The sequence below is a fragment of the Asterias rubens genome, chromosome 4, assembly GCF_902459465.1.
Source record: "Asterias rubens chromosome 4, eAstRub1.3, whole genome shotgun sequence".
NCBI classification, from domain to species: Eukaryota; Metazoa; Echinodermata; class Asteroidea; order Forcipulatida; family Asteriidae; genus Asterias; species Asterias rubens.
This window is the reverse complement of record NC_047065.1, coordinates 3,582,179-4,158,894: the sequence shown is the minus strand read 5'-3', so window position 1 is coordinate 4,158,894 and position 576,716 is coordinate 3,582,179. Positions and strand designations below refer to the sequence as shown.

Sequence of the window (576,716 nt, the reverse complement as noted above, 5' to 3'; positions counted from 1 at the left end):
CTTTGCTGTTTGTGAAATCGGCCCCTGCTATCTCTAGCTCTTTGCTTGATAGAGACAGTGGGGCGCAACTTGTCAGGTCATCACAATATATGAGAATTGAAAATCCAAAATCTTCATTCTCAAAAACTATATTACTTCAGAGGGAGCCGTTTCTCACAATGTTTTATACTATCAACAGCTCTCCATTGCTCGTTACCAAGGAAGTTTTTATGCTAAAAATTATTTTGAGTCATAAACAAGTGTCCAGTGTCTTTAATTCGCTCACCCTTTAATTCTGAGTAGACCTTAGTCCTTAATATTTTTGAAGAATTTGTAAAAACCAAGTCCAAATTTTTAAAGCTTTTGTCGGGTTTCTGGGAATCAGCAGAGCCAGTTTGTGCAAAGTGGGCGTGACTTACAGTGAATTACTTCACACTTACAAACCGGATAAATAAAACCTCCCAATAATGGAACATTTACGACAGAGTTTAGAAAGGCTCTCTACTGGCTCTTGACATCAATCCAAAATAAAAAAAATATCAATGTAACATTTTCAAGAAACTCATACTCCTACAATAAAATGTTAATTTCCGTTATTTATGTTTTATTTTTAATTACCTTTAAAAGTTTTCTGCCGACATCTTGGCAATGAACAGCACAACAAAGAATTTGTATTTTTAATCACTATTTAAACAACATTCACAGCAAAACAATAAACACAGAAAAGTAATACATCAGGATGATCTTTTTTTAGTTTATAAAATATCTGCTGGGGATAGTGGTTGCTGTTGGTAGAGTAAAATTCACAATAAAGAAATTGATATGAGTTGAAAGTGCATTATGAAGTCATTGTGTTATCAAAGTGGGATAGAATTGTACTCATCACATACATCTGTACATAGTATACTTGTATGTCAAAGAATTAATTTAAAAGATCTAGTCTACTCAGAAATTTATAAATATACAAATAACAAAAAAATGAATTCTCATTATTTCAATTGATCTTAAATAAAGCAGGGTTTAACAAAAACTCAATTGCATTTTTGGTTTTGGGTTTTTCTAATTGTAAAATTCAGCATTTCTATTAAATGCATCACAAACTTGTACAGTCCGATTGTGATCGCAGCGCTAATCTTAACCAAGTGGGATATGCATTTCCCAAATTGGATGGGGGGGGGGGGGGGGTAGGAGAAGTAGTCTGTTTTTTAAAGTTTTTTTTATAGTTTTTTTTTTTAAATGAACATTTGAATCCATTACTGTTACTGGATACAGGGAACATTACCAAGATGGTGGCAGCATGATAGAGGTCTAAGCAACCTCGTTCCCAGGGGTGATCGATCTCGCCGCGCCATTTTTTCCCAGCATGCCTTGCTCGATCATAACCCCTGGAAGTGTAACTCCAAAATATCCAAATATAAGGGATATTACAATTAGTCCTGTGGTTGATTCGTTCTGTGTTGGGCGTTAGTCGCGCACGCGCTGGATGCGCTGTGTGTAATAAAAGTCATAAACTTGCCTTGGCGTTCGGTGTTGATCGGACTTTCGCTCCCAGGGGTTAGAGACGTACGCGGAGCTGGCGTGATACGACGCGCTGCCCATGGTAGCGAGGTTGAGGTCTAAGGCCCTGTCCGAATTTGTGGCTAAGGCTAGGGCTATGGCTACAGCAAGATTTCCAAGTCAGTGCGTATAAAAGTATAGGACATCATTAGGAACAGTCGCCATTTTGGATACGCCAACTTTGTGCAGTAATATGCACCATGCTTTTGCAACCTAATAATAAGGGCCTTCTGACTTTTGAAGAACTCCATGGGAAACAAATTGAAAAACTTATGAAAGTATTTTTTGATTAAAAAATAAATAAAAATAAACAAAAATAAATCGTACATTATTTGGTCTCTCCACGGTATGAAGGAAGGAACCACCATTAAATGTCCTCTGCGCGTTGCTGCAAATAAAATCTAAATGTTTGGACTTTAGTAGTGTCTTTCCTCCCCAGCTTGAAATGTTCAAAAAGAATGCACAACTGTTAACTCTGTACTTATTTATACTCGTAAATTTTTACACAGAATGGCACGAAATGGGAACGTTTTATTCTTGGCATCTTTTGGGGGTTTTTAACATCTAGGACACAGTCAAATTACAGCTTTGGGTGTTAAAAGTGACAAGGTGGATTCGCAGTCGATAACAACCAACCAAGTCTAGGTACTGCAAAACATTTATACAGCGGAGGTCTGTGGTTAATGTCTTTTTTTTTTATTTGTATCTACACCTACTCCAACAGAACTGCCGTAAATTACTGATTAAAAGTAAATGCAACATCCTGACATTATTTTTGGATGGCAATGGAGTCACACGACTAAATGGGTTATCTTTAAGTTAGTATTGCCATCTAACAACTAAGCTATCTAGCCCTATGTTGGTCTATTTTGTCAATATCATTGATTGGGAATACCAAAAAAGCAAAAACATGATCAAAATAACGTATCAAACAAAATGCCACAAAGCAGCCATTAAGGGTTCTAACTCAATAATGTGTTAAGGGGGACAGCATTTTGACTTAATTTGGAGAAATTACTTGAGTAAGCTTAGTCTGAGATTTTGTTTCAAGGGTAACTGGTCGGGTTGGGACATTTGTGTTTGGGGATGCAGCTTTTAAGCTTTCAAGAAAAAGCTTGCAGTAAAACAAGAAAAGTCACTCTACAATGGAAAATTTGTTTCTTTGAAAGATAATGGGAGAGGGAAAGTCAACAAGGAATATGACAAAGTGATGTGAGGAATAAACATGTATGACAGGGCCTGAAACTGTTTGTGCTTACATCAAATTTATATTAATTATATTATATTAATTTGGGAGGCTAATCATCCTAACTCACAGCTAAGAGCTGAATTGCGAAAGGATGCGGCTACAACTTGTTCAAGAAGCAAACATGCAAGGGCGCCTTTGGCAGCCAGCCACATCAACCCATTATGACCACGGAGCACAGCCAGAGATCCCGAGGGAGGAAAACCGGATGTCTGGAAAACCCTTTTGGCACAGCAGAGATCCAACACACAACTCAACTCACATTATGGCCCTGGCAAGGTATCGAACCAGGGTCACCTTAGTGAGAGGGGAGCACTTTACGCACAAGCCAACCATCCCCCCAAAGATAGTGTGGAATAACAGGTTTTGCCCTCAACATTTTCAGCGATGGGACAGCAGAACCATTGGCTTTTCATTTCAGTAAATTCCCCAGCTTGTTCACTTGTTGACCTCTTGTGTTTATAGGCCCTAACAGTGTGACTTGGATGGGAAATCTAATTTGCAGCTACAGTGTTTTACGCGTACATTCAGAAACAAGCCAGCAAGACCACTTGGAGAGAGGTTCAAGTTCACGCATTTGTCTATGTAGCCAAATCATTCACCGACCAAACTCCTGCATTCCACCCGAAGTATTTACGCAAGAAGCATATTTTGTGCGTTCAAAAATTATGTATTGTTGCCTGATAAGTTGGTCGACTTTAGACTATGATAATTATGTATTGAGAGTTCTACTTATCACAAATAGACGCAATCTCATGACAGTCTTGGTGTCATTGACGAACAAGCAATACCCAATTTGAAACTTTAAAAATTAAAAACAAAAATAATCCTTTGCACTTGGGACATCAAACAATCGATGTGGCAGTTGTTCAATAATTTGTTGTGCACACTGTTTCTAAAACAATCCCAAATGATAAATTTTAAAGGAACTTTGCAGCCAGACAGGTATTAAAAGGCAAAAGTGAAAAGCACAATATCATGGTGAGATAGTTAACCCTCCTACTCTTACCCCTATACTCTGGCCTCTGGCACTGCATAATTTTTGCTCCTAAGTCCTATATCCAGCCTGTTAGAGGCAGCATGTTATGTACATTCAATTTTGCAAAACAAATTAGTTAATGGCCTGACTTTCTCAAAGATTCCTCTCCACTTCAAAGATTAACTCCACTGAAAATCTTTTTTTAAAAGAGTTGGATGACGAATTTCCTTTCTCAAACTTTGAGCGGGGTACTTTGGCGGGGTACCAGCTAGCGGCGTGTTGTTAGTGGATATAGCTTTGTACGCTGGTGAAGGCACATGAGCCGGGGCCATATTTGGACATGAGTTTCATGGTCTCCATGGTGTGTCCGATGGCCAACTCCAACAGTGGGTGCTTCGGCATATTCTGATATTCTGTTGGAACGGGAGAGAGAAAAAGGAAAAAGGAAGCAAAGAATGCGTAACTGCGTGCATGTACCATTTTGGGGGAAAAGAACAGTCTGTGAATACTCTATATTCTGACACCCTATGTTCTGACAACTCTATATTCTGACACCCCTATGTTCTGACACCCCTATAGATGTTCTGTCAACCCTATGTTTTGTCAACCCTGTGTTCTGACAACCCTATGTTCTGACAACCCTATGTTCTGACACCCCTATGTTCCGACACCCCTATGTTCCGACACCCCTATGTTCCGACAACCCTATGTTCCGACAACCCTATGTTCCGACACCCCTATGTTCCGACACCCCTATGTTCCGACAACCCTATGTTCTGACTTACCTAAGATGGCACTATTGAGGGCAGCACACACAGGCTCTCTGAGTACCGGATCTAACTGGTAACCGACAGGACTACTCCATGGATCAGAATACGCTAGCAGGCTGAATGCATCCTTGGGAATAAAGGGAAACACAAACACAAAGTTATTTCATGAGATGGCAGCAGACATTATTCTGAAGTGACTACAGGGTGTGCCATGCTAAATAAACTCCAATAGCAACAAATGGTAAATATTAAATATTAAATAAGTACATGTACATGTACTTTAAAGACACTGGACACTATTGGTAATTTGTTTGTTCTGATGCTTGATTTCGAGACCTCAAATTCTAAATTTGAGGTCTCGAAATCAAGTTCGTGAAAAATTACTTCTTCCGCGAAATCTATTTCACATCAGAGGGAGCCCATTCTCACAATGTTTTATACTATCAATCTCTCCCCATGACTCGTTACCAAGTAAGGTTTTGTGCTAATAATCATTTTGAGTAATTACCAATAGTGTCCAGTGCCTTTAAGTCTCTCAGCCTCTTGATTGTGTCATGTATGATACAAAAATTGGTTACAACCATAATTGGTTACTCACAAAATTGGTTACTCACATTACACTTTCTGATAATTCTGTCACGTGATTAACCAGTTGGTGTGTCTTGTATATTCATTCAAACTTACATTTATTTCCATACTTCATGAAAACGGTACAATTTTCTTTTTTTAAGGAAAAACCAATAAACAAAGCTATTTAATGAGGCAGAGAAAAATAAATATATAGAGTATGGAGTCATCATCTGGAAGCCGAAGCTTATATCATATCATACACGACAGTTTTCTGGATGTCATCTTTGGTGCTTAATAAGTAGGTCTAGGTCTAACCTATCTACCATGGCAATAAAAGTAAATAAACCTTTTCAGTAACTGCAGCCCAAGGAATCTAAAAAGTACATTAAAAATGTAATGTGAATAACTGTTCAATGGGACAAAATGTGGTGTTCCCTCTACACAGGTAAGTAAGACTGAGACATAGACTAACGGTTTCAAAGGCAGTGGACACTATTGGTAATTACTGAAAATAATTATTAGCAAAAAACCTTACTTAGTAACGAGTAATGGGGAGAGGTTGCTAGTATAAAACATTGTGAAAAACAGCTCCCTCTGAAGTGATGTAGTTTTTGAGAAAGAAGTTATTTTCCACGAATTTGATTTCGAGATCTCAGAATTAGATTTTGAGGTCTCAAAATCAAGCATCTGAAAGCACACAACTTTGTGTTAAAAGGGTATTTTTTCTTTCATTATTATCTCACAACTTCGACGAGCTCAAATTTTCACAGGTTTGTTATTTTATGTTGAGATACACCAAGTGAGAAGACTGGTCTTTGACAATTACCAATAGTGTCCAGTGTCTTGAGTAAACCGTCTATAGTACATACCTGTAATGCTTTCTGGTTGGTATCACTTCTCCCCACCTCTCTGCACAGTCTGTCGTACATGGCTTGCAGCTCTCTGCCGAAAGACAACATGCGTTCTATTGCAGCGATGTTACCCCCGCACAACTGCCGTTTCGTGCTTCTTGGCTCTATGACTGGGTAATGATCAAAGATGGTTATTAGAAACATACTGCAAATTAATTTGCATAGATATCTGCATATTTTTTTCTGTTAGATACTTTGTGGCAAACTCGGCTTATTCATTTCTAAAAAGAATTCTAATTTGCAACTGTGAGACTTAATAAGCTGCTGGAAAAAAACCTGAACTGTGAGCGCAAAACGTAAAAGCTTGCGAGAGCAAACACTAGCAAGCGCGAACGCTTACAGGCCCTAGGGGGCGCTTGCGGGCGCTTAAAAAGCCTGACTCTGCAATCTGGGACATTCTATATGGTTTAATCTTCATTTTTTTTATGAATTTGATCTTAATTATAAACAATTTTCTTTTTGGGGGTGGGTTAAGAACAAGGATTTCCAGTTAAAATCATAGAAATCACATCCCATCAAAACAAAGTTAACAACCCTACCAATGTCATCGGTATCCATCTCATCGACAGGACAAGACCCATTCATCACCGGTACACTGCCATTACTGACCGGCGCCCCGTTCCTAAGATTCCTGTCATTGGCTGTTGCAACGTCCCTGGGCCTGTCGTCATGGTGATGATGATGATGGTTGTTTGAGTAGTCCACATCCATGTCTATTTCATTATCGTGGGAGGAGGAGGAGGAGGAGAGGTCTTTAGCCGGTCCCCCATTCATGACTTGTCCCTTAGGGGAGGACCCGTTCATTGAGTTTGTGTCCGAGGTACTGGCCTGGTCTAACTGATGGTGCGATTTCGGGGAGCCCGACCCAAGCTTAATGTGTATGACGTTACTACTACTACTGCTGCCGCTGCTTCCCTGATGTGGTTGTACCTCCCCGTGATGCGAAGACGACGTCGTTGAGGACGACGACATTGATATACTGTCGTGGTGTGGACTCATTGCGGGGCTCGCGTGCCGGCTGGACGACCGAGACAGCGGGTTGTTGCGCAGGCTGCGGATTTCACTGTCCGTTCCATTGACCATTTCCACAAACTGGCGACATTTGAGCATGAATTCCAGATTTGGTTTGCGTTCTAGCAAGCCTGCGTATAGTCTCTGTGTGGTTTCGATGGCGTCGCCCATGCGGCCGTGTAACACGTGCCTCTGTATAACTGTAGCACAATACACAATTCATGTTAATACAGGCAACACACAATATGATACATCTACTAACCACACTCAAACCAATGCCAACCAACATGACCAATGCAACACCTAACATTTCACAGTGTGAGACTTTAAGGGACACGTGGGACAAGTTTGATCAGCGACCACTAGTCAATGTTACATGGTTACCTATATGCATGAAATACATCCTGGGTACCAGGCAAAATTGCCCACTAGTTGACAATAGTCAACCTTAGTCTCTTGATCAAACTTGCTCTAGATGGCAGCAGACTTACCAGGTGCATCCATTATACTTGGTAATGTGAGCATACTCAGAATGCTGCAAACAATGGAAATTTACCTGGTAAGTCTGCTGCCACCTAGCATTCAATAACTTCCCCTTGCAATTCTCAAATTCGGGGTTAAGTTCAACAACATCGCGGGGGCTTGTATATAAAAAAGTTAACACACCAGAATTTTTTATTTTACAATAATCTAAATGAGAAAGAACTTTCTATGAAGTTTAACAAGTAAACTGTCTTCAGTTAAACAAGCACTAGAGAGGATTCATTTCTATGGGTTTGTATACTTTGATACTCAACAGAATTGAGTGTGTTCCGGTGCCAGACTTCAAAGTCAACAGTTGAATATAAATTGTTTGTTATTACTAAGTGAGATATTATTATTGAATTTGAAAGAAAAAAAACACCAGGCCACAAGGCTTGTCTGTCTAGTCTTGAGTTTACTGGCCTGACACTAACTATCACTGGTCTGCAGGCAAGCAGTCCCGCAGTCCAATGTAATTTACGAGCCCCTGTGAGAAGATAAGTTTTCCTTTCAAAAATGAATTTCTGATTCAGACGGGAGCAAAGTTTCTCAAGATATCAGAACAACTTTAAGTAGCTACAAAGGTCACATTTTGTGGAAACAGGGGGCCAATTTCACAAAGAGCTAAGATTGATCTTCAAATGAGTTGTCAGAGAATTGCCAGTGATTTGTACTGTGACATTACACTTTGCTTAGCAACTAAAATTAACACACAGCTCAAATCAACCATGTGGCTGTTTGCGAAATCGACCCCAGGGTACATATTCAACAACAAAAATAATAACACACCGTGTTTGCTCAAAGGCCCCTCGATGATCAAGACTTACTTTGTCTGTTTGCAATTGATGTTAACTTCTCTGCGATGGTTTGACCCGTACATCTTGCGAAACGCTGTGCTGTTGAACAGTAACCATGGTGGACTAGGTAGGTGGACACCATTCTGGAATGGGGGTGAACAAAAACGGTAAAAGCTGCAGTCAAAATCTAGATGTGAACACCAGATGTGATAGATTTAAAGTGGCCTGGGGTGACATTTCTTGAACATCTTTTAAGAACATCTTTTGCAAAAAATTGCAAGCTCCTTGGTCCTTCTAAAACTACTAATTGCCTACAACAAAACCATTTATTTTATTTTATGTCTTTTTTTCTATAAACTGTTTTGTGGCACAGCAGAGCACCAACGCACAACTCAACTCACGTTTGGCCCTGGCCGGGTATCATCGAACCAGGGTCACCTTGGGGAGAGGCGAGCGCCTTACGCACAAGCCAACCATCCCCCCTAAAAATGCACAGGGATTTTTTTTTTCTCTTTCAAGTGTTTTTACCAACGTACCTGTGAAGGGTGGTCTGCCATTCCCCTTTATCGTCTGGAACTGGAAACTTTGAAATTGTGGCACAGGTCTTCATTCGCATTTCCTGTAATATAACAATAAACCAATGAACAGAATAAACTCTGAATAACTATGCAAAGCAGTTACTACAACCTTTTTTCCATTTAAGGTAGGGTCAAAGATTGGTAATTACTCCACAAATATATGACCATCAAAACTTACTTGGTAAGAATTACTGTAGCTGTTGATAGTAATGACTATTCTGAAGAAGTATGGTTTTCACCCAAAAAACTTTTGTATATGCGAAATGAATAAAGTGTTTCTTGGAATTCTGAGGGTTGGTGTCGATTCACAAATGCTGCGCCCATTAATGCAGTTGGTACCAAATGTCACCCTCGCTACACGTGGGTGGAATTAACGTTCGTGTGAAAATACTGCGAAAGTTTTTTGCTGTTTTTGCAAGTATCAGCTAAAACTTTCACAGGTGACTTTTATTGTGACTTTCTTCAAAAATGTTGCCTTGTAAGGCACTGGAAACAATTGGTAATTACTCCCCCAAAAAATGTGCACACAAACAACTTACTTGGTAACAAGTAATGGGGAGCAGTTGATAGTACAAAAATCTGTGAGAAACGCCTCCCGCTGAAGTCACATAGTTTTGAGAAAGAAGTAATTTTCCACGAATTTGATTTCAAGACCTAAGATTTAGAACTTGAGGTCTCCAAATCAAGCATCGGAAAGCACACAACTTCGTGTGACAAGGGTGTTTTTTCGTTCATTATTATCTCGCAACTCCGACGACCGATTTTCACAGGTTTATTTTATGCATATGCTTAGATATACCAACTCTGAAGGCTAGTCTTTGACAATTACCAATAGTGTCCAGTGTCTTTAAACCACTCCAGCATTATGTCCTCTCTGGGTACGTTCAGACGTGGGGTTAAACTAGTCCTTAATCCAAAAGTGCTAAACTAACCCTGCGTGGGAACGCAATATTCTGGTCCGCGAGGGTTAATTTGACCCACTGAGCTGGGCTAAAATAAACCCCTAAACTAGCCTAACTTAGCCCAGGTTTTACGACCAACCCCCCGCTGCGAGGCCCAGTAAACCATCGTTGGAACGCAACTGACCTGCTACTTCCGGTCTATTTTAGCCCAAATGACCGCGGCAACAAAGGTGACGTCATTCCACGTGTATGGATGGATCGGCAGCGAGTATTGGGTGGTGTCTGCATGAATCCATGGAGCTATACTATAATATCTCCTTGCGTCTCTCCGCTGCCTTCCCTTTATGTTACCATTAAGTGTTGGGGCCCCGCTATTCCCCTTCGCCGAAAATGTTTAAAATGGACCTCGCACGAAAACAAGTTCTCATTTTTAGTAGCACTTTTTAGTTTTTAAATTCACTTCTTCTGTACGAAACGCTACTTCATGATAACGAACAGGTTTTGCCGTGAAGAAAGTGGCATCTAATCACAGCTACATGTAAGCTACACACACGGGATCGACAATTAAGACCAAAGTTTGGGTTCGAAAACTAGGTTGTATCTGGTTCCTGCCCTCAACAACTTTACGTAACAGTTATACGAGTACCAGACTAATGTTGAATTGAAAAACAATTTTTAACGTAACATGAGAATGTGTGTAGGCTACGACTTCTCAATGACTAAGTTGTGATATATTTACAAAAGTTCACACTCAAAAATAATTTGAAGCTTTCGACAACAACGTGTAAATGTTTCGTTCATCGAGGGCAGTGCGGAACGGAAACTTCAGCGGGCACAATAGAATTGCGTTTGTGCTGGGGCCAAGCAAGGATATGAAGCGATTTTGCCGTCTTTAAAGATGGAATACATGATGACCATGAGGTTTGTAGAGACGATAGCGGATCGAAACCCTGTGGAAAACGCATGGACAATGTAACAAACCGGAACCAGCAATAGTAAGGTTCGCCGATGCATGACCCAATAATCAACATCGTGGGCTAGTTTAGTCCGCTTGACCAGAATAAACTCACTGTGTGAACGCAAGCCAATTTTGGACTAAGTCATGTTTATCTTTTGGACACCCGCGGTGCTCGGATTAAGGACTAGTTTAACCCCGCGTCTGAACATACCCTCTATTAGGGCTTAGAAGCCTCCAGTATAACTTTGAGTTACCATTTGTTTTAATGTTGCAATTCTCCCTCAACTTACCTGCATGAGGTCATCTATGTTGAAGACAAATGGATTCTGTCCGAAGTTAGTATCCACAATCTCTCCTGGCGTCTGCAGGCCGACTGTAGGGTAGAGATTGCTCTGCAAAGGCAAACAAAATTAAGTCTTGATTATAACAATAATAATAAATCCTTTCTTTTATAGCGCATATCATCGTGAGGTCCCTATGCGCTGTAAAAGGAAATTAAAATTATTATACAAAGGTAACATATATGTTTTTAACCAGGTTTTGAATTGTTCCGTTGTCTCATCTTGTTTAACAACCTCTGGAAGACTGTTCCATAACTGAACTGCTGCTTATTTTCATAACTGGTTCTGCTGCTTATTTTTTTACAATTTGGTTTGATCACAAACATGTGAAAGAATACAAACATCAGGGCTATGACAGGCTGTTGAAAAAAATCTGCACTAGAATTGCAAAGGCTGTGGGTTCGAATCCCACTCAAGTAATATGCCTGTGATTTTTTTTTTCTGAGTATTCAGTGCTTGACACACATCAGTGTCAGGGTAAAACCAAACAGTATTTAATGTACACGCACTAATTCTCACATAACTTTTAGAAAACTGTGGAGTTGCCATTAGAATTCAGAGGGCCGGAGAACTGACATCTTGTGGACTGCATGAGCAGGACATTTGTCTTGTAAATTTGAAGTTCACACAAGTTCAACTCAAACCATGTACATGTGCAATTATAAACGGGCTTCTTGCATCTGAGCCATGAGATATCTGCTCTGTTAAAGCTCTAATGGTGATAAAAATGTTTGCTATTGGATTTGCATTTCTGGGCAAACGCCTCTCAGCGAGCAAAGCATGAATAATTAACAGAACGACTAATAAAGACCATGGCCCAATTTCATAGAGCTGCTTAGCATAAAAATTTGCTTAGCATGAAATTGCTTCCATGATAAATACAGGATTACTAACCAAATTTCGACATCATTTTCAGGATAAGCAAACAACAGTTGAACACCAGTAACAAGCAATATGCAACAAATGGAAATTTGGTTGGTAATCTTGTTTTTATCAAGGAAGAAATCTCATGCAGCAAATTTGTGTGCTTATCAGCTCTATGAAATTGGGCCCATACATGTACATGTGTTATTTAAGAAGAGTTATTGGCAATGGAAAATACATGATAATCTGCAGACTTGCTTGTTGTACAAAGTGTGTTGGTAGTGGAAAAATCCATAATCCAGGGAGATCTTTAAATATGTTGATTAGAACATGGACAAATTTGCTTATTTTCAGGGAACTTTCTGCTACAAAATGGCGGACCATTTTAGCTCACAAAGCAAAATCAAAACAACACTACTTAAAGGCAGTGGACACTATTGGTACATTGTAATTACTCGAAATAATTATTTTCATAAAACCTTACTTGGTAACAAGTAATGGGGAGAGACTGATAGCATAAAACATTGTGAGAAACGGCTCCCTCTGAAGTAACGTAGTTTTGACAAGGGCGTTTTTTCTTTCATTATTATCTCGCAACTTTCACGACCAATTGAGCTCAAATTTTCACAGGTTAGTTATTTTATGCATATGTAGAGATACACCAACTGTGAAGATTGGTCTTTGACAATTACCAATAGTGTCCATGGTCTTTAAAGGAATATTTATGTAAATCGTAATATTCTACTTTCAAAACATCTTTCCAACCATATATCCATTTCATAACAAACGCTTAGCCACAAAGCACCCGATCCAAAGGCAATGGGTCTTTTTAAAGACACTGGACACTATTGGTAATTGTCAAAGGCCAGTCTTCTCACTTGGTGTATCTCAACATAATGCACAAAATAGCAAACCTGTGAAAATTTGAGCAAAATTTGTCGTCGAAGTTGCAAGATCATAATGAAAGACTAAAACACCCTTGTCACACAAAGTTGTGTGCTTTCAGAAGCTTGATTTCCAGACCTCAAAATCTAAATCTAAATTCATGAAAAAATTACATCTTTCTCGAAAACTACATTACTTCAGAGGGAGCCGTTTCTAACAATATTTTATACTATCAACAGCTCTCCATTACTCACTTACTCAACTTACCAAGTAAGTTTTTTATGCTAAAAATTATTTTGAGTAATAACCAATAGTGTCCACTGCCTTTAAGATTTAACTACCGCTACAGATAGCAATAAATCGGGAGAGATAAATAGGGAGAGAGAGTCTGTCAGGAAAACTCAGCTGGGTAGCCAACTATTTTGAGTCCCTGCCAAGTCTATGACTTAAAGGCAGTGGACACTATTGGTAATTACTCAAAATAATTATTAGCATAAAACCTTTCTTGGTGACGAGTAATGGGGAGAGGTTGATGGTATAAAACATTGTGAGAAACGGCTCCCTCCTTCGAGAAAGAAGTAATTTTCCACGAATTTGATTTTGTGACCTCAGATTTAGAACTTGAGGTCTCGAAATCAACCATCTAAACGCACTCAACTTCTTGTGACAAGGGTGTTTTTTCTTTCATTGTTATCTCGCAAATTTGATGACCGATTGAGCTCAAATTTTCACAGGTTACTTATTTTATGCACATGTTGAGGTACACTGTGAAGGCTAGTCTTTGACAATTACCAATAGTGTCCACTGCCTTTAAAGGGTTTTGATATTTTGTAGATCAAGTTTTTGGCCTTGACATTAATCCCTACTCACTGTGAAAGTAGATGGTATGCAACATTAAAATTTCCCAGAAGAAGTTTCAGCCTGAAAAATCACAGGAGAGTCACCTAAATAATCTGTTGTGGTAAAATAATTTTCATCTCACCGAGAAGAGAATTATTTTCGTGAAATTGTTTTACCCATGTCTCAAAAACTACAGCCCCTCAGCAAGTAATATTTTAAGGGAAGCTTTCTACTATAATTATCTTTAAGCCGTGTAAGTTTAATGTAAATCTGTGAACGTTCACGCTGTGTGTCGAACAAAAAGTACCCAAACCCTTTAAAGGGACATGTTGCCTCGGATTGGGCAAGCATGGTCTAGGAAAAGTGTTTGAAACCATTTGTTATAAAATGCATAGTGTTAGAAAGATGCTTTTTAAAAGTAGAATACAATGATCCACACAAACATGCCTCGAAATCGCACAGTTTTTCCTCTAACATAGTGAACTAACATGGTCAGCCGTTTTGTCGAGTCAAATTTTTGACTCCACAAAATGGCGTACCGTGTTAGTTCCGGAAGTAAAAGGAAAGCTACGCAATTTTGAGGCATATTTGTGTGGATCATTATATCCTACGTTTTAAACATCTTTCTATGCATTTTATAACAAATGGTTACAAACGCTTTTCCTACATGTAGACCCACTTGCCTGATCCCAGGCAATGTCTCTTTAACATGGTTGCTGTCACGTAAACGAGAAGCACACCAGCCTTGAATGGCATCGCTAGGAAGTCAGATTGTACGTGTCATGGAAAGGTTAGTGCATTATTACTAAATGACTGCAGTGAAAACAACAAAAATCCGCTGATCACCATAATTCTGAAAACCTCATTAACTACAGCTCAGCAGTACCATAGAAGGTAAAAAAAATTTATTTCATAATCCAGGTAAATGATCAAAGAGCGAGAGAATTAATTCCTTGTCACTAAAAATGTGTACTGTACAAGGTCAATACTTGTTATTTCATATCCTGTGTCAATTGTATCAAAGTAAGTTAAATTAAAAATGTGTATTTATTTGAAAAAATTTAATCTATGTGTAGAAAGTGCAAATTTCACAGCTCAATTCAAGTTGAAGAGAGTCTTGTTTTTCTTAGTGTGGAGGGCAGATGTACTAGTATAAACTGTGGCTTCTTGTCTGACCTCATTATCCCAAGTTCCATTAAAGATCTTTCCTTCCTTAATTTATAGTATAGAAACTAAACCTGAAACCTGAAACCTTGCCAATGCCAAACTGGGAGAAACATTTTTGTTTTAAGCTGCGAAAAAGGGGACTCAGTAATGCAAAACTCAAACCCTTACCAATAGTGGTTTTCAGGATTGTTTGGGACAAACTTGCATCAAAAAAATAAAGTGACAGTCCCTTTGGAAAACATACAAGAAAGTACAAAGTTTGCACATCTCAAATTAAAACTCACAGGTAAATCTGTAAACGCCACCCCTAGGTTGACGCCATTCTTGGTGTAGAAGCAGGTGTTGTCTATGAGGTTGACGCCGCAGCCGACGACGTCGCCGGTCGTAAACGTGGGCCCGTACGGCTGACCATTCCCCGCCGAGTTGAATGTGTGCCCGTTGTCGCCGTGGTAACCAAAGGAATGCTTGTCCCAACCTTCAGAGTAAAATCAAGCGAATAATTAGAAATGTCCTCATTAGAAGAAAAAAAAATTTGAGCAGGTCATTAAGTCAGATATCCAATTTCATTTTTAAATGAAATCAAAATGCGTGTGGGGTTCACTGGAGTATAAACATGCTTTAATGTAAAACATACATTGCGCCATTCTGGCAAAAAAAATGGAACGATTTATCAATATAGCATGACGTCACAGATGTGGGTTATTAAGTCGTATAATGCCCTCGGTGTTCCCCGCTATTTGTGGGTACAAAGTGAGCACACCTTGGGCGTTATCCGAGACATAACACCTACAAATAATGTAAGGGTGTGCTCGATTAGCGTCTTGTGTCGACCCCACAGTGCTCACTCGGGTGAGCCACTGACAAGAGCTATTCGAACGATCACTTAACATCTCGTGGTGACGTCATGCACCTGGAGCCAGCCCCCAAGTGACCCACTCCACAAGCAGGGCACTTGGGGCTGACCAGGGTGAGCCCCTGGAATGACGCAAAGCTTTTCAAATGTACCGGGGGGGGGGGGCACCGGGGTCGACCCAGGGAAGCTATTCGAACGCACCAATTAATGACTTACCTGGTAGTCTGTTCATGTTGGTGACAAACTCCTCTGTTGATAAACCAATACCCATGTATCTGCAAAGACACAAACACAATACTTATCAATCAATTTAACTTGACTCTTTGCTATTCTTGTGTTTAGTCAGTGTCACACTCAATCCTGTCAACTTGTCTATCAGAGTGTATTCTTGTGTCGCTTTGAGCACTTTGTGACCTTTGGAAAAAGCGCGTTATAAATGTCACTTATTGTTATTTCATTATTTATTTAAAATACTACAATTTGCAAAACAATTTTCCCTAAATAAAATCACACGTCTACAGTTCATATGTTCATTTATTCCTGCATTTATCAAATAAAACCAAAAAGCATAAAATGTGAACGTGCACACACACAAAAATTACAGTAAGATTTTTTTGTTTTAACTGCCAAAGATTTCAGTTGATGAGATTTTCACAGTTTGACTGTATTATTAAGCAACTCTGGGAAATTTGTTACTGATTGAAAAAACACAAGAAGGATGACCACTTAAAAACCAATCACGCATGGCAGGGATTGAATTTAGGGGGGGGGGGGAGGGGGACTCCACAAGACCAAAGGGCTTGCTGGCCCAGAATTGTTCTAACAAACTGACAAACTAGAACAGTTTACCATGCATACTGTTTTTATTTAAAGGCACTGGACACCATTGGTAGTATTATTCACAATAATTGTAGCATAACAACTTACTTGGTAACAAGAAATTGAGAGCTGTTGATAGTATAAAACATTGTGAGAAAAAATGTAATTTCTTACTAACAAATTTGAATTGAATTCAAGACCTCAGCCGAGGTCTTGAATTCAAGGCATCTGAAAGCACACAGCTTGTGCGACTAGTTGTTTTTTCTTCAATTATTCGCAACTTCGAAGACCAATTCAGTTCAAATTTTCACAGGTTTGTCATTTTATGAATAATTGTTGAGATACACCAAGAGAGGAGACTGGTCTTTGACAAACCAAAGGTGTCGCCGTCGATTTCACAAAGAGTTAGGACTCGTCTTATCTCAAGTTAGGACGAACAACTCATTGATTTTGTTCGGCAGGGTTGGGACTCGTCCTAAGTCCTAAGATTAGTCTTAAGTTAGGAAGAGTTTTGTGAAATCGACGGCAGTGCCTTAAAACAAGCACAACAACACACCATAAAGAGAATTTGATCTCATTTGTCTCTATGGGATACTTCATTACTCAATAATAGAATTGAAAGGTGTTTATCATACTCAAAGTCAACATTCTAAAATGGGTTGATTTCGTTTTCAAAAGATACAGTACTACACAGTGTGGTTTTATTGTTCAACTGGAAAACTTCCGTATTTAGTGCTCTATGTAAATGTTGTAATTAGGTGTTCGGGCAAAAGCCCGAACAACTCATTGATTTTGTTCGGTTTTTTTTTTTTTTTTTTTTTTTTTTTTTTTGGTTTTTCTTATTCTTCTCGCTGTCGATTGTCCGCAAGAAAAAGCATAGATGCGAAGCTTGCATTAAGTTGAAACTTTGCACACAGGTAGACAATAACCAGTAGATGATGCAAAAGTTGTTACGTCACGATGACGTCATCAGTTGACGAGATACACTAACTCAAAGTTTATTATTTCAAAAAATCATAACTTTTGATCTACATGAGGGATTTTTACAATCAATACATCATCTGAAAGGGCATTAAAAACTCCTTAAACACCTCACAGACATGACCCCATTTTGATTTTGTCTTCCGGCTCAAAAGAGAAGTTGAAAATTTCAAAATTCATGTATAAAGACTACAAAATTCCCCCATTGATTGCGCGTAAAGATTTTACAATTACATGTACATGTACTTTGTCACCACGTGTAAGCATGCGGTGCATTGCGGTCACCACGTGTAAGTATGCGGTATTATTTCAAAAAATCATAACTTTTGATCTGCATGACGGATTTTGACAATCAATACATCATCGGAAAGGGCATTAAAAACTCCGTAAACACCTCACAGACATGACCCCATTTTGATCTTGTCTTCTGGTTCAAAATCGATGTTGAAAAATCTAAAATTCACGTATAAAGCACTACAAAATTCCCCCATTGATTGCGCGTAAAGATTTTACAATTACATGTACATGTACTTTGTCACCACGTGTAAGCATGCGGTGCATTGCGGTCACCACGTGTAAGTATGCGGTGCATTGATGAGCATAGTCACGCTCTGCACCACGTGTTGATCGTTTTAGTCTGCGTACCATACTGCGTTGATAACACCTGTCACTAAAGTTAAGCAAAATAGAGCCCAGTCAGTATTTGGATGGGAGACCACTTGGCGACCAAAATTTATACGATTTATTTTTGTATTTAATTTTTTTTTCTCCTATAAATAGCTTCGCTTTAGTCTGTTTTCAAGGCGTTTTCAACAAAGATTTTCCTCCTAGTTAGGCTCTTCTCCAGTCGTCATTATGCATAAGCTCCCATATCCTCAACCACACAAGCTATTTTGACAATCTATACATCATATGAAAGGGCTTTACGTACGTAGTCTGTTTTCAGATGTTTTCAACAAACATTTCCTATTCGGTTAGTTAGTCTCTTCTCCAGTCGTCATTATGCATAAGTTCCTATGTCCTCAACCACAAAAGCTATTTTGACAATCTATACATCATATGAAAGGGCTTTACGTACGTAGTCTGTTTTCAAGGCGTTTTCAACAAACATTTCCCTTCTGGTTAGTTAGGCTCTTCTCCAGTCGCCATTATTCATCAGTTCACGTTTCCTCAACCACAAAATCTATTTTGACAATCTATACATCATATGAAAGGGCCTCACGTATTCCACAAAAATGGGTGTGTTGGTGACCTTTTCTTGACTTTTTGACCTTTTTAAACTGAAGAGCCTGTAAAATGCTTTGAAAAGGCAGTATTTAAAGGCTTTTAGGTTGAAATGTACACTTTTTGATGCTTTTTCTATAAATTATTACACATCGAGAAAACTGTTTGGTTTTGATTTCTTTGTAATTTGACGAGCTATTAACAATACTTGTTTCATTTATTCAAACACTGACCCAACAATAGCCGAACACCTAGTGTTTGTTTGTACAAACACTATATCTAGTTTTTATTATTATTATTAAAACACAAAACCAATGGACTTTCCCTTTCATGCGTTGACAGGCCCCGACTCTCTAAATACTGGCCTACTAGTGCCTACCAGTATACAACTTGAGTGTTGCATCGTATGTCCTTCGGGTGTCGTGTAGATACATGTAAGCCATGCATAATTACAAGTACATTGGGGTGTCATGGCCGAGTGGTAATAGACCTTATGCATTGACGTCATCCAGCAGCCATCTTAGTGGAAAAATGGTGATGAAACAATCGAAACGCACAGATTAGTATGCGCGGCGCACAGGATTGGCCAATGAACAACCTCCTTTTGACCTCTAGGTGAGGGCGCCCTACTGAAATGACGTCATGTGCACAAGGTCTACAAGAGCATCGAATTCAAGTTCTGGCGGTTAAGTCATCAGAGTGTGGGTTCGAATCCCTGTCATGGCACTTGTGACCGTGAGCAAAATGCTTCAACTGCTTCTCTTCACCTAGGGGTACATGTATGCATGGGTACCAGGGAGGGTACCCATGCATACATGGGTACCAGGGAGGGTACGGGTTGATATTGTGTATGAACATAGAGCAAGGTATGAAAAAGCCATTGGAGCACAACAGCAGCCCTGGGCTATATACTCCCCAGGGAGCTGAGAAAGATTAAAGGAATGTTATTGGCCCAATTGCCAGCTACCGATTTCACAAAACGCTAGGATTAATCCTAAGGCTTACATATTACAGTGCAAGGGTGGGACACGTCCTAAGTACTAAGATTAATCCTAAGTTAGGAAGAGTTTGGTGAATTTGACGACTGGGTACTATAAATGTAAAGCGCATCCCCATTGATACGCTTATTGCTAAATGAGATGTACGTATGTACATGTATGTATGTATGTATGTACGTAAGACTAAGAACTAGTCATTATTACATTCACAATGACAACCGCAACCCTGAGCAGATGGTCAGACTTCGTGTATATTACCGGCAATGTGTGACATAAATACAACAGACCAGGGGATTCAACATGAAGGATTTTTCCTCTTCTGTTTGCTCAGGGACAATTTTTTTTTATCTGTAACAGTGTAACACAAACTAATTGAAGGACATAACAACAAAAATACCAAAGTACATTGTACATTATCAAAATAAATTGCACTTCCCTGGGAAACACCCATTTCCTGTGCAGCAAAAACACATATTGTACGCACACATCATAGTGCAGGGGAAAAAATGTAAAAAAGGAAACACTTTCTAACAACGGGATTAACATTTTGAAAAAGGGTGTGTGTTACAGTCCAGTAATTTATTTACATAATGTATTATCCTATTTGTGTTACGATCCTTTGTTAGAACCCACCCTTCCATGTCTTGCACCAGTCATGCACTACTAATAAAATTAAACCCGGAACAAGAGACGTTTTGTTTATTACAATTATTTTTTACATACAAAATAGGGTGTCAACACAATTGTGCATATATTATTTTGATTTTTACCCAGCACTACCAGTCTAAGATCAAAATCAAACCAATATTCTTTTCCTTGATGCAATTACATGTATGCACGTATACGTGTACATCAATTACATTGCTGTACATTTATCAGGGCCAATTTCATGACAGGCTCTTCAATGAAACATTTTTTATGACTGCTAACCCATAGACCCTTGTCAACGTACATGTACATACAACTTTTAAGTAATTCAGGGTTCTAACTTGGGAGGTATCCAGCAGGGCTTGTAGCTCAACGTTATTAATGGACCAACAAGACTAGAAAGGGCTACACAGTTTCACGTATAAGCTGTTTTTTATATATTTGAGCAAGCACTATGTTGATTTATCTGAACCTAATACATAATCATTTTATAGCATAAAGGCCGAGTCACACTGCAGCGATAACGAGAACGATAACGATCACGACGCACAGAGAACGCATTGTATTGGTTGAATTGCTCCACGCGGAATACGCACACGCTCATTCAACCAATAGACTGCGTTCTCTTTGCGTCGTTATCATTATCGTTCTCGTTATCGCTGCAGTGGTGAGTCTATTGGCCCTTTAAAAAAAAATGCACAATATTTTCCTAACGTGTCGTCGACCAATCATTGAATCATTAAGATTTCATTGAAAAGAAGTTCTAAAAAGCAATCCTCAAATCAAGAATCCATGAAAATAAAAGAGTATTTAATTTTAGGGCCGGAGTTAGGGGTTTAGGGTCGTCCAAAATCTTCACTCTCGTGATTTTATTTTTGTATATTTTATATTTTATTTGATTTTTGCTTCCAAAATTGTTTGCATTGTTGCGTGTGAAGCGGGTCACTCAAAATTGTTGTTGACTCGTCCGGCAGGCGAGTGAAAATAAACAAATTAAGGGAAACCCCTCGCAAAGAGGCTAGATTTCCCATAAAATATTTGCGAGGCTTGGACCAACAGAAATAACCAAAAGCTGATTTAATTCAAGGAAGGAAGGAAGGAAATAAATAAATGAAACAGGGTCTACATGTAAGGGCCGTGGGTGGACAAGTAGGAAGCAGTTCCTGCAGTAAAAATGGACAACAGGATTGGTAGAGCTGACAAAATAGTTGCAAACACTGTTCCTGTTTTGTGTGATCAACCAATACACCCCATAATATGTACATAAATTAACAAACCACTGAAAATTTATGCTTACATGAAATTTCGCTCGTCCCCAGCGCCTTGCTTTAACCAAAGGCGCTGGGATGGGCAAACATATCATGCACTGTCTTTGGTTTAATAATGCGCAGTCCCATCATGCATCACACTCACACTGCACCGTATTTCTATGCACTGTACGCATGACGTACTTCCTGAACAAGAATCTGTGCAAGCGATTAGCCCATCCCAGCGGTCCTGGATAGACTGGCCGCTGGGGCCGAGCGAAACATGAAATCTTTTGTGCGAGTCAGGAGAAATATACGTACATGTAGTGAAAATCTATGACCAATTTTCAGCATAGTACAACAAATTGTATAATAATAATAATAATAATAATAATAATAATAATTTATTATTTGTTTATTAATTTATTTGTTTATTAATTTATTTGATTACTTGTTTATTTTTTTATTTATTTTTATTATTATTTTGTTTTTGTTTTTTTAAGGGGGGAGACATCTCCATTGGTTTTGCAAAGTTAGAACATTCTTGCTCTGTTGGAACACCCAAATCCCTTTAGTTAAAGTCCTCCACGTGAATGTGTAGACTCGCTCACAAACACAGAGCAAGGACCTCTTGCTATAATACAGTTAAGTGTACACTCAGAGGAGAAAAACTCGTCTCCTTAAAGGCAGTGGACACTATTGGTAATTACTCAAGATAACTATTAGCATAAAACCTTACTTGGTAACGAGTAATGGGGAGAGAGAGGTTGATTATATAATACATTGTGAGAAACGGCTCCCTCTGAAGCGACGTAGTTTTCAAGAAAGAAGTAATTTTCCAAGAATTTGATTTTGAGACCTCAAGTTTAGAATTTGAGGTCTCGAAATCAATTTTGAGACCTCAAGTTTAGAATTTGAGGTCTCGAAATCAAGCATCTGAAAGCACCCAACTTAGTGTGACAAGGGTGTTTTTTATTTCATTCATATCTCGCAACTTCGTCGACCAATTGAGCTCAATTTTTCACAGGTTTGTTATTTTATGCATATGTTTAGATACACCAAGTGGGAAGACTGGTCTTTGACAAATTACTAATAGTGTCCAGTGTCTTTAAACCACTCCAGCATTATGTCCTCTCTATTAGGGCTTAGAAGCCTCCAGTATAACTTTGAGTTACCGTTTGTTTTAATGTTGACACTGGACACTATTTGTACTTGTCAAAGACCAGTCTTCTCACTTGGTGTATCTCAAAATATGCATAAAATGAAAAAGCTGTGAAAATTTGAGCTCAAAAAAGCTTACGTTTACCAAACGTGTTCAGTGACTTTGGCACCATGACTGAGCTTTGCAGTCAGGATAGATCTCAAAAGTGACCACTAACAATTACTGTAGTCGGAGCTGCCAACATCTGCATCACAAATGCAATCAAGCGAGATTTTGATTAACAATCAGGAAGATAAAATAACATTATAGTGAGACAGTTCCCATAATCAGGGAGATTCTCAAATTTGCTCATCAGAACACGGACGAATTGGTTTATAAATTATTATCAGGGAAATAAATGTCTTTCTGCAGAATCAGGGAAAGTGTTGGCAGCTCAGCGTACATGTAGTACAGGCCTGTACGATTCGTTTTTGAAAGAGCTAGGGCACCAAGGCATTTTCCCCTTGATAAAGGGCACCCTATGAGGATATTGTAAATTTCTACTGCTAGTGTTTCAAGGGCACCAAGGCAATGTTATACCCATGGGCATGGAAGCGATCGCCTTTGATGCCTTTGTGATAGAATAAGTGAGCGTATTTTGAGGATTTCCGAGCCTTCAAAATGTATGTTGCATTTGTTTGTGCCACTCAGAGGAAGTCCACAAGTCGTACAAATCTGTGCCTTATTGTTGTTTCATCATCTGTATACCTCTAACCGTAACACTGTATGTAATTACAAACTTAAAACCCACAGTAATACAGCACTACAACTGTTTCCGCATCAGTCACATTGGCAACGATTGCATAAGGCTTGATAAGTACCCTGACCTTAGATGTATCATCCCAGGTGTTGGATCTCATTATCAGATGACGGACTTCATCATTGTGATGACTGGCCCTTTATAACAAGGGTGCTTAATTTGTGAACCAGAAACACAGGGGTTAACCCCTACTCTTTCATGAAAACAATGTTCTGGGTTCTTTTACTTAATGTACACTACCAATCCTACGGGACCTATGTACAGATAAATGTCCCACCTGAACATGACTACATGTGTAATGTAATATTAATAATATCATTCATAAAGTGCATTTTTCCAAAAGTTTCAAAGCGCTGTACATTCAAGAGCATCAACAAATAAACAATACCAACTAATTAGCATAAAAACAAATTATGAGTTTTTAAACATGTTTGGCTTTGAAGGTTTCAAGAGATGAAGAAAGTATGTACTGTAAATAATGTTGGTGCACTGACAGTGAATAAAAATTTAAAATTTTTCAATTCAATTCAATTCAATTGTTTATTGTCACACATATAAATACATATACAGTGAAATTCACTTCGGCTGGCGAGTCTAAAAATATAACCATTACAAAAATTACAAAAATGAATGTTGGCAATATTGTGTATAGGCCTGGAATTTCATCTTTGAAAGGGCAAGGCCGTTTTCATTTGGCAAAGGGCACTTCCATTGGGAAATCTGAAAGTCTACAGGACAATTTTGAAGGGGCAATGAGGCCAAGACTAGGGGCACCGCAAGCCACAGGCAGTGGCCTCCGCGTAATTCCAGGCCTGCACTGCAGTAAAGAGAACAAGAGTCTTTCAAACAAACACGGTAAAACTCACATAGAGTCCTTCCTATATATTCAGCAGAGAAATCTCTTCAACAAAATATCAACAGCAGTAGACCCCGAATTAACACAACACAAGCTTCCAATAATAATGACAGCCAAGTTATTTTAAACCCATTGACTTCATGGAGACGAGTAGACAGCCACTCTAAATTCTCAGTTGGAGCATGCAGCTAGAATCCGTTAGCGCAAAATGTCAAGGGTCAATGGCCTTTCACGGGTGACTTACATGGATAGATAATGTACCATCATGCACAGCAGCCACAATGTAAAACGTATGGATTGTTGCGATACACTACTATGAGCTACATGTATACCTGGGCATATTATACATCAATGTGGGTATACAATACACATTGTGTGTGTTAGCAATGAGGCTATAAAGTTATTAATACCAAGTCTCATGCAGTGTCAGAATGAATGCAACACTAAAGACATCAGGCCTGTGTGCTTCAACTTTTGAAAGGGCTACGTATGTAGGGCACCAAGGCATTTTATCCTTTGTAAAGGGCACCCATTGTGGAAATTGTTACCAATGCAATGATAAGGGGAGGCAATCGCCTTTGTGCCCTCCGTGAAGTACATGTAACAGGCCCAAGACATGACAGAGGTTTAGACAATTCTGCCTTTCTTGGGCTGCATTACATACTGGAGCCGCCTCAAAAACTTAAAGTGCATCGTGTACAAAGGACCAACCAACAATCATTAAGAAGAAGGGTTGAATGTGGGTAATTTTTTCCAATTTAGAGTCCTCAAGTGAGTGGGGAAAAACTTAACTACAAGTCTACTAAGCTCCAATAAAATGGTGTAAATAATTGGATTCAATACAGTTCAAGAGAAATGTGTTATCAACATCCAAAACATCTGAAGACATCATTCTAAGAAAAATGGGCAGGCCTGGTACTTCCCAGAGGCAACGAAGGAGAATGCCTCCATGCCCCAAGGGCCTTGGAGCCCTTGAAATGCTTTGATAGAAATTTACAATTCCCTGATAGGGTGCCCGATATACATGTACATCAAGGAGAAAATGCTTCAATGCCCTTGCCGGTTAAAAAAACAAGCATACAGGAGGCCTGAATGGGTCTACACATTTTTGTGATAGATTTTTTTATAGATAAGTTTTGGAGGTGCACAAGGCAATTCTTAGGCAACCTATAAACAGGCCATGCAGGCCTGAAGTAATATCGATGTTCGTCAACATTTTATGTCCAAAGGATTGAGTCGTACATTAGTCAGGCTTTATAGTGTGCGTTGTCATGATACTGTGGATCCGTGGTTAACTGGCGTGTTGTTCATTTAAAATGACCGTTGGATGAGGGTATGCAAACATGTTCTACGTGTTGATAAACACACGAAATGATAGACTGTACACCGGTTAAATAATAACAATTTCCAACATGATGTACTGTACAGTAAACAATGTGAACAAATGTACCAGTAGTAAATTATGCATGAAGAAATTTAACACCTGTGCCCAATTTCATAAGGACTGTAAGCCTTTAACAACTTGCTAAGCACAGAAAAGCCTTGTTTTTCAGTAAACTATTTCCCTTGAGTAGCAGGCAAAATGCTACACAAAATGTATAATTATCAAGTGCTAACTCAAAATTCACCATTTGCTACTCAGCATTCAGTGTGCTCAAAATAAGTTCACTGTAGGCCTATATTTTTTGCTATGCAAATTTGCTGGACAAAATGTGCTGGGCTGCTTTTAAAACGGAAACTGGCTACTGGCCAAAATTCCACAAATGTTTTAAACAATATGTAGTTTCAACTGGTGCCCCACCACTGATTTGTTGATTAGCAGTATGTTCTGCTTTTACACCTTTAAAGGGCCCAACTTCATAGCTGCTTAGCAGAGAATTATGCTTAGCAACTTCCTGCTTAACATAAGCAGGGTACCAGTGACAGATTGTACAATTGCCATGGTACTTCTACTGCCAACTTAACTCTGGTAAGCATAATTTTATGTACTGAGCAACTTTTTATGCTTTTGAAAGCAGCTCTGTGTAATTAAGCCCGATTACAAGCTCTTAATTTTTTTTTTTTTTTTTTTGGGGGGGGTCAATCACAAAGTATTCAAGCTCATTTGTTTATCCTGTTTAATCAATAAAAACAAACCATTATTTTGAAATTTGAATGAGACTTTACAGTGTAAAGTGCACGGAAACACAGCAGCTGTAAGGTAAACTGCAAATCAAGTACATCCTGTGCTGGTACATTACATTGACATACGGTAGAGTATTTACAAGAACATGTAATGTGCTTGTTACACTACATGTTTTTTAATTATAGGAACACGTTGCCTTGGATCGGTCGAGTTGGTCTTTGAAAAGCGTTTGTTATTAAATGCATGGGTAGAAAGGTGTTGTGAAAGTAGAATACAATGATCCACACAAACATCACTCAAAAATGCACGGTTTTCCTTTTACCTCGTCGACTAACACGGTCGACCATTTATGGGAGTCAAATTTTTGACTCCCATAAATGGCCGACCGTGTTAGTTCGCAAAGTAAAAGGAAAACCACGCAATTTTGAGGCAAATTTGTGTGGATCATTGTATTATACTTTTAGAAGATATCCATAGCATTTTATAACAAACGGTTATAAACGCTTTTTATAGACCAACTCGTCCGATCCAAGGCAACATGTTCCTTTAACATCATTGTGTGTCCGGCGAGAAGACATAATTAATGTTTTGCCGGAGCAAGGGTGTAGTCTGTAGTTGTAAGCAAATAATGTGCAAAATTGTGTACCAAGAAAACTAAACGTGCAAGTGTTATCGGTTTCCTGCCATTCATATTCAAAGGAAGGTTCATGTTTACATGGAGATGGAAAAACATGTACGCTGTGTGTAACTAGAGTGCTCAACAAAAATGTAACAGTAATGCAAAAAATTTTGTTTTTGGCCAAAACCATTCTGTTTTCAAGACAGACCTGTTTTCTGTTACTAGGATCATGGAGGTCCTCCATGCTACATTAGGATAAAAGAAGAACTTTGATTGAGTGAATTGGAGAGCATTACGTGTATGACCTTCCCGGCAAACAACAACAAAACAATTTATAATGTCATCGATTTGTACACTGTACGTACATGTGAACATGTTTGTTGTTTTTTTACCTGGTTGTGTTTGCACATAAAAAATATACACAAATATAATGTGTACATTATTTTTAATATTTAAATTATAATATTCTGGTTTAATTATTGACTACACTGGCTGCCTAGCAGGCCGAAAACTACATACCATTAACAATAGTTGTTTTAAAAAATGCAAGAAAAACTTCAAAAAAAGCTCAAATTGTGAACATTTACGGCACTCGACACTAACATTTACAATACACCAATCATTCATATTTTGTACTGTACATTATGCTGTAATGCAATAATGAACACTGTGTACAAAAACATAATGCACTGTGAATTTTTAGTATGTTCACAGGTGTGTTTAGGCATGTGCTATTTTTGTGTTTACACAATGTGATGTACCTGCACTATCTATAGGATGTGTATGAAATGTGTACATTGATGTATCTTTATGTGCACATGTAAACATGCTCTATGGTTTAATTAAAGGAACACGTTGCCTTGGATCGGACCAGTTGGTCTACGAAAAGCGTTTGAAACCGTTTGTTATGAAATGCATATGGTTAGAAAGATGTTTTAAAAGTAGAATATAATGATCCACACAAGTATCACTCAAAATTGCACGGTTTTCATTTTACGTCGCGAACTAACACGGTCGGCCATTTATGGGAGTCAAAGTTTTGACTCCCATAAATGGCCGACCGTGTTTGTTGACGAGGTAAAACGAAAACCACGCAATTTCGAGGCATATTTGTGTGGATCGTTGTATTCTACTTCCACAACATCTTTCTAACCATATCGATTTTATAACAAACGATTACACAACTCGACCGATCCAAGGCAACGTGTTCCTTTAACCATGGAGGAATTCTGATTGTGACCACTAAACAGTTTTACCATAAAAAACACAAGCTACACATCTACTCTCCATGCATGTACATGTACATGTCTGGTCTTACAATGAGCATGAAAACTGTGTAACTGTACATGATGAAATGTTTGTTCTTTAAAGCAATCACACAACATCGGTAAACAGTATTGTCCAAAGGCCCACACTTCGTGTATCACAACTTAAAATAACAAACCTGTGAAATTTTAGGTCTTTCACCATTACCTTCTGTAAACCCTGTAAGTTATTTGTAAATCTGTGAACTTTAAATTTTTGTTCTGTTCAGAAAGTGTCCAATGGGTTTAATACTGTAAACATATAGCAATCAATCTGAATACCAATCAATTAAATGTGGAATAATTTGGACAGGTGTTTACCCTAATAATAGCTATAAACACAATGTTAAATGCGTGTATGCATGCACATATTAAGTGTGTAGTAATGTAGGCCCTAAATATTTGGCATTGGTTTCTGAACACAGAAGATGAGTAAAAAAACATCCATGTTGTGATTCATCATAGAAATGCCCGTCGGCCCCCGGAACCGTGAAAATGTCTTTCTCAAAATGTCAAAATATGCAGAGATGCAAATTCTGCGACTCGAATCAGAAAAGAGAAAAGAGAATCAGCTGTTGCAAACTACATCAACCAACAACCATAGGACCTACATGTACGGTATAAATGCGAAATGCCGAAATTAGTTAATGTCATGATGCTTTGAACCTTGCAGAGTGTTTAGCTCAAAAGGTAAAAAGCCTTCCGGACAGTTGCCCAAAATCCAGTCAATCGTTTTATTTAGCAGTCAATTTATGTATTTTCAATAGCCATGGGCATACTAGATCACTGTTTTGGCCCTTCGCAACTCCTGGCGGGCCGTTTTTTTTTTTTTTCAACTGGACCCGCCGGCTACCTCAGCAATTGACGTTAATTTTGACCCCTGCAGTAGTCAGTGGCACAATGCACATTAATATGAAGAAACCTACATGTCACTATTGGTCTTATTCAACATGCAGCCATCCCACTGCTGAATCAATACTTTACATGTGGTTACTTGGTACTTGTGTACATAATAGTAACTCATGTGTAAATTTTGTCGCTTCACTAAGGATGACCAGTGCAGTACAGGCCTGTATGCTTCGTTTTTGAAAGGGCAAGGGCACCAAGGCATTTTCTCCTTGGTAAAGGGCAACTTATGAAGAAATTGTAAAATTCAACTGGATCATTTCAAGGGCATCGAGGCAATGACCGGGGGGGGGGGCAATTGCCTCCGTTGCCTCCATGAAGGTCTGACATAATCTCTCCCTCTTTAGTAGACTCCCCACCAGGGAGCTGAGATGGTTTAAGGAGTGAATTAAGGCCCAGTGACCAGGGGTAATAATGTGAAGCGCTTTGGGACGCCCTCCGGGTATGAAAAGCGCTATATAAAAACGGGTTATTATTATTAAGACAATTTTAAATGTACTGTTTGTAAATAGCCAGAATCAAGACAGTGTCCATAGCCACCAGCACTTTATTGTGTTACATGGTACACATGTACATAAACATGTACTGATGTAGGTCTACAATATAGTTTCACAAAGCTGCTCTGAAGCATGAACAGCAGCTAAGCAAAACAAAATTGTGCCTACCAGAATATGGTTACCAGACAAACTTAAGGCCCGGTCACACAGGCGCCTCGTGAAATGGAACAGTCCAAATTTTACTTTGCGATAATATTCCTCCCATTCCACTCTGAGCCACTCAATATTTGTACACTATTAATCATGGTTAATTGTACCACATGGCAGCTCAAAAGAACGTTGACGGACAGCTGTCAATTAGAATATTATACAAAAACTTAAACGCAAAGTACATTGTACAAACAACTTGTGAATGTACATTTTGTACACTACACAGCAGCGGGCCATCTGATGAACAAAACTGCATTACATTCATGAGGAAATAATGTACACACAGTTCACAATGTACCGCATTTTGACACAATATTAGTTTGGAAATCCCCCAAACAAAATTTCAGAAATGAGGTAGCACACACTTTCAATATCAACTCTGCACCAAGGAAGCATTTGTGTGTGTAAACATAAGGCATGAAATGGGCTATGCATGTAAAACATCCCCCAAAACGAGGACAATTGGGTTTGCAACGTAGGGTGCATGCAGAGAAAGCTTTCAACAACAAAGCCCATAAAAAGGGAAGTTCATTGTACATGAGTACAAGAATGACACAAAAAGATATTAATGGGAAATACGGTCATTAATAATACTGAGGTCAAATTGTGATTCTTGGACATGTATGAGAATGAAAATATGGTTATAATATTTAAGAAGATAATGACAGCCTACCTACTACCAAGTGTACCAAAGATGTACAGATTCCAAACAACTGACTTCATTATCTGGGAAAATATGTGATTTTTTAAATCATCATGTTAGAGAAAATTATCAAGAGCTGCCAGTGTACATTAGATTTACTTCCGGGTAATCAAGGTTACCATTCTGTACATATTTGTACCCAATGTGTAGGCCAACATGTATAGCGTTGGACAATTTTTTTTTTTAATGGGTAGTATGTAAAATTAGCGGCAAAAGTTTAGCTAATTTGACTACAAACCATCTGACTTTATCGTACACCTCAAGTCAAGGTGTTTTCGTCATGGAATTTCATCTAAGACAATGACAAGACCAACTTTATTATGCAATCGGAAAGCTTACTTCAACGTACATGTATGTTAATTGGAAAATCATTCAGTCAACGGGGCACTTTTGAAGGGACGGGGCACTTTTGAAGGGACTCCAAGGCCAAGACCAGGGCAACGCAGGTCATGGCCTCCATTGCCTCGTTATAATTCCAGGCATGCTGCTGTGTGCTTGATATTCAATGATGGTCAGTTGATTCAGTAACCTTCCTTCGGGGCACGGTCTCTTCACTGGTGCCCAATCCCTCTCTCATCTGAGACCATGTCAAAAGAGCTGTGGGAACCAAATATTTTGTCTTGGGCCATCGACGTGCAAATGAGCAGCATTGGTTAATTGCACTGATCCGCTAGTCAACCATTAGTTAATTAACCGACAGACTTGCACTTTGATTTCAATCATTGCACGCTATGCTATTTTTTAACCACAAGGGTTTTAAAAGCCAGTAAATCATATCAGCGTTTACAAGTACTGGTTTTCAAAACAAATACCAGGAATGTCCATGTACATTGTACAAATGTGTGTGGTCTTAATTCAACCAAATAAACTTGGACAATTGAGTTGAAAATGACATCAGGAAAAAAAAGTACACGTGTTTTTTAAAATGTGAACATTTACAAAAATTGTTTTACAAAATTAGTTAGTGGCCTGGCCCCAATATCATAGAGCTGCCTACCGGCCGATTTCCATTTCTTGGCGCTGCTAACCTTAATCACACGAAAAGTGGTGCTAACCTTTCGGTGCTTACTGCACAAAAACATACAATGCAAATCCATGTTGAGCACACAATATGGTGCCGCCTAATTTATCTGCTAACACGTGAAATACGCTTACATCTTAAGTTAATTTGTCTGCTTCAGTAAAGCAAAATAATTTGTCAAATCGTTATGAAATTGGGACCTGATGTTTCGACCAGATGTAGCAGTGTCTTTTTCAAAGGCTAAACAAACTGTGTAATGGAGGCCATTGGGTGTGTGATATGTATGAACTTACAGCTGTTCTGGTACACACAACAGGACCTCCCCCTAGTCCACAGATTGTATTTTTAGTGATGTGACTGCACTGAGACAAAGGATATAAGGTTCTAGATTATGACTCACTGGGCTCAGCTCTAGTCTATTTTTGGGTGCCACTCACGCTGGTCCACATTCTGAGCATACTGTAATACTATCACTAAACCACACTGACTGTACATTGTATCATCCATAGTTGTTTTTTTTAGCTAGGTGTACAGCCAGTTCAAATGGATTTTAGCAAGGTTTACAGCTCAATGGACAATTCCAATGGACGACAATGTACGATTTTAGTCAAACAAGAGCAAGTGTACACACAGACCGTGCACAATAGGCCTTACCTATAGATGAATGTTGTCTCAATTTCAAGAAATTAATCTGAAACTTTCCATTTAAAACTAAAAACAGGTTTACTTACATACAGTATTGTTGGGTAACAGGATGCAATATATACAGACTTCAAAGCTCACTTTATTGAAATGTGAATCTGAGAGCTCAATATACTTCCATACAGTTTTGTACGCTAAAAAAAATTGCATTATTTTTGTACAAAAATGTACATCACTGTTTTTTACCATTTTATCAACAATCGTGCAGTTCAGTCTAATGTCTGATGCAGCTAGACACGATTTATGATTTACTTCTGAACATTTCATGTAAATTTTTGGAAGTAACTTTCACAACGAAAGTTTTAAATTGAGAACGGCAAGCTAACCGCCATAGCTGATTGTCTTTGAAAAGATAGTGTACCCTCGTCATTGTGTATGTATTATGTCCAAACATTGCCTCACCTGCACCAAAACATGTTTGGATACCATCGCTGTGAATGCGCGTGCGGAAAGGAAAATACCTCTATGCAGTAACAGCAGCTCCCTATGTGCGCTTGATGGACATGGGATTGCTAAAGCTTTGGATCATACATATTAGAAAAGACGACACTACGAATACATCGAGTATCACTGTTTACTATTTCAATTTGTCAAAATGTCTGGACAACACAAGTCAGTGTGAAATCAGAGGTTAACTTGGTAGGATTTGAACCCACAACTTTGTAAATGCAAGTCATGCAGTCAAACCAATGTTCAGTGTTTTACATTGCATATTATGTACAATGTCAAGTGAAGTAATGTATACACGTCCCACGTACAGTGTATAGGGCCTGTACTTTCGGATCCACGGCTTCAGCTCCAGATTCGACTCGGGCTGTTTTGACAATTGCGTGTGCACTCAGGGCGGCCCAGACAAGAGGATGGCAGGCCTGATATTTCACGGATGCAATGGACGCGATTGCCTCCGTTGCCCCTTGCCATTACCTTGGTGCCCTTGAAATGCTCGAGTAGAAATTCACAATTTCCTCATAGGGTGCCCTTTGCCAAAGAGAAAATGCCTTGGTGCCCTTGCCCTTTCAAAAACAAAGCATACAGCCCTGGGATGGAGCCAAAAGCCGAATTCAAAGCCAGGGTTTCGAAAAGAGCCATAGTATGTGTGTACTATGTGTGTAAAATGTGCTTAACAAGTGCACATGAACAGGTGTACATTTATCACACACATTATTATTGTACGTATGTAGGCCTACGTACAATGTTGTACATTATGTAGGACATCCTATATACATAATGAACGTGATGTTCACAGTTCAGGGTCAGTGCAAGTCGAACTTATACTTGATCAATAAATGTACACAGATACAGCACCACTAATTTTGTGCGTAATCGAGTATACACGTACATGTACTGTACGTATACATGCTGTAGTGTGGATACTTCCAGTACAGGCTGGTCCGATATTATGCTATAAACCTTTGGTCTGGTCCAACACTCTGTCAACATTTACAAGTTGGATTATTTTCATGAATTCTTAAAACCAAACAGTGTTACAGGCACAAGACATTTATGGTTATTAATCAAAATATATATTTGCAGAAAAACTTACTTGGTAACAAGCAACAGAGAGCTACATTGAGAGTACATGATACAATGTAAAATATTGTGAGAAAGGACTCCCTCTGATTGTACATGTAACATTTATTCATAGTTTTTGAGGAGGTAATTTTCCACTAAAATAAATTATTTGAATCTGAGATCGATTTCAGGCCTGAAGTCTTTCTCAGGCATCTGAAAGCACACAAAATTGTGCAACAAAGGTGTTTTTACTTGCATTGTTTTCTTGCAGCTTCCATTAACCAATTAAGCCCAAATTTTCATAGATTTGTTATTGTATGCAAATGTGTGGGTTACCCCAAGTGAAAATAGTGGTCTTTGACAAAAATTACCATAGTGTCCAGTGCCTTTAATGACAATTTCACAGAGCACTCACACTGACCTTGTGTACATACGCCTATTTGATGTGGACTACACAAATCTATTTATATATGTAAATCCATGGCTATTGACTAATGATAAGAAATTAATTGATGCATCAGGAACGAGTTAAGGGGATAATTCAACAAAACTACAGGACCAGAATCTGATTTAATAAGACCAGAGTCTAGCAAGAAAGAACTACAAACACGATGTAGTTTTTAAAACATGTATGTAAACTGTTTTTATCTGAATTTAGCACTATGAACTGTCTCATTTGTGTATTGTTGTCTGGTACAATGTATATGGTCTGGGTATCTTTTGCAGGACACAAAACACAATATCCACAGTTTTCCATTAACTAACAGTTTGAAAATCATGATGGTAGAAAACTTCCTGCTGAGGTGCTGTATTTTTGAGAAATGAGTAAAACAAATCACAAACATAATTTTCGTCTCGGGAGACGAAAATTATTTTAGCATGTACATTTTGTGACATTATTTTACTAATTTCTCAAAAACTACAGCACCTCAGCAAGTAATATTTTAAGGAAAGCTTTCTACTATCATAATCTTCACATGGTGAAAGTTTAATGTAAATTTGTGAACATTGTGTTTTGTGTTTTGTACAAAACATACCCAAATCCTAAATTACATATGTACAATTATGTAAACTGTTTTTATCTGAATAAGCACTATGAAATGACCTCAGTGAGAAAATGTTGTCTGATGTGCAGTTGATATTCACAAACAATTGATATAATTCTAACCAGACTCAGAGTCAACATTTGAATCTCGTGTTCAGTTTTTATCACAAAGTGAGGTCAGATGTACAGACTTTAAAATTTAATAGTCAGTTGAAAAAAAAACACCACCAGAATTTACTGGCCCTAGGAAAAAACATCACAGACGTTTGGCCATCATCAGTCGTTTGTGTTGTCATTGCTGTCCCCCCCTTTGAGTTCAACTTGGGTCCATCAATCAATAATGACCATTGTCTCAGCTCCCATCTCAATATTTTACCCATGAGGGCTCGACTTATAAGACCAAATAAAATGAAAACATGTTTACCGTACTCACTTTTTTTTTAAAGGAAGGATTTTTTTTTTAGTTTTTTTTTTAAATGGCCGCCAGACACATTTTTTAATACAACTGGGTGGGCTACTTTTTTAAATGATTTTTTTTTTGCCTGAGATCGATAAAATAGTTTTTGTTTTCAGAAAAATAAATAAAAGGAAGCGGGCGAGGAAGTTATTATTATGTTTTTATTTGGCCTTAAAGGATTGTTGATGTTCTTACCCATCGCGGCCTTTACTGATGATAGTCACTTCAAAGTAATATATCCCAGTGGATGCTGGTATTGAGTGTGCTGTCGTCACGGACGCCGCATCTTTGTGGGTTTTACCTACGCCTGGAAACAAAAAGATAGAATTTGAAACAAAGAAAAAGAAAATAAGACACGATTCTAAAGATCAATTAATGAAGGGGATGCTGTGATTCAAGTTTTTGTTAAAGACGGACAGTTGGAAATGATTTCAAGATTTTAAACATGTGGCGTGTTGTGGTCAAGCAGTCTAGTGCCCCCAATCGGTCTAGGGTTGAAATCTCGGTCATGACACTCTTGCCTTTGAGCAAGGCACTTAAACATAATGGCTCATAAAAAGTTGGGAAGGTAAGTGCATTCTGGTCTACCAGCCAGGCTCCTAATGGATGACACCCATGCCTACATCCTTACAGATTGTAAGGGGGTAACCCTGTTTCAGCCCTGGGAGTAGGTGGTAACATGTCCTTTGTGGCAGTTGATTTTGGTCAACAGCCAAAGTCAGTATGTGTAGCCGTGGAGCAATAGTGTAGCCCTCACCTTGAAGTGGCTGTCCGGCCTTGTGATGTTAGGCGATATCTCATTTTAGAAAATAATATAACAATCTACATGGACACTGCTTTATGCTATTATTAAAGACAGTGGACACTTTTGGTAATTGTCAAAGACCAGTCTTCTCACTTGGTGTATCTCAACATGCATAAAATATCAAACCTTTGAAAACTTGAGCTCAATTAGTCGTCGAAGTCGAAAGTAAAAACACCCTGGTTACATGATATTGTGTGCTTTCAGATGCTTGATTTCTTGACCTCAAATTCTAAATCTGAGGTCTTTAAATCAAATTGGTGGAAAATTACTTCTTTCTCAAAAACTACGCCACTTCAGAGGGAGCCGTTTCTCACAATGTTTTATACTATCAACCTCTCCCCATTACTTGTTACCAAGTGAGGTTTTATGCTAATAATTATTTTGAGTAATTACCAAATAGTGTCCACTGCCTTTAAATCTCCCTCATACGGTTAATACAAAATGAGTCAAATTAGAATCTGATGAACTGTTTACAAAATAAATACACAAGTAATTTGAACAAAGAAGTCATTTTAGCTCATTATTTTCATCAGCATCAATCACTCAGTGAACAATGAATCACTGATGATTCTGGAAAAAAATCAGACTATGAAATGGTAAATAATATATTGATTTTGAAAAGTGACCCCCCTAGTGTCACACTTTGTACACCAACTTTACCAATTGACCCGTATCACATTTACAAAGTAGTAATTTTATTTACGAACACTAAACTTGTTTTGCTTAGAAAGCTCACTTGATGCATTTGGGATTTCATTGTTCTGCAATCAACCCTGACCTTTAGTAGATTTTACTGGGTTCAGACAAGACAGCAAGAACCCATTTCATAGAGTAATTGTCAGTAGAAAATATAAATATTATTGTTGGCCCTTAGAGAACTTGAAAATGAGAAGGATACAGATGGTACTGTTTTTGATAATAACCTTAATATGGTTGCCAGTACCAGGCCGGGGGTTATACACAGGTCACAGAGGCCATGGCCTCTGTTGCCCCTGGTCTTGGCCTTGGTGCCCCATTCAAAAGTTCCCCATTGACTTTCAGATTTTCCAATTGAAGTGCCCTTTGCAAAATGAAAATGTCCTTGCCCTTTCAAAGATGAAATTCCACACCTGCAGTAGTTCCACAAAAGTGGATACAATGTAATGTATTACATTGTAATACATTGTATCTACTTTTTGTACTCTAAAAAACCTTTGCAACAACTGTACAAAACTCATAGAGCTATAGCTCTATGACAAAACTACATAATGCATGTAATGTACATTGGTTGCTATTATTGGTGGATGAAGCATTTGGAGCTACCAACCAGGTTCATAAGGCAATGTAACAAAAACAACATGTTTCTGCACTCAGGCTTTATTGAAAAGGGGAGAAGGAGGTTGTGGTTTGTTATTTTAAATTTATTTTGTTATAATTTTTCACCACCCCTCATGCTTGAATCATTCTCAGATTTCTGTGGGTAACAGTGGGTTGGGTGACAGTTTGCGAGCGAGCGCGCTGTGGCCAAAAATACGGGTAGCACTCACTGTCACCTCACTAAACAAGACTTGATTTGATGTTCTTGTGAAAAACTGTGATGGTTTTTTGCCGTTTTCCCAGCACTGTTCTCAGCTGAAACCTTCACATGTGACTTTTATTGTAAACCTTTATAGTTTTGCTCTCAGTAGTAAAACTTTGCATGGTGGAAACACGGTATAGTATGGTTTGCGGTAACACCATGTAATGATATTCTCTAATTAATTTGGGGTGGTTCTGAAAAGAACCGTAGGTTTTAAACACGACATTTCGGTCAGCTGCTCTGAACAATCTATGGTCGTACCTGTAACTAACAAAATGAGGTGGAAACATGTAAATAACAGGGTTCTAACTTCTTGCCAGTCCCAATATTTCACAAAGGCAATAAAAGCAATTACCTTCATGCCCCTGGTCATTGCCTTTGTACTTAACATAATATAAACCTGTATCCTTTGAAATGTTCAGAAGAACTTTAAATTTTCTTCAAGGTTCAAAGAGGTGCATTTTTTTGTACAGAAAACTGCCTTGTCCTTACAACAGTGTACATGTACATGTAGTATCAGGCAGTGAAGTATCAGGTTTGCAAGACCAGGGCCCAATTTCATAGAGCTGCTAAGCACAAAAATTTGCTTAGCATGAAATTTCTTCCTCGATAAAAACAGGATTACCAACCAATTTCCATGTGTTGCATATAGCGTGTTGTTTGCTTATCCTGAAAATCATGTGAAAATCTGGTTGGTAATCCTGTTTTTATCAAGGCAAACATTTCATTCTGGGGGGGGGGGGGGGGGTATCAAGGTTACATTGCATAACAATACCTGTATTTTGCTTTAAGATGGCTGTTCCATACATTATTTATAAGGCATTAAAGGCTCAACTTCATCAATAACGCAGCACATTAAACTGGGTAACAAATGGTGTTTGCATAAAGAGTCAGATTCTCTGATGGAGATGGTGCGTGCATTCCAGGGAGCAAAATGAGAACGGTAGGATTCTGGTTTCGTGAGGCGAGTAGTGTGTCAGATGCTGAGCGAAGGCTTCAGCGTCCAGGTTGATGGAGAGACAGGCAAGATGATAAATAACCTCAGGCCTGATACTTCAAGAAGGCAACGAAGGCGATTGCCTTCGTGTCGAAGACGATTGCCTTCGTTTCCCCTGGTCATTGCCTTAGTGCCCTTGGTATGCTCCAGTACAAATTTGCAATTTCATCATAGGGTGCCCGTTACCAAGAAGAAAATGCCTTGGTGCCCTTGCCCTTTCAAAAACGAAGCATACAGCCCTGTAACCTGGTGCTGTTCTGTAGAGACATTTATATACTGGACCATTTGATCAGCAGAAATTAAACTTACATGGAATAATACATATTATATAACACCCAAGCAGATCCTTGCCATTTGATTGGAGGATTGTCCGTCACGTGATAGCAAATAAAAGTACCAATACACGCTGAGTCACTCACCGTGCTTTTTCGTTCCATCCGAAAAGTACCTAATGGTACTTTTCGGATGGAACGAAAAAGCTGAGTAAAAACATCACTGCGTGCGCGTGTCTTTGGTAACGCAGCAGTGTTACTGCAAGGCATATTAGTAACATTACTAGCATTCGGCTTCTACAATTAAAAATTGTAGGCCTACGCTTTGTTTGTTTTGAAAGTTGTATCTTTCAATCAAAATGACAAAGATCTACTTGGATGTTATATAAAACAAATAATGAATGTTTTTCATTCGTGCAATGGTGCGAAAATGTTCATTTGTTGAAAGCTGGAATGTTCCATTCAACTCGGCTCCGCCTCGTTGAATAGAAGATTCCATCTTTCAACTCATGAACATATTCGCACCATTGCACTCATAAACATTCATTATGTGTATACTATTATTATGTATGAATGTTCTAATTTAAAGACACTGGACACCTTTGGTAATTGTCAATTATCACCAGTCTTCTCACTTGGTGTATCTCAACATATATGCACAAAATAAATAACAACCCTGTGAAAATTTTAACTCAATTGGTCGTCGAAGTTGCGAGATATTAATGGAAGAAAAACACCCTTGTCACACAAAGTTGTGTCCTTTCAGATGCTTGATTTAAATATTTTAGTGGAAAATTACTTCTTTCTCGAAAACTACGTTACTTCAGAGGGAGCCGTTTCTCACAACGTTTTGTACTATCAGCAGCTCTCCAATACCAAGTAAGTTTTATGCTAACAATTATTTTGAGAAATTACCGCTAGTGTCCAGTGCCTTTAAGCTCACTTCGTTATACAGATGCTTGCACAGACTCCACAAAAAAAAAAACAGCACACTAAAACAAACAGGTTTATTCTCACACCTTATTATTTTTAAAAGCAATACCGGTGATTGAATGTTACATACAGTACATGAACATTGCATTACTAGACAGTTTTTCATATGACAACTATACATGACAATATTAACAAGGGTGTGACCACTGTTATGCTGTCCTTGATGGTACATGTATATAAATAATCTAATTATAAATGTACACAGAGTGACCCAGTAATGGCCAATGAATTGTGTTTGTTCTCATTTCTGTATGAAAAAAGGTGTGTCCGTAAACAAGTCAGTAGTTTGTATGCAAAGTACTAAGTGTCACTGTTCATAATAACATTTCCAGGAAAGTCTTTGACGATAAACAATGTCTCCTGAACACAGAACACTGTACTTCTCCAAAGAAACGGCCTCCGTGACTCTGGCAACTGCTTCACAACCGATCATTGAACGCAAACATTTCAATGCAAAAGAAGTTCTAAGAAACCGATCATCAAACCACAAATGCAACAAAAGGGTTGTTGATAAAAACAAGAAAAGTGGTATTATGGGAAGAAATTAGGGGGTAAGATCATCCAAAATTTCAAAAACTCAACTGTGCGAACTCCACTTCTATGATTTTTTATTATTTGTTTATTTGTTGATGCTTTGTAAATTGTGTGCATTCATACATGATGTGGGCTAGTGAAAAAAAAATCATAAATCCTGGTACTTGTTTTGTATCTGACACATGAACACGAACAAACTACATACAATAGACCAAGTACAGTACAATATGTAATGTTGATGTTGAAGTGCTGTTTTCAATCTGACACATAATGTACCTTCATCACTGAACATGCACTACAGTGCTACATGTACTACACAGTACTATGTACAAAGAACAACACTAAATTTTGCATCAAGCCCTTTTTAAAACAGTTGCTCAATGAGCCAGTGATTCTTCATCACCTATGACTGATTACGTCCAATATTACTGGAAAGTGGATGTGTTTGCTTTGACAACTGTCATAGAAATCTCCCATGAAAAGAATTAATTTGGATCAGTATAATAGCAGGAGTAGACTGACCTTCCACAACCCTGACCTCAGCCATAAATAGACATGATACACTACACAGTGTACACAGTTGTGATACAAAAACACAATTTACTGTCTTCTCAAAACGGGGCCATATTTCATAGAGCTGATTAAAAAGCATAGCCTCAATAAGTGCTTAGCAGATTTTCTGCTTAGCAAACATTAGCAGGATACCAGTCATAGATGATAGAGATACATGATGCTGAAAGGTGGTTTGGCTGGTTACCTTTTTCTAGAAAGCATATTTTGGAAAGGATTACCTAGGCCTACTTGTTGTGCTTTTAAAAGCAATCATGAAATTGGGCCCAGATTTCTAGTACTCGGTACTGGGCTGTCAGATGATTTCCATTATGAAAATAATTCACTTATCATTAGTGCAATGAACTGATGAACAAGTACAGCCAGCGCTGCAAAAAAAAAACATACAGGTTGCTTTGCTGGTAATGCCCATGTACCCAACTACATGTACAGCATGTATTTATACAGGAAATGCTAAGCAAATGGTAGGGGCGGGGAATAGGGGGCAATGGAAGGGCAGGCTCAAACAGTACAAAGGTACTACAAGTTACAACATCCGTGGAGATACAATAACAATAATATGCAGTTCCCCAGCATCCTGGTAAACCAAATTTAAATTGATGCTTATTGTTGTCATTATATGCACTGTGTACATACAGTGTACAGTTAGGCATGAATGAATGATGTAATCAGGAATTCTATTGATTTGGGTACATATACTTGAAAACAATGTGTAGTACTTAACAGCACCTACAGCAATAAACCGATCCAGTAGGCTCTGCCCGCGACGCACGTGAGAGCAAGAATACGTGGGGCTCTCCAATGCCTTTCTGCACAACTCTGCCGCGCGCGCCAAGCATACGCGCACGCATGTCGGACCTTAGTGTCGGACCTTCGTTGCGTTGTGATTGGTCAATACGCAATAGGGCGGAGCTTAATGGATCGGTCTATTACAATGGGGTTTGATCGTCAAATATTCTTCTTTAACTTGTAATTGTCATGAAATGATCCAATGAGCTCTACTAATGTTAAAAATTTCACCAAACGTTTTAACATTGTTCATCACTCAAAAAGCCTATTGACCTATGTAATGAATGGTGTGTTACGAATCAGAATCCAAAACAAGGTACAAGGTGTATTTCACCCATGGAACCGCCATGTCTAAATTGAGATGAATGTTTATTTCACAGACAATTCTGCTTGATGCAATTTGTTTGCTCTCTTGGGTCGACATGCTTTGGCAATCTAGATACATTAATCAGAACAGCTCTCTGTGTCCATCCGAAGGACAAACAGCTAATGTCTTGTTATTATGTACAACAAAATTGTGTGGCTTTTGTAAGTCAACTTCTCTCTAATATTGTGAGGATTCAGTTCTGGAGTATAACAAGGAAATTGGAAGGTTGGAGAAAAAAAGGAATATTTCTTTGTCCAGATTTTTTTTCTTCTTTTTCTTATCTTTTAAAAATAACAATAATCTCCTGAAACAATTGTGTGTATAATTACCTACTCTTGAATTTTTTTTATTATTGTTTTTTTTTTCTTTCTGTATTTTTGTGGGGTTTTTTTAATGAGTGTTTTTATTGATTGTGAAAACATTTTCCATGTTTATTATGATGACTAAATAAATCTAATCAAATCTAACAATTAAAGAATAATAATTAAGAGGCCAAGACAGTGACTTTTTCAAAACTAATACCAACTGTAGGCCCCACCACTTTAGGGTGGATTTTCAGGCCTTGAACTTGCTCCTGGAGGGGCACGGCAAATTACTTCTGGTACAGGGCACTCTATGAGGGAAAAAAGGTACAGGATTCTTGCAAAGGGCACCAAAGCAAAAGCACAGAGCACCATGGCAATGGGCCCTTTTCATGAAATATTAAATTGCACAAAGCGCGTGGTGCGCACTAATATTTTGGATAACAAAAATGGGGGAACATCACGCTGTTTTGTACACAGGTAATGGGTGCATGACGCAACTGCGATTTTGTGTGACTGCTTAGTGCACAACTCTATGGCGTTTGCCAACCAACAGGGTCTATACACATGCATGGATGTGATTGTTTCATGAAAGGGTCCATTCCTGTGGGTTCTGTGGGTTATTTCGTTGTAGGATGGAGTACCATATTACCACAGTACTAAGCATGTTTCTCGGTCAAGAACAAAACAAGGTCACCAATCAGGGACCAATTTCATATAATTAATAAACCTGCTTAATTAAGCACAGAATAGTGCTTAACATTTCGTGCTGAGCAGAAAAATACGGACTAGTGACAAAGTTGATGGACTAGTGAAAAGAGAAGCTGACTGGTACTGCTGGTTACTTAAATCAATAAAAAAGTTAAGAAATAAGGACTTAAGTCTTAGACTGAATGAAGATCAATCATCTAACTAAACAAACAAACAAACAAACAAACAAACAAACAAGCAGTAAACACATTATTGGTAACACAAAAAGTGAAAAGTTTAACATAGTGCCGCGATATTCAGAGGATTTTCACAAATGATAATTAATAAGACTTGATTAATACAGATCTGAGGTGTGTGTTTACTGTATAGATGTGAGGGAATTTCTGTTTATGAAAACGAAAGTGGGGCTGCTGATGACATGGATGAGCAGTGAGGAAAGATACAAATTAAATTTGTCCATCAAAACATGATCAATTCATCACTCATTCGTAAAAACCATCAATCATTATCATCTGTTTTCTACATAATAAACATGGACATCGTTTGTTTCTTGAAGTAGTCGTAAGCTAGGCCTACTGTATATCTCAATTCTTGTTCACAAACGTTGTGAATCTAAACTTCCAATGCAAATGCACAACAAAAGTTGCATGTATTAAATCCCTGTACATGATGATCACCTGATTGATACAATTTGCAAAGCCATTCCACCAATGGAAAATCCAAATGACCAAAATAATTATGGAGATTTCGTCTCACCTTTGTAGTGAACTCGAAGATTGTTTTGCGATAATCCAATGAATGTAGATTTCGTTCTTGGATTCCATGTCCTTGGCAAAGGTGTTTCCTCTTCATTTACTGCTGGATAAATCTGTTTAAGTCTGTCTGAAGGGTCGACATTTTCATTGTTTTGGTTCGTACTTCTACTCGGTCCTTCTCCGTGAGTCGCCATTTTTCCTGTGTATAAATGACGTACACACACATCCGTCCCGTCCGTTTACGCGTAGTATATAGCTTGCGTACAAATCATATGGACATATTTCGATGGTACCCGCTCTTATAACTATGTGTTCTTTTAAAGCTATGAACACCAGCTGACCAGCAAATAGTTGAACAAAGAATGGGAGTTTGATACCCAGACTGCGAAATGGCGAAACTACGAGTAAAGTAAAACAGAGTGGAAGTGGGTACCATACTACTTATAATGTCATTAAAGTTTAACAATAACAAAAACAAAGTTTTAAAAAATTATCTTATCTTGATACAAGAATAATGTATTTAATATGATTTTAAACATTGGTCTAAAAACGTTGCTCCATTCAACTCCAAATTAATTTGACATTGTTCTTCCTTTATTATTTTACACATTTTGTTTGTCTGTCGCCTGGCCTACGGGATGAAGTCCGACAAATACCATGGTAACCACATTAATTGTCTCTAAACTCTTTTAGCCCCCAACAAACTATGAATATTCAAAACTTTGAAAAGGTGTACAAGGACAAAACTAACATTTTCCATACAGTTATTTGCCATCAAACAAACCTACCAAGGATTTTACTTGTAAAGGCCTATGTAAAGCTTAGCAAAGTTTTGCGATGAATCATAATGTTGCCGCCCAACATTTTTAAACCACAAACTCACATGGCGGGAGGGGGGCCTGCAGGGGGAGGGGGTGCATTTTTTTTCTGCACTACGAAATTGCCGCTGTTGTAGTGCTTTTCAATGGGTATTTCTTTCTTCTTCTAAAATCGATTTAAAAAAGTGAGTCCTCAAATTAATTGTAAATAATGGCAAGGCCTGACGTTTCGACCAAGGAGTCTTTCGCAAAAGCGACATAATCACTTCAATTAGAAACATACAGAGAGGGATTCATCACCACTGAAGAAGCAATGCATTGGATCGAGAGGGACTAACAGGGGAGGGAAGGCGGGGGTTTGACCACTATTGGACACACAATCATTGGCAATCTTTTTTTGTTATTCCCCCTTTGCCACAAAACTTGAGTTGTCACCAAACGTGTGTCGTTTGTGTAGCCTAGTTCGAGAAAGACTTTGAAACATCAGTCCATTAACCTTCTCCCTTTTCCCCATTATTGGTCCCTTTGGTTGGTAATACTGAGTTTGCAACAGCTAATTCTATTTGTCCAAATATATGCGAAATCAAACCATTATTTCCGGGCGAATGCCAAACTCAAAGGGGCATTGCGTTAAAGATGAGGAGGTTACTGTTATGATCATAAGCAGGCTGTTTGAATATGCTTACATTTCCTCCATTATCCCAATATTATAACTTTAAGCGTAATTTATTATTCAACCGCTTGTTGAAAATTAACCCCCCCCCCCCCATACCTCCAAATCGCCGTCAACCCTGCGTCCCCAACCATCTTTTTAGCCGTCAGGCGCACTTTGACATTGACTTTGACTGACTTTGGTTTACATCAAGGCTGTAAGCAAAATAAAAATCATAATAGATTATTGTTACAAAAATCCATCTTGCTCCTTGAACAAAACCTCTGGATTATCACACATTCGTATTTATTAAAATGAATTTAAATGTTTTGATGTGTGAGCATGGTTCTTCCATGATGTGTATAATAAGTCATTCGAAATGATAACTTGACCAACAGGGGGCGCACTTTAACGTGCACGGTGCAAAAACACGGTGCGCTGCGATTTGTTTTTGTACCACGCCTTGAAAAAAGAATAGTCACCCACTGACTGATGACCCCCAACCTCCTGACCCGTGATGATCTGCGCCCATAGCAACTACGTGATTTGGCTGGCGCGCGGAGATCGACGAGAGAGTGTGTAAAATGATCAAAGTGTGAAGGGAGACTACGCCGCGTTGTTTACAATTTAGCAAACCGGAAAAGGAACAGTTCTTGACATAAAAATACAACAGAAAAATCTTTGATCGGGAATGGCTGCAAAAGCCATGCCTCTAGCAAAGCTGCCTCCAATTGCAGGGTAAGCAAGTCGAACAGTTTTTCTTAAAAACGATAAAACGGGTTGTGACTTGTGTGGTTATTCCTGTTTCAGTTTGAGCTCAGCAGCGAGATGGGAGATAGGCATGTCAGTAACTGCATCAGTACCGTGAAAACAAAATGTTGCAAGAAGTAAGAAATACTCACTCCAGGGGTCTGATTTCACAAAGGCATTACAGTAATAGAATAAGTGATGTGACACCCCCTCCCCCGAAGAAATTGGCTAACCAGAACTGTTTATTTTATTACTTATTGATAATTTATTAATTATTTAGGCAATTATTTATTGATGCAGTGAGATTGTGCTGACTAGTTACTAGACTATTTTATTTAGTATCTCACTGTACAGTATTTAACTTTTTTGTAATTGTTATTTTTCTCAGAACAGAGCTATTGATTGCATTGGGGTGATACTAATTACCCAAACCATATTAATTATAATAAATGGAAAGTTTCCATATGGCGCCACCACTTTTGCATTCGATATGAAATAATTAATAGCATCTTATTCACCTCAAGAGTCAATGAGATATCCCTTTTTGTATAAACAGTATTTATTTGATTCGAAGGGAACCCTTTCTCAAAAAAGTTTTTAAACTATCAACAGCTGCAGTGATTGTCGCCAAGTTCAGTAAGTTTTTATTTAATAAGGTAGGCCTACTTTTGTTAATAATACAATTCTTACCGCGATGTCAATATCATATTTTTCATATGATCCTAACTTAATTCAATTCAATGTCAATTAAAACTTACTATTATTGTTTCAATACTTCATGAAAAAAGTACAAACAATAGTTTTTAAAAGAGTAACCAATAAACAATGTTTTTTTACAACAAGGACGAGAATAATATAAAAAATAAGAAAGTTTAGTAAAAAAAAAAAAAAAAACTACTGAATCAAGCATTTAATTTTCCTTTTTCTTATTTCCCAGCACCCCGCCAGCAGTTGGTCTAGGCATCTCACCAAGAGCGGTAAGGCAGTACGAAGGACTACAAGGTCCAAGCTATCAGCTGAATGGAATCAACGATCGGACAAAACACAAACTACCTCAACCTCAGGTTCTAAGGGTAAGGTCAATTTAGAGATCGTTCAACTTGGCAAACGTTGCCACCGTTGGCGAACATTGGCAACCATAGGCGAACATACTTGTAAGGTGTTGTTGGCGGGTGGTTTTTAAAATGACCGATAAGCAGACGGTATGATTTTCTTGTCACGAACATAATTAAGGCGCAAGTGTTCAAGGCGCAGTAAAACCAAAAACAAAACCAAAGAAAAACAGACACAATAAAATAAGTCCTTGAAAAACCTGTGACATAAGATAGGTTTTGAGAAAAGATTTGAACTTTGTGGTAGGAAGACAATATCTAAGATTAAGTTAAGTAGAGAATTCCAGATGCATTCCAGTGTCGAGAATAGGAGGTCGCATGTTATCGTGAAACTGTTTTTGATAACACACAAATAATTGTTTTATATTTTGTTGTATTCTTGGCAGCCTTTCATTGATACTAAAGCCGGTACCCTTGACACATGGCCAGCTCATGCGACTTCCCAAGCCACAGCCAAGCCAGGTATCCCAAGCCACAGACCTCGTTCCAGCCCGGACAAGATGTCAGCGGACATGAGCGACGACCCCCAACGATCAGTCATCCCCAAGCCAAGGTTCCTGGAACAACTGGAGATGTTCTTGAAGAAAGAACTTAGAAACCTGGACGGAGACAGGGAAGGAGGTCCCAGTGACCTTAGGTTACAGGTATGTCAACTATAGATGAATTGACCAAAGGGATAAACAATCACCCAGCACTTAACCATAAAGAGACTTAAAACATAAACGTAATAAAAAGAAATCTTGAGTCCTGACATTAAGTTTAGACATATGTAAGAGAAGATTTATCTCATCTATTTCTGTGGGATATTAAAGACACTGGACACTATTGGTAAATGTCAAAGACCAGTCTTCTCACTTTCTGTATCTCAACACATGCACAAAATAACAAACCTGTGGAAATTTGAACTCAATTTGTCGTTGAAGTTGCGAGATAATAGTGGAAGAGAAAATACCCTTGGCACATGAAGTTGTGTGCTTTCAGATGCTTCATTACGGGACCCCAAAATCTAATTCTTACAAAATGACTGCACAAACACACGCTAAGCAATGCCTGTTTGTTCAACTTAGAAAATGGCCGCCTGCGCGCATGCCGGTGCGCGTACATAGGCTAGTGCGCCCTCTAGTTCTTATATATAACTCTATGGTAATTACCAATAGTGTCCAGTGCCTTAAAGTATACTTCATTACTCAATATAATTGAAAGTGTTTTTTCCTGACGGAAAGTCAACATTCCAACATCCTTTGTTTCTCTTCAAGATACAACACAGTAAGGTATTATTATTCAATTGAATAGCACAAGACCACAAGACTTGTCCAGTTTTAAGTTCACTGGCCCGACAGTAAGATCACTAGCCTCAGGCTAGTGTCAAATTTTAGTTCTGGCTTGACAGGTGTCTTATTGTTTTAATTTCTCGTCCATCAACCTCAGGCATACAGAGAGGTATTTGAGTACCTGATAGAAGACTTCAAGACATACAAGCCTCTTCTCTCATCCATTAAGACAGAGTACGAGATGATGATCGCCCAACAAAGAGAACAGATAAGGGAGCTTGAGCCTCTTAAGGTAGGTCCACCACCTTTATTTTTCTTTAGATTTAAAAAGAGGTACATGTTTATAGAAAGGTTTGCGGTAACACCATGTAATGACTATCTCTAATGAGTTGGGGTGGTTCTGAAAAGAACCGTTGGTTTCAACTCGACGTTTCGATCAGTATGCTCTGGTCGTCTTCTGGAGAAAGCACGTACATGTTTATACACACAAAATCACTCAACAATTCCGTAACTTCAGAATGTTTTGGAAGCCACGTTGATAAGTGGTTAATTATTTCCTCTTTGTGTTTGCAGTCCATGTTGGTGACAGTCTCGGAGCAGTGTGATCAGAAAGTGATGGCACTTAGGGAGGAGGAGAGACAGGAGATGCTGGATCTTAAGAGAGAGAAGAAGGCACTGCAGGAGACGATAGATGCCATGAAACAACACGAGGTCTCACTACAGATGCAAATAGACAAGGTATGGGTGGGGATTGTGTAACAACCCTTTTAGACAGGTGCTCCAGAGTCGCGCCGAACTAAACAGATTTGGACTGAATCTAGGTCGACCCAATAACTCTTTGTTTCAGACAGGCGAACTAAACATAAAATTTACATTGACTCGGCTCATGACAAGATCACCGTCTGAAACCAAGGTACTCCAGAGTCATTATGAATGACTTCAACAGTCGATCTTTCGACTTCTAGCGCGCCCAGTCACTCCTTACTGTTTTAGATGTCAAACTTTTCATGTACTTAATTTAGAATTTGGTTCGGCGCGACTCTGGAGTGCCTGTTCTGATTCGGGTGTTAACTGCATCCGAACTCAGTTGGTAACATTGGGCAGTTGGGTTGATGTCCTGGTATCTTTCTTCACCTTCATTTAATTTATTCTGTTTGTGAAGCCATGGACAAACTTAATCACAGTACTGGTTAAGAACCCAATGGAGAAACAACAAGGAAGGAAGTTTCAGTTTTATATGTGGGAGGAAAAAGCCCAGAGAATTGTTGTTGGGAAAACCCACGCAGTCAGGTAGGGACTGAAAACCCAATCCAAATAGTGCCTCGGCATCTTGTGTACCGTTAGAAGGTGCTACATAAATGGGTCTCACTATTAAATAGCACAACACTTCTTGTCCTGTTAAAAACAAATGAGTGCTTGATATTATCCCTAGGGATGTGATTATGTGCTACATTTGTAGATAAGAACCCAGTATTATGCTTTTCCGGGCCAATTACAGTAAATGTTAAATTTTTCTTCAGCTACAAGAAGACGTAGCCGCTGAGTACTACAAATATCGAAATGAATGCGACGCTCGTAAACTACTGGTGTCTGACATCAACGATTTACGCTACCAACAAGAAGACTTTCAAAAGTCTCAGGGTCAGGTCAACCCCGTTGGAGAAACCAAAGAGGATCCCATAAAGCTCAAGATTGCATTAAGGTGAGAAAATATGTGCTTAAATTAAATATTTTTGTATAAAGTGAATGTGTATTAATTATGTAAAGCTTTAATGTACATACCATAAATGTATAAATTATGTTGGTTTGAAAAAACCCTCAAATGTCAAATAAAAACGTGTTCAATATACCAGGGGCCATTTTCTTAGCGCTGCTTATCAGCAAGCAAAATTTTGCACCAACTACTTAGCAGAAAAGTTTGTTTAAGCGTAGGGAAATAGCTTGTGCGTTAACCATAGATTTACATTGTTACACCATTTACTTGCTTACAGTAAGCACCGGAAGGTTATCATGCCTTTTCCAGTACTTGCTGTTAGCAGTTCTAACTCTAAGCACTTGAACCATAGACACTTTTACGTACAAATTTGGGGCATTAAGCAGTTCTATAAAATTGGTCTCAGGTTTAAAAGAACAGTTTTACCCCGATGGGTGTCGCCCATGTAAAGTAAGCAAAAAAAGCAACCTTCTGTTTAATGATCGGGGTTCTTCTTTGACCTAGCTAGGGTTATGTCTAAGTAGAGACTCATATAGCAAAAACTATTAATGGAGAAGCCATGTTTTAATCACACTGTAAACAGCGCCCTCTTTTGGCAAGTAAACACAGATATTGTTAATTACACCTTCATGAACTTGAAAGATGATAAAACCTCTAATATCTTTGATTATCATGAAAGGTTAACATTATTAGTTAAGTTTTCTGTGTAGAGTTCCTTTCCTTAAGTTATCATTTACTTTCCTTACGATGTTTAGGAGAGCAAGAGAGGACCTGACGGATGCGACGCAGCGTTTGACGGAGATGATCGCCAACTATGGAGACGTAGTACCGAGGAGGGACTTTGAAGGACTCAAAGTAGAACATGAGGTAATAAAACACAGCAGAGGGCGCTTACCAACCAAATTTTGCACCTGTCACTTTAGCAGTCTTCACTGTGTTGTAATGTTATTTAGGTACCTGAAACCACCCAAAAGTCTTTCAAACTGGAAATAATTTGAGTTGAATTATTTGACTAGACAGAGAAGCATAAAGTAGATGAAGCTCTACCACCCCCCCCCCCCAAACAAAAACCCTAAAAAAAACTAAAGCATTTTGAAAAATAACAACAGACAGAGAGTCAGTTGTCCCTTGTCAAAACTGGGTTTTAAAAAACATGTCTGGTATCTTACCGCTGCTAAAATATAGGATTCGAACTGCCTCTAGCTACCAGGCAATCTCTGTGGTCTAGTTGATATGACACTGCTCTAGAATGGCAAAGGTTGTGGGCTCACAGAACACCGGGCAGTACTAAGTACACATTGTAACACACATTGGTGTAAGTGTAAAACCAAATTAATATTCTTTATCCCTGATACAACTCAACAACTATTGTAATCCTTAGTACGTACTTTGTCTTTACAGAAACTGCAAGAAGAAATGGAGCTACTGAAAAAAGACCATGAGATCCTGATGACAGAGCACGAGTGAGTAAACTTATTATTCTTGAAAAGTGAAACCAGTCACGAAAATAAAAAAAGTGTGTAAGTTTAATGTAAATCTGTGGACATTGTGCTTTGTGTTACAACGAGTACCACAATCCTTTAATAAGAAACTATCAGCTGCAATTATAATATGAGATCATAAAAATAACTGGTTTGCATGAATGAGTTACCAATAACTACTGGTTCAGTAATAATAACAATAATAATAATACAAAGTTCTTATAAAGCGCACATATCCTAGACTCTAGATCAAGGCCCTGAACAGAAAGAGAATAAACAATAAACAAATTAATGGGCTCTGAACAGTTCGGTCTTCAACAGTTTTTTGAATGTCATGATTGAGTCAGACTGGCGGATTTCTGGGGGGAGTTTGTTCCATAAGTTGGGGGCGCTATAACCAAAGGCACCCTGACCAACCAGTTTCTTACAGATGGTGGGAGTAAGTTTTGTTGCGGCGTCCAACTTACGGAGTCGGCTGTCGCGATGATAAATGGAGAGAAGATTGTTGAGGTAACGTCCCCATTTTGTTTATTTGTTCACAGTACACTTCTTGAGGTCAATAAACAGGTGTTGACGCAGAGAGACGAGTTTTACTCCGAGCTGGAAGTGCTCAAACGATCAGCAACACCAAGGTACAAAAGTGGTAGTTTAGGAAAGTTGGTGTGACAATTTTAAGCGATTAGCTGTGCAAGCCATTTGTACCAGGCAATATTCAAGTCTAACTTATATTACAAATGGCTTATTGCATGGGGTTCGGCACAAGTACATTTACATGTTTTCTTTTAAAGTAATAACATTATTAGGCAACTTTATTCCACGTATACTGCCAGGTACATGTTTCCCCTTCATCCTACAATCTTTTTTAAAAGAGGAATACCAATTCCAGCTCTGGATTTTCCAGAGTTATTTTCATCTTAGATATCTTTGTTAATGAAGCCCTTTATACCGAGATCTTGCATGAGTGGCTTTTAGACTTATTTGGGGAGACCTTACTATAAACAAAAATAATAATTTTGAAAAAAAAATGAATTAAAAACTAAAATAGTTATTTTCGTCTTATTAATGTTTTCTTCTTGTAGCTTCTTACCAAGAGTGACTTTTACACTTGTTTGGTGCGAACTATAAAATAATGAAATAATAAATAACGAGACTTTAATATCCATGCTTTATTTGTTGCCCTACAGACCCGACTGGGATCGCTGCGCCCCCTTCATGGAGGGAGGAGAGGAAAGATGGGCAACCATCGCTAAGGATAAGAGCAGCGATGGTAAAGTGGAGCTCCTCCTCAAGGAGCTAGCTGGAGACGGAGAAGGACTTGCGTTCTTTGAGCCCAAGGTAGGCAACGTTTACATTTGAACTATGTAACAGGAAATAATTTAAAAAAAAAAAAAACAGAATTAGTTGTTGCAAACTGCTTACCAACCTTTTGAAGATTCAACACTAGCAGAGTCTTGCATTGACACAACGATTATTACTCGCCAGACTAAGTTGCTGAGTAATAAATCTAGTTTTGTTTGAATCATCCCACAGGGTACAGGCGAGGATGTTCCACTCTACCTCCAGACCGATATTAAAGTCAGAAACAGAGAGATATCAAAGGGGGATGCCCTGGAGTTGATCAAGGAGGTCTGGGCGGCCAAGAATAAGCAGGAATCACAGGTAGGTAGGAGCAAAGGGACTTAACAAATCTCAAACGTCATGCAGTATTTGAATTAAATTCTTCAATTCAAGTCAACATTTACTTCAAACTACTCTGATCTTTTCTCAAAATAAAATATGTATACAAAAAATTGCATAGATAAGCAAAATAGTAAGCAAAGAAGATGAAAGAGTAAACGTATGCAGATCAAAGTAAAGAGAGTTAAGTCCAGAATTCTGCCGTCTGTCTTAACGGTCTAAACTACAAAGAATTACACACACCGATCTAAGGGTCTAATAACGGTAAAACCAAAATAATATTCTTTATCCCGATGCAAATTTAACATCTAATAAGCTCAGTTTATATTTATTTTGTTCCGAAACTCTTCAGAAGGAGGACGGTTCGGTTGGACCGATGGACGCCTTCCTGGCAGAGTTTCTTGACGACAGATTCCGGGACAAGAAGATGATTGCTGAGAAGGCGTACAATCTCCATGACGCCTTGGAGAGATACGAAGACGAGGGCCTCTGCAGCTTGTTCTATCAAGTACTTAAAAATGAGGTCAGTTTGTAATACAACTTTTTAGTCTTAAAGACACTAGACACCTTTGGTAATTGTCAAAGACCAGTCTTCTCACTTGGTGTATCCCACCATATGCATCAATTCAAATTTAGTTCAAAAGGTAGTACCACCTACGTCCTTTTCCCCTTACTTGTATATTTTCTATAACCAGTTACTTCAAAGTGACATGATTCTCAAAATGATTTACACTATCGAAAACTGTTGTACCTAACCAATTGAGGTTTTATTGCCATTATTTTATAAAGTGATTACCAAACGCGTACCTTACCTTTAAACAAAATGTTAGAACAAAAATCAGAAATAACAACACTATGACAGCAAATCTGTGAACTACGACATACATTTCTTAATGATTGATTGTATTTGTTTTCTTCAGATCAGCGAAGATGTGTACAACCAACAAATGGAGATGTTGCAAAAACTGATGGAGTCATTCAATCAGTCTTCAGAGACGGTGACGATCCAATCATCAGCACCACCGCCAGAGACGCCCCAGCCAGCAGAAGAAGGGGTCGAACCCCCGCAGGTATGTTCTTAAGATGTCTGCTTGAATTGCTGGCAAGGACATGGATTCAATACCTCCCAAATGAATCAAGTTAGGATATTTTTACCACTCCCATCCCCCAAAAAGTAGAACAGAAAATGAAATCATTGAAATTATGTAAAAATTCAAATCCTAACAACAAGATTCAAGTTTCAAGACACACATTTTTAATAGATGTTAATTTTGTTGATGGTAAACAAAGTTTGTTCAATCACGTTAAAAAAAGAGAAATTTTTTCCCAGTGGATGATACAAGTAAACAAGAACCCTTATGAGAACTCATTAATGAGAACTCACTTATTGTCATTCAACAAAAAAGGGGATGTTACTATATGTCCTTGTAGCCTAGCCAGTTTGGGTTCTTTCTTTTAAATGGGAGAAAAACAAAATGGTTCCATACAAGTTGCTCCCACAGTTGCGCTCCGCTAAACTTTTGATCAACTTAATGATTGTAAGGTGTCATGGCTGAGTGGTTTAGAGCGTCAAATTCAAGCTCTGGTGGTTAAGTCATTGGAGTGTGGGTTCAAATCCCACATAACACTTGTGTCCTTGAGCAAGATACTTTACTATATCTGCTTCTCTTCATCCAGGGGTATAAATGGGTACCTGCGAGGGTAGATGTTGATATTGTGTATGAAAAAGCCTTTGGAGTGCCACGGCAGCTCAGGGCTGTGTACTCCTCAGGGATCTGTGAAAGATCAACATAATTTTATTGTCCCAATGACCAGGGCACTTATTAAGGTAAAGCGCATTGAGACGGTATTCTGAATTTGGCTTTATAAAAACCGTTATTATTATTATTATTATATTATTTTGTATAGGTTGAAGAAAAGGAGGAAGAGGAAAGTAAAGAAACCAGCATCCAAGTCATCCCACGAGACAAGTTTGAAGCCTCTCTGAAAGAGGTCTTTGCCGTCAAGTCCGATGAGAACATCGAAGCCCTTGTGGCTGCAGCCTTAGAAGACTTGAAACCAGAAGAAGGAGCAGAGACCCTGAATTATCAAGATCTCTTCATGGAGGTAAAAAGACCCAAGACCAAAGTGGTCACAAAATGTCTGTAACACCATTGATTACCATTCTCCGCTTGATGTGCAAGCGAACAAAGATATATTTACAAAATAGTTAGACCGCCAAAATAGGGCTAGATAGCTCAGTTAGTAGAGTGCTGGCATGTTTATCCGCAGGTCATTGGTTAAAATCCTGCTCTAGATAATTTTGTCTTTGTTCAACCCTTATTCAAGAGTTGTATATTAATGAATTTAAGCAATGCCATAGTCAAATATATTGCTCATTTCATGTATAATGACTTTTGACTGTTAAACTGGAACTATATTGCCTAATAGGCCAGTTCCAACCGAAAAAATGTTAACTGATGAAAAACTACAAATTGTAAATTAAAGTAACGAACACTGAGCCAATCAAGAGTGGGTGCAGTATGCGTAATGTGCAGGAGTGTTCCTGTAGTTCAATACAATGTCGTGGTCTACTGGATTGCGGTTGTTTGACTGCTGGAACATTTCTTGGGAATTCAAATGGGCTTGACTTTTGATATGCTCTTTATAGTGTCCAGACTTTACAGAGACAGGTTTTCCATTTTGACTTTGAACACAGGATGAAGATGGAGGAGCTCGTCCTTTTATTAATCTAATCCGGAAACAAGATAAAGAAGAACGTCTCAAGTATGTGGAGCAGATCAAACAAGAGATGGGGGAGAAAGAGTAAGTAGTATGATCGAAGATGTAGAGTGCTGGGGGGGGGGGGGAGGGGGCAGAGATAATGGGTAAAGAACATCATGCTGGAAAGGAGGGATAATATGATGTTGACCTTGTTTCAGAAACAACTGTTTGATGTTATTCAGCAAGACATTTTTCATGTCCTCATGTTTTGACCCCGGCAGATTCTTGCCTAAGGGCTAAATGACGACATTCTAGTAACAGGTGGAAAGAGAGAGAGAGCAGAATGCAGTCAGAAAAGTAGGAGATGACAATGATAAGGAAACAAGGGGGGAGGGGGGCAGCGAGACGGGGCTAGTTTGATCACAAACACCAACAGTAGTTTTGTGGCTCAGAATAATTGACCTTTGGGAAATGGGTTCCAGGATGAATGTTTATTTTACAATAATTTTACCGTACTCGGCTGATAAGAGTCACAGTAAAAACCTTGAGTAGAATTCAAAGATTTTCGCTCATGGGAAATTCCAGTAGTGCGTGCCTGATATGGTGCATTACAAAATCGTACCACATTGTTGCACCGACACAGCGATTTATGCAAATTGACTGAAAAATGTTCTTATTTTACAGGGAGGTGCCTCTACCGGAATTACGGATGGCCATCAACGTGGTGGATGCCGAGATCGATAAACATCATATGATAGCGTACCTGGCCTGCGCGTACGACGTACCGCACGACCAGCTGAACACGGCCACGCCGCAACCCATTGAAACTATCATACAGAGACTGCTCAAGAAAGGCGTCAGCCGCTTTGGTCTGCTCAACAGCTCTGAGTTATAAGAAGTACACGAAAGGAGACTCTGGGTTTATTTTTAATAGAGAATGACAACAATCCGTCCAGTTTTGCCTGAACTGTTTTCTTCTTCATAGAACTCAGGAAAGTACTGAAAGTAAAACAAATAAGTAAGAAGATGTTTTCCAGAAAATCGTATTCCTGGGTTGTGCTGTACATTTGTACATTATTTTTATTGAGTTTTTGAAACAATATTTTCCACTGTTCGCGTGACAGTCCTATTACGATGAAAACACATCAAGGGTTGGGGGCCTAATAAACGCCCTTTAGTATTGATTTGGCCCAGTTCATGCGAATAATTTTTTCATCATAATCTTGGTGTGCCATTTTGGTCACTGTCCATGTTTGTTATACAACGGTGCGCATTTTAGGCAACACGCCTTTTACCATAGTTGCACGTGCAAGTTGACTCCCACAATGGCGATTGTGGTAGACTGTGTAGCCAAGTGTAATGTTTGTGCAAGACAAGGTTTAGCAATACTGCCTAAATGTATCAGTTGCTAATCCAAGCATACTCCCTACTTAAAATCAGCATTCAGTGGGCACAACTGTTTTCAGTCCAAATTTTGGACAATTGTGGTAGGTTCAACTTTTATGTTGACAGCATCAGATTTTTTGAGTCATTTTGACTGCTGTCCAAACCTTTAAATTGAATACTTCTTTTTAGATCACTCCGTCCAAGCACACCAACACATTTCAGTACCTATTGCAGAACACTGGAAGGTACCCCTCTACTTGTGTTTCAAATTATTTGGTGTACCTGTTTGTATGGTTTGGATAAGTTTTCACCCTAAAACATTTGAATCTTAGAAACAATTAATGCATGAGTTGTTTTTTAGTTTTCTGAGTGTTGGTGTCCAATCGAGTATGTTGCTGCCATAATGTAGATGCAGCTGGTACCCGCTGTCACTAAACTTGGAAGTATTCAATGTTCTTAGTAACAAAACACTTTAAAAATATGAGTTTTATTTTTTATTTAGAAAATATATAATAATATTCAAAATGGTACAAAAAATCAAGTGGGTGAGTGGCAAGGAGGAACAGGTGAGCAGCACCTCTACAAGGTCGTCCAAGTGCAAAAATTGAACAAAAAAACCAACCCCAAATTTGTGTGAAGGCAGATAATGTTGCCTATAAATCAGCGTTTCGTTGACAAAAAACATCTGATGTAGATATTTAAAAAGGCAGGCATTTGATGCATTAAAAGAATTGAAACAAAAGCTGACAGTTTTACATATTATTCAAAGAGTATTTAAAAGGATTTATTTACACCATTTTGTAAAATATTTCATTACTGTAAATTTTAAATTTAAGCCCTAGAATTTCTTCAATAAAAAATATCTATTAATATACAATTGTACAAAATTGTTGTTCTTTGGGTCATTATAATCAAAAATCAATTTAGGCCAAACTGTTTCCTGTGACCGAACCGATCTTTAAAAAATTGTATAACTTGAAAAGTTTTGAAAAGAGTAGCTTAAGCTAACTACACTGGTGCCTCACAGCATCAACTTTGCTGAGTGAAAAATGAGCAGGGAACCAGTACCAACAATGTAACTCCTGGGCCCAAATTCATAAATCCTGTAAGCACAAAAAAAACTTGCTTAGCACTAAAAATAACTATTGCCCAGCAAAAAAAGGTTACCGGCCAGAATACTATAGAGTTACCATTGTTGTGATTGGTCCCATGGCAATTGTTTGCTTAGCCAAGAAATTTGCTCAACAGAATTTTCTGCTTAACGACTTTATGAAACTGGGCCGATGTAGTTTGGCTGTTTCTGCTAAGCAATAATTTCAGTGCTTCAGACTTTATGAAATTGGGCCCTATTAGCACGGTTTAAAAAGTAAGATTTGATTTATTAATATAAAAAATAATACTTTGAAGATCCCTGTCACCAACCATTTTTTTAATTTTATAGCTTACAACTCCTGAAGACCATCAGCGCACACTGATCGAAAAGTCGGGTCATTAAAAAAATTAATTCCACAGATTCTTTTCAGAGCCACAGTTAATTGCAAACAGCGAACAACTGTAGCAGTTACGAGAGTTTTGTGATCAGACTGATCGAAACATTAACCACCGGTTCATTTCAGAACCAACACTAGTCAAAAGAGATATTCACATGGTGTTACCGCAAACCTCTCTTAAAGGGATGCTGCAGTGAATTAAAATAAAACAGTTAATTTTGCTGTCATTTATTTCTGATATATGTATAGAACATCAATAAAATGTGTTTTGTTTTTTCCCCGACATATCTCACTTTCGTAATTAGCGAATAAGTCATGCCCCCCCTTTTGTGGATTGTTACCGCCCCCCTACCATCGACGTCACGTCGGGAATTCAAACATCGTCGGCAAAAAGAGTCTGGTCCCTAACTACACGCGCCTAGGTACCAGGCCACACAGTGCACACGCCTCTATATGCACACAGCCAGGGGGGCAGACGGCTCGGGTTCCCGACATGATGTCACATGAAGGCTCCCTTTTAGGGGCGGGGTGGGTTCCCCTAATCTCTTGAAAACCACTTTTAAAATACTTGCACATTAAATAAAAAATAAATAACAATATTTTAAGGTTTAAAAAGTCATGTTTAATCGTAAACACTGCAGCCACCCTTTAAGTATACTTCAATCGTTTCAAATCCTACTAACCACAGCAGTAGCAGCCGCTCACTTCAAACATGGCTTTCACTTTTCAGAATCCTTCATTTTTAAAAACTACATTTACCTGTACCTTCAAAGCTTAACATCTTTCATAACTTCATCATATATCTTCACCTGTCCGCTGTAACCATTGTGTTCGATGCAATCCAGGAATCTCAGATAATCTGTAGGTATGTTATTCTGTTTGGCGCCTGCCTGTATGACTCTGATGTAATGGGGCGAGGGGGTCATGTCAACGGGATCGATCATCTGGTAACTGACGCAGTCCATCATCTTTTCATCTTGGAAGGAGGTGACCTTGAGAGATTCCAATCGGCGGTAGATGTCTAGATGCACACCCTCTTGACTGTAAATAACAACAATAAGTAAGGGAATAAAAGGGTAGCGACGAGTGTTTAAACAGCCATTTATTTCACCAGGCAGTCCCAGCTATAGTTCAGCCATCCCATTAGATCGATCCATTAAGCTCCGCCCCATTGCGTATTGACCAATCACAACTCAACGAAGGTCCGACACATCAAGTCTGCCATGCGTGCGCGTATGCTTGGCGCGCAAGGCAGAGTTGTATAGAAAGGCATTGGAGAGGCTCACGTGTTCTTGCACACGCGTGCGTTGTGGGCGGAGCCTACTGGATCGGTCGTTTGTAAACACTCAAGATTGGACTAGCCCTACAATTGGATTCTTCCTCTGTGCTGTACACTGTAATTATACAATACAAAAGTGTATACAATACGAAAGTGAAAGGCCGCCAGGGCTAGGACTGGCCAAACTATAGTTGGAATGATTCGTAAGTTGGGACCAAAAGCATCATTTTATAAAATACTAACTCATCTAGACTATCCAGGTCACTTTCATGAAGTTTCCACACTACACCCCAGACGCAATCTCCGGCTGACTCTGCGATGCTGCCGACACCCCCTTTCCATCTTGAGCTAGACGAAGTCCAGTTCTGTCTGCCACAAAAATGCAGCTTATAGTTCTATTGTCAAACGAAAATACACAAACAAATCACATTTGAAGACATAAATTGCCATAGAAGAGCTGCTGTAGCATTCCAAGGAAAAATTCATCATAGAGTTGAATCTAGGAGTTTGACGTACCCTACTCATACTACCTAGAACTACAAGGTTCGATCCTCTACTAATACTAATAGCAGAATGAAACCTGCTTAATTACTGCGTAAAGTCGCGCAGAGGAGCGTTGGCAGCGTATAAAGATAATTAGTTCGTAAATAGGTGGGCATACTCCTAGAACTAGGACACGATAGCGGAACGAAACCTCATATTTCTAGGAGTAGGGTGGGCACAGCTGGTATGGATGTCCTCATTGTTTACCCAGAACCAAGCGTCCCCCTTCCAAAAATAAAGCATGACCCCCCCCCCCCCCCCCACACCACTGACAAACGAAAAGCCCATTACCCGCCCACCCCCCCCCCTTTTCCTTTGGAGCAATGCCCCCCCCCCTCCCCCAAGACCCGGCCTCATCGATAAAGTCCTGTCGACGCACAAAACCACAGAATTTTGTTCTTACCTGACTGAGAAGAAGGGTTACCGCATATGATAATACTTACCATCAATTTAGCAACGGCTACAAACTTTGCAGAAGGGTTGGCCCTCACTAGCCTTTCTCGGAGAAGATTGCTTCCGTAGGCAAAGTAAAGAAAAGACATTCTTCTTATTGATGATGCTGAGCGAGAGGCCAACGATACTATATCTTTGGAGAGGCCTATAGAATTTATTTTTACGCACGGGGACGGACGTACACACCTGTTCGATTACACAGCGCCCCCTATCGTCTTCTTATGCAGCGAGATTCTTGTGGGCCGTTCAAAGTTTCAATGAAGAAGTTAGAATTGCGCCTAAATTGGGTGGGTCTAAAACCATAGACTATGGTCTATTAAGTAACAACAAGACACGTTTTCAGTCAGAATTATTGTCAACGAAAACGCCACACAGTGTCGCCCTGTGATTGGTCGATAGTTGCCGTAGCTCCCTTCCATAATGCGTCTGTTGGCCAATGAGGATTGTCGGCAAAACGGAGCTTGTAGTTCTAAAACAAACAATTGGTTTTTTTTGTATGTAAAAATCCTTCTTCATCACTTTGTTTTTGCAGAGGACAATAAGCAATAACAACAACAACAATTAAAATTTTAAAGGCGCAATTCCATCTAGATCATAGCGCACTAGAAAGAAATTAACTTGGAAAAAGGTGAGTCTTAAGGACTTTACGAAAAGCAGAAAGAGTAGTAGATTGACAGTAAAGTGGTAATATAATGAGGTACATGGGACCGGGATTTGAGGCATTGCATGGTGAGGTATCAATTGATAGCAATTATTCAATAGTTGTAATATAAGTTTTCTCGGTCAAATTCAGAAAATGAGCAGCCAATTTCATTTTCATGCGTTCGAGTTAAAGCTGTTTTGCCTCTCCAGTTGTTACTGCGTTTCAAATTCAGGATTCGGCCATTCAATTTCGTTAATAAGTCGATTCAAATTCCTTTAGCACTCTGTTCAATTTAGCGTATCGTCATTCTTTTTCGTGGCACAAACGCCTCAAGAAGCGTTGCGAATTTGAATGCTGCTTTGATGAATTGTTAAATTGAATTATTATTTTGTTAAATCGAATGACGCAACATTACATTTGACTAATCATAAAACGAAATCGAATGACCCTTTTCAGTAGCATTCGATTTCGCGCGAAATAGAATAGCTTGGTGGTTAATTTGGCTGCTCATTTGCCGAAATTGACCGAGAAAACCTGTAATAGAAACGTGACGACCGCGTTCGTACGGTGAATTAGTGTTACTTTGGTAGCAATTAAAGAAATATAAAAATTTCTATAAATCATATTATATTATACACAAAATATGAAATCATTTGTGGGTACCACTTATAGACTAAAGCAGAAAACCTTGCAGAGTAGTAGTGCAAAATACATGTAGTTGGCGTGCCCACCACCCACAAGATGGTATCGCAGCTAGTCGCAGCGTTTTTATAATACATAAAACACAGTGTGTAGAGGTGTGCCACAAAACGTGAGGACTATCTCATCCAAAACTAAAATTTTAAACCACTAAACGGTTAGTCAATTTCTTTAGTGTCTTTACATCCTCTTGGCAAACTATTACGGCGTGTCGACATACCCATGGCGGTCAGTAAGATATTAATATCACTTTGGTTTCAGTTGACTAATTCATTATCTGGGTTGACGCAGGAAGTTCCGTCGCTGGCGCTTTTGTTCATTGTAGGACTAATTTAACAGAAAGGCCGTTTCGTTGATAATGATAGCAATTATTATTTAATAGCTGTAATAACAGAAACGTGACCGCGTTCGTACGGTGAATTAGTGTTACTTTGGTAACCATTAAAGAAAACACAAAATTTCTATAAACCTAAGCGTTAAAAAACATCAACTCAAGCGAAACAGATCGCAATTAAGAGGCTCTGCTCGCCAGTGTGGCGTCATTGTTATCGTGGAAGTGAACCAGGGAGGAATTGACAACGGAAGCCATTTTGGAGTGTCTGTATAATTTTAACTGAGACTTCACGGAACCTCGCTCCTTTGCCTTTAGACATCTAACCAAGTTTACTTTACTGAACCAAAAAAATGAATATCTTTAAAGTTTCAAGCCTGCTTCTGGGTCTCGGTTGTGGAAGTATACTGGCAGATATCTGCCAGCAAAAGAACTGCCAGCGTGGAAACTGCCCTCCCAATTGGCGCAAAGACGGAGCGTCATGTTACTTCATAACGGAGAAGATGACTTGGAACAACGCAACGAGTTTTTGTCCCAAGTATGGAGCAACGCTTGGTATCCCAAACTCACAATCCGAACATGAGTTTATTTGGGAATTCTTTCTGCAAAAGATTCAGGATACCACAACTGGACCGGATCTCTGGATTGGTGTCATCAACCCGAAGGGAAATTTGTATGATGCACGTCGTAGTGATGCGAGCGGCTCTTACGAGAACTGGGCGGCCAACCAACCAGATGCCTCCTCTGATTCGCACTGTGTATCAATGTGGGGTGACCGTGGCGGCAAATGGGACGATAAACCTTGCAACAGGGAAAACTACGCAGTCTGTAAGCTCCCTGTACCCGTCACCACCAACACCCCACTATTCTGCCTATACACCGGTGATGACGGTCGCCTTGGATCTCAGTAAGTCGTGTCATGCGGGAAGGCTCGCCAAATCACACCCTGACATTGTTCCTTCAATCTGCTGGAGCAAGGTGGAGGGAATGTGCGTTGTGCCAGCCCAACAACACAACTCGTCATGATGCGGCTGCTGATGAAGGAGATATCACGAAGACGAGAAATGATACTTTTTGTCTCATTTTCCATTTGACTGAGAAAACAGCATGACGAGTCCGGACTCTGGGTGACTCTCTGTTCTGTGGATGTTCGAGGATCATTGACTGCTGCATGTCTCGATGTATCGTGACTGTCTCGACGTATCGTGACTTAATGTCTTGATGTATCGTGACAAACACATTGTACAAACATTAGTAGTCAGAGTAACTCTTTTTCTTACAATCTTTGAATACTACGAACTCACTCATAAATTTTTGCGCACAGTTAAAAATGCAGTTAGAATGGAGGTTACATTTTTGACAAAAGATCAGAAAGTCGGGAAAAACTACACAATAACATAGTTTCGAATTTGGTGAATTTATTACAATTTTGTAGATGCAGAATTTTTAGGTTATCGTATTGTGTTAACTTTATGAGATTATAGGGTATCGGAACATAAACAAGCCCCCCCTCCAAAAAAAAAAAAAAAAAAAAAAATCGCCCACTCTCGTCGGAGCGGATCTCACCGTTAACAACTCCCTGGCAGTTTGTTTGTTATCCAATTTAGTTCTACGTTGTTTACTACGGTCAGAGTATGCCACAAAAAAGCATACAATTTTAACCATTAACGGCACTGGACACTTTGTTATTACTCGAAATAATTATTAGCATAAAACCTTGGTAACGGGTAATGGGGAGCTGTTGATAGTATAACACATTGTGAGAAACGGCTCCCTCTGAAGTAACATAGTTTTCGAGAAAGAAGTAATTTTCCACATATATTTGATTTCGAGACCTCAGAATTAGAGTTTGAGGTATCGAAATCAAGCACATGAAAGCTCACAGCTTCGTGTGACAAGGGTGTTTTTTTCTTTCATTATTATCTCGCAACTTCGACGACCAATTGAGCTAAAATTTTCACAGGTTTGTTATTTTATGCATATATTGAGATACACCAACTGAGAAGACATGGTCTTTGACAATTACCAATAGTGTCCAGTGGCCTTTAAACGGCAAGTCAACTTCTTTAATCCTCTTGGCAACATTCAGGCCGGAGCTTAGTTAACTTACCGGGTCAGGTATAGGCCTATGAGTCAAAATGCAAACTACTTGAACCTTTACCAAAGGCAAAACCGCCTTTCCAAAAATAGGTCAGCATGGCCAAGGGAAAACCGCGTATTTTCTGTCGGTTAAAGCCATTGGACCCTTTCGGTTCAGAAAAAAAAATAAAAGTTCACAGATTTACAAATAACTTACAGGGTTTACAGAAGGCAATGGTGAAAGACTTCTCTTGAAATATTATTCCATGAAATGCTTTACTTTTTGAGAAAACAGCAAAACAATAGAAATTCTCGTTAACGAGAATTACGGATTTATTTTAAACACATGTCATGACACGGCCTAACGCGCGGAAACAAGGGTGGGTTTTTCCGTTGTTTTCTCCCGACTCCGATGACCGATTGAGCCTAAATTTCCACAGGTTTGTTATTTGATATAGAAGTTGTGGTACACCGAAAAGTTGTGTTTACCGAAAGGGTCCAATGGCTTTAACACTTTCAAAAACAAAAAAAAGGAAAAGAAGGGGGCTACAATATCCCATCACAAACTTACATTTAACTTGGCCACCGTAACGAACGTTGACGAAATGCCGTTCACTAGAAGTCTCTCGCTCAGCATGTTACTGCCATAACCAAAATACAGGCTACCCATGTTGAACTAAATTATGCGATTTACAGTGTACAATCACTACCGGTTCAAACGCAACTTACTGTGACAGAGTTAAGTGTAGACTTTGGGTTAAAAAACAGCAATCACAATAATGCACAACACACAAGTCAGGTTCAATATTCATGCTACATGAGTGATAACCATGAACTTAACCCCATTTAAAATCACCTTTGCTACTCCCCTTCCCAGTGACATGTGACAACAATTTGACTTGGCGGGTCACGGCTCGCATTATTTGAAATTTGGAATCGATTGGTCATCGAAGTTGCGAGAGAATAATGAAAGAAAAAACACCCTTGATGCACACATTTGTGTACCTTCAGATGCATACTAAAAGGCTTCAGTGAGAAATTACCTCTTTCTCAAAAACCATTTTACTTCAGAGGGAACCGTATCTCCATTGTTTTATACTTCCAAACAGCTCTTCATTGCTCGTTGACAAGTTTTTTTATGCTACCATGCAGTACCAAATATTTTGAGTAAAGACCAAAGTGTCTCCAGTGCTTATTTCCATTCCAGACACACAATGGAACATAAAACAAATCACAAATTGCAGCCTGTCACAGGCACAACAATGGGCTGAAAAGCCAAACTTGTTTTGGTGGCGTCCATTTTGGTTTATTACCGCAGATAATGAAAAATACAGGAATGACATTATTTGTTTGGTCCCTGGGCAAAACGCAGGGAACGGTTTCACGGCCGCGTATATTGGGATGGCAGATGCTCACTCTTGCTCTATTATAGGACCAGTCCTGCTCTATGATGCTACGTACACCTGTACATGCACGGCGTAATTAAAGGCATCTACAGCCCAACAAGATAGGGTATGGTTTATCAAATTTGGGGTTGGGGTGTGGGAGTTTTTCCACATTTACATTCTCGCAAACTTGTTTTGGCTGCCATAGTGCAAAGATGAGGCCTGATTATTGAGTTAATGGTATTTCTTTGGCTAATAACACGTTGATAATTTGTTTAAATATTTTGTAATTTTCCTTGAGGTCACACTAGGTACTAACACCCTAGGTACCATGTGTATAGTTCAAACCCACATGTTAACATGATGTAAGCTTTAATTAAACATCTCGTGCTATTTAATCACAATTTTACCAGACTTTTCCAAGAGCCGAATAACAGAAAAATCGGAAATCGGAAGTAGGATGAATATCATACCTGTCTGCAAAACAGGGAGCCAGTCACAAACTGTTTACATTACATAGTATTTTGGCTGGTGACCTGTTTCTGTGAAGCACGATTTTCCTTCTCTAAGCAGTTTTGTGTTCAACAACTTCATGAAATTGGGCGATAGTTTCTCAACCATCTCAACCCAGTTTTATAACCTAAACTGAGGTTGGAAAGTCTGTTAAATTATTATGAAATGAGATGTCAGAAGAAAAAAAGTTACTGTGTGAACAGGGAAACCAGACAAACATAGCAAGCTTGACAGCTCAGGAAATTAGACATGGTTTGGTAGCTACAGTGAAGAAAATAAATAAATCCTTATATTTATTTTTATTTATTTATTACTTCATTTCACTTTGAGAGTTCTTTTTAATATGAAACACAATAGCAACGTTAAAGGTAGGGTTATACATTGAAAGTTAAAAAAAATAATATCGTCTATAAAAACTCAATAGTGGTGAGAAGAACTGCAGCTGTTGGTAGTTTAAATTACTTTAAAGACACTGGACACGTTTGGTAATTGTCAAGACCAGTCTTCTCACTTGGTGTATCTCAACATATGCATAAAATAACAAACCTGTGAAAATTTGAACTCCATTGGTCATCAAAGTTGCGAGATAATAATGGAAGAAAAAAACCCTTGTCACACGAAGTTGTGTGCGTTCAGATGCTTGATTTCGGGACCTCAAAGTCTAATTCTGAGGTCTCGAAATCAAATTCAAATACTAAAAGTGGAAAATTATTTCTTTCTCGAAAAAACTACATTACTTCAGAGCGGTTTCTCACAATGTTTTCTACTATCAACAGATCTCCATTGCTTGTGATAAAGTAAGGTTTTATGCTAACAATTATTTTGAGTAATTACCAATAGCGTCCAGTGCCTTTAAAAGAGAATTCCCTTTCAATGTAATATGGTTTGGATAAGTCGCAAAACATTTGATTATATGAATCATTTCTAGGATTTCCAAGGGGATGTTTTGGCTTTCGTATGCTGCAACAAGAGATGTGGTTGTTACACGCTGTCACCTCGCTAAACATTGATGGATTTGAAGTTTCTTGTGAAAATACCATACAACAGCTAGTTTGTTGCTTTTTTTTCAACAGACAGACACTATTTTCGGCTGAAACCTTTACATGTGACCTTATGATCTTTCTGTATAATTTTCCCCATAAATAAGCACTTGGATTTTGACAAAAAATGTCCTTGAAAGTATCCAAAACATTGGCATTTCCCAACGTTGTAGCGTTGAGAAGACACCTGTAATTTTGTAATTATTTCCATAAGGACTATATCTTTTGGACAAAAAGTGACTCACAAAACTGAATTTGACTTTGGAGTCCCTCTTATTTCAATACAAAAAACTGGTGTGAATTGCTTCATTAAACTTTTGTTAAAAAATTGTTAAACAGTTCCACATCAACTGGGATCATCCAGTATAAAGTTCACAAGTGGTACTTTGGACACAAACACGACCCTTTTAATGCTTCTTTGACCTATGACCTCCTGACCTAGGTCACTGTCTAGTAACAGCCTCTGTACTTCCTTTTCATCGTGCAGTAGATGAGCTGGAACCTGGACTCTGCCTTTTGTCTGGTTATTTACCTGTAATAAAAATAAAAAAACAATCTATTAACAAAATACTCTACAGTAGTGCAATTTATTTATCACTTTGGGTACTTTTTGTACGACACAAAAAAAAAAAAAAAAAACACACAAGATTTCACTGTTCTAATAAAACTTACATGGCTTAAAAATAGCTATGGTCCAAAGATTCCCTTAAAATATTACTTGCTGAGGTGCTGTAGGTTTTGAGAAAAGAGTTCAACAATTTCACCAAAGTAATTTTGGTCTCAGTGAGACCAAAATTATTTTAGCATTCACAATGGATTTACCCGTTTCTCCTAACACATTGCTCTGTGATTTTCATTTTATGTCTCAAAAACTTGTCAAATAATGAAGCTCAACTTCTACAGGTAAATTATATTACATAATATACAATTTTATTCACAGTGAGTAGGGATTCATGGCATTGCCAAAAACTTGATCTACTAAAGGTATCAAAACCCTTTAACAGTGCAGTGTTGAAATTCATTTACAGAACTGTTTATGCTATTTATCTACAAAGTTCAATGGGTGCATACCTTCATAAGAATGTTAATATCTGCCGCTTGATCCGTTATTTCCGCTGCTTCTGTTGGCCATGACTGCAGTAGAACATCACAATCCTGGAAAGTGGCAATTGTATTGAAAGATCATACAACAAGCTTCGTTCTGACATATCTTACACACTTGTGTGATGTTTGGTTCAAAAGTTATGACCTTTTGAAAAATAGATTATGACATAGTCTGAAAAACAACCCATACTGGGGTAACAACCCGTTTAATAAAAACATCAACTATTGATGTAAAAAAGAACATGTTTTTATTCACCTTTACCAATAATAAACAAAGATTTTACTTCAGAAAATTTGAAAAAATAAGACCCTAAAGAAGCATAAAAGAACATACAAAAAATGAAAATGTAATCTTTTTTTTTCACCCTCACATCACTCAACAGTTCTCCACTGGAAAAGTGAGTTGTGCGACAAGCAACGGATTTTTGTAGAGCCTCGTCAAATATGGACCGATCCGGCCATGTCAATCAAACTGTGCGCGTTCACCCATCTCGGTCATGCGTGCGCATATATTTGGCACGCGCGGCAGAATCATGCAGAATGTCATGTCTTGCTCACGTGCGCGGTGGGCGGAGCTTAGTGGAAAGCCGGAACGGTCCATTGTTCCCCTACCACCCAAATGAAAATGTCTACCCACCCATTGATGGTCTGAGATGTGATAAGGCACCCCAGCGATCCCTCTCCAAAGCTCTGATGTAATAAGCGGTGCGGCCGGGGCAGTCATGATGCACAAAGCACACAGAGCCTTCTCGTACGCCGGGCTGTCACGTACGACGTCGTCTGGATAGTTACGTAGTGCGCTGGTTAACGTCATCAGACGTGTGATTGCAACGCTTAGCATGTAGTCTGAGGTAAACTGCTCTGTGACCTGTTATAATGAAGTCGGGAAATAATTAATAGTACTAATAATACATAGTTCTTATATAGAGCATTATCACACCCACAGGGCATCTCATAGCACTTAAAGGAACACGTTGCCTTGGATCGGGCGAGTAGGTCTATGAAAAGCGTTTGAAACCGTTTGTTATGAAATGCATATGGTAAGAAAGATCTTTTAAAAGTAGAATATACTGATCCACACAAGTATCACTCAAAATTGCACGGTTTTCATTTTACGTCGCGAACTTACAAGGTCGGCCATTTAAGGGAGTAATATTTTTGACTCCCATAAATAGCCGACCGTGTTTGTTGACGAGGTAAAATGAAAACCACGCAATTTCGAGGCATATTTGTGTAGATCATTGTATTCTACTTTTACAACATCTTTCTAGCCATATCGATTTTATAACAACAGTTTCAAACGCTTTTCATAGACCAACTCGTCCGATCCAAGGCAACGTGTTCCTTTAAGGATTTTTTCCAGCAAGGTATATGGAGCTACGTTTTTGAAGTTAAAGTTTAAAGCACCATGAATGGTTTACTAGGTGCTGTGGCCCAATATTCCGTGAACCTCAATCCATGAACACTGGGGAAAAACCCTTCTCATTACGATAAATGCACTGGATTCTACAAGAGCACTAGGCAACACACAGGACCCACGGCTTTACGTCCCATCCAAAGGACACAAGTGTCACGACCGGGATTCAAACATACACTCTACTGATCAAAAACGCAAGATTTTGAGTCCGATGTTTTAATCGGCTCGGCTATGACACACCATAATTGAGATGAGTCAATTCCTCAGTACAGAACAGATCAAATTGGCAAACTGAAACTGACCCGACTTGCAGAGTGGATCCCCTATAGTCACTTACATCTTTAAATGGCTGTATTGTTTTGTTGTGTTTTCTTGTTTTGAATTTTGTCTTCCTGTTTTACACTCAATTTTGTTGTTGTGTTTTAAGGCATTCCAATTATAAGCTTCGGCTTCTTGTGTAATGCCTCCACTTAGTAGTTTCCATGCAACAATTGTTTTGTGACCTAAAGTGCTTATTTATGTGGAATAAGTGTTTCTGAAATGAAATAAAAATGAATAAAACACTTACATCTTGAATGGCTGTCTTTCTGAGTTTCTTCAGCTTAGTCTCATAGTCAGCCATCTTCTTGTCCGTCAGTTTCTTCCCCTCGTCCTTCTTGTTTCTCAGCTCGATGAACCGTGACACCAGGGACCATAGTCTGTTCTTCCAGCGAATTATTCCAGAGACGGCTACGTGGGACAAATGAGGGAGAATGAAGAATAAAAAGTGGCTGAAGATGGAACTTAATATAATGAGAAACCGTGTTTCCATGACTCTTATCTGTTAAGCCCCTATGTGCTTATAGAAATAAAGAAAACAACAAGTTATATTTGAAATAAAATACGCCACTAAATTTTTTTATGACTTTTAAAGACACTGGACACTATTGGTAATAGTCAAAGACCATCTTCTCACTTGGTGCATCTCAACATATGCATAAAATAACAAACCTGTGAAAGTTTGAGCTCTATTGGCCGTTGGAGTTGCGAGATAACTATGAAAGAAAAAACACCCTTGTCACACGAAGTTGTGTGCTTTCAGATGCTTGATTTCGTGACCTCAAGTTCTATACTCAAGTCTCAAAATCAAGTTCGTGGAAAATTACTTCTTTCTTGTAAACTGTGTCACTTCAAAGGGAGCCGTTTCTCACAATGTTTTATACTGTCGACCTCTTCCCATTACTCATTACCAAGTAGAGTTTTATGCCAATAATTATTTTGAGTAATTACCAATAGTGTCCACTGCCTTTAAGGCAATTTCTGAATTTGTTCAACTGTGACTACTGCTCCATCACTCACAGGTTGAGGGCAAGCGCCCATATGGTCAACCAACAAAGTGACAAACGGACATTAGAAAACATCCAAGAGGACATCGACAAGAGATTCTCGAATGATTATTTACTTTCTATGTTCCATGGCATATCATGCTCCGGGGGTATACCACTCAAGATGAATAGTCTGACAGTATCTATCCCGTACTGTTTGACTGTCTCCTCTGGATCCACGCCGTTATGCTTCGATTTACTCATCTTCTCCCATTTCACAATCAGTTTCTCACCCGTACCCTGTTGCACTGGCTCCTTACCTAAAAGAAAGGCGTACACAATACACTGTGAGTCAAACCCAAGAGAGCAAAACCGTTAAATTCAATGAGTCTTGGCTAAAACCTGAAGATGTTTGATAGAAGGACTCATTCTTGTTCTTCCCTTTTTTTCTTCCTCAATTCTTTTTGCAGCCAAGGCCCCCCCCCCAGTTACCCCTGCGCACCTTTACTCTGTGTCACTATTCCACAGGGTTCTGCCTACTCCAGAGCAAGGGTGGCTAATACTCGGGGTATGAACATTTTTCGTTGCCGACCGGTGGCAGACTTGGGGTAGAGGGATCATAGTGTAAACAGACAAGCATTTTTCTCATTGCAAAAAAAAAAAAGGAAATGGCCCATCAAACTTAACTTTTTGTGCATTTTTTTATCTTTTTCAATGGCACTTTTTTGAAGAAATAAAAGAGGAAATCAGCTAAATACTTGTTGTAATCACTAAATGAGTTGGGTTGGTTCTGAAAAGAACCCTTGGTTCCAACTCGTCATTCCGATCAGTATCCTCTGATCGTCTTCTGGAAAAGAAAAAAAAAAGGAAACCAGCTGATCAGCTGAACATTTGCATGCCTGTGTAAAAAAGGCTGGCTGTTATTTTGGAACAGAGTGTGAGAAAAACCACTCTGCCTCACCATTGAAGTCCACTTCATCTGGCCTGATATACTGTCCAGTGGAAGCTACTCGGTAGCTCTGTCCCATGACTAAACCCTGGGTGAGTAGATGTGTGAAGGGCTCCTTGTGTGCCACGAGACCCTGGTCATGAAGGAAGTGATTGATGAAGCGGGCGTACAGAAGATGCATAATTGCTGTAATAATAATAATAAAAATAAGTTTTTATATAGCGCTTTTTTCACACCCGAAGGTTGCCTCAAAAAGCTACAAATTACATGTATTACCCCTGGTCATTGGGCCTTAAATCATTCCTAAAACCATCTCAGCTCTTTGCGGAGTATCAACAATGTGCAACAATTATGGGCTACTCGGCTAAATCAATCACAAGAACCATCTCTGCCCTGACAGGTACCCATTTACCCCTGGGTGGACAGAAGCAATTATTGTTAAGTGTCTTGCTCAGGGACACAAGTGTCACAACTGGGATTCAAACCCACTCTCTGCTAAACAGAATCAACAGAGCTTGAATTCGGTGCTCTTATCTACTCGGCCACGACACCCTATGGATAATGCTGTAGGATAATGCAGATAAACAAGTTAAGCCACAACCTCAAGGTTTTGGAAAAAACTAGCAACATCCTCATGCTGTTGACAACATGCATCGAAATGGCAATTTTTGATGCCATTTGTTGGCATACAAAAGCAGTTATACGCAATGGAGCTTCCACAAACGATGAAAACAAAAGGCGATGATATTTCGCGAAGATTTCTGAAAAGCACTGGAGAAGGGTATTCAAAATGAAAAGGAACTTAAGTAGGAAACGGAACTTTGCATGGTGAAAATACGATATGGAAAGGTTTGCGGTAACACCATGTAATGACTATCTCTAAATGGAACTTAGACCTTAACTACCATACCATGTTCTTTCCCTCCTATGTACAAATCCACAGGCATCAACCAGTTTGCCACGCTCCTCCCAAACGCAGCCTCCGTGTTCCTCGGATCGGTGTACCTCAAAAAGTACCACGAGGAGTCGACGAACGTGTCCATTGTATCCGTCTCCCTCGTGGCCGAACCACCGCACTGCGGGCACTCAACGTTAATCCAGTCTGTGGCGTCGACCAGTGGGGACATTCCTTTTCCAGTGAGGGTATCTAGCTTGGGTAGAACTACTGGTAGATCTTCCTCTGGAACTGGAACGGTCTGTGTAGTGTAAAATATATTTGTATGAGAAAATTACAAACATGCAAGTTATGTTGTCTGTTTTATCACAGTAATATTTTGATTCATCGTTAAACAAACTGACTAGAGTTGGACTCGAACCAACAAGTGATCTAGCCTTGTTATCTAATTAATATTTAATCCAAGGGAGAGACTCTTATGCCGTGTCTTGTGGCCGAGCAGATAAGAACAACGGACTCGAGCGCTGGTGTCTCTGATCAGCAGAGTGTGGGTTCGAATCTTGGTTATGAAAATTGTGTCCTTGAGCAAGATGCTTTAACAAAATTGCTTTGTCATTTTGTCTATATCAATCACAAGAACCATCTCTGCCCTCACAGGTACCCATTTACCCCTGGGTGGAGATGAATATGTGTCTTTCTTGCTCAGGGACACAAGTGTCACGACCAGGATTTAAACCCACACTCTGCTGAACAGAGCTTGGGTTCGGTGTTCTTATCCACTTGGCCAAATACAGGACTAAAACAATCAAACGGTTAAAAAAAAGGGTGTACTTCGCCTTTAGGTCCCCTTACCTTACATTGTGGGCAGTTGATCATAGGTATCGGAGTTCCCCAGTAACGCTGCCTCGATATCAACCAATCAAACTGTCTGGGGCTGGTCATGTGACCTCCTACATTCAGATCCCTTGCATGTTGCATTATTGAGTCTTTAGCCTCGTCTACTCCGAGCCCGGTGAACTGCAGAGAAATATGGATGGTGTCAATTTCCTGGGACAGTGAGTGTCTCTTTTTACACAATGACGAGTTTGTATCAACTTCATATAAAAATACCAAATGTATTTCAACCTGAACAATGAACATAGAATGGATGGCTTTTATACCATATATCGTTCCTCTTTTGTGATTTTTAAGATTTTTTTTTCATCTCCCCTGTATTTTTTTTGGATGGTTGTAAATATCAAGTATCTATGTCTCTGTGTAGTTTTGTCCCGTTAATATTTTTATACCTGTAGTTTATGTTTATATTTATTTCTTAAAATTCTGTGTTTTTTTATCAGTGATGCACACTGGAAGGCAATTTTTTATGTTTTTAAACATGATGTGAATAATAAATTGAACTGAATTGTATTGAATTTCAGGTTCTGAAATGTGCAAGCTAGTGTATAGAGGTGTCACGCACAAATTGCGGCTGCTATGCAAAATGAACAACAGTTTTTTATTTACACCTCGAATCAAACTGTATGGCAAAATGATCATCGCGTTACAAGCGTGTATGGCAAAATGGCAAGATGGCAGCGCACATAGACCATTCTACGTGTTTTCATTGGTCAATGTGACGCTTACTGTATGGCAAAATAATTTGCCATACATGCGTAAAAAAAATGGTGTATGCGCATCCACAAAAATGGTCTCACAACAAAACCACACGCACAACGACACACTCAGCATTCTCCGGTTTCTATTTCTATGGGATGGCCTCATGTCTCTTCTTTTACCTGGTCAGAGTTGATAAGTCTAGTTCCCTGACTCTTCAGGTCGAGCACCACCTCATATGAGATCCCATTCAGTGCTGCAAACTCCTGATCCTCTTCACAGGAGGAGCAAGGGATACCAAGTCTGGACTCCACATTCTCTTGGAATGGGATCCGACTGGAGGTGAAGATTGGAATGAGCTTTTTGCTGAGGGGATGGAGGGCCTTCACACCGAGGTTGACATCTAGGTAAAAGAGTAAATAATATATTTAGTTTTATTGATAACAATTGTCTTTTTGTTATGCCCAATCCTTCATTAATCCTTCAAGATAGGGTCATACTTTGGTACCGAACCTGAAATAAAATGGTGTAATTTTGTCTGAAAATTAACTTGTCATAATGAGCATCCTGCAAATTGCTTTCATCTCGAAAGGCCCATGATGAAAATTAATAAAATATTAAAAAATTAATGCATGAATCGTTTCTCAGATTTCTAAAGGGTTGTTTGTCTGTTCAAGAATGCTGTGGCCAGGTATGCGGTCGGTACCCGCTTTCTGCGTGCTCATTGTTGATTAATTAGATATTCGTGTGAAAATGCTGACAGTTTTCTCAGCACTTCTAAGGGGCACTTCTACGAGGAAAATGTCAATCAAAAGTACACGGCACCACGGCAGTTGCTATGGGTGCCGTGGGTTAATTTGATGCCTGCACAGCCCGCTCGTCCCTGTGGCATTTTGCCGCCACTGACAAACCAGAAGGAAGTCAAATCCCATCCTCGTCGCAAAAATGTGGTGTTCAGGCTTAACCACCAAGACACTGGAAAGACTGATTTATCTGTTTCATGATTTGTTTATCCTCACTGATCAGCCATCTTGGACTGGAATAGAAACTAAGCAGTTATAATCAATAGAGGGCAGTATAAAAACTTAGTCCCTACCAATCTGCTGGGAGTCCATTTCCTTTAACTTCTGCTGCACCTCCGAGGACAGACACTGGAGGAATTCCTTCTTCTTAAGAAGCAGATGAGTCGGAGCCAGGATGATGTGAGAGGCGCCGTAGATGAGCTCAGGGTAAGAGGTGTGGACAGGAAGCTCAAGGTCAATGTCAGTACTTGCGACCTGTGGATGAATGAAAAGGTGAGAAACTAGAATTAGCCGTTGCAAACTGCTTACCAACCAAAAGAACCTAATGGTGTAAATGCAGAAATTAGGTAGTTGCCAGGCAGCCAGCGAAAGATAAATGGGGAAGAGAAGCATTGTGAAAAATAAAAACTGTTCGACACCACTCTGCAATTTTCTTCTTCGTTAAATTAAATTGATACTCTCTTTGCACAGCAAAATGTCTTAAAGAACAGAGATTCTTTTTACCTGAAGTGTGAAATGGAACGCACACCCACTGCAGTCCCCAATCCAGTTGGCCTGCATGCTCTTCACGCCGTGCGACCAGTGAGGCAACTCGGCCAGTCCATCCAAGAGAGACTGAAAGACAACAAGGGGTTAAAATTGTTTCCAAACAAACAAAACAAACAAACCAACATTTAATTGATAGATAAAGAACAGACACTAAAGAATGCATAGGAACAGTGGTTTAAGTGTAACAAAGACCGACCACAACAACAAGAATTTGGGGTTGCCAGTAAAGTAACTCAGTCCAGTCCATCGAAGAGAGACTGGAGACAAGAAAAAAATCAAATTGTTTACTGATTTGGGGTTGAACAAAGAAAAAATTACTAGAGACCACACCCAAATTACGATAAAACCTGGGAAGCGGCAGCAAGGGGATCACCTTAAGGGGATGCAACTTTATGTTTCAAATATCAATTAATAAACCACAGGGAAAACTGACTGGATAAATTTTAAATGATTTGGGGTTGAACAAAGACAAAATTACAAGAGCGAGATTTGAACCACCGACCTCATGCCGGCGCTCTACCAACTGATCTATCTAGCCCTATAATGTTGATCTCCTCCCCATTTTGTCAGTATTTTTGTTCTGGGTGCAAGAAAGAAGCCATACAACCTGTAAACTGCTGTAGAGTTGATTTCACAAAAAAGTCTTAACTTAGAACTAATATTCGTAATAAATGAATAATTTGATACCTTTGAGTAGTGAGTCATCTTCAGGAACCATTGTTTGAGGAGCTTCTGTTCCACCACAGCGCCAGATCTCCAGGAGCAACCATTCTCATCAACCTTCATGAAGACACCAATAGGAAAGGGAAAGTGGAGAGTCGTCATGCACCTCGGGCCAGCCCCAAAAGACCCTTTCCACAAACAGGGCACTTGGGGCTGACACGGGTGAGCCCCTGAAAAGAAGTCAAAGCTATACGAACATACCGGGGGGCAGATCGGGGTTGACCCGAGGAAGCTAATCGAACGCACCCAATGTGTCTTTGATCAAAATAGCCATATTTTAGTAGGGGCAGTTAGGTTTGCCCCAGTGGTTTCTGTCCCTGCCTTTCACTTCTGTGGACCTCAGTTATATACTCGGACCGGAGCCTTGCATTTGGATTGGGTTTTTCAGTCCCAACTCGACTGAGTGGGTTCCACTACATGGGTTTTACTCCCACATTTAACTAAAACTGTAATTTCGTCATTGTCTAAAAAAAGTTGGTGTGATGTTTCAATTAAGATGCTTTGCCGACTATGTAACTCAGACTCGGGTGATTGCTTGAACTAAAGACCAACCAAACTCATCCCTCCCTATCCGAACCAAACCACGAGAAAGTTTTCTTCTAATCATACCTGTTCTTTAGCGAGTACCGTGTGGTCGACTGGATCCCAGTTGACAAACGATTCTTTCTGATACGCTAGTCCTGCCTTGTACAGTTTGACAAAGAGGTCCTGGGTCCAATGGTAGTAGTCTGAGCTGCATGTAAATACCTCCTGAAATAAAAGGGAACTTGGGCTTATAAAAAGGCACTGTGTTTCTGTACTCTTGGACTGGTAAAACAATAGACCAGATGAGATAATAAACAACTTCTAAAAGATAATAATAGTAATAATAATAATTATAATAATAACCGTATTCATAACGTGCCACAGGTATTTTACTGCAAGGTGAGTGGGACGAAGTTTGAATTATTAGATCTAATGGTTTATAAGTTGCTGTGGTGCAATATGCTGCCAATCCAGCCAGGAACACCGTGGCGAACCCCTTCTCTTTTCTATATGTGCACTGTGTGTTCTTTTACATGCGTTTACACAACACAATGGGACCAACGGCTTTACGTCCCATCCGAAGGACGAAGCAATGGCTAAGTGTCTTGCTTAAGGACACAAGTGTCACAGCTGGGGCTTCGAACCCACACTCTGCTGATCAGAAACACCAGAGTTCGGTGCTCTTAACCGTTCGGCCACGACACTTCCACGATCCAATAACAACTGATATAAAATGAGACATGGACGAAGCAGCGACGAACCCAGGGTAAAGGTTTAGGATGTACAAGAGCTGCACTATTTTTTTCTAGGAGGACTCTTCTGGCCTGTTAAACTTGTAGCTTCCATTTTGTTAACAAGCCCGACGGATGAAGCAATGATGTCTTGCTTACAGACACAAGTGTTAGGACTGGGACTTGAACCCACACTCTACTGATCAGAAACACCAAAGCTTGATGGAGTCCAGTGCACTTGTCTGCTCAGCCAAGACACACAAATGTGTCTCCTGTTCAAAAACGCATTTAGTAAGTCTGCTTACCCTATCCCAGTTGAAGCACATACTCAGGTCTTTCAGCTGCCGTTTCATGTACGCAATGTTACTGCAAAAGCAAATTAAGAAGAAAAACACAAGCCATTAATCAGATGGGTCAAATGAGAGACACAGAATAGTTGTGGTGACAATGAGGCAAACAAGATGGCAATAATTTCACCATAAAAATTGCTTTGGATGTCCTTCTGCAAAATTTTGTTTTATTTATTTTTCAGACGGGAAAAGAAAACCCAATCCACAGGGTGCTAGCTAGGTGGAAGGCGAGGCAAGGTACCACAATGCCAACCTGACTGCCCATTGTATCAGTGATTGCTACATGTATTTGTTTTTCTTATTATTTAAGTCAATGTAAAATAAAAAAGGAGAAGAACAAAAATTGGCTAGAAAGGAAAAGCAGGGGTGGGTTTCACAAGAGTTAAGTCTTATCTCGAGTTAGCACGAGTTACTCGTCCTCACTTAGGACTACCCGTAAGTTTTTAATAACTCCTAAGACTAGTTCTAAGTTCTTTGTGAAATCGATCCGAGTCAGGTTATTTTTAGATACCTGTAGGTCCAGTCGTCTGGTTTGAGTTTTCTTTCAATAGCGGCATTCTCGGCTGGCAAACCAAAGGAATCCCAACCCATAGGGTGTAGCACCTATGGCCAACAGGAAAACAAAAAACATGATCTTATAAAAGTACTTTAAGGCACTGGACACCTTCGGTAATTGTCAAAGATCAGTCTTCTCAACATATGTGTGTATCTCAACATATGCATAAAGTAACAAACATGTGAAAATTGAACCCAATTGGTCATCGAAAGTGCGAGAGAATAATGGAAGAAAAAACACCCTTGTCGCACAAGTTGTGTGCTTTCAGATGCTTGAATTTGAGAAACAAAATCAATTCCAATATTTTAATGAGAAATTACTTCTCACTCAAAAACTATGTTACTTCAGAGGGAGCCTTTACTCACAATGTTTTATACTAGCAACAGTTTTCCATTGCTTGTTACCACGTAAGATTTTATGCTAACAATTATTTTTAAAAGCAATTATCCTTTGGAGTGCCTTCTGGCTACTGATCGCAGTCATTTATTATTGCCCACATGACAGATGGCCAGAATAAATGTTTTATCTTTGTTTGTGTTAAAAAAAGAAAATTCAAGAGAGAGCTATTACCTGTTTGCCATTCATTCGATGGTAGTGTGCAATGGTGTCACTGATGGTGTAGACTCGTACATGGCCCATATGGAGTTTCCCAGAGGGGTAGGGAAACATATTAAGCACATAAAACTTGGGTCTCTTGTCCTGAAACATAAGGAGGGTGAGAGAGAAATCATCAGTCGGAGTTGGGTTGATGATGCCTTCTGTTTATTTATTTATTTAAACCATATTACACAGGTTCACCAGGGCGCAATTTCATGGCTCTGCTTACCGCCAAATTCTGCGCTAGCTATGTGAGCGAAGAATGCCTCGTATTGTGGAGTACGCACACGTACAGGCCGAAAGTCGCTAAACCCATCAAGAATTCCTTGCTTCTGCAAGTGCCGAATCCTTGCTTACGGTAAGCAGAGCCATGAAACTTGTCCCAGAGTTATTCCTTTGAGATCATGCACAATGTTCAGCTTGTAAACATATTGCCCTAAAATTTGGATGTAATAATCGATACCAGCTGTTGCGTTTATTTCTGCCTAATCGTGAAAGTCTTCACCAAGTACCTCGAGCAGACTGACCTCGAGATGCACCAAAAAACTTTTGTTTTCCTTTTTTCTGCCCTTTCATCAAACCTAACAAATCTGTAAGGACTACAAACACCATTTGGTTTCCTTTGACATTTTCAGGGAAGTACATAAGTATTTAAAAGGGAGAAAAATACAAGCTGTACCTCTTGATTTATAGTCTGATTTGCAGTGTAGAGTTCTAGCTGTTCCTTCCAGTACGACTCCACCTCATGGCGGGTGTCTACAGATAAGTCTGTCACCTGTGTATGGGTGTAACCAAATAGAAATTCCTTATCACTTAGAAAGTAATGTGGTTATTATATCTAAAAAGATAACCGTTTTATGGCCCCAAATTTGAATCTGAGAACATTCTGCGGAACGCTTCTCAGATTGTGTATTACTGTACTATCAGGGATTATTCGTCCTGCATGGTTATATTTACTCCGATATCTCAAAAACGTGACAACCTTTTGAAATAAAATTTTATTGTGTACATCTACATTTAATCGAATGGTTCCAAAAACCAAAGGTACACTATGCCTTTAACATCTTTTTGATTGTTGCAGTTGCAGTGCCCACTGCTAAAATAGAGGATTCAAACTGCCTCTAGCTACTAGGCAATCTGGAAGAAAAATATTATATTATGGGGTCTTCAAAGCACTGGACACATTGAAAAATGTCAAAGACCAGTATTCTCAATTGGTCATCGAATTTGCAAGAGAATAACAAAAGAAAAACACACACTTGTTGCATTACTTTGTGTGCTTTTCAGATGAATAAGAGAAGGCTTCAGCTGAAGTCTTTTATTATTGAGTAAGAAATTAACTCTTTCTCAAAAAGTACATCACTTCAGAGAGAGCCGTTTCTCACAATGTTTCTTACTATACTGTCAACAACTCTATATTCCTCGTTATCAGGTAAGTTTTAATGCTAACAATTTTGTTGAGTATTTAACAGTAGTGTCCAGTGCCTTTAAAGGCAAAGGCGTAAACAATTTCTCCCATTAAAAAATGTCAGTGTATGTATATTTGGTGTCCTTACCCACTTTCCAGTTTTGCTGTACAAACATCTCGCAAGTTTCTTCCACAGGTTTTGATGGCAAGAATTCAGATTTAGTGGCCTCACCAAACAGCTGTAGCGAAGCGCCATTTCACCTCACTGATGATACTGCAGCTCAACTGTATTTATAATAATAATAAACATACTAATAATAATAATAATAATAATAATAATAATAATAATAATAAACATTTTTTATATAGCGCTTTATCAACGCGAAGGGTGGCAGAAAGCGCTTAAACATTCAGTATTTTCTGCCAGGTAATTATCAGATCTACTCCTTTTACATAGCAATATGTAATGGTTTGCAAGGTGAGACTCACGCTCTAAGGGTCTGTCTCACGCACCGCAACCATTTTCTCACGCATTTGGGCCAGACCGGGAAAAAAATCTTCAGATTGCACGCAGTTTTTCAGAATTATCAACCTGAGCGGGCAAGCAAAAAGAGCGCAAATTTGAAGATTGCGCAAGCTTTTTGCTCTCTCAGAAGATTCAGCCGTCAATGCGTCAATTCGGCTGAGCACAAAATATGAATTGAGCACAAGTTTGTCCCGATTTCTTAGCAAATTTGTTGAATGTGTTCCATGAGCATAGACTCTAAAGGCAGACGTCGTGAGCGGAGAATTTTGGACATCATTTCCAGAAATTTATCTTTTTGAGGGAAATAATCTGACACAATCGTACCTCCACATTAACCGGAAACATCTCCTGTGTACCTCGATTGAGTTCTAAGTATACTGAAGAGGTTTTTAATGCATTTTGAAACACTTTTCTCCACAAATAATTCCATGAAAAAAGAAAAAAACTTATTTTATTTTTTTCCCGCGCGAGTTGACCTAGATTTTTTTTCTCGGGCGGTGAGTCCGTTATCCGAGTAAAAAAAAGTGGTTGAAAAATCTCACGCATAGCTGGCCTCTGAACTTGGCATCTCTGCTCTTGCGCAATATGCTGGCTGCCAATCTAGCCAGGAACACCAGGTGAACCCCTTCTCTTTTTGACATTTAAGTGCACTGAGTTCTTTAATTAAATTAACGTGCGTTACACAACAAACAGGACCAACGGCTTAACGTTCCACCTGGAGGACGAGGCAAGGTTAAGTGTCTTGCTTAAAAGCCTTAAGCCTAAGGACACAACACAAGCAAGTGTCACGACGTGAACTTGAATACGACTCTGTTGATCAGGAACACCAGAGTTTGAGTTCGGTGCTCTAAGTTTTATATAACCACTCCGACTCGGCCATGACATTTCCACAGTGTAAAAAAACCTGGATATTTCATTTTTCAACAAGGCAACACTGCATCTATATGCTCAAGTCACACAGCATGCGCAGAACATTGTATGATTGGGCGATTACGGTAAGGGGAGAATAAATGGCAATTAGCACAGAATTTGGCGGTAACTGGGGAGCCATGAAATTTGGCCCAGGAAAATCTCTGACCATGGACTCTGGAGGAAGAAAATGCTCTGACAAAGCAGACCAAGCCAGTCCCACTCCCAGTCTCACCGCTTGTTGTCTTCAGTTCACTTTCAACGTTGTTGTTTGTTTTGTTTGTTGATTTGATTGATTGACATGATTGATGTTCAACAATTCCGCAATTTCAATTCAATTCAATCTTTAAAACCCCAACAATCAATCTTCAAGAAGGAAATATCTCGTTTTTAGGTAAAATGATTTCATCACAAATGAGAAAGGTAGTTGCAGGATATTTCAACATAATATTTAGACCGAACCCTAACCCTAAATTTAGTAAATCTAGATAGATTAATCATAAAAATGTTCTTTACCGTTTCATTTTTCATATGGGCGCCGCCATTCTGTACTCGTTCCAACATTCTTTTTAAGTCCTTATTCATACTCTAGTTACGGAATAAATACATCAACAAAACAACTTAAATAAACATTTATTTTAATATGTGTGTAATTTCTATTTGTATCTTTTGTTTTCTGAAATGAAAACAATATTTTGTGATATTTAAATTACAGAAGTAGTGAACGAGACTTAACTTTCCATTTGTGAACCTTCGTTTACAATATTCGACCCCATGTATTTAATGCACAATAAAAGAACTTTGCAAACGAGGTTGACAATCTCGGTCTGCTTTAGTCTGGTCCCCTTGTAAACGTTATTAGAATGTTACCGTTAAACACGTGTACGCATTCCAGTTTTCAGACGTTCTCTTCGTGGGGTAAAAATCCCTTGGTAAGTTGTTACAATTTATACCTGTGTTAAAATCCACTCTTTTATAAAGCCATCGGTCTTCGGAGAACAAAAATAATCACATAAATTACTTTAATGTGAATCCTACATTTGTATGTGTGTAATATTTTGTGTAAATTTTCCTTAATAAGTGATTTATGTAAAAAATACCACGTTACTTGTTTTAAAAAAAAGTCCATTTAAATGTACATGCGTGTGCATATTTTTACGAAGAGGCACACGAAAGTCAATGTTGGTGAGTTTTGTGTGCCTATACGAAAATTTAGCCCCATAAATAGTGTCAATACGCTGGACTCCCTTCGCTTCTTGTCCCTAGTAAAGTAGTGTGTTATATGCCCAACTTTCAGGAGGTGAAACAATTTTTTTGAACAGAAAAAGTAAACCAAACAAAATGAGATTGAGAAAAACCCTACATTTTGATGATTTCTGTTTATTGATTTGAACTTTGAAGGAAAACTTCCCGAAAAGTTTCCGTATGGCGCCACCACTTTTTCATTCGCTATGAAATATTATAGTATCTAGTTTACCTCACAGTGAGATATCCCTTTTTGTAAAAATGAGTGAAAAAGTGATGGAGCCATACGGAAAGTTATCAAATAATTTCTACCAAAAGGAATATCTCGTGTCAAATGAACAAGTGGTGGCAGGAGACGGAAAATATCTTATTTGTAATCGCTAACCTGTCAAAAAGTTGATGCAAAAATTCTCAGGCTCTTGACTTGAGTTTGCTCAAAATGTCCTTCCAAAAGATGGATTGTGGCCATTTTGGATTGCTATCTCAGCTTTGGTTTTGTGATCATCTTGTGATGTAATGAGTCACACTCAAAATAACATCTTTCACATCAGGCATTTACAAAAACAGATTATTCCAGAAATAACTTTGTTTCTCTTGTTTTTACTCACCAATTTCTGAAGGTTTCAAGATGACCAAGAGACGCAATGGGGTAATTCCCAATGTTCACTTCCACAAAAACTGGCAGGAGCGTGTGAAGACATGGTTCGACCAGCCTATGCGCAAGCGCCGTCGACGAAAGCTTCGTGTCAAGAAGGCCCTTAAGATTGCCCCACGCCCTGTGGCTGGCCCAATCCGCCCAGTTGTGCGATGCCCAACCTTCAAGTACCACACCAAAGTTCGTGGTGGACGAGGCTTCTCCCTTGAAGAGCTGAAGGTACTCAATTTGTTAACAGTTGTACGTCCTACTAAATGTCCAGAATGCCGGCAACAAGTTTCAAATGCCTTAAAAACGGCCAATAAACCAGGGATTTTTTGTGTAAAACAATATGTGCTATGTCAAATTAACAGAAATACAATGGCATAACTTCCCGAAAAGTCATAATTTTTAACCAGAAAATAAAAACCGAATTTACACGAGGTGCGGTCGGATGCCATCTTGGCTTTAAAAAAAATCTGGACTTGTTGTAGGCGTTGCGGGCTTTTGGCTAGACCGCTTGTGTCAATAATAACATTGGGCTTCATGCTCGCAAGTTCAGAGTTCAGGTTTTTTCTCAACAACCTATCGCATCCCTGTTATTATAACTGATCAGTTTTGTAGCCACAGTGGGTGGTGCTGGGCGGGCCTGCCCAGGATTCGCATTTTTTGCCCAGCACTCTGAGGAAAATACTATGTGCCGCCCAGCACAGATTTCAAATACTGTCCACTTTGCATTGATCTGAGACACAGCTAATGAATGATGAGGAGCATCAAATGTCACAGAGAAAGAACACATTCAAAAGATCATTCTACTTATTGCCTGGCCCCGTAACATGAACAGTGTGGAAACCTTGCCCCACTTCAGCAATAATGGCCACAATTAAACACAAATAATTGTGTTGATCCCCTTGCCCTTGGTAGACTTCCCAAAAAAAATGATTAATTGCCCACCACTAAAACTGGTCTAGCTACAACACTAACTGATCAAAAGAAAAAAATTTTCCTGGTTTGTCCAGTCAAAACTACAGATTGCAAAAAAGCTTGTTTAGCTTTTCCATTTGATTAGAAAAGCAAAAGAATTCTTTAAAATCAACACTTTGTTATGAAATCAACCAAATTAGTTATTTTAAACTAATTCAATTTTACAGGCTGCTGGCATCTTCAAGAGGTACGCCCCAACCATCGGCATCTCCGTTGACCACAGAAGGAAAAACCGCTCAGTCGAGGGTCTCCAGGCAAATGTTCAGCGCCTGAAGGAGTACCGCTCTAAGCTCATCCTCTTCCCCAAGAAGGCTAGCCTTCCCAAGAAGGGAGACAGCGAGGTAGGGTTAAGATTCACCTTTCCAGAGGGGATATATCTTGGTTATTTTTGAGATAAAATATGCATTCAAGGAGTGTCTCAAAAGTTGGTAGGAATGCTGATCTTGCAGTTGAATTAGATAACTTGTATTCCAATGCGTTCTCATTTATTGTTCCGTTAGACTCTAGGTAAGCTTGGGCAGTTTTTGATTTTGGTGTCCACTGTATTATACCAATTGTTCAATAACGAGAGCCGTTTTTAGAGAAGTCAGAAATCCAAGTATTACCAAATACCAAGATGGCACCACAGTATTTGGTATTACCAGGATTTCTGACTTGGCTTCTGGTATTTAACAATTGCCGCTGATCTTTGACTACTTTACTGAATAACAGCTAAGCATAACTTGTGTAGGATTGCTCTTTACTTCTGCACAGTGATACGGCCCAGCGGAATGTTTTGGTGGGCCAATGCAAGGAATGATTTCGTCCATTAATTTTGCTAAGCAACATTTTAAGACTGGTCATGTTTTGTGCACATTGAATGCCTATACTGAGTAGCAGATGATGATTTGTGAGTTGCAACTGACACAATTTGTGTAGCGTTTTGCTCTGCTATACAAGGGAAGTCGTTTACTGCAACGCATTGCCGGCGTGAGCTCTTTCACGCCCTAGAAATTCTAGAATATATCCAACTTTTGAGACGCTCCCTTGCCCTACATAAAACATAACAGATGATTGTCAACTGTATATTCTCTTTCTAAACACATTGTTTCATGCTGTTTGTGTCTTTTTAAATGTTGCAAGGTTCAGTCATTTCTGTTTTAATTGCAAAGTGAACTTTAATTCATATATTGTTTTTTCTTAATTTTTCATAAATTGTGCAACACATAAATCAAATTTTCTTTTGTGTTTTCTGTTGTATCGTTTATGCTAAAAATTGTTTTCTTCTACTCCTCTCAGCAAAGCCTCTTATACATGTAGCCTAGTATATGCACATGTATCTTTTGTGTTTCTGTGCTGTGCTAGTCTTTTAAAATTAAGTCTTTCCAAAGAATATTTAATGTTGTAAAGCTCCTGGAGGTTGGATCAGCATTGAGGCGATTACAAAATAATAATTTCATGCATTTCCACAGAAGGAAATTCCTTCATGGTTTCTATTTTCATAAGTTTTAAGGCTTGATTCATTCACAGTACCTTTGCTTTTTAACTATTTATGTATTTTCTTGTTTGTGTGTTTAAGACTATTTGTCACACTACCTTGTACTAGTTTTTTCTTGCAAGTGGGGGAATTCTTACAATTTTGGAGGTGCCTTGTGGTGTGTTGTGGCCGAGCAGTCAAGCAAACTGCACTCAAATATTGGTGTTTCTGATCAGCAAAAGCTATGGTTTTAGTCCTGGGCCCAATTTCGTGGAGCTGATTCTGAAAATATCGCTGAACAATTTTCACTATCTGCTTAGCAGAAATGAGCATGATACCAGTCATAAATTTTACTTGTGGCATGGTTGGTAGTTAGCTGTTGACCTTATTCTTGTAACCGTAATTCTTTTGTGCTAAATAGCAGCTCTATGACACTGGGTCCTGGTCTTGACACTTGTGCTTTGAATCAGACACTTGACCATTATTGCTCTGCTGTGGGATGGGTTGTAAAGCTGTAGGTCATGTGTGTTGTGTAATGTACGGACCAGTGCACTTAGTGTTTTAAAATGTTTTAATTAACACCCTTGTTGACATGTTCTAACTTGTAGCTTTTAATTATTGAAAATGCAGGTTTCCATGTCTGCTTTTAAATTTGCTTTGTCTTTTTCATTGTGTAGTTTTCTTAAGTAGGTTTTCCGCAGAAATGCCTTCATGATAATTTTTTTTATAGACTTGTCAGGGATTATATTTTTGAGTTAACCCAACCTCAAGACAACTTACAAAAACAAAAACAAATACGATCATTAATTGGCAGGTTACAATTTAATTTAGGTTGTTTGCATATAGCAAAATATTTCGATAGAACAGATGCACACTGAATGGTAATATTGAGAAGCAAATGATTATTTTTGAGTAGCAACTGATACATTTTGCGTAGCATTTTGCTCTGCTGTTCATGGGAAATTGTTCACTGATTGACTATATTGGTTGTTTCTGTCCTCAGGAGGCCGAGCTGAAGCTGGCCAAGCAGCTGGAGGGTCCCATCATGCCGATCAGGAACGTCTTCAAGAAGGAGCAAGCCCGCGTCATCACCGACGAGGAGAAGAAGCACAGCGTGTTCCAGGCCCTCCGCATGGGGCGCAGCAACGCCAGGCTGTTCGGTATCCGTGCCAAGAGACGACGCGAGAAGGAAGAGGAGGAACGCGAGAAGGCTACGAGGAAGAAGTAAACAAAGTCTTCATAGCTACTATCATCTTTATCTGCGTTATCATCTTTTATCAGCCACAGGGAAGACCAGACATAATTGTGTTTTTAAGGCCATGCTCAAAGTTTTCTCTTTGGTGAAGGTTTTGTTTGAGGGTAATTTTACAATACCTAAATCTACATTTAAAGCTGCTCATTTTGGGCATGGCCATTCTATACAGCAATTAAGCCATTGTGTATATTATTCGGTGGAAAGGAATAAAATCAAAACCCCGGAAAGCTAAGAAGCTAAATATTTGGTGTGATCTTGGTTTTCTTTTCAGAGTCGCGTGTTATGGAAGATGGTTGTTTCAGGATTTATTTTTATATGAACATGTACCAAAACAGATTGGTTTATAACTACATAAAGTCTAAGTATCTAGAATCGGGCCTGAATTTCTTTAAAGAAGCGAAACTACCCTCACAATTATGACTGAATTGGGCCTGACTTTCTTGAAAGAGGCGAAACTGCCATCACATTAATGACCAAACGTGTATTGTAATGATGTAGAGTCTATAAATTCAAGGAGCTTCACTCACCAGGAGAGAATTACTAATACATTTACAGGATTTTTCTTTAGCACACTATCATCCATGGGTGTAATGTACCCATACTGAGAATTATTGGCACTTGGCATTTGTGAAATGTCAACAAAACGATCTACTTATTGGTAATGTACCAGCTGGACATGTGATGAATATCCACTTCATAGCTGATTGTATGTACGTGTACATTGTATGTTACATTCTGCGTACATGTACTTTGCATTTTGCTGCAGATAAAAGTTGAGGGGTACCATGGGCCCTTTGGGGGGGGGATTAAACATTAATCTACTTTCAAGACACATAAATGACTTCTCAAACTCAAAATTTATTGACATCGTCTATCATTTTTATTTATGCATCTGGATTCGTGATAACGTGCACACCACTCTGTGAACATTGGAGACCCAACATGTGTTGAACAATATAAAAAACAAATGCACCTAAACTGCTATACGTTTATTGTGGATTGAAAACCAATAGAACTTGGATTTCCAACGCACCATAAAATTGCAACAATTGCACGTCTAAATTCTGGTCAACGGGAAAGCAGGAAAGATTGCCCCAGAACTGTTGCTAATCCATTCTAAACAAAGATTCCTAACCCAACTGGAAATTAGTGTGCCCATCGGTCAACGAAATGCAACTTCGAACTAAAAACAAAATATGCATTTTTTCCATAGTAGGTGCACACTTTTTGCCGGTCTCCATTTGACCTCTGTTTTAATTAACTTTTACGAGACAGTCGTACCTTCACAATATAATGATTTCATTAAAAAATGTGCACACTTAAGGCGTGTTACAAAAATCCTATTCATTTGTGATGTATTGGGCAGGTATAAACAAACGCAGTGTTTCAAATCAAGTCATACGGTGTTTATATCTCATCAAACCTCACACGGACATGGAGACATTTATAGGTCCAGAGTTTGTCCTTAGAGGGACACGTTGCCTTGGATCGGGCGAGTTGGTCTATGAAAAGCGTTTGAAACCGTTTGTTATAAAATGCATATTGTTAGAAAGATGTTTAAAAAGTACATTAATGATCCACACAAATATGCCTCGAAATCGCATGATTTTCACGGCCGGCCATTTTATGATGTCAAAAACGTCACTTCACAAAATGGCGTGCCGTGTTTGTTCACGACGTATAAGGAAAACCGTGCAATTTCGAGGTTCTACTTTTAAAACATCTTTCTAGTACATGTACCATGCATTTTATGGGTGCGTTCGTTTAGCGTACCTGGGTCGACCCCGGTGTGTGGCGTCTTTTTTTTCGAGGACAAACGTTTGCAGATAATTACCCACCATCGTGCTGGAAAAAAAAAACCGCCACACACCGGGGTCGACCCAGGGAAGCTAAACGAACGCACCCAATAACAAACGCTTTTCAAAGACCAACTCGCCCAATCCAAGGCAACGTGTCCCTTCAACTTTTAAAACTGGGACCATTTAGCCGTCATTTCACTAAAGGTCTCACGTGTTTTTGCTTTTTTTTTATCAGTTGTAAAATATTTATGTTGATATGGTGATGATGTTGATCGGTTGGAGAGAATTGATGACTAGTCTTCATGTGTTTAAAAAAGCATTTGGCTAGCGAACCACTATTTCCAATAGGACGCCATTTTTCATGGTGCAGCCATCTTGATATTTGAAGACATTCGAATCAATGTCATCAAATCGAGGTTGGAAGGAGAAATAGTCTGGTTCCCTTTCGTACAATGAATAACAGCATCCATTACTGCTATTGGAAACAAGGAATATGACCAAGATGGTGACAGCATGATAATGGCTTGTACAAGTACATGTACATGGTTTACACGTTATTTTTGTTTTTTTTAATATAGGTTTTCTCGGTCAAATTCGGCAAATTAGCAGCCAATTTCATTTCCATGCGTTCAAATGAAAGCTGTTTTGCCTCTCCAGTTTTTACTGCGTTTCAAATTCAGAATTCGGCCATTCAATTTCGTTTTGAGTCGAGTCAAATTCATTTGGCACTCTGTTCAAGTTGGCGTATCGTCATTCTTTTTCGAGACACGCACGCCTCAAGAAGCGACTGCGAATTTGAATGCTGCTTTGATGAATGTTAAATTGAATGTTTATTTTGTTAAATCGAATGACGCAACATTACATTTGACTAATCATAAAACGAAATCGAATGTCTCTTTTCAGTAGCATTCGATTTCGCGCGAAATAGAATAGCTTGATGGTTAAATTGGCTGCTCTTTTTCCGAAATTGGCCGAGAAAACCTATACTCACTCAGTGCATTTATATCATCATCATAAGGTCTACAAATAGTACAAATATACATTCAGTGACACAACAACTTGCAAAAATTACATGCATTTTTCTCTCAATAAATATACATTATGAAATAATATTTACAATTTATGAATAACATTATACCCGATTTATACCCGTCCGTCAACACGGCACCCCAAATTTATCTCAGCAAAGTCTGCATGGTAGCCTACATAAACTGTTTGTTTTCATGCTCAAGGTTTGTTCATACACGGGGCGAGTCAAAAAGAAGTTGACCGAGATGTATTATTTAAAAACAAAGCAACAACTGACACTCAAAACCCGAGTGAAGCACACAATTAAACAAGATTTCTTTCCTGCTGAGCAAAAAAAAAAAGGGGGGGGGAAGAAAATGGCACAAAATAATATTGATCATTTCTGAGAGAAGTTATGCCTATTTTACTGAAAGGCATTATGTGTGTAGCTGTCCATGGAATCTAAACATCCGATCCGAGTAAGTAGCAAAGGGTATGAACAAGTAATTCATTTATATCTCAAGTACTCTGTGGACACACAGCTTGCAAAATGAGTACCTTTGTTAAAACAGACCTTTGTTAAAAAAACTCCTCTAAGGAATGATCAATTTCTTTCATTCTTTTTTCCCTAATAAGCAGGAGAGAGTGCTTGTTAAATTTGTGCGTTACTGAACTTTTGAACGTCATTTGTTTGTTTGTTTGTTTTGAAAAACACTACCAATCCCGGTCAACTTCTTTTTGACTCGCACTGTATATGGAAACCTTGACAACGTGTTCATCGTGTGTCACAATTGAATATAACGCATGTATAAAATTTCATAAACATGTTTTAGCTTAGCCGCTAAAACTTACACAGAACAAGTCTGCAATGTGATTCAGGTCGTAGCAACCTAGCCCACCACTATTTTTGATTATATTTGTTTTTGTAAGCAAATTTGCTAAGCAACAATGAAATTATGCCCTGTTTATAGGACTACTTTGCTGTTTTCGTCTTATATTATGCAGTTCGGTACAAAATGTGAGATGAGCGACGGGAAGACGTGAAGCGAAACTAATTTGTGAATTTGAGGGAAAACATTTCGCAAACAACTTTAAGGTACTGGACACACTTAGTTGTCAAAGACCCTAGTACTCTCACTTGGTGTATCCCAACATATAACATAACAAACATGTGAAAATTTGAGCTCAATATTGGTCATCGTACTTGCAAGAGAATAATGAACGAAAAACACCCTTGTTTCACAACTTTATGTGCTCTCAGATGCCTTGAAGTCTTTGAATATTTGAGCGAGAAGTTACCTTTCTCTCACAATGTTTTATACCATCCACCTGCAGCTCTCCGTTGCCCGCTACCAAGTAAGCTTTTATGCTATAAATTATTTTCAGTTATTACCAATAGTGTCTAGTGACTTAAAACCCCCAGCAGTGGATCAATATTCAATCATTGTTTTGGTTAGTGATTATCATACCAATCATATTTGAGTACACGTGTAAAAGGCTTCCCATGCTGTTTATGTTTAGGTAAGTGTTGTTGGAATGGTTTGGATAAATAGGAACTATATTCTCGAACGTCTGAAGCTTCATTCTCCTGAAGACGAGCAGAGTATACTGTTCGAAACGTCGAGACCACACCGGCTCTTTTCAGAGCCAACACTCCCACACAAGTTTACTATTATTTTTTTTATAGTTTCTTCCCGTTTAGATAGTTGTACACTCTAAATCTCCAGGGTCAGAACTGACCCAAATCATTGGTCAGAATTGATACTGTCCCATCAGCCCGTCAGGGGAGCCTGAACTATGTGTGAGTGTGACCAGGAATCTGCACCAAAGTGACCCAGAATGTCCCAATTGCGTCAGAGAGTGATGCAAAACCTTTGTTTAAATCCCAATTTTTAACAAAATCCGGGTCAGCCTTACAAGGATTGGGTCAAACCACCTGACCAGGAATATGAGTAAAAGTGACCCTGAAATGGGTCAAAGTGACGCAGATGACTCTCATCTGAAAGTTTTATCTAAATGTGGGTTAGCATGACAAGGGTTGGGTCAGACCACTTGACAAGGAATCTGAGTAAAAGTGCCCCTGAAATGGGTCAAAGTGACGCATATGACTTTCATCTCAAATCTTTAACCAAATGTGGGTCAGCATGACAAGGACCAAGTGTCTTCATTGCCATCGTTCAATATGAGATTCTGCTTCCGTCAAGCTGGGATTTACATCCTGCGTTGCAGGAGATTCTATTCCCCCCATACGGCTAACAGTGTACAAACTTCTTCATGATAGCGCCCTCTTCTGATTTCTGAATCAACCTCCTCCGGGCGGCCCCTAGACTTGGCCCATGTCTTTATCCGCAAGGATAATTCAAGCCTCGAAGTGTGACGTCAGATGTTCAGGCTAGGCGGGCCCGTATTTCCCAATGGGGACAGGTTTCGTAAATAAACTTTAAAGAACCACCCGAAGTGGATGTTTTAGTTTTAGTTTGATTTAGGCGAGCCGAGTGTGTGATACAGACGGCTGTGTATCAAGTCTCGGTTGACCTTGTGAGCAAAACGTGTTTTGACGGACATAGCTTTCACCAAGGCACACTGGTTGTCGGCCGTTACGATGTCGTCAATGAAGGTTCCCATGCATTCCAGTCCACGGAGTCCCATGTTCACCTCGAACCCTGTGTACAATGAATTGTAGGAGAAAAGATAAACAGTTAATTGAATGTGTTGGGCCCAATGTCATGGCTCCCTCCTGTAAGCAAGGAATCGGCGCTTACGGAAGCAGGGAATTCTGTGCTTATACGTCAAGCGTATTTCACGGGTTATGAGCGGGGACTCGACTAGTGCGATTGCGTACTCCACGTTAGGTATTCTTCGCCATTGATCTCCATCATATCTCAGTATGGATTTCAATGTTCTACGCTTACACAGCTAGCGCAGAGATTCGGCGCTTGCTTGCATGTAAGCGGCGAATGGTGATCGTAAGCGCAGAATTCGGCGGTAAGCAGAGCCTTGAAATTGGGCCCAGGAATAGTGGTCTGGTTTGTGCAACCTGAGATAGCGGGAGACTCGTGGTTCTGAAAAGAACCGTTGGTTTCAACTCGATGTTTCTAATGGGAAGATAGGGACAAATGAAATGACAATAGAGTGCTCCACAAAGATGCAATTTCCTGAGCAGTTAACTGTGACCCAAAACGCTAACAACAGTGTGAACATTGATGGTTTCTTCTTCTTCTTCTAAAAAAAAAAAAAGGTTTTATTATTGCTTGATATTTGACAAAATTGTGCCTCAACGTTTGTTTATACACTTAGGTAACCCTAAAAAAATGAAATTAAAAAATAATAAGTTTAATCAAGTTGAATTGGAGCTCGCAAGCGCAACCTATATTTACACTAGTTATTCATCAATCACTGCACGTCAGTGCAAAGATTTAATTAATCAATTGTCCTTCCAGTGCGGATGTTTGAGTAGCTGCACGGATAACTACAACATATCAAATAATCATCTCAAATCAATCATCTTAAAGGCACTGGACACAACTTGATCGTTAGCTAGACCAGCTTGCACCTCAAACCACGCCTAATGCGCGTATACCGAGTATGCGAAAAGGTCTATGGAAATTTAGTCTGCTGCCACCTAGCGTTCAAAAGCCTCCGATTGGCTATTAGCTCTTCTTCCATAGTATTTTTGTTTTGATCATTTTGATACTAATCGACAATTACTTAAAGACACTGGACACTATTGGTAATTGTCAAAGACCAGTCTTCTCACTTGGTGTATCTCAACATATGCATAAAATAGCAAACCTGTAGAAATTTAAGCTCGATTGGTCGTCAGAGTTGCGAGATAATTATGAAAGAACAATTACCCTTGTCACACGAAGTTGTGTGCTCTATGCTTGATTTCGAGACCTCAAATTCTAAATCTGAGGTCTCGAAATCAAATTCGTGGAAAATTACTTCTTTCTCGTAAACTCCGTTACTTCAGAGGAAGCCGTTTCTCACAATGTTTTATACCATCAACCTCTCCCGATTACTCGTTACCAAGTGAGGTTTTATACCGATAAGCATTTTGAGTAATTACCAATAGTGTCCACTGCCTTTAAAAAGGCAATCCGTAAAGTTCAGCATTAGAAATGTCACAGAAACAAGAGCTTATAAAATAGGCTTTTGAAATAACAAAGTAACGGAGTTGCATCTGTTTGGTACATATTTGTATTTTAAGAACATTCTATAGCCTGTAGGCAACGTTTTGAGTTTGACCATAGAGTGTCTATGTGGTAGGCACAAGCATTCTGGCGCCAGCATCTTCTTGTAAAAGATTAGTTTACAATTTTGTTTGCAACATTATGATGCGTGGTTGTATCAGCTACAATTAATCACACAAGCTGTCAAACTTGATAATGTTAAAGTGATATGCTGCTCATTTAAAGGGTGTAGGGTCGTCAATTGGCTTGTGACAACGTAATGCAAAAATTGTCCAGGTACTTTTAGCAAGAAAGTCGAATCCATTCATATTTTTAGCGAGATTGCATCAGTTATGTACAACCGCATCCCCTGGCCTTATTGAGGGCAGACTTCAATTTCTTTGAAGATTAGAATGGGGATTTGTGGGACGCTGCTGTGTGGCAGCAGACTAACCAGGTGATTATATTATTCTTGATTATGTGTGCCGTGTTTAGAACAATTTTAAACAATGGGAAATTTTATCTGTCAAGTCTGCTGCCAACCTAACAATCCAAAGTAAAACATTGCCCGTACTGATTTCTAATCGACGCGACGGGGGCACTTCAGATGAAAAAAATCGCATGTTAAGTTCGCAGGATGCTTACCAATATCATCGTTTTAAAGGATCTGCAGCCGATTTCACGAAACGCTATAGGATTAAATCCTAACTCGTGTTAGGACGAGTAACCCGTCCTAACTTAGAATGGGTTCAATGTCCTAAGATTAATCCTAAGTTAGGAAGAGTTTGGTGAAATCGACGGCTGGGTACTTTTTGTAGTACACAAAACACAATCAAACAGATTTACATTAAACTCACACAGTAATGATGATGATGGTAAAAAGCTTCTCTTGAAATATTACTTACTGAGGTGCTGCAGTTTTTGAGCAAAGGAGTACAAGTCACAAACATTATTTTAGCTTGTCACGTATTTTCGTGACATTGTTTTACTCATTTCTCGAAAACTACTGCACCGCAGCAAGTAATATTTTAAGGTAAGCTTTGTACTACCATTCAAACGGTGTAAGTTTTATGTAAATCTGGAGACATCGTGTTTTGTGTTACATAAAGTACACAAATCCCTTAAAGGCAGTGGACACTATTGGTAATTAATCAAAATAATTATTAGCATAAAACCTTTCTTGGTGACAAGTAATGGGGAGAGGTTATGATGGTATAAAACATTGTGAGAAACGGCTCCTCTGAAGTGCCATAGTTTTCGAGAAAGAAGAAATTTTCCACGAATATGATTTCGAGACCTCAGGTTTAGAACTTGAGGTCTCGAAATCAACCATCTAAACGCACACAACTTCGTGTGACAAGGGTGTTTTTTCTTTCATTATTATCTCACAACTTCGACGACCGATTGAGCTCAAATTTTCACAGGTTTGTTATTTTATGCATATTATGTTGAGAGACACCAACTGTGAAGGCTATAGTCTTTGACAATTACCAATAGTATCCACTGCCTTTAACAATGTAGGCTTTTTGGGTAAAAAAATACACAATAATTCTTCTCGTGCGCATTACCAAAGTATTCGAACCTACCTTTAAAAGTAGAAATTTAATTTTCAAAGCACACGCACGAGAGCTCATTGACATGTAACCTGGAACCAACCTATTTCCCCCTGCTTCGTTTTTTAATTGCTTTTAGCATACAGAAACACACAACCGCATGCCAATCTGATCAATGAGTGCACAAACAAAATTGCACTATGTTTTTTTTCTTCAAAATCAGTTAATCAAATTTGTATTAATTCTGCTAGCTTTTTGTTGACATTATGTCTACGAGATTTCAATCATAAACTGCACCGTCACTGAGCGGTCTGGGGTTTCAATCATCTCGAACTGTATGTGGGGGTAATATTATTACACTTTTTATAATACCGGGGATAAATATGTGGGTTTTTTTCAATTGGAAGATAATTTGTGTGAAGTAGGTTCGGAAAACCCATCACTCTGAGAAATATTTTCCTAAATATGTGGAATATTGTCATTAACGAGCGCATTGTGTTTAAGAATTCTTTTTTTTTATACTTAATTTGTAATGTGTATAGGCTATGTTTTTGTCTCTATTGAGATTCGTCAACACGCTATATGGCTGCTTCATTAACATTATCCTTGGCCAAGACGCTGGAGTTTTGTTTTCAGAAATGTCAAAATGGTTCTTCGAAATGAAGCATCTCATTTTGTAGCACAAACAAGAATCAACTTGTCACACTTCATTTTTCCGGATGGATGAAGTTGATGGCGAAAATTTGAAAGCAAATATATCGAGAAAAAAATGTTGGGATGGAAAAAACAACTACTTCAAGGCCCAACTACTTCAAAGCTGGACACGTTTGGTAATTGTTCAAAATATAATTATATTCTGAGGTCAAGCGGCAGTGAATTCCATTGACGAGGTGCAATGATAGAGAAAGCTCTGTCTCCGTAAATACTTCAATGCTTTACCCATAACATTCACAGATGGTATAGTGTGACATGGTATTTTAGCCTGAAGAATAATTTGTCGAGGGTGACTTTTTCAGGGGGAGACTTTGCTTGGGGCGACATTGTCAGGGGGCGACTTTGCTTGGGGCGACATTCTCAGGGGGCGACTTTGCTAGGGGGCGACACTGTCTGCGGGCGACATTGTCAGGGGGCGAATTTGTAAAGTATTGGAGGCGAGCCGGTCAGGGGCGAGTTTGTAGGGGGTGACTTTGTTTGGGGTGAGCTTGCTATGGGGCGAGATGCCCACATCCCGGTTAAACATCCCGATATCTTATGCAAAAGTCATCAAAGGCAGTGAACACTATTGGTAATTGTCAAAGACTAGCCTTTACAGTTGGTGTATCTCCACATATGCATAAAATAACAAACCTGTGAAAATTTGAGCTCAATCGGAAAAAGAAAAAACACCCTTGTCACACAAAGTTTTAAATCTGAGGTCTCGAAATCAAGTTCGTGGAAAATTACTTCTTTCTCGAAAACTATGGCACTTCAGAGGGAGCCGTTTCTCACGATGTTTTATACCATCAACCTCTCCCATTACTCGTCACCACGAAAGGTTTTATGCTAATAATTATTTTGAGTGAGTACCAATAGTGTCCACTGCCTTTTTAAAGGAGGATGACATATTCATGAGAGAAAACGGGTGATTTACCTAGATTAAAATTCAGACTCCGCACAGCGTCGCCCTCTACGGTGACCACGAGGTTTTCCTCCTGGATGTACAACACGTTCTCCCGTCGATACGAGAGTTTCACTTCGCCAAGACGCTGATTACACTGTATGTTGAATGCCTCAGAGTCGGATATCTTAGGCTCTCCTTTCGTCCGGTAGGTGTTAAAAGACTCCTGGAAGATGTTGCGCATGATCTGCAAATAGGTCAATTTAATTCAATTCAATTCAATTCAACTCAAAACAACGTTATTCATCCTTAAAGGCACTGAACACCTTTGGTAATTGTCAATGACTTGTCTTCTCACTTGGTGTATCGAAGAAAAACACCCTTGTCGCACAAGTTGTGTGCTTTCAGATGCTTTTAGTGAAACATTACTTGTCTCACTCTGTTTTATACTATCAGCAGCTCTGCAGTGCTCGTTACCGAGTAAGTTATCTGCTATCAATTATTTTGAGTATAATTACCAATAGTGTCCAGTGCCTTTAATAGGCAGTTACATTAGTAGGCCAGCTCCATATAAAAACAATAACAGTCATGGCTAAAAATTGACAATATATTATTCAAAAATTTAAAGATTATTTGGCAAATGACATTAAGCAGCAGCAGTGTAAAAGTGGTTCCAACCACAGCAGTGTAAACATGTAATTACATATGAAAACATTATTAAGAACCACAAACAACAAAATGAACAGATACATGCAAACAGATAAACAGTGGCAAACCAGACCTCCAAATAGTTGCCATCCCGCACACGAAATCAGTTGAAATAGTTGTCTAGATTTTGAACGAGAGTAATAAAGAGGAGAAAATAAAGAGGAGAAGAACATAATAGAGAGGTTTTTTTTTAAAGGTAATACTAAACCCGATAGAGTGCGACTTAAGCTAGTGTTTGTACGTCTCAGGATAACACAAGTGCGTAACAAGACCTTCGTGACATTTTGTTCCCATGTAAATTTAACCTACAGAATCCACTTGATGAAATCCATTTTTTTTCCCCTAGTCTTTATCCTTTGCCTGTTGTTATGTTCTTAAAGGCAGTGGACATTCTTAGTAATTACTCAAAATAATTATTAGCATAACACCAATTACTTGGTATTACGAGGAATGGGGAGCTGTTGATAGTATAAAACATTGTGAAAAACGGCTCCCTCTGAAGTAACGTAGTTTTCGAGAAAAAAAAGTTATTTTCAACGAATTTGATTTCGAGACCTCAGAATTAGATTTCGAGGTCTCTTTAAATATTCACAGGTTTGTTGTTTTGTGCATATTGCTAAGATACACCAAGTGAGAAGACTGGTCTTTGACAATTACCAAATGTGTCCAGTGTCTTTAACAACATGAGCAACATCAAAGGAACACTTGGAAATTAATGGAGGGACGGAGCAGGTATTAAAAAATAAGAGTATGTTTTGAAAAGTAAAATGATCTACATGGAGTGTCAGGTCTCCCAGGGTTGAATTATCAGCATTAACGCCGCAGACTCAGTAACGGGAGATTATGCATCTGCCGCTCAACGGTGAGTAGAAGAAGAAAAAATGTTCGGCCGCCCGAGAGATTTTTGTTGTTTCCCTCTCGCATTGGGAAATCCATCCTCAGGATTTAGACACTCGTGCCGTTTGAAAGGTCTAACAGACTCAATGGCTTTGAGAGTATACCGTTAAAGTGAAGCAAGATACAATCTGTCAGTTGTTCTTACGGTCAGGCTAGCTTAGTTTACAACCCGGGGGGGGGGACACACCTCTTTTGGCAACCCCAAACCTAATCAAACCCAATAGACCTTTCTTTTGCAATGTCACAGCCCGAGTTTTTGTCAACCTAGGCTGGAAAACTATGGAAAACCACAATGCAAATAAAAAACAGCACTGATGAGTTTCCGGCAGAGGGCTCAAAAAAAAAATGAAGGGGCAAAATTTACAACTACGATTAACAGAAAAAACCGCCTTGCCCCCAAAAGAAAGGTCATATATTCTGAGTCAAGCTTTGTGTTCCCAAGTTCACCTTTTAATACTTTTTTTTTATGATAATCTAGGTAAGATCGAGGTAAGATGCATCCACCGTTATAACAACAAAACATATACTATTCTGAAGGATTAAATAACGTGGCACTTAACAATGAATAAATGTCATGAATTGCGATGGCTTAACAAGTAAAAGCCGATGAAAAATTGATGCACAGAAGACGAGACCGATTCCTTGAAGTTTCCACCGACCGAGCGTATAGTTTAACACTCACACAACTTCACGTCCCTATAAGCCTAGCAGCCCAATCTCCACTGAAACGACTTTATAGGCTGCACTGACAAAATTTAATTTTTTCTATTTTGTTTTAATTATGTCTCCTTAACCACATATCATGGTCATAATCTTTGCATCGTCTTGTACCTTACTACACACTTGGCATGTTATTCAAACACATGACCCCACTTTGACCTTTTCTTACGGTCAAACAGCAAGTTAAAATAGTTCGTTTTCCCCTCTTTTTGTGCCACCAACTAAAACCCCTTTGTGTTAGTTTTACGAATTTTATTATGATTCTCTAAACTCACTACCTTTTTTTTCTAGAATTCTGGTTTTTGTTCTTCTTCTGAAATCAAAAAAGTGGTTATGGCGTGGTGCTCCATCGGCCCCTTCCGGGCGTTTGATCATGTCACGCTATAAATACAACACATAAACCAAGAGATAATTATAATGGACGCTATAATATGAGTGCACATGAGTGCACTGTTTGGTTTGGTGTCTTCAGACAAATTTACCCAAACCATCATGTGTCATAATTTATTGTAGCAATAACTGTCAAACTTGCTGATATGACTTGCTAGCTTTGCAATTGCTCGGATAATTTGTGATAAGTTTACTTTGCCTTTTGGTGCATTTTATGCTCCGTGTCATGTTTGAAATACTGTGCATTATAGTCATAGCTGTCAGGGGTTAGTACATGATATCAGAAAGAGCCATGCTCTGGGTACGACTTGCAACATCGTACACAACATCATGCAGCTGCAAAACCATCGATTGAAATCTTGAACCAGGTCGACTTGAAAATGCATTTCCTGTCGGTAGACAACACTCTAGTCTGAACCATCAATGGTTTGTCATCAGGAAAAGCAAGAATAAAATCGTTATAACCTTAAAGGTACAGTGTGCATTATCACCATTTCTTGATACCCTTTGTTTTGATAGGCATTGTTTCAAGACAGAATTGGGGCTTACATAACAAGAACAAACCAAACAATATTGTTTCTTTGTTAATGGCACCGTGGTCCAGCAGTTAGACTTGCAATCACAAGGTGGGTTAGAGCCACATGCTTCATTATGGGATAACGAGAAAAAAAAAACTGTCTTGATCCAAGACTATACCAGTAGGCATACACTGTATATAGTCGTCTCTTTATAAAGCAAACAGAACCACTGACCACTGCTTCAGGTAATGCATATTAAGGAACACCCAGAAAAAACGCCTTGATCCAAGACTACCGGGTACACTACTCATAATGGTCGTCTCTATAAAGCAAGACAACTCATTCAAAGTGAGGAGCGTTGCTTGCTTTGCATATAGTCCGGACAGTGTGTTTATTCACCCCGAGTCTAAACGCAATGTGAAATGACATGACAAAATATCAACATGATTAGCTGAAGACTGTTTGCCGCTTCTCCTTCTGCATCAACTCACCCCATATTATAATTGCTTGATGTAAAACACCTCTCGTTATCATTCAAATGATTCAATGCCGTAGGCTATTTTTTACATTGAAAAATTCATTTAATTAAAGATGTGTCGAAGTAAATTTCGAAAGCAGCAAGTATTTCGATACCGACTTTGTATTATTTTGAACAGTAAAATAAACTACACCGAGGGAGCTAATTCAGTGCAATTTAAGCTGCCGTCAGGAATAGCACACCAAATAAGAGTTTGTCATGAGGTAGACTGGTCCAAAGGATAAAGACGGGCACTGGTCTTACTTGACTTCAAGTCCCAATCCCGTGCCATCCCCATAAAACTACTGTTTTGTGATGCTCTGCATTCCGGCTCCGCACGCGGGACCACATTTTGACGGCGAGCGCGCACTGTACTGTTATACTACGGGTTGTTTGATATGTTGGTGGCGTGATATGCTTAGGGACCTCTTACACTAGAATGGGACTTGAATCCAGTCTATGGTCTTACAGACCCAATGATTTCATTGGATAAACGTGCAGTGACGTAAGCTTTCCGTATTAACTTTGTATGATCGGTTTGCACTTCGGATCGTCTGCATGCATAATCGGCCAGTTAACCTTCCTTTGTATTGCCTATAGTTTGGCCTTTGACGCCGACTTGCGAAAGAGTGTTCAAACAAAATGGCTGCACGGTGATAGGCTGGCACTCATGTTTCAAAGCAAACAGATCATCATATCTTGGTACGAGAGAACTATTTCTCGTCGTGTCATGCGAACAAGTTTTGCAGGTTCGCTCAGGTGGCAATGTATTGTAATCGGTCAGTTAAAGACACTGGACACAATTGGTAATTGTCAAAGACCAGTTCTCACTTAGTGTATCTCAACATATGCATAAAATAACATTGTGGCCATCGTGTTTCGATACAAACAGATCATCGTATCTTGGTACGTGGTACTAGCCTATAGAGAAGATTTTCCTGCGTTCCGAAACGAGCTTAACCACATAAGTCACATTACGTTGGTCGCAGCCGTAGCAATTATTTTTAATACTCTTGAGATTTTGCCGCCAAAAAGCAATTACATACGGTAAATTTACATTTATTATCATTTACCTGTAACAATCAACTTAATTTCATATTGTTTATCTCAGTCCATTCAAAGACATCTATTAAACAAAAACCCAGAAAAAGAACTTCGTGCAGTTATAAGCAAAATTAACAGCCCCAACCACCCCCCCCCCCCCAAAAAAAAAAAAAGGGTCGTATGCCTTTTCCAAGCGACAGATTACAACTTTAGCAAATGTAACACGTTTCCTAACGGTATGGAATTTGTGTGTCCACATCAGTGTGTTTACGTACACTCTTTTAGCATGTAACATCAGTTGGGGGGGAAATTATCTAACAGCCTTTTCCTCAGCGAGCACCCTGGATCAAACACGGCATCGAGAGCGCTTACCTTTCAGGCAGTCCATTTGACAGAGTAAACAGCACGGCATAGGGTGCTTTACACAACCCACAATCAATAAAATGGGGGTTAAAATAAGCCACCACGACCGGTAAAAACCCCACATGTATGTTTTCCCTCTCCTCTCTCTCAAACAGACGGTCACTTAAAACCTGTGGATGTTTGGAGAAATGCTGCCGTAGATATGCCTCGTTTCCTGGGCTGTATTTTTCTTTGGCAATCGAGCCGTCACCAAGCCAAGGGTGCGTGTTGTCGGTGCACGCTACGGGCTTCGACTGACCGGATGAAATTCTTGTGGTGATAAATCACTTATTCCAGGAACGCAAAGGGAGGAGGATCCACTTTTGTAGGCTTCTATAAACCAATACCTTTTAATGTCATTCATTTTACGAGGGGTTAACAAACATTTACCTTCCCTTTAATGTTTTCGGGGGTGGGGGGGGGGGTGCTGCGAGCTATCAAACCATAAGTTCACAATTCCCGAGCACATGCAGTTGTTTTGTTCACGTCGTCAAGAAGCAATAATCCTTAAAGGCACTGGACACTATTGGTTATTACACGAGCAATGGAGAGCTGTTGATAGTATACAACATTGTGGGAAACGGCTCACTCTGAAGTAACGTATTTTTTGAGAAAGAGGTAATTTCCAACATTCAAATAATGAAGGACTTCGGGCCTGAAGCCTTTTATTATGTATCTGTAAGCACACAAAGTAAGGGTGTTTTTTTTCCATTATTCTCTTGCAACTTCGTTTGACAAAAATCTAGCCCAAATTTACACAGGTTTGTTATGTTATGCATATGTTGGGATACACCAAGTGAGAATACTGGTCTTTGACAATTACCAAAGGTGTCAAGTGCCTTAAACACTTGTGACGAAGAGAGCTATTCGATTTCCAGGGGGCAACCGATCGTTCGTAAAAGCAACACTCCCTACGTGTTGTTTCGGAAAACAAATCCGAGTGACTCGTTCGCTCCATTTAGTTAGATTTACCTTTCAGCGATGCATGTTTATACTGAAGGAAAAGAGCGTAAATGGCAAAGGGGAAAGATGGATTGCCTCTCGCCGGTTCTGGTTCTAGTCAACATGATATACATATTTTTGAGCATGAAAACAGTAGTCTAGGGTTGTTAGTGGCGATCTAATGTATGATACCCTCTGTTAAAACAGGTAAAGACCGCCTGAATGAAGATAAGCAGCGTAGACGTGCCCCAACAAATTTCAAATGCCCCGTTTGCCCCACAAAAAATCTGCCCATTATGTTGCCCACAAAGCTTTTCCATCCACCATCAGAAGACATTTTGTTCTGGGAAGAATTTCCCCCTGTTAAATTATAAGCCACCAAAAGTTTTAAAAAGTGCAACCATTGAGGATTTGTACGTGAGCTACAGCGAGTCACTATTTACAAACGGACGTAATTTTCACGCAACATACCCGCCCCCATCCCTACACACCTTTTTCCTGTGTATTCATGCACCATTTTGCGGGTAAACACCCAGGTATATCAATGCCCAAAGTGCAACCGCTCACTCGGGTTTCGCTGTCTGCGTTTTCCTTCGAAATTCTTCTTCAGTTTAAATCTGTTTTGTTCGAAGATCTCCCTCCAAGCTGGGTTTTTTATTTCACTTTCCTCCAGCATTCTCTGTTTGAACTTAGCGACACGTGGGTTGACATTGCTGACCCTGGGGAGGGGGGTTGTTTGAGAGGCAGCTTTTAGCTGCTGTTTAAAAGGTAAAATCGATGTAAATTTTGAGGATGTGGAACATTTTGTGCACGTAGAAACTGATTGCGGAAACCAATGGGTTTCTATTTGACGACGGGAGGCACACTACCCTATGTAGTCTTGAGCTTTGTGACTTAGAAATTATTAAAGACAGTGGACACTATTGGTAATTGTCAAAGACCAGTCTTCTCACTTGGTGTATCTCAATATATACATCAAATAACAAACCTTGAGCTCAATCGGTCGTCGAAGTTGCGAGATAATAATGAAAGAAAAAACACCCTTGTCACACGAAGTTGTGTGCTTTTAGATGGTTGATTTCATGACCTCAAATTCTAAACTTGAGGTCTCGAAATCAAATTCGTGGAAAATACTTCTTTCTCAAAAACTATGTCACTTCAGAGGGAGCCGTTTCTCACAATGTTTTATACCATCAAACTCTCCCTATTACTCATTACCAAGTAAAGTTTTATGCTAATAATTATTTTGAGTAATTACCAATAGTGTCCACTGCCTTTAAGCTTTTATCAGATTGATTGTCACTGGATCTTTCTTTCATGATATCAACCTGAATTCAAACAGAGCCATCGTCATTATTTCGAGCATTATCGAGTCAACACTTGGATTTGTAAAAATGCAAATCTCTTTTGAAATTAAGTGTTGGCCGAATAATTTCAAACACCACACACTCTTTGTATTCAAAGTTTCATCAGGACTCATGCTTGTATGGGTCCACGATAACAAACATTTTCAAAATCACACCGTGTCTATATAGCTTTTATAATTTTGGTTAAGGTAAAAGAGCTGCAATCATGACATGAATTGTTCCGCTAAGCATAATATTCATGCAGCAACAATCGCATGAAGCCAGTTGCAAGATACATATACTTCATGATATATTTTGGTAACTGTTTTATTGCTTATTTCGGAGTGCTAAACATATCTATGAAACTACGGCCCTTGTCGAAACCATGGCTTCGGCTTTGGATTCAGCTTCAGGCTCCGTCCTCTCGTCTGAAGCCCTGAGCGCATACGCGCAAAGCTCGCACAATATTGTCAAAACTACCGCGGCACCAAGCAAGCCTGAGCTGAATCCAAAGTCAAAGCCGTGGTTTCGAAAAGGGCCTATGCCTCTGCAGCCGATTTCACGAAACTTGATGCAACTGCGTAAGTCCACTTGCGCAATGTTTATGGCGCAAGTTGCTTCATAAACATTGCGCAAGTGGACTTACGAAGTTGCGTAAAGTCTCGTGAAATCGGCTACTGGTCTCTTTTTTCCCGTGCCAATAGTAATTTCATGTCATATTTTCTGTAATCGATACCCCCAACAAGCGTCCCGTATCCTGATGAGTGGGATGTTATGCTCTAGTTAATATCATCAGTGCTGATCACAGGCAGAATCCATAATGCATTAAAGGGGATGTGCAGCAATAAGTTCAGACATGGTACAAACTTCTGAACACCTAAAATTAGATTTGATTTTATTGGTATTTTTTTAAGTACTTGTAGATTGATAGATGTTATCTCCGATGCAACTTTAACGTCTTTTTATATTTATAACAAATTTGCATCGGGGATGAAGAATATAATTGGTTTTACCCTTATACACTGTGTTAAAGGCACCGGACACTATTGGTAATCTTACTCAAAATAACTAATAAAACATTGTGAGAAACGTCTCTCTCTGAAGTAGCATATATGTTTTTAGAAAGAAGTAATTTCCCAGTGATTTATTTGAATTGAACTCGATTCAAGGCATCTGAAATCACACAACTTGTGCCACAAGGATGTTTTTTCTTCCATTATTCTCTCGCAAACTCGACGACCAATTGAGTCCAAATTCTTTGCAGGTTTGTTTTTTTATGCATATATGTTGACATACACCAAGTGAGAAGACTGCATTTGACAATTACCAATAATGTCCAGTGTCTTTAAAAAAAGAAGTAATTTATCACTAAAATAATTTGAATTGCATTCGAGACCTCAGCTGAGGTCTCGAATTCAAGGCATCTGAGAACACACCACTTGTGCGACAAGGGTGTGTTTTTCTTCCATTGTTCTCTCGCAACTTCGACGACCAATTGAGTCCAAATTTTCACATGTTTGTTATTTTATGCATATTGTTGAGATACACCAAGTGAGAAGACTGGTCTTTAAAAAGTCTTTAAAGGTGTACAGTGCCATTAATACACGTCTGTGAAAATGTAAAAACAAAACATACATGAAAGAAATATCAATGTGCCATACAATCATGTATGACAGAGCTTTCAGCTGGCGTTCTTGTACAGTTTTCAGCACGATAGTCTTGTAATTAAATCTGCTTTGTTCGGTACTGGACAATAATGTTCCCCCAGGGGTCCTTTCAATAACACACCTTTCTGGTCTGGAAAGGATACCCCTGCAATCCATTTCCAATTAGATAATTCGATAGCTTGCTCAATCCACCAAATAGCCACCTAATGGAAAAAGAAGCAATATCGTCCAGCAAACAATCATGGCAAACACGATCAAAGCGGACACCACTTTTGATTAAACTTCTTACACGATAAAGCCCTGTTATTCCTGCTTGAATATATCACACGCTTTGCATCTCTCCCTGCCCACTATAGGCTAACCAGCAAGCCCCGTATACCGTCTCGAGGCACAGCAGTCTGTAGTTTCCTGATTCATTCTGATCCCCTTTGGATCATGCACGACGCATGGGTAAACACACCCTGGCACAATCTTTAATTTGGAAGCAATCAAAACCCACCAGCATTGCAGATATAAAGACGGAAAGGTATAGAAGGAGAAATTTCCCCCGTTCGTCCGGGCTTTCTATCCTGCCTATATCTCCGTCCCACCCCCCTCTCTCTCAGAGATTCCACGGTGACCTTTCAAATCCACACGCCTCGGGGTTCTTCGGCTTTGCTGCTTCAAAAACCGCGGCAAACTAAACTTGTCCAATTGGCGTTATCAGATGCGCTCAATTTTCATTCCTGGTTCCGTTTTCAGCTCGCTGGATTCGTGTATATCCTGTCAGTTCATTTTGGCCTCAACTGGGAACTGAAGGAACCCACGCATTGATGCGTCACAAGGCAGTTTGATTTTTTTTTTATACGCTTTCTCATGCGTGAGGTATTTGCTAAAAAGCTAAAAACTGTCACGAAACAGCATGGCATCAAGGCACCAAAAGGCACTGTGTTGATGCGTGAAAAACACGAACGGATAGTTCACAGATACACTTTAAAAACAGTGTTTAGATTTTCAACACTCTTCTAAGCATAAGTTTTGTACCCCATATTTTCCACATGTTTATTAAACATGTTTAGATTCTTGTGTGTGTTTGAATCCAACAAACCAATGTAAGCAGATGTCATAATGATAAACATGTTGATCATTTAAACATGTTTAAACTCTGGGCACTGTAGGCACATCATTACATTGCACACTGCATTGTTGTGGCCCGACTCAATTTTGGCTGAGAAAAGAAATTTGTCTAGCAGTATTTTCTGCTTAACAGCCTTATGAATTTGGACCCTGATCAGTCTCATCTTTTTTCATGACTCAATTTGAAACAACATTCTAATACATCATTACTGCATAAATCGGGCTTTCAATCAAAATACCTCTATAAAAAAAGTATAGTAAATGAAATAGACTCCGGCAATTAAACTTAACACTATAAACAATTACAGGAGAACTTATACCAATCTGAGAGAGTATCTTTCACCGTGCCGTGTAAACAGATACGCTCAATTTGATTTGAATTGACTTGCATTGACCATTGCTTGAAGCGATGTCAGTTTGCTTTAGATTGGTAATAACGATTTATGCGTTGTTTTACTTTCGCCAAAAGCCCGCACGAAAGCCTTAAGGCCTTTTGTACGAACGTGACTCTAATGGTGGCGAAGCTGAAACTATGATTCGGATTTCACGTTATAAAAGTTCAAACGGTCTATGTCCTTCCTCCATGGTTAAACCATGTCATTTGGTTGTTGCGCTCACACTGATGTGTATTATTAAGCATTGTATATTCTATAGTGTCTCCAAATCCTTTGAAAAATCCATATGGGTATTGCGTATCACTCAGGTGGGCTTCAAACCCACGATCTTTTCCATTTTAGAGCACATGTCTTAATCATGCACTGTAAAAAATGTCCGTACAATTTAAATTTCACGGTGGAAGTTTTGCAAACTGCATCTTCAAGGCACAATTTACAAAACTTCCACCGTGAAATTTACGGCACTTTTTATACCTGGCACCCTAGCTGCCAGGTAAAGTGCCGTAAATTTTACTGACATTTATTACAGCACACCAAAAACACAAAGCTATAGCCCGTTGGCTAAGAGGCAGGTAGAATCCTATATTTGTTTAGGAATCCACAGACACATTTTAAGAATCAACAGATGCAGATTTGTAGGAAAGGGCACAGTGCAATGGATACTTGTTGTGTATTTCTCATAAAAACATGATTTCAGTTCATTGAAACATTTTGCGCAACGAGGCCATATTATAGCACCGCGTAGCGGCAACAATGCACAAATCGGATCACAACCTTTTGCACAGGTGCTCCTATGTTTTAGCAGCGGCGCGGCGGCGCTGTACTGCTCGAAAACATTGGGAACAAGGATGATCCTAACTGTTGAATGGGAAATGCTATTCCCCATGGGCGAATAGGTCTTTTTGATCGCTGGTGTGGATGGGAGTAATATTGAATGTCACGTGAAGTAAGTTCCACCAATCAAATGACAAGGATCTGTATGTCAGTTATATAATACGATATGTGCAACAGTCGGCAGTAAGGGTGTCCATATTCCGGACGCTTTAAAATGTACACTGGCTCGGTTTCCGAACGCGACCTTCCTTATACTCATGTTTACAAATAACTTTAAAAAGGGGGTTTTCTTTTTAGAAACATTGTCAATGTGCACACTTTAAAGAAACAAACGACAGAACTGTCGCTTGACGATTTGTATGCCTTTTCTGAAGCGACTGACACTTATCATAGTGCGCCAACCCTGTTCTCCCATTACTCAACTGATGTAAAATAAAACCAACGCAAACAGGAAGGACCTTTATGTTTTTAGATGTTTCTCTTTAAAGGCGGTGAACACTATTGGTAATTACTCAAAATAATTATTAGCATAACAATTTTCTTGATTACGAGTAATGGGGAGAGGTTGATAGTATAAAACATTGTGAGAAACAGCTTCCTCTGAAGTGACGTAGTTTTCGTGAAAGAAGTAATTTTTCACGAATTTTATTTCGAGACCTCAGACTTAGAATTTGAGGTCTCGAAATCAAGCATCTGAAAGCACACAACTTCGTGTGACAAGGTTTTTTTTCTTCTTTAATTATTATCTCGCAACTTCGATGACCGATTGAGCTCAAATTTTCACAGGTTTGTTATTTTATGCATATGTTGATATAAACCAAGTGAGAAGACTGGTCTTTGACAATAACCAAAGGTGTCCAGTGTCTTTAATACTAGCAACATGTATATAGACCTGTAGGCTGCTTGTATGATTGATACGGCACACTGGGGAGAGAGAGAGGAAGATAGTGACGTAGCGATAATGGTCTCAAATGTGTACGAGAGCAGAGGGAGGTGTGTCCGGAAGGTGTATATGCCGTGGTTTACAGGCATGGACACTGTTGTTAATTACTCAAAATAATTGTAAGCATATTAAAACTTACTTAGTAACGATCAATGGAAAGATGTTAATAGCATAACACATTGTGAGAAACGGCTTCCTCTGAAGTAATGTAGTTTTTGAGAATAAGGTAATTTCTCACTCAAATTGTAAGCCATTTCAGGCCTGAAGTCTTTTTTATGCATCTGAAAGCACACACATTTGCGCAACAAGAGTTTTGTCCTTTCATTATATTCTTACAACTTCCTATAACCAACTGATCAGTGACCAAAAATACACCAATTCATCTAACAAGTGAGAATACTGGTCTTTGACAATTACCGTTATAGGTGTCCAGTGCCTTTAAAGCACCTCGCAGAGATTGTGCCAAGATATGACCCCAAAGGTTAAGAGGGATTGCAAACCCGCATCCTACGCTCTTGGCTTGAATACAAAGCTGAAGATGGGGATGGTTTAAGCAACACTCCAAAACGTACTCAGAGCTAATGGGAAATGTCCAGCCCATCAGGTCCGCCGTTATTTATCAAGGCTCTGCCATCCATTTTAGTGTATGGAGAAACACATTAATCACTTCATGTGCTGTATCTCTGAAGCAAGCGAGATTTTATGTTTTCAGGCAATATCATTCTTTATCGATTTTTCTGTCGCCACCAGAGTGATGGAATGCGTTCCAGAGTTTCCTTTTTGACTGGTGTGTGTATCAAGTACTCAGAAACGCAATGCTTTAGTCCACTCCAACGGGGAAATTAATACGCATTGTAAACAAAAAACCGTAAATGTTACGGTGCTTTACCTGGCAGCTAGGGTGCCAGGTAAAGTGCAGTAAATTTCACAGTTGAAGTTTTGTAAAATGTGCCTTTGAAGGGGTAGTTTGCAAAACTTCCACTACAATCGACAACTTTTGACGCACTGTAAAAAAAATCCGTATATTTCATGAATTTTTGGCCAGTAACATGTGTAAAATAAGCGAGCTATTTTCGTGCTTAAGCAATTTTTTTACTTTAGCAGCTCTATGAAATTGGCCCCAGGTCGCCGCATAGGGGGACAGAATCTCCAGTCACACCGGCTCTCCGTTATTTAAGGTACCGTCCAAAGTGACCGTGCAAAAGGAATCCATGGCATGCAGCCCCAAACTATCAAATTGTACTAACTTGAGGCCGTGTTCGAATTACCGGCTGGCTACGACTACCTTGCCGCGTCATCATGTGTTGAAGTATAAGATGCCTACACACTTAGCAACAGCTGTAGCCACAGCTAGCTGGAGACGCCAATTCGGATACGGTTTAATAATATAGTCATCCGCAGTATAGTTCAAGGGAATTTGATACCGTAACCACCTCTGTGACACGACCACATTGCCGATGACAATCACGGACTAAGCAGAGATGCGAATCTACCATGGCCAGAATCTATCTGGTGAAAAGAAGAAGATATGTGTAGAACCTAATGAACGAAAGCCCATCCTTGGTTTTTTTCAATCTATCTCCGTGCTCCCCGGAGCTTTTTGTTTGAGACTGCTTTGGGAGCAAACTACGGTATATCTCGGGGCTATTTTTGTTGTCTTGCTGGTCCCCCGTTTAGCAAAGATTCATGAGCTGAAGATTATAAACCAATGATAAAGCAACCTGTAGATACTAGATAAAATAAATTGCAGTGTTTGGATGGATTGGGAAATAGTCTTGACGGCCGTTACGTTTACTTAAAAATGCACATCATACATGTACTGGTATGGTATGCAATGATCTCAGCTGATATCAACCCAGCGTGTTTTTCACTTCTTTTTTAAACAACACTACAGAAATTTTTTTACAGAGTAATTTCATTTAGTATTTTTAACAGAATCAATAAAAAAAGTTATTCTTGAAATGGATACTGCCTCAAGAGCATGTGATTAAAATTAGTGCCGCCACATGATTAAAACAAGCCCCGCCCTTATCGTGTACGTTCACAATATTGGTCATGTACGTACACAATGATGATACTATTTACGTACATGATAAATAATATGTACGTACACATATCATCATGTACATACATGACAATATCGTGGACGTACAGGGTCTTTATCATATAACGAACACGATAATATCATGTATACAACTTTCAAAACCACGGTGAAACACTTTAAAGTCTTTAGACAATTTACACTCTAAACACAGCTGTGTTTCAAATTTCAACACATTTCTAAGCATAAGTTTTGTACCCAGTTTGTTCACATGTTTAGATTCTTGTGTGTGTTTGAATGCTACAAACCACGTGAGCAGGTTTCTAAATCATAAACATGTTTATCATTTAAACATGTTTAAAAAAAGGTACAACATAATGTGTTTAAAGCCATTATACACTTTCGGTATACAGTATTGTCTAAAGGCCCACACTTTGTGTATCACAACTTTTATATAAAATAACAAACCTGTGAAAATTTAGGCTCAATCGGTCATCGGAGTCGAAAAAATAACGGGAAAACCCGGCAACCTTGTTTCCGCACGTTTCGCCGTGTCATGACATGTGTTCAAATTAAATCCGTAATTCTCGTTATCGAGAATTGATAAATGTTTTAATGTTTTCTCGAAAAGCAAAGTATTTCATGGAATAATATTTCAAGAGAAGTCTTTCACCATTACCTTCTGTAAACCCTGTAAGTTTTTTTTTAAATCTGTGAACTTTGATTTTTTTTTCTGTTCCAAAATTGTATAATGGCTTTAAATTTCAAAACACCGTTTTTACAGTGCACATTTATAAGATATTTATGTTTAAAGGAGTAGGAGACAAAAATCCAAGCCTAACGCTCTCCCCATCATAGAGTAAACAAAATAGCGACAATGAAAGACAAGCCTACATGGATTATCAATTACGTATGCCGTTACTTACATGTTGATCGCTACAACATCGACCCCCTGCGGCTGATATAGTGTTATACCGACAACCAAATTATGCAGAAAGTGAAACTTGAATCTTTTATGAAACACGATCGCCCTGTGTTTCTTGATACCTCGGATCGTCTTAAAGATTTCGTACGAAATCTCGTGTGATTATGGACTTCTGTAATATCAATGTGTATGCCTACTAATGCAGCCTTATAGTGATATTACACAGGCAGTGTATACTTTTTGTTAAAGACCGGGGGTCAATTTCACAAAGATTGTCCTAACTTAGGATTAGTCCAGGGACTCTTACGGAGCTATAAAAAAAACTTAAGGCTAGTCTTTTAGTATTCCCACTTGTTGTTTCCCACCACAAAAATATGCATAACAAACATGTAAACATTTGGGCTCAATTGGCCATCGAAATTTCAAAATAATAATGCAAGAAAACGAACTACACTTGTTGCATAGAAAGACAGCGCCAATGCAGGTCGTTCGTTGTGAGACCGTATGGTGTAGCGTCAAAATATTTTGTTGAAAAATTACATCTTTCTCTGAAACAACATCACTTCGTGTGGTGTCGTACAAGTCGTTATTTCTTACGGTGATATCAACTGCGCTCCAGGGCTTTTCTTCACCAAGTAAACAGATTTAATGGCCATTAAATTGTGCAAAAGTTTTAAAAGCCTCCTTTGCATGGTTCCCCTAAAAAAGTAAAATATATTTCTTTGCATTGCCTGTTTTGCGAGGTATAGGCCCCTACGTCTTGATCGCTTGTTCCTCACATCATTTCCACTTAATTCTAACTAAGGCTCCTTGTTTTTAAAGATGTTTTTGTTCTGTTTTGTACGTCCTGTTTGTCTGGTTCCTGTCTATCAGTAGGCTGATTAGTACAAGGCCATGGCTTATAAAATCAGCCAAGTCATAAATACTGTTTCCTTTCTTTGCATTTTTAAGCATAATTTACTCAGTTTGTTCTTTTGGTTAGTACTTTTGTATCACTATTTATAGTGTTATAGAAGGTCTGGAAATAAATGTAAGTTGAAGTGAAATTTAAATGGCTTTGGAAGAGGCTCTCTATTTGAATTATAAAAACAATAATACCATTAAGGCCAGATTTCATAGAGCTATACTTAAGCACAAAGGTAGCTAAGCAAACCAAAATATACTTACCTGAATACGGCTACCAGCCAAAAGACCATGTCATGTGTCAATGTGTGACTGGTATCCTGCTCATTTCTGCTTAGCAGAACATTTTAAGCAGTAATTTCTGCTAAAGCAGCTCTATGAAAAGTAAATTGCGTGCGCTTAGACTGCCAATCGAGAGTGAATTAGAGGCAACCACATCTTTAACCAGCTCTCTCTCTCGACAATTTCGTGTTAGAAAAACAAATTGCTTTTCATGAATTTGATAAATGAAAAATGAGCGACTAGAGTAAGCTCTCTTTATTTGCCTAGGGTTGGAGGCGCGGAACAAGGTGAATCCATTTCGTTTGTAGAGTGTTCTCTCGGGAAAACTAAATCGTGAAAAAGATGACATGTGAGCGACACAAGTAGACGTACTTAGCGCAACATGATGTGAGTGTAAACAGTTTATAAGGACATTTTGTCTGCACAATTATTCACTTGATTAACGAGAAATGGAATAAGAAAATCCTAGTGTTAACACACCAAAGTAAACACAATTATCCACTGAAGAAACATGCATGATATTTACGGGGGAACTCCGTTTTGTTTGGACAACGGCATAAATGGGGGAGACTGATCGAAAACTTGGAATAACATGACCAGGCTAAAAAGTAAGTCTCTCCGAGGGCTTTGTTGTAAAAACACTTGAGATGAGTGTTCTTAGTGGAGGAGCAATGTTACCAGTAAATAAAACTCACCATGGTGTCGGATGTTATTCGAAGCTGCCGCACTAAATGCGTGTCACATTTATGGCAGACGAGAGAGATGTAGCGGTGCCGGAAAGTGCCGAAGATCTTTAGGTAGAAAGCCGCTCGGCTCAGGTCTGGGAAGCGGTACTCGTTGCCGAAACCGGACAGGTCCAGTTTCAACTTGTTCACCTGCAGTTCTGGTGATGGTACCTAGAGGTGTTTAAAAACACAAACTTTTTTTTCTCAATTTGGGTAGTTTATACCTCAGTTCGACACCAGAGAGACAATTTTTGGTCCAAATGCAGCACAACCCAATGTGCAGGCTGGTCTTGCACCCTATGAACGCGCATGCGTTTTCTGGACCGAACTTGGCATCTAATAGCAAGTTGTTGCAATTTTCTCAACACTCAGCTGTGGTGTTTATGCATAAAGTTGTATAAAAAAAACGTGTTTACTACTACTACATCGGCCATCTTCTTTGAAAATGACCGTCTTCGCGGGCAAAAAAAAATAAAAAAAATTGTCTGCCACATTAAGTCAGTATACAGGCCAGGGGTCAAGGCACATAACTTACAAAATACGCTGGAAGCGATACCCGTGGCTGTTCGACCTCTAACAGGTAAACTGTTGACGGTGTCCTATATAAGTCGTTGATGTAAAATTGTTGTGCGCTTCTAAATTAAGTCAAAACTTAGGCTAGGGGTTAGAAAAGGGAACATGATTGGCAACGGACGCTTGAAGTGGTATGAGTTTCTTTCATACCTCTGGTTAATTCAAGCCTCTCGAAAATGACCTCTCGCGGGTAAACTATTGGTGGCGCCCTATATTATTAGTCGTTGTGTGGTAAAGTTTCATACCTGTGGTTGTTCGAGCCTCTCCAATGAGCAGGCACCGCCAAAGGCTTTGCACGACTCCACCACGAACTCATCGCTGACACCCAAGAGGTTACAGCTCTGTCCGTGCAGTCCGTCTGCCACGATGACCAAGGTTCGGTTGGTAGGCGATCCACATGATGCAGCTACTTCTTCTTTGAACTAGAAAATTAAGAAGAATGAAAATGAGATCACATAATTGTGTAGGAAGCCATGTTTTAAGACCATGTTTGACACAGCATGAATACAAGTTTAAAATCAAGTTCAATCTTCAGCCACCTGGCCTTACTACAGTCATTGGCTTGCTATTTGTGTGCTGCTATTAACACTCAGTGTTGGGCAGTGGCTTATTTGTCAAGAATATGGACTTCATGAATGTCAGTTTTGAACAGACCTGTTCAGAACCAAAATTTCTTTAGTCGTATTGTTCAAGGTATTCGATGCCCTGATCAAAATAATAAGCACATATGGTGGAGGGAAAAATAATAGTTAATCTATGCAAACCAAAATAAAGAGAAGTGTGAGGCTGTCAGATTAAGCCAAGACTTGCAGAGGACAGCCTAGGCAGACAAACTACAAACAAGGAGACAAGACAAACAGGTAACTAGAAAACATTAACAAAAAACAGACTGGGAAGCTATGAGAGAATAAATATAAACTAGCAGAGCTAAGGCAAAGTGGCGTACATCAAAACAAAAATATGCCACAATATGGCAATTTCATTATAGTATACTGTTTCATAGTGTCTTTCTTCAAAATAGGGTAATACTCTTTGAATGTACACATTAAAAGACATGATGTTATTGTTTGAACTCTGGCTACCCAGTTTCTGTTTACGCAGAGTCTGTTTATCCTTCACCGCAAAGATCCATATTACGGGAAAACCAATACCAACACGTCGGGAAACTAGACGACCTAAAGTATAGTTACAACTATCGGCACTTTGGGTTTGGTAATACACGCCATATAAATCGAAATGAGATACGGTAGGCCTTGGGGCTCAAACGCGTCACTGAATTAACTCACTGCTGAAGATCCACCTTCATGTTTCGGAGTCCATCAAAGGATGATGATGTCGGAGGAGAGCCATCCCGGTTTTTATTGCCAAGGTGGACCCGCGGGGTCGTAAAAAGGAATCCGGACTGCCAAGAACTTGAACCAGCTGGATTAATGATTGATCCAAACTGGCACGCGGGGTTTTATGGGAGGGATTAAATCACAACTATAAACTTCCCTCTACCATAAATAATATATAAATCAATATAGTCATCACAAGCCTGGTTGATTCCTTTTTGAAAGGGCAAGGGCATCAGGGCATTTTCTTATACGTAAAGGGCACCCTTTTAACTGAGGAAATTGTAAATTTTTCTACTGGAGCATTTCAAGGGCGCCAAAGCTATGACTAGGGGGCATGAGGCAATCGCATTTGTTGCCTTTGTGAAAAATCAGGCCTGTCACGGGAATATTATTGAGTCTTGAGTTGAGTTATCCCTATACAGCTCACGTAGGAGGCTAGTTGGGCAAAACGCAATCCCTCATACTTGAAACTTTCTCAAGGAAACTTAAAACGTATTTTTCTTAGAAATGTATTTACTTGGCCAATAGCGATAACTGTTAAATGTCACTGTAATCATTGCTTCACTCAAAACAATGTACCTTTTTAATTATCTGGCTGGTCTCGTCCGTCTGTCTGTACTTGTGTAGTCCTATAGTTTTGTCTGTCCCAGAGTAAATTTTAAAAAGCACTATGTGCTTCAATTTTACCCTGCATGCTGGAGTAACTTTAGCCATGTTATAAGTGTGTTTCAATTGATGCTGTAGCCTGTATTGCATTTGACGTTTGTTTTTTTTTTGATACCAATATTGGAATAGAAAAAAAATAAAAAAAAATGGTGCGTTGGTGACGTCATTGGTCAACGGTGCAACGTGCGAAGAGAAAAAAAAAAAAAAAACAGAAAAAAGGTTGTGCACCATTTACATCGGGATGGATCGAGCTTTCCTTCTGCTCTCTCCAACTGTGCAAAAAAAATTCCAGCAACATTACAACATAACACATGATATCCAGATGATGTTTGGTCTTATTGAAAGTGATATGAACATCTATTGTGCTATACTCTGAAAATTTTCCCGCCGAATTGTTGATCAAAGTCTGGCACACACGCGGTTTATGGGAGGGGAAAAAACACAACTGTAAACTGCCCCAACCATAAATAATAGATACATCCATATATTCATCATCCTCTACTGTGACAAGGGAATCTCACACCGGGTGGATCAAAGATATAAGAGCTTTCCCTCTGCTCTTTCCAAATGTAAAAACAAATAAAACCATACACATAACATCCAGAAGGTCTCGATGTTTCCTCTTTTTGAAAGTGATATTAACAGCTATTGTGCTACTCTCGCCGAATGTGAGGTAGTGCGGGCCTCTGATACGAATTATAAACTGTGGATCGTCTTCGTTTTCCATTTTTTGTATTACCTGATACACATGCTATCCAGACGATGTTTTCTCTTATTGAAAGTGATATCAACAGATATTGTGCTACTGTGGCTTATCTTCGTTTCTAGTTTTGTTACTTTTTTTCCCTGGAGTGGAATTCGATCCTGAAAAAGGCGCGAACGGTAACGGTTAAAGGATATTAGTTTCTAGTGGTGATGTTGTGCATACCTCAATGCCTTATGTCATTTGTGTATAAGAGGTGGGACGATGTGTGTAAAAAGCTACGTATGTGATGGATGTATTACATTTTGGAAAGGAAATATAAGGAAGGTTGCGAGGTTGCGCTTTGGGCAACTGTTTTCTGTTTGTGTCTGTCATACTATTATGTTTATCCTATCACATTGATTCATGACAATGTAATCGGCAGCAATTTTGAGTTGTGCTGTCTGGATTATGAAAAAGTCTGCTTGTAATGACATGATTCCCGGTCATGATGAGGCTCCAGACGCTTGTTCGTATTCTGAGATATTCTTACTTATTCTAATAATGTCGGATAGTTATACGTAGTTGGAAGACGTCTTGATAAGAGTCTAGTCCTTGATCGCACCATGATAACTTTTGCTGTTGGAAGACCACAAGTTTGACCCAGATTGTTTCACGTGAGATATTTCTCCCGACTATAAAAGCATAAACCTCAAATAAAGATTAACGCAAAATGATCGAGTGATTACCAAATATATTCCCTTTCAGAAAGTGCAATGTTCGATAATCGAGTTACGAGGCTTGCTCGAGTCGTTCCATTGGTATTTTGATGCCAAATCAGGGTGGAGGCCGTATTCTACTTATGTCAGAGGATGATAAGTAAATGGAAGACGGCTCGATAAGAGTCTAGAGGGTGAGATAAGCTGTTCGTTAACTGGCGTTGCGGTCAAACTTTCAAACAAGTCGTCCATATCTGCAGGAGATACTTTGGGGCCTGAATTCAGGTTATCTTTGAATACTTCAAAGTATATTGACCCCTTTTAAAGAAGTGCTGTTGCCTGAATATGAAGCAGAGTGAAGCATTGAGACATTCCAATTCAGTTTGCTGGAATTTTTTTTGGACTAATACATGTTGGGTTAAGGCGTCTAATCTTGCTCTACAAGGATGTGAAGGACAATTGCTGGAAAAAGCGAAAACGTTAACATTTTGTCCACAATGCCCAGAAGCATTACTCAGTTTTCGTTTGTCTTTACACGCGGTTTATAACTGAAGCAACTTGTCTCATATTCTAGAAGGGGGACACCATGTACGTCATATAACTGAATCGTGTTACGTCTGAAACTAACCGATGGTTAACAACTCGACGTTTCGACCAGTATACTCTTAAGGTTATCAGGAGAAACTTGTATGAACAAATGTCTCTGCAAGTGTGTTTTCATCATACAAAGTTTCAAATCGTACTCAACTCATGTTCGCATGGGAGTGCTTCTAGATATCGCCTAATCCGTAAGACATTTCTTGAAAAACAGCCCCAAAACCAATTACGTTTGGGAAAGAACAGTGAAACAATATTCCGTACGAAGAATTCTTGAAAACAAACCTAAAACCAATTACGTTTTGGACAAAACAAGAAAAGAAACACTGAAAAGTATTCCGTACGAGGAATTCTTGAAAAACAACCCTAAAACCAATTATGTTTTGGAAAGAAAATGAAAAGTAACACTAATAGATGTGAAAAGTAACACTGTCAAGTATTCCGTATATGAAGAACTCTTGAAAAAAAAATCTGAAACCAATTATACTTAAAGAAAAAGAAACAGAAAAGTAACACTACAACAAAAATATACAGGAAGCATGGAATTGCTTTGGATATTGTTACAGAGTAGAAGCCGGGGTAGCGGCAGGTGAGGCACGGTTGCCTCGAATCGATGGCGTGTGCTGTGAGCTTCAGACGGGAGTCTAATTCCTCGCTATCCAGTCGGAAAAAAACTGGCCCGGTGGAGCGAGCCTTTGGGGGGATCAATGTCAACTCGAATAGACCTCAGTGTGGCTGAACTCACAAAAGGGGACAGAATGACATGAATACGCATCAGCTCAATCGGCTTTTAAAAACTCGTACCTTGAGAAATTGAGTTGTTGTCTCCTCTGGGCACTGGCAATTTGTTTTTCTTCAGAAGATTGACAATTGGAGACTTTGGAACGCTAGGTGGCAGCAGACTTACCAGGTAAATTTCCATAGTTTTGCGTAGTTCTGAGCGTGCGCACATGACCGAGAACAAAGGACTATACCTGGTAAGTCTGCTGCCACCAAGCGTCCAAAAAGTTTCATATTCAATGTTTCGGAGAGGATTGTAAATCAATCTAACATGTCTCTGAGAGAAATATAACTTATAAGATACTGATGTATACAATAGTTATTAAGATATCGCCTGAAGGTTGTAGAGATACTGTCAAGCGCAGCTGTTTTATACAATGGAGAGTTTGGATCAATGGCTGATGACCTTTAAAGGCAGTGGACACTATTGGTAATTACTCAAAATAATTATTAGCATAAAACCTTACTTGCTGACGAGTAATGGGGACAGGTTGATGGTATAAAACATTGTCAGAAAAGGCTCCCTATGAAGTGATATAGTTTTCGAGCAAGAAGTTAAATTTTCTGCGAATTTGATTTCGAGACCTCAAGTTTAGAATTTGAGGTCTCGAAATCAACCATCTTAATGCACAAAACTTCGTGAGACAAGGTTTTTTTTCTTCCATTATTATTATTATCTCGCAAGTTCGATGACCGAGTGAGCTCAAATTTTCACAGGTTTGTTATTTTATGTGTATTTTGAGACTCACCAACTGTGAAGGCTAGTCTTTGACAATTACCAATTAGTGTCCACTGCCGTTAAATATAGCACCAACTGTGTCTCTTAGTCTATGCCAAGAGGGATTATGTTAATAACTCATTACTTCTTGTGGTTTACATGACATTTTTTGTTATAAACAGCAGTAGACCTTTGCATAACTGGGAAATGTATCCAGGCCTCATTGTAGCCCAACAATCATGAACAGCAATGGCAGACTTTGGGACGCTAGGTGGCAGCAGACTTACCAGGTAAATTTCCATAGTTTACGTAGTTCTGAGCGTGCGCACACGACCGAGAACAACGGGGTTTTACCTGGTAAGTCTGCTGCCACCAAGCGTCCCAAAAGTCTCCCATTGCTGTGGTTCCCTGTGGTTCCATGTGTTTTTGCTGTGATGCCCTCTTCAAGGCCAAAATACAATTAACTTACATTTTCCGAACAGAAGTGCCCCTAACCATAAGTGGAAAATTGCAGTGCCCCTTTATAAGCGAAGTTCAATGCCTGTGTATCAATAGTACATTTAATTATGGCTAGCTATTAGCAATGTCTAGAGAAATATGAATACAGTTCGTGATTTATAGACATAACTTTTTACTAATTTGGGAGGCTAACTATCCTTAGTGGCAGATTGGAAGCTTAATATTGCAAAGGAAGTGGCCGCAACGTGTTCGAGAATCAGGCATGCCAGGGTCCCTTTGGCAGCCAGCCACATCAAACCTATGACCACGGAGCACAGCCGATCATCATACACGTCGAAGACATCAGCTCAGACCGTTTATTACAAGCTAATACCAGGCCTGAAACACTCAGACGAAAAACAAAAACCCTTGACGCACAATGCAAATTACTTAGTGTCTGGATTTCATCTTCATAAGCCGACAAGTCCCCCTCATCGTAAACAATTTCACTGTTTTAGAAAGACAAATTGAAGCGCCATCCCAAAAAGCGAGCTGCCGATTTTGCGCGGCAACGATGGGCCCGTCTGCTTGAGATTCTGTCAACATTTATACAAGCTTTTGGCAGCGCGGGATTTCTGACTCAACACTCCGCAATTTTTATCTCCTTTAGAGGTAGGGTTCCATTCTTGACAAAGCATAGTGTAGGCATACGTGGAATGAGAATCGAAGGAGGATGATTGACTTATGTTATTGCAGGCAGTCGTCGATGTGTCAAGGGCTCTAACTTTGGGCAATTCCCAGAAATGGTCAGACTGTGTGGACATAGCTGTATAGCATCAAGGAGTCAGCGCTGACTCTGTCTCGACCACAGTTGGTTTCTACAGCTTTGTTGAGCAGGGCCCAATTTTATAAAGCCTGTAAGCACAAACATTTGCTTATCATGAATGTTTTTCTTGGTAAAACATGATTACCAACCAAATTTCCACGTGATTTTCAGGATTTTGCAAACATCAGCTGCTGAATATCGAGTATCAAGCAATATGAAACAAATGAAAATTTGGTTGGTAATCCTGTTTTCACCAAGGAAGACATTTCATACTAAGCAAATTGTTGTGCTTAGGCCTACACAGGCTATATGAAATTGGGCCCTGCTGATGCTTGGATCTTTACTATACTCTGTTGCTTGGCGTATCGTGGCTGGGCGGCCAGGTGCATCGACTCAAAGCATTGGTGTTTATGACCTGTAAAATATGGGTCCGAATCACGTCGTTGACACTTGTGTCCTTCAACGAGACCCTTCACCATTAACGACTCGTCCTTCGGACGGGACGTAAAGCCGTTGGTCCCGTGTGTTGTGTAATGCACTTTCCACTGAGATAAAGTTTTTACCACCATGTTTCTGGCAGTTTCTGGCAGTGGCTGCTTGAGTGTATTTATTTGTATTATTATTTTATTGAGTAGGATTTGAAACTGTGCATGCTGCGAGTATAATCAGTTGGTTTGGGGTAGCATCATGTATTAATCTCGTTTGAGTAGAGTTGGTCGAAACTTTAAGTTGTCAACCACCGGTTCTCAAAGAGATTACACATGATAATACCGCAAAAGACCAGTCTTCTCTGTGGGTGCACTGTTAAAAATTGTGTACATTTACAGTGGATTATAGCTCATTATGTAATAAATATACAGCAGAAACTTCTGTACTTAAAGGAAGTTGTAAATTTACAAGACATATCCCGTAGAACAAGAACAAGTTGTTAGAGGACAAAAGTTACACTAAATTACTGTAGCAACACACCATTTGTTTTTTTGCGCTGTATGTGAACAATGATTTATGACTTACTGATGCCCGTATGTACTGACCAATGAGATTGGCCAGTCTTCTCCTTAACATAATGCATAGAATAACATACCTGTACAAATTTGAACACTATTGGTCGTCGAAGTTGCGAGAGAATCAAGGAATAACACTTTAGATGCACTGTGTGTTTTCACATGCCTCAAATTAAATTCAAATATTTTAGTTAGAAATTACTTCTTACTCAGAAACTATACGTTACTTCAGAGGGAGCAATGTTTTATACTATCAACAGCTCTCCATTGCTCTTTACCAAGTAAGATTTAACGCTAACAATTATTTTGAGTTAATACCAATAGTGTCCAGTGCCTTCAAATTTCAAGCTTCAACGACGAGTGGAAGTTATTCACCAGTTTGGATCGCAGCTGTAGGGAGGCCTACGTCATACCCGAGGCTATGTAGGTTGAAAGATTGACAGCAATTTCCTTGTAATTTTACACATCAAATCGTAGCTTTCAAGAAAACACCTGCGCGCCCACTGTCATTGCTTAGCGGTTTACATGTATAAGTCCGACTAATGCTTTCTCACTTGATGAGGAATGAATCTGACAGTCGCTTACGTGCAATGGTGATGGTATATTATTGGTGTTTCTAACTTGACGAGCTCCAAAAAGCAATTAGGCTATAGACTTATACTACAATCGGTCATTTGTATTGCGACTTGATTCAAAGCGATGTGACAAGCAGACATGCTAAGTTTGAATAATAACCGTCTCTTGCGTAATATTTCATAATAATGTTTGATACTGTGGACATAAAAGCAAAGTAAATATCACAATTTTGGGCTTCCCGAGGGGGGCTTACAAAACACCATCATCCCGTTGGAAAAATACCCGTTGAGAAATTAACCCTCACGTCTGTTTGTCAATCACTCGAATCTTCGTTTCCCGCTCTCTGCTCTTCCTAAGAAGCAAAAAAACACACACCCTTCAGGCTGGTGCGGAATTGAACTCGGCCCCCGCAAAGCCCCGAATCACGTTTAATTAGTATTATCGCTCAGCGGGCAGGATTTGCTTAAAATTACCCCGCCCGTAATCCGCCGAGCTCATCACTTGGCATGTCTTGTTTATTTTGGATGACGGCTGAGTGATACTCCCATCTGCTCCCATGATACATAGCTGACGGCTGTTTTTTCAGCATAAGGATGAAAATCCTTCACGGGCACGAGAGGGCAATGTTTTTGGCTGCTTATGGTGTAGCAGTGGTCGTATGGCACTTTAAAGTAATGGGCGATATAATGTCCACGCAGAAAGAATAATTACTGCGCGCGGTAAACTTCTCATAATAAAAGTTTTTGAGATAATGATATCTTTTTTCATAACCGCAGTAATTTAAAGTGAAATGTTTCTCAAAATTCATAATACTATCTAAAAGCCGATGTAGGCCATGTCATATCACCACGTAAGTTTCCAATGCCATTAAATTAGAGTAACTGCCAACGGTATACAGACCCTTTAAAGTAATGAGGTGTTAGTTATGTAAAGTTGAACAAACATATTTAGCCCACTTCTTTACTGGCAAAACGTATTTTATTTAGACACATTTTGTTTACTGGTCAAAAATCTAATTGCCGACCGGCCCAACTTGCGGAAAAGACGTGCAAGTCTCGCACACATAATTTGAACATAATGGGCACACTTTAAAATGAATGGGTTCGTTTCTTTTACGCGCGTTAAAGGCAGTATACACTATCGGTAGTTGTCAAAGACTAGCCTTCACATTTGGTGTATCTCAACATATGCATAAAATAACAAACCTGTGAAAATTTGAGCTCAATCGGTCATCGAAGTTGCGAGATGATAATGAAAGAAAAATAACCCTTGTCACACGAAGTTGTATGCGTTTAGATGGTTGATTTTGAGACCTCAATTTCTAAATCTGAGGTCTCGAAATCAAATTCGTGAAAATTTACTTCTTTCTCGAGAACTATGGCACTTCAGAGGGAGCCGTTTCTAACAATGTGTTATACCATCAACATCTCCCCATTACTCGTCACCTAGAAAGGTTTTATGCGAATTATTATTTTGAGTAATTACCAATAGTGTCCACTGCCGTTAAAGCTGTGTACACGGGATCAAATTGGTCCCAAAATGGTTCATTATTAATACGCACGAGACTTGCACGGTATACCCGGAATGACACAAGGACCAAGCATATGAAATGGTTTGCGGTAACACCATGTAATGACTATCTCTAATGAGTTGGTTTTAACTTGACGTTTCGATCAGTATGTTCTGCTCCACCCCAACTCATTGGAGATAGTCATTACATGGTGTTACCGCAAACCTTTCCATATCGTATTTCCACCATGCAAAGTTTCAAATCCTACATTTCTATATTGTTGTTGAATGTCATAATATGAATGCCATGACGATTTTAAAACTCACATACAAAGAACATGCCATTTACAAGTCACAGAAACGTCAGCCGACAGATTTCATGAAATATTTATTTTAAAGGCAGTGGACACTATTTGTAGTTACTAAAAATCATTATCAGCATAAAACCTTTCTTGGTGACGAGTAATATGGAGTGGTTGATGGTATAAAACATTGTGAGAAACGGCACCCTCTGAAGTGCCATAGTTTTCAAGAAAGAAGTAATTTTCCACGAATTTGATTTCGAGACCTCAGATTTAGAACTTGAGGTCTCGAAATCAACCATCTACACGCACACACCTTTGTGTGACAAGGTTTTTTTACTTCTTTCATTCATATCTCGCAACTTTGATGATCGATTGAGCTCAAATTTTCACAGGTTTGTTATTTTATGTATATGTTGAGATACACCAACTGTGAAGGCTAGTCTTTGACAATTACCAATAGTGTCCACTGCCTTTAAGATTCATATTCATTGAATTTTCTTTTCGTTTGAAGACCCTCTTCAGAGGCATTGCCCTATGCATCGCCCCGCTGGCGTGTGTTTCTGTGCATATTTAATGCAGAATAATGAGCAGCTCAAACCACGCAATATCGAGCCATGTGGCCTCCCAGTCTTCTTGCAGACATAGAGCAATTTAAGGTGATGTCTCTGAGAAAGAAGAAATACAGGTCAGAGTTTTAGTTTTAAAGGCACTGGACACTAATTGGTAACTACTCAAAATAAATGTTAGCATAAAACCTTAGTTGTTGATAGTACACAAATATTAACTGCTTCGAGTGCTATGGTCGGTCCGGGGATTACCGAGGGAGTCGGAGTTTTAACCATAGAACGAGTAAAAGCAGTTCTTATTCTATGGGGTGTTATAATATAAAACATTGTGAGAAACGGCTCCCTCTGAAGTCACGTAGTTTTCGAGAAAGAAGTAGTTTTCCACTAAAATAATTGAGTTTGATTTTGAGACCTCAGAATTGGATTTTGAGGTCCTGAAATCAAGCATCTGAAAACACATAACTTTGTGTTGCAATGATTGTTTTATTTCCATTATTATCTCGCAATATTGGCCATATCTCAAAGACGTTATACCAGAGTTTTATTGTATAAAGGCCCATCCACATATAATGACTAAAACATCAAATGGTTTCACAAACCAAAGGTATACTGTGCCTTTAAGAAGTAGGGAAATTGTCACATCTTCATAATGTTTTCTCGAGGCATAAGAGCAAGATGTAGGCTAACAAATTACAAAAATGAAGACAAAATCAGTTTGAGTTTCACCCAGAAACATGAGTACGGTATAGGGTGTCGACATTATCAATCGCTGATAATGTCAGGCCGGTACGGGTTCCATTTCAGCGGCTTGACGTGATATAACATATTGACAAGTTTTGAAAAGGGCTTAAGGACTCCTGTATTAATATGTTTAATATTAATTGTCTGTAATCAGATATGGGCTTTAAAACAGTATTGGTTATTAAATCATGCATGGTACGGTGACTGGCGTGGAACCCAGACCGTTGGCTTACTATGCCCCCGGGGGCTTTGGACATTACTGTTGAGTTTGTCTGGTTACTGACATTTTGCGGGAATGTTTGTTTGTTTGTTGTGATTTTGGGGGCGTTGGGTGTTTGTTTGTTTGTTTGTTTGTTTGTTTGTTTGTTTGTTTGTTTGTTTGTTTGTTTGTTTGTTTGTTTGTTTGTTTGTTTGTTTGTTTGTTTGTTTGTTTGTTTTTTTGTTTGTTGGGGTGTTTGTTTGTTTGTTTGTTTGTTTGTTTGTTTGTATGCATTAAATTGAGGATTCGTTGAATGCTTGGTAGTGGTATACACTTTCATTTTATTCTTGTTTGGACTTAAGTCACTATTTTTTTGATGAAAGTTTTGCTTATGATTAAAATGTTGTGCTCTGATGAATTTTCTCGTGTTATTTTGTTTTTAAAACATAAAATTTGCCTCAGTTTGCCATATCAAAGACACTAATTGCAATTTGTACCACAATGTAAATTTACAACAACAAGAAATTGTTGGAGCAAATACAAAGATTTTGTGTCTGTCGATCATGGTTATCACTATTTTCGATTGAGCTGCCAACCACTCGGGGAAACTAATCCAAATTCCTCCCCAGGGACTTGGCTTCCTCTCTCACTCACGTCTCAGACACGTGCCTTTCAATAAATCAGGGGTCACAGGGTCAAGGGTTTGACGGTCCGCAAATTGATTGAAGTACTTTTAAAAACAAATAGAAACGCAGGTGATTTAGTAACATCAGACAGCTTTCTATAACGCAACGTGTTTTTATCAATGACGTATGCATTGTAAGCCATTTTGTGCGTCACTAAACCAGTCACGATCACAACATCTTGGAGTATTTTGAAATGTGAGAACAACAGAAAAACATAAAAATAATGTCTAGTTGATACTGTCTAGTCCTTGGTCTTTTTGGGGAAAAAAATGAAAAACAAATACATAAGACCATTAACGGGGATGATTCTGTGGTTCTGTGTTATTTCAAATCATCGTATCATATTATTCATTAATTTAAACGGAACGTAGGCCTATACATTTAGTTTTTGAAATCGATTGTTTTAAAGGGTCTATGTAACTTTTGTAGGACAAAAAACACAATGTCCACAGATTTACACTAAACTTACACAGTTTGAAGATAATGATAGTAGAAAGCTTCCCTGAAAATACTACATGCTGAGGTGCTGTAGTTTTGGGGAAATGAGTAAAACAATGTCATGAAAATAATTTTCGTCTCATGAGACGAAAATTATTTTAATCATCTACAAACGTATTTTCATGACATTGTTTTACTCATTTCTCATAAACTACAGCACCTCAGTAAGTAAAATTTGAAGGGAAGCTTTCCACTATCATTATCTTCAAACCCTGTAAGTTTAATGTAAATCTATGGACATTTTGAAAAAGTATCCAAATCCTTTATACGACTATAAATGCATATAAAATTATAATAAAAAACCGACCTATGAAAATGATATTTAAAATGTGGTAGTGACTTAAAGATGCCACCGAAAATCTTGAGCCCAGGAACAACATCATAAACAGTCTGATCAACGTTTCTCGGATTGGAATGTTTTTGAATCCTTTTCTCTAAAACCACAATCATTAGAAGGGAATTAGTCTCTAAAAGAAATAATAAATCATCAACAGCTACAGTGCTACTGCCTAGGCAAGTTTTCACGGTCATTAATTTTTTGGAGAAATTACCAATTATACACTCTAAAACTAAAGAGTTGAATTCAACACTTACATGTGTTCGGTGAGTGACTACACTTTGAACGTGTTGGATCCAGCGTTTTGTTGGTTAAACCTTGCATTTTAAATTTTGGATCCAACGCAAAAAGGGTTATTAAAAATTTAAAAAAAAATAATAAAAATAATAATCCTTTGAATTGTTGGATCAGGTTTTTAAACGTTAAACTGGCACATAAATTGTTGACCAAATACTTTAATATGCTATATTTAGCATACAAAATGCCGGATTCAACACTTTCAAAGTTAGTCACTCACACCAGACTCATGCAAGTGTTGGATTCTACTCTTAAGTTGTTTAGAGTGAACTCTCCCTATAACCGATTATTTAAATCACTTCCCTGAGCATTTGTTACTACTTACTACCGTTACTTCCATAATAGGAAATTGTTTCTGCTTTCCTCCATGTATCTTGTTAATATCTCGATTGAATATCGAAATGTGACGCAATTAATTTGAGACTTTCAAGGTAGTTTACAGGCACGTCGACTCCAAATTCGTCGGTTGTTGTTGTTGGTTGTTCCCACACAAAGTAATTGAGCAAGATCACTTAAAAATGTTCGATTTAATTCAGGAGTCGATTCTTGGAAAAGCGCTTGAATAGCGAGGATTGATTACATTTTGCCCAGTGAATGTCACGAGATGGCGCCGCCATGTATAAACCCAATAGCAAGTCTGGAATCCTGTCTCCCCGACAACGAGTTCGCACCGAGTTTGGTCAGAGTGCAATTCGTGTGTGTGTGTGCGCACCAGACTAAAATAAACTCCCACAACAAACAGTGCAAAATGCTGAAGGCATCGTTCCATAATCTTCATGCAAATAAATATTACGAAAACCCCGAGGCAGACGTCATAATTTGTCTACAGTCTTCTGAATTTCAGATTTCCGTCATGATGCAAACAACACTCAATGACCTCACGGGTAAGAAGGGGGGGGGGTCACAACACACGTGTAGGCGTCCTGTCTCAATACCGCGAAAGATCAAGCTGTCACGAAAACAGGACAGGAAATGCAAAGAGTTCTCGATTATTTGTAAACATCCCGGGAGAAATCTTCTTTAATTAGTGCTCGCCGTTCGAGCTGCTTAAGAATACCTCAATGCGCAGCAGTCGGATGTCACGAGTCAGGAATAATACAATGCGTAGTTTGATGAATGAGACAGAGAGAAGACATGGCAAGGAAGAACGTTAAAAGGCACTGGACCAGTATTCTCACTTGGTGTATCCCAACCCAACATATGCATCAAATGACACACCTGTAAAAAAAATGGGCTCAATTTGCCATCGAAGTTGCAAGAGAATATCAATGAACGAAAAACTTCCTTGTTGCACAGAATGTGTGTGCTTTCAGATGCATAATAAATGGCATCAGCTGAAGTCTTTTATTTGTATGTGATAAATTACCCCTTTCTCAAAAACTATGTTACTTCAGAGGGAGCCGTTGCTCACAGTGTTTGATACTTTCAACAGCTCTCCATTCCTCGTTTACCAAGTAAGTTTGTATGCTCAATTGTTGTTGAGTAATTGCCAATTAGTGCCCATGCCTGTAAACAGTGCTTGCCGTTCGGCTGCTTAAGAGTTCATGACTGCACAGCAGTCCGAACTCACGAGTCAGGAATAACACAATGCGGAGTTTGATGAATGAAACAGAGAGAAGAACTGACAATGAAGACCATTTACTGGATAGTGATGTCGTGATCTGCCTGGGATTTATGCTTCGTGACATGCTGCTGATAGTATACCCCCCGCCCCCCCCCCCCCCCCCCGAGGGAAAACAAAAACTCGTCTTGTAATGGCACTGGACACTATTGGTAATATTCACGTGGAAGTAATTTCTCGAGAAAACAAATATTTTAATTTAATTTGAGGACCTCAGCTGAGGTCTGAATTTCAAGCATATAAAAGCACACAACTTGTTTGACAAGTGACGTTTTTGTTCCATTGTGTTCTAGCAACTTGGACCAATTGATTTTCATCATCAGTAAACTTGCATAGATTAAAAATAAGAGATCAATATCTTACTTTTAGTCTGAAATCATACTGATTAGGAAGTTCATACTAGAAGGAAACCAGCAAAACAGCTGATATCCTTCGTTACAACCAAAGATAAAGACAATGATGTGTTCACATGCTGAAAATTGTGCATGAATTTCTCCTGGCGCGTACAACGGATGTAGCCAAAATTGTGTACCATGTACATATACACTGCCGTCGACTATTTTGTGAGCTTTGTATACCTTCCAACGAAAACAAGGTAAACATTTAATATGAAAACATCCTGCCAGATGGAACATTATAATTCACGTCAGAGAGTAAACCTTCAGTTGTTCGTAACGTAACGCAATGCAACGCTACGTAACGCAACATAACGTAACGTAACGTAACGTAACGTAACGTAACGTCACGTAACGAACGCGATAACCAGACATAGGGCGCGCTTTTTCTTTTCGAAATCATTTCGGAAGCTGGAAATCGAACCACGAATAGACCTGCGCAAAGCTAGCGGGCGATTCAGCGCCCTGCCCACGGTAGCGAGGTTTGGAAAAACTCCATGCGAAGGCTTTGTATCCAAGACTATACTACTACCTCTGTTACGTCCAAAACAGACATGAAGTCAGTTTGACATTTGAAAATCGTATACCAGATTTCACACAATTTCGCCTTCAGGGAACAGTACGTATCTGATCAACCTTCAAGCAGTGACATTCTGGGAAAAGGGGTACTCGAGCGAATGGACCAAGCCTCGCGACCAAAGGTCATCTCTGAGCCATCAGCTGTTTAATGGGAGATTATAATTATTAAACGCGGAAGCAAATTTTTTGTAGATTTGTTTTGCCAAATTATTTGTCTCCTTCACTCCCTAAAACATATTGGTGGAATGATTACGAAACGTAGGTAGTAAATCAAGTCTTTGATTGTCGGTTCAAATCCCACTCAATAATCAACAGCTCTTTGTTCAACCCCAAATCAAAAATCTGTTTAAAACTGAAATAAAACTGTATGAGAAATTGACAAAATATTGCTCGACCTTCATTATCAGATTCGAAATGTCAAACTTCCAATTAACGTCGACTTTACTAACTGTGTATGACTGCAGTAATACACCAAAGCAAGAAGACATCCTATTCCGCCAGGACTGCTTCATTACTTTAGCTCGCATAAGTATGTCGCACCGATTTTGGATGTTGCATAATGGAGTCGATGGGACAATGATGTCCTATTTTCGCGAGGTTTCGATACTTACTTAATAATCCTCAAACGTATGCATTACCGATACATTATGAGCAGCTTGCTCGAGTTTGCACTCGGCGTGGATATCAATGATCCACGATTGCCTTTTGCTGCATGGGCTTTAGGGTATTACAAGTGAACCGGAAATTAAGACTTCAACAAATCTTTTTCTTTTATTCAAGATTTGAAGAATTGCATACAACTTACAAGTTTGTAAATCAAGCTTCTTATTCGTTCAAATCATCAATGGACACAACGCAATGATTTGTTTTTTTGTAAACTAATTGAAAAATACACGCTATTGCTGCTATTGCAGTAACACCATGTAGTGATCATCTCTTATTGAGTTGGGGTGGTTCTGAAAAGAACCGTTGGTTTCAACTCTTGTTTCAATATACCGTTCATTTTATTACCTTTATTGCACAAATTCTCACAATAAATGGCCGACTAAATGAGGGACCCTTGATCACACTTTAAAAATAAACGAACAAACATATTATATAGACAACAGCATACACTGAAAAAAAATGCAAAACCAACTGTAGAAAACATGAAAGTCATATATACGATAAAAATAAATTGTATAGACAATTTAAAATACAATATTGGCTACGTATTGCATAAGCAAGATTGTAAAGGAGCAAAATACCCAAATAACAGGTTACCGTTGATTGTTATGCTAAGATATGTTAAGGTGACGCAAAAATTGTTCCCTAACGATAGCTTCATCAATATTGACATTCCTCGAAGACCATTACGGCCTAGTTAAAAAACTCCTTGCAGCAACCATATGCAGAAACAACAATAGCATATATTCCATGGCAAGCTGCGAGGCCGGACTTAGCCTTTCGCCAAGGCTTTTGTGGCTTAGACAGCCTCATAGACCCGCCATCACAAGTGACTGGAAGAAGAGACGACGCAGCGAGTGGCGCAGCCACTTGACTCGCGCGAGTGTTCTACCCTTTGGGATTGCGGCTCTATATGAAGCTGTCCAAGCCACGAGTGCCTTGACAAAAGACAAGGCAGGACTCTGCTCAAGGTCTTCCCTCATGCACAGAGGGATCCCATAATGAAATAGACAGCAATTAACTCTAAACACAATAAACCCTTCAAGGATGGTCAGGTGGTTCGGAAGCCAGACTATCTAGTGTACCATCTTGGAAAATATTGATTGTGTGGCTTGTCACTGTTATTTCCAAATTCAGTTTCTGATGCCAGCATAAAGGACCTCCCAGTCGTAAGTAATTAGGGGAGTGTATCTAATTAGCTTGTGACATGTGTCATCATTATTAGGATTTGTAATGTAAACTTCATGCAATTATTCTTTTTGAGTTATGGTTGACGCTGTTTATTTTGGGTTTAACTGACATTATAGATACTCCAAACTAATCAAATCTACAACTTAGATAGGGTGTTAACATAACACTTCTTTCTGCCAAGACTACATTTGTGTCATTTTACACATCAAGGTGATAACTTTGTTTCTTTCAGGGATATCTTTATGCGACTACATCCATTTGGTTTCAAGTAGTGGTGTATAAACAAAAAACCAATATGGCATAATCAGCCTTGGACTGCAGGATTATTATTAATAAACCATGAATAAACCATATTATTAACCATGTGGGTGTCGTGGCCGAGCGGATAAGAGCACCGAACACAAGTTTCTGTTCAGCAGAGTCAGTTCGAATCCCGGTCGTGAGACTTGTGTCCTTGAGCAATACACGTAACCACAATTGCTTCTCTCCACCCAGGAGTTAATGGGTACCAGTAATGGTAGAGATGGTTTTTATGATTGATTTAGCTGTAGTGCGTATAGGCTGTATACTCCCAAGGAAGCTGAGATGGAATGAGGTGTAGTAATGTTAGAAGCGCTTTAAGACACGGTGCGAAAAGCGCGTCATAAACAATTATTCCAGTAATTATTATTAGATTATTATTATTAATAATAATAACAAAGAACAGGTATTTCTGAAATCACCATCCACATAACTACTGAAGGAAGATCAGTTGTTCTTACTGCTGTAACCTATGCTGTAACCATCTTGCTTGCCCTGATTCTCTCTCGCTCTCTCTTTCTAAAACGCAAACCGTTGCCAATTAACCATCGTCAATGTCAAATGACATGCAGCCAACCCTCTTGTGTCTGATATCTTCCTTTTTGAAGAAGCAAAAATATTACAAAACGTCTTCGACGAAAGAGCCCATGCAGACACGATACTTGGACTATGGAGTGCGAACAAACGTCATTATCATAAGTGCATGTTTTTACCATGACGGAAACATTGCGTATACGACGGTCGTTAAAAGTGGTTTCCTGTATAATTTCTTTGACTGGAAAGTCGTTAAAGGAACATTACGGAATTCGTAAGCAAAAAAAATCGTCCAAGATCACAACTTTACATAAAACTTACACAGTTTAATGGTGATGGAAATAGAAAACATCCCTTGAAATACTTCTTTCTGAAATGTCATATTTGATGAGAAATAAACATAATACTTATTTCCCTTTTGAGTTTACCGCTCATCAGTAGTCATCAGTTAGCGTTTTATTCAAATTTTTTTCTTTCGATGTCATCCAAAACATGTCATCTCGTGACCCAGATGACCGATCATTATAAAATTTCTACGGGTTTGTCAGTTTAAGTATACGGTGGACTACATAAAAGTGCTAACACTGCCAGCAACTGTTTGTTTAGCAAAAACCTTTTCTATAACGTTCCTTTAAGTTTATTTTGCTGTGTAAATTATGATTGAGTGATATATGTAAAGTGGTTGTTTAAGTGCACGAGACCTGAACGCAAACGAGTGGTGAGGGCTGGCATTTTTTACTTAGAGGCGTTACATGTAAATCGATCGAAATAAATTTATGGTTGACGAAAATTGAAAGCAAATATTTTTTTTTGAGTCTTGAAATTGAAACCGATGTTCTGAGAAATGATTTTTTGTCTGAAACAGTACACATTACGGTTGTTATTGTGATATTTCAAACCGAAATCAACACGTTCGTGAATAAATAGAAGGGGATTAAAATATAGGATTTGAACTGCCTCGAGCGACCGGGCAAGCTCGGTGGTCCATATGTGGTAGACAACTACTCCGAATCCCATTCGATTACTATAAAATAAGTACCATCAATTAAAGTAACATCGGCATCAATATCAACAGCAGCAACAACAGTAGCATCATCATCAACATGGACATCCACATCAAGATCAACAAGATCAACAGGAACACCAGCAAGATCAACATGAACACGAACATGAACATAAACATGAACATGAACATTAACATCAACAACAACAGCACGATCAAGATCAAGATAAAGTTAAGATCAACAAGACAAAATAAGTACCATCAATTAAAGAAACATCGGCATCAATAACAACAGCAGCAACAATAGCAGCATCATCATCAACATGGACATCCACATCAAGATCAACAAGATCAACAAGATCAACAGGAACACCAACAAGATCAACATGAACACGAACATGAACATAAACATCAACATCAACAGCAACATCAACATCAACATTAAAGGAACACGTTGCCTTGGATCGGACGAGTTGGTCTATAAAAAGCGTTTGAAACCGTTTGTTATGATACGCATATGGTTAGAGAGATGTTTTAAAAGTAGAATATAATGATCCACACAAGTATCACTCAAAATCGCAGTTTTCCTTTTACGTCGCGAACTAACAGGGTCGGCCATTTATGGGAGTCAAGAATTTGACTCCCATAAATGGCCGACCGTGTTAGTCGACGAGGTAAAAATAAAACCACGCAATTTCGAGGCATATTTGTGTAGATCATTGTATTATACTTTTACAACGTCTTTCTACTCATATGCATTTTATAACAAACGGTTACTGAACGCTTTTCAAAGACCAACTCGACCGATGCAAGGCAACGTGTTCCTTTAAGATCACCATCGCCATCCAAAACCACATCCGCCTCAAAACCACATCCGCCTCAAAACCACATCCACATCCACATCCACATCCACATCCACATCCACATCCACATCCACATCCACATCAACAAACACAGCCACAGCAACACCAACATCAACATCAACAACATCAACAACATCATCAACAACAACAACAACAACAAATGTACATTTTAGTGTATGATAAAATAAAGATTTGTCTCTGGAACCCCAGCCCCTTCACATTTATCTTAATTAACACTTATAGGCAAAATGTGGCTGTCGAGCTTCCCCCATCAGTGGTAATTAATGTACTACCTTCACCCAATGGCACTGAAAGGTATAATAATGGCTCATAACCAACATCCATCCTAATTATTATTCAACGCATAAAAAGTACTTTGGCCCGAGGGCACTTTTTGTCCGTACTATGTCTTTATCGGGGGCCATGGTAACTTGCTGATTGTGCTCTGTAATCTGGGATTGTGTTTTACGTGAGTAATCCTCGATACAGACTTGCAGAACTATTGCATTGACTCTTATCAGGCGAGCAGACTGTGTGAAGGGTTTACGTCTACTTTGGTTGCACACTGACACAACATCTAACTGCAAATATCAATTTTTTTATATTTTTTTTTTTTATAGCTGGACACATCTTCAAGAGCATCATTTCTTGAAGATTGTTGCCTGACATTAGACAGAGACCCCAACATTTTTCGATTTTTTACACTTGGTTCTTCTTTATTAGTTTAATTTGAGAAGATGTGTTCCCTTACTCGCGATACACCTATACGGTGACGACCGTAAAGGCACTGGACACTATTGGTAATTACTCAAAAATAATTGTTAGCATAAAAACTTATTGGGAAGCCTTGAGAGTGTAAAACATTGTGAGAAACGGCTCCCGCTGAAGTAACGTAGTTTTTGAAAAAGAGGTAATTTCTCCATCAATTAATAATAAAATACTTCAGCTGAAGCCTTTTATTACGCATCTGAAAGCACAAAGTAATGCAACAATGTTGTTTCTTTTCATTATTCTTATGCTAATTCGATGACCAATTGAGTCAAAATTTTCACAGGTTTGTTATTGTATGCTTCTGTTGGGATGCACCAAGTAAGAATACTGGTCCTTAAACCAAAGGTGTCCAGTGCCTTATAAAATGCGTCTGGTGGGAGAACATTTTGACTCCGCTCTGTATACTACGGTGGCCCGGGAGGGACATCAAACATAAAGTATTGACGCCAGTTAACGTCAAATTTCACACGATTTTTCCCCATAGTCTATACCTTCATACGATGCACACTGAAGGCAAAATGGAAGCAATTGGCTGGGAACAAGACTACTATTACATCACAAAACCGTGCAGGAAAATTGTTGCGTCGGTTCACTGCTGGCAATCAACTCGTTAGACCTTGTTGCACTCACGTTTTGTTCGTACTTGGAATCAGATGATATCTTTTTTTTGGCATAATAGCTGATTGGCAAGATTGTAATTTAGAGGCTGCATTACTATGTGTCGTTTTAATATATTTCTGTTAATGAAACCAAGGATGCATTGATAGCTTAATCAGTGTAGCTCGCAAGCTGGAGGAAACCGACAAGGGTGCTTGCAAGGCAAAGTAGGGTCTTTGAAAACCGTTCGATTGTTTTAATCTAGTATATAAATGTAGATTTATACATTAAAAATAACATTGGAAAATGTCTTTTCAAAAGATGGTCGCGTTTTAAATATATTACCGAATATGTCTAATAGTATGTCCATTCACTGTAGGAAAAATATACTACATACGTGGAATACACAATCTGAGAAGCAGATTGCAATTTTGGAGCATGCAAACTGATATATTTGTACATAACCGTATTACTTCGAAGTGAAATAGTTCTCAAAATGGCTCCATACTATCGAAAGCTGATGTAAGCTTCTTACCACTAATTTTGATCGACAATAAGTTTACCAAACGTAGCCTATACCTTCCCTTTAACGCGGTACATGTGAAGAGACACAGAGGCCGCCGCAGCGCGGCAGTGCAGGGATTTAACCTCCTGGTCGACTGGTCAATTGTCTCTTATGGTGTGCCTAATGTGACACGAGATACAGCACTCAAAGTCGAGGGACTGGAAGTTCCCGAGACCGCATCAGGAGAGAATTTAACGTCTCTGCCGCTTAATAGGAGCTTCTTGATTTGATCACGGTCGGTGGAACGATCAGACGACGCAAAATGCACGCATCCACGATGGAGAGGCACTGAGCCTTTGAGAGTGGGTGTGTTTGGGGCTGCAGTCCATGCAGATGTAATAGTGTTATTCGATACTTCATGATTTTACATAAGATTTTGACGAAACAAACAGTGGAAATTGTTTTTGAACTGCGACTAGTGTTTCAAACGCCCTGAGTAAATAAGACAGCACATGACCATGGTATCCCCAACAAATACTGTAATGGCTTCATTATGTAGCGCTCAATTATGTCACTTAGTGACGCCCATGGCGCTTCATATTCAGTATTTTTTTCTGCTAGATATGCGAACTGGGGACTGATTGGGACAACAGTGAACAGCTAAGAAGCATTGTAGAATTGTGTATTGTCACGTTCATGTAATAGCAGTCAATCATCCAAACAGATACTTAAATACATTACAAATACCGTAGAGCAGGCTCTACACGCACATTCGTATTGATCCGTGCAAGAAGGCAATATCATGCTGCATTATCTACATCAATGTTGAGACACTCCGTGTATAGGTTTTGTAAAAATCTACAAACCACAAATAATATGCCGAATGGCCGTACTTCAGATATTTAATGCACTTGTTGCTTTCACTCCCTTTAACAACAGCCTATCTTATCGCGACTTAACTTCATTGATTTCAATAAAGATGACAACCAAAAGAAAATCACAGCCGGTTTCGTTGGTTGGTTCATTTACAAGTCCACCCCACCGCATCCGAAGGCTTCAGGAAGTTAACAAGTCAGAGGACATTACAGGTCTGGGTTTCTAAACCACAGAGCCAACAGTTATGGACACCATTAGAATAAGAGATTGAGTTACAATATTGTGTCACTGAGTATGAACAGTCTATAGGATGATTATTTTTTTATAATGGTAATAATAATTTATTTATTAAGCCCCTGGGGGGATAAGCGTAGCTAAGGCTACAATAACTGTTTCCCCGTCATCGTGTCATGTATGTGAGACTAAAACGAGAGAAGATGAAGAAATCAAACAAGGGAGACAAACGTGGTCGGTGCACGTGTAAGCCTGAACATGTGACGTCACACGTCATGAATCACGCCAGAGATCGCTGTCGAGCCCATACATAATCGCTGTTGAGCCTACGCACATAATCACCTTTGAACTCGCATCATTACACATGGCTTTCATGGTTCTTGGGATTCCCAGTTAAATCCGGCGTGCATGTGTTTACATCTAAGGCAACACCTGTCCTTAAAGCAATCGCGCAACATCGGTAAACAGTATTGTCCAAAGACCCACACTTCGTGTATCACACTTATATATAGAATAACAAACCTGTGAAAATTAAGGCTCAATCGGTCATCGGAGTCAGGATACACGGGAAAACCCACCCTTGTTTCCGCACGTCTCGCCGTGTCATGACATGGGTTTAAAATAAATCTGTAAACAACATGCAGACAACTTTACCGCCACACAATTCAAAAATTAAGTTTTATTAATACCGAAATACAACGTAACTGCCACAATTTAAATTATTTATAAACTACGTGTTTGTGAACGAAAGTTTTACCGTTTTTTTAATTATTTTTTATAATTGATTAATCACTCCAGACCTTTAAGGTCAGCCTGACGTTGAGATAGAAAACAGGTCACTTTTTGATAGACCCTTAGTCCGACTTAAACACACTGGACACAATTGTTAATTGTCAAAGACCAGTCTTCTCACTTGAATTGTATCTCAACATCTGCATAAACAAACCTGTGGAAATTTGAGCTCAATTGGTCGTCGGAGTTGCGAGATAACTATGAAAGAACAAAAATACCCTTGTCACACAAAGTTTCGTGAATTCAGATGCTTGATTTCGAGACCTCAAATTCTAAAACTGAGGTCTCGAAATCATCGTCGTGGAAAAGTACTTCTTCTCAAAAATTACGTCACTTCATGGGGAGCCGTTTCTCACAATGTTTTATACTATCAACCTCTCCCCATTACTTGTTACCAAGAAAGGTTTGTGCTAATAATTATATTTTTTGAGTAATTACCAATAGTGTACACTGTCTTTAAAGCGTGCCTAAAACCTAAACCAGATCTTCGTCTGACACTGACATGACTCTGAAACTGACCCTAATTTATTCTCACTGAACTACGCCCCACCTGGTTCAGAAGTTGTAATTGCTTAATTTGAATTTCCTGTTTGGAACAAACACAACACATTTTGATGTGATATTTATATGAATCATTAAATTATACCTTTGACGTATCTTTCCAATCATAATTCGTAAAAAAAAACGCTTTTTATATAGCCCAAAGCGCCCAATCCGAAGGCAACATCCCCTTTCAAGCAATACAACTCTCGAGCGTGGACAATAGCTATTGAATCGTAATTCTGTTTTGCCCTGCGTCTATCCAACAAAACACAATTAACATGGCCGACAGTATCTAGATATCACATAGGTGGTTCTGTATTTCTCTAACTATTTATTTACCACCCCTCCCCTCTCCACACACATACCCCAGGCTAGACTATAATTATAGAAGCAATACAATGGAAACATGTGGATGTCTTACGAAACCGCAAGTGGGCAATCGGCAAGCAGTCCTATACAATGCATTCGCAACAATAAGTGACGCTATTGAGACATCTATATTACAATTGTTGAATACTCGAATTACGCTTTGTGTCATTGTTGTTAATTTGAACTTCTACTGAGTGCATGTACAACAGCGGCATAGAAACTTATTTCAAAAAACCATCTGCTCTTTAGAAAATGTAGGTTAAGTGTGTTAGTGACGTAGGTTTTTCGAAATACTCATGAGTCAATTTTGCGGCATTGCTGGCCTAGAAATGGGTAAAACATGGAATTTTCAGCTCGACTTATGCGTCAGTTGACGCAATTTTGGTGTAATTTTTTGACAGATTCCGGGCCCCCTGTGACCAGCAAACGGTAAGATTATGACCTAATGGGAGGTTTACAGTGTAGGCCAAAAGATGACTCATTATTGCACAGTACTAAAATGAAGAAACAAAAATCAGCCATTAAAAGGTATAATGTACTTTTTCCTAACAAAAAACACAATGTCCACAGATTTACTTTAAACTTACACAGTTTGAAGATTATGATAGTACTAAATGAAGAAACAAAAATCAGCCATTAAAAGGTATAATATGTACTTTTTCCTAACAAAAAACACAATGTCCACAGATTTACATTAAACTTACACAGTTTGAAGATTATGATAGTAGAAAGCTTCCCTTGAAATTTTACTTAATGAGGTGCTGTAGTTTTTGAGAAATGAGTAACAGTAATATTTCCGTCTCAGTTTTAGCATGTAAAAACGTATTAACCAGTTATCCTATGGTTTTGGTATAATATCATAACTGGTTAAGGGGATTTTACATGCTAAAATAATTTTGGTCTCATTAGACCAAAATGATTTTGTGACTTGTTTTACTTATTTCTCAAAAACTACACAACCTTTAGTTAGTAATATTTGAAGGGAAGCTTTCCACTAGCATTCTCTTCAAACCCTGTAAGTTAATGTAAATCTGTGGACATTTTGAAAAATTACCCAAATCCTTTAAAGGCAGTGGACACTACTGGTAATTACTCAAAATAATTATTAGCATAAAACAACACTTGGTAACGAGTAATGGGGAGAGGTTGATAGAACATTGTGAGAAACGGCTCCCTCTGAAGTGACGTAGTTTTCGAGAAAGATGTAATTGTTCACGAATTTGATTGACAAGGGTGTTTTATCTCGCAACTTCGACGACCAATTGAGCTCACATTTTCACAGGCTTGTTATTGTATGCATATGTTGAGATACACCCAGTTTGCGCAGTGCATGCGCACATGGTTCCATTGAATCCACAAAATCGTCCTTGCATTATGAAAATAATGTGTATAAGCGCACACTTATTAGTTTAAGAGACAGAACATTACCCTCAATGGACAAAGTTACAATGAATTTCACCTCAAAGTCTCAGCACTTGGTGATTGCATTAATATCGACACGGGTTCTTTACATTATGCAGAAAACTGTTCATGATTATTTCTAGAAGTCTGTTACAAAACAGCAATGCTGGTTCCCCATATGCGGGAAATCCCACTCGTTAAATTTTGCTTACGTCACACACAGCAATCATTTCCATGGTGATTCTTAAAATATTTTTTTTTAGAATCGTTAATTCTGTTTATATCCAATCAGTAGGGAATCCACGAAGGCTATAAGCGCAAAGCCAAATGGACCCAATTCATGAGGAGTCCCTTTGGACACAATAAGAAACAAACACATGTTGAAATACATTGAAAAACAAAAAAATTGAGAGAAAACAGTTCCAACTTTAATAACAGACAAACACTCTAATGAAATGTCAATTAAAACAACGGTTTTATATAATATGGGAAAAAAGCACCATTCGATTGAAACAAATGCAAGTGCATAACTCAAACTATATTAATATGTCGTTTAAGTACAAGTAGTTTGCGTGTGTATATCGTGCTGCAAGAGTGTCAATAAGCCTTTTTGAAACATGGTGGACACAATGCTACACAGCACTAAAGATTTTTGTAAATTAGTATGCACCCGAACAAAAAAGTGCACCCTCTAGTGTCACAAAAAGGCGAAACGACATTCAACGCTGCGTAAAACCTGTCATACGAAAACTCTTGTACGGACAGACAGATTTATTTTTATCAAATACAAAAATTTGCTAAAAATTATTCGTATTCCAACCACTTGTATATCAATACATTTGATGTCGTCTGGGTGCAATACCTCTCTATACAGGGTAGTCCAGTATAGCCAACGTTGCCTACAATATATAATGTACAAAAAACTCCCGTCGAGTCCTGCAGACAAAATGTGCATGCGCACATTACCGAGAACAATGGATTTTACCTGGTAAGTCTGCTGCCACCAAGCGTCCTGAAAGTATCCAATTAATGTAACCTGGGCCAAATGCAACTCACACCCTCAGTAACTAAATGTAACATAGACCTTAATGTAACTATATACAACCCTTCGTTACTAATATTCACCCGGGCCTTAATGTAAGTGCAACCCCTGAGATACCTAAACGTAGCCCGGGCCTAAATGGTACTGCAACCCTCAGTATCCAGATGTATCCTAGGCTTAAATACAACTAATGCTCTCCGTACCTTAAAGTAGCTTGTGCCTAAATATTACTCCGACCTATACTTACCTGTAGCACCGACCATGTACCTAAATGCAGCTCGGGCTACATTTTGGGTACAGTAGAGTGTGTTAGCCGAGAATAACATTTTAGATACATTAAAGGGAATGTACACGTTTGGTTATTACTCAAAACAAATATTAACTTAAAAACTGACATGTAACGAGCATTGGAGAGCTGTTGATAGTATAAAACATTGTGGGAAACGACTCCCTATGAAGTAACGTAGTGTTTGAGAAAGAAGTAATTTCTCACTCAAACAATAAAAGACTTCTAGCTAGAAGTCTTTTATTTATCTGAAAGCACACAAATTTGTCCAACAAGGTTTTTTTCTTTCTTTCATAATTTTCTCGCAACTTCGATGACCGATTGAGCCCAAATTTTCACAGGTTTGTTATTTTATGCTTATGATGGGATACACCAAGTGAGAAGACTGGTCTTGGACAATTATCAAACGTGTACCTTCCCTTTAAGGGTTTGGGCTCGAAAAGGTACGATGTTTGGGCTACCACAATAATGGGGGTGAGGTACATTTGAAAATGCCGTGACAGTTGTTAGTGCTTTTTCTCAGCAACAATACACTGAGCTGAACATTTCTCATGTGACCTTAAATAATATCTTTCTTGACAATTTAGTCTATAAATCAGCACTACGTTGACGAAGCCAATCTATGACCATACCTACAACATGTAACATGCTCACTTTGTTAAAAAGTGGCTCCATGAAATTATGAATATTTGATTGGCAGAATCTTCATTACGTCCTAGCTATAAAAAAAAACACGCAATAACAACAACATTCAAGGAGGAAACATCCATAAAAGTACAAAGACGTTTACCACTGGCAAAAGGAAATCATTCAACACACTTTTTAAAGCTTGTTTTGCCACATGACCCGCTAGAACATCAAGAGGGCTGATATTGATGGACCCAATATCACTCTACTTTCAGAGAATTTGCAAGTCTGTCCGCGACAAACTAATATCACTGGTTTATTTTAGAGACAGGTGCTGGATCTTAATCAAATTCGCTGCTGGGTTAGTAGGTAAAACCACTGTTTAGACCATATAACCAGGCTACTAGACCAGCGGTGCATGACAGGTTTGGTACCTCGCCCTTGTGGTTATTACACTTTTATAAGAGTCCAGGGCCCAATTTCATAAAACCTGTTATATAGCACAAACATTTTGTTGCATATTGCTTGTTAGTGGTATACAGCTGTTTTTTACTTATCCTGAAAATCTTGTGGAAATTTGGTTGGTAACCCTGTTTTTATCAAGGAAAACATTTCATGCTGAGCAGTTTTTTTTGCTACAGGCTTTATGAAATTGGGCCATGCCGTCGATTTCACAATACTCTCACATATTGTAGTGAGAAATTACTCCTTTCTCAAAAACTACGTTATTTCAGTTGGCGCCGTTTCTCACAATGTTTTATACTATCAACAGCTCTCCATTGGTGGTTACCAAGTAAGATTTTGGGCTAACAATTATTTTGAGTAATTACCAATAGTGTCCAGTGCCTTTAAGATCCGGATATAGTTTCTTTAATAACATTCGATCTTATCCAAACGTCTCCTGACAAAAACAAGAACAGTCATCACTGCAAAGTCAAGAGAACTTCAACCACTCGACTTATCCCATCCTAGTAACTCCTTCTCCATCCTCCAGCGTGACTATAGATTGATCTGGAATTTGTTACATCTTAAAAGATTCCAAATCCTTCCTCATGAACGATGGAATGAACTGGAGGGGACGTACTATCTTATCTATAATGTTGAGATCACTGTCTTGCGTCGGTATTCCAAGAAGCTTCACGCATCACACGCTATGGACTTTGATTTGTGCTGTAGATAAGTCCTCCAGTTTGACGAACATAAACTCCCCATACATCAAACTTTTACGCACTTCACAATTTAAAGACACATATCACGTTAAGGATGAAAAAAAAAAATTGTTATTTTTAGTCTGTTAGCTGACATGAAATTCATACTACATGTAGTATATAAGTATATGTGTGTCGTGGCAAAACGGTCAAGCGCACTGGCACTGTCCGAGCGGTCAAGAGCACTGGCCGAACGGTCAAGAGCACTGGCCGAACGGTCAAGAGCACTGGCCGACCGGTCAAACGCGCTGGACTTCAGCTCTGGTGTTTCTGATCAGCAGCTCGACACTAACCATATTTAACTCACCAAGTACATGTACTTATCGTTAAGAGAAGGGTTTCGCTCGATGTTTTTTCTGATATGGTTGGCCTTTAATGTGCAACAACACCTTTTAAACCGTTAAATTGGTAAAAAAAATTAAAAAAATCAGCTCCCCTTTAAACCGATAAAATGCTATACACAGTAACTGCGCAATATAATAACAATAGTCCAAAACAACCCAAATTCAAATAGTAGTGTCACAGTTCATGGAAGAAGACTCGAATCCAACTTAACACATTATTACCACATTCATGTTGAGCCTCCTTTAACAAGTGTCGGATTATAATAATCAAGAGTACGATCCACGCACTGAGCCCCCATGGAAATTGGTCTAAAGCGAGATATAGAGATAGAAGGGTGTTGCTATCTTCATGCGATAGCAGAAGCCTTATGGCTAATCCAACCATCTTTCTCTATGAGACCGAACCCATACGGTGTCTGGACACGACCTAGTCTTGGTGCAAGGCGTTTCTCGTTCACCTTTACAACGTGACAGGCGCTATGTGTGAGTTGCCAGCGCTGTCTGTGCGCGGAAGGAAAATGAGAAACGTCTTGCACCAAGACTAGACACGGCAATGACTATCATCAGTCTCATCTATGATTGGGATTCGCTTTCACTCGTCATCACAAAGGCGTTGATTAACACAGGGATCTGGGTTTTTTGGTGGGTCTTCCGCCGGATGGACTGCCTCGGGGGAATAATGCAAATTATTCTCTTCATAGGAAGTTATTGACGGTTTTCATTACGGCTGCTGCTTGGCATCGACAAACTGCTTTGTATTCGAGACGAGAAATCTCAGCAACCTTGCGTATGGTTTTGAATTCGTTGCAAACATGGTTATGATAATAAATAAAGAGTACAATCATTTCTTAATGGGCGGTGACATGAATATGGGCTTATGCCTATACATTGAGCATTTCCTGTAATCTTGAAGATTTACATTATCGGCAAGGATAACAAAAAAGTTTATTTTTAGTCCGAAAGCTTGATACTGATTATGAAGTAGAATGTATATACATTTCTGTGAAACATTTCGCTCTGAAGAAAAGTAATTTTCGAGAAAACGGTTACTAAAAACCTATAAAAAAGCAACAGCTGTTTTCAGTTGTTGTAATCAAAGTAAACGACATCATGTTTACATGCTGAAAATTGTGCATGTTTTCCCCCCCATTCTTTTCCCCTGACTCGTTCAAAGGATTAAGCCCAAGTTTTCAAAAGGTTTGTTATTTCAATGATTGTGTAGTGTTACGACTGTATTACGCAATAAACCAGTCGGGCGTGACCACGGTCTTGCTGCACCACGCAGCCTGGCTGACTGGCAGTCCGAATCCAGCCAACTGCATTAAGTCTTTTTGAGGCACGGTGGCCGTGGGTGTATTGGTTTGGTTTGGGTGTATATATACAGACAAATTTACCCAAACCATAGTGCATTAATGTGTCCACCACATCTCAAAATGGCTTATGTTGGACGTGTCACTCTCTGCAAGTGTATGACTTGATTGACCACGCCATGCTTTAACAGACTTCCATATATAATGAGCCATATGCTTGCGTAGGTAAGCCAGCAAATGTATGTATGTCTGGACAAATAAAACATGAGCACTGTCTACGACCACTAATTTGTTGTACCTATAAATGAACTATTTTTTACTTGTAAGCGACTTTCGGGATTGCTTGACCGCTAGTGCTGCAAATAAGTAAACCAGAATATTTAACTTATATTTGTTGTTAATTAATTAGGTGTCTTCGTAACAAAAAGCGTACCCATGATTTTGGCTGTGCAAAAACTCCATCAGTGTAGAACCATTCGCTCAAAACCATTACTCAATCACGGTATTCATGGTGTACCATGTTATTCCATGATTAAGTGTCTAGCTCAAATTCCACCTGGATTTGTACAGAATCCTTAGGCATTACTCCATGTGAAAACAACACTTGAAACATGGCACGTCAGATCATTCGGCATGTGGTTGGTTTTTTTTTAGTATGAAAGCTTAAAGGTAGGGTCATAAATTTTTTTTTTGTCATTGGCGAAGCTTGAAAATCTTGACTTGTTTTCAAATATTTTTCGAGAACACCGAGTGCCGGAAATTTCGGTCGTTATAGATGGCCTTGTAAACCGTTTGCTAATTATAGGGCAGTTCTATTAGTGAGTGTATTCATTAAAATTGAGGGATTCCAAATAGCACACTAATTAAAGTAACTCAACCATGAATAAACCTTGAATTTAATTGGAATTGGTGAGTCCTGAAGTACATAGTGAGGTCGGTCAATATTGAACAACATCGAAAATAGGAAACATCGAAATTGCACATCACGTTGAAATTGATTACGCTCGGGCCATCTTTTCTCAGTTATTCCAGCTTAAGCGCAGTAGCAGCTCTATTATTTGAAATTCCCCTCACCGCATTGTCAGTGTTCTTACAGCATATTGCATTATTATTCCTTCTGAGAAAAAAAGAAGTGCTTTATAGGAGCACAACAGGTACGGTTTGTATACAGAAATACTATATGTCTGGCCATTCTACCGCCAGGATTGGCCGTATTTGTACGGGGGTAGAGACATCCAATCTGTAGGTCAATATTGCTCTTCGACGGGACTAACAAACATTGCAACTCCACGGTCATGTTTGATCGTTTGCCCCCGTGAATATGTGACCAGACTCCCCACGGATGCCTCTCCCGCTACCCTCTATTTTATGGAACACGCTGCATGTTTGCATGTTATAAACATGGGGGGGGGGACACATGTGAATCTATAATACAACACAAGTCGGTGTTTAGGAAAGGATTTGTTAGTTGCAGTTTCCCCGGGTACGGACCTTACGGAATAATAAACCAAGGATATTGAGATTTGTTTAGGCGCCGCTTCCATAGCTTTGACTATTGCGTGGTTTGAAGAGCTCTCTATGCCCCCCCCCCACGAAGAGGCAAATCATTTCATCCACACCGCGGATTGTCAAATCCAGTGTAAATTGTGTTTGTAACACGCATAGCAAGATAATCTGCCCCTGTGTTGTTTTCCATTTTCTCGGCTTATCCACACTAGGTAATCAAATTGCCTCCATTCACGTTCTCGATTTACTGCGATTACTTTTCCCAGGCAAAAAGAAGCTTGGTTTCAAAAAAAGAAAAAAGAATCTCGACTGATGAATAATTCACTTGAGCTTTCGTGACTGTCCGGTGAAGATCGTGACTTTGCATCTCAAATTAGAAATATGTTTGCCCCTCTTCGTCTAAAGTGGGTCGCGAGGTGAGATTAAGGGACGGATAGTTGAGGTTGGTATGTTGGACAAATGTACCATCTAATTAATCTTATTTTTAATACATGTTAAATTTGCAAATATTAATTCTTTTTTACCCATACACCGATGTGTGTTAGCACTGTATACTCAGTGCGAGTCCCGGGTTCCGTGAAAAAAAAATATCACAGGCATATTACTCGGGTGGGATTCGAACCCACGACCCTTGCAACAATACCGCAACGATACCTTAGATGTTAAATTTGCATCGGGAAAAGAATATTAATATTGGTAATTGTCAAAGACCATTTATCTAACTTTGTATATCTCAACATATGCATAAAATAACAAACCTGTGAAAATTTGAGCTCAATAGGTCGTCGAAGTTGCGAGATAATAATGAAAGAAAAAACAACATTGTCACACGAAGTTGTGCGCTTTCAGATGCTTGATTTCGAGACCTCAAATTCTAAATCTGAGGTCTCGAAATCAGAGGGAGCCGTTTCTCACAGTGTTTTATACAACCAACTGCTCCCATATACTCGTTACCAATAAAGGTTTTATGCTAATAATTAATTTGAGTTATTACCAATAGTGTCCACTGCCTTTAATCAACAAAATGAGTGCACCTTGACCAAGTTTCATTCCAACGTGCATTTTACCCAGGATCTAAATTAAATTTGAATTTGTTTTCGTTTCTGACTTGAACGCTGACAAGTACGTGTGCTGGATAACTGCCAGGGCTAGTAGTGACGAATGTTCACATACATTAAACTTTCAATGTGTTTAAATTTAGCAGCTCAAACTCAATCATAACTGATAAGGGAAATTTCCATACGTTTCCATCTGTGATTGTTTGTCCTGATTAAGCAATGGGAGCAAGCCTCTGATGCGATCTTAGAAACCCGCACACGTATTAGTATTCTCAAATATATGACCACGTAATTGATTTACCGTCTATCCATGGTGACTGTTTAAATTGGATAGGCACAAAGAATAAAATACAATTTTTGTATGGGAACATGTTCCATTGGCTTGTTCGACTTTACATGAGTACTTCATGAGTTGCCATAGTGATGTGTATTGTGACATCACACTTTTTTCAGCAGTTAAGATTCATATACATCTTCAAGATCTTAGCTCTTGGTGAAACCGGGCCCACTGGCATCTTATACACCAACTCCTCTAGTTTGACCTTATGGTAGATTAGACAATGAGTTTTATGTCCATTTGCCTTATTAAGAATGAGTCAAAAATAAGAGTAATTTTAATACTTTGCAAAATCCAACCAAGAACGATATCACAAAAATGCGATCACTTTAACAATCGATGATGAATGTCTTAAGTTTAATATATAAATAGATTCATTTGATTCGTGATAACTCGGTGTATGGTTGAATGCTCCCCTTCCATAAATCAGAGATGCACCACACAATGTTAACATATCTTTTTAATAATGTATGTGATAAGAATTTACTATTAACTTTTAATTTCCCACGCGCATCCATGCGCAAATCCAGACGAGATGAATTTCATTCTTAGAAGGGGAACATGATTCGGCCTATTTCTCTAGACAGTTCCTCGGGGAGCAACCTGTCCACATTTTTTTGAGCTCGCATGGAGCGGGTAAATGCATGTTTTCTAATTGCAAATGAAATCTGGGACATCGGTTCACATAATTTAATCAATTTCTAGTACACTTGTGATCCTTTATGAATTCCATATGTGAACCATAACCGGTAATGAAAAAACTCCGCCTGGATTCACACGTAACAACATCGTCGCGTGACTCTAAGTTTGCCCCCTTTAAAGTTTGTCTATTTGAATCTTGAAGTTTGTTACAACACTTCTCTGAAAAGTTGTAACGAGTGTACCTTGGAAACGGGTAATATGTACAACATGTAAAAAAAAACATGAGCTTGGTCTAGAAGGGCACATCTTTTTTGATGAGGGTTTTCTTTTTACCTTTGCCCTTCCCTGGACGGCCTGTTTTGTACTTGTTTTAAAGCCATTATACACTTTCGGTACCCCCCCCCCCCCAAAAAAAAAAAAAAGTTCACAGATTTACAAATAATTTACAGGGTTTACAGAAGGTAATGGTGAAAGACTTCTCTCGAAATATTGTTCCATGAAATGCTTTACTTTTCGAGAAAACATTAAAACAATATCAATTCTCGATAGCGAGAATTACGGATTGATTTTAAACACATGTCATGACATGGCGACACGTGCGGAAACAAGAGTGGGTTTTCCCGTTATTTTCTCCCGACTCCAATGACCGATTGAGCCTAAATTTTCACAGGTTCGTTTACCAAAAGTGTAACATGGTTTTAATTGTATTGACCGAAGAATAAAAAAATTAAAATAATAACAAATACATATATTTTGTTAATTGTGAAATAAATATCACGTAATATTGTACACACAACAAGCTTTCTTTATCAAACTTATATTTACACGCCAGCTTTTGTAGGCCTAACTCTCGCATTCAATCCCCATTCACATTTTCAAACAGGGTTTCATTTTAAACGTGCCTCAATTTGAGTTTCGCAAACCAGACTAACGGGCGACAACAATTTCCATTCCCCCCCCCCCCCCCCCATTAAGATAAATGATGGGAAAACAAACATTATTAGCAATACCCAAAAGAACACTTAGGCCCATCGTAATAACCCTCTCTGTCATCTTGTCGAGACTTTGGTTTTTATAATCGTATTCGTAGACGTGCTGGTGCATGCAGTCGGTTTGAACAAGAAGTTTATCGACGATGTTCCACTTTATTTCCTTGAGCATCTGTAGATTCAGTAAAGATTTGCGGTGGTATTTAAGCTGGCACATACGTGCATGTTATTTATTCTATATAACAAACAGATAAATTACCTCCGCATTAACGAAAGTCTGTCTTTTACAGTGGACGTCAAGAAAAATAATGTCGTACACGATCAAATATAGTATACAAAAAAGTTTGAATTGATCGATAATTCCCCCAAAAAACATTTTGACTTAATTTGATTATATTTATTTATTTTATTTATATATTTAATTATTTTGTAATTGTGTTGTATTTAACTGATTGAATTGAATCATTGAATTGAATTTAATTTTATTTATCTTTTTGGTGGTTCAATATCCTCGTGTGCTACGTGCTGACGCATTTTAGGAGACGCAGTGTTTACAATCATGCCATAAAATGACGTGTAATTTTACTCTTAAAATGGCGAGCGTGTCAGGTCACTATAGGCACGCACGACGTTGGCGCAAGCGGCTAGAGGCCATCATCTATCATTTGTCACTATAAATTTCTCAAAAGTGACATCCCCTTCCTTACAAATTGGCTTTCGATCTGTTGTGGTCAAACCCACGTCTGTTTTCATTTGACCGTTGTTGGGACACAAGATTGGCCCGTCATACTTTGGATGCTGACTAAATTAAGTCCCTCCCCTTCCTTTACGATCGATTATACAACTGACGTCTACCGACTTTGCCTCATAACAACCCTTTTAAGGCACTGGACACCTTTTGGTAATTGTCATAGACCAGTCTTCTCACTTGGTGTATCCCAACATATGCATAAAATAACAAACCTGTGCAAATTTGAGCTCAATTGGTCATCGAAGTTGAAAGAGAATAATGTTCAGTTTGTGTACTTTCAGGTAGAAATAAAAGGCTTTGGCGATATCTATAAAAAAAAAAACGAAACTTTTAAAAAGAAATAGGATTAAACTAATTGGACGGTGATAAATACCAAAATAATGCGTATTTACCGTAAAAATAAACATGACATGAGTTGTTGTCGCATTCCGACATTGCATATTGTTTTAACAATAATACTTTGCACGATGCAAGTGCAAACTTGCACAACCTCCACAGACGCGCATTTTTCGGTGTGTTTTTGCGTGTGAATACACAAACAAAATGTAAATGGCGGCGAGCACAAATGTTCGCGTGCGTTTTCCTCATAGGCACAAATGGTAGGGGAAAAGGTAAACTGTAGTAGAGTACCTACTTGGAAAACATAATCATTTGAGCGCGAGTAACTTCTACAAAATGACAAGACGCATAAAATATAAGAACAGAACCGGTGTGAGAAGGCATTACAATGCGTGCGATTAACAATGTAACAAGCAAATAATTGGAAAGCGTGCGAAATTGACGTCTAGAAAAATTGACGTCGTAATAACGAGCTGCCTGTGGGGCAAAACTGACTAATAAAATGTCGGGATGGGGTCGGGACTGACAGTGAGGGTTAGTAACGGGAGTTAAGGCGCCGATGGCTATAGAGGGAAACATCGTGTTATACAGCTCAACTGGACCCATTACCATTACCATGTACATCAACGTTGTTAAAGGCAGTGGACACTTTTGGTAATTACTCAAAATAATTATTAGCATAAAACCTTTCTTGGTGACGAGTAATGGGGAGAGGTTGATAGTATAAAACATTGTGAGAAACGGCTCCCTCTGAAGTGCCACAGTTTTCGAGAAAGAAGTAATTTTCCGCGAATTTGATTTCAAGTTTAGAACTTGAGGTCTCGAAATCAACCATCTAAATGCACATAACTTCGTGTGACAAGGGTGTTTTTTCTTTCATTCTTATCTCGCAAGTTCGATGACCAATTGAGCTCAAGTTCTAACAGGTTTGTTATTTTATGCATATGTTGAGAAACACCAACTGTGAAGACTAGTCTTTGACAATTACCAATAGTGTACACTGCCTTTAATGCTATAGACATGTCGGCCCTTATGGGTGAAAGCTGTCCGTGCCTTATCACGTTGTTGAACTTGTATATGCAGAGTGCATTATACACTTAAGAGCCTACCTCCGTTGAGCCAGAGGAAGCACTAAAATAATAAGGTAAACTGGATTGAATTTCAGATCTTTACAAATATCTATTTCCCCCTTGTGGCTGATATCAGAACTTCATCATGAATCCTGATATTATTGCCCTTTGCTCCTTATTAAAGCTTCCTTTATAAAATGTTACAGAATGACTTTAAACTCTTTAAACAATATAGGACTATAAACGGAAAGGTTGATGACTTCTCAGAAAAATGATATGTGAAAAGTCCCACAAAACTGTAATTGAACACTGAAAATATTGGATATAGTTCATTCACATTGCTTGACTGTAGAATGTTAACGCCAAACGCCCACGAAGAAGATATTGTCTTTCTCTCTTCTTTTGATACAAACTAAGAGGACCGAATCTCAGGTATCGGTTACAATTTAAGGCCCTAGTCGTTTTTCAAGCCTTGCTTCCTTGTCGGTTGTAATCCACGCAAAACCACTTCAGCCTTTTTCCCCCTTGGAGAATTCACGGGATATCAACCCGATCCCGCAGTGCAGTCAGCGTCACCTCTCATTGTATAGATGCAGCTGCGGCTTCCAAATCTCGCGAGAGTTGGTTTAGTTTGCCAGGCAAGCCATTAACTCTGCTCCTGTTTTCGTGTATAGTGCGTGCTTTGTTTTTCTTACTCGTGCAATAAAGAGTTGTTGTTTGTCCCAGCGGGGTTCAGAATGATCAGCAGCTCATTTCTTTTCCTGTAAATTGTTTAAAAGCTTTGGCCTGATTTTGAATACTGGACTGCTTTATATATTAGCCATCGGATAGACCAAGGGTGAACTATATATTATTGGCAATCACCCCCCCCCCCCTTCTCTCTCTTTATCTCTCAGGTAAACATGTCCGTAGGCCGACCGATCAAATAATGGAGTACAGAGGGGCCTCATTCCGCACTAAATATAATAGCGCCCGCGCAGTACAAAAGAGGAAAGTCTTCGACAAAAATACAGTAAAATCATGTAAAAAAAATATTTTATTAGAGACTTTTTACTCGACCTTTAAATTTGTATTCATCAGATTTTTGATTTGTTTTCATTTTTCCATACAATTTTGTCTGCCTATTTTCTATTTTTTTTTATTTACTATAAAGTGCCTTTAGCGCCCAAGAGCATGTCAAAAGGCGCCATAACAGTTTTGGTTATTATATACTAATAATAAAAGACGTCGACCAAAAAAATAAATAAATTGCCAATTCCAAACAGTTAAAACATCGAAATAACCAAGGATTGATAGCAGAGAGGCCCACTGCAGAAATATTAAATTAAACTCAACGATGAAATGTGTTTCAACACTCCGCATTATGTCCATTGACACTTCCTGGGGTGATCGTAAGAGTGATATGACAGAAACAAAAATACTTTAGCGAAATAACAGATCCCTTGATCTAACAAAATCGCCCATTCTGCAGGGCGTGAAATAAATTAAGCCATAAATCACACACTAGTGACAACGCAGCAAACCGTAAAACATGTCTATTACTATTAGGCACGATTAGACATTTCTCGAAGACAGCGGACCAAATTGAGTTTGTCTTAAATGCAGTGGACACTATTGGTAATTACTCAAAGTAATTATTATCATAAAACCTTTCTTGATTACGAGTAATGGGGAGAGGTTGATAGTATAACACATTTTGAGAAACAGCTCCCTCTGAAGTGACGTAGTTTTCGAGAAAGAAGTAATCTTCTACGAATTTGATTTCGAGACCTCATATTATTTAGAATTTGAGGTCTCGAAATCAAGCATCTGAAAGCACCCAACTCCGTGTGACCATGGTGCGACAAGGGAGTTTTTTCTTTCATTAATACCTCGCAACTTCGATGACCGACTGAGCTCAAATTTTCACAGGTTTGTTATTTTATGCATATGTTGAGATACACCAACTGTGAAGACTAGTCTTCAACTATTACCAATAGTGTCCAGTGTCTTTAACGTGCTTCCCGCCTCAAAAGATAATGTCTAAAACATCCATGTGTCGTGCCATTTCCCAGAGGTTAATAAGAACACCGGATTCTAACTTTGGTGTATCTGATCAGAATTAATTGGATAATGGGTTCGAGTCCCACGTGTGACACCCGTGTCCGTAGCCAATACAGTTAACCGTGATGCTTCGTCCTTCGGATGGGACGTAAAGCCTTTGCTCCCGTGTGTTGTGTAACGCACGTAACAGAAATAACCCAGTGTACTCATCGTAAAGAGAAGGGGTCCGCCCCGGTGTTCCTGGCTGGATTGGCAGCATATTGCGCAACAGCACCTCGTAAACCATTACATGGTGCTATGTAAAGGAATAGGTCTCTTATTTTAGTCACACTAACCTGCAGGAAATACTGTACGTAAAAACGCATTGAGCGTCACTGAGTGACGGATGAGCACTATATAAGAAGCGACTATTATTATTATTATCCCATGATGGCCGCTGCCGCAATTTTGTCTTACTGTAAATCAAAATTCCCATCCTCGAAAATGTTCCTGATTTTTGTTAAATGGATTCTCTTTTTTGGATCGATTTAAAAGAAAAATAAATTCTCCATTGAAAAGCAATACGACAGTGTGGTGTCGAATGGGACCCTAATATCGCCATTACTGTGTTTCCATGGCAATGTTGACCTCCTTCCCACCTCAGATGTCGTTTTAACGAGTAGGGCTCATCTTATTCGCAGCTCATTGACCGATTTTTTTTAAAGCGATCTCTCAGGCCGGAAAGTGGACGGCGGAAGAACCTGGAGAAAGGGTAGGCGGGGCGTAGAATGGCTAGGCGGGAAACGTCAGATGAGAAATATTTTAGCTTTCTGAAACTGACGGGGGGTTGGAGCTATCCAAAATGGCCGCGGTGTAAAGAGGTATTATTCATATCTGACGATGAATCTTGTCAAGGACCACGACAGATGGCCAAATAAATACCCCCTTGCTATGCAGGGTTTGTTAGTTTGACAGTGACTATCAGCAGGCCCAGTTTGCTTAATTTCACGACTCCCTATTAATTTTCTTACTGTCCATAATTCATATAAAATGAAAAAGGCCAGGCAGACGATGTTTGAGAGAATAAGAACTCGTCTCAGCAAGTGGCAAGCGGACCACTGTTTGCTGTATGTACTTTTTCTTCTGAACTTAGGGCTCAGGCTACATTTAGGTGCAGCACAGTCGTCTGTTCAGTAACTTTTTCCCGCTCGATAGCAATTCGAATACTTGAACTATTTACGACGTGTTAACTTGGGAACTCTTCTGGTCTATTTGGGGATCCGTTTTCTTCTTTTCACCTTATCTTATAAATCAAATAGAAAACTCCTTTAGGTTTTAAAATGTTGTTGATCTGGGCCCAATTTCATGGCTCTGCTTACCGCCGAATTCTGCGCTTACGTTCCTGATTCCCCGCTTACGTGTAATCGCCGAATTTCTGCGCTAGCCTTGTAAGCGTAGAATGCCTAATAAAGTGGAGTACGCACGAGCATGCAGAAGCCAAAATTCGCCGCTATCCCGTGAAACACGCTTGCCGTAAGCACAGAATTCTCTGCTTCCGTAAGCGCCGATTCTGTGCTAACGGTAAGCAGAGCCATGAAATTGGGCCCAGGGTTTAACGTGATAGTTAGGCCCCTATTGGACGCAGCATCAAGTGGTAATGCAATAATACACAATTACTAGTCAGCTACCTGCCATAGGGTGGACTTGCATAGATATCTATTGGGGTTCTTACGTTTCTCCCCTTGACTCCTCTATTATCAATTTGTGGGGCAGTGTAATATATCAGGTCACCATGCATATAAAGTTACTGCTTTGTGCCTCTGTCTGTGTGGAAGACCCGTAAAAGCGCTCGGGCATTTTTGGTACAACATTTGTCAAAGGCCAGTATTTTCACTTGGTGTATCTCAACACATGCATAAAGTAACAAACCTGTGAACATTTTGGCTCAATTGATCATCGAATTTGCAAGAGAATAACTTTAAGATTTGTTTTTCTAGTTGCATTACGTTGTGTGCTGTCATGCGGATGCATAATAAAATGCTTCAGAGAAATAACCTCTTTCTCGAAAAACTACGTTACTTCAGAGGGAGCCGTTTCTCACAATGTTTTATACTATCAACCTCTCTTTATTGCTTGTTACCAAGTAAGTTTTTATGCTAATAATTATTTTTCAGTAAACCAATAGTGTCCAGTGCCTTTAAAGGCCGATATATGAACAGAAAAAGAGCGGGGAAAAGTCAATGTCGGAATCGATAGCGACCTGCAAAGACACGTTGGGAGCGACCTCGATGTTCACGGTTGTTTGGGCTGATGGAGGTTATAGGGGCCTACGCCGTAAAGTCGCATCTCTTCTTCAAAAACACACACAGTTAGGTTTGGATGGCTGTTTTGTTTGCGAAACGTTATATTGGGGCGCAGTGCTTTCGGATAGGGCGCTTTGAGGTTTTAACTTGAAGTTTTTGTTGTAACATGCATTATGGTGGGGAACGTGGTGTGTGCGTTAGGTTCTTTAACATCATGATGCCACACTTTCGAGAGCTACACTTTAACTTATTTCGGGTGTCCACATTTTTGTTTTGATCTCCGAACGTACGTCTCTTATTGGTGTGGTTGGATGAATTGTTGTTAACGTTTGTTTCTATACCTCAGTAGTACTTCTAAATGCATGTATTCATATGTAGATTGGTTTTCATAGCTGTTTTGTGATTGTGTATGTGATAGGCCTATACAGGTGAATTGACTGCAATTCTCCTTGGCATGGTTGGGAGGTCAAAGGTACATGCCATGCGGGTAAGGCTGGTGTCTTGCGTTATGAACGAAGAGTGACGTCAGACGTTCAGGCTAACTCTTGGTTCCCACTCATTTAATATCAATACAGTTAGATATCCAGTTGCATTTATGATTTGATTTTTAAGATTGCCTTTAATCACCACACGGCAGAAATCACAAAAAGACAACCGTCATGCACGTTCACCAAAAAAAGAAGCCTTTCTAGTCTCAAAAGGCGACGTAGGAAACTCTAAACCCGGATCCAATATCTTCCCCTATACAAAACCCTTGTTTATATTATCAAGCCATGTGAGTCGTGTACGGCAATATAAATCAGAAGCATGCTGGCGTGATATAAAAGAAGTAATGCAGCTCGAGTTACCACTGAGCAGACGACATTGTAATAGAAAACAGAAAACCCCCGACTGCGTGAAAAGCGCGGGAACATGACCTGACCAATTGTAGATGTGGCTTCTTCACGAGAGCCGGTATAGGCGAGCTTTAAAAGACTGTGTGTGGATGTATTATTTTGATATCATTTATTGGCGAGTATTCAGCTAGGGCCTGTCAGTCTGCATTACTCCTGACCTATGTTTATATTATGGGATCTATATTTCCATCCTTCTCTGCTTATTAAACCTTCTCAATTTGTGTCCTTTGACCTTCAGGTTAGTTTTACGGTCAAGACATATATGTTTAACCTGCAGTTGCGAAGGTAACTTTAGTATGAAGTATGTTGTGCAGCACACTAACGAACACAATCATAAGAAATAGAGTGTTAAAAAAAAACGGTTTGGGTTATAAGTTTATTGCTGGTTGAAAATGCATTTCACACCCTTCGGCAGCATTTGACCAAAATACAATAGGCCAACATGCATTAATAGACCTCATATTCAGATACTATAATTCTAGAATCAAAGCTTCATTTTGTGACGTGCAAGCCCTTGCCCGAGCGACTTGTTGTATAGTCGTCATGTAGCAGAGTGAAATACATGTACATGTACGTGCACTGATTTACATAGTTTTGATTCACCTTTAGTAGACCCAGAAAAGAAAGAAAGAAAATGAAAACTAGATTCTCCCTGGAGTAATTCTCAAGACTGTGTTGGTCATCAAAGAATTTCCTGTACAAGGTATAATGAGAGGATTTTAAACACCTATCTGAGCGGAATATTTTCAACGGAAATGATATTGTAACTTGTTAATAATGCACTTGTTTTCCATTTTTATGTAATTTTGATATGTGTACACTTCTGAATTTTTCGTAATTATCGATTGAAAAATCAGGCCCCAACCAAAAGGTTTTGAAAAACTAAAAACACTTCTGCCGCAGGGATGTAAATAATAGAATTATGTGTTTCAGTCCGTGTGTGTGTGTATAAACAAACCAACACTTTCTGACACAAGTTCCCGCCTTTAAAGTCTGCCTTTAATGTAATTTCATGGTACATTGTCTGCTTTGTAATGCATCAGTCAAGAAGAAACCACCCGAATTTAAGTAATTTACTTAGGATCGCATCTTTTCAAATTGAATTACGGTTCTATTTTGTAGCGAGAGATAGTTTTCTGTATATAGATTCCGGTATCATTTCAGCCAAGCTGGTACCAGGTGGTTTATATCTGACTTCACACTAACCTTAAAGGCACTGGACACTATTGGTAATTATTCAAAACATTTGGTAGCATTTAACTTACTTGGTAACGAGCAATGGAGAGCTGTTGATAGTATAACATATTGTGAGAAACAGCTCCCTCTGAAGTAACATAGTTTTCGGGCAGAAGTAATTTTCCACGAATTTGAGACCTCAGAATTAGATTTTGAGGTCCCAAAATCAAGCATCTGAAAGCACAAAACTTCGTGTGACAGGGATGTTATTTCTTCCATTATGGTTTTGAGAAAGAAGTAATTTTCACAAAAATATAATTCAATTCAAGCATCTGAAAGCACATAACTTGTGCTACAGAATTGGTTTTGCTAACAAAACAGTTGCTGGCAGTAAAGCACTTTATGTAATCCACCATATACATGAACTGACAAACCTGTAGAAGTTTGAGATCGATCGACCATCTGGGTCACGGTAAAATAGTGAAAAAACGAATACTCATTTTGCGATAATTTGTTTTTAAATTTTGTTTTATTTATTTCTAATCAAATATTACATTTTATACAAAAATATTTCAAGGGATGTTTTCTACTATCATCATAAAGTTTTATGTAAATCTGTGATATTAGACGATTTTTCCCCTACCAATTCTGTACTGTTCCTTTAATATTATTAAATGTTCACACGCCCATCGGGCTGTCAAATATCTCAACCGACATGCTGTAGAGACAAATTATGATATTTAAGTGGCCGACATACTACAGCCTACACGAATAGCCTCCCAAGCTATAAACAAATAACCCTGATAATTAAATTAAGTCATCTTGCACATAACCAGAGCGAGGCCTTGTGAAACCTTATTACGAATTGTAAAGATTGACATCTAACGTCTGTCGTGAGAAAGCTAGGTCAGAATGCAGCTATATTTACATATTTTATAAGATGAGTATAGGGTAGATGGCCTTAGCTTTCAATCCAACCCGGACCTTCTTCAAAGGCTTAAAAGATTCGGGTACTTTTTCAAAATGTCCACAGATTTACATTAAACTTACTGGGTTTGAAGATAATGATAGCGGAAAGCTTCCCTTCAAACATTACTAACTAAGGTTGTGTAGTTTTGGAGAAATGGGTAAAACAAGTCACAAAATAATTTTGGTCTCATGAGACCAAAACTATTTTAGCATGTAAAATCCCCTTTACCATAGCATAACTGGTTAATACGTTTTTATATGCTAAAACTGAGACGAAAATTATTACTTTTACTTATTTCTCAAAAACCACAGCACCTCAGTAAGTACAATTTCAAGGGAAGCTTTCTACTATAAATCATAGTCTTCAAACTGTGTAAGTTTAATGTAAATCTGTGGACATTGTGTCTTTTGTTAGGAAAAAGTACATATATACCCTTTAAACCAAGTACCGACAAATACATATCCACTTATAGAAAACAGAGGGGAAAGAGGTTAAGGGAAGGTACCCAGAAAAGGCGGGAAAGTTATAGCCATTAAAAGTTACTAATTACAAACAATTGGGTGGGCTAAAAACCAATATGAGTAAAGTCGTGAGGACAAAGGATAGTCAGTATAGAATGTCATATATATACATATGTATTAATAGTTAGGTGAGGTCTGCTAAAACATAATAATAATGAGCGCATATCACAATCACAGAGAAGTCCCTTCGAGCTGCCTCTTGCTACCGGCAATCTCGGTGGTCTCGTTGGTAATACACTGCTCTAGAATTGCAAGGGTCGTGGGTACAAATCCCACCGAGTAAAATTCCTCCGATTTTTTTCACAGGACTCCGGGAAATATACTGAGTATGCAGTGCTAACACACACACATCGGTGTAAGGGTAAACAAAAACAAAATTAACATTCGGTTCTCGTTGGGGCTGACCATGACCGGGAATTTGCGTTAGACATGACCTAGAAGTTGGTCAACTGACACAGAATCCAAGTTAAAATCCTATTTGGTTAACACCTGTTTCCTGGTAAGCCTAACTCGAAAACTGGTCAACCCCCTCGGGACCCGAAATGCTGGTCAATTCTAGTCCCAATCCCTTGCATTTGCCAGAAACTATTGCTTTGTGATGCTCAGTATTCCCAACCTGTTCTCGGGATCCGGACCACAATAGCTAGATTTTGGGACCTCCCACACGAGAACGGGACTTTAATCAAGTCTAGGTCAATTATTCTGACCCGGGAGTTTTTTTTATTATAGTAAGGGGCAAGTAGACTAAAGGTCATGTTTACACGAGGCAACATCCAATAAAACAATTCGTTCACTATTCAGTTTACTCATTATTACAATCCTATAAACTAGCTTCCTTGTCAGCTTGACCCGGAAATGGGTAAAGGTCCCCAGGGACCCGAAATCTGGGTTAATTGTTGTAGTTTGGAGCAAGATAGACTAAAGGTCATGTTGCTGCACGAGGCAATTTTACAGGCAACGAGCTTCCAGGCAACCTAAAATAAAACTCATTCCCATTCCAGTTTCCTCATTATTTTCCTAGGTAGTGAGCTACAGTTAGAACAGGATGTCTCTCGTGCTGCCGAAGTGTTCCTTTGTGCATAACAGTGCACTTGGTTGCCTCCAAGTTGCCTGAAAATATTGATGTGCCTAGTGACTATTTACTCTATAGTATAGGCGTCAATCTACGCCCAGCACCACGTGCCCAAACGGCTCAATTTAAAAAATCGTCGGTTTAGAACACAAGTTGTCATTGAACAGGGGCATTCATTCCGATCGTCCGAAACAGCATGTTGGCTTATACGGGCGTTGCATACTTTTGTTGCATGTCAGATAATTATTATACACTTGAAACGGTTTTCCTTCGCTCATGTGTGTTTCGATACATATTTTACATAATAAATAATTCAAACGAATAATGTATTTATAGAGCACCACTTGTAAGCCTCATCAAATCTCTTTCCAGTATAAGTACTCTGTAAAAAAGGGGGACAAAAATACACACATAATAGTTGTCACTTCGATACAGGCTTACGATTCTCCATAAATTCACATGTGAGATATTCAGAAAAATATAATAATGTTGCAGGTGCCCTTTAACAACGAAACAGTGAAGCTCTAAGGTCACAATAAAAGGAAATTGATGGCCCCTTGATTTCCCAAATGTCAAGGTGCTATATGTGGAAACAAGTGGAGTATTACTACTGTCGGTGGCAGATGATACGTAGAGCAACAACTCGCACAATTGGCACATTTTAGATACATAATGGACACCAACGACAAAACGAAAAAGGGAAAAGTAAATGTATTCACATGGAATTTCTAAAGACCAGGGTCTGCACAAGGAAATGTGTGGAAAAAGTCTATACGGGGAAACGTTTAAGGGCATGGGACAATTAAAGGCACTGGACACTATTGTAATTACTCAAAACAATTGTTAGCATAAAAACTTACTTGGTAACAAGCAATGGAGAGCTGTCGATAGCATAAAACACTGCGAAGACAGGCTCCCTCTGAAGCAACGTAGTTTTCGAGAAAGAAGCATCTGGAAGCACACGAGTTCGTGTGACAAGGGTGTTTTTTCTTCCATTATTATCTCGCAACTTCAACGACCATGGAGTCCAAATCTTCACAGGTTTGTTATTTTATGCATTTATTGGGATACACTTAGTGAGAATACTGGTATTTTGGCAATTACAAAAGGTGTCCCTTGCCTTTGCTGCGGATTTTGTGCAGTATTTATTTAGAGATTGTATCTCTTACACCAAGATTTATTCAGTAACTCACCACAGCTATTTATATATTGCAGTAACTCACCACAGCTATTTATATATTGCTGTATATACATTCGTCTGAACACACAATCTATCTACCCAGTCCACAGTGATAGTATGCCCAGTAATACGTGCAAATTATGTTTGTTTTCTGTGCGCGATCGAATTCTATTTCCGTTGAAACGGTTTTCAATGTTCTACTTCTAAAGAAACAAAAATGTCATCGAGTGTTTGCTTTATTTTTGTTTGGAGACTATGATTATCGGATTGATTGTTTACTCAAGCGACCGTGTGTGAGGCATGCTCGATCAACCCCAAGACGTTTGGGATTTCTTCTTCGAGAGAGTACGGAAAAACAATAAGAAGAGAAAAAGACGAATAAATATTCGATAAATACCGCTTGTGTTTCGTGCGTGTTATGGCTGAAAACAAGAGTATTGAGTTACAATAACTCTGCTATGATCGAACGTAAGGCCATCAGGGGCCGACTGAGTATTTTTTATTATTTCTTTTTAATTTAAGAAAACAACACAACTGAGATATTTAAATGTTAGTCCAATTTAAATGTTTCTCAAAATGCTTCATATTTACTAAAAGCTGTTGTAAGCTTCTAGCCAAAAGTTGTTTTTTTGCTATAAAGTGAAAACCAACGGTAAACCTTCCCTTTAAACGTAAACTTTTGTCTGGCTAGAGCACCCAAAATGTGCATCGTCATGAAGCAGAGTATTTCTGGCCCTCAACAGGTAATTCCTAGTAAATTGCCAGAGGATGAAACCTCATTCCAATCTCCTTCAAAGAATAGCTCATCAATCGTGAATAATTATTTTAATTCTAGTCCATTTCCTCAGAGGCGTGCATGGCAGCCAGTTCTGATTGTTTTCGGACCCTTTGGGAGCTTAGATAATTACAAGACAACTGTTAACGGGAATGTATACGTTTGGTAATCCCTTTTAAAATTAAGTATTGTTTGAAGCTCTGCATGGTGTGGAGAAATAAGGATTTTATTTATAGTTTTTCATCACTTTTAAAACTAATGGCAATGAAAACTTACTGGTTGTAGAAGCCTATGTTTTAAAGGGAAGGTACACGTTTGGTAATTACTCAAAACAACTATTAACTTAAAAACTGACTTGGTAACGAGCATTGGAGAGCTGTTGATAGTTTAAAACATTGTGGGAAACGACTCCCTCTGAAGAAATGTAGTTTTTGAAAAAGAGGTGATTTCTCACTAAAATAATAAAAGACTTCTAGCTGGAAGTCTTTTATTCTTATCTGAAAGCACACAAATTCGTCCAACAAGGGTGTATTTTCTTTCATAATTTTCTCGCAACTTTGATGACCGAATGCGAGTTAAAATGTTCACAGGCTTGTTATTTTATGCATATGGTGGGATACACCAAGTGAGAAGACTGGTCCTCCACAATTACCAAACGTGTACATTCCCTTTAAAGACAGTGGACACTATTGGTAATTGTCAAAGACCAGTCTTCTCACTTGGTGTATCTCAACATATACATAAAATAACCAACCTGTGAAAATTTGAGCTCAATCGGTCGTCGATGTTGCGAGTAAATAATGAAAGAAAAAACACCCTTGTCACCCTTGTCACACGAAGTTGTGTGCTTTTAGATGCTTGATTTCGAGACCTCAAATTCTAAACTTGAGGTCTTGAAATCAAGATCGTGGAAAATTACTTCTTTCTCGAAAACTACGTCACTTCAGAGGGAGCCGTTTCTCACAATGTTTTATACCATCATCCTCTCCCCATTACTCATTACCAAGTCAGGTTTTATGCTAATAATTATTTTGAGTAATTACCAATAGTGTCCACTGCCTTTAAACAAAAGCTTTCGATAGTAAAGACCTTTATCACGGTGCGGCTATTTTGAATTTTCTTCCATTTAACTCAATGTAACCAAACCAAAGCTGGAAGGAGAAATAGTCTGGTTCCTTTTTGAACAATGAATATTATTAGCATTCATTGTGGTTGTTGGATACAAGAATCACAACCAAGATGGCGGCACTGTGATAATGGTCTACACAGCAGTTCGAGAAACATTTTACTTCGAAGTTATGGATTAATGTAACAAATATATACGTTATGTTAGACTTTAGTTACCTGTTCATGTTTGTAGTGTTGTCATTTAGCCTTCAAGAAAGACTCTACTAAGGTCGAAACTTTAGGCCATTAACTATTTTTGCCACTTAAAAAAAAGTTTTAAGCCCCAAAATTTGAATCTGAGAAGCGTTACACTGCACATGCGTGCCACTACCACATTGCTTTTAAAACTTCAGAGGGAGCCCTTTCTCACAATGTTTTGTATACTATCAACAGCTCGTGACTACTGTCCAGTGCCTTTAAGCTATAGGAGTCAATCTTGATGTCTCACTTAACTGCGATGTCACAACAAAGAAAAACCATGGTAACAGCAAGCTCGTCTTAAGATGGCTCTTAACTTGTAAGGAGTACAGGACATCCTCGTGGGGGACTTAATGTCAGCAGAAGGGATGCCATCCTCACGAGACTTTAGTCTGGAACACTTCAAGCACAATGAATGCTTCTTGGAAAGTGTATTCGGCTGAACAATGACTTGTCACAAGAGGCACACGACAGCTGATTGCTATTTTGATCCTCTATACATGGACAATCAAAAGTTCATCACCACGGTTCTGTGTCATTGTATACTGGTCATGGAACTTATAGTCTTTGATCGAATAGACAGTTTTAAAACCATAATTCACTTCCCTTCGTCAAGATGTACAAAGTACTAAAACATAATTGAGACTACAACGGTCGTCTTATTCCGGCGGTTGTTATCTGATGGGCCCAATTTCATCGAGCTGCTTAAGCAGAAAAAGTAGCTAAGCATAACAAAATCATGCTTGCCAGAATAAGTATACCAACCAAAATACCATGTGACATGCACCATGTATGACTGGTATCTTTATGTCTCTATTTGTGCGTCAATTTACAGCAAAGCATTAATCTGAATGACAGGCGTATAACTAAATTACTAAAGGCTTTTTAGCGAACGCTCGAAAGGCAAGCATGTCGTTGAAAGGTCAGATATACCGGCACGACATCTGCAATCACGATGCATATAACGAATTGCCTATTGATGTTTGCAACATTGCACCCAGAATCTAGGGGCCTGTTAATTATGCAATAGGTTAGGCTCCCATTTGCCTTTAATTTTGATCATTTAAACTTAGCATGTAGGGTCGCACGAAGTATTTATGTTTGTGATATCAAACATACGTGAACAAAACTAATAACAAACTCGGGACAAATTTTGGTTACTCCACTCTGTGTGAGTCAGAAGATGGTAGTGAAAACCATAGTTACACAATTTTCAACATGTAAACACACAGTACTTACTGGACACTATTGGTAGTTTATAAAGACCAGTCTTCTTACTTAGTGTATCTCAACATGCATAAAATAACAAACCTGTGAAAGTTTGAGCTCGCTTGGTCGTCAAAGTTGCGAGATAATGAAAGAAAAAACACCCTGTGTCACACGTACTTGTGTACTTTCAGACCTCAAAATCTAATTATTAAGTCTCGAAATCAAATTCGTGGAAAAGTACTTTTTGTTGTTGAAAACTACGTTACTTCAGAGGGAGCCGTTTCTAACAATGTTTTAAACTATCAATAGCTCTCCATTACTCGTTACCAAGTAAGTGTTTATGCTAACAAATAGTTTGAGTAATTACCAATAGTGTCCAGTGCCTTTAATTGTTGTGGAAACAACCGAAATAAGCTAATGCAACCAGTGTCCACTTCGATATAGCTGCTTAGGCATAACAAATAAGCTAAGCACAACAAAATCATGCTTACCAGACTAAGTTACAGCCAAAATACAATGTCACATGTAGGCCCAACCATTTGTGACTCGTATCCTTCATAATTCTGCATGGAAATTTGTGCAGTATTTTCTGATTAAGTATCTCTGAAGTTCGGCCTAGCCGCGAATGAACCGTCACTTTAATTTTGCCGGAAATAGGACTCATAAAACCCGAGTATTTTACAACACCCGGAATACACCCGGAGTAGCAGTTCACAGTACGCTGAACTTTAATCACCACAATGACTTCATACAACAGGTAACAAGGTCCACTTTATAAGGGTCATCAGTTATAGATAAAGTGATTGTTTGTTTGTAATTGGTAGTAAAGTGCCCTGACGACTTTGGCTTTCAAACCAACAAAAAGCACAAGCCAGCACAAAGTTCGTGATTTGAAATGTGTGGTGAGGTAAAAGATCAGTCTTCTTATTTTGTGTATCTCAACATAAAATGCATAACAAACCTGAGAGAATAGTGGAAGAAAAATACCCTTGCCTCACAAGTTGTGTGCTTTCAGATGCTTGAATTCGAGACCTCGGCTTCTTTCTTAAGAACTACGTTACTTCAGAGGGAGCCGTTTCTCACAATGTCTTATACTATCAAAAGCTCTCATAGCTAGTTACCAAGTCAGTTTTTATGCTAATTTATCTGTTGAGGAATTACCATTAGTGTCTAGTGCCTTTAATATTGATGGTTGATGCTTTAACTGTTCAGTAAACACGCAGTGAATTTACAGATAAGCGGCAGAGTTAAAAATTGACAAAAATAAATATCAACAGCTTTTGTAGCGAATTGGCATATGGGTTGGTCACCTGGAGAGAAAACAATTACAATACGGCATAATGTTGTTTTTGTTGTTTAATTCGACCGTTAGACGGGGAGACGGTACTGCCCTTTAGAATAGACAATGATGATGCTTCTGTACTATAATATATACATGTATTCACTTAAAATGATGAGAAGGGCATAACGAATAGGGGTATGACATTTATTGTTTCAAAATTTAATCAACGCGACGCCAAATATAGTGCTGCAGGTGGAAAACATTAAATTAAGCACTCAGTCAAAAAAAGTAATGAAAAAAGGAAAGATAATTTGCTAATTTTGTCCTTTGAAATGAAGCAACTTACAAACATCTAATAATGTATTTTGTCTAGAGACAGATCTTCAATCTGTATAAACCGAATATTTTTCTCATACTCCGACTGTGTAAAGAAATCCCATGGTTGTATCATCAAAGACACAATTCCTCTCAAACATTTCCACTAACTACACCACTAAAAGATCATGGTTTGAAACCACACAACCCCCTTTAGGTTCTTAGTTGCGTATTATGGCGGTAAAATGTCCTCAGTACATAGCGGAAGCATAATTGACCCAATAAATTTTCCCGAAATCAAATTGACAGTCGAATTAACTTTGCTCATCATTGGGTTTTTTCTACGGGCAAGATTATTTGATTAGGATTATCTCTTAAAGGTCTTCTATGATCATAAAGATATTCTAGGATCGGCAAGAATACAGAAAAAAATTTTTTAAACTTTAGTCTGAACACTAAGGCCCCTACTGAATTTCATATATAAAAAAAACTACGTTACTTCAGAGGAAGCCGTTTCTTACAATGTTCCATTTAAAAAAAATTTTTTTTTTTTTACTATCAACAGCTCCCCATTGCTCGTTACCAAGTTGGTTTTTATGCTAACACGTATTTTGAGTATTTACCAATAGTGCCCACAGTGCCTTTAAACGCATGATCATACTGAGGCATTTAACCTAAGGTATTAAGGGTTAAACCACTAGTGGAGAGAGCGAGCGACGAACAGTCGAGATGAGCAATCTTTCAAACCCACACCCATTAAACATGGATGAAGTTTAACACTATCATCATCTGCACCTGTCGTTGTATCTAATGTAATTAGTTCGCTATCGACGTTTTGTTGCTTCCGCATGGTTCATACTAGGGACTTTTCGTTTTCGACGACGGATGGTTCTGCGACGGTTGTTCAGCTAAACGCTGTCGTTTTCAGCACAACGAAGATTCATCCCAAGTACTGTTGTAGAAATTGAGGGACGACCGTCCTCAAAGCCGACGCATGCGCAGATGACGCCAAATGTCATATTTACCGTCGCAGAACCATCCGTCGTCGAAAACGAAAAGTCCCTATTGACTATTAAACCCATACTATTAATGTTGAAAGAATGGTCTCGACATAACGAGGGTATCATGGGATAGTTTTGCAGGGCTGCATCGGAGCACAGACATCTTTTTACTTGCACATTGATTTCCGTTTGCAGCACATTTTGTGTTGATATTTGTTCCCGTGACAAAGCACATTTTGCACCAAAGTACGACTCTGTAGGGATGTTAATTGGAAGATAGAGCACACTTTCGCCGTAATTTCCACATAAACAAAAAAGATGTATATTTGGCAAACTTTAAACAAATGTTTACTTGTGCTTCATTTTACTGTCTGATGACTATTTTATATGACTGTGCCAGATTGTTTAAATTATTTATAACACGAGTAGGGGAAATGGCCTTAGCTTTTGATCCAAACCGGACCTGCATCAGAGGCATGACTATGTACATCAATTTATGAACACACTCTTGACATATTTCCCAAATAGAACAATACTGTATATTTTACAAACTTACAACATTGTGTCTAGTTCAAATATCTTTTTTTGAACTCACCGTCTGATGATTATTTTATTTGACTGTACAAATTATAATACCTTTATAAAATTAGTGAGGGAGAGGGTATCAAGTTTCGATCCAAACTGGACCCACGTCAGAGGCATAAACAAGTACATCTATTTCTAGTAAAAAGAGGAGCAAAGGTTTAAAGCCATTGGACCCTTTCGGTTCAGAAAAAAAATTTCACAGATTTACAAATAACTTACAGGGTTTACAGAAGGTAGTGGTGAAAGACTTCTCTTGAAATATTATTCCATTAAATGCTTTACTTTTTGAGAAAACAGTAAAACAATATCAATTCTCGATAGCGATAATTACGGATTTATTTTAAACACATTTCATGACACGGCGGCGAAACGCGCGGATACAAGGGTGGGTTTTCCCGTTATTTTCTCCCGACTCCGATGACCGATTGAGCCTAAATTTTCACAGGTTTGTTATTTGATATAAAAGTTGTGATACACGAAGTGTGGGCCTTGGACAATACTGTTTACCGAAAGGGTCCAATGGCTTTAAGGCGAAGGTATCCAGAAAAGAGGGGGAGGGAGTTATAGCCATTCAAAGTATATTTATAAACCAAAAACCAATTTCTCATTCGTCATTTCGTAATTTTATCCGGGAGGCTCTTTTTGTAATCATGTTATCTATCTTCCACGAGGGGACTTCACGTTTTGCATCTCTTATTTTAGTAGACAAATATTTTACTACACAAAATGCAAGGTTGTATCTTTATATTATAAAGAGCAAGGACGTTGTGTGTCTCTGATGAATCTGTGTCAACACACATTGGGTATAGAGGCTGTGATAAACTGATGCAATTTACCTGACGTCACTAACACAATTATCTTGATTTCGCCATTTTGGTAGTCAATGTCGCCGTGTGTTACACAGTACAGTGCGCATGATTTTTGTATTAAAGTCAGTAAACACTATTGGTAATTACTCACAACAATTATTAGCATAAAACCTTACTTGGTATGAGTAATGGGGAGAGATTGATATTATAAAACATTGTGAGAAACGGCTCTGAAGTGGCGTAGTTTTCGAGAAAGAAGTAATTTTCCACGAATTTGATTTCGAGACATCAACATAGATTTTGAGGTTTCGAAATCAAGTATCTGAAAGCACACAACTTTGTGTAACAAGGGTGTTTTTCCTTCCATTATTATCTCGCAACTTTGACGACCAATTGAGCTCAAATTTTCACAGGTTTGTTATTTAATGTATATGATGAGATTCACTAAGTGAGAAGACTGGTCTTTGACAATTACCAATAGTGTCCAATGTCTTTTATTAGCAAATCGACAACCAACAAGGTGATCGTAGCAGATAGTATAGCGAGGTTTAGATGCATGTTACGCTAGCAAACACGTGAACGTGAACGTCCGAAAATTGTGTTGTTTCTAGGTGACGTCACCACTTAAGGCTTATTTCTTGCTCACGCGTACATACCTGACGTGAAATTGTAACTTCACGTATTATGCTAAAAAACGTGAGATTTTAACAACACGTTTTTCTGCTGAAGTTCACGTTCACATTATGCTCGCGTACGTGCAGCGTGACATTAGCACAGTACCGGTCTATATTGACCGATTACAAGTGGTTATAGACCAAGGATACCCCACAAATCCCAAATTAGACTTGACACCGCGGACTGTTCAAACATTATTGTGGTGCGTGGTCATGCTTTGACTTTTGCGGAATGACTGTACAGCGCGGAATATAAAACCATTGAGTGGTCTTTGATAAAACACACGTGTTTGCAGCACCTCCATGGCACCAGCGAAAAAGAAGCAAATCTAATAGATCCCATACCTAAAATATAGCGGGCTTGTGTTGGGCATTAGGTGTGATGTTCCGGCCATTTGGCAGTTGGGAATGGATGTAGGCCTTTCTGTACATTTGAAAGGCACTGAACACATTTGGTAATTGTCAAATACCGCTATCCTTAATTGGTGTATCTCAACATGCATAGTGAATAATACACCTGTGAACATTTGGGCTCAACAAATTAGTCACCGATGTTGCAAGAAAATAATGAAAGAAAAAACATCCTTGTTGCACAACTTTGTGTGTGCTTTCAGAAAAAAACATCCTTGTTGCACAACTTTGTGTGTGCTTTCAGATGCATAAAAGGTTTCAGCTGATGTTTGAGTAAGGCATTACCTCTTTCTCAAAAACTAGGTTACTTCAGAGGGAGCCGTTTCTCACAGTGTTTTATACTATCAACAGCTCTCCATTGCTCATTACCAAGTAAAGTTGTTAATTGCTAACAATTATTTTGAGTAATTTCCAATATTATCCAGTGCCTTTAAATTCTATAGGCAACATTCATGGTGCAGCATTGTGTCTATATTTAGTCTGGGCAACGATCTGGGTCTCGCGCTTCGCTGCTAAACATTACGTGACTAGGTTTCCAAGTAATAATACCATACTGTAGGTAGGCTGGCCCTACATTTACACTTAACAGTGGTTCCAGGGGTCATTCCACTGTGTTCATCGGGATTGATCGAATGGTAGCGCATTATACATAGCAATAGCTTGACATTTACAGCAACCTCGTCACCATCGCAGGCACCTGTTTGCGAAATTGCTGGGCCCAATTTTTATAAAGCCTATACGAACAGAAACCCCTTGCTTAGCAGAAACGTGTTACCAGCCGAGTTGTCCATAAAGTTTACATTGTTGCGACTGGTACACCACTCATTTGTCTCTTAGCAAATAACTTTGCCAAGCAGTATTTTCTGCTAAATAGCTTTTTATGAAATTGATCTGGGCCTTGTATGTTCTTGTATATTTCCAAGAAATCAATCAGTGGGTACCACATTTCGTTATCGATCAATATCAGAGCCAAATTTCATAGAGCTGGGGCCAATTTCATAGAGCTGCTTAAGCAAAAAATTTGCTAAAGCACGAAAACAGCTTGCTTATTTTACACATGTTACTGGACAAAATTTCATGACATATAAGTGCTTGTGACTGGTAGTTAGCTGTTGTTTGCTTAGCATAATAATTGAGTGGAGTCCTGGCCGGTGATCTGATTTTACTAAGCATGCTTTTTTTGCTTAAGCATATTTTGTGCTTAAGCAGCTCTACAAAATTAAGCTGGTAAACCTTATTCTGGCATTAAGCAACATTTTGTTGAGCTTAGTTTGATTTTGATCTTTAAGCAGCTCTATGAAATTGGACCCTGAGCTGTATTTTTATTTTTCCTGTTTAATTTTTTCTTATTTTCCTGGTTAATCTTCTAATGTATTCCTTGTAAAAAACCGTTCAATTCATCGTCCAGCTGTGAATTAGTCGTATAAAATATGCATATAAATTTGAATATGAGTGTTTATTTAATTCTTACCTTGGTTCCTAATTTGATTGTGACGTCAGCTTCACATCTCTGCAGATTACTCATCATATACTCCTGAAATATCCCAATCCTCGTGTAGAAACGTTCCTTCTGCCAGCAACCCTCCATGTTATCAAAATCCACCTGGTACCTCCTCAGAAAGGCAACACTGCGGGAGTCCAGAGCGATCTGCTGGGGCCGGGAGATGAGCTGCGACCGGCTCTTATCCTCGTAGATTATAATCCGTCCGACCCGCTTGCTGTGTGCTGCGATGAGGGCCGCTGACAGCCCGATCGGACCCGTGCCGATGACCACGACGTTCAGCCGGACCCTCCACTGTTTGAACCGGTCGAAGGAGCCCTTGCACACCACGAAACAGAATATGATAAGGGCTGTGATGACGGCTGCATTTGCCGCCTCCACCAGCCCACCGGCGTCCCCATGTCCACTCATAGCGCTGCCGTTGACGGTAGACATCGAGACGTGATACGGAAGATCAGTGGTTGCGGTGAGATCGTTCTCGTTTAGATGGTACATCGTAGTTTTATATCCGCAAACAACTTCAATTCGTCACTTCAATAATGAAGAGATCAACTTAAATATTACACCTACCGAAGAAAAGTGCCACCTCCACCTGCCACCGAAGTCGATTCACACGGCAAACGACACCTCTCGCTCATCATCAGAAAAACAAGTTCCCGCCAAATTTTATTCACCATCTCATCCCCCCGTGGGGAGTAGTAAAAATTGTGAGCCCATCAACTCGTGTAATTCAGCATCAAACTGAATGGGGATTGGTTCACTAATGATTCCCCAGGTGTGCGTATACGGCCCTAATCGCAGCAGCGTCCTCACCGTATGGTCATTAGTATTCTCAGGGAGACGTCTTCATCTAAATCCGCGGTGTGTGAATGGTGCATGGAGTCGGGCACCGCTTGGAAAGCATGCAGAGGGCTTGCTGTGTATTGACTGTGTGCTCCCCTGATGGAAGACTGATAACTAGCTTCTGATTTGCACACAGACTTTACATGGCCCAACACTGTATCCCACTACACGACCACTGGCATGCACACGAATCACACACGCGCGCAAACAACGGCGCAATATGGAAGTCCTGTTTTTTGTTTAATATCGTAGAACACGTGCTCCAACTTCAAGCATAGCGACGGTTGCCTACGTATCATGACGTCTTCATCATTACAATGTATACAGTTTGCTCCCGTGTACAGTTTTGCTCCCGTGTACCGTTCGCTCCTGTGTGCTTGCTAGCTGAATGCTGATTCACAGCACTGGATGAAGTAAACATCAGTGATAGGTTTGAGAGCCGGGTGAACGTCCTCAACTGAAAACATTGTGGGACTGATATAAGTCATTGTCAAAACCATTTTGTTTCAACGTGGGATTGGGGTCAATTTGATTGTGCTATACCCCCTGTGTATCATTATATAGGCCTAGTTCGTTAGCTTTGAGGTAGGTTAAATTGATTTACTAGCCAGGAATGAGGAGGCAGCGAGGGGTGAGGGGGCTTTGACGGTGCTAGGGACAGTGCTATGCAACAGGCAAGAAACTACGCAATGGCGAGGTGCAGCCTTTAAAGGCATAATACCTGTGGTTTTTGGAACAGTTTCAATATCCCAGCCATCAAAACTATCATCGACCGTACAAACCACTATGATAAACAACATTTATTTCTTGCTGATCAAAGTTAAAGGCAATATTAACTGAAACTTTGAATTTTGAAACCGTTCAGCCATACAACAACATAAGTGCAAATTTCATTTCAAAAGGTGGTCGCGTCATAACCGCTCCGAAAATCCGGAGCGGTTATGTCCACGCAGAAAAAATAATACGTATAGTTGGAATACAACATCTGTTAGTAACACTTCTCAGATTTAAAGGCATTGGCTACTATTAGTAATTACTCAAAATAATTATTAGCATAACACCTTTCTTGGTAATGAGTAACGGGGAGAAATTGATAGTATAAAACATTGTGAGAAACGACTCCCTCTGAAGTAATGTAGTTTTTGAGAAATTTTCCACGAATTTGATTTCGAGACCTCAGATTTAGAATTTGAGGTTTCAAAATCAAGCATTATGAACACACACAACTTCGTGTGACAGGGGTGTTTTTTCTGTCATTATTATCTCGCTACTTCGACGACCGATTTGAGCTTAATTTTCACAGGTTTGTTATTGTGTGCACATGTTGAGATACACCAAGTGAGAAGACTGGTCTCTGACAATTACCAATAGTGTCCAGGGTCTTTCAATAATATACGTGTGCGTACTTCGATCATGGCCCTCGTCCTAGTTCACAGCCTACAATCGAATCCAGTGTCTACAAATTATAGTGCTGTGTGTTTATTCATTTTTGATTAATGTGGTACCCAGTGTATCACTAACGTTGATCAGTTTGATCAAATATTGTCGATTTTGGTAAAAAACATGTCACAAAATGGGTTCATAGTCCGCGGTTGTAAATTCTGCGACAATGCAAGCACATTAATGCCTCCATTGTTTATAGACACTGGACACCTTCGGTAATTGTCAAAGACCATCAGACTTTTTAACTAGTGTATCTCAACATATGCATAAATAACAAACCTGTGAAAATTGGAACTCAATTTGTCGTCTAAGTTGCGAGGTAATATTGGATGAAAAAACACCCTTGTCACACGAGGTTGTGTTGGTCTCGAAATTAATTCAAGCATTTACCGAGAAATTACTTCTTTCTCACAAACTACGTTACTTCAGAGGGAGCCGTTTCTCACAATGTTGTATACTATCAACCTCTCTGGAGGAATTTACGGACTTTGTTTGTGTGGATTCAAACTTATTCTGACAGCGCCCTCTTTAGAATCGTTCTCCTTCAGCTGTCAAACAATAGTTAGCTTTGGTCCATGTAGCCTGAACGTCTGACGTCATTCTTCGAGGCTCGTGAATAACGCCAGAGAACGGCCAAAAACCGGCGTGTGGTTTAACCTTTGACCTCTCATAGAGATACGCACAAATTCTACACCAACATAACCAAGCAAATACCGTATCCACCATGCGTGTACTGTATACATACCACCACACACGTGGACATACACGTGCGGACGACCGAAAATAAGCGTTCCATATCTGTGTTTTGATTGGCCAACCGAGGTGACCTAAGACCAATCAAAACTAATTTGGTAGCTTTTAGTCACTGCATTTATCAAATGTTATCATTATACCCAATGGAATCACTGGATCTGAATAGCTGGTACCTGTCTTTATCCTTGCGGATAAAGACAGGGGCCCAGTCTATGGTCCATGGTCCGTCCGGGGCGCGAATTTCTTTTTTAGGATGGTAAAGGCCAATGGATTTGCATACACGCTCCCATTGGCTCCATGCTCTATGGTACACACACTTTGTGGTTGTGTATGGGTGCGTTCGTTTAGCTTCCCTGGGTCAACCCCATAGTGTGGCGGTTTTTTTCCAGGACGAACGTGGGTAATTATCTGCCCACGTTTGTCCTGGGAAAAAACGCGCCACACACCGGGGTCGACCCAGGGGAGCTAAACGAACGCACCCTATGAAGGCAATAGCTGAATTCCCACTGATGAATAATTCAGCGTCAAGTGCGTGGCAGCTAATGGGAGCCTGTATGCTAATCTATTGGCCTTTACCATCCTGGGAAAAATAAATTCGCGTCCTGGGCCGGCCGTCCACACAGCTCTACAAATAGAAACAGTTACATTAGGACGGGAGCGTGAGCGAAATCGAAAGCTCGGTCAGTGTATGCACGCTTGAATGGAGTTGCACAACACAAGAAAGTATAGGTGCTTTTTATGGTAACTAGCCTCATCTTTCCTGGGGAAAAAAAACACGCGTAGAATTTTTTTGCGTCCTGTGTGCTACCGTCCCGAAAATCGAAAGGTCGCTAATATTATGCGCCCATCTGATGTTTTTAACGGGGCACGGTAGTACCCCCTCTGTTATTGTTTCACTCTGTGATTGGGAATTACTTCTGCATGTAGAGGAAAATATTGTGTTAAAGTATGGGACGTTGGGCGGGGATGTGTGTATGAGGGTTGGGGGGGGGGCGTGGGTAACAAACCGTTTCGACACTAGGCATAGTTTGTTGTGCCTTCCTATAAAGCTTTCTCACTGACGTCACAATCTACAGCAACCAGTAATGCAGTGTGTCTGCCTGCTTCCTTATATTATGTAGGTGTCCCAGTGAATTCAGTATGTCTCCCTGATGGGACGTGGGCTTTAGGAGGAGGATTCAAAAGAGGGCGCTATCAGAAGAAGTTTGTACACAGTTCGACATAATGGTTGACATAATCTCCTGCGACATAGGCGCAGTACCATGCAGCATTGCGTTTCGAACACATGCTCGAGTAGACTTCAGTGTAGACTTCCACGTCAGTGCTCGTGGTATTGTCTACCAGCGCCCCCTTGTGGATTATTCGCAACATTAAAGAGCAAGCGAAATGTCAAAATCAATTTTGTGGGGTACTAATTTTCCATTAGGCATTGTTTTTGATAACATTGCTCAGTGCAAAATTATTCTACATTCAAGACGTCATGTTCGCTTTCTGAAAGTCTTTGTGGCTTCCAATCAGAATTATAAATTCAATAAATGTTTAATAAATATTCATATGAAAAACATAACACGGACTTGTTGTCTAGTTATGAGTTTGAAATCACTGGCCTTGTGCCTGCGCTCAAATGGAAATATGAAAGATAAGTAGAGCCATGGTTTTATTCCACTTTTCCAAAGACCTGTTACAGTAGGTCTACCTTTAGTAAGCAGCAGTTTGTCCTTGACCAATCTGCCAAAAAAAACACCACTAAATTATTAAAAATGTTATTGCTAGGGGTTCAAACTTGTGACATACATGTACGTCTGTGATGTCCCTGTTTAGCACTACTCAACATTTTCGCGTGTCTATAATAAAATTGTACATAAACAGTTTCGTCCATTATTCTTTTTATAATAAAAACAAATTGACAGACTCGGCTGACAGAAGCATAAACAAACATGTTGGATAACTGATAAAGGTCACTTGTTTGCCTTTCACATTGTCAGAAAGCTTCTAATTTGTTAATCCAGGGGTCAAAGACTATGGGGAAACAGTGGTTGAAATGTATTTCAGGAGTCCCTAGAACCACGTGTCTATTGTTTAAAGGCACTGGGCACTTGTGGTAATTACTTAAAAAATAATTTCGGAATACCAACTTGGTAACGAGCAATAACGAGCAATCGAGAGCTGTTAATGGTATAAAACACTGTGAGCTCCCTCTGAAGTAACGTGGTTTTTGAGAAAGGGATAATTTCTAATTTAGATAATTAGTTAGGGCTGCTGCGGCCTTTTTTATTATGTACTGCAACAAGTGTGTGTTTTTACTTTCATATCCTGGTGTCATGTGTTTTCAGTAGGATAACAGGAAAATTGTTCGCAATCAAATCATCTATCCAATTTTTTAACAATAACACTTTCACTTCATGGTGTGTTGAAATGTTTAAAGTTTTGGTTTTACGTTAAGAGGGACGGTCCGCCATTAACAGTGCTTATGCATGCACGACATTGGAGCAACGTCATATGTTTTTACACCTTTCATTGGTTGGTATTTTATTTAATATTCAGAAGCTAGTATGGCGTGCAAAATAAATCCAAAATATTATTCAATTACTACTTAACAAATTTAATTACATTTTTGATCCAGAAATATCATAAGGCATGAAATGAAAAAAAACCAAGCCCCCCTTGATGCACTCACACTTCATAACAATCCGTTTTCCCCCATTTCAGACCAGTAATTTTTGGTTTCAGGAGATACGAAACCAATCTATGATATTTTCTTTTTAATGTAGACTTAATATTTATTACGCTTATCAGAATTTATTACAGTATGCATGAGTAAATCAAAAAATAAATTGTTGTAATTTTCACTTAAAATATTTTAATATTTTCACCACATTTGCACACCATAGAATCCCAAATAGTAACCACCTCACGTGATCCATCTAGTGACTAAAGCAGAATGAAACTCAATCTAGCAGATAGTAATTTTGTTTTGTACTTTCGAGGTAGGATGATGTTTCTTTGACTCATTTGAATGTTGGCATAATAATGCACTAGTGATTAGTACCTAAAATCAATCATTTTAAAAATGTTTGAGCATAACCAACGACAGGAAACTTTATTCTCAGCATGATTAAGCCTGATGAAAATACAGACCGTGAGTAAACTGCATAGCTTCTGTCACCGGTGCAGCTTGCACATTTTCGCGATGAACGGGAATCAAAGTTGGGGGCCGAAAACATATGAGGGTCGATAACGTATGACGCTACGATAATTCTCTTGCAACTTCGATAGCCAATTGAGCCCAAATTTTCACAGATTTGTTATTTGATGCATGTTGGCATACACCAAGTGCGAATACTGGTCTGTGACAGTTACCAGTGTCCAGTACATGTTAATATCATGACAATAATCTGACACTGGTGACGTGCCGGGTCCAAGCAGTCAAGCGCACGCGATCGCAGTTTTTTTCTGCACTACGCGAAGTCGCCACTGTCGAAGTCCTTTTCAATGGGGATTTTTTGAAAGGGACATACTTTTGAGGATGCCAATTCTAAAGTGCAGAACAAAACTTGCCACCCGATCCAAGCTCTTGTGTTTCTGGGATGGATTTCACAAAGAATTAAAACTAGTCTGAAGTTTGTAATATCTCCAAGGACCCCTGATCAACACTGTGGATTTGAAATACTGAGGTTGTGGACCTTTTTGAGGACGGAGGGGGTGGGGGGCACCTCCTGCTATACATCGGGCACGGTATACCATTTAGCCTTCAACGAAGCATCTGCTTAAGGGTTTAATCGCAGGCCATCAGCAATTTTTCGCACAGTGTAATTCCTGTAGACTTCAATTAAATGTGTTTGGATGCATCGCACCAGACACTGTCTCATCACGAATACCATGCTTCCGAATTATGGTATCAAGGTGACATTCTTCTACAGGCATGGTGATGACATTGAATAGTACAGACAAGCCAATCAAATAAACACCAAACTATTACAAAGTGAAACACCCCGCAACCCAATACTTGAGTTGCGCTTGACTTGAAGGACTTTGCTGACGGTGCTATAGAGACATAGGCCGTGTCCGAAACGACGACTTCGGCTACAGCTACGTCTAGATCAGCGTGTCTACCAGTGTTAAAGAATAGGCACTCGCGCGCGATCTAGCCGTAGCTGTAGCCGAAGTCGCCGTTTCGGACACGGCCATATCCACAATGCCGTCAAAGAAGTCGTGGAGCTAGACCCCACGTTCGGGTCATCCCGCCTGCAGCGCCCTCTGGAGCTTGTTGTGTAGAACGTTGCCGTTCACAATTGGTATTATTAGCTTACTACAAGTCACACCATGTTGAAAAATCAAATTGGGCTTATATGATCATCAAAGAGAATATAATGAAAAACAACTTGTTGCATTTTAATGTATTAAAATACTTTGTGTGCTTTCACATGCATGTGTGCTCCTGAGTTGAAGTTTTTATTATTTGAGTGAGAAACTACCCCTTTCTCAAAAAAACTACGTTACTTCAGCAGGGACCAGTTTTTCACAATACTATCAGCAGCCTTCCATTGCTCGTTAAGTAAGTTTTTTATGCTAGCAATTATTTTCAGTACTAACCAATAGTGTCCAGTGCTTTTAAGCAGTTTTATTGGGCACATGTATGGTAGGCCTATTATATGCGTTCCCCGAAAACAGGCTCGCTTAGCTTCGGGTAATAATATGAGGTATAAATCATACAATCCGCTTGTACTGTGCTTTTTGGGGGGAGGGGGCGGGGCGGGCGGGGAGTTATTCGAATCAATTTTGCACTTTGTTACAAAATCGTCAAACATCTTGAAATTTCATTTCCAATGACGTGAACGTAAAAGGCTTACGTATTTTTGTCGACCCTGGAAGTCGCCATACCGTGGGCCAATTATTATGTGTGGAGGTCACTGCAGGGACGTTGGTCTATTGCCTATAATGGTACGGACTTGGTATGCATGTTAGCTCAAGTTTCTAGCTATCCTAGCTGTCCCACGTATACAAACTGTTGCCATTTGTGATTTAGACTGAAGGACACTGGACACCTTTGGTAATTGTCAAAAACCAGTCTTCTTATTTGGTGTCTCTCAACATATTTCAAAACTTCTCCTGAAGACGATCATATCATATCCGATCGAATCGTTAAGTTATCAACCATCGGTTCTTTTTAGAACCAACACTTCTCAAAAGAGGTTTAAACACTTCCGTACACTTCACGTAAATAGGTCAAACAAATGGCCCAGACCAAAAAGAAACTTTATCAGTTTTTTCAAAAACGGTTGACAAGCCGATATGATGAAATGTTGACATGGTGTATATGTCTTTTCAAGAGGAAAAATATGTTGCTCTTCCCACCCCAAGCCAACGGTGTATCTAAATAAATATATAGCTTAAATTTAACAATTAAAGTAGTTATTTTCCTCCAGGCCATGTTTTTTCCATCCCAACTTCCTCGGGGGCTGTACACATTATCCCTCCCTCGGGTGCTTTTTATCGAGAGTAACAGATCATTATATATAGACCTACAAGATGTTTTACAGCAAACCCAGGGAAATCGTTTAATATGACCGATGTTGGGGCACCCCTGGGGTAACCAACAAACAAGGCCAGCGAGCACCCTTGGTAAACCCCCATAACCTCCCCGGAAGGCCCTCAACGACCTTGCCCAGCCATACCAAAAATGTCGCACACAGGGTTGACAAACTGTTCCAAAAATTACGAGTATAGAGAGCCATCTTCACTGCGTAAATATTTCCTTCTTTTTAAATGTTCTTAGTTAATTGTTAAAAACATGTCCCTCTCCTCGTGGTTTTTTACACCCACATGGCTGTCAAGAACTTCCCACTTGTCTTCCCACTTGCTGTTACTCAACATTATGCATAAAATAACAAACCTGTGAAAATTTGAGCTCAAATGGTCGTCGATGTTGCGAGATATAGTACTGAAAGAAAGAAAAAAACACTTGTCACACGGAGTTGTGTGCTTCCAGATGCTTGATTTCGAGACCTCAAGTTCTAAATTTGAGGTCTCGAAATCAAATTCGTGGAAAATTACCTATTTCGCGAAAACTACTCCACTTCAGAGGGAGCCGTTTCTCACAATGTTTTATACCATCATCCTCTCCCCATTTCTCGTAATCAAGAAAGATTTTGTGCTAATAATTATTTTGAGTAATTTTACCAATAGTGTCCACTGCCTTTAATGATACACAACCAACATTGCCTGTTTTCTGCAGGAGGCAAAGTTTATTGATAACAAACGCGATTGGAGAGATCCAAGGGCAAACATAAATTGATTCTGAAAAAATAAACTTTTGTACCGGGTCAGAAAATGTTTACTCAACCCACTGAAATTGAGAATAATTCATTCGCTGGAACTACCACGAAATAAAACAAGCCAGGGGTGTGTTAATGTGAAAAAGGGTATTACTTGTTGTGAGTAAGGTATGGTTGTAGACTTGAGTTATGCCTAGTATAATTTAATTTTTTTTGTAGTTTCTTCAATTAAGGGTAAGATTTTAGGGAGTTTCAATTGTTTGTTTCGTAGGGGCGGGGGGGGGTGGGCATTTCACATACCAAGTCTTACACAAGACCAATTTCAGTGCTTTATATAAAATATTTTTTCATAAAACATTTTATGGAGTGAAAAAAAAAATAGATTTAATAAATTTATCCTTATTAAACGTGCGTGATACAACTTTGCTCTGCTGCAAATTTTTGACTCAAAAAGTCCAGATTTCAAATGGGAAGTATTGGGAAGCAATGAGGGGGCACGTGCCACCCCGCGCCTCAAAGATAAACAAAATGTGAGCCACTGTTTTGTAAAAACAAACATTTAAAGGCAGTGGACACTATTGGTAATTACTCAAAATAATTATTAGCACAAAACCTCATTTGGTAACGAGTAATGGGGAGAGGTTGATAGTATAAAATATTGTGAGAAACGGCTCCCTCTGAAGTGACGTAGTTTTCGAGAAAGAAGTATTTTTTCACGAATTTGATTTCGAGACCTCAGATTTAGAACTTGAGGTCTCGAAATCAACCATGTAAACGCACACAACTTCGTGTGACAAGGTTGTTGTTTTCTTTCATTATTATCTTGCAAGTTCGATGACCGATTGAGCTCAAATTTTCACAGGTTTGTTATTTTATGCATAATGTTGAGATACACCAAGTGAGAAGACTGGTCTTTGAAAATTACCAATAGTGTCCAGTGTCTTTAAGAAATCACGTTAAAGTGTGTCTGTGTTTATGCTTCATTAAACCCCACGGCCAGCTATTATAAGAAACGTGACTTGGTTCCAGGGCAGTGTTACAAAAATATAAAAAATTACATTTATGCATGGTGAGCTTTTGTCTTTGAAAGGGATGCATTTTTGATTTAGGTTGTGGTATTTTTCTTAGATTTACAGCGGTCACGTAAGGCTTTTACACCCCCGGGAATGACTGACCCTGAACTCCACTCTCTAATATCGGAGTCCAGCCGGGACAGTTTGACCTGTTTAACAGGACAGTATAAAATGGATTTATGCCATTTCTGGGAAATGTCGACCAGGAATTAGGTCATGCTGACCCTAACCTTGTGTCTAAATGGCAAGGGGCTTAAACCTTTTCAAAATCTCAAAGCCTCTGATTCGGCTTTTGTTTCGACTTCATGCTCCGTCCTCTGGTCTGAAGCCCTAAGCGCGTACGTAAAGCACGCGCAATTTTATGGAGACAACCGCATGGCCAAGCTAGCAAAGCAGAAACTTTAGCAGAAGCCGTGTTTTCGAAAAGGGCGATGGAAGAGACTTGCTTACGTCACGGATTGAGTTTAACCACACCCAAATTATAGGGCATGTTCGTTGACACCAAAACCTTCGCAATTTTCTACACTTTGTGGTAATGACTTTTTTTCATTCATTCATTCATTCATTTTTATTAAAAAACTAACTGGCAGCACGAAGCTGAATAATGTGGCATTACAACAATATTGATAAAAATAGCATAGATAAAAAAACAAATATTGCACCACCGCGGGGTACAAAGGAATATTATATAAGAAGACGACAATAAGTAAAAATAAATATTAGATAAACCACTAAAAGACACTTAAAAAAATGCACAGGGTGTTGGGGGAACCCTCTTATACATTGAAACCCCACTATGGAATAAACTAGCTAAAAAAGAGAAACCCTAGCAGTTAAAAACTGAACATATGACAAAAACATTGATAGCAAAAAAGGGAAAACAAATTTGATAAAACAGAAAAGATTAACAAACAGTTACAGGATGTGGGAGACCCTCATTTATGAGGGCATACTAAAGCATTGAAAATAAAATTTACAGCCCACACGCACACCAATAAAACAAAAGCAAATATGGAAGCTCCAGTCTAAGAGGATTGGTTTAAAAGTTTAGTAAGGAATGGAATTGCACTGTTGCCATAGCGCTTAGTCCTATGTTTAGGCACCATATATTTAGTAGCATTGCGAAGACCCATACTGTGAGTGTTGTTGTTATGAGGGAACCAACCGGCATATCTATCAGAGGTACTACATTTAACAGCAAAGTTAGTACATAATTGATCACGTCTATCTTCAAGCATCTGGAGACCCATGAGGTCAAGAGCATCTGTGTATGTAGTATAGTTGTTCCCAAGGATCACTTGACACGCTCTTTTTGAATTCTTTCAATTTGATGAGTTTGCTGTTTACTGATGCAACCATGCCACACAGGAGACGCATACTCAACTGAAGGACGCACATAGCCAACATACACAGATACCGAGTCCTCAACGGGTACACCAAAACGCTTGAGACGACCAAGCATGAAAAGTCTGCGACTGCTCTTACACACCATATCATTGACCTGAGAGTCCCATCTAAGATATGATTGAACAGTTAGACCGAGAAGCTTGGTCTCAGTAACCAGCTCAAGCCCCTTGTCAGCAATCTTCATATCAGGAGGACATGGAGGATTTCTTTTGAAGCACACTTGCATAACCTTGCATTTAGAGGGATTGAGCTTGAGGTGGTTACTGTCAGCCCAATCTTCAAGGTCTTGAAGGTCCAAGTCAATCTGAGTAGGCACATTGGCAGGACGGACCTCAGCAAGGCTTAGATCATCGACATACTTAACTAGAAGAATTGGTACTTTCAGAAGCATCATTTATAACGCCAATGAATGCAATGGGTCCCAATTTCGTACCCTGTGGAACTCCACAAGAGATGGTTTCCCATTCTGATAGGGCAGAGTGGTATCGAACTCTCTGGCGGCGTGCCTTCAGGAAGTTTACGATCCATGGCATTATTTCGCTACGGACACCTAGGTCATGTAATCTCTGAATTGCCAAAGTATGATCGACGCAGTCAAAAGCCTTGGAAAAGTCCGTCACTACCAGCGTGCCAACTGTATCGGCTTTGTCAGTTCCCTTGTAGAGCACATCAAGGAGTTCGATTAAGCAGTGAGTGGTTGATGACCCCTGTATACTACCATACTGGTTACGGCTGATAGATGTTCGGATATCTTCAAGCACCCATTTTGAGACAAACCCTTCGCATATTTTTGCTAGGAGAGCAGTTATTGAAATAGGTCTCAGCTTTGTGATGGTGGCTTGTGTTTCTTTAGGAATTGGCACGACAATTGCATCCTTCCAAATCTGTGGTACGCAACCCTGAACAAGAGACGAATTGAATATATCAAAAACCAGGTATGCTGAGCTCACATGCGAATTCTTTGATTAGTTTTCCTGGGAGCCCATCAGGGCCTGCTGATTTCTTGGCACATATTTTTTTGAGAGCATTGTACATATCCCATACTTTGGTTTGAGGCGTAGGTTCTGCAGGTAGGTAAGATTGATAGGGGGCAAGTCCAGGTTAATTGCCTCGGCGATAGTTTTTTCATCATTCTGGGGGGGATGTCTGGGACGGAAATCACAGTGGGCTTCTGAGTCTTATTGGTGATCATTTGGATTCCTTTATGCCAGCCTGATGGATCACTGGATTTTAGGTCTTGGAGACGAATTTGGTAGAACGACTTTTTGGCTCGACTGATGGCGTGGCTGACTTTGTTACGAAGAAGACGCCAAAGGAACCTGACGTTTTTTGATGAGGACCTTGATTTCAGCAGTGATCCATGGTTTGTCATTAGTGTGAAGTTTTACTAATTTGGTAGGAAAGTGAAGATCCAGTGCATCGTTGATCGTGGAATAAAAAGCATCAGATTTTTCACCAGTGCTAGTAGCATTCAAAACCTCTTCCCACTGATGAGCTGTTATCCATCTGCCAAATTCATGCATGCTCGGTTTGGGGAGTGGTCTGACAGATCTTACATGGACACCATTCACAATCTTGTTTCCACTGGGAGACCAATATATAGTGTTATGATCACTCCGGCCAACCGGGGTACTTACAACTGGACTGCTGTACAGGTTCTTAATAGTAGAGATGATAACAGCCAAGATCGCATTGTTTCTTGTAGGTTTGTCAACTACCTGCTTCAGGGCATAAGCTCTGCATATAGGATTGGTGTCAGTTCTGTTGAGATCCCCTAAAATCACTAGGCCCACGTCTGGATGTTTTGATTTCAGTAGATCGAGGGTTCTGACAATGTGATTAACCAGAGTTTGCTGATGTTCCGATTTAGGTGGAATGTAGACTGCACATACAGCCACACTCGATACTTGACGTGGGAGCCTATCTGGTCGGACCTGTAGCCACAGGCATTCAAGCTCTTCGGGCACTGTAATGTTGGTTAGAACCATAGCAGGGATGTTGTCTCTAACATAAATCGCTACTCCACCCCACTTCTTTCAGTTCTAATCTTGGTAAATATCTGGAAGCCGTCCACTGCTAGGTAGTCATCAGTGATCATGTTTGACTGCCAGGTTTCTGTAAGAACAGCAATGTCAATTGGGGAGGAATATGGCTGCTTGAGGATAGCTTCAAGTTCATTAACTTTATTCATGGCTGAACGAATGTTTGTGAGGAAAAAGCCTGGGAGGGAGCTCAGCTTTGGGCAATTCGTGCTAGTAGTAGTTCCAGCAGGTTTTTGTTTGTGGCACAACGGCACTGAGAGCACTGAGGGTAGACGTGGGTACGAGGTTGGTTTGGCAGATCGAGGTCTCACAATTACCTCAATTCTCCTTTGTAGAAGTTTCCCAGCACGACAACCACGTTTAGTTCTTTTGCAACATTTTTGGATCTCTAGACATTTGCTCAGTATGTCTTGGTTGGAAGAAACCCCGTTTTTATTGTTAATGTTGAGGCTTTTGAGGTAGCTAGAGCTATACGTTAATCTCTCCATTAGGCAGTTACTGTAGTGCTGGGGACCAGACTAGATAAAGTCATGTTTCTTAACTGTAGGATGTCTGGTATCCAGTGGTCACGTAGCATTGGTTCAAAACGATTGATGTGCAAAAAGGAAAGTAGCTGAAATATCACTTTCCGGTCTCAATCCATATGCACAAAACGGGTACAGTATGACAAAGGTACTTACAAAACGCCACAGTTCACACTTGGAGTAGACAAACATGTTACAGACGGAGAAATGTTATAAAAACAGCGGAGATTAACAGAGCTAAAAAGATACAAGTGCAGCCATTGACAAGGGCGCCCTCGTCGAATATATGAGCTATCCCATCCAAATTAAGAACACCCGATAGGGTAATCAGGGCCCAATTTCATAGCGCTGCTTAGCGGCCGATATTGTGCTTACTGTGCGGTTTCCATTTCATAGCGCCGCTAACCGTAAGCACACGAAAATGCATGCTACCCTTCCGGTGCTTACCGCTCGAAAATAAATGACGTCACAATGCAATTCCACGATAAACACGCAATATGGCCGCCCAAATCTTCTGCTAACCTGTGAAATACGCTAAGGCTTAAGCAAATTTTTCTGCTACAGTAAGCACGCAAACTTGCTTACTGTTAAGCAGCGCTATGAAATTGGGCCCTGGCAAGACTCATTCTTCGGAAAATGGACCTATAAGCTTGTGAGAATTTGTGTTCGAGGGCTCGTACTATAATTGACCGAAATACCCCAGGTTGAAAATCAATTAACTCAATAGAGCACAATATCAGACAATTTTAACAATACGCAAATGGCATGACCTTCAAAACTTTCACAAAAGTTCATACGGTTTGTGCATGATTTTACCGCGCGAGTAAATTGGCGCGAGTTTCTGTCAAATCGGCACATTTTCCGGAGCGTGCCCTCGACAACTGTGACAACATTGGATTCTCGATCACCAGTAAGATGATATTATATGCAATTCATATGATCATCTTCTTGATGGTGAATAAACTATATCAAGAGTGGCATTGGTGTATCATTTCGACAATGGTGATGTCACTAACACCAATAGTGACATCCAACAATGGTGACATAAAGTGACACCAAAGGGTTGACAATTGTTTGAAAAGGGTGATAATTTTAACCGTCTAACAACTGATTTTACAGATAATCGTTTATTATTAAAACGGTTAATGTTGTGCTGGGCCCAAGTTTATACAGCTGCACACCATAAGTGACGTCACTAGCGAGGTTTAGCTGCACGTTACGCGGGCTAATACGTGAACGTGAATGTCAGAAAAATGTGTCGTTTTTAGTTGACGTCACAACTTTGGCTTATTAGGGAGGTTTAGCTGCACGTTCCGCGAGCAAATACGTGAACGTCAAAACATAGTGTTGTTTTTAGGTGACGTCGCCACTTTTGGCTTATTGTATGACGTCTGCGCACACGTACGTACCTGACGTGAAAAATGGTAACTTCACGTACGCTAAAAACGTGAGATTTTAAGGACACTGTTTTCAGATGTTTACGTTCACGTTCACGCACTTGCAACAATGTTGAAAGTTCACAAAACATCATACAGATGTCAGACGTAAAGGAAAAGAAGACACTATCTGGTAGAGACATTATGAGTAAATATTTTTAAATCTTTAGCCAGCGGATGTGTCAGCAACTATTAGGAGCGCATCAAGGTCACGCGGTCAAGGGTCAGAGTAAAGGTCATCCCCCTGTGGACATGTTTAGAACGGACTAACAACTCTTCAGCCTTTTAACGAATTATTTTGTTAAGGATTTAGTGTGGGGGTGTCAATGCTTGTTATTGTGTTTTTTACTGAGTCGTGCTTGTGCAGGCTAATGGAAACGTATTGCCGCCAGATGAATTAAAAAACCTCTCTGTTATTGTGTACGTACACGATAACTTACGTACATGATAATACGTACATGATACAATAAAGGTGTTTTAAATTTGGTTTTACCCATTCATCGATGTATGTTAGCACTGTATACTCAGTACTTTCCCGAGTCCAGGGTGAGATTCGAACCCACGACCCTTGCAGTTCTAGAGCAGTGTCTTACCAATACTACCGAGGTTGCCCGGTATAGCGAGAGGCAGTTCGAATCCTAATAAACGTGTTTGTAGTCAAGTGGTAGCAATTAATCTTGTTGAGGTATGATGTACACTATAATAGGAGTGCACCGTTTGGTTTGGGTGAAAAGGACACGTTGCCTTGGATCAGTCGAGTTGGTCTTTAAAAAGTAATTTAAACCGTTAGTTATAACATGCATAGATGTTTCAAAAGTAGGATATAATGATCCACACAAAATATGCCTCGAAATTGCGTGGTTTTCATTTTACTTTGCGAACTAAACACGGTCGGCCATTTTATCGAGTCACAAACTTGACTCCTCAAAATGGCGTGCCGTGTTAGTACAAGACATGTAAGGCGTCCTTAATTGGCAGCTTGACTTATTGTATAACTGTACTTTGTTTCACAAGATGTTTCTTATTAAAGGCAGTGGACACTATTTGTAATTGACAAAGACTAGCCTTCACAGTTGGTGTATCTCAACGTACGTATAAACAACCCTGTGAAAATTTGAGCTCAATCTGTCATCGAACTTGCGAGATAATAATGAAAGAAAAAATCACCCTTGTCACACGAAGTTGTGTGCGTTTAGATGGTTGATTTCGAGACCTCAAGTTCTAAATCTGAGGTCTCGAAATCAAATTCGTGGAAAATTACTTCTTTCTCGAAAACTATGGCACTTCAGAGGGAGCCGTTTCTCACAATGTTTTATACCATCAACCTCTCCCCATTACTTGTCACCAAGAAAGGTTTTATGCTAATAATTATTTTGAGTATTTACCAATAGTGTCCACTGCCTTTAAGATGTTGCTTGTGCATATCGACTATTATGTACGCGCTCATGATTGAAATGTTCTTATGACTACGCCATTGCAAAAATTGTGACGTCACACATTGCAGACTGGTTTACAGTTCCATTTGACACATTAGTTCCACGAGTGTCATTTTTTTTATTGACCCGTTTCACCTGACGTCATCATTATCAACACACTTATCCTTGTCGCACCATGCAGCAAAGTTTAGCTGCACGTTATGCGTGCGAAATTAGCACGTGAACGTCATAAACAAAATTGTGATGTTTCTGGGTGCCTTTGCCATTTTGGGATTAATGCATACTCGCGTATATGACGTCTGCGCGCACGTACATTTACCTGACGTGAAATTGATGGTAACTTCACGTATGCTAAAAACGTGAGATTTTAAAGCCAGTGGACACTTTCGGTAAACAGTATTGTCCAAAGGCCCACACTTCGTGTATCACAACTTATATATCAAATAACAAACCTGTGAAAAATTAGCGTCAATCGGTCATCGGATTCGAGAGAAAACAACGGGAAAACCCACCCTTGTTTCCGCACCTTTCGCCGTATAAAATCCGTAGCATTGATATTGTTTTAATGTTTTCTCAAAAAGTAAAGCATTTCATGGAATAATATTTCAAGAGAAGTCTTTCACCATTACCTTCTGTAAACCCTGTAAGTTATTTGTAAATCTGTGAATTTTTAAATGTGTCCAATGGCTTTAACGACACATTTTTGTGACGTTCACGTTCACGTGGAACGTGACGTTCACGTTCACGTGGAACGTGACGTTCATGCGGAACGTGCAGCTAAACCTCCCCAATGTCGTGAAAACGGCACAAGAATGTCTTGACATTTTTGTTTTGTAATCAATTTTTTAAATAGTTTTGTAACAGCTCACTGTAATAGCCTTGTACGGACACCTTGGCTATTATACCTTCACCCTTCAACGCATTATTGTGTAAGCTCCTAAATGTGTTAACGCAGATTGAGGACAAACCAACACCATTGTTAAAATGTAGCTGTGATGTGAATGTTCTTGTGTCAACGTGTTGTAACATATAGTTGTTTTGTTGTTTGTTTGTTCGCGTGGCTGTTTAGTTATGTATTTTTTTTTTCAAGTAATGAACCTCAAGGAAAAAAGCACCACACTCGTCGGTGCACCGGGTGCGTGAGTAATGGTTGGCATGACCCCCTCATTGGAAATTTTGACTTTTGAGATTCAAAAAACATAAAAAGCAAACATTACATAACCTTTTCTTTCTATAATTTAGCTTTGAGTGTTTAATCAAGCACATACATCATCAAAGCTAACTTATAGAACAGCTTCACGTGATCTAAAACTTTTACCACAAGAACAATCCAACTTGAAAAAGGTAATCAAAGCGAGAGTGGGTCGAATGAGTCTATTGGAGATATGGCGGACACTTTAGGGGTGCATTGTTTGGTTAGGATATAACCACATTACCCAAACAAATAGTGCTTTAGTAATGTGTCAAAAATTCCTCAAAATAGCTTATGGCTACATCCGTGTAATGTATCATTTGGAATCCAAGCTGCAAGAATGCAGTGTGTTTTGCTTTCTCGGTCGAACACAAATATCATTAGTCTATTGTCCTTGCAGGTGTTTCGAAAACATTGGGTTCTTTGCACATTGTGTTGGAATGCAGCAGCAGAAACATTGTTGTTCCATAGTTCGTCAACTTTCCATACCAACATTTCCATCCAATCCTCAGAGGGAATAAGCAATTTATTGTATAACTTCACTGGACCTTGGGCTCCAAGCTTAAGTAATCTTAAATAATTTAAGCAGTTGTACAACACGGACTATAGATGATATGATAAACAACCTAAACCAAAAGGGAAACTGACTGGGTACATTTTTAAATAGTTTGGGGTTGGAAGAAAGAGAAATTGACTATAGAGCGGGATTTGAACCAATAAAATTTGTCTGTTTGCTTGTTTGGAATTCAATAAAAAACTTATACATAATAAGAAACACTTCATATGAACCGTTTTTCGGATGTCTGAGGGTTGGTGTCCGTTCGCAAACGCTGCTAGTATACCCGCTGCCATTTGTTGTATGTCGATGGGTTCGAAGTTCGTGTGAAAATACCATGACGGATTTGTTGTTGTTTACTCAAACAGCAGACACTGCATGCAGCTCATACTTTTACATAAAACTGTTATTAAAACATTATTTAGAATGTGCTTACAAATAAGCAATACGTTGACAAACCCCAAAACAATGGCCCTATACCTTTAATTTACTTCTCGTCTGCAACGTGTTAACAATAATGCCGCTCGAGTCGTTGTCCAAGCCAGAAAATACGACCACATTTCGCCAGTCCTAAGACGCATACATTGGCTCCCCATCGCAAAGAGGATCACCTTCAAAATCTGCCTCCTTGTGTTCAAAGTTCTGCATGGACAAGCCCCACAGTATCTTTGTGAACTCATCTTCACGAAGCACAGCAGTCGTGCTCTACGGTCTGCTGGATTTGTAGAGCCAAGGTCTACGGAGACCGTGCTTTGGCCAAAGCTGCTCCTGCCCTTTGGAATAAGCTCCCAGTCTCACTTCGCCAAACAACATCTCTCAACAACTTTAAGAAGGAACTGAAAACACACTTTCATTGGGTTTCATTATGTTTTGTTTATTCTTCATTTTCTATTGTACAGTGTTTTCATTTTGTGTAGGCGCCTTGATCGGTTTTCGGGAAAAGTGCGCATTATAAATCCATATTATTATTATTATTATTAATGTGATTAATTATACAAAATACACATCTGTATACATTTTTTTGTGGTGTCATCTCTAAATTCTAATTTGAAAAGTTTGCCAAAGTGATTGAACGTATGGTTTGTCAATTTTAAACTGACATTATGACTGACCTTTCACCAGACGCCCACGCGCATCCAGGTTACCGATTTCGAAAAAAAAGTAGCCATCCATCATACAGGCAACGAAGCCGGGGTTTTTGAAAGAAAAGTTTATGAAATTTAAGATAAGTCGCCTCCCCTCGAGAAAACAAATCTAAAAAACAAATATTACAGGTATTATTCGTGGACGCATAGCACGTGTAGTTTTTCTCCCTGGACTTGATTTTCCACACGAATTAAAACACACGTGGACACTGGTCAAAGAACAGTCTTTCTCACTTGGTGTTTCTCAACATAATATGCACAAAATAACAAACCTGTGAACATTTGAACTCAATCCCCAATGGGGAAAGTCACGCAATCAGGTAAGAACTGAAAACGGGTCCACAGAAGTTAAAAGGCACAATAAAGAAACCATAAAGCCAACCAGGGGCCGATTCCACAAAGAGCTAAAGATTGATCTTAAACTGCAAATCAATCGTAATTGCTAAATAAAGTGAGATGTCACAATGTAAACCACTATGGCAGTATTGACAATTGCCTTACGATGGATTTTATTGCTTTGTGAAATCGACCCCTGATATAAAAATTGTCTGTATACACCATACGTCCCTTTAACAGCCGAGGCCATAACCCTCACAAATCTGAGTGGACATTTTAGTCCTGTTTTCTCCTCAGGCAGAAGAACATAAGATGGTTTGTCTTAATAATTTACACCCCCATAGGACAACATCGTGGACCCACGCTGCTAAAGAAGGTTGTTTGGATTGAAGGTTATAGTCAACAACTTTACCAATTTCTTCTAAAAGCTGCGACAGAGTATAAATTTATCATCCAAAGGTTTCTTGAACTCTTTTAAGGTGAGGCTAGAGGCCCTGCAGGCCTGGATGTGTCAGAGAGAGTCAGACATCAAGCAACTCTATTAATTTTGTTGTTTACCCATACATCGATGTGGGGAAAGTACTGAGTATACAGTGCTAATAACACACATCGGTGTATGGGTAAAAACCAAAACTAATATTCTTTATCCCCGATGAAAATTTAGCATATATTCTGTTTGCATGTTGAGTTAGGGCTCTTTAGAGCTGCCTGTAAGCAGATTATGCTTTACATCCTTATGCTAAGCAGAACTAAGCAGGGTACAGTCACAAATTATGTGACATGTGGAGAGACCATATTCAGGCCTAGAGAGAGTAGACAAGCAATTCTGCTTGCTTTTTTGAGTTGGGGCCCCAAAGAGCTGCTTATAAGCAGATGACTATGCTAAGCAAAAATGAGCAGGATACCAATCATAAATTGTACATTTGAACTTATTTTGGTAAGCACATATTTGTTGTTTAGCAACCTGTGTGCTTGCAGCTCAATGAAATTGGACCCAGGGCACAATTTCATAAAGGTGCTTAAGCAGAAAATATTGCTTAACATTTTCCTACTAAGCAAAAAAAAAATAACAGAATACCAGTTACACATTGCACATGTGACATAGTAATTTTGCTGATAACCTTATTTTTTGTAAGCATAATTTTGTTGTGCTTAGCTACTTGTTTATGCTTAACAGCTCTATATGGAATGTGACTCTGGTCTCATTGTCTCCCTTTAGGCCCTATACCCTCATTTTTGTCCTAAAATAAAATGCCCGTATTTTTTTCGCAGAAATCCTTGCAAAATGTAATTAACAGATGTACCGAAATGATGAAGGCGCCATAGTCTGTCCTATATCGTGGTACGAAGAGGCTGGTGTATTGAGATCACCATCTGTGGGCCAACTTTTTGCGAACCAGATTAGAAGTTGATTTTTAAATGCACGACAGTGGGGAATACAGACACGCTAAAAAAAAACCACAAATTTGTATTAACTTTAAAGGCATGGACACTTTTGGTTATTTCTAAAAAAATAATTCTTAGCATAAAAACTTACTTGATAACAAGCAATGGAGAGCTGTTGGTAGTATAAAACATTGTGATAAACGGTTCCCTCTGAAATAACGTAGTTTTTGAGAAAGAAGTAATTTCTCACAAACTTATTTGAATTGAATTTGAGACCTCAGTTGAGGTCTCGAATTCAATGCAATTTTTTTATTCCATTTTTCTCTCACAACTTGGACGACCAGTTGAGTTCAAATTTGTACAGTTTTTTTGTAAGAATATGTTGACATACATTAAGTGATAATACTGACATTTACCAAAGATACTTTAAATTCCTATTTTTATCAAAACTTTGCAACCTTAATTTTTGAAATAAAAAACTTGCTACGTGGACTACATGCACTTAGTCCGTGCTATAGTTGAGGCCCAGAATTGAACTCCCCATCATGCACTTTTTTCTTAACAGCAAGCAGGCAAGGACAACTCACAATAAATAACGTAGTCACATTTTATATTTTATGACAGTGTTTGTCACCAACCGGGTTGCTTAACATACATATTTTTCAAACAAAGAAACTTTGTTCCTCTTGTGTTCGTCTGGTGCCTTCAAGTTTGTCCATCCCTATACGAAAGAACAAAGACTCTCCCCATGTAAGTGTCCAATGATTGTGGTAGGCAAAATTACATCGATGTTCAGAAATATGAAGAAACTGGAAATTAAGGGCTAAACGGATCGCGCTTAAAAATAGGCATCGCATATTTAAGAGTGGTTAAAAAGTGTGTAAATGATTTGGGTTGACCAAGGTTATTTGAATGATTTATTATTGTCTTACCTTACAGACCTTGCCCCCCCCCCCTGATTTCGCAACTCAGTCTCCACGTCGATCTTCAAGGCCCCCTCACATAGTTTTACAAATCACTTATTGGACCTCTATTTTAAGGTCGGCACTCCTCGTCCAATCAAATGGGAGTGTTCAAACCACGCCCCTCGTTTACGCAGACGCGATTGGTTGGAAAATAATCAGGCGGTCGTTCACGACGACCGTATAAAAAGGAAGTGCGGCGGAGTCCGGGGCACCTGTTGCGTGGCTAGTTTTTAGCAGACGCTGCACGGTGTAATTCCGCATCCTCTTCCGGGAACTTTCTTGCTCCATCACGCTGCGGAGAAAACAAATCAGCTCAAAGGATCTCAAAGAATTTTTGTTTTCTTAGGGCTCAGCATAGCCCAGATGAGAACCGTCAAAATGCTTCTTCTTATTGTTTTGTTGTCTCTTGGAACGCTCGTGAGCGGCCAGGGTAAGTTTTTGTGCATCTTTTGTATCTTCGGGGATGGTTTGAACTAGCAGTGCACTTAAGTTTGGGTTTCACAAACGATCATGCTCAATTTTGTACGCATTTGAACGATCTTACAAAATATTAGCATGATTAAGATGCGTTGGTCCAAATTAGTTGGAATTGTTTTTACCGGCAGAGGTGAGAAAGGTTCTATGACCCCCAGGGGAAAAATGTAAATTAATACATCAAGTTTGTGCGTCGTTTGCATCTTTGTGGTGTTTTGAGTTTATTTAGTGCACCTAAGTTTTGGGTTCAGAAGGTAGGTAAAAATAAGTACGCATTTTTAGATCTTGCAAAAAAAGTTGGCGCAATAATTTTGCGATGTTCCAATTGGTTGTGGTTGTTTTTACTGTGAACGCTGAGAAAGGTTTTTATGACCTGTGGCAAATTTATATTCGATTTCAATTTGTAATCCTCAAAGTTGAAATTATTAACAAAATAACAGTATTTGGCCTCAAAATCAAAACGAATTTTTGTCTGGGAGTAAAGGTCCAATTATGAATCTCTGGCCCTTTCGAGAGCACAGTTTTGGCAAACTTGGGCTTAGGCTTCGTCGGTTTAATTGAGAAGTACAGCTTCCTTACAGGGCGAATCGGGCAGACGGAGGCCAAGCGGAGCCCAAACCGTGATTTCGAAAAGGGGCCTGACTTGATATGCCACGCCTTAGAGGATTTAAGTTATAAGTGCAACTTGTTACGCCACGCCTTTAGGGTGGGATCTGTAGTTTGTGCAACTTGTTCTATTAATGCAGGTTATTTTTTTGTCAGAGTCGTTTATGTCAAAAGTTAACGTGCTAGCTGAGAATCGGAACAGAAAACGTAAATCAAAGATTTTTAGGTTATAATGATAAACTTGAAATCAAGTCGTCGATGTCTGCTGGAAAGTTACTGTGCATGCACTCTAAAAACTTAGGAGTTGAATCCAACACTTGTAAAGCTCAGTGAATGACAACACTTTGAAAGTATTGGATCCATCGTTTTGTTGGTTTAATCTAGCATTTTTAATTTTTGATCCAATGCAAAAGGGTTAATTCAACAATTTTTAAATTGTTAAAAGTGTTAATCAACATTTCTCAAAAAAGTTCCTGGAATTGTTGGATCAGCCTTTTAAACGTTAAACTGGCACTAAAAATTGTTGACTGGGTACTTTAAAATTGGATGGATTTGACATAAACAATACTGGATTCAACACTTTTAAAGTGTTGTCACTCACCGAACTCTTGCAAGTGTTGGATTCAACTCTTTATATTTTTAGAGTGTGGCAGCATACGGTACTACTGATTCAGTTCAGTGACTGCGAGAACTACGGCAACAGCTTCTTGATTTCAAGACTACATCTGGGGTTGAGAGCGGGTAGGGGGACCTGGGGTATGTGTGTGTGGGGGGGGGGGGGGGGGGTAGGCCTATGCTTATTGTCAAGTTAGTGATGACCAAAGCATTTTCGTCGGGATAGTATGTAGCTAAAGATGGCCAAGCTTTGCCTGGTCTGGAGACGGCTCTTTATTTTTTGTATGCGGTTTTGCAATAGTTACACGAAGAAATTTTTGGGATCAAAGTAGTTGATCACGCTCGGGTGGTGCGATCACGAGTTTTTAAAAAGAGATTTCGGTTGTAACGGAGAATATTCCGTTACCAGCTAGGAGTATTATATAAAAAGAATATCGTGCGTGCCCATTAACACAACTTTTGAAAAAACAATTGACGTGACGAATACGCGTCTGTGTGCGTCTGCCTATATAGTGCAGTACTCCATGGCGTTCGCATACTACTAGTAAGTTCTGTATGCATGAGTAAATGTAGTAAGCATTTTTTTAATAGACTCTTTCCATAAAGTTATGTAAATTACACATCGCGCGTGCGCACTAACACCATAGTTGGCATAACGAGGGAAGATCACAACTTATGGAGTGCGTTTTGGCGACCCCATCCAGAAACATTGGTCATCGGTTGAGCGTTTTCGCGTGTTCGGTTGAGCGCAGTGACGATTCTGAACCGACTTGTTCTGTCGGTTGGGCTTTGGTTGTGGTCGCCAAAACGCACTCCTGGGCCTAATTTCATAGAGCTGCTAAGCACAAAAATTTGCTAAGCATGACATTTCTTCCCTGATAAAAACGGGATTACCAGCCAAATTTCCATTTGTTACATAGTGCTTGTTACTGGTATTCAGCTTTTGTTTGCTTATCCTAAAAAATCACATGGAAATTTGGTTGGTGAACCTGTTTTTATCAACTTCAAGGAGGAAATTTCATGCTAAGCAAATTTTTGTGCTGAGCAGCTCTATGAAATTGTGTCCTGGTATAACGCTGACGATGGCATGACGCATGCGCGTTTGTGTGTATGCCTATACACAACTGGGCCCAATTTCATGGCTCTGCTTACCGTAAGCACAGAATCGGCGCTTACGGAAGCATGGAATTATGTGCTTACGGTCAGCGTATTTCACGGGTTAGCGGCGAATTTGGGCTTCTGCGCGTGCGTACTCCACGTTACTAGGCATGCTACGCTTACAAGGCTAGCGCAGAAATTCGGCGCTTGCACGTAAGCGGGGAATCACGATCGTAAGCGCAGAATTCGGCGGTAAGCAGAGCCATGAAATTGGGCTCTGGTGTTTCCTAATGAATATGCGAGCATGCGTAAATGTAATTAGCACTGTATTTTCGTCGAGTTCATTTTGATACCCAAAAGCTGTCAACAAGTTGTCACAACAGTTATTTAGCCTCAAGTTAATTCAATAATGTGTAATATTTTATTGTGTTAACACAAAACAAATTTGAAGGTAAAATGAAATTAGACCCCAAGGAAACTAATAATATCACGAAGTTGGTATGAGCGTTGGTAGAACCTTGTAAAAATTTAAAATTATGCTCGTGCTTTTCACTCAACAAGCAGAAAACATTGTTCTTTATAAATACAGTCAACAACAAATTAATAGTGTTTCGCCAGACATAGTTTGTCTCTCACCATGGTGATCTACTTTCAGAATTCTCATAGAACCAGACTGAATTTTGTTTACCAGATTCGATCAATCACACGCCAGCTCACTTAAAGACACTGGACACATATTGGTAATTGTCAAAGACCAAGTCTTCTCACTTGTTGTATCTCAACATATTATGCATAAAATAACAAACCTGTGAAAATTCGAGCTCAATAATTGTTTATCGAAGTTGCGTGATATAATGAAAGAAAAAACACCCTTGTCGCACCAATGGTCACACGAAGTTGTGTGCTTTCATAATATGCTTGATTTTGAGACCTCAAAATTCTAAATTTGAGGTCTCGAAATCAAATTCGTGGAAAATTACTTCTTTCTTGAAAACTACGTCACTTCAGAGGGAGCCGTTTTTCACAATGTTTTATACTATCATACTCTCCCCATTACTCGTTACCAAGTAAGGTTTTATGCTAATAACTATTTTGAATAATTAACAATAGTGTCCACTTCCTTTAAACTCTCCAAAGGGTTTTGAACAATCTTTGAACAATCGGCACACAGTAATCTTGGACATTTTTTTTTAAGTATCGTCTCCGTCCTCCATTACTCTGTTTACACTCCCTTACATAAAAAGTGTTTTTCTCCCAGACAATCTTAATTTGGACTTGATTGTTGAAGACTCAACTACCAGTCTGATGTGTTGCACCTTAGCCTGAAATGACCCATGAATGTATATGCGTGACCTCTACTATCAAACTGTCAATTAAAGTTAATTTGTGTTCTCTCGTTTGTTACTCTGTAGACCACTTTGTTGCAGGCGGGAAGGAAAACACTCACAGAAAGGTCACGGGTCAATGATAGTCTTTGTTTCGTCACTCACCGGTATAGAGGGGGTTGAGATTTAGCCAAAAGACAAAAGGTGTAACTGTTTTTGGATCGAGTTAGCGTTTGTTCTTCAATACTGCAGTGATAATGGCCTACCCAGTATAGTATGTTAGTCTTTGTTCAAGTCCTGTGTTCTTCCGCTGATGCCCTTTTAATTATAGGAATTGATGCGCCCAAACTGGACACTTTGGTATCCTAAAACTCGGCACCTAGAAAAATCGGCACCCTAGACTTGTGGACAAGTCGTTAAAATGTCTGTCCCGGTGATAGCGCTCTAGATCCGACGCTCTCCGCGATTACCGAGACACTGGCGATATTCTCATGAGTTGATGCCCCCCCCCCCCCCCCCCCACGGGACTACTGCTTGACTACGGTCCCATTTTTGTGGAGGAGTTAGCCGGCAGCCAGCAGCTTCACGCGAGATAATATGCGTGATCTCGCGAGAGCAGTATTCGAATCATTACGCCACCACCACGACTCGGTCGCGATCACACCGCGACAGTCCACAAGTCTAGCACACACCTAGAAAGCCAGTCATTGGGAAATCGTTTCCCTCAAGATTTATGTTTCCCATGAAAAGGAAATATATGGGCTGGAGGTGCTCGATTCAAAAGACGGCGCTGTCAGAAGAGTTAAACAGCTCGCCGTATGGAGGGTGGGGGTGGGGGGGGGGGTGGGGTTGTAGAATCTCCGGCCCTGCAGAGGATTGGCTCTCCCCTGGAGATACCCCTCCCCGCCCGTACTAGCCCATACGTTGCCTTTAATCAAGGCGCACGCGTCGGCGGGACCCCCACCCCGATGTCTGGCACGAAAAAAGACCAGCTCGCGCTGATATCTGGGGTTGTGCTTGCACATCTGGGGGTGCCGCGCTTATGCCCAAAGATTTCAATGGAAACAACGATCTCATTGGATAAACGTGCTGTGACGTAAGCTTTCCATCTGTGATATGATTGGTCGGGGTTATGCGTAGAATGTACATGTAGTTTATCAGCAGCTAGCACTTATCGTCTGCGTGTGCATAATGTTGCGTACGGTAGGCCTACATTGGGTGCGTTCGTTTAGCTTCCCATGGTCGACCCCGATGTGGCGTATTTTATTTTTTTCCAGGACGAACGTGGCAAACAAATACCCCACGTTCGTCCTCGAACCTGGAAAAAACCCCAGACACATCATCACGTGAACCTTCCCGTGGTGACGTCGGTGCACCTCGGGTCAGCCCCAAGAGCCCCGCTTGTGGATTGGGTCACTTGGGGCTGGCCCGGGGAAGCTAAACGAACGAACCCATTATTATTATCTTTGAGTGAATTTACAGCGAGTCTACTTGAAATGAATGCGAGGTTAGAATGTACATCTGGCAACGTCCCGCGGTAGCAATTATTTGTTTTCTGAACCTCAAAATTTCCACTGTCGTAGTGCTTTTCAATTATTGGTGATTTTTTCTTCTTCTAATAATCGATTTATAAAAGGGAATCCTTAAAAAGAAAATCAGTTGTTTTTCTTGTTTCATGGCGGCAATTTATGAAACAAAATTGCCGTCCGGTAAGGCCTGGGCCTAATTACATCCATGTGTTTTATTTCAAGCAATTAACGTAACCCGTTAATTACACGTGCAATTTGACCCTTGAAATGGAGGAGCTAGACACCTAGCCGCGTGTGTGAACAGCTCAACATCTTTTTGCTATTCAACAATATAAGCAGGCTACCGGTCACAATCCATGATAGCTTTAATCCATGTGAAATGAAATCTTGGCAAAACTTAATGTTATTGTTGTGTTTGTGTAGTATGGCCCTTTCGAAACCACGGCTTCGGCTCCAGATTCGGTTCCCCAGGCTAGCTCATGACCCCGCGGTTGTTTTGACAATTATTGCTCGGGGCTTCAGACGAGAAAACATAAGTTTATGCTGCGCGTCACACGCCCAGTCAAAGTTTACTTCCACGAAATTGCTCTTCAGTAACGTTCAAAAGGCATGGTGGTTTTTGAGGATTCGAGTCTTTGGAAAGCCCGCTGACGTCTTGACGTTTTGTTTTTTGCTTGGGGGGGTGCTTCTGGTGGTTTAAAATGTTTTCCACTTCGAAAAGAAATGTGATGTCAGCGGGCTTTCATGGCAGCTCATTTTTGGCTGACTACTTTTCCCACCAGCGCAATAATGTGTGGATAATATAAAATCACCAATCAGTGTTCATAAACCATGCATTTAATCATTATGATTCCAAAATAAGCGCAATATTATTATCCAGTCGTGTCTGAAGCAGACGACTTGTGCTTTATCGGAAAAGAGCGCCCTCTTTCAATAAGTGCATTTTGCGTGGCTGACTTGTTTTCAAGTCGCACGGCCGGCGGAATTTACAAAAGTGCAAAAAGGTGTTGTTCCTGTGTTGTCTGCGCTCTTTCAACTCAAGTGTCCTGTTTACGTCGTAGGTCTACGTCTTAATGAACATACTGTTGTAACAGTACTTGCACGCTCGTGGAAAATTCAGGTAATTCAGATACCAGAGTCTCAGAGAAGAATGTAAATTGTTTACATTTTACAGTGGTTTACATGTCAGATGTTTATTGTGAACTCGCGCAAACTTTAGCCTCTGCTGAGCTTGCAAACTTGATAGACCGATTTACTGTGCACGCAGGTATAAGCCCGCGCAACAGATATGCCACGCAAATTCAAGCCTTGCGCAAATATAGTGCTGTGAACAATAATTATTTGTTTTTTTACCGGCTTTTGTTTTTCAGTGTCGAACCATGATTATGAATCAAAAGTCATGCCTGCAACTTCACATTCCACACCATCATCACCACTTTTTCTTATAGAATCCTTGAGAATTTACATGGGTTCTTTCTTATTTTAGACCCAAACTAAAGTCCCAAAAAATGGCGATGTCCACCAGTGACCTTGGCCCAATTTCATGGCTCTGCTCTCACCGAATTCTGCACTTACGATCACAAAATTCCCCGCTCACGTGCAAGCGCCGATTTTTTTGCGCTAGCCTTGTTTTTTGTAAGCATAGAATGTCCAGTAACATGAAGTACGCCCACGCAAAAGCTCAAATTTGCCGCTCTCCCAGGAAAAACGCTTTCCGTAAAGTAAGAATAGAATTCCCTGCTTCAGTAAGCGCAGATTCTGTGCTTACGGTAAGCAGAACCGTGAAATTGGGCCAAGGAACTTATGCGGCACTCTATGGCTATGCTGTGCAGTTCATGTTCAGCTTGACAAAATAAATGTAGGCGCAAACTTCATCCGCCTGTGCAGATTTCGCGACTTAGGCCTACTGGAAGATTGGACTTAATTATTAAAGCCGTTGGTTCCGCGTACTAAGTAACGCATGAAAAAGAACCAATTGCACTTATTGAAAAGAGAAGGGGTGTGCCCTGGTGTGCCTGGTTTGATTGGCAGCATATTGCGCCTAACGTAACCCTTCGCCGTCGGGAGGAGGGTAATGTTATTCGCAACCAATTGTAAACCTTGATATGGTGCTTTGTGAAAGGAGCTCAATCACATACTTGTCAGGAAAGTACTTTACAGTTACGGATATTTGCGCTTTTTAGACACTGTGTTTAATCATCCTGGTTTCATTTTCAGGTCGATGTACCTTCTTCAATCCATGTCAGAATGGCGCAACGTGTACCCTCAAGCCAGATGGGATTACCCCTTACTGTGAGTGCCCAACGGACTACCAGGGGGCCAACTGTGAAAAAGCCACGCGTGAGTATTGACACTTTATTACTAGGGATTTGTTTTGTCAGTTGTCTGTAAACCAAGTAACTGTTTCAATTAAATTTGTCATTGGTTAATAATCATTGACTGATGACCAGAAACAGTTATTATAAGTTCCAGCTGCGAAAATGCACCCTATGCCTCCGGGATGGACGACAAGTAATATTGCCCGACTAGTCGGGCTTCAAATAGTTGCAACATGAAATGTAGAGGTTACTTTTGTTTAATAAAGGTTTTATGACCTGTCTATACAATTGTGACGTCAAAATTCATTGGCAAGTTAGCACAAGGCTTAAATCTAAAAGTTTATAACACAAGGTATTTTGATTTTGCCACCAGGTGATTATGTTAGAGAAATTACTATTTGTATTAAGTTAAGTTAACATTTCATGAGAAACAAGAATTTGGTTTTGAGGGCCAACGGACCTGTAAAGTTCGTAGGGTTCAGTTTGAACGTAAGGTTGGTTGTATCATTTGTGATTGGCTGTTATACAATGTATACGGGCCCAATATATCTGGGCTGCACCCTGTCTGCACCCCTTTTTGTAAACAATAGATTGGAAGTCATGGGCTGCACTTTTTCGTGGGTTCTATAATTGCCTACCCAAGGGCCTACCAATAATGTAAAATAAGCAATTTTTAGAAGTTTGAATCAAATTTAGTACAATAATATCACTCAACTTGTCATCTTTTTTTACTTCAGCAACTCGCTGTAACAAGCCAAGCAATCGCTATGTCTTTGGCAAGAAATCAGGTTACTTGAAGTCACCGAATTTTCCGCAAACCTACCCGGATAATCAGGATTGCTCCTACTTCATCGGGACGGCAGACGCCAAGAAGATCGAGTTGACTTTCGAGAACCTTGAGTTTGAGAGAGGCAAGGATGAGTTGGCCATCGGCTCGGGAAGTTCTGCCGACCCTGCTAGAGCTCTTCGTGTATTTGATCAGCAACGTTACAACCCAATGCCAGCTCCTGTCGTAATACAAGGCGACCGAGCATGGATGAACTTTTACGCCGATATGAACCGAGGAATGAGTGGATTCAGAGTAGGATTTAGAGTCGGTAAGCTGTTCCCCTAACCCTTTAGAGACCACAGTGTGTTAACTGTTCCCCTTATTCTTTTGAGATCACAGTGGCCAGATTTAGAATGTAAGCTGTTCCCCTAACCCTTAAGAGACCACAGTGGCCAGATTTAGAATCTGTAGGCTGTTCTCCTAACACATTAGAGACCACAGTGGCCAGATTTAGAACTGTTAGCTGTTTTCCTAACCCTTAACAGACCACAGTGGCCAGATTTAGAATCTGTAGGCTGTTCCCCTAACACTTTAGAGACCACAGCGGCCAGATTTAGAACTTTTAGCTGTTCTCCTAACCCTTAAAAAAGACACTGGACACTATTGGTAATTGTCAAAGACCAGTCTTCTCACTTGGTGTATCTCAACATATTCATAAAATAACAACCCTGTTAAAATTTGAGCTTGATTGGTTGTCGGAGTTGCGATGTAACTATGAAAGAAAAAACCGCCCTTTTTACACGAAGTTGTGTGCTTTCAGATGTTTGATTTCGAGGCCTCAAATTCTAAACTTAGTCTCAAAATAAAATTTGTGGAAAATTACTTCTTTCTCGAAAACTATGTCACTTTTGAGGGAGCCGTTTTTCACAATATTTTATACTATCAACCTCTCCCCATTACTCGTTACCAATTGAGGTTTTATGCTGATAATTATTTTGAGTAATTACCAATAATGTCCACTGCCTTTAAGAGACCACCGTGGCCAGATTTAGAACCTGTTGGCTGTTTCCCTAACCCTTTAAAGACCACAGTGACCAGATTTAGAATCTGTAAACTGTTCCCCTAACCCTTTAAAGACCACAGTGACCAGATTTAGAACCTGTAAACTGTTCCCCTAACCCTTTAAAGACCACAGTGACCAGATTTAGAATCTGTAAACTGTTCCCCTTATAAACCCTTTAAAGACCACAGTGACCAGATTTAGAATCTGTAAACTGTTCCCCTAACCCTTTAAAGACCACAGTGACCAGATTTAGAATCTGTAAACTGTTCCCCTAACCCTTTAAAGACCACAGTGACCAGATTTAGAATCTGTAAACTGTTCCCCTAACCCTTTAAAGACCACAGTGACCAGATTTAGAATCTGTAAACTGTTCCCCTAACCCTTTAAAGACCACAGTGACCAGATTTAGAACCTGTAGGCTGTTCCCCTAACCCTTTAAAGACCACAGTGACCAGATTTAGAACCTGTAGGCTGTTCCCCTAACCCTTTAAAGACCACAGTGACCAGATTTAGAATCTGTAAACTGTTCCCCTAACCCTTTAAAGACCACAGTGACCAGATTTAGAATCTGTAAACTGTTCCCCTAACCCTTTAAAGACCACAGTGACCAGATTTAGAATCTGTAAACTGTTCCCCTAACCCTTTAAAGACCACAGTGACCAGATTTAGAATCTGTAAACTGTTTCCCTTATCCTTTAGTGATCACAGCGATTGCAAGTGGCTCTTACCAAAATGCCCAAAGAGGTCTCAATAAAAAAGTCTAGCCTATAGGTTAAAAGTAAATTGTTGATTTTTTTTTTTCAAAATCACTTTTTCCAGTTTTCCAGTTTGATTTACCCCCCCCCCCTCCTTTTTTAAATTGCAGATGGGGATGAATGTATCGGCAATCCATGCGCTGCAGATGAGACATGTATTGACGGCGAATACACCTACAGCTGCCAAAGTAAGTAGTCTTCACACTGGCAGGAAATCTGTCACATTGTTAAGAGAGAAAAGAAAATTTTGAATGTTGAGGGTCTACTTAAAATTGGGTCTGCTTAAAGCTGATTATCCAGGGGATAGGATTAAGGGAGGTTTTGGAATTATGCTGCCTGACAGAGAGCTACCAATTTTTGTTGCTGACAATATTAAGAAACTTGATTTTGCTACAGGAAGCTCTGGTGGCTCATTTGGAGGTAATACTGGAGGCTCATTCGGAGGTGGTACTGGAGGCTCATTTGGAGGTGGAGGCTCAACTGGAGGTGGTACTGGAGGCTCAACGGGAGGTGGTACTGGAGGCTCAACGGGAGGTGGTACTGGAGGCTCATTCGGAGGTGGTACTGGAGGCTCAACAGGTGGTGGTACTGGAGGCTCATTTGGAGGTGGAGGCTCAACAGGAGGTGGAGGCTCAACAGGAGGTGTTACTGGAGGCTCAACAGATGGTGGTACTGGAGGCGGAGGCTCAACGGGAGGTGGTACTGGAGGCTCATTCGGAGGTGGTACTGGAGGCTCATTTGGAGGTGGAGGTGGTACTGGAGGCTCATTCGGAGGTGGTACTGGAGGCTCAACGGGAGGTGGTAATGGAGGCTCATTTGGAGGTGGAGGCTCAACCGGAGGTGGTACTGGGGGCTCAACAGGAGGTGGTACTGGAGGTGGAACAAGAGGTGGTACTGGAGGCTCATTTGGAGGTGGAGGCTCAACAGGGGGTGGTACTGCAGGCTCAACGGGAGGTGGTACTGGAGGCTCAACGGGAGGTGGTACTGGAGGTGGTACTGGAGGCTCAACAGGAGGTGGTACTGGAGGCTCATTTGGAGGTGGAGGCTCAACGGGAGGTGGTACTGGAGGTGGAACAAGAGGTGATGGCCTGTCGGGGGGTGGTGCTGGAGGCTCATTTGGAGGTGGAGGCTCAACGGGAGGTGGTACTGGAGGTGGAACAAGAGGTGATGGCCTGTCGGGGGGTGGTGCTGGAGGCTCATTTGGAGGTGGAGGCTCAACGGGAGGTGGAGGCTCAGCGGGAGGTGGTACTGGAGGTGGAACCAGAGGTGATGGCCTGTCGGGGGGTGGTGCTGGAGGCGCAGTGGGAGGTGGTGGGGGCGCAAATGCTGTCCTAGGTAGGTTTAACAGCTTGAAATGGAAATTGTGTCGTTAATTTATGCCTATTAATAGTAACTTTACTTACATTGTGTAGAACACACCCAAACTTCTACTGATTCTTCAACTTTTACTTTTTCCCGAAAACATTGTTTACAGCCAAGCTTATTTCTAAAATTGTATTTATATGTGGGAGTAGTTTAATAAGCTGGTTTTATCTTTGGTTTTTAACTTATTGCGTTACAAAGATTGACAATATATTTTGTGTGTGTGTAATTACATCATGAACACTGCACATTACGTGAGTGTCCCATCAGCAAATATCTATGAATTTTACTCTACGGTTGTACTGTAACTCGTCTAAAGCCAAGATAAGGTTAGTTCTCGGACTCTCTGTGAAATCAACCCCTGGACCTAGTGTGTTTGACATTTTGTTCCAGGCGGAGTCAACAACGATATGTGGGGTTGCCAGATCGACGAGGATTTGTACGACCACGGCTACCAATGGGACCTGACCAAGTGCTCCCACTGCTCCTGCAGTAATGGGACTGCCCTCTGCACATTTGATACCTGTCCAGCGGTAAGCTGCCTCATTGGGATCCAGGCCGCGAGTGAATGCTGTCGGGTGTGCCCTCGTAAGTAATAATAATAATAATAATACCAAAGTCTTGTATAGCGCACGTATCAACCAAACAAGGTACTCAAGGCGCTGAGTCTATACAAACTTTCAGAAAGATAGGTTATTGCAGTGATGAATTCTGAGACCCAATTATGTAGCACCTTATAGACCGTATTGAATAACACCTTTTTGCTATGAAAAGTCGCCATCTTGTAGGGCAAACCGTATGCGCGTCCAAACGCGTACATCATCAAAGCATGCAGCACGCAACATTCATGGTTTGATTTCTACGGCACATGAACGCACACACGCACGCACACGCACAGACGCCATCTTGTAGGTCAGATATTTGAGCGCGTGACGTCATATTCAATACGGGCTATAAGGGTTCACAAGGTGGTATGGGCATACAGCAGCCACAGCCAGGAACACCGAGGCGAACCCCTTCTCTTTTCAATAAGTGCACTGGGTTCCCATTATTGACAATTCTGCAAGGATAATATAAGTTATATTCCACGAGCAGGTGTGTGATAGCGAACTTACACGTACCTTCAAGCAAGTGACGATCAGCATTTGATAGCGCCACTTTTGAATGTTCATTAAAGGATTGGAGTTCCTTTTTGTAACAAATAACACAATGTCCACAGTTTTACATTAAACTTATCCGTTTGAAGATAATGATAGAAGAAAGCGTATGTTAAAACATTAGTTGCTGAGGTGCTGTAGTTTTTTAGAAATGAGTAAAACAATGTAATGAAAATTTGTTTTTAATTGCTAAAATAATTTTCGTCTCATGATCACTGAGACGAAAATTATTTTTATGACACTGTTTTACTCATTTCTCAAAAACAACAGCACCTCAGCAGGAAATATTTTCAGGGAAGTTTTGTAATGTAAATCTGTGGACATTGTGTTTTTTATCATGCAAAAAATTACCCAGACCCTTAAAGCTGTTTGTTTAGCAGATAGCTTTATAAAAGTACAATACGCGGAGTTAGAAAACACAAAAAACACCCCTTGTGAGACCCTGTTTCCCATAGCAGGTAGTTCATGTTATTTTCTCCTTGCTTGACCACAATAGCCGAGAGATTCATCCCGACTGCCACCAACTACGAGTGGGCAGCTGGCTCCGGTGCCATTGTGAGCCGGATTAACAACGAGATGACTCTGAATGTGGACATTGGCTACGATGTGGGACGCAGTTCCAAGGCCCTCTACGGCAAGCACCTGTGGAAGATGACCGCCTACACCAAGATAAAGGCCGAGAGCGGCGGAGGTCGCATCAACGTGGTGGATCAGCTTCTGGAGAAGAGGAAGGCCAACAAGAAGATCACGTAAGTCTTTGAGAGGAAAGAGAAAGCCGCTCAGAAAAATAATATGTTTGGAAATAGATTTAGAACTAAATTTTGTATTGATGACCGCATCAGAAGTATACAGAAATTTGGTTTCCATTGGGACGTATGAGTAAAACAATTATTAGTTAAACAATGATTTCCGAGACTATGATGCAGAGATGTCTACAGTTTGCTGGTCACTGTGTGCGTACAGCTGATCAACCCATATCGCACCTGATCTTCTGGAATTCTCCTGGCAGACATCCAAATCGCGGCAGGAGGAAAATGAGCTACACAGACACCATCACTAAAGACACAAATCTCAATCAAAATGGAACCAACAACTCATGGGAGATAAACACTTACTCCCACCATCTGTAAGAAAGTGGTTGGTCAGGGTGCCTTTAGTTATAGCTGCCCCTACCTATGGAACAAACTTCCTCCAGAAATCCGCAAGTTTGACTCAATCATGCCATTCAAAAAACTGTTGAAGACTGAACTGTTCAGAGCTCATTAATTTGTTTATTGTTATTTCTCAGCGCCTTGATCTAGTGTCTAGGATATGTGCGCGTTATAAGAACTTTGTATTATTACGGGTAACTCTCACTCTCAATAATAGAGTAGTTTTGTAAGTTTAAAAGAAAGTATTGACCTAAAAGTTTACACAACTTTGTGCAGTTTTTTGGTCACGAAAATTGTATGTAATTGTTTATTTTGCCAGTGATGGAAGTGCCCTCAACTTCAATAAGCTGAAGTACAACTTAGATCTGACTGACAGGAATTGCGATGACGTCGAAGAAGTATGTGTGGAGTTCTCCAAAGGAGACAGACCCGTTAGAGATTTCGACATGACCCCAGAGCCTACTACAGCGGTTCTTATCAGCTGCAAACCAATCCCATGTAAGAGCAGAGTTTTGTTTGTGTCCATGCCCCATAAATTCAGATGGTTAAAGCGTTGCTTCAATGTCGAACTGATCCTTCCAGTTGAAAATCACTATCGAAAAGAAACCTATTACCAATCACCGTTCTTTGTAACACAATATTAACGCAAGTATTTACAGGTTGGTTTCCTCCATGGGTTAGAACATGTGTTTAATTTTTAAGCAGAGCATGATCGTGAGTTTCCCCTTATAGAAATTAACATTGATGTAATTTTGTTGATGTTGGCACCGAACCGATGTGTTTTAAGCACTGTATACTTCCCATATTCTGGGGAAAAAAAACACACAGGCTAATCACTAGGATAAAAATAAATATTTTGGCGAGCATGCAGTAAGGCTTTCCTCAGTTTAGAATATTAATAATTTTGATTGGTTTTGTTTGTTAACGATACACAGGTCCAGCCCCTCCAAAGAAACTAACGTGTTCCGATGACAAGGGAAATGAGTACCAAGATGGGGAGGAGTGGAGCCCAGACTCCTGCACCAGCTGCACTTGCCACACTGGCCTCTCCGACTGTATTACCGAAGAGTGCCCAGCCTTAGACTGTGTGGAGACCATACCGGTCGAGGGTGAATGCTGCGGGACTTGCTTGGGTAAGTAGTACACATACATGTAGTTCTCCTTTCATAAAAGAATGGCGTGTCGTGGCCTAGCGGTTTAAAACATCAGACTTGAGCTTTGGTGTTTCTGATCAGCAGTGTTGGTTCGAGTCACGGGCGTGTAGTTTGTGTCCTCGAGTTAGATGCTTAACCATGATTGCTTCGTCCTTCAGATGGGACATAAGCCACAGGTCCGTGTGTTGTGTAATGCACCTAAAAGAACCCAGTGCACCTATCGAAAAGAGTTTGGGTTTGACCCGGTGTTCCTGGCTTGATTCGCTGCATATTGTGCAACAGCACTTTGTAAACCATTACATGGTGCTATTCAAAATGAGTAGGTCTCGTACTTCAAACGTAGTCCCACCTACATGTACCTTGCAGGAAAATACTGACTCTTGAGCGTCACTGAGTGACAGATATGAGCACTTTATAAGAATCCACTATTATTATGTTTATTGTTATTATTGTAGTGAATGTTCCTTATGAAGCCATCCCTAAAGCATTAACATGCCTTTAATGCAATGTATTTTACTTTTCTTGGCTAATTTTTCAGTTGCGGAAGTGGGAGCATGTATTTATGATGATGTGAGTAGGGCCAGTGGTTCTACATGGCCTGCCAGCGACTGCGTTGACTGCCACTGTGAAATGGGTAGCATCACGTGTGAGTTCTTCGGCTGTACCTGTCCAGGTGAGAAATAATGTCAAATTAGATTTTTTTGTTTAATACATTTATTTTAAGATATTAAAAAACCAATGAATGTAGCGATTCAATGTTTTGTTTTATCAAGTAGAAGGGGATAAAATTAACATTTGTGGCAAGATTCTAAAAAAAACGCTGGAGAACTTTGTAAAAAATGCAGTCCTTCATCAGGTTCATCTGGTCATCAACCTGGCTTAAATATTTGTTATTTAGAGATCATCTTTGAATTATAATTATAACAAAACCTTTACGTATATCCTCCCCAGTGCCCCCAGAGAGCAAGGACTGTGGCGGCTACAAGGATGGCGATACGTGGTACCAGACCAACTGCCTCAAGTGTACTTGCACCGAGCGGGAGATCGAATGCGTTGCTGACATCTGTGAACCCCTCGATTGCGTCGAGACTGTGCAAGGAGAGACTGACTGCTGCCCAAGATGCAAGGGTAGGGTTAAATTTCTCTAACTTTTTTATTATTTTAAAGCCCCTTAAGCCTCACTAAGCGATGGATATGCATGCTCTATAAGAAGCCACAATATAAGTTATCACACAAGCGCGAGTGGAATACGGAAAAATATAGCGCTTCTGCGTCCCATATCCAACGAGGCCGACGCGCTATATTTTCCGTATTTCCACAAGCGCGCGTGTGATAATGTATTTATCTTCAAGCAAACTTGGCGCGTGACATAGAACACACAATACGCATGGTAGTGATATTAGCCGTGCAATATAGGTTTTTATTACCACTACATTCTGCGAATCTGATTGGAGGATTAGCGCGTACTTGAAGATAATTATTATTGTTATTATAACTATTTTCTTTTTATTACCAGACGACCCAGCCATAGAGCCACTGCCGTGCGTCCAGGGTGAGAACTCTTACTACCATGGCCAGACATGGAAGCTGAACGACTGCATCGATTGCTCATGTAGCAATGGATTCACCAGCTGTGCAAAGACGGAATGCATCCCAGTGGAGGAGTGCGAGGGAGGAGTGGAGCCCACAGTCAGGGAAGGAGAGTGCTGTGTGGTCTGCCCAGGTAAGATCTCCCCGGATAAGAGCACTGCCGTCGATTTCACAAAACGCTGAGATTAATCTTATCTCGAGTAACTCGTCCTAACTTAGGATTAATCTTAAGGTTTATATGCTGCAGTTAAGGGCTGGGACTCGTCCTATGTCTTAAGATTAATCCTAAGTTAGATAGAGTTTTGTGAAATCGACGGCTGGACTGTAGCAGTATGCTGTTAGCAGACTGACTCAAGTGTAATATTTATTTCTCATCATGCATCACCTTATGACACGGCCGCACACATGTAAGTCACTATTCGTGTATCATCTTGAATAAAGCTAACCTAGCCTCCTACATAAGAAGTTGCTACCTTCTTTACATGGTGTCAGAGGTGGGATGTTTCTGTAGAGTGTGGGTTCCAATCCCGGTCATGACATGTGTGTCCTTGAGCAAGATCGGCAGTGTCATGGCCAAGCGGTTAAGAGCACCGGATTCAAGCACTGGTGTTTGATCAGCACGGTGTGGGTTCGGATCTAGGTCGTGACACTTGCTACATAAAATTGGGGAGGTAGTGCTTTCTGCTCTATCGGCCAGGCTTCGAATTGATGATCCCAAGCCTACATTCGTATGGACTGTAAAAGGGGTAACCCTGTTTCAGCCCTAGGAGTAGGTGGCAATGGCCTCTGGAAAAAAATAATTGTAGCCCACACCTTGAAGTGGCCTTCAGGCCTTGTGTGTCAGGCGACTAGCATACCAAAAAAAAGTTTTAACAAAATTAACTATGATTGGTTTGCCCTTCGGATGGGATGTAAAGCCGTAGATCCCGTTTGTTGTGTAAGGCACATAAAAGAAGCCAGTACACTTATCAACGTTTTTAGGGGTTTGCACAGGTGTTCCGGACTCAAGCTCTGATGTTTTTGATCAGCAGAGTGTGGGTTTGAGTCCAGATTGTGACCTTTGTGTCCTTAAGTGGCTGTGTCTGATTTCAGTTATCCCAGCATTATTCCACAGTGTGATTATTTCGACCTCTAAATGCTTTGGTTTTTAAATTTTTATTTTTTTTTTCAACAGAGGATGAAGAGAAGGCGATCGGTAAACCTTGCTTCCAAAACGGGAAACTCTACCCTCACGGCGACCTATGGGACGTGGATAGTTGTACAACGTGCACGTGCTTCAACTCCGATATCTCATGTCAGGCTATAGCGTGTGACATACCCATGTGTGTTGGGGAAATTGAGTACAACGATCCAACATCGTGCTGTCCATATTGCAAAGGTACCAGGATCAGGAGTGTGATTTCTCAGTTTTATTTTTTATTTGTTATATAATTAAGATCAAATTCATAAAAACATGAAGGTAAAACAGTAAAGACTACCCCGGATCGCTGCAGAGTAGGGCTTTTAAAACCAAAGGCATGAAGAACAAAATTGTGGCTGTTTAAAAAACAAGTAAGCTTGGGCGATATCTCAATATAATCGAAAATCGCGATACCATTTCTGAAACGGTTACCATATTGTCTTGATTTTTTGTTAATCGAATTATCGGCATATCGTGGTTTTGATGAAGTATCACAATGTCTTCCCTAATTGTGACGTCTTGCAACCACAATGGGCTGTTTAAAAAAAAAAAGTCCCTGAACCAACCCCAAGGTTCCCTAATTGAAAAAATAACATCAAAGACTTTAGCGCCCAGACGGTATCCCACAGACACGTCAGAAGTAACACAATGTATCAATTCTCTCCCCTGTGTGGGAGCCTTGTGCGCCGCCTCGCCGCCGAACTGCAGACCACAATGTGATCATATTACAAAAACCACAACCCATCCACAACCGTTTTATGAATGAGAGGTCACCCCATGTGCATTATGATCATAATATGTATAAGTATGATCACAAAATTGTTGTATTCATAGCTTATGATAACTTTAATAATTGTGTTTTACAAATTCAAGAGGCACCCGATTTCTGCGACTACAAGGGAGAGCAGTACTTGGAGGGACAAACGTGGAAGCCCAACTCTTGCCTCGAATGTACCTGCGCTGCTGGTGTGGTTGACTGCGTACCAGAGGTGTGCGAACCACTGACGTGCGACGTCTACGTAGAAAATCCAGACACCTGCTGTTTGACCTGCGGGGAAGAAACTGGCCCGCAGAACGTTACAGGTTCGTGGCTGAGCAGATAAGAGCACCGAACTCAAGCTCTAGTGTTTCTGTTCAGCAGAGAGTGGGCTCGAGACCTGGTCGTGTCATTTGTGCCCCTGAGCAACAGACTTAACTATAATTGCTTCTCTCCACCCATCAGGGGTGAATGGGTACCTGTGAGGGCAGAGATGGTTATTGTTATTGATTTTGCCTAGTAGCGCATATTTGTTGCACTGGCTGTTTACTTCTCCCAGGGGGCTGAGTAATAGATGGTTTAAGGAACGAATTAAGGCCAATTGATTAGGGGTTATAATGGTGGAAGCGCTTCATAAAAAATAAATTATTGTTATAAATATTATTTCATTTTATCACATCATGCAAAAGAAAGACAACATTTTCCTTTGTGCCGGTAATTCCTCAAGTGGGGCTATGTCCCGTAGCTTTAGATCCTGAGGGTCTTTCTCTGGATCCTCGCTGTTCCCAAAAGCACAGCCTTCTGCAACAGATCTATCCTCACATGTGTCCCTATTTCGTCTAGATGTTTCCCTAGTGCTTTCAGAATGGTGCCAAGCGATCAAACCACCCTCGGTGCTACTTTTACTTTCACCTGCCAAATCTTACGAAGCCCTTGGCCACAGGTCTTGGTTTGGTATTATTATTGTTTTTATTTATTTTCATTACAGGCTGCGACTTTGAGGGCGAGACCTACGTCCAGGGAGAGAGGTTCTCCAAAGACCTCTGCATCAACTGTAAATGTGATAAGGGTACAGTGCTGTGCACAAACCAACCTTGCCCGCGCGGAGTGGATTGCCTGGTAGAGCTGGTCACACCGCCGGACCAGTGCTGTCCAGTTTGCCCAGGTAGGAAATCAACTTTAATAAAGCCGCTTGGCTTTTGAAGAAAAAATAAATGTGAAATCATTTTCTTTTTCTCAATATATTTCCCTGTGCCGAACATGTCCAACTAAAAAAAAAAAAAGTCTTTAAAGGCACTGGATACTTTTGGTAATTGCTCAGCATAATTGTTAGCATAAAAAAACTTACTTGATGATCAAAACATTAAACATTGTGAAAAACGGCTTTCTCTGAAGTAACAAAGTTTTCAAGAAAGAAGTAATTTTCCACTAAAAAATTTGAATTTGATTTCAAGACTTCAGAATTAGATTTTGAGGTCCCGAAATCAAGCATCTGAAAGCACACAACTTCGTGTGACAAGTTTTTTTTTCTTTTCTTCCATTACCCTTCTCGCAACTTCGATGACCAATTGAGTTCAAATTTTCACAGATTTGTTATTTTGTGCATACGTTGAGATACACGGGATACACCAAGTGAGAAGATTGGTCTTTGACAATTATCAAAGGTGTCCAGTGTCTTTAAAGCACATGTGTCGCATTAGAAAATCAACTAAATTGTATCCCCTTTGCTTTAGAGAATTTGTTTTTGTGTTTTTGATATGTCATTCTTCTCAATATATTTCCCTGTGCCCAATTTCGACAAACAAAAACGAAACTGTTTTTAAACCTTATTATTTAAACTGATCCAGTAACACTGTAATGTGTTGAAATGTGTGTGTTTTTTCTTCAATTTTTGTTCATGTGTTGAAAATAGTTAACCAGAGGTTTTGATTAGTGCTGCTGCTTTGTTTTTGTGATAATGTAGGGAGTTTGTAAAACCTCCAACTGTTCAATCGGCAAGCTTCGTCTCATGGTGATTTTTCTGCCCCATTCTCAGAATGTTAAATTTCTGTACGGTCCCAACTCCCTGTTTATAAACAAAAATACCACATTTGTAACTCTACTGCATCTACATGTACTTCTTCAATTGTTTGCATTGCAGATCTGTTCTGCGTCGACCCTACCAGCAACAAAAGAATCCAGAATGGTGAAAGCTACAAGCCGGATCCCTGCTCGACGTGTCTTTGCACAGACGGCTCTCTGTCCTGTTCTTTAACCATCTGCTCGGGGGTAGATCCTACTTGTCAACAAGCTCACACCCCAGAGGGAAAATGCTGTGAAGTTTGCTCCACAGGTAAGGATGTTCACTATCAAGAAATCAAAAATCAGACTTTCATTATATTATAATAATAATAACGCCTTTTATGTAGCGCCTTTTCCTAAGGTTGCAAAGCGCTCAGAGAATGACAAGATAAAACATTGAGAATGAAATCAAAAACCAAGAGGGAAACCACGGCAAGGCAAAGCCTGCAGCATTGAGTCAAAGAAAGTCCAGCAAAAGCCGGTCTCTCTATGATGAGAACATGCTGACGAGAATCGCTGGTTAAGAAATAACGCTTTCAGTGGCCATTTGGACTTGGCAAAAGGTTTAGAACAGAGCTAGAACGTTTGATGGAGTGTGGTATGGAATTCCACATCCTAGGGCCTGCAACTGAAACAATAGTTTCAACAATAATTTTACTTTGTAATGTCACATAATACAGCTTTGTACTGCCAGTTGTTTTTTTTTTAATATAAAAATTAATGATATGATTGAATTTGGAAATTTAAAATCTCTGATTCCCTCTCTTTGGATACTTAGATCTGGAGCAACGATTGGAGTGCACACCAACGCCTGGTGTGACGTACCCAGACAAGGCCCAGTGGCGACCCAACGACTGCGATGTGTGCAGCTGCGCCGACGGTAAAATCCTCTGCGAATCCAAGGAATGCGCTGAACCACTCTGCGCTGAACCAGTCCCTGCTGTTGAAGGGGAATGCTGTGAAACATGCCCAAGTACGTATTTTATAAAAAAGGTTTTTGTTTTCGAGTTAAGCCCGGTCCGTACTTCATGCGACTGCAACTGCGATACGAATTTTGGCCTCACAAATTTATAACAAATAATTTGCAACAATTGAAATGTGCTTAACCATCTGATGAACATTCCCTGCGAAAACAGTCATATGACATAAAAATTTGCTTTGCGCAGAAAGTAATGGGTTTGAGTCAGGGGGGAGGGAGGAATATTTTAGTACAAATGAATTTGTTTATAGAGCTTAAACCATGCAACTTTGCTCGGCCAATAAAAGTTCATTATAACATCTATAATTCAATTGTTGTGTTATTCTGCTAAGGATTCAATCTGACCTCTAGCTACTGGGCATGCTCAGTGGTCTAGCGGTAAGACATCTGCTCTTGAGGTGGTGAGGGTCGCAGTTTTGAGTAGTATGCCTGATGGGTGGTGGGTTCAAATTCAATGCAGGTAGTACGCCTGTAGTGTCGCAGGTTTGATTCATATGTATGGTTGGGGGCATGGTTGGCTTGTGCGTAAAGCGCTCGCCTCTCACCAAGGTGACCCTGGTTCGATACCCGGCCAGGGCCCTATGTGAGTTGACTTGTGTGTCGGTTCACTGCTGTGCCACAAGGGTTTTCCAGACCATCTGGTTTTCCTCCCTCAGGAAAAATCAAACGTTATCGATCACTGGCTGTACTCTGTGGTCATACTAGGTTGATGTGGCTGGCTGCCAAAGGCGCCCTTGCATGCCTGCTTCTCGAACACGTTGTAGCCGCCTCCTCTGCATGTCAGCTCTTAGCTGCGAGTTAGGATGATTAGCCTCCCAAATTATTATAATTATATGTCTTTGGGATGGTGGGTTCAAATCCCATGCAAGTTGTATGTCTGTCGATTTTTTCCACAGGACCTGGTGAAACCATGAGGTGCCTTCCATTCGTGTAAAGGTAAAACACCGACAGTCTTAAATTGTTAACTAATGACCACCTATAAGCTTTGAACTGTTTTCTTTTTGAACAAATAGCCGACGAGCCCTGTACCGATCAATTCGGAGAAGTACATCAAGATGGCGACTCGTGGAAGCCGGTTAACAACCCGTGCGAGACCTGCCGGTGTACCGCTGGGTTGCTGACCTGTGTTCTCCAGTCATGTGACCTCTTGGAATGTGAGGACCAGGTCACCGCCGACGGAGCTTGCTGTCCAACGTGTGCTCAAGGTAAAGCGTCACTTGTGGACTTCATTGTTAAAGGGAAGGTACACATTCGGTAATTGTCAAATACCAGTCTTCTCACTTGGTGTATCTCTACATGAGCATCAAATAACAAGCCTGTAAAAATTTGAGGTAAATTGGTCATCGAAGTTGCGAGAAAATGATGAGAGAAAAAGCGCCCTTGTTGAACGAATTTGTGTGCTTTCAGATAGGAATAAAAGACTTCTGGGTAGAAGTCTTTTATAATTTAAGTGAGAAAATACCTCTTTCTTAAAAACTATGTTACTTCAGAGGGGGTGATTTCCCACAATGTTTTATACTATCAACAGCTCTCCAAGGGTCATTACCAAGTCAGCTTTTAAGTTAATATTTGTTTTGAGTAATTACCAAGCGTGTACCTTCCCTTTAAGTAACTAACGACCGTTTCAAACAGGTGCTCTAGAGTCCCGCCGAACCAAATTCTGAATGAAGTACATTAAAAGTTTGACGCCTGAAACAGTTCGGAGTGACTGCACACGCAAGAAGTCGAAAGATCGACTGTTGAAGTCGTTCATAACGACTCTAGAATGCCTTGGTTTCAGACGTTGATCTTGTCATGAGCCAAACCAATGCAAATATTATGTTGAGTTCGCCTGTCTGAAACAAAATGTATTTGGTACATAGAGTTGCTCCTTATCTATTTGGTTCTAATCTATTTGGTAATTTTGATAATGGATAAAAAAATCCACAAACTATTAAAGGAACGTTACAGAATTGGTAAGAAACAAAAATCGTGAAGATGATCACAGATTTACATAAAACTTACATGTACACAGTCTAATGATGATGATAGTTGAAAACATGCCTTGAAATATTTCTGTCTAAAATGTGTCATATTTGATGAGAAATAAATAATCAAACTTCGCATTTGGAGTTTATCGCTCAGTGAGCGTTTTATTCATTTTTATTTTGGCATCGATGCAATGCAAAATTTGTAATCGGTTTTTCACTATTCTCTCGTGACCCAGATGATGAACGATCGATCTCAAACTTGTACAGGTTTGTCAGTTTATGTATATGGTGGATTACATAAAGTGCTTGCACTGCCAGCAACTGTTTCGTTAGCAAAAACAAATTCTGTAAAATTCCTTTAACTGTCCTTTTTCTTTCTGCGTGTATGGACAGAACCCGTAGGAATACCCTGCGAGTTCAAGGGTAATATGTACCAGGAAGGCCAACAGTTCCAGAAGGGTCCATGCACCAATTGTTTCTGCAGTGAGGGCGTGATCAGCTGTACTGAGGTATCCTGCAAGCCATTGACTTGTAGCAATGCCATCCTCAGGGACGGGAAATGCTGCAAGGAGTGCCCAGGTTAGTAACCATAGTTTGAGGATAAGACCACATGGAAGGAAAATGCAAGGGCTGTATGGCCTCCACCAGTTGTCCACCAGCAAAACAGCGTAGCTCTAGGGTGCATTTTGGCGGTCTTAACCAACAACCGTTTGGGTCATTGCCCAGTGATTAACCAATGGCCAATTCAACCGAAACAGTGAATGGTTACAACCGCCAAACCGCACCCCTGTACAGGCCTGTTTGCTTCGTTTTTGAAAGGGCAAGGGCACCAAGGCATTTTCTTCTTGGTAAAAGGCACCCTTTGAGGAAATTTTCTGCTGGAGCATTTCAAGGGCACCAAGGCAATGACCAGGGGCCAGGGATGCAATCGCCCATCGTTGTCTCCGTTTATATCAGGCCTGCCTGTAGTTCCCACCAACACGGTCTTAGAATGTTTTTTTTTTTTTTTTTTTTTTTTTTTACAGCTGAGCCTTGTGTCACAAAGAAGGGCATTTATTCCCATGGTCAGGAGTGGCAGGAGGATGAATGTACAACATGTACCTGCCTGGGTGGAGCCTCCACTTGTACGACCCAGACCTGTCCAGTGTTGAACTGTACTGCACAGGATGTCGAGGGAGCCTGCTGTCCACAGTGTGCTGGTGAGCTCTTTTTCATTTTCATTTCCTTTTCATTTCCTTTTTCATTTATTCTGGTTGTGAAGCCAAGGGCTCTCAGAAAAGCGAATTTAATGACTGTACTAGCCAATTACCCAACGGAGAGAAGACAAGGAAGGAAGTTTCAGTTTTAGTGGGATTATGACAAACATTCCTATACATTTTGATCTTCAAATTTAGGTGAAACCCCATGTGAATCCGAAGGAAAGACCTACGTCGAAGGACAAACTTGGACGCCAGCAAACCCCTGCAAGCTCTGTCAGTGTGACAGCGGCCGCACAGTGTGCACCGAAGTCCAATGTGCGCCCGTCAGCTGTACCAACCCTGTACTAAGGGACGGCGAGTGCTGCAGTTCCTGCGTTGGTAAGTTTCCCCAGCGGTCGAAAATTGCCACTAGTCCACTAGCTCGGGACTACCAGGTTTACAGCCGGGCTACTAATTTTTCCAGTTTTGATAGCCAGGCGAGCTATTGGAAATGTAATGCACAAACCAACATCACAAGCAATAATGAACTGTGCTGCGCTAGCTCGGGACTACCAGGTTTACAGCCGGGCTACTAATTTTCCAGTTTTGATAGCCAGGCGAGCTATTGGAAATATAATGCACAAACCAACAACACAAGCAATAATGAACTGTGCTGATGTTATTAAATAAAATGAAACACTTTTCGCGACCTATTGGTCATGTTACGACTCAAAGGGAAATGTGTTTTTCAGGCTACCAAAATCTCATCAGGGCTACTAAAAATTCCGGGTTACTAGCCCTGCTGACTACCATAATAATTTATAATAATTTATCCATTTATATTGCGCCCATTCCATAAAATGTACACAAGCGCATAACAAAATAATCATAAGAATATTTAAAAAAATTACAACAAGAAAATATACAGCAATCCAAACAAATGAAAATACAATACAATATATAAGAACCTTACAAAACAATCCGAGGAGTAAAATTGCAAAACATTTAGACAGTAAACCCAAATAAATTAGTAAAGGAACAATGAAAATACACTTTGCAATCATTTCCCACATCTCTCTTCCCAGAACCTGGCTTCTGTGAGATCGACGGACAGCGGTACACCGTGGGCGAGACCTTCAACCCAACACCCTGCAAGAGTTGCCGATGTGGTAAAGATCTAACCCTGATGTGTGATGTGATGGCCTGCGATCTCGCACCGTGTGACATCCCAGTCATCCTAGAGGGAGCCTGCTGCCCGACGTGTAACGGTGAGTTCTTTGGGCCGGACATCTCGGGAAGTGTCATGGCCGAGCGATTAAGAGCACCGACTTCAAACTCTGGTGTTTCTGATCAGCAGAGTGTGGGGTTCGAGTCCCAGTCGAGTTGTGTCGTTAAGCAAGACACTTTTGCTTCATCCTTCGGATGGGACGCAAAGGAGTTGGTCCTGTGTGTTGTGTAAAAGAACCCAGTGCAATTATCAAAAAGAGAAGGGGTTCGCCCCGGGTGTTCCTGACTGTGGCTGCTGAATGCTCTGTAGCACCTTGTAAACCCTTATAAGGTGCTACCGTAGTTGGGTCTTAGAATTCATAACTTCAATAACCTATTCTTCTGTAACAATGTATAAAATTATACTAAGCACCTTGAGTACCTTGTTGGTAGATATGTGCACTTTATAAGCGTTTGATGTTATTATTAATATTGCGGTCATTGTGTAGGCTCCCAAGGGTCATATTAAGCCAATATTTTCAATAGATAGAGTCCTCATGAAAGTGGAGAAAATGTTACACGTCTAAACCTCACAATAATTTGGTGTATTTTAGTGCCATTGTAGTTGATACTCTTTCAGACTGTATTTGAAACGTATCGTAAAAACTAGGATGATTTCCAGCTTTTCCTTTGAAAAAACAACCTGGCTAAAACGACAAGATTCTCACAGTCCAATGCCGAACCTTTCGGTTTAAAACTTATTATTAAAATTTTAAAACTGTAACTTTGATTTCCTCCCGTCAGAGACTGCCAAATTCTGCACCCACGAGAGCACTGTTTACCCCGACGGCTCCAGGTTCTCTCTGGAGAAGTGTTCCTCTTGTGTCTGCGATACTGGAAGCATCTCATGTAACCTCGATGCTTGCCCTACTCTTGACTGCAAGGTGCCCCCAATCTTGAAAGATGGCGATTGTTGCCCGACTTGCCCAGGTACGATTTGATGAGGACTTGTAGACAATTAAAAAAAATTGACGTTCATACTATCATTAAACCTTTGTAATGGTTGCAATTTGTGCATATGTTTCTGATTCTTATTAATTTTTTTGACATTTTACCTGAAAATAGCAGTGCAGAAAAAAAAAACCAGATTACCAGTGTCTGGGCTTAAGTTGTTGATTATACAGAAATGAACGGTCTCTAAAGGGTTGAGGGAAAACGCAAAAAGAATAGAAACTTGACTTTGTGGAAGTGTCATGGCGGAACCGTTAAGGGCACCGATCAATTTTAAACTCTGGTGTTTCTGTTCAGCAGAGTGTGTGTTCAAATCCCAGTCGTGACACTTGTATCCTAATGCAAGACACTTAACCATTTCTTCGTCCTTCGGATGGAACGTAAAGCCATTGGTCCTGTGTGGTGTGTAACAACAATGCACTTAATATCGAAAAGGTCTCATAATTCAAAGTGTAGTTCCCAGTACCTTGCAGGCGCTTTAATAGGGGTGTGCTGAAGCGCTTTTACCCAATTCACATGACGTCATCATCAGAATAATCTTGGGTGCACCCCTTTGGGGGGTAATGTCACTGTGCGTTATTCAGTGTAGTGCGCATTTAGGCGATGCAGCGTTTACACTCAAACCTATTGGCCACCAAAAGGGTGAGCATGGCAAGGGGTCAATATAAGAACTGATTATTATATACAAGAACTGAGTATTTTGTCTGATTTGTTATAACAGAGCCCGGACCAGTCTGTACTCTGAAGAATGAGACGTACAAGGAGGGAGAGCGATGGAGAACCACGGACTGCACCGAGTGCTGGTGCAAGAAGAGCAAGATACGATGTGCTGACATTGCCTGCATGGAGGTTTTGGAATGTGACAACCCAATGAAGGTGGAGGGAAAATGCTGTCTGGAATGTGCTGGTGAGATTACTACAGGGATTTTTTGTTCTCTTTTAAACCAGAATTTTTTTTTTTATCCCCTCCCAAAAGAACAAGATCAAATTATATTTATTTTTTGAAATTATTTTAGCATGTAAAATTGTTTAACTCATTTCTCAAAAATTACAGCACCTCATTTAGTTTCTTTTTCTGCACCTGGACTGTCTTTCTGACAGATATGGCGCGCTACAAATGTCCATTCTTATTTTTATTCTTATACTTTGCCTATTTTAAATTCATCTGATCCTTCTTTCCCTCGTTCAGAGCCTGCCCCAGCTCCAGGCTGCAAGGCCGACACCGGCCTTGCCTACCAAGATGGCGCCAGGTGGTACTCTGATTGTAGCTTCTGCTCCTGTCTGGATACTACCGTATCTTGCGTCACTCCTATCTGCCCACGTCTCACCTGTGAAGATCAAGTCACTCCCGAAGGGGAATGCTGCCCCATCTGTGTTGGTAAGATCCCCAAGGGTTGCGGTATGGTTTATAGATGTTGAGCATATTGTCCAGGGCCTAATTTCATAGCGCTGCTTAACGATAAGCAAGGTTTTGTGCTCACTGTTGCAGAAAAATTTGCTACGGTGCAAGCATATTTCACAGATTAACAGAAAAATATTGTGTGTTCACCATCAGTTTGCATTGAAGGTTAGCACGCCTTTTCGTGTGATTATGGTTGGCAGCGCTATGAAATAGAAATTGGACAGAATATGTTTCATGGGATGTTTTCTACTATCATTATCATTAGACCATGTCATTTTCTATGTCAATCTGTGGTCTTAGACAAGTTTTTTTCTTACCAATTCTGTAACGTTCCTTTAAAACACAGAGGTGTCAATGGCATGTGAAGTGGCTGGCATCATGTTCAATCACAGGGACTACATCCGAATCAATGAGTGCATAGACTGCCTGTGCATCGACGACGCAATCAGCTGCCGCAACTACGTGTGCCCGGTGCCCGAGTGCGACAACGCCGAAAAGGTACCCGGCGAATGCTGCCCTCAATGTCCAGGTGAGTCGGAGATGGATGCGAAACTATAGCCTTGTAGACCCGCAAGCATGGTGTTATATTTTGGTACAATCTTAAGACCAACATAAAGCAATCCCTCATGCTTAAAGTGTAACTTCTTAAACACGTATTTACAAAGCCAATAAGTTAACTGTTAAATGTCATTGTAAGCATCATAATTTTACTTTATACAACGTAGTAATTTATTTATCTGGCTGGTCTCATCTGTCAGTTTGTCTTTCTGTCAAGAGTTTCATGTTCCTTGTCCAGTCCAAGTCTTTGTCTGTACCAGAGAAAATCTTAAAAACACCAATGCTTCACATTTTCCTCTGCATATTGGTAATAACATGAACAGTCTAATTATCTTAAATTTGTAATAATAACGATTCAGTCACTGTTTGTAGGTATGTAATGCTTAAACTATATTTGTTTCCTACCAATGTTGGAATAAAACTAAACTCTAATTCTTTTCTCTTTTCCTGTATGCAGAAGATCCTGGTTTCCCCCTACCCCAAGACCTTGCTTGTGAACTCAGCGGTGACAGGTCCTATCCTGACGGCTCATTCTTCGAGCCCAATGACTGCTTGTTCTGTAATTGTGTCCGTCGCTCCACCGTCTGCTACCAGAAGCCCTGCGAGGCTAAGATGTGTGACGAACAGGGAGAGGTGCAGCTGGACGGAGAGTGCTGTACTACATGTAGATGTAAGTGTCAAAGGTCGGAAGGTCATAGTACAACTGTCATGTGATCAGAAATTTCTTTGATAAGCAGAAATTATTAATTAGCATTACAAAGAAAGTGGTATGGTACAATTGTGGTCAGTGGAGTGGTGTAAGGAATGGAACTATTCATTCACAAACAAATGGGGGTGTTCTTATCCGAAACATAAATTCGGCCCGAATTACTTTATTATCAAATTATCCAACAGTTAAAGGAACTAGACACCTTTGGTAAATGTCAAAGACCAGTCTTCTCACTTGGTGTATCCCAACATAACCATAAAATAACAAGCCTGTGAAAATTTGAGCTCAATTGGTCATCAAAGTTGCGAGAAAACTATGAAGGAAAAACACCCTTGTTGGACGAATTTGTGTGATTAAAAGACTTGTGGCTAGAAGTCTTTTATTATTTTAGTGAGAAATTACCTCTTTCTTAAAAACTATGTTACTTCAGAGGGGGTGATTTCTCACAATGTTGTATACTACATGTATCAACCGCTTTCCAATGCTTGTTATCAAGGCAGTTTTAAGTTAATATTTGTTTTGAGTAATTACCAAACACGTACCTTCCCTTTATGAATCTACAATAAACACACACAAAAATCAATGGCCCAGTACCTTTAATTTGATTGTCCACAGCTGATGTCAAACAGTGCGTTGTTGACGGTACGACCTACAGCCACGACGACAGATGGCGTGTCGGTGACTGCAAGGAATGCTTCTGTAAGAATGGTGTTGTGGTCTGCTCAGATCTCATCTGCCCTGTCACCAACTGCACTGAACCCATTAAGGTGGAGGGAACTTGCTGCGGCACCTGCCCAGGTATGGAAGCCAATACTGAAAAAAAAGCCTTGTGAAGCCATCCTCCTCTCTCCTGTGAATGCCGATGCGACAGCCTATTGGCGTCACAAATTCGCAACAAATAATTTGGAAGAGTTCAGCTCAACTTCTCCAAATTCTTGCAGCTAAAACAGCGCTGTGACATCAGTATTCACATCGCATTCCCACTCACAGGAAGTATGAACCAGTTTGATAGATTAATCAAGGGCGGTAGTGGTAGCACTTACAGACTAACTATGACATACAAAACTGCAGGAGCTTTCTGATGAAGTTCTACGAAAGCTCATGCATTTTTTTTGGTAAAAATTAAACAATGTTGTTTGTTATCCTCAATCCTGTATTTTACCTGTAATTCATTGCAATAATATGTATGTACTTTTGGTTTTACCCTTGCACCGATATGTGTTGGCACTGTATACTCCCGATTTCCGTGGGCAAAATCGAAGGCATATTACCCGAGTGGGATTGGAACCCACAACCCTGGCAATTCTAGAGCAGACCAGCTAGACCACCGAGATGGCCCGGTACCTAGAGGAAGTTTGAATCCTATGTTTTAGCAGCGGGTACCGCACCCGAGTAATATGCCTGTGATTTTTTCGCAGAACTCTGGGAAGTACTGAGTATTCAGTACTACACACATTGGTGTAACGGTGCAACCAAAATTGATGTTCATTATCCCAGATGCAAATTTAACTTCTATTTGGCAAAAATATTTGATGGTTTAAAATAAAATCTTCCCTTGCCAGATACACCCATCGGAGAGGTGTGTGACGTCGAGGGAATGTCATACTCTAACGGCCAACAGTGGCGCAAGAACAAATGCACAGTATGCTCATGCGATGAGGGTATGGTAAAATGCACAGCCGATCAGTGCCCACAACTGGACTGTGAATACCCAATAGCTGTGAAGGGGAAATGCTGCCGTGTATGTCCAGGTGAGTTTATCTTCTTAACTTTAACTTGTCATCTTGTTTTAAATCAATTCATCTTGTTAACTGTCATAATCGGAACAAAGTAAGTTTAAATAAAAAACAAATTCAGAAACTTTCTTATGAGAGATTGCTTAAAATCACACAGCTGGACGGCCACTTTAAGATAAGGGGTACAATTAACTGATTTGGGCTATCGACACAAATCAACTGCCACCAGGGGCATGTTGCCACCTACTTCTGAGGCTGACACAGGGTTACCCCCTTCACAGTCCGTAAGGATGTAGGCATGGGTATCATCCACTAGGAGACTGGCTGGTGGTGCAGACTCCATTATTTTCCCAACATTTTAGAAGGAAAAAGGGGTATAAAAATGAGATGAAATCAGTGAACTGCGATTGCACGATTCCATTGATTGACATTAGTTATGGTGTCCGATGCAAGGGGTCTATTGTTTTCTAGTGAGAAGAATGAAACTGGAGATGTTTCTGGATTAGCGGCTGTGACTTTGGCTGCGTCTGTTGCTAAGGTTGTTGCCATGGGCGTCCAACACTTCAAGCCATGCTTTGGAGGAGCGTTGGCTCTGAATAGAGCTGGTCTTGACGTTTCAAAATGTAAACTCTGCTTGTTGTCTTCAGAAGAAAAAAAAGAAGAGATTTTACACATGGTTGAACCCACTAGTTGACTATTTGTAGTTAAACCTGATCTTATTGTCCACACCATGCAAAGCTTCAAACACCACTTAGATTTTCATTATTATAATTACGATATTTGTGTGTGTGTGTGTGTGTAGAGGATGCCAAACCCTGTGAGATCGACGGCAAGACGTACAAGAATGGTGAGCGCTTCCGTGACACAGGATGTCTGGAATGCATCTGTGATGACGGAGTCAAGACCTGTAACCAGAAGAACTGCCCTGTCGCTAAATGTAGGACCGGCAACCCGTTGACTGTGGAGGGTGAATGCTGCGAACAATGCCCAGGTAAGATGGCTTGGTGTTCTTAGAAGCTTCCTAATTCTGTTTTGTTTGTTTAAATATTTTTGTATGAAGAGTCGCTGATCATAAGACACTAATGAAAAGGAAACTTAAGGCAGTGCCTAAAAAGACCATTGATAATGTATTCAAATTTTTAAAACTATTCATTTTTAAAGCCTAGTTCATGAATCCTACCTGATCTATTTCGTGCAATCAACCAATGCAAACGGGTGTTTTCTGTCAGTTATTCTACAATTGAATGTTTCCATCGTCAAACTTTAGGAGACTTTTTAAATAAGCAGCTAGTGTTGGGACGCTAAACTGGTTAGGCCCTTACTGTTTAACCATAAAAAGACATTGACATCCAATTCCAAATTTCCGGCCAAACGAAACTGACAGAACCCTAATTAGCAGCTATGAATTTGCTGGCATGTTTTACAATTCATTCAATTTACTTCCGGTTCTGGACATTAAGAGGTTTTACGTTTAAGCCTGATTCATACTTTAAATAAATTCAAAGCAAATTTTACATAACACACAATCAAAACTCACTGTTGTATCAAAATAGCTGTATGCAAGACAATTGTACATCAATACCGATTTTTATACAATTTGTTTGTTATTATTTCAGGCGACGTTGGTCGTTCCTGCGAGATGAACGGTTTGAAGTATTCCAACGGCCAGCAGTGGGCACAGGACGACTGCACCGTGTGTAAATGCAAACAGGGACAGGTTGAGTGTGACTTCAAGGCTTGCCCACGGGTGGAATGCGCTGACCCCATCCTACTGGAAGGAGAATGCTGCCAGAAATGCCCAGGTAAAAGAAGAATACAGGAGTGATTTGAAGTTTGTGTATAATTTCAAAGATGTTCAATGGCAGAACAATATCTAGTTGTTACCTTATAGGACATCTTATTCTTACATATTAAGTGAAAACAAATTTACAAAAATATTAACATAACTCACAAAAAAACAAAGATTTTTTTATAAACTAAAACTAAAACTAACCAGAACCAAAAATTCATATTGCTCCCTTAAGCCGAAAATGTTGCTTTAAAAAAGAGAAAAATTAGCGTGATAGATTTACTAGTCACAGACGGTACATGTGGCCTGCTGGACTCAATTTCATAAACCCTTTAATCACAGAAAAAAACTTGCCAAGCACAAACAAATCTGGCTTTGCTAAAACAGGGTCTGAGCAAAAATATCATATAGTATACATACTTTGTTTCAAATTCATGTTTTGCTTACATGTAGCAAGGAGAATTGCTGCGCAGTATTTTCTGATTAACAGCTTTATGAAACTTGGCCATGGTATCTGAAAATTTGCAAAGGGCAATTCCATTGGAAAATCCGAAAGTCTAATGGACACTTTTGAAGGGGCACCAATGCCAAACCTAGGGGCACCGCAGGCTAAGGCCTCCGCGGCCTCTGTGTTATTCCAGACATGTGCGCATACAGTAACAATTAATTAGTTGTGTTTGAATATTGGGCGCACAAGAATGAGATTTTTCAGACTTTTATCTGAATTCAGACTTTTTATGTCGGCCTGATTAAGAAAATCAGACATTATTTTTGTCCTCATTTAAAGAAATCTTGTTCTTTGGTCTTCTTGTCTAGTGCTGCGGATAATGTTCCCAAAAGCTCCTTGGAATCTTTAAATCAGAGGGTTACAAAAAGGTGGAAATGCCATTATTTAAATTTACAATAGAGTTTGTATCCCAGTTTCAGACCTTTTTGTTACCACTGACTCTCACCCCTGGCACATCACTTTTCAGATCAACCAGACATTCCAAATGAAACAATTATTTGGTTAATCCTAAAATTTTGTTTTTGACTCCATTCTTAAGAGGACCTGATACCTTGCGATGTCGACGGAGAGATGAAACCAGCCGGTCAGATCTGGCGTTCAGGAGAGACAGCAGAAGGAGTGACAGCAGAATCATGCGAGAGATGCACCTGCAAGAAGGGCGAGACAAGCTGTGTGGTGGAGGACTGCCCGACACCAGCATGCGAGGAGCCTCTGGTATCTGAGGATGGGTGCTGCACCACATGCCCTGGTGAGTAAGATCTCAACAGCTGTGATAGCATTAGTAGGATTTAAAGACAGTGGAAACTATTGGTAATTACTCAAAATAATTATTAGCATAAAACCTTACTTGGTAACGAGTAATGGAGAGAGGTTGATAGTATAAAAACGTTGTGAGAAACGGCTCCCTCTGAAGTGACGTAGTTTTCAAGAAAGAAGTTGTTTTCCACTAATTTGATTTAAAGACCTCAGATTTAGAATTTGAAGTCTCGAAATCAAGCATCTGAAAGCACACAACTTTGTGCGACAACGGTGTTTTTACTTTCATTATTATCTCTCAACTTCGATGACCGATTGAGCTCCAATTTCCACAGGTTTGTTATTTTATGCATATGTTGAGATACAGCAAGTGAGAAGACTAGTCTTTGATAATTACCAATAGTGTCCATTGCCTTTAAAGGGAACGTATACGTTTGGTCATCACTCTTGAAAAAAGGTGGTAAAAAACTTTTGGGTAGAAGCCTACAGCAGCTTTCGATAGTATAAAGCATTTTGAGAAACTTTTCACTTCGAAGTAATGTGGTTATGTACAAAATAAATAAGTTTTTATGCTCCAAAATTTGAATCTGAGAAGTGTTGCAACTGGCTTCTCAGATTGTGTGTTCGTAACCTCAAACGATCACATTTTACTATTGTCTTTCAATGTATTGCATTGACCATATTCAAAGTTGCATTATTTTTCAATTTTGTTTTGTATTCGGGAAAAACGTCTGGCTGAAACGTCAGGCCAATAACTGGTTTTTTTTGCATTCATAGCATTTTGGGTTGGTTTTTGGTTGGTTAGCAGTTTGCAACCGCTAATTCTATTTTTTCCTTTAAAATTTGTACCACATTTCTTCACAGGCACAACACTACAAAAATAAATATACAAAGTTATTCTTAAAATTCTTCTTACACTAGAAAAACCATTCTGTAAGTTCCGTGGCTACGAGTTCGCCCAGGGACAGACGTGGAAGAAAGACGACTGCACCACCTGCCAGTGCGTTGATGGAGCCACCATCTGCGATCCTGAGATTTGCTCAGAGCCCGAATGCACAGAGTTTGTCATGATCGAAGGTGAATGCTGCCCTCGTTGCCAAGGTGAGGTTTTACAGAAACAGCCTGTCGGATAATCTTTATGTTTTGTTTAGTGAAGGGGATAGAAAAGGAACATGAGAAAATTATAAGTGATCTTATTCTTTGTTGAAATGCATTACATCAGGGTTTTTATTTAGGAGGGGGTTGGTAACAGGCAAACAAAAAAAATCATTTATGAGTTGTATGGATTTCATAAAATAGCTTTTGTACATTTTAAAGCTCCTGGTGTATCAAGTCTATTGATGCAGAGTGGCCTTTAAAGTAACTTCAAAAGGCCTTCAAAAAGAAACAACTACATGTACTATCTATAAAGTAAAACGCTTATTTGTTGATTTTAATTCGAAATGACCTTTTGATCATTACGGATGTGAAATTGCAGTATAGTCACCTTATAGTGACCATTTAGGTTGTGGGTTCGAATCCTACCAATCCCCTTGTGTGAGTTTGCCGAGTTACCTTGACCGGAAAATCATCTAAACAAACAACAACATAGGACTGAGCCGATGAAATGAAAAACCATATAATTAATGACAAACATTTGATCCACCCACACAGATGACTCTATGCCATGTACGGACGGTGAGACTGATTACGAACACGGCACAAGCTGGAAGGCCACAGAGTGCAGTCAATGCAGCTGCGATAATGGTAACATCGCCTGCACGTTACAGACCTGCCCTGTAGTCACATGCGACACTCCGACCCAAGAGCCTGGTGAATGTTGCGAAAAGTGCCCTGGTAAGTTCACCTATTTTCTCTTAAAGGGTGGCTACAGTGTTTTTTTTAGTAATTTAAACGATTAAACATGACTTTTTAAACCTGAAATATGTTTTAATTTTTTTATTAAATGTGCAAGTATTTAAAAAATGGTTTAAAGAGATTAGGGGAACCCACCCCGCCCCTTAAAGGGACATAAACGTGATGTCATGTCGGGAACCCGAGCCGTCGGGCCCCCTGGCTGTGTGCATATAGAGACGTGTGCACTGTGTGGCCTGGTACCTAGGCGCGTGTAGTTAGGGACCAGACTCTGTTTGGCGATATGTTTGAATTCCCGACGTGACGTCGATGGTAGGGGGGGCGGTAACAATCCACAAAAGGGGGGGCATGACTTATTCGCTAATTACGCAAGTGAGATATGTCGGGGAAAAAACAAAACACATTTTATTGAGGTTCAATACATATATCAGAAATAAATGACAGCAAAATTAACTGTTTTGTTTTAATTCACTGCAGCATCCCTTTAAATATTCCGAAGTTTTTTGAGGACTCAAAATCAAATTGAAATATTTTAGTGGAAACTTACTTCTTTCTCGAAAACTATGTGCTTCCGAGGGAGCCGTTTCTCACAATGTTATATACTATCAACAACTTTCCATTGCTTGTTACCAAGTAAGTTTTTATGCTAACAATTATTTTGAGTAATTACCAATAGTTTCCAGTGACTTTAACACCACTGTTTATTTCTGTGGATTGAAGGTGACCCCAAGACCTGCGATACACCAAAGGGAGTGCTCAACAATGGCGAGACCTACAAGGATGGAGTCTGCACGACGTGTACCTGTGTGGACGGAGAGAGCAAATGCCAAGAGGAGAATTGCCCCATCCTGACCTGCGCCAATTCACGCAAGGTGGAAGGAGAATGCTGCAGGAAGTGCCCAAGTAAGTTGCTGTTGTTATTATTGGGGTTATTTTCTTTCTGCATGAATGATATTTTGCTCTTGGAAGATGGTATGTGCTTTTATAAGACTTCTCTGGCTATTTAAAACACAGTTTTTCAGAAGGCCAAAAATCAGATTAACGAATGAGGATTATAATGCCTGTTTCTGGTGATTAAAACGAGAGACCCATAAAAGTGAGTAGCAGTGATATAGATATCAATGCAGAGCAGAAATGTCAGTTTTAGAGCCAACTTCATTTTGTTAATTTAGTTGCTTCTTATTTTCACACCATGCAAAGCTTCAAACATCACTTGAATTGCATTATTTTCTGCTTCCTTTCCTGGACAGCTGATACTCTTCCCTGCTTGGTTGAGGGAATTTCCTACAAGCACAAAGAGGAATGGAAGCCCAGTTCCTGCATCTACTGCAGCTGTGCCAACGGAACAGTGGACTGCGCTGAGCATACGTGTCCAGAGCCTGAGTGCAACGAGCCAATGGTCATCACTGATCCAGAGACCAATGAGGAGCAATGCTGCAGGGTGTGCCCCGGTACGTAGTTAAGACTCTCATAATCCTTTTCGCAAATACCCATTGCGCAAGCGCTATCTGTTGAATGAGGTACATGCTGGCTGGTTAAAGGTCTATATGGGGTACCCCATCTAAGGGTGTGTTCGTTTAGCTTCCCTGGGTCTACCCCGCGGTGCTCACTCGGGTGAGCCCCTGACTAGAGCTAAACAAACGACCACTCACCGATCTCGTAGTGACGTCATGCACCTGGGGCCAGCCCCAAAGTGACCCACTCCACAAGCAGGGCACTGGGGGCTGACCCGGGTGAGCCACTGGATTGAAGTCAGGGCTATTCGAACGCACCGGGCAGACCGGGGTCGACCCAGGGAAGCTAAACGAACGCACCCTAAATAAACTCCCACACACCATACAGTGAAAAAACTTCCATAAATACTTAGTTAGTCTCACAACTTTTGACAGTAAAGAGAAAATTACCCATTGACTCCCTAAACATTTATCCTCCTGCTCAATAAGCCATTTGCGAGTTAGATTTTAATAATGACCGATCCAGTAGGCTTCGCCCACGACGCACGTGTGAGCAAGAACACGTAGGGCTCTCCAACTCTGCCGCGCACGCCAAGATATGCGCACGCATGTCGGACCTTGTTTGTCGGACCTTCGTTGCGTTGTTATTGGTCAATACGCAGTGGGGCGGAGCTTAATGGATCGGTCTATTACTTGCTTTCACAATGTACCACTTACATCTGAATTCTTTAGACTATAGATGACCTCATTTCAATTCAGCATGCTTCAGCCAAACTTTCAAAACTCGGGTCCAGAATGCCCCGGCCCCCACAGTTTTTAAACAATCCTGCAGAAAATCTTGATGTTTTCCAATTTATTCCTTTACAGGAGTTGTCCCCGGCCTTGTGTGCAAACAAAACGACAAGACTTACTCCAACAAAGAGGAATGGCGTGTGGACGATTGCACCACGTGCACCTGTAACGACAGCATAGTGAAGTGTAGCAGCGAGAGTTGTCCTGTTGCTGAGTGCACTGAGGGTGAGCCCATGAAGCAGGCAGGAAAATGCTGCAAGGTGTGCCCAGGTAAAAGTCATCTATGTTCTGTTTGTTTATATCATGGATGTGAATTTGTCTGTTTTTGTCATTTTTTTAAAATAGTTTTTATAAGTTAGAGCAAATTCATAAGAAAGTGAAGATAGAATCATATGGGAATACCCAAGATTGCCGAGTAGGGCTTTTAAAACCAGAGATAAATGCATGCCAGCAGGCTTCATACCCGCAAGCTTTTGCGCTCACAAGGTTTCACGCTTGCACTCATAGTTCAATTTTTTTTTCAACAACCAACACCTTGAACCCACTGCCTTTGCATTGCTAGAGTAGATGTCTTACCACTAGACCACAATGCTAGCCTGGTGGCTAGAGGCAGTTCGCATCCTGTGTGTTAGGAACGGGTACCGCAACAACTCAATGGTTTATTTTTTTGCATTGGGGATTAAGTGCCCGGGGAAAGTACTGAGTATACAGTGCTTGCTATACATCGGTGTAAGAGTAAAAACAAATGGTATTCTTTATCCCCACTACAAAAGTAAACATCTATTAAATCGTTGTGGTATCCGCTGCTAAGGATTCGTACTGCCTCTTGCCATTGGCCTGGCTCAGTAGTCCTGTGTTCATATCCCATCTAAGTGATTTGCCTATGGATTTTCTTGTTCACAGAACTCGGAAAGTACTGAGCATAAAAAGTGCTTATTCTTTATCTCCTTTGCAAAACTAACATCCACAATTTACTGTTCATTTTTTTCTGTAGAGGATGCCAAGCCATGTATCGTCAACAACAAGACCCAAGATCATCTGACCAGATGGGCTGACAATGAGTGCCGCACCTGTTTCTGCGACAACGGACGCACCAGCTGTGATGTGCAGGACTGCCCAACGCTAGAGTGTGAGAACCCAAACAAGCAGGAAGGAAAATGCTGCCCTCAATGTCCAGGTAAGAGTAGCCTATACAACAGAATCGGTGCTTGCAGAAGCAGGGAATTCTGTGGGGTTTTTTGCTTGTGCATTTGCACACTCCACGTTACTAGGCATTCTAGGCTTACACAGCTAGCACAGAAATTCGGCGTAAGCAGAGCACGTTGACCGTAAGCGCAGAATTCGGCGGTAAGCAGTGCTATTAAATTGGGCCCTGACATCACACTTTGAGGCTCGTGAATAACGCCAGAGAGTGGCGTCTAGCCTTGGTCAATCCCCGTCCATAATCACCTTTCACCTACATTCATTTCACATAGAGATACACAGTCAAATTCTACACCAACAGTACATGCATGTACATGTACAGTGGACACTGCATGCAGATGACCGAAAGTAAGCTTTCCATATCTGTGTTTTTTATTGGTCAGAGGTGATGTTTTTCAGCTGCACTCACATCAACTCAGACCATTCAAAACACCCTCACCCCTTTTTTGTTTCAAAAAGTGCAGAGTTTCAATGAGGAGAATAGACACCCCAACTATTCAGTCTCATTGTTAAGTACAAGTGTTTTATGAATGCGTCCCTTCATTCCGCAGATGTGAGACCGACCCGAGACTGCACATACAAGAACAACCACTACCCCCACAGCTACCGATGGAACCCGGACCTATGCCAGACGTGCTTGTGTCATGATGGTACCGTCCGTTGTAAGGCAGTCAAGTGCCCAGAACTCACGTGCGAAGGGTTCCAGGTCAGCACAGGAGAGTGCTGCCCATTGTGTGAAGGTTAGCAGAAGCAATATTTTGAGTTTCGAAATGCAAACGTTGGTTGCCATATTTAATTTGGCTGCCCCCTTTCTTCCAACATAAACAAACAAGAAGACTGCTAACATTGGGGCTATATACATGTAGATCAGTTGGTAAAGTGCAGATGTCCCAGGGAAATTTGTGTGCCCTAGATTCTGTTTACACGAGCTGAATAATTGAGGATGATTCAAAAGAGGGCGCTATCAGAAGAAGTTTGCACCCAATTCCTCTCTAACACCCAGTTCAGACAGGCGCTCCAGAGTTGCACCAAACCAAATAGACACATAATAGGAGCAAATTTAGGCTGATTTAATGAGGTTAGGTTTCAGACAGGTAAACTTAAACGTAACATTTGCATTGGGTTTGGCTCATGACAAGATAGACGTATGAAACCAAGAAACTGTAGCAGTCGATCTTTTCAACTGGTTCAGATGTTAATGTTTTCATGTACTAAATTCAATGGTTTGGGCATTTATACCTAGGTCCTCTTGATTGGTAAAGCAGTTTTGCAACGGCTAATTCTATTTTCTGATCTGATCTTCCTGGTTTGATAGGCAGCATATTGTGCCACACAGCAGGTCTCATAATCCAAAACGTAGTCTCACACACCTTGCAGGAAAGTAGTATCTGCTAAAGCGCCTTGAGGGTCACTGAGTGACGGATATGCGCGCTATATAAGAAGCCACTATTATTATGTTTACTATTAATATCAAATCCAATGTGTCCTAATCCCTCTCCTGCTCGTTCTTTATTCCAGAGGACACAGAGTCTTGTGTCGATAAGAGCGGTACAGAGTATCTTCATGGAGAGCAATGGACAGTCAGCGACTGTGAGCGTTGCTCATGCCTTGATGGAGACATTACATGCGACACCCGAGTCTGCCCTGAGCCTACATGCACCGACACCATTCCGGTGGAAGGAGATTGCTGTGACATGTGTGCAGGTTAGTTTGATTTTTATTTTTTTATTATAATTATTATTATTTTATTTGTTTTCTGTTTAAAACACAGCATATTGTAGGTAGCATTACATAGCAATACTAAAAAATAATGACATGTTTACAAAATTTCTAAATTCTTCAAAAGGCGAGCAAAATCTGGACCAGCCAGATGTTAGGATAAAAAGTTTCAATACATCAATATACAAATTGGTTAAAGAACAGAATCATTACAAAATGCAAACATGTTTATGCAAGACAACAGACACAGACAAGGCCTGAAGGCCACTTCAAGGTGTGGGCTACAAATCAACTATTTTGCCACCTACTCCTTGGGGCTGAAACAGGGGTAGCCTCTTTTACAGTCCATAGGGATCTAAGCTTGGGTATCATCCATCAGAAGCCTGGCTGGTAGAGCAGACAGCACATACCTTCCTAACTTTTACGAAACAATCATGGTTAAGTGTCTTGCTCCAAGGGAGAATACTGGTCTTTGACAATTACCAAACGTGTCCAGTGGCTTTAAGGAACTTTGATCGATACTGAATATTATAATTTTATTATTGACAGGTGAACCGGCAGAGACCAAGGGTCCCTGTGTGCACAAAAACCGCGAGTATAAAGACGGAGAATGGTGGGAGCTGGACGAATGCAAGGTGTGCACCTGCGAGGACAGCGTTACTGTCTGTAAATTCAAGGTCTGCCCTCGCTTGACCTGCGAAGGAGATCCGGTCGACGTTGAAGGAGAGTGCTGTCCTGTCTGCCCATGTGAGTAGATACAAATTCAGGCTTCAGAAATTCATCACAGTTCACATTTATTTCCATGCTGTCAAAAAACACAGCATTAAGCCTCACTGGGGTCAAATACAGCCTCACTGGGGGTCATAGGAGGAAAATGATTAGACGATAATTGTTCTTTTTTGCAACAAGCTCAACGTCTATGGTGCAGCGTTTAGCGTCGTGTGACGGGTCTATTATTATATTACTGTTTTTTTTTCTCCCCTCATCAGCAAATGCCGAAGCCTGTACCTTCAACAACACAATGTACGAGCACGGCTCCACCTGGGCAGCCTCCAAATGCTCTGACTGCACCTGCAACGACGACACAGTGTCATGTGACCACTCAGTGTGCCCGGAATTGACATGCGAGGAGACAGAGGATGTCGGACAATGCTGTGAGCAATGCAAAGGTACAAAAAAAAAAATCAAATCATTCGAGTATCATTGGGGATTTTGATTAAATGGTTACCTGCGAGGGTAGAGTTTGATATTGTGTATGAAAAAGCCTCTGGAGCGCTACGGTTGCCCATGTTGTATGCTCCCCAGAGAGCTGAAAAAGTTTAAAGGAGTTTTAAGCCCAGCGACCAGAGCGCTAATGAGCCCTGTGTGCGTATACCCAAAGCACGCACAATTGTCAAAGCAACCGTCGGGGCCAAGCTAGCTTGAGCCAAATCCAAAGCCAAATCCAGTCGTTTAAAAGTTGCAAGAAAGTAGTAGAAGAAAAAATGTTGGGAGCACCATGAGAGTCACTGTGTGATGGAATTTTTAAAACGTCGATATCATTAGCAGGATTTTGTTTTTTTTAGAAAGAACTAAACATGTTTTGGTTTCTTCACCCATTCAGGAGATGAGCCGTTGGACACCTGCACTTACTTTGGCCGAACGTTCAAACACGGTTGGTTCTACCGCACCAGCAACTGCAAGAAGTGTACGTGCAACGATGGTGACTGGGATTGCAAGACCAAACTGTGCCCAGAGCTGACCTGTGAGGACCCTGTGGACGTCGAGGGTTCATGCTGCATGGAGTGCCCAGGTAGGACTTGCAGCCGGTTTGCATTGATCACAGGACTTAAATTTGGGGGAAATATCTACAAGACTGCAGGGACTTCTTGTAGCTCAGAATATTTTTTTTAGTCTTAATCCTTGTGCGTGTATCTTGTGCTATTTTTGTATTTGCTTGTTGTTTCATTTTCACATTTGGTGTGTTTTTAAAAACTTGTGTGAGCAATGCAATTTCTTCTTTTGAAGATCAATAAAGTTTTCTTATGTCTTCTTATGTCTTATGAGGGGGATTTTATTTATGTGACCAGAATCAATATGAGAAGAGTCTAGAGTCAAAATGAGAACATGGTTTTATCATTTAAACCCTAAGAGAAAATGTATCTCTTCTTTTTTTCTCAGCAGGATTGAAAGATGCATGTTTGTGAGAATATTAATGTAAAACGTCCACTAACAACTTTATTTTATGATCTGCCCCTTGAAAATCCCAGGATTGGAATGAATTTAAAACCAATTATTGTACTCTTTATGATATGTTCATTGAAGCCTACAATTATGCATTTATTTTTCAAACAAAAGATCATTAATTTATCATCCGTTTGAAATACAATGCAACTTTTGTTTGTTGTTAAACAGAAAACACCCAATCCTGTGAGGTGGACGGTGACGTGTATGAACACGGAGTGAAATGGAGCGAGAATGTCTGCATCGACTGCCAATGCGACAACAGCCAGCTGACGTGTGATGCCCAGAGCTGCCCAGACCTCGATTGCAGCGAACCGGTTTATCTGGAGGGTGAATGCTGTTTGGTGTGTGAAGGTAAACAATCTCTGAATCCTTTTTAAATAGACCAATTTTTCTGCTAACCTGTGAAATACGCTAAAGCTTAAGCAAATTTTTCTGCTACAGTAAGCACGCAAATTTGCTTACCATTAAGCAGCGCTATGAAATTTGGCCCTGGTTTCAGTTTCACCTCCAAGAACAAACATCCACATGATAATTTTATTATAACAAATTTGGACAGTAAAGATCATTTTAGTTTAAGTAATATGGTATTTTTACCAGGTTCGTAATTTATAAAATAAAAACAATCTGGTCTCAACAGGTGTTCTTCCGCTCCAGGCCTGCCGATCTGGCCACGACAAGTTCAAGAACGGTGCATTCTGGCACCCAGATGAATGCACGATGTGCACGTGTGCCGACGGTGACATCCATTGCCAGAGGGAGGAATGCCCACGCACAAACTGTGACGACCCTGTTCTCGTTGAGGGTGAATGCTGTGAGAAATGTCCAGGTAAGAGTGGGTCTTGGACAGGTAGTCCAGAGATGTGATTTCTCTGTTTTTAACCAGGAAACTACCGTGGAGTAAGTTCTTATAAAGACCTTTACAGAACTCACTCTGCGGTAGTGAAGTTGATAACGATCCACTAAAAAACTAAAAGAGTAGTCCCGGCAGATTTTCTGCCTTCCACCCAGGTAGTAGTTAAGAAAGCAGGACAGTTCTTTTCCGAACAAAGAAGTCTCCCGGATTACGAAAATCTACTCCGCGGTAATAGAATATAAAGCGAGACAGTTCTTTAAAGACCTGGCAAGTAGACACACCCATGGTGTTGCCTCAAATCAAATATATTATTAGTAATATTATTATTATTATTATTGGTATTATTATTATTATTTATCTCCACAGAGGATATGTCACCATGCGTGTTGGATGGCAACCGTGACCAACGTGCCCACCTAGAGACATGGCGTGTGGACGACTGCGAGACCTGCGAGTGCAACAACGGCAACATTGCCTGCAACACGCAGTCATGCCCTACTGTTAGCTGTGAAGAGCCAGTGGTACCTGCAAACCAATGCTGTGCTGTCTGCCCAGATCCTGGTAAGAATTTTTTTTGTTTTGTCAATTAAAAAAGTTTATTATAAACTTTTATGACTGTTTTTTTATTTTTTCCATTTCAAGCTTCTCTCACTATGGTAGGATATTTTGGCATTTAGAAAAAGGAGATTTGGAAGTTTATGCTGCTTTTTTTTTGGTTAAAGTTCTCTGACGTACATGTAGGTAGGATATTTGTCAATAGACCTTATGCACATGCATCATTTCAGTACGGCGCCCTCGCCTTGAGGTCAAAAGGAGGTTGTTCATTGGCCAATCTATGTGTGTTTTGATTGTTTCGTCACCGTTTGACCTCAAAGATGGTGGCTGGATGACGTCAATGCATAAGGTCTATTAAAAAATTTGGTTTTGAAATTTCACAACTGCTACTTTTTTCATTTTTTTTCAAGCTTCTCTCCTTATGGTTGTAAATTTGTCAGTTAAAAAAAATTATTTGAAAATTTTACAACTGCTACTTTAAAAAGAAATTTATTACAAGCTTCTCTCCCGATGGTAGGATAATTGTCAATTAAGAAAGTTGCTATTGAAATTTCATAGCTACTTTTGTGCTACGCATTATTTCTTAGTGTTTCTACTTTATAACTTTTGAACCAGGTCGTGACTTTCAAGCAACAAAAGTTAAAATACTAGCCTTGCATGCATACAATTCTGAGCGGGACAACCAAAATTACACAGAACTAAATATGAATTTTTTATTTGAATCCCAACAGAGACCAAGGCTGTGGAGGAGCCCAAGAACTGTACCGTCAAGGGAGAAATCTATCAGCACGGCGAACGCTGGGAGAAGGACGAGTGTAAATACTGCATGTGCAACGACGGTAGAGTGGATTGTGAATCGCCACCATGTGACGCCCTGGACTGCACCGACCCCATTAAGGTGGACGGAGAATGCTGCATGAGATGCCCTGGTAAACCTCCTTATTTTTTTTCCCCATTTTTTTTTTGCAATTTGCCTGACACACAAAGCCTGAAGGCCACTCTAAGGTGTGGGTCACAATCAACTTTTTTGTCCAGGGGCTGTTGCCACCTACTCCTGGGGCTGAAACAGGGTTACCCCCTTTATAGTCCATATACTCTTGCTCAATCATGTCAATTCTATTGTTTTACTCTTGTTACCAGAGTCTGGGTATGTGTGTTTCTTTTGTAATGATTTTCACATTCTGGCAACTTTATGTGGTGAGATTTGCTCCTTTAAAGACACTATACACCTTTGGTAATTGTCAAAGACCAGTCTTCTCACTTGGTGTATTTCAACATGGGCACATAATAACAAACCTGTGAAAATTGGAACTCAATTGGTCTTGCGAGATAGTAATGGAAGAAAAAAACACCCTTTCACACGAAGTTGTATGCTTTCAGATGCTTGATTTCGATACATCAAAATCAAACTCTGAGGTCTCAAAATCAAATTCAAATATTGTAGTGGAAAATTACATTACTTCAGAGGGATCCGTTTCTCACAATGTTTTATACTATCAACAGCCATTGCTCGTTACCAAGTAACAACCCTTTTGTTATTGATTTGACAGAGGACGCACAAGCTTGCGTGACACCAGTCGATGTGGAGCACCCACACGGCGAGAAGCACCCTCACGGCGAGAAATGGAACGAAGGAGACTGCAAGACATGCAGATGCAACAACGGACAGACAGATTGCAACGAGCTCAACTGCCCATCACCAGACTGCAGTAACCCTATCACCGTGCCGGGACAATGCTGCAAGCAGTGCCCAGGTAATTAAGCATGAAGATGATAATTAAGATAATATTACGGAAGACTTGTAAAGAGGCATTATCCGCCTATAAAAGGCACTCATGACACTTGCTCATGACACAAGAACAAATATGATATCACTGGTCAATATTTACTTCAAAGAGATGAGTTTTTAGAGCAGTTTTGAATGATGATGTTGTATCAGCAGTCCTGATGTGGTAAAAGGAGAACTATTCCACACGTTCCATGCAGTGACAAGGAATGAACGTGCTCCCTATGTGTTCTTGACCATGTTTTCTACGAGGAGACCTTGATTGTCAAAAAAATTTAAGCACAGATAATTCCCAATGTCCCTGAGGCAACTTGTGTTTTGGCTTTGAGCTGTGTCACTTGTTCAAATTTCTTTTACCGCTAAAGGGATTCACGAACCAATCATGTAAGAAATTTAACTAAACTTCTTCATTACGCGCCAAATATTTTCGCGTAATGCATACTTGTGCATCAAAAATGGTATTCTTCCTCGCGGAGTTATTTTCTCAGCACAGTTGTTTCCCCCAAGCTAGTGACTTTTTTATCTTTTACACCCGACATAGTTTCAAATCAAATTACAAACCACTTGTAACTGTCTTTTTTGCTCTGAAGGTGACAAGCCATTTGAGACCTGCGTAATGGATGGTGAAGAATTCCAGCATGGAGAATGGTACGACGACGGACCATGCAAGACCTGCCAGTGCAACAATGCCAAGATGGAGTGCAAGACAGAGAGCTGCCCCGTACTGAGCTGCTCAGATCCTGTAAAGGTCAAGGGTCAATGCTGCAAAGTCTGCGTTGGTACGTTTATGTTTATTTAGTTGTTTATTTATTTATTTATTCAGGCTTTGAAAACATCAACAACAAAAAAGCAACAAAAAATAGAAATGTATAAAAACATTAGGAAAACAAAATTAGAGACAAATCAAAAACAAAAAGCAAACAGAAGCCTAGGGATTGCCCAAAAGCGAACCAAATCACTATCCAAAAGAGCAGTCCCTTTAGGTACATCTAAATAAGACATAAAACAAGAAATCAAAAGGGGGAACTGTATTGCCAAATTGCCAAAGGATACAAGGTGCTGAAGAAAGAAGGAAAACAAGAAAGAAACAAAGACGCTGTCAACAAGCTAGAGACTAGGAGAAAAGGTGGGTCTTGAGAGCCTGTTTGAAGGCTGGGACACTGTTGGAGTTCCTGGTTCGGACAGGTAAACTATTTCATAACCGGGGAGCAGCAACAGAAAAGGCCCTGTCACCTGTCGCCATTTTGTCTAGATATTTCCCTAGAACTTTTAAAATTGTGCCAAGTGCTCTAACCACCACAAGGACTACTTTCATTTTTAACTGCCAAGTCTTGTTATTATTATAATTACTGAGTTTTGGGGTTTAACAAAGAATTGACTAGAGTGGGATTCGAACCAACGACCTATTATAATTACTATTAATTATTAATATTAATTACTCTTACCCACCTCTTCCTGCCAGATGACTTCAAATCGTGCACAGGAAAGGACGGTGCTAAGCATAAGCACACTGAGGACTGGAAGGAGGGTGACTGCACAACATGCGTCTGTATCGATGGAACCACCTCGTGTGAAGCCCTCAGCTGCCCCGCTCTCACCTGCTCATCACCGGTTAGAGATGAGGGCAAATGCTGCCCTCGTTGTCCAGGTAGGTTGAATGTCATGTAGACTGGTCCCTCGTCTTTACCCGCAAGGTTAAGTACAGGCACTGGTCTTACAGGCCCAATGATTTCATTGGTTAAACATGCAGTGATGAAAGCTTCCATTCAAAGGGTTACAGTGGTACATGTATGTACATAGATATTAGTCTGGTTCCCTGTCTACTATCTGCAATGATAAAGACAGGCACTGGTCATACATTTTTATTGGATAGTAGGGGCAAATGCTGCCCTCAATGTCCAGGTAGGTTGAATGTCGTGAAGCCTGACTATTTGGTCGCAATTTCATGGCTCTGCTAACCGTAATCAAAGAATAGGCGCTTACCAAAGCAGGGAATTCCCGGCTTTTGTCAAGTGTATATCACAAGTTAGAAAGGAACTTTTTTGTTTTGTTTGAAGTCGCGATGCATGATTCCATTTTTTCTTTTCTTCTGCGAGCCTTCTGACCACAAGGATAAATACATTATTTTTTCTTTCTGTTGACTTCCATTAGCTGATCCACAGCCCAAGACCTGTCAACTCAAGAGTGGCGTAGAGTACGTCTCAGGCCAGTCTTGGCCCAAGGGACCGTGCAGGACATGTACCTGTGAGTCTGGTAACAAGCTGTGCGAGACAGACACGTGCCCTGAACTGACATGTGAGGATCCAGAGGAGGTTGGAGACGAGTGCTGTATGAGATGCCCAGGTAAGATATGCTGCTTTTAAACCAGAAGTTAAGTGTTTTTTTATCTCCCCCCCCCCCCAGCACTAGCACTTTCCTGTTGCCGATGACCTATTTTGTGATTGAGCCACCATTAACTGCAACAGAGATATCCCAAGAACATCATACTTAAAATAAATATATCTCTTTCTAGTCGTCTGGGGTCGGAATCATGTTGAGATTTACCCAGATCTATTTGTAATGAAGTCAAAAGATTGATTAGTATTATGATACTTTTCGACAAATGTAATTAAGTGGAATAGTATGATGCTATTTATAATACTTCGAGATATATCTTTTCTTCTCCAGATGACATTCCCAAATGTCTCGTCGAGGAAGGCACAGAGTACAAGCACGGTGAGACCTGGCAGCCAGGAGATTGCACAACATGTGAATGCTTTGAGGGTACCGAGATCTGCGTAGACAAACTTTGCCCTGATCCAGCGTGCCAGAATCCCGTCAATGTGGATGGAGAATGCTGCCCTCAATGTCCAGGTGAGTAGTTTTTGTCAAGCTTTTTTTTAAGATCATCATGCGGCATGTGGTAGCCAAGCGTCAAGCGCAAAGGACTCAAGTTTTGGTGTTCTGATCAGCAGAAGTCTCACTTTACAAGTGTTGTATAATTATTTCACTTTATCACAATCATGCAAAAGAAAGATCATATTTTCCTTTGTGCCGGTAACTCCACAAGTTGGGCTACATCCTGTAGCCTTCGATCTCAAGGGTCTTTGACAGGATCCTTGGTGTTCCCAGAAGTATCGCCTTCTGTAACAGATCTACTCTCACAGTTGTCCCCCATCTAGATTTTTCCCAAATGCTTTGAAAGCCTTTCGGAATGATGCCAAGTGCGCCAACAACCACTTTCACCTGCCAAATCTTACAAAGTTCCCTGGCCAGGTCTTGGTACTTTTGAATCTCTTCCATCTCCTTGAAAGCTACCCTTGTATCTCCAGGCTCAGCTACGTCAATGAGATGACACATCTTCTATGTCTTATCGATGAATTAAACATCTGGACAGCTTTATTCTATAACATGATCAGTCTGAATGTTGAAGTCCCAGAGGATTTTGACCTGGTTGGTCTCTACAACTTTCTCAGGAACATGGTCATATTATTATTATTGTTATTATTATTATTGAGTGTACTTTAGAACGCTCTGGACTCTTCTCACAGTCATGACTTTACCTCTTTGAAACTATCCCCCATAAAGGTGTACCCTCTCCCAAGTCCTGCAAGCATGGCGACGACACCAAGGCCCACGGAGATACATGGCAAGTGTCACCCTGCAAGTCATGCAGCTGCACCAACGGTAGAGTAGACTGCGACGCAGAGGTCTGTCCAACACTCACATGCAACGACAAAGTCCGCATCGCAGGAGAATGCTGCAGGAAGTGCAAAGGTAACAATCAATACAGAATTTGTTTTTGGGCTGAAAGAATACGAGTAATAATAATATTGATTTATAATGGACACTTCTCCAGAAAACCAATCAAGGCGCCTACACGAAAAGAAAACATTGCACAATTGAAAATGAAGAATATGAAATACTTGCAGTTAAATTAAACCTAATGTAAGTCTATGTGAGTTAAGTGTGACGTTTTCCTTTAGTTCCCTCTTGAAGTTGTCAAGTGATGCTATTTTATGAAATGTGACCGGGAGCTTAATTCACAGGGCAGAAGAATACCCGACTCAAGCTCTGGTGTTTCTGTTCAGCAGAGTGTGGGTTCGAGTTCTGGTCGTGACGCTAACCTTGTGTCCTTAAGCAAGACACTTAATCATTAATGCTGGATCCTTCATCCTTCATATGGGGCATTAAGCTGTTGGTCCCATGTACTTGGTACTTGGTTGGTTTCTTCCTGATCCTCTTGGAATCTTGGCTAGGAGGTCATGTGTTGTGGACTTACATTGTATCAAAAAGAGAAGGGGTTCGCCCAGTGTTCCTCGGCCCAATTTCATAGTGCTACGTAACGTCTGATTGTATGCTTACTGTGCAATTTCCATTTCATACAAGTCTAACCGTAAGCACACGAAAAAGCATGCCAACCTTCCGGTGCTTACTGCACGAAATTGAACGGTGTCACAATGCAAATCAATGGTGAACATGCAAGGTGGCCCCCTAATTTTCTTACTAACCTGTGAAATACACTACACCTTAGCACATTTTTTCTGCTACAGTAAGCATTAAAATTTGCTTACCGTTTAGCAGCGCTATGAAATTGGGCTCTGGTCTGATTGGTTACATGTACATATTGCGCCACAGAACCTTGTAAATAATTTTTTTAGTTTGTGATTTATAAAAGCAAGATTTAAACAATTTTTTTTTTAAATACATCCATCCATCCCGCTATTCTCGCAGAAGACGCTAAAGACTGCGCCAGCACAACTCCCGAAGGTGACCCGTACAAGAGCGGTGAGTCCTGGACCAACCCAGACGATCCCTGCGAGACGTGCACATGCTCAGATGGCTCAGAGATTTGCACAACAAGTGCCTGCGCCGCCGCTGATTGCGAGGATCCCATCGCTGAGGAGACCGAATGCTGCCCTCGTTGCCCAGGTATGTACAGAAACTAAGAAAATCAAAATAAAAAACCAGAAGGGAGAATGGCTGGGAAAATTTGAAATGAATTTGGGTTGAACAAGGACAAATTTAATGAATCATGCCGGCGCTATACCAACTGAGCTATCTACAATTCCGGCCAAAAATGTTTGGGCCACCCATTCGCAACGTGACTATAAACATTCTTTTCCCTGTCTCCCCGCTCAATGTTGGTGGGAGTGGGTGTAGTGAGTATAGTGATTAACTTTGCTTTTTCCATAAGTCACAACCAAAATTGTTTAATAAGAATGAAATGGAGAAATGAAATCTCTCTAGTATCCGTTTGACCTCTGTTTGACCTCTGTTTGACCTCGGCAGATGACCCTGAACCCAAAGCCTGCCAGTACCAGGGTGCGGAGGTACCACACGGTGAGCTGTGGGTGGTCAACCCATGCAAGTCCTGCAAGTGTGAATTCGGCAAAGTCAACTGCTTCACTGAGTCCTGCTCGACGCTCACCTGCTCCAATAAGGTCAAAGTGCCAGGACAGTGCTGCAGAATTTGCGTCGGTAAGCTTTCATTTAAGGACACACTAAAAAATTTGTATGAAATGGTTTTTTTTTTTAGTTACCTCAACAAGTTAAAGTTTACTGTATACATTTGTTAATGACTATAAAAATCACGAGCAATAAAAACTTACTTGGTAAAAAGTTCAGCAGCTTTGAGTAGTTTGTAGAATTTTGAGAAACATAATTCACTATGACAATCTAGAGTTTTCCAAGAAGATTAAATATTTAAATCTCTATTGCCTCTTTTAAAGTTTTATTTTTTTATTATTTTTCAAACTCTCCTCAGATGAGCCAGATGAGGGCTGTACTACCGAGGACGGTCGCAAGATGCAGACTGGGGAGTCTTTCCGAAGGTCACCCTGCTCAAAATGTACCTGTTTCTTGGGCTCTCTGGAATGCGACATGACGCTCTGCCCCGAACTGGAATGCCAGGATCAGGTCAACGACCACGACGAATGCTGCCCCAGATGTACCGGTAAGTTTTTAAGGGACCATAAGGGACAAGCTCTAGGCCCAATATCATAGAGCTACTTAAGCAAAAAAATATTGCTTAAAAGTATGGTTACTGTCAGTTTGTCAAGTTTATATAACTTGTGGGTTCCGATTCCAGAATTGACACTTGTGTCCTTAAAGTCGCCCTCAGGTCGACCATGCAATGACATAAAAACAGTCGGCAACTGATATTTTTAGGATGATGCTGGGCCTAAGCCAAGACCATCTTGAAACACCCTTTATGCAGCACTGAAAAACTTGCTTGCAGATAAAGTTATTGTGGCATGCGTGCTTATGGAATACAGAAAAGTATAGAGCTTCTGTTTTTCCAGGCATGATATTCTTTAAGACTTTAGTCTGATATACGGTTTTGTTTTCCCGGTGAAGAAAAACCGGGAAAATTGTTTTTAAATAGCCTGAAAAGTCTATTAGATCCTATACCATTTGTACAAGTACATGTAGGTCAGCCCTTGTACTTGATATAATATTGAAAACCACGCAATTTCAAGGCAAATTCGTGTGGATAATTTTTTCTACTTTTTAAATCTTTCCAACCATATGCATTTTAACAAACGCTTTTTATAAACCAACTCGTCCGATCTAAGGCACGTGTTCCTTTAAGTACTGGGAGGCGGATTTGCTTGGTGATGCACGAGGGCGGGAAATAGTGGCGAGAAATGGGAGTCGGTGACGCGTGGTAAAACTGTATCCTGCTCTGGAATATGAGATAATCAACTGGTTGTGTTTGTTCCCCAGATGAACCCAAGGCAATGGCTTGCACATTCCAGGATAATACATACATCAGCGGAGAGTCCTGGCAGAAGGGACCATGTAAGACGTGCAGCTGCGAGGATGGCAAGATAAACTGCGACAATGAGGCTTGCGAGGAGGTAACCTGCTCGGACCCAATAAGGATCAAGGACGAGTGCTGCATGAAGTGCCCAGATGGTAAAATAACAACAACAACAATGACAACATGAACAACAACAACAGCAACAATTCAAAAATCATAGTTAGGTTTTCATTGTTCATGAACTGAATACAGCATGACATCAGTCCCAACTGTGATTTATATGAATTTTTCCTTTACAGTTATTTTATAAATTGTGCTAAGCAATGTCTTTTTGTGCTAAGCATACTTCAAATGTTCTTAAACAAAATGGCCATGGAAGGTTTGCTTGAACAATAAATACTTTTAAGTCAAACATGTTTTAGTATTGTGCTGTAACAAAAGAGGCCTTTCTGTATAGTTATAAATAACTATTTTGTTTATTCTGCGTGCATTTAATCATTTTTAATGACTGTTTTTGTAAACTGTACATTTTTTTACTTTTAGCCGCTGTATTGTGGTATTTTTAATAACCCATTAATAATAATAATAGTCATTTTAAAACTGCCTTATTTATGATTTATAGTAACATTTACTCTTTGATTGAATGACATCCAACAGAGATTGCCCAACCTTGCGTCGTGGAAGCGACGGGCGACACTTACGACCACGAGACAAGCTGGAAGAAGAGCGATTGCGTCACGTGCGCCTGCGACAACGCAGCGGTCACCTGCACCAAGGAGCTGTGCCCATCACAGGAATGCGAAGAGCCGGTCTTTGCGGATGGCGAATGCTGCAGCACATGCCCTGGTCAGTAATAATAATAAACCGTTCTTATAAAGCGCATATCACTGGGAGGTCCCAAAGCACTGTAGAGGTTAGCTTAGTAAAGGGATAGTCAACAATTGTGCAAAGTAAACAGATATGTTTTCACCCAGCTTTTGAATTGTTCTGATGTTGCCTGTTAATGTCTCAAATGCAATTCAAATATTTTAGTTAGAAATTACTTCCTTAAAATAAAACTACATTACTTTAGAAGGAGCCGTTTCTCACAATGTTTTATACTATCAACAGCTCTCCATTGCTCGTTATCAAGTAAGTTTTTATGCTGACAATTATTTTAAGTAATTACCAATAGTGTCCACTGCCTTTAAACTCTGATTCTACTTTGATTCTGTACCCAGGCGAGCTCAAAGCGAAGGCTTGTACCACTAAATACGGAGAGAAGATGCGCCACGGGCAGAGCTGGAGAAAGAGCCCCTGCAGGGTGTGTACCTGTGACAATGGAGATATACGATGCGACAAGGAGACGTGCCCCAAACTGGACTGCGAGAGACCACTGCGACGCGAGGCCGATGAATGCTGCCGCAAATGCCCACCAGGTCAGTTTCCAGGAAAAAAAGTTGAAACCAGTTGCAAACCAACAGGCCTGCCGTCGATTTCACCAAACTCTTCCTATCTTAGGATTAATCTTAGGACTTGGGACGGGTTCAGATCCGTATCCAAATACGTAGGACGCATTGAACCCATCCTAAGTTAGGACGGGTTACTCGTCCTAACGCGAGTTAGGATTAGTCCTAGCATTTTGTGAAATCGGCTGCGCTAATGCTAATGCTAAGCAAAATGCTAAGCAAAATGCTGTGAGGAACCAGTTACAAACCAATATATATTTGATAACAGTTCTGCATGGCTGGTACTTTGTTTGTTCTAAGCAAATATTGTTGATGCTAAGCAAAAAGCTGTGGGAACTAGTTACAATGTTACTTTACATTAACAGTTTGGCTGGTACTTTATGTGCTGTGGAATATTGTAATGTCTTGAGTTCTACAAGAGCTGTTGCTTCGATGCTTGCTTGGTTTATTGTGTCTCCACATGTCTTGCTTATAGTACACATACAATGTAAGATATATACTTATAAATGGGCTACTATTTCAAGGTACAGTCACTGTATGGGGTGGTGGTCTCCATATGCATTATTCATTAGTTGGATCATGATATTGGAATGTTGATGAGGTAAACACCTGTCTATAGATTTGGGTAGCTCTATCAGTGTTAGTATGTAGTGCAAAGATACTACAAATATTTTCACAGAACTCAGTATACAGTGATTAATACACATCGGTGTAAGGTTACAAAACCCATTATATTCAATATCCTCAATGTACAATAACATCTTCGCATACTTAAGCTCAATTCCTTTTTTCATTTGACCTTCACCTTTAGACCCAGAGTCTGCCTGCACTGCTGAGGATGGCACCGTCTACATGCCACGTGATACCTGGAGTCCAGAGCCATGCACTTCTTGTGAGTGCACCGAGTCCGGAGGTGTACAGTGCTCAATGAAGGAATGCCCCATGCTGGAGTGCGAAAGTCCGCTCACTGCTGTGGAAGTCGAGGGTGGGTGCTGTGAACTTTGCGGTGACCCAAGTGGTAAGAGTTTTTTTTATTGGGCAGTTTTGTGTTGTGGCTGTTTTGTAGAGATCATGATTACTTTTTGACATGGACTAAACAATTTTTTTGAGAGGGGGGTTACTTCACTTCACAACAAAATATTTCACAGAAAAAATTTAGTTTATTATAAGTTTATAATCAGTAAACTTTTATACTAAACTTACACAATAATGATTTGTTTTCTTGCCAATCCTGTATAAATCCTTCGCGGTCGGCGATTCATGTAGTGAATAATTAAATCTCTACTTGTTAGCGCCTATCCCTCTGATCCACTGTGCTGCAAACCGCAAAGATGGGGACACCTGGACACCACAGCCGTGCGTCTCTTGCACCTGCACCCAGGGAGAAATTATGTGTGAATCGGAGACTTGCCCATCCTTGGACTGTCAGGACGTCACCAAGAAAGCCGATGAATGCTGCGCCAAATGCAAAGGTAATTTTCCGCACAATTCATTCTGTGATTTATTATTTTTTTTATTACAAAACCACAAACCACAGTGGGGTGTACAAAGCAAAATGTTCAACAGATTGTAGGGGATTAAAAATAATCTGTGAGATTTGTGGAAGATTAAGATCGGAAATGTTCCACCAACAAAAGGGTCGCAAGCATTCTTCCTGGATAGTATCTTGGGGTAACATTTTTTTGAAAGGGTAGGTCTCATATTACAACTTTCAGCTTTGTCTAACTTAGATTTCAAACTTGTGTTTTAATGTTTTTTAATGGTTGACCAGTTAAATGTCCCAACCCTAGCTATGGGTTGTTATGTTTAGAAATTACATTGGGATAACAGGTGTAAGTTGCTAGACGAAAAGGATGTGCCTCTTTTTTTTATATTAATGGAGCATTCCCGTAATGGATCTTTTCAGCTGATGTGTTGAAGAAGTGCAAGGACAGCGAAGGCAAGAGCCGCAAGCAGGATGAGGTCTGGAGACCCAAGGACAATAACTGCGAGGAGTGCACATGCGACAGCGGCATGACAGAGTGTCGACCAATCGAATGCACCGCTGATATCACATGCAACAACCCACAAACCGAGGCTGGCAACTGCTGCCCCGTCTGTCCAGGTTAGTTTAAATAAATTTTGAATAACAATCACATTTAATTTTTTTTTTTTTTATCACAGGCACCCACTTCAAGGTGAGGGCTACACTTATAAACTGATTTGGGTCGATGGCCCAAATCAACTGTCACCAGCTGTCAATTTCACCAAATTCTCTTCCTAACTTAGAATTAATCTTAGAACTTACAAATGTAGGACAAGTTCAGTTCCATATCCGAAGACATTAGGCCGCATTTAACCCATCCTAAGTTAGGACGGTTTACTCGTTCTAACTCAGGATAAGAACTAATCCTAGCGTTTTGTGAATTCGGCTTCACAGTCCATAAGGATGAAGGCATTAGTATCATCCACTTTAGTAGCCTGGTTGGTAGTGCAGAATGCAATACCTTCTCAACCAGGGCCCAATTTCATAAAGCCTGTAAGCACAAAAATTTGCTTAGCATGAAATTTCTTCCTTGATATAAAACAAGATTACAAAACTTTAGTTTGTTGCATATTGCTTGTTGCTGGCATTCAGCTGTTGTTTGCTTATCCTGAAAATCATTCATGTGAAAGTTTGGTTTGAATTCCTGTTTTTATTAAGGAAGAAATTTCATGCTAAGCAAATTTTTGTGCTTACAGGCTTTATGATATTGGACCCTGGCTCCATGCCCATCTTGAAGTTGCTATACAAAAGAAGGGTATACAATTTATGTGAAACTACAAACCCAATTTATCTCACTTATTTTTATTTTGCACTAGGTGAAGAATTGACAGATTGTGTGCTCAGCACGGGAGAGAAGTTGAACCACGGTGAGACCATTAAGACGGACGATTGTAACACGTGTACGTGCAACAACGGGAACTCAGACTGCCAAGAGGAAACGTGTCCAGTACTGGACTGCGAGAGATTACAGAAGGTGGAAGGAGTGTGCTGCAAGACCTGCAAACGTAAGTAGTGCTAATGAAATGATCATGTATTGTTATGTTTTTCTCCAGAAGACGATCAGAGCATACTAATTGAACTGTCAAGATGAAACCAACGGTTCCTCTCAGAACCACTCCAACTCATTAAGAGATAGTCATCACATGGTGTTACCGCATGGGGCTACCTTGCATCTCCTGCTTTGTGGTTGTGGAGAACAACAGACGATGCGCCACATGATAGATGACTGCCCACTCTCTCACCTTGATGGTGGCATCAAAGCCCTTCACCTGGCTGAGGACCTAGCCGTAAACTGGCTTACGGATTTTTCAAACGAGATCTACATAGCATACGACATCATCATCACCACAAACCTTTCTATATCGTTATATTTGTTGTGTCAATGAAAAAAAAACATTGTGTCAAAAAATAGCATTGGTGTAACTAAACTAGCTTTTAGAGAGTGTACATTGTCGGCTCAGGACTGAAAGTCATTAGTGCAGTTTGTATGGATTTCATCAAATTGCCGCTGCATACATGTTAAAGATACCACTATGCTGATCCGACCACCCCAATAAACCATAATAACTTATTTTCTATCTTCTACCCAGGTAGTAGTTAAACAGCAAGACAGTTCTTTTAAAAACTGAGAAGTATCCTGAAGTCCAAATATCTACTCCGCGGTAGTAGAGAAGTCTCCCAAATTCCTGAAAATCTACTCGGCTGTAGTAGAATATAAAACAGACAAGTTCTCAAATCTACTCAGCAAGAAGACATACACATGGTGTCAATCAAACCAAATATACCATAATAACTTGTTTGCTGTTTGTCTTGTTGACTCCCTCCAGTCAAACCAGGCGAGGGTGACTGCCACTTCAACAGCACAACCTACAAGTCTGGAGATACTTTTGATGATCCAGCAGACTCATGCCTGCTGTGTCGTTGCACCATGTCAGAGATTGCATGCGGGGAGCCTGGAGTGTGCCCAGTACCGGAATGTGCATCACCATACCTCGAGGAAGGAGGTTGCTGTCCAGTGTGCCCAGGTAATTGTCCTTAAAGGGCAGTGGACACTATTGGTAATTGTCAAAGACTAGCCTTCGCAGTTGGTGTATCTCAACATATGCATCAAATAACAAACCTGTGAAAATTTGAGCTCAATCGGTCATCAAAGTTGCGAGATAATAATGGAAGAAAAAACACCCTTATCACCCAATTTCATAGAGCTGCTGTAGCAGACAATTTTGCTCCACCACAAACATTCAATTTATAATTCAATAAATAAAAAAACCATCATCCTTCTCAATGAGACAAACAGCTCAATAAATATTTAACAAATATTATTTTTTATGACAGTAGAGAGAGAGTTCAATTTGGAACATCAAAAACAAAACAAAGCCTTAAAACAAAAATGTTGTTTCTTAAACCACAGATGTTGCTATTTGCAACTATGAGAACAAGCTATACCAGACTGGTGAGACATGGAAACCTACAGACTGCGAGAGTTGTGAATGCGTCAACGGAGAGGTCATGTGCTTGGTCGAGGACTGTGCCCCTGTACAATGCGACTTGGATCTCGTCACCATCCCGGGCAAATGCTGTCCACAGTGCCCAAGTAAGTATTCCTTCTTATGTTGGAGTTATGTGGCACTACTTTTGGCCCCTGGCAAATGTAGCCCTTAGTGCCCAAGTAAGTATTCTTACCCATGTTGGATTGATTCCCCGCTTACGTGCAAGCGCCAAATTTTTGCACTAGCCTTGTAAGCGTAGAATGCCTAGTAATGAAGAGTACGCATGCGCAGAAGCCACAATTCGCTGCTAACCCGTGAAATACGCTTGCCGTAAGCACAGAATTCCCTGCTTCCGTAAGCGCCGATTCTGTGCTTACGGTAAGCAGAGCCATGAGATTGGGCCCTGTGAGCTTGGGTGTCCGGTGACCTAGACCGCTCGACCACTACATTGTTACCTTCTCCTTAGCTAGAGGAGAACCCACAATCTGATGTTTCAGGCGTCAGAACTTTAGACCTACGCAGTGAACCACTCGGTCACGACACACCAAAAATTTTAGGATACTAACTTTAATCGAGCGACTTGTTCCTTTGCAGCCAACTTCAGACAGTGTATGCAGAAGGATCGCATGTACAACCACGGAGAGAGATGGACCCAGCCGACTGACGTGTGCGTGGATTGCTTCTGTGATGACTCTGCTATCTGCTGCGAGCACGTCGAGTGTCCAGAACCGGAATGCCAGAACCCAGTCACGGCACCGGGAGAATGCTGCGCTAGGTGCAGTACGTATCAAACAATGAAATCATTCATATTATAGAGAGTTTTTGTTTTGGACGACGGATGGTTCTGTTACGGTATCAGTTGTTTTCAGCTGAACATTGTCGTTTTCAGCACAACGCAGACTCATCTCATGTACTGCCCTAGAGTTTGAGGGACCACTGTCGTCAAAGCTGAGGCATGCACAGATGACGCCAAATGTCATAGTGACCGTCGCAGCACCATCCATCGTCAAAAAAAACCAACACTAGTATCGTCTTCCTTTCAAATCAGGCAAATAAAATCAACCGTGTTCCCAGGGGTGATTGATCTCACCACGCAATTTTCCCAGCATGCCTCTCTTGCTCATAACCCCTGGAATTGGTTCATTAAAATTTGCCAGATTCTGTCACATTTTTATCAGGCATGTGGCCAATCCACTCTATACTCCCAAGTATGGCATTCCGCAAAAGAGGCATCGAGTCAAAGAGTAACTGGTCTCCTCTCATTATTCTTTGATCTTATAAGTCTAACTGTATGTAGTTTAGGGTGACATTGTAAGTATGACATTTAATCGCATTATAATACTTTTGACATGCACATTCTTAGCATCCTACAAACACCTCACAAGCATCCAAAAGTTTTTAAGAAGCGTGCGTGCAAAGTAGTCACTTTTGATAGCCAATCATTGTTGTTCATATTATCGAAATTGAAAACACCATACAGGCTGTTTAAAGGCACTGGATAAGTTTGGTAACTGTCAAAGACCAGTATTCTCACTTGGTGTACAGTATCTCAACATATGCATCAAATAACAAACCTGTGAACATTTTGACTTAATTGGTTGTTGAAGTTGCAAGAGAATACTAAAGAAATCAAAAACCTTGTTGCACAAATGTGTGTGCTTTCAGAAGAGTGAGAAATCACCTCTTTCTTAAAAACTACTTAAGCAGGAGCCGTTTCTCACAATGTTTTGTACCATCTACAACTTTCCATTGCTTGTTACCAAGTAAGTTTTCATGCTAACAATTGTTTTGAGTAATTATCAATAGTGTCCAGTGCCTTTAAAATAAGATGAAAGAATTGTTGTGATGCACAAAATATTTCCTGTGGAAAGCGCCCTCATGCTGTCAAAACCATGGTCAATTGACTAGCCCTTCTACCGGCAGATTTGGAGCTCAGGGAGTGTGTACTCGACTTTGGTTTAGGCACCTACCAACACGGTGACACCTGGGATAATGACTGCTCTACGTGCGAGTGTGTCGACGGAGAGGTAAAATGTGGCCCAGTTGCATGCCCGGCGCTGTTCTGCGAGAACCCCGTTACAGAGCCAGGACAATGCTGTCCGAAATGTGGAGGTACGTAAAAAAAAATCATCCAGGCCCAATTTCATAAAGCGGTTAAGCAGAAAATACTACTTGACAAGATTGTTTTGCTAAGCTATGATTGAGTGGTGCACAGTCACAACAATCTACACTAATTCTGGCTGGTAATCTGTTTCTGTTAAGCAATACTTTTCTGTGCTTAACAGTTTTTGTGCTTGCAGGCTTTAATAAAATTGTGCCCCAGTGGTTATCTATTTATTTCAGAAATGTTTATTACTATTATTTGATTACACACCCAACAGCAAAATTAGCGCCAATAACGGGGTGAACAGGAATAAGAAGAAATGTTAACTTTTTGTGCTTAAAGGCACTGAACACGTTTGGTAATTATCAACGACCAGTATTCTCACTTGATGTATCCCAACAGCATAAAATAACAAACCTGTGAAAATTTGGACTTAATTGATCATTGAAGTTGCAAGAAAATGATGAAAGAAAAGACACCCTTGTTGTACGTGTGCTTCCAGATAGGAATAAAGGGCTTCTGGCCAGAAATCTTTTATTATTTTAGTGAGAAATTACCTCTTTCTCAAAAACTGTGTTACTTCAGAGGGAGTCGTTTCTCACAATGTTTTATACTATCAAGAGCTCTCCGTTGCTCATTACCAAGAGGTTTTATCTAAATATATATTTTGAGACCAAACGTGAACAGTGCCTTTAAGCAGCTCTATGAGAGAACCTTTTGAAGACACTCGCCCCTTAAAAACATTTTGTAATAATATTTCTTTGAATGTATCAACAGCCGGCTGCTTCCATCGTAACACTGAGCACCAGAGTGGTGAGACGTGGGCGGATCCAATCCAGTCGTGCATCTCCTGCACGTGTTCAAACGGTTTTGTATCATGTGGACCAACAGACTGCTCTCTAGTAACGTGTCTTGATCCAATTACAGTCCCAGGAGACTGCTGTGGAACATGTCCAGGTAATGTATAGCCAGGAGCGGGATTTCAAGATTTTTTTTTTAGGTTTAATATCTGAGATCAGATCAAATAATTAAACGTGACGAAATTTAATTTTGATGTCTTTTTAAAAATTGTTCATTTGTTTCGGCTTTTTTTCTAATTACACTTTTATCCAGATGTAAGCTTCGGCAGAACTCGTCTAGAGCTGTACGGCGTCACCAACAACTACGGCCTGAAACTGGAAGTCGACATACAAAACATCGAGCGCAACATCCAGGGCACCGAAATCTGGAGAGTCAAACTCTGGAGCGCGACACGCTCAAACGGCGGGGGCGCTAAGACAGAAATCATCAAGCAGGCATTGAACAGCGATCAAGCCAGTCAGATGATCGGGGTCGGCGATGACAAACTGCGTTTCGAAGCGCTGGAGTACGTCCGTGATCTCGGCAATCTGCCCTGCCATTCCTACCCTTACGTCTGCGCCGAGTTCTACATGACGCGTGCCGGCTATGACTTGTACACCACCAGCACTCTTTTCGGCGATGAGATTTCTACCATTTGCCTGGAGGCGTGTTAGGAAAAACATCTGTTGATCATTCCTTTGATTTAATAAACAAATGCTTTTCATAACGTGTTCAAATAAAATGATTAGAGATTGCTTTTTTGGGGGGGGGGGTAATGATATTGAATCCCAAAGGAAATTTTCACCAGATATAAACTTCTTTTTTTTTAAGAGTAACTTTCAATAATTTTACAAATGTTTCACAATAATTTCCACAGATATTTTCACAAAAAGTTAACGAATGAAATGGACACATAGCTGATCTAACAATAGATTGAAATGTATGTACTCATTTATTTTGTACACATTATTTGACACTTTTAATATACAAAGAAAATATACCGAGCACACTGGTATTAAAGAGTCTGCTAGGATCAACATGTGAGGTCACTAAAACTTCTTTGCACTTTTAATACATATTTTGACAATCAATGAACATTTTATTCTTGAACATTCAGTGTAACGTGTGCCATTTTCCTACGATATGTAAAGTATTTACGTTTTAGAGAATCAGTACGTAGTCTATTTTCTTGTTTGTTGCTTTCAAATAATATGTACAGTGATCTTTGTTGTGTTTTCAGCCCCTCTGATTTAGAAAATTTTTATAAAGATAACATGAGTAGTGATCACAATGATCACAAAGGAAACGTCATTCAGTAAAAATGGATTCCTATATCAGATTAAGGCACAATCAGATCTTGTTCTGTAATTTCTTCAGTAATTCTCAAGAATTTTTTAAAATTTTTCTTCAAAAAGGGTAAAAAATGCCTAAAACTTGATGATCTGGACACCTTAAATACAGTTGATGGAAGTACATGTACATGTACACATTTGCCAAAACTATTTTTTGTTGTATCCCACCACTGCCACCGTATTTCCAGAGAAAGGAAACAACTTGGAAATTATCTAATGCTAAAACATATTTCTCATTCAGCAATCTGTTTTTACAGAAGTAATACTTTAGCCATAAGTACCCCTCTTGTTTAAAAACAAATTTTCAAATTTCTATCGTAAATATTTTCTCGTTTCTTTTTTAAATAAGCCATCAGGGGCGATGTTTTTTAAGGTTTTCATACTTTATTGAATTGCTGTTGTACTGTTCAGGAAAACTAAACATCCATTTTAACGAGTGTAAACATGTATTTTGTGAAATGTTATTGTAATAAACAGTTTCTGGGAACAGGAACAAAAAACACAAGTTTTTCATTCAGTCAGTTTCCCCCTCAATTTCCCCAAAACCTTCCTTTTAAAAGAGATTTACACATGGTTGAACCCACCATTTTCCTAGTATTATTTACTTCCTATTATCCACACCATGTAAAGCTCAAAACATTGCACAAGGCAGGGCTTCTTTTTTTTTACTGTACCGTAGGTGCGAGGTCAGTTATTTTGACCACAGGCCAGTAAACTCTCTATCCAATGGAACAATATACCTCGATGTGTTATGACTAATGAATCTGGTTATACAATTCAGTTGGGTATCCCCAAAAACTAATTATATTGCATATATCTACATTTATGTAGGATTGAGCAATCGAACAACCAAAGGTATACTTTGCCTTTAACATGTCCCTTCATCTTTGTAGAGGTGTTTTGTCAAATAAAAAACCATGGGAGAAACTGACTGGGTAAAATAGTATGGATGCCCTTGGTTCAAATCCTGCTCCTGGTAAATTTGTCTTTGTTTAATCCCAAATGTACCCAGTCAGTTTCCCTTGTGGTTTGTTTCTTGATATTTAAAATAAGAGTTGCATCCCCCATAGAGTGATCCCTTAAAGGCAGTGGACACTATTGGTAATTGTCAAAGACAAGCCTTCACAGTTGGTGCATCTCAACATATGCATAAAATAACTAACCTGTGAAAATTTGAGCTCAAACGGTCATCGAAGTTGCGAGATAATAATGAAAGAAAAAAACACCCTTGTCACACAAAGTTGTGTGCGTTTAGATGGTTGATTTCGAGACCTCAATTTCTAAATCTGAGGTCTCGTGGAAAATTACTTCTTTCTCGAAAACTATGGCATTTCAGAGGGAGCCGTTTCTCACAATGTTTTATACCATCAACCTCTCCCCCATTACTCGCCACAAAGAAAGGTTTTATGCTAATAACCATTTTGAGTAATTACCAATAGTGTCCACTGCCTTTAACTGCCACTTCCCAGGTTGTATCATAGACTGGATGTGATCCATGGCTACACGGCAGTTACAAAATGAAAGAAAGGCTTCCGACTGGAATCCCAGCACAAAGGTATTGACAATATAGGAAGATCTAGATAGCTCTGTTGGTAGAGCACCGTCATGTTAATCCGGAGGTCTAAGGTTCAAATCCCACTCGAGTCAACTTGTCTTTGTTCATGATGATGGTGAGCGACTGAATGTACACTCCACAACCATTTCAGCTGACTCTGATATCCAAGATTCATCACACCTGGACACTGAACCTCCTCAAATAAAACCCTACTTGTCCCAGCAAATGGGCTTCTCGCCACAACTACCCTTCTTGCGACAACTGTGGAACGGCAAAGCTGGTCACTGCTTTCGTAGAGTCTCCCGTTTAAAGGTTCTTGTTTAGATGAGTTAGTTGACATCGTCATCTTGGTTCTTGCATTGAATGTTTTGATCACGACTGCTCGAGGAGACCCATTCTTTGTCGTCTCTCTGTTGTCTTCAATTTGTTGGCAGCCAGTTTTTCAAGATACTGAGGGAGAAGAAAAGACACTGAGATTATTTTCTGAATTCTAAGAAACAAATAGTAAACTCGATATTCATCTCTTTTTAGAAGATGTCATTTTTTGTCAAGATTTTTCCCGACTTCAGGATGTTTTTTTACATAAGACGTTGCTTAATGTTACCTTCAAGTTCTTGTGAAAGGTTTTAACATTTAAAAAAAAAAAAAAAAAAATGAGAGATCGCTTCTATCACAAGGCCCCGGCCAGGTCCACTACAAGGTGAGGGCTGCACATAACTGTTTTTGGCTCCAAATCCCAAATCCGAATCAACTGCCACCAGGGACACATTGCCACCTACTCCTGAGGCTGAAACAGGATTATCTCTCTTCACAGTCCCTAATGATAGGTAAGATCCACTAGGAGCCTGGCTGGAAGAGCAGAAAGCTCTACATTTTACGAAACTAGTATGGTTAAGTTCCTTGCACACACTCAACATTTGATATTTTTTTTTAAACCAACTATATGAATAGGCCTGTCTGGCTGTTTACTGCCCGCCCCCCCCCTCCCCCTTGACACTAAAATCACTGGCCTCGGGACTCTCATCCCAGAAATGTTGAGCTCTGGCTACTTGTACCTCTTTTTTCAAGCACCTGTGAAGTTCTGTGTCTTGCTGGTTGCACTTCCCCATAAATTTTGAGACTGGATTCTGTGTAAACAAAACACAAATAGTTAAATATCATCAGAGAGCCTTGAAAGACAAAAGACCGAACCAACTCAAATGTTACTTTTATACTGACAGATTCTTCTACCCTGCACATTGCTTAACAATTTTGTGTTGTTTTCCTATACTATTTTAATTATCTGAATTTCGATTTTTTTTTCGTTTGACCCACCCACTATTTTGAGAAAAAATTGTAAACATTTTGATAGGCCTAGTCTTAGGATCGCGCGCAAGATTTCCATCGCGCGACCGACTATGAACCGACCTTAATTCTGAACGGTCCCTTAGACAAACTCGTACTCCAAAACCCTTGCAAACCCAAGTATCTTATTTCTCGGAAATGCTAAAGGCGGTAGAATGTCTTTTAATGTGGCAATCAAAGTGACATTATAGGGCCTATTAATTAGACCTGTAAGGTGACACACACCTCATGGGCTAACAATAGAACTGCCAAGAAGTTGCAACGGATCCAGTAGTGAGCTAGGCCATCCTGTCAAACCTTGTGAAGAGTCTTTGAAATTAAGCTGGGTACACTGTTGATCATATTTTCACACTTTTGTTTCTCTCAAATTGTGAACTATAACTTTCCTCGTATTTCAATTTCCAATGTGACGCGGAACGAACAAAGAACTGGTCTGAAACACCTTTTACAAAGATTCTGCCTTTTGATTGGTTTGGTGCGTGCCATCGTAGAGAAAGGTTTATTTGTCAGTCTTTCTTACATCTTTATGACACTGTAGTAGAAGTCGTATCGTCAGGTTACACTCTTCAGTGTGTAGGTGTGGTGACAGATCGGGATGCATCTTTCTTGATGTTGATTCGATCAAAACTGGAAACGCTGAAATAAACAATAATATAACAGCAGGTGTAACACGACCAAAATTATTTAATTTATCAGCATTGCTAGCTGAGAGAGGGTTTGCACTAATGTTCAGCCAGACATTACAATCATAAGGTTTATCGCGAATGGCAAATTATCAAGAGAGGGCGCTGCTGAACCCACACAGAGATATTTTTGAATCGCGATAAACCTTATTGTCAAACTCTGATTTTACTCGTATCCATTAAAGGGATGCTGCAGTGAATTAAAATAAAACAGTTAATTTTGCTGTCATTTATTTCTGATATATGTATTGGACATCAATAAACTGTGTTTTGTTTTTTCCCCGACATATCTCACTTGCTTAATAAGCGAATAAGTCATGCCCCCCCTTTTGTGGATTGTTACCTCCCCCCCCCCCCCCCCCACCATCGACGTCACGTCGGGAATTCAAACATATCGTCGGCAAAAAGAGTCTGGTCCCTAACTACACGCGCCTAGGTACCAGGCCACACAGTGCATACGTCTCTATATGCACACAGCCAGGGGGCCCGACGGCTCAGGTTCCCGACATGACGTCACGTTTATGCTCCCTTTTAAGCGGCGGGTTGGGTTCCCCTAATCTCTTGAAAACCATTTTTTAAATACTTGCGCATTTAATAAAAAATATTTCAGGTTTAAAAAGTCTAAAAACACTGCAGCCACCCTTTAATTTTATAACCCTTGATAGCAAGTCTCTTGAGTCCCTTGACAAAACAACAATTTTGTTTACAAATTACAGTAATTGACATTACAACCCTTTGCTTTAATTATTTTTAAATATCAATATTTAATCTTTTGCTAGGCCCTACCCGTACTATTTTTTTACTAATATCCAAAATCTGAATCTACCTACTGTACTTAGACCCAGTAACTGGGGTGCAGCTGTATTCCTTTTTCGAAATTTTGACATTTTCTGTCTTACTACTATTTCGAAAAAGGAATACAGCGCCCCAGTACTGGGTCTACTATTACAGTACATTACAGTTTACCTTTGCGTGCACTGTCACTAAACATTCTAAACTGTGTGTGTGTTTTGCTTTCCTGGTAAAAAATAAGAGAAAAAGTGGTGGCGGAATACGATTTTTGTTTTCCTTTGATCCGTTCGGATGCTGCTCTACATGATGAGAAAGCAGGTGTTAAAAAGAGAGGGCATGCTACGGAAAATATGCATATTAATACAGAAAACAACTTACATTCCAGACAGTTTCCTTTTCCCTTTTTTAGCAGACAACTTTTTTGTTATGCAACTTGATTCTTCTGTGTTAACTGGCTGGTGGTAAGGTGAAGTGACCAAGAGAGGGCGTTGTTTTCAATTTCAGTCATGGCGTTTCTCAGTGAAGTTCCGCTCCAGAAAGAACGGTAAAAATGAGTTGTGTTTGTAAAAGTTCTGTTTTATTTAGAAAGGAACGAGAAAGTATGGAGTGATTATGAGTGAAATTTTGTTCTAAATTCAGTCATTGGACTTTAATTGATAAGGACAAAGGATGTTGAAACGATGTTCACGTTTTGTCATTTGTAACAAATTTTCAATGGCAATTTGTGTTGCATCATTATCGGGAAAAATATATTGATTTGACAAAATGACTGGCCATGTTGAATGTTCTGTTACCAGACTCTTTTGTCAGTTTCAGTACCATTTTATCAATTCCTGGAGAGGAATGTTATCACTAAAGGGAAATAAAATCCTTAAAAATAATTAAATAACAAATTTCTGCATTCAATCATTCTGAGAATAAATTTATTATTAAAAATGGAAAAGTTTTTGTATGGCGCCACCACTTTTTTATTCGAAATAAAATAATATATATAGCATCTAATTTACCTGATTGATATATCCCTTTTTGTAAAAATGAGTGAAAAAGTGGTGGCGCCATACGGAAAGTTATCCGACAAGCGCGCCATTCTGTACGCGCGTTGAGTATCAAAAACACGTTCGAGTTTTTTCGTATTGAACGCTCACGCGATGCTGGGTTGTTCAACTTACAAAATGGCCGCACAAACACACGCTGTGAGATGGCTGTTTTGTCAACTTAGAAAATGGCCGCCTGTGCGCATGCCGGGGCGCGTATATAGGCCAGTGCGCCCTCTAGTTCTTATATATAATCTATGCCTACTGAACATCGACCATGTTTTTGCAATTACCGCCTGAATGATTTTGCTTAATTTATGCCTTTCGGCTACTTAGAAGAAAAAAAAATTGAGCGGAAATTTTGATAAACCTTTGTCATTGAAAACAACTGGAAGCGTACTTTATTTCGAAGTAAGTCAGACAAATCTTTCTCTTTGGACAATGATGTGACAATGCAAAGGTGGAAGATTGGTATTGTATGTTAGTAACTTATTATGAAAATATAACGGTATACGTAAGCTTTCAGTTTAAAACTTTGTTTGGTTTTTCTATTAGATTTAAATAGAATAACAGAATAATGTTTTATTGTCACTTGTAAGAAACAAATATTTGTACAGTGAAATTCGTTTTGGTTTTGCGTGTCTAAAAATATGTAATATCAAATGCTGATATTATTTTACTTTGTCAGGTTTGTCTTCAACAGGAAAGCTTTTCAAGAAGATAATACTTAGAACAAAGCTATAGTATTACGGACCTTAATTTTTATTTATTTTTTATTCATATTTTCTTCTAAATTTGTTTTCTCCCAAACTTTCAAATCTACCAATTGAGTGAGTGTATTAAAACAAAAAAGAGTCAATAAAAATTAAACCTAATGTTCATCAAATCTTTCCTGACTTCAGGATATTTTTCCTGTGAACAAAGTACCTGAAATGTTTCGTAAAAGCTATCTTAGTTTCAAACACAATATAATAATTGACGAAGCAGCAAGTAATTTATCTGTTTGATTTTGTTTTCGTTCTCATTGCTTAGGTTCTCACTGCTGCTTCTGGAGCCTGGAGAAATCTACTTTGAAGATTTCAGCGTTTTCTTTTATCCATCGGTAGAATCAGATGAAGAGGCCATTAGAAGGTATGGAAATATTGTTCGGCAGTAAATATGTGCACTAACATTGAGAAAATATAATAAGCTGTTGCAAACAACTTACCAAGCAAAAGGACCTATGGTTTACATGCAAAAAATAGTTAATGGTCTGATGTTTCGACCCTAGCAGCCTCTCTTGAAGGTTAAAGGTGGGTATCATTAATTGTCGTACATGTAGCTCTCACTTATTATCACTCTTTATTGATCTTTATTTTTTGGGAAACATGGCTCATTGTTCCATGAACTTGTTATTTACTTTTTTTTCCCACAGAAAAGTGCGAGGGAGGTTAAAGATCTGTTCGAAATGCATCGTCTTTGATCCTCAAGAAATCTCACATCCAGTTGTAAAGGTTTGTCAATAATTCTATAAGTTTTTTGATAGAAAGGGGCCATTGCTTAAAACTGATTTACCCCCTATTTTCAAAAGAAATGTCAATAATAAAATTGTGAATAAAGTGTGAACATCTGTAATAAGTAAGCACTCCGGATCAATCATGTTTATTTGTTTCCATTAACAGTTTCCATTGAGGGAATGTATCCTGATAGAGAAGTGGACTGGTCCGCTTTTGTCAAGGTAACGTAAAGTGTGGTTAACTCTACATTCATTTGATTTCTGAGGCCTCAATGATGTAAAATGAAAACATCACTCTAACGCAATTTCCCACATCCAGTAGAATCGTCAATTCATTGGGTTCTTTTATGTGCAAAGCACAACACACAGCCCTACGGCTTCACCCCCATGGCTTCACCCCCCCCCCCCCCCCAGCATCCGAAGGACACAGCAATAATGGTTAAGTGTCTTGCTTTAGGACACATGTATCCCAACCCTGGGACTTGAACCCCACACTCTGCTAATCAGGAACACCAGTTGAGTAATGATGTTCTTATCCGCTCGGCCACTACATGCCACATTGCAAAATCTTAAAGTCTATCGGGAACTTTGAAAAGGGCACTGAGGGCCAAGACCTGGGGGCCTCTTTGCCCTCCGTGTATTTCAGATCTGGGCTAATACAGATGTTCATGAAGTGTGTCCGGATAATCTAGCAATAATATAAAATGGACTTGTTGTTTCTGCTAGGCTTGGCGGCAGACGAGACATGATTGCCATTCAAAGTAAACAGACGATAGAAATGAAGGCAAATAACATCATTGGATCCTATGAGTTCAAAAAGGTATTTGTAGTTTTGCCTTTAAATCTGTATATTATTGACAGTGGACACTATTGGTAATTGTCAAAGACTAGTCTTCACAGTTAGTGTATCTCAACATATACATAAAATAACAAACCTGTGAAAATTTGAGCTCAATCGGTCTTGGAATTTGTGAGATAATAATGAAATAAAAAACACCCTTGTCATACGAAGTTGTGTGCTTGCTGATGCTTGGTGTTGAGACCTCAAATTCTAAATCTGAGGTCTCGAAATCAAATTCGTGGAAAATTACTTCTTTCTCAAAAACTACGTCACTTCAGAGGGAGCCGTTTCTCACAATGTTTTATACCATCAACAGCTCCCCATTACTTGTTACCAAGCAAGGTTTTATGCTAATACTTATTTTGAGTAATTACCAATAGTGTCCACTGCCTTTAAACATCTAGTTCTATCACGCAAGTCCAAACCCAATGTTTGAAAAAAAGAAAAAAACAGTCCTTTTCCCACTATTTGCTGTGACTCTAATTACCGATCAAGCCTAAATTTCCACATGTCTTGTTATACGTATACGTTGAGTCACATACGTGTAACGTGTGGATTCTAGTATTTAAAAAGTTTCACATGCTTTAACGTCTTAATTTAAATCAATATTGGATGCCTTTGCTTGATTGAAAATAATTTCTTTCTTGCCAGAAAACCGAAACTCACAGGTTCTCATTGAACTACATCACCCCTGATGACGTACTCCAAATCATGTGTCAGCTGCAGAGAGCGACAACCCTACCCCTGGCAGATGAGGCATCAATGGTATGTCAAGAATTATAGATCAATCCGTCTTTTCCTATTTGTGGTGTGTCGTGGCCGAGCGGTTAACAGGGACGAGACATTTCAGATCCTCATCAGAATTGAGTCGGCCCGGTGAAGAAGATCAGCTATTATTTGTTTACACATATAAAGAAATCCTGCTCTTTAACCTACTTGAGAAAATAGGACTTGCTGTTGCAAACAACTTACCAACCAAATGGACCGAGAGTATCAATGCAAAAAATAGTTAATGGCCTGACGTTTCGACCCTAGCAGAGACTTTCTCGAAGGCTAAATGACAACACAACAAACATGAACAGGTAGCTAAGTGAAACATAAGCAGTGAAGTGGAAATACATGAATGGTGTTAAAAAAACTCTGTAAAATCTAAACCCCAGAGGTTTTTCTGCCTATAGGAAAGATCAAACGTATTCAAGCTAATCGAACACACCCAATAAATAAAAACCTGCATAATTTGTCTGTGTGAATTTGTCATTTGAATGTACAGATTGCGGCTATTGTGTACTCCAGCTACAACCGAATCAAGTTTAACACCAGTTGGCTAGAGACACTGTACGAGCAGATCATCATGGAGACGGTGGGAGATCACATCAAGCCGCTAGTGGTCAACCCCGGTCGCATCATGCTGACCTCGTCAAGGCTGTACTTTCAGCCATTCAATAATGTAGAACCAGTGAGTCTAATATTAGTTTCGAGTGGAAAATACCAGAGAATTATTCCAGGGAAAACCTGTGCAATCAGGCAGGAACTAAAAGACTCTAATTATTATAATGCGCTCTACTTTTCATATTTAACAGGTTTAAGTTGTGTAGGCTTCTTTTAAAGGGTCCAGGTACTTTTTGTGGGCCAAAAACACAATGTCCACAGATTTACATTAAACTTACACAGTTATAAGATAATAGTAGTAGAAAGCTTCCCTGAAAATATTATTTGCTGAGGTGCTGTAGTTTTTGAGAAATGAGTAAAACAATGTCATGAAAATAGTTTTTGTCTCAGTGATCATGAGACAAAAATTATTTAAGCATGTAAAAACGTATTTTCATGACACTGTTTCACTCATTTCTCAAAAACTACAGCACCTCAGCATCTAATTTTTTAAGGTATGCTTTCTACTTTCATTATCTTCAAACGGTGTAAGTTTGATGTAAATCTGTGGACATTGTGTTTTGTGTTACAAAAAAGTACCCAAATTTGTTAATGTATCAGGTGAGGGAGCTTCTCTCACAGCAGCTGGGAGGAGGTTTAGTGCCTCGGGTGGGATTTGAACCGGGGTTCCAGAGATGGAAGGCAAGGCAAGTTACCACTATGCCAACCTGATTGCCCTGGTCTTGGCCTTGGTGTCTGTCACTTCAAATCTTTCTCATTGGAAGTTCTGTTTCTAAATGAAAATGGCCATGCCCTCTCAATATTATATCAATCATTATGATTCTTGTTGTTTTTGCTGATTATTTATACTTGTTTCTCTGTATTAGCGCCATGGAGCATTGTTTTCGATAGATATGGCGCTATATAAATTTTTACTATTATTTTTTCAGTATTATTATATAAAATTGCAATTAACAATTATAGCACTGAGCTAATTCCCCTGTTATTTGGGCTATTTGTTCTGTTGGACATGTGATAAAATAAAATATAACAAAAAATCCTTTTCATCTTTTCAAGAACTATTTTTGTGTGGATCTAACATGGTTCAAATACTTCTTTTCAGGTACCTGTAATTAAGATCAAGTTGTCTGATATTAAGAGGCTCATCAAGAGACGGTTCCTACTCAGGGAAGTGGTATGTTGAAATTTTCTTACATTTCTATGCATATGAAGACCGCCCACAGTTTCAAAGAAAGTGCAATTTATTGAAGCAGTTCCCCTGGATTCATTACCACAATAATCTTGGAAAACCCTAGAGAACTATTCCAGGGAAAAACCCTAACAGGCATGCAGGGGCTGAAAACCCAATCCACATAGTGCCGTGACGTGATTCGAACCAGGGTCCTAGAGGTGGAAGGCGAGGAAAAACACCCACTAGGTCAACTCGACCACCAATCACAGAGATGGAAACTTGTTATAACCAGAACTTTAGATATCTACTTGAATTGATGTAGAGAATCTGTAAACCTTTTACAATGTAACATCTTGCATTTTGTTGGCTTTATTTCCACATATATCAAGACGGAACTTGTATCAAATTTTTAGGGATTTAAGTTTTCCTCCAATCTCACCTTTGATCCTCATTGGTTTCTTATTATTTGTTTCTGTCGGCAGGGCCTTGAAATATTTTGTTCGGAGTCTTCGTTCAAGTCGGACATGTTCTTGGTACTTTCCAAACCAGAAGACAGGAACAAACTTTATAATAACATACTAGACCAAGAAGGTAAGAAAGGGAGACACCAAAAACTCCTTAAAAAACCACTGTCAAGTAAATTTTCAACCCAAAATAATTACTTTCTAAATTCTTTGAGCCAAAACTTGAAATGTATCCCAGGAATCTAGAAAAGTTCATCTAAAGCCAAGTTTGAATATTCTTTCTATGTATTGATGATTTGGGTTGAACAAGGCAAAGCTGACTAGAGCGGGATTTGAACCAAGGACCTCCAGATAAACGCGCCGGTGCCATTTTTTTGCTTAGCAATGGAATTGTCTAGCAGTATTTTCTAATAAACAGTTTCATGAAAATTGGCCCTGTAAGTAAGGATGATTAACCTCACAACTTATTGTTATTCATTGATTAAATTATGTCTTTTGTTTCAGGTGTTTGTTTGAAGGAGTCGGGTCAGGAGAATATGACGCTACTTTGGCAGAATGGAGTCATCTCAAATTTTGATTATTTGCTGTACCTTAACAGGTGAATAACCCAACCCTCTTTGCTAGTCCATTCCTGACCCTTTAGTGTAACCCATTATTGGGGGCCACTTGTGGCGTGTCGTGACTCCAGCTCTGATGTTTCTGATCGGCCGAGGGTGTTGAAGCTTTGCTCGATGTGAAGGATAAATACAAACTATAAATAATGGTAAACTTCAGCTCTCTGCTGAAGACAAGCAGAGTATACTGTTCGAAACATTGAGACCAAACCGGCTCTTTTCAGAGCCAACACTCTGATCTGGCACAACGGACTTGAGTTGTGACGGCAGGTTGAGGGCTCAAGTTACCTTCATGACACTTCATTTCCTTGAGCAAGTCACTTAAAAATGTAACAGCTTATCTAGGGGCAAAACGGGTAACTGTGAAGTCAAAGAAAGTTTAGTATTTTTTTTATTTTTTTTTTGCTTTTAACATACTTAGCAGCGCAGGCAGTTTAGTACCCAAGGGAGCTGAGAAGGTTTAGTATTGAGATAAATGGCCCAGTGACTCGGATACTGTAAGAGGGACTGAGATACACAAAAGAAAAGACTTGTCCTAATTCTTTTAACACTGCCACATTCATACAGTAGTAAAGATTAAAAAAAACTTGCACGTAGCGGAGCAAAGAACCTAAGCTCACTGTTTTCCTTTGCATTGATGTTGGGAGTGTCATATTTATTACTTTTGTTTTTTACACTTACGCTGTGTGTTATAGCACTGTATACTTATTACTTTCCAGAGTTCTGTGATAAACAAATGGGATTATATACCTGTGACTTTTCTTTCACATAACTCGGGAAAGTACTAACACACATTGGTAATGGTGAAACCAAAAGTTAATGTTCTTTATCCCGGATGCAAATTTAACATCTATCAAAGTGTCATATTTGTCTTAAGTGTTTCTTGATCCTATTGACGTACAGCCAGGCTGACCGGAGCTTCAATGACCTGACCCAGTACCCCGTCTTCCCGTGGGTCATCGCTGACTATACCAGCGAGACGTTGGACCTGACTAATCCCAAGACATTCCGAGATCTGACCAAACCAGTAGGGGCTCTAAGCCCTAATAGATTACAGAGATTTCAGGTCAGTTTCTGGTGCAGGTCTTTCTTCATTTTGATTTTGTTTTATTACCCTCTGGTCAGTTAAAGGCTTTGGACACCTTTGGCAATTGTCGAAGACCAATCTTCTCACTTTGTGTATCTCAACATATGCATGAAATAACAAACCTGTGAAAATTTGAGCTCAATTAGTCATCAAAGTTGCAAGAGAATAATGGAAGAAAAAACACCCTTGTCACAGAAGTTGTGTGCTTTCAGATGAGTGAATTCTAGACATATTTTATTGAGAAATCACTTCTTTCTAAAAACTATGTTAATTCAGAGGGACCGCTTTTCACAATGTGTTACACTATCAACAGCTCTCCATAAGCCTTTTTGAGGTATGGCGGACACAATGCTACAACACTGTAAAGTTGTGGTAAATTTGTGCGAATTGACCATAGAAATAGATCGTATGTTATTCAGTGAAGTGCGCATTTTAGGCGACGCAGCGTTTACACGTAAACCTTATGACCACCAACATGGTATGCGTGGCATCAGTCGCGGCGTGTGACGCGCGCGTGCCACGTCCGCCATACCTCAAAAAGGCTTATTGCTCGTTACCAAGTAAGTTTTTATGCTAGCGGTTGTTTTGAGTAGTTACCAATAGTGTCCAATGCCTTTAAATACTAAAGAGACAACTTTGAAATGTGTGTAAGTTTGCCCCAAAAAGCTAAAAGCCTCTCTTGTTAAAAGGCTACAAGAATTAAATCATCTAAAATAACTTCAGGGAAGCTGAAGATAAGAATTTATATTCCTTAAAAAATAGTCTAGATTGTAGGATGGAGGAAATCATGCACCAGGCAAGGAGTTCCAAAGAGTGCAAACTCTTTAGGGCTGGATAGCTGAGTTGGCAGAGCAAACAGACGTTAATCTGGAGGTTGTTCTGGACATTAATTTGGAGGTTTCAGTCAATATTTCTTTGTACAAACCCAAACCATTTCAAATTCACTAAGTCAGTTTCCCTTGTGGCGTATTACTTGATATCAATTTTATTTTAATTGTTTTTAATATACTTTTTAGGAACGGTTAAAAGACATGCCTGAGCCAAAATTCCTGTATGGTTCCCATTACTCTACTCCTGGGTACGTGTTGTTTTATCTGCTGAGAGTGGCGCCTGACTATGCCCTTTGTCTTCAGAGTGGGAAGTTTGACCAACCAGACAGACTCTTTAAAAGGTAAAATTTTGAAGTAATGGTAAATGTCAACTCATTTTAATCTTCATGTACTTTGCCATTACTGAACCCCCACCCCTTCCAATTGAACTATATCTCCTCTTACTGTTGTTGCTAGTCGTTGACGTACACCTAAACACACACTGTTATTATAAATCATTCTTCCCAGATAGCTTCTTGGACTAACATTCTAGAAAAGGGAAGTCCCAATGCTTGTTTGTTTGTTTGTTTGTTTGTTTGTTTGTTTGTTTGTTTGTTTGGGTTTTGTGCTAACTGCTTCGATTAAAGACACTCTGCAACTTTGGTAATTTTAAAGACCAGTCTTCTCACTTGGTTATCTCAACATATGCACAAAATAACAAACCTGTGAAAACTTGAACTCAATTGGTCGTCGAAGTTTCGGGAAAATAATGGAAGAAAAAACACCCTTGTCATCACGAAGTTGTGTGCTTTCAGATGCTTGATTTCGGAACCTCCAAATCTAATTCTGAGGTCTCGAAATCAAATTTATATATAGGAGGAAAAAATTACTTCTTTCTCGAAAACTATGTTACTTTAGAGGGAACCGTTTCTCACAATGTTTTATACCATCAACAGCTCTCCATTGCTTCTTACCAAGTATGTTTTTATTCTAACAGTTATTTTTAGTAATTGCCAATAGTGTCCAGTGTATGTAAGCCTGAAAGCAATTTGGAAATGGATGTCAATGTGTTTTAATGGTTTACTGGTTACCATCCCAGCCCTTATTAAAATATTTTATCTTTGACATTTCATTTTAGTATTGCAGAAACCTGGAACAATGTATTACACCTCCAGTCTGACGTCAAGGAGCTCATTCCAGAGTTCTATCAGCCAGAAATGGCCGACTTCCTCATCAACCGCACAGGGCTGAATTTAGGCATCCAGCAAGATGGGTCAAAGGTCAACAGAGTAGAGCTCCCACCATGGGCAGAAGGTAAGGCAACTTCCAAATTGGGGAATATGACTACGGCTGAATGTTCACATCACTGCAACTAGGCTTATTGTCAATGTTGCACCTTCAGCCAACAGGCATAGCCATAGCCCAAAACCATAGCCATTGATCACTTTTGCTTAAAAAGACTTTTGCAGAGCAATTTTGCACCAACTCTTTAAGGATAGAAGTCGGACTTCGTAAGGAGAGGTTTCTCCTTCAGGGTGTCATGGCTGAGTGGTTTAGAGCATCAAATTCAAGTTCTGGTGGTTAGGTCATCGGAGAGTGGGTTCAAATCCCGGCCATGGCACTTGTGTCCTTTAGCAAGACACTCTATTATAATTGCTGCTCTTCATCCAGGGGTACCTGCGAGGGTAGAGGTTGATATCGAGTTTGAAAAAGCCTTTGCAGCCTGAGGCTGTATACTCCCCAGGGAGCTGAGAAAGATTAAAAGGAATGCTTTTTGCCTCATGACCAGGACACGAACTAGTTACTTTACTATTATTATTATTTTCCTTCAGATGAGGTTGATTTTTGTCGGAAGTGTCGGGAAGCATTGGAGTGCGATTACGTCTCACAGAATCTCCACCATTGGATTGATCTGATCTTTGGTTACAAGCAACGAGGACAAGAGGCTGAGAAAGCGGATAATGGTATGTCACCACTTCTCTCCTTTAAAAAAAATTCAAGGATTTGGGTCATTTTTTTTAACACAACAAAGAGAACAAAACAAGTCACAAAAATAATTTGATGTTTCAAACAGTATACTCTGCTCGTCTTCAGGAGATTGAGATTTACACATGGTTGTACCCGCAGGTTTACTATTTAGTTATAGTTTCTTCCTATTTATCCACACCATGCATAGCTTCAAACAATACTCTCAAAATAAACGTTATAAGAAAAAAATAAAAGCAATGAGATAAAAATAGAATGTTTAAATGTATTGGTATTGTTTTTTATCCTCATAGTGTTTTATTATCTGACATACGAGGGCGCTGTTGACCTTGATAGTATTAAGGATCTCAACGAGAGGGCGTCGGTCAAGGTACAGATCATGGAATTCGGACAGACGCCAAAGCAACTCCTTACAAAGCCACACCCAAGCAGGTGAGTCGACACCCACTCCCAAGGTTTTTTCAAATCTGCACAAAAAAGAAATGAAAAAGAAGATCAAATATTTTGGCCTTGCTTAACCCTCCTATATTATCCTATGTGTTATAAAGTTTATTTTAGGGGACTTGGTGTTTATACACACTTGGCATAATTTGTATGTGTAACTTACAGTCTCCTGACGATGACTAGAGTAAGCTAGTCGAAACGTTCAATTCAAGAAGAGACCAAAATAGACCAATTCAAGAACTGACTCGGAGGTAGTACAGTTAATTACGATCCTATAAGCTAAAGTAGTAGTCCCAGCCAATTTTCTACACCTTCCGCCCAGATAGTAGTTAAAAAGCAGGACAGTTCTTTTCAGAACTGAGAAGTCTCCCGAACATCCCATAAATCTACTCCGCGGTAGTAGAATAAAGAAAGACAGTTCTCTCAGAACAAACTCTACCTGGCAAGTAGTTACCCACATGGTGTTACCGCAAACCAAATATACATATGTGTAACTTCGCTCCCAAAATGGTGATTGCTGTGCACAGTTGCCTCGTGTGACGATGTTGCAAGGGACCAATACAATATACTTAGGGGTGTCACATAAGGGTAACAATGTAACTTGACTTAGTGTTGAACAAAGACAAATTTCCTAGAACGGGATTTGAACCAAGAACCTCCGGATTAAGGTGCTAGATAGTAGGTAGATCGCCAGCATGTTAAAGGAACACGTTGCATTGGATCGGACGAGTTGGTCTTTGAAAAGCGTTTGTTATAAAATGTATATAGGTAGAAAGATGCTGTAAAAGTAGTATACAATGATCCACACAAACATGCCTCGAAATTGTACGGTTTTCCTTTTACCTCGTCGACTAACACAGTCGGCCATTAAGGGGAGTCAAATTTTTGACTCCCATAAATGGCCGACCGTGTTAGTTCACACAGTAAAAGGAAAACCACGCAATTTCGAGGCAAACTTGTGTGGATCATTGTATTCTACTTTTAAAACATCTTTCCAACCATATGCATTTTATAACAAACGGTTACAAATGCTTTTTTATAGACCAACTCGTCCGATCCAAGGCAACGTGTTCCTTTAACCCGGAGGTTGTTAAATCCCGCTTCAGTAAACTTTTCTTTGTTCAACCACAAATCATTTTAAAATTTACCCAGTCGGTTTTCCTTGTGTTTTATTATTTGGTATGACGTTTAACTTGTTTACACCAACAGATTTGCCTCTGCCTTGCCAGTAGCGAGACATTCCAATAACAGTAGTCCAGTTCCGGTATTGTCAGCTCATGATGATGTCAATGGTTCAGGATGCAGTGATAGTCCGAGTCCAGACAGTGACGCTCAACTGACAGACGACAACACACTGCAACCTGAAGAAGTCACAGGTATATCTCATTTTATTTCATTTTATTTTCATTTAATATAATTTGATTTCATTTATTCTGGTTGTGAAGCCAAGGACTGTCAGAAAAGCGAACTAAAGACATTTAACCACGGTCCTTTCGGATGGGACGTAAAGCCGTTGGTCCCGTGTGCTATGTAACGCATGTTACATTACCCAGTACACTTATCAGAAAAGAGAAAGGGTTTGCCCCCAGTGTTCGTGGTTTGATTGCCTGCATATTGCGCCTCATAAGTAGGTCTCATCATAATCCCACAAACATAGTCCCACATAGATGTACCTTGCAAGAAGTTAATGAATGTTGAAGCGCCTTGATCCTCAGTGAGTGACGGATATGAGCGCTATATTGTTGGTTTGGTTTATTAACAAATCAAACGTAGCAGCCCAAAAGGCTGAATTGTGTTTAGTTTACATTATAAAAATACATTTAAACATCAAAAACCAGCAAATATACAATAAGAGATTATAAAAATAGATTAGATTTGAATATAAAACACACAAAAACTGTAAGAAGATACACAATACAAATATGTACACAATGAAAACAAGTTATCTACAGGCCAGTAAAATTATTGGTGATTGAGCAGCTCAACTAGGGAGGGGATGCAACTGTTTTTGAAACGGTTAGTCCTACATTTAATTGAACAAAGTTTATTGGAATTTCTCAGGTTGTTGTTTCTAGCTGAGGGAAGCCATTGCTTATATCTGTCAGGGGTGAGGAGGGATTTACCAAAATTAACGAAGAGCTGCTCAAGTCTAACATCCATGGCAGGGAGGCCAAGCTGGGAATAAATTTCAGCAAAAGACTTAGTTTCACAGTAATCATAAGACAAGATAATACGAAGAGCCTTGCGCTGCAACTTTTTGAATATAAAATTTTAAAAACTGTAAGAAGATATACAATACAAATATTTACACCATGAAGAAAAATTATCTACAGGCTATATAAGACAAGACAGATATGAGCTATTATAACTGTACTAGCCAAGAACCCAATGGAAAGAAGACAAAAGAAAGGAAGTGTCTGTTTTAGTAAAACCCAAACGAATTATTGCAGGGAAAACCCTCGCATTCAGTTACAAATTTAAAACTAAATCCAAAATTGTTGTTATTATTTCAATTTATCACAGCATGCGAAAGGAAGATGATATTTTCCTTTGTGCCGGTAACTCCTTGAGTCGGGCTACATCTTGTAGCCTTAGATCTAAAAAATCTCAGGATCCTCGCTGTTACCAAAAACGCCGCCTTCTGTCAGTCACAGGTGTCCCTATTTCATCTAGATGTTTCCCCAGTTCTTTCTGATAGGTGCCCACGCTCAAACCGCCACAGGGACTACTTTCACATCTTTTTCATCTCCATTGAAGCCACCCTATGTCAATGAGATGATACATCATTATTATAACAATTGTTGTAAAATATCTTTGAACAAGTCTATTCTAGTCCAGCTTTCTCCAGAAGACGATCAGAGCATACTGATCGAAACGTCGAGTTGAAACCAACAGTTCTTTTCAGAACTCATTAGAGATAGTCATTACATGGTGTCACCGCAAACCTTTCCATATCGTATTTCCACCATGCAAAGTTTTAAATCCTACTTAAGTCTAGTAACACTGACTTCTTAATTGATAAACACATTGTTTGGATTGAACAGCTAGTGCCATACTGAAGAAAGCGTCCCAGCCAGCATTCCAATGGGACCACATGGATAAGCTGCAGCAAAGCTTCCAGCACAGACTGCATAAAGAGTAAGCTACTATTTGTACCTAATTTTGCCTGAAATACTATTTTTTTTGAGAGATTCAGTAAAATGATTAGTTTTGAAGTCCAAGCCTAAAATAGTGAAAACGTAGGGTGGTTTTTCACTATTTTCTTTTGACTTTGAAGACCGGTCGAGCTATAACGTTCACAGGTTTGTTGTTTCATGTATATGTGCAATTACCAATGTTGTCCTCCGCTTTAAAGGGTATAATTTGTTCTTTTTGTAGGACACAAAACACAATGTCCACAGATTTATAACAAACTCACACAGTTTGGAGGTGATTTATAATAAACTCACACAGTTTGGAGGTAATGATGGTAGAAAGCTTCACTTAAAATATTACTGTGGTGCTGTAGTTTTTGAGAAATGAGTAAAACAAGTCATGAAAATATTTTTGTGACTTTGTTTTAATCATTTCTCAAAAACTAAAGCACCTCAGCAAGTAGTAGTTTAAGGTAAGGTTTCTACCAATATTATCTTCAAGCCGTGTGAAAGTTTAATGTAAATCTGTGGACATTGTGGTTTGTGTTACAGAAAGTACCCAAATCCTTTAAAGACACTGGACACCTTTGGTTGATGTTAAAGACCAGTCTTCTCACTTTTATATGCATAAAATAACAAACCTGTGAAAATTTGAGCTCATTTGGTCGTCGAAGCTGCGAGATAATAATGATAGAAAAAACGCCCTTGTCACACAAAGTTGTGTGCTTTCAGATGCTTGATTTCGACGACTCAAAATCTAATTCTCAGGTCTTGAAATCAAATTTGTGAAAAATTACTTCTTTCTCGAAGATTACATTATTTCAGAGGGAGCCATTTCTCACAATGTTTTTTACTACCAACCTCTCCCCATTACTCGTTACCAAGTAAGGTTATTTGCTAATAATTATTTTGAGTAATTACCAATAGTGTCCACTGCCTTTAAGTCATGAATAACGGTCATGTTTTTGTTTCCTGTACAGCACTGTTAAGGCTGTCCAAGTTTCCAACGATGGAAAACTGGTCTTTTCTGTATCCCAGGGTGAGTGAGGCATTTTAATAAGTATTGTTTGAAGCTTTCCATGTGTGTATCTACTTGCCAGGTAGAGTTTGTTCTTTAGAGAACTTTCTTGCTATATATTCTACTACCGCTGAGTAGATTTATCTGATTTTTTGGGAGACTTCTCAGTTCTGAAAAGAACAATCCTGCTTTTTAATTACTACCCGGGCGGAAGGTAGAAAAATCAGCTGGGACTTCTACTAGAGCTTATACACGTAGGATGGCTGCTAACTTCACTACCGCGGAGTCAGTTCTTAAATTGGTCTCAATGTTTCAACTAGCTTGCTCTAGCCATCGTCAGAAGACTGAATAAATAAATAGTAAACTTGCGGGTACAACCATTTGTTAATCTCTTTTGTGGGAGTGTTTGCTTTGAAAAGAGCCGGTCGCTTGCAATTTCGAACAGTATGTACTCTGCTCGTTTACAGGGGGAATACACTTTTCGAGTATACTGTTCGAAACGTCGAGACCACACCGGCTCTTCTCAGAGCCAACATTCCCACAAAAGAGATTTACACATGGTTGTACCCACAAGTTTACTATATACTTATGGTTTCCAATGTTGGAAGAGGGAGAAACACTTTATTGGTAGTTCCTCTAGAAAAGTGCCATAGTTCTTCTTAAAAACTAGTTTTTCTACTTTAAATAGATACCAATCTGAAGTTGTACTCAACTGAAGAGCAGCAGCAGAGACGTAGCATCAGTATTTCCTCCATGCCTCTCTCGTCACTCTGTGCAATGCCGGATGGCAAGACGGTCCTTGTAGGATCCTGGGACAACTCACTGTAAGTACACATCATCTTGTGCCGTCAAGTACTCAAGGCGCTTAGTATATACATTTATACAAAAAGTAGTCCTGAGTTTATGAATTCTGAGACCCAATCATGTACGTAGCACCTTATAAGGGTTTACAAGGTGCTTCGGCACATTCAACAGCCACAGCCAGGAACACAGAGGTGAACCCCTTCTCTTTTCGTTCAGTGCACTGTTTTTTTTTTTTACATGCGATACACAACACATGTGACCAACCACTTAAAGGGTGGCTGCAGTGTTTTTTTTTATTCATTTAAACGATTAAACATGACTTTTTAAACCTGAAATATTGTTTTGTTTTTTTTATTAAATACTTATCAATATAAACCACAAGGGAAACTGACTGGGTAAGGTTTTGAAATGATTTTGGGGTTGAACAAAGAACTTTGTTCAACCCCAAAATCATTTCAAAAACTTAACCAGTCAGTTTCCCTTGTGGTTTATATTGATATCTGAAACAAAAAGTCGCATCCCCTTAAGGTGATCCCCCGGCTGCCGCTTCCCAGGTTGTATCGTAATTTGGGTGTGATCCCTGGCTACACGGCAGTTAACGGTTTTATGGCTTCTGACTGGCACCCCCGAACAAAGATATTGACAAAATAGGGACACCGCCAATATAGGGCTAGATAGCTCAGTTGGTAGAGCGCCGGCACGTTAATCCGGAGGTCGTTGGTTCGAATCCCACTCTAGTCAATTCGTTGTTCAACCCCAAAATCATTTTATTAAATGCGCAAGTATTTTTAAAATGGTTTTCAAGAGATTAGGGGAACCCACCCCGCCCCTAAAAGGGAGCCTTCATTTGCATAAATGTGACGTCATGTCGGTAACCCGAGCCGTCGGGCCCCCTGGCTGTGTGCATATAGAGACGTGTGCACTGTGTGGCCTGGTACCTAGGCGCGTGTAGTTAGGGACCAGACTCTTTTTGCCGACAATATGTTTGAATTCCTGACGTGACGTCGATGGTAGGGGGGGGCGGTAACAATCCACAAAAGGGGGGGCATGAATTATTACGCAAGTCAGACATGTCGGGAATAAACAAAACACATCTATTGATGTTCAATACATTTATCAGAAATAAATGACAGCAAAATTAACTGTTTTATTTGAATTCACTGCAGCATCCCTTTAACATCCCATCCGAAGGACGAAGCAATGGTTTTAGTGTCTTGCTTAAGGACACAAGTGTCACTACTGGGGGATTTGAACCCACACTCTGCTGATTAGAAACACCAGAGTTTGAATTTGGTGCTCTTAACCGCTCGGCCATAACACTTTCAAGACACTTCCAAGTGTAATCTTGTAAGATTCAGTCCTGTCATGTTTTCAGTAATAAAACATTATATTCTACTCCATATTGCAAGTCTACCGATAGAGCATTCATGTTCTATTATTCTCTTTCCTAAAGAATCACGTTGTGGGATCCCAGTTTAACAAAGAAAACGTTGTGGGGACCTTCGTTCAATGTGTGTAACCACTGTATACACAGTACTTTTCCAAGTTCTGTGGAAAAAGAAATTTTAGGCATAATACTCAGGTGAGATTTGAAACCCACAAACTTTTGTATTCTACAGCAGATTTCTTACCAACTAGACCACCAAGATTGACTCGTAGCTAAAGATAGTTTGAGTCCTGTATTTTTAGCAGCGGGTACTGTAGCCGTGGCGGCCTTACACTTTCGTTTTGTACTACAGTGACGTCCTGGACATCAGGGTACATTTCTGGGGCGGAAAATTTTCACAGCTTCATAACTCAAATCTTACCTGCAAGAAAGCACCAATTTCAACAGATTCACATTCCATGGCAGCATATGTTTTTCTGCGGTGGGTTTTGATCGTCATATATTCTTCACAAATCCGTCATTATCATGAAATAATGCAGCTCCCAAAGTTAAGGAATTCCCATTTTTGTTCGCACTCTCACAGTCTGCCGTGTGTACGCAAAACGCACGACGCGCACATTTTGAATTGTGTTGTTAACGCTGTGCAGTCAAGATACAGTGACCAAGAATTCATGCGTTTAAGCTTGCTTCATGCGTCTTGCACGCGAATGTATACGCGTACGCACGACAACAGACAACACTGTGAGAAAACGATCGAAACAGGAATTTTTTTACGTTGGAAACTGCATTATTTCACGAAAATGACGGATTTGTGAGAAAAATATGAGGACCAAAACCCACCGCAGAAAAATGTATGCCACAATTGAATGTGAATCTGTTGAAATTAGTGGCTTGTTGCAGGTAAGATTTAAGTTATGAAACTGTGAAATGTTTCTGCCCCAGAAACGGGCCTCAATAGTTAGGACTCTGTTCCTGTGTATAGAGAAAGAGTCCTATATAGGGCTATGGGTACTGCAATGATTTAACCTGTAAATCGGTTATTATCAGTCAAACTATTTTCATCCTCCCTCGTCCTAGATATCTTTACTCCATCGAGTACGGACGCATCGTGGATAAACTCATGGCCCACGACGACGCCGTGTCGGCGTTGTGCTTACAGGACGGAGTGTTAGTAACTGCGTCCTGGGACTCCACGGTCAAGGTGTGGACAGTGGAGGATCTGTGCAAGGAAGGCAACGGAGTGGTCAGATTGAACAATGCACAGATGACCGCTGAGCTGGATCATGAAACGGGGGTGAGCTTTTCTTTAACCCTTCAGTAGAGACCATTCATTTCTGCATAATCATCACAAAACGCTGAGACAGCGCTAATCTTGTTCATTTATTTCATCAAATGTTTCACGAAGATAACATAACACTGAATATTTTCTTTGGTTTTAGAGATTGGAATACTATGTTAGCAAAGTACACTGGAAAATTTCATATCCAGACATGACCTTTTCTTTGACCTCTTTGTAGGTCAAACTCCTTTATGCATAAGTAAACATTACTATGGTTTCTAAGCTACGGCAGTACAGAGGCCATTATCGGTTCAGGCTTTGCCATAAATTTTGAAAATGTTCACTTGTCATGCTTGTCTTCAAACTTCTAAGTCAGAGCAACAACCTCAGCCATGTTTTTCTTTTAATATACACAGATGCACTCAAATAATAGTGAACTTGGAAATTAGACTGATTTGAATTTAACGTTTGATACATGCAGGTGAGTTGCTTGGATGTGAGTAGCGATAACTCACTGGTGCTATCAGGGACTCGCGACGGTACGGTGTACGTCTGGGAGCTTGCCACTCAGTCGATACTCAGATACAGTATGAGCCATACGGGGATGGTACATGATGTCAAATTCAGTCCAGGTTAGTTTTGAACCAGCCTGGTTACCATGGGCAGGGCACCGTTTTGATACCTCTTGTCACTAAACCCTAGGTTTGGGATGTGCCGAAAAACAACGCTGATTGGCTTGCAAAAAGTGACTGCTTGGTGCATACACTCGTTAAAAACATTTGAGTGCTGTAGGGCGCTTCAATTCAATTCAATTCAATAATTTATTTGTCCATTAAAAAGATAGAAATGGAAACGCTCAGTACGTGCAATACATTTTCGATGAAATAATGTTTTTACATGGTCATTCTAAACTGCAAAAAATCAGTAGGGAGCAGATGCTCTATGCATCTTTTGACAGCACGGTATGCGCAGTCTCTAAAACAGATTGGACCAACCACAGATACCGTTAAGCAGCACTGTGAAATTTGCCCCCAGGTTGTTGATATGGGGGGTCAAGAACCAAATACATAGAATAAAAGTAAAACTATCAGACGGATATGAAAATAGAATTTGAGCAGATTGAGCTTAACTGACTCTCTGTTTCTTCCATTGCAGATGGCCAAAAGGTCTTATCAGTTGGAGAGGATCACTATATGAGAGTTGTAGACGTCGGAACAGGGACCGAAGTATTTGCCAAAGACACCGATCAGGAAGAAATCAGGTGAAATATATCATCACATGTATTTACACTACTCAGAAGAGATTTACACATGGTGCTACCGCAAACCTACCTAATAGACTATATACTCCCATGAAATATACTAATTGCACATTGCGCGTACGCACTAACATTTTGGTTGGCAAAATGAGGGAACATCGCGCTGTTTTGAACACGGCTAATGGCTGCGTGATGCACACGCGATTGCGCGTCTGCTTAGTGTACAACTCTATGGCGCTTGCCAACCAACAGGGTCTGTACGCATGCGTGAATGTAATTAGCATAGTTCATGGGAAGGGTCCATTATACTCCTACCATGCAGAATTTCAAAACCTACTTTCATGTATTGACTGCTTTCTAACTGCTTGACTATTTTTTTTTTTTTTTTAATAAATAGTAAGATCAAATTGATACTGATAACTTAGTGTTAGAAATTAAAAGCTTGAGCCTTGAAACGAAATTTTTGTCATGCTTTTGTAAGCACATATTCATAACTTACGGTAAGTAGAGCCATAAAATATCTTGCTTTTAAAACTTTTAAGTCATCAGGGTGTGGGTTTGAACCCCGGGCAACTCGTGTCCTTGAGCAAGACATTTAACTTGTTTCTATACACCCAGGGGGTATTAGGGTATACAGTGATGGTGTCATCGCAAACCTTATTAAATATCAATTCCATTTTACACTTCGAATTGCCTTTCATTGTATTGATTATTCTGTTGTTAAACCCACTTCGTTTACCTTGATGTTCAGTTTGTTAAATAAGTTCAAATAGAATGGGATTATGTTCCAACAATTGTTGTAAGAAGAATGGGGACTATTATTTCTTTATGAATTTCTGAGATTTTTTTTCTTTTCATTTAGTTCCACAAATTGAAATCAGGAACTCTTCTCCAGATACATACATCAACTATTTTCATTTTTTTTTTCTTTCTGCGTGTTGTTTGATTAAAATAGATGTGTGTGTTGGAGAGAGAACACTGTGTTAGCTGGAAGCTCCTCAGGAAATCTGCTTGTATGGGACATGGTCAAAGCACAGTTAACTGCAAGCATACCTGGCCATGAAGGTAAACCCCTTTCCCCCTCACTCCCTCCTACTGGACTCAACCTTGTTATTAGTTTTATTGTTGATATTTTATTTCTCTACCACAAGTTCAATCAAATTACACACAAAAGCGATTTAAAAAAAAAAAGACGGAAGAGGGAAATGTATATTTGTCCGACACGCAGTTGTGCCGACACGTAATATACATAGGGGGGGGGAAAAAAGGGTAATAAATTACGCCAGTTGCAGACTTGCCATAGAGATGTACTAAAGTTTCATTGTTTTTGAAATCTCGTCCTTTAGGTGCTGTCAGCTGTGTGCAGTCAACCAGTGATGGACACACCATAGTGACGGGAGGAGCTGATAAAAAGGTCATAGTATGGAAGGTCAGGTGACCCTAATCTGATGGGGTCAGAGGTCAATAAGAGCAGCTGGTTGTTAAGGACCCTCTGGAAGTGATGCAATAAATTTATATGTAACCCGTCACATAATTATAAAGATTATTTGTTAAGAGTTTTCAGAAATGTTAATTAAATGGCTGTTGTACTTGTATATCATACTTTTTTCAATCTATCAAACCATTTGGTAAATATAATTCTACAAATTAAGTGGGGATACCCCCCCCCCTTCCACACAGCATCATCACTTTTTTAAAGGCTTTTCTAATTGATACCAAGCAATGGATAAGGTAATACCATACTTGTGTTATATACCCATTGAGTTTTGAATTTATTTGAAGTTGGTAGTTCAGACGCAAGCCAGCAGCCGATTTATGGAAAAGCTAGGATTAATCCTATCTCGAGTTAGGACGAGTAATTTCGGTCTAACTTTGGATGGGATCAATGCGTCCTAACGTCTATGGAAGCGGAACTTAACACGTCCTAGGTCCTTGGATAAATCCTAAGTTAGGAAGAGTTTGGTGAAATCTACGGCAGGCCTACTACCTTCTGCAGCCAACCAGCAGTAACACACCCAAGGGAGTGTGGATTTATTTCCAGGATACTGTGGCTGTGCCGAGATGTAGAACAAAGAGTTACTCCAGTAGCTTTTTTCCTCGTACTGCATCTCTTTTGAACTCCTTGCCTGGTGCATGTTTCCCCTCATCCTATGATCTTCCATCTTTTAAGAGGAATGTCAATTCCTACCTTCAGCTCCACTGAGTTTCTGCATGTCTATCTTTTCTTCCTTGTAGCCCTTAACCTAGAGTGGCTTTTAGCCTTGTTTTGGGCGACCTGCATAAACAAAATTGTCTTTTTTAAAGGAGGCCTCCTGCAGAATCAGGGAGAGTTGGCAACTCTGCTCGTGTCATCCGTGTGTTGCCTTAGTAGTAGTGTGACTGCCCTCCAACAAAAATGTGTCAAAAATTAACTCCTATCGATGGCTTGCATCAAACCCTATAGTCTCCATGACCATCCAGTTACTTTTCAGCATTTTTTATCTTCCTTTGGTCAGTTTCCGAACCAGGCCTGCTATCTGTACTCATCAATTTTGTTAAGCGGGTTTTATCATCCTATCATGTCTATGCAACTAAAGACATTTTCCACAACATCGGTGCGGATTTTAACAGTTTCTTTATCTATGTTTCCCCCAATGTTAGTTTTTTTTTTTTTTTTTCAGAGCTCAGTTGGGGGTATAGTACCCCCAACTGAGCTCTGAAAAAAAAAAAAAAAAAAAAAAAAAAAAAAAAAACCAATATGAAATTTTTAATCTAATTTCTAAAATAGGGGGAAACAGAGATAAGGAATATTAAGAAGGTAACTACATGTATGGGCAAGTTTAATGATTTGTTGATCATGCCAAAGAAAAAGAAAACACCATGAGAAAAGTTTGTGTACAGAATTTGCCCTGGTAGGAAAACCACATTGATGTCGTAAATGGTTGAGAGAAATAATTTAGAGAAATAATAATCGGCACCCCCGAACAAAGATATTGACAAAATAGGGACACCGCCAATATAGGGCTAGATAGCTCAGTTGGTAGAGCGCCGGCACGTTAATCCGGAGGTCGTTGGTTCGAATCCCACTCTAGTCAATTCTTTGTTCAACCCCAAGAATCAGAAATAATTAAACACGCTTATGTATGAAAAAGATGGTGGTTAGTACAAAACTAAGAGGTAGATCTTCGCTTTGAACTGAAATGTCTAAATAGAGTAAATGGTTGAAACTTTGTGAAATCAAATGTAGCATTTGATAAAATTTTATTGTGGTGAGAGTTTTTTTGATTGTTTGATATATATTTTTTATATCTTGCTAGTGATTTCAATGCAATGATATTTTATGTAACCTTACTGTTTGTGATCATTTGTGGGTTTTTTTTTTTTTTGGGGGGGGGGGAAGAGTACAGTATTAATTATGTTGGTAAATATAAACAACTTCCAGGTTCAAGAACATTCTTTTAGTCAAATTGAGCGGTCTGGTTGGCTTAGTGTCTTGAATTCCATTTCTAGGACAACGGTTCGAATCCTGCCTGGAACTGTGGTTTTGCTACAAACAAAACTTCATTCGTTGTCTTCTCTCCATTCAGCCATGTGGCTCATAAAGACACTGTATACTATTGGTAATTGTCAAAGACCAGTCTTCTCACTTGGTGTATCTCAACATATGCATAAAATAACAAACGTGTGAAAATTTGAGCTCAATTGGTTGTAGAATTTGTGGGAAAGAAAAAAAAACCTTGTCACACGTAGTTGTGTGCTTTCAGATGCTTGATTTCGAGACCTCATATTCTAAATCTGGATTCTCGAAATCAAGTTCATGGAAAATTACTTCCTTCTCGAAAACTACATGTACGTCACTTCAGAGGGAGCCGTTTCTCACAATGTTTTATACTATCACAATTCCCCATTACTTGTTACCAATTAAGGTTTATGCTAACAATTATTTTGAGTATGTACCAATAGTGTCCAGTGCCTTTAAGCTAGTTAAGTTCGCTTTACTGAGAGTTCTTAGTTTCACAACCCTGTAGCATGTCCTTGTCGAGTGGTCTAGAGTAACTCTATTTCTGATGGCCAAGTCAATCGAAGTATGGGTTCAAAACTTGTTTCACTCCTATTCTTTGGCACGACACTAAACTTAAATTGCTTCTCATCACCAAGGAGCAAATAAGTACCTGCGAGCGTAGAGGTTATTGATGTGAATGATTTGCAGCCTGTGCGCCAATTTGGCTAACGGTGCTGCATTCTCCAAAGGGCAGGGATGAGAGTCACTGCAGCAAACAAGTCTGAAACTGGGTTTCAAATCTTAGGGGATACATTGAAATGATGGCATTTCAACCTGTTGATCACCCTTTGGAATTCTAGATTCCAAGGAGCTTTTGGGAACAGAATGATCAGTGCTAGAGAAGTAGATCAAAGAGCATTTTTTATTACAAGGTAGACTTTTAAAATGTCTGAAATCAGACAAAAGACTGAACAAATTTCATCCCTGAAAGGTGTTGATATGGTCTCAGGGACACAATGTTTAAAAGCCCCCAAGGCCAGATAAAAAAAGAAAATTGTTGATCGTCCTGCCTGATTGTTAAAAAAAAAAAAAACCCATTTTAAAATTTTTTTTAAAGAAATTTCCCCATGTCTGGATATCTCATTATACTGCCCAAATTTTTCAGCTGAATTTTTTTTCAAAATGTACAGGTCTGAAAAGATGTTTTAAGAAGGTTTTTATTCATGTTGGCTAAGCAAGAACAATTCTTCAAATATTTACTGGGGCTACACTGTGCTTAGTTGTTTGAAAAAGTTAACAGAAAATGTAATCTACATGTAGGAGTTAAATTTGTTTGACAAAACTATTGAAAACATCAAAAACACAAACCCTCTGTTTTATAGTGATTGTGATGATTTCTTTATTCTTGATTTCATATTTGGCATGTCAATAAAACTTTATATAAAAAAATCCCTCCCTCCCCCATCCGCAAAGAAAAAGGATGTTCAACAAATTTCTTTTTATGTGGCCTAATGGATACTTATTATTATGATTATTATTTATATTAGTGGTAGTTGGAAGGAGACGTCCACACTAGAAAATCGGTGTCTGGGGAATAAAGCAGTTCGTTTGTTGCATTCAAATTTCACAGGCAAATATAAGTCGAGAGCAGCGTATGTTGTGTCCAATATCTTATGGTTTAGTGTCTTGAGGGAACACTGGTTTCTTTTACATTCTTATTTTATGAAAGTACTTATTCAAAAGTGTATTTATGGAAGAAAATTATTTATTGGTTGGATGGATTTTGTTTGATTTTGTATAATGCAGGCCTGAATTTACTCTTGGTGCCACAGCTTCTGTTGCCCTGGTTTTTGCCTTGGTGCCTCTTCAAAACACACTTTAAGAGCAATGGACACTATTGGTAATTACTCAAAGTTATTATTTGCATAAAACCTTACTTGGTAACGAGTAATGGGGAGAGGTTGATAGATTAAAACATTGTGAGAAACTGCTTCCTCAGATTTAGAATTTGAGGTCTCGAAATCAAGCATCGGAAAGCACACAACTTCGTGTGACAAGGGTGTTTTTTCTTTTACTATTATCTCGCAACTTCGACGACCGATTGAGCTCAAAATTTTTACAGGTTTGTTATTTTATGCATTGGTGAGATACACCGAGTGAGAAGACTGGTCTTTGACAATTACCAATAGTGTCCAGTGTCTTTAAGATCTTCTAATTAGCCTTTTTGAGATATGGTGGACGCTGCAGAAGTGCACTTTTTGCTCTGCGTGTGTACAGACAAATTTACCCAAAGCAAATAGTGCCCTTGTAATGTGTTCACTATATTTCCCAATGGCTTATGGAACTGCCTAAATCTCTGTTGCCCTGGTTTTGGCCTTGGTGCCTCTTCTACTCTATAATCATCCAGCTTTTTTGAGATATGATGGACACTATAGAAGTGCATCGTTTGCTTTGGGTGTGTACAGACAAATTTACCCAAACCAAATAGTGCCCTGGTGATGTGTCCGCCACATCTCAAAATGGCTTGTGGAACTGCCCCTTTTTTCCAAAATGAAAATGGCCTTGTCCTTTAAAATATGGAACTTGAGACCTGAAACTGTGTCAATATGTACAACTCGGTCACACTTCACAAGACAACTCACCAGAATGACAAATAGTCCATTTTCATTCTGAATGTAATTATTGTAAGTTTTATGTTATATTATAAGCATCTATTTAAAAAGTTTTGTTGATGATTTATGCAAACAGTGGATGTTCATATATTATTTCTAATAAAGCTAACAGTTCTCGCAGTCTTCTTGTACTTCCCATTTGTGCTTGTCCCCTGTACCCCGCACCTACATGCGATACGGCCAATGAGCATTCATAGTCAGCGCACCTACATTAGGGAACAACCTACCTCTTCACATTCATCAGGCATTATCTCTCTTTTCTGTTTTGGTGTTGTTGTTTTTTTAGTTTTAAAACAACATATTCTGCTACTTATAATTTTGCAAAACCAAACTTTTGAATCCACAAATGGGTAAACAGTATTTTCACCGAGTGTATTTCAAGAGGCAAATTTGTGTATTTGTAATCACTACTCACTCATTAAAGACACTGGACACTATTGGTAATAGTCAAAGACGGGTCTTCTCACTTGGTGTATCTCAACATATGCATAAAATAACAAATCTGTGAAAATTTGAGCTCAATTGGTCGTCGAAATTGCGAAATAATAATGAAAGAAATGACCTCAAAATCTAATTCTGAGTGAGGTCTCAAAATCAAGTTTGTGGAAAATTACTTCTTTCTCCAAAACTACGTTACTTCAGAGGTAGCTGTTTCTCAAAATGTTTTATACTATCAACAGCTCCCCATTACTTGTTACCAAGTAAGGTTTTATGCCATAATTATTTTGAGTAATTACCAGTAGTGTCCACTGCCTTTAAAACACACTAGGGGTTTAAGTAGTAAATCCAAACAGCAACATTTTGAGAGATTTGAAGGCAATGTGTCCCTTTAATATTACATGTACTATAAAAATGACAATAATATTGTTAGTATATTGAGTAATTCCAACATATTGAGGGGGGGTGATGTAATTTCTAGATCAAACACACTTTTAAAATTTGCTTGAGCAATACAATCCCAACAATTATTAACAAGTTTTAAGCACAATTAACAAAATAATTATTTGACTAATGTTTATTTATGTCAAGAGAAAATTCCTTTGATTGGGTTATACATAACTAGAATTACAACTGCATTGTGTGCCTGATGCTAGAAAATCCCAACCTTTATTCAAAGTTCCATATTCTAAGCACAAGCCATCAACAGTGACTTGACCAATGCGTTGTTTCTGTCATCTGTTTATTACAATTGGTATGTCAGGACATTCACAGACCTCTAGATAACCCACAGCACCCACAGCAATTGCCCCGGTGCCTTGTGCTTTTGTTGTGATGCCCTTTGCAAAGTTCCAATACAAATTTAAACTGCCTCATAAAGAAATGCCCCCTTACCAGAGGAAACTTGATGTGGCCCTGCAAGAGCCAAGTTCAAGGCCTGCGTTCATATGGAATGATTATTAGAACTATTTAAGGCATTGGACCCTATTGGTAATTACTCAAAATAATTATTATCATAAAACCTTTCTTGATTACGAGTAATGGGGAGAGATTGATAGTATAAAACATTGTGAGAAGTGGCTCCCTCTGAAGCAAAGTAGTTTTCGAGAAGAAGTAATTTTCCACGAATTTGATTTTGAGACCTTGGAATTAGATTTTGAGGTCTCTAAATCAAGCATCTGAAAGCACACAACCTCGTGTGACAAGGGTGTTTTTTCTTTCATTATTATCTCGCAACTTTGATGACCGATTGAGCTAAAATTCTCACAGGTTTGTTATTTTGTGCATATGTTGAGGTACAGCAAGTGAGGAGACTGGTCTTTGACAATACCAATGTGTCCAGTGTTTTTAACTGTGGGTGCTGGTAATTAATCAAGTTAGTAAAGTTAAATCTTAAAAGTGTTACCAACACTAATTAACCTGAGAAATGTATTTAATAGTTTGTGAGAGAATGATGGATAAATCAAAGTTCAAGTAACTACAGCACAAAGAAATACTCAACAAGTGCAACATGAAATCAAATCGTAATGCAACCTTAAAAGAAACCTGACCAGAGTCAAAATTGTTAATGCCTCGTATTGTAATTCTTAAAACTTGCCAGCCAGTATAAATTATGGTCAGTCAATCTTTGTTTTTGGCAGCCTCCCTTTAGAGTGTCTGTATACGTTTGGTAATGACAATCCCTTTCAGTAACTTTTTGATGTGTACTTTTTTGAAATAATGACACACAGAAATGACAAAAGAAATGTACCATCCATTTTGGTCATTTCTGTTCTCAGTTTCGTCAATAAAAATTGAAAAACACAAAACAGTCCTGCTGAGCATGGATTTTTCCCCTTTTTTTTCAACAAACTGTAGTTGCATGCCTGTTAGGACTAATGACTGTATCAAGCTCCCAAACCCCACAATTGATGCAAAGTAAATAAAAAAACAAACTAATTTGGAATGGTTCTGATTTAAGAACATGAATATCTCCTACATACTGTTTCACTTTCATTACAACCACAGACAAATATTGAAAAATACATACATTTCCTAACCTTAGAGCCATATATTGGGAGAGTTACGACAACTTGCTATTAGAAGCCACTTTGTGTCCATACAAATCATGGGTGAACACGGATTTACAGACTAGTCTGCACGTTGGGTTGTGCTGCATTTGGAGACAAAATGGCGTCCAGAAACCATGTGACCAAAGAAAACTGGTCCCTCCATGTCGCAACTCTCTCATTAACACAGCTCTGCCTAACCTGCATCCAGAGCGCCCTCTAGTGACAGCTCTTAATGCAACAAGATGAATACTAATGAGTTGGTGTGTGAATTGTCCAATCATCAGATGCTCGCTTGTTGGGCCAGAAATGCCTGTATTCTCTGCAATAGTTCCTTCTTCACATCATCAGGTACCAGTTCTAGCAAAAAAAAAAAATTGTGAATATCTATTTAGCCTGAATATCATGAGGTCACTTTCAAGGAAATTTGAACTTTCTGCCACTGCAAGTTTATCCAATAAAATTATTTTCCCTGTAAAAACCAGTGCCTGTCTTTGACCAGTTGCTGTTGCCAAATGAGTTGAACGACAAAATTGTAGGTCGCAGACTCGTACTTGTACCTGAATTTTTTTTTTTATCTGACACATCATCAAGGAGGTGAACTAATCTTAGCCATTGCTTCGTCCTTCGGATGGGTTCGCCCCGGTGTTCCTCGCTGTGGCTGCTGAATGCGCCGTAGCACCTTATAAACCCTTATAAGGTGCTACATAATTGGGTCTCAGAACTCATCACCGCAATAACCTATCTTTCTGAAAGTTTGTATGTATACTCAGCGCCTTGAGTACCTTGTTTGGTAGATACATGCACTATATAAGACTTTGATATTATTATTATTATTCTGAACTAATAATAATAATAAACAGCATTTTAAATACCCTCTACTTAGAAAACTAAATCACAGCGCTTACAAAAATAATTCTGAGAATTATAGAGCTAATTCTGAAATTATAACCGGGACCAGTATCTTAACCTACAGCAAGCCCAATGCTTTGTTTTTTAAATAGAAAAGGCACAAAGGCATTTTATCCCCTGTGAGGAATTGTAAGCTGCTACTGGAACATTTCAAGGGGGCACCAAGGCAATGACCAGGGGCACGGTAGGCAACTGCCTGTCTTGCCTTCCTGAATTATCAGGCCTGCTACAAACCCACGAAGATGTGCATGATCTCACCTCTTCCTTTTGGCGTTATCTCCGTAACCAACTCATCCACCGTCACATGATCCAAACCTTTCCTTCTGACAACATCTGAAAAAGAAAATAACAAAAGATCAGAAAAGACCCAACATTAATCAACGAGTATAACATTACAGGATAGATAGAAAATAACTCTTTCAGTGCCCACTTTTTTCACGCCCGGGATTCCGCCCCACACTGGGCTGAACAGAAACACCAGAGCTTGAGTCCGATCCGCTTGGCCATGAGTCTGCTTTTATCATGACGACAAATCCCTTACAAGAAGCACATCTTTAGCAGTAACTCTAAATTGTTATTTACCTTTGCAATATGCTTTTAGTTCGTCCCTCCATCCGCTCTCAATAAGTTTGTTCCGAAGCATTTCTTTCAACCTGTAACAAAATAAACAGTCTTGAATCTAACTCATTTCAAGATCAGGCTGGAAGTAAGAGAGTTCAAAACTATTGCCCCTTTTTTCATTTTTTTTCATTTCTTTTTTGACATAAGAAATGAAAATGTGGAAACAACCGACGTGAACATGTGGTAAACAGTCCTTAACATTTAACAAGCAAGTTTTTGTGCAAGAAAAAAGCAATTGTGTGAATATCTTTGACTAACTTATAGTGATTTTGAGAAGAACCGATGGTTAACATCTCAACGTTTCAACAACTCAAACTTTCTCCTGAAGATGATCAGAGCATACTGATTGAACCGCTGAGTTGTCAACCACCGGTTTTTCTCAGAATCAGTACTGAAAGAGAATTTACACAGTGACACCACAAAACCTTACTTGACTGTGTGTTATTGGTCCTTGACCAGATAAACATAAAATAATAAAAATTTCTGATTATTTAAGTAGCTCTGCAAAGTTAGCAAAAAAGCAAAATTGGTTAAGGTCACTTGACAAGCTAGATTACCTTTCTTTCTCTCCAGTCTCTATCAGCTTTTGGTTAATCGTTGCACGCATCTGGACATCTTTGGCTTTCCACTTTTGATCCATCTCAATAAAAACAGTGACTTAAACTTCTGCAGATGAATGGAAGCAAAGAAAATAATTAATAAGTCTCAAACTAAGTCTAACTTTACAGGCCTACAATTGTTGTGAAAAAAAAACAATTTTTTGCTAATTATTTAATATCAATCTTTTTATTTATTTATTAAAAAACATCATTTGACAACATCAAGGAAGGATTCTGGCTAGACCCAGAAACTGGGGCGCCGGCGTTGTACTCCTTTTTTTTTTAAATTTTTTCGTTATCGGTCGTAGCCTGCCCTAACTTGTAAGTCAAGTACGACCGATTAAAAGGAGTCAGCGCCCACGTTACTAGATTCTGACAATAGATAACAATATTAAATATCGCTTTATTATACTCCTCAGGCTCAGCGAGCTCAGTCTCACCACGGAGGAAGGAAAAGCTTCCTCCATGGTCTTGCCAAGTAGGAGGATTTGCTCACTCCTGCTTCCTTCAATAAAAATTCAAAATAAAAGCCATCCAAACCACACAAATCACAATACAAGAGTCTACAGCAGCACAGATGGAGGAAGGAAATGGTCTCAGCACTTACCTAACTTAATTAAACAAAACAAAATTCGGGAATTCAGCCGAACATCAATTCTTATTTAATTAATACTGTCAGGTAGTTACTCAGCTGTCACTGTCACTGTCAGTGTCAGTGTCAGTGTGCATAGAAGTCAGTGTCAAGTTCTCTCCAGCAGTATTGCTGCAAAACGAAAACGTAGACAACCAGTCCCCCCACTGCAATATGAAGCATGTAAACAACAATGAATCAAATGATGATTTCAGAATCAACAAGAGATCGTGCGCGGTTGGTTGGTTCTGCAAAAAATGTGCTGTTTCCGCCACCAACGTTGAAATATTGCCAACCAGTCTGAAATAGTTCTAGCCGCAAATTGGGCCAGAATTTCCATTCGCAGCGGCAAGCCGCTTAAAAAATCCATGCAGTACAAGGCGGTAATGTCTTATAGCTCTTTGCATATGACGCATTGTTCCTGTAACCCTTGTTAAACCATGGTTAAACCATAGAGTAAGGACTGGTCAAACTATGGTGTTCTTTAATGAACACCTTTAAACACAGCGATTAAGGACTGGATTACCCGGTAGTGATTTCCAGCAGCTCAATCCTATCCTTACAATGCGCAAAAATCTGGTGTGATGTATCTTTTTGTTGACTTTTTTTTTTCGTTTACAGATACAGACAGAAATTTCACCACACTAAACTGCATGGATTCTAAGTTTTCTGAATACACGGCTGGCCTCAATTTGCAGTTTTTTTTTTAGTCCACCGATCATGTATTATATCCTGTCTCCCCCATAAGCATATAGGCGATTTACCAACACTCTCGTCGGAAAAGCACAGCAGGGGGACAGACTGAACTTTTTAAAGCATGTCAGTACATACATCGTTAAACTGTTTGTCAAGTGTCGTGTTGGTGTGTATTTTTTTGAGAAGACTACGTCCTAAATTCAGGAAAAGAAGTAGAACAATGGATATTGGTGAATTACTTGCATTCCAGGTATGTATTGTACACATTGTCTGATAATGTTCTTATGATTTTTTATAAAATAAAATAGTTTCAAATGAGAAAATGCAAGTAAGTAAAGTTTTGTTTTCTTTTTTGTTATTGGAAAATATGCTGCATCTTTTTCGTGATAAATATTGTCTCAACTCTAATAAACAGTATTGCTCAGCAGGAAAATAAATTGTCATCATTAAATACAAGCCGTTTAATTTCGTTTTGTAACAATAGAAGCCAGCCCTAGCCCTGGAAAACTTTCTGTATCCTGCCACCCCTTTTGCACAATTTTATTTTAAAAAAGAAATAGGGGGCCTACCTTATACAGTAGGTAAATAATAAAAATGGAATATAAAATAGAGAAACTACTTTTATTTCATCAAAACGAATGCAAAAGTGGTGGCAGTATACAGAAACTTTTCCCTAGCTCCCATACAAGAGTGTAAAGATTTCCGTATTAAAAATCCTCATGCACCTTTTCAATATTTTTACCAAAACTTCAAGAGAAATTTCTCATTTGAGTAAATGAGTACTAATTTATTTCATAATAAAGAATGAAAAGTGGTGACAGGATACTGAAATGTCTCAAAAAACTGTTTAAAAAATGCAGTCACTTTAAAGTTTCCATTTTTAGAAACTGTTCCTCAACCTTCGCTTCTGATTTGTACACATTCTATGTAGTCTTTACCATTAAATCAAGTGTTTTCCACATTAAGCGTGTAAATGGTTTTCACTGGAGAAAAGAAAAAGGCTCAGTTTGAGCCAAAAAATGCTGGCTCCTCTGTTCAGAAATAGCTCAAATTGAGCCATGTGCAGAGGTACCAACATACACGATTTGGTCTTAGCAAATACAATTTCGAGCCGTGACTACGACGCTACGATAATACTCAATAAAACATGCTAAACAAGCCGCCCAATATTATAATTTTATTAAATTGTACAATACATGCGAACAACGAATGAACTATTAAGTGGAAATAAAAATTAAGAAAAATATCCAAATAAATATTGTAACAGAAAAGAAAAAACACTTTTAATTTTAGAACGCAGTGTTGAATAATAGCGGCGAATTCACTCAATGTACGTGTCTCGACGTAATGATTGTTGCATGCCCTCTTATCCCCCGCTGGCTGGCTGGATGAGCATTTTTACGCTAGTGCATTGCTGCAAGATCGTACCCATTGATCTCTATTACACGATGGGGAATAGTGCACACGTGCGTGGGGAATGAGGTTGTGTGTGAGCTAACGTGTCACGGTAACCTCATTCCTCACGTATCATCTATTATTGTGCCCACGCTGTCTGTACATGTACTTCATCGAAGCTTGGCACAAAAAGTACGAAATAATGGCGACAAAAAAGGAAACCTTCTGAACAAAAATACCTTCCACTGAGTGGCCTTGTGAGATCTAAGCTAGACAGTTTCCATGTTTTCTTACTAGTAATTGTAGAGCCGATGCCCAAAATACGGACAGGTATTTTTTGCCCAAAATCCGGACGCGTTTTTTTTTTTTTCTCTCTCTCTCCCAATAGCTTGTTGTTGCATTTCTGATCATTAAAACAAAAACATTTAAGTAAGGCCACCCTTTGTTATGTTACATTTATTTTTTGAAACTAAGTCATAAGATGAGGGAATTTTTTATTTTTTTAAAGTTTTTTTGTTTTCACTGGCCATTATAAACATTTGTAGCTGTTCTGTTGGTGCATACAGAGGTAATTGTTATTTCACGACAATGCCTGAAAATGAGCTAATTAGCATTGTAGAGAGTAATAGAAAGATCGGTTTAGGGAGCCAAAGCTGCGCTCGCCCCTTAACTTTTGGGAGATGCTACTCTTTTTTAAAATTCAATGTTGGCATCTCTGCATGTGGCACAAACTGAGCCAATGTGGCCCAGTCAAATTGTAGCCACTGGCCCAACTGAGCCGGTTTTGTTTCAGTGTTGGATGGGCCCAACAAGGGGGCTCCACCATCAGAGAGTAGAAGAGTTTAATATCCTTTATTATTTCTATTCACCATGTCATTGTTAGCCAGACAAGCCAAACTTGAAACGAAGGAGAGGAAATGAAGATGATAATAATGAGCAGGGCGACGATGGGATCAAGGCCTCTCTACCCAGCAAGATGAAAGGACGGCAGGGAAAGGCCGAGGCTGCAGCTCCAGAGGGAGGAATGACGGAGGAAGAAAGAGAGAAAATCCTCAAAATGGTAGATCAAGAACCAGAGGTACGATTATCAGAACTTCAATAGACCATGTGAACTTTGTCTACAATAAGTGTGACCTTGCACATTCTTTGGCTAGTCTGGCAGACAAGATACTACACTGGTCATATGGGAAAGTTGACATTTTGTGTCATAATTTCCACATAAATCCAAGAGTTATGAAAGTAAAAGCTGGACAAGTTTTGAGATCTGCCCCTTTTATCATATCAAAGAATTAGTGCAATCTCCATAAAATATAAAATGTTATGGTTTTTTTTTCAATTAGGCTGTGTACAAATTGTGCCTGCAGGAAGTCCAGGCTTGGTGGCTCTTTTGTAAAATGTGATGTCACAGGTCACATCGTCTATACAATGAGTAGGATTTGAAATTTGGTGGAATACAATTGAGTTAGGTTTGCCATGGCACCAAATACAGGCACGATCAATTCTTCCAACACTAATCTGATTTCTGATTATCCCAAACCAAACCTCGCTTGATTGAAGAACCACAATTTTTCTGGTTGATATGTTAATACATTCTAAGAATAATGTTAGATATTTGAAAACCTTTTCAACAAACCTAGTGATTAAAGTTAATTAATTCAAATGACAAGTAAACTACTTCTGAGAATTTTTTTAAAAAAGCTTTTCTTCTTTTCACTTGATGCATTTGTTCTATTGTTTTGTATAAATTAATTCATACGCCTATAACCAATAGGTTTTAATTAATAAACAGTATGATTTTTTATTTGTTTTCTCCTTCTTCTCATCAGATGCCAGGCCTGGACGATACAAGTTTGAGAAAGCTGATTCTGTCCTTTGAGAAGAAGGTCTACAGAAACCAAGAGATGAGAATTAAATATCCAGACAACCCAGAGAAGTAATTGCCTTGTTTTGTTTTTAAGACAGTGGACACTATTGGTAATTGTCAAAGACTAGACTTCACAGTTGGTATATCTCAACATATGCATCAAATAACAAACCTGTGAAAATTTGAGCTCAATCGGTCGTCGAAGTTGCGAGATAATAATGAAAGAAAAAACACCCTTGTCACACGAAGTTGTGTGCTTTCTGGTGCTTGATTTCGAGACCTCAAATTCTAAACTTGAGGTCTCAGAATCAAATTCATGGAAAATTACTTCTTTCTCGAAAACTACGTCACTTCAGAGGGAGCTGTTTCTCACAATGTTTTATACTATCAACCTCTCCCCATTACTCGTAATCAAGAAGGGTTTTATTATGATAATTATTTTGAGTAATTACCAATAGTGTCCACTGCCTTTAAGCTCCCTGTGTTGTGTAATGTACATTCTAAGAGCCATGTACACTTATGCTTTCCCACGTCTTGTGGGGAAAATTAAAAAATCTGCGGCTTTAAATAAAACCAAAAACCTTCAGCATTCCTTGGTGAAGGAAGTGGCAGCTCAGGTTCTTTATTTAGCATCAATTCATTAGATTCTGATAACTGTGTACAATGAAACATGACTGCAGAATTACCATCATGGACTTGTGGTTCCTGCAGCCGATTTCACCAAACGCTAGGATTAATCTTATCTTGAGTTTAATAGGACGAGTAGCTCGTCCTAATTTAGGATGAGTTCAATGCGTCCTACGCCTTTGGAGACGGTACTCAACTCGTCCTAAGTCCTAAGATTAATCATCCTAAGTTAGGAAGAGTTTGGTGAAACCGACGACTGTTCTTGGGAAGAAGGGTGAAGAGATGGTTGTTAATCAACTTTGTCTTTCATTACTCCAAAGATTCATGGAATCAGAAGTGGATCTAAACGACACAGTACAGGAGCTTCACGTCATAGCAACAAATCCAGATATGTACCATCACCTGGTGGAACTGAACGCCATCAAGTCTCTCCTGCAACTGGTTACCCACGAGAACACTGATATCTCCATCGGGGTCATTGACCTTCTCCATGAGCTGACAGATGTCGACACCCTGAACGAGAGTGAAGACAGTGCTGGCGCCCTTGTTGACGCATTGGTAAGAGAAATATTTATCTGTTGCCTCACTTCCTTGTTTTCTCTTGTAAAGCTGTACATGTATATATCATGTCTCTCTATTCCAAGGCATGCACTCTTAAGATATCGACATGTTGTTTGGACCAAAAGACTGCAGTTCAGGTTTTGTTCAACAGCCTATCACACCCCTGCTTAGCCCTTAACTAGGACTAGTAGCACTTAACTGGACTACAAGGCTTGTTACTTTCACCGAACCAGAATTATTTGTGGCGTGTTGTGACCAAAGTAGCACCAAACTCGGATTTGAGTCCCAGTTTTGGCACTTATACAAAATTGCTTTGTCCTTCGGATGGGACATTAAGCCATGGGTGTCATAGTAATAGTACACGCTTTGAGACACTCGGAAATAAACGTACATGATAAAAACTGATTGTTAATTACTACTACTTTCTGTTTGTTGCAGCTTGATGAACAGATCGTTGCCACACTAGTGCAGAACATGGAGAGATTAGACGAAGGGGTCAAAGAAGAATCAGAAGGCATCCACAACACCCTGGGTGAGTGACCGGCGTAATGCAACCAGTGTTGTAGCCAGGATGGTCGTTGTTGGACAGGCCGGCCCAGGACTCACACTTTTTGCCCAGCACTCTGAGCGAAATACATTATGCGGCCCAGCGCAGATTTCCCCTAGAATGAATCAAAATATTGTCCACTGTGTATTGATCTGAGACACGGCTAATGATAAGGAGTATCAAATGTCAGAGAAGAAGAAGTCATAAGGCCATTCAACTTATTGCATGGCCCCATAACATGAACAATGTGGAAACCTTGCATCACGCCGGAAACAAAAAAAATGTGGATTTAAACACAAACAGATTATGACAATTGTGTCAATGAAGTGTTTCATCATGTTTTGAACTCTCTTTTTGACTTGCAGGAATCGTTGAGAATATGACAGAGTTCCGACCGGAGATGTGTGCTGAGGCAGCCCAGCAGGGCCTGATGCAGTGGCTGCTGAAACGCCTCAAACCCAAAGTGCAATTTGATGCCAATAAGCTTTACTGCAGCGAAATACTCGCCATCATTCTGCAAGACACACAGGGTAAGTATTCTTGTTTCAAAAATTTAACAAAACGCGACGTTACTCTGTAAAAGGGAAGGGCATATTAGGACATACCGTAACCTTTGGTGATTACTCCAAAAATTAATGGCTATAAAAACGGATTTGGTTTAGCCCTGCAGCTATTGATTTTGAGAAACAGTTTCCTTCACTGGAATGCGGTTTTAGAGAAAGGGATTCACAAACATTTTAATCTGAGAAATTTTACTGTTGAAATGTTTCTCAGATTGTGTATTCCGAATACAGATTATTCTTCCTGCGTAGATATAATCGCTTCAGATGTTTAGAAAATATATAAATAACGGTACCACGCTAATTTATTTGAAAGAGCCCCGTTTTCACATTCGAGGTACATGTTCAGAATTAAAAACGGTTTTCTTTTAAACAAAGAAATCATAGTGGTGTGTTGTGGCCAAGTTTGTACGTCTGCCTAGTGCACAACTCAACTGTGTTTGCCAACCAATAGTGTAGTAAGAATATTTCATGGAAAAGGCCAATTGCCTCCGTTACCTCCATACAGTATCAGTCCTGCTGTACACCATGCAACTTATCCAGTCTAATTTTTGCTTTCTATTGTTCGATTATCACAGAAAACAGAGAGTTACTCGGTGAGCTGGAAGGCATTGACACACTTCTGCAACAACTTGCTGTAAGTATACACACAGTCATTTCCCTGTACGACAAACTTTTAGCTTGGTAGATGAGTAAATCAAAACATAACATGTCGAGGTACACCCAGCAGGAGCATTGCGAACATAATGCACAATGAATTGCGAGCTGCCTCCATGTTTTGCAGTGGGCAAAGGAAACACCCCAACACAAACACCTCATACAGTGGTGCTCATTTGCACTCCCGGATGCAGAGGAGCATTCATGGATACAAAGTATCTCATTACTCATAATGTACATGTATGGTTGCCATTAAATGCAATAGGAAGTTGGTGCGAGCGAAACCCATAATTCAAAACAGATACCTATGAATGATGAACCTTGGCTACAAATATCGAGGAACTTCTACAAATTCAGAAATGTTGCTGTTTCTTTAACGCTAACAGGTCTACAAGAGACACGACCCGACAAGCACAGAGGAGAACGAGATGATGGAGAACCTGTTTAATTGTTTGTGTTCAGCGCTGATGTTGCCTAGCAACAAGGGACGCTTTTTACGAGGAGAAGGAGTTCAGCTCATGAACCTTATGCTCAGGTAATACTGCTCAAGAATCACCATGACAACCCTTTTTTTAAATTTATACAAATCAGGGATGAGATTTATCACACTTTTATCTGAATTCAGACTTTTTAAAAGTCAGCCTGGTAAAGAAATTCAGCCGTTACTTTTTCCATAATTTAACAAAATCCTGCTCTTTGATCTACTTCTCTAGTGCTGAGAACACTGTTCTTAAAAGTTTATTGGAATCTATGACTCCAGGGGTTACCATTAAGGTGGAAAAGGCGTGGTTTCAACATCAGCAGAATTTGTATCTTACATGTGTAGTTTCAGACCTTTTTGTGAGCAATGACTCTCATCCCTGAAAAATGAAGGGTAAGTTGACCATGAGAGGGTGCAATCATTTGTGAGAATCTGGACTTTCGGGCACCTTGCATAGCAGGTACAGTGTGTATTGTGGCTGTTGTTTTACAAAAGAACTTGTATTGTGAAGTTTTTATAAATTTCACCCATTGAATGTTGTTTGAAAATGTGCGGGCGATAAAATACGTTCCTTTTTAACTGAAGTGATTCTCAATATTCCTTATACTATTGAAAGATGCTTTACTTCTTACCAAGTCAGTTTTTGTTTCCATTAATTTTAAAAGTGATTACCAAAGGTATATGTTCCTTCTAAGATATAAAATATGAAAGGCGAGCATAATTCATGTGAACAAAATCATTTATGGTTAATAGATGACAACCCTTACTTCAAAGCCAAGTAAAAAACTTAATAATGCATTTCAATCTCCTTTGCAGAGAAAAGAAGTTGTCGAGACACAGTGCCCTCAAGGTGTTAGACCACGCCATGACAGGAGCCGAGGGTGCTGAGAATTGTACTAAGTTTATTGACATCCTTGGACTGCGGAGCCTCTTCCCTCTCTTCATGAAGACTCCTAAGATTGGAAAGAAAGGCTCAAGCGCACAGGAACACGAAGGTAAGATACTGTGCTTGTTGTAATCTCAAGCAATGGATCCACAGAACTTGTGTTTCCTTAGAAAAAGCACACCAGGTTACTTTAGCTTCTCCTGTGTCATTTGTATTTTAAAGAATATACCTTGAAAACAAAATTTATTGAAATAAGTGCTCATATATTTGAGAGCATCACGTAATAAACTACAAGGGAATTTTTTTTAATAACTTGAGGTTGAACAAAGAGAAATTTACTTGAATCTGCGACCTCCGGCTCTAATAAATTTAACTTTGGTCAACCCTAAATGAAAAATTTTCTGCCAAGCAGAAATGAGCAGGATACCAATCACAAATTGTACTTGTACCATGGTAATTTAGCTGGTAACTTTATTCTGGTAAGCGAAATTGTGTTGTGCTAAGCTGTTTTGTGTGCTTAAGCAGCTCTATGAAATTGGGTCCTGATGTTAATATCACTGTGCCATTGTTTCTTTTAGTCAGACTTAAAGGCAGTGGACACTATTGGTAATTACTCAAAATATTTATCAGCATAAAACCTCACTTGCTAACGAGTAATGGATAGAGGTTGATAGTATAAAACATTGTGAGAAACGGCTCCCTCTGAAGTGGAGTAGTTTTTGAGAAAGAAGTAATTTTCCACTAATTTGATTTTGAGACCTCAAGTTTAGAATTTGAGGTCTCGAAATCAAGCATCTGAAAGCACACAACTTCGTGTGACAAGGGTGTTTTTTCTTTCATAGTTATCTCGCAACTTCAACGACCAATCAAGCTCAAATTTTCACAGGTTTGTTATTTTATGCATATGTTGAGATACACCAAGTGAGAAGACTGGTCTTTGACAATTACCAATAGTGTCCACTGGCTTTAACATTCCATTTTACTCTGGATGTTTTTCACAGAACACGTCTGCTCCATCATGGCGGCACTCCTAAAGAACTGCTCAGGTACCCATCGTCAGAGACTCATCAATAAGTTCACCGAGAGCGATCACATCAAAGTGGACCGCCTGATGGAGCTACATTTCAACTATCTGAACAGGGTACAAGTCTGCGATGATAGGATTGAGCGTGAACGACAGGTAACTGAAGCATGCCCTCGCTTGACTAACATTCTAGTCTTCTAGATTTAGTGGATATGAGGTTGTCTGAATTAATTTCTTTATCCGTGGTCCCTTAACTTACAAGTTTATTTCATTTCAGAATAGTTTATTAAACCAACGGAATCACAAAGTCTGAATCGTACATAAAGTACAATTAACAACAAGGAAAAATGGAAATACATCAATTTGAATAAACACCTAAACATTAAAGTTGGCCAATAGATTAATGTACTCTAAAATTTACAGAACAATTTGTGCCGATAAAAACATTGTTTGATCACACATCCAACAGTGCAATAAGCACCAACAATAGGACGAATAGGAATCAAAAAGAAATGCTCAGTTTTAGATGTTGGAGGTAATCCCAATGGTAAAACCCATGCAATCAGGTAGGGACTGAACAATAATAATAATAATAATATCAAAGTCTTATATAGCGCACGTATCTACCAAACAAGATACTCAAGGCACTGAGTATATACAAACTTTCAGATGCAATCTAATGCACATGCAGACATCTGGTTTGAGGTGGGAGTCGAACTGGGGTCCACAGAGGTAAAAGGCAGGGAAATTAATGTCACTTTCCAACCACTAGTAACTATTGGTCTTACTAACTCGCTCCATGGGTTAGTTACAGCCATTCTGAATGGCTGGCTGTGGCTATTGCTAAGGGTGTTGCTATGGAAACCCTATGCTTCAACAATAGTTACGATGGTTATCCAGCCAAGCCGTTCAATCAGAAACAACCTCATTGAAAGTCTTTCTGTTTTGCATTTTTCAGCGCCGTGCCCGCGAGGGCGACATTATCGATGATGATCAAGAGGACGAGTACTACCTAAGACGTCTCGACGCAGGGCTCTTCACCTTACAGCTTGTTGATTACATCATCTTGGATCTCAGCTGCTCATCGGGTGTACTCCCCATCAAGCAGAGGGTGCTACAACTACTGAATATGCATGGAGGGACCATCTCGGCAATACGCAACACCGTCAGAGGTAGGGCTTCCTAATTCAAGTGTACAAACCAGGCTTACTTGAAAAACGACTTCTTGAGAAAAGCAAGTACAGAAGAATGACCCTTTAAAGTGAGATGAAAGTATAAAACGACGGCACAATAGGACATCCGTACATACACGTAGTACGCCTTTGAAACTTTAAAATGGAGAAAACACCCTCATTTTACCCCCAAATGATCTTATATAAGAAAACCACAATTTGAGTTAGGGTTAGGATTAGGCCAAGTAGTTCCCGAAAGACGCCATCTTTATGGGCAACTTGGGTTTTGGCCTAGAGCTGCCTGAAGCTATCTTAACAGCCAAGTGGTTCACAGACCAACCAGGCAAGAAATTGGATGAAACTCCTGCACTATGAAATTAGGTCCAGTTGAAGTTTGTCATAAAAGTTTGCCACAAACATTTTTCACCGTCCCAATAAAGCCTCAATTGTTTTAGTTTTACATACCGCAGAACCCCCCCCCCCCAGTATTTTAGCTTGTTGTGAATAAAAAAGTATAATTGGTATTATTCCTCACATAGAAAGTTGACAATAAATCCTATAATTGATAGATTATGCAAAGATAAGCAACAGTATTTTCTTCTTTTTGTTTCCTCAGAATATGCCGGCAACATCGGCGATGAGAATAACCAAGACAGTGCCTCAGTAGAGAGAGAAAGACTCTTAACCTTAGTGGACAAATTCTGAGATCATTTGCAGTTTGGGAACAATTAGTCGCCCAATGTTCTTCCTGTTTGGTTGATTCAAAGGAAATATACACAGCCCTAACTGGCCTTGAAGGGCCACAGCATTTTCCTCTAGTAAGGGGAACTTCTATGGGGAAAATGAAGGTTTGTTTTGGAACCTTGCAGAGGACACTACAGCAAAAGCAGAGGGCACTAAGGCGATTCTTTCGAGGACTGCCCTAAAAATTATGCCTTGGTGTTGAGTGCGAACACACCCATTTCTTCTTCTTCTTGCATACAGCGTGTAAAACCTATCGTTGAAGATCAAGGGTTGATAGCCAGACCAGGCAGCAGCAGATGTGGTTGATACCACCAGGGAAACACTTAAGGTGTCTTTAAGTGGAAGGTCATTCACGATGTGTAGTAAGCAGGGCACTCTTTCATCCCTCAATTTGTTTGTTGTTGTTGTTTGTATGATCCAAGGGGATATAAACACCAAGCTGGCAACAGCTGATCTCTCTCATACAAACATTAGTTTAAAGGCAGTGGGCACTATTGGTGATTACTCAAAATAATTATTAGCACAAAACCTTACTTGGTAATGAGTAATGGGGAGAGGTTAATAGTATAAAACATAGTGAGAAACGGCTCCTTCTGAAGTAACAAGTTTTCGAGAAAGAACAAAATTTTCCACAAATGTGATTTCGAGACCTTAGAATTAGGTTTTTGAGGTCTTGAAATCAAGCATCTGAAAGCACACAACTTCGTTTGACTAGGGTGTTTTTTTTCTTTCATAGTTATCTGGCAACTTTGACGACCAATTGAGCTCAAATTTTCACAGGTTTGTTATTTTATGCATGTGTTGAGATACACCAAGTGAGAAGACTGGTCTTTGACAAGTACCAATAGTCAGGTGATAGTGTCCAATGTCTTTAACGTCTATGATTATGATTTGCATAAATCAAGAAATTGTGATTCTGTAACTAGACGACTGTTGTACACCCGCTTCAAGGAAATAAACTACTCGTCCTATTTTTAAGGGAAAAAAAGCAATCTTTGAACAGTGGTTTTCTTGTCTGTTTTATTTTAATAATTTATTAAAAATATAATTCAAATTTGCAATAGTTTGATTGTGATGTCATGTAACGTCACAAGGTAGTTTTGTTAGCACATGTTTATGTAATAAAATCGAGAGTGTAATAAACGGGACACGTTGCCTAGGATCATGTGAGTTGTAATTATCCACACAACTATGCCTCAAAATTGGACGCTTCTCCTTATGTTTGTCATGAACCAACACTGCACGCCAGTTTTTGGAGTCAAAAACAGCTTTAAACAGCTTTTGAACCATATGCATTTAACAAATAGCTACAGATGATTTTCATAGATAAGACCAACTCATCCGATCCAAGGAATCGTGTCCCATAGATTCAGTGCCACAAAACTTGAAACACACACATAATCTCGAGACTGAAAAAATCATGAACAAATTTTTCCTATTTAGCCCACATTTATATGTTAGTGGAGGTGAACAATTTATGATCAATATCTACAAAAATAGTTCATACCATTCAAGTTTATAAATAAGATGTAAAGTTGATAATTAGAATACAAGAAAGAGAGTGAACGTTTTTTTTTGTACCATTAAAAAACTTTGACATAAACAATCCATCAAATTGGTTGAAATTTACATACAGGTACCAAAACATGGAGTGCTTACCAGCGTTCTCCCTTTACGGTGGTCCATTGGCCAAATTACCATATTATTCTTCCTGTGTGGACTATTGCTGCTATGAATTATCGGGATACAATACCAAAGTCCATGATCTCGTTTGCAAATGGGAAGGTACATGTCATTCTGTTCTACAAGCCAGACTGCTAGGAGATAATACCCATGCCTACATCCTTATGGACAGTGAAGGGGGTATCCGTGTTTCAGCACCCAGGAGTAGGTGGAAACGTGCCCCTGGTGACAGTCGATTTTGGTCCATAGCACAAATTGGTTTTTGTATTGCCCTCACAAATTCTCATAATATGATTTTATTAATTCTTCTGTGACAATTACCTGAATTTAGTGCCAACATAACAATGTGAACAACCCAGGCCTGATACTCTGGAAGCAACTAAGTGATTGCCTCCATGCCTCCTGGTCATTGCCTTGATGCCCTTGAAATGCTCCAGTAGAAGTTTACAATTTCCTCAAAGGGTGCCCTTTACCAAGGAGAAAATGCCTTGGTGCCCTTGCCCTTTCAAAACGGAAGCATACATGCCTAGCAGCCTGTTACAGTCTCGCCTTGTTTGCTTCTGTAAACATCACTTTGACTTCCTTCATGCTCCTTCCAGTAGATCCTATGTCCTGTCGGCAGAAGTTTCCATACAGGTTTTGTTTCATCTGCTGCAAGGTTTGTCTGTCAAAGCCTTCAGTCCCTGCAGTGAATGAAGTCAAACATTTGACGGTTATACATCAATAAAAAAAGCTTTGCTTGCAGTGTAAGGGCCGGTTCATACCCCCTGCGAATGTGAAGCCAATTTTGATGTCACATGGCTGTTTTCGCAGCGAATGTTTCCCTGGAGTTGAGCATATTTCAACTGATGCAAACTTTTCGATGCAAATTTGTAATGTCAAAATTTGCTTTGCTTTCGCAGGAAGTATGAACCAGGCTTTTGGGCTGTGTCACTTAATGGCAATTTACAGGCAACTGGTTCCAAGCAAACTCAAAGAAGAGAATCCATTCACATTTGAATGTTCAAACATTTTTCGTAGGGATCATAACACATTGTTAAAAAAGAAAATGTGCTACCAAAGTGGTCCTGTAGAATGCAATGCAAAATTGCCTGCAAAATTTGTCCTGTGTGACAAGGCCCTAAAGCATTCTCAGGGGAAAGTTTGTTGGGGGGGGGGGATATCCGCAAGATCGCATGGCTTGAACATAACAGTATTTACTGGACCAGCATGTAATGGGGCTGAACATGGAATTTTCAACCCTCCATCCTACAATTTTACTTGTTTTAAGATGGTTAGAGGAATATCAATATAAATTCTTAACAACAGCTCCTCTAAGCTGTTCTCATCTTAAATGGTTTCTTCATGTAGCCCCTTATCAAGAGTGGCGCTTGTAGCCCCTTATCAAGGGTGGCTTGTAGCCTTGTTTGGGGTGAGGTCGCTGGCCATTTAAAAAAAGCTACTATTTTTATTATGTTAAAACAAAAATTCCCAAAGAAAACACTGTTACGCCCGGTTCAAACATCCTGCAAATGCGAATGCTATATGTCGCAACGAATACTACGGAAGAGTTGAAATGTGCTCAACTCCTGCGAAATATTCTCAGTAAAAACAGCCCTGTGACGTCAAAACTAGCTTCGCAATCGCAGGAAGTATGAACGGGGCTTCATTGTTTGATAAAGCTTTTGATTTTTACCGATGCGTTTGGTAGTGAAGGCTAATGCTGAATTGATAAGGTCCTTCATTTCCACACATTGATCAACCACGGCTCTCTGCACAGCCTCCTCGGCGGTCAATCGTTGTCCATACAGCACCAGGTCTCGGAATACAATGTTGTCCTTCAGTTTCATCCTGTTACAAATAATAACAATAATAATAATAACGAAAACTTATATAGCGCCAAAGTCCGCCTAAAAGACACTCAAGGCGCTTCACATAGATACAATTTAAGGAAAAAAAAACAGAGGCTAAAAAGAACTAATCTAAGTAATTAATCATTAACAAACCTAAGAAATTAAAAAACAGCAATACAATTATAAAAACACACTAACAAGTCTGGAAATGAACCATCCCTAAAACCTGGACCAGCCAGAAGCAGATCTAAGCAAACAAATTACAATATTGAGTAAACTTAAACCGAACAGTAACTAAAACCTGGAAGGCAGTACAAACATTTAAGAAACAAGTGGGTCTAAGGGATTTGAAGGAAGCCAGTAGCAGTTCTAAGCAAACACATTACAATACTGAGTAAATTAAAACTTAAACTAAACAGTAATCAAAACCTGGAAGGCAGTACAATCATTTATTTCAGTCTTCGGTAAAGTGTCTAAGAAATGACACCATAAATTTTATTTTGCATGCTATCGCACTACTCTACTCCCCGGGGTTGTGACAGCTCGCCTTTGCCTTTGACCATGAGTGCGTTTTGGTGACCCCAACCAAAAACACTGGTCATCGGTCGAGCGTTTTCGTGTGTTCGGTTGAGCGTGGCGACAATGGTGTTCAGACCAACCGGTAACCGACTTGTTGAGTTGGTTGGGGTCGCTAAAACGCACTCAGTCTGCCCTGACAAATGGGCATACCCTGGCGAATAGCCACCCCCTGCTCTGTAGTCAGTAGGGGTAAGCGGTAAAACATTGATGTATTCTTGATACATGCAATGGGTCTTCCGTGGAATAGGGACACAGTGTGAAAGTGTGCCAGGGTATACTGTGGGGTAAAAAAAGGTCCCTGGGCCTCCCCAGGGCTGTATTCCACGGAGATAAGAAATACATGTGAAAAGGGCTTGGTAAAGGATTTTGGTAAATAAAGCTCACAGTATGACCATTCAGTGCAAACACTTCAGGGAAAATTACTTCTTTCTCGAAAACTAAGTCATTCAGAGGGAGCCGTTTCTCACAATGTTTTATACCATCAACTTCTCCCCATTACTCGTTACCAAGTGAGGTTTTATGCTAATAATTATTTTGAGTAATTACCAATAGTGTCCACTGCCTTTAAGTCTGTACCTTAGGAATGAAGCTGTTTCAGGGCGGAAGGGTACTTTGATGTTGATCTCTGGGAAGCAGATCCATCCTCGCTGCGTCCTCATGATGCGGTAGTCGCATGCCATGGCGATTATACCACCTGCTGCATAGGCATGCCCTGAATTCAGAATAGACCAACTAGAAATCATTATCATTCGTTTCTGGTAAAGAAATCAAGGATACCTCGTGTGAACTTGATCTTTATCCCAATGCAACTTTTCCATCTATTGATCAGTGAAGCTGGCTAGTCTAAAGAAGACCAGGGCCCAATTTCATAAAGCCTGTAAGCACAAAAACCTTGCTTAGCTCAAAAAATATCTGCTTACCCAATTTCTTGCATAGCCAAGGGCTGGATAGCTCTGGGCCCACTTTCATAAAGCTGTTTAGCAGAAAAGTTCTGCTTAGCAAATTCCTTTGCAAAGCAAGAAATGAGTGGGGTACGTGGGGTATGTGTTCGGTATTTTGGCTGGTAACATATGTTTGCTTAGCAAGTCCGTTTAGAACTAAGCAAGTTCGTGTACTTAAATGCTTTCTGGGCTCAGTTGGTACAGCACTCACATGTTAATCCGGTGGTCACAGGTGCTCTCGAAATTTTTCTACGGTGTTCAACCCAAACTAATTTGATTGAGTCCAATAACCACTATCCAACTAACATCTCAAGTAACTTACCATTTATTGCTGCCAGGGTCACTAGCGGGAACGTCAGCATTCTTTGCAGGAGGTTCTCGTAAGCAGGAAAGAACTCAGTCAGTGTTGCGGTGTCTTGCTGGCTTATCCATGCAGTGTCTAAGCCGCAGCTGAAGAACTTACCAACCCCGGTTATGATCATGGCTTTGGCATGTCCATTTCTAGTTTGTGAAAAAATGAAGTAGCAAAGAGAAGTAAGCAACAGTTTGATAAAGGCACTGGGACACTACTGTCAATTAGTCAAAATAATTGTTAGCATAAAAACTAACTTGGTAACGAGCAATGAAGTGCTGTTGATAGTATAAAAGATTGTGAGAAAAGGTTCCCTCGTAGTTTTTGAGAAAGAGGTAATTGCTCATCCGAGAATAAAATATTTCAGCTGAAGTCTTTTATTATGCATCTGAAAGCACAGAAAGTTGTGCAACGAGGGTGTTTTTTCTTTCATTATTAGAGAGGGTTTGTTTTTCGACTAAGGATGGTTCTGCGAGGGCATTAGTAATTTTCATCCAAACGTTGTCGAGTTAAGCACAACGCAGAATCATCCCAAGTACTGTCGTACAGATTAAGGGAAGACCGTCCTCAAAGCCACACATATGCGCAGATGAAGCCATCATAACTGTCTTTTGCAACTCTGACGACAAATTGAGTCCAAAAATTGTTTCAGTCAATGGCCAGTAATTTACCTGTTGCAAACTCAACCGAAACAGTTATTGGATACAGTTGCCAAAACGTACTCCAGATATATAGAAAGCTTACGTAAAAGCACCATTATCCATTGTATCCAATGAAATCATTGGGTCTGTAAGACCAGTGCCTGGAGATAAAGTCAGGGGACCAGTCTAGTCTTCGTTCACCTTTCCACTTGATCCAGAGCCGCATTTATCTCTCTCAATGATGATTGATTGAATCTGTTCTCTCCATTGTTCAACCATAAGATGGCTACATCCTTGATGAAATGGACGTGGACGCCAGCGGGAATCTTGGAAGCATCAGACATGATGTAGGGCTTTGTTTGATGACGTACGTCAGTGATGACTGCCAAAAGATGACGACAGACGTTGACCTGCTTACAGTATACAGGGTAAAGTCACTATAGTTTATAAATGCACTAAATAAATCAGAGTACGAAACACATGATAAATGCATTAGAGTATGCCAAATTTTTCTAGACTGACTTGCAACGACTTGAAAGTTGAACAACTTCTGAGACTGAGAGCACTCAATTGTTTGCAGTTTTTTAATCTCTTGTCTTACCCATCCTAATCCGATGGTATGATCAAAATACAAGAGGAGCTAGAGTGCATAGTCTTCGTCATAGCCTTTACTACACTACAGTCTAGAGTCACTACTCTGCACACATACACAATGTATATTACCCTATGTAACTTATATTATAATAACATTAACAGGTCCATAATAAACAGTAACACATGAGCTTCATGATGTCTACAAAAATGCAATTTAGAAGTATGTCACTACACCGTATTCGGTTTACCTCTTTTTTAGTGCACTTCCCTCCAGTCAGATGTAGAAAAATGTGTCATCTAACCACTCTGGACAACCTAAAGATCGTGCAGATTGTAATAAAGTTGTAACGTTGTTTACACTCAGATCAGCTGGATGATGACCTCGTCATATGTTGACAAGATTACAACACGTGAGGTCGGAGGTCATATGAATTATTCATAAGCACAGCTGATGACCGGTGGTGGGATAAGTTTCCGTACTTTCCATTTTTATCGAATTTTTGAGGAAGGTATTGGAAAATAACAAGGGATCAGTCCAGCATTTTTATAAACTATTTGAAAAATATTGAAAAAATCACAAGGGGTAAGCTCAGCATTTTTACCAAATTTTGCCAAATATTGAAAAAAAATCACAAGGAGTAAGTCCAGCATTTGAATCGAATTTTTGAGCAAAGTATTAAAAAATCACAAGGGGTAAGTCCAGCATTTTTATCAATTTTTGTGTGTGCAAAATATTGAAAAAATCACAAGAGGTTAGTCCAGCATTTTTTCCAAAATATTTGGGCAAAATATTGATATAATCACAGGGGGTAAGTCCAGCATTTTTACAAAATTGTTGCCAAATATTGAAAACAAATCACAATGAGTAAGTCAAGCAAAGTGCTGAAAAATTACAAGGGGAAAAGTCCAGCATTTTTTTCTCTTTTTTTTTTGCAAAATATTGAAAAAGTCACAAGGGGTTAGTCCAGCATTTTTATAATTTTTTTTACAAATAAGGGGTTAGTCTAGCATTTTTACAAATTTTTGCAAAATATTGAAAAAAAATCACAAGGGGTTAGTCCAGCAGTTTTATCATTTTTTTGCCAAATATTTAAATAAAATCACAAGGAGTAAGTCCAGCATTTTTATCAAATTTTTGAGGAAGGTATTGGAAAATAACAAGGGTTAAGTTCAGCATTTTTATCAATGTTTTGAAAAATGTTGAAAAAAATCACAAGGGGTAAGTCCAGCATTCATTTCAAAATGTTGCCAATTATTATTGAAAAAATCACAAGGGGTAAACTCAGCATTTTCACCAAATTTTTGCCAAGTATTTTAACAAAATCACAAGGAGTAAGTCCGCATTTTTATCAAATTTTAGAGCAAAGTGTTGAAAAATTACAAGGGGAAAGTTCAGCATTTTTTTATCAAATTCTTGCAAAATATTGAAAAAGTCACAAGGGTTAGTCCAGCATTGTTATGAATTTTTTTCCAAAAATTAAAAAAAAAAACCATGAGGAGTAAATCCAGCATTTTTATCAAATTTTTGAGCAGCGTATTGAAAAATTACAACGGGTAAGTCCAGCATTTTTATCAAATTTGTGAAAAATATTGAACAAATCAAACATTGAACGAATCCACCATTTTAATCAAATTTTTGCCAAAATATTGGAAAAAATCACAATGGGGGTTTGTCCAGCATTTTTATCAAATTTTAGACAAATATTGAAAAAAGCACAAGGGTTGGGCTCAGCATTTTTGCTCTTAAACGACGCAGTAGGCTTAGGCACTACTGATGCTATTTCTTTTTAACAAGGCACTGTGGGTCAATTAGCTATAGTTTTGGAAAACTATATTTTTGACAAAAAGTGACATACATTTTTCTATCAAATTTGAGACAGTTGATAGTTTCAATTTTATGCTCAAAGAATATGCAGTATACTTGACATAAGTCTTTTATTTTGTGACAATAAATCTGAAAGATAAAATACATAATTGCAGAATCGCAAACTGGATTTTTTTTTTTTCATTTATAAAGTTGTAATTTTATTCTTCTGTGGTATACATTTGTTATCCGTCTTTGACAATAAACGTACTTTTTATTATTTGGTAAAATAAACTCCTAAATTAACGCGCATGTACACATGCATGTACACATTCATGTACTGTATGGTGAACACTTGGTTATTGACCATGTTTTAAGATGCTATGTAAGATTTTTGGCCCCAAACATTAAAAAATAAATTTTTTTGAGTGAATGGTATTTCAAAGAGTATCACCCGCTCTAACGAAAAAAAGTTAAACTTTTACTTTTAACGGTCAGGAACCATGACAAAAACTTAAAACGTTTCTTATAAAACACATAAGAATTGGTCCCGACAAAAACTAATTTTGAGCGATTTATTTCAATGCTACTAATAATTGGCAGACTTTTTCGAGCAATGGCTCAAATGAAAGCTTGTAACTTTCTCGACCCCCATCAAAATACCTATTGAATTTTAAATCAAAATTTTGGGGGTAAAATCGGCCAAAAATCTGACATAGCATCTTTAACGACAATACAGGTTTGTACAAAGCCTGTAAAGGTTAAAAGTATTTTTTGTTAAATTGATATTTTGTTCCCTCATAAAATACTTATTCCCTGGAACAGAAATGTGCGTGATTAAATTGACGGGAATAAAGGTTCTTTCATATTACAACCACACACTTACATGTAAGTGCATTACATATCCTATTAAACACATTTATTAGTTATAAATACCACTAGCAATTGATGCCTTAGAACTTGAACAGGAAAAACAAAACTTAAATAAGGAGAAAAATAGACTTCAAATGAGTTTTAAAAAGTCATATGGAAGGCATCACTTAAGGCTGTTGTAGCAATTGGCTGCACTATAGGCTTGCCCAGTTGCTCGCTTAAATTTGAGAGCGAATTTAGTTTCACGAAAGTCCTAGATTATTAAGTACTTTTTGCATCGATATCATAGATCCTCTTGGTTGGTGAGCATTTTTCAAAAGCTAATTCTAGTTTCTCATCAAATAATTAATCTTAGAAAACATTATTGTGAAATGTTTTATTTGAAATAAAAGAAAAAAGCTTGTTTTACAAAAATCATTGAAATATTATGTTTTCATCAATTCATGAGTATACATTGTAATATTTAAGGTACTTTATCAAGACTTTCATAAATATTTCAATCAAATAGTGGTGTGGAGCATTTCATGATCCATCTCAACTATTAGATCTCCAACAAAGGGATTAATCAAAGGTCATTGCCGACTTCAAACAGACGAAGTATTTTGAATTTCTGGTTTTCACCATTTCGCAAATAATCTTCCATTTTTCAATTTCAACAATATCTTCCACCTGACCTCAATATCCTGTCTATTGGATATTCAAATTTGGTTACTCTATTTCATCAATTCGAATTCTAGATTACTGTTCACCTTGCATATTTATATATTTCAAACAAAAAAGAAGGAACAAATTTTCCATCCCACCAAAAAATTTCATGAATTGTTAACTCTGATCTCTTTTCCACAAAACAAGTTTTCAGTTATTTGGTCGTAAAGTTTGTTGTATTACCCTACACCCTTGAGTGATAAGCACTGTTAACTTAATACATTCTGGAATCTTGCAGAACGAATTCCACACGCAAATTACTCGAGTTGGATTTAAACCCACGTCCACCGCGGATATCATAACAACTAGACCACTGAGTATGCCCAGTGACCAGAGGCCAGTTCGAATCCTGCAGTAGTTACTGCAAACAATTTAGTAGACGTCATAATTGCATCAGGGATAAAGAACAATGTTCTGGTTTTATTGTACACTGAGTATACTCTTGACGTTAGACGAGCTAAACTAAAACATCTCATTAACTAGCGAGCTTGAGCTGAGCGAACTCCTTAGCCAGTCGTACAGCCTCCTCGATGCCATCAACGCGGTCACCGGTGGCCTGTGCAGATAGCTCCTTGCCGCCTCCCTTCCCGTTGATGACCTCGGTGACCTGCTTGACCCACTCGTTGGCCTTCAGACCCTTGCTGACCACATCCTAAGGGAGAAGCAGACAGAAGGGTGACTACTGCTCATAGCTCGTAGCGAGTGACACGTAATGAAGAAATTGGCATCTAATTTATAAGGAAACTCTATCTATATTTTGTGATAGTTCGATTAAAGGGATTGTGTATATATATTTAGTTTGCGGTAACACAATGTGTGTATCTACTTGCCAGGTAGAGTGTGTTCTCTGGAGAACTAACTGTCTTGCCATACTTTCCACTACCGCGGAGTAGATTTTTATTGGATTTTTTCGGAGACTTCTCAGTTCGGAAAAGCACTTTCCTACTGTTTAACTACTACCTGGGCGGAAGGTAGAAAATTGGCTGGGACTATTACATTAGCTTATAATAGGATCCTTCTTAACTGCACTACCAAGGAGCGAGTTGTTAATTGGTCTCAACATTTTGACTGGCTTGCTCTAGTCATCTTCAGGAGACTTCAGTTTGGTAATTGGAACCCTTATATATACCACAAAATTTCACTTCAAAAGGTGGTAGCGTTTTTATGATATTGCCAAAAATCTTGATCGGTTTTGTCCACGCAGGAAGAATAATCCACAATTGGAACATACAATCTGAGAAACGTTTCATGCAGAGCTTGTAAGATTGGAATGTGTTTGAATTTCCTTTCTCTAAAAACCACCTCTCAAAATCAAAAGCTGCAGTGCGTATTGGTCATTTTTTGGGGAGTAAGTACCAAGGGTTTTAATGTATATATCTACGCTTTAAACTTTTCTTACCTTGGGAACTTGAGCCATGCAAAGAATCTTCCCGATCTCGTTGTCAACGCTAAACAAGATGGCTGGCGTGTTCGGTAAGCCGGACTTGAATTCCTTGAGGGCGCCGTCCAAAGCTTTCGCTGGTGCACCTGCCACCATCTTGGCCACCACGAATAGCACATCGGGAGAATCTACAATCATCTGCTTGGCAGCTTCCTTTGCCTGATAGAAAAATTAAGAAAATTTTCCGTCATTTGTTGTTGAATAAAATTGGTGAATAGAAGACCATTGAACGTTAGTTGGAAGCAGACTTACCAGGTAAACTTTGTTTGAGCATGTGCACATTACCAAACTCAAAATGGATTTACCTGGCAAGTCTGCTGCCACCTAGCATCCTACTCTGGCTCTACTCTGTTTTAAAGGCATAGTGTTTTCACCTTGGGCCAATTTCTTAGAGCTGCTTAATGGCCTTTTATGTGCTTACTGCATGACTTTACATTTCACAGTGCTGCCAACCATAAGCTCACAAGAAGGCATACTAATTTTCCAGTGTTAAATTAGGCCAATGAATGACGTACAATGCAAATTCATGGTGAACGCGCAAGCTGGCTGCCCAGTTTACTTGCTTACCTGTGAAATTAAAGAGACAAATAGAATTACATTCAAACATATAAGGGAAATAGTTTCCACATTCTGGGAGATTTTCTAAATTTGTTCATCAGAATACATTTTCAGGGAAATTTCTCTAGAAATTTTCTGTCAAAAATACAGGGATATTGCGCAAGTACTTACAGTTTGAACCAAAGCAGCTTTGCGTGCTTTATCCATGTCATCCATGATCTTCTTCAATTCTTTCAGTCGGATACGTAGCTCGTCTTTCTTCCATTGCTGTACGATGGCGATGTTCAAATCCTGCATATTAAGGAGAAAAAAAATTATTTCTTAGCTTTTTTCCCCATCAAACAAAACACACCAGTCAAACATGGTCATCTGTGGCGTGTTGTGGCCGAGCGATCTAGTTCACAGCTCTGGTGTTGTCAGGAGGAAACCGAGGGTTTAATTTCTTGTCGTGATTCTTGTGCCCTTGAGTAGGGCACTGAACCATAATTGCACACAAAAGAGCACAGTGCACCTACGAAAAGAGAAGGGGTTCGCCCTGATTTGAATAATGTGTCATAATGTGCCACAGCACCTTGTGAACCATCACATGGTGCTTTGTAAAGGGTATCATACTCCAAAATTGTAGCTCCACACACCTTGCAGGAAAAATACTGAATGTTTGAGCGCCATTGAGTGTCAGATTTGAGCGCTATTATAAGAAGCCACTATTTAATAGATACTATTTTTATAAAAAACTTGTTTTACCCTTATAACGATTTGCATAATGCACTGTAAACACAGTACCTTCCCGGGTTCTGTGAACAAAAAAAATCCACAGGCAAATCAGTTGGATGGGATTTGAACCAATGACCCACTACTGTTATTATTATTATTATTACTACTAAATGAAACAAGAACACTTACATCGCCCAACTCAACCACTTTTCTTGTGAGAAGTTTCTGGTTGTTCTGGCCGTTATCTTGGATTTCCTTGGCAAGCTTCTCGATTGAGCTCTCCATAGTTTTGCCTCGACTGATGGCCTGAAAAGAATGAAGAGGTGGAAACTGATTTAATAAAGGACGCGTGAGAGACTCATAAAAAAACACCTAAACAAGAACAAAACTTTGGAGAAAAAGAATGCGTTGCAAGTGACTCAACAGAAAACTTGCTAGAATGGTACAACCTTGTTAAACTTTTTATTTGTTAAATTTGTTATAAGACACCAACCATGTCTGCTTTCCAATGTCTCCTATGTTAACATACATGTAGCACCCCAAACTCTAATTTCATGTTTGTTTATTTTTTGGGAAATTTTTACTGACAGAATAGTCTTGGCACTTTGTGATGAAAAACCAGAAACTAATGGTCTCTGCAGAAATAATGTCAAGGGCAAGCCCAAATTCTTTTTTCAACCATACCAATTTGTTACACTTTTAAATGTTGTGCGCATAAGTTTTCCTCAAAATAAAATTTGCAGAGATATATACAATGTTTACCTTATCAGCATCCTCTCCCGTGATTGCAACAATACGTCGTATTCCTTTAGCAATGGCCTCTTCAGTGGTGATTACAAAGCTGCCGATGTGCCCACTGTTCTGCAAATGTCTGTAGAAAATACAAAACAAAATTTAATACTCAGCTCTTGTCTCACATACTCTTTCAAAATGGCTCCTTATCTTAATGACTATTGTATCACCATGTGAGATTTTACAAGGCAACTTTTGGGGCAGTCTGGTTTGCGCAGTATCTTTCCTCGCCTTCCACCTGGCCTTCCACCTCGCTCCAGCCAAACCTCAACATTTAGGTCCAGAATGCCCCAAAGTTCTGGTAAAGACCTTTAGAGAACCCTACCTTCTACCTCATATGGTAGTAACGTTATTTGAGAAAAACCTTTCGAGAACCCCACATTGTATTTCATACATCATTATCATAATCTATGAAACCTTACGTGCCACCGCAGAACTCCACAGAGGTCTTAGAGCCAGCGGGTCCAGTAGGGTCGGCCACTAAGTCTTCAACTGGAACTCCAACGGACACCACACGTACTGGATCAGGATACACCTTTACTCAATGAAAAAACAAAGGTTTGTCAAAAGCTTAAAGCCATTGGACACTTTCGGTACAGAATTTGTTTTTACAAATAACTTACAGGGTTTACAGAAGGTAATGGTGAAAGACTTCTCTTGAAATATTATTCCACGAAATGCTTTACTTTTTGAGAAAACATTAAAACAATTTCATTACGAATTTATTTTAAACAAATGTCATGACACGGCGAAACGTGCGGAAACAAGGGTGGGTTTTCCCATTATTTTCTCCCGACTCCGATGACCGATTTAGCCTAAATTTTCACAGGTTTTATATTTTAGATATAAGTTGTGATACACGAAGTGTGGGCCTTGGACAATACTGTTTACAGGAAGTGTCCAATGGCTTTGAATCAAATATATGAATAATAGTTATAGCATTTGTACAGTGCCATCTATCCACATAAAATAGTAACTGGCATGACGTTTCGACCCTAGAAGAGTCTTGTTTGAAGGCTGAACAATTATATATATATAGTAAGACTGACTGAAAGGCTAGTAAGAGGTGTCTTTGTTACATGTACATGTACTTCCATGTTTTTACAGGGGTGTTTCCGTTCTTTTCTGACATTTTCAAATCACAATTTCAATCACAACGTCATTAGATTTCAACAAATATGCAGTTTTACATTTAATATGTAAAATTCAAGGCACTTTTGATCGAATATCATTAGAGTAAGAAATGAACCAATCCATCCCCTTACAAAAATGTACTGACAGACCCTTTTTTTCAGGATGATGTCATCGGATGATTTTGATGTTGACAAATTTTGCAATTGAAGGTTATCAAATACAACTGCAATTTACACCATTTTAACATGAAGTTAGAGATTTGAAATTCTGACTCCACTCATGAGGACTCTATCTATTGGAAATGAGCTTATCACAAAGTTGAATTTGAAATTTCCCTCGTTCTTTAAGACCTACTTCAAGAAAGTACTGAGTAATACAGGGCTAACACACAGCGATGCAAGGGCGAGACCCAAATTTATATTCTTTATCCCCGATGCAAATTTAACATCTATTAAATCATTGCGGTACCCACTGCTGAAAATACAGGGTCCGAACTGCCTCTAGCTACCGGGCAACCTCAGCGGTCTTTAGGTAAGACATCTGCTCTAGAACCGAATCTCACCCGAATTATATGCCTTTGATTGGTGTAAGGGTAAAACCAAAATTAATATTGACCTACCTCGTCGAATACGGCACGTAGACCCTGAATGGCCTTGGCCTGTGCCAGTGGAGTGTTCATGGTGTAGATCTTATCAGCTTTAGCTACGACTTCATTGGCGATACGCTCCGTCTCCTTCACTTGCTTGGATGTCATGGCGCCCTGAGGAGATGAGATCAACAAGAGAGGATGGTTTGAAGGAGTGCATAAAAGAAGAGGGCTAAGTTTCACAGCCAAGGCTAATCTTAAAGGGGCACATTGCCTCTGGATTGGGTACTTCGGGCTATAAAATCTTATCAAATCTTATGAAATGAATACGGTTGGAAAGATAAGTCGAATAAGGATTCATATAAATATCCCTAGAAATTAGGTTGTTTTTAGTACTTGCGCTGTCTGTTGTTTTGTTGAAACAAGTTTTTGAGTGTTCAAACTGGCAGATATTCCGCTGGTTGTACCAAGGACGAAGCAATAATGGTTTTGCTTGAGGACAGTGTTTTGCCAAATTATTTTTATCTTATCATTGCAATGCAGATGATATCCAACTATATGTGTCAGTTGACCCGCAACAACATCAAGTCAATCTAGCTATTCATTAGATGGAATTATGCATTGAAGGAGTGTCAAGACCAGGGCTCAATTTCATAGAGCTGCTAAGCACACAAATTTGCACAGCATGAAACTTCTTCCTTGATAAAAACAGGATTACCAACCAAATATTGCTTGTTACTGGTATTCAGCTGTTGTTTGCTCATCCTGAAAATCACGTGGAAATTTGGTTGGTAATCCTGTTTTTATCAAGGAAGAGAAATTTCATGCTAAGCAAATTTTTGTGCTTAGTGGCTCTATGAAATTGGGCCCAGGACTTGAATCCACACTTTGCTGATCAGAAACACCAGGGTTCATGTCCAGTGCACTTGGCTGCTCGGCCACAACATGCGACTATCTTCACAACACTTTAGTCTCTGACACGGGTCAATAAACCTATTATCACTAATTACGTTCTGGACGTTGAGGTACTCACCTTAGCAGTGAAGTCAAAACGTAGCCTGTCTGGCGCCACCAATGATCCTTTCTGGTCAGCCTCCCCGAGTACCTGGCGCAGGGCAAAGTTCAAAACGTGTGTTCCGGTGTGGTTGTTCATGACGGGCCTCCGCCGTACCTGAAACATTACAATAAATCATTTCTGGTGATCAACACTAAAACTTGACTTGGGTCTGAGTTTCACACCCATTAGTTCCTCAAAGCATTGATGACAAAACAACGGAGACTATACTAGCCCGAAATCAAGTTGGACAGAAAGGTTTTCATTAAAAAAAACAATTTAAAAAAATTGCAGGTTTTCACAGGTTAGTTTTATGGTATATATCTACAACTATAGGATTGAAACAAGTAGGGGGTTCCAGTAACCAAATGTATACAAAGAGCTCATTATTATGTGGCTAATGCTAAAAAGGTAGCATTTGTATGCACGGATTTACAAATACTTCCATGGTCCCCTGGAAAATGTACCTCATCAATTGCAAGTTTCAGCCGGTCCCCGACCTTGATAGAGCCATCAGCATCCACAGTAGACACCTTCCCGATGTGAAGGCAATAGCCACCTTTGACCTGAGCATTGGTAACCCTGAACTCAATATCCTGTAACAGATGGAAAACAGCTGGTAAGTGAGAGAGTGAACCAGGGAATATTAGTTGAGCAACACAGGACAAGTTCTTAGACTAACTAATTACATAAAATACAGATAAAGCTTTCAGAGCAACAACAACTTTGATTTGACTATTTTCAAACATTGAGTTTTGCATTCACAAGATCAAAAATAATTGTTTTACTCATTTCACAAAATTTAATGCGGCTCTGAGAGTGGGTTTGTTGACCTAACCACAAATTACTACCTGGATCCAATTTCATAGATTTCATAGAAGAAGATATTGCTTAAGAATTAGAATTGAGCAGGCTACCTGTCACAAAATGTACACGTGACATAGTAGTTTGGCTGGTAACCTTGTTCTGGTAAGCAAAGTTTTGTTGCGCTTAGCTACATTTTGTGCTTAAGCAGCTTTATGAAATTTGATCCTGAATTAGTCTCTGCTCAAGTCACTTACAGCATTGTCTTCTTTTTCCATAAAGCCCTCGTCGTATATCTGCCCTCCAGACTCTGCGTAGAAACACGTCTGGTCCAGTAGAATACCGCACTCCTCGCCACCACGGACTTCCTCAACAAACTGACGGTCCTTACGCAGCGCGATGACGGTACCGACACAAGACTCAAACTCTGCAAACAAATTTTGGAAATATTATTTTAAAACAAACGACTGCAAAGCTCACCAGCTAGTAAAGGGAGGGTATATGTTTACAATTAATAATAATCAATTTTTTTATAGCGCTTTATCATAGCCCGAAGTGCGTATCAAAGTGCTCCTGACATTATTACCCCTGGCCACTGGGCCACATATTTAATTTCTTAAACCATCTCCCTGGGATACAGTCGGTGCTACGAGTTCCCTCGCTCCAAGCTAATCATTCACCTAAACCATCTCTGCCCTCACAGGTACCTAATTTACCCCCGGGGGGAAAGAAGCTTTTGGTTGAGCGTCTTGCTCAAGAACACAAGTGTCATGACTGGAATTCGAACCCAAATCCCAATGAACCACCAGAACATGAGTCCGATGCTCTTATCCGCTCGACCACGACACCCCCGCAATTGTTGGCAAAACAAACTTTTGGTTAGAGGCCTACAGCAGCTTTCAAATGTATAAAGAATCTTGAGAACATTTCACTTAAAAGTAATATAGTTATGTAAAACGATATAAGTTTCTATGCCCTAGGTAGGCTCTACGACTTACGGTAGTTTCCCTTAGCGTCACTTGTGTAGTTGTACTTGACTTTGTCGTTAGTTGGAGGTACTTTTTTCTTCTCTTGTAGCTCGTTAATGGCGTGGACATCAAGACTGATGGTGTTGTCAACTCCGGACCCTTTACCTTGAGACAAGATCTGAGAACAAAGTTGGAATGATAACAAATGTAGAATGTCATACATCAGCACGGCTCAAATTCTGGGGGAAATCCGCAAGACCACAGGGCTTGATGCTTGGAATTTTTACAGGACCAGATTCAAAAGTGTAAAGAAATTTTAAAAAAAGTATAAAAATAAAAATTATGCAGTTTCAACATATAAACATTTTTAATGTTGTTGTTGCGTTTGTCATGTGTTGGTGTTTTTTTTCTTCTTCTTTTTGAAGACTGCTCTCATTTGCCTTACAACAGCTAAAGGCCGATCGGCTTTTGACTGGCATCTGCTAAACTAAGTTATGGACATAGTAGGGAGACAACCAATATTAGGGTCAGAAAGCTCAATTGGAGAGTGCTTGCACGTTAATCCGGAGGAAGTTCTGCTGCAGTCAAACTTTCTTTGCTCCACCAAAACTTAATGTAAAATGGTAAAAATTCAAGTCCTAAGAAACAAATTTCCTATACAAATTTAAATATTCCGCTTTAGTGGCTTACCTGAGCACCCTTCTTTTGTTCCTCGTACCCAGCCATGTCTATTGTCATTCCCTTCTCTTCCATCATTAGTGAAGTCAAATCAACTGGGAAACCATAGGTGTCGTACAGACGCCATGCACAATGCCCTAAAATAATAATAATAATACGTAGAACGAGTAATCAGGCAGAGGAGACTGTATAACATATTGTTAGCGAGTGTAGTAAGTTGGCCCAGACAGAGTACAAAGGAAGACAAGACAAATTGGCCAAGGTGATTTACTGGGATCTGTGCGAAAAATGGGGTGTCCAAATGACTGCGAAAAGGTACGACCATATTCCGGTGTCAAGACAGCAACTGAAACCAACACTTTGCTGACTAGAAACACCAGAGCTTGAGTCCGGTGCACTTGACTGCTTGGCTATGACATGCCATAATCAGTAATGAAGAAATGTGCAGAAATCAACTGGATTTCATAGATAACTTGAATTTCTTGCTATTATATCTAAAATAAATTTCACAAAAATCAACAAGGAAAACCTGCTATCAAGACCTTATCTACATGTATAAGCTGTTGCCAGCTGGGTGTTCATATCCCCCTGTGAGGGTTTGTTAAGTTGCCTTGATGGAAAGACCATCTTAACAAATCAACAAACAAGCAATGTGTTTAGACACGTCATTGTACCTGGCAGCACTTTAACATCTGGTCCCAGCTTGTTGATGGTTCGCTCAAGCACACGGCGCCCTCTGGAGAGCGTCTGGAGAAACTGCGCTTCCTCTTCGTTGATGATATCCATGACGAGTTGGGGATCTTTGGTGGTCTCTGGGAAGGCATCTCCCTGCAGAATGATGGGAGGGAGAAAAAAATGGTTGAACCTTCGGGGTCATTTACAGGTTTTCACAAGGGTACAAACCAACCACTTTTTTAATCCACCTACATCCTCCTGAAAGTGCACAAAGAAAACCTTAGATTTTTCTTCAAAGAGGTACTTGAATGGGTATTAAATGCATAGATACAAGAAAACAAGAAAAAAATACACATCTTTACTGCATAAGAGAAAGTTGAATGTGAAATACATGCAAACCCTATATGATCAAACATACAAGAAATATATAAAAAACACATCTTAAGCAGATATATAATACTGTGATTTCCTGAACACAAGACGGAGCAGCTTATCTGGCTTTCAAATGGTCAAAAACAAAACAAAACCCCAGCTTATCTATCTATCCTAGTTCACTGGAAGCCCAAGCCAAGCCCAACTCCCAGTTAATCTCCAAGACAGTACTTAAGCAGCATCCAGCAACAGAGTCCAGCATCCTCCAGAAGACGATCAGAGCATACTGATCGAAAAAATTGAGTTGTTAACCACCGGTTCTTTTCAGAACCAACACTGGACACAATTGGTAATTGTCAAAGACCAGTCTTCTCACTTGCTGTATCTCAACATATGCATGAAATAACAAACCTGTGAAAATGTGAGCTCTATCGGTCGTCGAAGTTTCGAGATAATAATGAAAGAAAAAACACCCTTGTCACACAAAGTTGTGTGCTTTCAGATGCTTGATTTTGAGACCTCAAATTCTCAATCTGAGGTCTTGAAATCAAATTCGTGGAAAAATACTTCTTTCTCGAAAACTACGTCACTTCAGAGAGAGCCATTTCTCACAATGTTTTATACTATCAACCTATCCCCATTGCTTGTTACCAAGTATGGTTTTATGCTAATAATTATTTTGAGTAATTACCAATAGTGTCCACTGCCTTTAAAGAGGTTTTACACATGGTGCTACTGCAAACCTCTTCTGAAAGACCAATAAAAAAGCATACACAAGTTACTACACCTACCAAAATGTCAACGACCACATTGACAAGGCTGGCAAAGAATCCTGGCTTGGCTTTGAGCTTCTCCGCTGCGAAGCGAATACCCCTGCGGAGAATGCGTCTCAGGACATAGCTAAATGGAGAACAAACAAGCAATGAGAATGAGGTAAATAAACAGAACAATGCACAACCTCCTTCAACAGTTTGATGGAAAACCGTCTTGTTCAATTGTTTTTTCTTTCTCAAAACACCGGGCCAACCCCTTCTCTTTACAATAAGTGCACTGGGTTATTTTACGTGCATTACACAAAACACGGGACCATCCAAAGGACGCAGCAATAATGGTAAAGTGTCTTCCTCAAGGACCAAGGTAACATGACTGGGACTCGAACCCACACTTTGCTTATCAGAAACACCAGAGTAAGTTTGGTTTTATTATTGGCTCAGCCGTGACACATCACAAAACTGAACTCCACATTGGAGCCCCACCTTGGAGCCCCTCTTAGAATATATTACACTCAGAAACAATTAGAACTAGAACTCACACTCTGCTAATCAGAACCGCAGAGCTCGAGTTCGGTGCTCTTATCCGCTCTGTCATGACACCCCACAAAACTGAATTCCACCTTGAAGCCCGTCTTGAAAAATACTACACTCAGTTACAAGTAGCAGTGTACCTACCCTCTTCCAACATTATCAGGTCGACCTCCATCAGAGAGAGCAATGGTCAGTGTGCGGATATGATCAGCAACAACTCGATACGCCATGTCTACACCATCGGTGTCCTCAGCACCCAACTTACCAGTGTATGGTCGGGTTCCAGTTGCCTATTAATAAAAAATAAAAAATTTATTTTCCAAACTGCTTACCATCCAAAAGGATAAGGTAATAAATGCAAAAAATAGTTAACGGCCTGAGGTTTCAACCCTAGCAGAGAGTCTCTCTCGAAGGCTTAATGAACAACATTTTGAAGAATTAAAAAGTAATATAAGGTTTCACTGTTTATATTCATTTTGCAAAGGGCACTACAATTGGAAAATCTGGAGGGGCACCATGAAGGCCAATAATAATAATATAATAATTTGGGGGGCTAATCGTCCTTACTCGCAGCTAAGAGCTGAATTGCGAAAGACGCGGCTACAACGTGTTCGAGAAGCAGGCATGCAAGGGCGCATTCAGCTGCCAGCCACATCAACCCATTATGACCACGGAGCACAGCCAAGATCGAAAGTGTTTGATTTTTTCCTGAGGGAGGAGAACCGGATAGTCTGGAAAACCCTCGCGGCACAGCAGAGAACCAACGCACAACTCAACTCACATATGGCCCCGACCGGGAATCGCACCGGGGTCACCTTGGTGAGAGGCGAGCGCTTTACGCACAAGCCAACCGTGCCACCCTAAAATACCAGGGGCATCGGTGGCCATGGCCTGTGTGTAATTCCAGGCCTGCTCTGGGAAAGTTGCCAAACTGGGTTTAGGGGTTACTCTTACCTGTTGAACAGCATCAAAGAAAGGCGAGAAGAGATCGGTGTCGTAGTTGGAGTCCTTGTCATGTATGACAGAGAGGATACGCTCCAGTCCCATGCCAGTGTCACAGTTCTTCTTGGGCAGCAACCTCAATGATCCATCTTGCTCCCTAGTGTTACACAGATATTCAAACATAACTTTCAATTATTGGGACAATTCCACTTATTTTACGTTCACTACACAGACCAATAGTCTACATTTCCATAATTACATCTACCTAGTTGTTGCAACAACTACAATTAGAGACAGACAAAATTTCCCAGGCACAGCAAGAACTGTGTACAGTGTTATTCAATTTTAGAAGCCACATGCAAGAGCCCCCATGCGCAACACAAAACTTAAAAAAATGTAATGACATTTATAAAGCAATTCGGTACAAATTTGGCATTCAGACCATTCAACCCCATGGTCTGAACATCCAAGAAGGAAACGATTAATAAACCTTTTGTTTTGCCATCTCCCTTTTCCCCACAGATTTTCCCCTTTTAGCCTGCACCTCATTCACTAATTAATTACTTTTTTTTCCCCACCTCGTCCCACCCTTGATATTGTCCTTTGTGTTTCCATCTTCTTACCGTCAAGCCAGTTGCTTCCCTTCAACCCCCCCCACTTTTGTCCCCTATTAGTTGTTTACCCCTTGCTTTTTTAGGCATGCTTTCTAACCCCATTCATGTATTTCCACTTCACTGCTTATGTTTCACTTAGTTACCTGTTTATGTTAGTTGTGTTGTCAATTAGCCTTCGAGAAAGTCTCTGCTTGGGTCGAAATGTCAGGCCATTAACTATTTTTTGCAAATATGTTATTGTTATTATTATTATTATTATTATTATTATTATTATTATTATTAAACAATGTTAGAATCAGACCTGTTGAACTGTGTGAACACCAAATTCCAGAGTTCCAGCACGTTGGGGTCGTCCATGTTGACGTACTCTGAAGCATCTCTGCCCCCTCCTACTCGATCGTAATGGATCTCAGTGCACGGTCCGCAGGGTCCGGTCGTCCCCATCTCCCAAAAGTTATCTTTCATGCCGAATGGCATGACTCGCTCTGTTGGCAGGCTAGAAGGGCAAACAGGAAACACATCAAAGTGTAAGATATGTTTGAAGTTTTGGATGGAGAGTATAATTAGGTTTGACTATTACTATACATTTTCCCGGCCATTTTCAGCAAGAATTTATTCAATTTCATTAACTTGCATTCAAATTCACACATTTTCCCCCCCCCAGGACTTTGGCTAATTCAACTCAGAGCTCAAATTCGGGGACATATCCACGGGGACATATCTAAGGCTTGGAGCTCAAATACTTTTATTGAACCAACAAAATTTAGTGCAAGACCACAATCAAAACGAACAGAAAATAAAGCATCTTCACAGTGTCACAACTAAACTGTATTTGATTTATCTCATTTGTCTTTATGGGTAATACTTTAAAAAAAAATAGACCACTGGATTTGTCAGATTGTAAGTTTACAAGCCCGATGATTAAAAAAACGCTGACTTGGGGCCTGTGGTCCAGTGCTGATTTCAAGTCCTGCCATTATTCACACACTATGCTTTCCGCACACTACACATCCCAAAACGATGCTTACCCAAGATCCAGCCAGATCTGTCTGGTTTCCAAGTCTGGTTCCAGACCTGCATCTTTGTCGCCACCGAAGTACGTGACGTAGAGCCGGTCAATGGGAAGCTTGTATACTTCTGTCATCAGATCCCACGACATCTTACAACACTCTAGCTGCGCACAGGTATAAAAGATTTAAAAAGTGCATCTTAAAATTTCTTCAGATTTAGAAATGTGTTAGCTAGCTTTTGGGGGAAATTCCCTCAAACAAATTTGCCCCAAATACATTTCAAAATTTAGTTCACTCACAGCCACTTGGGAAAACCATCAGATTATTTGATTCTTTTCATCAAATATAAATGTAGATATACACACTACAACTAACCTGTGAACATTTACTTTCAAAAGGTGGTAGCGTTATTGAGATATTGCAGAAAATCTGGACTGGTCTTGTCCCCCCAGGAAGACTAATCCGTAATTTGAGTACAAAATCTGGGAAGTATTTTATGCACAAATGTTTCTCAGATTAAAATATTTTGAACCCCTCTCTCTAAAACCACATTCCACTGTTCAAAGGGAATTGTTTCTCCAAATATTGTACCTTATCAACAGCTGCAGTGCTTCTTATCAAGTTTGTTTTTATGATCATTAATTTTTGGAGTAAATACCATAGGTTTACCCTTCCTCTATTGAGGCAATTTTATTAGTTGAGGTAGGTTGAAGTGAACGAAAGAATAAAACACTCAAGTAGACAAACCTTAAAGTAGTCTCCAAAGGACCACGTTCCCAGCATCTCAAAGAAGGTATGATGGTACGAGTCTTTGCCCACGTCGTCGAGATCGTTGTGTTTGCCCCCGGCACGGATACATTTCTGGCTGTTCACAACACGCTTCAGTCTTCCCATATCACTGTTTGGATCAACCGTTCCAGTGAAGATGGACTTGAACTGTAAAAGAAAAAATATACAGCTTTCAATTCAATTCAATTCAAAATTATATTTATTTCCATACTTCATGAAAAAAAAAGAGTACAAACAATGTTTTTTAAGGATTAACCAATAAGCAAAGCTATATAATGAGGGTGAGAAAAACATAAATAGAGTATGGAGGCATCATCTGGAAGCCGAGGCTTATGTAGGGATGCCTGGGAACAGACAATAAACGGGGACAAGAACGAACGGACAGAAAATTACAACAAAGACAGACATGATGAAGCCAACAATGATGAGAATACCAATTGCATAATAATAATAATACCAATAATAACAAAAATTATAAGAAATTGAGAAATAATAAAAAGGTGTTTGCCGACAACAAAAACAAAAGTAAAATGAGAGTGAGAAAGCAAACAATGTCAAATACCGTTTAATATGCTTAACCGTTTAATATGCATATACTCTCCTGTCCAACAGGCCCTTGCCACAAAACACCACAGGAGACTGTGGAGACCGAGTCCACAGTACACAAGCCATGGGGTTTCCACATAATACCAAAATTCGTTTTGACCAGACAAGAAACGAATAAAAAATTCTGCAAAATTTGCCATGCATTTTCAATCAAATTAATCAGGATTTTTCGTAACTGGCATTATGGACCCAAATTTGTTGATGTTTGGCCGAAGCACGATGTCAGATCAACCAAAATTTGCACGTATCTGCATGCACTTTGCTTGTATCGGCCCATTGATTTACCTGATTCATGCCAGCATTAGCAAAGAGTAGCGTTGGATCATCCAGAGGAATTGTGGAGCTGGATCGAACAAAGTCATGTTTGTAGACCGGATGATTGACATGAAAGTCTATAAACATCTGACGGACCTGCTGTGATGTTAGCGACGCATCCATGGTGAAAACCTGTACTATAGGAATATGCATTGTCAAAAAGTGAAATAAACTTTTGTACCCAAGATTTGAATTTGAAAAGCGTGAGGGGGCCTACTGTGCTTGTGGTAAAGTTTCGCGGATTGTGTAATTCCTATTAGGGATTATTCTCTCTTGAGGGAACATTCACATGAATATGCATTGTCAAAAAGTAAAAAATCTGTCCAGACCAAAAATGGCTCTTCCAGTGTTTATCATGTTTATATACAGTTTTCTTGACATAAAAACGACTAAGAATATTTCTACTCCCTCTGGACAGGATGCCAGTCCATATGGCAGGTTAATTCCAAGCTCTCACTGGTACCCATTTCTAATCCTGGGTGGAGAGAAGCAATTATGATGAAGTGCTTTGGTCAAGGACACAAGTGTCTAGACTAACATTTAACAGGTTAGGCTAGGGTAGGATTCGAACCATGGGCATGCATTCTATAAAACAAATGAGTCCACCGCTCTAATTTAGGTTGCTTCGCTCGGCCATAGCATATGACACCACACAATAATTAAATTATGCGTTGTTGATAAATTAATTTCTTGACAATATCACAGTAAATCACGGGAATCTAATTCATGTTTCCTAACAGGGATATATGAAACATGACAACCTGAACAAGTAAAGAAAAATTTACTAGAGCGGGATTTGAACCAAAGTCCAAAGACCTACGGCTACGCCCTACGGATTATGGTTATGCGCCTACACTCTCAATCAGATTCGAACTTGAAACTGAGCCGTTGTTAAGCTGAAGGCCATTGGTTTAACATGTTTAACTCCCACTCTAGTAAATTTTACTTATCATGAAATTTCGACAAGCTTGACATAGGCCTATGCCAAAATATTGACATCTTTATTATTTAATTAATTTATCAAAATTTTAATACTAATAATAGTTTAGTTAGTAGTAGTACTGGTACTGTGGTAGGGCCTATTAATTAGTATTATTATTATTAATATTATAATTATTATTTTATTTTTTATTATTTTTATTTAGGTCAAATTAATCCCAAAAAGCACGTTAACAAATGTCTACCCACATGATAGCTAAATAATCGTATTCGACAGTATTGAAATAAAGTCTTGATTAACTGACAAAAAAATGCTCGAAAAACATCATAACAAACTCACAATACGGCAGTCGGCAGGATCTAATGTTGTTGATGTGCAACAACTCAATGTGTGTCGGATTTACACGGTGTATTCATTGCAGATGCACTACGGACGTGTGAAGAAAATGACACATGTCTTCGCTCGAGCGATCATACGCTGGTCACCAAACTACTTCTCGTTTCTGAAACACACTCACCGAGTACCACTGAAGATGATGAAATAGAAAGTCTCGTCAAATCTCGCAAAGGTGGACGAGAAATTGAAATTTGCATCTGGTGAAACTTGCAACCAATGGACGTCAGGTCAGTGCTTTTATTCCCACTACTAAATAAAGTTCCTTTGGACGGACTTATTTTGTGACCGTGTGATTAGGCCTAATTTTCGGAGCGACCATACATGCTATGTTTGACTATATTGATTATGTAGAGTGTCACGGCCGAGTGGTTAAGACTAAGAGCATCGAATTCAAGTTCTGGTGCTAATTCACCGGAGTGTGGGTTCAAATCCCGGTCGTGACACTTGTGTCCTTGAGCAAGATACTTTACTATAATTGCTTCTCTTCACCCAGGGGTATAAATGGGTACCTGCGAGGGTAGAGGTTGATATTGTGAATGAAAAGCTTTCGGAGCGCCACGGCAGCTCGGGGCTGTATACTCCCTAATGGGAGCTGAGAAAGATTAAAGGGATGTTTATTGGCCCAATGACCAGGGGACTATATGTAAAGCGCATTGATACGGTTTATTGTGAAATGCGCTATATAAGAATTTGTTATTATTATTATTATTATTATTATTACAACCAAGTGCAGGGTAGAATCTGGGATATTTTGTGCATAGCCATAATTCAATTTTCTTGACTCCCTTGTTGTAATTGTTTTGTTGTTTCATGTTTGTTGATTGATTTGAAGAATGGTGTCACACGAACAGACAGTCTGCAGTAGACCCAGTATCGATTTTATCTGGCTGGGGTTTTTCTTTAACAATTGGTTCTATTTATTGTTATTTTGTGCGTGTTGATGTGAGTAGTTTCTTTGCTGCGACTATTTTAATTAAGACTTTTAAGTATTTATTTTGTATTTTGTAAAATTGACATTATTATCGATAGGCCTAAAAAAATACAAATTTGATTCGGCCTCTGGCAGGGGCAGGGCCGGCACTAATTTTAAAAACCGCCAGTCTTTAGTTAGGAACCTAATTATTATTTATAAGTTGTGCTCTTGTAACCCTTGTTTCTACACAAGACGTAGTGCACGTAGTGTTTACTTACTCCTAGAAATATTTCGGTTTCGTCCGGCTATCGATAGCCGGACGAAACCAAAATAGTTCTAGGAGTAGTGTTTACTGCAAACCAATCATACACTTATACCTACCTCATCATGCAATGCCTCAAATCTACATTTTAACCTTTTTTGTGTCATTATTTGTTTGTTTTTACTACTGTTTTAGATGAAACAATGACGGACTGGGTGCACTGCAATACCTGTTTTCACCGGCCGGGTGTTGACCCACGCAAATTCTATCTGACGAGCTGTGGACACATCTTTTGCAGTGAATGTCTAAACGAAAGTGAGGGCTTTGTTAAATTGTTTCTTCATTAATTAATAGCCTAACTATTTGAATTTCTTTTAATGTTTTTGAAGCCTCCTTACAATGTCAATATTTAATTAAATTAACCAACTTTCACTATTTTTAAATTGCTCGGGAGGCAAAAGATATTGCATACAAGGTCTGTTAATTGCTTAAAGAATTTCATGAAAGTTAATTCTTGTTGATTTTTAGAGACAACGCTTCAATGTCCTGTATGTGGAAATCAGTGCACAATAATATCTTTATCGGAAAAGGTACAGTATTACTTTATTTCATTTCTCATGGACCTGCATTTAATAAGGGAATCAATGTGTGGTGAAGAGGTTTTCAACTAGTGGTTTAATCCCAAAGAGGCCTGGTTCTTGATAATTTTACCGAGACGAACTCGAGGTAAATTATAAAGAACCAGGCCTCGGCGGGTTTAAACCACTAGTTGAAAACCGATTCAACACACTTTGATTCCCATTCATAAATACCTTTTCGGTCAAAAAACATCATCACTTTTGGTGATAAAGTAAAGTAAATGCAAAAATTATAATAAAATTGTTCAATGATTTCTTTCAACACAACACCCCTCCAGCTATGAAATGGTAAGGCCCTCCGCCGCCCTCGGGTAAACAACTCCTTATTATTATAAGAGAATGCTGTGCGCGTATCGCGTGATGTGGCACAACTGTTTCAGCCGTTGCTCTCTACCAATAGGAATGAAGAAACTGCCTTGGTGGTGCAAGGTCGCGTGTCACGCCCATGTTCCAACACTCTTTACTGGTTATAAACAAAGGTTTATACACACCCACGTGACGCGCTCTCCACCAATAGGAATAGCAAAACTGAGGTATTTATGAATAAACAATAATTGAGGGTTGTGGCCAAGCAGTCAAGTGCATTAGGACCGGTCTAACAGACCCATTGAACACTAGATCTAAATATGCATGGGTGTCAGCTTTCCATATCTGTGTTATGCAGGTTAGGAATTATTTTCCGGGGGGGGGGGCAATTTTGTTTTTCTTATTTATTTTGGTGTAGGTGATGCACTGATTATTTAAACTTCTCGAAAGGTAACATCAGGAAGGATCTGGGTTCAAGGCTTGGAAACCATTTGCAGGATTCTTAACAATCTTCAAATCACATCCCTCTCGATTGTTTTTCTTAAAGATTGATATTCTTATTCTTAGTTGAAGCCGGAAGTAGAGATATTCTTTCAAGAGCCGGTCAACATTTTAAGGAAACAGCAGAAACAACTGGTACAGGTAAGCCATTTATTAAGTGGTTTTAAGGCCACAAACAAAAATATTTGTTTGTTCTTTGTTCTTGTCCGACCGATTTTTTTTTTTAATTTTTCACTTTTTAAAATGTTCAATTAAATTCCCCTCCAAAAAATGTTGAAACAAGAAAAAACTGTGTGCTTTATTGAATTTACATCAGTTTATCAACCCACAGTGTTTTTACGTTCCTGTGATGGTCACTAACACTAACACTAACAATGCAGTATTTGTTTGTGCAACACCTTACTTTGAAATCTTGTAACTTTCTCAAATTTGTAAAAATACCTAAAAAAAATTCGGTCAGGTCAGCCCAAACTAAATTTGACCTAGAACTATTGATGAATTTATTTTTGTTTTGGTCTTTATTTGTTATTTCTCTTTTCTACCTAGGTGTTGGAGTTTCAGGCGAGTCACAATAAGAGGTTGGCAGCTCACAACAGAGAAAAGGTGAATTGACAATAAACATTATACAAAAACTTCAACTTGGGTGTCACGGTTGTGTGGTCTAGCACCTCAAACTTTCAACTCAGGGATCTTTTTTTCTGAGTCAAATAGCGTCAAATCCCATATAAAATACTATCAAAAGTCTCTCATTCATCCAAACTATTTATTGTGTTTAGATCTTCTATATTAAGGCATCATGTGTAAGCTTTTTTATAAAATGATAACCCAACTGATTTTTAAATCCTTTCTTGACAATACAGGATTCTAAGATGGCATCAATGACACAGATTTTAAAGAGACAGCACGGACAAGCAACGGATATGGAAAGGTATGCAACCTTTTCATCCAATAATATTTTATGTTAAAGTCTTACTAAAACAAGGGGTATTTAGTTTAAATCTTCAAAATCTATATTTTCGTTTACAGAGAGTTACGACGTCTTCAAGAGGAGAATGCCACATTAAGACGTGTTTTAAGTGGATCGGGTGGTACACCAAAGAGTGTACACAGCCACAGGTGATTTTTGATTAACTGGCAGCGTGCTTGCTACCTACAACCAGTAACTGTAACCAGGACCAACTTCATAAAGCTGTTATATGCAGAAAACACTGCACAGCCATCTTCTTTGCTAAAATTGCTATAAGGAAGGAGACAATCAATCAATCATTTAAAGGTCATTTGTAGAGTGCCAACATCAAGAGTTTGTTCTAAGGCACTGAGGCACAGTTGAATGGTTAGTAAGCCTGCTGGAACAGGTTAAAGAGTGTCTTGAATGAGGTTAGTGAGCCGGCATTTCTGATCTGTGTTGGAGGCTTATTCCACATTTTGGGGCCATATACGGAGAATGATCTATCTGCAAATTGTAACAACTTTTTCACAATTCTAATATAGTTTACCAATTTGAATTTGATGATGTTTTAAAGATATTTTTAATCAAACAAGGCCAATTATTATTTTTTTTGTTCATCATATTTTATTATTTAGACCGGGTACACCAGGACGGATTATGGTCAGTTCAAGCGCTCCGGCACCTGTACACAATTTGAGTAAGTTCATTGTAAATGCGAGCATGTGATCAGAGGCCATAATTAATGGCAGTCACAGGTCTTATGGCTTCTGACGACTGGCACCCCCTAACAAAGATATAGGGATTCTAGCAAACAAAGGGCCATAGACAGCTCAGTTTCTAGAGCACTGGGGTCGATTTCACAAAGAGTTAGGACTAGTCCTAACTTAGGACTAGTCCTAAGAGATATCAAAAACATACGGCTAGTCCTAAGTTAGGTCTAGTAACTCGTCCTAACTCGAGATAAGACTAGTCATAACTCTTTGTGAAATCCACCCCTGGTATGTTAACCAAGGTTGCAGGTTAAAATTCCATTTTAGTCCATTTTTATTTGTTCAACCGAAAATAAATGAAAGGGTCTGTGACATTGCATTGGTGGAATTAAGATTCACTTTATTCCAATTCTAGTTATTTTATTTTGAACAAGTAATTCAGGCTCTCGATAGAAGTTTTTCACATTTATTGTTTTTTTAAAGGAGATTGTCTGATGGTGATCAGTTTTGCCTTTTGAGGAAAGAGTAGAAAGTAGAATAGGGTAGAGTTTACTGTTACTGGCAGTGTGAAGCACTTTTTGTAATCACCATATACATACACTGACAAACCTGTGGAAGTTTGAGATCGATCGGCCATCTGGATCACAAGAGAATAGTGAAAAACCGATTACAAATTTTGCATTGCATCGATGCCAAAATGAAAATGAACAAAACGCTCACTGAGCGATAAACTCCAAACGCGAAGTTAGATTATGACATCTCATCAAATATGACATTTTAGACAGAAATATTTCAAGGGATGTTTTCAACTATCATCATCATTAAGACCGTGAAGTTTTATGTTAATCTGTAATCTTCATGATTTTTGTTTCTTACCAATTCTGCAATGTTCCTTTAAATATATCTCACCCCTGATTGTCCTTTTATGACATAGTTCTAACGACTTGGTATTTACATATACCACACCTTACTCCCAATCAAAATTAAGTACAACTCGCAGCTTCCATACTCGTTTATTCATTTATTTTTGTTATTGGATTGTTATTACTTTTTTTTTTTTTACACATACAACAATGTGTGTTAGCACTGTATACTCAGTACTTTCCTGAGTCTGTGAAAAAATATCACAGGCATATTTACTCGGGTGGGATTCGAACCCACAAACCTTGCATTTCTAGAGCAGTAGTTATTGGATTTTTGTTCTGTTTATATTTTGTTCACATCAATGATCAATATTCACTTTCTTCTTTCAGTCCATCAGAGTTCCTCTCAGCCTGTCGGTAGGACTTCCTCACCCTACTCACCCAATAGGTTTGGACAAATTTGATTTTCCCAAACTCTAGGATTAAAAGACATTTCTGATTGTCTAAACTATCCTGAATTAAAGGGAAAGTATAGCTTTGGTTTTTGGAACCGGTTGGTTATTATTATACATAGATATATTCAACAAAACCAACCACTGAAAATTTCATTTCAAAAAGTGTTAGCCTTTTTTTTTTAAAGATATATTTTTGAAAATCTGTTTTTTTATTTAAATTCTTTGCTGTGCCTTGGCATTATATACATCATTATTTTTAATTCAATTGCAGAGTTCATCGGCATGGTGACGCATCATCGAAAACACCATCATCTGTAAGTACGATTGGCACAATCTGATTGTGTTGTGTAATGCATTCATATTATGTGCACCCCAGTTCTGCTCGATTAATCCAACTGCAAAAGTTAAAGCAGTACTTCAACCGATGCAGAGTGGTGGGGTCTTTCTTTAAACAACAATTTGCAAACCACGATAAAAATTTCGCTGAAAACTAATAGTTATAACTTTTGATAACTTTTTTAATGATTTATCTTTTGTAATCTGCTAAATTGTTTTTGTTAAAAGCCATGTTTGTTGCTAAGCTTATCAGCAAAAATTTAAGAGATTTGAATGTACTACTGAGTTTTTTTATTTTACAGCAGCAACCAAAGTCACCTAACCCTGTTGCCAGAACGCCTCCTGGACCAGCAAGATACAGCATTCGTGGTCCCCCTGTTAATGGCAGAATAGGTGAGTATTTACAAACTCAGTTTTAAAGATTGTCAACCCATTGAGCTGTAGAGGCTTAAGCAAGCAGTTTTAACAAAAATTACCATACCACAGAGAGCACATAATGTACAAATAAGCTCCACTGTTTCATTCAGTATCACTTTCTGAAGACAAAGCTCACTTGTTAAGGTTTTTTTCACACCTTGTTTTCCCTTTGGTCTCATAATGCTCAACATGTTTTATTTTTTTAGGGGGTGGGGGATCCACAAGATTGCAGGGCCTTTAGTCCAAAACCTTTACTGGAACAGAGAATTTGTTACAATACTAGAATCAAAATGAGAATAACACTATCTACACAGTTTCACATTTGAGCTGGTTTTTTTTAATTCTTTTGGGTAATAATTTTAGTTTAGATTTATGTCGCTTTACAATGGCATACAAATGTACAAATCGATAAATTAAGATACAAAGAAACAAACTGAAATTGAATGATTTTTGTATTTATCAGTTCAAATTGAAATGCAGTGCGGTGTTATTCTTCAAGTACAGACTGCCAGGTTTTTATGGTCAGAAGTCTACTGGCCCGATGATAAAATCACTAGTGTTGGCCAGTGGTCTAGTGCTATATTTTCTCTGACTGTTGAGGTTTCAGCAATTTAAATGACTACTTCTTGTGTGCATGTTTTAGGAACTGTTGGGACGCCAAACACTCCCCATGCCAACATGACTTTGACACCATCTGGCACATTATTCAGGTAAGATTTTACAATCTTTATCAAAAAACTAAAGCTCTGTTCATACTTCCTGCGAATGCGAAGCGAATTGTGGTGACGCAATAATCAATACGCTCTGTTTTTTCCAACTGTGACGCAAGAAATTTCCCTTCGCGCGAAGCATTCGCAGGAAGTTTGAACCGGGCTTAACACAGCTGGGGAGTAACCTATGATGGACTGGCATCCTGTCCAGTGGAAATAGAAATGTTCTTAATCGTTTAATGCCAAATTTGGGTCAACCTTTTGAACTCATTGTTGAACCCTGTTTTTAAGATCTGCTAATTCTCTGGGTGGAGTGATGGAGATTTCTACACCTGGTCGACGTTCGGACTCCCCTATGAATGTTAGTCCAGCGGCCTCCAGGTATGTATGGATGGATATCGATTGCGATCCTTTCCATTTCAGGCTTCTTTAATTCCCAATGACAGTTTTGCTTCTGTTTTATTGTTGAACCTTACCAGCTGCAATTTATTCATCTGTCTCCTTATTCAGGAGTTTTGAACTTGAGTCTTACTCTCCGACTACAAAGTTGTTATGCATGTTTAGTTTACCTCAAAAAACACAACATTTATCATGGAAGAGTTAACCCTGGGTGTTACTGGTTCACATAGCACGCAAGCACTCTTTTTTCCTCTCAAGCTTGCGAGCTACAGTAGTTAAATTCACTCATTCATTAACTCATTGGTTTAATTTTCATAAATACAAAGTAATAACAATAAGATAAGAGAGAAATACCCCTTTTCCCCAAATCCTGTAGAAGAGATCCTGAGATTTACAGAAAATGAAGTCGTTATAGAAGGGGAGTGCAAAATGCCACATTTCGAGCACCAAATGCATAATAATTATAATTATGAAATTATTCACTTTTTTTTACATTTTATTTGTTTACATAAGACGAGGTTTCTCTACACCAGGCAGTGCTCTGACTTCACCTTACTACGATGCATCATCCCAAAGTAAGTCCGATAACAGCAACATGTACAAATGGGCAATCTTATTTAGCTATCCTTTTCATCTATTTGATGAGCAAATAAACTCAGTTGTAGTTTTGGCAGGAATGGCCTTTCTGTAGCATGGAGGCTCACGGTTCCCCAACCATTTCAAACTCTTAGCACTAAAGACCGATTTCATTTTATTTTTGGTTTTTACCCATACACTGATGTGTGTTAGCACTGTATACTCAGTACTTTCCCGAATCCTGTGAAAAAAATGTCACAGGCATATTACTCGGGTGGGATTCGAACCCACGACCCTTGCAGATCAAGAGCAGTGTCTTACCAACTAGACTACCGAGGTTGCCCGGTAGCTACATTTCATTTTATTGTTGACTTGGATTCTGTAGGTAGTACTACCCCAAGCTCCAGTAGTCAAGCGTCGCACAGCTCTGGAGGATATCACATCCAGGTACGTTAATCAAAATTAAAATAAAAGACTCAAAAGCTCTGGTGTTTCTGATCAGCAGTGTGAGTTCGAGAACTGGGGGGCCAAAGAATATTTTCATTCTAACTATAGAGGACAAATTTGCTTAAGTCTGAGCTTATTTCACATGCTAGCAAGAAAATTAGGCAGCCTGCTTGCACGTTCACTGTGGATTTGTCCTTCATTTTCACACAGTAAGCACCCGGCAGGTTAGCATGGCTTTTTGTGTTCCTGCGGTGAACAGCGCTATGAAATGGAAACTCACACAGTAATCTTAGCATCTCTATGAAATTGGGCCCTGAACTTGACAGCTGTGTTTGTTAGCAATACACTTGACCATTATAGCTTTATCGTTTGGATGGACGTTGATATTCAAAGTGATTGCTTATTATATTTTGTCAACAGCTTAACTACACCCCCAAGAGGCCCGTTTTGTAAGTATTCTACATTCTGCTCGTTGTATTCTTGTATTTAAGTGGTGGTGTAGAAAATAAGTGTAAACCTCTTTTAGGAGGCGTGTTGGCTCTGAAACTGTCAAACATCACCAAATAAGCTAGCAAAAATAAGTAGCCCAGAAATGGGCAGAGTATTTTTGGGCCAGACTGCATGAAATGAGGCCAACTTTTACACTTCAGTTTTCAAATGTTGCATAAATGCATTACAAATCCCGTATGTTCTTTTTACAAAAACACACAATTTGTTTCTACTTGTGTCGCAGAGAATTGAAAATCTTCACATAAGTTAGCAGACATGTTAACTTAAAGTTTGTGTAGGCGGATTCATATAAAAGTGAAAGGCTTCCAAGGCTTCATTAATTAATTTATTTATTTTATTTATTTAGTATTTACCCAGGGAAAACCTCTCAGTGAAACACTATTTTTCAGAGGTGCCCAGCAACTACAAACACTTTAAAATTTTAAAATTGTATTAATATAAAATTACTTTTATAAAAACAATCTAGTTCCCCCACAGGCTTTAATGGGAAAGAGCTTTTATTGTTTTTTTTTCCTTTATTGGGGGTAAGGGAATTATTTCAACTCTATTTTCAAGTAGTTTAATTATTTATTTGTTTGGTCAACAGATCTACACCTCCCAGTAGTCAGCATAGGCCTCCCAAGTCATAACAACCTTTTGGCTAAATCACAGACGTCACCACATTCTAAATCTTGGTTGCACCATTTTGGGAGTCACATTTCTGACATTCTACTTTGTGTTTGAGCTGTTACAGACAGACAGTAAGCAGTTATATAAACGCGCACCATAGCTTAACGTTTAGTTTGACAACAAAAATGGTAGGCCATTGGCAGGACAGCACTTACTTTTGTCATAGAGCAAGGAGACACTAGCCACAATGATTAAACTTAATAGCATCTTACTTTGGACACCGAATCAGAAACCTGTTATCAATTGAAGTCATCCTGCCACCAGCTTAGATATGAAATGATAATGAAACAATGAACATGCACAGCAAAGTTCTTACTTTAATCCAACATTCATTTTCCCAGAAATAAGAAGAGTTTGATGTCGCATCACAAGTTTGTGATAACTTTCTTTGGATGCTCCGTCAAGATAGTTTCAACGATTAATGGATGACCGCTTCCATTTAAAAAAAAAAAACCTTCGAAAAAAGTGTACTACTGTTATTTTCAGGTAAAATACTAGAGCATAAGTTGCACTGCTGATATTGTTCAAACTGGAGTTATGTTCAAACTTTTCAAGCTGTACAGAACTAATATTATAGTCTAAAATTATCAAATATGGGCAAAAAACGCTGGCTGCCAACATTTGTATCCTGCAATCAGGAGATCTGTACAATAATCAGGGAGATATTTTGAGTTACATTATTCAACATAATACAGAACAAATTGTCATAATCCAGCAGATTTACAAATTTGTTCATCAGGAACCAGCCGTCGATTTCACAAAACTCTCCCTAACTTAAGACTAGTCTTAGGACTTGGGACGAGTCCCAACCCTGCACTGTAGTATGCAGACCTTAAGATTCCTAACTCGAGAATAGACGAGCCCCAACTCTTTGTGAAATCGACTGCTGGCAAGATTGGTTTAATTTCAGGAAACTCTGGAGAATCAGGGAGAGTTGGCAGCCGTGCAAACTCCATATGGAAATATAATAAACCGAGGTCTGGATTTCTGCGCTAGCTTTGAAACCAGAAATTCGTTTAGCAACCTGAAGTACACCAAAAGCAAAAGTTCTTCAATGCCAACTTGTAAAACATGCAGATGTTGTAATTTCGTTAGCGCTGATTTTATGCTTACAGTTAGCATTATTATGAAAATTATGAAATTGGGCCCGATGGTTATCTATAAGTAAACTCAAGTTGGTTTTAAATTTTAAGCTGAAAAATTTATACAGGTTTTGATGCCTTCTATGACATAAGAAATCCAAGTAGACATGCTGTAATGTTGGGGGATATTTTATGGGTATCTTTTAATTTGTAAAAAGTTGTATATTTGATTTAAGGAACACACCACTTTGAAATAAATATTTAAGTTGACTAGTTATTGTCAGTGTTTTATTTATGAGCACTCACACATTTAACTATATGTATACACTATGTACATCCCTATACATGTATATACATAAACATTTCAAGGTTTGACTCTACAGTCGCGTTAGATTTGTTCTGTTATTCAAATACAAAAAGTTTGTCTGTATTATATTAAAGACACTGGACACTATTGGTAATTGTCAAAGACTATAGTCTTCACAGTTGGTCTATCTCAGCATATGCATAACAAACCTGTGAAAATTTGAGCTCAATCGGTCGTCGAAGTTGCAAGATAATAATGAAAGAAAAAAACACCCTTGTCACACGAAGTTGTGTACTTTCACATGCTTGATTGCGATACCTCAAATTCTAAATCTGAGGTCTCAAAATGAAAATCGTGGAAAATTACTTTCTCGAAAACTACACATACGTGACTGCAGAGGGAGCTGTGTCTCACAATGTATTAAACTATCAACCTCTCCCCATTACTCGTAATCAAGAAAGGTTTTTATGGTAATAATTGTTTTTAGTAATTAAAAGTGTCCACTGCCTTTAAATTCCAGTTCACAGGCACTCGGCATCTTTAAGACCAATAACAAAACAAATTACAAAAATTACATGTTGACTATACAAATATTGGCAGCGAAATTTAACAGTAAAATAGGCATGAAAAATGTCAGACTTTTATTTGAATTCTGACTTGTTTATGTCTATCCGTTGACAAAAATAAATGCAATACACGGCAGTAGGCTGGTTAATAATGTCCAGTCGTTGCATTAGCAAAGTGCAACGGAAAACAGTAATGTACAATGTATCATATATCTAAGACACGGCAAACCTATGCAAGTGCAATAATTTATCCGAGTGACTGTAATGTTTCGATCTTGGTAAAACAAAGGAATTTGTCTTTGTTCAATCCAAAATTATCTTCAGAAACAATATTCTAAGGAAATACTGAAAATCAATGCATTTAGAAGAAAAAAAAACTGGAATTTTGAGAGGGCAAGGCCATTTTAATATTTCAAAATGCATTTCAATTGAAAAAATCTTAAAGTCTACTGGGGTCGATTTTCACAAAGAATTAGGAGTACTAACGTAGGACTAGTCCTAGGAGATGTTAAAAACTTAAGACTAGTCCTAAGTTAGGGCAATAACTCATCCTAACTTGAGATAAGACTAGTCCTAACTCTTTGTGAACCCCACCCCTAGTAACTTTTGAAGGGGCAACAGAGGTCATGGCCTCCGTGGCCTCCATCAAATTCCAGGCCTGAATAAATATATATCTTGCCCATTACTCTTGGTCGCTCTCATCATCCACATCAAAACCTGGAGGAGGATGTTGTCGTCTTGTTTCCATGGCGATCTTCTTCCGCAGCTCCTGAACCTTCTTCAACAGATTCCTCTCCCTTTGTTCAAAAGTGTCTCGGCCCCGATCCAGAGAAACTGCAAAAGTAACAATAAGAAAGAAATGTGGTTTGGTCTTACCCCTACACCGCAGTGTGTTAAGCACTTTATGCTCAGGTCTGTGAACAAAATCCACAGGAGAATTACTTGGGCGGGATGCGAACCCATGACCACTAGACCACTGAGCTAGACCTGGTCTTACATTCATTCAGTCGATGCGGAGCATCGGATGATGGCCCTCCAAACACGTTGGTCCTCCATTGCTGTACGCAGCTCTTCCCGACGCAGTCCAGAGTCCCGGCACAAGGTGTCCACATACATGTAGGTGGTTTCGCCTTGAACACCCAGCAGGGTGGATACGTGCGCATTACAAGTCTTATCATTATTATTATTAGTATGTCAAAATCCAACAGGTTACAGGAACTGAACCAAGCCCAAGTTTTATAACAAAGTTATGTACATATTTATAGTAAGGAGAGCTTTTCCAGGCATTTCAGATATGCTAAAAACCAAAAGGCCTGCCAAGAGCTTCGCCCCTAAACCCAACTTGGGGCCCTTAGGCAGGCTCCTGGACCCCACGCTGTGAGTACTAAGACTCAAGCTTTCTCGCCCCCCTATACAAGTACCCTGTCATCAAAACAACAACTACTATCTTCTGACGCTCTAAGATACTACAGCTATCTAGTAATCACTTTTGGTAGAGGGGGGCTCTTGATACTTACTTGGCACCTCATCATCTTCTGAACTGCTGAGATCATTCAAGGCTTTACCTCTCAACCCTGCTGTATTATTGTTAAGATTGGCCGTCCCTCCAGCGTGTGACTCTGTGGAAAAAGCAAACAGTAAGATATAGACTTAGGTTAGATCAGGCAAACTTGTATAAAAGGCAAAGACAAGTTATGTTTAACTATTAAAATAAATAAATACAACAGTTTGAGGGTAGTTTATAAGTGCCCTCTACAAATGTTCCAGGATGCCAAAACTCTCTTTTCCTTGTTGGTCACTAAGAAGTAATTTAAAGAAGCTTTAAAAGAACTTGTATTTACCGATGGGCTTGGATGATTCCCTCTGCCTGTGAAAGTCTTTACTTTTGTCAGTGGCGTCTTCCAACTACAATAGCACATAAATAAATGGAAACAAAATTAAATTACATCTTTAAAACACAATTTCTAAAGTTATGCCTAGATTGTACAAATTACCAGTCATAAATCTTATACATCAATGTTATTAAAACTTATCAAATTATTTGCAATAAGCAACTGAAAGTTAAGAATAAAAAGAAATTATAAGAAACCCCCCCCCCCCCCAAAAAAAAAAAAAAAAAGTATTTGGTCAATACATTAATTAACTGATTAGTTTTAAAAATAAATATTAACAACAAAACCTTTAAAAAACAAAACCTTAAAAAAAAAAAAAAAAAAAAATCAATAATCAATCAGTATGAACATGTACCTTCCTGCCTGCAATTCTTCTCATCACTGACTGAACGTCTTGCTCCAATTTCACATTCTCCTCATGGAGTCTTGAAAGCTGGAAGAGCAAAACCCAAGACAAGACAGATTAAGATTAATAAGGGAAGTGATGTATTTTATTTAGGAAGAAGAACTGGCCTTTCCTTTGATCCAAATAGATACATAAATTACAATACAGGCTCTACACCCACATGGCGTATTGAACTGTGCAGAGAGCGATTACTTACCTCAGTGTTCCTGAGTTGTTGTTCCAGGTTGTCCATTCTCCGTTGGTAATCGCCTTCTCTCCGTACGTCCAATCCTCCACTCAGCTCCTCTGCCTTGGCAATGTCATTCTGGATTTGCTGATCATCGAATCAAATTTACAAAAAAGGATAAACAAAACTCCCACATGTTGTTTAAAGGATTTGGGTTCCTTTTCAAAATGTCCATAGATTTACATTAAACTTACAGGGTTTGAAGATAATGATAGTGGAAAGTTACTGAGGTGCTGTAGTTTTTGAGAAATGAGTAAAACAATGTCATGAAAATACGTTTGTAAATGATTAAAATAATTTTCGTCTCATGAGACGAACATTATTTTCATGACATTGTTTTACTCATTTCCAAAAAACTACAGCACCTCAGAACGTAATATTTTCAGGGAAGCTTTCTACTATCATTATCTTCAAACTGTGTAAGTTTAGTGTAAATCTGTGGACATTGAGTTTTTTGTCCTACAAAAGTTACATAGACCCTTTAACAATTAAACAACGGAAATTAGAAGCAATAATGTCTCCACAACACACACGAACAGGTACCGGTATACTAATGTATACATAGCAGTCAAGTATGAAGAGAGAGAGACAGACAGCACACAGAAAAAAACAAGAGACAAAAGTAATGATTAATTAGTGAATAAGACAGACTTAAAAGAAAAGGATATCTCTGAGGAAACGGAGGAGGCAAAGACAAAGTTTTATTAGTAATTTCCTTCTTGGATAATCAGACCATGGTGTTGAATGGTCTGAAGGCGCCTTATCCACAGATTCTCCTTACTCAAATGAACAGTCTCTCTGTAACTAATGGCCAAAACTTAGCTTCTTACTATTTTTTTATTTGTCTTCCTTTCGTGCCGAGTATGTACAATGTCTAGAGCTCATATAACCCGTCGTCACACTCATTCTATGGACACTAAGAACAGTGATACTCTTTTTGCAACGTTTTGTGCCTTTGTGAGGTACATGTATATACATGTATAGGGCAGTTAGACTTAAAGTCTTTCTTGTCAAAATCAAAACATCCCCAGGGCACATACAGAAGAACACCTTTCTTGATATACCTTCCTGGTTGAATGTTGTTGGTCTTGATCATTCTCCCAAGCTCTACCCTTGACTGGGGTACTTATAAGACATCCCAGGGGGAACGCCTTGCTTGCCTTACATACCTTCCTGGTTGAATGTTGTTGGTCTTGATTATTCTCCCAAGCTCTACCTTTGACTCTCTCCTCCAGCTCAGCTTGGCGTCTGTGAGCGTCTTCATCAGCTCTCTGCTGGTATGTCGTATACGCAGAACTCTTTGCCAGATCCTACAATAAATATAATTGTTTAGCCAAAGGCTCCGAACATAGGAATGCGCTACCTGGGCCCAAATACCTGTAAGCACAAAAAATTTGCTTAGCATGAAAGTTCTTCCTTGATAAAAACAAGACTACCAACCAAATTTTAATTTTGTTGCATACTGCTCGTTACTGACATTCAGCTATTGTTTTCTTATCCTGTAAATCACGTGGAAATCTGGTTGGTAATCCTGTTTTTATTAAGAAAGAAATTTCATGCTAAGCAAATATTTGTGCTTACAGGCTTTATGAAGTTGGGCCCTGGAAACCTTACACAGCACTCCCTTCCAGCAGCAGCTTGCATTCCTGGACACGTGAAAATATTTGTTTTCCTTTTATGTTGGTGGGACAGACGTATTCCCCCATACTGTGGTTTGGGAACTGGCCTGGTATGGTGACCAGTCTTGTTTCTTTATCTTTTTTTTTCAGTCTGTGCATTTTAAAACGTGTTAAGTGCTTCTGACCATTTCATTATTTTTCTTACTTTAGACGCTCCCTCTAAAGTTTGCCTCTTGGACTATAACCCTTTAACAAAATTCAAATTCAATCGACCATATCTGATTGCACTGGGTTTTTTTCCCTGGAACTGACTTGTTCTAGGCGTTGTTTCTGAGCCTGAAGTTCCATTCTTCTGATCTCTACATCATCTACAGCTGCTTTGGTTTCCTGCTCCCTCAAGAGACTCTGCAATAAAAACAACAAACAAAAACAAATCAAAAAGTAGAGTCTTATATCTATTTTTGTCAATGGAATACTGATTTATTGGTAAAGACCCATGTTTTTATCTGTAATTAAAACCTGTATCCCTGACTCCTGTGTATAACTTTTGTGTATTTTTCAGCACTAACATGTAGGTATTTTAATCTTTTTGGCTTTTTATACTTGTAATTTTAAGTTTTTAGTGTAAAGAGTAATTTTTCAGATCCTGAAATGGTTTCATTTAGGTAACAGCTGGTCTGGCCTAATTTATAATTATTTAATTTGGGCTGTAATTGGGGAATATGTCAGTTTTTGTTTTCTTGTAATGCTTTTTATTTTGCTGTTAAGCGCTTTGAGGAATGCCAATTCACACTGTGCTTTTAAATACTGTTTTATTATTATTATTATTATTATTATTATTATTATTACTATTGGCATTATTATGCAAAAAGATACCATAAAAGTCTTATGTGAAAGTTATCAGCTAAATACAGTGAGAAAATAGGAACAAACTGTCACGCACCAAATTGCTAGCTGTGTAAAGCGAAGAATGCATAGTAACTTAGAGTCAACCCATGAAATTTTTGACATAAGTGCAGAAATCCCTGCGCCCATGTGCTGATTCTATGATAAGCGGAGCCATGAAATTGGGCCCAGAATGGAAAAAGAAATTTCTCCCTGCACAAACCTTTCTAGAAATCTCATCATCGAGCCGTCCAAGATCAGCCTCTTTCTGCATCTGCTGATGATGCATGAACTTCCTCTTGGCTCCGTCTAGGAGCTGAAGCTCTCGAATCCTCAGCTCCCGCTTCATGGCTTGTAACCTGGGTCAGGGGTTAAATTTAGGAGCTCAAGAAATGAAGAATCTTCAGACTATTCAACCATTCAGTATTATCCACTTTGGTTTTGAAGGATCCACACAGTATCTACCTCAGTGTTTGCAACTCACGCCTATCGCATCACATGCGATGCACAAAAGATACATCGCTCAATGATTTAACATTCTATTCACTGGTGATGTTAGATCAATGGCAGCAGGGTGGCAAATGTGGAGAAATATATTTTTATTTTTGTTTAATAATTCTTGACATTCCATGTCTTTAAAGAAGTTGACTTTTTCCCACAAATTTCAAGGCCTGGAAAATTCAAAAGTAAAAAAAACATGACTTTCCAGGTTTTCAATGACAGAGGTACTACCCCTGACATGTAGCCAACACTTTTTTCAAAGAAGAAAACAGCTGATCTGAAGAAAAAATAAGTTTATTTTTTCCACAAACCATCATTTACAGTTAGTTAACATTGGTTACTCGGCAGGATCCTTAAGTGAGGACGTTAAGCCAGAGTGCAGATTGGACACAAAACTCCTACCATAAACAAAACTTCAAGAACTGAAAGTTCCAAAGACAAGACAATCACCCTCACCTGATACGTTGATCAACGAGTCGTTGTTCCTCTTCAGCGAGGAGAGACCTCCGCTGCTCCTCGGCATCCTTCAAGAGCTTCTGCTGACGGTACCACGCCGTCTCCTCGCCGTGTCTCTTATTCAGCTCTCGCTGGAGCTCCGACGCTGCTTGACGCTGGTGGAGATACTCGAGCTCATCCTGTCTGATGCGCTCACGCTCTTGAGCCTGTCGACCAAGACGAAAAAAAGATTCACTAAAAGATTCATAAAATTGCACATTGGTAGTCGCTTAAAAGAACGTTACAGAATTGGTAAACAAAAAATGGGTTGGGCCCCTGTCACAACAATGTGAACTTTAGGTTATGTGGGTTTTAGGTTGGCAACCGTTGGCAACCAATTTTGTCTGTGCTTAGAAAGTGTTTGTGCTTACAGGCTTTATGAAATCTTCCCTGTGGAACATTTCTAAAAATGCTAAAGTTATAAATTTTTACAAAACTGACCTCATTCCTCATTACATGAGAGAAAATGCCTACCTGGTAATCCACGATGAACTTTGGGTACTTATTGAAGATTGGATATTGTCCTTTAGTGAGCGGCTTGAATTCCTCCAGCATTCTCTTTGGATGGATGTCATCTGGAGTGACCTCCCATAATCGGTAAGCTTCACTGATGACGTTGCCGACGTGGACGGCATTGCGGTGGTGGAAGAAGTACTGAAAAGAGAAAAAACAAAACCAGGGTTGAGATTGCAAAATGTTGAGAAATTTTGGGGAAGAAATTGAAAACATGTGTTACATGGGATACTCTTGAAAACTAAAAACAGACTAGAGCCCTGTTCATGCTTCCTGTGCCCCTTCAAGAGCGAAGTTCAAGGCCTGGGCTTAATTTCATAAGAAAATACTACGGATGAGCAAATGTTATTTGTTGAGCAAAATTTGAGCGGGGCGCCAGACACAACAAAGTAAACTTCACAGAATTTTAGCTAATAACCAGGGGCCAATTTCATGGCTCTGCTTACCGCCGAATTCTGCGCTTACGGTCACACTCCCCCCCCCCTTACATCCAAGCGCCAAATTTCTGCGCTAGCCTTGTTAGCGTGTACGCACGCGCAGAAGCAAAAATTTGCTGCTAACCTGTGAAATACGCTTAAGCACAGAATTCCCTGCTTCTGTAAGCGCTGATTGTGTGCTTACGGTAAGCAGAGCCATGAAATTGGGCCCTGTTGTTTCTGAAAGAAGCGTTTCCTTTGCTGAGCAAGTGCCTATAAAAGTTTGACAAAAGCGAGATTAACGTGCCGGCGCTCCAGCAACTGAGCTATAACTGAGTCCCAATGTTGGTGGTCTCCCTATCTTGTAAATAGATTTGTTCGAGGGTGCCAGTCAGAAGGCAGAGGGTAAACTTTTCTTTAACCAAACAGATCAACAATTAATCTGCATTTCGAGGTGATAAAATGAAGTTGTCTCAAAAAATTCTCCTGAAGACGAACAGAGTATACTGTTTGAAACGTTGAGACCAAACCGGTTCTATTCAGAGCCAACACTCCCAATTAAAAGCAGTGGACACTATTGGTAATTACTCAAAATAATTTTTAGAATAAAACCTCACTTGGTAACGAGTAATGGGGAGAGGTTGATAGTATAAAACATTGTAAGAAACGGCTCCCTCCAAAGTAAAGTAGTTTTCGAGAAAGAAGTAATTTTCCACGAGTTTGAGTTAGAGACCTCAGAATTAGAATTTGAGGTCTCGAAATCAAGCATCTGAAAGCACACAACCTCGTGTGACAAGAGTGTTTTTTATTTCATTATAATCTCGCAACTTCGATGACCGATTAAGCTCAAATTTTCACAGGTTTGTTATTTTATGCATATTGTTGAGATACAGCAAGTGAGAAGACTGGTCTTTGACAACTACCAATAGTGTCCACTGCCTTTTAAGAGATTTAATACACAGTTGTTCCCGCAAGTTTATTCATAAATAGCTTATTTTTTAAAAGAAGTGGACCCCTAATGAGAGTACCTTGAAATCATCCACGTCAGTGCACTGAAGTAGAGGTTGTCTAGAGCCAATGATGTAAGCTACGACGACGAGAAGCAAGAAAGCAGGATGATTGGAGAAGATGTTATCCCACAACTTCTGCCATTCCTCCTTAGTGACTACCTCAGATAGCAGGGTCTGAAGTAGGGGCCAGGCGTACACCTAACCAGGTAGCCAACAAGTAAAAAGAAAATAGAAGTTAGATTAGTATTAATGGAAAGTTTTTGGAACCATTCTCTATTGTTTTAATCCTATATAAATGTAGATTTGTATAGTAAAAACTAATCTGTGAATATTTCATCTCAAAAGGTTGTCCCAACAGTATTAACAAGTATTTAAAGAGTATTTATTTGCCTGAAGATTTTTTTTACTGGTCACAGAAACCAGTGGGCCACCACTAATTTTGGCTACTGGGTATGCACAGAATCAAAACTGTCACACAATTTGTTGGTGAATACAATCAAATAATATGAATGGAGCTTTAATATTGGTGTACCTGGGACGTAACGCCATACTTGACGAAATGCTGCAGGACAGCACGATCGTGGTAGGCTAGAACATTCTCCACCATGGACAGCACGTTGACGGGAGGATTGGGGAAGAACTCAAACCACTGTTGGCACCAATTACCTGGGTAACAAGAAATGAAAACAGAAGACGGTTAGAGCAACGACCGGTGAATTAAAGGGCAGAACATTCTACACCATAGACAGCACATTGACGGGAGGATTGGGGATGAACTCAAACCACTGCTGGCACCAACTGCCTGGGCACAAGAAATGAAAACAGAAGACGGCAGTTATTTCACACACATGCTCACACATTACATAGTGAATAAAACAACATTCAAGCCATGTTGACTTTATCATACTAACACAACAATTTATAAAAAATAAAATGGAGAATAAGTCTTACTTAAGATTGTAGCTATGACTTCAAAGCAGACGAGTTGGTTGTTCTGGAAGAGTTTCACAAAAGGAAATGCCATCAACGGTAGGTAGTCAGTCTCACCAAAGATGGCAGACCAGTGGGCCAGCCCTGATAATGTCCTGCGGAGAAAATGATGTTTCCGATTAACATTGTGACTAATTTGCACATTTAAATATCCCATGTTAATAATAATAATAAAATAATAATTTGGGGGGCTAATCATCCTTACTCGCAGCCTAAGAGCTGAATTGCGAAGGACGCGGCCACAACGTGTTCGAGAAGCAGGCATGCAAGGTCGCCTTTGGCTGCCAGCCACATCAACCCATTGTGACCACGAAGCATAGCCAAGATCGAAAGTGTTTGATTTTTCCCAAGGAGGAAAACCGGATGGTCTGGAAAATCCTTGTGGCACAGCAGAGAACCAACGCACAACTCAACTCACATATTGCCCTGGCCGGGAATCGAACCAGGGTCACCTTGGTGAGAGGCGAGCACTTTACGCACAAGCCAACCATGCCTTCATGATGTGTTATTATCATGATGTGCCTTTGCTGAGCGGATAAGAACAGCAGACTCAAGCTCTGGTGTTTCTGATCAGCAGAGTGTGGATTCAAGTCCCGGTTGTGACACTTGTGTCCTTAAGCAAGACACTTAAGTATTATTGCTGCATTTTTCAGAGGGGACATAAAGCTGTAGGTCGAGTAGAGAGAAGAGGGTTCGCCCCTGTGTCCAATTTCATTAAGCTGCTTAAGAAGAAAATGTTGCTTAACATTTGTCTGCTTAGTTTTCTAGACTTAAGCACCGGTGTAATCCTACCTCTGCAATACCCTGAGAAGCTTGCGACTCTTGATAGGGTAATCTTCATGGACCTTGACCCAGGCGAGGTGGGTTCCTTTGTCAACTAAACTGCTGAATGCCGCGTGGTTCTCAGGAAGACGAAGAACGGAACGCCAGATAAACATTCTGCACATCACATTAGAAGAAAAAAAATCAGAAAACAAAAAAATCAGAAAACAAATTCATTAAAGGCAGTGGGCACTATTGGTAATTACTCAAAATAATAATTAGCATAAAACCTTTCTTGGTGACGAGTAATGGGGAGAGGTTGATGGTATAAAACATTGTGAGAAACGGCACCCTCTGAAGTGCCATAGTTTTCGAGAAAGAAGTAATTTTCCACGAATTTGATTTCGAGACCTCAGATTTAGAACTCGAGGTCTCGAAATCAACCATCCAAACAAACGCACACAACTTCCTGTGACAAGGGTGTTTTTTTCTTTCATTATTATCTCGCAAGTTTGATGACCGATTGAGCTCAAATTTTCGAAGGTCTGTTATTTTATGCATATGTTGAGATACACCAACTGTGAAGGCTAGTCTTTGACAAATTACCAATAGTGTCCACTGCCTTTAAAGGGTTTTGATACCTTTTGTAGGTCAAGCTTTTTTGCAATGACATGAATCCCTACTCACTGTAAATGAAGGTGTATGTAATATAATTTACGTATAGAAGTTTCAGATTCATTATTCGTCAAGTTTTTGAGAAAATAGTATAAAATCACAGAGCGATGTTTTCAATCTGTGGACATTATCTTTTTTTGTCGTACACAAATTACCCTTTTTTTCTCAAAAAACTTGACAACTAATGAAGCTAAAACTTCACAGGGGAATTATGTTACTCATTTTATGGTTAATATTTTAACCTCTGTGAAGCGCCTCGGGACCCTTTTGGGGTTAAAAGCTAATATTATTATCATTGTTATTATTTTTATGGTAAAAAAAAGAAATTTTCCCTGCTCCAGGACCGATGAACCGAAGTAATAGGGTAATAAAAGGGCCATTATTGTATTTTTGTAAAGCACCCACCTGTATTTTGCAGGATATTCTCCATAGCCTTTGAGAATTGAATGAAGTCTATTCAGGTCTAGCCCCTCCGGTAATTCAGAAACCTGTACAAATTGAAATCACAAAACAAATAAAGTAGACTCACCCTTAACTTTAGGACTATTTCAGGTAAACTACATGATCCCCTAAGCTTTCTTTTCCAACCCCCCAACCCCTTCCCGAGACAAAGGAAGAGGATAAATAGAACACACCAGGAATGCAAAGCTTCACACAACATGTACACCAGGAATCATTTAAGAAGTCATGGTTTAACCTGAACGGGTAAACGTAGTCAACATTGGTTTTTGGCACCCCATACAATACACTTAAATCCGAAGCGATTACCATGTCCACACAGGAAGTGGAATACACTTTTCCAGGTTCAAATTTTGGGGCATAAAAACTGATATCATTCTACATAACCATATTACTTCAAAGTGAAATGTTTCTCAAATACCTTCATACTTTCGAAAGAAGCAATAGGCTTCTAACCAACAGTTTTTATTGCCATTAATTCCAAGAGTGATTACCAAAGGAAGAAAAGCTTTGAAAAGCAAAAAGCGCAGGCACGTTAATCCGGAGGTCGTTGGTTCGAATCCCACTCTAGTCAATTCTTTGTTCGACCCCAAAAATCAAAAGCAAAAGGCCTAACATATACCTCTAGTTGATTTTCAGACTCCCCTGTCTGCATCACTCCAGCCCTCCTGACCCCTGTTGTGGCGGTGTGTGTCACCCCTGGTGTCTCCCTAGTTGCCCCTTGCATCTGTAGTCTCCCTGGGGTCATAGACCTGAGGGTGGTGCTGTTGGCTGTATCACCGTGTGTGACTTTCTTCTTGGTCCTCCCTGACGCAACTTTGACTATGACTGGAGGTGGCTATTGGGACAAAGAATTACACCTATGTTTGAAATACAGGGATGTGATAGGCTGTTGAAAACAAAAACCTGAACTATGAGCACAAAGCGTGAAAGCTTGAGAAGCAAAAGTTTCCGGGTGCAAACCTGCTTACATTCATTTATTTTTGGGTAAAAAAAAACTTTCCGGTTCAAAATGGTGAAATTATATCCCTGGAAGTAAAATGTGCAGGAGAGGTATTTCTGCAAGAGGTAAGGAAAATAATCCTTTGTGCTTTTAAATTCTGAACCAAAGGCGAAAATGACAACAAAAATGGAATAGCTATAAATGTCTGTTTTGAATCCATAAGTATCTTCATTCCTAGTGCAGTCTTTAGCCCCATTATGTCAGATGATGTGAATACATGCTAAACTAAAGTGCTCTTTTTTTGCAATAAGGAACTATTGTGTAATGTGCACACAGGCATGCACCTACCATGCTATGTATGCATTTACCCATTACGAAGAGAAGTAAAGGGTGCTGGAATTCATGCCATGGATCTCTCTTTTGGGGATTATAATAAAAGAAATCAGACCTTTGTCCCTTTTAAAAACAAAACAAATGTGGCTTACAAAAATGATCAAAAAGACGTAATTTGTAAACTTTGTGCCAATTTATTCCCATTGTTAAAAAAAAAAAAACCAGAAATAATAATCAAAATGCGATTATAGTTCATAATTCATACATGTAGGTCAATTTGTTTCCACCCAATCATTTAAAATAACAACTATAACATTACTGGAGAAAAAAACTTTATAGATTAAGCGGGGGAGGTCTCCTAAAAGCAAGCTTGTTGGATGGAGACCCCCCACCCGAATTTGAGAAAGAACAATGTTAAGAATAGACCGAGAAAACTGAAGGCACACAAACCTTATTAAAATCCGACATCAGCGCCGGGACACTGTAGACATTCATGCAGCCACTTTCAACTACCGCTGTGATGTGCCGACCGGTTGGGTTGACGGACACACCGGAGACACGATCCTCGAGCGTTCCTAAGTCAAAGAGCATCTTACATGTTGTGATGTTTAAGAATCTCATGATGCCGTCTTGGCTCAGGACGCCGACAATCTGGAATTGTAATTTCGCAAAACGGAGATGTCAATTAATAAACCACATCACATGGGAAACTGACTGGGTAAATTCTAGACTGATTTGGTGTTGACAAAGAAAAAATTTACCAGGGTTGGATCTGAACCAACGACTTCCGGATTAACATGCTGGCGCTTTACCAGCTGAGCTATCTCATTGGCCACAATAAGTCAATATCTTTGTTTGGGGAGCAAGTCAGAAGGCATACAACTATTAGCTGCCAAGGTTGAGCCCTTAATCTAACTACATCAATAGACTCTGCTGGGGTCGAAACGCCAGGCCTTTTTCTTTTTTGCATCAACATTTAACAGCAACTTATTTGGCTGAAAGTATAGAGCCAATGAAATAATGATTTTACTTGTCCCTTATTCACTACCTGACTTGAGCCGCCGTCAAAACTCTCCGGAAGGAACTCAAGTTGTTTGACGACTCGCACTTTGACCGGCATTTCAATCACTCTCAGTAAACGGCGCGTATCCAAGGCCCAGACGTGAAGAAATCTTGACTTGCCTCCAGCAACTAAGAAACGTCCATCTCTGTAAAAGTTAAAAGGATATGAGAAATATAGCTAATGATAATAACAATGATATAGGCCTGGGGTCACAGAGACAGTGGCCTCCATTGCCCCTGCATGGTCTTGGTGCCCCTATAAAAGCTTCCCATAGACTATAAGAATTCCAATGGAAGTGCCCTTTAAATAATATGTTTTTCTTTTTATCTATGAGATATCGCCTAGCATCAAAAGGCAAGATGATCAAGTCAAGGTAAGGGCTACACTTAACTGATTTGGGTTATCAACCCAAATCAACTGTCACCAGGGGTAAGTTGCCACCTACTCCTGGGGCTGAAATAGGGTTACCTTCTTCACAGTCCGTAAGGATGTAGGCATGGGTATCATCCACTAGGAGCCCGGATGGTAGAGCAGAATGCACCGATTCTTTTCCAACTCTTTACAAAGCAATTACCATGGTCAAAGCAATTACCATGGTCAAGTGCCTTGCTCAAGGGCACAAAGTGTCATGATCGGGATTTGAACCCACACTCTGTTGATCTGCCTCAATACTTCTGCCACTGATGGGCACTCATAGCATTGATGATTGTGCATTATTCTTAACTATAGTTGTGCATAGCTACGAGTCTCACATTGTACTTTAACAAGGAAGCTGCGCCGTACTCTGCATCTTATATGCCAGAAACACTGAGATGAAGGAGTTATAAGTGTCCTGTCCCAACCTACCTCGGTGTGGCAAATGCCTTGTAGTGTGGGCTATCTCCGGGTGGGATAGGGAGCTGGTACTTGCACTGCAGGGTGTCTGACTCCCAAGCAAAGATGGAATCATCACGGAAACAGGTCATGATGGTGTTACTCAGAGGCAAGAAGAACACCTGTAAGTCAATTATGGTACCACATTATTTTGTCTTTCTACTTATTTTTTCACCAACATCTCCACTATTAATTTTGGTTTTAACCCTTAAACCGTTGGTGTTAGCCATGTATACTCGGTACTTTCCCCGATGTCTTGAAGATTTTCGAACGGAAGTGACCTTTGCAAAATGAAAATAGCCTTGCTCTCTCAAAGACGAAATTCCAGGCCTGAATTCTAAATGAAACCCAGCAAGTGATGTTTGAAGCTTCGCATGGTGTGAATAATAAAAACAAACTATAGATAACACTAAACTTGCAAGTACAATCATGTATTATTCTCCCGGAGACATGCAGAGTAAACTGTACGAAACGTCAAGCCCGAAACGGCTCATCTCGGAGCAAGCTTTCCCTGAAACCCAGCAACTTACCTTTGAAATGCCGACGGCATCTCGGACATTGAGCTTCCGTTTCCTTGTGAAGGTGTCCAAGTCCCAGAGCAGGCTGGTGTCTGAGGAGGTGGTCAGGGCGTAGCGGCCAGAGGCATGGATCGAGACGGAGTGAATCGGGGTTCCGTGACCTTTCATCCATGCAACTAACTCCCTTGTGTCTGCAGTTGGAAAAGAAACATCAGAATGGAATATTATATAAATATTAGACGCCTGTGAGTCATGCATGAACGTGCAAGCTGGCTGTCAAATTTTTGTTAAAATACACTTTCGCTTAAAGCAAATTGTTCTGCTATAGTTTAAATCTTTTTCTTTAACTTGTTGGCAACAGCTCCCATTGATTTTATACATACTTTCCAACTGGGACCCTAACTGAATGTGTATACCCACCACCTACACACCGAAGGACATGTATATACAATACACGCTATTGTTGTGTTGATCCCACCTTCTTTTCATTCACCCTTCACCTTAGACCCCAATAAACCCTCCTGGATCTTCCTTTAACGCAGACTCACCAGTATCAAAACATTTCAGGGAGCAATCGGCCAAAGCGGCCAAGTACTCCGTCTTCCGTCTCAGCGTGAAGCCCAAAGATGTGCACGCCTGACCAGTCTTCTGGACTAACTGGAATCTACATTGAAAGGTTGGATATAAAGATATGAGTTTATACAGCATTCTCCCAGGTGGCGTGTCGTGGCCGAGTGGTCTAGTTCACCGGGACCCAGTTCGGGTGTTGACAGCACCAGAGGCTGGGTTGGAGTCCTGGTCATGACGCTTGCGCCCTTGAGCAAGGCACCATAATTGCTTCGTAAAAAGTCTGGGAGGAAGTACATTCTGCTCTACCAGCCAGGCTCCTATAGTGGATGATATCCATGCCTTCATCCTTAGGGACTGTGAAGGGGGTAACCCCTGTTTCAACCCCAGGAGTAGGTGGCAGCATGCCCCTGGTGACAACTGATTTGGGTGAACAGCCCAAATCAGTCAATTGTAGCTTTCACATTGAAGTGGCTATTTGGCATTGTGGTGTTATTCACTGAACAGTTAAGGGCAGACCCTGGTTAAGCTACATGTATGGTACTGTGTGGAGGCTACATTTCAGTCACCATTGTCAAATTTGTTTTTCCAATACACATGCAAAACAATTATGAATGTTTTAGGTAGTTGAAAGGAATGTTTTCTTTTAAGAGCTTTAAGTCAGGCTCTCCTAGTAATCTAATAAAAATAGCCTATAATGAATTCTGGTAACATTTATTGACATATTTACCTGTTTTTAGCAAGATCAAACACATAGATATTTCCTTGGTGGTCTGCTGCAACAAAGCTATCTCCACTACTACTAAATGCCGTGTGCAAGAAGCGGACACGCCTCCCAGTGGGTGCGAAGGAGCTGCTGGCATCATGGCTGATCTGAACCATTAACCTGTAAAGAAATCAGTATTGAGAGAGTTATTTAATATATAATTCTGCAGGCCTCAAAATAACCAACGGCACCCACAACAATTGCTGTGATGCCCTGTGATGCCCTGTGCTTTTGCTGTGGTGCCATTTGCAAAGTTCCAATACAAACTTAAATTTTCCTCTGAGGAGTGAAGCTCCTTTTTTTTTTTCTTTTTTTTTTTTTTTTTTTAATCCAATTCACCAGACACACAAGGCCACTTCAAGGTGTGGGCTACAATTATTTATTTTTCCCGAGGCCGTTGCCACCTACTTCAAGGGCTGAGACAGGGTTACCCCCTTTACAGTCCATATGGATGTAGGCTTGGGTATCATCAATCAGAAGACTGGCAGGTAGAAAGTGTAGCAAGTGTCACGACCGGGATTCGAACCCACACTCTGCTGATCGAACACCAGAGCTTGAATCGGATGCTCTTAACCACTCGGCCATGACACGCCACAGAGAAAAATTACTGTGCCCTTCGAACGCGAAGTTCAAGGCCTGACTCTGGCAATGAAACCAAGGATGTCTCATAAGTGAACTTACACCCGGTTCAGACAGGCGGTCCAGAGTCCCGCTGAACCAAATTGATTCGCCTCTGGGTCGACCCAATTAAATTTTGGTTTCAGACAGGCAAACTTAACAAAACATTTACATTAGGTTCGACTCATGACACGATCATAGTCTGAACCCAAGGTGCTCCAGAGTCGTTCCGACCGACTGCAACAGTTGATCTTGTGACTTCTAGCGCATCAAGACGCTCCTAACTGTTTCAGATGTCAAACTTTTCAGGTACTTTATTCAAAATTTGGTTCTGAAACACCAAAGTTAACCCCTACACTTCAACGATTGGTTTTCTTGGTTCTTTTAACTACATTACCAACCCTAGTACTTGGGACCTATGGCTTAATATCCCATTTGTAGACAAAACAATAATGGTATAAAGCATCTTGCTCACGGACACGACCAGGACTTCAACCCACACTCTGCTGATCAGAAACACCAGAGCTTGGGTCCGGTGTAAAGGTGCAAGTTTGCAAGGGTACAACTACAAGGGTACAACTACAAGGGTACAACTACAAGGGTACAACGACAAGGGTACAACGACAAGGGTACAACGACAAGGGTACAACGACAAGGGTACAACTACAAGGGTACAACTACAAGGGTACAACTACAAGGGTACAACGACAAGGGTACAACTACAAGGGTACAACTACAAGGGTACAACTACAAGGGTATAACTACAAGGGTACAACTACAAGGGTACACATTTTGCATGGGTCAAAGTTTGCAAGGGTACAACTACAAGGGTACACATTTTGCAAGGGTCAAAGTTTGCAAGGGTACAACTACAAGGGTACACATTTTGCAAGGGTCAAAGTTTGCAAGGGTACAACTACACGGGTACACATTTTGCAAGGGTCAAAGTTTGCAAATGTACAAGTTTGCAAGGGTACAACTACAAGGGTACACATTTTGCAAGGGTCAAAGTTTGCAAGGGTACAACTACAAGGGTACACATTTTGCAAGGGTCAAAGTTTGCAAATGTACAAGTTTGCAAAGGTACAACTACAAGGGTACACATTTTGCAAGGGTCAAAGTTTGCAAATGTACAAGTTTGCAAGGGTACAACTACAAGGGTACACATTTTGGAAGGGTCAAAGTTTGCAAGGGTACAACTACAAGGGTACACATTTTGCAATGGTCAAAGTTTGCAAATGTACAAGTTTGCAAGGGTACAACTACAAGGGTACACATTTTGCAAGGGTCAAAGTTTGCAAATGTACAAGTTTGCAAGGGTACAACTACAAGGGTACACATTTTGCATGGGTCAAAGTTTGCAAAGGTACAAGTTTGCAAGGAATTTTGCAAGATCAGTCAACATAAGGTACAGTATTGCATGGGTACAATTTGCCAGAGTACAAGTTTGAAAGAGTAAACTATTTAAAAATGGGACTACCTCAATGCCATGAGTAATGCTCTGTATACTACACTACTTCAGTATTTACATGTATTTCTCATACTCCATTATTTAATTCGCTTACCCATCATCACCAGAAGGTGCTGGCTTCCTCAGCCAGATCTTACCAGCGTCTCTCTTGCTAACATCACAACTCTGCATCATTCACTTGTTGGGATAACATTTCCTTGGAAGTAGAACTGTGATTGAAATGAAAGTATTATTATAGGCCCCCTAGTAAAAATAAATTGCTTCTTTGTTTGTTTGTTTGTTTGCTCGTTTGTTTGTTTGTTTGTTTGTTTGTTTGTTTGTTTGTTTGTTTGAATGACCTTCCCTCAACGGGAACTCGGCAAACTCCCACAACAAAAGGGGATAGGCCCTATAAACACCAAGTTGGTTATACAAACGTTGGTTTTTATTAAGGCCGAGTAAAAAAAAAAACATGTTTCACGTCCGAGTTTTTCAAAAAAAAAGAGGAAGAGGGGCTTTTTATTTTTTATTTCAAGATGGCGGCCATTCATTGTTAAAATGTCAAATATCCATTGTTTTTTCTACTGCTGAAATACACAAACAAAACATAAATGAAACGAATAAGTCGAGGCATTCAGACAAGACATTGGGCGGGGACGCTAAACATGTTTCTTTTTTTACTTGGCCTAACGTCTATTTATGATTTATAATTATATGAATGAATCACACAAATCGAGAAAATGTGATTCGGTAACTATTAGTATTATGGTATAATTAGTATACGACAATAATTATTGATTCTAAATTTCTATTCTAGTCATTGTGAAATCCGTGGTTAGCTGAGGGATCCAAACCCACATTGTCGCAACCTTTTGATTGCAAGTGTGGATCCGCAAGTGTTATTATAAAAACAAAGTTTCTGTATCATGCCACCACTTTGTTATTCGAGATATGAAATAATAACCGTATCCTTATTTATTACTATCTGAACATGTCTAAGAAATTTACCTCAACTCAAGAGTCAAGTCAACTCAACCATCGTTTATCCCTTTTTGTAAAAATTAGTGAAAAAGTGGTGGCACTGGCAGGATGGATATGGGAAGTTTCTGTTATCCACTACTGTTATTATTAATCTAGCCCTACTTGTGTGGCCAAGGATCGGTCCTACTACTTGCCGTCAACTCGCCGACTTGCCGTCAACTCGCCGTCAACTCATTTTCGCGCCGTCAACTCATTAAATTTACATGAAAAATCTATAAAAAGGGGGCACGGAAGTGTTAAGTCTGGGCTAAACTACATATTTCTCATGGTTTTCGGTACAAATTCATTCACAAAAACGACTTTGTGTTGATAAAAAAAAAGTACCAATCATTGACATCTTGGGCCAAGACTAATCATTGTGAAAAAGCAAGATGGCGGTCGACAGTTTTTCGGCTTCCAGAATTTTTTTTCACGAGAAAAAAACTCAATTTTTATTCCGAAATATGACCTAAAACTTACGCGAATGCTGTTTGAGCTGATACTTAACAGTTCTATGCTTCTTTTGTGGATTTTAAATGTATATTGGAGGAGTTGACGGCGAGTTGACGGCGCAAGTGAGTTGACGGCGAGTTGACGGCAAGTAGTAGGACCCCCAAGGATAGCTGAATCCGCTATCCTTGGCCACTCACAAATGGGGTTATTATTAATCATGAGTGTCAGACTCAGAGTGTAGTGTTTCACAGTTTCACCTTCACTGTTTTTGTTTTTTTAGGCCTAAGCTAAGTGTAAATTGTATTTTTTTAATCAATGAAGTATTCCAAACCAAATCCAAACAAAATTTACAAACAACAATACAAAAAAGTCAATACAAATAGTATACAATACAAAAATAAACCACATACAAATTGTTATTTAGTAATTATAACTATTTCCATTGCTTGTTGGTATTTCGTATTTGGAATCTTAAGTCCAAACAAACAAACAAATCACTACTTACCTTTAATTGGGCTGGTCAAATGTAGGCACAATAAATGTTAACAAAATAATGTTTTGGATTAATTTATGAATATGGCGCTTCCTGTGTGTTTTCTTGGGCTAACCATCTTAAAACACTTGATGGCGCTCAACTACCGGTACAATTACATACTGTGGAGGGCGCTGTATATAAGTTGTATTTTTGCGAAAGTTGTTATAATTGTGTATTCGCCACGTAATGCTAACGGTAAGCGCATTAATCTCCAGGTTGCGCACACGTCTAAGATTGAGCGCTCAATCTGCAGATTGGGCAGCTGATCTGACGGTGCTGCTCAAAGTGGAGATTTGACCAATGTCCGGCAAGCAGTACAACTGGATTGTTTAAAGAGTCATACAAATCGGAAGTAAATCAATTAAATTATTGCATTGCTTTGTTTAGGCCGTAGCCTTTCTTTGCTGGCCATGTTTATATATAACTGCATAATTGTTTATGCCACCGGGGCATCCGACACTCCGGCGAGTATGTACGTGCATGTGCAAATTTTAACAATGAGGACACTGACTCAATAATGTCTTAATTAAAACTTGGTGTGTGAACAGGGCATTTTAAGACCCCCCCCCCCCCCGGGCCACCCCCCCTCCCCGAAAACCTCCCGTTATAAAACCTTTTGGTCACATCGACGAGCTCATTGTGACTCAAAACATTGGCTTCTGCTTATAACTTGAATGGACATTCCATACAATTTTTTCACAAACTTGCATGTTTTTTGGACTATGGGGGGGGGGGGGCTACCCGCAGTCAATTGTCAAGGTCATTGTGACACTAAACTAAAGAAAGTGTAGTAAGCAATGACAAGGGCTTGTTATTTTAACTCAAAAAGTGATGGCTGAAATTAATGCAGGTGCGCCTATGCCCGGACTTCTAAGGGAAGCAATGACAATTAAGGACTTGTTATTTTAACTCAAAAAATGATGGCTGAAATTAATGTAGGTGCGCCTGTATGCCTAACTTCTAAGGGAAAAAAAGACTGCAATCAGGATGAACTGGCTGGTGGTCTTGTGATGACAAGCCTCCTATTCTTTTTTGACCACCTACATCAAAATGCTCGAGAAACGGACCAATACAGTATATACAAATGTTGCGAAATGTGGGGTAAGGGAGGTATAATCATTTTGAAGAATTGGATTGGAAATTGTATTTATAATCGGTATGGAATATTGTCATTTGTTGTCTTTCTTTAAAATAGTTGTTGAGCGTGCAAACATCATTGCGAAACGTCGCCTCCCCTTACTCACCTTCTCTCTTTCGTTCTCCAACTAAACGAAGCATAATATTTGGTGTTTGTTTCCGGAGTTGAGAGCTTTAATATTGGGAAGGGTATTACTTGGCAATGATGATACTTGGCATGAAATGACAGGTTTTTGTTCGTGTTATTTTAGTGTTGATCGAGTCACCTGCACTCTTCCTAACTTAAGACAGGACTTAAAACGAGTCCCAAACCCTGCACTGTAGCATGCAGATCTTAAGATTAATCTTAAGTTAAAACGAGTTATACTCGTCCTAGCTCAAGATAAGACGAGTCCTAACTCTTTGTGAAATCGGCGGCTGTAAGGGTAAGCTTAGTCGCTTAAAAATATAGCTCACTTTTATTAACACACTTATTTTATTGTCGTAATGTTTCTGGTCAACATCCGCCGGGTCATGTTCCTTGATAAAACATCAACTTTATACAATTGTAATCATGTCCTATGAAACCCCAGACAAACCAAATAAAAACGGTAATTTTACTACTCCTACATTAACTCTTACTTATTTTTCACTTTTAGAAAACATGTTGCCCTGTTATTTTGAGGTTTTGTACGTCCATTTTGGTAAATTTTGTGTGGAGGAATCCTAAAAATGTACCCGCTTCAGCCGCACATGAGGGCCTTTCCAATGTCATTGCTTCACTAGAACTTTGGCCAATGGAATGTTCTTTTACAACTTTTAAACAGCCGTTGATGTTTCACAAAGTTCCGTAACTCTGAAAACACACTATTCTAAAACGGTAATTTCATGTACTCATTCGAAGGTTTATCTGGCAAAACTTATGAGAAGAATCAGTAATGTATATACACTTTATTCTGGTGAATAATTTGTTCCAAGATAGTGTCACACAGTTTACAAATAGCAAGATATGTTTTTCATCACTGTTGAAAATGTTGCAATTTCTGTGTGTGTATACGTTCTCTGCGTGTGGCGATGATAATGGAGTGTACCGCCAATGGTACAGAGTTAAATGGAACAAATAAAGTTACAGCAAAGTGGTTTGCTGTTTGGATGCGTTTAAAAATGCTGGAATTGGGTAGGCGTCCATGAGTGACTTATTTATAATAAACACATCTGTAGCAGTCACATTTAAAAAAAACCTCTTTCTCATAAATATTGTTTGCATTTATTATTATTATATCGTAAGCCTTAAAGGAACACGTTGCCTTCTGCGTTCTGTAACCATTTGTTGTAAAATGCATATGGGTAGAAAGATGTTGTAAAAGTAGAATACAATGATCTACACAAATATGCCTCGGAATTGCGTGGTTTTCTTTTTACAGCGCGAATAACACGGTCGGCCATGGAAACTCCCATAAATGGCCGATCGGCGTGTTCTCGCGACGTAAATGGCAAACCGTGCAATTTTCAGTGATACTTGTCACTGTGGATCATTATATTCTACTTTTAAAACATCTTTCTAACCATATGCATTTCATAACAAACGGTTTCAAACGCTTTTTATAGACCAACTCGTCCGATCCAAAGCATTGGTGTTCCTTTAATATTTTTATATATTTTTTTAGAACAGATTGTACATCGCCCAAAACTAATAGAACCTAGCACATGTACAATGCAAAACCAAACTGATTTTTTTTTGCCGCGCGCTATTATAATAAAATGGAGGGCCAATCTTCAGATTGAGCGCGTAATGTTGAAATTGAGCGCGCAATCTAGGAATCACCAAAGCGAGCTGAACAATCCCAAGAGTGAGCAGCGCAATTTTAGTTCTGCAGATTGTGCAAACCCACAAAATGTGTCCAACGTAAAATTTACTAGCGTAACGTAACTGCCATCAAATCTCCAATTTATCAGAAAACAGTGCTTGATTCAAAGCCATTTACTGTGTATTTTCTTTCGAAGTACCTTTAGACACAGATATTGGGTTGATATCTGGTCCACGGCAGCCATGGCACAACAGAGCGACATCGGCGATTGGTACCGGGGAATTCCGCTGATTACACGGGGATGGTTTACTGGGTCTGTGGTCGTCCCACTACTCGCTAAGTTCGGTATTCTAAACCCGATGTGGTTGATTCTCAACTTTCATCAAGTCGTGTACAGATTTCAGGTATAAATGGACACGTCGTGCTTTGGCTAGTTATGAAGATGATGATTGTTTATCCTTTTTAAATTTAGATTGTGTTTTTTCCCCGAATGTTTGTTTATTTTTTGTACTGGAAGTGGAATATTTATTGGAAAGTTCCGTATCCTCCTGACCTTTTCACTCGTGTTTTGGACCCTCGTTTTTAGCAAAAGGGATGCCTTATTTTTGAGTAAATTTGATACCAATTTATGTTTTAACGAATGAAAACTTGTGGCATGATACATACATTTATTTTTCCTATTTGTTTTTGTTTTTAATACTTTTCCTTAGAAACAATGTATCAATGTTGAGCCAAAAGCCCAATTCAATGCTCAAAGTCAAGGCTCGAGTCGCACTTGTTTTGTTACCATTCCAATAATTAAGAAATAGACTATCTCTTCTTTCACTGATTATATAGTGGCCCTACATTGATTTCCATAATATTTCAATGGTTTATGAAAACTTAAATTTTAATTGCTTTCTACTTTGTTGTGGCTCTCATGGATTTTTTTTAAGGGAAATAAATTCTGAATTTCATAATTATAATTATAATGTTCTGTTCCATCAATAGGGGACTTTCGGGATGCTTGGTGGCAGCAGACTTAGCAGGTAAAATCCATTGTTCTCAGTAATGTGCGCATGCTGAGAACTACGCAAACAATGGACATTTACCTGACTAAGTCTGCTGCCACCTAGCTAGTGTTCCAAAGTCTTCTATTGTCATCCATGAAGTCACAAGGAAAATATTTCCACTGAACCTCGTGATAGAATTTTTAAGGCAAAAAAAAGTGTCACTGCGCTGTTCATTGCCGTTCTATGAAATTAATGACCAGTCAAAAATATCTGATCTGGGTATAGGCCTATATCACCTTCAATCAAAACATAAAATCACAAAATATTATGTGAAATCTGAGTTTCATACTTTGTATCTCACCAGTGCGCAACAAACAATCTCTCAACTTGAAATGTACTCATGCAAAAATAATCCCTTGAAATAAAGAGTTATGATTTGTGATGTTAAATTTGTGTTCGCAGGAAGTATGAATTTGTGGCCTAGGGTGAAGGGGGCTTTTTGTGGAGCAATGTTTTCGATAGCTTTAACGCAGTCTGTCAAATTTTCAAATCAAAGAAGGGCCCCTCTCTGAGGAGTACCTCCCGCCCATTCCCTCATGTTCTCTATGTTGTATTCTATGTTTTTATTTGTAACATTGAGCTTTTAAGCCAATCAATTTAGAACATACTTGCTTTCTGGGCACAATTTCATTGAGCTGCTTATAAGCACAAAAAGAAGCTAAGCATAAGAAAGTGACGCCTACCAGAATAAGGTTACCAGCCAGACTAACACACTTCAAAGGTATAATTTGTGCCTGGTATCCTGGTCATTTCTGCTTAGCAGAAAATTGGCAAGCAATATTTCCTGCTTAAAAGTTGAGCTCTTTGAAATCAGGCCCTTGCCGTGGATATGGTCAAAGGTGATTTTGTTTCTCTTTACAAATAACTTCTACTTCTTGCATGTAATTTCCTTGTTCTAGATATGGCGACCCATTACAGCCCTCTTTTTCTATCCCATAACTCCGATGACCGGCTTTCACTACCTCATACAGCTCTTTTTCCTCTACAGTTACTCCAATAGATTAGAGAGAGGTGAGTTGCCTTACATAGTCGCCAGGGGTTGATTTCACAAAGAGTTAAAACTAGTCTTACACCTTGAGTTCGGACGAGTTACTCATCCAAACTTAGGCATAGCCTTAAGTTTTCAACTTCTTAAGAGTCCTAGAACTAGTCTTAAGTTAGGAATATCTTAGTGAAATCGACCCCAGCGAGGAATGAGATTAGATTGAGTGAGTTTCTTTTTAGACAGCTTTGGTTGGTATATTTGAGCCGTCTTTTTATACCCACCCTCCCATCCCCGCGCTGACAGAATTCGCTGAGAATCCGTCATCAGTTGGCCCCCTTTTATACTTCACATGGCCCAATTACATAGAGCTGCTTAAGCGCCAACAAATAGCTTAGCACACAATAATGATGATACCAGAATAAGGTTACCAGCAAAAGTCACATACATGCACAATTTGTGACCGGTGTACCTGATCTTTCTTTTGCTTTGCAGAAAATTTTTAAGCAATATTTCCTGCTTACGCAGCTCTATGAAATCAGGCCCTGGTATTTCTGGCTTGTAACTACAGCAATCTGCTAAGCATGTGGGGGTCTTTTGGTGACGACTTTCGGTGACGTCTTTCAGGCTTTAAACAAAACAAACAAATGATTCACTCGGAAAAGTGTTTTTGTCCATTATTTGATTTTCTCCATGGATTGCAATGACTGCAGCTTTGGAGGCCAGTGACGGCATTGTTCTTCTTTCCTCTATCACCGCGGACTGGATTTCATTATTTAATGACTCTGTATTTCATGTACTCGTACTCCAGTCGCCTCGAGAAAGGTATATGTTCCTCTGAAGTCTTGACTTTTATTTGAATGAAAACAATAAATTTATACACAGGAAATGTAAAGTTTATTTGTTAATTACCATCTTGAGAATGCTGATTTAAAGACACTGGACACTATTGGTAATTATTGTCAAAGACCAGTCTTCTCACTTGGTGTATCTCAACATATGTGCATAAAATAACAAACCTGTGAAAATTTGAGCTCAATTGGTCGTCGAAGTTGCCAGATAAAAATGAAAGAAAAAACACCCTTGTCACCTGAAGTTGTGTGCTTTCAGATGCTTGATTTTGAGACCTCAAATTCTAATTCTGAGGTCTCAAATCAAATTTGTGGAAAATTACTTCTTTTTTCGAAAATGATGTTACTTCAGTGGGAGCCATTTCTCACATTGTCTTTATACTATCAACAACTCTCCATTACTCGTTACCAAGTTAGTTTTAATGCTAAAAATTATTTAGAGTAATTACCAATAGTGTCCACTGCCTTTAATTTAGGAATACTTGTAAGGAAACATTCCAGGACATATAAATGGAAAAATTAAGCCATTTTTGTTTTCAAAAGAAGTTTAATAATTCCCTGACACTAGTTTCTGTGTTTGTTTCCTGTTTCCAGGTATCTTTGATGGCAAGCCTGCAGATTATTTGTTTATGCTTATGTTTAACTGGGCCTGCCTCGTTGTATCCTTTTTAATCCGATTATTGACTTTTAGCTTATATTGAACTTTCTCTTCAATCATTTTGAGCCGTCTTTGCACAGTTCCTACAAGATGAGTTATTAGTGTTACCTGAGATGAGTTATTAGTGTTACCTGAGATGAGTTATTAGTGTTACCTGAGATGAGTTATTAGTGTTACCTGAGATGAGTTATTAGTGTTACCTGAGATGAGTTATTAGTGTTACCTGAGATGAGTTATTAGTGTTACCTGAGATGAGTTATTAGTGTTACCTGAGATGAGTTATTAGTGTTACCTGAGATGAGTTATTAGTGATACATGTAGTGATTGATGAACGTTGGAATCTTGTATTAACTTTTGTAAAGTAAGTTTGTAAACAAAATTTTGAAAGAACAACTTTTTAAATTTTGTTTTCCTAAGGAGAAGTGTGTTTCCCTTTAATCTCCTTAATTTTCACTCCAATCAGATCGTTGGTTTTATTGCTCCACTGATGGTAAGCTTTTTTTAACTTAAAAGCAAAAACTGATTTTTTTTTTTTCCTTTCCAAATATTGGAAAAAATAATGGTTGATAGTTGATAATGAATTGGTAGATGATGTTAACATGACACTTTGTGGATTAGCTATCGGACACTTTTGGTAATTGTCAAAAACCAGTATCCTCACCTGGTGTATCCCAACTATGTTTAAAATAACAAATTCGTGAAAACTTGGGGTCAATTGGTCATCAAAGTTGCAAGAAAGTAATGGGAAAAAACACCATTGTTGCACAAATTTGTGTGCTCTCAGATCAGGCTTGAGTCTTTTATTATTTGAGTGAGAATTTACATCTTTCTCAAAAACAATTTTACTTCAGAGGGTTACGTTTGTCACAATAATTTATACCATCAACAGCTCTCCATTGCTTATTACCAAGTCAATTTGTATGCTAACAATTATTTTGAGTAACTACCAATAGTGTAATAACTTTGGTGTGTTACTGTTCTCTCTACATAGTTTTTGATGGACCCGATGGTATTAAGTGTCTTGTATGTGTGGTGTCAGCTCAACCGTGACACCATCGTCCAGTTCTGGTTTGGGACTCAATTCAAGGCCATGTACCTTCCTTGGGTTCTGGTTGCATTCAACATGATCATCAGAGGAGGGTAAGCTCATTAATAATATAATAATATCAAAGTCTTATATAGCGCACGTATCTACCAAACAAGGTACTCAAGGCGCTGAGTATACAAACTTTCAGAAAGATATGTCATTTCAGTGATGAATTCTGAGACCCAATTATTTAGCACCTTCTAAGGGTTTACAAGGTGCTACGGCGCATACAGCGGCCACAGCCAGAAACACCGGGGCGAGCCCCTTCTCTTTTCGATAAGTGCACTGGGTTCTTTTACATGCATTACACAACACATGGGACCAACGGCTTTACGTCCCATCCGAAGGACGAAGCAATGGTTATGTGTCTTGCTTTAGGACACAAGTGTCATGGCTGGGGATTCGAACCCACACTCTGCTGATCAGAAACACCAGAGTTTGAATTCGGTGCTCTTAACCGCTCGACCACAACACTTCCACAATTACAATTATCAGGCTTTAGTGCATACCATTACACCCTCAATCTCTCCCCTGATGTTTACAAATAGACCCCAATTACAATGTCTGGTTTTACCACTGAACTCCTTCTTAGCTCTGTTTTCATTCATCGGAAGTTTGATGAATCCAACTTAATAAATGCTCTGTTTTCTATCTATGCATAGGGGATTTTTTGAACTTTTGGGAATCGTTGTCGGCCATCTTTACTTCTTTTTGATGTTCAAGTACCCCCAGGATTTCGGTGGCCGCGCTTTCCTAAGCACTCCTGCTATTTTGTGAGTATACAACAATGTTTTATACTTAAATAATTTATTACTGTTATTTATGTATTGAATAACCCATCCAACAGCACAATGGGAGACTTTCTGAGACGATAGAGGGCAGCAGACTTACCGGGTAAATCCATTGTTCTCAGAATTATGCGCATGTTCAGAACTACAAAAACAATGGAAATTTACCCGGTAAGTCTGCTGCCACCTAGCGTTGGAAAGTCTCCTATTAGCTTCATTAACAGGATGGATAGAAAACTAGAAGAAATGTTTAATTTTAGATGTGGGAGGGAAACCCCAATGAGGGAAAACCACACAGCTAGGTAGGGTCTGGAAAAACAGTCCAAATACAAGGCTCTCGTCTGTGGTTGGATTCGAACCAGGGTCCACAGAGGTGAAGTTTTATGCAACAGGTTGTTACCATCTGCAAAGTTGCAGCCTCTCTATTATAAAAACCCTGTGGGTTTCTTTCTCAACTATTTTCTTTACCAGATACAAGTACTTTCCCAATCGTCAAGGCGGAGTCAGTGGATTCGGCATGGCCCCTCCAAGCAATCGCCCTCGTGAGGACAGAAACGATGAGCCCGCTGGAGCACGGTATCGATGGGGAGGGGGGCAACAACTAGGCGGCCAGTGACCTAGAGGTGAATGATCACGAAAACACTCAACTGTACATACTGCAAGTAGAGCCGCTGTGTACAAAATTGATTAGAGCAGTTACCTTAACCCTTTAGAGATTATAGCGGCAACAAAAATGCACATAGTGGCCGGAAGTAGCCTCAAGATTTGACCTAGTTCTATTCACATAAAGAGGTCAAAGTAAAGATCTCTGGATACGGAATTTTCCAAAAGTATCCTAACTTCCAAACACAAAACAAAATTTTCTGTTTCACGTTATTTCTGTTGACATTTTTACTGACAAAATTGACAGAAATGATTATACAGAAATTAATTGTCTGATTGGTCTCCAAAGGGCTAATAGCAGAATTTGGGCCAACTTCATAAAGCTGCTTAAAAGCAGTGGACACTATTGGTAATTACTCAAAATAATTATTAGCATAAAACCATACTTGGTATGGAGTAATGGGGAGAGGTTGAAGAAGTTGTTTTCAACGAATTTGATTTCGAGACCTCAGATTTATAATGTGAGGTCTCGAAATCAAGCATCTGTAAGCACACAACTTCGTGTGACAAGGCTGTTTTTTCTTTCATAGTTATCTCGCAACTCCGCAATCAATTGCGCTCAAATTTTAACAGGTTTGTTGTTTTATGCCTATGTTGAGATACACCAAGTGAGAAGATTGGTCTTTGACAATTACCAATAGTGTCCATATTTCTGCGGAGCAAAAATAAGTAGGATACCAGTCACTAATTGTACTTGCGACACGTTACTGTGGCTGGTGACCTTTAATATTCTGGTGAGCATAACTCGTTTGATTGTGCTTAACTACTTTTTTAGCTTAAGCAGCTTTATGAAAGTGGTCCTGGTGTCCAGAAGCCAAAAGTGTATTATTGTCTTTGACTGGTTTTACTTTGCTTAGCACATTTCTTAAATGATGTTTTCAGTACAAAAGCTCTTTGAAATGAGCCCTTGTTAAAAGGAAAGATGTTGGTCAATGATAGCTTGAATTGCTTCAGTGTCAAGATAAGGTTTTCGTATTAAAAACAAGTTTTCAATTTCTTGGCGAACTTCTTACAATACATGTACATGTATACTGTTAATATTTGTCTCATTTTCCCCAAACATAATCTTTTGTGTTTTTAAAAAGTTATTTGTGTAGCCATTTATTTACTAAAAATGCCATTAAATTATTCCTCTTCCTCACTTACCTTGAAATAATCCGCCCCCTGAAACATTTGGACAGAAATTGAACTTGGATCATGTACGCTGTGCAATACTTTCCTTCACCAGTTATTACCAAATGACTTGAATGCACGCACAACATTTATTTAAACAAATGACATTAGACATGACCACTTGGGTGGATTTCACAATGAGTTGATATTTGTCTTATAGGACTAGCCTTAATTTTTGTATATCTCCTGAAGAGTCCTAGGACTGGTCCCAAGTTGAACTTTCTTTGTGAATCGATCCCTGGACTTCCATTGTGAAGTGTGCTCATGCAAAAATACCAAGCGAGTTGCTGTCAAACATTTACATTTTAATTATATTGGTCAGCGTCTGTAATTGAAGAAGTTTCAGTGAGGAAGTTTAAGCCCGGTTTACTTAATATTGTGTTTGAGACTTTTTGCACCGATCCTTGTCTTTTCTATAATTGTAATTAAAATGAGTCACTTTCTGAACGGTAATTCTTTTCAGATTTCAGTGATGTTGCCGTCGCATGGCCTTAAAATTTATTATTTTGTTTTGTGGGACTAGGTCTTGATTTCACTCATCTCATCTTATCATGGCTCAATTTCATGGCTCTGCTTACCGCCAAATTCTGCTCTTACGATCACCATTAAGGCAAGCGCTGAATTTCTACGCTAGACGTGTAAACAAAAATCCCTGCTTCCGCAAGTGCCGATTCTTTGCTTACGGTAAGCAGAGTCAGGAATATCAGGATGATTTTCACTAAATGTTTATTACCCTAGCATGGGTGTCTATCCGTTGAAACTGAGGACTTTAACAAGGGGGATCCGGGTCTTTAGACAGAATGAGGACATCTTGCTTTGATTTTGTGAACACAAACAATGGGAGAATAAAGAAGTCCCCAATTAACAGGGTTGAAAAACATATGTGAGTTGTTACGTGTGACATGAGAACCTCTGACTAGGTCATATCAGAACTGGCACTTTATTGGCTACTGCTGTTGCTAAGGGTGTTGTTAAGGATCTACTATACACAAACATGAAATCTAGCCATAGCCAGTTCAGACAGGTCTGGGACCAGTTGCGTGGCTCTGCTTACCGCTGAATTCTGCGCTTACGATCACGATTCCCTGCTTGGAGCGCCAAATTTCTGCACTAGCCTTGTAAGCGTAGAATGCCTACTAGTAACATGGAGTACGCACGCGCAGAAGCCAAAATCTTCCGCTAACCTGTGAAGTACACTTGCCGTACGAACCGCATTCCCTGCTTTTGTAAGCGCCGGTTCTGTGCTTACGGTAAGCAGAGCCATGAAATTTGGCCCTGACTTTTTCACAGCATGTATTTTGCATTAATTTTTTTAAAGTAATGGGTTAAGAGCTTGGTGTAATTGTACATTTAATTAAGAATAAAACCACTCAACAAACTTCAAACTGAAACCATTTTGGTCTACCTGTTTTTTTTAAAGGAGCTTTGCTTTGAGACACTGAATAAATTATTGGCAGAATTGCTGTTGCATTTATTTATAAAAAAAATCTCTTTGAGTTGACAAACTTTAAGAAACACTACCCTAACATTCTACAACCCTTCAGTGGGTTTTTAGGTTACAATACAGAAATAAGAATTTGAGAAATCTATTGGAGAAGGTAAACAACATGGGGCTCCATTTTATGAAGCTGTTCAGCACAAAAAAGCCTGCTTAGTTGACAAGCTACCAGCCAAAAATATCATGGAATGTATTGTTTGTGACTGGTTTCCTGCTAGATTTTTGTTAGGCAGTAAAATATTTATAGTACCATTTTCTGCTTATGAGCTTAATAGAAGTGGGCCATGGTCTTTCAAAAAAAAAAAAAAACGGTCTTTCAAAAGTGTGCTCATTATCGAAATGCCCAAAGTTAGAATCCACTTGTCTATTTTTACACAGAGACAAAAACCGACAACCAAATCTACAAAGTACACAGTTGATCTTATTTCTTGCCCTTCTCTAAAGACAAGTTTCTGATTTGGCATGAGAATAAAGTTAAAAAATTTAGCCTTCAGCGTTAAGGGAATACATAAATGTAATATCTTAGTCACTCAATACAAAGTTGTAAAAAAAAACCACAAAATTCTGTCGTCAAGTGTAGCTACAAACTTTGATGCTTATAGACACAAAGCAGTCATTTAAAAGTATACATAGAAACACATGGCAGTTTAAGGCCAGCAATAAAACCTTGTATCGACTGGAACCCTCTAAGTCTTGCATGGCTTAATTTTCACCGAAAGAAACTTTAATACAACAAACTTTTTGACAGATGATGCCGTTTAAAAATGAAAAAACATGCACTAAGTTTTGCATTAATGGACAAGGCACAAAACACATATAACATATAACATTGTTTGTACATGTCAGGTGGATGTGAGATAATGTTGACATTCCAACAATAACTCTTAGTTTTTAATTCGCTATCACTTTAATCATTTCCGTTTTTGTGTGCAATACCTTAAACTGAATGCTGTTATTACTTTCTAGAATCTATGAAAATAGCTATTTATAAAGTTTAAATCTGAATACTCTGGTCAAGTCGGCCAAAGATTGGACCAAACATCTTTCACAAGCGTCGACTGTTTAAACAAAAAACTATGAATTCTACATAAGCGGTGAGTTGTTCAAAAGATAGAATCTTATGTCAATGTACATCATTATAAACACATGTAATTAAAAAATGGCACGCTTGCACAAATGGTTGGATTTTTAATGCACATTAATTTAACTAGCACTGCTTCAATGCCGAGATACTCTATAGATCCCAAAGTCTGTTGAGTTTGTCAAAACTATCTGCCTAGAATTATTGGATGTGCACAAATATTTGTACCTACTGCTAGTGTTCTTACATAAACATTTATTACGTAAACATTTATTACGTATGCATATAACATTTGAAAATAAGGTGTCTTTTTTTAAATACAAATCTACAACTACAGAAATCAATAGAACAGGAACCCTTTTTGCCCTGCAACAATTTGCATGTTTTTAATTTTTGAAAAATAGCTTAAAAATAGCTTTAAAAATAGCTTAGTTTGTTTATTAATTTAGGAGAATTGCTTTTAAAATATAACAATGGATTTGATTGAATCATCCAGTGACTTATTTTATCCAGTAAATTCTCCAAGCAAATAAATTCAAAATTAACACGTTTTGTGCAGACTGAATGCTAGTGATATTGAGCAGTACATTTTGGGCAGCTTTTTGCTACGGTACGGTATTCAAACAAATTGTTCTTATTAGAATTTGACTCCATCCAAGTTTGATAGAGCTGCTTATAAGCACAAAAAGTAGCTATTAAAGAACAACACTATTATGCTTACCAGAAAAAGGTTAGCAGCCAAAAAAGCATGCCGCATGTACAATTTGTGACTGGTATCCTGCAAATTTTTGCTAAGCAGATTGTATCATCTGTCAAGTCTGATTGAATCGAAAGCTCTGCTCATCAGGATTTCTCTACTAGTAAATAGATATACTATATTATGTGCTTACAATGTTTATAGTTACAAATAAAAAAAAAGGGAAAAAGTATAGAACCCCAATAAATTGGATCACTGTTATTACCTTTTACGGAATTATGGTCCATCTGGGTTTTTTGCTTAAATTTCCTTTTTTTTATATAAGAGAAAGAAATGCCAGCACAGAAAAAAATATGCATAATTATGTAACATACACAATTTTGTAAAGTATTATAGGTTTGGTGAAAAAATGCTACATTTATCTTTTTTTAAGTAAACAAAAAATCAACTAAACCAAAGACATAATAAAACAAAAGTCATGATTAATTAAACAAAAAAATCTGAATCTTGACTTTAATGGACTATGGTGATCTCATCATTTCGAAGCTTGCGGTTGCCAAGTCGAGGGGCCAGAAGGCGACAAAACAGGGCGGCCATCATGATGATGACTGTACACAAAGCACTAGCAAAGGCAACAAGACTCCACGTCAGTATGTTGTGACCGTCGGTGTATTCTTGCATGTCGTGTTGGCTCATTTGATCACCCCTCTCTGAAAAGAAAAAAAACCTTATCAGTTTAAAGATATGAACTCCTACTCATTGCATGGTTGTGCCTGCATTTGTGTCTGGTAAAAGACTGTGCAAATCTCACATAAATGAAACATACGGAATAAAGAGATTTGCCGAATGAGGGAACAGAACAAGGGGACAGAATAACCTGTGCCACACAGCATCCTTTAGTTTATAACATAGTCAGACACAAGGCATCCATGGTCCGGGTCAAGCTACAATTTGAGACTTTGGAGCGCTAGGTGGCAGCAGATTTACCAGGTAAATTGCCGTTGTTTCCATACATGTACATGTAGTTCAGAGCACGCACACATAACCAAGAGCAACAGATTTACCTGGTAAGTCCGCTGCCACCTAGCATCACAAAAGTGCCCTAGTTGGAGGAGAACTCTTACCTAAACAGTGCATTCCCTTCCACCCAGGCTTGCAGATACATTCAAAGCCAATCTTATTGTTGAGGTGAGGGTTACAGGTGCCATTGTTACCACATGGGTTGGGATCACAGACGCTGACATCAGCGATAACTAATACAGAAACAAATATCAAGTGTGAATTGTTTATAAAATAATGAGTAGGGTAGATGGCCTTAGCTTTCCATCCAAACTGGACCTTCTTCAGAGGCTTAAACCAAGTACAGACAAATATATATCCACTTATAGAAAACAGAGGGGAAAGGGGTTAAGGGAAGGTACCCAGAAAAGGCGGGAAAGTTATAGCCAATCAAAGTTTCTATTTCAGAAACAATTGTTTGTTTATAAAATAATGGAAAATTATTTGTGTTTTGTTTATCTTTCTTAACTGTGCTAAAATCTCTTGTGAAGCTTTACAATGTACTTTTTTTTCCCTTTTTTTTTCCATTGTTTCCATTTCAAAGTTTGAAGGCATACTATGTAGGGCCTGTACTGGAGCGAACCCCTTCTCTTAACAATAGACGGATCGCACAACGTGTCATGGACCACCATATTGGATGATAAACCCTGAAACAAAGGCATGCGTGTACACGCTGGGCACAACTCTCAGCCAATGATAGCCTTGCCCGCGTGCACATCTCATCAAATATGGCAGTCAATGATGCTCAGTGCAACCCATCTATTCTTGGTTTGCAAGATTGCACGACTGTGCAAGTCCAAGTCTCGCACAAATTTGAGCTTTTGGGACCAAGTTTTAAAAGGTTCCATGGTGTGATTACTAGATTTAAAATAAAACCTTACCGTCAGCGCAGAGAATACCATTGAATCCGTGTGGGCAGACACAGTAGAAACTATTGACGTCTGAGGAACTCTTCACGCATAGACCGCCGTTCTCACAAGGGCAGTATTCAACATCTGCTTTGGAAACGAGGAGAAAGGTGGGGTGAGAAATCCTGATATGTTAAGACATCTTATGGATAACCAAACAATTAATAATTTGAACTTATAAAGCACACAAATCCATCAAAGTGCTCATGGGTCTAAATACAAACAATAACATACACATGTACAATAACCAAAATTGAAACGTAATATTAATAATAATACGAAGCATTTGTAACAGAGTGTAAGCCTAATCTAAGGAGAAATCCTGAACATGTGGTAGAGAAATACAAATGCAATATCTTAGAAAACATCGTAGGATTAAAACATACCATTTTACTCAAATAATATTTATATAGCGCTATACTAAAAACAGAGCATAAGCCGAAACTAAGAAGAAATCCAGAACATGTGGTAGAGAAACACAATACAAATGCCATATCCAAGAAAACCTCCAAGGGTAAAAAACAAATCATTTACTCAAATACTTGTTTGAAAAGATGCGTCTTAAAAAGTTGCGTCTTTAACTGAACACATATTGAAAGTTTTCTATTCAAAAATAATTTTAAATATATAAAAATACACTTTATTTGCAAACTGAAAAAAGAGCACACAAGTATTGTTAGTGACTAAAATAATTTTGGAAAAATATAAATATACAATGCAAACAACAGTTTTAAAGTTTGGCAAGGAGACGTAAAATCGTATAAAAACTGTTATTAGTGTAAGTTTTCTACATTAACAGAGTTTATACATTTTTATTTGTATTTATAGTTCAACTTTGTAAACTTGTTCAGCCCATAGGCTGAATAAAAACACAGATTTAAACAGACATTAGTTAAAAAGATGTCATTTTATAATAAACAATCTCAAACAAATCAACATTTCGAAATTCAATACCCTGCAAAACAAATTACAAACATGTACAAGGAAAAGATAAAAAGATAAAGATAATTCAATTCAAATAAATTCAAAACCCATTTCTTTCCATACTTCATGAATTTTTTTAACAATACGTAAAAAAAAAAAAAAAAAAAGGAAGTGAATTCTAGGATTGCCAATAAATCCAGTTATACAAGACAGAAGTTGAAATAATTATGGAGTCATCTTCAAGAAACCAAGCGATGCATTATGGACAGACAACAAGAAAGTGCGAACAAACAGCTTGAACACACAGAAATGAAGAACAATCATTAGAAAAAATCAGAAAAACAATCAAGACAAATTAAGCACAATAATGTACAAAACAAATACTTGCGAATTAACCATCTAGAGAGACAAAAACAATAGTTAATGGACTGATGTTCGACCCTAGCTATGCTAGCAGTGTCTTTCTCACAGGCTAAATACTAAGAATAAACTACATGTCAGATACTTTAAACATAAAAGTCAAATAGCTTAGTCTAAAAAATTTTAATTTCTGAATACCGAGAATCTAAAATGAATTGTTTACCTTCAACATCATCTATGCCAGTGTCTCTCTTTCTTCGTCCAGCCGATTGATCTAAATATTCAAAATTTTAAACGAGGTCAGCTTGTCAGTGAACTATGGTTTAATACTTTTTAAGATCATGTTCCGTCATGCGAGTTTGAAATTGACAAAATGTTTTATCTCGCCTTAAACAGATTGGATATGCAACACACACCCAGATCCTTTTTCGTGTGAGATACCATGTTTTTTTTTACGAAATAAAGATACAATGCTTTTGCACTGAGATTCCAACGAGACAAAGCTCTGAGAAGTCCAGCAGCTGATTTCACGAACCGCTAGGATTAATCATATCTTGAGTTTGAAGGAGTAACCCATCCTAACTTGTGAGTAGTCTTAGGGTTTGCATATTACAGTGCAAGGCTGGGACTCGTCCTGAGTCCTAAGATTAATCCTAAGTTAGGAAGAGCTTGGTGAAATCGGCGGCAGGACCACACCCCAAAATAATGTTAAACCAAAATCCCAAACATCCAAAACACACCAAAATAAATACAAACAATTAGTCTCATTTACTGGCCAAAATATAATTTAAAATTACTTAACTGCATTCCCCCACCCCCTTTTTCTGGGTTTGTTATATTTCTGCTCTTTTTATTAAATCTCACAACTATTAGGACTGTTTATTATGTTAAGTGTTTACCTAATGCTTATATAATTTGTCACTGCTTTGATGAATAAAAACGAAGAAAAAAAGAAAAGAAATATATCAAAATACACTAAGAGAAACTCACCAATGCAGATGTATGAATCAGCCGTGAAGAAACAGCTGAGAGGTGGAGCACAGGGATTACTGGAACAAGGTGTTGGCGTTACAGAAGCTGTAAGAAGTTCAGCACAAAAAAAAGTATATCAACCCTTCTGCCTACAGTCATAAAAATTGTATAATGACCGGTCACAAAACCAAAATTCTTCTCAATATTTGTTATTTTGTAGAAAAAAAGAAAAGTAACTTTTTGAATTTGTTTGTGCCGGTCCCGTTTTAAGGCATGCCCATCTTCTTTATAACCCTTTCAGAAATGAGTAAAAGAGTTTCATAAAAATAATTTATTTTAGCATGTAAAACAGATTGACGCGACTCTCCTGAAAACACTACTATGTGATTTTCACTATTTTTCCCCAAAAAAACTCGACGACTTATGAAGCTGAAACTTCTACTTCTAGGTAAATTAGATAACATTATTATATAATCTTCATTCACAGTGAGTAGGGATTCATGTCATGGCCAAAAACCTTGATCTACAAAAGGTATCAAAACAATAGTTGTGTGTATTAACGTGCAAAGTAGACTATGATTTTTGATAACTTGTATCAAGACCCTTTGAAAAAAAAAAAATTGTTCTCCCTAAAATAATGAGACTGCTTAAAGGCACTGTACACAATGGGAGACTTTCTGGGACGATAGAGGGCAGCAGACTTACCGGGTAAATCCATTGTTCTCAGAATTATGCGCATGTTCAGAACTACGTAAACAATGGAAATTTACCCGGTATGTCTGCTGCCACCTAGCGTTGGAAAGTCTCCTATTGGTAATTACTAAAAACATATATATTAGCATAAAACCTTACTTGGTAACGAGCAACAGAGAGCTGCTGATAGTATAAAACATTATGAGAAACGACTCCCTCTGAAGTAATGTAGTTTTTGAGAAAGAGGTAATTTCTCACTAAAATTATAGAAAACTTCTGGCCAGAAGCCTTTTATTCCTATCTGAAAGCACACTATTTTGTACAACAAGGGTGTTTTTTCTTTCGTCATTTTCCTTGCAACTTTAACCAATTGAGTCAAAATTTTCACAGGTTTGTTATTTTATGCATACATATGTTGGGATACAACAAGTGAGAATACTGGTCTTTGACAATTACCAATCGTGTTCGGTGCCTTTAATCGACTTACTTGTCACAGTTACTGTGAATTCACAGACAGCTTGATTGCCGGCCACATCAGTAAAGGTGTACATAACCGTAGAGAGCCCAGCAGAGAAGCTGCTTCCAGGCTGATGGGTCTGGTCTGTCCTTGCTACTCCGTTGTTGTCTTGAGCTATTGGCTCAGTCCACGTCACAACCACAGTTGAACTCCCTGTTGGCAGTACAGCCGTTCTACCACCGGGGCAACCGGTGTAAGTGGGTGGCTGATTGTCCACTATAAAGAGAAAAAATATCAGAGTTATTTAGAATTATCATTTTTATTGATGTTATTATATTTCTCTGGAAATGGCAACTATGAAGTGAGGGCTACACTTAACTAATTTGGGCTAGTATCCCAAGCAACTACCACTAGGGTCTCGTTGCCACCTACTTCTGGGGCTGAAACAGGGTTACCCCCTTCACAGTCCATACGGATGCAGGCAAGGGTATCAACCGCTAGGAGCCTGGTTGTGAGAGCAGAATGGACTTATTCCCAACTTGTTACTTCGCAATTATTTACCCCTGGGTGGAGAGAAGCAATTATGGTTAAGTGCCTTGCTCAGGGGCACAAGAGTCATGACCGGATTCGAACCCACACTCTGCTGCTGACAACACCAGAGCTTTGGTCCGATGAACTAGACCGCTTGGCCACGACACGCCTCAAAAAGCAAGTATTGAAATCAAATCTAATTCACATGGAATGGCTACGTTTCATTTGTTTTTGTCATTATAGGGAAGGGGAACAAAAAGCATTTGCCATCTTTTTCCTACATGCTAATGCCACATTCATGTATTATCTATTCATTTTTTAACTGAGCAATGTTGTCCCACTTTGTATTGATTGATCTTGACATGAAATAAATGCCTCTAAAAAGAAAATGAAATGAAAATATATTCAAGGTTTTAGAAACTTACAAATGACATTGAGTCTCACTGTGCAGGTATTCTGGTTCCCTAATGCATCAGTTACTGTGTACACAATCGACGTTGAACCGACCGAGAACATCCCAGTGTAGGCAGGGTAAGAATTGGGGTTTGCTGTCACAGACGTCTGGCCGCTACCGCCGCTAACAGTTGGAGCAGTCCATGATAGCTCTACACGCTGGTTATTTGATCGTGTGAAACCTGTTACAGATGCTGGACATGAGATAGAGGGGCCTTGTACTGCAGCTGGAAAAAAAGAAAAAAAAAGTTGTAAAAATTTGGCTTTGTCTTATAATAATAATGAGAAAATAGAATTAGCTGATGTAAACAACTTTCCAACCAAAAGGACTTAAAGGCAGTGGACACTATTGGTAATTACTCAAAATAATTGTTATCATAAAACCTTTCTTGATTACGAGTAATGGTTAGAGGTTGATGGTATCAAACATTGTGAGAAACGGCTCCCTCTGAAGTGACGTAGTTTTCGAGTAAGAAGTAATTTTCCACGAATTTGATTTTGAGACTTCAGATTTAGAATTTGAGGTCTCGAAATCAAACATCTGAAAGCCCACAACTTCGTGTGACCATGGTGCGACAAGGGCGTTTTTTTTCTTTCATTAATATCTCGCAACTTCGACGACCGATTGAGTTCAAATTTTCACAGGTGTGTTATTTTATGCATATGTTGAGATACACCAACTGTGAAGACAAGTCTTTGACAATTACCAATAGTGTCCAGTGTCTTTAATGGTATAAATGCAAAAAAAAGTTAATAGCCTGATTTGTTGTACCTTGCAGAGTCTTCCTCGAGAGCTAAAATAACAACGAACATTTATATTGTGAACAACCTAAAATGGATACTCTACTGTGCATTAATATAAATAATAAAAAAATAAAAAAATGCTTTATAAGTAAAATCATGTTTATTGTAACAATGTTATAGTACAAATAAATCCTTGAACAGGTTTCAAGTAATTTGTATTAATATTAGGAACCTTAAGGTTATCAATTTTAAAAGAAATAATGTAACTTTAAAAAATATTATTATTAAATATCTTAAGAAATATGACAAAAAATAATAATAATACAAGTGTTTTTTTACCCAAGCAAACTTAAATTCCTGATTTTTATTAGTCGACCCATAACAACAAGAAGTGTTATAATTACCTATATTACAGGGCCCATATCACACCCTGTGTAACTGAGCTATATGCTTCGTAATGTGCTATCTAAGGTACATGATGCAAAATGCACAGCTACGTTAAACTGGGCGTCAAGTTTACATGACCTACCTGTAACAGTGACAGTAAACCGGCAGGTTGCTTGATTTCCAGATGGGTCAGTGAAAGTGTACGTAACCTGTGTTGATCCAAGGCCAAAAGTCTGTCCTGGAGAGCGGTTTGAAGAACGTTGAACATTTCCACCCGAGTTATCTGTTGCAGTTGGCTCAACCCAAGTCACAGTGGCTATGTTTGAACCTTGAGAGGCTACACCTGTCGCACCTGATGGACAACCACTGATCACTGGAGGAATGTTGTCTCCTCCAGATCCACCTGAAACAATCAATCAACCGTTAATAGAAAGTGTAAACAAGTTTGTAATACATCTTTCTCCTTTGGTAATTTTTTAATCCTTGTTCAATATCAGAAATGGTTGGACAAAAAAGGTGACAGGATAAATGTGTGTTTCTATTCACATACATGTTTGAACTTTGATATTGTTAAACAAAGAAAATATAGCACTTCTACGGTCTAGTTGGATATGGGACTAAGAAACGCTACATTTTTCCATTTTCCACTGACAATATACCACCTTGTGAAGAGGTCTGAAGGCACTTGACAAACAGAGACAAATAGGTAAAAAAAATAATAATGTAGATTTAAAATTGGAATAGTTACTGCCAAGAGGTGCTCAAGGCACACATTACAAAGATGACAAAACTAGATGAGAGCAATTTTAAATCACCAAACAATTGACTCGGTATAAAGAAATAAGAAACAATAATCAAGCTAACATCTATTAAATAATCAAGCTCTTATAGATGTTAAATTTGCATCAAGGATAAAGAACATTAAATTTGATTTTACCCATATAAACCAATGTGTAGCACTGTAGTGGGAAAGTACTGACTATACACAGCTAACACAAATCGGTGTATTGACCCCTTGCACGCGGCAACTGTCATACGCTCACCATTATGGTTGGCAGCGTAAACGCAGAGTCGTCTAGAAATGCGCACTTCACTGAATAACACAATGACATTGCCCACCAGTATGGCGCATCCAAGATTATTTGTTAAATTGGTCAGTATGGGTAAAATAAAAAATTAATAATAATCAAGCTCGTCGTCATTCAGGCCTTGTCCGAATGGGTGGCTATACAGCTAGGGCTTCAGCTAGATTTCCGCGTCATCATGCCTTGAGGTATAGGACGCAATAGCCGCAGCTGTAGACGCCAATTCGGATATTGGCCTCAATGTCTTTTGAGAGTTGTTTTGAAATGAGTTGCCATTAAAGGAACACGTTGCCTTGGATCGGTCGAGTTGGTCTTTGAAAAGCGTTTGATACTATTAGTTCAGTCAAAAACCTGGCGGACCAGTGAAAAATCAAGCCAACTGGTTCGGCTGGCCAGTTGAAAAAGAAGTTAAGGGCAACCCCTGCGTTTGTTATAAAATGCATTTGGTTAGAAAGATGTTTTAAAAGTACAATATAATGATCCACACACATTTGCCTCAAAATTGCGTGGTTTTCCTTATAATTTGCGAACTAACACGGTCGGCCATTTATGGAAGTAAAAAAATTTGACTACCATAAATGGCCGACCGTGTTTGTCGACGAGGTAAAAAGAAAACCACGCAATTTCGAGTGATACTTGTGTGGATCAATATATTCTATTTTTAAAATATCTTTCTAATCATATGCATTTTATAACAAATGGTTACAAACGCTTTTCAAAGACCAACTTGACCGATCCAAGGCAACAGGTTCCTTAAAAGAATTGACAGCATTTTGCAATCAGTGAGATTTCTTCCCTCGTCCCCCAGCGGCCAGTTCTTTCCAGGACCGCTGGGATGGGCTAATATCAGCTTGCACAGATTCTTGTTCAGGAAGTACGTCAAAGAATGTTTAGAAGAAAATTTTAATGCAAGCCACCACAAAACCACCAGGTGAACCGAGGAAAAGACATTCAATACACTTTGAAATTAAATAGTAACAATTGATGCTCTACCGTGGTCGTGCCGGTGAAAAATGGCCTGATTATCTGATGTACAGCACCTGCGTCTGGCCTAATGGGAAGGTGACCTCTGGAAAGTGGGATCGGGCAACTCGGACCGGCAAACCACTATTGCTAGTAGCTTGAGGCTCTGTCCAAGAAGCCTTGTCCGTATTCAGAGCTGGGTCCATTACACCCAAGAGCACTACGGCAATGACCAGGGGGCATGGAGGCAATCGCCCCTGTTGCCTTTGTAAAGTATCAGACCTGATATTCCAAGCAACAACTTAAAAAGACCAACCCCCAAGAATGTTAAGCAGAAAATATAAAACCAAGCCACCAGGTGAACCAAGGAAAAGCCAAGCAATACAATTTTTAACGACATCATAAAAAGCTACATGAGAAAATAAATTACAACTGATGTTCTACCTGTGATCGTGACAGTGAAAGAACAAATGGACTAGTTATCTGATGAATCAGTAACGATGTGTTGCACCTACGTCTGGCCTATTGGGAAGGTGACCTCTGGAAAGTGGGATTGGGCAACTCGGACCGGCAAACCACTATTGCTAGTAGCTTGAGGCTCTGTCCAAGAAGCCTTGTTCGTATTCAGGGCTGGGTCCGTTACACCCAAGAGCACTACGGCAATGACCAGGGGGCATGGAGGCAATCGCCCCTGTTGCCTCCGTAAAGTATCAGACCTGATATTCCAAGCAATAACTTAAAAAGACCAACCCCCAAGAATGTTTAGAAGAAAATATAAAACCAAGCCACCAGGTGCACCAAGGAAAAGCCATGCAATACAATTTTTCACAAAATAATAAAAAGCATGCATGGGAAAACAATTACAACTGTTGTCTACCTGTGATTGTGACAGTGAAAGCACAAATGGCCTGATTGTCCGATGTATCAGTAAAGATGTATTGCACCTCCGTCTGGCCTAACGGGAAGGTGGACTCTGGAAAGTGGGATCGGGCAACTCGGACCGGCAAACCACTATTGTCAGTAGCTTGAGGCTCTGTCCAAGAAGCCTTGCCTGTATTCAGGCCTGGGTCCGTTACACCTGACACTGTCAAAGGACAGTTTGTGATAACTGGAGGAGTGGTGTCGCCGCCAGATCCTGGAAAAACAGATGATACTAAACATTCAGACTCTTAAATGTCTTTCAAGACATTCAGACTCTTTATGTCTTTCAAGAACCAGATTTCCCACAAGGATAGTTCTGCCTCGTTTCATACCCTTTACGTAGGGAAGATCAAAAACAAAATGTTGCCACACTTCTACAGTAGGCCTGTAAGTTTCATTTTTGAAAGGGTGAGGGCACCAAGGCATTTCGTTTCCTCTTTGGCAAGGGCACCCTATAAAGAAACTTCAAGTTTCTACTGGAGCATTTCAAGGGCATCAAGGCAATGACTTGGGGGCATGGAGGCAATTGTTGCCTTCGTGAAGTATCAGGCCAGCTACAGAACAGCTTGTACACTCTTTTGTTACATCTTGTCTTGATGCGAAATTCACTTTCAATTAGTCTTCCAGATGTCCAACTTTCTCCTCTACAAAATACTACTGATGTGTAATCTCTTTCACGAGACTAACACTATTTCACGAGACAACACTATCTCATAGAACAATACTGTGTTTAGTGGGTTCAAGTTCCTTTGATCAATACCAAAATTTAAAAACCGAATATCTCAGCTCCTGTGACTTATCTTGTAAGGGAAGAAACAAGGGCCTCCTATTGTCACTATGTTTTCTCAACCAGATAAAGCCAACACTGGGATATGAACTGGGATCTACACAAGTACACTAGTTTTTATGCAGTTATCATTTAGCATTTAGGTAAATCCTGGTTGACATCATGAAAACAATTCTCTCAAACATTGTATAAGAACTATATGCGTGATGAAAACACTTTAATAATTTGCAGAGTTGGTTTGTTTTGTACTTTTTTGTTACTGATTTGTTACGTGTAAACATTAACTAACTTGAAATTAAATTTGAGTTTTATTTGCAGCGTTTTTGTTTTGTTTATAATCCTACACAATTCGGACACAGTTCACATTTTTAACCATTTAACAAAACAAATTCCCACATAAGTAATAGTCTCACATATTTTTACCTCACAGTACTTCAAACATCATTACATTTTTGTTTTTTGTACTGTACCTTTTTATATCCATTGTACTTGATTTTACTGTGGTTTTCTTTCACATTTATTTTGAAAAGTCAGCCGCCCCTTAAAACGAACGCAACCTCCCCACACCCCGCCACCCTTCAATGATTTAGATGCCCTATCAATCATTTAACAGTGTTGAATGAAAGCAACTTCAAACATTTTTTTCATACTGTTAAATGCTTCTCTATTATAAACATATAAATCAAAAAGTTATGCTTCCAATGAGCATGCAACTATTTCAGACCGGTCTCTGCAATACTAGTATTTTTCAAAAGCAACTCTAGTGTATTCTATGCAGGGACTGATTATATTTTCCCGCAAGAAAAACGACGCTAAATTAATTAAAAATCTCCGACGACGACTAACGCTTTCTTCCGCGATTTCATATACTTGTTTACACCGCTCTGGCAGTAGGGCAAAATCTACCAATGAAAACAATTCTTACGCGCTATGTGGACATTCAACAGCCTATGGAACACTCGTTTCTGGGACTGTGGCTTCTCCCACACAGACACACACGCATTGTAGGCCTATGTACGCAACTGGTGTGGACGAACTGCATGGTGACATGTACATGTTAAGTTGTCACACTCCCTGTTTATTCTGAGCATGGATGGTGACTTGGGATTTTATAACTAAACTCTTATGTTTTCTACTTGCAAAGTAAGAACAAACAGTTGTTTATTTATGTTAAGAAATCATTTAAACTGTTGCTTTTTGGCATATATGAACTGGAGAAATGCAAGAACTTTGACCTATTGTTTTAATCGTGTGAAGAAATATCGCTACACTATTGAGTCCTGCTATTAATGCTGCACAACTTTTGCGACGATCGTAGTACGTAACCCTCCCTCTCAAACTAAATATCATAGGTTCAAAAACAATCACTGTGTAGTTCATATGTTGTTCCATGGAGGTAAGTTGTCCTAACAAAGGTTTTCCATGCAGTCTTCTTCCATGATGGGTAAAAAAAAACATTCACGTGAGTAAAAATATTGTGCCATGATGCCTAATCAAACAACTTTATTCATGATGGGTTTTTTTCCCAATAAGGGATCAATTGTAATACAAGTTATTTAAACACCATCCTAGCATACCAAAAACTAGCAGCACAGATTGATGTTTGGAACATTATTGTTTTGGCAAAGGTTATTTAAAAATCACAGTTGATAGATTTCAAGCCCTGTGCTGCTGAAAAGCCCTGGAGGGTGTGAGATCTTATCAGCGCCAAACCGCAGAAAGCTCAGCAGGGGAGTATAAACAAAGACCGGGACAGAGTGGCCCACCACCGGGAGACAGCCGACCGGGAGAGAAACTTAATAACAATTCATCCCGCCTAGAAAACCACGACCGGGACAGACATCCCTGATTATTCCAGGGGATAGTTTTGACAAGGTGCCTAACTGTAAGCATTACTGATTTTTTGAAGTCATTATTTATACCCCTTTCCATTCATAACAAAGACAGCCAGACTTACCAGAAGTAACAGTGACAGGAAACTGGCAGATTGCTTGATTTCCAGATGGGTCAGTGAAAGTGTACGTAACCTGTGTTGATCCAAGGCCAAAAGTCTGTCCTGGGGAACGGTTTGAAGAACGTTGAACATTTCCACCCGAGTTATCTGTCGCAGTTGGCTCATTCCAAGTCACAGTGGCTAACGTTTGGCCTTGAGGGGCCACGGCTGAAGCACCTGATGGACAACCACTGATCACTGGAGGAATGGTGTCTCCTCCTATAAAACAAAAACATTGAATACAAAATATCAAATATAAATTTGGACCATAGTAAGCATCTGTCCGTCAATACTGATGACGGACCGACCTCTCCTTGGCACAAGCCTGGGCATGAAGTAAGGATATCCTAGGTTGCCCTGGCATCAGAACCAGCCCCCATCCCCTCGGCCTTGCTAATGAGAGATCCAAAGCAAACTTAGTTGCAGGAGCTGCAGAACTGTGTTTTTAAGGCACCGTTTCCACTCCTGATCTGGAAGATTTGCTCCTGTACACATGGCCGCTGGGTGAAACATCGACCTCCTCCGTCCCTGGTCGTTGGCTGTCTGATATAGCTCATCCTCATGCAGTGTAGACACCACACTCGGGTTTAAAATCAGAGTTCTCCATTCTCCTAGATGGGCTGCCTTCCATGGCTTACAAGCCCCATCTGCCCGAAGCATCCTGGTTTTAAGGCACCAGAAACCAACCTTCACACCTCTGCCCACAGTTAGAAACAGGGATCAGCACAGGAAGCCCGGCAGGAGGCAGGTAAGACTTTGAACAGAAGAGTATATTTTCATGGTAAGAAGTGGCTCAGTACTTTACATATTCCCAGTCATTTCTTAATCCTTAAGCCCCTCCTGGGACCCTACAAGCATTACTGATATTCTGAAGTAAATTGTGATACTACTTTCCATACAAAACTATAGACAGCTTGACCTACCTGATATAACATTGACAATAAACCGGCAGGTTGCTTGATTTCCAGATGGGTCAGTGAAAGTGTAGGTAACCTGTGTTGATCCAAGGCCAAAAGACTGTCCTGGAGAACGGTCTGAAGAACGTTGAACATTTCCACCCGAGTTATCTGTCGCAGTTGGCTCAACCCAAGTCACAGTGGCTACGTTTGAACCTTGAGAGGCTACACCTGTCGCACCTGATGGACAACCACTGATCACTGGAGGAATGGTGTCTCCTCCAGATCCACCTGAAACAATCAATCAACCGTAAATAGAAAGTGTAAAAAGTTTGAAGTTCATCCTCCTGCTGTAAGAACATGTAGGAGAAACGTTGAATATAAAATATGAAGTATAAATTGGGACCTATAACTGTTAGCATTACTGATATTTTGAAGTCATTATTTATACCCCTTTCCATTCATAACAAAGACAGCCAGACTTACCAGAAGTAACAGTGACAGTAAACCGGCAGGTTGCTTGATTTCCAGATGGGTCAGTGAAAGTGTACGTAACCTGTGTTGATCCAAGGCCAAAAGTCTGTCCTGGGGAACGGTTTGAAGAACGTTGAACATTTCCACCCGAGTTATCTGTCGCAGTTGGCTCATTCCAAGTCACAGTGGCTAACGTTTGGCCTTGAGGGGCCACGGCTGAAGCACCTGATGGACAACCACTGATCACTGGAGGAATGGTGTCTCCTCCTATAAAACAAAAACATTGAATACAAAATATCAAATATAAATTTGGACCATAGTAAGCATCTGTCCGTCAATACTGATGACGGACCGACCTCTCCTTGGCACAAGCCTGGGCATGAAGTAAGGATATCCTAGGTTGCCCTGGCATCAGAACCAGCCCCCATCCCCTCGGCCTTGCTAATGAGAGATCCAAAGCAAACTTAGTTGCAGGAGCTGCAGAACTGTGTTTTTAAGGCACCGTTTCCACTCCTGATCTGGAAGATTTGCTCCTGTACACATGGCCGCTGGGTGAAACATCGACCTCCTCCGTCCCTGGTCGTTGGCTGTCTGATATAGCTCATCCTCATGCAGTGTAGACACCACACTCGGGTTTAAAATCAGAGTTCTCCATTCTCCTAGATGGGCTGCCTTCCATGGCTTACAAGCCCCATCTGCCCGAAGCATCCTGGTTTTAAGGCACCAGAAACCAACCTTCACACCTCTGCCCACAGTTAGAAACAGGGATCAGCACAGGAAGCCCGGCAGGAGGCAGGTAAGACTTTGAACAGAAGAGTATATTTTCATGGTAAGAAGTGGCTCAGTACTTTACATATTCCCAGTCATTTCTTAATCCTTATAAGCCCCTCCTGGGACCCTACAAGCATTACTGATATTCTGAAGTAAATTGTGATACTACTTTCCATACAAAACTATAGACAGCTTGACCTACCTGATATAACATTGACAATAAACCGGCAGGTTGCTTGATTTCCAGATGGGTCAGTGAAAGTGTAGGTAACCTGTGTTGATCCAAGGCCAAAAGACTGTCCTGGAGAACGGTCTGAAGAACGTTGAACATTTCCACCCGAGTTATCTGTCGCAGTTGGCTCAACCCAAGTCACAGTGGCTACGTTTGAACCTTGAGAGGCTACACCTGTCGCACCTGATGGACAACCACTGATCACTGGAGGAATGGTGTCTCCTCCAGATCCACCTGAAACAATCAATCAACCGTAAATAGAAAGTGTAAAAAGTTTGAAGTTCATCCTCCTGCTGTAAGAACATGTAGGAGAAACGTTGAATATAAAATATGAAGTATAAATTGGGACCTATAACTGTTAGCATTACTGATATTTTGAAGTCATTATTTATACCCCTTTCCATTCATAACAAAGACAGCCAGACTTACCAGAAGTAACAGTGACAGTAAACCGGCAGGTTGCTTGATTTCCAGATGGGTCAGTGAAAGTGTACGTAACCTGTGTTGATCCAAGGCCAAAAGTCTGTCCTGGAGAGCGGTTTGAAGAACGTTGAACATTTCCACCCGAGTTATCTGTCGCAGTTGGCTCATTCCAAGTCACAGAGGCTGACGTTTGGCCTTGAGGGGCCACGGCTGTCGCACCTGATGGACAACCACTGATCACTGGAGGAATGGTGTCTCCTCCAGATCCACCTGAAACAATCATAATATACAGACTTATTATAAGCTTATCATTTTACAAACAAATTTAAGGGAATAAAAGGTTTATCTGATCAAAGGTGTTACGATAAACAGAAACAAAAACATATATAGAATAAACATATCTGTAAATTAACACCTGGCTGTTTTAATAATCTTTGTCTCACCTGTAATCGTGACAAAGAAAATGCACGTTGCTACATTTCCGGTGGAGTCACCAAAGAAGTATCTGACTTCTGTTTGGCCCAACGGGAAGGATTGGCCTGGTGCAGCAGTAGAGCCTTCACTAACAGGCAGCCCATCATCATCTGTAGCTTGAGGCGGGGTCCATGTAGCTGTACCTGTATTCATACCCGGAGTCAATACACCTGTGACTCCTTGAGGGCAACCTGTGATCACTGGGGGCTGGTTTCCACCTGAACCTGAAAAAAATATATATAATAGCGATCGTAAGAATATAATGGTGTTTTGTGTTCATTTCAAATGACCCGGATTCCGGGTCAATTCAAATGACCCGGAATCCGGGTCATTTCAAATGACCCGGATTCCGGGTCAAATCAAATGACCCGGATTCCTGGTCAATTCAAAATGACCCGGATTCCGGGTCATTTCAAATGACCCGGATTCCGGGTCAATTCAAGTGACCCGGAATCCATGTCAAAACATTTTGACCCGGAATCTGGGTCAATTCAAATTCAATTCAGATTCCAGTCTACAAAACACAAACTACTCCAGGGAAAAACAACTAAGCGGGGAGAGAAAAGTTTCAATTCAAATGACACGGAATCCGGTCATTTCAAATGACCCGGATTCCGGGTCAATTCAAATAACGCGGAATCCGGGTCAACTGAAATGACCCGGAATCTGTGTTAATTCAAATGACACGGATATCGGTCTACAAAACACAAACTACACCAGGAAAAAAACAACTAAACATCTATGCGGGGATAGAGAAGTTTTCAGAGCGCAGCACCAAAGCTTTTGAACTCCCTCCTTGACACTGAAACTCTCCAAATCACTCAATTCAACTGACCAGGAATCCGGGTCATTTAAAATGACCCGGATTCCGGGTCAATTCAAGTGACCCGGAATCCGGGTAATTTCAAATTCCGGGTCAATTCAAGTGACCCGGAATCCGGGTCAATTCAAATGACCCGGAATCCGGGTCAACTCAAACGACCCGGATTCCAAGTCAATTCAAGTGACCCGGATTCCTGGTCAATTCAAAATGACCCGGATTCCGGGTCAATTCAAAATGTGAAAACTCTCCAAATCACTCAACATATTCAAGAACAGTTTAAAAACTCATTTTCATAGAGAAGCTTTATGTTAAGTTTATTTGTAGCTGTTCCGGGCAGTTCAGTTGGTGACCCGTTCCAAAAGACCCCTTTTCACAAGCAGGGTGCTTGCAGCTGACCCGGATGAGCCCCTAGAATGACATTAAAGCTGTTCAAACGTACCGGGGGCAGATCTGGGTCGACCAGGGGAATCAAACGCACCCAATATTATATTATAATATTTGTATTGATCTTACCTGTTGAAACAGTGACAGCAAACGTGCAAGTAGCCTGGTTTCCAGACTGGTCAGTGAATGTGTACGTTATCATGGTCATTCCTACTGAAAAACTTTCTCCAGGGGAGCGGTTTGAAGAACGTTGTACATTTCCACCCGAGTTATCTGTCGCAGTTGGCTCATTCCAAGTCACAACGGCTGACGTTTGGCCTTGAGGGGCTACAGCCGAGGCACCTGGTGGACAACCACTGATCACTGGAGGAATGGTGTCTCCTCCTCCTCCTGTAAAAACACGTAGGAAAAACAGTGAATATAAAATATAAACAAACAAATACTGGGACCAAAATCTGTATGCATTACGAACTTGTTGAAGAAATATTTAGGTCTACGACCAACAGTCAAAAACATGTTGTTCTTTAGTTTTATTATAGGTGTTTAGCTTAACAGCAGAAAACCTATTGTTATTGTATTTTTGTCTTAATGTGAGGCGGAAACCTATTGTAATTGTATTGTTTTTGATGTGTTTGACTGACAGTCGAAAACCTATTGTTATTCTACTGTATTTTAAGGAGGTCAGCTTACAGCCGAAATCATATTTTACTAGTTTTCTTTTTTAATTTTTACTTACAGCCAAAACCTATTATTACAATACTGTGTTTTTCTAATGTGTTCGTCTTACAGTCGAAAACCTATCGTTAATGTACTGGTTTTTTAATGTGTTCGGCTTAAACCTATTACTGTTGTTCTGTTTGGCACCCCTCTTCTTCCTTGCCCCTGAACCTTCTCTTGCAATTTTCCCGAAAGTAAAACTATATTTTTTTTTTTTTTTTTTTTTAATAGACCAAAAAATAATGATGGGATAATGACATCACCAATGACGATGACAAATTGTATAAAATAGAGCACATACTTATAAATCTCAGTCCATATAAAAAACTATGCAACATCTATTTTAAACTTGGGCTAGAAAAGGCAAGTCTTTAGAACCAACTCTACCATTTTTGTTTCACTTTTTTTTTTAATACACACATATGTTCAAAACAGCATTTCAAATTTGCATTAAAAAAAAAAACAGCAGGCTATGAACACAAAAACCAACATTTATTTGTACTACTTTCCACATAAACTTAGACAGCCAGACCTACCTGATGTAACAGTGACAGTAAACTGGCAGAATGCTTGATTTCCAGATTGGTCAGTGAAAGTGTACGTAACCTGTGTTGATCCAAGGCCAAAAGTCTGTCCTGGCGAGCGGTCTGAAGTACGTTGTACAGGTCCACCTGAGTTATCTGTCGCAGTTGGCTCAACCCAAGTCACACTGACTGATGTTGAACCTTGAGGGACTACACCTGTCGCACTTTGTGGACAACCACTGATCACTGGAGGAATGGTGTCTCCTCCAGATCCATCTGTATCAATCATAACATAAAGACTTATTATAAGCTTATCAAATATCTAAAACAATTTAAAAAAAAAATAGGATAAAAAAGGGTAATAAACAGAAATGAAAATATATTGACTGAGTATATCTTTTAAGAAACACCTTTCTACTTTTTGTAGGGTGTCATGGCAGAGTGGTTTAGAGCATTGAATTCAAGTTCTTGTGGTTAAGTCATTAGAGTGTGGGTTCGAATCCTAGTTGTGACACTTGTGTCCTTGAGCGAGATACTTTACTTTACTTTACTATTGCTTCCCTTCACCCTGTGGGTATAAATGGGTACCTGCGAGGGCAGAGCTTGATAGTGTGTATGAAAAAGCCTTTGGAGCGCTACGGTTGCCCAGGTTGTATACTCCCCAGGGAGCTGAGAACAACTAAAGGAATGTTATTGGCCCAGCACATTGAAACAGTTGTTGTGAATCGGCTTTATTTAGAACTAGCTATTGTTACTATTACCCTTTGCCTCACCTGTAATCGTGACAAAGAACATGCACGTTGCTACATTTCCGGTGGAGTCAGCAAAGAAGTATCTAACTTCTGTTTGGCCGATTGAGAAGGGCTGGCCCGGTGCAGCAGTGAAGCCTACACTAACTGGCAGCCCATCATCATCCGTAGCTTGAGGCGGGGTCCATGTAGCTGTACCTGTATTCATACCTGGAGACAATACACCTGTGACCCCTGTTGGGCAACCAGTAATCACTGGAGGCTGGTCTCCACCAGAAGCTGTAAACAAACAACACAAAATTAATTGTTTGGTAAAATGTATTTAAAAAAAAACATTCCTTTTCAAATGCTGGAAAGGGAATTGCCTGCCAATTCGTGCAAATATAAATAGATAAATTACTATTTGTTGTTGTTGTTGACTTAAGATCAAATTCACACAAATTACCGAATACTTTAACTTAAAGACACTGGACACTTCTGGTAATTTTTGACAAAATCTGTGTTACCCTGAGTGTTACCCTGATCAGTTTTATGGCCAAACATAATTTACTTCACCAAAAGTTAACATCCTTGACTGAAGCTGGAACAGTCTGAACCAATCTGGAGCAGAACTCTAACTCGGAATAGGTGGTTGTGGAGCCAAGTCCCTGCAGTAAACGGCACTCAAGTAGGCAGATTATACTGGTAAAATTTCAATCAATTAAATTGTTGCTGCTAAAATATAGGATTCAAACTGCCTCTAGCTACTGGGCAATTTAGTGGTCTAGTTGGTATGACACTGCTCTAGAACTGCAAAAGTCGTTGGTTCGAATCCCTTCCGAGTAATATTGCTAAGATTTTTTTTGTCATAGAGCTCAAAAAACAAAATATATATCTTGTTAGGGAATACTTTTCTTTGGGCGTTATATCATGAGATAAATTGAATCTCTATTCCATATTTATGAATGTCAAATATCTTACATGTTGAAACAGTGACAACAAAATTGCAGAATGCTTGGTTTCCAGATGGGTCAGTGAACGTGTATGTGATCATGGTCATTCCAACTTGGTAACTTTGTCCAGGGAAATGGGTTGAAGTACGTAGTACATTTCCACCCGAGTTATCTGTCGCAGTTGGCTCATTCCAAGTCACAGTGGCTGTTGTTGAACCTTGAGGGGCCACGGCTGAAGCACTTGATGGACAACCACTGATCACTGGAGGAGTAGTGTCTCCACCAGCTAAACAAGTTGATGAAAAACAGACATCAAGTGAAAAAAATTAAAAATATGGTAGAGTGTATGTTTTGTTGAGGAAGTAATATACTTCTGGATGATGGTCATGATAACTCACATTAAATTGAGCATCAAAAATATTGGTTTCTTTAATTTATAATAATAAAAAATAAATTAAACAAAGTTATAACCACCCAATTTTAATTTACATGTACCATTATTAGAAAGGGTTAAAAATTCATACCTGCGATAACAACCACAGCAAACCGACAGAAAGCTTGATTTCCAGACAAGTCAGTAAAGACGTATTCAACTTGCGTCATTCCAAGACTGAACATTTGTCCAGGAGAACGGTTTGATGTTACTGCTACAAATCCTCCGGAGTTATCTGTAGCTCTGGGTACACTCCAATTGACCGTTGCGGAGGTTGCGCCTTGTTGGGCTACCGCGGTCACACCTTGAGTTGGGCAACCTGTGACCACCGGGGGAGTCGTGTCTCCTCCTAAAGTGGGTGAGAAAATCAGGCTATGATATTTGATTCTTGAAATGAAAATATTTTATCGAGTACAAGGGCTGACCTACATGTATTCAATTCAGTTCAATAAAATATTACGTTTATTCTACACTATATATGGACCGATCCATATAACTCCCCAATCACATCAGGGACGCAACATCCTTCAACACATTCAAGGCACTTCTGAAAGCCCACTTAACTCAGGAGGCCTACCATCAATGACTTTTTATTTCTTCTGTGCCTCAGCGCCTTTGAGCACACTTTTGATTTAGGCGCTATACAAATTTGTTTGATTGATTGATATACTCTTTTTGGAAAATAATACAGTATTAGAATTTATCATAATATAAAAAGGTAAAGGTAAAAAAAAAAAAAAAAAAAGACTCTGAGTGCTCCTAAAACAGCATAGACTTACCTGATGACACAGTAACGGTAAACCGACAGAACGCTGGATTTCCAGATGGATCAGTGAAGGTGTACTGTATTGCCGTCATTCCAATATTAAAGCTTTGTCCAGGACTGCGGTTCGACACGACTGAAACAAATCCCCCCGAGTTATCCGTGGCTGTAGGTGCGGTCCAACTCACAACAGCTGTGGATGCGCCTTGAAGGACTGTTCCCGTCACGTCTTCGGTTGGACAACCACTGACTACTGGGGGCACGGAATCTCCCACTGTAAAAAAAACACAAAATAAATAAAAGTAATAAGATAGCACCTCATCTGTTTTAAAATAAGGGAATAACAGAGTGGTGACTTGGTCTTGAGGATTCATTTAAAACCGGCATGGACACAGTCACGCGATAAAGGACTGAGCCGAAAGTGTTCAGTTGTTGGAAAATCCATAAAAAATTTGAAGTAAATTTGTTTGTAAATTTTTAGTTCTGTCACAATCTCAAGCTCTGTTAAGCTAAGCGCCAAAATTTTGCAACACTACAATGATAAATGGTGTTTTTATTGCATAGCGCGTAAATAGCGCCAAGCATAAAGCTTGCGCACCATGCCTAACCACCCCCTGTGAATAGAAGTATAGAAACTGTCAGGGGTATTGATGAATCACCCTTTTGTCACTGTACTACATGTACCTGAAATTACATAACACTTGAAAAAACATGACAGGCAGACGTACCTGATGTAACAGTGACAGTAAACCGGCAGAATGCTTGATTTCCAGATGGATCAGTAAAGGTGTATGTAATCTCTGTTACTCCAAGGGGAAAGTTCTGTCCCGGGGAACGGTTTGAAGAACGTTGAACAAATCCACCCGAGTTATCTGTTGCTGATGGTTCATTCCACGTAACAACTGCTGAGGTCGTACCCTGTGGGGCAGTTTGTACCACGCCCTGAACGGGGCAATTGTTCACCACTGGAGGAAGGTTGTCTCCAGATCCAGCTGTTTAAAACAAAACATGATTCAAAAATTGTACTCTTTTCTAAAAAGCTGCCAATGTTTTCTCCCTATTTGACTGTGCTGAGCTAGACCCATTATTTGGTCTGAAGGGACAAGTTTATTGAGTATAATATAGACTTTTCAGGCTATTTAATAACAATTGTTTTTTTGATTTTCCTGAGAGTAAACAAATCAGAAATCATGTTAAAGTAGGACAAAATAATATCATGGCAGTTTGGATTGTACAATTCAATTTTTTTTTTTTTTTCAGATGAATGCAGTTTAAACTAAAATATTGTTAAACTGTTTGTTGCTGACCACTAACCACGAAGCAGATCTAAAACTGTTACACGACAGCACAATTCAAATACTGGACACTGAGAACAAGCATTTTTCTTTTTCACAAAATAAGTATTTAAGACAAACGTCAGTGCTATTAAAAAAAGAGGAAGCCTCTAAAAAGGAAGGGGGCTGGGGACGCTAAGTGTTTTTAAAAAATTTTTTATTGGCTTTACTATGGTTGGCTGAAAGTTTAAAAACCCAAGCAATGTTCAAATTTTATCCGCCTGACTTGTTTTGCTTTCGTTGCCATATACCACATGATCTTTAAAAAGACCTTTGCAAATGACCAAAATGTGACAAAAATAAAGCTTTGGGAATCAGCTTTGAAGTGTATGCCTTGACTGTTGTAATTGTAATACCCTTCTTAAAGGCACTGAACACATTTGGTGATTGTTACAGACCAGTGTATCCCAACATATGCATAAAATAACAAACCTGTGAAAACTTGGGCTCAATTGGTCATCGAAGTTGCAAGAGAATAATGAAAGAAACAACACCCTCGTTGCACAACTTTTTGTGCTTTCAGATGCCTAATAAAAGGCTTCATCAGGCCTGAAGACTTTTATTATTTGAGTGAGAAATGATCTCTTTCTCAAAAACTATGTCACTTCAGAGGGAGCCGTTTCTCACAATGTTATTTACTACCAGCAGCTCTTCCTTGCTCATTACCAAGTTAGTTTTTATGCCATCATTATTTTGAGTAATTACAAATAGTGTCCAGTGCATCTAAAGACTTCATAGCTTTTGTAATAGAAAAACTCACATGTAACTGTTACGTAGAACGCACAGACAGCATAGTTATTACTGGGATCCTGGAAGAGATAGGAGACGGCGGTGACCCCAACGGGGAACAAAGTGTTGGGTTGATTGGTAACGAAGGCCAAGGTGCTGGTACCAGAGTTATCTGTCGATTGAGGTGGGACCCAGGTAACAATGGTCATCGTAGTTCCTGGAGAAACGTTGCGAGTCACAGAAGTTGGACAACCGGTGATGACCGGACTGGTGGTGTCACCTACGAAGTTAAAATACAAAGATGAGAGTCATTGGCTTTAAATTCACCAATGCATCCACTTCAAAATTCTTTGTTCATAATTTGGATATCTCCACTTTCATCAGCTACCCGACGCCTTCGCTCTTCTTCAATTGCTCATTTCCAGCTTTCCCCGGGACCCCGCACCATGACATGCTATGACGGTCGCGCCTTTTTTCGTCATAGCTCCTACACTTTGGAACAAGCTACCCACCCACATTCAAGCAGCTCCTTCATTGCACACTTCTAAAACATTACTTAAAACCCATCTGTTTGTCAATCTGGTTATAATGCTTAGAAACTTCCGTATTTAGCACTCTATAAAATGTTGTAATTATTATTATTATTATTGCTTACAAAAAAAGTCTGAAACAGGGGTCCAGATCTTAGCAGGTACATTGAAATGATGGTAATACCACTTTTTGATTTCCCCTGTGGAGTTACAGATTCCACAAAGCTTTTGAACAGTATCCTCAGCGACCGAGAAGTAGATCCAAGAGCCTGACTTATAAATGAAGACAAATTTTTACTTCTTACTTGGACTTACCTGGGCCCAATTTCATAGCGCTGCTTAGCGTAAGCACAAGAAAAGGCATGCGAACCTTCTGGTGCTTACCACACAAAAATAAATGACATCCGTTGCATATCCATGGTGACTGCGCAATATAGCCGCCCGAATTTTTCTGCTAACCTGTGTAATACGCTCGCACCTTAGCAAAGTTTTCTGCTACAGTAAGCACGAAAAGTTGCTTACCGTTAAGCAGTGCTATAAAATTGGGCCCTGGTCCCAACTGTTCAAACCGTTATCCCTATGACTAGACTTACCAAATGGCATTTCGCACGTGGGGCCGGTGAATTCACTTGTACACTGGCACGTGAAGTAGGTGTTGAAGCCTGAACACTGGCCACCATTCTGGCAAGGGCCACTCGTACATGGGTTTATACCTGGTAAATAGCAAGGGAAGGATAAGAAACCCCTTCAATGCAAAGTCCAGCTATTGTTTTTAGAAACGGTTTATTAGGCACAAATTCTAAAGCAGGTACAACAATTAAGAATATTATTACTATTAATTGTGGAATTTTTTCGTTTTTTTTAATTGTGTATTCTCTGTATACTTTCTTGTAATTTGACCCTTTGTCGCCATGGGAATATTTTTTTCAAGAATAAACCATTAATATGAATGAATGGATATACATTCACAACACATTTAAACAAAAACAAAAGCCAGAGGCATAGCCTGGAATTAAAAACTTTACTTAAAAACTGTGAAAATTTGAATAATAATTCCTTGAAAATTTACTCAAACACAAGAAAACTATAAGCAGTTTCAAATGAATGCACAAGTACAAACATGCCAGTGGGGCTGCATTCAGCAGTAAGGCTTTTTTAAACAATCTTTCCCATCAACCATTAACAGTAGTAATACATATTCACGCAAAACAAAGTTTCTGTTTTGTATTAACAAATCTAAGTAAAATAAAACACCAACCCACTACTATTACCCATGTCTGTGATGTATGTGATGACTACATACAAAGAAGACTATTCTAAAGAAACAGTGCAGCCTACGAAAATCAGCTCAAAAAATCTACCAACTTCGTTCAGTCATGAAATACATAAGAGCACTCACTTGACGTTTCACAGTTGTGACCGATGTAGCCCACTGGGCAGTCACAGAAGTAGTCTACATCAGCGTCGTAGCTATGGTAGTCATTGAGACACCGAGCACCTTGCTCACAGGCAGGCCGTGTTGTAATTGAGCAGATGTCTAAGCTGGGCTGTGAGACTGGAAACCAAAACAATATACATTGTCAACATTCTCAGTTGTGACAAAACATAGCAGTTAATAACGGTCCTATAAGCTGAAGTACATGTAGTAGTCCAAGCCAATTTTTCCGTACCTTCCGCCCAGGTAGTAGATAAAAAACAGGAAAGTTCTTTTCAGAACTGAGAAGTCTCCCAAAAAATACGATAATTGTACTCCGCGGAAGTAGAATATAGAAAGACAGTTCTCTTAAGAACAAACTCTACCTGTCAAGTAGATACACACATGGTGTTACCGCAAACCAAATATACATGTATATCAATAGTATTACAAGCGTTTATTTATATATTTTTTATCCTCTAGTTTTCGGGAAGTATATCAAGTGAAAAACTAACATTCCTTCTTGTATACTTATAAGACCCTGACACACACAGGCAACCAGTTCCATCTCCAAGAAGGCAAATCATCTACATTTCAGTTTTCTCATTTAGTTTTAATGAAAGATGGCCATTTGTGCCACCAAAGAGCTCCTTTTGCATGCTGTACAGGTGGTGGCCTCGCAAAATGCTTGTAAAACAATTGCCTTGTGTGACAAGGCCTTTGGGGGAAGAAAACCCTTAGTGCACATATATTTGCCATTGATGTTCTATCTGTTATATCTTTAGCTTCAAATTGGGGGGACTCAGTTTAACTAAGAAAACAAAATCGTGGGAACCTTTATTCCATAGTGTAAAAAGTTGCTCTTATATGCAACAACTCCACAAAAATTAAGAAAAACCTTGCGAGATGCGATGCAAGGGCGACGTCTATCCTACACTAAAGCAGGACTTGGTCACAAACCTCCACTCTTCCCTGTCGAGCATTAGAAAGGGTTACAATTCTGTAAAACAGCCTTAAAATTCACCTGTAGCAATGTTACAGTTGATTCCGGTGAAGCCCTGTGCACAGACACAGGAGTACTGCCCGCTCTGAACGTTTTGTCCCGATTTGCTGTTGTAACTGTTGTAGCAGGTTCCACCATTGTTGCACTGTGAGTTTGTGCACCTTTCCAGTTGAGGAAGGTTCACTGAAAGAAAAAACCAAGAATAGTCACTTTGAAGTAAAATCAGAATATGGTGTAGTGCTAGTCTGTCCAGACTTTATGTCCGGCTTTGCCTTTGCCCGTTTTTTGATTTTCTTTGGGGATTTTTAATGCCGTGTTTCTGCTAGTTTACGTTTAAATAATTTGTGTGTTTTTGTATAGATTTTGCCTGTTTATTGTTAATTCAATTTTTCTTAATTCTGTAAAAATTTTGGAAATTTGAATGTTGTCGACCTTTTGGTTGTTTCATTCAGATTAAAATAAACCTTTAATAATACAGGATTTGGGTACAACAGCCAAGGTTTCACCCAATACTAAGTGTTGCCCTTCTGACTTATTATTAATGTTGGATACTGTTTATAACTGTCACTGTTAACATTATGAAACACCAATGATGTACATGTACTATATTATGTGAGGGCATTTTACTTTTTAATGTATTAAAAAAAAAAGTATTTCTTAATGTATTTTCTGTAAATTTTAACATATCTATGCTTAAAAATCTCTGTATTTTAACTCAATTCAGCTTTTGGATGCGGTGTTTGAATGTTTTATACAGTGAGTACATGTATACAGTGCTGACACACATCGGTGTAAGCGGCTAAACCAAACTATACCAGAGAATGATTGCCCTTGATTAGTATAATTAGTTTTAGTTTATTTCAGGTGGTTTTCCCTTTTGTTTAGCTCGGCAAAATGCTACACAAATTGTATCAGTTGCTTCTAATACCTGATGGAGTCTCGCAGTTGAGTCCAACGAATCCGTTTATGCACATACAGATGTAGTGCGTTCCATCCATGGTTAGACATGTGGCTCCGTTCAGACAGGGGAAACTGTTACAAGGATTCGGGTTCACAGTAATAGCTACAAAGAAAAGAATAAGAAAGAAATCAATCTCAAACATTTGCCGCATAAATATCTGGGTGTTCATACAACTCACCAGGACCTAATTTGATAGAGCTGCTTAGTGGCCGATGTTATGCTTACGGCGCGATTTCGATTTCATAGCGCTGCTAACCGTAAGCATACAAAAAGGCGTGCTAACCTTCCGGTGCTTACTACACAAAATAAATGACGTCACAATACAAATCCATGGTGAATGCGAAATAAGGCCGCCCTAATTTTTCTGCTCACCAGAGAAATACGCTTGCACCTTAGCGATTTTTTTTCTGCTACAGTTAGCACAAAAATTTGCTTACCGTTAAGCAGCACTATGAAATTTGGGCCCTGATGGCATCCTCACAATAGTCTTAATAGTGCCATTTTGGGAGTCCATCCCTGTGTCTTATACAGTGAAGTCTGTATTTTAGGCAATGCAGCCTTTAAAAACTTACAATATTCTTTAGGCGCAGTGAGGCAGACAGTAGCCGGATGTAAAATTTGCACATGGAGTCGATTGATGCACATCAAAGTTCGCTGTTAGCAAATTGTATGAATTGTGTCGCGACATGCACTATGCTCCATTGTGAATACCCAACAAAAGCAGGGCCCCCAGTTCTTTTCAGAACTGAAAAGTCTCCCGAAATTCCAAAAATTTACTACGGGGTAGTAGAATAATAGCAAGACAAGTTCCCAAAAGTTTATAATCTACATGTACCTAGCAAGTAGATACACACATAGTGTTACCACAAACCAAACTGGTTTCGATACCTCACCATATGCCTCATAAATCCCAACTGCTTCCCCCTTTATTCATAGTCAATTGCACTCACTCAGTTCACAGTTCACGCCGGTGTGCGTCAAGGGACATTGGCAGGAATAACTTGCACAATTTCCAACCTCATTCTGACAGTTGCCTCCATTCTGACAGGGGTTCTGTTGGCAGGGATTGGTGATTGCTTGAAGGATAAAATTAAAAACAAGAGTTGTGTGTTAATGTACCGGTGGTGTCTACTTATGTAACTTAAGTCAATACCTAGTTGTCAAAATTGCCTTTGTTACAGGCACTGTATAGACACGCTTTTGTTATGGGAGACTTTCGGGATGCTTGGTGGCAGCAGACTTACCATTGTTCTCGATATTGTGCTCACGCTCAGAACTACGTAAACAATGGAAATTTACCTGGTAAGTCTGCTGCCACCTAGCGTTTCAAAGTCTCCCATTGTAAAATGCCTGAAGCGCACAGAAACTAGACTTATGAAACTACAGACTGGATTTTATGGCATTATAACCGTAAACAAATCAAGCTAGGATACAGGTATATGACGGTTAAGGGCACTGAACACATTCGGTAATTCATGTCAAAGACCAGTATTCTCACTTGGTGTTTCCCAACATATGCATAGAATAAAAATTTGTGAAAACTTGGACACATTTGGTCGTTGAAGTTGCAAGTGAATAATGAAAGAAAAACACCCTCGTTTTCAGTTTCAGAAGCCTAAAAATTCAGCGGTATTTGTGCTATTTGAGTGAGAAATTACCTAAATTCTAAAAAATTGTTGTTACTATAGAGGGAGCCGTTTCTCACAATGTTTTATACTATCAACCGCGCTCCTCATGTCTTGAAATCCATAGCAGCTGGAACAAACTTTTCGCATATATTTGTGGCGTGTCATGGCAGAGCGGTTAAGAGCACCGGATTCAAGCTCTGCTGTTTGATCAGCAAAGTGTGGGTTCGAATCCTGGTCGTGACACTTGCTACATAAAATTGGGGAGGTAGTGCTTTCTGCTCTACCGGCCAGGCTTCGGACTGATGATACCCAAGCCTACATCCATATGGACTGAGAAAGGGGTAACCCTGTTTCAGTCCCAGGAGTAGGTGGCAACGGCCTCTGACAAAAATAATTGTAGCCCACACCTTCAAGTGGCCTTCAGGCCTTGTGTGTCTGGCAACTTGCATAAAAAAATAAAAAAAAAATAAAAAATGAACCTTCAGGAACCCAATTAATACTCACGAATTTCACAGTTGAAACCAGTGAAGCAACCCACACACATGCAGGTGTACGCAAGACAGTTATTCTGAACGTTGGTACAAAGTCCACCGTTGTTGCACGGGTTTGGATTACAAGCTTGTCGCGCTGTGGATATAAAGGAAAGGAAACGTCAATCATAAATCTACGTCAATGGTCATGTATGCACAAAATCTACTCCAGGTTAGTAGAGAAGTCTCCCGATTTCTGAAAAAAAACTACTTTGCAGCAGTTGAATATACAGCAAGACAGCTCTCAAAAGAACATAATCTACCCGGCAAGTAGATACACATGGTGTTACCGCAAACCAAATATACATTTATACATCACCATGCAATACCTCAAGGTTCAAAGTAGTTGTACGAAAAAATTTTCAGTCATCGAGTACGAATCAGTTTTTCATTATTTTCAATTATGACCAAGATTGCTGATTCGATCTCAAACTTATACAGGTTTGTCAGTTTATGTATATGGCGGATTACAAAAAGTGTTTACACTGCCAGCAACTGTTTTGTTAGCAAAAACCAATTCTGTAATAAGGGAATACAAGGGTAGTGACAAGTTCTTAAACTGCTGTTTAAAACCGGCAGGGTCGTTGCCGTGTGATAAAGGCCCGGGCCTACTGACCCGGTGGAGTAGATATTTCAGAAATCAGGAGACTTCTTTAATACTGCAGGTATTTATGAATAAGGGAATAAAAGGGTAGCGACAAGTTCTTCAATGTACGTTTAAAGCCGGCAGGGTTGGCGGCCGTGTGATAAAGGCCCGAGTTGAAGGCGAGGGCCTTTATCGCATGGCAACGACCCTGCAAGGTTGTAAACGGATGTTGAAGAACGAGTCACTACTCTTTTACTCCCATTCATAAATGCCCTTTTGTTGAAAAACGGAAACAAGTATAGTTTTATAGACACTTTAACAATCAAAAATTTGAGGTTTGAAATATTTTTTTCAAAACTTGGTGAAGAATCTGTTCGAGGCGCGTGGGTTGTGTGTACGTGCGTGCGCTTAGATTACGCGCTGATAGCTTTGATTTAAGCGTTCCGCGTGATAATCTTGCACGCCCGACACGCGGAAGCCAGCCAAGAGTAGAGAAACTGTCTGGGGTATTTATGAATGGACCTTTAAACATAATGAGAGTTCAACTTACGCTGTTCACACCATTGGCCAGTGAAGCATCCAGTGCAAGTACAAGTGTACTCGTTGCAGGAAAATGGATTCAGGGAAGTCTGTTGACACACACCACCATTCATGCAGTTGCTGGTAAGGCAGCTAGTAACGGCTGATCAACAGTCAGGGAAAAAACAAAAATAATAACTTTCAAAATGGTTGTCCATCATAGAAATAGAACCCAGAGAACGCTGAGCTCAACAGCCATGTGTTATTGTATGTGTCATCTGTGGACGTGGCTTGTCGCACCCTGTGAACGCGTGTATGGCAAAAAGATCATCACATGGCACGCACATAGACTGTTTCTACGTGTTTTCATTGGTCAATGTTCATGACGTCTACTGTATAGCAAAACAGAAATGGCGTATGCACATCAATAAAAGTGGTCTCACGACAAAAACGCATGCACAATGGCGCATTCAGCGTTCTCTCGATTCTATTTCTATGGTGTCCAAATATAAATGCAGAGCTGCCAAAATTTGCATCTTGCAATCAGGGAGATTTTTTCTTAATTATGGATATATTTTTTCTGGATTATTATAGAGTCAAAATGGTTGTTTAAAATGCATGACAACAAATACATGCTACTTTATGTTTTTCTGTGACAATTGTTTTACAGTTTTTTTTTTAATCTGGTATGATAAGTTATTTCATTTTTTTCAAAGATGAAAATACTCAGAGCAAAATAATTTCTATGGGGAATGGTGCACTCGAAGAAGTTGTGATAATTTTGAAATAAAGTGCTTTTAAAGATTATGAAAGTGTAAAAATGGTACACTCTCAGAAAATGTCAATACTTTTTTGCGGCAAAAAATCATGAGGCATATAGAAAGAAATTAAAAAATGCAGACAAAAATAAATTTAAATTGTAGACAAATTGTCTGAAAGTTGTTGTTTCTTACGGACGGTACAGAACTGTCCAGTGAAGCATGGTGGGCAATGGCAGGTGTAAAGTGTACAGTCTGTGTTTGTAGCACAAACAGCTCCATTTGAACACTGGTTGTTCTCACAGTTGTCAACATCTATTGAGGAAAGAAAAGGTTGACAATAAGAAGGTGAAACAAGGAAGGTACATGTATTAGTTGCACTTAAAGGCACTGGACACCTTTGGACCAGTATTCTCACTTTGTGTATCCTAACATGTGCATAAAATAACAAATCTGTGAAAATTTTGAGTCAATTGGTCATTGAAGTTGTAAGAGAATAATGACAGAAAAAATACCAGAGTGTCACAAATCAATGCATAGTTTGATCCAAATAACGAGACATAATAAATGTAGAGCAAAAAGACAAAAAGGGGTATGAAGAAAACTTGTGGAATTTGTTTATAAAGTAACACATTTTGGAAATACATTTTTGGTTTGATTGAAACATCTGCATTGATATCAGAATGTGAGAAAATGTGCAATCCAACTTGATCTTATGTCCTTTTTTAAATGAGCTTTTAAATCAATATGCTACTTTTACACAACGCAGTTATCCTACTCTAGAAATTACTGACTTACTGTTTTCACAGAATCTGCCAAAGAAGCAGTTTGAGCACTCGCATTGATACTGAGTACATGAGCCTGGGAACGCAACACAGTTAGCACCATTCAGACAACCGTTGTTCTGGCAAGCGTCAGCAGCTGTTCAAAAATAACAAGAATATTATATATTAGAGTCATTGCTTTATATGGACCGTTCCGGCTTTCCACTAAGCTCCGCCCACCGCACACGTGAGCAAGACACGTGTACGAACACTCCCAATGACGTTCTGCACGATTCTGCCGCACGTGCCAAATATACGCGCACGCATGACCGAGTTTGTCCGACCACAATCATTGCTGTGATTGGTCAAATGGGTGAACGCGCACAGTTTAATTGATAGGCCAGATCGGTCCATTGATGCCAGGCGGTCTAGTTCACCTACAATACCGGCTAAAATGCACGGGCCACCCATTCCCAACGTTACAGTAAATATTCCCTGTCCAATTCTCCCTGACAATTAACATTCTCTCCCCCGTCCCCCTGCTCAATGTTGACTGGACCGCAGAAGACCGTGCAATGAGAGCGCCAACATTGAAAGGGGGCACGGGAGCCCAACAAGATATGAATTCCATTGTAGCTCAAGTTCTGGTGTTGATGTTGTGGGGTCAATGTTAAAAAACCAATGACACTGAGATTACCATTGTTTGTGCTTTTTAAACGACAGTAAAACAGTAAAATATTAAGCAAAAGCAATTTCAAAACTTGATAGAAACAAACTACCTTTTGAAAAAAAAAAAAAAAAAAACAGGTGGTAGGGATGCAAAATTACAAACCCAAGCAAGCCTAAGATCTTGAAGGGTCCCTCCCAAGCTTTACACAAAGCCAAAATACTACTGCTCTAGAATCGCAAGGGTCCTGGGTTCGAATCCCACCCGAGTAACATGCCTCTGATATTTTTTCAAGGGACTCAGGAAAGTACCGAGTATACAGTCCTGACACACATCCATATATGGGTAAAAGAACAAAAAAATATCAAAATATAACTGTTACCCACGTCGTGGTCCGAGAACATCTTTAAAAAACTAAAAAGAACAGTAGATAAAAGTTGAACAATTAAAAGTTTATTACCCAGCTGGCAAAAATCTCCTGAGTAGCAACTTGGACAGACACATTGGTAAGATGTTGTTGTTATCGGTACACATGCTCCACCATTCCTACAGGGCTGGGACAAACATGGATTCGATACTGTGGAGGAAAAAAAACATGAACAGTTCTTGTAAATGATCAGTGCAGTGTTCCTAAATGGGATTTGATACTCAACAGAATAGGAAGTTAGTATTATTTTTTTTCATTTATATATATTTAAGGATTATATTCAACGTAAAAGGAAGCAAGTTTCTACAGTCAGGGAGATCTTCAAATTGTGTCATCAGAACATGGAAAGGTTTGTTTAATTTCAGGGAATTTTCTACAGAATCAGGGAGAATCTGCTGCCACCTAACTTCTCATCGTTGCCATTTCGGCCACTGCCTTAATTTGTGAAAAAAAACTAATACACGTACCTTCATTGACTTCTACAGCAAAACTGCAAGTGACAGAGTTTCCAGCGGCGTCGGCGAATCGATACATCACAACGGTTCTCCCTAAGGGGAAGAGGTCATTGGGACTGAAGTTATTTGACACAAGCGTAGCAGTGCCAGAATTATCCTGGGCTGTAGGCACATCGAAGTCCACTCTAACCGGAGCATCACCTCCAGGTAGGTTTATCATTATGTCGGCTGGACAGGTGACCAGATATGGAGGTGTAACGTCCACTGCAAAACAAAACAAAAAGAACATTTATTTGTTTGAAGAAATACATGGCTGGAAAACAAAGGAACTAGGAATTTTTTTTTTTTTTTCAATTGTGGTCCGAATGATTAGCAGATTCAGAAAGTATAGACACGACACAGGGTTTAAGAACTCATAGATAACCAGCAGTACTGATTAATCTGGGTCTGGATGTGAGGCTGACCCCTCTCATGACTGGTAACCTCAAACAGAGGGAGATAGGGAGACCACCAACATAGTGCTAAATTGTCAACATCATGATGATGACGTCCACAGCACACAGGCGTTGCTAAGTTTCCATTGTTCGGCAAGTTGAGTGGCTTGGTGAAGTTTCTTTATACAACTACCAACCTAACCAGATCATCAGAGAGTTGCTGTTGGTAGTTACTCACAAGTGCTCAACCTCCGCGATATGGTTTTGTAGATTGAGTATTCTTGTCCAGAAGTGTTGAGAGAGAAGTGTCATGCCTAGTTGGGTGTTCGATCAGTTGTAATCTTTGCCTGTGGAGTGTTATTGATGCTGGTACAATAGTGCTATAGCTTTGTTGACAAAGTTCAGTATTGGCTAAAAATCAGTATTTACCCAATTCACCTGACGTCACCATCAGAATAATCTTGGATGCACCATATTGGTGGGCTACATGTATGTCACTGTGTGTTATCCAGTGAAGTGCGTATTTTAGGCCTATTGACTACCAAAACGGTGGGCTTGGCACAGTCCCCACGTGTGACATGCGTGCAAGGGGTCAATAGGACAAGATAGCTCAGTTGGTAGAGCGCCGACATGCTAATCCGGAGGTTACAGGTTCAAGTCCTGCTCTAGTAAAACAAATGTTTGCGATGAAATTAAAGCACTTACCTTGATTAATCACTATGTTGAAATTGCAGCTGGCTACATTGTTACTAGCATCTTGGTATGTGTAGGTGACACGGGTGGAGCCAACTCTGAAAAAATCGTTGGGATTGTGGGTGCTCGACACATGGGTGTAGACCCCCGCGTTATCTGTGACGGTCGGCAAAGACCAGGAGACTGTTCTGCCACTTGTACCAAGCGGAATTGTGAATGTTAAGTCTGCAGGGCAGTTAACTATTGGGGAAATGCGATCAACTGCAAGGGGGGGGAACAGGAAGACAAATGTTAGGTACAGGTTGAAACAAAAAAACTTCTGAATTCCATTATAAATTTGGAATTCTCAAGAAACACCTTGTTCGTACTTTCACAAATTTCCAGGAAAACAACCTTTATTTCGCAATGATACAAAGACAAACAAGATTGGTAAACAAAGCTCTATAATCGATGATAACAGTAACCAAGCAAATCATGACTCTGATTCTTACAGCTTCTCTGCAAGGACAATCAGTCTCCCAAGTTATAATAATTTTCCACTTCAAAACTTACCAACAGTGATAGTGAACGTGCACATTGCCTGGTTGCCCGCCAAGTCTGTGGCTGTGTAGCTGATATTATGGCTTCCAAAGATAAAGAGGGAGTTTGGAATTTGGGACGGATCTGAGGATAAGGTCACAACTGGTGGGATCCCAGTGTTGTCAGTAGCTGTGGGCATCGCCCACCTTATCTGGGCACCGTTCTCCGAGCCTGAAGTAACCTGTTGGTTAATGTCCGGTGGGCATGTGATGACAGGATCAACATTATCCACTGCAAAGAGAAATACGCAAAATAATGATAATTACTTTTTGTTATTTAAGTTGCAATAACATTTATGACATATAATAATACTAATAATAATAATAATAACAACAATATCAAAGTCTTATATACATGTATAGCGCACATATCTACCAACAAGGTACTCAAGGCGCCGAGTATAATACACAAACTTTCAGAAAGATAGATTATTGCAGTGATAAATTCTAAGACCCAATTGTGTAGCACCTTATAAGGGTTTAAAAGGTGCTCCTGCGCATTTAGCAGCCACAGCCAGGAACACTTGGGCGAACCCATTCTCATATGAATAACAACTAATATAAAAACCTTTTTAGGGGGCTATGTAGTGTTATTATACCCACTTACTATAAAAATCATGTAAAAAAGTCATATTAATGTCAACATAACACCATAGTTACCTTTCTGTAACCGAGCGGTTAAGAGCACCGAATTCAAACACAAGCATCACTCGAAATTGCGTGGTTTTCCTTTCACCTCGTCGACAATCACGGTCGGCCAATTATGGGAGTCACATTTTTGACTCCCATAAATGGCCGACTGTGTTAGTTCGCAAAGTAAAAGGAAAATCGCGCAATTTCGAGGCAAATGTGTGTGGATCATTGTATTCTACTTTTAAAACATCTTTCTAACCGTGTGCATTTTATAACAAACGGTTACAAACGCTTTTCAAGGCCCAACTCCACCAATCCAAAGCAATGTGTTCCTTTAACAGAAACACTCTATATTTTGCCTTTGGAGAGAGGATGAAATTCTCTTTATGAACAAATTTGACTGTTGCCATATTGAAGTTACAGTTACCAAAATATAAACCCAAGAAAATTAGATACTTGAACAACCGAAGAAGCAAGCAGATGTTTCTTGGACAGTAAAAATACTGAACATACACCATATTTTACAAAAATATCATGGCTGAAAAAAGTGTTTCCTAAGTTTTAAAACGATATAACTTGTTAACATAACGTACAATTCTAATGTACAACAGTCCACAATGTAACACTTTCCTCTGACAAATTTCTCTGTTTAAACAGCAACAATTCACATAAAAACAGTTCAAACCTGTGTGCCATGGACGCACAACATTTTTCAACACTTCGTCTGAAATTTTACACAGCCATTAGGTGAATTTCCAGCCAAAAGATTTATCATAATCGACATAACTCAGTGAAACATGTGTGTGGCTGTAGTGTGTATTGAAGCAAAGGATTGTGGAACATGTTTGTGGTCTATAGACAAATCCAGGCGCACAGGTATTGAGCACCGCGCGCCACTGCTGCGGTGTCTTCAATGCCTAGATTGTGCACAAAAAGACACCGCAGTTGGTAATTTTTCAATAGAGGGCGCTACCAATTTTGTTTCGTCGGATTGGTCTATAGATGGGCAAAGTGGTTAAATTATGAAGTGCAAAATTCATTGTAGCATTATAATCATGCACGAACAAAGATCACAATTGTATGATACTTGTGTATAAACGCTCAGGGCATGTATTTGTTTACAGTGGTCTGTGCCATAAAGGACCAAGCCGATGGAAGGGCAAAAAAAAAAAAAAAAAACACAAAAAAAAACCCAGTAGTTTGGGAATTGATTACCACAATTTAGGCTTACCTGCAGCTGTAATCAATACTGTGAAACTGCAGCTATTCTGGTTGTTGGAATTATCTCTGTAGGTGTATGTTACTATGTTACTTCCAACTGAGAAGAAGTCATTGGGATTGTTGGTACTTGACACAAAAAAGAAGTTTCCAGAATTGTCAGAGACAGTGGGTTGTTGCCAGGTAACCTGCCTGCCAGTACCACCGAAGGGAACCTCAAAGTTAATGTTGTCTGGGCATGTTACTACTGGTGGTATGTTGTCCACTGTAAGTTAAACAAAAAGAAATTAGAAATTTTACACAGCCATTAGGTGAATTTCCAGCCAAAACATTTATCATAATCGACATAACTCAGTGAAACATGTGTGTGGCTGTAGTGTGTATTGAAGCAAAGGATTGTGGAACATGTTTGTGGTCTATAGACAAATCCAGGCGCACAGGTATTGAGCACCGCGCGCCACTGCTGCGGTGTCTTCAATGCCTAGATTGTGCACAAAAAGACACCGCAGTTGGTAATTTTTCAATAGAGGGCGCTACCAATTTTGTTTCGTCGGATTGGTCTATAGATGGGCAAAGTGGTTAAATTATGAAGTGAAAAATTCATTGTAGCATTCTAATCATGCACGAACAAAGATCACAATTGTATGATACTTGTGTATAAACGCTCAGGGCATGTATTTGTTTACAGTGGTCTGTGCCATAAAGGACCAAGCCGATGGAAGGGCGCAAAAAAAAAAAAAAAAAAAAAAAAAACCCAGTAGTTTGGGAATTGATTACCACAATTTAGGCTTACCTGCAGCTGTAATCAATACTGTGAAACTGCAGCTATTCTGGTTGCTGGCAGCATCCCTGTAGGTGTATGTTACTATGGTACTTCCAACTGAGAAGAAGTCATTGGGATTGTTGGTACTTGACACAAAAAAGAAGTTTCCAGAATTGTCAGAGACAGTGGGTTGTTGCCAGGTAACCTGCCTGCCAGTACCACCAAAGGGAACCTCAAAGTTAATGTTGTCTGGGCATGTTACTACTGGTGGTATGTTGTCCACTGTAAGTTAAACAAAAAGAAATTAGAAATTTTACACAGCCATTAGGTGAATTTCCAGCCAAAACATTTATCATAATCGACATAACTCAGTGAAACATGTGTGTGGCTGTAGTGTGTATTGAAGCAAAGGATTGTGGAACATGTTTGTGGTCTATAGACAAATCCAGGCGCACACCGGGCGCACAGGTATTGAGCACCGCGCGCCACTGCTGCAGTGTCTTCAATGCCTAGATTGTGCACAAAAAGACACCGCAGTTGGTAATTTTTCAATAGAGGGCGCTACCAATTTTGTTTCGTCGGATTGGTCTATAGATGGGCAAAGTGGTTAAATTATGAAGTGCAAAATTCATTGTAGCATTATAATCATGCACGAACAAAGATCACAATTGTATGATACTTGTGTATAAACGCTCAGGGCATGTATTTGTTTACAGTGGTCTGTGCCATAAAGGACCAAGCCGATGGAAGGGCAAAAAAAAAAAAAAAAACACAAAAAAAAACCCAGTAGTTTGGGAATTGATTACCACAATTTAGGCTTACCTGCAGCTGTAATCAATACTGTGAAACTGCAGCTATTCTGGTTGCTGGCAGCATCCCTGTAGGTGTATGTTACTATGTTACTTCCAACTGAGAAGAAGTCATTGGGATTGTTGGTACTTGACACAAAAAAGAAGTTTCCAGAATTGTCAGAGACAGTGGGTTGTTGCCAGGTAACCTGCCTGCCAGTACCACCGAAGGGAACCTCAAAGGCAATGTTGTCTGGGCATGTTACTACTGGTGGTATGTTGTCCACTGTAAGTTAAAACAAAATATAAATTAGGTTTCACTGTTATTGCTCTCATACTATAGATTCTGTTTAGGTTCTGTCTGTGCCATAAAGGACCAAACGGGCAAAGGAAAAAACAAACTGTAATTTAAAGCATCAATCACCACAATGTAGGCTTACCTTCAGCTGTAATCAATACTGTGAAACTGCAGCTATTCTGGTTGCTGGCAGCATCCCTGTAGGTGTATGTTACTATGTTACTTCCAACTGAGAAGAAGTCATTGGGATTGTTGGTACTTGACACAAAAAAGAAGTTTCCAGAATTGTCAGAGACAGTGGGTTGTTGCCAGGTAACCTGCCTGCCAGTACCACCAAAGGGAACCTCAAAGTTAATGTTGTCTGGGCATGTTACTACTGGTGGTATGTTGTCCACTGTAAGTTAAACAAAAAGAAATTAGAAATTTTACACAGCCATTAGGTGAATTTCCAGCCAAAACATTTATCATAATCGACATAACTCAGTGAAACATGTGTGTGGCTGTAGTGTGTATTGAAGCAAAGGATTGTGGAACATGTTTGTGGTCTATAGACAAATCCAGGCGCACACCGGGCGCACAGGTATTGAGCACCGCGCGCCACTGCTGCAGTGTCTTCAATGCCTAGATTGTGCACAAAAAGACACCGCAGTTGGTAATTTTTCAATAGAGGGCGCTACCAATTTTGTTTCGTCGGATTGGTCTATAGATGGGCAAAGTGGTTAAATTATGAAGTGCAAAATTCATTGTAGCATTATAATCATGCACGAACAAAGATCACAATTGTATGATACTTGTGTATAAACGCTCAGGGCATGTATTTGTTTACAGTGGTCTGTGCCATAAAGGACCAAGCCGATGGAAGGGCAAAAAAAAAAAAAAAAACACAAAAAAAAACCCAGTAGTTTGGGAATTGATTACCACAATTTAGGCTTACCTGCAGCTGTAATCAATACTGTGAAACTGCAGCTATTCTGGTTGCTGGCAGCATCCCTGTAGGTGTATGTTACTATGTTACTTCCAACTGAGAAGAAGTCATTGGGATTGTTGGTACTTGACACAAAAAAGAAGTTTCCAGAATTGTCAGAGACAGTGGGTTGTTGCCAGGTAACCTGCCTGCCAGTACCACCGAAGGGAACCTCAAAGGCAATGTTGTCTGGGCATGTTACTACTGGTGGTATGTTGTCCACTGTAAGTTAAAACAAAATATAAATTAGGTTTCACTGTTATTGCTCTCATACTATAGATTCTGTTTAGGTTCTGTCTGTGCCATAAAGGACCAAACGGGCAAAGGAAAAAACAAACTGTAATTTAAAGCATCAATCACCACAATGTAGGCTTACCTTCAGCTGTAATCAATACTGTGAAACTGCAGCTATTCCTGTTGCCAGCATCATCACTGTAGGTGTATGTTACTATGTTACTTCCAACTGAGAAGAAGTCATTGGGATTGTTGGTACTTGACACAAAAAAGAAGTTTCCAGAATTGTCAGAGACAGTGGGTTGTTGCCAGGTAACCTGCCTGCCAGTACCACCAAAGGGAACCTCAAAGTTAATGTTGTCTGGGCATGTTACTACTGGTGGTATGTTGTCCACTGTAAGTTAAACAAAAAGAAATTAGAAATTTTACACAGCCATTAGGTGAATTTCCAGCCAAAACATTTATCATAATCGACATAACTCAGTGAAACATGTGTGTGGCTGTAGTGTGTATTGAAGCAAAGGATTGTGGAACATGTTTGTGGTCTATAGACAAATCCAGGCGCACACCGGGCGCACAGGTATTGAGCACCGCGCGCCACTGCTGCAGTGTCTTCAATGCCTAGATTGTGCACAAAAAGACACCGCAGTTGGTAATTTTTCAATAGAGGGCGCTACCAATTTTGTTTCGTCGGATTGGTCTATAGATGGGCAAAGTGGTTAAATTATGAAGTGCAAAATTCATTGTAGCATTATAATCATGCACGAACAAAGATCACAATTGTATGATACTTGTGTATAAACGCTCAGGGCATGTATTTGTTTACAGTGGTCTGTGCCATAAAGGACCAAGCCGATGGAAGGGCAAAAAAAAAAAAAAAAACACAAAAAAAAACCCAGTAGTTTGGGAATTGATTACCACAATTTAGGCTTACCTGCAGCTGTAATCAATACTGTGAAACTGCAGCTATTCTGGTTGCTGGCAGCATCCCTGTAGGTGTATGTTACTATGTTACTTCCAACTGAGAAGAAGTCATTGGGATTGTTGGTACTTGACACAAAAAAGAAGTTTCCAGAATTGTCAGAGACAGTGGGTTGTTGCCAGGTAACCTGCCTGCCAGTACCACCGAAGGGAACCTCAAAGGCAATGTTGTCTGGGCATGTTACTACTGGTGGTATGTTGTCCACTGTAAGTTAAAACAAAATATAAATTAGGTTTCACTGTTATTGCTCTCATACTATAGATTCTGTTTAGGTTCTGTCTGTGCCATAAAGGACCAAACGGGCAAAGGAAAAAACAAACTGTAATTTAAAGCATCAATCACCACAATGTAGGCTTACCTTCAGCTGTAATCAATACTGTGAAACTGCAGCTATTCCTGTTGCCAGCATCATCACTGTAGGTGTATGTTACTAAGTTGCTTCTAACTGAGAAGAAGTCATTGGGATTGTTGGAACTTGACACGAAAAAGAAGTTTCCAGAATTGTCAGTGACAGTGGGTAGTTGCCAGGTAACCTGCCTGCCATTAGCACCAAAGGGAACCTCAAAGGCAATGTTGTCTGGGCATGTTACTACCGGTGGTATGTTGTCCACTGTACATGTAAGTTAAAAAAAAAATAGAATTAGAATTCACCATAGATTCTGTCATGTTTTCCTTAAGGTAGCCAGGGTAAAATTGGCAGGTGCCAAGAAGCCTGAACATCTGGCGCACACTTTGATGCTTGTGAATAATGCCAGAGACTGGCCTTTAGCCTGCGTGCACATTCACCTTTGACCTACATTCATTTCACACAGAGACAAGCAATCAAATTCTATGGAGAACATGATAGGAGTGTTCTGTTTGGGCATTTATGGAAAGCTCATGTCACTGCACGTTTATCCAATGATATCATTGTATCCAATGGAATCAATGGATCTGAGAAGCAGGTACCTGTCTTTATCCTTGGGAATACGAGGGAGAGATGTGTTGGTACCCGTCGTCACACCTTAGTACAACCATTTGTATGTATTCCACTGACCATGTGTAAAGTCTGATACCTTACAAACGAGTGTTGAATTTGTATTAAGGACATCTAGTTGCAAAACCACACATCCCTGTGTGGCATGGATTAAAAGTAAGGTCGTTTTTCCAACTTCTTGTTCAGTATGTCTACCAACAGTGATAAGCTTCTGACTGTGCTGTCACATATTTCCAGTCGATCTTTTTTTCATGACAATCTTTTTATGAATGATGCACACGTTAAATAAAAATATAAAAAAATGTTGTCTCTTGCAGTGTTTCATTGGTAATTTGACCTGTCAAATCGGATTTGCGGGAAGTAGGTGGAAATTTCTTGATTGGGTTTCACAGCTAAAAATGCTTCCTAAGGGATAAAAAAGGCCTACTGTTTTATCGGGTTAACTTTTTTTTTTCCCCTTTATAAAACTTTGGTCTTGTTAAAAAAATATTCCGGTCCAGTAAACCTTCTGAGCAACAAGCCCTGCAGTCTTGTGGATTTTCTCCCAAATTTCGAGCCCTGCGCAGTATTCACCTTAGGCACCGGGCTTTAACATGTTGCCAGGATCCTGTCTGTGTGCAAAAGGACCAAGCCAATGGAAGGGCAAACCAAAAATAAACAGTAGTTGCAAAATAAAGTACCACAATCAGGCTTACCTGCAGCTGTAATCAATACTGTGAAACTACAGCTATTCTGGTTGCTGGCAGCATCCCTGTAGGTGTATGTTACTATGTTACTTCCAACTGAGAAGAAGTCATTGGGATTGTTGGTACTTGACACAAAAAAGAAGTTTCCAGAATTGTCAGAGACAGTGGGTTGTTGCCAGGTAACCTGCCTGCCATTAGCACCAAAGGGAACCTCAAAGGCAATGTTGTCTGGGCATGTTACAACTGGTGGTATGTTGTCCACTGTAAGTTAAAACAAAATATAAATTAGGTTTCACTGTTATTGCTCTCATACTATAGATTCTGTTTAGGTTCTGTCTGTGCCATAAAGGACCAAACGGGCAAAGGAAAAAACAAACTGTAATTTAAAGCATCAATCACCACAATGTAGGCTTACCTTCAGCTGTAATCAATACTGTGAAACTGCAGCTATTCCTGTTGCCAGCATCATCACTGTAGGTGTATGTTACTAAGTTGCTTCTAACTGAGAAGAAGTCATTGGGATTGTTGGAACTTGACACGAAAAAGAAGTTTCCAGAATTGTCAGTGACAGTGGGTAGTTGCCAGGTAACCTGCCTGCCATTAGCACCAAAGGGAACCTCAAAGGCAATGTTGTCTGGGCATGTTACTACCGGTGGTATGTTGTCCACTGTAAGTTAAAAAAGAAATAGAATTAGAATTCACCATAGATTCTGTCATGTTTTCCTTAAGGTAGCCAGGGTAAAATTGGCAGGTGCCAAGTAGCCTGAACATCTGGCGCACACTTTGATGCTTGTAAATAATGCCAGAGACTGGCCTCTAGCCTGCGTGCACATTCACCTTTGACCTACATTCATTTCACACAGAGACACGCAATCAAATTCTATGGAGAACATGATAGGAGTGTACTGTTTGGGCATTTATGGAAAGCTCATGTCACTGCACGTTTATCCAATGATATCATTGTATCCAATGGAATCAATGGATCTGAGAAGCAGGTACCCGTCTTTATCCTTGGGGATACAAGGGAGAGATGTGTTGGTACCCGACGTCACACCTTAGTACAACCATTTGTTTGTATTCCACTGACCATGTGTAAAGTCTGATACCTTACAAACGAGTGTTGAATTTGTATTAGGGACGTCTAGTTGCAAAAACACACATCCCTGTGTGGCATGGATTAAAAGTAAGGTCGTTTTTCCAAACTTCTTGCTCAGTATGTCTACCAACAGTGATAAGCTTCTGACTGTGCTGTCACATATTTCCAGTCGATCTTTTTTTCATGACAATCTTTTTATGAAAGATGCACACGTTAAATAAAAATATAAAAAAATGTTGTCTCTTGCAGTGTTTCATTGGTAATTTGACCTGTCAAATCGGATTGGCGGGAAGTAGGTGGAAATTTCTTGATTGGGTTTCACAGCTAAAAATGCTTCCTAAGGGATAAAAAAGACCTACTGTTCTATCGGGTTAACTTTTTTCTTTTCCTTTATAAAACTTTGGTCTTGTTATACAAATATTCAGGTCCAATAAACCTTCTGAGCAACAAGCCCTGCAGTCTTGTGGATTTTCTCCCAAATTTCGAGCCCTGCGCAGTATTCACCTTAGGCACCGGGCTTTAACATGTTGCCAGGATCCTGTCTGTGTGCTAAAGGACCAAGCCAATGGACGGGCAAAGAAAAAACCCACAATACTTTAAGCATCAATTACCACAATATTAGGCTTACCTGCAGCTGTAATCAATACTGTGAAACTGCAGCTATTCTGGTTGTTGGAATTATCTCTGTAGGTGTATGTTACTATGTTACTTCCAACTGAGAAGAAGTCATTGGGATTGTTGGAACTTGACACGAAAAAGAAGTTTCCAGAATTGTCAGTGACAGTGGGTTGTTGCCAGGTAACTAGCCTGCCAGTAGCACCAAAGGGAACCTCAAAGGCAATGTTGTCTGGGCATGTTACTACCGGTGGTATGTTGTCAACTGTAAGTTAAACAAAAAGAAATTAGAATCCACCATAGATTGTCTTTTTGTCTCTAAAGTTAGCCAGGGCAAACTTCACAGGTGCCAAGCAGCAGATATTATCTGGAACGCTATACTAGTAAATAACCGCACAAACATTGCTTAAAACCCATCAAACATCTAGTGTTCACTATCAATTTCGCAAAGTGCTTTGCATACAAGTTCCTCAAAAAGATTAGTCTAACAAGTTTACACTGAAAAAGGTCGCACTTAAAACGAACAAATCACAAAAATCTGAGAAAGATTTAATTTACCCCAGGACAGGAATTTTAGAAGAACAAAAACACAACATGTTCCCAATATTTTACTACAGTGATGCATGATCTAACAAAATGAATTGTTTTTGAACTATGTATATAGTATTTGTGAGTTTTTTCAAAAGTAACTTGAGTTTCCTGTTTTGTTTGAAGAAACTGATTTGAAGATTGAGTAATCTTAAACGGTTCATTGTTATTTGAATCACAGATCATTATTGTATGATTCTCGTAAATGAACGCTCAGAGCATGTTTTGTTTACAGTGCTCCTTTTCCAGGGTTTCACATGGGTACCCAGTACCCAAAGTATTCTCCTTAGGTAGCGGGCTTTAACACAAAGGTTGGCAGGATCCTGTCCAGGGGACCAAACCAATGGACGGGCAAAGAAAGAAACCCACAATAGTTTAAGTATCAATTTCCACAATTTAGGCTTACCTGCAGCTGTAATCAATACTGTCCTTGGTAATAATTTTTTCATAAACAAACATTTATACTGGTTCTGATTGAGGTTAGATTGTAAAAACAAAATTATTTTGCAAATAATGTTGACACATGGCAGCTATGCATGTATTTGATTACATTGATCCTTTTCCAGGGTTTCCCATTGGTACCCATGTACCCGCAGTATTCACTTTGGGTTTCGGGCTTCAACATTAACACTGGCAAGGTTCTGTCTGTCTCATAAAGGACCACGCCGATGGGAGGCAAAGAACAAAAAAATAGTAGTTTAAAGGGACACGATGCCTTGGACGGTCAGCCATATTTGACTCCCATAAATGGCCGACCATCTCAGTCGACGAGGTAAAAGGAAAACTGTGCAATTTCGAGGCATGTTTGTGTGGATCATTGTATTCTACTTTTACAACATCTTTCTACCCATATGTATTTTATACCAAACGCTTTTCAAAAACCAACTCGACCGATCCAAGGCAACGTGTTCCTTTAACCCTTTAGCATGCATGCAACATTAAACATAACATCACACGCTCCTCAGTGCGCCATGAAAATTCAATCGAGTTCCGGCCGTATCAAGAAATCGTCGGATAACTTTCGGTGTGATTATTTTCTTGTGTTACAAATTGAGTTTATTTTGTAGAGGATGAAATTATCTTTTGAATGATTTTCACAGTTCCTTTGTTTGACTCACCAAATTCAAGCTTTCAGGTTGGAAACATAAGAGAGATCAACAAAAATTTGAAAACATTATTTGCGTATCAAGTGGTTTGTTTACATGGAAAGTTGTGCACACACGTATTCTTGACTTTACTGTTGTCCAACAGGAAAACAAAGCTACGAAAAGTGGTTGAAAATAATCACAACATACCCTTACAATTGTAAATGTATGCCTCTATTATCAACAGATACCTTCTGCACCTAAATCTTTTGCAAAACCCTTTCAAATCGCGGTATTCCGTATGTAAAAACACTAGAAAGTTTGACGTGAAACAAGCGGGAGACTGCCATTACTGTGTACATGCGCGCGTAGTGCGTGGTACATCCACTACACGGTCCTGCTACACTAAGAAAAAGTATGGCTCCACACAGAGAAAAAGCACCCACTCATACATGCGTTGTTTGGTTGTGAAATGACTTTCGACCTTTAACCCTTATGTCATTTTTTTCTTATGTGGACAATGAGCTATTTTTAGACTATTGTCATTTTGAGATCACGCTCTATCTACGGCTGTTTGCTGCAATATAATAACATGTTTTAATAACTCAAATTACACCATGTCAAACTGTGCCGGCACATGCAGACGGTATGCATGGTAATACGCAGGGCGCCTCCGGGCGGTATGCGGGGTAAAGGGTTAAGCATCAATTACCAAAAGCTTACCTGCAGCTGTAATCAATACTGTGAAACTGCAGCTATTCCTGTTGCCAGCATCATCACTGTAGGTGTATGTTACTGAGTTACTTCCAACTGAGAAGAAGTCATTGGGGTTGTTGGAACTTGACACAAAAAAGAAGTTTCCAGAATTGTCACTGACAGTGGGTAGCTGCCAGGTAACCTGCCTGCCAGTACCACCGAAGGGAACCTCAAAGGCAATGTTGTCTGGGCATGTTACTACTGGTGGTATGTTGTCCACTGTAAGTTAAACAAAAAGAAATTAGAATCCACCATAGATTGTCTTTTTGTCTCTAAAGTTAGCCAGGGCAAACTTCACAGGTGCCAAGCAGCAAATATTTTCTGGAACGCTATCCTAGTAAATAACCGCACAAACATTGCTTAAAACCCATCAAACATCTAGTGTTCACTATCAATTTCGCAAAGTGCTTTGCATACAAAATCCTCAAAAAGATTAGTCAAACAAGTTTACACTGAAAAAGGTCGCACTTAAAACGAACAAATCACAAAAATCTGAGAAAGATTTAATTTACCCCAGGACAGGAATTTTAGAAGAACAAAAACACAACATGTTCCCAATATTTTACTACAGTGATGCATGATCTAACAAAATGAATTGTTTTTGAACTATGTATGTAGTATTTGTGAGTTTTTCAAAAGTAACTTGAGTTTTCTGTTTTGTTTGAAGAAACTGATTTGAAGATTGAGTAATCTTAATCGGTTCATTGTTATATGAATCACAGATCATTATTGTATGATTCTCGTTAACGAACGGTCAGGACATCTTTTGTTTTACAGCGGTCCTTTTCCAGGGTTTCACATGGGTACCCAGTACCCACAGTATTCACCTTAGGTACCGGGCTTTAACACGAAGGTTGGCAGGATCCTGTCCAGGGGCTAAAGGACCAAACCAATGGACGGGCAAAGAAAGAAACCCACAATACTTTAAGCATCAATTACCACAATATAAGGCTTACCTGCAGCTGTAATCAATACTGTGAAACTGCAGCTATTCTGGTTGTTGGAATTATCTCTGTAGGTGTATGTTACTATGGTACTTCCAACTGAGAAGAAGTCATTGGGATTGTTGGAACTTGACACGAAAAAGAAGTTTCCAGAATTGTCAGTGACAGTGGGTTGTTGCCAGGTAACCTGCCTGCCATTAGCACCAAAGGGAACCTCAAAGGCAATGTTGTCTGGGCATGCTACTACCGGTGGTATGTTATCCACTGTAAGTTAAAACAGAATATAAATTAAAATTCACTATAAATGATGTCATGCGATAGATTCTGTCATTAGTTCTAAAGCAAGGGTAAATACATAACAAACACACAAAATTAACATACGGGATCAGTGTTTTAATACTTTGTTTTTTAAGAGTGGTGACCTGATTTTTTGGAACTGTGTTCTGTTTGGTGTATTTAAGATCAGGTATTGACCCAATTAACCTGACGTATCATCAGAATAATCTTGGATGCGCCATTTTGGTGGTCAATGTCAATGTGTGTTATTCAGAGAAGTGGGCATTTTAGGGGCCGCTGCATTTACATGAAACATATTGTCGTTGACCACCAACATGTTTGTGACCCACGTGCAAGGGGTCAATATGAACGCTCAGATAGCTGGCAACATTTTAGCAATAAAACATTGTGGAATTTCAAGGCTTTTGACATGCACTCATTTTGTATGAAATTTCAATGCTATTTTAAATCTTAGAGAATGCTCCCCTGGGGAGTAGATTTTACATAAATCCAAATATACAATTTTTTTGACGCGTGAGGTGAACACATGTTAACTATTACTCTGAATTATTTTGGGGTCAAAACAAATTTTGTTCGCCTGTAAGTGTTTTTTTTAGTAGGCCACATGTACTAATGACAAAAAGGTCCTTGATTTTTGACAATTTATCTCCCCTGTCCTTGGTAATAATTTTTTCATAAACAAACATTTATACTGGTTCTGATTGAGGTTAGATTGTAAAAAAAACAAATTATTTTGCAAATAATGTTGACACATGGCAGCTATGCATGTATTTGATTACATTGATCCTTTTCCAGGGTTTCCCATTGGTACCCATGTACCCGCAGTATTCACTTTGGGTTTCGGGCTTCAACATTAACACTGGCAAGGTTCTGTCTGTCTCATAAAGGACCACGCCGATGGGAGGCAAAGAAGAAAAAAATAGTAGTTTAAAGGGACACGATGCCTTGGACGGTCAGCCATATTTGATTCCCATAAATGGCCGACCATGTTAGTCGACGAGGTAAAAGGAAAACTGTGCAATTTCGAGGCATGTTTGTGTGGATCATTGTATTCTACTTATACAACATCTTTCTACCCATATGTATTTTATACCAAACGCTTTTCAAAGACCAACTCGACCGATCCAAGGCAACGTTTTCCTTTAACCCTTTAGCATGCACGCAACATTAAACATAACATCACACGCTCCTCAGTGCGCTATGAAAATTCAATCGATTTCCGGCAGTTTCAAGAAATCTTCGGATAACTTTCGGTGTGGATATTTTCTTGTGGTACAAATTGAGTTTATTTTGTAAAGGATGAAATTATCTTTAGAATGATTTTCACAGTTCCTTTGTTTGACTCACCAAATTCAAGCTTTCAGGTTGGAAACATAAGATAGACCAACAAAAATTTGAAAACATTATTTGCGTATCAAGTGAGGTTTGTTTACGTGGAAAGTTGTGCACACACGTATTCTTGACTTTACTGTCGTCCGACACACAAACAAAGCTACGAAAAGTGGTTGAAAATATTCACAACATACCCTAAGAATTGAAAATGTATGCCTCTTTTATCAACAGATACCTTCTGAACCTAAATCCTTTGCAAAACCCTTTCAAATCGCGGTATTCCGTATGTAAAAACACCAGAAAGTTTGACGTGAAACAAGCGGCAGACTGCCATTACTGTGTACATGCGCCTGTAGTGCGTGATACATCCCCTATACGGTCCTGCTACACTAAGAACAGTACGGCTCCACACAGAGGAAAAGCACCCACTCATACATGCGTTGTTCGATTGTGAAATGCTTTCGACCTTTGAACCTTATGTCATTTTTTCTTATGTGGACAATGTGCTATTTTTAGACTATTGTTATCTTGAGATCACGCTCTATCTACGGCTGTTTGCTGCAATATAATAACATGTTTTAATAACTCAAATTACACCATGTTACACCATGTCAAACTGTGCGGGCACATGCAGACAGTATGCGTGGTAATATGCAGGGCGCCTCTGGGCGGTATGCGGGGTAAAGGGTTAAGCATCAATTACCAAAAGCTTACCTGCAGCTGTAATCAATACTGTGAAACTGCAGCTATTCCTGTTGCCAGCATCATCACTGTAGGTGTATGTTACTAAGTTACTTCTAACTGAGAAGAAGTCATTGGGGTTGTTGGAACTTGACACAAAAAAGAAGTTTCCAGAATTGTCACTGACAGTGGGTAGCTGCCAGGTAACCTGCCTGCCAGTAGCACCAAAAGGAACCTCAAAGGCAATGTTGTCTGGGCATGTTACTACCGGTGGTATGTTGTCCACTGTAAGTTAAACAAAAAGGAATTAGAATTCACCACAGATTGTCATTTTTTCTCTAAATTAGCCAGGGCAAACTTGCGCAGGTGCCAAGCAGCAAAAATGTTCTTTAACGCTGTCCTAGTAAATTACCGCACAAACATTGCTTAAAACCCATCAACCATCTAGTGTTCACTATCAATATCGCAAAGTGCTTTGCATACAACTTCCTCAAAAAGAGCAGTCTAACAAGTTTACACTGAAAAAGGTCGCACTTTAAAAAAGGACAGAACGAAAAACTTGAGAAAGATTTACTAACCCCAGGACAGAAAATTTTCAGAAGGAAACAAAAGTATCCCCTTCACAAAAACACAACATGTTCCTAATATGCATGATCTAACAATGTAAATAAGTAGTTTCTGTGAGTTTTATAAAGTAACTTGAGTTTCCTGTTTCGTTTGAAGACACTGATTTGAAGATTGAGTTATATTGAAGGATTCATTGTAGTATGAACCAAAGATTATTATTGTATGATACTTGTTAACGAACGTTCAGTGTTTGTTTTATTTACAGTGAGTGGTCCTTTTCAAGGGTTTCACATGGGTACCAAGTACCCACAGTATTCACCTTAGGTAGCGGGCTTTGTCATTAGAAGAAACTGATTTGAAGATTGAGTAATCTTAAACGGTTCATTGTTATATGAATCACAGATCATTATTGTATGATTCTCGTTAACGAACGCTCAGGGCATGTTTTGTTTACAGTGCTCCTTTTTCAGGGTTTCACATGGGTACCCAGTACCCAAAGTATTCTCCTTAGGTACCGGGCTTTAACACGAAGGTTGGCAGGATCCTGTCCAGGGGACCAAACCAATGGACGGGCAAAGAAAGAAACCCACAATAGTTTAAGTATCAATTTCCACAATTTAGGCTTACCTGCAGCTGTAATCAATACTGTGAAACTGCAGCTATTCTGGTTGTTGGAATTATCTCTGTAGGTGTATGTTACTATGGTACTTCCAACTGAGAAGAAGTCATTGGGATTGTTGGAACTTGACACGAAAAAGAAGTTTCCAGAATTGTCAGAGACAGTGGGTTGTTGCCAGGTAACTAGCCTGCCAGTAGCACCAAAGGGAACCTCAAAGGCAATGTTGTCTGGGCATGTTACTACCGGTGGTATGCTATCCACTGTAAGTTAAAACAGAATATAAATTAAAATTCACTATAATTGATGTCATGCATTAGATTCTGTCATTAGTTCAAAAGCAAGGGTAAATCCATAACAAACACACAAAATTAACATACAGGATCAGTGTTTCAATACTTTGTTTTTTAAGAGTGGTGACCTGATTTTTTGGAACTGTGTTCTGTTTGGTGTATTTAAGATCAGGTATTGACCCAATTCACCTGACGTATCATCAGAATAATCTTGGATGCGCCATTTTGGTGGTCAATGTCAATGTGTGTTATTCAGAGAAGTGGGCATTTTAGACGTCGCTGCATTTACATGAAACCTATTGACCACCAACATGTGTGTGACCCACGTGCAAGGGGTCAATATGAATGCTCAGATAGCTGGCAACATTTTAATAATAAAACATTGTGGAATTTCAAGGCTTTTGACATGCACTCATTTTGTATGAAATTTCAATGCTATTTTGAATCTTAGAGAATGCTCCCCTGGGGAGTAGATTTTACAAAAATCCAAATATACAATTTTTTTGACGCGTGAGGTGAACACATGTTAACTATTACCCTGAATTATTTTGGGGTCAAAACAAATTTTGTTCGCCTGTAAGTGTTTTTTTTAGTAGGCCACATGTACTAATGACAAAAAGGTCCTTGATTTTTGACAATTTATCTCCCCTGTCCTTGGTAATAATTTTTTCATAAACAAACATTTATACTGGTTCTGATTGAGGTTAGATTGTAAAAACAAAATTATTTTGCAAATAATGTTGACACATGGCAGCTATGCATGTATTTGATTACATTGATCCTTTTCCAGGGTTTCCCATTGGTACCCATGTACCCGCAGTATTCACTTTGGGTTTCGGGCTTCAACATTAACACTGGCAAGGTTCTGTCTGTCTCATAAAGGACCACGCCGATGGGAGGCAAAGAACAAAAAAATAGTAGTTTAAAGGGACACGATGCCTTGGACGGTCAGCCATATTTGACTCCCATAAATGGCCGACCATCTCAGTCGACGAGGTAAAAGGAAAACTGTGCAATTTCGAGGCATGTTTGTGTGGATCATTGTATTCTACTTTTACAACATCTTTCTACCCATATGTATTTTATACCAAACGCTTTTCAAAAACCAACTCGACCGATCCAAGGCAACGTGTTCCTTTAACCCTTTAGCATGCATGCAACATTAAACATAACATCACACGCTCCTCAGTGCGCCATGAAAATTCAGTCGAGTTCCGGCCGTATCAAGAAATCGTCGGATAACTTTCGGTGTGATTATTTTCTTGTGTTACAAATTGAGTTTATTTTGTAGAGGATGAAATTATCTTTTGAATGATTTTCACAGTTCCTTTGTTTGACTCACCAAATTCAAGCTTTCAGGTTGGAGACATAAGAGAGATCAACAAAAATTTGAAGACATTATTTGCGTATCAAGTGAGGTTTGTTTACGTGGAAAGTTGTGCACACACGTATTCTCTACTTTACTGTCGTCCAACAGGAAAACATAGCTACCAAAAGTGGTTGAAAATAATCACAACATACCCTTACAATTGTAAATGTATGCCTCTATTATCAACAGATACCTTCTGCACCTAAATCTTTTGCAAAACCCTTTCAAAACGCGGTATTCCGTATGTAAAAACACTAGAAAGTTTGACGTGAAACAAGCGGGAGACTGCCATCACTGTGTACATGCGCGCGTAGTGCGTGGTACATCCACTACACGGTCCTGCTACACTAAGAAAAAGTATGGCTCCACACAGAGAAAAAGCACCCACTCATACATGCGTTGTTTGGTTGTGAAATGACTTTCGACCTTTAACCCTTATGTCATTTTTTTCTTATGTGAACAATGTGCTATTTTTAGACTATTGTTATTTTGAGATCACGCTCTATCTACGGCTGTTTGCTGCAATATAATAACATGTTTTAATAACTTAAATTACACCATGTCAAACTGTGCCGGCACATGCAGACGGTATGCATGGTAATACGCAGGGCGCCTCCGGGCGGTATGCGGGGTAAAGGGTTAAGCATCAATTACCAAAAGCTTACCTGCAGCTGTAATCAATACTGTGAAACTGCAGCTATTCCTGTTGCCAGCATCATCACTGTAGGTGTATGTTACTGAGTTACTTCCAACTGAGAAGAAGTCATTGGGGTTGTTGGAACTTGACACAAAAAAGAAGTTTCCAGAATTGTCACTGACAGTGGGTAGCTGCCAGGTAACCTGCCTGCCAGTACCACCAAAGGGAACCTCAAAGGCAATGTTGTCTGGGCATGTTACTACTGGTGGTATGTTGTCCACTGTAAGTTAAACAAAAAGAAATTAGAATCCACCATAGATTGTCTTTTTGTCTCTAAAGTTAGCCAGGGCAAACTTCACAGGTGCCAAGCAGCAAATATTTTCTGGAACGCTATCCTAGTAAATAACCGCACAAACATTGCTTAAAACCCATCAAACATCTAGTGTTCACTATCAATTTCGCAAAGTGCTTTGCATACAAGTTCCTCAAAAAGATTAGTCTAACAAGTTTACACTGAAAAAGGTCGCACTTAAAACGAACAAATCACAAAAACCTGAGAAAGATTTAATTTACCCCAGGACAGGAATTTTAGAAGAACAAAAACACAACATGTTCCCAATATTTTACTACAGTGATGCATGATCTAACAAAATGAATTGTTTTTGAACTATGTATGTAGTATTTGTGAGTTTTTCAAAAGTAACTTGAGTTTCCTGTTTTGTTTGAAGAAACTGATTTGAAGATTGAGTAATCTTAAACGGTTCATTGTTATATGAATCACAGATCATTATTGTATGATTCTCGTAAATGAACGCTCAGAGCATGTTTTGTTTACAGTGCTCCTTTTTCAGGGTTTCACATGGGTACCCAGTACCCAAAGTATTCTCCTTAGGTACCGGGCTTTAACACGGAGGTTGGCAGGATCCTGTCCAGGGGACCAAACCAATGGACGGGCAAAGAAAGAAACCCACAATAGTTTAAGTATCAATTTCCACAATTTAGGCTTACCTGCAGCTGTAATCAATACTGTGAAACTGCAGCTATTCTGGTTGTTGGAATTATCTCTGTAGGTGTATGTTACTATATTACTTCCAACTGAGAAGAAGTCATTGGGATTGTTGGTACTTGACACGAAAAAGAAGTTTCCAGAATTGTCAGTGACAGTGGGTAGCTGCCAGGTAACCTGCCTGCCAGTACCACCAAAGGGAACCTCAAAGTTAATGTTGTCTGGGCATGTTACTACTGGTGGTATGTTGTCCACTGTAAGTTAAAACAGAATATAAATTAAAATTCACTATAATTGATGTCATGCATTAGATTCTGTCATTAGTTCTAAAGCAAGGGTAAATCCATAACAAACACACAAAATTAACATACGGGATCAGTGTTTCAATACTTTGTTTTTTAAGAGTGGTGACCTGATTTTTTGGAACTGTGTTCTGTTTGGTGTATTTAAGATCAGGTATTGACCCAATTCACCTGACGTATCATCATCTTCGATGCGCCATTTTGGTGGTCAATGTCAATGTGTGTTATTCAGAGAAGTGGGCATTTTAGGCGCCGCTGCATTTACATGAAACCTATTGACCACCAACATGTGTGTGACCCACGTGCAAGGGGTCAATATGAACTCTCAGATAGCAGGCAATATTTTAGCAATAAAACATTGTGGAATTTCAAGGCTTTTGACATGCACTCATTTTGTATGAAATTTCAATGCTATTTTGAATCTTAGAGAATGCTCCCCTGGGGAGTAGATTTTACAAAATTCCAAATATAAAAAATTTTTGACGCGTGAGGTGAACACATGTTAACTATTACCCTGAATTATTTTGGGGTCAAAACAAATTTTGTTCGCCTGTAAGTATTTTTTTTTTAGGAGGCCACATGTACTAATGACAAAAAGGTCCTTGATTTTTGACAATTATCTCCCCTGTCCTTGGTAATGATTTTTTCATAAACAAACATTTATACTGGTTCTGATTGAGGTTAGATTGTAAAAAAAACAAATTATTTTGCAAATAATGTTGACACATGGCAGCTATGCATGTATTTGATTACATTGATCCTTTTCCAGGGTTTCCCATTGGTACCCATGTACCCGCAGTATATACTTTGGGTTTCGGGCTTCAACATTAACACTGGCAAGGTTCTGTCTGTCTCATAAAGGACCACGCCGATGGGAGGCAAAGAATAAAAAAATACTAGTTTAAAGGGACACGATGCCTTGGACGGTCAGCCATATTTGACTCCCATAAATGGCCGACCATGTTAGTCGACAAGGTAAAAGGAAAACTGTGCAATTTCGAGGCATGTTTGTGTGGATCATTGTATTCTACTTATACAACATCTTTCTACCCATATGTATTTTATACCAAACGCTTTTCAAAGACCAACTCGACTGATCCAAGGCAACGTGTTCCTTTAACCCTTTAGCATGCATGCAACATTAAACATAACATCACACGCTCCTCAGTGCGCCATGAAAATTCAATCGAGTTCCGGCCGTATCAAGAAATCGTCGGATAACTTTCGGTGTGATTATTTTCTTGTGTTACAAATTGAGTTTATTTTGTAGAGGAGTTAGATGAAATTATCTTTTGAATGATTTTCACAGTTCCTTTGTTTGACTCACCAAATTCAAGCTTTCAGGTTGGAGACATAAGAGAGATCAACAAAAATTTGAAAACATTATTTGCGTATAAAGTGAGGTTTGTTTACGTGGAAAGTTGTGCACACACGTATTCTCGACTTAACTGTCGTACAACAGGAAAACAAAGCTACAAAAAGTGGTTGAAAATAATCACAACATACCCTTACAATTGTAAATGTATGCCTCTATTATCAACAGATACCTTCTGAACCTAAATCTTTTGCAAAACCCTTTCAAATCGCGGTATTCCGTATGTAAAAACACCAGAAAGTTTGACGTGAAACAAGCGGGAGACTGCCATTACTGTGTACATGCGCGCGTAGTGCGTGGTACATCCACTACACGGTCCTGCTACACTAAGAAAAATTATGGCTCCACACAGAGAAAAAGCACCCACTCATACATGCGTTGTTCGATTGTGAAATGACTTTCGACCTTTGAACCTTATGACATTTTTTCTTATGTGGACAATGTGCTATTTTTAGACATGTTATCTTGAGATCACGCTCTATCTACGGCTGTTTGCTGCAATTTAATAACATGTTTTAATAACTCAAATTACACCATGTCAAACTGTGCGGGCACATGCAGACGGTATGCGTGGTAATACGCAGGGCGCCTCCGGGCGGTATGCGGGGTAAAGGGTTAAGCATCAATAACCAAAAGCTTACCTGCAGCTGTAATCAATACTGTGAAACTGCAGCTATTCCTGTTGCCAGCATCATCACTGTAGGTGTATGTTACTAAGTTACTTCCAACTGAGAAGAAGTCATTTGGATTGTTGGAACTTGACACAAAAAAGAAGTTTCCAGAATTGTCACTGACAGTGGGTAGCTGCCAGGTAACCTGCCTGCCAGTACCACCGAAGGGAACCTCAAAGGCAATGTTGTCTGGGCATGTTACTACTGGTGGTATGTTGTCCACTGTAAGTTAAACAAAAAGAAATTAGAATTCACCATAGATTCTGTCATTTTTTCTCTAAATTAGCCAGGGCAAACTTGCGCAGGTGCCAAGCAGCAAATATTTTTTTTAACGCTGTCCTAGTAAATTACCGCACAAACATTGCTTAAAACCCATCAAACATCTAGTTAACACTATCAATATTGCAAAGTGCTTTGCATACAACTTCCTCAAGTAGAGCAGTCTAACAAGTTTACACTGAAAAAGGTCGCACTTTAAAAAAGGACAGAACAAAAAACTTGAGAAAGATTTAATTACCCCAGGACAGGAAATTTTCAGAAGGTCACAAAAGTATCCCCTTCACACAAAAAAACATGTTCCTCATACGCATGATCTAACAAAATAAATAAGTAGTTTCTCTGAGTTTTATGAAGTAACTTGAGTTTCCTGTTTCGTTTGAAGACACTGATTTGAAGATTGAGTTAAATTGAAGGATTCATTGTAGTATGAACCAAAGATTATTATTGTATGATACTTGTTAACGAACGTTCAGTGTTTGTTTTATTTACAGTGAGTGGTCCTTTTCCAGGGTTTCACATTGGTACCCAGTACCCACAGTATTCACCTTAGGTAGCGGGCTTGATCATTAGAAGAAACTGATTTGAAGATTGAGTTAAACGGTTCATTGTTATATGAATCACAGATCATTATTGTATGATTCTCGTTAACGAACGCTCAGGGCATGTTTTGTTTACAGTGCTCCTTTTTCAGGGTTTCACATGGGTACCCAGTACCCAAAGTATTCTCCTTAGGTACCGGGCTTTAACACGAAGGTTGGCAGGATCCTGTCCAGGGGACCAAACCAATGGACGGGCAAAGAAAGAAACCCACAATAGTTTAAGTATCAATTTCCACAATTTAGGCTTACCTGCAGCTGTAATCAATACTGTGAAACTGCAGCTATTTTGGTTGTTGGAATTATCTCTGTAGGTGTATGTTACTATGGTACTTCCAACTGAGAAGAAGTCATTGGGATTGTTGGAACTTGACACGAAAAAGAAGTTTCCAGAATTGTCAGAGACAGTGGGTTGTTGCCAGGTAACTAGCCTGCCAGTAGCACCAAAGGGAACCTCAAAGGCAATGTTGTCTGGGCATGTTACTACCGGTGGTATGTTATCCACTGTAAGTTAAAACAGAATATAAATTAAAATTCACTATAATTGATGTCATGCATTTGATTCTGTCATTAGTTCAAAAGCAAGGGTAAATCCATAACAAACACACAAAATTAACATACGGGATCAGTGTTTCAATACTTTGTTTTTTAAGAGTGGTGACCTGATTTTTTGGAACTGTGTTCTGTTTGGTGTATTTAAGATCAGGTATTGACCCAATTCACCTGACGTATCATCAGAATAATCTTGGATGCGCCATTTTGGTGGTCAATGTCAATGTGTGTTATTCAGAGAAGTGGGCATTTTAGACGTCGCTGCATTTACATGAAACCTATTGACCACCAACATGTGTGTGACCCACGTGCAAGGGGTCAATATGAATGCTCAGATAGCTGGCAACATTTTAATAATAAAACATTGTGGAATTTCAAGGCTTTTGACATGCACTCATTTTGTATGAAATTTCAATGCTATTTTGAATCTTAGAGAATGCTCCCCTGGGGAGTAGATTTTACAAAAATCCAAATATACAAATTTTTTTGACGCGTGAGGTGAACACATGTTAACTATTACCCTGAATTATTTTGGGGTCAAAACAAATTTTGTTCGCCTGTTAGTGTTTTTTTTAGTAGGCCACATGTACTAATGACAAAAAGGTCCTTGATTTTTGACAATTTATCTCCCCTGTCCTTGGTAATAATTTTTTCATAAACAAACATTTATACTGGTTCTGATTGAGGTTAGATTGTAAAAACAAAATTATTTTGCAAATAATGTTGACACATGGCAGCTATGCATGTATTTGATTACATTGATCCTTTTCCAGGGTTTCCCATTGGTACCCATGTACCCGCAGTATTCACTTTGGGTTTCGGGCCGATGGGAGGCAAAGAAGAAAAAAATAGTAGTTTAAAGGGACACGATGCCTTGGACGGTCAGCCATATTTGACTCTCATAAATGGCCGACCATGTTAGTTGACGAGGTAAAAGGAAAACTGTGCAATTTCGAGGCATGTTTGTGTGGATCATTGTATTCTACTTTTACAACATCTTTCTACCCATATGTATTTTATACCAAACGCTTTTCAAAAACCAACTCGACCGATCCAAGGCAACGTGTTCCTTTAACCCTTTAGCATGCATGCAACATTAAACATAACATCACACGCTCCTCAGTGCGCCATGAAAATTCAATCGAGTTCCGGCCGTATCAAGAAATCTTCGGATAACTTTCGGTGTGATTATTTTCTTGTGTTACAAATTGAGTTTATTTTGTAGAGGATGAAATTATCTTTTGAATGATTTTCACAGTTCCTTTGTTTGACTCACCAAATTCAAGCTTTCAGGTTGGAAACATAAGAGAGATCAACAAAAATTTGAAGACATTATTTGCGTATCAAGTGAGGTTTGTTTACGTGGAAAGTTGTGCACACACGTATTCTCGACTTTACTGTCGTCCAACAGGAAAACAAAGCTACGAAAAGTGGTTGAAAATAATCACAACATACCCTTAGAATTGTAAATGTATGCCTCTATTATCAACAGATACCTTCTGCACCTAAATCTTTTGTAAAACCCTTTCAAATCGCGGTATTCCGTATGTAAAAACACTAGAAAGTTTGACATGAAACGAGCGGGAGACTGCCATTACTGTGTACATGCGCGCGTAGTGCGTGGTACATCCACTACACGGTCCTGCTACACTAAGAAAAAGTATGGCTCCACACAGAGAAAAAGCACCCACTCATACATGCGTTGTTTGGTTGTGAAATGACTTTCGACCTTTAACCCTTATGTCATTTTTTTCTTATGTGGACAATGTGCTATTTTTAGACTATTGTTATTTTGAGATCACGCTCTATCTACGGCTGTTTGCTGCAATATAATAACATGTTTTAATAACTCAAATTACACCATGTCAAACTGTGCCGGCACATGCAGACGGTATGCATGGTAATACGCAGGGCGCCTCCGGGCGGTATGCGGGGTAAAGGGTTAAGCATCAATTACCAAAAGCTTACCTGCAGCTGTAATCAATACTGTGAAACTGCAGCTATTCCTGTTGCCAGCATCATCACTGTAGGTGTATGTTACTGAGTTACTTCCAACTGAGAAGAAGTCATTGGGGTTGTTGGAACTTGACACAAAAAAGAAGTTTCCAGAATTGTCACTGACAGTGGGTAGCTGCCAGGTAACCTGCCTGCCAGTACCACCGAAGGGAACCTCAAAGGCAATGTTGTCTGGGCATGTTACTACTGGTGGTATGTTGTCCACTGTAAGTTAAACAAAAAGAAATTAGAATTCACCATAGATTCTGTCATTTTTTCTCTAAATTAGCCAGGGCAAACTTGCGCAGGTGCCATGCAGCAAATATTTTTTTTAACGCTGTCCTAGTAAATTACCGCACAAACATTGCTTAAAACCCATCAAACATCTAGTTAACACTATCAATATTGCAAAGTGCTTTGCATACAACTTCCTCAAATAGAGCAGTCTAACAAGTTTACACTGAAAAAGGTCGCACTTTAAAAAAGGACAGAACGAAAAACTTGAGAAAGATTTAATTACCCCAGGACAGGAAATTTTCAGAAGGTCACAAAAGTATCCCCTTCACACAAAAAAACATGTTCCTCATATGCATGATCTAACAAAATAAATAAGTAGTTTCTGTGAGTTTTATGAAGTAACTTGAGTTTCCTGTTTCGTTTGAAGACACTGATTTGAAGATTGAGTTAAATTGAAGGATTCATTGTAGTATGAACCAAAGATTATTATTGTATGATACTTGTTAACGAACGTTCTGTGTTTGTTTTATTTACAGTAAGTGGTCCTTTTCGAAGGTTTCACATTGGTACCCAGTTACCCACAGTATTCACCTTGGGTAGCGGGCTTTATCAGTAGAAGAAACTGATTTGAAGATTGAGTAATCTTAAACGGTTCATTGTTATATGAATCACAGATCATTATTGTATGATTCTCGTTAACGAACACTCAGGACATCTTTTGTTTTACAGTGGTCATTTTCCAGGGCTTCACATGGATACCCAGTACCCACAGTATTCACCTTAGGTACCGGGCTTTAACACGAAGGTTGGCAGGATCCCGTCCAGGGACTAAAGGACCAAGCCGATGGAAGGGCAAAGAAAAAAACACACAATAGTTTAAGCATCAATTACCACAATTTAGGCTTACCTGCAGCTGTAATCAATACTGTGAAACTGCAGCTATTCTGGTTGTTGGAATTATCTCTGTAGGTGTATGTTACTATGGTACTTCCAACTGAGAAGAAGTCATTGGGATTGTTGGAACTTGACACGAAAAAGAAGTTTCCAGAATTGTCAGTGACAGTGGGTTGTTGCCAGGTAACCTGCCTGCCATTAGCACCAAAGGGAACCTCAAAGGCAATGTTGTCTGGGCATGCTACTACCGGTGGTATGTTGTCCACTGTAAGTTAAAACAGAATATAAATTAGAATTCACTATAATTGATGTCATGCTTAAGATTCTGTCATTAGTTCTAAAGCAAGGGTAAATCCATAACAAACACACAAAATTAACATACGGGATCAGTGTTTCAATACATTGTTTTTTAAGAGTGGTGACCTGATTTTTTGGAACTGCGTTCTGTTTGGTGTATTTAAGATCAGGTATTGACCCAATTCACCTGACGTATCATCAGAATAATCTTGGATGCGCCATTTTGGTGGTCAATGTCAACGTGTGTTATTCAGAGAAGTGGGCATTTTCGGCGACGCTGCATTTACATGAAACATATTGACCACCAGTGACCAACATGTGTGTGGCGCGCGTGCAAGGGGTCAATATGAAAGCTCAGATAGCTGGCAACATCTGAAAATTTCAATTAGTAATAAACTATTGTGGAATTTCAAGGCTTATAACATGCACTCATTTTGTATGAAATTTCAATACTATTTTTGAATCTTAGAGAATGCTCCCCTGGGGAGTAGATTATACAAAAATCCCAAAATACAATTTATTTGATGCGTGAGGTGAACACATGTTAACTATTACCCTGAATTATTTTGGGGTCAAAACAAATTTGGTTCGCCTGTTGGTGTTTTTTTTTTACTAGGCCACATGTTATAATAAAAAACAGGTCCTAAAAAAAAACTTTTGCTGAACCCTCGTTTGAAATTAGCCAATACACAATTTTTTGTGAAAAATGAATTACAAGTAAAGTGATGTTTTAAACTACCATTTCGCGCAAAAGGATACAAATTAGACTATTATTGTATGATCACAAAATTGTTGTATTCATAGCTTTATTGCCTAAAATAAGTGTTCTAAAGGTTAACCAAGGCAATATAGATCTTAAAAATATATAAAAATAAAAAGTGTTCACAAAGTCAAATACGAGCACTTTAGTCGACTTTCCAAAGCTGAAATGAAAAGGTATTTTTTTTCCTATGGCGGGAAAGTTGAAATTCGTAATTTTTAACAAGCAATTCGCATATTCGTAATTCATTAATAAACTCATAATAATTACGAAAAAATCATGATACATGGCAGCTATGCATGTATTTGATTACATTGATCCTTTTCCAGGGTTTCCCATTGGTACCCATGTACCCGCAGTAATCACTTTGGGTTTCGGGCTTCAACATTAACACTGGCAAGGTTCTGTCTGTCTCATAAAGGACCAAGCCAATGGGAGGCAATGAAGAAAAAACAGTAAAGGGACACGAGGCCTTGGACGGTTAGCCATATTTGACTCCCATAAATGGCCGACCATGTTAGTCGACGAGGTAAAAGGAAAACTGTGCAATTTCGAGGCATGTTTGTGTGGATCATTGTATTCTACTTTTACAACATCTTTCTACCCATATGTATTTTATACCAAATGCTTTTCAAAAACCAACTCGACCGATCCAAGGCAACGTGTTCCTTTAACCCTTTAGCATGCATGCAACATTAAACATAACATCACACGCTCCTCAGTGCGCCATGAAAATTCAATCGAGTTCCGGCCGTATCAAGAAATCGTCGGATAACTTTCGGTGTGATTATTTTCTTGTGTTACAAATTGAGTTTATTTTGTAGAGGATGAAATTATCTTTTGAATGATTTTCACAGTTCCTTTGTTTGACTCACCAAATTCAAGCTTTCAGGTTGGAAACATAAGAGAGATCAACAAAAATTTGAAGACATTATTTGCGTATCAAGTGAGGTTTGTTTACGTGGAAAGTTGTGCACACACGTATTCTCGACTTTACTGTCGTCCAACAGGAAAACAAAGCTACGAAAAGTGGTTGAAAATAATCACAACATACCCTTAGAATTGTAAATGTATGCCTCTATTATCAACAGATACCTTCTGCACCTAAATCTTTTGCAAAACCCTTTCAAATCGCGGTATTCCGTATGTAAAAACACTAGAAAGTTTGACGTGAAACAAGCGGGAGACTGCCATTACTGTGTACATGCGCGCGTAGTGCGTGGTACATCCACTACACGGTCCTGCTACACTAAGAAAAAGTATGGCTCCACACAGAGAAAAAGCACCCACTCATACATGCGTTGTTTGGTTGTGAAATGACTTTCGACCTTTAACCCTTATGTCATTTTTTTCTTATGTGGACAATGTGCTATTTTTAGACTATTGTTATTTTGAGATCACGCTCTATCTACGGCTGTTTGCTGCAATATAATAACATGTTTTAATAACTCAAATTACACCATGTCAAACTGTGTCGGCACATGCAGACGGTATGCATGGTAATACGCAGGGCGCCTCCGGGCGGTATGCGGGGTAAAGGGTTAAGCATCAATTACCAAAAGCTTACCTGCAGCTGTAATCAATACTGTGAAACTGCAGCTATTCCTGTTGCCAGCATCATCACTGTAGGTGTATGTTACTGAGTTACTTCCAACTGAGAAGAAGTCATTGGGGTTGTTGGAACTTGACACAAAAAAGAAGTTTCCAGAATTGTCACTGACAGTGGGTAGCTGCCAGGTAACCTGCCTGCCAGTACCACCAAAGGGAACCTCAAAGGCAATGTTGTCTGGGCATGTTACTACTGGTGGTATGTTGTCCACTGTAAGTTAAACAAAAAGAAATTAGAATCCACCATAGATTGTCTTTTTGTCTCTAAAGTTAGCCAGGGCAAACTTCACAGGTGCCAAGCAGCAAATATTTTCTGGAACGCTATCCTAGTAAATAACCGCACAAACATTGCTTAAAACCCATCAAACATCTAGTGTTCACTATCAATTTCGCAAAGTGCTTTGCATACAAGTTCCTCAAAAAGATTAGTCTAACAAGTTTACACTGAAAAAGGTCGCACTTAAAACGAACAAATCACAAAAATCTGAGAAAGATTTAATTTACCCCAGGACAGGAATTTTAGAAGAACAAAAACACAACATGTTCCCAATATTTTACTACAGTGATGCATGATCTAACAAAATGAATTGTTTTTGAACCATGTATGTAGTATTTGTGAGTTTTTCAAAAGTAACTTGAGTTTCCTGTTTTGTTTGAAGAAACTGATTTGAATATTGAGTAATCTTAAACGGTTCATTGTTATATGAATCACAGATCATTATTGTATGATTCTCGTAAATGAACGCTCAGAGCATGTTTTGTTTACAGTGCTCCTTTTCCAGGGTTTCACATGGGTACCCAGTACCCAAAGTATTCTCCTCAGGTTCCGGGCTTTAACACGAAGGTTGGCAGGATCCTGTCCAGGGGACCAAACCAATGGACGGGCAAAGAAAGAAACCCACAATAGTTTAAGTATCAATTTCCACAATTTAGGCTTACCTGCAGCTGTAATCAATACTGTGAAACTGCAGCTATTCTGGTTGTTGGAATTATCTCTGTAGGTGTATGTTACTATGGTACTTCCAACTGAGAAGAAGTCATTGGGATTGTTGGAACTTGACACGAAAAAGAAGTTTCCAGAATTGTCAGTGACAGTGGGTTGTTGCCAGGTAACTAGCCTGCCAGTAGCACCAAAGGGAACCTCAAAGGCAATGTTGTCTGGGCATGTTACTACCGGTGGTATGTTATCCACTGTAAGTTAAAACAGAATATAAATTAAAATTCACTATAATTGATGTCATGCATTAGATTCTGTCATTAGTTCTAAAGCAAGGGTAAATCCATAACAAACACACAAAATTAACATACGGGATCAGTGTTTCAATACTTTGTTTTTTAAGAGTGGTGACCTGATTTTTTGGAACTGTGTTCTGTTTGGTGTATTTAAGATCAGGTATTGACCCAATTCACCTGACGTATCATCATCTTGGATGCGCCATTTTGGTGGTCAATGTCAATGTGTGTTATTCAGAGAAGTGGGCATTTTAGGCGCCGCTGCATTTACATGAAACCTATTGACCACCAACATGTGTGTGACCCACGTGCAAGGGGTCAATATGAACGCTCAGATAGCTGGCAACATTTTAGCAATAAAACATTGTGGAATTTCAAGGCTTTTGACATGCACTCATTTTGTATGAAATTTCAATGCTATTTTGAATCTTAGAGAATGCTCCCCTGGGGAGTAGATTTTACAAAATTCCAAATATACAAATTTTTTGACGCGTGAGGTGAACACATGTTAACTATTACCCTGAATTATTTTGGGGTCAAAACAAATTTTGTTCGCCTGTAAGTATTTTTTTTTTTTAGGAGGCCACATGTACTAATGACAAAAAGGTCCTTGATTTTTGACAATTATCTCCCCTGTCCTTGGTAATGATTTTTTCATAAACAAACATTTATACTGGTTCTGATTGAGGTTAGATTGTAAAAAAAACAAATTATTTTGCAAATAATGTTGACACATGGCAGCTATGCATGTATTTGATTACATTGATCCTTTTCCAGGGTTTCCCATTGGTACCCATGTACCCGCAGTATTCACTTTGGGTTTCGGGCTTCAACATTAACACTGGCAAGGTTCTGTCTGTCTCATAAAGGACCACGCCGATGGGAGGCAAAGAAGAAAAAAATAGTAGTTTAAAGGGACACGATGCCTTGGACGGTCAGCCATATTTGACTCCCATAAATGGCCGACCATGTTAGTCATGTTAGTCGACGAGGTAAAAGGAAAACTGTGCAATTTCGAGGCATGTTTGTGTGGATCATTGTATTCTACTTATACAACATCTTTCTACCCATATATATTTTATACCAAACGCTTTTCAAAGACCAACTTGACTGATCCAAGACAACTTGTTCCTTTAACCCTTTAGCATGCATGCAACATTAAACATAACATCACACGCTCCTCAGTGCGCCATGAAAATTCAATCGAGTTCCGGCCGTATCAAGAAATCGTCGGATAACTTTCGGTGTGATTATTTTCTTGTGTTACAAATTGAGTTTATTTTGTAGAGGATGAAATTATCTTTTGAATGATTTTCACAGTTCCTTTGTTTGACTCACCAAATTCAAGCTTTCAGGTTGGAAACATAAGAGAGATCAACAAAAATTTGAAGACATTATTTGCGTATAAAGTGAGGTTTGTTTACGTAGAAAGTTGTGCACACACGTATTCTCGACTTAACTGTCGTACAACAGGAAAACAAAGCTACAAAAAGTGGTTGAAAATAATCACAACATACCCTAAGAATTGTAAATGTATGCCTCTATTATCAACAGATACCTTCTGAACCTAAATCTTTTGCAAAACCCTTTCAAAACGCGGTATTCCGTATGTAAAAACACTAGAAAGTTTGACGTGAAACAAGCGGGAGACTGCCATTACTGTGTACATGCGCGCGTAGTGCGTGGTACATCCACTACACGGTCCTGCTACACTAAGAAAAATTATGGCTCCATACAGAGAAAAAGGACCCACTCATACATGCGTTGTTCGATTGTGAAATGACTTTCGACCTTTGAACCTTATGACATTTTTTCTTATGTGGACAATGTGCTATTTTTAGACTATTGTTATCTTGAGATCACGCTCTATCGACGGCTGTTTGCTGCAATTTAATAACATGTTTTAATAACTCAAATTACACCATGTCAAACTGTGCGGGCACATGCAGACGGTACGCGTGGTAATACGCAGGGCGCCTCCGGGCGGTATGCGGGGTAAAGGGTTAAGCATCAATAACCAATGGTTACCTGCAGCTGTAATTAATACTGTGAAACTGCAGCTATTCCTGTTGCCAGCATCATCACTGTAGGTGTATGTAACTAAGTTACTTCCAACTGAGAAGAAGTCATTGGGATTGTTGGAACTTGACACAAAAAAGAAGTTTCCAGAATTGTCACTGACAGTGGGTAGCTGCCAGGTAACCTGCCTGCCAGTACCACCGAAGGGAACCTCAAAGGCAATGTTGTCTGGGCATGTTACTACTGGTGGTATGTTGTCCACTGTAAGTTAAACAAAAAGAAATTAGAATTCACCATAGATTCTGTCATTTTTTCTCTAAATTAGCCAGGGCAAACTTGCGCAGGTGCCAAGCAGCAAATATTTTCTTTAACGCTGTCCTAGTAAATTACCGCACAAACATTGCTTAAAACCCATCAAACATCTAGTGTACACTATCAATATTGCAAAGTGCTTTGCATACACCTTCCTCAAATAGAGCAGTCTAACAAGTTTACACTGAAAAAGGTCGCACTTTAAAAAAGGACAGAACGAAAAACTTGAGAAAGATTTAATTACCCCAGGACAGGAAATTTTCAGAAGGTCACAAAAGTATCCCCTTCACACAAAAAAACATGTTCCTCATATGCATGATCTAACAAAATAAATAAGTAGTTTCTGTGAGTTTTATGAAGTAACTTGAGTTTCATGTTTCGTTTGAAGACACTGATTTGAAGATTGAGTTATATTGAAGGATTCATTGTAGTATGAGCCAAAGATTATTATTGTATGATACTTGTTAACGAACGTTCTGTGTTTGTTTTATTTACAGTAAGTGGTCCTTTTCGAAGGTTTCACATTGGTACCCAGTTACCCACAGTATTCACCTTGAGTAGCGGGCTTTATCAGTAGAAGAAACTGATTTGAAGATTGAGTAATCTTAAACGGTTCATTGTTATATGAATCACAGATCATTATTGTATGATTCTCGTTAACGAACGCTCAGGGCATGTTTTGTTTACAGTGCTCCTTTTCAAGGGTTTCACATGGGTACTCAGTACCCACAGTATTCACCTTAGGTAGCGGGCTTTGTCATTAGAAGAAACTGATTTGAAGATTGAGTAACCTTAAACGGTTCATTGTTATATGAATCACAGATCATTATTGTATGATTCTCGTTAACGAACGCTCAGAGCATGTTTTGTTTACAGTGCTCCTTTTCCAGGGTTTCACATGGGTACCCAGTACCCATAGTATTCACCTTAGGTACCGGGCTTTAACACGAAGGTTGGCAGGATCCTGTCCAGGGGCTAAAGGACCAAGCCGATGGAAGGGCAAAGAAAAAAACACACAATAGTTTAAGCATCAATTACCACAATTTAGGCTTACCTGCAGCTGTAATCAATACTGTGAAACTGCAGCTATTCTGGTTGTTGGAATTATCTCTGTAGGTGTATGTTACTATGGTACTTCCAACTGAGAAGAAGTCATTGGGATTGTTGGAACTTGACACGAAAAAGAAGTTTCCCGAATTGTCAGTGACAGTGGGTTGTTGCCAGGTAACCTGCCTGCCATTAGCACCAAAGGGAACCTCAAAGGCAATGTTGTCTGGGCATGCTACTACCGGTGGTATGTTGTCCACTGTAAGTTAAAACAGAATATAAATTAGAATTCACTATCATTGATGTCATGCTTTAGATTCTGTCATTAGTTCTAAAGCAAGGGTAAATCCATAACAAACACACAAAATTAACATACGGGATCAGTGTTTCAATAATTTGTTTGCTAAGAGTGGTGACCTGATTTTTTGGAACTGCGTTCTGTTTGGTGTATTTAAGATCAGGTATTGACACAATTCACCTGACGTATCATCAGAATAATCTTGGATGCGCCATTTTGGTGGTCAATGTCAACGTGTGTTATTCAGAGAAGTGGGCATTTTAGGCGACGATGCATTTACATGAAACATATTGACCACCAGTGACCAACATGTGTGTGGTGCGCGTGCAAGGGGTCAATATGAAAGCTCAGATAGCTGGCAACATCTGAAAATTTCAATTAGTAATAAACTATTGTGGAATTTCAAGGCTTATAACATGCACTCATTTTGTATGAAATTTCAATACTATTTTTGAATCTTAGAGAATGCTCCCCTGGGGAGTAGATTTTACAAAAATCCCAAAATACAATTTATTTGATGCGTGAGGTGAACACATGTTAACTATTACCCTGAATTATTTTGGGGTCAAAACAAATTTGGTTCGCCTGTTGGTGTTTTTTTTTTACTAGGCGAAATGTTATAATGAAAAACAGGTCCTAAAAAAAAACTTTTGCTGAACCCTCGTTTGAAATTAGCCAATACACAATTTTTTGTGAAAAATGAATTACAAGTAAAGTGATGTTTTAAACTACCATTTCGCGCAAAAGGATACAAAGTAGACTATTATAGTATGATCACAAAATTGTTGTATTCATAGCTTTATTGCCTAAAAGTAAGTGTTCTAAAGGTTAACCAAGCCAATATAGATCTTAAAAATATATAAAAATAAAAAATAAAAAGTGTTCACAAAGTCAAATACGAGCACTTAAGTCGACTTTCCAAAGCTGAAATGAAAAGGTATTTTTTTTTCTATGGCGGGAAAGTTGAAATTCGTAATTTTTAACAAGCAATTCGCATATTCGTAATTCATTAATAAACTCATAATAATTACGAAAAAATCATGATACATGGCAGCTATGCATGTATTTGATTACATTGATCCTTTTCCAGGGTTTCCCATTGGTACCCATGTACCCGCAGTAATCACTTTGGGTTTCGGGCTTCAACATTAACACTGGCAAGGTTCTGTCTGTCTCATAAAGGACCAAGCCAATGGGAGGCAATGAAGAAAAAACAGTAAAGGGACACGAGGCCTTGGACGGTTAGCCATATTTGACTCCCATAAATGGCCGACCATGTTAGTCGACGAGGTAAAAGGAAAACTGTGCAATTTCGAGGCATGTTTGTGTGGATCATTGTATTCTACTTTTACAACATCTTTCTACCCATATGTATTTTATACCAAATGCTTTTCGAAAAACCAACTCGACCGATCCAAGGCAACGTGTTCCTTTAACCCTTTAGCATGCATGCAACATTAAACATAACATCACACGCTCCTCAGTGCGCCATGAAAATTCAATCGAGTTCCGGCCGTATCAAGAAATCGTCGGATAACTTTCGGTGTGATTATTTTCTTGTGTTACAAATTGAGTTTATTTTGTAGAGGATGAAATTATCTTTTGAATGATTTTCACAGTTCCTTTGTTTGACTCACCAAATTCAAGCTTTCAGGTTGGAAACATAAGAGAGATCAACAAAAATTTGAAAACATTATTTGCGTATCAAGTGAGGTTTGTTTACGTGGAAAGTTGTGCACACACGTATTCTTGACTTTACTGTCGTCCGACACAAAAACAAAGCTACGAAAAGTGGTTGAAAATAATCACAACATACCCTTAGAATTGAAAATGTATGCCTCTATTATCAACAGATACCTTCTGCACCTAAATCTTTTGCAAAACCCTTTCAAATCGCGGTATTCCGTATGTAAAAACACTAGAAAGTTTGACGTGAAACAAGCGGGAGACTGCCATTACTGTGTACATGCGCGCGTAGTGCGTGGTACATCCCCTACTACGGTCCTGCTACACTAAGAAAATTATGGCTCCACACAGAGAAAAGCACCCACTCATACATGCGTTGTTTGGTTGTGAAATGACTTTCGACCTTTAACCCTTATGTCATTTTTTTCTTATGTGGACAATGTGCTATTTTTAGACTATTGTTATTTTGAGATCACGCTCTATCTACGGCTGTTTGCTGCAATATAATAACATGTTTTAATAACTCAAATTACACCATGTTACACCATGTCAAACTGTGCGGGCACATGCAGACAGTATGCGTGGTAATATGCAGGGCGCGCCTCTGGGCGGTATGCGGGGTAAAGGGTTAAGCATCAATTACCAAAAGCTTACCTGCAGCTGTAATCAATACTGTGAAACTGCAGCTATTCCTGTTGCCAGCATCATCACTGTAGGTGTATGTTACTAAGTTACTTCTAACAGAGAAGAAGTCATTGGGGTTGTTGGAACTTGACACAAAAAAGAAGTTTCCAGAATTGTCACTGACAGTGGGTAGCTGCCAGGTAACCTGCCTGCCAGTAGCACCAAAAGGAACCTCAAAGGCAATGTTGTCTGGGCATGTTACTACCGGTGGTATGTTGTCCACTGTAAGTTAAACAAAAAGAAATTAGAATTCACCACAGATTGTCATTTTTTCTCTAAATTAGCCAGGGCAAACTTGCGCAGGTGCCAAGCAGCAAAAATGTTCTTTAACGCTGTCCTAGTAAATTACCGCACAAACATTGCTTAAAACCCATCAACCATATCTAGTGTTCACTATCAATATCGCAAAGTGCTTTGCATACAACTTCCTCAAAAAGGTCGCACTTTAAAAAAGGACAGAACGAAAAACTTGAGAAAGATTTACTAACCCCAGGACAGAAAATTTTCAGAAGGAAACAAAAGTATCCCCTTCACAAAAACACAACATGTTCCTAATATGCATGATCTAACAATATAAATAAGTAGTTTCTGTGAGTTTTATAAAGTAACTTGAGTTTCCTGTTTCGTTTGAAGACACTGATTTGAAGATTGAGTTATATTGAAGGATTCATTGTAGTATGAACCAAAGATTATTATTGTATGATACTTGTTAACGAACGTTCTGTGTTTGTTTTATTTACAGTGAGTGGTCCTTTTCCAGGGTTTCACATTGGTACCCAGTACCCACAGTATTCACCTTAGGTAGCGGGCTTTATCATTAGAAGAAACTGATTTGAAGATTGAGTTAAACGGTTCATTGTTATATGAATCACAGATCATTATTGTATGATTCTCGTTAACGAACGCTCAGGGCATGTTTTGTTTACAGTGCTCCTTTTCCAGGGTTTCACATGGGTACCCAGTACCCATAGTATTCACCTTAGGTACCGGGCTTTAACACGAAGGTTGGCAGGATCCTGTCCAGGGACTAAAGGACCAAGCCGATCGAAGGGCAAGAAAAAAACCCACAATAGTTTAAGCATCAATTACCACAATTTAGGCTTACCTGCAGCTGTAATCAATACTGTGAAACTGCAGCTATTCTGGTTGTTGGAATTATCTCTGTAGGTGTATGTTACTATGTTACTTCCAACTGAGAAGAAGTCATTGGGATTGTTGGAACTTGACACGAAAAAGAAGTTTCCAGAATTGTCAGTGACAGTGGGTAGCTGCCAGGTAACCTGCCTGCCAGTACCACCAAAGGGAACCTCAAAGGCAATGTTGTCTGGGCATGTTACTACCGGTGGTATGTTGTCAACTGTAAGTTAAAACGAAATATAAATTAGAATTCACTATAAATGTAGTCATACTTCAGATTCTGTCAACACAAGTCTTGTGGATTTTCTCCCAAATTTCGAGCCCTGCGCAGCATTCACCTTAGGCACCGGGCTTTAACATGTTGCCAGGATCCTGTCTATGTGCAAAAGGACCAAGCCAATGGAAGGGCAAACAAAAAATAAACAGTAGTTGCAGAATAAAGTACCACAATCAGGCTTACCTGCAGCTGTAATCAATACTGTGAAACTGCAGCTATTCTGGTTGTTGGAATTATCTCTGTAGGTGTATGTTACTATGGTACTTCCAACTGAGAAGAAGTCATTGGGATTGTTGGAACTTGACACGAAAAAGAAGTTTCCAGAATTGTCAGAGACAGTGGGTTGTTGCCAGGTAACTAGCCTGCCAGTAGCACCAAAGGGAACCTCAAAGGCAATGTTGTCTGGGCATGTTACTACCGGTGGTATGTTATCCACTGTAAGTTAAAACAGAATATAATGTAAAATTCACTATAATTGATGTCATGCATTAGATTCTGTCATTAGTTCTAAAGCAAGGGTAAATCCATAACAAACACACAAAATTAACATATGGGATCAGTGTTTCAATACTTTGTTTTTTAAGAGTGGTGACCTGATTTTTTGGAACTGTGTTCTGTTTGGTGTATTTAAGATCAGGTATTGACCCAATTCACCTGACGTATCATCATCTTGGATGCGCCATTTTGGTGGTCAATGTCAATGTGTGTTATTCAGAGAAGTGGGCATTTTAGGCGCCGCTGCATTTACATGAAACCTATTGACCACCAACATGTGTGTGACCCACGTGCAAGGGGTCAATTTGAACGCTCAGATAGCTGGCAATATTTTAGCAATAAAACATTGTGGAATTTCAAGGCTTTTGACATGCACTCATTTTGTATGAAATTTCAATGCTATTTTGAATCTTAGAGAATGCTCCCCTGGGGAGTAGATTTTACAAAATTCCAAATATACAAATTTTTTGACACGTGAGGTGAACACATGTTAACTATTACCCTGAATTATTTTGGGGTCAAAACAAATTTTGTTCGCCTGTAAGTATTTTTTTTTTAGGAGGCCACATGTACTAATGACAAAAAGGTCCTTGATTTTTGACAATTATCTCCCCTGTCCTTGGTAATGATTTTTTCATAAACAAACATTTATACTGGTTCTGATTGAGGTTAGATTGTAAAAAAAACAAATTATTTTGCAAATAATGTTGACACATGGCAGCTATGCATGTATTTGATTACATTGATCCTTTTCCAGGGTTTCCCATTGGTACCCATGTACCCGCAGTATTCACTTTGGGTTTCGGGCTTCAACATTAACACTGGCAAGGTTCTGTCTGTCTCATAAAGGACCACGCCGATGGGAGGCAAAGAAGAAAAAAATAGTAGTTTAAAGGGACACGATGCCTTGGACGGTCAGCCATATTTGACTCCCATAAATGGCCGACCATGTTAGTCGACGAGGTAAAAGGAAAACTGTGCAATTTCGAGGCATGTTTGTGTGGATCATTGTATTCTACTTATACAACATCTTTCTACCCATATGTATTTTATACCAAACGCTTTTCAAAGACCAACTTGACTGATCCAAGGCAACTTGTTCCTTTAACCCTTTAGCATGCATGCAACATTAAACATAACATCACACGCTCCTCAGTGCGCCATGAAAATTCAATCGAGTTCCGGCCGTATCAAGAAATCGTCGGATAACTTTCGGTGTGATTATTTTCTTGTGTTACAAATTGAGTTTATTTTGTAGAGGATGAAATTATCTTTTGAATGATTTTCACAGTTCCTTTGTTTGACTCACCAAATTCAAGCTTTCAGGTTGGAAACATAAGAGAGATCAACAAAAATTTGAAAACATTATTTGCGTATAAAGTGAGGTTTGTTTACGTGGAAAGTTGTGCACACACGTATTCTCGACTTAACTGTCGTACAACAGGAAAACAAAGCTACAAAAAGTGGTTGAAAATAATCACAACATACCCTAAGAATTGTAAATGTATGCCTCTATTATCAACAGATACCTTCTGAACCTAAATCTTTTGCAAAACCCTTTCAAATCGCGGTATTCCGTATGTAAAAACACCAGAAAGTTTGACGTGAAACAAGCGGGAGACTGCCATTACTGTGTACATGCGCGCGTAGTGCGTGGTACATCCACTACACGGTCCTGCTACACTAAGAAAAATTATGGCTCCATACAGAGAAAAAGGACCCACTCATACATGCGTTGTTCGATTGTGAAATGACTTTCGACCTTTGAACCTTATGACATTTTTTTTTATGTGGACAATGTGCTATTTTTAGACTATTGTTATCTTGAGATCACGCTCTATCGACGGCTGTTTGCTGCAATTTAATAACATGTTTTAATAACTCAAATTACACCATGTCAAACTGTGCGGGCACATGCAGACGGTACGCGTGGTAATACGCAGGGCGCCTCCGGGCGGTATGCGGGGTAAAGGGTTAAGCATCAATAACCAATGGTTACCTGCAGCTGTAATCAATACTGTGAAACTGCAGCTATTCCTGTTGCCAGCATCATCACTGTAGGTGTATGTAACTAAGTTACTTCCAACTGAGAAGAAGTCATTGGGATTGTTGGAACTTGACACAAAAAAGAAGTTTCCAGAATTGTCACTGACAGTGGGTAGCTGCCAGGTAACCTGCCTGCCAGTACCACCGAAGGGAACCTCAAAGGCAATGTTGTCTGGGCATGTTACTACTGGTGGTATGTTGTCCACTGTAAGTTAAACAAAAAGAAATTAGAATTCACCACAGATTGTCATTTTTTCTCTAAATTAGCCAGGGCAAACTTGCGCAGGTGCCAAGCAGCAAAAATGTTCTTTAACGCTGTCCTAGTAAATTACCGCACAAACATTGCTTAAAACCCATCAACCATATCTAGTGTTCACTATCAATATCGCAAAGTGCTTTGCATACAACTTCCTCAAATAGAGCAGTCTAACAAGTTTACACTGAAAAAGGTCGCACTTTAAAAAAGGACAGAACGAAAAACTTGAGAAAGATTTAATTACCCCAGGACAGGAAATTTTCAGAAGGTCACAAAAGTATCCCCTTCACACAAAAAAACATGTTCCTCATATGCATGATCTAACAAAATAAATAAGTAGTTTCTGTGAGTTTTATAAAGTAACTTGAGTTTCCTGTTTCGTTTGAAGACACTGATTTGAAGATTGAGTTATATTGAAGGATTCATTGTAGTATGAACCAAAGATTATTATTGTATGATACTTGTTAACGAACGTTCTGTGTTTGTTTTATTTACAGTGAGTGGTCCTTTTCCAGGGTTTCACATTGGTACCCAGTACCCACAGTATTCACCTTAGGTAGCGGGCTTTATCATTAGAAGAAACTGATTTGAAGATTGAGTTAAACGGTTCATTGTTATATGAATCACAGATCATTATTGTATGATTCTCGGCAACGAACGCTCAGGGCATGTTTTGTTTACAGTGCTCCTTTTCCAGGGTTTCACATGGGTACCCAGTACCCATAGTATTCACCTTAGGTACCGGACTTTAACACGAAGGTTGGCAGGATCCTGTCCAGGGGCTAAAGGTCCAAGCCGATCGAAGGGCAAGAAAAAAACCCACAATAGTTTAAAAATCGATTACCACAATGTAGGCTTACCTGCAGCTGTAATCAATACTGTGAAACTGCAGCTATTCTGGTTGTTGGAATTATCTCTGTAGGTGTATGTTACTATGTTACTTCCAACTGAGAAGAAGTCATTGGGATTGTTGGAACTTGACACGAAAAAGAAGTTTCCAGAATTGTCAGTGACAGTGGGTTGTTGCCAGGTAACCTGCCTGCCAGTACCACCAAAGGGAACCTCAAAGCCAATGTTGTCTGGGCATGTTACTACCGGTGGTATGTTGTCAACTGTAAGTTAAAACGAAATATAAATTAGAATTCACTATAAATGTAGTCATACTTCAGATTCTGTCAACACAAGTCTTGTGGATTTTCTCCCAAATTTCGAGCCCTGCGCAGTATTCACCTTAGGCACCGGGCTTTAACATGTTGCCAGGATCCTGTCTGTGTGCAAAAGGACCAAGCCAATGGAAGGGCAAACAAAAAATAAACAGTAGTTGCAGAATAAAGTACCACAATCAGGCTTACCTGCAGCTGTAATCAATACTGTGAAACTGCAGCTATTCTGGTTGCTGGCAGCATCCCTGTAGGTGTATGTTACTATGTTACTTCCAACTGAGAAGAAGTCATTGGGATTGTTGGAACTTGACACGAAAAAGAAGTTTCCAGAATTGTCAGTGACAGTGGGTAGTTGCCAGGTAACCTGCCTGCCAGTACCACCAAAGGGAACCTCAAAGGCAATGTTGTCTGGGCATGTTACTACCGGTGGTATGTTGTCCACTGTATAAAAAAAATATATATAAAAACATGATTAGAATTCACCATAGATTCTGTAATTTTTTTCCTCTGAAGTTAGCCAGGGCAAACTTGGGCAGTTGCCAAGCAGCAACAATTTTCTTTTACGCTATCCCAGTAAATTACCACACAAACATTGCTTGAAACCCATCAAACATTAGCGTACACTATCAATATCGCAAAGTGCTTTGCATACAACTTCCTCAAAAAGAGCAGTCTAAAGTGCTTTGCATACAACTTCCTCAGAAAGAGCAGTCTAACAAGCTCACACTTAAAAAGGTCACACTTTAAAAAAGACTTTCGGAAGGGAGCAAAAGTATCCCCTTCACAAAAACAAAAAGTTGTCATATTATTTCGCTACAGTTATGCATGATCTAATCTAACAAAATAAATTGTTTTTAAAAGTTTTTCAAAAGAAGTTTCCTGATTTGTTTGAAGAAACTGAATTGAAGAATGCATAATCTTAAGGGTTCATTGTAGCATTCTTATCATGCATGAATCACAGCACACAAATGTATGATACTTGGGTACGAAAGCTCAGTGCATGTATTTGTTTACAGCGGTCCTTTTGTGAGGTTTCACATGGGTACCCAGGCACCCGCAGTATTCACCTAAGGTACCGGGCTTTAACACGAAGGTTGACAGGATCCTGTCTTTGTGCTAAAGGACCAAGCCAATAGAAGGGCAAAGAAAAAATAAACAGTAGTTGCAGAATAAATTACCACACAGGCTTACCTGCAGCTGTAATCAATACTGTGAAACTGCAGCTATTCTGGTTGCTGGCAGCATCCCTGTAGGTGTATGTTACTATGTTACTTCCAACTGAGAAGAAGTCATTGGGATTGTTGGAACTTGACACGAAAAAGAAGTTTCCAGAATTGTCAGTGACAGTGGGTTGTTGCCAGGTAACCTGCCTGCCAGTACCACCAAAGGGAACCTCAAAGGCAATGTTGTCTGGGCATGTTACTACCGGTGGTATGTTGTCCACTGTAAGTTAAAACAAAATATAAATTAGGTTTCACTGTTATTGCTCTTGTACTACAGATTCCGTCATTTGTTCTCTAAAGTAAGCAAGGGTAAATCCATAAAATAAAATAAAAATTAACATACATCTATAGAGATCAGTGTTTCAATATTTCGTACTTCAAGAGAGGTGACTTGATGTTTGGGAACTGTTTTCTGTTCGTACATTGTTGAAGCTTATGTAGCATCAGCAGGGAAATTAATCCTTAACTGAGACGACATATGACAATTTAATTTTCCTCTGCGTTTAGCTATTTCAAATATTATAAACTGTATTAGTTATATTGGGGTTTCAATCAATCAAATCATATGTAAGATACTAACTCAAACACAAACAGGGCCCAATTTCATGGCTCTGCTTAACTGCTGAAATCTGCGCTTACGATCACGATTCCCCGCCTACGTGCAATCGCCAAATTTCTGTGCCTAGCTTTGTAAGCGTAGAATGCCTAGTAGCGTTGATTACGCACGCACAAAAGCCAAAATTCGCTGCTACCTGTGAAATACGCTTATCATAAGCACAGAGTTTCCTGCTTCCATAAGCGCTGACTCTGTGCTTACGGTAAGCAGAGCCATGAAATTTGGCCCAGGTTTCAATCCCACTTACATAACAATTTTTAAATTACAAGACCAAGACTTGCTTTTATAGTACAATTAATAACAATGGTCATTCATATGGGGAGCTAATATCCTTTATCACAGCTGAGAAGCTGAATTTAAAAGGATGCGGCTACACCAGGGCCCAATTTCATACAGCTGCTTAAGCACAAAAAGTAGCTAAGCACAACAAAATTTTGCTTACCAGAGCAGGGTTACCAACCAAAATACCACTGTCGCATGTACAATTTTTTGACTGGTATCCTGCTAATTTCTGCTAAGCAGAAAATTTTGAATTAATATGTTCTGCTTAAGCAGCTCTATGAAATTGGGCCCTGATTTAAGCTGAAGCTGCAGGCATGCAAATGCCTTCTGCAGCCAGCCACATCGAACTGTATATAATCACAGAGCACAGCCTGAGATCAACAGTGCTTGAATTTTCCTGAGGGAGAAAAACTGGAGGGCCCAGAGAAAATACCCACGGCATGATGAGAAAGAAACCTATACACATACTCATTTATGGCCTTTGCTGGTAATCAGACCGGGGCCCAATTTCATAGAGCTGCTAAGCACAAAAATTTACTTAGCGTGAAATTTCTTTCTTGAAAAAAAAACATGAAAATCACATGGAAATTTGGTTGGGAATCCTGTTTTTATCAAGTAAGAAATTTCATGCTAATCAAATTGTTGTGCTTAGCAGCTCTATGAAATTGGGCCCAGGACCATAGTAGTGGGAGGCGAGTGCTTTACACACAAGCCACCCATGTCAATCATGTTGGTAGAGTTGCATGGGTGTGTATTATACTGTACCCAGTTTCTGTATGTTGTGTTTAAAAGTATTTTAGCCTTTTTTGAGATATGGCGGACACAATGCTACAACACTACACGGTTTGGGTAAATTTGTGTGTACACACCCAAACCAAAGAGTACACTCATATCACGCCCGCCATACCTCAAAAAGGCTTATTGTGTGAAGTCAAATAGTTTTTTACAGTATATTTCAACTGTTCACAAAGGATTGTCTGCAGTTTCATATTAATTGACAGCCTTCTTTCTTTAACCAGCTAGTGCAACAATTTGGCAATAAACCTGTAGCAGAGAATGGTGCAAGCAAGAATTTCAGAAGTCCACAGTCAGTTCAGCCATAAAATTTGGTCCACAGAATTTTCAGATGATGACAGCAAATGTATTGTCTTCAGAAAAGTACAAAGTATTCACAATATTTCACAACAGAATAAAAAAAGTTAAGTCTGAAGCGACATTATGTGGTACATTATGTGGTACGTAGTCCTACATGTACCTCCCACATTGCTATCGTAAGCAAGTCAATACATTTTTAAGGAACCTGTATCCCAAACGGAAAAACTGTAACATCAAAAAGCAACTTGTTTAAAGAGTCCAGAATGATTAGCAATACATAAAACTGTAGTCATTCCCACAAGAAATCCATCACCTGATACAAAGATTGGAATAACTATACTGGTGTTTAACCGGCGTGAATCATAACTCCGTGCCGGCGATAAAAGCTGCACTTACAACAGTATTAAAAAAAAGTTAAAACAAATAAAAAAGGGACACTCTGAGAAGACTGAATGAAAAAGATCCACTAAAAACCTAGCAAGAGAAAGATGTTGTGCACTTGAAAAAAAAAAAAAAAAAAAAATTCAACAGAGCAATTTTTTTAGAATTAATTTTTAACCAAGTCTTGAGACAAGAGTTCAAAATATCAAACTACTGGATTGGAGCACCGAACTCCCCTCCCCCCAGATGTAAAAGTTTACTGGGCAAGAATGCACAATCGCCACAGACGACATTAACATGAAGGTTCCTACCCCAGTAACTCAACAGGGCCCATTTTCATGGCTCTGCTTACCGCCGAATTCTGCGCTTGCGATCAAGATTCCCTGCTTGTTGTGCTAGCACCGAATAGCTGCGCTAGCCGTAGAAGCATAGTAATGACTTGTAATGTGGAGTTTGACGTGCAGAAGCCAAAATTTGCCGCTGCCCCATGAAATAGGATTGCCGTAAGCACAGAATTCCTTGCTTCCGTAAGCGCCGATTCTGTGCTTACTGTAAGCAGAGCCATGAAATTGGGCCCAGGTACATGTACCAAATGATTCAACTGATGCACCATCTACAGGGGTATTTACAAATAGCACACCATTTACTGATTTGTATAACAGCAATATTTACCGAATGGCACAACAGTAACATCGATTCGGCATTCGCTTGTTAGTCCAGCATTATCAGCATAAATGTATACAACTGTAGTTGTTTGACCCACAAGGAACCTATCACCAGGCTGGTGCGATATCACAATTGGAATAACTATTCCGCTGTTATCTGTAACTGTTGGTGGAACCCAAGTGACTGGGAGATCTGTGCCAGCATTAGCAGGTGCATTCACAGTAATAGGCATTGGACAGTTAGAGATCACTGGAGGAATACCATCCACTTTAAAAGGCAAGAGAAAGAAGAAAGTTGCAAGTTTTCAGAAAAAAAAGGCTAAATAAAGCAAGGAATTTATATAAATTTTCGAAAGATCTTTGTTTGTTTTTATTAGCTTCAAAGCTTACAAATTCTCTTATATGAATACAAATTTTTTATGGGAGTGTGATTATTTTTTATCATACATTTTTTGAGTTACATGTATTATGGCTTTTGAAATTTCCTTTCGATATTTTCTTCCACAAGTATTTTCTGTCAGAGAAGAAGTGGTTTGTAAAAACAACTACATGTACTTAAACAAAAAAGGAAGCCTTTTTTCGTGTGGACACCATCAAGGGTATTTACAAATATCACACTATTAACTCATTTGTATAACAGCAATATTTACCGAATGGCACAACAGTAACATCGATTCGGCATTCGCTTGTTAGTCCAGCATTATCAGCATAAATGTATACAACTGTAGTTGTTTGACCCACAAGGAACCTATCACCAGGCTGGTGCGATATCACAATTGGAATAACTATTCCGCTGTTATCTGTAACTGTTGGTGGAACCCAAGTGACTGGGAGATCTGTGCCAGCATTAGCAGGTGCATTCACAGTAATAGGCATTGGACAGTTAGAGATCACTGGAGGAATACCATCCACTTTAAAAGGCAAGACAAAGAAGAAAGGTGCAAGTTTCAGAACAATGCTCAGTGAAGCAAGGAATTAGTAAAACATTTGAAAGATTTCTGCTTGTTTAATAAACTTTAAAGCTTGCAATTTTCTTTTAGGAACATAAATTTCAGGGAGGGGGTAAGGGTGATCACTTTTGATTATACATTTTTAGTTACTTTAGAAGACATTTGAGTTGTCAGTGACGGTAGGTAGTTGCCAGGTAAACTGCTTGCCTGCTAAAACCAAGGGAACATCGAAGGCAAAATTATCAAGGCATGTTACTACCGGTGATGTCCTGTCAACTGTGAGTTACACAAAAATGACTTGGAATTCAGCATTGGTGATATTACAACAAATTCTGTCATTTGTTCTCTAACATAAACCCAACCAGCAGCATCAATTACCACAATATTAGGCTTACCTGCAGTTGTAATCAATACTGTGAAACTGCAGATGTTCACATTGTTAGCAGCATCCCTGTAGGTGTATGTAACTAAGTTACTTCCAACGTTGAAGAAGTCATTGGGATTATTGGTACTTGTCACAAAAAAGAAGTTTCCAGAATTGTCCGTGACAGTGGGTAGTTGCCAGGTAACCTGCCTGCCATTAGCACCAAAGGGAACCTCAAAGGCAATGTTGTCTGGGCATGTTACTACCGGTGGTGTGATGTCCACTGTAAGTTTAAACAAAATGAATTAAAATTCACAATAATTAATGTTACAATTTAGATTCTGTCATTTGTTCTCTAAAGTTAGCCATGGTAAAGTTGGGCAGTTGCCAAGCAGTGATACCGATAGTAAATTTCTTGAACAATACTGTCACAAAACACTGAACAAAAGTTGCCTAAAGCTCATCAATCAAGCACATAGTGAACAGTATCGTTATCACAATAAGCTTTGCGAATAGCGTCTTGTAAAAGAGCAGTCGAACAAGTTTACACTGAAGAAGGGACACTAAAAAAGGACAGAACAAAAAACCCAGAAAGACATAATTTAAGCTGTCCAAGTTTTTGTGTGGTAGAATCTCCACAATATCAGTTGGATAATACAAATGGAACAGAAGAGTGGAACAAGATCTGAAAATTTGGCAGGGTCCTGTCCAGACGATAAAGGACCTAGCCTATAAGGGCAACGAAAAAATGCAACCAGTAGTATACGCATAAATTTCCACAATTTAGGCTTACCTGCAGCTGTAATCAATACTGTGAAACTACAGCTATTCTGGTTGTTGGAATTATCTCTGTAGGTGTATGTTACTATGGTACTTCCAACTGAGAAGAAGTCATTGGGATTGTTGGAACTTGACACGAAAAAGAAGTTTCCAGAATTGTCAGTGACAGTGGGTTGTTGCCAGGTAACCTGCCTGCCATTAGCACCAAAGGGAAGCTCAAAGCCAATGTTGTCTGGGCATGTTACTACCGGTGGTATGTTGTCCACTGTAAGTTAAAACAAAATGAATTTGTCATTATAGATTCTGTCACTTGTTCACTACAGTAATCCAGAATGCTTTCAAGTAAACTAACACACACAAAATGCTAAAAATCCGTCCTCTACATGTAGTGTACAGTATCAATATCGAATGAGCTTTATATAGGATACAAAGAGAAGTCTAACAAGTATTTGAAAGTGACACTAAAAACTTGCCTATTTCACTAAATAAATAGCTAAAATATTAATTTATGCAGTCTAATCATGTCTGCATAACAATTTGAAAATACTCTTGCTTACGAAATGATAACCACATTCTCATGTGTAGCTAACCCTGCATGCACCTGCCAGAACTGAGTAACTGTAGTTAAAGAATCAGACTTGATTACTGAAGTCTCGAGTTGCAAATTCTGAGACTTCAATTCAATTCAATTTCGATTCAATTCTTTATTCATCATGCCCGCATGAAAATCACTTTCCCGATTTGCACATTAGAATACAGTTATTAAAAATAGAACATACATGAACCCTAGAAAATTAAAAACAGCAACAAATAATAAAAAAGATTAAATGGCACAAATACATAGCTTTAAAATACACAGGAATTATAACAATACATCAAAACAGAAAATAAACCAAGGATGACTTGGTAAGGAAAGGGGGATGGAAAATGAGAGAAGGAAGGGTGGGGGGGGGGCGGTGGGAAGACAATACATGGGAACGAGGGAGAGGCCATAGGGGGGACATGGATTGGGAAGCACGACGCAGGTCCTCTAATAAAATTGTATTATGTCACTGTGCTTCTGATTCAAATGAAGCCACCCCCCCCCCCAAAAAAAAGGCCAAGTTTTAATGCAATTCATTGTTGATTTAAAAAAAAAATTAAATGGTGCCTCTTTATGAAAAAGGTAGAACAAGTACACTAAACAGTCTTCAATCAGGGAATACAAAAGTGGAACAAGATCTTGAATGTTGGCAGGGACATGTCTGTGCTTTAAAGAACCGAGCAGATGGAAGGGCAAAGAAAAAATGCAACCAGTAGCCTAGTTAATCGATTACCACAATAAAGGCCTACCTGCAGCTGTAATCAATACTGTAAAACTGCAGCTATTCTGGTTGTTGGAATTATCTCTGTAGGTGTATGTTACTATGGTACTTCCAACTGAGAAGAAGTCATTGGGATTGTTGGTACTTGACACGAAAAAGAAGTTTCCAGAATTGTCACTGACAGTGGGTTGTTGCCAGGTAACCTGCCTGCCAGTACCACCAAAGGGAACCTCAAAGGCAATGTTGTCTGGGCATGTTACTACTGGTGGTATGTTGTCCACTGTAAGTTAAAACAAAAAATAAATTAGAATTCACTATGAATGTTGTCATACTAAAGATTCTGCCATATTGTTCTCTGAAGTAAGCAAGGGTAAATCAATAACACACAAAATAATCATACATTGTTGCTGGAATTCACCATAGATTCTGTCATGTTGTTTCTTAAGTAAGCCTTAAGCAAGGGTAAACTTGGGCAGGTGCCAGAGTAAACTACTGCAACAAAATGTTGCTTAAAAACCATCAAATATCTAGTGTACAGTATCAATATCATAAAGTGCCTTGCGTACAAGTTCCTCAAAAAGAGCAGACTTACAAGTTTACACTGAAAAAGAGGTCACTAAGAAAGGACAGAACATAAACCCTTAGAGAGACTTGATTTACCCAAGGACACAAAATGTTCAGAAGGACGCAAAAGTAGTGATGCATGATCTGACAAAACAAATGTATTTGAACTAGGTAGTATTTCCATATTTTTTCAAAAAGTATTTTTGTTTTTTGTTTTGTTTTTTATAACTGAATTTAAGAGTGTATTAAGTTCTGTAAGTTTTTTTGTAGCAGTCTAACCATAAAGGAATCACTGGATCACAATTGTATGATACTTGTATACGAACGCTCATGGCATGTCTTTGTTTACAGTGGTCTTTTTCCAGGGTTTCACATGGGTACCCAGGTACCCGCAGTATTCACCTTAGGTAACAGGCTTTATCATTAAAGGCACTGGACACTATTGGTAATTGTCCAAGACTAGCCTTCACAGTCAGTGTATCTCAACATAAGCATAAAATAACAAACCTGTGAAAATTTGAGCCCAAGCGGTCATCGAACTTGCGAGATAATAATGAAAGAAAAAACACCACTGTCACACGAAGTTGTGTGCGTTTAGATGGTTGATTTAGAGACCTCAAGTTCTAAATCCGAGGTCTCGAAATCAAATTCGTGGAAAATTACTTCTTTCTTGAAAACTATGGCACTTCAGAGGGAGCCGTTTCTCACAATGTTTAATACCATCAAGCTCTCCCCATTACTCGTCACCAAGAAAGGTTTTATTCTAATAATTATTGTGAGTAAATACCAATAGTGTCCACTGCCTTTAATGTTGGCAGGATCCTGTCTGTGCGCTAAAGGACTAAGCCGATGGAAGGGCAAAACAAAAACGTAGTTTAAGCATCAATTAACACAATTTAGGCTTACCTGCAGCTGTAATCAATACTGTGAAACTGCAGCTATTCTGGTTGTTGGAATTATCTCTGTAGGTGTATGTTACTATGGTACTGCCAGGCGAGAAGAAGTCATTGGGATTGTTGGAACTTGACACAAAAAAGAAGTTTCCAGAATTGTCAGTGACAGTGGGTTGTTGCCAGGTAACCTGCCTGCCATTAGCACCAAAGGGAACCTCAAAGGCAATGTTTTCTGGGCATGTTACTACCGGTGGTATGATGTCAACTGTAAGTTTGAAAAAATGAATTAGAATTTACCATAATTGATAATGCATTATAGATTCTGTTCTCTAAAGCTAATTGACAACATAACACACATTAACAGTATTTTGCATTTTTCCTTTGATTGGTGAGCAGTTTGCAACAGCTTATTTTATTTTCTAATTTTTTTCTCTACAGTAAACAATGGTAAACTTCGCCAGGTGCCAAGTGGAGAAACTATTCAAGTAAATAACAGCATAAAATTAGCTTTAAACCCAACAAAAACCTAGTGTACAGTATCAAAATGTTGTTGAACTTTCACAAAAGTAATTAATGCTTTTGTAACCAATGCATGAAGAGACAACTTCATCTGCCACCGGGCAATCTCGATGGTCTACTTGGTATGACACTGCTCTAAAATTGCAAGGGTCTTGGGTTCGAATCCCACCCGGGTAATATGCCTGTGATTTTTTTCACAGCACTCGAGTAAGAACCGAGTATACATTGCTAACACACATTAATAAATACCTTCGACGGTTTCAAGTCTCTGATTGGTCAAAACCCGGTCACGTGTGGGAGTGTTAACGGTGGTATAAAGACCGGCTTTGGAAAATAGCGAACAAGTGGCCACTAAATCAGCATACATTGTGTAAACCTTGTGCATTGCACTGTATCGCACGCTTATTTATATCCCTGTTAGTTTCATTGCAGCTTTGCGCACTTACGCTGAAAATGTATCAATTTTGAGTGCGCACATGTAATATGTACGAGGTGTATAAACTGACGCCGAGCTCATGCGCGCGTTTTAATGCACAAGGAACAGCTATCGTCCAATCATTTGCCTCCCTAGACCCCAGTGAAGGCGCTGAACAGATCATTATTTCAAAGAGTCACTGGTCTCAAAGATCAGTAATGTGATTAACGCACGAAAGAGATGGGAACCATCAAAAGCTCCAATATGGCCCCTGAACATGTCTGGAAGTATCGCCGAGAGAAAAGTTACAAAATTTGGACAATTGTAGCCGTTTTATTCGCTAAAAAAGGTATTTTTTAATGGGAATAAGAGTGTTCGTACCCGGTCCTCACTGCGTGGTAATGACCTTGGTTGGTGGCTGGCGCTGTTAACGGACCTGGCTCGGTCGTTAACAGCGCCAGCCACCAACGCGGTCATTACCACGCAGTGAAGACCGGGTACGAACACTGTTATTCCCTAATCGGTGTATATGGGTAAAAACCAAAATGGATATTCTTTATCCCCCATGCATATTTAACATCTTTAAAACTTAATCTGTCAATACATTCTGAAAATTTGGTAGGGTCCAATTTCATCGCTCTGCTTACCGCTGAATTCTGCGCTTGCAGTCACTATTCTCTGCTTTCTGTGCAAGTGCCAAATTTCTGCACTAGTTGAGTAGCAAAGAGAAATTCCTTGCTAACCTGTGACATACACTTGAATCAAGTTTACTTGATGTAAGTGCATAATTCTCTACTTCTGTAAGGGCTGATTCTTTGGTTATAAATGGTAAGCAGAGCCATTGAAAATTGGGCCCTGATTTTTAAAGAAACAAACATCAATACCAAGAACACTTTATTGTTAACTCTCTTCCTCAACTTTGTTGTTTCTCTTCTGTTGACATGTCTTCATTTTTTATCAGGAACCAAATAGATTTGGAGCAACTCTAGGTTGACCCAAATAAATTTTGGTTCAGACAGGTGAACTTAACATAATAAATAATAATAATAATAATAATAATAAGCATTTATATAGCGCCATCTATCTAGAGAACTAATCCGAGGCGCTGGAGAGGAAAAGAAACCGAAACAAAGAAGTTTATACAAAGAAAAGAATCACAAGAGTGCCTAATTAAAGTGACTTAGGAAACAAATAGGTTTTTAGTTGCAATTTAAATGTGTCTAATGAAGAAGCTGTGCGAATGACTATTGGTAGAGTATTCCAGAGGGTTGGTGCTGCAGATGAAAAAGCCCTATTACCATAAGAGGTGTGTGTCCTTGGTGTCACAATAAGACACTTGTTTGATGATCTGAGGCTGCGTTGAGGAATGTATTGTGAAATAAGTTCATTGAGATAGCCTGGTGCTAATCCATGAAGTACTTTCCATGTTAAAAGTAAAATTTTGAACTGTATATGCTCTTGTACTGGCAACCAATGAAGTTTCTGTAAAACCAGTGAATGGACATTGGCTCGTCTCATGACAAGATCGATGTCTGAAACCAAGGCGCTTCAGAGTCATTCAGAACGACTACAACAGTCGCTCCTAACTGTTTCAGACTTTGAAATTTTCATGTAGTTAATTCAGAATTTGGTTTTGTGCGGCTCTGCAGCAACTATGAGACAGGTGTACTTGAATGGAAAACTATACTTACGGAAAGTTTGAGTAACAGTGAAGACACATGTTGAACTGAGTGCAAGAGTATCCGTGAAAGTATACGTAACTTGCGTAGTGCCAAGACTAAAAAATTGCCCAGGCTGATGTGTTGCCGATGTGCTAAACATGTTAACATCTGTGGCCTGTGGTGGTGTCCATGTGACAGTATCACCGTTCGGATTGGTGGTTGTCAAATCTAGGTTCCCTGGACATCCGGTGATTAGAGGAGGTGAATTATCACCTGCAATCAAACAGAAAAAAACCCAGCGATGCAAAGCTTGATAACCTGAGAAGGCAACAAAAGCAATTGCCTCAATGCCCCTTATCACTGCTTTCACCCCTTGAAATGTTACTTTTCATCATAGAGCCTGTGCTCCTCAGTGAAGAAAATCTGCCCTGCCTTTGCAATAATAAAGTATTCAGCCTGGGTTTGAACTTACCTTACAGTAAGATTTGACATCATGTGTCAAAATCACCGAAGTGTCTTGTATTGCGACACCACACTTTGCTAAGCAATTAAGATTGGTCAAAAAAAAATTGTGAATAAAGCTCCGTTTATGAACAATGTACATGTAGTAACGTACATTGTATCAACTAACCCAGAAAACAAGGGTGCTTGCTGTAATAAGCAAGTCAGATATAACCGCTAACTAAAGGTTTTGGGGAATTTGTTTTTGATCTTGTGCTCTTTATTACCAAGCCGGCTCGGGCCTAAGAAAACAATTCTTGAGTGTAGTACTGTGTGTGCATTTTCCACGGTGCTTCTTGATCAAAAGGAACCTTAAGTTGGAGCCAAAGCCTGAACTGAGGTTTGGAAAAAATCCCCTATAGTACACACTGGACAGACCCCTGATGCTATGCCCCATCCAATAGTTAGGTATCAGGTTTCAATGGCATATATAGCATCTTAATTAACCACCCTAGTCAGAATTCAAACCCACATCAACGGGACACTTTTGGACGGTCCTATTTCACAGTTCACGCCAGTAGTGCACGTGTTAGACCTCTGCACGCAATACTGAGCATGTGCATGCATGCTCAGAGCGGCAAAGCAGGCCCCCTATTTCTGCTGCCGCCAGTGTCTCAAAAGTCTCCTATTGTAAATTACAGAACTTAAAGAAACACGTTGCCTTGGATCGGACGAATTGGTCTAGATACAAAGCGTTTGTAGCCGTTTGTTATAAAACGCATATGGTTAGAAAGAGGTTTTAAAAGTAGAATACAATGATCCACACAAATATGCCTCTAAATTGCGTCGTTTTACTTTTACCTCATCGACAAACACGGTCGGCCATTTATGGGAGTCAAATTTTTGACTCGCATAAATGGCAGACCATGTTAGTTCACAAAATAAAACAAAAACCACGCAATTTCGAGGCAAATTTGTGTAGATCATTGTATTCTACTTTTAAAACATCTTTCTAACCATATGCATTTTATAACAAACGGTTACAAACACTTTTCAAAGACCAACTCGACCGATCCAAGGCAACGTGTTCCTTTAACAAAATTGTGTACAATGCAAAATACAAATTAAACATTCTAGGACTTACGGACAACCCATCTCACTCGGAAACCCTGTTGGGGAATGTTCTTATCAGTGAGAAAGTACATCCAAATTGTGTCTGTTCCTGTCACCGTGAAAGGAGCAGGGGCTTGATCGCCTTGGAAGAAGAAAACATCACCATTTTCATTGACCATGTCAGTCTGGATAGCCTGAAAATCCACATTCAGACCTGCACCAACGTACAACTCATCCTTGTTCATCTCAATTGCAAAGGGTGAATCAAAGGTGAACGTGAATCCGTTTGCTCCTGGCACGTAGATCAGGTAAAGTGCTCTGTAGCGATTGGGGTAGATGTTTGGGTAGTTGTTACTGCTAAAGTTCCCAGTTCTACAATCAGTGCCATAACAAGTGAACACCTCTTGACTGTCTGCAAGTGGGAACAACATTTGAAAAACAAAAACAAAACATTGTTAAAACTTGATAAATGTTTCAACAGATTTTGTCATTTCTTAGTTGAAAGTTTGTGACAGAGACTGTGTTGAATATCAATCAATCAACAACATTATTTCCATACAAACACAATATACAATACAAGCAATAGGATTTTACAAGACTGAAAACTGTATGGAGGCATGGCCCATTAAAGCAAAGCTTGTAGGCTGGGATGCCTTTACAAAACAATGGAAGGTAATAATAAGATCATTTAAATTATAAAACAATGCGTATTAACAACACAAACATAAAAACGAGACGGATAAACGAAACGCAAAAAACAAACACCCAAACACGACAGACAAACAAACAAACTGACAAACACACAAACAAACAAGCAAACACCTCAAACAAATCAACCAACACCCTAACAAACAAACAAACAAACACACAAAAAATACAAACACCACATGACGTCATCGTTCAAATATTGCCCTACAAGATGGCGTCACTGCGCGTGTGTGCGTGCAAGTGGCATAGAAATCAAACCGGGAATGCTGCGTGCTTCATTGATGTACGCGTTGGCCGCGTTCAGATGCCCATGGTTTACCTTACGCAATATGGTGACTTTTATAGCCAAAAAAGGGTTATTCAATACGGTCTACGTGCACGCGCAGGGCTTCAGACAAGAGGACGGAGCCTGAAACTGAATCCAAAGCCGAAGCTGTGGTTTCAACAAGGGCCATAAAAGTGAAGGCTGGGGAAAGCCATCATCATACAGTGGTTCAGCATGCAGTGGTTCAGCATTAGAAATCCATTGAAAACAAAAATGCACATCAGCAAGACACTCACCTGATGGTGTATTACAGTCATACCCACTCCGATTTGGTATAGTGCATTGGCAAACATATCCCTCAGGACTGTTTCTAAGATGGCAAGTGTCCGTGTTTGCACAAGGACTAGAACTGCATGCATCTGTAAGGAGAAAATAGTAACAATAAAATTCATCTCCACGACCAATCATGAAACAGGCTATCGTAAATGATCTTTTTTATCGCAGCACTACTGATGTGAAATTATCTTTCTCAGAACATCAGGCAATCTACTTTATTAGTAAATTTCAAAACTTTTTTTAAAAGCTTACTGTCTGACTGTACGGCGCTATATGAGCAACGACTGTTGGATTAGCGCCTTATAAATTTAATGATTGATTGATTGATTTTGATCAGAATTTTGCACAAGGATTATTTTTAAACCTAAAGAGTGCCTACATCAGTAGTGTAAGTTAAAATCCAAACGTGTGCGCTGTGTGGTACGCGTAGGCCTACAGTGTATGACGTCGATAAGGTTTATCGCAATTCAGAACGGCAATGTGTTGTGGGTAGGCAGATGGGGCAGTTTGCTATACGGTGTATGTTGTCATGCACGAATCGTGCACGCATCGCCTATATCTTTGTGTTGGTTGAACAGTACCCTTTCTTGATATTTTGCTATTCGCGATAAACCTTATGGGTAATCTACATGTACCTCTTGCATTCATGATGTTGGCTTTATATAGATGGTGCATTCCATTTAAGGCCTCACGCGCAAGTGGTGTACCCTGTCATTGGATGCCCTGCCTACATGGGCCATGTGGGCTCTGCTGGATTACAGCAGCATGATTTTTGTACACAAATACATGGGAAAATCATTGCATTTTTTACTCTTCATGACATGTACATGTATGAGGGTATGTGATTTGGGTGTCTGTTCAGCCGCGAGACTTTTTGACAAAAATTCAATATTCACCTTTTGTTTAGTTTCAACTTTATTTAAAAACAATATTCTAACTAATTTTCTCAATCTGTCCTGCAAAGCAAGGGAATTTGCATATCCCCGGATTCCCAAGTCTGCGCGTTACAAATTTTCCCGCAGGCACCTTTACGGCCGTGTAACTTTTTGTTTACAATACGCAATGACATAATTTTTTATTTAATGAAAGTAGGCCTATACAACATTCTTCAACCTCCTGCAAAGATGGGACAAATCGTAGCCTTTCTGGTTGGTATTTTAGATAATGTATAATTTTAGTACATTATTTTACCTTTCATTTAGACTAAACACAAAATAATCCTAGCTAAGATGGTTGATAAAAACACTTATAAAACACCCTGAAAGTTCTTTGCATGATTTTTACATGACAACAGAGGGGGTACAAACAACAGCGGCAGGTTGAAGTGGACGTGCGCATTATAGGCAAATTTCCAGAAATTACAATTTAATTGTAAATTGCACGAGGGTTAAAAAAAAAAACAAAAAAAAAACAGAAGCGTTATTGAAAAAAAAGGATAACTTTCTGTATGGCGCCACCACTTTTTCACTCAGTTTTACAAAAAGGGATATATCAATCAGGTAAATAAGTTCCTATATTATTTCATATCGAATGAAAAAGTGGTGGCGCCATACGGAAACTTTTCCATAAGTAAATTTATTATTCATAATTTGTTATTTATAGCTAATACAATTAGGCCCAACTATGAAAAAAACAGCATTTATTTTTAGTGTTGTACAACTTCGTTTTGTAAATTGATGGCTTCACCACAGGCTGAGCCGAGTGTACTGTAAGATGGGGGTTCAGCTAATTAGCCTGGTACTTGGTAGCGGTAGAAACCCAACAATTGATTGGGTTAATAGTTTTGACTGACAGTTTTGGCCTACTTGTTTCCCTGCCGCATGGACTCGAGTGTTTACAGAAGAAACGGGCATAGAAAGGGACCCCTTAATAGTGATGTTTCAAAACAAGTGCGTGAATTTATGTGACCCAAAACGTATGCCAACAAATTGGGGTCGTTTGCAGACAACAACCTCCATTATGCTTCGATGGCGTTCTGCAGGCTTGAAATTCTCCTCTCACTGTCTCAGGTGGGCTTTGACATCGGACAAACAACAATAAAGCTCAAAGTTGTTCTTGACTCTGTTAATTAAACTAAAATTCTATCTCAAGTCTTCAGTGCGTGAATATAGGGTACACGAGGAAACTTGTGCGTAAACTTCAGCCTTCGCTAAAAGTAGAACACCGTCTACGGTACTCTTCCGAGTTCCGAACTAAATATTGGATGCAAATTTGTGACGTCGAAAGTCAAATCGCACTCGCAGGAATTGTAAAACAAAAAAATTACAAACATATCCACCAAAAAATAATATTTACAAATTAGCATGTTTATCTGACTCCTCTGTCTGTCCTCTGTCTGAGATGCTGAGGCTGAGTTACACTTTCTGGAAATTCTGACGTTCTTATTATATTAGTTATAATAATAACATGAATAATCTTCCTACATTTCTTATGAATTACACTTTTTTTTAGGCAGACATGACACTTGACAGAACCAGAAGACAAGCTACGAATACGATTAGCTCTAACATTTTAACAACATCCATTCCATGGTTTTCAACAATACGTACGTCGTTGTATTTGCCGTGGACCTCCATGCATGACGTAACAAACTTGTGCGTGGAACTCATCTCCTGGACGTCAATCCCCCAAAAAATATTGAACAAAAAGTGCAAGAGCAGGAAGGAAGCAAACACGTCGTCACACAGTTGAAAACTAGCACTACCTACCAGCGGGCACTGAGCATAGTTTTGACAGGGGGGGGCGGGCGCCGGCCGGCCGCAGCGCGGCGGTCATGGGCGGTATACAAAACATCTAGCCGAGTGTAGAGTGTAGAGAGAGCTAGCCGGCCGGCCCGCCCCTGGCGACTTTTCACACATAGCAACAGCGCCCACGTCTGCACATCCAGTCATAATTCACTTTTGGCGGTCAATGACAGTATTTTGTGTTTTTTGTCGTCTGCAAAATCTTTGGCCAAACTTTGATACTGGCTCCCTGACGACATCAATACATTTTACATACAAAATTTACTATGGTACCAGGAGACACACACCAATAAGTATCCGAAAGAATACCAGTGTCGTCAGACGTCGTGCGTATTGATAAACTTCACCAAGTCCTTTGAGTGTAACAATATTTAGGATTTACTCACACAGAACTCGTCCTCACACAGTATTTAATCAGCAACGAAAGTTCTTCAATTCTGCAGAATCTTTTATTGAAAAATATTGTCCATATTTTTCAAAATTGTAATACCTCAAACGTTTCATGTGTCTGTAGTTCCATGGTAGTTCATGATCGTTTTATGCACGCTGTGCGTCAAGCCATGGACTCTGGAGGTGGTCAAGCTAGCACTGGAAACAAGAGACTCTACACTTTGAAGTAATTTTTTTAACTGGTGACTTGGGGAATTTGTCCTTCTGGATGATTGTGTGTTCTTTTCTTTGAAGCGCCACAACACAACCTGACCTGACCTCCGTGCTGATGATTGTCAGATCCATGTCTTGTTCTTACAATTTTACTTTAGAAATTCAGCTTACAGACATGGACCACATGGACACAACAGCGCCCTCTTTGAACAACAAGGGCTTATGACCACAAGGGGAAGGATAGCCTCGAAGTGTGACGTCAGATGTTCAGGCTTGGATCTAAGCTTCAATTAGTTTTGTTCATTTGAATGGGATCACGTGTACAAAGTGAAGAACAGCTAGACGTGCGATTTTACAATAGTCTGCCTTTGTAGGCGTCTACTCTAGATTTCCTCAAAATCATCCAAACTTGTAAAGATATATGACTACACGAAAGGGGTACTAGCCCTATAGCCTATAAAGGGCTATTGTTCGCAGTGCATTCATTCATATCATATTATACATGTATACGACTAACGGTTAATTGTCTTATCCCATCTTGCTCTGCTGCAGAATCGCGAAAAGAACAGGCGCTCCACATGTTTTTACACGCCTACTCTCTAAAATGCAAAAGAGTGAAAAAACACTCTTTGAAGAGCCACGAGGAACATTTCTATTTCGATCAAGTGGTCTTCCACTCTTTTAGATTGAGGTTTGCGTCTTATTTGAGTGATTGGTCACTCTGTCCTGCAGTGACCCCCCCCCCCCAAAAAAAAAAGGAATGAAATAACCACCACTCTTTTTGAAGAGCCAATGGGGACAACTCGAAATAAAGAGTGGTGTTTTCACTCTTTTATCAGAGAGTATACACACGCGGGCTAAGAAGATGTGACTGAACTATTTGTAACGACAGTCCTATATATTGGGACAAGACATCATAATAAATCTATACAAAAACCTTGTCTCTTTAAACATGAATGAGTTGGATATCACAATTTTCGGCAACACAGAATGGTTTATTATTTGTACATAGTTTCATGCATATAATTATTGCCCAGCAGAGGGGCACAATATTTGGAGAACCAACAAAAAATATGGTTCGGTTTGGAGTTGCCTTCGTAGTGAGAATACACAACAATCGTCACGTAGACAACACTTTTAACTATTAGGCGGAATGCGCACTTTGTATGGTCATGGTCGCGAACGATAATGAAAAGCCCATTGTTCAATTTGTTTTCAAATAATAATCAGGTTTTGAACATGTTACTCATTTCTAAAAACACTATAGCATTTAAAGCAAAACTTCATGCCAACTTTTCCACGACAACCATTCCGTATGTAAGATATGTGCAAATCCTGTGTGAGCATCAATTTAAATAATTACTGGCCGAGTTGTGCTCACCTTTCAAGGGTCACATTTATTTCAAGATAATTATCATTTTATTTCATGTATTTATATGATGTGATTTGTTTCCAAGGGGAGACCATACGTGGGGGAACTTATCAACTTTACCAATAGTTGAATATACTCTATGTTACTTTGTGTTTTACCATTACTCGTTTGTTACTCGGGGTTTGTGTGTTTGTGCGCTTTTTCTATTTGTTATTTGTTATTTTGTTTTCTCATAAAGAAACAGTTTCGAGGACGATTGTCAACCAAACCAGTACCAACCAGTGTAGCAGAATCATGGAACAGTGACCTCCATGGTAGAATGAACAATCATTACAATTCAACAGCACATCTATATACGGTGGTATGAACAAGGCGTATAGGCCTACAACCTTTTAAATTGTAGACTCCATGTGACACTGTTTTTTTTTTTTAACTTAAACAAAAATCACGCCCGTGTACTGTTCCTTTTTTAACTACATTTTAAAACCTAATAAGTCAAGGACAGTTCGCGTGATGCTGGATATGTGTCACAATGATTTTCATTTGGGTTTACAATAACGGGCCGTTTGAGACATAGAAATCTCACAGGGTCACCGTATATTGTTTTCCTGCTTCTTACAAAGGTCGAAGCCTTATTCCCCGTTTCTTTGTTAAAAACTACAAAACCTTGTAATTTCATCCGCTGACCCGGACTCAGTCGCTCTTCAACGTGGCACTAAGTGGATGACTGAGGTTTTTACACACTTCTGAAAAGATTATTGACCCAAATTTTGTTTTTGGAAACCCCGTCGGCAAGTATTTAAGAAAGCCGTTGGATTACCTTCTTCTTTGGAACACAATGGATGGCAGTTTATAATAATCTGCCCTTCATTATTGGCTTGTCTATATTCATAAAGTAATACGTTCTACCAAACCTTTGACCTGAGCATAGGCATAGGGCGTGTGAGTGGAACATAATACTTGTTAGCTGAATTTAAATAGGCATATTTTGTGACCACATTCTTCATGGTCATATCCACCAAAGATATAAACTCATGGTTGTCACCGTCATGGAAGATTTTAAAACATTTCCGAAAAATTTACGGCACTTTACCTGGCAGCTAGGGTGCCGGTTAAAGTGCCGTAAATTTCACGGTGGAAGTTTTGTAAATTGTGCCTTAAAGGGGTAGTTAACAAAACTTCCACCGTGAAATTTACAACACTTTACGTGGCACTCTATACGGGTCCTACTACTTGCCGTCAACTCGCCGTCAACTCCTCCAATATACATTTAAAATCCACAAAAGAAACATAGAACTGTAAAGTATCAGCTCAAAGAGAATTCGCGAAAGTTTTAGGTCATATTTCGGAATAAAAATTGAGTTTTTTTCTCGTGAAAAAATTATCTCGAAACAGCAAAACCGTCGGCCGCCATCTTGCTTTTTCACATTGATTAGTCTTGGCCCAAGATGTCAATGATTGGTACTTTTTTTTTATCAACACAAAGTCGTTTTTGTGAATGAATTTTGACCGAAAACCATGAGAAATATGTAGTTTAGCCCAGACTTAACACTTCCGTGTCCCATTTATAAATTTTTCATGTAAATTTAATGAGTTGACGGCACGAAAATGAGTTGACGGCGAGTTGACGGCAAGTCGGCGAGTTGACAGCAAGTAGTAGGACCGCTCTATACAGCTGCCAGGTAAAGTGCCGTACATTTTCTGCCGATAATTTTTTTTACAGCTATAGAGGCTAAAATAATAATAGTATACAAATATGAATCAAACTCGCCAAACACAAAACGAGTTGGTCCATTTCTTTTGAAGTGAAATCATTAAACTACCCTTAGCGAATGTATAAATAAGGGAGGTTTAACTACGTTACTCGAGAAAACACGTGAACGTGAACGCCAAAAATTAATGGTGTTGTTTCTAGTGATGCCATCGCTTTAGGCTTATTTTATGCTCACATCACGTACGGAACGTATCTGACGTAATGGTTTGCTAAACGAGATTTTAACGACACAATTTTCTGTATTTGCTCGCGTAACGTGCAGCTTTACCGTTCTAGTTACATCACGTTATTTTGAAGTCATGTAACGTCAAATTAAAACTTGCTCCGATTTTTTCATGTATAAATTTTGTTCAAGTAAAATTTACAAAATAAAAAGTACATGAGCATCAATGTTCACCAATTAACAACTTATTTCTAAAAGTTTGTAACTTTTGTCTAAATGCGAATGAAATTATGGTGTCTTTTGACAGCAAAATGACTTAAGTACGTACGCGTATACGTGCTTCTGTAGTTTTGAAGTTGTGCTTACCAAAGTGTTTGAAAAACTCTGGCGTTTAAAACTCAACTTGTCCAATAGTGCAAAAATAATCATGCGCACTTTAGTGGTTCGTGTCATCAAGTGTCACAATGTAACGACTCACTCATAAAGTTTCTGACTTTTGTCTATAACATGCGAATGAACATTATTGTGTTAACGCGCTGCTGTGTTGATTTAATTTAAAACTGTGCTATCCAAAGTTTTTGAAAAGTTTTTTTTATATTTTTTTTAACTCACCTTGTCCAAAAGCACCCGTTGCCAGGATCACCACCAAACCGACCACGGCAAAACGTTCCATGATTGGAACACTGCCCCCGGAATGAACCAAAAGAACCCGTACAAAAACTCCCGTCTAAAATGCGCCGAGGAAACGAACCACACTCCGTGTCGAACAAACAACGCAGACTTTCTAAAGTCGATACTCAACCAGCGCTAGCGAGAAACGACTGTGAATCAATGTGTGCGAGCCAAGCCCTTTTTACTGTACACACTTTCCGGCGTCTCACACTTTTTTTCCTTTTCGCTCGCCCAACCCCATCCATCGTACAACTAATAAAAAAAATCACATTGTACAAAAAGTTATATGGGATACGCTCCAATGCCTTTTGCGAATAGCACTTTTTTTCTGGTCAAGGTTTCAGGCAGTTTCGGTGGTGTTTTGTGTTACTCTATTGGACTAGTACAGGCCTATTGTTACCAACGAGGCTGTACATTTTGCACTGTGCGGGGGTTGCCAGCGGCAACTCTAGGTGTTTCGTCAATGACTCGCAAAGTTGAACAATTTTTCAGGACAAATACAAATTTTGTCACGAACAGAAAAATGCAGTCGCGTAAAATAAACAGAGAGCACTCGTCAAATTGCCATTTAAATCAAACACATGCTCTGTTTTTCATTTGAGGCAAGTCGATCGACTATAGTCAAAACTATTCCATGTATTTTGCTAAGTGGAAGATGTGATTAACGTAATTTAAGTGAACGGTCACGAAACAATGGGTTATGCACTTACACATTAATTGTCATTGTCTCAACTTGTCGTTACCATAATGTGCATATTATATTTCGTTAAAATTGAAACGCTTAACGTTTCACGAAAATATTCATATATTTGTTATGCGCGTCCTTGACTTTAGTAAAATTATTCTTCTCTCACAATCCTCAGTGGCACCGACATTCCGAACGGACCAAGTAAGCGGAAACTGTTGACCACACTCTTTAGAAAACTCCCGGGTCCGGACTGTGTCCCATAAGCCCTCTATTTCTGTGTCAGATGACCCGAACTCAGTGCAACGACGCAGAATAAAAAAATAAAACCCCATAAAAACAATATATATATAAACAAAATATCGTCAGCCTGACCAACAAGTGGGTCAGGTTTACAGGAATCCGGGTCAATTCTGACCGGGAGTTTAGCCTAAAACGCAAAGAAAGCATATTTATGAAACTACGGACTGGATTTACATAACATTGTCAAAATCAAGCTCGGATACGGCTATTGTGACACGGTTCATCCTAAACCTGAACATCTGACGTCACACTTCTAGGCTCGTGAATTTTGCCAGAGATCTGAGTTTATGCACAATATCACCTTTGACCTCGCATAATTTTCACATGACTTTCATGGTTCTGGAGATTCACAGTTAAAAACGACGTACACGTATCATATAAAGCTAACACATTTCATTATCCTTGCGGATATAAGGACAAGGGACCAGTCTATAGATCTTGTGAACCATGTTTACAATAATGTGTGACCTTGTACATTCTTTCAGTATTCTGGCAGGCAATATACTGGTCAATATGGGAAAATTGATATTTTGTGTCATAATTTCCATATTGAACCAAGAAAGTAAAAGCTGGTCAAGTTTTGAGATGTGCCCCTCTTCATCATATCAAAAGTTGATAAGAATTAAACAGTTCAATCTCCATAAAATATAAGATTGTATTTTTTCTTCCATCGAGCTATGTACAAAAAAAATTACGCCTGCAAAAAGTCCAGACTCTGTGGCTCTTTCGTAAACATGTTATGTCACAGGTCACATCGTCTATAGGGGCCTATGACAAAAGTTGGCTGCAAAATAATAATAACAGCAATAAAAAGGACCTTCAGAAGACACCCTTTTCAGACGAGGTCATCCCTGTTATGTCCATCCAGGGTCTAATAGAAGATGATCATTGAGGCTTGATTCTAATCATCATCATAATTTATTTGGGGTCCATTTTTGTGGTGCTAATTTGTCGGCCAAAGTTGTTACCGAACGGCCCTTTCTCCCGGGTCAGATGCCATTGTGTGGCACGTTATTAATGAGACTGAGTCATCGGTTCCAAACACAGGTCTATTATGTAATAATTTTGTATTGGAGAAAAGATGACAATCGAGGCTTGACTCTAATCATCATAATTTGGGGTCCATTTTTGTTGTGCTGATTTTTCGGCCAAAATTGTTACCTAACGATTATTTCTCCCGAATCATATGCCATTGTGTGGCACGTTATTAATGAGACTGAGTCATCAGTTCCAAACACAGGTCTATTATGTAATAATTTTGTATTGGAGAAAATGGGTTTTTAGGAAACTGGGATTTTTCAAAATGGGATTTTGAAAACTACACTGCAAAAACTCAGGTGTTCGAATTGACACGTGCCGTTATAGATCGATAATACAATCATATGATTAAGGTTGTTAAAATAACACAAACTTGTATAAAAAATGTGTTAATTTAAAGGCAGTGGACACTATTGGTAATTACTCAAAATAATTATCTGCAAAAAACCTCACTTGGTAATGAGTAATGGGGAGAGGTTGGTAGTATAAAACATTGTGAGAAACGGCTCCCTCTGAAGTGACGTAGTTTTTAGAGAAAGAAGTATTTTTCCACGAATTTGATTTCGAGACCTCAAGTTTAGAATTTGAGGTCTCGAAATCAAGCATAAGAAAGCACACAACTTCGTGTGACATTGGGTGTTTTTTCGTTCATAGTTATCTCGCAACTCCGACGACCAATCAAGCTCAAATTTTCACAAGTTTGTTATTCTGTGCATATGTTGAGATATACTAGGTGAGAAGACTGGTCTTTGACATTTACCAACAGTGTCCATTGCCTTTAACACAATTGAATTTTAATTCTCTCTACGGTATTAACATAACTATGTAACAGCAACCATTGTGTCTACTTTAACACACCATTTTTTGCAGCGGAATAGTTTTTATTTGGATGCAAATCTCGCATGTAAATTTACACAAAAACACTACTTTGAAACTGCACATTATTCACCGTAGACGACCTTTTTCATGGGCATTAGTGTAGGGCCTCCTGTTCAGGTTCATTTCATGTGAAAGAAAGAACCATGAGTCATGGTGTGATTTTGTGATCGATTATTGTAAAGCATGAAAAGGGATTATGAAGGCAACAGCCTAAAATAACACGAACATTGGTTGTTTTTCCCAATTTCTGGAAACGATATCTGAAGTTTTTTATTCAACACAAACACCTCGGAACTGCTTGATTACCACACTACAATGGGGTATAATTTGGTGTTTACCCTTAATAATAAAAAATCGACAATTATTATATCATGTGTTGGCTTTCAGATATATAGGCCCTACACAAGAGAAAATCGTAGTTTGTTTTAATAACACCAAACTGGTTTGGTGGAAATAAGTTTTTTTTTACACCATAATGGTTTGATTGCTGTGTTATTTGTTTTCGATATCTATATACGGTACAACAGCCATGGTGTCCATGTTTTTACCCCAGTTTGTTTTTCTTTCTTTAAAACTCGACCAATTGAATTTTATACAATAGTTGTTTGGGTGTATTTATTGAAAGTTTAAAAACTAGAGTGAACTTGTCTAAACAACGAATGATGTAAACAAAAAATGCAAAAGAATTGGACTGTACTATTGTTAGCACAACACAAAACATGTGTAACAAAGCGGTACCGATACCTATTGGGTACCACAAATCCCACAGACATTGACTGCTAATCCAAAAATAGGGCCATGACCCATGTCGCTTATGTACTTGTTTCACATCACTCTATTTTTTCACAAACTTGATTTAATGACAACGTTCATGTCTGTCATGCTGTTTGCCTGTCATACAAGTTAGAACACCCCAACGCTATATTAAGACACGTTAAGGCACCCCTTCATTGCTTACTGTACCATGCAGGAAGGCAAACATATAGCTAAAAACAAGTTTTGGCCCAATGATCACATTGTCAATAGTCTACACCGAAATGACCTGGGTATAAAGTGTTTAATCACACATGAATTCACTAATATTTGTAAGGAATCCTGTCACCCACCATTCTCCATATTATAATAAGGTAAACAATTTGCAAATGAATAGCAAATGAATCGAACTGTTTGTGGTTTATAGAAACACAGAACCCAGAATACAGACTTGTATACAGAATTAAAGTTTCGCGTTAAAAGGCCTACTCGTCCTTTCCTGTTTCAGCCTCGCTCCTTTATTTTTGATAATTAGCAACATTCACACTGGTCTTTACTGGAACCGGCTAATGCGTGAACCGTATAACGGTCTCGCCGAAAAAAATGCAATTGATCCGGAGTGAGATTTTAAACCCTGGTCCCTGCCAGGGTTGATTTAAATCCGGCTAAAGCATGCTACCCGGATCGGAGGCGGATTTAAATGTGTACAGTGTGTGAGGGGTTCCGACCCTGAAGTTTTGGACAATGTGAAAAGGTCTATCTGGCACTGGACACTGATAATAAGTGTTAGCAGAAAAACTTACTTGGCGAGCAATGGAGAGCTGTTGATAGTATAAAACATTGTGAGAAACGCAAGTAAACATAGTTTTTGAGAGAGTAGTATAATTTCTCACCAAAATATTTGAATTGAATTCGAGACCTCTCGAATACAAGGCATCTGAAAGCACGCAACTTGTGCGACAAGGGTGTTTTTTCTTTCATTATTCTCTCGCAACTTCGACGACCAATTGAGTTCAAATTTTCACAGGTTTGTTATTTTAAACACATGTGCAGATACACCAAGTGAGAAGACTGGTCTTTGACGGTTACCAAAGGTGCCATGCCTTTACCCACAGGAGGACAGTACGCATTGTTGTGTTGGCTGTCTAAAACATGTATAATGACCTCCTACGCTGAATTATGTTTTGCCGGCTTCACAACTCCATTTTTTTTTATAGGGGGGGGGGGGTACTTTACAACTTCTTTTAGCAGCGTTTCTTTTCGTTGAAACGTGTCGGGGTCGTCTGGGACGTGAGAACATTTCTTTATGGAGTCCACAAAGGTGCTAAGCGACTTTCCTTTGACTAGCATTTTTTTCGAACTGCCGCAAAAGTACACTATGCAATCTTGGTAGACCCTTTCTTTTGAAATTTGTCTTTTCTTTGTAGGATCAAAAGGGGGCGTGGATAGCCCCTAATTCCCGATCAGGAATTCTGCTCAAGTGTGGACGGCCCGTTGATAACATCAAATGTACTGAGCTATGACGTAGGTCCGCCCACACACAGTACTTTGTTTCGGGAACACACAACAAGGGACACCGTTTATTATTAAGTGTCCCATGTTCATAGAATAACAAAACTGTCAAATGACCAGTAAAAAGTGTTTATTTTTTTTTAATTAGGTGGTCGTGTTCGAGAAAAATATCATCTCAATTTTATGCCAATTTCAATTTTTGGGAAAAAAAGAAGATTGTTGATGCACACAACAAAAAATTCGTCACTTTCCCCAAAAGTTGCTTTCCAGATCAAAGCCAACGCTCCCTCAAAAGATAATAAATTATTACATAGTTGTGCTTGCATGTCTAATATAATTGTATGGTTTGTTATTATCCTTCACGCCATGCAAGCTTCAAACATCACTGCAGTTGACATAGTTGCTTGTGTCTATTGTCCTCAAAATAACTACCGGTTGCGCTAGAATCTGCCATGGTCACCACCCAAAAACCACAACTCTGTGACTAAACAATACATCATCACATCCATGACATGGAAAAAATCTCACCCATGGGCCTATAGTGGGTGTCCAGACGTATTGTATTAAGAACAATGACAACATAAACATACAACCTGCTGCTTGTTGATAAATAAAATGAAAGTGAATCATACAATTTATTTTACAAACTTGACTTGTTTGATATCTGGGCCAACGTTCCCAACACAATCGGGGTTATGACAGAGAATAGATCACGTAACAAAATCAAGGTTGTTTTGCTCATGTTTTTTGTCAGAGAAGGTAGAGATGAATTAGCTTTGTGTTTAATTTTACCAATGTAGTTCCAAAAGAAAAAACTAACAATTTAAATATCTTCAACTTTGTCAGCTCAATTCGAGAATCAATTAATTTGCTTGTCTGTGTTCCAAAAACAACAATAATTTAATTCCTCTTCCTAGACTTAATTTGAGAATTAATTGCTCGTCTGTATTGTTTTATTGCAACAAGAATCAAGAGCTGTTTCGTTTCCAAATTAAAAAGTTTAGCAATAAAAACTCTCGCCTTCTAGTAAAAAATAAATGAGTAAATGGATGGGTTCAAAACACTGAAGCTTCGTTACGGGTTCAAGGGGCCTGTGCAACTCTCTAAATGCACAAGAGTGAAAAAACACTCTTTGAAGAGCCATATATTATGAGGGACAATCCTTTTTCGAGTGGTCTTCCACACTTTAAGATTGAAGTTTACATCTTTTTGAGTGAATTTTCACTCTGTCCTGAAGTGAAACCCCTTTCAAGGAGTGAAATAACCACTACTCTTTTTAAAGAGCCAATGAGGGACAACTCGAAATGTAAAGAGTGGTGTTTTACACTCTTTTACATTTAAAGAGCACCAAAAAGCGCGTGGATTTGATGCCTTTTGGGACACACATTATCTGTTAGAATGCATGAAACTTGAGCAGTCAGACTCTTGGGTCTCGGATATAGCTAGCTCTATGGTCTCGTCGTAAAAGAGCACCATATATAAAAAGAGCAGACGTAATGCGGCAAATATTTGCATTTGATTTTCGTGCCATATCACACCACTTCAAACAGAACTTTGAATCCAGTTGTATATAGGAAAATGCCCAACATTCATTTGGTATTGTCTTCTTTACATGTTACTAAAAAATCAACATTTGAAACAAAAAGAGGGACACCGTTTGTAATTGTGATCACCATAAACTCCTTTTTACATGCAAACCGGAAGCCATCAAATGGGAGTGCAACAAAATGGTGTCCCCAAATGCGAATATTGTTGTCACATTCATGATGACGAATTAAACAAAAATAAAATAAACCACTGAAGTCGACCGCCAGTACTGTTTGTGTAGCACACATGTTTTGCTAAGCCACAGTCATGCGGTCTAATCACGTACTACACTGAATTTGAACAAAACGCCCCCAACAAGTTTTAGCCGAGTTGTATTTCGATGTTGTATAGAAACAGGGATACCAAGGTTTCTGCATTCTTGTGCATTTCAGCTTGCAATTGCATACAATTAAACCGAATACCGCACATAGTAATTGCCCCTCCTCCGGACTTGATGCATTGCCCTCCCACCCCGATCGTTTATTAATATTTAGTCACCCATATCTTTGAAAGAAAAATGAGCAGACATAAGCGAGAGAGAGTTATTACTGACCTAGCTAGGCCCCTGTATAAAACCCCACCAAGTCGGAAATGGTAACCCGATCTTTAAAGGAACGTTACAGAATTGGTAGGAAACAAAAATCGTGAAGATCACAGATTTACATAAAATTTACACGGACTAATGATGATGATAGTTGAAAACATCCCTTGAAATATTTCTGACTGAAATGTCATATTTGATGAGAAATAAGTAATCTAACTTTGCGTTTGGAGTTTATCGCTTAGTGAGCGTTTTATTCATATTTGTTTTGGCATCAATGCAATGCAAAATTTGTACTCGGATTTTCACTATGCTCCCGTGACCTAGATGGCCGATCGATCTCAAACTTCTGCAGGTTTGTCAGTGTATGTATATGGTGGATAACATAAAGTGCCTATACACTACCAGCAACTGCTTTTTTAGCAAAAACCAATTTTGTAATGTTCCTTTAAAAGAGAGAGGGGGGAACAGACGGAAAAGAGAAATATTAGTGACCTAGGCCACCAATATCAAAGCTATAACTAGGTTAAAAAATTTATTAACATAAAACCAAATTTTATGAAATGGTTTTGGCTCGATTGTCTCAAATTAATATTGTAATCAAAGTGAAACGTTTGGTAATCACTCATAAAGGCTGTTTACACTATTGGTAATTTTCAAAGACCAGTCTTCTCACTTGCTGTATCTCAACATAATGCACAAAATAACCAATCTGTGAAAATGTGAGCTCAATCGTTTATCGAAGTTGCGAGGTAATACTGAAAGAAGAAAAAAAGCACTTGTCACACGAAGTTGTGTGCTTTCACATGCTTGACTTCGAGACCTCAATTCTAATTCTGAGGTTTCGAAAACAAATTACCATACGTGTCCATTGCCTTCACACAAACATAATTTGTTCATTTCAAAAATCAATAAGTTATACACTTCTCTCTTCGGTATCGGTAGTAACAAAATCCATTGTATCAATTTTTACACCCCAGTTTTTGCATTGTATCTATCCCATGCTTATCACATGGTTGCCCGTAAAGCGCTGTACCTGCCTAAACCCGCCGTGCCCTCATTGCATTACAATAAAAATCCATTATTAACAGCCTATAGCCAAACATACCCATTACAATACTGTTGGAAAGAGTTGGCCCTATATACAAAATTTTCTTAAAGCCACAGGACACTTTCGAAACAGAAAAAAAAGAAAAAAGTTCATAGTTTTACAAACAACTAACAGGGTTTACAAGAGGTAATGGTGACAAGACTTCTCTTGAAATATTATTCCTTGAAATGCTTTACTTTTTGAGAAAACATTAAAACAATGTCAATTCTCGATAGCGAGAATTACTGATTATTTTAAACACATGTCATGACACGGCGAAACGTGCGGAAACAAGGGGTGGGTTTTCCCGTTATTTTCTCCCGACTCCGATGACCAATTTAGCCTTAAATTTTCACAGGTTTGTTATTTTTTATGTAAGTTGTGATACACGAAATGTGGGCCTTGGACAATACTGTTTACCGAAAGTGTCCAATGGCTTTAAAGACGTAGGTCTGATTTCGGGACAATTTGACACGTAAGATTTTAGGCTTAAATTTGTACAATAATGAATTTTATAGATTCGTGAAAGTTAGCTTTTTCAGGTATTGCAGAAAAAATCCGTCTTTTATTGATTCCGCTATTTAACCAACTAAAAAGCATCCTATTGTCCAAAAAGTGTGACAGAAAAATCTTTCAATAAAGAAAAAAATAACAATTGTTTTTGTCAAAATTGGGCCAAGTAATGATTGTGCTGTTGCCATATTTACCGTCATTCACAGTATACCGAATTGTAACGGTTCATAGTTAATAACTGCGGTTAATGTGAGAAATTCCGCCACCGTTGAGTTATGTGACAACTCTCCAAAATAAACACCAATAAAAAAGTGACTGTATTCCCGTAGGGAAAAAATAAAAAAATTCAAACTTTTTGTGATTATACAAGTTGCTAGTGTGACGAAAAGAAAACATTGCCTTCCGCCCTGCTGGGAAGTCAAAACTGGTTAATTTAAATCCATTCATTGAACGTTGCTATAAAAATAGGCTACATGGGGCAAAGAAAAATAACGAAACAACCGAAGCTCGAGGAGTAAGAAAAGTGTCAAAAACCAATCCATGTTGCGCATGCTACATTGTCAAAGGCAAATACTTTGGTTTTTGGATCCTTCCGATTGCTATTTTCCTAAACAAATTATGTTTATATTATAATTGTTTCTATTATTTTTGCATCAGCCTTCCATTGCTGAAAGATGCTTGGTCCATTTTTGGAATATTCGTTCCAAAAACTTCCGCCGTAAGTTTTTATAGATTCGAGAAAGTGCAAGCCTTTTCTTTTTTAAAACAACATCACCTGCCAAGTCGGTAAAAAAAAAAAAAAAAAAAAAAAAAAAAAAAAAGGGTGAAAAACTAGCTATACAACTTTACGCTTGCTACAATATGTACAGGTACCTCATCACAAAACTCATTGACGGGACCCGTAAAGGCGATATTAACCTCTTACTACACATTGAACTAAGGCATCATCTGTAAAACTAGGGACTTCAAAACACAATGTCCGAACTCTTTTTTTAAGGCAGTGGACACTATTGGTAATTACTCAAAATAATTGTTAGCATAAAACCTTACTTTGTAACGAGTAATGGGGAGAGGTTGGTGGTATAAAACATTATGAGAAACAGCTCCCTCTGAAGTGGAGTAGTTTTCGAGAAAGAAGTAATTTTCCACGAATTTGATTTCGAAACCTCAAGTTGGCCTCAAGTTAGAATTTGAGGTCTCGAAATCAAGCATCTGAAAGCACACAACTTCGTGCGACAAGGGTGATTTTTTTCTTTTATAGTTATCTCGCAACTCCGACGACCAATCGAGCTCAAATTTTCACAGGTTTGTCATTTTATGCATATGTTGAGTGAGAAGACTGGTCTTTGACAATATTACCAATAGTGTCCACTGGCTTTAAAGGAGTTCAGGGTAAGTTCAATTCAGTCTGTATGCTTTGCAAAGGTTTTTGAAAAGTGAGTAAACGACCTGGGAAACCGTATAGGGAATACTCTAAGCTGCACTATAATGCCAGTAGCACAATATGTACCAAGGGGATTATGTTAAGCTATAGAGGTCTACGAATGTGCACAGTGAAAGAAACTTGTGTGAAATAGGGGTTTATATGTCAACTTTGATGTCTGGTGTGCAACTTTACTTCTCTTATATAGGGGCCACAAGCTCAAATTCAGTTTTGTGATCTACTTCTTTCCCAGTAGTAGATATTATGATGTATGTTGAATCGAATTGGGTCCTTGGATTAAAGTAGAGAACTTAATATTACAAGTAACTTAATATTTCGAGAAGGAAGTAATTTGTCACGAATTTGATTTCGAGACCTTTAGAATTGTTGAGGTCTCGAAATCAACCATCTAAACGGACACAACTTGGTTTTTCTTTTATTATTATCTAGCAACTTCGACGACCAATTGAGCTCAAACGTTCACAGGTTGGTTATTTTATGCATGATACACCAAGTGAGAAGACTATTTTTAGACAATAATCTGTCCAGTGTCTTTAAACCGCACGTTAAAACGTTAGAAAATGCCCTATACCATTTTATGTTTCTATAGGCAACGGCGATGAATTTTTGTGTTAAGCAGGATAATAATTCTGATACTCTTTTTTCGTTGTAGGCCTATAATTGATCAGTGATTGTGAAGAATAGAAGATTGTTAGATAATAATCAATCTGAGACATTCTCAAAAGATATATAATCTACCCATGTGACGACCCAAAGGCTCGAAGCCGTACAATATAGGCCTTTTTCGAACCGTGTTAAAACCTACCCGGGTCCTCTCCGGTTCAACCTCGGTTCTTTTCGACACGGATCAGAGATAAGCAACATTCACACTGGTCTGTATGTGAACCGGCTAATGCATGGGCATATAATTATAAGCCAATTCAAATTCCCTTGGTTTGGACCATTTGGTGTTTAAGGAGTCAGAAAGGCGTTAAGCTTATAAGCTTCCTCTATTCCATGTCTGCATTGAAGAACTATATATACCCACTATTATACTAGTTTCTTGATCTTACTCAGTGAGGCGATTAAGGATTGACTTTTTTGTTGGTCATGCCATAAATTCCAGAGAAGAAAGGCAGTAAAAGATTGGGATAATAATTGGATTTTTTATGTAGTGGTCCGGAAGTTTCGATTGTGCAGAGCGAGCAATATGGCGTACTTGGAAGTTCGCTTGTTGGATGGGGCATGAAGTTTTAAAGTCATATTATTCAAATCTTTGCAATATCTATATCTCAATGAAAATGACAATGACAGCGATGTACTTTTTTTTTAAAGCTAGATTTATAGTTGTTTTTGTCAAGCCAAAGCTGATTTATTGTCATTATTATCACGAAAATACAACAAAGGTCACCTGTATATAGTTCCAGCTGAAAGCAGTGTCTATTTTGAAAATAGAAACCAAAACATTTTCAGTATTTTTAGATGAAGAACGTTGAAAACCATCTCAGAGTTTTACCGAGGTGAGAGCATTCGTTTGTATATGCAATTAACCCTCAGAAAACCGAGAAACGACTAAAATTTGAATCTGAGAAACGATTCAAATGTTTTGGATAAACCAAGCAATTATTAAAACCGTATTTATTTACAGGGGAATATTTTCTCAAAACAGTTACTTTGTACTATATGAACAGCGCTGCAGATCTTCTCACCAAGTAAAGTTTTTGTATGGTAATGATTTACCAATCTACGGACAACTTTAAGCTCACTTTGGAAAATTATAGTTTCTTGTAATTTTGTGACATGTTTTTTGTTGTTGAATGGGATCAGACATGTATTTTCTTAAGTTGCCCAAAACAGCCTTATTGTAACCTGTATAAAGAGAGCCCCTCAACAATAAAAATTGTGATTGTAAGCTTTTTTGTATGTTTTGGGGCTGTAAACTACTTTTTGTTCACCACAAAATCACAGATTAATGTCAACTAAACACTTACGGTCATTGTGTGAGCGCAGAAATGGCCCAAAGAAAAAGTCCAGTTATTTTAGAGAAAACAACAGTCAAACATAACTGGATTACTCGGATTAAACATTCCTAAAATAACACACACGGGTACGGCACTCCTGTCTCAACAATGACTGTATATTGCAGCCAGTTTTGCAGTGCGCCAAAAGTACCTTTGGCAAGGAGTTCTAAACGCCGGTGTTAAAAAAAACCTTCAAACCAATAACGTTGTCAGCACATGCTGACCTAACTTTAATATTTCAATTGTCTTATCCACGTCGAATTATACACTGATGTCCTAAACTGGACCAGTCCACACGTCCTAGGGGTTGTTTACAAAGGGACAGAACTCTGCCAGGATCTTCTGTGCATAAAATCGGTCCGTCAGTTGTCAGTCAATGTTAGATGAACCAAATTCAAAAAATATATTAATTAGGTTCACAAATAAGCCCAAGTTGACTCAGGCAATACATAGACATGTAAACAACACACGATGAGGAGGTTATTGAAAAACAAACCCATAACTGTGCTGACAACGTACCGGAGTTTCGATTGTTGCAATTTAATAAAAAGTGTATATTTTGAAGGTTTTTAATAATTGTCTTTTTTATTCTCTTGCACTTTGCAACACCACGGAGCTATAAGGGGGCGATTGCCTTGGTGCCTTTTGACACGCTCCAATAGAAGTATACCATTTTCTCATAGAGGTGCCCTTTACCATAACGAATTAAGTGCTATGGTAACCTTGCCCTTTCAAAAACGAAGCACCAGGCCTGCAAACTTAAAGGCACTAACAGGCTAAATAATTAGATACAAAGAACATGATAAGCTTTCGTAGCAAAAACTATTACTTACTCCAGATACATCTGATGAAGTAGTTATTGCAACGAAAGCATATGCAGTGTGTAGTTAGTCAGTTATAGTCTGTGCTACAACAAACTTCTTTGTTTCAAGTAACACACACATTCTATAATTATAACTTCATTCGTTGAGGGCGCGCTTTGTGCCAATCAATCGTGCTTGCATAAAACACTCCACAATAGGCGAGTTGTTGGGCTTAAACAATTCAAGGCCAATGCCCCCGAGCAAGTGCAATTCAGACACACAAAAGGCCTTGCAGACTATAAGATGCATACAGTAGAGATTTCTATGTAAAGTTATGCGACGGATGTACACCACACAAAAACTTTTTTTTAAGTTGGGTACTTTTGGCCCCAAAGAATGTCTGAAACCCTGACCTTTCGCCAACCCTACGTGTACAACCAACGTACATCGCTGTTCAATTTTAAAAGTATCGATAAAGCCTACATACCCATGAGGGACTTGAACAAAAGTGTTTATACTTCGTGAATGGAGTTTTAAACTAAGTGTTAAATCAATCATAACATAACGCAGGGTTATCAAAACTAGGACTTATGTGTAAATTGTCACTTAAGCGCAAATACTAACATCAAATGGTTTGAATGGTTGTGTTTGACAAGTCGAAGGTCGATAGGCTGCGTGGTAACGAAAACGGAACATTTTCAGCGTCACTTTATACCAAAGCTCCACTGCGAGAACCTAGTGTGTTAAAATTGTCACATCGGTGGCAAAAAGAGATTCAAACATTATTTGGGGTTAACATTTTACCAATGTAAATGTGTGTGCAGAAATAAGTCTTATTTTATAACACCATATGGTGTAAAATATGATACTCTTTTTGGCAATGTCAATGTTCACACTTGTATTGTCGGCAAAGAATTTAATTTCATAACATGCACTGTGAGTATTGCTGTTAAAGTAAGCCGAAACGTCTGTGGGACCACTTTCTTGATCTCACATTGGATCAGCCCTCCCCACACCCATCCCAAAAAGCCATTAAAATATCAAAGAGTACCGTATTAGGCATAGAAAGGCACTTTTCCCCGGTTGGTTTTTGGTATTTGTCAAAGACAAGTATCACCCATTTATAAAACAACAAATCTGTGGAAAATTGGGCTTGTTTAGGCCATCGAAGGTGCAGGAACAATAATTAAAAAAAGATGGCATATTGTTAGCCCTAAGGGCTCTTCCTCTGTACACATATACTGTAGTAAAACACGAAGTTGTATTGCCGCCAGGGCTAGCATAATGTGTGCTTTCATTCATGTTGCCCGAGAGAGGATTCATGCCTGAAGCTTTCCCGATATTCATTTGTTGGGGTGAAATTTATCTTCTCTAAAACTCCAGTGCTTCAAAGGATGCCGTTTCTCACAACATGGACAGCTCTTTAGAGTCCCTACACCAAGTAGATTTAGTAATAACACTCTTTGACCCTTACTTACCCGACTGATCACAGTATACATGAATAATGTTCATGTAGGCCAATGTAAGGTGCATTGGTGCATTAAATGGGAGACTTTTGGGACGCTTGGTGGCAGCAGACTTACCAGGTAAAATCCATTGTTGTCGGTCATGTGCGCACGCTCAGAACTATGGAAGTTTACCTGGTAAGTATGCAGCTATACGTCCCAAAGTCTCCCGTTGAACCTGTATGTCTACTTACTGCCCTGCAAACGAGCACACTGCAATAGTACTTGCACATACTTAATATTTTGTCTTAGATGTGAAATTCGTTTAGTCATGTTCCCCATCTCATAGCACTATAATAGTAGGCTAATTAGCCTTTTTGTGGTACGGAGGACGCTTTTGCACGGTTTCGTTTAATTAGTGTCTACTTATAGAGACATTTACCCAAACCTAATAATAGTGACATAGTGATGTGTTCGCCCATGAATTCTTCCTTCATGGTCCACCATACCTCAAAATGGCGTATTGGAGTATGAAGAAAGACACGAATTTCTTGGTTATACTTTAGGCACGAACAGACCTTGTGTTTCATGCGGACCGTACAGACAAAAGGTAAGTAGACAGAAAGTAACAAAGTAAAAACTAAATAACTAGCATTTCATTCCTCCCCCCTTATTTCAGGATTCTGTAAAAAACTTCTCAAAAGAAGTAAAGCAAGCACCTTATTGCATTCAGGGTCATACAATTCTATGTTTTTAAGTGGGTTGTGGGAAATTATTAGAAAATATACCCATTCATTTTTTTCCCCTTTGTTTTGTGCTTTCAAGCACCTCGTCGCCCACTAGAGTTTCGAGAGGGTTTTCATGGAACTGCCGCGGGCTAGACGTTGTTATGAAAGTGCCTCGCCAACTGTAAAAGGAAAAATAATGTGAACAGCGTACTTAAAAAACCCTACCTTGGTTGTCGAGGCAGGTACTTGCTCTTTTGTCAGAAATACCGTAGCACTGTGGAAATATTTCTATTGTTTGATCGAAATAATGGCCATTTCTATTTCTAAACACTGGCTTGATTGTGTAGCTGCGAGGTCTAGCTGTTTTTGAGTTCAGATTGAAGAGTCTTGGCAATGATCTGAATGAAGGGACGTCAATTTATCTGCAGGGGGTGCTAATAAAACCAGTTATGTCTATCAGACAAAATGAATATTATTGACGCAAAGGGTTTTTCTAGAATTATTACCTGATAAAACTGTGAATCAGTCATGTTGCAAAAGCAGGTCAAATAAACCAGGATACAAATGGGGAACTTTTAAGGTGAAAAGAAGGTAGGCCTACATATTTTTTTTGTGGGACGTCGAGTTAACCAACTTCCACCATGATCCTATATACAACTACAAAATCACGAAGAAAAAAATAAAAAACGATTTATTGTTAGACAGACAATCTGTACATTTTTCGTCGATTGGTTTGTTGGTCAAACGAGTCAATACACATAAACCACAGACGTTTTGGAATATTTTTTCAATGTTTATCATTACCTTTTTGTAAAAAAAAACCTTACAAATACTTGTATTCGATACAACACAGGGTTAGGATTTGGGAAATTGCTTTTGCTTTTCTTTTTTCAAACCATGGGAACGGGCATGCCCATTGCCATGCACAATACACAGTGTACAATAGTGCAGTGTACTGATTAGGCCCACTGACGTACATGTTTGTGAACGAACATGCTGGAATGCAACCGATTTAGTTTGCTGCTATTATTTGATTTCAATGGTTTTTTGAGAGAGACTTTTAGAGAACAGTATACCGTGTAGGTTTTCAGACGTATCGAAAACGAGAAAACGAGTCGAATGAACAAGCATCTCGAGTAATTAGTGTCGTCTAGTAACTGGTTCACATTTTCTTGATTTGTGCAATCATCATAGGCAATAATCCAATGTTTATACTATGAGATAGATTGGTCGTTGCCAGCTTGGAGTTTATATCCCCGTGAGGGAGTTTGGCAAGTACCACTAGTATTAGGCTTTCTATATCATAAGGCACCGCATATAACAACAATGTATATAAGTCTTTTGTGAGTTATTGTTCTTTCTGGGTGATCATGTCTTATTCGATTTTGTTTCAATGGACGAAACTTTTTTAGAGAAGCACATGCAGATTGCAGGGCAGTTCAAGCTTGAAGGCGCATGCGTGAGACCGCGCCCTGCGACGGCTCCACAGACATAAAGAACTGTATTATGTCGGTGGACGGCTCACCGCCACAGACATAAAGAACTTTATTATGTCGGTGGACGGCTCACCACACAGTGATGGTGATTGAGCGCCCGCTTGTGACACCCGTGGCGCATTTTCCAATTTACATTGCTTAGCCTGAACATCTGACGTCATACTTAGAGGTTTGTGAATAACGCCAGATACATCATTGCTTAATTCAAAGGGGTCGTTTCTGACAAAAATTTTTTCTTTATTACCAACAGCTCTTTATTAGTGCTCTTTCCAAGTAAGTTTTGGTGGTAATTAGTTTGTGGAGTGATTACCAAAATGAGCCTAAGGGCCGTGTCACGCGAGGCAATTTACAAGCAACCAGTTCCAGGCAATCTCCAAGAAGGAAAGACATTCACATTTCAATGTTCACGTCTTTTTCTTGTTGATCGTAAGACAATGTTCGAAAAGTGTGTCATGTGCCACCAAAGTGGTCCCGAAGCATGCACTGTAAGTTGGTTGCCTCCAAGTTGCCTGTAAAAGTTGCATCGTGTGACAAGGCCCTAACACCCGGTGTACGAGGGAAATCTGTCCCCAGAGATTCTGTCCCTATGGGAGGAGGATTCAAAAGAGGGCGCTACCAGAAGAAGTTTGCATTCATCGTTTGCCATTATGGGGGAACCGAATCTTTGAGGGGACCAAATCTCCTGCCACACCTGCAATAAACATTAAATTGTACAATGTGCACATATAAATACACACAAGTACAAAGTGCATACGCTAATTTGCATATAATGTGTTTACTACAGCATTATAGACAAGTTTTGCCCGTCAAAACGGCCTTTAAATCGGGATTACGCAGTTTCATAATAAGGGGAAGATAGATCAAGACTGGGACGATTCACGAGAGGGCGCCCTGCAAACTTGCCCCAAGTTCCTTGCTTGACAGGGGTTACAACCGAGCATGACGGTTCGTGGATGAGACCGGTGATGAGGCCGACCGAGCGAAGCAAGGCGAAACATGGCTCATCGAGATCGTGCACCACTTTCAACGAGGTTGCTGCATGCAAACCACCACCGCTCCCCTTTGATTCGCTCGATTCAGCGCCTCAACACAGGTGGGGACGAGCGGACCCTTCCGATATCGATCCCAGTTTCAACCAACAAAATAATTGAAGAGTACCAAAATTTAAGAGAGGACGTAATTTGCTTGAACATTTTACAAAATGTAAATTGTACAAGTACCAAACTTTGTTTACTTTGTGAAGCAAGCAATCAGAATGTTGACTTGCCTTATAATTAATTAACCTTTCATTTCTAAGAGTAATCAAGTACACTTAACACCATTTTAAAGACAAATGAGATACAAGAATGTTCTTTTACAGGTCTCGATCAGCTCATGTTCACCTGAAAGCAGTCAAATGCATTTTTAAAATGTGGCAGTTTTTAGTTCTTTGGAATTTGTTCTTGTTAAAAAGCGTGGTCAAGCCTTGCTAGTTTTGGTTTGTCGCCCTCTTGTGATATACATTGACTCGCGAATAGTAGATTTGAAAGCAGACTGTAATTTTGTTTTCGACAAATAGTATTTCGGGAGTCTTGGATCTCAGAGTATTGAAAACCAAGTTGCTTGAAATGAATATTTAATGTCTGAAGATTTGTTATAAATGAACAAACAACAAATGCAACAAAATTAATTATACAAATAAAATAATAACTGGTCTGTTTGAGGATCACAGTTTACTTTCTGACACAAAAAGTACAAAGGGGATACTGGTATGACTATCAAAGATTGAGAACCAATCTACAACATAAATTTGATCTCCACACAACAATCGAGCGATTCCTTAAAAAATAAGGTTATAAAAATCTCTTTAAATTTTTCTTTTCATTCTGAAAGTGTCATACAATAGGTGTGTGGTGTGGTGGTGCAATGCACTATTGCACAGGGGGTTAACAATGTGACTACCGAACATGCGGGGCTGTTATTTCTCATCACAAGGAAGTGGCTCATGTGATGAGAAATCGATAACTTGAACCGCAGTTATATACTGAACTGAAAAAGTTCTACTCGCTCTTTTAACGGCCGGACTGAAGTAAGCAACCACGTGCCTGGGCGAACCCACGACTGTAGAGAAGTTATCAAAAAAAAAAAGTCGTCTTTCGTTGAGAGGCAGAATATTTGAACACGATGGAGTCGAAAGTTAAGCGTGGTCTGTTATGCATTGGGATTCTGATGGGGATCCAGCTGGAGTGTGCCATGGGTATAACATCTGACAGTAAGTCTTTTTGCCTACAGCGGGGCAAGTTTACGTTTATTGGGGATGCACGGAGAGCAAATGTTTCTCAACTTTAGAACTGCCATCCTTAAAATTAATGTTCCTAACTTTTTTGAAGGATAATCGATTTAGAAAAACAGTTCCTAATTGAAAAGCACTACGACAGTGGCATTTTCGTAGTAGTGCGTACGGAGAATAACGAATCTGTCAATAAGTTGGCACTATATTGGTCAACTTAAAAAAAATCATTGAATATTAATTTTGATGTTTTTTTATGAGGCAAAATGTCTGTGTAAACGTCCATGCTCTCACTTAAAGGCACTGGACACTTTGGGTAATCGTCAAACACCAGTATTCTCACTTGGTGTGTCCCAACTATGCATAAAATATCAAACAAAAACATGATGATAATAATAATAAAAACACCCTTGATGCACAAAATGTGCGGGCTTTCAGATGCCTTATGAAGGCTGAAGCCCTGCAGTCTTTTATTATTTGAAGGAGAAATTACCTTTCTCAAAAACTACCTTACTTCAGAGGGAGCCGTTTCTCACAATGTTTTATACATCAACTGCTCTCCATTGCTCGTAACCAAGTAAGTTTTGTATGCAAACAATTATTTTAAATAATTACCATTGGTGTCCAGAGCTTTTAACAGTTGTGTGTCAATGCCAGTTGAATTGCCGAAGGACCATGTCAAAATTCACTGCAAAATGGTTTGCTGGATAGATTGGTATCGAAATGAATCACAAATTTAAAGTTATTGGCTTTAATGAAAAATCTGTCCTTCTGGCCCAAGCACAAACAGGTTTTAACTTGTTTAAAAAGGCATGGACACTTTTGGTAATCACTCAAAATAATTGCTAAACTGGGTAACAAGCAATGAAGAGCTGTTGATAGTATAACACATTGCGAGAAACGGCTCCCACGCCCGCCCACACAACCCTGCGGTTCCGGTTTGTTGGGTCCTGCTATTTATGTTCCATTATTGCTGATTCCCTCTAAGAAAAGAATTCCCTTGTGGATACAAAGTTTTTAAATGTTATTGTGGGGTCAATTGTTTTATTGTCCACACAGGAGCGTTCCTGTAAGCCCCCCACGACACAAACACAAAAACAAAAGCAACAATAAGAACACAACGTAACACAAACAAAACGGCCGCGACGGCGACAGCGACAGCAACAGCGACAGACAGTTACAGACAGCGACAGACAGCTTCATACAGCGACAGACAGCTAAAGACAGCGACAGACAGCGACAGTATTCAGCAGCAGTTACAGCAACAGCAAATAATATTAGACAATGCCGACGACAATGACAACGACGGTGACAGCGACAGGGACAGCAGCATCGACAGCAATAGCGAAAGCAGCTTACGATTCAGAGCCCCATCCTCTTTTCTTTGGTGTTAAGCCCTGTAAAGTGGCTGGCAGTTACAATTGCCTAATCATGGCAACAATATTCATGTTAGTAACACAATGATTTTGACCTCATGATCTCAAACCTTTTCTTCACTATAAGGTTTGCTGTTTTGTTCCCTTTTCCCTCCCGGACGCACGATAGGGGCCTACCCCTTAGTTGTATTGTCAAAATGTGGAGGAATGTATACATGCCCGCTTATTGTATGGAAACGAAAGTGGGTATAAAATTAGTATTGCCGCCAATTGCATAGCATTTTAGGAGAATCTATTTCTATTCTCGGTTCTCTGAAATCACAGGGTCCGTGAGGTAAGCATATTTTGCACATTTTCGTGCAAGGAAAATAATACATTTATACATAAAAACAGTTCTAAAGAATAACACAATTTCATTGGGGAAAAACTCCGAAACGAATTATTTTGACCGCGGTAACTCTTAAAGGTGCCTCTTAAAGGCACTATGTATACACTATTGGTAATTACTCAAAAGATTCGTCAGCATAAAAACTTGGTAACGAACCATGAAGAGCAGTTGGTTGTATTAAAGGAACACGTTGCCTTGGATCGGTCGAGTTGGTCTTTGAAAAGCGTTTGTTACCGTTTGTTATAAAATACATATGGTTAGAAAGATGTTTAAAAAGTAGAATACAATGATCCACACACATTTGCCTCGAAATTGCGTGGTTTTCCTTTTACTTTGCGAACTAACACAGTCGGCCATTTATGGGAGTCAAAATTTTGACTCCCATAAATGGCCGACCGTGTTTGTCGACAAGATAAAAGGAAAACCACGCAATTTCGAGTGATACTTGTGTGGATCATTATATTCTACTTTTAAAATATCTTTCTAATCATATGCATTCTATAACAATTGGTTACAATTACAATTACGCTTTTCAAAGACCAACTCGACCGATCCAAGGCAATGTGTTCCTTTAAACATTGAGAGAAACGGCTCCCTCTGAAGAAACGTAGTTTTTGAGAAAAAGGTAATTTCCCCCATGAATAAAAAACTTCAGGCCTGAAGATCTTTTCAGGCATCTGAAAGCACACACTTTGTGCAACAAGGTTTTCTAGCTGTTTCTCGGGCAACTTTGATGACCAATGAGTCCAAATTCGCACAGATTTGTATGCATATGTTGAGATACACCTAGCGAGAATACTTAGGTGTTTGACAATAACCAAAGGTGTCCAGTGCATTTAGGGATAACTCAGTGTCGTTCCCATTCATTCATGTTTACCATGATGTTTTTTTTTTTTTTCAGTTAACGCGTATGTTGGATGGGGCGTGGGGGTGATAGTGGCTGTCGCTGTTGGGTGCGTCGTCGCAGCGGTCCTCATATGTGTTTGCTGCGTGTGCCTGTGCTACCACCTCTGTTGCAAGCATCCACAAGCCACAACCACGACGATTGTAGTGCCCCCTGGCAATCAACAACAACCATACGTTCACCAACCTGGAGCGCCACCACCGGCCTACAACCAGCAGCCAATGGCCATGCAACAGTCTCCGGCACAAGGAGCTATGTAATTCTGCACGACAACCTCACATGTTTCGATGAGCCTTTTGACAAAAAAAATGGTGGACACTATGGTATTGCACTTTTTGGTTTGGGTGGATGTGATCAGATTTACCCAAATCTATAGTATTGTGTCCGCCATATACTTTAGAATGGACAATAATATGGTTCCGTGACTAGCGGTGCGGGTTAGGGCTATAATGACGGGTTAGGGTTAGGGTGATGGTTAGGGTAGGGTGAGGGAGGCTTCATACGTCAACAGGGTCAACCAAACAGATAAAGTCAATAATGAATCTACAATCCTAGGGAGGCTTCACACGATGGGCTTACGCAGGCCTCCTGTTGCATATCCCTCATCAATGGTTGTTTTATAAAGTTGAATTCAGAAAAGAAAACTCAACACGAACATCTGCAAATAATTCAACATTATGACAAATGTTGAAGTATGAATGTTTAATATAAACATTAATAACAATAAGGTAAATAAAATTAAACAAGACCACTAGATATTATACTAGCAATGGTGGTGAAGAATTCGGCTTCTCGTGAATTTAAATTAAAAAACGAATTTTTACTTTTAACTTTTAGACATCTCATAAGAAATAAATCTTAATCTAAAGCAGCACAAACAAAAACTTTTCTCGCTTGAATTACACTGATGTTGCATTTCATAGAACATAGTGGAAAATACGCCATGTTTTATTTTGTATGTGCTGTAAACACATGGTTGAACTTAACTGAAATTTTAGAAGCTAGATTTTTGTTTAAAGGTCGTATGTCTATAGTTTGCTTTTAAAAGCATAGTTAGTAACTATGTATGAGGCAGCACAAAAAGGAGTGATAACCTTTAAACAAATCGTTTGAATGTCGTTGTACTCATAGAATTTGTGATTTTTTTTAAAATTTTTTTTTCAGGCATAACATGATTTTTACTCTTTTTTTTTATCTGTACACATTTCTTCAGATATCTACAGCTCTTGGTCATTGTTTACTTCTTTTGATTTTGTAAACTCATAAAATACATTTCGTACACAGACATAATGCATTGCTTCGTCGGATCTTTCCAATCAAATTTGAAGGGACTGTAAAATAAGCAATCGTGTTTTATGTTTTATAGAAAAAAATATCTTCCCAACCGAGAATGAATATGGGGGCTGAACATGGATAATATAGTTTTTTTCTAAAGGCATTGGACACATTTGTAGTGTCAAATACCAGTATTCTCAATTTGTGTATCCAAGTATTATGTACAACAATTTGTTTGGCTCAATTGGTCATCGAAGTTGCCAGAAAAATAATGAAAGAAACAAATCCTTGCACAACTTTGTGTGCTTTCAGATGCCTAAAAAAGGCTTCAGGCCTGAAATCTTTTACTATCTTTCTAAACAAACTACATTTTTTCAGAGGGAGCCGTTTCTAACAATGTGATACTATCCACAGCTTTCGATTACTTGTTACTTAAACACTTTCTAGCTAACAATTATTTTGAGTGATAGTGTTCAGTGCCTTTAAATGGTCTTTGTGTTAAAGCATGTGTTATCTTAGTCGGGTAATGTCGCCATTGTGGCTGAAAGGGTTTTAAATGGTCTATGTTTACTTTTTGGAGGACAAAAAAACACAATGTCCACAGATGTACATTAAACTTACACAGTTTGAAGATAATGATGGCAGAAAGCTTCACTGAAAATATTACTTGCTGGGTGCTGTAGTTTTTGAGACGAAAATTATTTTAGCATGTAAAAATGTATTTTCATGACATTGTTTTACTCATTTCTCAAAAACTACAGCACATCAGAAACTGTGGACATTGTGTTTTGTGTTACAAAAAGTACCCAAATCTTTTAAATTAAAATTGTTAGATGGTAGTTGTTTGTCTTATGTATAGTTTTCTCTATAAAGTATAGTAACTAGTAGTGTAGGTGTTTTGTTTTGTATTTTATTATGTGGCAGCAATTTTGAGATAAATATTTTTTTCCCCGCAAATCCGTTTACCTGGAGTTATTTTTAATGTTGATGATTGTGTCTTAATAAACCAACGTATCTGTTGTTTTACATTTCATTTAGAATTTAGAAGTCTCCAAAATATAAACCTTTCTCATATGGCTGTGATAATACACTTTAATTTGATTATAATTGCAGAAAATTTAACCTTGTTTATCTACTTGCACCGTCCTCCATGCTTGAAGGCGGGGTCTATGATGGTGTTCAAGACATTCAGTTTTTAGACAGACACTATATCATTTATACTGGTCAATGTTAGACTCACAGCACTATATCATTTATACTGGTCAATGTTAGACTCACAACACTATATCATTTATACTGGTCAATGTTAGACTCACAGCACTATATTATTTATACTGGTCAATGTTAGAGTCACGGCACTATATCATTTATACTGGTCAATGTTAGACTCACAGCACTATATCATTTATACTGGTCAATGTTAGACTCACAGCACTATATCATTTATACTGGTCAATGTTAGACTCACAGCACTATATCATTTATACTGGTCAATGTTAGACTCACAGCACTATATCATTTATACTGGTCAATGTTAGACTCACAGCACTATATCATTTATACTGGTCAATGTTAGACTCACAGCACTATATCATTTATACTGGTCAATGTTAAACTCACAGCACTATATCATTTATACTGGTCAATGTTAGACTCACAGCACTATATCATTTATACTGGTCAATGTTAGACTCACGGCACTATATCATTTATACTGGTCAATGTTAGACTCACAGCACTATATCATTTATAGTGGTCAATGTTAAACTCACAGCACTATATCATTTATACTGGTCAATGTTAGACTCACAACACTATATCATTTATACTGGTCAATGTTAGACTCACAGCACTATATCATTTATACTGGTCAATGTTAGACTCACAGCACTATATCATTTATACTGGTCAATGTTAGACTCACGGCACTATATCATTTATACTGGTCAATGTTAGACTCACAGCACTATATCATTTATACTGGTCAATGTTAGACTCACAGCACTATATCATTTATACTGGTCAATGTTAGACTCACAGCACTATATCATTTATACTGGTCAATGTTAGACTCACAGCACTATATCATTTATACTGGTCAATGTTAGACTCACAGCACTATATCATTTATACTGGTCAATGTTAGACTCACAGCACTATATCATTTATACTGGTCAATGTTAGACTCACAACACTATATCATTTATACTGGTCAATGTTAGACTCACAGCACTATATCATTTATACTGGTCAATGTTAGACTCACAGCACTATATCATTTATACTGGTCAATGTTAGACTCACGGCACTATATCATTTATACTGGTCAATGTTAGACTCACAGCACTATATCATTTATACTGGTCAATGTTAGACTCACAGCACTATATCATTTATACTGGTCAATGTTAGACTCACAGCACTATATCATTTATACTGGTCAATGTTAGACTCACAGCACTATATCATTTATACTGGTCAATGTTAGACTCACAGCACTATATCATTTATACTGGTCAATGTTAGACTCACAGCACTATATCATTTATACTGGTCAATGTTAGACTCACAGCACTATATCATTTATACTGGTCAATATTAGACTCACAGCACTATATCATTTATTCACAAGTCATTGTCTTCAGGGCCCAGTTTCATAACGCCTGCAAGAACAAAACAAAACTTGCTAAGCACAAAAACGGTTGCTTAGCAAAAATAGATTACCAGCCAAACACCTTTCAGATACCGTTGCTGCGACTGATACCGCGGTCATTTCTTGCTTAGCCAAGAAATTTGCTTAGTAGAATTTTCTGCTTAACAGCTTTATGATAGTGGGCCCTGTGAGAGATTCATTTTACATTTATTCTCAGAACTACTCAGTTATTCATATAATTATTCTAAAATCGGAGGTATTGGAAGGATTGACCCCAAAAAGCGCTTTAAATAATTACAATACCTGGGACAGTTTCTCCATCTTGATTGGTTGAGAGGACATCACGTGGGGGTGTTTAAACGGATGATATAAGCACAGCCAGAAGGGTTCACAGTTAGCCTATCCTATATGTGGCCAGCCACTGAATCAGCATGATCTTGGATTTCCAACACCATTACCTCGTCCATTACTTTGTATTTTAACCAAACAAGCTTAATTTATCCCCGATCAGTTTGAGGGGTCTGAAACTTTGTGAAATTTAGAGTAGTGGGTTATGGGTATATTTAAGACAATAAAAAAAAAATCCTATTTAAAATTGTTTTAAACAAAACACAACTGTTCATAATGAAAGAGCCTGAAAGTTGAGCGAATGCACTGAGATCAGTTAGTTAATGTCGTCTGCGGCAGAATAATTTAGTCTGGTTTCCAACATAGTCGCATGCGGATAGCCGTCAAAAGAGGCAGAAACAAGATGTAGGTTTCATTTATCGACCTTGCCCATTAACATGGCTAGCAAAAACAACGCAGAAATTGCGTTCGATCGGCGAGGGGCAAAACTAGCAAAATTTCGTTCTCAAATTTACAGGTTTTTTAAGGTAAACACATTTAATGAATGGGGGAATCAAAGTGTGTTGAATCGGTTTTAAACTAGTGGTTTAAACCTGCCAAGGCCTGGTTCTTGATTCGTCGAGGTAATTATTATCAAGAACCATGCAGGCCTCGGTGGGTTTATGCCGATTCAACACCACACATTGATTCCCCTCACAGGCGGAATATATTAGTAAAATTATAATTATAATAACAATAATCGATTGTTATATAGCGCTTTATCACAGCCCGAAGGGCATATTAACCATTTAGCCACTGGACCGCCCAGCCGCCTATCGAAATACTGTAGTGGTAGGAGGAAACCTTGCTAGCTTGTGTTTGTAGAAAAAAGGAACATCAAAAGAATCCTCGATAGTCATTATTAAGCTTATGAAGCTAATGATGGTGAAATAATTTAGCTCTTACCCCAACAAGACGCTCATTAGTAAACACAAAGGAAACTGTATTTATTCATCATTCATGATAATATTGTCGAAAACTCACGCCTTCGCATTATTTTAATCAGTATAATCATTGAGTCAGATAAAATCCTTGAAAAGCTATTGTGTCCATGTTATCCTTACAAACAAATATTCGCCATAAAAATTACAGTAGCCGTTTAACGAGAGACATGTATTGTTCTCATGCGAACTTGTACTTTTATCAAGGTTCAAATTGTGCATAAAAATTAAGCTGTGGCTATCTTTTAAAACTTGAACTACGATTCCAGTAATTAACTGCAAGAATCTTGTAGTATTAGTTTTCAGCAAACTCGGGCGGTGCAGGGACTAGAGGGTTAAAGTGCTTCTGACTTACCCCTGGTCACTGGACCCTAATTATTTCATTCCTTAAACCATCTCAGCTCCCTGGGGAATATATACAGCCGGTGCTGCGAGTTACCGCGCTCCAAGCTAATCATTCACCCATTGGGTGGGGAGAAGCTTATGGTTAAGTGTCTTGCTCAAGGACACAACTGCTATTTAAAAAGGAAGCAACAAGATGAGCAATTAAACGACTGCCATGGTAACGATAGGCCATTTCGGATTTGATCATTAGGTGCATTTGGTTCGACCCTTACTCTAATGTGTGTCAGCACAGTATAGGCCATACTCATGGTAATTTCATTTCAATATGTTTACTTCCATTCCGACAGTAAAGAACACTAACAAAGAACAGTCTGGAGGAGAACTGGAAATGGGGGCATATAACCAGAAAAGCCAAAGCTTGTGGTGGCATGCACAGACAAACAAAAACACAAATTGACTCTACGTTTTTTTTAACTACGACAGAATAGACTCTATATAAGAACTGTATTGCCCCACACTGGGTGAAAAGTAAAACTGGCCTTGATTCAAACAGTACTGATAAAAACACTAACCAATTTAGAACAATAAACGGACAGATTGATGAAGTGACTTCAGAGTGATGCAACTATAAGAACAGTACATAATAGGATTAAGCGTAGGGGTTCCATGAATAATAACACAGGTTATACATAAGTCGAGAAAACACAACAGCATGAAAACTAAAGACGACGCCATGTGGATTGGGGAGATTTTGAGCTTGCGTCGAAAGGCAATTGTTCCTGTAGGCTTTTATAAGCAGTACTTTCCCAAGTTCTGTGGAAAAAATACAGGCATATTACTAGGGTGGGGTTCAAACTCGCGACCTTTGTCAATATAGAACAGCTGCTTTCCAACAATAATATTAGACCACGCGAGATTTCCCGATAGCTGGAGTCAGTACGAATCCTATAGCTACCGGGCGATTTCTCGGTGGTGTCTATGTATAGTTGGTAATTTAGACATCTGCTCTAGATTGGCAATGGTCGTGAGTTCAATTTGCCTGTGATTTCCATAGATCTAGGGAAAGTACTGAGGAGACATTGCTTTACACACATCGATGTAAAGGTAAAAACAATAAAGCATTTCATGCTGACTTAACTATGGAAACAGTGCGCCTTTGTCAGTATTGTTTTAAAAATACATGAAAACAAGTGTTATTACCATCCCCACCGTGTAGCGCTTTTCCCTCACTATAATTAAGAAAAACTAGACTGTTTAAAAATTTAGTCAAGCCAACGGACCATCAGTAATTTGCATTATTTTAACAATACATCAATTTGGTCGGGTTTAAAGACATGGACACTATTGGTAATTGTCAAAGACGTGTCTTCTCACTTGGTGTATCTCAACATATGCATAAAATAACAAACCTGTGAAAATTTGAGTTTGATTGATAGTTGAGTTGTGAGATAACTATGAAAGAAAAAAACACCCTTGTCATACGAAGCTTGATTTCGAGACCTCAAATTCTAAACTTGAGGTCTCTAAATCAAATTCGTGGAAAATTACCTTTCTCGAAAACTACGTCACTTCAGATGGAGCCGTTTCTCACAATGTTTTTCTTATACTATTAACCTCTTCCCATTACTCGTTACCAAGTGAGGTTTTATGCTGATAATTATTTTGAGTAATTACCAATAATGTCCACTGCCCTTTAACTGTAGCCACGTCATAAATAAAAAATAGCCAAGCCTGCAATCGATCTATAGACAAGGCCACGGCATCCTATTATGTCTTTCCTCTCAATACTCGTGATTAGAGGACCAACTATGGTCCTTAAAGGATTTGGGTACTTTTTGTAACACAAAACACACTGTCACAGATTTACATTAAACTTACACCGTTTAAAGATAAAGATAGCAGAAAGCGTACCTTAAAATATTAGTAGCTGAGGTGCTGCAGTTTTTGAGAAATGAGTAAAACAATGTCATGAAATTCATACGTTTTTACATGCTAAAATAATTTTCGTCTCACGATCACTGAGACGAAAATTATTTTCATTACATTGTTTTACCCATTTCTCAAACACTACTGCACCTCAGCAAGCAGGGAAGCTTTCTACCATCATTATCTTAAAACTGTGTGAGTTTAATCTAAATCTGTGGACAATGTGTTGTTTGTCTAACAAAAAGTACATAGACCCTTTAATATAGATGATACACACCATTATCCTTGGAAAGCAGAGAATGCAAATCGAGTGACTTCACTATTTCGAGAGTAGACGACGGTTCGACTGGTGCCTTTGAAAAGTATATGAGAAGAGCGTGTAATTCATATTTCTTTGGGCGTGTTGCTTCAAAAGCTACCGCCGCAAACAGCGTTTGTCATTTCAACTTGTGCCACTCACTAAACGGTGTGAGGTTTGATTCCCAATTTAAATTTAGTAGGATTTTGTGCAGTTTTAAGGCGTAAAGTTGCACAATTCTTTGAACAATTTAAGATACCAACTGAACAGACTTTTTATTGGAGGCACTATTTGTTCCTCAAAAACAAAAGCGAGATGGTGCGTGTTCTATTTCTGGCGGTCATTTATTTTCTTTCGGTCGGGGCAGCCAAGCTCTGTCCAAACTCAACCACCGGCACCTCTCGAAGCCTGTATTTCAGTGGCATAGCCGACCTGATCCTACACGGGTACGGATACCGGACCTTGGCGGGTATTTCGGTGATCAGTTGCGGCAATTTGTGTCTGTCTGATACTCGATGTTTCTCCATCAACTACTCCGAGCGGGATAAGGTGTGTGAGCTGAACGGGGCTACAGCGTCGCAGTACCCGCCTGCTTCGATGGAGTGGGGTGGTAGCTACTATTATCGACCAGAGAAGGTAAGTCAAATATTCCATAAAGCGGGGCTAACGCAGTAAAAACGCATCATCAGTAGTAGTTGGGCGTACCGTTATAACAATTCCAAAGCATTCGCTTCTCATTTGTTTTTACCGTCGCTTGGACCTCCTTTTACGTTAATTTTATGCCAAAAGTCATAAAAACCACCAGCGTATGCCAATGAAATCATAGACAATGTTTTCTAATGACTTATATCAAATTCTTTCCATAAGTATTTAAACGGTTCGATGTCCCTATCAAGTCTACACCATTGACCTCTCTCTAATTAAATTGTCCAAGGTTTGCGCCAAATTGTAAACTTTCCACGCATGTTTCTTGAAACAAAAATTCACAAGGAGCAATAAAAAGTGGGCAATTTCTCTGTTTTGTTTAAACAAACAGACAAACAAAAGAGAAAATGAAAGAAGAGAACAAAAAACAGTTTCCACGAACAATCAACAAAATCTATAACCCACACGTTCGAGGATGATTTTAGCTGTGACAAAAAAAAAAATATGACTGATGGGTCATGATTATAAACGGGTGTAAGCTAAGTGAGCTTAAGGATTTATTTTCCATACTTGTGAGAAATATACCTGCATTTGAAGGTCCACCTACTTTGTGATCCGATTGAATAGTCTACACACTGCAGTACCATCCCTTGAAAAACGCTATTTGTACGCCGTTTTTCCAACAGGAGGGAAGCATTTTCTTGGATCGCCGAGGCTCCCGGTCCCTTTGTGATGAAAAAAATAACCATTTTAAAAGTGGATGGGATTGTTTCCACCTACTTAATTTTCTCAGCAAAAAAAAAAAAAAGGTTAGTGTCATCCCATAATAGGAACTGCGATGATGTGGAAGTGTCACTGGAAGGTGTAGTGGCCGAGCGGTTCAAAGCACCGAATTCAAACTCTGGTGTTTCTGATCAGCAGAGTGTGGGTTCGAATCCCCAGCCGTGACACTTGTGTCCTTAAGCAAGACACTTAACCATTGCTTCGTCCTTCGGATGGGACGTAAAGCCGTTGGTCCCATGTGTTGTGTAACGCATGTAAACGAACCCAGTGCACTTATCGAAAAGAGAAGGGGTTCGCCCCGGTGTTCCTGGTTGTGGCTGCTTAATGCGCCGTAGCACCTTGTTAACCCTTATAAGGTGCTACATAAATAGGTCTCATGATTCATTACTTCACTAGCATATCTTTCTTAAAGTGTGTATAATACTCAGCGCCTTGAGTACCTTGTTTGGTAGATACGTGCGCTATATAAGACTTTGATATTATTATTATGATTATCATGTGACATTGGTCTGCTAAAAGTAACCGACTAAAGCTTCAGGTATTTACCGCCAGCTTCGATCAATAGTTCTTCAAGGTGATGGCATGATTAACGATAGGCAATTTAAGATTTTTAACATAAGGTACGGTGCATTCGATTTAGCTTCACCGGGTCGACACCAAGGTCTGACTATTTAAGCCATGATTACTTGACCAAACTTTTTTTTAGCAATTTTGAAAGTGTTAATTATAATTTTGTCGTTGCCTCAGCGTGTAATTTTACATTTAGCTTGACATGTAATCATTATGTCATAAGGGAAAATGTATGTCTGTCCTGACCAGGGCCCAAAATTTGCTTAGCTTGAAATTTCCTTGATAAAAACAGGATTACCAACCACATTTCTATTTGTTGCTTACTGCTCGTTACTGGTACTCAGCTGGTGTTTGCTTATCCTGAAAACCACGTGAAAATTTGGTTGGTAATACTGTTGTTATCAATGAAGAAATGTCATGCTTAGCAAGTTTTTGTGCTTAGCAGCTCTATGAAATTGGGCCCAGAACTGATGTGTAACAGCACAAAACAAAGATGGTATCAGAATTAGATGTGTTGATTAGATTTTGGGTGTATGCCATTTTGACCTCCGTCCATTTTGTTTTTCTTTGACTTGCAGCCTGGCTCTGTGAATCGACTTCAGATATTCAAAACCAAGATACGAGGTATGTAAAATGTCTTTTGTGTCATTTCCAAGATAATTGTTGATCTCTTTGTACGGTATCTAAAATTAGCATATTCTTTCTTTTACAATGTCTTCAGATTCGCGCCACTCAGCTTCAGACGAGTGTCAAGGAGCCGGCAAACATCTCTGTCAACCATGGGAGTTACGTCAGGCCTACAAAGCTGGCAAATACCCAGGCATACCTACTGCTATCAGCTTCTGGTACTCTGCACTCGGTAGCAAGATCCTGGTGAACGCGACTGGACTAACCTACCAAGAGTACGATACACCAGATCCAATCATTGCGAGTCAGACCTACACTGTTAATGACCATGATGGGCAGGCACAGGCTTGCTCTGACTTAGACGCTCACCTCTGTACACTGCCCGAGTTGAATGAGGCATACTTGAGCGGCTACCGACAACCTGACAGCAGCCAATGGTTCTATTTCTCGATACCCAACCGCGACGCTCGACTGATCACCGATGGATGCATTTACTCAGAGTGCTATGAGGGCGTTGTGTCCAACACGCCGAGGCCAGCTCCATCCGGTCCAGTCCTGTGCTGCCCAGTCCCGAGTTCAGAGAGTTCTTCTCCTGCCATGTGCTGCCCCGGGCTCATCAGCCCTCGAGACCCCATCATCACAGAAGAGGTGTACGCTAAGGAAGACCGTGATGGGTTGGCGAGTGCTTGCTCTGCTCTGCAAGCTCACCTATGTACCCTTGCCGAGTTGAAAGAAGCCTACCTACAGGGGTATCGTCAACCTTTTCACCAACCCGATAATGTCGGGAATTTACTCTGGCTTTATTTTGCAGAGCCCAACCGCGACGCCAAACTGTTCAATGACGGATGTGGTAGTAAATATACATGGAACGTAGATGAGTGCTATGAAGGCATTGTGGCAAACACTCCGAGGCCAGACGACTCTGGTCGAGCTTTCTGCTGTCCGCAGCTTCCGTAATGAGGGACAGGTAACACAAACATTGAAAAAGGTAAAAAGAGTACTGCAACTGTGTTGTTCCCTTCCCTCGAAATAATGTCACGTTCCCCCTAGATATTACTTCGTTTACCGAAATGTTAAAATGGTGTCTGATGCTGGTGATGACAAACAGCTATTGGTAACCAACGATGCGACCAACCTCGACCAGCCTCGAGTGGATGGTCGCGAATAGTCGACTAGACTGGTTCAACTATCGTTGACTAACGCAGGTTCGATCAGGGTTAGTCGAACTATTGGTTGACTGTGGTCGTTGATCGAACTTGCTCAATACTGTTGCCAGTGTGGGAGTAGACTATAGGCCCCTGTCAATATCCGCAAGGATAAAGACAGGTACCTGCTACTCAGATCCAGTGATTCCATCGAATACTATGATATAATACCATTGGATAAATGCAGTTACTAAAAACAACCGTAGCTGGGTTTGTTTTGATTGGTCTGAGGACACCACGGACGACCAATCAAAACACAGATGGAAAGCTTACTTTCGGTCGTCTGCATGCTGTGTCCACGTACGTGTGTAATGTATACATTAGATGAATGTGTGGGCTGAATAAATAACAACTAGCAATTACTTATCAAGTTAAAGGTCCAGCATTAGCAAGAAGACTGAAAAGTAAAAGATAAATCATGAACATTTTGCTCGCGGGATTACCTTTCACTTAAAGACATATAAATAAAAACGACATTGTACTAACATACTGAAGCAATTACTTGTATTTTTACAAGCTACTGTATGAGGAGCTTGATATTTTTATTTACACAACAGTGTTGCATATAATTTTATGGCTCGGTATCGGGTCAGTATTAAAGGGTTGTTTTTCCCTTGGCCTAATGATCCAACTATAAATGTTACTTATAAATTTGTTGTGTACTTTAATTGCTCTAAAAGTAAAAGTCCTCATCATAGCCACTGCCGCCATCACAATCTTAACTATTAAGTGGAAACTGCCCCGCCTGCATTTCAGTTTATCGCTATTGATCTGCGAGTCCATGCCTCTATTGTTATACTCCTGAATTCCCCGCTCTTGTGCCTTTCTCTGACCATTTACTAATCCGTTCAAGTAAAATGGTGTTTTCCAGTAAAAGGTTATTTGTAGAGATTTGGGCAAATTCTCATGCCTGATCTTAAACTTATCGAAATTTGTTAATGCTGGCCTTTATACGGCCCAGTATCTTGTGAAACTATACAGGTAATAGTAAAGTGTCGGTTTTATTTACATCTCACTAAGAAGAGTCCCTCAAGCATTGCTTTTACCTACTAGTTCGACCAATTACTAGCAATATTAAGGCTTACTTTTATTTATAAGGATATAAGTAAAAGGCCAGTAAAAGCAAATGCTAGTTTTTATTTATTCGGCCCCATGTGCATGTGCATGTACTTGCATGTAATGTTGGTGTAGAATTTGACTGTGTATCTCTATGTAAAATGAATGCAGGTCACAGGTGAATGTACACGCCGGTTTGAGGGCCGGTATCTGGCGTTACTCACGATCGTCGAAGTGTGACGTCGAGATGTTCAGGCTAGTGTGGCAGGGGATTAAGAGCCCCGGAGATTCTGTCCCCCTAGCGATCAGGATACCACATTCTTCTGATAGCGCCCTCTTTTGAATCAACCTCCTTCAGCTCATGCGTAGTTCTCGATAGGGGGGACAGAATCTCCGGGGTTACCTCTGCCGTTTACGTCTGCATTGTGTTGATTTATAGATGCTTATAGTTATTGTTTAGTTTGTGCAATCTGAGTTTAATTGTATATCGTGTTTGCGCGTACTTATTACTATTCTTGATGTATTACATGTAACTTATTGGTGGGTAGATATCTTTTGTTTTAAGTCGAGAAAACTTATCAATTCAATTAATTCAATTTATTTAATTCATCAGCACCTTTTGTAATAATTGCCACTGTTGAAATTAATCACACTGACACTGACTACTCAGAATAGATAATCCTGGTTGGTCGGAATACAAAACTCAACGGTTTACCAAGCCCTCGAGGTTTAATAAGTAGTACAGGATGCGTGCTCATCCTGGGAGCAGATATGCACAATTGAGTAATTTACGGCACGACTTACGGCACGAGAGTGGCGTGTTGCGGCGCGTTGCTTTCAAAAACTTCGATACCCGGTGACTTGAGCATAAGTTATGTCACCGACAGACTAATAGGGCTTTTACATCTATAACAATATCTTCATGTATTGTCCTAATTTACAGAGTCTCCAGACAGCCCAAGTACACCTCTGTAGTGTTGAATTATTTTTTTGAATTATTGTCATGAGCATATTTAGTACATTGTTTCAGCAGCTTTGGCGGCAATTCATTCATCAGTTCGCTACTCTTTATCTACTTTTAAGTGTTCACTTTGAGAACGTTTTCTCTAAACATTTTTGTCTAGATCTTGAATTAATTATTTATTAATATAATGTATATTATATGCATGTGATTTGGCAACCCTTAAAAGGAAAGTATACCCGTTGGTTTTTATAAATAGATTATATATACAACAAAACTGGAATTTCAAAAGGTTGACGCGTTTTTGAGATATCGCCCCAAAATCCAGAGCGATATTTCCAGACAGGGATAATCCGTAATTAGAATATACATTATCAAAATCATTACAGTCAGAAACGCTTCTCAGATTCAACCTTTTGGTGAGAAACGTAGTTTTTGAGAAAGAGGTGACTTCTCACCCACATAATAAAATACTTCAAGCCTGAAGCCTTTTATGCATCTGAAAGCACACAGATTTGTGCAACAATTCATATTAATTTTTTTCATCATTGATTTCTTTATGGAAACGTTGTCTCTTTTGCTTGTCAATGACGCCCGCCTTCATAATAACACACAAAAAGCGCAACGCTCTTTTTTCCTTTGTTGCTTCACTACAGCAAAACGAAATAATTTTGGAACTTGGGGCACTCGGCAGTATTTGAAGTTTATAATTTCCTTCTTTATATGAAAGTTTTAATGAATTCTGACATGAAACTTCACCGATCATCACTTAATAAGATCACCTTTCAGTTTTGTAAATAATGGTCGTTTTGCTCTCCGTTGCACACAGAGCTATAATGTCGTGCACACGAACGCGCTGACAATTTTCGGCTTGTCCTTTTGTAAGAGACCCTCTCGTGAAAACGAAATGTTAGATGAAGACGGGGCAAGTGACAGGACTTGGCCAGTTTATTCAGCTATCTAGTGATAATAAAACATTTGTGATTGGTCAAAATTTGCCACCGATCAAAGGGAACACATAGCACCCTTTTTCGGGGTAGCCAATCAAATTCTGCTTGACGTCAATGTACGTGCGAAATTGGTATGTGCACAAAGTTATGTTGGTACAATATACATGCATTATTGATTACTTTGAACTCGACACACACAGCGAGCTGGCTGGGTAGTGTTGCAGGGTGATTTAATGAGACTTTCGCTGGGTTTCTTTTCCATATACAACTTCGATGACCAATTGGGCCCAAATTTTCACAGGTTTGTTATTTTATGCATGTGGTGGGATACAAAAAGTGAGAGATTTTCATTCACAATTAATACTGAACATGTAAAGTGCATTTAAAAGTGACAACCAATTACTCATAACTTCCTTTAAAATTACCTGTATGCCGATTTTAACGTTCAACATAAACGTAACAATGTCAAATTGCTAGTTTTGTGATGTGTATGCTAAAGTTTTTAGAGTAAATCAATTCTTTAAAGTAATCAATTGAGAACGAAAATGATGTCCAATTTAAATGTTGCTGCAGTCGACTTATGCATACTCATTTAGATATTTACTTCGCTTATTTAGAAAGAGGTTGTCAAAAATCAGAGTAAATTGTAAAACGGGACGCCCACATGTGAAAAGAATAAAACAAGTTGTCAATAAAGTTGTCTAGTCTATTTTCATATCAACGCAATGCACTACAGTGTACACTCTTCCAAGGGGCAGCCGATACCATCCTTCAGTTATTCTGCTTCAAACAATGTCACTGACGTTAGGGGACAAATTTACTTTCACAATCAACAGTTAAACGTCCCCAATAAAAGGAGGATTTGATGCTTGTTCTTATTTGAAAGGCAGTATACTTTAAACCCAACTCATCGTAAATATATCTGCTTTTCTGGCACACTACAGATTGTGTTGAGACTACCAAGATGTGGTATTTTTATTTTTCATACCTCCTTTAACTTTTCAATATTGCCCTCCAATTGTTTGCTCTCCACGGTGTTTTAAAATTGTTATTAGTCACAGATGAATAAAAGCTGTATTACCCCATAGTAAAACTATGGACCTCAACGATTAGGCTTGAAAATTGATTTTTTTTTTTTGCAGCTTTTAGCAAATAATTGGTAGAAAATATTCACCGTGCCGAGGTTAACAGAAGGAGAGAAACAGAAAAGGGTGGGTCTTTCCAACCAGCGACATCCGAGTAACGCTCTATAACCGAGTTAAGCAGCCACACTATTGGCGTTCTCCCTAAAATAAGTTACAGGTCGCAAGTTCAAGTCCCGTTCTGCTCACGTTCAAACCAAACACTATATTTATAACAACTTTTGATAAAGCATCAGAGTGATCTTTTCACTACAGAATCTTTTCAAATTGGATATTCTAATTGGATAACCATCATCGCTGGTTAAAATAATGATGAGCTTATGGCAAACTAGAGGATTAAAATGAATTTACTTCTCAAAAAGGCAAGGATGTACCGGAAAAAACGACAGGTATAAGAGAAGTTAACCGAAGAGTATTATTAGGAAACCCATACAATTTATGAATGTTATTTTCATTTATAAAAACACCATAATCGGAGAGGACAACATACAATATGGAAGATGTAAGGAGAGATCTTATAATTTTGTGCGTTTAATGAAAGTCAGGATATATATTAAAGTACCCTAACTCAATCCAAAAATCTCTGCCTTCTTGACACACCAGAGAGTGTACTGAAACTACCAAGATGTGGTCTTTTTATTTCCCATACCTCCTTTAAAGGCACTGGACACTATTGGTTATTACTCAAATAAATTGTTAGCATAGAAAATACTTGGTAACAAGCAATGGAGAGCTGTTGATAGTATAACACATTGCGAGAAACGGGTCCCGGCTTTTGAAGTAACGTAGTTTTTGAGATAAAAAAAGTAATTGCTCACTAACAAAATTATTTGAATTGTCTCGAGACCTCAGCTGAGGTCTCGAAATCAAGCATCTGAAAGCATAAAACCTGGGCGACAAGGTTGGTTTTTCTTCCATTATTCTCTCGCAACCTCGACGACCAATTGAGTTCAAAATTTTGTACGGGTTTGTTATTTTATGCATATGTTGAGATACACCGAGTGAGAAGACTGGTCTTTGACAATTACCAATAGTGTCCAGTGCCTTTCATTTTTCAATATACCTATGGCTGATATCGGCTGCATTGAGTGGAGTCTTTACCGGTAGTTTCAGTCACAAAAGGGAGAGAAAAAAAAAAAACGTTTTTACCTCTACTGGCGGTCTTAATGGATATTAGTAACAGATGAACTAATCCATATTAGCCCATAATAAAACTGACCTCAATAAAACTGGCCTTCTAAATTGTTTACTGCAGCAACACTAATTTGAGTAAGACAACAAGTTGGTACAAAAATAACCAACGTGCCGAGGTCAAGAAAGAGATGGTGGCCTAGCTTCTTTCTCAATTTCAATTTCAAATTTTAAATTGATTATAAACATCACAATAATAAACATTAAAATTGTTTTTCAGTGGTGCATCAGCGATAAAAAGCACGAATTTGTTTTACCATCCTAAAAATACAAGGGACACGACTAAAAAACACACACTCTAAAAACCACCTTAGGAATATGCCGTCACACATTCAATGTGGTTGAGCTATATGGTTAATAATTGGTTAGTAGTCACAGATGACTAAAATCTGCTACCTGTTGCAGTATCAACACCCTACTCATACGATCACATTTTAATTTTTTAAATGTAATAAGTTTAGACAGATCAATCTGAGCTAAGTGGCTATGGACTACAACACGGAGATATTGGTATGCGGAAAGAATATTTAAAAACAATTCGGGGCAGATTGTATTCGTTTTTAACAAATCGGGAAGCATCAATTTAGTGCAGGGTATTATCAGGATACAGCCAGAGCCCGTTAAACAATGGTGAAATGAAACGCCCACTTCTTGTCCTGAAAAGTATACAATACGCAAATTTGATTTAATATTGTGATTCCTATTTTTATGAAGCATTTATTGTTGATTTTTTAAAGTATAGTCTTTGTCACCGTGTTGATGTAAACAATGAACAGTCGAAGACAAATTGTGTAAACCGACCCGGTAGTTTATTTTATAACTCGGCGAGGAGCAGGTGAACCTGAATAATCAATCCAATCACTTCAATCAACACAGTGAAACGTAACGGTGGTGTACAGAGGTTTACGGAGGTTTACGGGAGTTTACGGGAGTTTACGGCGGCATACTGATAGAACAAAAACTGTTGGGAAATACACACAGGATAATAAAGGTAATTTAAGAAACAAATATGTTGAGTCAAAAATACAGGACTTCGAAGAATAAACAACTTTGCCAATGGCACCAAAATTATACTGTCGGATCTATTTTATATCCTAAGTTAATACAGAATAGCTTTTGGACCAGAAAATAACTCCAAATGGCCCAATTCCTAAAAATAGAAAGGAAGTAATTATTACAGTAACCAATACATTTATACAATTGAAATAAGGGACATTAAATATTATACAATGGAGAAATACTACTTACGAAATCGGCAATAAAAACCAGCTTGGGTTGACTACGGAAAATACGGCGAACTTAACCAAACGATACCAGGAACAGAAATCACTTTTAGAAATACCGGCACCCAGGTACCTGCGTACAGACATATGGGCTTGCCACACCCGAAACAAAATTCCTAAGATGCCAGCAGGCGATTGGCTGTGGCCACTGAACTTTGACATTATGCAAAAAAGGATAAACTGATGAACGTAAGAGAAACGTTCAAAAAAGTAGTAACAGTAAACACACATCACCGGTGGGAGATGACAGTCTTCAACACATCAATTGTTTTAATTACATTAAAAACACGTTTTACCAATACCCATTACATAGCACTTTACACAAAATATTAGTCGGGAAAAACAAGCCCTTTTTAAGTGTTTGTTTAAAAAAGGCCCGCCCAAGTCCCTGGTATCCTATATTATTTCCAATTTCTCGCATGGTTTTGTATTTGCGATATAAGCACTTCGAGAGTGGGCGGTTCGACTGGTGCCTTCAAAACGTATATGAGAAGAGCGTGTAATTCATATTTCTTTGGGCGTGTTGCTTCAAAAGCTACCGCCGCATTGTCACAGCGTTTGTTATTTCAACTCGTGCTCTGAAAGGTGTTACGTGAAATGTCGATTCCGAAAAAATATTTGTGAATTGGAGAAATTTGTGCGATTTGGTGCACAATTATTTGACAAATTCAAGATACAATCTGAACGCGTGATACCAATTTTGCACGCGCATACTCAATAATATTGCGAGATGGTACGTGTTCTATTTTTGACGGCCATTTATTTGCTTTCAGTCGGGGCAGACAAGCTCTGTCAAAACGCAACCACCGGTACCTCTCGTAGCCTGTATTTCAGTGGCATAGCCGACCTGATCCTACACGGGTACGGATACCGGACCTTGGCGGGTATTTCGGTGATCAGTTGCGGCAATTTGTGTCTGTCTGATACTCGATGTTTCTCCATCAACTACTCCGAGCGGGATAAGGTGTGTGAGCTGAACGGGGCTACAGCGTCGCAGTACCCGCCGGCTTTGGTGGAGTGGAACGGTAGCTACTATTATGGACCAGAAGAGGTAAGGTAGACATTGTGCAGTTTTGCTACAGCGATCAGTAGTTTGGCATTTGACATAATTATATTTATGTCTTATTTATGAAATCACTTGATCACAAAGATGTGCAAAACTATAAGTATACGGAAGCGTTTGTAATGCATCCATAATTTTCGCTAAACTGTTTAGTAGGAACAATCACCAAACCAAAAAAAAATGATTTATCATCCGAAAACGAACCTACCATTAAAACCAAATCTTTCACTTTTCTAGTAAACCAGAATCTATCATTAACCTTGCTAAGCTTAAATTAACGTTTATTTAACGTTGAGCAGAAACCCCCAAATAACCATGCTAACCAAATATCAACAACATTGAATCAATGTCATTGATTCAATGTTCCCGTGTTATCTATAGGCCCATCATGCTTGAATCACTCTTCATAAATACCCCTAGACTACTCCTCTTGGTGGAGAGCGCGTCACGTGGGGGTGTTTAAACGGTTGATAATGACCAGTGTTTATAACCGGCTGGCTTCTGCGTGTCAGGCGCCCAAGATTATCACGCGGAACGCAATGTAAAGCTATTAGTAACAGCGCGTAATCTAGATCTAAGCGCGCGCGTAATCTATTTCTAAGCGCGCGCGCGTACACACAACCCACGCGCAACAGACTCTTCACAAAGTTTTTGAAAAAAATATTTTAAACCTCGAATTTTCAACTGTCAAAGTGTAATTGTATTTTTTTTTAACGTTTTTTAACAAAAGGGCATTCATGAATGGGAGTAAAAGAGTAGTCACTCGTTCTTAAACGTCCGTTTACAAACCTTGCAGGGTCGTTGCCGTGCGCTAAAGGCCCACGGCAATTCGACCCTGTCGGCTTTAAATGGCCGTGTATTAAGAACTCGTCGCTACCCTTTTATTCCCTTATTAAAGTCATCATTGCGTTGTCATGGCTCAACAATTGGGTAAATTTGTTTACATACATACATACATTCAAACACGAGTTGGCAGTTGTACCTACTGGTTGGACGAGTTGGTTGGGGTACGAGCTGGCTGGACGAGTCGGTTAGAGTAGGACCTGGTTGGACGAGTTGGTTGGGGCACGAGCTGGTTGGACGAGTTGGTTGGAGCACAAGCTGTTTGGACGAGTTGGTTGGAGTATGGGCTGGTTGGACGAGTTGGTAGGGGTACGAGCTGGTTGGACGATTTGGTTAGAGTACGAGATGGTTGGACGAGTTTGAAGTAAAGACTTTTAGAGTACGATTACGTGGCGTACGAGACGGTTGGAGTACAAGTTGCTAGGAGTGCAGAATTCAAGGAAAAAAGTTGGCTTGAGTACGAGTTTGTGTATATCTCAATCACTAATATTTCGTTTTATTTCCTTCGATTTTTGCAGCCGATGTTTATGACACAGCTCAAGCTAATCCGAAACCATATACGAGGTATGTTATGATGTATTTTGTGTTATTTCCAATATTAATTGTAGCTTTTTACTCACTTGGTGGATGCGGTATTTAAAAACAGTTACATTCTTCTCTATATCTTCAACAGCTACAGCCCGTCTCACAGATTTGCACGTCTCTGCTTGGTCTGAGTGTCAAAGAGCCAACCAGCACCTGTGTCAACCATGGGAGATACATCTAGTCTATGAGACTGGCTTCTACCGAGACATACATGTACCTTTTGCTACCAGCTTCTGGTACTCTGTACCTGATAGCAAGATCCTGGTGAACGCGACTGGACTGACCTATCACTCGCAAAGGCTCGACACAGATCCAATTATTACGAGCCAGTACTACGACCAGGCTGACCGTGATGGGCAGGGAGAGGCTTGCTCCGCATTAGACGCTCACCCCTGTACACTGGCAGAGTTGAAGGAGGCATACTTGAGAGGCTATCGACAACCATACAGGCAATGGCTTTATTTCTCGGTACCCGGACGCGATGCTCAACTGTTCAACGATGGTTGCGGTGGATACTCAGGTGACGAGTGCTATGAGGGCATTGTGGCAAACAAACCAAATCCCAATTACTTGGGTCGAGTAGTCTGCTGCCCAATATTGAGTGGAAAGATCTCTTCTCCTGAGCGTTCTTCTCCTGCCATGTGCTGCCCCGGGCTCATCAGCCCTCGAGACCCCTTCATCACAGAAGAGCTGTACGCTAAAGAAGACCGTGATGGGATGGTGAGTGCTTGCTCTGCTCTGCAAGCTCACCTATGTAGCCTTGCTGAGTTGAAAGAAGCATATCTGCAAGGGTACCGGCCACCCTTGAACCAAGCCGACTACTCCAAGGAAGTCTGGCCTTATTTTTCAGAGCCCAACCGCGACGCCAAACTGTTCAGTGACGGATGTGGTCTTTATACAGGGCACGTAGATGAGTGCTATGAAGACATTGTGGCACACACCCCGAGGCCATATGACTTTAGTCAGGTTTTCTGCTGTCCGCGGCTTCTGTAAATAATCTGAGCACTACAGTTAATTCACAACGTAAAGCTCAAACTACATCAAAAAGCCAGTAGGAAACAAAAGCATTTACATTATTACTTTAATCTGGTTGTTTCTAGACTGTCAGTCTAGAGACTATACATGATGTTTGAAACATCTGCCAAGAGGTGTTTGCTTGAACGAGGACCCTCTGGGCGACACTACTCTCTATAAGGGAGACATGTTATTATTTTCGGTTCGGCATTTTGTTCGGTTCGGCAGAATCTACGACGATAGGTTGAACTTGTGATGATCACCTTAGGGCACTTTGCGCCACCGTATGAAGGAGAGAGAGATGGGGGGGGGGGGGGGGTGTTCTATCCATTTCAGGTAAATCCTTGAACAAAAATGAATAATTGTAATAATAGTAATAATAGTAATATTTCGTAATTAACTGTTGTTTTAATTATTAATGGCTGTTGTAGAATGTTTGCTTCATTCGGTTAGAACGTCAATTTTTGTATACAGACATGTAAATATACATTAGAAGCACATTTGGGTTGCATGGTTGGATGGTTGGCTTGTGCGTATTAAGTGCTCGCCTCTCACCAAGGTGACCCCGGTTCGATTCCCGGCCGCGGCCATTATGTGAGAGTTGAGTTGTGCTAATTGGTTCTTTGCTGTTGCAAAGGTCGTGGCTTCGAATCTCAGCATACTGATTTGTTTTTACATGACTCGGGAAAGTACTGAGACAGTGCTAACAACACAAATCGGTGTTACAGTAGGGGTATTAAAGCTAAAGTTAGCATCGACTTTGATGTCATCTTGAGCCAAGTTCTTACAAGGACCATTTTTATGACTGGAGGCCGATATTGTCTGGTGCCCAACATAATGAAGTTGAGGACGAGTACCTGTTAATATCGTCAAGTATATAGTCGACAAATGGTGCTTTTGAGGGGAATTCTTTTGTTCGAAAACTTGCACTTTTTAAATTACCTTTTTCGTCTGCTTTGTGTTGATTTGTAAATGCTTAATAGTTGTTAATGTTAAGGTTTTTCATGGCATAATTAGAGCGTACTTTCTATACATGTAGTATACGTTGGTATTACTGTATGACATTTGACTTTCGTAGACAGACATTCTTTGTTTTATCGAACACTTATAAACACCTTTTGTTTTTATATTTCTCACAAGTTAAAATAATCATAACCTGCACCCACTGAAGCATACCACGAACACAAAATCCAACGCTTTACCAATCCCTAGAGGTTAATAAGAAGTAGAGGATGCGTGCTCATCCTTGGAGCAGATTATGCCAATTGGGTTATTTACGGCACCATTACGAGAGTGGTGTGTTGCGGCGCGTTGCTTTCAAAAACTTGATACCTGGTGACTTGAACATAAGTTATGTCACCGGCAGACTAATGGGGCTTGGTAGTCTATATAATAAGTCTTCACATAGTGCCCAGACAACCTAAATGTCAGTACACTTCTCATTCATAGCACACTTATGTAGTGTTGAATTATCCATCAAAATATTATCATCACGAACATTTTAGGTGTATTATTATTTTTAGAACAACGTTCCACCAGCTTTAGCGGCCATATTGAATCCCATAACATGTACTGCGATGACCACATCACATTTTAATCTATACTTGAACTAAAAGAGTACAACACTAACGACTTCAAAATGATGTCATTGATAGAATTTGTCAATATGATTACAAAGAGCAACCACAATCCAGCCTGTGTTAGCTCTAGTGTCTACATTGATGCAGTAAGATAGTCGCGTGATACTTCAGACCCGCCTTTTCAAAATTAAGTGGCTTTACAGTTGATAAACGATGCACATGATGGTTCGCAATAGTGAGCCAGGGTCCCAAGGTATAAAAAATAAAGGGTTGCCATGGTTACAGTCATGAAAAACTGAGAAAAATAACATCAAAACTGATTCAACATTTCAGCCATAATAATGGTATCATCAGAGGCCTATGTATATACAAAAAATAAAAAAACAATTATTCATCTATTGCTTCGCTAATTTCCTCAACAGATACTCGAAAAGTGTTAATTTAATAATTTTTAATCTCTTAACATTTTTGTCTAGGTGTTTAATTAAATATTTGTTATGTAGTTTATATAGATTTATATGAACTGACAACGGGCTCTACGGTATTAATGTACCATTAAAGGAACATTACAGAATTGGTTTTGCTAACAGAAAACAGTTGATGGCATATTAGTAATCCACCATATATGCTGACAAACCTGTAGAAGTTTGAAATCGTTTGGCAATCTGGGTCACGAGAAAGAAGTGAAAAACCGACTGCACATTTTGCATGACATCGATACAAAAAAAAGGGAATGAAAGGCTCACTGAGCGATAAACTCCAAACGCGAAATTAAATAATTTATTTCTCATCAAGTATGACATTTCAGGCAGAAACACTTCAAGGGATTTTTTCTACTATTTTGTTTTAGTTAGTTAGTTCAATTTATCCCCCTTCAATCATTTAAAATGACAAAATATAACATCAAAGGAGAGAAAACTTAATAGATTATAAAGTGGGGAGGTCTCCTAGAAGCGGGCTTGTTGGACGGAGACTACCGAATGACTGGCACCATAATTGACTATCATCATTAGACCGTGTAAAGTTTTCTGTAAATCTGTGATCTTCGCGATTATTTTCTTACCAGAACTGTAATACTCCTTTGAAGGGAAAGTATTATATTTTTTAATCGCTTGCTCGTTTAAAACATACACAAATACAGATATACTGAATAAAACTAATCCGTGAAAATTTCTTTTCAAAAGGTCGCGTTTTTTGTTATATTGCCTAAGATCCGGGGCAATTTATGTCCGCGCAGGAAGATTTGTTAACCCTCTAGTCACTGCACCGCCCGAGTTTCTGAAAACCAATTTTTCAAGATTCTTGCGGTAAACAACTGGAATCGTAGTTCAATTTTTAACAGATAGCTTAATATTTATGCACAATTTTTTACCCTTTCGGTAATGTTTGTATAAAAGTACAAGCTCCCATTGGGAACAATAATCGGCTCTCGAATATTTTTTTGTAAGGATAAAATGGACACAATAGCTTTTCAAGGCTTTTATCTGGCTCAATGCTCATACTAATTAAATGCGAAGGCGTTATTTTTCGACAATATCATCATTAATGATGAATAAATACAGTTTCCGTTGTGTTTACTAATTGGTATGAGCTAAATTATTTCATCGAAGCTAATGACGATGAAATAATTTAGCTCATACCAATTAGTAAACACAAAGGAAACTGTATTTATTCATCATTAATATTGATATTGTCGAAAACTAACGCCTTCGCATTTAATTAGTTTGAGCATTGAGTCAGATAAAAGCCTTGAAAAGCTATTGTGTCCATTTTATCCTTACAAAAAATATTCGAGAGCCGATTATTGTTCCCAATGGGAGCTTGTACTTTTATACAAACATTACCGAAAGGGTAAAAAATTGTGCAAAAATATTAAGCTATCTTTTAAAAATTGAACTACGATTCCAGTTGTTTACTGCAAGAATCTTGAAAAATTGGGCGGTGCAGGGACTAGAGGGTTAATAAAAATTATTGTTAACTCGTTATAGAGTTTTTATTGGCTGCACTCTTTATGAATTCACCACTAGCTTTCTGTACACCTAAACATTGTCTAAACTGCGAAGTTAATTTTGTAGCGGGTAACGCCTATTAGAACCTAAATGTTAAACGTTGGCGCTTTGCCTAATTACCAACTAATATTTCCACAATAATAGCAATGTAAGAGCGCTCTTCAAAATGCAATAATTGATTTCCCCGATAGTTTTTAGGCGAACACAGGAATCTATGGGCGTCCATACCCCCTCCCCCTCCCCGCAACACGTTAAGAGGAGCGCCCAATTTCATAGAGCTGCTTAGAGCACTAAAAGTAGCTATTAAAGCACAATAAAATGTTGCTTACCAGCAGAATAATGTTACCGGCCAAACTGCCATGTCGCATGGTAACTGGTATCCTGCTCATTAATCTGCTTAGCAGAAAATTAATAAGCAGTATTTTCTTCTTGAGCACGTTAGCAACAACTCTTAAAAATTGGGTCCTGGACTCATCGAACTCGCGTGAGCCCAAATACTGCATAGTTCCTCATGCGAACGAAAACGCTCTAGCAACGTAGCGTTTACGCCCCCCCCCCCCTCCCTCAGATAGTAAACAAACTACATACATAAGTAGGTCAATCTCTAAAACAAACAATGAAACACAAATATACTATAACAGATGTAGGTCCGATTTGGGGACGATTTGACCCCAACATATCTACAATCTTTTAAAAGTATAGCCTCTTCTTTACGTTCGAGATAGTTAGAAGCTTTTCACTGAAGGTATTATAGGCAAAACAAACCTGCCAATTTAATGAAAGTGGTACTCCAATTAAAATACAAGGGAATTATTTAGGAGGTTAAGCTGCACGTTACGCGAGCAAAAACGTGAACGTGAACGTCGGAAAATTGTGTCGTTCCTAGATGACGCCACCACTTTGGCCTTAAAGGCAGTGGACACTATTGGTAATTGCCAAAAACTAGCCTTCACAGTTGGTGTATCTCAACATATGCATAAAATAACAAACCTGTGAAAATTTGAGCTCAATCGGTCATCGAAGTTGCGAGATAATAATGAAAGAAAAAACACCCTTGTCACACGAAGTTGTGTGCGTTTAGATGGTTGATTTCGAGACCTCAAGTTCTAAATCTGAGGTCTCGAAATCAAATTCGTGGAAAATTACTTCCTTCTCGAAAACTGTGGCACTTCAGAGGGAGCCACTTTTTACAATGTTTTATACCATCAACCATTCCCCATTACTCGTCACCAAGAAAGGTTTAATGCTAATAATTATTTTGAGTAATTACCAATACAATAGTGTCCACTGCCTTTAAATTATTTCATGCTCACGTATAACGTCTGCACGTACGTACATGACGTGAGAAATGGTAACTTCACGTTATAATACGTGAGATTTTTACACACTTTGACATTCACCTTCACGTTTTTGCTCGCTATAAGGGGCCCAGAACTGGAAATTTTCAGAGTGTAGAAAACCTACATGGTTCGATTGTTCTTAATTATTCGTCATCGTTTAACGCGTAATATAAATTGAGTGCGTGTTTAAAATTAAAATTCAGTTAATAATTATCTGCCTTCCCTGACATGGCCTCCATCGGAATAAACCGGGAAATGGTTGTCTGTCTGTTTTTCCTCGTCGGGGGTTAGCCGTCTGCTACCCTGGGGGAAGAACTCTCCTCTCGGCCCGGCGCCCAACGGATCCCGTTGAAGCTCAGACCTAGCCGGGCTCATTTTTGCTGATCTCATCGGTTCAAAAGTTGGGTTGACTCTCTTTTTCGTGAACAAATTAGATGACCTAATTCCACGTGGGTTGGATTCTGCACCTTTTCCGTACACAGGTCCAGATGGACTAGTTGTTGCTAAAACTTTGGACGTTACCGGTTTTTCACTACGGTCTTCATTTACGTTGGGTGGTGGGTGATTATCCTCTGAGGGAAATTTTGTTGGTTGGTTGCGACTTTCTTGATTGGTGTGTGCTGCTGGTAGAAATGGTTGTCGTCTGCTGGCTGTTTTCGTTTTCCCGCCTTCGCTTCTGATTGGACCGTGACCGTCATCCACAACAAGAAATACATTATTCGGGGTGTTGACGTCACAACGTCCACCTTCAGACCGCGGGTTCAGTTGAGCCTGATGACCTTCTCTTCCCAGCTTGTTGTTATTGACATGCCCAGGGGGCCTAGTCCAACCACTCGAAACCGGTATTTTCCCTGTAGCCGTGTCGCAGGGGCAGCCGTTGCAGCACGGGCACACGCCCGAGCAAAAATGGCGACTGGGCGTTGTGCAACACCCGCCCAACTCGCAGCATCGTGTACGACGAAAACGGCCCAAATACCAGGGTATGTAACCTGGACGCCAGCAACACCAGTGGAGGAGAAAAATGACAACAAAACCAGCAATGCAGGCTACAATTACAACGAAGGGTATCCAGTCGATGTCGTACACCACTGGAAGTTAAAAAGAAAAACACCAAAGAGCCGTTGGTTTATATTAGTGTGTGAACAACCTTTTTCTCAAGTGGTATGCGTTGTTGTTATTATACAGACACAGGGTTGAAACTTCCTGATTCCTATTAAAACTTATAAACTGATCGGACTTTTCTAACATCCAAACAACATTTTAAGTTGAAAAGAAAAATATAAAACTATCGTGCTCTGTCACAAGAGTCTGACTAGTAAAAGGCTTTGCTTAATTATGTTTCAGTATATAAAAAAGATAGTCACAGTAATGTATAGAGACTTGCTATTTCATGCAGCCGGGACAAAAACCTAACCTGGGCAAAACGAGGGCGTCAGCTCATTGAGTTGGTCACTGTAATCTTCGTCCCCGCAGTTAGACACGCCCTGTCGGTCACATGACAGCGCCTTTGGGATGCATCGATTGGTCGATAAACAAACTAGGCGTGGCTCAGACTCATCTGTACTATTGCAGAATTGTTCTAGTGTGAGAAGATAAAGAAGGAAAAATACCAGTAATATAAATACTAATAAAAACAACTTGTAGATCTGGAGGCCATGGATGTCACACTTGGACCCAATTTTATAGAGCTGCTTAATCGGGAAATATTGCTTAACAATTTTCTGCTAAGCAAAAGGGAGCAGGATACCAGTCACAAATTGTACAGGTGACATTGTATTTTGGCTGGTTATTTTGGTAAGCATAATTGTTGTGTGCTTAGCTAGCTACGTTTTGTGCTGAAGCAGCTCTTTGGAATTGGGCCTTGACAATTAACAGGCAATCAATTCCAGGCAAAGGAAAAGTTTCAAATTTCATTGTTCACCTGTTTTCATGTGAATCGTAAGACAATGTGCTACCTAAGTAGTCCTGTCACATGGAGTTGTTGCCTCCAAATTGCCTGTGTGACAAGGCCCTAAGAGAGTACATTATGCACATTATACTAAACTATCATCAAACCTTTACACAGTTTCTCTGTTTAGCCTTTTCCTGGTGTTCCAATCTATCCCCTTTGTCTGAGATTCTGTCCCCATTAAGGGAAAGGGGGGGTTAAGGAGGATAATTCAAAAGAGGGCGCTATCACTATCAGAAAAGGTGTGTCCACATTTCGCCCAAAGTTCGCCGCACCAAAATCTCCGGCCACACACCGAGCCCCTACTCACACTATCAACTTATAATACAAAGACTGATACAAAGACTGTGGTGTGTTGATGCGGGGTTAAAACTTATTTATGTGGTATCGTTGTTTTGGGGTTTTCCCTAATTCTGCGAGATTTCTGCTGGTCCAAAGACCCTAATGATGACGTCATTTTGATAGTATCCTTACCGTCACTGAACGAACTGTAGACTGCCATGAAGTCCACCACACTCAGGTTACCGCTTGCATAAATTACCATACTGAGCGATGATTGGCTGGACGTTAACAACTGCGGTCGCTGGCTGCCGCACGTTGCGTTCAGTAGCAGTGATGACGTCATCGGGTCTGGACCATCGTAGAATGTCACGTGAGAGTGCTCACATAATGGGTCCGCGATGTACCTGTGTTGAAAAGACGTGGACCAAATTTCATATACAGATGTTCTAAGCAGAAAATGTTGATGAACATTTTTCTCCTAAAGCAGAAATAAGCAGGATACCAATCACAATATGTACAAAAAATAGGTTTTCCTGAAGGCGGGGCAAGTAAACGGTATTATTTTATTACACACCTTATTAAACAAAGGGTTTTCGTGGTGTAAAATGCTCGCGTTAACGCCAGGTAGATTCGTGCAGCTAAACCTCCCTATTAGTAGGCCTATTAGAAATATCTCCCTCCAATTCCTGAACGTCTGTAAAACAATCCTTTCCCCTGTTTTTAAATCAATGTTCAATAATGCAACATGGTGAGACCAGAAAAGAGCAGACGCTAATCTAAAAAATCGATTATTTCGTATAAGAGAGAAATGTAAAAGTAGCCTTGGACCGTATTCGAATGAGCGGCTACATCTATAGCGGCTACGGCTGTTGCTAAGTGTGTTGCTAAGGATGTCATATATACTTTAACGCCTGATGACGCGGAAATCTAGCCGTAGCCGTTTAGCTGTAGCCGCTAATTCGGTGACACAGCCTTACCTCCGGGACACGTCGAACCATCTGAAGTCGAGCATTACCCTTTGGAATGGCGGTTTCGCGCTGATGACGTATACACACAAAATAGTGACGTTGAAGATGTCACGTGATTTGCTGTCGTCATGCGACGCGAGGATCTTCCCGTACTGGTCCGTGCCGCTCTCCGTGGTCAGGCAAGAGCCGTCGGATGGCAAAATCAACATTTCTGTAGGGATATGCCGTGAAAGAAATGATTGTATTCGAAGAATAAAGATGAGCTTGCAGACCCAATTTGTTTTCATAATTTTCATAATGGTTTTGGAAGATGGCATATTCAAATGTTGGTGTATTGTTTTCGTTGTGTGATGGCATCGTCAAAATTCGTTCAAATAGAAAGTCTTTTTACAAAATAAAAACAACTTGACAAAAAACACTGGGTCATGAAACTTTATTTCGGTTTGTTGATTTACTTTATCAAACCAAAAACTATAGGAACAAATCTATTTGGTTTACAATAATAACAAAATAATAATTAAAAAAAGTGTAGGCCTATATGCTAAGAAAAAGACAAACTCAAGAAAATTGCACAACTTGAAAAAAAAAACGCTTGGTTATAATACCTTTATAACTCGAACCATTCCCTGCAAAATTATGAACATTTTACCCATAGGCCTACAGTACACCGACATGTGTTACAGCACCATGCGTACTCAGTACTTTCCCGAGTCCTGCAATTTAGGCAAATCCCCCGGTGTTTTACACAGGTGGGATTCGAACCCACGAACTTTGCCTTCTGTAAAATAGTATTTAAACCCGTAGCTAATTTAACATCTATTACAATATTAATTTTGCAAAGGTCGTGGGTTCCCACCCGAGTAGTCTGCCTCTCACCGAGCTAGGGAAAGTACTGAGTATACGGCACTAGTACACATCGGTGTATATGGGTTAAACCGAAAATAATATTCGTTATAGTTGATGCAAATTTCCATCTATTAAAGGGAAGGTACACTATTGGTAATTGTCAAAGACCAGTGTTCTCACTAAGTGTATCTCAACATATGCATAAAATAACAAACCTGTGAAAATTTTAGCTCAATTGGTCATCGGAGTTGGGAGAAAATTATGAAAGAAAAAACACCCTTGTTGGACGAATTTGTGTGCTTTCAAATAGGAATAAAAGACTTCTAGCTAGAATTAGTCTTTTATTATTTTAGTGAGAAATTACCTCTATTTCAAAATTTATGCTACTTCAGAGGGAGCCGTTTCTCAGAAGGTTTTATACTATTAACAGCTCTCCAATGCTCGTTACCAAGTCAGTTTTTAAGTTAAATTTGTTTTGAGTAATTACCAAACGTGTACCTTCCCTTAAAAAAAAAACCTTTTTAATACCTTCAATGAGTGAAATTCTTCCGCTTAGATCGCTCCGTGGTTCCCTTTGACGACAAGCCAGGGTGTGTTCAGTCAACACTAATATGATAGACCACACGATGCAGATTACCATCCATACTTGAAAACCATAAGCTGATGCCATAATCAAAATTGGATGAATTCATGTAAGTCCTGAGCGGAGGAAGCTTACTTATGAAGATTTGTTTTGAAATTTTAGATCAGCGGGCTCAAAAACATTCGTCAAACAACCTCGTCATTCCAACTCCATTGACAATGAATGATGTAGAAACTGTGTACTCGTCCTCCTGTGTATGAGGCTTTGTGCTCAACAAAGACATGGCGCGGAGTGATTTTGTCAAAACTGTGTCAACAATGAAGCTAGTCTCTCCGCGAAGCATTAAACAACATAACCGAAGTGCGAAGCTAGTATAACTCTGCTGTTGAATGTAGTGCATGAATTGCAAACTTTGAATTATCGCCGAGATAATTCGACGTACATTTTGTACACGTGTACCATTATGTACAAATATTTTTTTTATATATAGTAATGCTGTTTAACCCCTCAGCCCCTTGCAAAGTATAGATATCCACAAATGCAAACAAAGCATTATCCTATACACCTGAGCACATGTTACAAAACATTGGATTTAATGTCTTCGTCTACACAAGTATAATAGAACGTGACAAAGACATTACTTACACATAACACAAAGTTATGTTACAAACTAAGCCATTATGGGTTTTGGGAGGCATTGCCTGGAAGTATTCACTTTGCGGTTGAGAACTTATTGCTGCATTTCATATCGTCTTTAATGATATTTTGTTTTCAAGTGCTTGAACTTTTGGTTAACGGTTTTCTTTTTTAATTCATTCTTCATAGGCCTATTAGGTTGGCATGTCAACTGGGTAAACCGTGGTGAAGTATGTCATACTGAAGTGTAGTTCAAATGCAAATATTTGAATAAACACAGGGACCGCATTGCTGTAAAGAGCATAATACATACAAGGACGATCGGAGGCTTTTCTTAGACCAAGTTTACTATTTTGTTTTACCCATACATACACCGATTTAGCACTGACATGTACTCAATACTTTCCCGAGATCTGTGAACAAACTCACAGGCAAGGTACTGTACAGTGCTAACACACGGTAGGCCTAGCCTACGGGTGTCAATGGTAAACCCAATCAGTATTCTTTATCCACGATGCAAATTTGCATCTTTTAAAAAGTTTCATAAAATTGTAAATTAAACAAATGTGCAGAAATTGTTGAATTGTTTCTCAGTAACAGTTACACTGCATGCCCTTTGGTTTATAACATCACGTTTGTGACCAAATTTATGGGCAGATAAAGGAAAACTGCTTTTGATGTTACAATCGGTTGGAAAATGGCACAAAGTCAGAGTACGGAGGATGGAAATAAATATGTCAATAGAGAAACTTGAGCTATATTTGGCAACGGGGCCATCGCTTGTCATGACAATTTTAGCGACCTCAATTTCTAATTATCTACAAAATATTCAATAAAATGTGTTAAATTATGTGTACTACAACAGGACATGTATTATGTAAAACAATAACTGTTGAACCCCTGATGGGCCAATGGGTCATTAAACGTCTCTTGTTTTAATTCACGGTTTCACGCAACCTACAGCTGATTATTTTGTTATGGGGGGGGGGGGCTTTTATTGTTATAAATATATTATTTCAACTATAGCTACTATTCACAGTTATCCATGTCCTTTTACCTCATCAACTTAAATCGTTTGATTATTTCGCGAATGACTCTTTTTGGGGGGCAACGTTGAGTGGGGGTAATGACCTCACCGTCACTATAGAGCATTGAGAAAGGATTCTATGGTCCTTTCTGTATTGGTTAACCGGTTAGAGGGTATGGTTAGACATAGGCATAGGCATAAGCAACTTGAGATTTTAGCGGCGGAGCGACCCCTGTCGGGTTATTGAACCGGGACAATAATTAGTTGAAAACCACCTGTTCTGTCGCCATGGTAGCGTTGTAATCTCCGTCATATGGTCACCTCGGTCGCGGGTCTCTGGAATTTAAGACTCAAAATTGAATCAAAGCATCAAAGTTTGGCAAGAAGTGCGGCAGGAAATAAAGTCACTTGGATGCTTGGGTATAGAGTCGGACTAAAAAGTGTTTTAATTTTATCGAAATGACGATTGTCGGCTTATTCTGAGAAGATTGTTGACTAATTAGTCAGAGGAATTAGAGTATTTGTTGTTTAATTGAGGAGGTTACATTGTCACTCGACGAAGAATGCCGGATAAAATAAGGATGACTTCGTTTCAGCCGCGCGGCTCAAGTCTGCGACGGTCTAAACGAAATAACATTGGGACCAGCACCAACGACCTCAACTGTCTGGTGGCGGATGCTGCCGGCCGGCTTCACGACGTGGAGAAGTGCTCCCCGTGCCAGGCGTCAGCCAAGCGAGGCTCCCTTGCTCCACCACCGCCGAAGGATGCGGTGTATATGCGGCGACACGCGGGACTCTTTCACTGTGTTTGTCTGATCGTTGGGGCGAGCATCGGTCCGAACATCTTCCTGTCACCGTCTGTCTTCATTGCCAACTCGACCTCCGTGTGGTCCTCGTCGGTGCTGATTGTCTTATGTGGTGCTTTGTGCACTATCGCAGCTCTATGCTATGCTGATTTGATCACGGCATTCAAAGGTACAAGATTTGTAAATGTTTAAATGAAATGACGAAGTTGATAAAAGTAGGTATTTTTCACAGCCTTTCCTTTTACGTAATCAAGGGATGTACAATGAAATTTCCTTTGAAAACCCCCGACCATCACCAGAAAAAAAAAATATATATATATATATATTAATAATGTATATATATATTCCCTAATCCCTTTCCCCCTCTCTTTTTCTATAAATGGATATGTATTTGTTTGTACTTGTTTTATGCCACTGAAGAAGGTCCGGATTGGATCGAAAGCTAAGGCCATCTACCCTATTCATTATATATTAATAATGTAGGTATAAAAATAATAACAAAACACATAAAAAGACATACGTTGTAACAGCTACTACTCTCAAAATGAAACAAGAAAAGAAAGAGTTTTTTATGTAAATTGGTCATTCTTTAATACCACTACCTTATTTGCTTTATGGTTTCATCAATGACACTATAACACGGGACACGGCTATATATTCATGAAGGTAGTACCTCCATGCTCTATCGTTGTCTAAAATGAAAGTGAATCATTTTAAAGTTCAAGAAATTCCGAAACTTCACGTTACTTCTCAACCATTATGATGAGAACGTTTCCTTCTTAAACATTTTCTGTCCTCCAAGAGTCCGGAGGTGAGCTGATTTTCTTCTACCGACCTCTCGGGGACCGAGCGGCCTACATCCAGGTATGGATGTCCCTGGTAGTCGCTCGGACCGGTGGGGCGGCCGTGGCCGGTTTAGTCTTCGCTTCGTTGCTGGTCTCGCCGTTTTATCCAACCAGCTCACTCGGAACCCCGAAAGCTCTCATCCGAATCGTCGCTACAATTACACTTTGTGAGTATTTTATCGTCACATAGTGGTCAATCTTAGCACTTGTGAAATCGAGCCCAAAAGATTTAACAATATTTACCCCAACCCTTGGCAAGGTGCATTCAAGACATTGAAAGGGGGAGGTTGACACACTTATTAATAAACCGACCACAATGACCAAACGAGCAGTGGTCACAATCATGCCTAAAATAGTATAGTTTATGCTCAGTGATCCTCTTTTTGATTTCTTTATTTATATCATTGTTTCAAATCAGAAAATGTACTGATTATAAAGATTATTCTAGAAAGAAAGAAAAACATACGTGAAATATATCCCTTAATTGAAGTCATAATTAGAGAAAACTGAAGGCCTATCTGATAACCTAAAAGAGAAAACGCTACAGCTAATTTCGGTTGCTAAAACCAAAAGTAAAGACACTGTGTTTACATAATGACAAATTAGCATGTTTATTAAAACTGGCTGAATCACTCGACGGAGTAAGGCCACATATTTTTCACAAGCTTGTTGTTTTTACAAGGTTTGTTTGTTCTCACAAAGCATGAACATTATAGTTGCTCGTGAGTGTAATAACTCTATGTTAGATGTTAGAGAAAGGTTTAATGCAAATTGAATCCCTCGGCACCAACCTCACCTCAAGTCCACCGCCTTGCTACCCTCAATATTATTTTGTATGTCCTTCTTAATATGATTTGTTATAATATATCCTTTATTAGTGGGAATTTTCTATGTGAACTGCATGAGCGTACGATGGACTCTGCGACTGCAGGTTGTCTTTACTGCTGTCAAGGTTGCCGGTTTGCTGTTCATTATAGTCGGGGCAATCATTACCATATCCCAAGGTAAGATTAATGAGACTCAGCTTTTATAAGCACTCCTTTGACTTTCCCCCCTGTTAAGTATGAGGGGCTATCTGAAGTATGGTGCCTGTTCCTTCACAACGCACCATGTAATGGTTTACAGTAATGGTTTACAAGGCAATACAAGGTGATGTGGCGCAATTTGCTGCCGATCACCGATCAAACCAGGAACACCGGGGCAAACCCCCTTTCCTTTTGCGATAACTGCACCGCGGGTTCGTTCACGTGCATAGGACAACACACGGAACCTAAATGTTATGTCCCATCCGAAGGACATAGTGGTTCGTGTCTTGCTTAAGGACACAAGTGTCACGACCGGGACTCGAACTCACTCTCTGCTAAACAGAAACTCCAGACCTCGAGTACGGCCATCGATACGCCCTGAAGTTATCCTTTTTACACAATACAGAAAGCTATACGCATCGATACGAATTGCCCTGGAAAAACATAGAAACTAACATAAATTTATGAGTGTTAGTTTTTTTTCAAGTTTCGAGTTTCGAGTTGGAATTTCCGAGTTTCAAGTTGAAGTTTTGGATTTTCGAGTTGACTTTTTCAAGTTCCGAATTGACTTTTTCGAGTTTTAAGTTGAAGTTTACTACTTTTCGCAGTGACTTTTTCAAGTTTTGATGTTGCCTTTTCTGAGTTTCATGTTGAAGTTTGAAGTTTCGAGGTGAAGTTTTCGAAAAAGTAAACTCGAACTTTGAGAACTTGTACTCGAAACTCGAATAAGAGAAGCCCTCAAAATGTACATGCTATGACAGGAAATAAGTTCATGCCCAAGTGACCCACAATATTTTTTTTATTTAAATATGATATCCCTTGTTTTGGCAGGACTATAGAAATCCATTGTAAACCAAAGACTTTTTTGTGACCTCCCCGCAATGTGACCGAATTATGTCACTTTCGTAACAACATCATACTTCCGCGATGTTTACGATCAACAAACAAACTCTCACGAGCACCGTACTTAAGCCTCTGGCTTTATAAATATAAATAACCACTTCGGTGTGTCTGCCGATGTCCTTGGGGAAATCTGGCCCCCGGAGGTTCTGTCTCTGTACTTTGGGGGACAGAATCTATTGCCAAATCGGTACTAAAATTTACGTTTTTATAATCCCCGCACCACCAAGGCCACAGCCAGTGGTGTGAGTGTAACTATAGATATCCTTTTTAAAGGGAGGTTTCACAGCCAATTAAACTGTGAAAAGGTGAACAAGTATAACAGTCCGCGTGAATTCAACATTAAACATCATTAAAATAATATTTACTTGCAAGTTCTTCAAAACTTACAACTATGATAAACGTCTAACTTCGATCAGATAATATACACAATGTATTAAGCCCGACTGAAGGGTGTGCATCTAAAAAATGATCAACATTGGTAGATTGAATCTATCAATTTCACAGATCTAAACTTAACTTCATATCTAAAGATAGTCATGGTACAAAACTTCCCTTGGAACATTTTTTTCCCAAAAGGCCATACTAGGATTAGAGAAATGGGTAAATGTTTCGCGGGTAACGCTTCTCAGATTCAAAATTGTATTGTATTTTGTGAGAGCTAAAGAAGTGTTTTTATTCTTGAAGATATAGAAAACACATTGGCATTTGGCAAAGGACTTCAATATAAGCCAACTAACTTAGGATACGAATTCCAACACGTATATAAGAACTTGCACTTTCTTGACGTTTTACAATTTATAGGTAAGACTGACGTTTGGCACCATTCGCTCAGCTACAGGGCAGACTTTGAGTTCAGCAAGCTGGCCAGGGCATTTTTCAATATTATTAATTTATTTATTGGTTGGTAAGTAACGCAGTAATTCAGTAAATGCTTTGTTGTTGATGTTGTTGTTGTTGTTTTGGTTTTAAAGTCAATGAGCTGTTCCTGCTCATGTTTTTTATTCTGCAGTCTGTGTGATATTTGATTGTACAGCGCTTTGGAACAGTGTTAAAGTGCTTTAAAACGCAATTAAGTTAAGTTGAGTTAGGTTAATAATGTTGTTAAAATTTAAATCCTGGACTAGTGTAAGTTCGTTTTGGTAATTCCAGATGAATGTTTGAAATTTACGTGCAGAAGCAAATGTTGGCAGCTCTGCTGCAGTGTTGTGCCACTTTAATAACTCTATGCAGAGAAATTGCAAGAAAAAACACACAACACATGATTTGATTAGGCAAATACTTGATGACGATTCAACATTTCTAATTAATGTTGAGTTTTTTTGTTTTTTTTTAATCTTCACAGGATGGTGATTGCATTCATAGCTGAAGACATTAAGGACCTTGATAGGTAGGTCTAAATATTTAGGAGACACTTCCAATGACAATGTCTTTATCAAACGTTAACGAAAACCAAGACACTGTCCGCTTGCTGTATATAATAGGTGATGGCTCCAAACTGAGCCAGTGGTAATGCATGTCAATGCAATACTTCAAAGTCACCTGGAAGTGGTATTTTTTTAAAATAAAGCTTTTACATGTACTTTTGCACGTGTGTTTATCTACGCATCGAGGGGGGTCTATGTTTGATCGAGGCAAAGTCTTCTTTTTCCGTCACAAAAGGGGTAGGCGGAGTCAACCCCCCAAACACTTAATTAATTTTGACAAGCAATTAGTCAAAAAATTTGTTTTATTGTTAATAAAACTCTTATGTTTAAAAGAAAAAAAATCCTATTTCCAGGTGCCTTTCAATTAAATACGGTTTTTATAAACATGCCTTCTAGAACAGGAGCCTTATAGCTTGGCAGTTAGCCACTAGCCCTGAATTTGTATAGGAAGCTTGATTTTTAAAGCGGTCAACTTTTACCACCGTTTATTTATTTATTCATTTATTTACTTATTTATTTCCTTTATTTACCCAGGGTGAGCCAAATCAGTAAAAAAAAACCTGGTTTCCATTAGGGCCCTCCATAAGTACATTGTTAAAAGCAAAGTGATTAACATAAAGGTAAACACACAACTCTCATTATACAACTCACGATGTAAAAGTTGGAAACTAATAAGCATTCTCTCAGCGTGCTACCAAATAACAGTGATACAAGAGGCTTGCGGTATATACTTGACAGGTTTGAAACAAGACAATTAATCTTATTTGAGTTGGGGCCAACTTACAAAATACTCTTTCGCCATTTTGTCACCAACATCAGTTTAGTTCACTTCTTGTCTCAAAAAGGCTAATTATTGATATCTGTTTCCTATTAATTTCAGAACTGTTCCGTTGGCCATGTTAATCAGTCTTCCACTGATAACTATCATTTATGTTGCCGTCAACTTTGGCTTTTTGGCTGTTCTAACGCCGGAGGAGGTTATGAGCCAGCAATCAATTTCCACGGTAAATCACCTCTTTATATCCGAATTTCAACATTGGTCAAAATTCAACGATGGACAAAGCAGTAATTCACTATTACTCTCTCAAAGAAAAGTTGTCACATCTCAGGAGTTAATTTGTGCAAGCAGCTGGTAAATTAAAGGTCCTCAGATTAATCATATTGGTGAAATCGACGGCAGATCTATATATACCTGGGTTAATTGAAGCCTTTTGTTTGCTTAACTAACGACGTTTCATTCGTATGTATTTATATATTTACTAATGTTGTAACTTATTGGTTGTTTGATTAAACATTCAGATATTTGCAAACCGTGTGCTAGGTGACACATGGGCGTGGCTGATGCCTGTAACGGTCGCCGTGTCCACACTGAGTTCATTCAATGGCCTCGTCATGGGAAGTGGAAGGTTAGACATTTTGCGATTCATTTCTCTCTTTATTTATTATGTTTATTACGAAGTAAGTGGTCTCGTAACAATTGCAAATTTATACTCTATTTATTCATTTATTGATTAATTTAATGTTTGTACGAAGTTATTGTCTTTGGGGTTGAACATAGAACAGTTTACTAGAGTGGGACTCGAACCAACGACTTCCGGATTAACGTGCCTGCCGGCGCTCTACCAACTGAGCTTTTCTGGCCCTATGTTGGTGGTCTCCCTAATGTTGTCAATATCTTTGTTAGGGTTGCAACAACTAAATAAGTTGTGTAAGAGTATAGAACTATTAATCCCGTTTTGTAGGTTCACGTTGTAGCAAGCACCCTCCATGTTAACAGGTTTCCTCGGACGTATATAGATTTTAAGTTCACTTATATTACGAGGTATTATTGGATTCATTACCATAAACAAAATGTGCAGAAAATATCATCATAATAATTGTAACTTTTACGTATAGGTTAAACAATTATAAAAATACAACCGGCAATAATTTTGTCTCAACTGTCCGATAGCCGTTCTTTACTTTTCTCGTTTCAGGCTTTTGATGGTAGCGTCTCGTTTACGCTGTGCTCCGGAAATCTGGTCCATGCTTAGTGTCAAAAGACATACACCTATTGCTGGCTTCCTTACATATGTAAGAATCAATAACAAAACAAATTCGATATCTTTTTACTTCGAGAAGTTTTAGTCAAAATCGCCAAATAAGATTTGTTTGCAGTGCGTGGTCAGCGATATATTTAAAGAAGTATACAAAGGAAAGGTTTGCAACATTACGAGCTTTTGTATTAAGTTGTAGATCATTATAAGGCTTTACATCTTGGTTTCGCGCCTTTAATATGAAATGTATGCTTGAACTTTCATCTCCCCGTCCTGTTGCATCGCAGCCTTTTCCTTGACAAAAATATAAATAGTTGTCAGATATTTTGACAAAATTTGAAAATTGTTTGTTTTATTTTAAAAGGGCATAACAAAAAATCTGCGATATCCCTACAGCTGAACATCTTTCTCGATCTGACATTCTATTACGGTGCCAACTTCTATGTTTGTATCATCAAAAAATCTCCCACTCCAAAATATGTCCCCTGTCGGCACCACTAGCCGAGAAAAAAAAACACATGCATAATATACGGTACTAAGCGACAACGTACACTAACACATTCTTTTGAAAGAAGTTTTGCAGCAGATACCATGGTGTTTTATCAGATGATTGGCTATTAGAAAAAAAGTTTTAGTAAATTTCCTTTTAAAAATTTAATTGACAGTTTTAATTCTCTCGTCTAGATTCCAATCACCTTGGTTATGATTCACATAGACGGCTTGACATGGATCCTGTCTCAACTGGCTTCATTTGCATGGATATCCGTTGCCGTTGCGTGCTTAGTGCTTCTCCTAATGAAGAAGAAAGTACCAGAAATACATCGGCCGTATGAAGTATGTACATCGATTCCAACTCCTTCAGAAACTTTACACCAGCCCAGTATTCTCACTTGGTGTATAAAAAAAAAGCAGAAAATAACAACTCTCTGAAAATGTTGACTCGGTATTGGTCATCGAAGTTGCAATAGAATAATGAAAGAAAAAACACCCTTCCGCCGATTTCACAAAACTCTTCCTAACTTAAGACTAATCTTATGGACTTAGGACGAGTCCCAACCCTGCACTGCAGCATGCAGACCTTAAGATTAATCCTAAGTTAGGACGTCAGTTACTCGTCCTAACTCGAGATAAGACGAGTCCTAACTCTTTGTGAAATCGACGGCTTGTTGCACAAATTGTGTGCTTTCAGATGCCTAATAGAAGGCTTCAGGTCTGAAGTCTTTGCCTTGGGCCTTGAAATTTCTTATTTAAATGAGAAATTACCTCTTTTTCGTCAGAAACGAGCCGTTTCTCACGATGTTTTATAGTAACAATACTTAAGCTCTCCATTGCTCGTTACCGAATAAGTTTTTATGCTAACATAAAATCGCTCATTTCCAGCTTTCCCCGGGACCCGGCACCATGACACGATATGGCGATCGGGCCTTTTCAGTCATAACTCCAACACTCTTAAACAAGCCACCCACCCACATTCAAGAAGCTCCTTCATTGGACGGTTTTAAATCTTAACTTAAAACCAATCTGTTTTCTTTTTTTGTCAATCTGGTTATAGCGCATTCTATAAATGTTGTAATTATTATCATTATTTATTATTATTAAACGTTTTGAGTATTTATCAATAGTGCCCAGTGCCTTTAATTGCTATTTTTTGTTTATTTTCCATACGCAGGTGCCAAAGTCCTTCCCAATCACATTTCTCATAATAAGTCTAGTGCTCTTCGGATACTCCGTGTATCTCAACCCAATAGCGGTAGTCGTTACATTCAGTGTGGCATTCCTTATTGTCCCGCTCAAGAAGCTCAGCGATAAAGTCTTTCAGATGAATCCACAACTTGAACGTAGAGGAGGTAAGATTATTGTAAAAAAATTAAAGCTTTGAAAATTGCATTCTTTTTATTCTTGATTTTACACCTTTGTTTATTTATTTCATTTGTTACGCCATGTTCTTTTTCAATTTTTTTTTTTTATTTTTTTCTCTCATAGAGCGAGTGACGTTATTCCTGCAGAAGCTACTCATGGTTGTTCATCAAGAAATCGATAACGAATGTTCGACTTAGATTTACTTTTACAAAGACAATTAACATGCTGGGAAAAAATGTGGTGGTTGTGTAGGGAAGTTGAACAAATCTATGCCACATAAAGGTGACTAAACACGCACAAGTAGTTGGCTTAAAGGCAGTGGACACTTTTGTTTTTTTATTAGCATACAACCTTTCTTGGTGATAAGTAATGGGGAGAGGTTGATGGATAAAACATTGTAAAAAACGGCTCCCTCATAAAGGCTGATATATAATGGTTGGGGGGGAGGGTCACGGTTATGTATAAAACCCTTTTTGTGATTTGTGGGCAAGGGTTCTAAAAAGGGTGGGGCTCTCCGCTGCCCAACACACCCCTCTGGTTACGCCACTGCCTCAATGTTAAGTACATAATATTTTGTTTTAAATTATTTACCACAAAACAAAACGAGTAGTTTGTTTCTAAACTGAGATCACGAGAGTGATTGAAGTTATTAAAAATTGCAATATATTTTGACCGAGGAAAAAAAAACTCAAAATAGTTTTTAGACACTAAACAAAAGTAGTTTTCTTGTACATTATTATTATTATTAACTTTTTTTTCTATTCATAATTTCAACAATTAATTTAGATACAGATAATGACAAATTTATTATAATAGTTAATAACTCTGTAATAATAACGTCTAAGTAACATTGAATGCCTAAAAAGGTGTCCCATTTGTCAAGTATGGACTAATTAATTGAAGATAGCTTCTGATAATGCCGATGGGACTCGTGTCAGTTATACATACATCGGGCGTGCAAGCTTTCGATAGATCATTAGATAGACAATGTTAACTTTTGCAATTACTGAATGCTAGTCTAATTCCCCTTGAAGGGTATGTTTTTATACACAATGTTCACCCATCTGATAGTAACAACTGGTGAGAAATTCCATACTTTTATCTGAATCCAGACACTTTTCAAATGCATCTGCCTGTTAAAAAAGAGAGTAATTAGTTAAGGTATTATGCAGGACTGGTGAGGATAAAAACATAATTTTAGTCTGAAAGACGACTTACTGATTATGAAGTTCAAAACAAGAACATTTTCTGTGTGTGAAGTAAGTCAAATTTGAGACACATTTTTAAGACCAGGAAGAAATGCAGCATACAAAAAAATGAAGCATACAAACAAACCAAGCTGACTTGAAAAAAAAAAAAAAAAAAAAATTAAAGACAATGTGTTACATGCTGAGAACTGCATGGTTTTTCACTATTCTCTCCTGACTCATGCAATGGATTTTCACAGGTTTTTATATCATGTATTATGGTTGTTCAAACAAAACTTGAACAATGTATGTGACTATTTTGCCAGCTCTACCAATCCTGTATAATACCTTCATGTATTACTTTCTTCAGATTAAAAGGAATCGTGTTCTTTGATTGAAGCCAAGGGTACTGTTCCTGAAAGCTTGAACATAAAATATATACTCCAGATGTTAATAAAATGAAGAAATGCCTTCATTTCGAAACAACCTAAAATCTTGTTCCCACTTTAACATCTTTCTGTAATAAAATACTCTCACCCTCGAGTAACATTTAATGGGGTTTAAAGTTAACGTTATATATTGGAATGCACTATTCATCAAAAAATGTTCAGGTAGCATTTAAAAGGCCTGGAATTTCATTCAGAAAGAGGCAAAGCCACTTTCCCCTGTGGGTTGCTTAAAAACTTGTGAAGAAATAAGAATTTTGTTTGATTACAGGGTTGGGGGATTCTGGCTTGGGCTGTTACCTAATTGGCTGCTGCGGCTTGATTGCCTTAGCAACCAGCCGCATCCGCAATTTCGGACATGGCTCAAGGCAAAGACCATGACAACGATGGACATGGCCTCCAAGGTGAGTAAAGCAAAGACCAGGGCAACAGAGGGCACGGCCTCCACTGCCCAGGTCAAAGACAATGGCAACAGAGGACATGGCTCAAGTTAAAGACCAGGGTAACAGATGGCATGGCATTAAATGACCAAGGCCTTGACTAGGGCAACAGAGGTCACCGCCTCCACTGCCCAGGTCAAAGACCAGGGCAACAGAGGACATGGCTCAAGTCAAAGACAAGGGTAACAGAGGGGATGGCATTAAATGGCCAAGGCCTTGACTAGGGCAACAGAGGACATGACCTCACAGCTCCTTACCATTTCCATACCTGAATGGAGGACTTATTTAAATGAGAATGCAAGTCAAAACTTTTTCTCAAATTTAGCATAATCATACTACCTGATTCAGAGGATGCTTTTAAAAATAAAGATACTAAAATAATTCCAACAATATCAGTTCTCCACTTAAAATAACGAGGTAATGAAAATAAACTGTCTTAAAATGTGTTTTTTTTTCTTCAATAAACAAAATGTATTCATGAGTAAATAAACACCTGTTTATTGTGGTTATATTTATATTGCTGCACATAAACAAACATTACAAGAAACTGATTGTTTGCACTCATATACAAGTCCTTGATACTTTGCTATGAGTGCTCAGGCAAGGTTGTCAACTCAATTTGTTAAAGTTCTATCTATTGCCCTTCTTTGGCAAAATGAACTTCTCCGTTCCTTTAATATTAAAAACAAAAAAGTTAAAGTCACCAACTAAACAAATAGCCAATGCCCATGACTCAAGTCAAATCTCTTTAAGCTGCTCAGCTGTTAAGCATAGAGTTACACATTGTACTTGGGAAAAGTTACTTTCTTGGCACAGACCCAACATAAATTACATAGGATTCTTGACAACAATCTGCAAAGTCTGTACTTTTTGCAAGGCAAGGCTTGAAATCACACATGCAAAGATCAAGCAAGTAAAAACTGAAAAAAGAAGCACAGAAAACTCATGAAAGTTGAGCACACTTCAACTTCGCACCAAATCTTGGTTGTCTAATTACTGAACTGAGTTTTTAAGTGCGTGAATCTCACTAGCTTTGCTGGAGTACCCTCAAACAAAACCTACTTAGCAAGTATGTCAGAAGCTTCTTTGTAACAGACATGCAACTTTGCTATCACCCAAATTACAAAAGGAAACTGTCTAGAGCCCTCAAGGTTTGTACTCTGTTTCCAAGTCAGCATGCAGCCGATTTCACAAACCACTAGGATTAATCCTGGGTCTAATCTCAGGTTAGGATGAGTAACCTGTCCTGGGTTCAATGCGTCCTAACGTCTCAAGTCCTAAGATTAATTCTCAGTTAGGAAGAGTTTGGTGAAATCGACGACTGGCACTTATGAAGCAAAAAGAAAAGCATAACCACCATATCAGCCAAGAATTTGAATGATTTCCTTTCAGTTTAGAGATGTTTTTTGCTGTGGTGGCTTAACCTTTGAGTATACTGCCACCATGTGCCTTACTTATACACAGATATAAATTGCATTGCAGTTTACCTACATGTATGTACCCCATGACCCAAAACTCTTAAGTATGCAGACATTTGCTAATGTATGTACAAAGAACATGCTCAACATGAACAATGCTCAATAAACAATGTAGACCTAATTTGGGCGATGATCGAAAGCCTGTATTACACACTGCTAGGAAAAATGGCATCGTGAATTATGCCATTTTTTTAGTAGAAGTCAAATTTTGAGCTTATTTGATTGAATTCAACCTTTATAAATGACTTCGGCCATGAAGTATGCTCTCATCTCGGCAACCTACAGTCGGTGGAAATATGGTTTCAACTTTGTGTTTTAAGTTTGTTGCCTTTTGGTTGCCCAAAATTACACAAAATCTGTGTGTTTTTGTGGGACTCAGTTGACGTGGTTAACTGGTAAACGTGCAGTTCATGATCATTGCATGGTTTCATATCATCTTTGACTTCAACTGCCCGTTACAAATGGCTTTATTAAGCATTGGTAAAACTGGTCGGCCAATTAAATGCCGAGCTTTGGGACAATGCTCGATCATATTCGGCGATATTCACATGGGTAGATCATTTCCGCAATAGCTTTCTAATGGTTTCAGAAGGGCCATGATGTGACTTTAATCTTTTTACAGCATTTAATTGTTAAAAGAGTTGAAACAATAAGATTTTTGTTCTCAATACAATCCAGATTGTCAGGTCATGTGACTTGAGCGACTTCACTGTTGCCTGTATACAGATATTATGTAAAAAAATTGTCATATATACATATACAAGGAAACACAACGATGTAGTGTGTCAAATATAATATCCTTGCTTTCGAGACAAAGAGACGAGACGAAGAAGAAAAGAATGTCAGGAAAATATTCACATCAGAAGTTGTTTTGTTTTTTGTTTTGTGTCAACAACAAAAAAGAAGGAAAACAAGAAAAGATAGGGCAACATTTTGTTGATGTTTTGGAAACTGCGGAAATTGCATCACAACATGCTCTAAACAACCAGTTGCTGATAGAGTTTCAGCATGTTTTGAAAACCAATGAGGCCTGTTTCAGAGGCCTGTTTTCAGCCCTAGGAGTAGGTAGCAACATGTCCCTGGTGACAGTGAATTTTGGGTGGACAGCCCAAATCAGTTAAGTGTTACCCACACCTGGAAGTGGCTGTCTGGCCTTGAGATGTTAGGCAATATCTCGAGAAAAAAAAAAAAAAAAAAGTTAAAAAAACATTAACTTCAGCCTTTCATTTTCAAAAACGCTATCCAGGAAATGAATTGTACTTTGACATTTTTTGTTTGAGTGAAACAAGTCAGTTCTAAGAGCTGTTTGCGGCCGCTATGGGCACTTTGGTACAAGCCTTTTCCGGCCGCTGTGGTCTCTTTAGGGTTAAGACAGTGAGACATAGCAATGCAGGTAAAGAGTACCAACATTCAAAGGAAGAAAGAAAAACCTTGGAAAGAAGATTTCACAGTACCGACCTTTGAATCAGATACAGTGAAGGGATAAAGAGTGAAATTGATGCTGGGATACCTACCTGCCAACATCAAAACCTCAGAAATAGGAATGCCAGTTTTTTTTAGTGACCAGATAGTGACACAAGAAGTCATGTGAGTAAAGCTAATTACATGTACCCATACAATTGATGTAATGTATGTACATGTATTCAAACGATGTACACAAAGCATTGTATCCCTTAAGGAAATCTCTACTGTCACAAGAAGGGACCCTCTTTTGCCAGAATTTGATAAAACAAATTCTTTGCTGTCATTGTCCGAAATACGAATGTTCTGATGTGGGCTGTAATCTCACAAACTGATTCAGTTTAATCAGGGCCCAATTTCATAGAGCTGGTTCTGAGCAGAAAATGTTGCTTAATAATTGTCTGCTAAGCAGAAATGAGCAGAATACCAGTCACAAATTGTACATTTGACATGGTAGTTTGGCTGGTAACCATGTTCTGGTTGACAAACCTGTGTTGTGCTAAGCTACTTTTTGTGCTTAAGCCCCTGAACAGTTGGCAGGTATGGGGATAAGGAAGGAAGTTAAATTCGTCACTTTTTAATGTGAATATTTTCCAGAGGTGAGTGAAGAGGAGTCTCTTCACAAGACCATGCCCTCGTACGAGGGTCCGTCCGACTCTCCCGAGTCCATCTTGTTGCGGACGTGCTCCAGGGTGTTGGTGAAGTGCTTGTTGATTTGCTCCGTCTCGTCGTTGTCTTCAAGATTTGGGAGGTCCTCCCGAATCTTCTCAATCAGCTGATTGAGGATCTGAACTGTTACCTGGATGAAAAACAAAACAAAGATAAAAAACAAGGAATAAATGAATAGTGCAACAAAGAAAATATATGAGGGAAATGACGTCTTCCTCAACCTTCCTGGTTAGCTAAAACTGTTTGATTAGTCATTTTCTTACTTTGACAATGTCCCAATTCAGAACATCAACACAAAAACTTATAAGAGTTCAATGCCATTCGTACCTGGTCGTTTCCTTTCTCAAAGTAGTAGATGTACCGATTGAAGATCTCGACAAAGAGCTGTACTTGCACCGTGGGATCCATACACTGCTTGGCAATGCGTAGGGCTTTCTTCAAACATTCACCAACATTTTTGGAAAACTTGAGCTGCAACAAAGCATTCAAGCAAATTAAAATATCGTTGTGCAGAAATGCAATTATAATTTTGTTTTCTTCCAAATAAGTTCATGAATCAAATAAGTTCTTAACTACTTTATTAGGCCTTGCTAAAAGAATGTCTGACGAACACGGGTTTTGAGGGGCCTACTTGACTTTAAAAAAAAAAGCACAGAATAAATACACTGGTAGTATAATTAATACAAAAAATAAAGAAGAATAATAATAACAATATTTATAGATGTTAAATTTGCATTGGGGTAAAAGAATATTAATTTTGGTCTAACCCTTGCACTGTATTAGCACTGTATACTCAGTACTAAATAATATTTATATTCAGTACTTTTAATAGTAATAAAACAAGCAACTATAGTAAAGGACCAAGTGTCATGAATGAGACTCGAATCAACAACCTGGTGACTTTGAACTGCCAGGACATTAATTTGATGCGCTAAACAGCCTGGTCATGACACACCACAAATGAGAAAAACAAATGCAAGTTTTCTTAAGCACAAATACAATCACATCGATTCAATGCACTTTTCAACAGTCATTGATTGGGTAAAGAACAAAATATGCAATCAGAACAAGACATTACTGAACTGAACAATAACATAAAGTACACGTGACAGTGACAAGGATAAAAATGGAAATAACAATGCAAACAAAATACCTCAAATTATTAGAAAAATAACAGAGGTAACCAACTATGATCACTATAATTTTTTTAACTCAAAGACAATATGCAATGCATTGTTAACATTGCTAAACATATTCACTGGGATAAATATTACAAAAACTGGTATAAAAAGACAGTGAGGTAATAAAATGGATAACAATAAAAAGATTTAATAGATGGAAATTTGCATCGGGTATAACAAACTTAAATTTTGGTTGTACCCAATACAAGATCAAAAATTGTAACATTTAAAAGCAAATTTTTAAGAGATGTGTCTTTGCCCTTTTGTACATGCAATTGATGCAAATGAGCAAATGTTGAGTGGGAGATTGTAGTCAAAACAAATAAGTCATGATTACACAAGGGTACAGTAAAGATGGGGTCTTAAGGACAACTTTAATCTCCATGCAAGCTTGCAAAAAGCCGCTGAGGATTTATCTTTTTCAATCTTACCTCCTCTCCCTCGCTCTCCAGCGTCTTCCCCGACCAGAAGAGATGTGACACCATCCCGACCGCTCGACACTGGTCGGGTTTCTTGAGGAGCTTCGAGGCGATGAGGGCGCAATGCGTTCGCAGCGGCTCGTGGTTCTCCTCACCGAAGAAGCTTATCTGTTCGAGGGTGGCTATGATGAGACTGATGGCTGCCAGCTTTGCTCTCGAGTCGGAGATCTCATCTTCGAAACATGCAAAACACTGCATCGAGAAGACGTTAATAATAATAATATTGGGTTCTTTTATAGCGTTCTTGAGAACTTTCTCTCCATCTTAAAAACATGTGGTCTGAAAAGAAGACGTTTGTTATGAGGTATAGGCCAATAATTACGGTTAGGGTTAAAGACACTGGACATTATTGGTAATTTTCAAAGACCAGTCTTTTCACTAGGTGTATCTCAACATATGCACAAAATAACGAACCTGTGAAAATTTGAACTCAATTAGTCGTTGAAGTTGCGAGATAATAATGGAAGAAAAAACACCCTTGTCACACGAAATTGTGTGCTTTCAGATGCTTGATTTCGGGACCTCAAAATCTAATGTCTCGAAATCAAATTCGTGGAAAATTACTTCTTTCTCGAAAACTACATTACTTCAGAGGGAGCCGTTTCTCACAATGTTTTATACAGCAGCTCTCCATTGCTTGTTACCAAGTAAGTTTTTGTGCCAACAATTATTTTTAGTAATTACTAATAGTGTCAAGTGCCTTTAAGTTTAAAGTATCGAAATAAAAGAGGACAACTGTTACCCTCTCATTTGAATTGTGAGTCAGTTTCACTGGTGGTTTATTATTTGATATCTCCTTACCTGTGACATGAAGTCGTAAGCCACCATCTCATGGTTTTCAAACTCCACGGTGCCGGCTGCGAGGGCGCCCTGCAGGAAGAGACGAAGAGACAGCTCCGGACACTCCGCCTTGGAAAGGGTGCAGATCGTCTGATGGCTGAACTGTAGAATCTTACGACATTTGGCTTCCCATTTCTCATCCTAATAATAATAGTAATAATAATAATAATTATAATACGACTTGTAATGCGTATTCACTCTGCTTGGTGTTCAAGGCGCAGTAAAAAAACAAAAATAAACAAAACAAAGAAAACAAAGAAAAACAGACACAACAAAATTAGTCCTTGAAAACCTGTGACATAAGATAAGTTTTGAGAAGAGATTTGAATGTTGTGGTACAAAGACAAGATCTAAGATTAAGTAGTAGAAAGTTCCAGATGCTTGGCGCAGCTGAAGAAAAAAGCCCAATCCATTACAGAATGATAAATGTAAGTTCAGGGTGAACAAAGAAAATTTTTAAGCAAACAACAATGCTCAAAAATTTTCTGCTAAGCAAAAATAAGCAAGATGGCAGTCACAAATGGTACATTGGATTTGAACCTGTGACCTCTGGATTAATGTGCCAGTGCTCTACCAACTGAGCCAACTAGCTCTAATGTCGGCATCTCCCTATTTTGACCGTCTTTGTGCCATTAAATGGTTTTAAATGATTGGTCACCTTGCCGAAAAATGCTACTCGGAGAAGTAGGGTAAAGATTTTGAAACTTGTGTTTTTCAGGAAGTATAACCAATTGAAATGTTCAGTTTACACAATTAAACACATGCCTCTTCTCAGAGCCAACACTCACACAACAAAGAGGTTTACACATGGTTGTACCCGCAAGTGTACTATTTATTTATAGTTTCTTCTTAAGATTCTCTTTGTTGAAACATTAGGCTTAAAGGCCATCATGGGGTGAACTGGGTTGGGGTTTGTGGGGGGGGGGGGGCAGGGGAATAACCCTTGTTACATACCTCCTCTGCCAAGTCTTTGTACTGGTAGGCCAAGCGATGGGCTGCAAAGACAAGGGGCGGTAACGTGAACTTGATTCGCTTCTCTCCACCGGTGCCGAAATGCTTTTGAGCTGTGCGTAACATCTGCAGAAAACAGTAACAACGGGAGATTAATGGAGGTGATTTCATTGGACGACTCCAAGTGAAAATCGAAACAAGCCCCCATTACTGGTAAGTCACTATGCTGTTTATTGCGCCAAGCATTAAAATTGAATTTTTATTTTACCCATATACACCGATGTGTGTTAGCACAGTGTATATGCAGTACTTTCCTGAGCTCTGTAAAAAGAAAACACAGGCAGTTTTTTTTTACAGAGCTTGGGAAAGTACCGGGTATACAGTGCTTACACACAGCGGTGTATAAGGATAACCAAAATTAATATTGTTGATCTTGATGCAAATTTCCAAAAAATGTTATGCATACATTCTTTGTGTGCAGAAGGTCTTTCACTCATTGTCCCTTCAGTGTACACCTTCACTTGTACCACTTGATTTAACACACCGTCTCACCCCTTCACGTTTATAATATGGGCCCAATTTCATAGAGCTGCTAAGCACGAAAATTTGCTTAGCATTAAAATTTCTTTTTTGATAAAAATAGGGTTACCAACAAAATTTCTACTTGTTGCATATTGCTTGTTACTGGTAATAAGCTAGCCTTGCTCAAGGCAGTCGAATTATTCACTCCGAAAAAAGGCCGCCGCTGTATAAAAACCCACCCGTATTCACTGTGCGTAAATCGCACGACACGATGCCCCCGTACACTATCCGCATGCGGAGGCCGTCAGGCCGACAGCCTTGTAGGGTCTTTGTTGAAGCCATTGACCTCATTACTATAATAAGCGAAGAGTTCCCACGGTCAGCTCATTACCATAATCCTCGCGAAAGACGAGACATGTTTACATCACACACCACCACCACGGACGCATAGGGTCAAAAGGTCGTGATAAGGGAAGTGCGTGATTGGACGTCAAAATGAATAATTCATTTGCCTCACATCCTGTGTTGTCTGAAAGGTCTGACGAAAGATATACATATTCATGGCCTGCATACTAGCATATCCGAGAGCCCCCCCATTTTTTTCCACTTGTGGAAATTTTTCAATACAACACATTAAACCCGGAAGTTACAGACCCGACAAGGCTGTCGGCCTGACGGCTTAGTGGTACGAGTGCGGATGCACAGTAGTCGTACGATGTGACAGTGTGTATACGGGTGGGTCATGCGGTGTGATCGCACGCACCACGCACAGGGTTTACGGGTGGGTTTACAGCGGCGTCTTTTCGGAGCGAATAATGCGACTGCCTTGAGCAAGGCTAGTAATAAGCTGTTGTTTGCTTATCCTGAAAATCACGTGTAAATTTGGTTGGTAATCCTGTTTTAACCAAGGAAGAAACTTCATGCTAAGCAAATTTGAGTGCTTAGCAGCTCTGTGAAATTGGGCCCTGGGCTACTTGAAGTTCCCGGGGGCAAGTAAAATGCACAAGTTTACTAGCCTGGTGGGCTACTTAAAAAAAACATATAATAATGAAACGCAAGGTCTGACTGATCTACATGTACATCCTATACTGACCATGGCTTGCTGGTCGGCCGTTTCTGCCTGTAGTAAGTTGACGAACCTTCCCATCAAACCTTGCTCCTCTGCAAAATCATCAGCATCTTCCTGCAAGAATAAAAAAAGGAACACAATTGATGAATGTGATATTTCCTGAACTATTCTAGACAGTCTCCTGACGATGACTACAGCAAGCTAGTCGAAACGTTGAGACCAATTCAAGAACTGAGTCTGCGGAAGTACAGTTAATTACGAAACTAGAATAAGCTATTATTAAGTAGTAGTCCCAGCCTATTTCTATACCATCCGCCCAGGTAATAGTTAATAAGCAGGACAGTTCTTTTCAGAACTGAGAAGTCTTCCAAACACCCAAACAATCCACGGTAGTAGAATAAAGCAAGACAGTTCTCTAAGAACAAACTGTACCTGGCAAGTAGATACACACATGGTGTTAGCGCAAACCAAATATACAATGCTTGACCCAGTATCTTTCAGATATACACAAAACTACAGGTTTGAACACAATGTGGACTGTCTCTTTGTCCTTTTGGTGTCTGCTTTACTTTTCCAGAAAATTTGGAATCACACAACTGATAGAACAATTAATCGCCAACACTGTAAACTATAAGACTATACTCAATCAATGAATCAAAAGAAAATGTATAAAGCGCCAAAGAAATTTATAAAGCGCCAAAATCAATTTTGCTCTTAGGCGCTGATGTATGGGCACAAACAGGAGAAACGTTATGGATGATACACCTCCTAAATCAGGTGAGCTTTCTCTGATGTATTGTGGAAGTTGGCTCCAGATTCTGGGTCCATATAGGGAAAATGATCGATCGGCAAAAGAGACACAATGGGTTCAAGGCTCAACAAAGTTTGGTAAACAGGAGGCTGATGATCGCAAGTCGTCGCTGTTTGGAGCACAGACTCAGCATACACAATTACTTGGCAAAATTTTAACTATTGAGTACAAGTCACTTAAGAAAACATTTAAAAAACCAAGCACAAAGGATGTGCCAACGCACTGTGGGTCTCATCTCTGCATGTATTCAGAAAGCATTTATCTCTCAGCACTTGGGTCTTTTTTATTTTAAGCTTTTGTCTTGACCTGGACAATTTTTTTTAAGTTAAATAATAATAAATAAATAAATATGATAAATTATTGGAAAAAAATCACATGTCCACTGTTTTTTGGTCCCATTACAAAAATGCGTTTTCCTATATTTTTATAGGGTTGAAAAAAAAACAGTCAAACAGTTCCAAAAGGCAAACTTTGCCTTTAAGACGATTCCTACCCCATGCTTTTATATCTGTATATGTTGCAGTGCAAGGCAAGTACACTGTGTACAATGCATAGAATAGAGCAAGGACATTATATTACCATGGTAGGGACATGGCAATATACATATTCTTGTACACACATGCACACAAGTACTTAGTAGTACACATGCACTATGTACACCCTAACCTTTCACCCAGTCACCCACAGCCTATTGAGGTTATACCACCCAACCCCCCTCAGTGATGCCAGCTGGAGCCTGTCTGATTAGACCATAACATTAGATTGGGTCTACCATCCAGCAGACATCCAGTAGAGGTAAATGGCAAGTAATGGGAGTCTATCCCCCAGGGGCTCTATAAAGGGGATATTGACAGCTAGTGGCAGGTGGCTGGAAGTGAAGGTTGAGTGACAGCTGACTGGTCAGGGGGTGACCCAAGGCAATAGCAGGGGTGCCACTACCAAGTTAGTGCTGGGTTTGTTTGGTCTCAAAAAGCCGCTGGGCTATGGTTACACAACATTATTGTATAGCCCCCCCTAATAGAGACCTTTCTATATTGTACACGTGTACAGACGCTCCGGCTGGACTTATAGTCTGCAGATGAGTAACTTTTCATCAATTTCAGGGCATTACTTTGGGGTTTTTTTTACAGTTTAAAACAAAACTGCTCTTTATTTATAATTAATTACCTCCGATTTAACAAAAATATCAACAAGAATATACAACTAAGTTTCAAATTGAAGTATATTCATGCTTTTTCTTGTGGATATCTTGTTTACAAAAATTAGCAGACGGTTAAAAAGTTGATGTCTTTGTTAAATGACACATATTTTCAAACAAGTATCCTGTACACAAGATTCTTTCTCCCCATGCACAAGCTAGAGTACAGGTTGCTTCGTACAAATTGCCGTCCGATGTGTAAATTAAGGCCAATGCGCTTCTTGGACTGGTACTTTTCACAGGTTTGTAATTTATGCATATGTTGGGATACACCAAGTGAGAAGACTGGTATTGACAATTACCAAACGTGTCCAGTGTCCGGGCTGGTTATTAATAATCTTACTTATTTTCTAAGGGGTTAAAAAAACAATCAGAAATCAGATTGAAAAAGGAAGAATATCATGGCTGACTTTGGGTGAATAATTTGAATGCCCTTACCTCTTCCGGTTGATCAGGTTGATCCTTGACGAGTGGTGCCACCATCCCCAGGATGATGTCAGCTTGGTCTGCTAGCAGGACCAGATTCCCGTTATCTAACGCACTGTTCACAACGTGAAGGCTCATGTTCTTGCGTCCCGTATAGTCAAGGTACTCAAAGAGAGGTGCAAAGTACTCCAGCTTGAGGAGGGTGAGGATGTTGTTGTAGGTGTCCACAGGGATCTTCAGCATGCGGGTCAGCTCCTTAGCAACAGGGCTGGAGTGTGCTAGTGACCCACTGTTGAAAGAAAACCCAATATATACAGATTGAGTCTAAACAAAGTTGACTGAGATTTATGCTTTAAAAAACAAAACAACTGCCGACACTCAAAACCCCAGTGAAGCACATATTAAACAAGCATTCTTTCCTGCTTATCTAAAAAAAAAAGGAATGAAACAAATTGATCATTTCTTAGATCTATGCCTTGGACCAACACAGGCCTGCATGCTTCGTTTTTGAAAAGGCAAGGGCACCAAGGCATTTTCTCCTTGGTAAAGGGCACCCTGTGAGGAAATTGTAAATTTCTACTGGAGCATTTCAAGGGCACCGAGGCAATGACCAGGGGGCATGCAGGCAATCGCCTTTGCTGCCTCCCTGAAGTGTAAGGCCTGCAAATATGTGAGATCTTAATTACAAACTGGATTTCTAAGCTTACGTTAAAATGGATATGGGTGGAATGGATCCCGAGTGTGACTGTTTTCAACCGACAAAGATTTGGTGGTTGAGCCCTGAGGAATGTTTGTGAACTTACTGTTCGATGCCAAGCTTCTTGAAGATCTCTACCGTTGTGTTGAGCACCTTATCGATGTAGTCGACTCTGTCTTCATAGCACTTCAGGGCAAGGTTAATGAGGGACACTTGTAACTCCACAACATCTTCTGTCGGCATGTCAGGTCGGGCCTGAAAGTTTCAAAGATCAGATCATCGTTTGGATTTTGTCAACGTAATGCGGATTTATAGGTAATATTATCAAGAAAGTCACCTGTGAACGTTTCAGGTGAATACAATGTCTACTTGATGATGAAACAGGAAAAACACTGACACATTGAATCCATTTGAAAATTTGTTTCTCTCAAAGTCACCTTTCCTGTGATCTTTGGATGTTACATTTGTTCAAGCTATTTTTACTGATTTGTAATCTCCAGGAAACTTTTTGCATTATGCTCACTATCATTACAAGCATATATTTCAGGGTCATTTCATGGAAGTACGACCCTACTTTTCAAGGAACAGGTAACAACAACGATTTATAAAAGCCAAATTTGTAGGTAGGCAGGTAGGTGGGAAATAGCAGCCAAATCAGAAAGTCCTGAGAAAATTTCAATTATAAACAAGACAAAAAGTTCACCGTTTTGATCATTTGTCCTTTTATTATTTACCTGTATAATAGCAGAAATCTGTTCTGAGAAGATGTCAAACAGTTTGAGTTCTGAGGGAATGCCAGCACTGTCATCTCTACAGGCAAACAAGGCCAACCTGCAACAAGAAAAAAGAAAAAAAAAACAAGGAATTACAAACTCATAAATATGGAAACCTATGCATGTTTGAAAATTATTTCACCACAAATTATTTGCAGGTTCAACCACAACAAAGGTTTGAGGCCCTAATAATAATAATACAGTCCTACGTCGCCATACAGTCTTATATCGTCTTATTATCCACCAATAAGGTGCTAGAAGATCGAAGAGCAGTAATCTGTCTCAACTATGATGTACAATATCTTAGACAGTTGTAGTTGATGTTGCCTCCATCCCTAACATCATCCGCCCCGTTATAAGCCATTATCACTGTGACTATGCCTCTTCTCTCATCCACACAAGTACACTAAGAGTGTTTTTAAAGTTTTTTTTAGTTTGGGATCCACAGTTCACCATAGACCTTATCGCAAATACCAATGCGCAAGCGCAGACTGTTGAATGAGGTGCATTGTGGGATAGATATGGATCAAATTTGGATACCAGCTAGACCACAATGCACCTAATTCCAAGCTTTACGCGCGCGCCCCAGTATTTGCGAAAAGGTCTATCGCCAAAATACTGCAATATTCAATATGACCCGGAATTTTCGAGCGGGCAACAAAAAAAATTAGCTGCTCACTTCCAGCTATTAGCAATGAAACTCATGACTCTGTACAGGGGACCAGGTGAAGACGGAATGATAGCACAAGGACTCTTACCTATCGATGAGTGCGATGATAATATTCTTGACGTTGACGCTGTTATTGAGTTCGGCACATCCCTTTAGAAACGGGCTCAGGGTCTGAAGATGGAACTCATCTGGAAACACCTGTATCAATCAAGATAGCCAAAGAACAACCATCAAACAATGGCTTCTTCATGGCTACACAATTGCCTGCGGATGTGTTATTCTTCACAGTTCCACAGTCTTCTAAGGAATGTTTTAAAATTGCGTTTAAGTGATTTTCAGGGCTTTAAGCTGATGGGAAAATCCACAAGACAACGGGTCAAAATGGTATTTGGATTGCAACTGTTTAGAAATAATATCTCAACAAGTTAAAATTTTAACTGTTTTGAGAGCAGATTTTTTTTATCTTCTCTTAAAACAGTTCGAAATTGAAGGGTGAAAAGTTTCCTGCTGAATTACAAACAAATGGTGGCCATTTAGAATTTTTGTTCTTCTTGTTGTCATGCTCCTGGGTCAGCCCCAAGTAAGCCGCTCCACAAGCAGGGCACTTGGATCTGACCGGGTGAGCCACAACAATGACGTCAAAGCTACTGGAACACACTGGGGTCAGACCTGGATCGATCCGGTGAAACTAATTGAACCCTAGCCTGAACATCTGACGTCACACTTCGAGGCTCGTGAACTACGCCAGAGATCTGCTGTTCAGCCCATGTACATAATCACCTTTGACCCTGCATGATTTCACACGGCCTTCACGGTTCCAGAGATTCACAGTTAAATCTGATATACACATGTATTTATATAAAGCCAACACCTGTTCTTGTCTTGCAGATAAGGAAACGGGACCAGCCTAATCAAACCCACCCTATATTTTCTCAAGGGTCAAGGGTCAGTTGAACAAAAAAAGGGTGCATTTCGATAAGCTTCCCTGGGTCGACCCTGCAGTGCTCACATGGGTGAGCCACTGACAAGAGCTAATCGAACGATCACACTTCGCCCTCTCGTGGTGACGCCATGCACCCCGGGTCACCCCCAAGAGACCCACTCCACAAGCAGGGCACTGGGGGCAGACCCGGTTGAGCCCCTGTAATGACGTCAAAGCTATTTGGACGTACCGGGGGCAGACCGGTGTCGCCCCAGGGAAGCTAAACGAACGCACCCATAGAGAGATGAAGGACATAAACTAAGGAGCTGACCAACCTGAATAATACACTCCATCAGATACTCTTGGGCAATGCTGTCTCTACAACTCACACACTGCTCTAAGATATCAGGAAGAACTGTCTGTAAAGTCAAACGAAGCACAGAAAAAATGCACATAATATCATCATCCTGAGATAGGGTTAATTTCAAACAATTGTGGCAAGCACTGAGGTACACTATATCAGAGGGGCAATAGACTGTTATCATAGTGCGGTCATCTTGATTTCTACTATTTAGATCAATGTAACCAAACCAAGACTGGCAGGAGAAATAGTCTGGTTCTATTTATGCAATGAATGTTTTTATATTCATTGCTGATAGGGGATACAAGGAACATGACCAAGATGTTGGTAGCATGATAAGGGTCTATTAAACAGTTAGGCCGTGTCCGAAACGGCGACTTCGGCTACAGCTACGGCTAGATCGCGCACGTCTGCCTATTCTTCAACACTGGTAGACGCGCTGATCTAGACGTAGCTGTAGCCGAAGTCGTCGTTTCGGACACGGCCTTACACACCTTAAAGTAACTGCCCATGAGTTTAAGAAACCTGCTTTTGCAAATGATTTTAGCAACTTTGACATGTTTTAATTGTATAAATCTGTGCATAACTCTTATTTTGTTGAGCACTGTATACTTTACCAGAGTCCTGTGGAAAAGAGAAAAAAATCCACAGGCACATTATTCGGGTGAGATTCAAAGCCATGACCTTTTTAGCTGTCATACCAATAGACCACCGAGCTTGCCTGGTTGCTAGAGGGTATTCAGAGCTCCAATTTAGGTACAAAAATCTACAAGAGCATTGGTGTTGCAGCTTAAAATTTTCACTGGACCAGAAATACTTGAACAGTTTCGTAGAGCTGCTTAAGCTGACATTATTGTGTCAACAAATCCGGCTGAGCAAGGGGAGGGTTAGATGAACATATATTTAATGGTGATCAAACCACGTACCTTAAGGTATCTGTTCATGTCTACATTCTCTAATTGACTGATACGGACTAAATTGGTGCCGACGAGGATCCGCAATTCCTTCCGTTCCTTCTCTCTTCGCTCTCGCTCCCTCGAGTGTCCCTGGTGCTGGATTCGAACCCACAGTTTGTTCATCTCTCCAAAGTTCAGGAGGATGAAATCTATGGAGTCTTCAACTGTGCCCGAGTCATTCTCACTGATGGTTTGAAGAAAAATTTACGGAATATCATTGATTTATCATTGTACTATATCAGTTTCCTTTTTGAAAACCTACAAATTTGCAACAACATAAAGGGTGCTGCTCGGGACAGTGCTGCTCTTAACATAGCTGGAGCTGTTAAAGACCGCCATTTCAATTACGCGGGCTGCAATAGTTTTTGGTACCAGCGCGTAACCTGTTTGTTCACGCGGCGCACAGCCCATCGCGCACCTACAGAATTTTTTTTAAGTTTTTGAAAAATAAACAAAAAAATTTGAAAAGGTACAAACATCAAAAATAAATTGTCAGTAGGCCTACCCGAAAAGTTTTTGAAAATGTACAAATGTTTCGTCTTTCATTGATGGGAATTAAATGGCAGGGACTTGCTCTTAAACGCCTGTTTAAAACCCTGCAGGGTCGTGCGAGTAAGGACCTCTCCTTCGGGCCTTTATCGAAGGCCACAACTATGACGTTTAAGAGCTCATGGCCACTCTTTGCTTTACTTTATATCTAAGCTTAATATCGACGAACGATTTCTTACTTCTCTTCTTTTGTACCATCAGGCAAGATATTCCGTGTGCATTGTAGGAGGTAGTTCCTGAGGAACAGTCCTCGCAGTGGATGTTGAACTCCACGGCACATCTCCACCAGGTCCTTCATGATGTCTTTACGAGAGTGCTGGCTTGTCTTGATGTAAACAATCCCTACAGTGATGAGCAGGTATCTGTACAAAAAGAATGTTTTAAGTATATTAAAGGAACATTACAGAATTGGTTTGTGCTAACAAAACAGTTGCTGGCAGTGTAAGCACTTTATGTAATCCACCATATGCATAAACTGACAAACCTGTGTGGTCACAAGAGAATAGTGAAAGACCGATTACAAATTTTGCATTGCATCGATGCCAAAATAAAAATGAATAAAACGCTCACTGAGAGCGATAAACTCCAAACGCGAAGTTAGATTATTTATTTCTCATCAAATATGACATTTCAGACAGAAATATTTCAAGGGATGTTTTTTACTATCATCATCATTAGACAGTGTAAGTTTTATGTAAATCTGTGATCTACGCGGTTTTTATTTCTTACCAATTCTGTAACGTTCCTTTACTACTAATAATAATAATAGCGACAAGCGGGCATTTGGAACTCCTTTTCCATAGGATGCAAAGCGCTTGGATGTCTCCAGCACAGATCAAATCAATATCAAAGATGGCCCAGAACAAATCAAATCACTGTCGACGAAACAAGTGAGTCTTCAAACAATTTCTTGAATGAGTCAAGTGAGTTTGCATTTCTGCAGCTATCTGGTAGTGAGTTCCGGGCCCACATTGGAGAAGGCTTGGTCTCCTGCTTTACTAATAAATAATAATAATAATAATAAGACTTGTAAAATGCACACATATCCATCCTGCTGGGGGTTCTGTTTGATGCTGGAAGAGAAGGTTGCATGAGGAAGAACGTGAAGAACACGGCATAGAATGTACTTGGGCTAATAGCAATATTGTAAGCTTGGGCGGTTCCTTCGGTTACCCGGTTCTACCCGGTTCCAAATTGAAAACCGGACCGGCGGTTCCACTCTTCTGTGGAACCGGGTACCCGCTTTTGTCGGTTCCGATTTTAAAAGACCGAGTCCCAACTATAAAAGGCTCTGTGGAGCCGATCCTGCGACGAACCGGCTCTAGAAATTGAGGCTTGATGTTGAAAGCGGTGACCGCAGATACAGTGTGCAAAGGCTTCAAGCCGACATGAGTATCAACTATCACGTGTGGCTGCATACACAGTGCACAGCCCCCTCCAATGCATAGGCATCTATACATGTATATCTCATGCATATACATGTACATGTACAGAGTCCAAAGTCCAAATAGACAGCACACTGTGATTGGCTGCCGACATATCCATATTCATAAAAGCTTGCCCCATGCACAAAACACACAGTACTGTATGCATGTACAGGCATGTACACTTGTATGTACAGAGACGACACACTGCATGCACTACGGACGTACTGCACTACGGATGTACTGCACTACGGACGTACTGCACTACGGACGTACTGCACTACGGACGTACTGCACTACGGACGTACTGCTACACAACGGACGTACTGCCGGCTAAATCAAAGACTTGTTTAAATGCAGGGAGAATAGGTGCTCGGTGGCACGATGTCTGATTGACTTGGGGTGGGTATTCTGGTATTTTCGTTAAAAATAGATCAGCTCCAATTGTGTGTGTGTGAGCTCGGGACCGATGTCTGATTAACTTGGTTATTTTCAGTTAAAATAGATCGGCTCAATTGTGTGTGTGTGAGCTCGGGACGGGCGGCTTATGTTTTATATTGAATTGGAACCGGGTATGTCTCAGAACCGAGCTTTTTTTCGGAACCGGAACCAAGCCCCAAATTTCTGGAACCGCCCAAGCTTACAATATTGACTTAATCGGGATTATAACCAAAGTTATAAATAGTGCATATAACACTCACAGCCTTGGTACTATGTTTCCGGCGTACTGTACCAGTTCGTAGAGGTCAGATATACGATGACCTTTCTGGTATTCATCAAGAAGATACTGCTCCAAGTATCTAAGCTCATCACAGACCTGCATATCTGTAACATTATGGTTAAGGTTCACATACTGATTAAGGTAAAGATATTGGTTAGGGTTAACAGAATGGTTCAGGTGATAAAAGACTAGTTCAGGTCAAACAGACTGGTTAATGTTAACAGACTGGTTCAGGCAAATAGAATGGTTCAGGTTAGCAGAAAGGTTCAGGTCAACAGAATGGTTCAGGTTTTCAGACTTGTTAAGGTAAACAGAATAGTTAAAGTTAACATACTGGTTAACGTTAACAGAATTTTTGTGGTTAACAACAAACTGGAATGGTTCAAGTTAACAGAATGATGCAAGGTTTATAGAATGACTCAAGTTAAGGCTGAAATGGTTAAGGTTAACATACTGGTTAACAAATCAAAATTAATAGGTTAACAGACCAATGGTATAATCTGAATCCCACTGCCACAGAGTTTGGCACATTTCTTACAGGGGACATTCCAGGCATGTGACTTTAAAGACGCTCCCAAATAAAGTTGGCTGCTGACAAAATAATTGTTAACAAGGATACAGAGCTCATAATAGCTTTTTGGAGACAGCATCGAGGTGCGTAGCTCTCCCAGCATGTTGGACGCATGCTTTAGACCATCCATCAACTTGCCTTTGTCCTGTATAAAGAAATCAAGATCAACCAATCTATGACTGTTGATTGAGACAAGTAAAACTACAAATGATGTGAATGGAAAGTTGGCGACACGTAAAAGGAAAGCTAACTTGTCACGAGGTCTCAACCCTTGAAAGGATACTCAAAAAAAAAATAATAATATTAGTAATAACTGGTTCTAACATAGTGACCATAGCGAAATCAAGGCAGTTTACAACATTATTATCCCTGTTTACCGGAAAACTTTTAAAACATTCTTCTAACTTTCTCAACTCACTGGGGAGCATACGCCCAACTGCTCAAATTGCGTACTCCACATCACTAGGTATTCTTTGCTTACACAGCTACCACAGAAAGTTGGCACTTGTACAGTAAGCGGCGAATGGTGAATGTGTTGCCCGTAAGCAGAGCCATGAAAGTGAGGCTCTGTTCTCGGAGCTAACCATGTTTACTTTACTTACAAGCTTCATGAAATGGAACCCTTGTATGATTTTAAGTTACATGGTTTTATAAAGAACCTCACCAGGCATCTTTTCATCTGGAAAGACTGCATCTTGACGACATGTTGAGCCTCATCAAGAAGCTTCTCCTGATCATCTTGGGGAGATTGCGCTGTTTGAGGCTGTAATAAAACATCAATGAAAATTTATGCCAGGTCTGAATTGGAGGCTACGGCTACAGAAGTTAAGGGCGCCCATAGCAACTTCCTTAAATACATGTAGGAACAGCCATAGCTGCAGCCGAAGTCGCCAACTTGGATAAGGCCTACTAACATCATTACTGCTGACACTTTGAAACATAAATAAGAAAAGTTTCCATATCCTGCCACCACTTTTTCATTCATTGTGAAATAAAAAAGAATTTGATTTACTCAAAATGAGATATTCCTCTTTGTAAAAATGAGTGAAAAAGTGGTGGTATATGCAAAGTTTTTACATAATTTTTGTTAATTACCGCAGTCAAGACCAAGTCACACTGCAGCGATAACGAAATTGATAGGCCCTAACGCTTACGACACAAAGAGAACGCATTCTATTGGTTGAATAGACCGATCCAGTAGGCTCCGCCCACGACGCACGTGTGAGCAAGAACACGTGGGGCTCTCCAATGCCTTTCTGCACAACTCTGCCGCGCGCGCCAAGCAGACGCACACGCATGTTGGACCTTAGTGTCGGACCTTCGTTGCATTGTGATTGGTCAATACGCAATGGGGCGGGGCTTAATGGATCGGTCTATTGCTCCAAGCAGAATAGGCCCACGCTCATTCAACCAATCGAGGGCGTGCATTGTTAACATTCTCGTTTTTGTTATCGTTATCGAGGCCTGTGTGATTGGGCCTTTAGCTTGTAATAAATTTTAAAAAGGAAGTCTGAAATACAGATTTATCCAACTTGCATTTGTGTCCATATTGTATACAAAACATTATGCTGACGAGTTCGACAATGTTGAGGATATTTTTAAGTGTAGCAAGATGACATGTCCCAGTTTGGCAAAATACGGTTGTCAAAAATATGGTCACTCGCTGGTCAGAAATAAGTCATGGACAAAGCCATTGCATTGGGTTGTTTTTGTATTTGTAAATTGAAGTAAATCACACAAAAAATGGTTTGAATTGATTATCTAGCTAGAATTGAATTGAATTAGTGACCTAAACAATCTTCTGCTCAAAATAATGACTAGGATCTCTTTAAGTGTTGTAGGAAGTATTTGGTTCAGCTAGTTTACATCTTCTGGCAGATCGAGTTAGTCAAGCTACTGCTGAACACATCCCCACCCCCTTCGCTTCTCGTCAACTGACCGAGTGCATTTTTAACAAGCGGTGCTCCATCAACCCACATGAAATACCAGCACCCAAGTACTATTCCCTTACGCGAAATGGGTTTTTAATTAACTTACATCATACATACTAGTTACAGTAAAACCCAGCCGAATTTAGAAAATTTCCATTAAAGCCGAACACCCATAAAAAGAGTTAATTTTAAAACAATATCAACAGCAAATTTACGAACCATCTTCTCCGACTTGTGTCACACTCGCCAATGTATACTAGATCGCTGGTAGCCCGTCGAGTTGAACGTGCATAATCAGGAATTGAATGTTTAGGGGGACCACTGAACTCTGCAAATCCGGTAGAGGTGGGAAATTTTGTCGCACAGGACTTTGATCACTGCAGCACAAGGAATGGTTTAGGAAATTGTGTTGCTAAACTAGAAGGGGCGGGGTAGAAGGAGTGATCCATATGAAAGAAGGGGGGTTGTTGGAAGAATTTTAAGCTACACAGGCTTTCAGTGTAAATATACACCAATCAAAACCTACAGTGTAGAACTTGATATCCTGCCCAAATGCTATAATTAATTGACATCGAACATGGAGGAACAATTAGAATCTGATTTGAACAAAGGGGCAAGAAAGTGGGGTTGGCCGGGCCGGGGCGAGGGAGGGGGTGGGGCTAGAATTTCCCAGTTTAAGTTTGTAGCTTCGTTTGTAGCTTATGGTTACAGCAACATTAACTGACAAACTAAATCCCCTTTATTGCCTCTTTCAAAATTAGCGCCCTTCACGAAACCCTCCAGTGATCAGCAATGGCATTCACTTCAGCAACATCCCTATTGAAAAACTTCATTAATTGTACTCAAGAAATAAAACAAAGTGACAACACAGTTTCACAGATGATTAAAACTTAAAAGCTTTATTATGTTTTTTTACAAACTAAACAATAACCTATGGTGAAGAAACAATATTTTCTCTAACGGATTTACGGTCCACATTAACAAAAATTGAAAACCTACTCAAACATAGGCTTGTGGACAAGATGTTAATGGTCCCATGCGGTGAGATAGTCGAGTTGTGGCGGTGCTTGTGAGATCGCGAACTGCTGGTGAGAAGTCGGGCAACCAGCAATTCGCGCGAGAGCAGTGATCTCGCGAGAGCACCGCCACAACTCGACTATCTCATTGCGTGGGACCATTAACGACTTGTCCACAAGTCTAACTCAAACAAAACAAATTTTTCTTTTTCTATTTGACCGAAAATGACATTCAATTGATAATTCAATACATCGTATGAGCACACACACTGAGATTTTGTGTGCAATCTTTTTTGCAACTAATAACTAAAAAGTAAACATTCAATTGTGTAAGTTCTAGTTTCACAAAGTCAACGCAATTTCTGACAGTTAGACCGTCTTACTTTGTAGACTGAGTATGTAACAACTAGTAAACTCCCGGGCACAACTGTTAATAAATACTCAAGAAGAAAAAAAATTCATTGTTATAAGCCAATGGAATTAATATAAGCAAAGAGGGTATTGTATTGTACATTGTGTGATACTAATACTAAGAAATATTTACATGATGTACACATTAAAGCTGTACAAAGCTTGAAGTTACACTGTCAAGTTAATAAGAATAATTATAAGTAAACATGCAATCTGATCTAATATGGCAGACATTTTCAAATTGAAAATTTAAGTTTGATTTTCTGTAAAACTATCGATTCAGAATTCTGAACATCGTTACCATTTATTGTTCTTTACAATTTTTGTCCAATGATGCACTGGAAACTGCACTTCAAAACTAACATACCCAGAATGTAAAACTTTGAAGTTTCCTTTTTCAATATACAAGTGCTGACTTTCAATCCAAAAGGTGTGACTGTGAGAGGCGAGTACACTAAAACAGTTTAAAATTAGTTGACCTCACCACAATAAAAACCATAATGGCAAACAGGACCTTAAAGGGTTTGGTTACTTGTTGTACCACACAAAACACAGTGTCAACAGATTACATTAAACTTACATAGTTTGAAAATAATGATAAATATTACTTGCTGGGGTGCTGTAGTTTTTGAGAAGTGAGTAAAACAATACCACAACAAATTCCCAACACTTATTTTTATGTCTCAGGAGACAAAAGTTACTTAAGCACTTACACACAAATTTACACAACTCTCCTTTTTCATTACCTTTTTCTCAAAAAATTGACGACTAATGAAGCTGAAACTTCTGGGTAAATTACGTTACACAAAATTCATTCAGTAAGTGACTAGCGATTGTTCATGTCATGGCCAAAACTTTTTAACAAGTAAGGCCGTGTCCAAATTGGCGATTTTGGCTACAGCTAGGGCACGCGCGTCTGCCATTCTTCAACACTGATCTAGCCGTAGCTGTAGCGGAAGTCGCCAATTCGGACACAGCCTAAGATTTTAATCTTGTCTGGTACAATGACTTGCTCAGTCACCACAACTTACCACTTACATTCAAACTCCTGGAACATATTTCAAATCTAACTCACAAATGGCTTGAAAGGCCTATTCCCTAATATCGCAACACCAACTTATGGAAATCCCGACCTATTCAATATTCAAGAATAGTTTTAAAATCCTTGCAGAACACTAAGCGTTTGATTAATAATAACTAAAATTTATATTTGAAATGTAACGATGCCTTCATGTACTATTATTTTGTATGTTTGAATGAGTGTGGCTTGCAGCGAATATAGAGACAAAACAAACTTCCACTGTTCAGTGTTAATAATTGCATTTTGTGGCTTGTTCTTGAAGGCAAATTGTGTTTTGTTTCCATAATTTGAAACTTCTGTGAACAGCTGCTGCATTGATTGATACTATAAAAGTCATAGTACACTCGTATTAATAATGTGTTTACAGTCAATAGTTGAATGAAAGTAATTCATGGCAAGATTTAAATACACTTAATAATGAAACTTCTTTGGGTCAAACCAAATTTTTTTATTACCGGTGCATGCACAAAATCTGCTCTTGATAATTGTTTTTTTTACATTTAAGTTAAATATTTGTAAATCAAACTTGATAAACAATATTTTAAAGTTGTGAAGAAGAACATTCAGGGGATTTAAATTAAGTAAGTTATCTGATTTCATGAATTTGGTACTGGCATGGAATAATAAACTTGAGTTGATTTCTCCATGATACTGGGGCCGAAACAACAATTGCTTAAAGACACTGGACACTATTGGTAATTGTCAAGACCAGTTTTCTCACTTGGTGTATCCAAACATGCATAAAATAACAAATTGAGCTCAATTGGTCATCGAAGTTGTGAGATAATATTGAAAGAAAAAACACCCTTGTCACACAAAGTTGTGTGCTTTCAGATGCTTGATTTTAAGACCTCAACTTCTAAATCTGAGGTTTTTAAATCAAATTCATGGAGGACAACTTCTTTCTCAAAAACTACATTACTTCAGAGTGAGCAGTTTCTCACAATGTTGTTTACTATCAACAGCTCCCCATTACTCGTTACCAAGAAAGGTTTTATGCTAATAAATATTTGAGTAATTACCAATAGTGTCCACTGCCGTTTATCACTAGAGCGGGCATACAGTTCGTATCCAAGTCTATCTATTTGGTGTTTAGTTACCATAGAGTGAAGATAAGAGACACAACGCGGTATAATTACACAAACAAAAAAATGTGTCCAAAACAATAAAATCAAAAGCTGCTTTTAGTCTATTCAGACCATGTAACCAGTGAGACATTATGTTTTTTTTACCAAAGAGCTACATGACCTGGGGTGGACTTCACAAATCGTTAAAAGACAAGTCTTATCTCCGAGTTAGGACGAGTTACTCGCCGTAAGTTTTTAATATCTCCTGGGACTAGTTCTAACCCTTTATGAAATTGACCCAAGATCTTCCTGCAGACACAATTTGCAAACAGACCAACGGAGGAAAAGATGACTGCTAGCCAAAATACAAAACACCCAAGGACCCTTCCAAATTCTCTCCGTGAAAAAGCTGACAGACTCATGCATTTTATGAAAACATCCAGTAAAAACTTTAAGTTCGCCAAAAATTCTGATGTTTCAAACAACCCTACAAACGACCAACAATGTGCACTTGAATCGCACACCTCAAATCAAAAAGACTGGGGCACATCTGAAAACTTGTTGAGCCATTTTACAACCCTTGATTCTATTTGGTACTATGGTACACAATAGATAATAATGGTGCTTTGTCATTCTTGAATATTGAGTTATTGAATGGAATGCTTAATTAAAACCAAGCGCTGAATAATGTAATTAAAAAGCGGCGTGTTAAATTAAATTCTGCCAAACTTGAAGCCACACCCCATTCTACATAACATGGTACTGTACATTCTGCCAGCTTAAAATTCAAGGCTGATTAAAGGTGACAATTTTATGTAACAATGAAGTGTTCAGGATAACTGCAACAAGACAGCACCTTTAAAAAACAACTCTTAAACTTGACAAATAAAAACAATAATTAATAAAAAAAGACACATCTTTTTACCTTGAATTTTTTTTTTTAAATAATCAATTAAAAAAAAACCACATATTTAAAATACATCTTTCAACCTTGACAAATTTCAAACTGTTCAAAAATAACCGCTTAAAAACTTACATCTTGCTTTATGCTAGTTACAGTTACAGCTCCGCTAAAATTGAGTTCTTCCTGTTCGAACAGGACCTGCTGAATCTTAAATTTGCACAGCGCTTTTTCTCTGGCGCCAAACTTTTTCAAAGTGGCGGCGATCATCTTACCGAAGAGTTCGTCTTCATCTTCGTTGGTGTCCATTCTCGGTCGGCTGTGAGCGAGGCTTTCCAGAATGGCCATCTCGACGATGTCCATTCTTTTCGATTTCTTGGCTCGCGGGGAGTCTTCAGAGGAAGATGAGGCACCGCCAAAGTGATCCCTGGAGGAGGACGAGAGGGGTTGAGCTATGTGTATGGTTGTTGGAATAACACTGCTCCCGGACGCTCCCTCGTTGCATAGAGCTCTCTGATCATTGTCGACCTCAAACTCCAACGTGTCGTCAGTGCTGAAAACAACATAGCATTCAAAAAAATAAGATGTGAATATAAATACAGAGGTTTGGCTAAAAATTCAGTTTTTAAATCAATGTGATAAATCCATGCAGTCAAACTCTTAGTCTAACTCAAATTTTGCAGGATACGCCTGGAATTTCAATTTTGTGAGGGCGAGGCCATTTTTTTTTGCAAAGGGTACATGTAGGTGAACTTTCATTGGAAAATCATACATATGTGTATGTTTATGGGAAAGTTTTGAAGTGGCACCAAGACCAAGACCCGCAGGGCTCAATTTCTTTCACCGCATCACTTGCCAGAGAAAGGCCAGTCAATTTTGTGTCAGACCAGTAAATTAAAAAGCGAATTTATTTTTAACTTGAATTGACTCAATATTCAAACTAAAATTTGACTCAAAGCACCATTTCAAATGTTTAGAGATTGTCATTAATTTTGTCAAAACATTCAAGTTAAACTCAAATATTTAGCTACATGTAACTAAAACTTCTAGAACGAATTTCTTATTAGTTTGGAATAGGGGAAAACTTTCCGCACCCTCCTGCAACCACCTTTATTTGAGTAAATCAGATACTATTCTGTTGATTGCATAACAAATGCACAAGTGGTGGCAGTATAGAAACTTTTCCGGAATAGGTACTCAAAGTCAAAGTCAGACACTCACGAATTATCGGTCTGATCCACTTCTCCAACATCTTTGTGCCTGATGTGTTCTTCAAGGAATGACATGGAGTCATAGTGTGGCCAATTTGTGTGCTTCTCCGCAGTGTCGCCTCCTTTGGCCTTTCTGTATTCATTCTTCTTCACTTTGACATAAGCGTCTCGTAGTTTTCTCCACTTCTGCTTGCACTCCTTCCAATCCTTTCCGCAGGTTGCGGCGATCGCCTTCCACGTTGACAAGGCATTATCCAAGTCCCGATATTCCTTGAGCTTTTTATTGTACAAGTTTGGAAACTGACGCACACATTCAATGAACTTTTTGTCCTCTTCTTTAACTTTGGTGTTCATAGTGGCAACTGCGTTCACTCGCTCATTTACTTCAGTTCAGAGATAACAACTGGCAACCTTATACAACACAAATGAAAGCTAATCTTCACAAATGCATTCCACTTTTTTAACCATTCTTTGAACTTGAAAGTTGAGTAAGTTGGTTGAATCTTGATTGGACTTAATTTTGTTGCAGTTTGCTCTGCATTAAGAACTTGTTTGTTTTTGTTGTAAATTAACTGCCATGATCATTTTTATGTTCTTAAAGGGGAACTATCAAAAAGTCACAGTCGAGACAGAAATACATGCCAAAAAATAAGCACCCTTAACAACGCGCTACTCACGAATTTAGTTTGTGCACTTCCGCAGTTTGTTGTTGATTTGATCTTTGAATTGATCAACCACACAACACACAGCACCGGTTCGTCGTTCAAAACACAATCCAAGGACAAGGTTGTCAAATGGCGTATTTGTTTAGCTCTTTTACGGAATGAGAACAAGCTCAAACTTTACACAAACTCTGTTACCACTGGCTCATACTTGAGTGTTTACAGCAAACGAACTTAAGTCATAGATTATCACGTCTTATCAGCATTTACAATCGGCTACTCCTCAGTATGAACTCTTCGGACGCCATATTTATGATTGCCGTTTTTACATTTTTGTTGTTTTATTAATGGACGAGAATTGTACCCCCTCTCGTGACGTGTTCTGTCCAACTTGGAGGGGGAGGGGCGATTTTTAATTACTTAGATGGGGACAAAGGATGTGGATGGACAGTACATTATTTTCAAACCTCTATATTACAAAGAAAAGGCTGTACTAGGGAAATATGTAATTGATGGAAATTTTGATCAAATGCGATTAAATCAAAATTGGAATAGTAGATTTTTATTAGAAAGATCAATAGACATTGTTTCATCGCTCCCAAAATTATTTCCGATGTGCAGTGAAAACACAAGGGGCATAAAGACCCTGCAGCGTACAACACAATAGGGTATAAATCTAACATTGTGATGCCCACACCTTTTGCTAGACTTGGGGACAGCTTGTTTACATAATTGGCGCTGTGATGCCCTCATGCAGCTTTTGAAATTTCTACTGTGACAAGAGCCTGAGTTCCTGCCAACTGAGGTTGGAAAACGTTGCAAAGCAAAAACTAAGAACTGTGTGTAACAATGTTACACAAAACTGTTCAAAAGTAGTGTTAATTTGTCAGAAAATTCCAGAAAGGTTGAATTTTGACACAGTTAGTAGACCTACAATTGAGTTTATCTCTAGTTAGGACAAGATACTCGTCCTAACTTTGATATTCCCCAGGATGGTCCTAAAAATTTCAGTCCCTCCGGACTTAATTTTGGTGCATGAAGTGGATTGGTCCCTGATTGCAGTCCTTTGGATTGATGAAATCCCTCCCATTTAGAGTCAACAGTTTTAATAAACTCTGTATTTGAGTGCAATAGTTTGAATGCCATTTTAATTACTAATGTAATGTTTTAACTCCTGCTGCTAGCAGCGAATTGAATAGACTTTTAATAAACCATTGAATGAGCGAATGAAGTTAGTACAAGTCAGGCAGTGGACACTATTGGTAATTGTCAAAGACTAGCCTTCTCACTTGGTGTATCTCAACATACACATAAAATAACAAACCTGTGAAAATTTGAACTCATCGGTCATCGAACTTGCGAGATAATAATGAAAGAAAAAAAACACCCTTGTCACACGAAGTTGTGTGCGTTTAGATAGTTGATTTCGAGACCTCAAGTTCTAAATCTGAGGTCTCGAAATTAAATTCGTGGAAAATTACGTCTTTCTCTAAAACTATGGCACTTCAGAGGGAGCCGTTTCTCACGTTTTATACCATCAACCTCTCCCCAAACTTGAGGTCTCGAAATCAAATTCTTGGAAAATTACTTCTGTCTCCAAAACTACGGCACTTCAGAGGGAGCTGTTTCTCACAATGTTTTATACCACCAACTTCTCCCCATTACTCGTCACCAAGTAATGTTTTATGCCAATGAATATTTTGAGTAATTACCAATAGTGTCCACTGCCTTTAACTCTTTGTGAAATCCACCCCAAGTCTGACAGGAGCAGCAATGTCACAAGAACAGCAAACTTGAGAGAGAATATGGTCACTGAACCAGGATAAAGTCATCATTACTAACCAGCTTGAAAAAAAAAAAAAACCCAAACAATCACCATGATCAACTTATAATCTGTAAACCCTTTACATTTTATTTCCATGAAAAGTAAAACAACGATTTATAATTTACTTTATAGATAATTTCAAAAATACAGTCAAACTGCTCGTTCTTTAATTGAAAATGGGCCTAAGAAAATTAATTATATTTGTTTTCATGCATTGTAGTTATAAGTAAATATCATAATGAGGCTAATAGTATCTAGCAATTTTCGTTATTATTTTGGAATGCAAGATCACAAGGAAATGAGTTGTTGCTTTTGTTTAGGTTAATTACCCATATGGGGGACCCACAATCTCCGGCACATAGATTTCCCTAGGACACCAGCACTCTACCAACTGAGCTATCTTGCCCTATGTTGGCGTTTGCCCAATGTTGGCGTTCTCCCTATTTCGTCAATACCTTTGTTTGGGGTGTGTTTCATAAGCCATTCATTAGGGCTATTAGATAGCTCAATTGGTAAATCAATCTGGAGGTTACAGGTTCAAGTCCTCTCTTAAATTTGTATTTGTTCTAGCCAAACTTTTTTTTTTCAATTTACCCAGTCAATTTCCTCTGTGGTTTATTACTTGATATATATATATTTTTCTTCTTTTCTCTTTTTCTATAAATGGATTTGTATTTATTTGTACTTGTTTTATGCCTCTGAAGAAGGTCCGGTTTGGATCGAAAGCTAAGGCCACCTACCTTATTCATTATATATATTTTTTGTGAAGTAAAATGTTTAGGCCACAACCTATAATACTTGTCACTATAACACAACAAAATAAAACTTAATATATACTGTTTTCTACAAAATACTAACAAATGGACAAAAGTAATACAAACTAAAACAATGCATTAAAAAAAATATATATATAATGCGACGGAATTTCATTTTGTTTTCTGCTGTGACCAATGAATGCACTCTCTACAACAACCATGATGTAAATGCATACTAGGAATCATCTAGCTACTTTTCATATCATAAATGCAGCTTTGTAACAAACCGTATTGACTCTCATCATTCTTCTGCCATATTTATAGAGGGTAAAACAGTGATGAAACAATGGAATATGCATAATTACGTAAGCGCAGCACACAGGATAAGCCAATGAGCAACCTCCTTTCAACCTCGCTAAACAAACACTAGGATTGCTTAAAGCAGAATCAGGTTACCAGCCTAAACTACATTAAGTTTACATTGTTGTGGTTGGTGCCCGACTCAATTTTTGCTTAGCAAAGAAATTTGTCAAGCATTATTTTCTGCTTCACTGCTTTATGAAATTGGGCCCAGTGTTGCTGTCATATGGAAGGGATCTGTTACAAGGTTCTACCACTGTTGTTCAATTATTCCCTTTCATGAACAATTCCTTGGTGGGGTAGCAACAGTACAAAGAGAACCTTGTGGGGTGGCATTGTCACACTGTGTAAAAGTACCCAGTGAATATCATCTGTACACCCCCCCCCGTATAATGAAGTAATAGAATTTACAATAATAATAGCCCC

The 576,716-nt window shown here is 39.2% G+C and overlaps 23 protein-coding genes across 68 annotated transcripts; 10 read left to right on the top strand and 13 right to left on the bottom strand.

The window, feature by feature from the left end:
* Positions 1 to 2,243: 2,243 nt before the first annotated feature.
* Positions 2,244 to 44,434, bottom strand: LOC117289049 (ran-binding protein 9-like). The gene is made up of 11 exons (XM_033769974.1): positions 44,220 to 44,434; positions 35,761 to 35,872; positions 15,947 to 16,005; positions 15,162 to 15,352; positions 11,071 to 11,172; positions 8,879 to 8,961; positions 8,373 to 8,485; positions 6,552 to 7,223; positions 5,971 to 6,122; positions 4,547 to 4,658; positions 2,244 to 4,174 (listed from the first exon to the last, which is right to left on the bottom strand). Exons 1-11 carry the CDS (start codon positions 44,410 to 44,412, stop codon positions 4,044 to 4,046), a joined length of 1,920 nt encoding a protein of 639 aa, XP_033625865.1. The 5' UTR covers positions 44,413 to 44,434; the 3' UTR covers positions 2,244 to 4,043.
* A 1,818-nt stretch (positions 44,435 to 46,252) lies between these two features.
* Positions 46,253 to 59,462, top strand: LOC117289526 (translin-associated factor X-interacting protein 1-like). The gene is made up of 16 exons (XM_033770671.1): positions 46,253 to 46,426; positions 47,376 to 47,511; positions 47,937 to 48,194; positions 48,979 to 49,113; positions 49,395 to 49,559; positions 50,342 to 50,523; positions 51,291 to 51,402; positions 51,937 to 51,998; positions 52,559 to 52,648; positions 53,201 to 53,351; positions 53,547 to 53,675; positions 54,046 to 54,216; positions 54,614 to 54,763; positions 55,602 to 55,799; positions 56,392 to 56,498; positions 57,081 to 59,462. Exons 1-16 carry the CDS (start codon positions 46,380 to 46,382, stop codon positions 57,289 to 57,291), a joined length of 2,304 nt encoding a protein of 767 aa, XP_033626562.1. The 5' UTR covers positions 46,253 to 46,379; the 3' UTR covers positions 57,292 to 59,462.
* A 446-nt stretch (positions 59,463 to 59,908) lies between these two features.
* LOC117289602 (gamma-glutamylcyclotransferase-like) lies at positions 59,909 to 61,678 on the bottom strand. Its single transcript, XM_033770801.1, has 3 exons — positions 61,538 to 61,678; positions 60,795 to 60,946; positions 59,909 to 60,313 (listed from the first exon to the last, which is right to left on the bottom strand). The coding sequence occupies exons 1-3, from the start codon at positions 61,634 to 61,636 to the stop codon at positions 60,040 to 60,042; spliced, it is 525 nt and encodes a 174-aa protein (XP_033626692.1). The 5' UTR covers positions 61,637 to 61,678; the 3' UTR covers positions 59,909 to 60,039.
* Positions 61,679 to 63,573: 1,895 nt separating this feature from the next.
* LOC117288855 (lithostathine-1-like) lies at positions 63,574 to 64,131 on the top strand. The gene has a single exon (XM_033769708.1). It carries the CDS (start codon positions 63,574 to 63,576, stop codon positions 64,129 to 64,131), a length of 558 nt encoding a protein of 185 aa, XP_033625599.1.
* A 3,888-nt stretch (positions 64,132 to 68,019) lies between these two features.
* Positions 68,020 to 83,950, bottom strand: LOC117289682 (probable leucine--tRNA ligase, mitochondrial). Of its 2 annotated transcripts, none has more exons than XM_033770914.1 (19): positions 83,912 to 83,950; positions 82,109 to 82,245; positions 81,232 to 81,327; positions 80,526 to 80,654; positions 79,911 to 80,002; positions 79,355 to 79,415; positions 78,403 to 78,543; positions 77,758 to 77,850; positions 77,026 to 77,136; positions 76,596 to 76,776; positions 75,682 to 75,902; positions 74,759 to 74,923; positions 73,922 to 74,207; positions 73,024 to 73,197; positions 72,200 to 72,382; positions 71,327 to 71,487; positions 69,979 to 70,209; positions 69,309 to 69,392; positions 68,020 to 68,769 (listed from the first exon to the last, which is right to left on the bottom strand). In XM_033770914.1, the coding sequence occupies exons 2-19, from the start codon at positions 82,214 to 82,216 to the stop codon at positions 68,584 to 68,586; spliced, it is 2,703 nt and encodes a 900-aa protein (XP_033626805.1). In that variant the 5' UTR covers positions 82,217 to 82,245; positions 83,912 to 83,950; the 3' UTR covers positions 68,020 to 68,583. The 2 variants fall into 2 exon arrangements, with proteins under 2 accessions (XP_033626805.1, XP_033626806.1); XM_033770915.1 differs by lacking the exon at positions 83,912 to 83,950 and adding an exon at positions 83,565 to 83,624.
* Positions 83,951 to 84,260: 310 nt separating this feature from the next.
* On the top strand, positions 84,261 to 89,210 carry LOC117289550 (60S ribosomal protein L13-like). Its single transcript, XM_033770701.1, has 4 exons — positions 84,261 to 84,327; positions 85,261 to 85,514; positions 86,426 to 86,599; positions 88,718 to 89,210. Exons 2-4 carry the CDS (start codon positions 85,269 to 85,271, stop codon positions 88,940 to 88,942), a joined length of 645 nt encoding a protein of 214 aa, XP_033626592.1. The 5' UTR covers positions 84,261 to 84,327; positions 85,261 to 85,268; the 3' UTR covers positions 88,943 to 89,210.
* Positions 89,211 to 93,110: 3,900 nt separating this feature from the next.
* On the bottom strand, positions 93,111 to 175,778 carry LOC117288854. Its single transcript, XM_033769707.1, has 5 exons — positions 175,254 to 175,778; positions 117,232 to 117,408; positions 116,384 to 116,584; positions 99,132 to 99,345; positions 93,111 to 94,439 (listed from the first exon to the last, which is right to left on the bottom strand). The coding sequence occupies exons 1-5, from the start codon at positions 175,776 to 175,778 to the stop codon at positions 94,249 to 94,251; spliced, it is 1,308 nt and encodes a 435-aa protein (XP_033625598.1). The 3' UTR covers positions 93,111 to 94,248.
* A 22,681-nt stretch (positions 175,779 to 198,459) lies between these two features.
* On the top strand, positions 198,460 to 262,812 carry LOC117289004 (zonadhesin-like). Of its 4 annotated transcripts, none has more exons than XM_033769897.1 (71): positions 198,460 to 198,525; positions 205,960 to 206,082; positions 206,798 to 207,157; positions 208,758 to 208,835; positions 209,044 to 209,397; positions 209,434 to 209,523; positions 209,758 to 209,982; positions 210,403 to 210,597; positions 211,663 to 211,915; positions 212,637 to 212,815; positions 213,253 to 213,450; positions 214,010 to 214,144; positions 214,423 to 214,599; positions 214,988 to 215,194; positions 216,236 to 216,439; positions 217,115 to 217,324; positions 217,987 to 218,163; positions 219,139 to 219,330; positions 219,838 to 220,032; positions 221,052 to 221,243; positions 222,402 to 222,587; positions 223,034 to 223,207; positions 223,403 to 223,585; positions 224,272 to 224,454; positions 225,197 to 225,382; positions 226,125 to 226,310; positions 226,593 to 226,781; positions 227,152 to 227,334; positions 227,821 to 228,033; positions 228,688 to 228,870; positions 229,635 to 229,823; positions 230,611 to 230,799; positions 231,425 to 231,610; positions 232,644 to 232,853; positions 233,783 to 233,962; positions 234,515 to 234,697; positions 235,436 to 235,618; positions 235,966 to 236,166; positions 237,037 to 237,231; positions 237,956 to 238,138; positions 238,716 to 238,904; positions 239,683 to 239,868; positions 240,433 to 240,630; positions 240,873 to 241,052; positions 241,487 to 241,675; positions 242,278 to 242,460; positions 242,747 to 242,935; positions 243,329 to 243,523; positions 244,249 to 244,446; positions 245,068 to 245,271; positions 245,894 to 246,082; positions 246,766 to 246,951; positions 247,455 to 247,646; positions 247,971 to 248,156; positions 248,871 to 249,059; positions 250,017 to 250,214; positions 250,575 to 250,763; positions 251,050 to 251,238; positions 252,012 to 252,203; positions 252,706 to 252,894; positions 253,269 to 253,466; positions 254,308 to 254,514; positions 254,789 to 254,968; positions 255,403 to 255,600; positions 256,338 to 256,526; positions 257,349 to 257,546; positions 257,933 to 258,115; positions 258,606 to 258,791; positions 259,935 to 260,123; positions 260,893 to 261,072; positions 261,229 to 262,812. In XM_033769897.1, exons 1-71 carry the CDS (start codon positions 198,474 to 198,476, stop codon positions 261,627 to 261,629), a joined length of 13,680 nt encoding a protein of 4,559 aa, XP_033625788.1. In that variant the 5' UTR covers positions 198,460 to 198,473; the 3' UTR covers positions 261,630 to 262,812. The 4 variants fall into 4 exon arrangements, with proteins under 4 accessions (XP_033625788.1, XP_033625786.1, XP_033625785.1 ...); XM_033769895.1 differs by having other exon boundaries at positions 209,434 to 209,559; positions 209,638 to 209,982; XM_033769894.1 differs by having other exon boundaries at positions 209,434 to 209,559; positions 209,602 to 209,982.
* Positions 262,813 to 263,760: 948 nt separating this feature from the next.
* Positions 263,761 to 267,142, bottom strand: LOC117289514 (COX assembly mitochondrial protein 2 homolog). The gene is made up of 4 exons (XM_033770659.1): positions 267,060 to 267,142; positions 265,727 to 265,842; positions 264,918 to 264,989; positions 263,761 to 264,312 (listed from the first exon to the last, which is right to left on the bottom strand). Exons 2-4 carry the CDS (start codon positions 265,805 to 265,807, stop codon positions 264,235 to 264,237), a joined length of 231 nt encoding a protein of 76 aa, XP_033626550.1. The 5' UTR covers positions 265,808 to 265,842; positions 267,060 to 267,142; the 3' UTR covers positions 263,761 to 264,234.
* Positions 267,143 to 267,180: 38 nt separating this feature from the next.
* On the top strand, positions 267,181 to 289,011 carry LOC117289513 (protein FAN-like). The gene is made up of 24 exons (XM_033770658.1): positions 267,181 to 267,225; positions 268,748 to 268,846; positions 269,130 to 269,208; positions 269,377 to 269,432; positions 269,937 to 270,030; positions 270,703 to 270,816; positions 271,322 to 271,507; positions 272,543 to 272,614; positions 273,094 to 273,202; positions 273,580 to 273,673; positions 274,593 to 274,755; positions 275,793 to 275,947; positions 276,724 to 276,899; positions 277,418 to 277,549; positions 277,865 to 278,003; positions 279,225 to 279,391; positions 281,060 to 281,153; positions 282,130 to 282,188; positions 282,856 to 282,991; positions 285,436 to 285,652; positions 286,119 to 286,269; positions 286,793 to 286,898; positions 287,851 to 287,960; positions 288,242 to 289,011. Exons 1-24 carry the CDS (start codon positions 267,188 to 267,190, stop codon positions 288,331 to 288,333), a joined length of 2,838 nt encoding a protein of 945 aa, XP_033626549.1. The 5' UTR covers positions 267,181 to 267,187; the 3' UTR covers positions 288,334 to 289,011.
* A 5,751-nt stretch (positions 289,012 to 294,762) lies between these two features.
* LOC117289114 (transcription and mRNA export factor ENY2-like) lies at positions 294,763 to 298,567 on the bottom strand. The gene is made up of 5 exons (XM_033770084.1): positions 298,274 to 298,567; positions 297,625 to 297,733; positions 297,029 to 297,099; positions 296,705 to 296,779; positions 294,763 to 295,894 (listed from the first exon to the last, which is right to left on the bottom strand). The coding sequence occupies exons 2-5, from the start codon at positions 297,705 to 297,707 to the stop codon at positions 295,818 to 295,820; spliced, it is 306 nt and encodes a 101-aa protein (XP_033625975.1). The 5' UTR covers positions 297,708 to 297,733; positions 298,274 to 298,567; the 3' UTR covers positions 294,763 to 295,817.
* A 159-nt stretch (positions 298,568 to 298,726) lies between these two features.
* LOC117289113 (beta-catenin-like protein 1) lies at positions 298,727 to 309,972 on the top strand. Its single transcript, XM_033770083.1, has 13 exons — positions 298,727 to 298,753; positions 298,919 to 299,243; positions 301,272 to 301,466; positions 302,215 to 302,321; positions 303,200 to 303,437; positions 303,879 to 303,972; positions 304,353 to 304,517; positions 305,126 to 305,184; positions 305,591 to 305,739; positions 306,502 to 306,680; positions 307,573 to 307,751; positions 308,554 to 308,767; positions 309,384 to 309,972. The coding sequence occupies exons 2-13, from the start codon at positions 299,115 to 299,117 to the stop codon at positions 309,470 to 309,472; spliced, it is 1,797 nt and encodes a 598-aa protein (XP_033625974.1). The 5' UTR covers positions 298,727 to 298,753; positions 298,919 to 299,114; the 3' UTR covers positions 309,473 to 309,972.
* A 1,659-nt stretch (positions 309,973 to 311,631) lies between these two features.
* Positions 311,632 to 316,514, bottom strand: LOC117289111 (enoyl-CoA delta isomerase 3-like). 3 transcript variants are annotated; one of them, XM_033770081.1, is made up of 6 exons: positions 316,382 to 316,514; positions 315,741 to 315,952; positions 314,869 to 315,047; positions 314,182 to 314,317; positions 312,870 to 313,024; positions 311,632 to 311,877 (listed from the first exon to the last, which is right to left on the bottom strand). In XM_033770081.1, the coding sequence occupies exons 2-6, from the start codon at positions 315,881 to 315,883 to the stop codon at positions 311,732 to 311,734; spliced, it is 759 nt and encodes a 252-aa protein (XP_033625972.1). In that variant the 5' UTR covers positions 315,884 to 315,952; positions 316,382 to 316,514; the 3' UTR covers positions 311,632 to 311,731. The 3 variants fall into 3 exon arrangements, with proteins under 3 accessions (XP_033625972.1, XP_033625971.1, XP_033625973.1); XM_033770080.1 differs by having other exon boundaries at positions 315,741 to 315,949; XM_033770082.1 differs by lacking the exons at positions 315,741 to 315,952; positions 316,382 to 316,514 and adding an exon at positions 315,570 to 315,650.
* Positions 316,515 to 318,802: 2,288 nt separating this feature from the next.
* LOC117289223 (alanine--tRNA ligase, cytoplasmic-like) lies at positions 318,803 to 336,282 on the bottom strand. Of its 3 annotated transcripts, none has more exons than XM_033770238.1 (21): positions 336,151 to 336,282; positions 334,842 to 335,008; positions 333,909 to 334,097; positions 333,180 to 333,325; positions 332,453 to 332,647; positions 331,550 to 331,694; positions 330,740 to 330,885; positions 330,083 to 330,191; positions 328,919 to 329,072; positions 328,257 to 328,381; positions 327,597 to 327,744; positions 326,856 to 327,025; positions 326,262 to 326,390; positions 325,774 to 325,911; positions 324,774 to 324,914; positions 323,443 to 323,555; positions 322,991 to 323,099; positions 322,418 to 322,534; positions 321,686 to 321,805; positions 320,915 to 321,115; positions 319,991 to 320,167 (listed from the first exon to the last, which is right to left on the bottom strand). In XM_033770238.1, exons 2-21 carry the CDS (start codon positions 334,992 to 334,994, stop codon positions 319,991 to 319,993), a joined length of 2,925 nt encoding a protein of 974 aa, XP_033626129.1. In that variant the 5' UTR covers positions 334,995 to 335,008; positions 336,151 to 336,282. The 3 variants fall into 3 exon arrangements, with proteins under 3 accessions (XP_033626131.1, XP_033626129.1, XP_033626130.1); XM_033770239.1 differs by having other exon boundaries at positions 334,842 to 335,003; XM_033770240.1 differs by lacking the exon at positions 336,151 to 336,282 and having other exon boundaries at positions 318,803 to 320,167; positions 334,842 to 334,994.
* Positions 336,283 to 337,585: 1,303 nt separating this feature from the next.
* On the top strand, positions 337,586 to 344,471 carry LOC117288853 (RING finger protein 212B-like). The gene is made up of 12 exons (XM_033769705.1): positions 337,586 to 337,697; positions 337,911 to 337,972; positions 338,894 to 338,968; positions 339,374 to 339,430; positions 339,688 to 339,755; positions 339,854 to 339,943; positions 340,412 to 340,473; positions 341,740 to 341,797; positions 342,076 to 342,118; positions 342,443 to 342,533; positions 343,192 to 343,267; positions 343,559 to 344,471. Exons 1-12 carry the CDS (start codon positions 337,586 to 337,588, stop codon positions 343,698 to 343,700), a joined length of 936 nt encoding a protein of 311 aa, XP_033625596.1. The 3' UTR covers positions 343,701 to 344,471.
* Positions 344,472 to 348,418: 3,947 nt separating this feature from the next.
* LOC117289226 (TBC1 domain family member 31-like) lies at positions 348,419 to 367,889 on the bottom strand. The gene is made up of 24 exons (XM_033770246.1): positions 367,782 to 367,889; positions 365,919 to 366,033; positions 363,700 to 363,855; positions 362,951 to 363,066; positions 362,415 to 362,593; positions 361,858 to 362,006; positions 360,997 to 361,156; positions 360,399 to 360,599; positions 359,295 to 359,510; positions 358,619 to 358,701; positions 357,569 to 357,715; positions 356,738 to 356,871; positions 356,319 to 356,452; positions 355,805 to 355,984; positions 354,322 to 354,501; positions 353,809 to 354,014; positions 353,075 to 353,210; positions 352,279 to 352,371; positions 351,517 to 351,657; positions 350,318 to 350,434; positions 350,071 to 350,148; positions 349,665 to 349,728; positions 349,341 to 349,442; positions 348,419 to 348,657 (listed from the first exon to the last, which is right to left on the bottom strand). The coding sequence occupies exons 2-24, from the start codon at positions 365,996 to 365,998 to the stop codon at positions 348,506 to 348,508; spliced, it is 3,204 nt and encodes a 1,067-aa protein (XP_033626137.1). The 5' UTR covers positions 365,999 to 366,033; positions 367,782 to 367,889; the 3' UTR covers positions 348,419 to 348,505.
* Positions 367,890 to 370,785: 2,896 nt separating this feature from the next.
* LOC117289741 (derlin-1-like) lies at positions 370,786 to 377,014 on the top strand. The gene is made up of 7 exons (XM_033771002.1): positions 370,786 to 371,139; positions 372,687 to 372,798; positions 374,215 to 374,279; positions 374,742 to 374,768; positions 375,270 to 375,418; positions 376,028 to 376,138; positions 376,625 to 377,014. The coding sequence occupies exons 1-7, from the start codon at positions 370,978 to 370,980 to the stop codon at positions 376,767 to 376,769; spliced, it is 771 nt and encodes a 256-aa protein (XP_033626893.1). The 5' UTR covers positions 370,786 to 370,977; the 3' UTR covers positions 376,770 to 377,014.
* A 2,418-nt stretch (positions 377,015 to 379,432) lies between these two features.
* Positions 379,433 to 480,794, bottom strand: LOC117289582. 36 transcript variants are annotated; one of them, XM_033770741.1, is made up of 75 exons: positions 480,594 to 480,794; positions 473,286 to 473,408; positions 472,048 to 472,428; positions 470,493 to 470,735; positions 467,881 to 468,132; positions 466,439 to 466,690; positions 465,120 to 465,371; positions 464,358 to 464,609; positions 459,942 to 460,193; positions 458,940 to 459,191; positions 458,448 to 458,699; positions 457,285 to 457,536; positions 454,974 to 455,225; positions 454,482 to 454,733; positions 453,347 to 453,598; positions 450,716 to 450,967; positions 449,359 to 449,610; positions 447,037 to 447,288; positions 446,057 to 446,308; positions 443,446 to 443,697; positions 442,275 to 442,526; positions 440,007 to 440,258; positions 438,850 to 439,101; positions 436,534 to 436,785; positions 435,554 to 435,805; positions 432,077 to 432,328; positions 429,746 to 429,997; positions 428,757 to 429,008; positions 426,374 to 426,625; positions 425,065 to 425,316; positions 424,659 to 424,910; positions 423,346 to 423,597; positions 422,940 to 423,191; positions 422,148 to 422,399; positions 421,742 to 421,993; positions 420,950 to 421,201; positions 420,544 to 420,795; positions 419,752 to 420,003; positions 418,972 to 419,223; positions 417,082 to 417,339; positions 416,542 to 416,790; positions 415,415 to 415,666; positions 414,981 to 415,097; positions 413,888 to 414,010; positions 413,285 to 413,404; positions 412,363 to 412,494; positions 411,201 to 411,323; positions 410,019 to 410,144; positions 409,036 to 409,170; positions 408,129 to 408,290; positions 407,090 to 407,245; positions 406,284 to 406,403; positions 405,192 to 405,440; positions 403,826 to 404,089; positions 403,114 to 403,371; positions 402,426 to 402,683; positions 401,930 to 402,187; positions 400,994 to 401,248; positions 400,233 to 400,496; positions 399,109 to 399,369; positions 397,742 to 397,996; positions 397,305 to 397,568; positions 396,846 to 397,109; positions 395,885 to 396,139; positions 395,426 to 395,689; positions 394,467 to 394,721; positions 391,679 to 391,936; positions 388,896 to 389,156; positions 387,595 to 387,849; positions 386,669 to 386,914; positions 385,507 to 385,593; positions 384,740 to 384,790; positions 383,206 to 383,319; positions 382,390 to 382,518; positions 379,433 to 381,975 (listed from the first exon to the last, which is right to left on the bottom strand). In XM_033770741.1, the coding sequence occupies exons 1-75, from the start codon at positions 480,652 to 480,654 to the stop codon at positions 381,779 to 381,781; spliced, it is 16,923 nt and encodes a 5,640-aa protein (XP_033626632.1). In that variant the 5' UTR covers positions 480,655 to 480,794; the 3' UTR covers positions 379,433 to 381,778. The 36 variants fall into 36 exon arrangements, with proteins under 36 accessions (XP_033626632.1, XP_033626633.1, XP_033626649.1 ...); XM_033770742.1 differs by lacking the exon at positions 480,594 to 480,794 and adding an exon at positions 475,875 to 475,920; XM_033770758.1 differs by lacking the exon at positions 391,679 to 391,936.
* Positions 480,795 to 495,521: 14,727 nt separating this feature from the next.
* LOC117289573 (protein shisa-5-like) lies at positions 495,522 to 503,982 on the top strand. Its single transcript, XM_033770730.1, has 3 exons — positions 495,522 to 495,856; positions 499,343 to 499,721; positions 502,405 to 503,982. The coding sequence occupies exons 2-3, from the start codon at positions 499,634 to 499,636 to the stop codon at positions 502,665 to 502,667; spliced, it is 351 nt and encodes a 116-aa protein (XP_033626621.1). The 5' UTR covers positions 495,522 to 495,856; positions 499,343 to 499,633; the 3' UTR covers positions 502,668 to 503,982.
* Positions 503,983 to 529,289: 25,307 nt separating this feature from the next.
* Positions 529,290 to 533,793, bottom strand: LOC117288850. Its single transcript, XM_033769703.1, has 5 exons — positions 533,652 to 533,793; positions 532,287 to 532,488; positions 531,502 to 531,713; positions 530,494 to 530,658; positions 529,290 to 530,167 (listed from the first exon to the last, which is right to left on the bottom strand). Exons 1-5 carry the CDS (start codon positions 533,791 to 533,793, stop codon positions 529,290 to 529,292), a joined length of 1,599 nt encoding a protein of 532 aa, XP_033625594.1.
* A 1,966-nt stretch (positions 533,794 to 535,759) lies between these two features.
* On the top strand, positions 535,760 to 546,193 carry LOC117289009 (cystine/glutamate transporter-like). Its single transcript, XM_033769905.1, has 11 exons — positions 535,760 to 536,344; positions 536,978 to 537,187; positions 537,899 to 538,024; positions 539,750 to 539,852; positions 540,291 to 540,335; positions 541,253 to 541,376; positions 541,672 to 541,778; positions 542,349 to 542,445; positions 543,093 to 543,242; positions 544,078 to 544,255; positions 544,392 to 546,193. The coding sequence occupies exons 1-11, from the start codon at positions 535,933 to 535,935 to the stop codon at positions 544,463 to 544,465; spliced, it is 1,626 nt and encodes a 541-aa protein (XP_033625796.1). The 5' UTR covers positions 535,760 to 535,932; the 3' UTR covers positions 544,466 to 546,193.
* A 1,421-nt stretch (positions 546,194 to 547,614) lies between these two features.
* LOC117289007 (vacuolar protein sorting-associated protein 35-like) lies at positions 547,615 to 567,248 on the bottom strand. Its single transcript, XM_033769904.1, has 17 exons — positions 567,221 to 567,248; positions 565,735 to 565,833; positions 565,119 to 565,215; positions 564,480 to 564,603; positions 562,534 to 562,716; positions 561,776 to 561,989; positions 560,824 to 560,907; positions 559,655 to 559,764; positions 558,858 to 558,954; positions 558,230 to 558,378; positions 557,439 to 557,715; positions 555,016 to 555,105; positions 553,404 to 553,526; positions 552,411 to 552,590; positions 551,562 to 551,801; positions 550,277 to 550,420; positions 547,615 to 550,079 (listed from the first exon to the last, which is right to left on the bottom strand). The coding sequence occupies exons 1-17, from the start codon at positions 567,221 to 567,223 to the stop codon at positions 549,900 to 549,902; spliced, it is 2,394 nt and encodes a 797-aa protein (XP_033625795.1). The 5' UTR covers positions 567,224 to 567,248; the 3' UTR covers positions 547,615 to 549,899.
* Positions 567,249 to 570,477: 3,229 nt separating this feature from the next.
* On the bottom strand, positions 570,478 to 573,659 carry LOC117289070 (transcription factor Adf-1-like). Of its 3 annotated transcripts, none has more exons than XM_033770004.1 (3): positions 573,345 to 573,659; positions 572,699 to 573,099; positions 570,478 to 572,030 (listed from the first exon to the last, which is right to left on the bottom strand). In XM_033770004.1, exons 2-3 carry the CDS (start codon positions 573,040 to 573,042, stop codon positions 571,601 to 571,603), a joined length of 774 nt encoding a protein of 257 aa, XP_033625895.1. In that variant the 5' UTR covers positions 573,043 to 573,099; positions 573,345 to 573,659; the 3' UTR covers positions 570,478 to 571,600. The 3 variants fall into 3 exon arrangements, with proteins under 3 accessions (XP_033625895.1, XP_033625896.1, XP_033625894.1); XM_033770005.1 differs by having other exon boundaries at positions 573,366 to 573,659; XM_033770003.1 differs by lacking the exon at positions 573,345 to 573,659 and having other exon boundaries at positions 572,699 to 573,193.
* Between the last annotated feature and the right edge of the window lie 3,057 nt (positions 573,660 to 576,716).

Bases quoted from the DNA above. Each gene is read 5' to 3' on its own strand.
- LOC117289049 (XM_033769974.1), bottom strand. From the start codon at position 44,412: ATGGCGACTCACGGAGAAGGACCGAGTAGAAGTACGAACCAAAACAAT. The intron at 16,006-35,760 runs GTAAGAACATCA...GTGTCTTTGCAG, and splicing joins ATCAGTAAAGGCCGCGATGG to ATACATGGGTATTGGTTTAT. The intron at 8,486-8,878 runs GTACGTTGGTAA...CCCCCATTCCAG, and splicing joins TGGCAGACCACCCTTCACAG to AATGGTGTCCACCTACCTAG.
- LOC117288855 (XM_033769708.1), top strand. From the start codon at position 63,574: ATGAATATCTTTAAAGTTTCAAGCCTGCTTCTGGGTCTCGGTTGTGGA.
- LOC117289007 (XM_033769904.1), bottom strand. The intron at 555,106-557,438 runs GTAAGGGCATTC...TTATTCTTGCAG, and splicing joins AACCTGATCAACCGGAAGAG to GAAGATGCTGATGATTTTGC. The intron at 552,591-553,403 runs GTATGTAACAAG...TATTATTATTAG, and splicing joins ACAAAGACTTGGCAGAGGAG to GATGAGAAATGGGAAGCCAA.
- LOC117289223 (XM_033770238.1), bottom strand. From the start codon at position 334,994: ATGGATGCGTCGCTAACATCACAGCAGGTCCGTCAGATGTTTATAGAC. The intron at 332,648-333,179 runs GTAAGCATCGTT...TTGCCCTTCTAG, and splicing joins CAGATCTGGCTGGATCTTGG to CCTGCCAACAGAGCGAGTCA. The intron at 327,026-327,596 runs GTAAGTCGTAGA...ATTTGTTTGCAG, and splicing joins TGACGCTAAGGGAAACTACC to AGTTTGAGTCTTGTGTCGGT.
- LOC117289114 (XM_033770084.1), bottom strand. From the start codon at position 297,707: ATGGATCAAAAGTGGAAAGCCAAAGATGTCCAGATGCGTGCAACGATT. The intron at 297,100-297,624 runs GTAATCTAGCTT...ATTTTGTTACAG, and splicing joins GAGACTGGAGAGAAAGAAAG to GTTGAAAGAAATGCTTCGGA. The intron at 295,895-296,704 runs GTGAGATCATGC...TTTTTTTGCTAG, and splicing joins GATAACGCCAAAAGGAAGAG to AACTGGTACCTGATGATGTG.
- LOC117289513 (XM_033770658.1), top strand. From the start codon at position 267,188: ATGGCGTTTCTCAGTGAAGTTCCGCTCCAGAAAGAACG. The intron at 273,674-274,592 runs GTGAATAACCCA...ATTGACGTACAG, and splicing joins TATTTGCTGTACCTTAACAG to CCAGGCTGACCGGAGCTTCA. The intron at 286,270-286,792 runs GTTAGTTTTGAA...CTTCCATTGCAG, and splicing joins TGATGTCAAATTCAGTCCAG to ATGGCCAAAAGGTCTTATCA.
- LOC117289741 (XM_033771002.1), top strand. From the start codon at position 370,978: ATGGCACAACAGAGCGACATCGGCGATTGGTACCGGGGAATTCCGCTG. The intron at 371,140-372,686 runs GTATAAATGGAC...TCCTTGTTCTAG, and splicing joins AAGTCGTGTACAGATTTCAG to ATATGGCGACCCATTACAGC. The intron at 375,419-376,027 runs GTAAGCTCATTA...ATCTATGCATAG, and splicing joins AACATGATCATCAGAGGAGG to GGGATTTTTTGAACTTTTGG.
- LOC117289682 (XM_033770914.1), bottom strand. From the start codon at position 82,216: ATGGCGCTTCGCTACAGCTGTTTGGTGAGGCCACTAAATCTGAATTCT. The intron at 80,655-81,231 runs GTACAGCTTGTA...CTTATGTTTCAG, and splicing joins ATCAGACTATAAATCAAGAG to GACAAGAGACCCAAGTTTTA. The intron at 73,198-73,921 runs GTATGGTAGTTA...TTATTATTACAG, and splicing joins CATAGGAGGGAAAGAACATG to CAATTATGCATCTTCTGTAC.
- LOC117289070 (XM_033770004.1), bottom strand. From the start codon at position 573,042: ATGAACACCAAAGTTAAAGAAGAGGACAAAAAGTTCATTGAATGTGTG. The intron at 572,031-572,698 runs GTGAGTGTCTGA...TGTTGTTTTCAG, and splicing joins GTGGATCAGACCGATAATTC to CACTGACGACACGTTGGAGT.
- LOC117289550 (XM_033770701.1), top strand. From the start codon at position 85,269: ATGACCAAGAGACGCAATGGGGTAATTCCCAATGTTCACTTCCACAAA. The intron at 85,515-86,425 runs GTACTCAATTTG...TCAATTTTACAG, and splicing joins TCTCCCTTGAAGAGCTGAAG to GCTGCTGGCATCTTCAAGAG. The intron at 86,600-88,717 runs GTAGGGTTAAGA...TTCTGTCCTCAG, and splicing joins CCAAGAAGGGAGACAGCGAG to GAGGCCGAGCTGAAGCTGGC.
- LOC117289602 (XM_033770801.1), bottom strand. From the start codon at position 61,636: ATGTCTTTTCTTTACTTTGCCTACGGAAGCAATCTTCTCCGAGAAAGG. The intron at 60,947-61,537 runs GTAAGTATTATC...GTTTGACAATAG, and splicing joins TAGCCGTTGCTAAATTGATG to AACTATAAGCTGCATTTTTG. The intron at 60,314-60,794 runs GTTAGTATTTTA...TGTTATTTACAG, and splicing joins GACCTGGATAGTCTAGATGA to TCAAGAGGGTGTGCATCTAG.
- LOC117289526 (XM_033770671.1), top strand. From the start codon at position 46,380: ATGGCTGCAAAAGCCATGCCTCTAGCAAAGCTGCCTCCAATTGCAGG. The intron at 49,560-50,341 runs GTATGGGTGGGG...ATTTTTCTTCAG, and splicing joins TACAGATGCAAATAGACAAG to CTACAAGAAGACGTAGCCGC. The intron at 51,403-51,936 runs GTAATAAAACAC...TTGTCTTTACAG, and splicing joins GACTCAAAGTAGAACATGAG to AAACTGCAAGAAGAAATGGA.
- LOC117289226 (XM_033770246.1), bottom strand. From the start codon at position 365,998: ATGATGCAGAGTTGTGATGTTAGCAAGAGAGACGCTGGTAAGATCTGG. The intron at 357,716-358,618 runs GTGGGTGCTTTA...TGTGATGTGCAG, and splicing joins GAATATCCTGCAAAATACAG to AATGTTTATCTGGCGTTCCG. The intron at 353,211-353,808 runs GTGAGGGTGATT...CCCCTGACCCAG, and splicing joins CTCGTTGATCAACGTATCAG to GTTACAAGCCATGAAGCGGG.
- LOC117289582 (XM_033770741.1), bottom strand. From the start codon at position 480,654: ATGGAACGTTTTGCCGTGGTCGGTTTGGTGGTGATCCTGGCAACGGGT. The intron at 423,598-424,658 runs GTAAGCCTGATT...TTACATGTACAG, and splicing joins AGTATTGATTACAGCTGCAG to TGGACAACATACCACCGGTA. The intron at 400,497-400,993 runs GTGAGGCAAAGG...TGATTGATACAG, and splicing joins GTTCTTTGTCACGATTACAG to ATGGATCTGGAGGAGACACC.
- LOC117289004 (XM_033769893.1), top strand. From the start codon at position 198,474: ATGCTTCTTCTTATTGTTTTGTTGTCTCTTGGAACGCTCGTGAGCGGC. The intron at 224,455-225,196 runs GTGAGTTCTTTG...TCCTCCCGTCAG, and splicing joins CTGCTGCCCGACGTGTAACG to AGACTGCCAAATTCTGCACC. The intron at 255,601-256,337 runs GTTAGTTTAAAT...ATTTTGCACTAG, and splicing joins CTGCTGCCCCGTCTGTCCAG to GTGAAGAATTGACAGATTGT.
- LOC117289514 (XM_033770659.1), bottom strand. From the start codon at position 265,807: ATGCATCCCGATCTGTCACCACACCTACACACTGAAGAGTGTAACCTG. The intron at 264,990-265,726 runs GTAAGAAAGACT...TTGTTTACACAG, and splicing joins TACTACAGTGTCATAAAGAT to AATCCAGTCTCAAAATTTAT. The intron at 264,313-264,917 runs GTACAAGTAGCC...CTTCTCCCTCAG, and splicing joins ACAGGTGCTTGAAAAAAGAG to TATCTTGAAAAACTGGCTGC.
- LOC117289111 (XM_033770081.1), bottom strand. From the start codon at position 315,883: ATGTCTGATGCTTCCAAGATTCCCGCTGGCGTCCACGTCCATTTCATC. The intron at 315,048-315,740 runs GTGAACGAAGAC...TTCACAAACTAG, and splicing joins GCTCTGGATCAAGTGGAAAG to AAATGGACATGCCAAAGCCA. The intron at 313,025-314,181 runs GTACAGACTTAA...TATTTGTAACAG, and splicing joins GAAACAGCTTCATTCCTAAG to GATGAAACTGAAGGACAACA.
- LOC117289573 (XM_033770730.1), top strand. From the start codon at position 499,634: ATGGAGTCGAAAGTTAAGCGTGGTCTGTTATGCATTGGGATTCTGATG. The intron at 499,722-502,404 runs GTAAGTCTTTTT...TTTTTTTTTCAG, and splicing joins CATGGGTATAACATCTGACA to TTAACGCGTATGTTGGATGG.
- LOC117288853 (XM_033769705.1), top strand. From the start codon at position 337,586: ATGACGGACTGGGTGCACTGCAATACCTGTTTTCACCGGCCGGGTGTT. The intron at 339,756-339,853 runs GTATGCAACCTT...TTTCGTTTACAG, and splicing joins CAAGCAACGGATATGGAAAG to AGAGTTACGACGTCTTCAAG. The intron at 339,944-340,411 runs GTGATTTTTGAT...TTTATTATTTAG, and splicing joins AAGAGTGTACACAGCCACAG to ACCGGGTACACCAGGACGGA.
- LOC117288850 (XM_033769703.1), bottom strand. From the start codon at position 533,793: ATGGCATCAGCTTATGGTTTTCAAGTATGGATGGTAATCTGCATCGTG. The intron at 532,489-533,651 runs GTATTAAAAAGG...ATATCCCTACAG, and splicing joins AAGAATTTCACTCATTGAAG to AAATGTTGATTTTGCCATCC. The intron at 530,659-531,501 runs GTAAGGATACTA...TTCTCACACTAG, and splicing joins CTACAGTTCGTTCAGTGACG to AACAATTCTGCAATAGTACA.
- LOC117288854 (XM_033769707.1), bottom strand. From the start codon at position 175,778: ATGTACCATCTAAACGAGAACGATCTCACCGCAACCACTGATCTTCCG. The intron at 116,585-117,231 runs GTATGAAACTTT...AAACACCTCTAG, and splicing joins AGAGGCTCGAACAACCACAG to GTACCATCACCAGAACTGCA. The intron at 99,346-116,383 runs GTGAGTTTTATT...ACCTATTTGCAG, and splicing joins GAATAACATCCGACACCATG to ATCATGCGCAACATCTTCCA.
- LOC117289009 (XM_033769905.1), top strand. From the start codon at position 535,933: ATGCCGGATAAAATAAGGATGACTTCGTTTCAGCCGCGCGGCTCAAGT. The intron at 537,188-537,898 runs GTGAGTATTTTA...ATCCTTTATTAG, and splicing joins CGTCGCTACAATTACACTTT to TGGGAATTTTCTATGTGAAC. The intron at 543,243-544,077 runs GTATGTACATCG...TTCCATACGCAG, and splicing joins AAATACATCGGCCGTATGAA to GTGCCAAAGTCCTTCCCAAT.
- LOC117289113 (XM_033770083.1), top strand. From the start codon at position 299,115: ATGTCAGTACATACATCGTTAAACTGTTTGTCAAGTGTCGTGTTGGTG. The intron at 305,185-305,590 runs GTAAGTATACAC...TAACGCTAACAG, and splicing joins CACTTCTGCAACAACTTGCT to GTCTACAAGAGACACGACCC. The intron at 305,740-306,501 runs GTAATACTGCTC...TCTCCTTTGCAG, and splicing joins CTCATGAACCTTATGCTCAG to AGAAAAGAAGTTGTCGAGAC.